Source organism: Sciurus carolinensis, chromosome 2 (assembly GCF_902686445.1).
Source record: "Sciurus carolinensis chromosome 2, mSciCar1.2, whole genome shotgun sequence".
NCBI classification, from domain to species: Eukaryota; Metazoa; Chordata; class Mammalia; order Rodentia; family Sciuridae; genus Sciurus; species Sciurus carolinensis.
In genome coordinates this window covers 58,737,702-59,314,417 of record NC_062214.1, presented here as the reverse complement: position 1 = coordinate 59,314,417, position 576,716 = coordinate 58,737,702, and the positions used below count along the sequence as shown (strand labels likewise).

The window sequence follows — 576,716 nt, the reverse complement described above, 5'->3', positions numbered from 1 at the left end:
AACCTTTTCCAGTAGTCCCCAAACCTGGTGTGCATTCCAATCACCTGGAGAGCCAACTAGGTCAAACTGAGTCATCTCTAAAAAGACCCAGGCATCTCTATTTTGAATATGCCTCCCCCAAGTGACTCTGATCTATGGCTCTGTTTGAGAACTTCTCATTCAAATCCAAATCCCCACAACAACATCTCAAGCATGTCCCACAGTCTTTGCTTAAATGTTTCCCATGAGAGTAGGCCAGCCTACTCTACCCCTGGACAGCACCAGCTGTGAGAACCAACATCAGCCTCCCTGGACCTCCTGGCCACTGGCCCTGCTCTTATTTGTTAGTAAGAGGAGCCTCATTTTGAAGCAGCAGATCCTTGCTGCTTGCACTTGAGAAGCTATATAAAGAAAAATTTACACCAAGATCTAACAAGCAGCCTGTAAGAAAATAAGGTACACCTTATCAAAAATGATTTTGTAAAAAAAAAAAAAAAAAAAAATGACTTTGTACAGAATTAGATCCAAACACAAGTTGAATTAAACACACGTTTAAAACACATTTTACTGTTCTCTATAGAAGTATTAAGTGATTGAGACTCATATGTGAATATACCACAGTGAATCTCACCATCATGTGCATCCACAAGAATGGGATCCTAATTAGAATAACATATATTCTATGCTTATATAAATATATTAAAATATATTCTAGATTCTACTGTCATATATAACTAAAAAGAACCGATAAAAAATTTAAGGACCCTCAAAAAAAATGAATCCAATGCAAAGAATACAGGTTTTTATGTCATACCAGGTTTGGAGCCTGGATCTGCAATTTACTCTCTGAATGGTCTTTGGAATATTAATAACCTCTTTGAACTTTGGTTTCCTGGAAAATTGAGATGAAAAGCAGTTTAATAGGGTTATTATTGAGATATAGGAGAGATTGGCATTCAATAAATGTTGGTTCCCTTCCTTCCCCTTCCTTTTGTTTTTCTTCTATAATCAATTTGTCGTGAGATTTTATCATGTCTAAATAGCTTCTGGATCCAGTTTTCCTCACTATTACTAACACCTCCACCACCACCCATGTTACCATGACTATGTTTGTTCATCATCTCATTACTTAAATATTTAGGTTCAGAGGAGATAGAAAATAAATATCATTTTTAAGAGCAAGCAGCGTAATTCTTTTCAGAAAGTTATTCTCTTTTCTCTGGAAAAATACCTGGAAATGTCACTCAGGGCAACAGATATCTAAGAGCATGAGTTAGCAAGAGAAAAAGTTGAAAAGAAGTACAAAAACCGTGCTGCATTTGAAACAAACAGGATGCACTACACATAAAAGAAATGAGGGGAAGAAGAGAAGAGAGGGGGTATGGGCAAGCAACTGGAGGAGGGTCTTAAACAGGGGGGTAGCAATGGCAAATCAGAAGAAAAGCAGGAAGTCAGAGTCAAAGGGGACCTTTGAAAACACCTGTGAACTAGAAGAAATCTCAGATTCTTTCACTGTGTGTAGAAGGGAGTGTGATCTGGTCATATGCAGTTCTGAAGGGTCCAACTCACATCTGGCCTGCATTGAGGTTCCTGCAAATGCCACCTAATATTTCACCTCTGCTCTCTCTGTAGCATTCCTCTGCTTAGGACATCTGAGGGCCCATGCACTGACTCTGTGGGGCCCCACGTTCTTTATTGCCAATTTCTGTTAGAAAAGTTCAGTCTTTAAAATACACATGCTTGCTGGTACAGCATTTCTCTCTGAATGTAGCTTTCTTTAAGCTCCCTTAGAAGAAAAATGTTATCAAAATGTGATCTCTAACCATAAAAACTATTTGGCAAATTGAACCTTTAAAAAGAAAATAGTCATATGGTAAGATCAATTGTTTGTTGAGCAACCATGCAATACGTAAGTATTTCACTTATATTTTCTCATCTAACCTTCACAAGAGGCCCATCAGGGCATTATTCTTCTTAACGCTGCTCAGATAAGCAAAGTGAGACTCACAGGAATTTGGTTATTTGCTCAAAGTTTCGCCAATGGTAAGTGGCAGAGCCAGACTTCAAAGCAGAACTTGTCTGCACTCTTGACCAGGCCACCTTAAGGGGACTCCTCTGTCATCTGGTTTGGGACTAGGTTGGAACAGCAAACTGTAAAGATGCTTCTGCACATCTTCCTGAAGAAAAGCATGTCCTTACTCTGCAAAAGACCTCAGATGATAGCAGCAGAAGATCTGGGAAAATTTCCAGCCCTGGCTAGAACAGCTCGAATTTAGCATCGGCAGTTCCAGGTTCAGACTACGCATCAGAATCTCTTTAAACCCTTTAAGAATTGGAGTTTGTCAGACCTCAGTGCAAACTTACCAAAGCAAATTCTTTGGGAATGGGGTGCAATAAAAAAAAAGACTGCATTTTTTTAAAAGATCCCCAAATAACATAACCTGTTCCAGATGTGGAGTTTAAGAAACAGTGTGATTCGCTGCCACTCTTAGCTACAAATCTTACCACCTCTGACTTCCGTCACAGTCATCATTCTATTTTAAGAGAAGCTGGGGAAAGTGTGGAGTATCTTAATGTTAGCATACGCATATCTGAGGCAGTACCACTTTCTGTTTGATGCCTGTGGTCATGAGAAAGAAAAGAAAGGTCTACCTCTCCATGTTTGTCAATTCTCAGCAAAGCTATAACTAATGAGGGATCCATCCTAGTATGCTTAATACAGAGGTGACAAGCATATCAAAACTTTTCAGCACATGTACAAGCATGCCTTTGGCAGAAGATGATGTTTTGAGCCATCAAAATATCTGGTACCTGCCCCACGCTCAGTTCTGGGTGGTCCAGGAAGCTCAGTGTAGAAAGAGAAACTGCACATCAGCTCTGCTCTCCATTTTGTTGGAAGATATCAAAGAGAACAGAAACAGCCCATTCCCCAGACCCAGAGTAAATGAGAGCAACCTAATGAATGAGCTAGTGCCAGCTAAGGAGCATTCCAACCAGAAGTGTGTGAGAACTTAACTGCAGGAAGTCCACAAATGAACACATAGGAGAAACATACACTTTGTTTTAAAGCCCTCATTGAGAACGTGATTTGGTTTTTTGCCCTACTTCTCTGGGAGAATTACTAGACCTTTGGAATTGAAAATGTTTACATAAAATTCCAAAAGGCATTTTTATTGTTTTAAAAACCTTTCTAATGGTTAATTGATTAATGATTTTCATTAAACCATACTTATAGAATTACCCAGCACCATTAAAATGTTTGTCATTGGGGGAAAACGTTAACCTTTTTCTTCTTAACCAATATTACTTTTAAGAAAAATCTAATTAGCATATATGATTATAATTAAAATAATTAGCATATAACTATACTGCCATAATTTTAAAATAATAATACATGATAGATCAGCAGAGTAAAGCAAGCAAATTAAGGGGAGGAAGGAAGGGAGGGAAAGGGAAGGTACTGGGGAATGAGATTGATCAAATTATGTGTGTGTACAAATATAGCATAATGAATCCCCCTATTAGGTATAATTATAATTATAATGCACAATAAAAAAAGAAAAAAGAAAAATGTCACTAGTATTGTAACACTCAAGGAATATTTATAATTGCTGAATGGACACCAACTCCCTGGTGGTCCAGTAGCTAGAATTCAGTGCTTTCAGATATGTTTACCTACACCATGATCTTCAAACCTAAGACATCAGAATCACCTGGAGAATTTATTCCAAAACAGCTTGCTGGGCCCATGCCAGGAGTTTCTGATTTGGTCTGAGTTTGGCCCCGCAAATTCAAATTTCTAACAAATTTCATCCCAGGTGATGCTGATGCTACTGGTCCAAGCCCATGCTTTGAGAACTATTGATGCAGAGCATAAGAGCAACTTCCAGGTGTTCTGGGGTGAGATTCAGGCATTCATTCCCCCCATATTCCAGGAGCAGAAGATGCCAGATCTTCCTTCCTGCCCTGTTTGTCAGGAATACTATACAGCTTGCTCTCCCAAAACAGTTCTGGTTCATGTCTTTTATAGTTGATTTATATCTGTTAATTATTTTAGCATCTCCTTTCATCCTTAAAAGTATCCTGGTTTACATGGTGATTATTATATTTGCCCTAATATTTGTTAACCTTCATCTGTAAGAATTCCATACACCTAAATGGAGGATTATCTCCTCCAGACAGTTTGCTTTGCTTCCTCTGGGAGTCAGGGACACAAGAGACCTGGAACCACTTTAGCTGGGGTTGAAGCTAGTGCAGAAATCCTAGTTCCTATTCCTCACAGTTCTAGATCTACCAATCAGCTTATGGGAGACACAGGGGACAGAGGAACATGTTAAATGACACCATAGGAATGCAAATAGCAAAATACTCTATGAAAACTCTGGGGCAAAGTATCTGGTTTCATCAATTTAAAAGACACAATGCATTAAAAAGAGTCTGGAGAACTTACATATTATTAAAGGTGGGTGATATCCACCAATTACAAGGTAGGGAATTTATTTGAATCCTGATTTGAAAGTAAAGTAAAAATGAAAAACTATGAGACAATTGGGAAAATTTGAACCCTAATATTTTAGTTCTGATAATTGTAAACTTATTTTTAAAAAGAGTCCTACTTTTTTAGAGATACTACTGATCTATTTAAGCAAATCCCAACATCTGTGATTTTTACCCATAAATACAGCAATAGTATTTTCCAAAAGAATTGGACCTAGAACTGTGCTGTCCAATGCAGTAGTTCATAGCTGCTTGTGGCTATCCAAACTTAAATTAATTAAAATTCAATGAAATTTAAAACTCAGTTCCTCAGTCACACAAGTCTAATTTTAACTGCTCAACACAAACAGGGCCAGCAGCTGTTATGTTGGACTGCACATATCTGTGCACATACAGGCTGTTTCTATCATCACAGAAAGTTCTACTGGACATGTTCTTGCATAGATTCAGGTCAGGTTTGCTGATATCTTTGCTAAGGGTGGTGGTGGTGGTTGAGTCTGCCTCATGGGTAGTTATCTGGTACTTCTATTAAGAGACACATAAACTCTTGTTGTCTTTCTTTTTGTGTTGTTAACAGTCTTTTTTTTTTTTTTTTTTTTTTTTTTTTTTTTTTTTTTTTTTTTTTTTTTCATTTTTTTATTTATTTATTTATTTTTTTTACGTTTACATAGGGTAATGATGTTTATTATATTTTTCCCCTCCCCCCCACCCCTCCCACCCCTCCCACCCCTCCCCCTCCCACCCCTCTTTTCCCTCTACACAGTCCTTCTTTCCTTCATTCTTACTGCTCTCCTTAGCCTAACTCTAAACCTAACCCTAAACCTAATGCTAGCCCCTCCCACCCCCCATTATATGTCCTCATCCGCTTATCAGCGAGATCATTTGTCCTTTAGTTTTTTGAGATTGGCTTATCTCACTTAGCATGATATTCTCCAATTTCGACCATTTGCCTACAAATGCCATAATTTTATCATTCTTCATTGCGGAGTAATATTCCATTGTATAAATATGCCACAGTTTCTTTATCCATTCATCAACTGAAGGGCATCTAGGTTGGTTCCACAATCTGGCTATGGTGAATTGAGCAGCAATGAACATTGATGTGGCTGTATCTCTGTAGTATGCTGATTTTAAGTCCTTTGGGTATAGGCCAAGGAGTGGGATAGCTGGGTCAAATGGTGTTTCCATTCCAAGCTTTCTGAGGAATCTCCACACTGCTTTCCAGAGTGGTTGCACTAATTTGCAACCCCACCAGCAATGTATGAGTGTTCCTTTTTCACCACATCCTCGCCAACACCTATTGTTGCTTGTATTCTTGATAATCGCCATTCTAATTGGGGTGAGATGAAATCTTAGGGTGGTTTTGATTTGCATTTCCCTTATTACTAGGGATGTTGAACATTTTTTCATATATCTGGTGATTACTTGTACATCTTCTTCTGTGAAGTGTCTGTTCATTTCCTTAGCCCATTTGTTGATTGGATTATTTGTATTCTTCGTGTAGAGTTTTTTGAGTTCTTTATAGATTCTGGAAATTAGCGCTCTATCTGAGGTATGGTTGGCAAAGATATTCTCCCACTCTGTAGGCTCTCTCTTCACATTTCTGATAGTTTCCTTTGCTGAGAGAAAGCTTTTTAGTTTGAATCTATCCCAGTTGTTTATTCTTGCTTTTATTTCTTGTGCTATGGGAGTCCTGTTAAGGAAATCTGATCCTGAGCCAACAAGTTGAAGATTTGGACCTACTTTTTCTTCTATAAGATGCAGGGTCTCTGGTCTGATTCCGAGGTCCTTGATCCATTTTGAGTTGAGTTTTGTGTAGGGTGAGAGATAGGGGTTTAGTTTCATTCTATTGCATATAGTTTTCCAGTTTTCCCAGCACCATTTGTTGAAGAGGCTATCTTTTCTCCATTGCATATTGTTGGAACCTTTGTCTAGTATGAGAAAATTGTATTTATTTGGGTTTGTGTCCATGTCCTCTATTCTGTACCATTGATCCACCTGTCTATTTTGGTACCAATACCATGCCGTTTTTGTTACTATTGCTTTGTAGTAGAGTTGAAGATCTGGTATTGCAATACCCCCTGCTTCGCTCTTGCTACTGAGGATTGCTTTAGCTATTCTAGGTTTTTTATTCTTCCAGATGAATTTCATAATTGCTTGCTCTATTTCTGCGAGGTACATCATTGGGATTTTAATTGGAATTGCATTGAATCTGTATAGAACTTTAGGTAGTATAGCCATTTTGACGATATTAATTCTGCCTATCCAGGAACATGGGAGATCTTTCCATCTTCTAAGGTTTTCTTGAATTTCTTTCTTTAGTGTTCTGTAGTTCTCATTGTAGAGGTCTTTCACCTCTTTTGTGAGATTGATTCCCAAGTATTTTATTTTTTTCGATGCTATTGTGAATGGAGTAGTTTTCCTAATTTCTCTTTCTGAAGATTCATCACTTATGTATAAAAATGCATTGGATTTATGAGCATTGATCTTGTAACCTGCTACTTTACTGAATTCACTTATGAGTTCTAAAAGTTTTCTGGTGGAATTTCCAGGTTCCTCTAAATATATAATCATGTCATCAGCGAACAGGGATAGTTTGAGTTCTTCTTTTCCTATTCGTATCCCTTTAATTTCTTTGGTTTGTCTGATTGCTCTGGCTAGAGTCTCAAGGACGATGTTGAATAGAAGCGGTGAAAGAGGGCATCCCTGCCTTGTTCCAGTTTTTAGGGGGAACGCTTTCAGTTTTTCACCATTTAGAATGATATTAGCCATGGGCTTAGCGTAGATGGCCTTTATAATGTTTAGGAATGTTCCCATTACCCCAATTTTTTCTAGTGTTTTGAGCATGAAGGGATGCTGTATTTTATCAAATGCTTTTTCTGCATCTATTGAAATAATCATGTGATTCTTAACTTTAAGTCTGTTGATATGGTGAATGACATTTATTGATTTCCGAATGTTGAACCAACCTTGCATCCCTGGGATAAAACCCACTTGATCGTGGTGCACTATTTTTTTAATATATATTTGTATGCGATTTGCTAAAATTTTGTTGAGAATTTTTGCATCGATGTTCATTAAGGATATTGGTCTGAAATTTTCTTTCCTTGATGTGTCTCTGTCTGGTTTAGGTATCAGGGTGATATTGGCTTCATAGAACGAGTTTGGTAGGGTTCCCTCCTCTTCTATTTCATGGAATAGTTTGAGGAGTATTGGAATGAGCTCTTCTTTAAAGGTTTTATAGAACTCGGCTGAGAACCCATCTGGTCCTGGACTTTTCTTTGTTGGTAGGCTTTTGATGACCTCTTCTATTTCATTGCTTGAAATTGGTTTATTTAAGTTGTGTATGTCCTCCTCGTTCAGTTTAGGTAGTTCATATGTCTCTAGAAATTTGTTGATGTCTTCAAGGTTTTCTGTTTTGTTGGAGTATAGATTTTCGAAATAGCTTCTAATTATGTCTTGTATTTCACTTGTGTCTGTTGTGATGTTTCCTTGTTCATTCCGAATTTTAGTAATTTGAGTTTTCTCCCTCTTTCTCTTTGTTAGTGTGGCTAAGGGTTTATCAATTTTATTTATTTTTTCAAAGAACCAACTATTTATTTTATTAATTTTTCCGATTGTTTCTTTTGTTTCGATTTCGTTGATTTCGGCTCTGATTTTAACTATTTCCTGTCTTCTACTACTTTTGGTATTGGTCTGCTCTTCTTTTTCTAGTGCTTTGAGCTGTAGTGTTAACTCGTTTATTTGTTGATTTCTACTTCTTTTTTTGAATGCACCCCATGAAATAAATCTTCCTCTAAGTACTGCTTTCATAGTGTCCCAGAGATTTTGATATGATGTGTCTTTGTTCTCGTTTACTTCTAAGAATTTTTTTATTTCCCTCCTGATGTCTTCTGTTATCCATTCATCATATAATAGTGTATTATTTAGTCTCCAGGTATTGGAGAAGTTTCTGTTTTTTATTCTGTCATTTATTTCTAATTTCAATCCATTATGATCTGATAGAGTACAAGGTAGTATCTCTATCTTCTTGTATTTACTAACAGTAGCTTTGTGGCATAAAATATGGTCTATTTTAGAGAAGGATCCATGTGCTGCTGAGAAGAAAGTGTATTCATTCTTTGTTGGATGGTATATTCTATATATGTCCGTTAAGTCTAAATTGCTGATTGTGTTGTTGAGATCTATAGTTTCTTTATTCAATTTTTGTTTGGACGATCTATCCAGTGGTGAGAGAGGTGTGTTAAAATCGCCTAGTATTATTGTGTTGTGGTCTATTTGATTTCTGGAATTGAGAAGGATTTGTTTGACGTACGTGGATGAGCCAATGTTCGGGGCATAGATATTTATGATTGTTATGTCTTGCTGATTTATGCTTCCCTTAAGCAGCATGTAATGTCCTTCTTTATCCCTTCTGACTAGTTTTGGTTTGAAGTCCACATTATCTGAGATGAGGATGGATACTCCAGCTTTTTTGCTGTGTCCGTGTGCATGGTATGTTTTTCCCCATCCTTTCACCTTTAGTCTATGGGTGTCTCTTTCTATGAGATGTGTCTCTTGCAGGCAGCATATTGTTGGATTTTTCTTTTTAATCCAATCTGCCAGTCTGTGTCTTTTGATTGATGAATTCAGGCCATTAACATTCAGGGTTATTATTGTGATATGATTTGTATTCCCAGTCAATTGACTCATATTTGTTTTTGACATGATTTGGTTTCTCCTTTATTTGGCTATTCCTTTAGGCTAGCGCCTCCTGTTGCTGATTTGCATCGTTGTTTTTCATCTCTTCCTCATGGAATATTTTGCTGAGAATGTTCTGTAATGCTGGCTTTCTTTTTGTAAATTCCTTTAGCTTTTGTTTATCATGGAAGGATCTTATTTCATCGTCAAATTTGAAGGTAAGTTTTGCTGGGTATAAGATTCTTGGTTGGCATCCATTTTCTTTCAGGGCTTGGTATATGTTGTTCCAGGCCCTTCTAGCTTTTAGGGTCTGGATTGAAAAATCTGCTGATATTCTTATTGGTTTCCCTCTGAATGTAATTTGATTCTTTTCTCTCGCGGCCTTTAAAATTCTGTCTTTATTTTGTATGTTAGGTATTTTCATAATAATGTGCCTTGGTGTGGGTCTGTTGTAATTTTGTATGTTTGGAGTTCTATAAGCCTCTTGTACTTGGTTTTCCATTTCGTTCTTCAGATTTGGGAAATTTTCTGTTATTATTTCATTGAATAGATTGTTCATTCCTTTGGTTTGTTTCTCTAAGCCTTCCTCAATCCCAATAATTCTCAAATTTGGCCTTTTCATGATATCCCATAGTTCTTGGAGATTCTGTTCATGATTTCTTACCATCTTCTCTGTTTGTTCCACTTTGTTTTCAAGGTTAAATATTTTGTCTTCAATGTCTGAGGTTCTGTCTTCCAGGTGTTCTATCCTATTGGTTATGCTTTCTATGGAGTTTTTAACTTGGTTTATTGTTTCCTTCATTTCAAGGATTTCAGTTTGGTTTTTTTTCAGTATCTCTAACTCTTTATTGAAATGATCTCTTGCTTCCCGTATTTGGTCTTTTAACTGTTGATTGGTGCGATCATTTAATGCCTGCATTTGCTCTTTCATCTCCTCCTTCAATGCCTGCATTTGCTCTTTCATCTCCTCATTAGCTTCCCTGATCGTTTTAATTACGTACATTCTGAACTCCCTTTCTGACATTTCTTCTGCTCTGCTGTCATTGGGTTTTATTGATGTAGTATCTAGGTTTGTTTGGGACATTTTCTTCCCTTGTTTTCTCATAATGGTCAGTTGTCAGTGGGACCCTAAGATATTGCAGTTTTCCACTATTGGCTTATAGTGTCCCAGTAGATTTCCAGTGTATCACCTCCCAGCCTTCAGCAGCCTGATGTCTTGGAGGAATCTGATAAAGCAGCTCATTCGAAGAATACTGCCCCTAGCCCCCTACTGGTTCCACGTTTTGGAACTGGCTCTGTGCGGAAATGCTCTCACTGTGGGCCTGCACCGTGCAGCTGGCCGTGTGGGAAGAGCCCACTGCCGGAGTGTGGAAGACTACCTTGGGAAGACTCAAGCTGCCCTGCCCGGCTCTGCTAAGCCACCTCTATCTGGGCCTGCCACCCGGGCTGAGCTTTACCCAGTGGGCAGACTCACCCGTGGCTCCACTTCAGTCCGAGTCTCTCAATGCCTCCCCTTCTTAACTCCTGGGTTCTGGAGCGACCGGGGGTGCAGTCTCCCTCTAGGCCGCCATCTTGGATCGCCCCGTGAAGAGAGCCCGCAGCCGGAGTGGGCAGAGCCGCCTGAAGAGGTCTCCGGCTGCCCTGTCCTTATCCCTGAGGCTGATTGCAGATCGAGGCTCTCCGCTGGTTCTTTGCAGGAGTACACTGCACTGCAGCAGCTCCGGGACTCGGAGCGTGCTCTGTTCAGACAGGCTCTCACTAGCCGGCCAGTTCCGTTCCGAGAACCTGGAGAAGCTGGCTGTGTGGGCGGGGCCCACCGCCGGAGTGCGCAGGACTGCCTGTGGATGACTCTAGCTGCCCTGCCCGGCTCCGATAAGCCACCTCTATCTGGGCCTGCCACCCGGGCCGAGCTTTACCCAGTGGGCAGACTCACCCGTGGCTCCACTTCAGTCCGAGTCTCTCAATGCCTCCCCTTCTTAACTCCTGGGTTCTGGAGCGACCGGGGGTGCAGTCTCCCTCTAGGCCGCCATCTTGGATCGCCCCCTGTTAACAGTCTTTGATGATCACTGCCTAGACCCTGTAATTCAGATTACAAAATCCTAATTCTATCACTCCTTCTTCACATATTAGCAGAAATACATCTGTAAAGAGCAACTTCCCTCATCTATTATTTTGTTGTCTTGAGATATAGTTTGTATAGGCAATGCAATGCAAATAACTGATCCTTTCCCCTTATTTACCAGTTTTCAAAATAATAAGTAGGTTCCCTAGCAAAAGTGACCAGTATGGTGTTTTATTCTGAGTACATCATGTACCTATAGATTTAAACATACTTGATGTGTTCTAATCAAGTAAGGTTATTAGGAGCAGTTAATAACTTTATGTGAATATATATGTGTTCACATTACTTACCACTATATTTTTGGAATAAAATCTTAAGATGTGAAATTTCTGATCTAAAAATAAATAGACATGCAATTTTCCCACCATCTCATGCCTGACACACAGCTACTCGTTAGCTATTTACTGATGGCTTTACTCTGTTATATGTCTAACTCTAAGTTAAAAATAAATAATATCTTTTAAATGCTTCAATGACACCCTCATCTTAAATATCACATTCAGAATCACACAATTTTCAAAAAGATTGAGCTGGCAGTATAAGGGCAACTTAGTTACTCACTAGCAACTAGTAACTAGCAATTAGTTGCTGGAGTCTGGTGTCCCATGGACATATTCAGATATTTGATAAAAACCATCTTAAAAATTGATAGAATCAGGAAAAAAAATTAAGTGAGATCTGGAGGTTATAAGACCCGACTCTCTCATCTCCTAGCTGAGGAAACTGAGGCTCAGTGGCTGCCTGGTTTTCCTAAGTCTCCCTAACACTGGTTTACAAGTTGGGTCACACACACTCATCCCAGCAAAATCTCACATGGGCATTTTGTGTTGCCTGCACCATTGTCTTCTGCACAGGATTCTTTTCCATCTGGGAGCAGATAGTTCTTCCTTAATCTGTCAAAATCCTGGTCAGAGTAAGGAGCCTGTGAGCAGGACAGCAGGTCTGAGCAGAGCTCTCGTGCTGCTCTGGTCAAAGCCACTGCCTGCTGTTTCATCAGGGCCGCCTGGATCTCACATGCCCACCTCCAGATGCCTCTCTGCATGGCAGGAGAGCTAGCCAACCCTGGCTGTCACCGCCTCCGCCTCTCCTGGGGAAGGAAGCAGCCGTTCCTACTCCTCAGAGACAGACATGCTGACAACTACAAAGGCAGTATGCCTACAGGAGCCCAGAGCTTCTATCCTCCAGGGAATGGAAGGAATGATTGGCCCCATGCAGCTGTCAGGTCAGGCCCCTGCGAATGGAGCCAGTGATGAAAAAGATTTAAGGAGCTTGGTGTTGGGGTTGTAGCTCAGTGGTAGAGAGCTTGCCTAGCACGTATGAGGCACTGGGTTTGATCCTCAGCAACACACAAAATAAGTAAAGAAAGGCATTGTGTCCATCTACAACTAACAAAAAATAAATTTCTTTTTAAAAGATGTAAGGGGCTTGCTGGCAGCTGCTCCCAAGATCCTTTTTCCACTGCCTGGTTCTCTGCTGGGACCAAAGCAGCCCAGAGAGCTGGACCCTCCACCTGGTCCTCTGCCAGCTGGGATCACCACATATAGAGAAAGAGTCTGCCCCTAAGACTATACCAAAGACTGATGGAGAGTGAGCCACCCACAACCTGACCCCTTATGTTCTGGCCATCAGATGCATTAATCCTGCATGGAACCTTCCAGCAACCTGCTGAGTCAGGCCTGCCTCTTCCTGCTTATCCGAGGCTTATACATAAGCCACACTGTATCCAAGCATGATTGCCTGGAAGGCTTCTTACTAACCTGTCTCCAGGAAATATAGGCCACTCTTCGGCATTTCAGAGACCAATGGTCACCGAACCTGGCATCCCCAGATCCCTAGGAGTTTATTAAAACAGTAATATGTGAAGGTGATACTACAACACGTGTGATTTATATTTACCTTCATTACCTTCATTTACCTTTGTAAAAATAAATTGAGCATGGGGTGGGAGCTAAAGGGTGGTTGGACTGGATCCGTGCATGCGTGCATTAAAATATCACAGAGAACCCCATTAAGATGTACAATTAATACATGTTAATCAAAACATTTTTAAAATTGAGCATAGAGTTTGGAAGAAGTGCTAGTGCACAAAACCCTAGCAATGGTTCTCTCACCCACCTGAAGCGGGAAGCCAAGGACACCCTCCTCCCAGGAGCCATGCTCCTTAATGGACAGAGAGGGGTGTGCAGGAGAAGCAGGCTCAGGTTATAATCCAGTCTTCATGAACTGCTGGCCTGGTGACCTTCAACAAAGAATCAACTGCAAACCCATCTTTTGTCTCTGAAACTGAGGACAGTCCCTCCACTTCACAGAACAGGGGCACAAAATAAATGAGCTAAGTAGGAAAAGCAACTAAGGGAGACACAGGCACTTGGTATAAGCAATAAACACTGTCTTCCTTCCCCCATCGCCTTCTCCCCAGCCCTCCTGGATGGAGAAGGAATATAGCACCAAGGTTTTAAGTTTCATATCAGACAGATGTGGTCTTCAACTCCACCACATAGTCATGGCGACTTATCCTCTCTCAACCTAGGCTCTCTCCTCTAAGAAGAATTTGTTTTTCTTACAGCATTTATGTGCTGTAAATATAGAGAAAATGTACCAAGAAACATTTGCTCAACAGGAAGTAGATTTTACTGTTTTTCATGGGTTTTCCCCACCCATCTACGTAGATAGGTTCCTACTGAGAAGCATCACACCTCCCACGTGGGCAGATCTGAGATAGAATGGGAAGAGAAAAAGACCAAGGTGATTAATGCCAACCATTCTCAAAGTGGGAGCAATATCACTCCTAAGGGCCAAGGATCAGTTCTCAGAAGGAGAACTTGATTTTTCAAGGATTAAGGTTAAAAAAATAAAATCTTAGGGATTACAATGGTTTGTGGTTTCTCAAAAGGTCACAGTACATAGACTACACATGCAGTGAGTCTGATGTTAAAATTTTTTGAGGCAAGGGCTCACTACATTGCCCTGGTTGATCCCAAATTCCTATGTTAAAGCCATCCTCTAGCCTCAGTTTCCCAAGTGGTAGGAACCACAGGGACGTGCCACCTCACCTGCTTGTTATCAACACTTCATAATGGGGGGAAAGATTTGGCACTTAGGTGGGGGAAAGTCCAAAAAAGGTTCTTTTGGAGGTAATAAAAAGAAAAAAAAGAGAAAAAAAAGATTACAGAACACTGCTGTATAGAGTCCAGAGTCTGAGCAGAAAAGAAAATAGTGGACCTGGAAAGTAATACTTCACCTCTGAATTAGACGGAAGGTGGAAGGAAGGGCAAGTAATGAAAATAGGTGGGCTTCTATTCTAGCTGCTAGAAACCCAGCAATGATTTTTTGGGTGGACCAGTTTTTGTCATTGCCGTTGTTTTTATTTGAATTTGTTTGCTTTTTAAAGATAAAATGGGCTAATAGATACTGAACATGAATGTGCTAGGAATTATGCCTGGCACATTATGGACATTAATATGACCATGAAAAATAGGTTTCAGGTTATTGGAAGAGAAAATTGAAGAGAAAATTGAGGTTCTTTGAATTAACAAGCAGAAAACACCCCAATTTTTTCTTTCTGGAGTGACCATTCTCCCAAATTGCTCTTGACAGTGCCTGATTATACCTGATGTCATTATTAAAGATCACCTCTTTTCCATGCTCTTGAGCATCCTGGTTTATATCACAAATTCAATTATCATCCTACATTGCCACTGCATTGTTGCTCTGTCCATCCCTCCAGGTATTTCCACAGAGAAGGCCTAGAATCAGAGCAATTCCGAACAGACCCTGCATTGTAGCAACATCCTCAACAGAAGAGGAAAGAGGCTCCTGGGAGAGAAGAGGATGAGCAAGGTCAAGAACACGCAAAGAGGTATAAGAGGACTCACATTTTAAGAACTCTCAACACTCTGCCAAAAGGTCTTGTGCGCACATGCACATTTTGGAGCTCAGAGTATACAAAACCACGTATCTGATCACTACCAAAATGCACTGCAGTATTCCAGTTTCCTGTAGATCACATACCTAGGAGGTTCACTGATACCCACGTGGAGGTGGACAAAAGACACCAGAAGCCCCAGCTAGGGGCTTCGTTGCCATGGCACCAAACAGTGCCCAGTGACCTGGCAGCCTAGGAACGGGAAATCCAGAAGGAGGAGTGTGTGGAGTCTCCAGACAGTATCCTGCAAGCACTGGTTTCCTGAGAGGTGGATGGAAGCCAGATAGCCTGCTCCCTCCCCAGCCCGAGCCTCATCTGCAGACCCTTGCAGGGCACGACAAATTGACATCTGCAGAGTTCAAGCAGGAAGTCAAGGCTGCCAGAGACATCTATTTGTGCCTGTCTCTGAATAATTTAACACTCCCTCCAAAATAGACTTTCATTAGAATTTGTCAATTCCTGTGCATTTGAGCAGACAACCTTGAAAAAAGAAAAAGGATGAAAAAAGAAAAAGTTCCCACACATACTGCCTCAAAGTAGTAGAACACACAGGTGGTAGTTCAATTTTGTTCTTTTCTTTCTTTCTTTTTTTTTTTTTTTTTTTTTTTTTTAGCATCAAAGCCTTTTGCTCACTGGTGCATCTGACCCAACAAGAAATGCTATCCTTTCATGTCTAATTAGCCCTAAGACTGAGTCTGTGCTGCAGGCATGAGATGTAGGAGAAAATGCTTGATTCTTACAAATGCACTTGTGCCAGTTTCCACCTTCACTGTTTATTCTGTGTATGATTGGATTCGAGTCACTTAACCCTTATGATCCTCAGTTTCTCCACATGCAAAATTTGAACAACATGCCCTCGCCTGTGGGATTTCTAATGAGGGTAATGTGCCTTTCTCCCAAAGCCTTTCTTCCTCTATCCCTTCCTATGTACTGACTTTAAGTAAAATGGGGCCAGTTCTCATGAAGAAGCATAGATAGGCAGTTTCCAGCTCTACATAAGTCCACTTTCTTTTTTCCCATTGCTTAGGCCGCCAAACACTCATGGAAAAAGCAAACAATATACACACATGCACACCTACATATGTACAGATACATAATACTTGTAAATGTATGCACACACATAGGGAAGTTCATCAGCTCCACCCCACACAGATGTTCAAATCAATTGAACCCCAGTCCATGCCCCTAGGCAGTGCCCAGTTTTGTTCCCCTATTCCTATCCTTTTCTAGGGATCTCAGTCCACTTGGAAAACTCTCCTCTGATTTCCCGACCACACCACCCCCAGCTCACTGAATACCACCTCTCAAATTTTTACACATCTTTGTCCACTCCATTCTCCTCCCCTCCCGCCTCCACCTCCACAGCATCACTACCCGTTTCCAAGGCTACTCTCCCTGCTGGCTCTCAGCCCCACCTCTTCCTCTTCATTTCTGAATTTGGCTTCATCAACCATCTCCTCCTTTTGTTATCTTCAGACTCCTCCTCACTTTCTTACTTTTTGCCACATAAAAATGCTCAAATAACACATATCCTGCATACATTTCTGTTATCCCTCTTTCTTATAGCCTTTATTCCTTCCTTTCTTTTACCAACAAACACTATAAAGAATGTCTGGGGTACTGACTGTTGCTGCCACCTCCTCCTGTCCGTGCTCCTGGCTTTGTGACTTATTCCTATTTGGTCAGATTTCCCTCATTTTGGTGACCGGGCCATCAATAATCTCCTGACTCTCCTCCTTCCTCCCTGAATGTTTTTCCCCCTCTCTTGTTCCCTGTCCTTTTCCCTCCACCTCCATTTTAAAAAGAAATTATCTCTGTGGTTCTGTGCTTGGAAAGTTTCTCTTCAGCCTGCCCCCCTCTTTCTCTGACTTCAGTCACATGTACCATCTCACACTTCAGCCTTAGTCAAGTACATCACTCCAACCCTGACCTTGACCCTGAATTTACAACAGGCTCTTCCTGAGACCCTCACCTAGGAGCCTCAGCTGTCTCACTCCTGCTTTCTGCAGTCCCACTTCCCATATTTGCCTTGTTCTGGTCATTTCCTCCCAACATTATGAGTCTTATGCATGTCTCCTTTCTTCCTCTCCACTGTCCAGGTTCAGATGTCAGCAATCCTGCTCTGCGTGCCTGCAACAACCACCCACGTGGCTCAGGCTGCAGTCCCTCCCCTTCCAATCCAACCATCCACCCTGCCTCAACATCTCCTTAGAATGGTTGTTAGTGTGAGCTCTCTCTGCTGAGGCCTTGCTCAATACCAGGCACTGAGTTAATGTCTTCATCCCAGTTACCTCCCCAAGTTCCCTACTTGGCCACTATTCTTTTCTTCATTTTACAGACAAGGAAGCAGAAGTGGAGAAAAAGCACCCTCATGGTTACACAGTAAGTGGCAGAGCTGAGATTCTAACCCAAGCTCACAGATTTCAGGGTATAGGCCAAAAACCATGAAGTCATGCTGCCTCTATCCACAGACCACATTGGACCAAACAAATCCTCTCTGAAGAAGCCCTCAGTGACTCCCTACCAGTTTCCTCCTCATGGTCTCCAAGGCCATCCATGGCAGCCATGCAGTACAGTCAGCACTAGGTTCATCTTACTGGATGCTCCATGTGTCACTTCCATGTGGGTTCTGTCCACCTTTGCAGCCACATCTCTACACTCAAGTCACACCCCCATTCTGGGCTTTTCCCCAAGCAAACCTCACCTTTGCTGACTTGTACCATCTTACTCAGCTCAGTTTCCAAGTCCTCTCCACACCAAATTCCAACTCCACACTATCCATTTCCCCCTCTTCAGCACAACCCAGCTCTTTACTTATACCTCTGCCACAGCCTTCATTTCACTCTGCCCTATAAGACGGTCATTTGTCCATTTTATTCCACCAAATTGACTCCAATTTTCTTGAAGACAGACCATCTCAACATCATTTCTGTAATACATCATGTGCTTGCTCCCTGAAAAGTTAAATATTTCTTGAATTGACCAGGTCCCAAGGATCTCACACATGCACTGTCACTGACAATTTGACCCCTGTTGGAAAAGCAACAGGACAAGAGGCTTACACAAGGCAATATGGGAATCTCATATTCAATCAGAAGCAGGTTGCAGAGTCTAGGAGGACCCCTGGTCCATTCACTTATTTGGACTCGATGCAGAAAAATCACTGTAACAAGCTGTTAAGTTAATTTTTAAGAAAAGAACAGAACATTCTTCACATTCTGACACCTCCTCCTGCTCTCCCATCCCACCTTCTCAGAGAACGGCCTCTGAGGATGACTCACTGGTGGGAGAGGATGAAAACAGCTCCTGGGAGGGGCTGGAGATCTCTGCTAGATACAGAGCAGGCTGGTGATGGGATCTGTCCCCGGAGGGTGGCAATTTAGTTTCAGCATAGTTCCAGACTTGATTTGAGCCCTTGGGATGAACCCAAACAAGATAAAGGCCTTTACAGGTGGATTCTCCTCCTTTTCACCAGTAGAACAGGCTCAAATACCTCAAGGATATTTTTCTCTGCAAAGCACCTAATGACATTATTCTCTATCTTCTCCTAAGTCTCCTTACAGTCTATAAAATGCATGTGTCATACTTATAATGAGAGGAGAAGTGCAAAGAATTACTCTTGAATCTGCATGCCTTCCAAGGGTTAATACAGAAATCCCAGGGAACCCCTGGGACTACTTTCACACCCCACTCTGCAGATGTTAAAGCCTTAAATTCATCTATGAAGGCAGCAAACCAGAGCCCAGCAGAGCCCTTAACCAAATGCCTCACTCCTTCATCCCCTCCATCTGCCTCCCCATCAAGTCTTAGCTCCCTGCACACACAAACACACTCTGGGGCTGTCTCTGGACACATTTTGTGACTGTTATACCTCTGGAGTATCTCTTTGCTTTCTCATCCAACAGGTTATTTGTCCCATAGAAAGAGCCTTTCTTTTCCACAGTCAGGAGAGGGTAGACAATCTGCTTTTTATATACCTACTGAATCTTTCTGCCAGAGGCTGCAAGCTGAGCTGCTGGACAGTGCTGTCCATGCGTGGGTTTGGAGAACAGGATGATCTCTTGGCAGCTAGAGCCAAGGTCACAGCATAATGAGCTGGCTCTGGATCAGCTGCACCAAGGGTGCAGTTGATCTGCCTTCCATTCTGGCCCCTGCCCCTGAATTGGAATATCTTTGAAATGCCTAAATTCACCTCCCACCCTCCTCACCCTATCCTACCCCTACCTTTCTCTCTTTTCTCTACGATGAAGAACCCAGGGAAAGAAAGTGTAGTGAATATTTTATGAGCATCTTTCACATGCTCAGCTCAGAACTGGAACCTTGGCATCCATTCAGTCCTCACAAGAATCCTCCAAATTAGATACAGTCATCATCCCATTATATAGAAGGGGAAACTGAGGCAAGCTCAGAGAGGTTACATCATTCATTCCAATCACCTAGCTAGTGATTGGTGGAGCTAGCATTTGAGCCTAAGTCCTTTGATTCTAAAGTCCGTATTATATGTTCTACCATAGCAAATAGAGTGAGAGTGGACATCCTTGTACTCTTCCTGATCTTAAAGGAAAAAATGTTCAGAGTTTTACCACTATGAAGGTTTTCACTGTGAGGTCTTCACGGATGCCCTTATCAGATTGAGAAAGTTCCCTTCTGTTCCTAGTTTGAGTATTCTGATCATGGATAGGCATTGGATTTTGTCAATGGAATGTTTTCCTGTGTCAATTGAGAGGATCATGTGGGTTTTCTCTTTCATGCCATTAATGTGGTATATTACATTGGTTGACTTTTCACTGTTAAACCAACCTTGCATTGCTGGGATAAATGTCATTAGGTCATGATGTATAATCCTTTTTATGTGATTCTGGATTCAGTTTGCTAGTATTTTGTTGAGAATTTTTGAATCTTCACCAAGAGATATTGGTCTAGAGTTTTCATGTGATGTCTATGTCTGGGTTTAACCATTGAAAGTTTTTGATTATGAGGCTGCCATAACGCAGTAGTTACGGTAGGCAGCGTATTGGTTCCACAAATATGTCCACCTCTTAAACCCAGAACCTGTGAGTATTCAGTGTATGTGGTAAAGGTAGTTTGCAGATATGATTAGATTAGATTTATTCTGGGTTATCCAGGAAAGGTTGCTGCAATCAATCACAGGGTCTTTATAAGTGAAAGAGGGAAGCGGGAGAATCAGAGATGGAGAGAGAAATTTGAAAAGGCTAACCATCAACCTTGAAGATGGAGAAAGTGGCTGCGAGTCCAGGAATAAAGTTGGACTTAAGAAGCTGGAAAAAAACAAGAGACCAGATTCTCCCCTGGAGCCTCCAGAAAGGACAAGGCCCTGATGACACTTTGATTTTCACCTGGTGAGACCCATTGCAGACTCCTGACCTCCAGAACTTTAAGATAAATCTGCATTGTTTCAAGCCACTAAGTTTGTGGTCATTTGTTACAGCAGACACAGGGAACAAACACAGCATCCCAATGTAAGAGCATCTAACCCTAAATCAGGTGCAAAGACGTGGTTCATCAGCCCCACAACCCAACTCTCTTTCCCATCACCTAAGCATTCCACATGGTGAAATCACAGTGCCACCTGACCCATTTGCAAGGAGAGACCTATGCATAAGACAGACTCCTCCTCTTGGCATGACCAGCACCTCCTCTCCCTTCAATCAGACCAACACAGGAAGTCAATCCATATTTGGAAGGACGGTGAGCAGCATGGAAATGGAGCAAGCGGAGGTGGATAAGCTAACCTGTCTGGCTCTCCAGCTTGTGCCCACAGCAGGAACAGCTTTGCCAAGGGAACCCTACTACCTGAGTTTGTTGGCTAGAATGCTCTTTCTGGAGCAGCATTTGAAATCACAGCTAACATTGCCCTTTGAAATGTCCTTTTTCAAAGCAGACTTGACTGAACAATCTCTGGAGGAAGTCAGATGTGTTCTTTCTTTAGAGCTGTGACTATTAAATAAATAATATACTTAAAGTGCTTAGATCACAGACTCAGCCAAAGTAAGCACTCCACCAACATCAGCTATTATCACTATCATTATTAGATTATTATCATTAATATATCCAGTCCAGTTATATTTGAGTACAGAGGAACTGGGGCTCTTTTCCTGTTTCAAGTGACTTCATTTTTCCACTTTGTTCTTTCTGCCCTGATTCTAAACTTCCAAGTTTTTGAGGGAAACCAGGCCCCGTGTACAGACCACCAAATAAGAAATACAGAAAGATCAGCTGCAGCCTGTGTCGAATGAACTGTAAAATGTTTTTTTCCTAGAATTCCAGCAACTTATGAGGCTGAGGCAGGAGGATCACAAGTTTGAGGCCAGCCTCAGCAATTTAGCAAGACCCTAAAAGCAACTCAGAGAGAGACCCTGTTTCAAAATAAAAAATTAAAGGGCCAGGGATGTAGCTCAGTGGTAAAGCACCCCTGGGTTCAATCCCTAGTACAAAAATAAATGCTTTTCAATGATGAGAAAAATGTATATGAAGCCAAGAGTACAGTGGCCAGCATAGAATAGAAACTTAACAAGTCACACTTTTCCTGACCCATTCGTACCCTGTCCTCATTCATACACTCACTCCCTGTTAATGGGCTGAATTGTATCCCCTCAAAACTCCTATGTTGAAGTCCTAACTCCCAAAATGTGACTGTATTTGGAGACAGAACCTTTCAAGTGGTAATTAAGTTAAAATGAGGCCGTTAGGGTAGGCTTTAATCAAATTATTATTGACCTCATAAGAAGAGGAGATTTGAACACAGACACACACAGAGAAGCCCATGTAAGATGCAGGGAGAAGATGGCCATCTGCGAGCCAGGAGCAGATCTCATGAGAAAATAAATCCCTGTTGCTTAAGCCCAATCTCTGGTGTTGTGTTACAAAGGTCCCAGCAAAGGAATACTCTTCCCTTTCAAAAGCAAATCTTTTTTGTATCTTTGAACAGCAGAAAGTTTTAGTATGACTTAAAAGTCCCTGATCCTTCAGTGGGTCAAAAGCTATTTTGTGGAGTAAGGATTGCAGAGATTTCCACAGACTCCCCTCCCCAGGATGTGGCCGCTGCACTTCACACGTTGTTGATGATTTCGCACTTCCTGGGGGATGCCATTAGCTTCATGATTCCCCCCAAGGGTCCTGCGTGGAAACTCGTGCATCACAGCCTCGCAGAGGAAACACCACTGGCATGGCAGATACAAAAAACTGTAAAATTGCAAATGACAGATTCGTGACTTCCCTGAGGAATAAATAGCATGAACAGATGGGTTCTGAGGCTGGAAGACTTCACTAAAATCTTAATAGAACTTTGATAATTTAATGAATGTGGCGAAAAAAGAATGGCGAACTAGTCCCAGCAAGTTAAAACACCACTTTCCCACCTTGAGGTTTCCTCCAGAAGAGTTTTCCCATAAGGAGAAGCACAACAGGTTTAATGGACAAGATACCTCCTTGGGGATTTAAGCCATCCCCTCTAAACTCCTCACAGTGGGGAGGCATCCAGAGCAACACAATGTACCCATTTTCCTTATGCATCTCTGCAAAGCACCTGTCTAAACACCAGTCCTCAACACAGTCCCAGGTAACACCTAGACAAGCGATGAATTTACATATAGATCAAGCATGCTCAGAGGTCAGGATGGTCCCTCTAGTTTTTTTTCAAACTACCAGATCCAGCCTCCTTGCTCCTCTCTGGAGACCTCCATGTTCCATATGGAGAAAAAAGCACAGGACGAGGAGTCTGGAGACCTGGATCGCAAGTCCCCCTGTGAACTTGGAAGGAGTCATTTATCTTCTCTGTCCAGTGCAATAGAGCTCCCTTTCTTACAAGAATTTGATGTAAAGTGCAAGGGAGGTCTACTTTTCAGAAAGTAATAGTTGTTTGCTATAACTGTCTATAGCAAAAGCAGAGCTTTGAACCCCCATACCACTCGTATTTCACAAATAACACAATGTGCACAGGTGTCAATCCAAATATTTGCTGCATGGAATGAACCAGATTTCCACTCTCTTGGTTATTCTTTTATTAAATTTTTTTATCTGTTCTAATTAGTTATATATGACAGTAGAATATATTTATGCATTTTGATAAATCATACAAAAATGGAGTATAATTTCCCATTTTTCTGATTGTACATAATGTAGGATCACATCAATCACACAGTCTTATATGTACATGAGGTAATCATGTCTGTTTCACTCCCTTGGTTATTCCTGAATACATGAATGCAGGGTCTATGGTTTTATGGCCCATCTACACTATCTTCTTTGGGCACTTCTCTTTTTTAATTGGCTAATAAAAATTGTGTATATTTATTATGCAGAACATGTTGCTTTGAGCTATGCATACAGTGTGGAATGGTTCAACCACGCTTATTAACACGTGCATTACCTCACAGACTTACCATTGCTGTTGTGAGAATACTTAAAATCAACTCTTCGCTGTTTTCATGAATACAATACATTTTTATTAATGATAGTCACCACCTTGGATCTCTTGAACTTTTTCTCCTCTCTAAATGAAATTTCATATCCTTTGACCAACATTTCCCAAATCCTCCAGCTCCTGGTAACCACCATTCTACTCTCTATTTCTATGAATTCAACTTTTTCAGAGTTCACATCTAAATGAGATCATGCAGTATTGGTCTTGCAGTCCCTGGCTTATTTCACTTAACATAATGTCCTCCAGGTTCAGACTCTTATTTTGGAGAATGACTTGGAAAGCACAGGACTAAGAACAGACAAAAACCTGGGGAAGATGAGCTCCAGTTGCAAAGTATCTTAACTTGGTGTGTTGTTAAAACCGTCAAAGACAAAACAGGCAAATAAAAGCAGCAGAAAGGATGGAGAGGTAGGGAGCGGTTGTCCACAATTCACAGGCACCAGAATGGAAATTCAACTCCACCGGAGGAAGCTGAGTCATCCAAGATGACTCATGTAGGGGATCAACCCCACACCCTCCATCTTTTCAGGCTGCATCCTCCAGGAGGATGTCTGGGGACCCTGTTTATGCACATCATGACTTAATTCTTGATGGAAGTCAGGGAAAGCATCGTTGTTGGTAAGCTCCTACTCCAAATCTGGCCCTGAGCTCATCTTTTCTGCATCCACAATACCCCTGGCTTAGTGGGACATACAACAACGAGATAATAAGAGACAGAAGGAGTTTACCACAGGAGAGACCCTTAGTCTCTCACTGGCAGTACATTTTCTGTGGTCACACTCCTGGAGTCAACAGGCAAGCATTGCTTTTTAAAAGGTTAGCAATGTAAATACAGGATGAATATTACTTATCCAAAAATGCTTGGGACCAGAATTGTTTCAGACTTCTTAATTTTTCTTTTCCTTTTTCCTTTCTTTTTTCTTTTTTTTTTTTTTTTTTTTTTTTTTTTTTTTTTTTTTTTTTGCATTTGGGAATATCTGCATATATGTAATGAGATATCTTGGGGAGGGGACCCAAGCACAAAATTCACTTAGGTTTCACATATACCACATATGCATAGTCTGAAGGTAATTTAGACATTATTTTTAATGTGGCTGATTTTGACTGCAATGCATCACACATGAGGGCAGGCATGGAATTTTCTGCTTGGATCATTATGTCAGAGCTCAAAAAGTTTCAGAGTTTGCAGTTTTTCAAATTTTGTATTTTCTTATTATGAATGTTCAACCTGCCTTTGGAGGTAGGTGCAGAAGGGGAAAGGAACGGAAGAGAGAAGTTAAGTCCCTGATTGGGAAAAGGGCCCATGTGGTTCCAAAGAGCTGATATTCAGATCTTATCTACTTTCAATCCTAAACCAATACCTCTTTCTGGCCTTTCAGTAACTGCTGCCCTGCTTAGTTTACCCAAGTGTAGAGACCACTTTTAGAAGGAAAGGTATGACAGAATATAATAGACATGAAAGACAAAGAAGAAAGATTCTATTAAGAATTACATGAAAATGGAGAAAATCATGCTAAGTGAGATAAGCCAATCTCAAAAAACCAAAGGAAGAATGATCTCGCTGATAAGCGGATGATGACACATAATGGGGGGGAGGGGGCAAGAATGGAGGAAGGAGGGACTGTAGAGAGGGAAAAGAGGAGTGGAAGGGGTGGGAGGGTAGGGGAAACAATAACAGAATGAATCAAACAACATTACCCTTTGTAAATGTATGATTACACAAATGGTATCACTTTACTCCATGTACAAACAGAGAAACAACATGAATCCCATTTGTTTACAATAAAAATAAATTTAAAAAAAAAGAATTACAGATGACTCCAGAGGTGAAACAAAAGCAATACAAAGAGACATAATAATCGAAGGTTTCCTCTCCCATGGGGTGTTGGCTACACATGAGGATCACTGGGCAGTTTATTTTCAAAACGCAAGTTCCCACCCCATCCCTAGGGATTCTGATTTAAGTATTCCCAGGAAGGTTAGGAAGTTTTGTTCATGTTTTTAAATAAACTCCTCAACTGATTCTGATGTACAGCCAGCATGAAGTTAAAGCAATAGATAAAAACTTGTCTGAGGAGAAAGCTGACTCTTTAAATCCACAGTGCTCTCTAAATTCCAATTAAGGCTGCCTTGCCTAGCACTGTTTGAGGGGAAGCAGCACAGAGCAGGCCGCTCAGTGAGAACATCTTCACGGCTCCTTCTCAAGGGGTTCTTCTGCGGTCACATGCTCCAGGCTGTTAGGGACCTGCCCTGATGCTTTCTATGTTGAAGAGAAAATGACAAAATAAGCTACCAGTATAAGATCAAAAATTGGCGTGTTCATAGACTAGATCCATCCAACTTTAGACCGACCATAGGAAACAACTTACAGGAGTCTTAAAGAAGGGGATAGATTGTAGAGCTTAACAAGGCAAATTTCAGAATCAGAAAGCCTCCTGTGGTTACCCCAGGTCTGCCATTTATTCTACCACTGCCTGGGAAAAATCAAGAGGACAAAATGAGACACTAAATGAAAAGAACCCAAAGCCTGCCACATTAAGTTCTCAGTAAAGATCAGCTTCAACTATCTTATTATTATTTTTAAATACAAAGTTATATTTATAGTGGAATCAGAAAGAAACATTGAATAAATAAAGAAATACACCAGGTTCTATAGTGCTAGTTCTCATCAACTTAACTTCTAATATAATTTAACTGAAATGTAGTTGCTATCTAAATTTCAGCAAGATTTTTTAACTTGGCAACACGATTCAACAGTTCATAAAGGAAAAAAAATGGTTGAAAATAGCCAACCTATGTTTTTAAAGTGATAAAGAGGGACTTATACTGCTAGGTATTAAAACATAACATCAAATAATCATAAAATAATTATACCAGTTTTGACATGAGAGAGAGAGCAAATGAGATAAAATTATACAGATAGCTTTTTAATTCATTAGGGGAAGGAGGACTGTTTGTTAAGTGATATGAAGAAACTGATTAACAATAGTTAAAATTAACTAAAATATAGAACCCTACCTCATGCCATAAGTTATAATAAAAATCCAGATTTTTTAAATCACATACAAAATTAAAATACTAATTAAAATTATCAAAATTTATCAGTGAATACTTTCCTATTTTAGGGTAAGAAAAAAACTTTCTGTTCATGAAAAGGAAAATATTTTAATAGAAAACACTGGTAATATGAATGTGCAAAAACTAGATTTAAAAATGGCACAAAGATCATAGAAATGCAAAATTAAAGTCAAATACATTGGGGAAATATTTGCAAGAACTACCAGAGCACTGATTTAATGTCCTCAATATGCAAAGAGCTCTTGTTGACAAATAAGAAAAACGCTAATACTCAATTTAAGATAGACATAGAACATGGGAACACCATGCTTAAATGAGGAAATACAATCAATAAACAAACTGATGAATGAAAAGTAAAATAAAATATTGTCTCACCCAATAAAGTGACAATGTTTGGTTTTCCTTTTAGTGCTTATACTCCCTTCAAGCAAGGAAGCACTGAAGGAGGTACCAGCCATAATTAGCTGTAGGGCAAATTAGGAAAAACTTTCTAGAAAGCAAAAAAGTTGCATGAGTGAAAAGTTTTATCATTTATAAGTTTTTCTATTTTCCAATTCTTATCCCATAGCAAATATCAATTTCTAATCAGAAAAGGAGGAGGAGGAAGAAGAAGAAATTAACTATCTGAATGGAAAACTTGAATATTCAGTAATTTCAACAAAAGATGTAGGTAATTTCCAATTCCTTTGCAAACCCAAGAATTGGACTAAGACATATTGGGGATATTATATTAGTTGTAACAATCAAAGCCAGGTATGGGGTTTGTTACTTGCTGAATCCAAGCAGGTCACCAAACAGCCTGAACCTAAGCATGAAAAGAAATGAATTGATGGCCACAGTTGCAACTCAACAGACAGAGTACTTTAGGTACATTTTAACTTTTTTCTTCATCTGAGTTAGCCATTTAATCTCTCCTTCAAAGCTGCAAGATTGTCAAATTAGGAGAGGATTTATCTTTTAAAAGACAGTTCTTACCATTGGGAAAAACTTGTTCCCCAAGAAATGCCAACCCTTTGCTCCTTGCAAAGCCATATTCCTTGCCTGCATTTTATTTATGTAGTTTGGACTCTGCCTTATTCTAAAAAGTGGAGCAACTGGCCAAGCATCCTGCAGAGGATTCCATCTGCTGCAGGCCAGACAGAAGCTGTGGATTAAGAGTAAAAGCCGGGAGCCCCAAGCGGATCAGCCAGCATGCCCACACCCGCAGGCCCTGCCTCTGTGCAGAGAGAGCTCATTAGCCACTGCATAAAATTGCGTAAGGCTCCAAACAGAGCTGAAAAGGGGGGAGGTAGGAAGAGGAACCAGAAGTGGAGAAAGAGGTAGATTAATTGTGTTCAATCAAGCTGGGACGAGAGTCAAGTACAACAACAGTGACGATAATCATATTTGTGATAGGGAGGTGTCCCTGGCATTACTGTGGTTTGGACTGGGTCCTCCAATGCCAGTGACTTCTAAGGACAGCATTCATCCTCACCTTGGCCCTCTTCAGCACCGATGATCCTTTCAGAAAGGGACAGCTGAATGCCTCTTCAGATACCAACTGTCCAAACACTCAGCCACTTCTCCAGGCAGAGTGTCCCCTCTTGTGATTCACCTACTGCTTAGGCATCCCTGGGGCTCCAGTTCCTGGACCCCTAATCATCAGGCTTTTTCCTATGGAGCTTCCTACACACACCCGCAAGCCCTCACTGAATGCATAGAAAACTATTCTCCTTTCTAAGTAATACACTATCATGCATCTTTCCCTGCTAGTACAAATTCCTTATTAAGTCACCAAAATTTCCAGACTAAAATTAGGCTCAATGTATTCAAATGGACCAAAGCCCAAAGAACATGTCAAGCACTCTGAGGAGCCCTGATGCATGGTCCTCTTTCCATGTTATTGATGTGGGTTTGGGTCTGGCCATGTGATGTGCTTTGACTAATGAAATGTTAGCAAACATGACATATGCAGAGGTTTTAGATGTTCTAGGACAGTTCGACATCCCTCATGGCCTCCTACAATCTTCCATGAGAAAAATATACTGATAGTTTTTGGTAGCATCCAGATAATTAGATGAGAAACATATGGAACAAACTTGAACTAGACTTGCAGCATTAAGAAGAGCCCTCAGTTGACTTAAAAATTAATAAGAGATAAATAATGTTTGTTGCTTGAGCCACTGAGATAATCGGGGCTATTTGTTAGGCAGTATTATCACTATGCAGTAAAAGCTAACTGATACACTTGCTATATGTCCAACATTATGTTGTGCATTGTTTTGTCTCATTTGATCTATTTCACTTGACAACTAGGTGAGATAAAACACTCTTTAATATTATCCTTCTTGTATAAACAAAGAAACTGAGACACAGGGTATTTAAGCACAATTAGGAAGTTAAGGAGACAAGATTCAAACCCAATAATCTGACTTCAAAACCTATACTCTCACCACCCAAAAGAAAAAAAGAAAAATATGTGACTCTCTGCCTTGGACTCGAAGCCACAATGACTACTTGGGAGCTCCCTATCAGTATAAGCCTAAACAATCCCAAGAGCTGAGACAATATTTCCAGCTCTGTCAGTGCATGCAAGGAGGATGAAACAGGCTTCCCTTCCAATATGCATGACCCTTCTCTGAACTTTGAGGAGGGGAAGTCCCCCTGGGAATTCTAACCAAGGAACAATCCTGCCACTGTGAAGTGCAGTCACACACCCTTCTGCACGAGATGCACAGAGCACCTCATTCTCTGCCTATTTTTATTCTCCCTAAGCAAATATCTCCAGGTTTTTTTTCTCTTAAAAATTATTACACCATTGCCAACTGCTAGGCTTATACAAATAACTTGATAATAGCAAAGCAATATGCTGTCCCGTGTTCAAACGCCACCACACAACAACAAAGCAGCCTGTGGTGCCAGTTCTCATTCACAGCCTGCAAACAGAAGCAGCACAAATGAAGGCCACCAGCTCCCCCCCCACCTCAAGAGAACAGAGGAGCAGGCAACTTGGTCCCAAATGGATTTCACTCTTCAATTTCCAAGATATTCTACACAGAGGAAGAGTGCAAAGTCATGCTCTTCAGCAGAATAATTCATCAGTGTGATTCACAGATGCATCCCTTCCTTTGACCCAAGTTAGAACCCCTATCATGGATACAGATTCTTTTTTCTTTTTGCAGTACTGGAAATTGAACCCAGGAGTTCTCTACCGCTGAGCTACCTCCCCAACCCTTTTTTATTCTGAGAAAGGGTCTCACTCAGTTGCTGAGGCTGGCCTCAAACTTGCCTCAGTCTCCTGAGTTGCTGGGATTGCAGGCAAGCACCACTGCACCTGGTAGGTATAAGATATTCAAGTTATAAACTAACTAGTAATTCTGAAGTACATAATAAAAATTATGTTACATAATCATGCATGTGTTTGTGTATTTTATATACATATGCAGAGTTTCTTTATAAACTGCTAAACTATACCCCCTCTGTGAGCAGAGATCATATCTTCCTTTCTTACAATTAACCTCATGCCTGCCACACTGGGCAGTCAAAAAAACTTTCGTTGAATAAATAAATGAATGTAAGGGAAATTTAAAGTGAAAATGTCCATCTCTTAATTTTATGTATTTTAAATCTTAAAATGCAAGACTAAGGCAAGCAAGGAGACGGCTATGAAAAGTTGATCCCCTTGGAAAAGGAAGGGGAGATGGAGAAATAACCAGACTTTTAAAGTATTCGGTACTTATGCACAAATCTAAGATCGTGTGATCTTCATTTCAGCAAGAAAAGCCACTTCAGTTTCAGTAGCAACTCCCCAATTTCCCTTTGAGGAACTCCTCCTCCTTCACTACATGCAATCTTGGGGGTCACAGTACTTTCAGGTAAGGGCATCTGGATAGACAGAGTTCTCTCTTCCCCCAATGTAAAGTTTTTACCGAGCACACAATACTAGAAAATGGCTGGGGGACTCAACTTCTTGGGGTTTTTCCAAACAGGCTGTCTGCCAGCAAGGGTGCAGGCTGGACTCTGACTACAGTTGCCCCCAGAACACAATATGGAGCTAGCTTCAGTACACAAGTCCTCCCACAGGTTTGTTGTTTTGCTCTTTTAGCTAAGGCTCTTTTCCTGACCCCTTCAAAGCTGAGAAAAGAACTCCAAGTCAGAAACAGAGATTCTGATCATAAATCTACCTCAAGAAATAAGTCGCCTCCTCTCTAGGGGCTTCAGTCTCTTTCTCCATAGTGGTAAAGGGCTGGGATTAAATTACCACAAAGGAGCCTTGTGTATTGGGCCAACAGAAATTGACCCCTTGAATCTTGGGGCACTGAAACACAAAGCTCACACTGTCAGGGCCAGTGAGGCCTGTAGTTTGGAGGAGTTAATCCCCTGCTGGATGACTGGGACAAAGAGGATTAACCTCAGATGAGAGAGTCATCATCCAAATATAGAGCAACCCCAGTCACACACATTGGAGATGGAACGTGCCCCTCCTTCTCTCGCAAATTCTTATCCTTTAGTTCTTTCGGTGAATTGATGAACCAGCCCTCCCACACCTCAGGGTTACAATGTTAGATCATGGGGGCCTTCTTCATACTCCTCTGCTACTTTTCTCTCTTCTCCAATCCAGGATCCATTGTTTCTCCTTTGAATATGCGGGTTTCTTTAAGGTTCTCTAAGTTTGCTAAGTCACCATTCATTTAGCAACTACTGTGTGCCAGAGACTGTATTAGACACCTAAGCTACAATAGCAGACAAGATGGCCTGATCTCTGCTCTCAGGAGTTTTCAATCCAGTGGGAAAGCACCATTGAGTGCATTGACCCAGTTGAGCACTTTACAACCATTATCTCTTTCAATGCCCCCTTGACAACCCTAGAAAGGAGATCTAAGAACCATTTTACAGATGAGGATACTGGGAAATCAAGAAGTTAAAATATTTGTTCAAGTTTATGCAACCAGTGAGCACCTTGGGAGGAGGGATGGAAATGGGTAAATACTGAAGAACGATACTGGCCAAATTATAGTGTTATATTGAGTGCATGCACAAATATATAACAACAAATTATGTACAACTATAATGCACCAAAAAAATATATATATATGGAAAAAAGAAGGAAAGAAACAGCCTCGTGTGTGACCAGACATTGGACAGGGGAAAGTCCTGGAGGAGGACCCACAGGGAGTCACGTGGTCAAATCCACTTGTGAAGGAGGCTGGGAGATGTAGTCCACATGCACAGGAAGAGGAAGAAAAGGTTTTGATAAACAGCTTATGGATCTCACAGGATCCAACACTACATACTTAATGTGAATATTTCTAAAGGAAACAATGTAAAATGTTGTCATGGATAGTGGAAATTATAGGTAGATTTTCCTTTTCATTTCCCAATTTTCTGTATTACCCATAATGTAGTTTCCATATATCCAAAATGGCAGGGGGTAAGCATGAAAAGAAAGAGGTGTCCCTAATCAGTGTTTGAGCAGTTAGAGTGGAACTATGTAATCCAGGAAACTACCTGAGAAATAGATACTAACGCTGTTTCCCTGGTTCCCTTGCCTCTCTCTCATCTTTCTCAAATAAAGAAAGGAAGAAAAGGTTTTGCTCCATTTGTTTTGAGCAACTGGGGTCTACGTGCTTCTTTTTCTTTCTTAAATGTTTTCCACATTCTCTTGGGTCGTAAAGCATCTCCAAGAAATCAATCACACTTTCCAAGACTGCTGTTTCTCTCTTTGGATGGATATCTGTGATCAAAGCCAAATCAAACTTCTGATGCACTCAGTTCACACCCACAGTCAAGCCTTGTTGCACAGGACTGTGGATATCTCACACTTACAGGGCCATTTCAAGGAGCCAAGGCAATCAGTTTCCCTGTGTATCACAGTGGCTCTTGAGCTTTTTCCTTCTTGATACACCTGATGATGACTTTTAAACCCACAAGAGATTCTCCCATGTGTCCTGCTACTTCCTCCCCATCTTTCCCCAGTTCTCCTCTCTTCATTACCACTCCCTGGTTAACACCACCTTAGATCCCATGATTTAGACACAACAAACCACCTACTGTTCCAAAATCAACCATGCATGTTCAAGTCTACATGCCTTTCCTCAAGCTATTCCCTCTGCTACAAATACTCTTCTCCCCAATGCCCATCTGGAAAACTCCTATTCATCCTTCAAGGCTCGTTTGAACAACACCTGCACACCCATACGATGGCTTTGCTTGTGCCCCAATCCTCTCTCCTCATACAGCAATAGCAACTGCATCTAGCTTTGTGCTCCCACAAACATTCACTCTGTATGTTGCTCTCTGATGTCACCTTCTCACCTTGTATTTGAATTATTAATTATTGAACTCCCCTGTGGTGGAGCCCAGGCACAGTGGGCCCAGTAGAATCTGGTCAAGACAGGAAGCTTGGCCCCCACCAAGTTGTAGTCCAGCTTCCCTGGTAAATCAAAGGTGTGGAGTCAAGAGTACATGAACATGTGAGTTTCAAGTTAAGAAGAAATGGTCTGAAGAGGTTGTAACCTGCTTTTACTGTACTTACAAGTAACCTGAGGATCTTGTTAAAATGCAAGTTCTGGTCACAAATCTGGATTGGGACCTGAGATTCTGCATTTGTTTTGGTACCAGGGATTGAACCCAGGGACCCTCAGCCCCTGAGCCATATCCCCAGCCCTTTTGTATATTTTATTTAGAGACAGGGTCTCGCTAAGTTGGTTAGGGTCTTACTAAGGTGGTTAGCACCTCACTAAGTTGCTGAGGCTGGCTTTGAACTTGCAATCCTCCTGCCTCAACCTCCCAAGCCACTGGTATTACAGGCATATGCCACCACACTCAGGGAGATTCTGCATGTCTAACAAGCTTTCAAGTAACAGAGAGATGCTGCTAGTCCAGGGCCCATACTTCAAGTGGGAAGGCTCCAGGGTTTGTTTGCATGTACCTAGGGCAGCAAGAGAGTCAAACCTCAAAGACTGCTACTTTCAGAGGAGGAGAACTTCTAGAGAAAGCAGATGCCCTTCTGATAAGGAAAAAACTTAAGAAACAAGGCCTAGAATGTAACAGTAGCTCAATAAATATCTGCAGAAGAGTGCAGTTGGGGTGTGGCCCCCAAATCACTTTGGAGTCCAAAGTCAAAGAAGTCAGATTCTACAGAGGAACATGAGCAAGCCTCTCTTCAATTCATCCTGGGTGAAGACAGGGAATTTGTCCTAAAGTTATAGAAGAAAATGGTTGTGGGAATTAAGAGTTAGGGACTGTTTCCATTACAGACACGAAGTTGGAGACTTTTTGCAGTTATAGCATCTCCAACTTGAAGTAAGTCTTGACCTTGGGAATGAGCCTACAGCTAGAGAAGGGCATGGGAGTGTATAAAAAGAGGTCTGAACTCTGGAAAGCAGGTTGGAGCCAGTTTCTGGTTGAAGCCAATTAGGTACTAGGTGAGCACCTAAAAACTCCCCCTGGAAGGCAGGAGGTTGAAATAGCAAGAGTCAAGATGTGAGAGCCAGAGGTTCTGAACTGAGGCTCAGGGCCACACCTGACAAGCAAAGTGGACTTGGCTAGGAGGTGACACAGCATAGGACAGAGCATTCTAGGACATGAGACTGCTTCTCAGTGGAATCCACTCTGCCCTTTAGAAGACGCTAAACTTTGGGCAAGTTATTTAACTCTGCTCAAACTCAGTTTTACTGCACAATAAAATGAAAATAGCAATCCCTACTCATAGGAATTATAAGAATTAATTAAAATCATATATGCATAGTAATCATTATTGTCAATCAAACTGCAAGCATCTAGGAAAACAATATGCATATGTCTGTCCCTAGTACTTAGTAAGAAATTAACATTTGCCATAAAATCAAACTTCAATGTGTCCATTTCTTTATCTATAAAATGGAAATAAACCAGTTTACAAGATGTCTATCCAAGGGTTGTCAAGATGACTTCCACACTTTAGAATATAAAGGGGTTGAGCAGATGCTGGTGGCAATTCTTATAAACAGAGGGTGACTTTCCCTCAGAGACCCAGGTGAGCAAAGCCTAAGCAGTCTCTTCTTTCTCCGAGGTGACAGCAGAAGGGGAGGAACAGAACCCTGAGCATGCTCCAGGGAAGCTGAGGTGACACACTCAATCTGGAGCAGCTGGTCCATGTGGTCAGATTCGGGATTTGACATTTAATATTATCTACCCTCAGTGAGCACTCAGTAGGAGCTGGACACTGTTCTCGGCTATTTATGCAAATTAACTTATGTCTTCTTCCCCATAACCCTACGGAATAAGTAATGCTATCATAATTCCCATATTACTGATCAGGAAACAGGTTCAAGGTTGTTGAATGACTCACACAAGGTCTCACATTAGTAAGAAGCAGAGCCCAACTAGGAACCTAGGCAGATAGTCTCTGGGCTCTTTGACCTGCACTGTCTCAAAGAAGCACGAGTAGGTAGGATTAGCTCCAGAATCCAGGAGCTAGAAGGGGCCTTCCTTGTCTGGAGGAAATTGGCTGAAAGTAACAAGACCTCAACCGAGAGTCATACAGATCAAATTGAGAAAACTGATAGGTCCAACTTGGCCTCTGACAGCACTCTATGGTGCCCCTAGGACCCCATGCACTGGGTCACTGAGGAAGCAGGAGGCCACCAACCCTGCGATGTGATTTCTGGTGCCCTGCTTAGCTTCTCTGTCAAAGATGTGACTAGCATCTCCCAAAAACCCCAAACCAAAAAAGTCAAGGGGAGTAAGAGAACATGGCTCAGCTACACACCCTGTTTTCACATTGCTTCTTATCCTTTCTCAGCTGCTTTTTCATTGTTCCATTTGAGTTTATCTTCTGTTGCTTTAAGTCACTGCCTTTCCCTTGTTTTCCTATAGAGTTCCTTTCCTTGAAGCTTAATGATGTTTATGCTTTGTTGTTTAAAAAAAAAAAAGAAGCAACTGCATTTAATCTAAGAACCTTTAATGACTATGTGTAGGATGAGCTCATCACTCACCATGGGGGACGAGGGGATAGTTCCTTTAGCCCTCCAAGGTCAAGGTCAGGATCTCCTGACACTGCTGTGACATTTCCAGGCCTCTACCCCAGGTCCAGGACCCTGCCTGGAGCAGACCACCCCACAAGGCCTTTTCCTCTCCCTTAGAGCCTCCCACGTGCCAGCTGGGCTCCATTCCTCAGTGCCATCTGTTGTGCCCCAGATCAGGCAAAAGGCCATGGGCGGACTCTGTGCCTGGCAGGAGAGCAGGGACTGTGGGCAAAACAAGAGCAGCCCCCACTAGGTCTGGGCTCTGGAAGCCAGGCAGGGAAAATCCCAGAGGCTTAAAGTATTTGGAAGAAGCTAGGTTAGGGGCCTAACCAGGTCTTCACCTGCCTGGAAAAACTTGTGAGTTTCTCAGTGGAGAGTTTTTAAGCATAGCATTGAAGGGTATCCAGACCCCATTTTTCTTTTCTCTAGATTATCTCCTATGAACATATTGCTGCAACCCCAACCTGGGTTCTGGCCCTCTATCATTTACTTACTATATGATCTTAAATAAGTTATTTCCTTCTTCAAATGCAGTTCCCTCAATTAATAAGGAGTTTCCATGTCCTGCTTTTTCAACTCTGAAACTCTAAGATCCTACAATTCAGATAAGTCCTTCCATTGTCTTGGACTTATTATCAACCAGAAAAGGAACCTGCTGTGAACTCTTAATTAAAATGCAGCCTGCCCAACCATGGGTAATGACGGACAGCTCAATTATCCATGGACATGTTTTCTCCCTCCTCTTTGGTAGGCTCATTTGCAAGTTTTCATCATGGAAAGACCAGGAATTGTAAATCACACCCATCCCTACGCACATGGGTGGTTCTGAAAACCTAGAGCTCCTGCCAACAACACATGGCCTGAGGTTGACATAGGAAGCACTTAATGGCAGCCAACTCCCAGCTTGAACAGTCACCTTCCAGAACCAGACATCCATGACTCAAGAAGGCCCAGAGGTCGGCCAAAATTACCTTCTTTTGCATCTAAGCAGAGTTGGCAGAAAAAGAAATGATGTGGTACATCCACTCTTCAACGGTACGTCTATCCGTGAGTTATTTTCTCTGGGTCTCAAATTTACCATCTGTTAAGTGGACGCAAAAGATGTAGCCTATATAATCTAGCTCCTAAAGAGGTTCAGGTCCAACGTGATAAGCAACTGCCAGTCAGGGGAGTATTCTGTATTATCTTTTTGGGAAAAGCAAATTAATACTATTCTCTCCCATGTCATCCAACATAGAAGCAAGCTCTGAAGACTGATAAGAACAGGAGCTAGATGTAGCAAAAATGTCTACAGAAAACAGGAAGTAGTCATCCATTGGAGCATTAAAGGAGGGCATCCTTGGTGTGTGTCTTGTTGGCAGATGCTATAGTTTGAATCATTTGTCCCCACTGAGGTTCATGTTGAAGCTTAATTCCCCAAAGCAACAGTAAGGCAGTAATGGAGACTTTAAGAGGTTTTGGGGGATATAAGGAATCCACTCTTGTGAACAGATCGTTTTTTCTGGAGAAACTGGATTAATTCACTTGCAACTGGATTAGGCCTCACAGAACTGGATTAGTTATTGCAAAAGCAGGTTGTTACAAAGTGCATTGTTTCCTTGGCTCACTCTCTTGCTTCCTCTCCTGCCATGAGACCTCTTTTTCTTGCGAGGGCCTTGTGATTCTATCCCACTTGAGGCCCTCACCAGAAGTTGATTCTGGCATCATGCTCTTGAACTTCCAGAACTGCACACTAAATAAACCTCTTTTCTTTATAAAGTTTCTAGTCTCAGGTATTTTTAATAGCAACACACACAAAAAATAATAAAACAATAGAGCAAGAGATACTGTTGAATGAGCTGCAATCAATGGTCGGGACAGCAGGGAGATTTGAGCTTTGCTGGTGGTATATCTGGGAGCTCCAAGAAAAAGGTGAGTATATTATTCTTAATCCAGAAGTGGTCAGAATGGCAGCAAAGGCACAGGGTTGGGAGGAGGAAAACCAGAAGCTACCAACTATCTACCAGATGCTAGACCTAGTTCATCATCATTGCCACCTATACTCTGATTTCTTGCCCAGGTCATTGGACAACAACCATGAAAAGCCTCAGCCAAGAGTCTCATACTAGTAGGGTGATCCTTTAATCAACATTCAGACCAACACATCTCCAAGTCTAGGAATATGAAGAAAAGACTGCAGAGGACTCAAAGGCCAGTGTGCTCTTTCTCCCACTTGAGTCTGGGCTTTGTATTTGCTCATTTTCTGTTTCTATAACAAACTACCTAAGGTTGGGTAATTTACAAAAAGAGGTTCACATCACATACAGTTTGCAAGAATGAAATTGGCCCCATCTGTCTGCCCTCTAGAGAGGACTCCCTTGGCTATATCACAACATGACAGAGAAACTAAAAGAGAACCAGTCATATGCAGAAGGCCTCACTTTATAATAACCTACTGTCAAAAGAGCTAACTCACTCTGTGAAACCAGCATTAATTTCTTTCAAGGTCAACACCCCCATGATCTATTTACTTTGCACTAAGCCCCACCTCTTAAATGTCCCACTACCCAACAACACCACGCTGGGGACTAAGCCTGCAGGATATGAACTTTTGGAATCACTTGCAATTGCAGTGTCTACCTTTTTTTTCCCCAGTCCCCATGCCCCAAAGAGCATTGCAAACAAAACTCGCACTCACATATGATCAGCCACACCAGAGGAGTGAATGAGCAATCTGAGATTGGTCCTTCCAGCCCTCCCATTCACCTATAAGGCTCTTGCTTGTTTCGCTCCTTTTATAAACAGAAACTCATTATGCAAGATACGGTAGAAGTGGGATTTTTCAAGCATGCTGGTGACACTCTTTTGCGCAGCACACATTGATTTAAATAAATTTCTCCCCTTTTCAGGATTCTTCCTTGCTGCTACTTCATCTTAAATTAAAAGCAGTACAATAATAACCCAAGAACATCACACCCCTAAATTTCAGCCACTTCTCTCTGGAGGCTCTTTCCTCCCTTTTTGAAAGGATGAGCTATTTTTTGGTTTCCACATGTTCCTCTTTCTTACTTGTCACCACACAATATTTCCTATAGGGTATAAACAATTGGAGGCTTCGTGTTTAGAGTCTGTTTTTAGTTCACAAGATCCACAATAAGACTCCCAGGAGAAAAAGAGGCAATAGCTTCAGGGGGTTGTGGGGAGGTCACACATCACCCTCCACCAGAGCAAAGGTTTGCTGTCACCTCCATTCACTCATTCGGTAAATAATCACTGAGTACATACTATGGGCCAGGCAATATTTTGGGCACTGGTGACATAGCAGTGACTTGGCTAATTGAAGGGACAAAGAAATAATATGCTAATGTTATTCAAATTTATGTCTCCTTCCTGGACTTCTTCCCTGAACTCTAGACTCTTATATACAACCATATACTTACAATCTACCATTGGATGTCCAATTAAAACCCGTAACAGCTCCATCTCCACCTCAGAAGGAGCTAGTTCATTTAGTTGCTCAAGTCAAAACTTACTGAGTCATCCTTGACTCCCCTGTTCATGCCCTAAACTAATTCATCACAAATCCTGTGTAGTCTACCATCAAATATATACAGAATTTGGCCACATCTCACTATTTCAGTCATGATCCCACCTGGCCCAGACCACCATCATTTCTCATCTGGCTGATCTCATTGCATCCTTTCATGTCCCACCCCCAAGTCTATCCTAAGCTCTAAAGCTCAAGTGATCATTATAAAATATATATCAGGTAATGGCTAACCATACTCAAAATTTTTCAGTGGCTTCCCATCTCGTTCAAAGTAAAAGCCAAAGTCCATCCAAGGCTGCTATATTTCTGGGCTCATCTTCTACTGTGCAGACCCAGTCTCATTCACTTCCTCCTATACAAGCCTCCTTGCCATTCCTGGAACACATTTATACTCTGTTGCCTCAGGGTCTTTGCACTTCTTCTATTTTTTTTTTTTTTTTGTGGTGCTGGGGATTCGAACCCAGGACCTTGTGCTTACAAGGCAAGCACTCTACCGACTGAGCTAGCTCCCCAGCCCCTGCACTTCTTCTTCTCCCTACCTGGGAAGGTCTTTCCTCAGATATCATTTCTTCATCTCCCCAGCCACCTTTTATTCCCAGCCCTTACTTTCTTGCCTTCTGCTCCTGATCAATCAGGTACTCTCCCCACTCTTTCCCCTGACTGATGCTCCTTAAGCACCTTACATATTACATATTTATTTATTTTGTTACATACTACTTGTCTCTGTAACTAAAATGAATGCTTCATGAAATGAAACTTTTTTAAAGCTGCTGTATCCCTGCCTATAACATCCTGGCACAGAGACAGCACTCAGTCAATACTTGCTGAATGAATGGCTACCCATATGTCTATAGATGTGCAGCCATGGCAACACAGAAAAAAGAGAGTCACCAGTAAAGAACAGGCCTTTTCCATTCAAGCAGAGTTCAGGAGAAAAAAACAACTTAGCCAAGGGGACATTAAGTATTAAGATCCTTATGATAGATGTAAAAATATTCCAAATGCTTTCCCTCCCCAAACACATGCTCTGTGCAATATGACTATGTAACTTCTCCCAGCAAACTTTACCCTACACTCTGGGCTGCCTTGTGTTTTACTTTCATTGATGAACACAAGACAACATGTAAACTTCTACTTTCTCTTGACCCACGGTCTTTATCATGTGAACATGCTGGGTTAGCCCTTGGGAGAATGAAGGATCACAGGAAGCAGAGCAAAACCATTGCCGCTCAGACCATCCTAAAGCAGCCAGCCCTCAACCCTCCATCAGCAGACCAAAATCACCAAAGCGAGCATGGCTGAGATTAACCAAGTACAACTCAGATCTGCAGAACTGCCCAGCCAACCATAGCCACAGGGAGAATATTAAATGATTGTTGTTTTAGGTCACTAAGTTTTGGGGGGGGGCTTTTTCCATAGTCCCATCATAAGATCAGCCCTCAAGTGTGTGATCAGTCCCTAGGATGGGCATCTAAGTTGCTTTGCTCTGAATAAACGTGCATGGGGGAATTTTTCCCTTGTGGTTTGGGTCTCTCGACAGGAAGTCTGCAGGAATCAGGCACACCAGCCAGGCTACACAGTGTCACAGTCACTGCAAATCAATAGACTGGCATACAGGCAAACAGTCACTGTGATGTAGCCCAGAGAGACAGATTGGGTTTCTGAGGCAGCAAAACTAAAAGCCAGACATTGAATGAGGGAAACACACCCTCTGAGGTGAGCTGGCGGACACCCAGTCAGACACCCTGACCTTGACCCAGCCTCACCACATCCTATGTCACAGAAACTTTGCAAGGTTCTCAGGCATCAGCCCTATTTCTGTCTATGCAGCACACCACAGTAGCCCTACTGCACCAAAGAAAGCTGTGCAATAGAGCTCTCAAATCCCAAAACAGGGCTTTCTCTAGAGGAACAAAGTCTCAAAGGGGTAGAGCAGCAAAGGGGTGATCTTTATATTAAGGATGCACCAAATAAATTCATCATATGGCATTATATAAATGCATTCCATGATACACCAAAGCCCATTGTATTTCTACAGGATCCCAACACTTTTCTATAACCATAGAAACTCTTCTCATTCTCAAAGGAAAAAAGAATAATAACTAGCAAGGACAATACTGCTGGACTGACACTTAATGGTGGCTCTTTCTTTCATAGGGGAAAGGAAATGAAGCACAAATACTGTCCTCAATCTGGATGAAAGAAATCTGAACACTGTGTTGCTCTGTCTCTCTAATTTCTATTTCCTTGTGAATACTTATGCCTTCTACTTGCTGCTTTAGTTCATGCTTTGAGCGACCACAGGTACCTATACTTAGTAACCCACCTTCTTCTAAACAGGATCCCAGCCAATTCCTTAAACCAGAACTCAGCACATATATCTTAGTGCCGAGCATGAATCATACAAGGTAATAATATCCCAATGATCCTGTCGTGATGACCCTTTGACCTCAACTTCTGCAACCAACCTCTCACTCACTCCACTCAGCCTCCTTGGCATCCTTTCTGGTTCTTTATGAACATGTCTCTCTCCTGCCTCAGGCTTTTACAGGTGCTTCCTTTCTCATTTCCCTCTGGTCTGGTCAAATATCATTTGCCAGGAAAGTATTCCCTGGTCAAGTTGTACTAAAAAATAATAATAATAACAAGTCCCACTCCACCCTGTAGTAGCACTCTGCATTCCTCTTACCCTGATTTAATTTTCTCCATTACGACACCTCATCAGTTAATATGCTGGATGCTATTTATTTGTCCATTATCACACACACACACACACACATACACACACACACACACACACACACACACACACTCCTTGAGAGTAGGGGCTTTATTTTGTTCAATTCTGTATTCCTCACACATGGAGCTGTGACTGGCACAGGTTAGGAACTCCACAAGTGAACTGCCATTTCTTGAGCATGCACTTTGCATCAGTCAATTAATATATGACAATTTTTTAGCAATGAACAAATACTTTAGGTATTTTTTATATAATTATCCTAGCAACCCTGCCGATTCTGTCTTACCGATCAGGAAACCAAAGCTCAAAGAAAGACTAAGTAACTTGCCCAAGACACTCACCAGCTCTGTTTGAGCATGGAAGTCCAGACTCATTGCAGTGTGTCAGCCTGCTTTTCAAATACTTAATGATGGTTTAGGTTACAGGGTGCATGTAACATGTATCTCCAGCAAACCTGCCAGCCCAGGAGCTCTTCATTCTATCATTTTTCATCACCCACCACAGCTTTCATCCAAGAAGAAACAACTTCAAGGTTGGTTTCTCCTCTCCCGGCACAGAATTGTAATAACGGCTTTAGTTTTCCTTTATTCCAAACACTTAGGGACATGAGGGTCAGAGTTTTCCTTTAGCACCAGGCTGGGACAAGGACAGGTGAGGGCCCCAGGAGGAAGAGGCAGAAGTGCATCTTGTCTGAACAACCTAAGAATTTTCCAGAGTCCCTGCCTTTGTGATGTGCTGCTTTAAACCTTTATTGTCCTGGAATTTAGGAAAACCATCTGTTAAAAAAATAAAAATAAAAAGCCTGACCTGCATTGGGTGTGCTTCTCCCTTGGTGCCAGCCTGTGCCTGCTGTGGTCTAGTCACGTACTGCAAACGCCAGCTCTGCTGGGGCTTGTAAAGCTCTGCCTACCCAGTGGCAGTGAGGGTGATGGGGTAGGAGAGGGATGTGGGTCACTCACAGACAAGGGACCAAGAGAAGGACCCAGTCTGCTGAAATGCATGTGGGCTCCATCTTTAAAATAATTCCTTTTCCTCTCTGCAACCAACCACTAGATTTTCACACCACCATCCCTGAACCTGTCACACCTTGTTATTACAGGTGTTTCTTCAGGTTAGAGTGTGTGAGGTGCCAGGACTTGGTTTTCATCATCTCTGCATCCTTAGGGATTAATTCAATCTGATCCACACAAGGTGCTCAGGAGTATTTGCTGACTCAGGAAAGATGCAGAATGAATCTTACTGCATCCACTGCATTGACTAGACCAAACAGGACAAGTTACCTCTTCTAGAAAAGGCAGGAAGGAAAAAAAAAAAAAAAAAAAAAAACATAGAAGAGACTAAGGTAAACCAGAACCACAGCTTAGCTGACTACAATGCCTAATACTTCCCCGTACACACACCTCTAGTCCCCCTTCATGGGTCACTCACTGAGTGGCTTAGAAAACAAATAAGCATACCCAGCGCCCCATCTCACCTCATCCTGGCTGCTGTTATCGGAGCCCAAGACATCAGATGTTAAGTTACCTTTAAATGGAGATGGTTTGCATATGCGATTTCTGGATAAATGATAGTGTTTCATCAGCCCTGCTGAACCTTGGACCCGTCTGCAGAAGAAACAGCAGTGCCTCGTTCCTCCCCATCTAAACACATTTGCTCACCCATCCCTGCAAAACAAACCATGTTCTTTTCCTTGCACTAAAACCCATCCATAAACAAACCCTCTGTGTCCCTAAGAAAAGGCTTCCAAGCCCACGGAGGGCGCCCTCCACATACGGAAATACACACAAACCCCAACCCAGAGCCATCAGGTGTAAGCATGTTTTTAATCTGTTCTTTAAGAACAAACCAACAACAAAATCCATCTAATAGGAATAGAATTCAAACTAAAAGCGGTGGCTGGGAAGCATATGGAAACGGGCTATAAATGTCAGTAGCCTAAGTTGCAAAACTATTTATGACGCTAACAGTTCGCAAGGTTTAATAAACAGTCCTTGGGGAGGCCCCACCTTCAAGAAGCGCACAGCCCGGAACAGCCAGCAAGTCCTTGCTTTTCTGCGCTCTTTCCAAGACTCGCTCTGCTTTTTGTGCCATTAACTATAAACAACACTCAGCGGTACCGGGATGTGTGCTTCAGCAGGCTAGCCCCGGAACCTTGGCGCGCGAGTCAGCGCCCGGGCTTGGTCTACACGCACTGCAGCTAAGCAAAGCAGTCCCCTACCTGGGTGGGAAATCCGCCCGCCGACGGTCGCCTCCGGGTGCGTGTGGGGCAGCGTCCGCCTCGGCAGCCCAGCCCGCAGCTCCCGCTGACGCGGCGCTGGGGCGATCCCGGCTGAGGCAGGCTCCGGCCGGTGTCACACCTGCATCACCGCGCCCACGCCGCCGCCGCTGCCACCCGCCCAGGCGCAGCGCGCAGCGCGCCCCCGCCCCACGAACACCCAGGGCGGGAGGCTCCTGGGTTATCTATTCAGCAGGATCAGATCCTAACCAGGGCATTAAAGGTATTCGCTGCGGGCAGCTCTTTGCTTCTAAATCCCCTTCTGATTCAAGGCTAGATGTTTGGAATAGTTCCGAGGGAAAGGATCTATTTTGAATTTGCAAACAGGTCTGCAAACTTCTTAATCCTCTAGGTTTGGACCAATTGATTATAATCATTTCACTCTCTCCACCCACCTCACCTACGGCAAGGGGGCGCTATCTATTCCACAAGCTCTTTCGCCAACTCCAAACCTAGATGTGTCAGACTCCAAGAATCAAATTCCCGGGAAGAGGAAACCTCAGATTATGACAGCCCCCCCAAAGCATCGTAGATAATAGATGGTGTTAGATTATTCTGTCCTTTTTACTTCCTCAGGAACTGAAAAGATCCTACTTGACGAATGAGAAGGAGGAAAACTTAGAAGGCTGGATGCATTCGACAAAGTACTTCTCTCTCTCTCTTCTTCCAATGACCCCCAACTCCGTTCACAAAAGGGTTCCGCAAATTGAAATGCCCAAGCTCAACCTTCATTGAAAGACTTCTCAGGAGCAGAGGGCTCCTTCTAGGATGAAGTGAGGAGCAAAGAAATGAAACTGAAAATTCAGAGAGGAAATCCAACAAAAGCCAAGTTCAGCTTGCAGGTGCTGGTCTCCTCCAAGATTAGGAACTATGTTCCTAATAGTGCTGAAATGGAGACAAGTCCTGAAAGATTATTGCCTCTTCCCCACTGAACCCTTTGCCATCCCCAGGTCTTCCCCTCTCTCTCCCTACTTGGGCTACAATCACCGTGTTGCTCTCCAGCTCCCTGCCTCTCTCCTGGCTAAAGCTTTCCTCGCCTGGATCACTGGCCAGGGCTTCACCAACGGGACCTCCTAGGGTCATTTCTTAAAATGTAAGTCTGCTCTTGACTCCTTCCTACCTAAAACCCTGCCTGGACTTCCCTATGTCCTTAGAAAAGCATGTCTGTGATTTGCTACATATGGATAAGGCAAAGGCATCCATGTGCTCAATATGGATTACCATATCTATGTTCTAGATTGAGATTGGGAACAGTTCTGCATCCAGAGATTTCTTTATGTCCCTTCCCTGGCGATATCACTCATTCCCCAAATGTAACCACTATTCTGATCCCTTTCAGCATCAATATGTATTGCCTATTCTTAAACTACATATGAATAGAATCATACAGTGTGTACTCTTTTGTACATGGCCTCTTTTACTCAAATGTTGTGAGATTCATCCAGACATTACATATATTAGAGGGTCACTCTTCATTCTTACCTAGCACTTAATTGCCTAAATACAAAACTATTTATTTATCCCTTCTGTGGGTGGACATTTTGGTTGTTTTCAGTCTTCAGTTATTATGAATAAAGCTGTTATGAACAGTTTATAGAATCTACAACCTTTTCTTTTGAGGGTGTAAGAAAGAGTGGAATTCCTGGGTTATAAGGTAAGTTTTTGCTTTAGCAGATACTACTAGGCAGATTTTCAAAATGGTTATGCCAGTTTATAACATCAATTGTAATATGTGAAAATTCCAGATGTCCCACTTCTTTACTATAACTTGACGATGTCAATCTTGCTAATTCTTGCCATTCTTATGGGTATTCCACTTAGCTGCTGTAATTTGTATTTCCTTGCTGATTAATGATATCAAGCAACTGCTTTTATGCTTACTAGCCCTGTGGATATTCTGTGTGAAGGGTCATTTCAAGTCTTTTGATCTATCTATTGTTTTGGGGTTTTTTTGTTTTTTTGTTTTTTGGTTTTGGTTTTTGGTTTTTTTTGTTGTTGTTGTTGTTGTTTTTTGCTTTTGCTTTTGCTTTTGCTTTACCCATACATTTTGGTTTGTCTTCTATTCATGTAAGGGTGAAGGAGATTTAAAGTTTATTTTTTTCCATAGATAGCCAGATGAAAAACCATATGGAAAAGACTGTCTTTATTGATTAGCTTATAGTAACCTCTTTGCTATAAATCAAGTGACCATCTGTGTATGTTTCTATTTCTATTGTTTTTTGTTTTTTGTTTTTTGTTTTTTTGTCCAAGTGCACAACCTTGTGTCAACACTTCACTGTCTTAGTTTATTGTAAGTACTTAATTTTGATAGGGTTTGTCCACCAACTTTGTTCTAATTATATTGCCTTTGCTCTTTTAGGTCCTTAGCTTTTCCACATGAACTTTAGAATCATTGTCAAATTATATACATACAAACCCTGATGAGACTTTGATAAGATTTTAAAATCTACAGATCAGTTTAGTGAGAATCAACATCTTATCAATATTTTCTTATAATTTACATAGCAAAGCTCTTTATTTTGGTCTTCTTTCATTTCAGTAATATTTTTTGGATTTCAATGGGTAGACCTTGCACATAGTTTTTTGTGTGATGTTTATGTATTTTCACTGTCAAATATGATGCTAGCCATGGCTGTACAGAGGAATGAAAAATAATTTTCCCTCTGCACTTCTAAGCTCTAAACTGGGGCCCTATAACAAAGGACAGATTAAGAAGAGAAAAACAACCAAGTTTATGAATATGTATGTCTCCTACATATATGGAAGAAATCCAAGGAATGAGTGATTCTCATGGACATGGCCTAGAACCACAGCTTATATATCATCTTCAACAAAGAACAATAAATTTTTAGAGACATGACAGGCAAAGAAAAGACCCTTGAGTCTTTAGGGATAGTAAAATGTAGGAAGACAAATATACAGAGTCCTAATGGTAGACAATAGCTACTTGGTAAAGTTCACTGTGTAGATTTCTCTGCTGCCATCTCCATACTGGTAAGGCTCTCAAGTAGTCTGTATTCAGTGATTAATTTTTGTCTTTTGTGGTAGAAAAAGGAAGAGAGACACCCTTATAAATTTAGGAAAATAAGGAGAAAAAGAGAGTTTTTCTTATGACTGCTTCTTTTGACTTGAAGTCATCCTAATGCCAAAGTGGCATGTTTGGGGGAGGCATTCTTCTACCCTTCTGTGTTTATTTTTTAAACCTTTACCAGATTAAAGTTTTCTACTTCTGTTGTTTGCCCAAAATTACATGTGTGCATTTAATTTTGTCAGCTTTGTGGCATCTATTGAGATAACCATACGAGTTGGATAGCAACTGTACATAGATTCATTTAATCTCTGTTTTCATATTTCAAGGGAGAGATCTATCTTACTTATACCAATCAAGCATTTGCTGCCCCACATGGATAGAAGCCACTACTATGGCACTATTTTTGTTGTTGTTGTTGTTCTTGTTCTTGTTGTTGTTTTGTACATGTGAGGCAAGCACTCTACCAACTGAGCTATATCCCAAGTCCTATGGCACCAGTTTTGGCAAAAGTGAAGAGCTTTATTGCAAGCACAGTTAACCAGCAAGGAGGTCAGAAGCTGCAAGCAGATCTGCTTCACCATCAGTTGGTACCCAAGAAATCTGCAGGATGAGAGAGAGGGGAAGTTGTCTTTTGATTAGATGGTGAGAAGGAGGAATTTTAGGGTTCTTTTGTGCAGAGGTGGCCTCTTCATGTGTCGCATGTTTCTTCTGGGAGATAGTCATCATGTTCTGCTTGGGGGACTTTTGAGCTCATCATGTCAAAAGGTCATTGAGCAGATGAGCTGGCTGCTTCTATACAGATCCATTCTTGAAAAGTCAATTCCAAATGGTCCTACATAAATTTATGATTACACAAATGGTATGCCTTTACTCCATGTACAAACAAACAACATGTATCCCATTTGTTTACAATAAAAAAAAAAACCAAATGGTCCTTGAGTGCATTCTAAAGGCTTTTCCTGAAAAACAAAGCAAATACTCTTTATTTAAGGAATAATTTTGTTCAGGCTTTAGCTAATTTATTGTGTTTGTCCTAGTGCATTCCCTGTAGGGAAAATTTTTCTCCTGAGTACTGTGAAACTAGAATATTTCATTCTGCCTTCCCAGTACAGTGCCCAACTTCTCATCCCCCTCACCTCAGCATTCAGCAAATATCCTATCAGACAAACTGTACATTTAGAGCTTCCCTGGATTTTAAACCAGCATATGTGGCCACATGTTATTCTAAAGCTCCACAGGTTTTCTTTTCTTTGCCCACAATCAGCCTCATCTGTAATACATACTCAACCTCAGCAAATTTCCTACGTAAGAAAAAAATCATCTCAGCTCATCTGGGAGGAGCTCTTCCAAATGTGAGTTTATCTACTCTTTACTTAAAATATCATTTCTATACAACCATAGAAAGGAAAAGTTGTACCATGTTTGTGTACAATGAATCAAAATGCAGTCTATAAAATTTTTTTTAAAATTTAAAGAAATCAATTTGCTAACCTTTTAATCCTCATAACATTTTTATGGGGTAGGGAACATTTTCCGAAAAGTTATGTAACTTGCCAAAGATCATGTAATAGGAAGTGATGAAGCCAGAGGATGAAGTTAAACTCTCTCATTCTAAAACCAGGGACTGGTTATGACCATGATGATCTATTGTCCCCAGTTGTTTAGAAGACCCTTTTCTAAATAAGAAAAGAAATGCTAATTCTGATTTCTAACAGAAAATCTGAAGTGAAGATCATTTTTAAAACATTCTTTTGAGGTTTGCTTTGAGTCAGATATGTAAATAGATCACTTTAAATTCAAGACACACTTCTCACCAAAATTCATCTGTAGAAATTAAATTACCATTTCCTATTCCTTTAGACCCAAAGGACAAACCTCACTTAATCAAGACCATTTTTGTCCCTATTTTCTGCAGGAACCATGAGGACAACTGTCAAATTTTCTGTGTCTTGCTCCCACAGAAGATTTCTCTTATGTATGACAATTCACTTCATTGATATGGAGGCAACTAGGAGATTCGATGTTTTCATTTGGGGCATGTAAATGCAGCAACTTCCCAAACTTGTTGCATAGAAAGGCAAAAGTTAAGACAAAGAGGTCAGAAATGGGAATTTCTACAATCAATATGTATTTTGAAAAGAATTAATTGTCATGTGAAGACCTAGAGGCCATTAGCAGCTGTTGATTTGTGGCTGAAAAGGAGGCATCACCAGTGACGCTGGTGTGGAAATCCAGAACATTCTGTGGAGCTCCAGGGTTCCCTCTGTGGACCTCTGGCTAATAATAATGTGAGAATGACAAATCCCCTTCTACAATTCTAACAGGACAAAAATGTAACATGCAAAGAATCAGAATCTCTTCCACACCCTGTACTGGCAGAGCAGAATTTCAGATTTGGCCATGCAAAATCCAATATATGAACTGACTCAGAAAGCCCTCTGGTTATTGGTTTTTAGGGAAGAAAGCATGACCTAATACTGCAAATATACCAAACAATTCTATGGGGAAAGTGTTGGTAGCTTGAAAGCAGATTTATAAAATTAAATCTGAAAGGGGAGAAAAAGGAACCTGCAAAGTCCCTGCATAGGATTTGAAATATTTCCATTGCATTCTTCTGCCTCCCAGTCAACCAAAGAAGACAGTAATTCCAGGCATTGACAAAATCTAGCAGACTTCCTGGTTCATTTCCTGAATTTTTATCTCTCTATAAATTTTGATGATTCAATTATAATACCATCAGATGATGTGAAAATGCCACTCTCCTGTATAAAAAAAACTTTTAACACTCTCTTCCAGCACAACAATCAATTAACAAGTGCCTCTATTAGGTACTTACCATTTTAAAAGGCAATCTGTGTGTATCTTTATTAATCTTCTCAAAAAACCTTCAAATTATGCACATTATTTTTATTTGAGAGATAGCAAAAACAAGCTTAAGGTGGTCAGGTGATTTAACAAAGGTCACACAACCAGTAAATGGTGGCGCCAAGAGCAAATTGTGGTATAATTCCAAAGCCTAAGCTCTTTCCTAAAAATCACTTCTTCTCTATTCACAGATTTGACTCCTCCAATTTGGTTCTGGACTCACCCACCTGTCTTCTCTTCCTTCCTTCTTTTCCCACATCTCTCATTCCCAATAAACTGGCCCGTTCCCTCAAATGTTTTGTACTTAGTTTTTCTTCTGTATCTTTAGCACACAAGTCCTCATACTAAAGCCTGTCCTTGGCTGTAAAAAGTCACCTTACCATTGACATTCTTGTTGAGATTCCACCTCCTTTAATAATCTGCCCAGACTACTCTATCCCTACTCTAAGCTCTCCATAGCAATTTCTCCCTTCTAGAGGTTTATATGTGTTTTTTTTCTTTTTTTATTTGTTGTTTTTAAATATATATGACCATACAGTGTATTTTGACGTATACCTGCATGGAATACAACCCATTCTAATTGGGATCCCATTCTTGTGGTTGTACATATTATGGAGTTATACTGGTCATGTATTCATTTATGAGCAAAGGAAAGTTATGTCTGATTCATTCTATCTTTCCTATTCCCATCTCCCCTCCCTTCCCTTCATTCCCCTTTGTCTAATTCTTAATACTATTTTTTCATTCATTCATTCAACAGATCCTCACTCACTTCAGGAACTGGAAACATGAAAATGATGAGAAGTGAAATTCTATAACAGATTGGTCAAAAGTTGCTCCATGGAGTGTTAATTTCTAAATATATGCAAGTTTTCTTATGCATAGCATCCAGATGATCAACCTGCTGGTTTCCACAAGAGCCCCACAACTCATACTTGAAAAGCCCTGGGACACAAAGTGAAAAATATGCTCTGCAACTGAGGCAGGCTGGTGATATACCTGTGCAGAGATGATTCCTGCAGCAATGCCTAGACTGAAGTGGATGTGAGCAGAGCACAAGAGGTATCCAAGCAGTAGCACCAGATGTCAAAGAGAGACCGTAAGCACCTGCAAGCTCAAGGTCACCATTCAACTGCAAGATTCTGTCTACCTCTGCACTTCCAGTAATGTGAGCACATAAACTTTCTTAATGTTTAAGCCACTTCTTTCTTTTTGGCCCCCTTTTAAAAATACTAGACCAAAAAAAAAAAAATCGATGATAGATAGAGAGATAGATAGATAGATAGATAGGTAGATAGATAGATAGATAGACAGATAAATTAGATAGAGTAACTGTAACATGGGAGATAAGTAGTTAACAGGTAAGCACTTGGGGATTGGGGAAAGATAATGCTGACTTACCCTTTTTTTCAGAACCATTCTGGCTTCTGTATTAGGAATAGACTATAAAGGGCAGAGAGGAAGCAAAGATACCAGTGTAGAGACTAATGCGGCAATTCAGGCTAGAAATGACAATGGCCTGGACAAGGTAATCAGTGTGAAGGAGGTAAGAGGGCTTCACCCCCGCCACGTTATTGCACATGTCAGTAAAAAATTTACAAAGAAAGTTCCCAAGAAACAAAAAGAGGATCCGGAAGAAATGGGAGACAGAATGAAATAGGAAAGGCCATCAGACAGGTGTTGAGGAGGACATTTGAGTAAGGGCAGTCACAAAGTGTAAACAAAGTAGGGAAAGATTGAAAGAAAAGCGAGTTATGAATTGAATCTATGATGATGCTAATCCATGGGCAAGCAAAGACTGAAATTACTTTTTATTCCATTCAGTTGCATCTCTTTAAAGACAATACCATACCAAGGCTGGACTATGCAGGACATGGTAGACAGAAGGCTACACAGACTTATGTTGCATGAAATTAGTCATGTTTAACACATTTTGAAAGTGATTTTAGAATCCTTTTACTCATTGATTTATTTAGAATTTCCCTCTGAGATATATTAAGTACAAGTCCTGCAAAGAAAATTAGATAGAAAGCAGTTTTGATACAAATTAGACTAGAATCGTGATCAAACAGAGTCTCTGCAGATAGAATGTAGCATAGAATTAATTTAGCTAAGTTTGGACCTCCTACATTAATCATTTCATAATTCATATCTTCAAATATTTACAGTTCATTGCACAAGCTCATTTTCTTTCCCTGAGGGAAGATGCTCGGTTCTTAAGGAGCCCTGTGGTTTAGTAATGGAAAGTGTGTGAAGTAAAGTATGAATGACATGAGTCTCTGAAGCCATATTTTTGTGACTTGATTTGCCTCCCTTCCAGACTAAGTGGATTGGTGAAGTAGAGGGGAAACTGGATGGTCAGTTGGGCAGGGAGTACTGGGTGACTTCTTTATCCAAAACACATTTGCTAAAACAAATCAATTCTTTTAAATGCAAGTGCATGGTGAAAGTCTAGGCTCCTTCACATCTTTGTGTGAACAGGGGAATGCCTCAGTTATCTCAGACAGTGGGCATTGGCCCAGAACTAAGAATATTGGGGAGGTCCTAAAAACTTGGAAAAAGGGAACCTAAATTCTAACCATATCTCCTCTGCTAGATATGTGACTCTAAGAAGTCCCATGGCTTAATAAATGGTGTTGGGAAAACCAGATATCCACATACAAAAGAATGAAGCTCAATCTCTACCTTATGCCATTTACAAAAAATCATTCAAAATGGATCACAGGACTAAACATAAGAGCTACAACTATGAAACTTTTAAAACAGGGGGTAAACTTCATAATACTACATTTCACAATGTTTTCTTGGATATGACACCAAAAACAAAAACAACATAAGAAAATATAGGTAAATTGGACCATGTCAAAATTAAGTGCCTGTGCTTCAAATAACATAATAGATTTACAAGGCAACCTACTGCAGGTTATATTGCTTATAAGGGCTTAATATCAAAACTACATAAAGAACTCTCACAACTCAGCAACATCAACAAAAATGAAAAGTGGGCAAAAGACTTAAAAAGACATTTCTCCAAAGAAGATATGCAAATGCCAATAAGCACGTGAAAAGATGCGTAACATCACTGACATCATTAGAGAAATGGAAATCAAAACCATGATGGATAATGCCGCATCCCCATTAGAGTAGCCATTTGGAAAAGAAACTGGAATCTTTTTGAATGGTTGGTAGGACCTCTTGTGCCCTGTTGGTAAAATTGTGCAGAAACTATGGAAAACAGTACAGTGGTATTATAGTTTGAATCTGGAGCGTCCTCCACAGTCTCTTGTGTTAGTCTTGGTCTCCAGCCTGTTTTGCTACTGAGAGGTGGTAGAAATATTAGGAGGTGAGCCTAGTGGAAGTTACATCACTGGGGTCATACCCTTGAAGAGGATATGGGGACCCCAGTCCCTGCCTCTCTCTAACTTTTCTTCACTACCACCCAAAGGTGAACAGCTTTGTTCCAACATGGGTTTCCTCCCCATGATATTCAACTTTGTCATAGTTCCAAGTGATGGACCCAAGCAACCATGGACTGAAACCTCTGAAACCTTGAGCCAAAATAAACATTGCTCCTTTTAAGTTGTTCATCTAAGGTATTCTGTTACAGGGACAGAAAGCTGACTAACACGAGTGGTTCCTTAAAAAATTAAAAACAGAATTGTCATATGATCCAGCAATTACACTTATCAGTACATACTCGGCAAAACTAGAAGCAGGGATTGGCAAATATTTTTAAATTTGTATTCATAGCAGCATTATTCATAATAACCAAGGAGTGGGGGGAACCCAAGTGTTCATGGGAAGGTGAATGAATAAACAAAATGTGGTATATAAACAACAAAATATTACTCAGCCTTAAAAAAAAGAAGTAAATTCTGACACGTGCTACAACCCGGATAAAACCTGAAGATGTTACGCTAAGTGAAATCAACCAGTCACAGAAGGACAAACACTGTACGATTCCATTTATATGAAGTCCCTGGAATAATCACGTTCATAGAGACATAAAGTAGAATCATAGCTGCTGAGACCCAGGGGAACAAAATGAGAGCTTCTGTTTAATGGGTATGGAATTTCAGTTTTGCTAGATTCTGGAGATGGATGGTGGTAATGGTTGCACCACCAGGTGAGGGTGGACTGTACTGACTCTGGACTGTACACTTAAGAAAGGTTAAGATGGTAAAGTCTATATTGTGCATATTTCACAATTTAAAAAACTTTTTAAAAGGTATTAACTATAAAAAATGCTTTCACTGTGCAAAGTACACAGAAAATATTCCCAAACTAATAAAATGTGTATTTGTTATTCTTTCATTAAGTTTTCTTGAATGAGGCCCAAGACAGCCCCATTATGTCAAGAGTCCCTTTGTGGAGAAAAGCATGCAATGGAATAAAAAGATCAGAATAGTTAGAAATGCCTGAGAAATCCTTCAGTCCCACCCCTCAGAAAGAACAGTCACATCCTTTGCCAACTCTTAGAGTGCCTATTTCTAAAATCAATGGTTTGGACAATTCAATTAGGCCATCTGTAAGTCCTTTCATCTCTCATACTTCACCAGTCTAATTCAATAGTTGAAAAATCATATTATGCAGTTCTAGATCCTCTGGGCAAAAGGACATGCTGAGAGGTTTGAGCTCTGGGTGTTTCTGGACACACAGGCACACACGCACACACCTTGTTTTAAGTAGAGATGCTCACTTATTCTTGTTTTCTATGCTGTGGTTGTGTTCAATATTTACTTTTTTAAAGTGTTCCTTTAAGAAAAATAATTGAAAGTTACATTTCTAAAGACATCAAATAAGTGAATTTTTCAGATGACTGGGGTTTACCCCTGTACGTCACAAAAATCATTTTAAATTTTAACACTGGCAAAAATCCCAAACAAACTGATCTTTGTTCCATTGCTTCCAAAATACGATTCCTTGAACACAGCCCCCACTGGGGAGGCTTGGCTTTGCCAGAGCATGTGCTAGAGTCTGCTCTACATAGATTTATGAGGTTCTGTTTCTTTTTAATTCACATATAATACTTTGAGACCAAAATGAAACTAATAACTAAGGAGGAATTTGATGCTTCCTCTCAGCCCAGGTCTTATCTTTTCCTGAATCAATGCACTCTGAATCTCCATTTGCTATTCAATACCATCCCGGGGTCCACATTTCCATATTTTTACAGATGTTATCTCTCTTAAAGAGATCTTCTCTTCCTCAGCCTAGTCTTCTTTTGCTGAATTCTTGTCATTATTAAAAACTCAGCTCAGCCGTTACCATTTTTAGGAAGTCAACAAGTTGAGTAAAGAGTTTTTGCTCTTCTCTCCCAAACAGTCTGTCCTTAAAGATGCCATGTACACACATGTACACCATAGGACTAACCATATTTTATTATGATTGTCAGTTAGCCTTCTCCTTAGCTAGGTATATGCCCCTCAAGCCAAAGTCTATGTTCTATTTATCTCTGTAACCTCAACACAGATAAAAGGACTTTTTTTTTAACTGAACTGAAATAATTTTATGCCATCTTAAAGGCTCACAGATCATTTTTTAATTGCCAAAGTCTCTCAACTTCCTCAGTGAGTTTTCTGCTGTATGCTCTTGGTTAACATATTTTTGATGTTTCCTCCTATTGACAAGACTATTTCATGGCAGAAAAATGTAAATGAAAATTAAGTAACACATCTAAATACAAAGCTGAGAAAATCTTTTCTTTTCTTTTTTTTTCCCAGCCTCAGTTTGTTCTCAGAGCAACAAGCATGGCATGGGGTTTGGGGGCTTCAGTCTTGGAGACAAGGCAGGGTTGCAGGTCTGTCTTCTTGGCCTGGGAATATTTGGGATCCCCCAGCTAGGCCATCCAGATCACCCTTCTGGAATCGCCAGCTCTCTCCTGTCTCCTCAGTGGACAGGAGAATGGGTGGGAGGGCAGCTTCACCCAGCAGGAGACACCATCTCCTCTCCGTGGGACACCCAGCCCTTCTCCTGGGCAGGACCCCCGGGGCCACACAGGCGTGTCTAGATCTCCATGTCCACAGGGCGAATGTTGCCCATTTTGTGCTCTCTGACCCACAGCTCTCTGTCTTTTGGAAGCAGTTGGTCCACAGGCTCAACTGTGCTTTGGTTGAACATGTCCGTCTCATGCTGCAGCTGTGTGTACTGGCACAAATGTTGCCGGATCATCTCCACCCTCTCCACTTCCAGCTGCTCCAGCTCCAAAGTGGTGGTCACCATCTCTTCAAACCACTTGGACTGGGCCTGGTTGTAGAGATCCACACAGCGCATGAGGTCATCACCAGCCTGTGTGGACTTCCTCCGTGCCTTCTTGATGTCCTCCTCCATCTTTTTACTCAGCTTGATCTCCAGCTGCTGATTCTTCATCTCCAGGTCTCTCTGACGCTCTGTGAGGGCTTTCCAGGTTTGCAGAGGTCAGCGATATGGTGGTCACACTTTTTCATGTCTTTCTTGAAGTTCTCACGAATGTTCATTAGGGGCTTCTCTACCTCGCTGTGAAGCTTGGCGGAGAACTTGAGATGAACTTCTGCTTCATCTGCCAGGCTCTTCTTCACCTGAGCCCATGCTTCTCCCAGGGAGCCTTCCTCCTGTGCAGCCAACGAGTTCTGAGAGAGCTTAGCCAATTTCTTTGCATATTCTTCAATCTTTATCCTCTCTCGGATGAATTCAGACATTTCTTTCTGCATTTGTTTGCCCTTCAGTTGCTTTTGGAACAGCAGTTCAAACCCTGCCACGGTGCCATTGCCTTGGGGGTCTTTCTTATCAGCCCAGAAGTAGTCACAGTAGCTCCACTCAGTTGGCTTCAGCAGCTGCTGTTCAGGCATTGTGTGTGGGTGAGAGAACATCATGCAATTTACCATCTTCTCTGTGGGGTCACCTTTATTTTCAAAATTATATATTTTGTCTTCATTGCCTGAAGTTCTGTCTTCTAAGTGGTCTCCTCTGTTGGTGCTACTTTCCATTGAATTTTTATTTTGGTTTATTGATTCCTTCATTTCAAAGATTTCTTCTAGGTTTCTTCTCAGGATCTTTATCTCTTTCTTTAAGATATCTTTCTTCTCCTGAAACATAGCTCTGATTTCACTCTTTATATCCTCCTTAAAGTCATAAAGCAGTTTTACTAAGTATATTCTGAACTCCTTCTCTGACATTTCTTCTACTGGTTTGTCAATGGAGTCTATAATTGGAGCATCCTTGTTTGTTTGGAGTGTTTTATTCCCTTTTTTTTTTTTTTTTTTTTTTCATTTTGTTTGTGTGTCTTCCCATCTAGCCGTGGGGATCTGAGGTACTTCAATTTCTACCCTGTAGATTTATAGTGTCCCCGAAGGTTTCCGGTACCTCACAAATCTGGGTTTCAGTTTCCATAGGCTCTGCCATGCCGCAGTTCCAAGATGGCTCCTGGATCGCAGATGATCCATGAGCTCCAGTGGAGAGTGAAGGGTATCAAAACTGAGCAAATCTTAATCAAAATTTTATGAAAGCAGTTACACATTTTGCATATGTATGAATGAATTATATGCATATATTATTTACATGTCATTATATAGATATATCATCAGAATAGTTAATGGTGTTCAAATCTTGTTAGGCCAGGCACAGTGACACACACCTGTAATCTCAGCTACTCCAGAGGCTGAGGCAGGAGGATCAAAAGCTGGAGGCCGGCCTTAGCAATTAAGTAAGAACCTGTCTCAAAAGGGGCTGAGGGTGTAGCTTAGTGTTAAAATGTCCCTGGGTTCAATCTCCAGAACAAAAAAAAAAAAAAAAAAAATCTTATTAGGCCATCCACAGGCATTTTTTGAATTATCTTTCTGAGACTTCCAGTTTCCAATCAGATATGTGAGAAGACTGAAAGTCACTACTCCATCCTAACAACAAATAAAAAGCTAAACAAACTGAAATATCAACAACTTCTCCTAGATCCATCAGAGAAGTGAGGTTACAGTGCAAGCTACTCCCAAAACTGGAGAGAGAGAGAGCACAGCAGATAAAGAGGACCATAACACAGAGCAGAAACCTCCACAGGAAGATTTTTTCTGTTAATCTAAAACTGTTCTAAAACATAATATCTGTTTAAGTGGGAAAAAAATGTTTGATTTAATCTTTCTGCATTCTCCAAATTTATCATAATGAGTACATATTCCTTCTACGGAAGCAGAGGTAAATATGCTAAAATGTTTTCCTTTCTCCCCATCATCAAAGAGGAAAAGTCAAAGTGACTCAGAGACTTCTTTCAACGTTGTGCTTCCAAATCCTGAGATATTGAGTGAGTATCCAGCACTGAATGAACTTGTTCTGCAGTGAAACTATGGAGAGAAGGGATTGTGCCCCTCCCTGATTGGCATCTTCCTCCATCTCTGCTCTTAGTCTTCCCACCACTATAACCCAAAGGATAAGTATGACTTTCTGGCACCCTTATGCATAATTCAAAGCTTATTGATTTGGAAGAGACTGCCACTCTCCAAATGTGTGCAACAAAGTCAGTATGAAACGTTAATATTTTATGGTTTTTCTGTTCATGTGTGAGGACAACTCAGACTGGACTTACCAGGACAAAGCCTACTGGGAAGTGCAGAGTCCCCTCTGAGACTACTGAGAAAGTGGGACTCCAGTTCATATATACTGGTTGTCAAATTCTGAGACATGGGTTAGATACCAAGATGAGTACCTAGCCAGGAATTACGTTTCCATGGCAATCTTATATTCCTATGCCTGCCTTTCTTCCCCCATCCAGACTGTTAAGCCCATTCAGAGTCTCTGCAGGCTTTGCCCATCTGCATTGCAACTGGGGCCTCAGCTGTCTTAAGGACTGCTAATAATCCTGGAAAATTAAGCCAAAACCCAGACAATATTGTTCACAGTAGTTACCTTGTCATATTTTTAAGATTTTTTTTAAATTCAGAGACATTCACAAAGATTTAGGACAATGAAAGTCATTGTTGCATTATCAGTAACAAGAAAACACTGCAGTCATTTTAATATCCAACAAAGGGGGATTTTTAAAATAAATCAAGATACATAACTTCATGTAACGAAATATTCTGAAGCCTTTAAAATAGTTCTCCAGAAGACTAATCATGAGGGGAAATACATGACAGGTTTTAAAATGCAAAAGCAGAGTCTCCTAATAGGCCGTACAGAACGACCCCAATTTTGGATAGCTAAGAGGTGGGTTAGGTACTCCAGAAAGCTGATTTCACACAGTTCCACCAAAGTACCAAAGCAGTCTTTCCCTGTGACCTCACCTCGGCTCCTCCACGTGTCACAAGGGCGCACAGATATTCTTGACCTTGGAAGAGTGGTACTCACCACACAGAGTAATTCATTTGGGAAATAGTAGCATCTCTGAGAACAGATGGCCAACACAGGAGCAAACTGATCAATGTGCCAGCGCTGTTCTGGCGGGTCTCCATGGGTGTTCCATAGTACGACGGCAGAGAGGGAACTGCTGACGTTTTTCTGTGGCTCTGGTAAAGCAGTTACTCACATGGGGCAGGTGGTCAGCAGGCGTGGTCTTATGCAGTTCCCTCACGGCTCCCATTGCCAGCAGCAGATGGTGCTCACCGGGGCGCGAGCAGCTTCAGGCAGCAGCTAAGCGCTGGTTCCCTCTGGAGGGTCCACATTGCTCCTCTCAGACCCACTCATCTATCTCTTGCCAAGTGATGTGTGTCCCGCTCCCCGTGCCCACCCTGGCATGGAGGATTCTCCATTTCCTCTGGGACCAGGGAGCCTGACTTTTCTTCCCTTCTTGTTTACTCCAGGCAATTTTATGCACTGAACTCTTTGGAGCATGGACTTTGGAAATATTCACATCCAGAACTTGACTTTCAAGCCTTCTTAATCTTTTTTCTTTTTTTTTTTTTTTTTTTTTTTGGGTGCTGGGGATTGAACCCAGGGCCTTGTGCTTACAAGGCAAGCACTCTACCAACTGAGCTACATCCCCAGCCTACAAGGCTTCTTAATTCTGATGTAAGTTTCCAAAGGCAACGTTGAGCCTTCTAGAAATGGTAAGAGAGAGACTGGGGCTGTGGCTCAGTGGTAGAGCACTTGCCTAGCCTATGTGAGGCACTGGGTTCGATTCTCATGCACCACATATGAAATGAATTTATTTAAAAAAGGTCCACTGACAACTAAAAATATATTTTAAAAATTGTTTTAAAAAATAAAGCAAGTGGTAAGAAAGAAGGGGGAGAAGGGAGCCACAGGACAGAGTACAGGGGAATATAGTGGGCGAAAGCATTAGGGGTAATATCTCCAATTTGATTCCTACCTCATAAATATTTGCATGTAATAAATATTGGAGCAAAATACACATTTCACAATCATTACAATAGCTCTCTCTATTTAGAGAAGGACCAATGACTTTCATCTTCCTCTTTGGTCATATTTTCTTTTTCAAATTTTCAACAGTGAAGACATATTTCAAGGGAAATGAACTCTATGCCAGTATTGCTTTCCAATGACAATACAATGACAACTTGTATGTGAAAAATCATGGAGAGTTAAAACTGAATCCCTCTAATTGTACACTAAATACAGTACTCAGACATACATTGATCAACCCAACCAGTGAGTCCTGTGGGTTTGGAACATAAAGCTGTTTCTTCAGCCAAGAACTAGATAAGGTCAGTCAACTTGCATCTGAAGTCTGTGATGTAGGAAAGACATCTTGAAAAAAGCATCTTGAAACACTAGAATCACTTACATGTAGCTGAATTTGCTCAAGTTAAGAATATTAATAAATGCAATTCTACTGTACTCATAAAATTAGAACAATGACAATATTAAAAATGCTACTCAAAAAAGTTATTGAAAGAGGTAGAATAGTTCACTATCAAAAAAGCCTGATTATTTGAAGGACTTAATTCCCAAAAAGACTGCCCTTCTATTTGCTAACTATGACACTTTTTAAATGTAAATTAAATAAATCATTATCCCAGTCTGGAGAATGGGCATAACTAGACAGAGTACATGCTCAATGATTATTTTTCCCAGTCAGTGTGAATGTACAGATGCTGAAATTTGTCAGCTTGACTAGAATGGGACTAGAATAATGATGCATGCAAAGGGCGCATAAATATTATGAGATCACAGAATTTCAGAGATGGACAAAACAAGACAGAGGAATTGAGCCAAACCCTCAATTTTTTTTTTAATTTGGGGCATTTTTTTTATTTTTAGTTATACATGACATTAGAATGTATTTTGGCAGAATATACATACATAAAGTATAACTTATTCTATTAGGTTCCCACTTTTGTGGTCACACTAAATGGATGGAACTGGAGACTATCATCTAAGTGAAATAACGCAGTTCCAAAAACCAAAGGTCAAGTGTTCTCTCTGATTTGTGGATCAGAAGGAGGTTGGGGAGGGGAATAATAGAAATAGATTGGACTAGACAAAGGGTACGGAAGGAAAGAGAATAGGAAAGACGGTAGAATTAATTGGTCATAACTTTCCTAGCCTTGTATTTGTATACACAACCAAGCCCTCTTATTTAGCAGGTGAAGACTCAGAGGATCAGAGGAGCAATGTTTCCAAGTTCATGGAGCTGCCTGGCAAAGTAGGGACCAGAACTCAGGTCTCCTAATTATTCATCTTGAGTGCATCCCAAAACTGCCTTTTTTCAGAGAGAAAAAAAAAAGAGAGAGAGAGAGAGAGAAAGTAGATAACTTGAAAATGTGAGGTGGGAGAAACAGATTCAGCAGCAGACAGACAAACCTAGTACAGAATAGAACTCACTAAACATGCATTAAATGAAGTTCAGGATATGCTAATGGTCTATTTTTTAATTCAAAGTTTGAAACTCAGCATAATATGTACACATTGTAAAATAAATAAGTACTAAAATATACAAGGAAAACATTAAAACTCTACTCCCTCAATCTCCCCATAAAAGGCACACTGTCAATCATCATTGACAGCTTGAAGAATATTCTGCCAGATATTTTCCTGTACATATATAAATGATTTTATACAGAAATTGATTCATAATACACACTTTCTGCATCTCTTTTTCTTTAATAATATATGAAAACATTTTTTCTAGGTCATATTTATGGATTGCCTTATTTGTTACAATGTCTGAATAGTATTTATCCAATATCCTCACAATAATGTTCTGCCTTGAAAAATAGGGTGAAAAAATTAAGAGTACAGGAGGAGACAGGCATTTTACAAATGGTGTTGGGAAATGTGCATAGTCTTTTGGAAAATGCAAAATTGGAACCATTCTTCACCCCATACAGCAGAATAAATTCCAAATGAATCAAAGTTTTAAAGTAAAATGTGAAAACATTTTACAGAAGAAAATGAGTAAATATATTTAACTTGGGAGCAGGAAATTCTTCCCCAATCATGGCACAAAATCCAGAACAGTAAAGCTAACATGGATAATTTTGACACATAAAGGTTTTTCCAATTGGTCAGGGAAGTGAAAAAAGAAAACAGGGAAAGAGAACACATAAAAAGATGCTCGAGAGATAAATCAACCAAATGCAAGGTATGGACCTTATTTGCATCCTGATTTCAACAATCCAAGTATAAATGCACAGGAATGTAAGTGCACATATTCACACACACACACACACACACACACACACAATTAGAAAACAATCAGGGATATTCAGAAGACTGATAAATTGTTTGAGATTTAGAAAATGGTAATTTTTAAATAAATTACTCTATTGTAGGTTTTAAAGAGGACATATTTTTCATATATCCAAACTGGTCAAATTTATGGATGAAAATTTCATGGAATTTTTTCATATGGAATTTGCTTCAAAATAATTCAGGAAGTGAGATGACAAGAAGTAGTTGACAATACACAGAACATAAGAATGGCCATGGAACTGGGCACAGAGCTAGCACATGTTTGTAATTCCAGGGACTTGGAGGCTGAAACCTGAGGACCAAAAGTTTGAGGCCAGCCTGGGCAACTTAGTAAGACCCTGTCTCAAAATAAAAATTAGAAAGGGCTAAGGATGTGGCTCGGCAGTAGAGTACCCTGGGTTCAATTTCCAGTAACAACAACAAAAAAATGGCCATGTTGAGGTTGTGTAATGGGTAAATGGTAACTCATGAATATAAACTCATAAATATAAACATGCATTGTTAGCATTAATTTAAAAATATATTTTGTCTGCCAATTCTATTTCTGAAAATTCTATTTTTATTTGTTATTTTATAAACTTAAGGTGCGTGATGTAAGGTGTGATGATATACATAGTAGAATGATTACTACAGGTAAACAACTCTTTTTTAATTGACATGTTTGAAATTTCCCATATTATACATTGAAATTTTTAAAGATTGCTGATACAGTGAGATAGTAAAGAAATTCTGCTCTGGTTTTAGTTCTGCCATTGTGAACAATCATAGGAAATATAAATTTCTTCACATGATTACAAATCACACACTACCTCAACATCTTAGTAATTCATATGTTCATCTCCCAGTTAGATTCCAAATCCTTGATATCAGGGATAGCATATTTAATTTGTCTTTCCTCCAGCTAGGAGTAAGATTAGATCAGGGAGCATGTCTCAAATTTCTCAGCATAAATATGGACTATAGTTAAAGCAGATTTTAGGTAAAGCAGATAAAATTTAAAATTAGTACTAATTTTTAAATATATTTATTTAAAATAAAACATTACTAAGGTTAATGGTAATAACATTATAACATTGTGTCAGTGACAAGAACAATTGATAAAGAATTAAAAAGAACTGTGGTTTCCAAAGATGGGAGGTGAGGAAGTAGATGTAAATCAAAGGGTACAAATTTGCCACAATGCAGGATGAATAAATCTAGAGATCTGAAGTACCACATGAGGATAATAGGGTACATAATACTGAAAATTAGCCAACAGAATAGATTTTAGGTGTTCTTACCACACACAAAAAAGATAAATATGTGAGAAGATGGGTATGCTGAGTTGTTTACCTGTAGTAATCATTCTACTATGTATATCATCACACCTTACATCACGCACCTTAAGTTTATAAAATAATAAATAAAAATAGAATTTTCAGAAATAGAATTGGCAGACAAAATATATTTTTAAATTAATGCTAACAATGCATGTTTATATTTATAAATAATAAATATAATATTAAAAAATAATAAAATGAATAAATAATTTTTTAAGTTAATATTAGTTAACATTAGTAGAGGTGTTAATCCAGTGTCACTGCATCTTGTTCAGCACCCTGCAACTTGAGCCATAGGTCAAGTTCTACATCATGTCTTTCCTCCTCTTAGAGTTGCTTTTCATTCTTATGTTTTTACTACATTAGGATGTCCCAGCTGGTGAGGTGGTGCACACCTGTAATCCCAGAGGTTCAGGAGGCTGAGGCAGGAGGATTGCAAATTCAAAGCCAGCCTCAGCGACTTAGCAAGGTCCTAAGCAACTTAGCGAAGCCTTGTCTCAAAATAAAAAATAAACAGGAGTAGGGATGTGGCTCAGTGGTTAAGTACCCTTGGGTTCCATATCCAGTACCAAAAAAAAAAAAAAAAAAAAAAAAAGAATATTCTACAGTTTGGGTTATTAAGAATAGCAGTTGGGCTGGGGAGATAGCTCAGTCGGTAGAGTGCTTGCCTCTCAAGCACAAGGCCCTGAGTTCGATCCCCAGCACTGCAAAGAAAAAAAAAAAAAAAAAAGAATGGCAGTAAATGCTTATTGCCTCTTTTTTACACAAACATGGTAAATCAAAGAGAAAATGAAGAGGTTTCTCACTGAATATAACCTTGATCTCCCTGTTGCACACTACATGAACATCAGTGCCTCCAAAAGACCAACGTAAATGACTTTGAATATAGACTTTCTCACTCTTTCCTTGATGATGGAAAGTTCTATTGCTGTATTTGACTGTGGCTATGGATGTTTTTAAATATGCAACATAATATCTTTGTTTTCTCTTAATTTTTTCCTCTAAGAAAGATAAATCTTATGTACTGATAATCAATCAAACTCCCAGAGATCAAATCCTTTGCACCAGAGTTCAGTCTACCAAAGAAATCCTGGTATCTTGTCCTGAGTGTTCACTCAAAGTGAACCTGAGTGTTCACTATGCATACTGGGCAACTTTGGAACTCTAGTTTATTCAAGATACTGAAACGTATTAAAATAAAATCAGAATTATGAAAAATTAATTTCATCCCTTATTTCTTTTTATAGAATAGTTCATATTTCATTTTCATTTTTTTTAAAATAATTGCTCATATTAATTGGGTATCATTCTCATTTCAAAGACAGAAGTGTAGCAATCCAAAACAGCCTCCTCCTCTGTGGAAAAGCAGAGTTGCTCTAACTGCCTGTTTCTCTGGTAAGCATGCAGGGAGCAACCACAGTTGGTTTTTATTCACATTGTCAGTATTTCCATCCATGCTAAATCAAGACAATCGTTAAGTACCAATCATTCTATGTGAGAAAGTGTTTGGGGGTTTGAAACTCAAAGACACCTCTCAAAAAAAAAAAAAAGAGTCACTTTGACTCATGGTACAAAATTTTTTCTTGCTGTAAATGAGCTGGTGCTCCATCGATAGTTTTCCCAATAATCCTAATAACATCTGCATCATGGCTCACAAAGTGTCATCCTATTGACCACATTTTTAAAATCTTTCTTCTTGCAGCTTGTGATTTCAGAAATAAACAACAAGGGTCACAGTGCAAAACCTTCATGCCAAAGGGAGAACTCTGCCCCCGTAGTGGGCTAGAGGGTGACCCCAGAAGCTATAAGTTCCCAGGCCTAGACGTGTGAGCTTTCATTTTATTTAGCAAAGTTTTTGCAACTGTGATTAAATATAGTTTTCGAATTGAGGAGATTATCTGAGCAGGCTCTAAATGCCATCACAAATGAGTTATAAGAGAGATGCATTTATTTCTTGTGCTATGGGAGTCCTGTTGAGGAAGTCTGGTCCTAAGCCAACATGTTGAAGCTCTGGACCTACTTTTTCTTCTATAAGATGCAACGTCTCTGGTCTGATTCCGAGGTCCTTAATCCATTTTGAGTTTAGTTTCGTGCATGGTGAGAGATATGGGTTTAGTTTCATTCTGTTGCATATGGATTTCCAATTCTCCCAGCACCATTTGTTGAAGAGGCTATCTTTTCTCCATTACGTATTTTTGGACCCTTTGTCTAGTATGAGAAAATTGTATTTATTTGGGTTTGTGTCCGTGTCCTCTGTTCTGTACCATTGATCCACCTTTCTATTTTGGTACCAATACCATGCCATTTTTGTTACTATTGCTTTGTAGTAGAGTTGAAGATCTGGTATTGCGATACCCCCTGCTTCACTCTTTCTGCCAAGGATTGCTTTAGCTATTCTGGGTTTCCCTCAGCAAAGGAAACTATCAGCAATGCGAAGAAAGAGCCTACAGAGTGGGAGAAAATCTTTGCCAATCATACTTCAGATAGAGCACTAATCTCCAGAATCTATAAAGAACTCAAAAAACTCTACACCAAGAATGCAAATAATGCAATCGACAAATGGGCTAAGGAAATGAATAGACACTTCACAGAAGATCTACAAGCAATCAACAAACATATGGAAAAATGTTCAACATCTCTAGTAATAAGAGAAATGCAAATCAAAACCACCCTAAGATTCCATCTCACCCCAATTAGAATGGCGATTATCAAGAATACAAGTAACAATAGTGTTGGAGAGGATGTGGGAGAAAGGTTACATTGCTGGTGGGGCTGCAAATTAGTGCAGCCACTCTGGAAAGCAGTGTGGAGACTCCTTAGAAAACTTGGAATGGAACCACCATTTGACCCAGCTATCCCACTCCTTGGCCTATACCCAAAGGACTTAAAATTAGCATATTACAGAGATACAGCCACATCAATGTTCATAGCTGCTCAGTTCACAATAGCCAGATTGTGGAACCAACCTAGATGTCCTTCAATTGATGAATGGATAAAGAAAATGTGGTATATATATACAATGGAATATTACTCAGCCGTAAAGAATGATAAAATTATGGCATTTGCAGGCAAGTGGATGAAATTGGAGAATATCATGCTGAGATAAGCCAATCTCAAAAAACCAAAGGAAGAATGATATCGCTAATAAGAGGATGATGACACATAATGGGGGGTGGGAGAGGTTAGTGTTACGGTTAGAGTTAGGGTTAGGGAGGGGGGCAAGAATGGAGGAAGGAAGGACTGTATAGAGGGAAAAGAGGGGTGGGAGGGGTAGGGGGGAAGGGAAAAAATAACAAAATGAATCAAACAACATTACCCTATGTAAATTTATGATTACACAAATGGTATGCCTTTACGCCATGTACAAACAGAGAAACAACATGTATCCCATTTGTTTACAATAAAAAAAAATTATGCAAAAAAAAAAAGAGAGAGATGCAAAGGAAAATCGGAGATACAGAGGAAATGGGAGAAAATAGAGGCTGGAGGGATGTAGCTACAGGCCAAGGAAAGCAAGTGACACTTACAAATGATACAAATTCATCCATGGTTTTATGTCACAGGCCTGCTACCAGAAGCTGGAAGAGGCAAGGGACCCGTCTCCCCTAGAGAGGGAGTGTGGCTTGCCAACACCCTGGTTTCAATCCACAGATAATTGATGTGGTACCTCTTGGCCTCCAGAACAGCATGTGGTAATTTTTTAAAGCAGCCTATTATGGTTTGAATATGAGGGGTCTTCCAAAAGCTTCATAAACTTATTATGCAGGTTAAATAAGATAATGTTGTTTGAAAATTTCTTAGCTCAACTTCTTGCAAATATACTCAATAAAAATATTAATTGGTTTCATCACACACACACCTCATTATTTTCCCCTGATTATTGCACTTTGGAGAAATGCTCCTTCTCATTGCAATCATATGGTCCTAGTGGGTACTGAAACAATCACAGAGTCCTATTAGTCAAGTCAGAATGATTGGCCCAAAGTTGCACAAGAAAATCAAGGTAGAACAACCAAACTCCTTCCTCTAGATTTTTCCAGCTGCTTGTGGAAATGTTTGCTTTCTTCTTAATTACAAAAATATAATTTGTAAGTTCAAAGCTGCCCATAACCATAGTTCCAGGATTGTGAGAAACATCAACTTGACAGAATGAAATCAAAACTCAAAGAAAGAGAAACCTAACAGCACTGGAGAGGCTGGATCCAACCATCACTGAAGCCATCCCAGAATCCTTTCTTTCCACGTGTCAATTCCTCCTTTCTGCTTATTGGTTAGAGTTGGGATTCAGTATGTTAGTAAAGGGCTCCACTGCTGTATAACACCCACTATGTGCTTAATAAAAAACTGTTGCTCGAGTTTAAGGGCTTTAAAATTATCTTAAACAATCATGTATTATTATTCATCTCTCCCAACAGTTTTTAAGACGATGACTACTTGTTTTGAGAAAGAGGTGTCAACCATCCCTGAAGGGTCCTGGGAGGAGGGCAGCCTTTGTTTTTCTTTCTTTTTCTTTTTTTTTTTTTTTTTTTTTTTGGTGGTGGGGGGTGGATACTGGGGATTGAACTCAGGGACACTCAACCACTGAGACACATCCCCAGCCCTATTTTGTATTTTATTTAGAGACAGGGTCTCACTGAGTGGCTTAGCACCTCGCTTTTGCTGAGGCTGGCTTTGAACTCTCCATCCTCCTGCCTCAGCCTCTTGAGCTGCTGGGTTACAAGCTTGTTTTTATAATCATATCTTTTGTTATGGGGCACAACTTAAGAACAGGCCAATCACCACTGAGAAGTCCAACTTTGAGAATCTTTATTAAGCCGGTCGGCTGACTGTCTCACACAATGCCCCCAAAAAATGGCTATTGGGAGAACAGCCCCAACCACAGGGTTGTAGGGGTTCTTATAACAAAAATCACATCAATCATAAGTGTCTGTTGCTATGATTCGACATTACAAACTAACATCATGAGATCATCAACAGAGGGCGAAGTGGGTCAAAATGACCCTTACCTAGGTACAAACTAAAGAATGGTTACTAACATCCACACAATCACAGTTCACATGGTACATTGTTTAGGAGCAATAGGAATCAAAAGAGAGCAATTTTTCTTTACATAGGAATTGTCATTCTGTATTGTTACACATGTCACACTAAGTAACTGATGATGGGTACAGAGGCAGGGTGTTCCCATGGGAGAAGCTTATTTCCTACATAACATGGAGTCTCAGAGCAAAATGGAGTCTGTTTAGTCATTTCCCTTAGAGTCTGGCCTATAACATTCTCATGGAGTCAGATCTGTCAGCCCATCACACTATCTAACTAAAATTTTGTATCCTTCGACCAACATCTCCCTGAGCCTCCTATTATTATTTATTGCTAACAGTTATAGGGCTTCTGGGTCCTTCAAGACCTGTGAGAACGAACCCATATTGCTAATATTTTTTAATCTAAAAGGAGTATTGGTTCTTCACATTTCTTTACCCAAAATGATTTGTCAGAAAATTTTATTATGTAGGTTGTATTTTCCAAGAACATTCATGCTTACCATTCGAGCAACAGGAAAATTTGAAGGGTGATATTATTTTGATAACCCCACTAAATTGCAGGGTCTATTCATTCCTCAAGCAGGTGAGTGAATATCAAGAACCATAAGGAACAACACAATTTTTCAGGAATAATCTCACATTGGCAATTCGCAGAAACTAGCAAGTGACTCAGAATGTCAGTTTATTCATTTACAATGAGTAACATAACTACCACACTGACCAAAAGATTCCTGATGTGGAATGCATGAATCAGAACACATGCCATCAGATGGTTTCCTGGCATGTATAAAATAAGGACAGGAATGCTTAAATGTATGGTTCAGATGTTTAATAGCATTCCTAGTGGAGTCCAGCTTCCATAGAAACTAGGGAAGTTAAATATACTGGAGATGGTAGACACTCCTTGGATGCAGACTGAAGATGAGTACTAGGATTTAACTGTGCTCTAAGCCTGTGTTTCTCAAATTGGAGTGCCCCTGAGGACACCTCTGCCCAATACTGGCACAGAATACACCTACAATAAATACATGACAAACAACAATGGGAAAAGGATGTATTACTACTCAAAGTCAGTAACAGTGTATCTTCCAAGGATATTGAATTTAGGTTATTTCAAATAATATTTAAGATATCTGCCAGACATGGTGATACATGCCTGTAATCCCAGCAACTCAGGAGGCTGACACGGGAGGATTGCAAATGAGAGGCTAACCTCAGCAACTTATCAAGGCTGTAAGCAACTTAGTGAGACCCTGTTTCAAAATAAAAATTTTAAAAAGGGTTAGGGACATGACTCAGTGGTTAAGCACCCCTGGCTTCAATCCCTGGTATCAAAAGAAAAATAAAGAGATAAAATATTACATATGCACATATATTTATATTATAGTATAATGTTATGCTGTATATTATAGATGGCATTACTACGGAAAAGAATGGAAAATCCTGTTCACATTTCTGATAAAACATTAAACCAAATGAAAATGTTTGATTGCAAAAGGTGACTTCCAACTGTGATTCTATATGTTCAGTAGTATGAATCACTTTCTTCTGCCCTACTCTCTAAGTTCACCATTTCCCTTCCCTTCATCAGTATTTTTTTAATATAGTAAGCCAAGAGTCAATTGAATTTATGCTTTTGAAGGAAACTAACAGAGCCAGTGACTCAGAAAACAAGCTCTGGAGATAGACCCTGTGATGTGGCAGCACTGTTTGCTGTAACTTTGTTTCTGTGACTTAGTTTCCTATTCACCAAATGCACATAAGGATAGCACCTATCTCACTGGTCATGGTAGCCTATGCCTATAATCCCAGCAACTCAGGAGGTTGAGATAGGAGGATCACAAGTTGCCAGCTCAGACAACTTAGCAAGACCCTGTCTCAAAATAAAAGTTCAAAAAGGACTGTGGGTGTAGCTCAATGGCAGAGTACTTGCCTAGCATGCATGAGGTCCTAGGTTCAATTTCCAGTACTGATGCTTTGTAGTATTTTTAAGTTAATACAAATAGAACAGCTAGTGCCTGGCATAAGGCAAGTGCTGCTATGAATGTTGACATCCTTTTTTTGAAACTGCAGTCACATCTAGTAGTCTTACCTCCTCGAAGCATCACCCCATAACCTTAATGATGAAGATGGAGATGTTAATGATAACCTTGTACTCAATACTTGAGATGTACCAATCTTATCCAAGGTACTTTGGATCCAATGCCTCATTTAATTGCTACAATAAATTCTCTGTAGAAGTATGGAGATTCCTCAGAAAACTTGGAATGGAACCACCATTTGACCCAGCTATCCCACTCCTCGGCCTATGCCCAAAGGACTTAAAATCAGCATACTACAGAGATACAGTCACATCAAAGTTCATAGCTGCTCAATTCACAATAGCTAGATTGTGGAACCAATCTAGATGTCCTTCAATTGATGAATGGATAAAGAAACTGTGGTATATATACACAATGGACTATTACTCAGCCAGAAAGAATACAATTGGTCGCAGCTGCTTGGGCGGCGGGAGCAGCAGCCAGGCAGCGCAGCTTCGGAAGGCTCCCGCAAGCCTCGGTCTAGCCAGACCCAAGAGGAAGGTGAGCTTGGTGGAAGGCAGGGGGAGAGGGAGGAGCCCAAGTGGAGGTCAGCCTCCTATTGGCTAAACCTGCTCCTGCTAAGGTGTAGCCAAGCCCAGGAAGGGGACAGAAAAGGATAAATCTTTTTTTTTTTTTTTTTTTTGCGGTGCTGGGGATTTGAACCCAGGGCTTTGTGCTTGCAAGGCAAGCACTCTACCAACTGAGCTATCTCCCCAGCCCAAGGATAAATCTTCTGACAAAAAAGTTCAAACAAAAGGGAAAAGGGGAGCAAAGGGAAAACAGACAGAAGTGACTAACCAAGAAACTAAAGATTTACTTGCAGAAAATGGAGACACTATAAACGAGGAGAGTCCAGCCTCTGAGGAAGCAGAAGAGAAAGAAGCCAAGTCTGATTAACCATACACCATGTCTTATCAGTGTCCCGTTTCCCTTCCTGTACAATCCAGAGAAATATTTTTATCAACTATTTTGTAAATGCAAGTTTTTTAGTAGCTCTAGAAACATGTTTTAAAAGGAGGGAATCCCACCTCATCCCATTTTTTAAGTGTAAATGATTTTTTTTTTTAGAAGTGAAATCATTTGCTGGTTGTTTATTTTGGGGTACAACCAGAAAATAGTGGGATATTGAAATATGGGAGGCTTGGACTGTCTTGGGTGTCAGCTTAACACTCCATAGGTGGGGGGTTAGTTTTATAGCCTACAATACAAAGTATATTAAATGGCAGTTTGGAGTCCCGGTCCTGCATTTAATGTCTTGAATATTTTAAATTACTTCTATTCCTGTGATTTTTAGTAGAATTGTTTCCTGAAGAAGACCACTACTCCATCATTTCTGTCAGAATCGTGTGTACTCTGTAACATCTTTGGTTGTGGAAATCTTAGTTTTCCTATTTTTAATGTGCTGTGAAAGATTGAAAGTTTGATTATGCAGTGTGTGTGACAAAGTTTTGAATTAGTGGGACCTAAATAACAACAGCATTCAAAGATACTGGTACTTGATATTCTATTAAGAAAAATTTGCCTCCAAATTCAAAGCTGGAAAGTCACTGGAATAACTGAAAAAGAATCACAGTATAAGGCTTTTTATATTTCTGGTATGTGTGTTAAAAATTGTGTACAAAATGAAATGTCTGTGTACTGATTCTCAATACAGCCAATAAAATCTCAAATATGAAAAAAAAGAATAAAATTACAGCATTTGCTGGTAAATGGACGGAGTTGGAGAATATCATGCTAATTAAAATATGTCAATCCCAAAAAACCAAAGGTCAAATGTTTTCTCTGATAAGTGAATGATGATACATAAAGGCAGGTGTGACAGGGGGGACAAGAGAAGAATGGAGGAACTTTGGATGGTGTAGAGGAAAATGGGGCAGGAGGGGTGAGAGAAGGAAAGAGAGTGGACTAAGACAGATATCATTACCCTAGTTACATGTATGATTACACAAATGGTGTGAATCTACATCATGTTCAACCATAGAAATAAAAAGTTGTACCCCGTTTGTGTACAATGAATCAAAATGCAGTCTGTAAAAATAAAAATTAAAAAGGTAAAAAAAATTCTGTGCAGAATATAATTCAGTCATAATATGCAGAAACTAAGAATTGGAGAAAGTAAGAACTTTGCCTAAGATTGAGCAAGCAGTGGATGGTGGTAAAATTTGAAACATATTCTTTCCAACTGTTGAGCCCCTGTGTTATCCATTTGATTGTACTTGGGAGTGTCCTCCAACTCTTTGCTCAAATAATGTTACAATTTATTACACAAAAAATCATATCAAGTATGAATTTTTCAATTATCTGAATGCAACTTCATTTCCTTTATTTCCAAATTTGCAGGGAGAGGGGTTACCTTAGTACAGTTTCCTTACATCATCTAAGAATGTACAAAGCAAGCAAGAGCAAGAGCGTGCACACATCAAAAGGAGCTTTCAGAAACAAATTTACTTCAATGTAAGAAATTCATTTTTCCTAGAAAAGAATAAATCTACCTATGCTTGGAACCCCTGGATTATAAGCAAGCCAAGAATTTCAAGTATTAAAAAAAGAAAAGCCTTGGGTTTGGGATGTAGTTCAATGAAAGAGCACTTGCCTAGCTTGTGGAAGGCCCTAAGTTCAATCCCCAACCCCAGCCCCCTATTTTTTTGTAAAAGTCATGACAAAACCGACATTAAGCAAGGCAGCATTACCAGTAAGTTCCATGGCTCTGAGAATCAGATTGAAAAAGGTCGCTGTCAGTTCCCCACATTTAAGATGCAGACTCACAACTTTCCTCTGCATGTTGGTCAGGAAGAAAAAGTGACCTGAAGCCCCCAGCATGTGTCTTCTACTTGCTGGTCACAGATGCTGACCCTCCTCCCGGTCTCCACAGGGCAATTGGCTCAGGGGGAGCCTGGCCTTCCCAGAATCTGCACCTGCTCAGAGTCCTGCTTACAAGCAAGACATTCAGAGAAATGCCACTGAGCCAAAGAGCCAAGACAAGTGAGCAGGGACTAGGCGTCCCAGTGAGTTTCTGTAGGTTAAGAAGGAAGGCTGGGTCCCTGTCAAATCAAAACTACTAGAGAAACCAATACAATAAAATAAAATAAATCAAAATTTAACCAACATAGCCTCGAAGTACTTCCCAGAACAGTCATCGTTTGTCCCTTCCCAAAACTCTTGGAGGCAAACACTGCATTCCCTGTTTTACAAGTGAGGTGACGGAAGAGTCACAGTGACAGCTGGGGTCTGAGCCTCACAGATTGTCTCTAAAACCTCTCCTGTTCCGTCCCTGTGCTCAAATGCTTTCAGTACACTTGCTAAGCTCTGGCTGTACACTAGGCACTGTGCTGGGTGTTCAGAGAACAGAAACAGGACAGAGTCCCTGAGAGCAGAGTCCACTGGTGAATACTGACCATCACACCAAACCCTCTGCAGCGACTGTCACATGGGGCCGACAGAAGAGGTATGTCCAGCCTTGGGCTCAGGAGTGACACCAAAACTAGAACCTGTGAGATGGCCAAGAAATGGTCGAAGGACAGTGTTCCATGAAGACTTTGATCCTGGGAACTGACTTGAGCAATCTCCAATCTGAGAGCCACATTCACAAGGTTCCCTGCTACTCAGGGCTCATGGACTTCATGGACTTCACATTTTCACACTGTCAGGCAAATATTGTTAAAAGAATGATCTTTTCCAAAAAAGAATGGATATGTCATACACTTACAGTATATATACACACACAAGTATCTATGAACATGTATGTATGTGTATTCTCTATACATATACCTATGTCTAGAGAGAGAATTATAAATTATATTCAGAAGTACAAGAAAGTCATTATGTTCATGGAATACTATTTTTTCATGTAGAACATTGCTTAGTAAGTCATTTTTTTTCTGTGATTCATGTATTTAATTATTTGTTTAAGAAATGCTTAAGGTACAAATATATCATAATGAAGTCCACTGTTGGATATAACCATAATGCACCTATTTAAAAAAGAAAAAAACAAACTAAGGGCTGGGAGTGTAGCTCAGTGGTAGAGCATGATGCCTAAGACCATGGGCTCCATCCCCAACATCAATGACAGTAAAAAGAAAACTTAAAAAGTATTTACTGAGCAACTATATATGCAAACCTTGATGCTGGGCACTGAGAATATAGCAATAAACGAGGTTTCTAGCCTCATGTTACTACATTCTACTGGGGAATACAAGTACACATACGTGTAAACTTATATAAACAAGGAACTTACAGACTGAAATAAGTATTATAAAGGGAACAGAGTGATGAAAAGGAGTGGTTGACCACTTTAGATAGGAATGTTAGGACAGTCTGCTCAGAAGAGGTGATGTCTGAACTGAGACTCTGTGATTTCGGGACTTGAAAGGAGCATTCCAGAGAAGACAGAAAGGGCAAAGATCCAGAGCAGTAGAGGTTGCTGGGTTAACACTCTGGTTCTCAACCTTGGCTGCCCATTAGATTCACCTGGGGAGCTTTTTAAAATACAGATACCTGAGGTCATTCTTGGGCTAGTTTTTAAGTTCTCCAGGTGATTTTAATTTGCAAGTTGGTTATCTCTGTGTTAAAGGATCAAAGTCAGTATGTCTGGTCACAGGAAGTAAGGGGAAATGAGGTTAGACAAATGGGTAAGTCTGTGCTGGGCCTTGTTTGCCTTTGGAAGGAATCTGAATTTTATTCCAGATCTTAGAGAAAACTATGGGAGCCTTGTTCCAGGAGCCTGTCACTAACTTATTTATGTTCCTAATAGATCAGCCTGATCTCAGAGTGGAGAGCCAAGAATGGATCTTAGGGGTATAAGTAGAGGGAGGAAGACCAGAGAAGTGGCCACACAATGGTTCAGGTGAGAAATGTCAATGGCTTGGGCTGGGTGGTGGCAACAGCAATGGGGAGAAGCAAATGGGTGTGGGCTACATGTTGGAGGTAGAAACAACAGGGATTTCAGGTAGAGTGGGTGTGGTGGGTGAGCCAAAGGAAGAAATGATGGGTGACTTCTTAATCTGAAGCCTTACCAAGTGGGTCGGTGCAATGCAGTTCTGACAGTACTGAACTGAGGTTAGGTCCCATGTCAAAGGTTGAGGGCACCGTCTTCCACCAGACTCTCTTCAGTTCAGGCACCAGCCTCTGGTACCAGGGTCCTCGCCCCCCAGATTTGCACCAACTCGATAGTGGAGATGGGAACTTCTGACTGGGTGATGGGAGAAACGAAACTGAGTCAAGTGAGTGGGAACACACAGGCAAGGCTGCACCTGGGGCTTCAGGGAAGGGAGACAGCGCCAACCAAAGGGTCAGGGTACTCCCCAAACAAAGGGACGGGTAGCTTTTTTTTTTTTTTTTTTTTTTTTTTTTTTTTTTTTTAATGTGCTGGGGTGAGCCAAAGTCCTGCAACTTTCTACTGACCAGGGGCACAATTTCTAAAGGAAGTTTCTTTCTGCGAGAGATTCACACCACTGGGTGGTCATGATCAACTCATCCCAGGAACTACTAGGCTACTCTTGCAGCTGGTGCCATCATCCTGTGCAAACATCCTGGCCTGGGGCTCTACCTGGGCCTATGACAGACTTTCAGGTGCTTGGGCCGTTACTGCTGCTGAAAAAGCATAAGGATGGGGGTAGAAGAAAACATACCAGTTCCCCTGGGCAATCAGCATGTCTACATGCAAAGTCAGGTAGGATCAGACCCCAAAGTTAAGGCAGCAAAGGGATAGACGTAATATGAAAACAGAAATGCCAAGCCTTTCATCTCATTCCTGTCACCCATCAGACATCTGCAGGCCCAAGTTAAGAGGCAGTGTGATATGTGGCCCGAGGATGCAGAAACTTCATGTTTGGAACATCCTCAGACCTCGTGCTGTGCCGGTCCTGGTTTGTGTCCTTCTTAATAAGCTGCAATGGTGCAGCATGGTGTTTTCCTGAGTTCTGTGAGTTGTTCCAGCTAATTATTGAACCTGAAGGGTGGAGGGAACCCTGAAATTTGTAGCCAGTTTGGGACAGTCAGGGAACAAAAAGTAATGAAATAAACCCAACAGACAGAATGAAATCACTCAGCAAGTCAGTGTTAAGAGAAGATGGGCCATGTCTAAGCCCCAAAGCAAAGAATCATTATTACCCACAACTCTGCCTTTCCTACTAGCTCATCTTTATCTACTCATGTAGCAAAAAATCCCAGTTGAGACAAGTTCCATCTTTTATATACACAGACCTCAAAAATCATGCATTACAGGAGCAGAGTCAGAGGATCCCACCAAGGATACCAGGCTTAAGCCAATGAACAAACTTGATGTTCACATCTTCTGAAACAGAGTAATATAGAAGAAAAACCAAGAGCCCAGAGTATTCTAAATGACATGTGGGATATAAAACATGTTCCTTTTGCCAGTGTAAAACTATAAAAGAATTTGAACCATGAGCTTGTCACTTCAACAGCAGTTTCTTCTTCTTTTTTTTTTTTTTTAATTTGATACTGGGGATTGAACTCAGGGGCACTCAACCACTGAGACACACCCCCAACCCTATTTTGTATTTTATTTAGAGACAGGGTCTTGCTGAGTTGCTTAGCACCTCGCTGTTGCTGAGGCTGGCTTTGAACTCTCCATCCTCCTGCCTCAGCCTCCCGAGCAGCTGGGATTACTGCACCACTGCGCCTGGCAGCAGTTTCTTCTCATTGATAATGTTCATTTTCCAAACCATAACTATAATAAAAATGACTTTTTTATATTTTATTTTAAAAGAAAAACTTGCTCATTTCTTATTAAAAGCAAAATTTACTCACTTAACTTTATTTTCTTTTCCAGTACATAGGGATCTAACCCAGGGCCTCACACATGCTAGGCAAGTGCTCTACCTCTGAGCTACATCCCCAGCCCCAAATTTACTTATTTAACTTTCAAAAACTAATTTATAACTATTGTAAGTCCAATAGATGAAACGTCCTGAAGATCATTGCCACCTAGGACCAAAATTATCATGGTAATACTCAATGAGATCTTCATCCAAAACCATCCCAATTAATAATAAAAAGAATGGCTAGCATTTAAGCTCCTATTATAGGCCAGTTCACAGCTAATACCTATTAGTTATTGAATGCAAGCATTTAATTTTTATTTACTAATATGTTTACCATGCATTAAACAGTGACCCTGTGAAATAGAAACTACAACTATCCCTGTTTTACAAGGGAGGAACCTGAGGCTTAGAGAGAAAATAACTTGCTTCTCTGCAAGTCATGAGTTGTTGTTGAACTGCACACGGTTAGCAAGCAACGAAGTCAGTTCTGTCTGAAGATGAAGTGGTAAGAGGCCCAGAGTTGAAGGAGAGATGCTCAGAGGTGCCTGTGTACATGTCTTGAATGCCTGACTGCTCCACCAAGGTTGGGTTTTTCTCTGCTAGAAGTGACAGTACAGTGTGCACTTCCTGGGGCTACCTTGCCTCCCAGCCTGCAGGAGCAAGGCCAGGCCGGCCTGAATCGCATTGGGTGAAGGAAGTTCAACAAAATAAATTAACACAACCGTTGTTCCATGTCAAGTTTATTTATTTACTTGTAGCCTTTTCTTCTTCTTCCCTCCCAGTCTTTGAGGGCTGACTGATTCCTTCCCCTCTTGATGATGCTCCAGAAACTCCTCCCTGCTGACTGAATGGGTGAGGGAGCCCGCCACCAGAGGCCAAGCTGTCAAGACTGTGCCAGTTACACACAGTTACACTGTGCCACTTATTGGTCAAGTGCCAAAATATCAGAATGTGTAGATGTCAGGACATCAGATTTTTACTTTTTAAAAACTGGGGCTTATTCATTATTTACTATTTTTATATAAATATAAATATAAGTAGCATTTTATTATTAGAAATTATTTATTATTTATTTACTAGAGTAATAAGAGCTATCATTATTAAGTTCTATGTATCAGTCAGTTTACAATTTTTTTTTATTTAGTCTTTATAACACTGAGCATGAAAAGCATTATAATTCACTACAGAAACTCAAAAAATTTAAGACCATCCAAGGTCACAGAGTGACAGAGCTGGGACTCCTTAATACAGGTACATTCCCACATAAATTCTGCCTCTAATACACTGGGTAGCAACAGTCCCTTAGCTCCAGGCAGAGTTTAGAGATGGCTGTTTATCTGGGATGCCATTCTCAGCCATCCACATTCCCCACTTAGCTTCAGGTAATAAAGATCCCCTCCCCCGTTTTATTAAACTGAATATATTAACATTATTTGAACAGCTATAATGACTTAATGCCCAAATACAGCGATAGTCTCGGGGGTTATTGGCATGCATACAGTTCTTTGCCTCCATGCTAAAAGGTGCTACACTGACATGCTTTTGTAAATTTTTTTTTTTTTTTAATGCATGTGTCTTTTTTTTTTTCCATTTTTCTTCCTCTACCTCACTGTTAGGTTGTAAGTTACCACATACATACCTCACTGATGTCCTTGTCAACCCAGTTTGGAGCTGGATAATTCTTTCTTATGGTAAAGGGACCTTCCTGTGCATTTATCAGCATCCCTGTCCTCTTCCTCCTAGATGCCAGTAGCAACTCTCCCTTCCTACTCAGACGAGTCAAAGATATCTCCAGACATTGCCAAATGTCCCCACAGCAAGGGGCAAACTCACCCCCATTAAGAATGATTGTTCTGAGTGAACACACACACATATACACATTTCTTGTTTGTTACTTCCTAGAACTGCTTACAAGATGAAATAGCTAGCCAAGCTTATTAGGCAAAAACACAAAACAAAATTCAATAAGCTTAGAGTGACTGTGCGAGGAAGCCTCACAGTGAAACTTGTGAGCTTTAGCTCTTGATGTCTGTGACATGTTTCTATTGCTCAAAGGCCTATTTTATTTTGTATACATTTTATATTTCCAGCATATTCTGCAGAGGTGAAATCCTCCGATAAGTGATTACTGAAGAGAACACTTACTGGGCTGGTGTGTAGCTCAAAGACAGAGTACTTGCCTCACATGCATGAGGCCCTGGGTTTCAGCCCCAGCACTGCAAAAAAAAAAAAAAAAAAAATTGAAAGAAACAAAGGAAAAAGAAAATTTATTATGCATGCCACTGTTGTAATCCAGAAGTCTGACTCTCAAGAATACTTGCCCTGAGAATCTCTGAGGCGAACAGCATGGTCTCCACCATTTAGAAACGTGCTGTATATGTGCATGCTCAGCTACCGATAACAGTATTCCAGATCGATTTTTTTCTCTCATATGAATTTGATCAATTTTTCCTGCTCTTCAGATATCATCTTATTGAAAAACGAAACCACTGGGAGCCATTTATATATGCAGTTGTTTGCACAATTTGACTCTTCTGGGTTTGCTGATTGGAAATAAATCCTTATTGATGACGCTAATGGAATTTCTGGGTCAGAGGGTGCTACCACCTTCAACTTTAAGATATAATGCTGATTTCTTCTCCAAATGTCTGCAACAATTAAAAATTCCACCGGCAATTTACTAGGAGGTGTAGTTTCTTCTTACACAAAAAGCTGTTAAATTATATTAATAATATTTGGAAATATATATTATATTTGCATTATTACAGTGCATGGAGGAATTTAAAAGGATTTTTACTGACTGATAGACGTACTTCCACCCACTCTGACCATCTGTAGATTGACAGCTTGCACAAGTACAAGGAGTAAGCTTCAGGGTGCCAGATCTGAATCTTAACTTTCTGAGTGACTCCAGATGACCTCTCTTTCTTGCAGTTTCCACTGGCAAAAGTGGAAAATGACATTTTTAATTAGTTCTTTTTAGTGAAATTTTAAAACATTAGGATTCATTTTGACATAATTATAAAAGCATGGCATATAATTTGCTCTAATTCAGTCCCCAGTACTTCCCCATCCCTCTCCTCCTTCCGTTCCCTGTTCTCTTTCCTCTATTCTACAGATCTTTCTGTCATTTACTTATAGTTATGATTTTTAATCAGTGTCTTGTGGATGTAACAATGGTGAGATCCCTGTGGTATATTCATCTATGTACACAGGAAACAGGTCAGATTCTTCCCACTGTTCTTCTTTTATCCTGTCCTCCCTCCTTCTCCCTAAATCTCCTTCCTCTATTCCATAAATCTTCTATTTTGCTATAATCCCACTTTTGTTTCTTTCCATTTTTTTCTCTTACTTTGGACTAACTTCTGCATGTTAGAGAAAACATTCAACCTTTGACTTTATTGTTCTGGTTATTTCACTTAGCATGATAGTCTCCAGTTGCATCTATTTGCCAGCAAATGCCATAATGTCATTCCTCTTTATGACTGAGTAGTACTCCATTGTGTATATATATGACTATTTTTAAATTAATTCATCTATTGATAGGCATCTAGGTTTGTTCCATAGCTTGGCTATTGTGAATTCTGCTGCTATGAATGTTGATGTGGCTGCACCCCTATGGAAAGTGATTTTGATGAGATTAAATGTTGAATTTTTCCAAGATCCAAAATCATTTGAGTCATGAGTATACCTTTTAGAATGGTTGACTGGAAAGGACTTAAAATCAGCATACTATAGTGACTTGACCACATAAATGTTTATAGCAGCTCAATTCACAATGGCTAAACTATGGAACCAACCTAGATGCCCTTCAACCGAAGAATGGATAAAGAAAATGTGGTACATATACAGAATGGAATATTACTCAGCCATAAAGAAGAAGAGAATTGTGGCATTTGCCTGTAAGTGAATGGAACTGGAGACTATCATGCTAAGTGAAATAAACCAAGTCCAAAAAAAAATGAAGACCAAATGTTCTCTCTGATATGGGAATGTTGACTCACAATGGGAGGCTGGTGGCAGGTTCACCAGATTGGACAGGAGGAATTCACAGGGAGGGAAGGGGAGGGGAATGGGAAAGACAGAATGAATCAGACATAACTTTCCTCTGTTCATACATGAATAGACAACCAGTGTAAGTGCACATCATGTACAACCACAAGAATGGGAAGTTATACTCCATGTATAAATGATATGTCAAAATATATTCTACTGTCGTGTATAACTAAAAAGAACAAATAAAAAATAAAATAAAATAAAATGGTTGACTGGAAAACCTACAAAATAAATGTTTTGTAGTTTATTTAGAAATACTGCAGAAAATATTGCTGTTATTTTTGGTAAATACATAAAGTTTATTTAGATCTAGGTAAAATGCAAATTTTGTTTTAAAAATAAAACAAAATGCTTGGCTGATCATCACAGAAGACTGATCCCCTCTCCATAGTGTATTGTTGTTGGGGGGAAGAGACTGCCCAATAGGAACTGCATCCCCAGCCCGTTTCTAGGCAGGACTGGTTCTCAATAAGGAAATGATGTGGGGGTGGTGTCTCTTCTAGGCCAGTAATTAAGAAACACAATCCCTCTTCTCAACCCATCAGAGGAGTAAAAACAGCTTGGGGACCTGGCAGACGTCAGAGTCACAAGAAAGAAGGAGCCTGGGTTCTGAAAAGCCACATCAAAAGTTTCCCAACCAGTTTGCTGGGGAATCTGAGAGAGAATTTTATTGTGTTAATTTATTAGGAAGTGGAATTAATCTGCTGGAACAGCTAACATTGCCCAAATTAATTGAGAAAACATATGTAGCTAAAGTAGACTTTATATTGGGAATTCTTCCTGTCCATAAAGTACATAGATATGCACTTAACAAGTTCACAGATGCAGGATCCAACAGTCAAGTGTCTTCAAAAGCCAGCATCTTCAGATTTGTTCTCAACTGCTGTTGGGCTTTTGATTCATGAAGTCTATAAAGTCACTGACCCAGGACTCAGTACAGTCATGCACCATTTAAAGACAGGACGCATTCAAAGAAATATGTCATTAGGTGATTTTATCATTGTGCAAACATCATGAAGTACCTACAAACCTAGATGGTCAGGGCCAATCACTATCACTCTATGTGACTATTTCTTTTTTCCCTGAGAGAGGGTCTTCTGAGGCTGGCCTTGAACTTACAATCCTCCTGCCTCAGCCTCCCGAGTCACTGGGATACAGGTGTGCACCACCTCCCCCAGTTTCAATATGGCCTTTGATGCAATCAGTAGACACAACTAAACATAAAATATATGAGACCACTCCTGGAATAACAGGGTATGCTGCTTTTTAGTAAACTCTTTTTTAATAAGTGGAAGAACACTTGAAAATAATGTCAAAAAGGAGTACAGTAAATACATAAATCTGTAATATAGTCATTTATTATCATTATCATAAATTATGGATACTATACATTCTTTATATTTCAGTTTTATATGACTGGCAGTGCTATAGATTTGTTTACACCAGATTCACTGCAAACACATGAATAATGCATTGTGCTACGACATTTACATTGGCTATGATGTTATGAGGTGACAGGAGTCTTTCAGCTCTATTATAGTCTTATGGGACCACAATTGTGTATGGAACCAGTTGCTGACCAACACATCATTATTTATTATTTAACATAACTGTTAAATAAACTCAATCAATACAAAAATGTAAAAGAAATGAGAAAATGGGGTCATGATAACATCAAGTTTGGCAGTTGGCTTTCTGGAGTTAACTACCTTGGGCATCTCTTTATGTCCCTCCTCCCCAAGGCAGGCACCCTCGATACATTCAAAGGCGTGAGATCTGGCTTAAGAGATGGGCAAGAATGGACAACTGATATCGCCTCCAACATTCCTTCAGCACTCACTGTCTCCTGACTCCAGCCCAAGTCCCACAAAGGTGGACAGAAACATCCAGGTCCAAGGAGCTCACCTCGGTAGAGATGTGCCCAGCAGAGCAGAGCATTAAGTTTTCCAGACTTTTATCAGAGCCGACCCTCCTCAGAGGGGCTCTTTGTGGCAGAAACCTGCCTGTCGATACCACCAGCAAGAAGAACACTAATTACTTGAACATGGTGACAGCGGTCCACAAGCACAGAAGCCATCTCTCATGGAACTCTGGATGTGTCAACTCAAAGATAACAGTGAGTAAACAAGGAAGAAGACTAAGCCTCAGTCATGGGCAGGAAGACCGGGTGAGGATCTCTCCTCTACACACAGTGATCTCGGAGCTTCATCTCCATCACGAGAAGTGATCAAGTAGAAGTGATCTAATACCAACGACATTCTTCACAGAACGAGAAAAAAAAAACAGTCCTAAAATTCATTTGGAAGAATAAAAGACCCAGATTAGCCAAAGCTATTTTAAACCAAAAAGCAATGCTGGAGGCATCACAAAACCTGACTTCAACTTACACTATGGCACTGTAGTGACAAAAGCTGTGTGGCACTGGCATGACGTCAGAGACCTGGACCAACGGCACAGGACAGGAGACAGAGACAACCCACCCTCTACAGTCATCTGATCCTTGACAAAGTTACCAGAAACATGCATTGGAGAAAAGACAGCCTTTTTAACAAATGGTGCTGGGAAAACTGGTTATCCATATGTAACAGAATGAGTCAAGACCCTTACCTCTCACCCTGCACAAGAAATTAACTCAAAATGGAGCAAAGACCTAGGAATTAGATCAGAAACTTTGCAACTCCTAGAAGAAAATGCAAGGTCAACACTCCAACATACAGGCACAAGGAACAACTCCCTCTCTTTTTAGGACTCCCAACGCTCAGGAAATAATGCCAAGAGTCAATAAATGGGATGGCATCAAATTAAAAAGATTCTGCACAGCAAACGATTAGGAATGTGAAGAGAGAACCCACAGAATGGGAGAAAATCTTTGCTAGCTACTCTTCTGACAGGATTAATATCTAGAATATGTAAAATACTTAAAAAACGTAACACCAACAAATCGAATAACCCAATGAATAGGTAAGCAAATGAATTAAGCACACACTTCCCAAAAGAAAAAATACAAATGGCCAACCTGTATATGAAAAAATGTTCCACATCATTAGCAATTAGGGAAATACAAATCAAAACCACACTGAGGGATGTTCTTACTATCCCTATTTTTTCTAGTGTTTTACCAATGCTCATAAATCTAATGCATTTTCATTCATAAGTGATGAGTCCTCTGAAAGAGAAATTAGGAAAACTACCCTATTCACAACAGCCTCAAAAAAATAAAATACTTGGGAATCAATCTAACAAAAGAGATGAAAGACCTCTACAATGAGAACTACAGAACACTAAAGAAAGAAATTAAAGAAAACCTTAGATGATGGAAAGATCTCCCATGTTCTTGGATAGGCAGAATTTATATTGTCAAAATGGCCATACTACCAAAAGTGCAATACAGATTCAATGAAATTTCAATTAAAATCCCAATGATGTACCTCATAGAAATAGAGCAAGCAATCATGAAATTCATTTGGAAGAATAAGAGACCCAGAATAGCTAAAGAAATCCTTAGCAGAAAGAATGAAGCAGGGAGTATCACAATACCAGAACGCCAACTATACTACAAAGCAATAGTAACAAAAACGGCATGGTATTGGCATCAAAGTAAACAGGTAGATCAATGGTACAGATAGAGGACACAGAGACAAACCCAAATACAGTTTTCTCATACTAGACAAAGGTGCCAAAAACATACAATGGAGAAAAGATAGCCTGTTCAACAAATGGTGCTGGGAAAACTGGAAATCTATATGCAGCAAAATGAAACTAAACTCCTATCTCTCTCCCTGCACAAAACTCAACTCAAAATCGATCAAGGACCTCAGAATCAGGCCAGAGACGCTGCACCTTATAGAAGAAAAAGTAGGTCCAAATTTTCATCTTGTCAGCTTAGGATCCGACTTCCTTAACATGACTCCCAAAGCACAAGAAATAAAAGCAGGAATCAATAACTGGGATAGATTCAAACTAAAAAGCTTTTTCTCAGTAAAGGAAACTATCAACAATGTGAAGAGAGAGCCTACAGAGTGGGAGAAAAATCTTTGCCACACATACTTCAGATAGAGCAATAATCTCCAGAATATATAAAGAACTCAAAAAACTTTACACTAAGAATATAAATAATCCAATCAATAAATGGTCTAAGGAAATGAACAGACACTTCACAGAAGAAGATATACAATCAACAGATATATTAAAAAATATTCAACATCTCTAGTAATGAGAAATGCAAATCAAAACTACCCTAAGATTCCATCTCACCCCAATTAGAATGGCGATTATCAAGAATACAAGGAACAATAGTGTTGGAGAGGATGTGGGGGAAAAGGTACACTCATAAATTGCTGGTGGGGTTGCAAATTAGTGTAGCCACTCTGGAAAGCAGTGTGGAGATTCCTCAGAAAACTTGGAATGGAACCACCATTTGACCCAGCTATCCCACTCCTTGGCCTATACCCAAAGGACTTAAAATCAGCATGCTACAGTGATGCAGCCACATCGATGTTCACAGCTGCTCAGTTCACAGTAGCCTGATTGTGGAACCAACCTAGATGTCCTTCAATTGATGAATGGATAAAGAAACTGTGGTATATATACACAATGGAATACTACTCAGCCTTAAAGAAGAATGAAATGATGGCATTTGCAGGTAAATGGATAGAACTAGAGAATATCATGTTAAGTGAGATAAGCCAATCTCAAAAAACCAAAGGCTGAATGATCTCACTGAATAGTGGATGATGATACATAGTGGGGGTGGGAGAAGGCAAGAATGGAGGAAGGAGGAACTTTATAGAGGGAAAAGAGGGGTGGGAGGGGTAGGGAGAAGGGAAAAATAACAGAATGAGACAAACATCATTACCCTATGTACATGTATGATTACACAAATGGTACACCTCTACTTCATGTACAACCAGAGAAACAACAGTTGTTCCCCATTTGTATACAATGAATCAAAAAAAAAGAAAAGAAAAGAAAATGGTCTTTGCAAAAGAAAAAAACACACACACACACTGATATTTCATCTCACACCTTTTGGAATGGCAGTTATCAAGAATATGAACAATAATAAATGCTAGAGAGGATGTGGAGAAAAAAGGAACACTTTTACACTTTTGGTGGGATTGTAAATTAGTACAACTACTATGGAAATCAGTATGGAGGCTCCTCAAAAGACTAGGCATAGAACCACCATATGACCCAGCTATACCACTCCTAGATATTTACCCTGAAGAACTGAAGTCATCATACTGTAGTGATACATGCATACCCATGGTTATAGCAGCACAATTCACAATAGCCAAACTATGGAACCTAAGGGTTCATCAACAAATGAGAAGAAAACGAAAATGTGGCATACATACACAATGGAGTTTTATTCAACCATAAAGAAAAAGGAAATTTTGTCATTTGCAAGAAAATGGATGGAACTTGAGCTTAGCTTTTTTTGTTAAGCAAAAAACTCAAAAGAACTCAAAAGGCCAAGGGTCAAACTCAGAAGGTTATATTTTCTTCTCTCGTATGTGGAAGCTAGAGAGGAAAAAGATGAGGGGGTGGGGGTCACATGAAAATCAAAGGGAGATTGGTAAAGGAAATGCACCACAGGGTGGGAGGTGGGGAGGAAGGGGTGAAGTGCTGGGCCGTGATATTGGCCAAATTATATTGTTATATTGCATGCATGTATGAATACGTAACAACAAATTCATCAATATATACACAACTATAGGGGCTGGGGTTGTGACTCAGTGGTAGAGCGCTTGCCTGGCACATGTGAGGCACTGGGTTTGATCCTCAACACCACATAAAAAAAAAAATAAATATAATAGAAGGTATTTTGTCCATCTACAACTAAAAACTGTTTATTATATATATATATGTATATATAATAAAGAATGAACGAACAAATAAATAAATACATGTGATCTATCCAGGAGATTGGTGGGATATAGCAGCTGCTGTATTCCATGGAGGTGCCTGTCTGATTCCCTGAGACCTGTTGGCATTGGACCAGGAGGATGGTGCACTATGACAAGAGCTCCTGTTTCAACAGCGCCATCGTGTGGTAAGATATGCAATAACAGTCAAAAATCCTGGGCATCGTGGTTTTCCAGTTTTCCTTTTGGAGGTGAACATATCCAGGTATCAAGGAGTATCTCCAGGGAGAAGGGACTTTGGAGTTTTCTCAGAAGATAGTATGAAAAGAAAAATCACATTCTCACTATCAATGATATGGAATAATGGAATGAGTTGTTAAGTATTAAAATGAATGTGTATCTCAAGCCAGTGAATAATAATTGTGCCCTCTATGATTCCGGCATGACATGTGCTCTGCATATGTCATCTTCCTTGACGCTTCGCAGTCAAATCTTTAATGTGTGTTTTATTTTCATTCTTTGTGGAAACTTAAGGTCAGAAGTTTAGGAATTTTCTCACATTAACACTTGACAACATATCATAAAGTGGCTGTTCAGACCTAAAACTGTCTCCTTCCAAATCCATATTCTCTTCGTGATTCCAGAGAACATAGGGGAAATAAAAGAAGCCAGTGTCCTCAAAAGGGAAGGGAGGGTTTCCTCATTACATTCTCTGACCCCTGCAGGTGGAGAGGGGTCAGAAGGGACCTATGAGATTCCAAACCCCAGGCACAGCAATCCTACCACGTGAGAACTCCAGTTTCTAGCAGCACCATCTCCAGCACAAACTTTACAAAGTGTCTATCCATTTCCACCTCCGGTCATTCATCCTGCCTGGTTAAAATTGATGGCAAAGTGTAACAATAGACAGTATTCTTCTTACTACTAAATGTCACACTGAATTCCTGGGCACGATGCCCAACTTTACTAATTAAGATGGAGCTTTGTAAAGTACAGTTGTTACATTAAGTTGGTGTGACCTATCCATCTGCTACCAGCACAAATGTCTGTGTCAGCAGAAAGAATGGTCAGAGAGGAGACTTTCTGGTATCTACCGCCTCCATTAATAACCCAACATAACTCAATACCAAAAAAAACTCCTTCTCAGAATGAATACGCTCCTGTTTCTCACGTTTTGAGCCCCCAAGAGCTTTGACAAGACCAAGGGTATATTAATCTGAGAGCTTTCAATTTCCTGGAAGAGAAACACACAAAGCTAGTTCATGGGAAATTGTGGGTTTGCTCTAAAAGAACCCTCTCTCAAGTTCTCCCATGGGAACACATGATGGATAGAAAGCAGCAAGTGTCCAAAAGCCCTGTCACAAAATCTTAATGAAATCACACCTCACTATGTAAAAGTTAAAATATAGCTGATGCAAATCAGGAGTTGGAAAGAGGTAAGTAGAGGCGGAAAGCAGACGAGTGAGAATAAATGTACTGCACACCGTGGGGCAGTGGGATGGGGGAAGATACCTCCACTGTTCCAGGAATGAGAAAGGCTTGAACAGTGGACATAGGGGAACGGAACAATAAGTGGGGAAGGGGAGGGAGCAGGAGAAGCAGCCAGCACATGGCTTTGCTTCTCTCCCCAGGTCTACAGTGGGCATATCACAGTACATTGGAACTTGCCTGGATTTCTGTTTGTGTTTGTGGGTTTTTTTTTTTTTTTTGAGATATTTTGTGAAAAAACATGTGGAACAAGGAGTCAAGGAGGCTTCAGACCTGGCTTGGCCACTGACTTATTGTTCAGAGTTAATTTTTTTGTTTAAATCTCTGGATTCCTGTTTCCTCATTAAAAAAAAAAAAAAGTAGCACAATAATGGTCGTTATTATACATGGGGTTGTTGCAAAAAAAAATTCTAAAGACAATACTAATGTTTAAGATAGTCTGTATAAAACTCAGAAGGTCAAGGGTCAAATGTTTTCTGTCATATGCAGAAGCCAATTAAGGGGAAAATGGGGGAGCAGATCCCCTAAAAATAGAGGGGAGATCAGTGAAGTAGAAGAAGGGGATTGAGGCGGGGAAGGAGAAGGAACCAGAAAAGGAAGAAATGTGGAATGGAATTGACAAAACTGTGCCATATACGTATATGAATATACCACAGTGAAATATATGTATGTATATGTATATATAAATATATATATACTATATGTATATATATATATTTATCACCAATTAAAGATAAATAAATAAAAGACCAGTAGAGAAGAAAGAAAAAGGGGAACATATGGAGGGAGGAGGGGAGGGAAAGAGGAAGCACTGGGAGCTGAAATGGAGCAAATCACATTCCATGCACATATGTCAAAATGAACTCCACAATTATGTATAACTATAATGCAGTAATAAAAATGTATTTGAAAGTCTGCATTAAAAAAATAGAAGTAGATTTTCATCTTTGGAAAACACTAAAGATTGGCTGCAAAAGGAAAGTAATGTGAGTGTAACACTGGTAACCCTGTCTGTGATATTGTCCACTGTGTCTTTCACAAAGCCTATGAGCTTGGCTTTGTCTTTATTCGTTATCAGGCTTTGGGATGCTATAAAATGCTTACCCCAGCAGATGGCAGAAGTGAACTGAGACAGGCAAAAAAAAAAAAAAAAAAACACAGTCCCAGAGTTTGAATATGCCCTGTTAAAGCATCTGCACCTTAGTGTGCGTGCTGAAGTAAGCCTACACATCGATTTCACAATCTTACTGAATTGCTCTAACAAAGATGGGTCTGGAAAGTCATGAAAGCAACCACTGTAACAAAAACACCATGTCACCAAAATTCACTTATTCAAAACGTTTATTACCTGAGCACCTCCGCAGTGATGAATACAGAATAGAGTTCACAGTCCATCTGAAATCAAATAAGTAGACAATGCCTTGCATTTTGCAGGGCTGTCCTTTACTGACAGCAATTGCCTGCATGTGCTCAGGGTGCCTACCTTAGCCATCCCTTCTGCTGTAGCCACTTTCTCTCCATCCCTACCATCTCCGCTCCAGTCCAACTCATCTCTGACTAGGATACACAACCTCCTAATAAAGCTGCCTCTGTTCTGACTGACCTCCAGTTTATTCTTCCCAAATGGACAGGGCAATCTTTCTAAAACACAAGTATGATTATGTAAGTTACATGCTATCTACTTCAAAAGATTGAATGGCTCTTCACTGACCTCACAGGAGTACCTTTAAGCTCAATCTCATTTATAAGACTTTTCATGATCTGATCCTTCTTTTTCTTTTGCTTATGTCTCTCTCTTTCTTCTTCCTCCTCCCCCTCCTCCTCCTCTTCCTCTTTCTCCTCTTCCTCCTATCAACTCCACAGATATATTTACAACTTCCTAAATTCTTTTTAACCCTACTGATCTTTGCCCCAGCTGTTTTCTCTCTCAGCCTAGAATACCTTAAAAATAAAGACTGCTCCCTCCCACTCACCCATTCTCCTTCCTGTGGCTAACTAGTTTTATTCCTCCGGTCTCAGATTACACGTCCTTTCCTTTGAGAAACATCTCTGATAGTACATAGAAGGTTGGTTTGGATACCTTCCTGAGCACTCCACAGCATGCTTGACTTTCATCTCCCTTGTTTTTACCAGTTTTCTTCATAATAGATTTCTGTTAACTCTTCCATCTAGTACAAGCTCAATACAAGAACTTTTCCTTCTTCAACAATGTATCCTCATGTCTTGATTCTGTTTTGTTTTGTTGTTGTTGTTATTTGTTTGTGGGGTGTTTTGTTTTTCATATTGTTTGATTTAGTACCAGGGATTGAACCCAGGGACACTTTACCACTGAGTCACATCCTCAACCCTTTTATTTATTTATTTATTTTCTGAAGCTGGCCTCAAACTTGCAATCCTCCTGCCTCAGCCTCCCAACTCACTGGGATTACAGGTGTGTGCCACCACACCCAGCTTAGTGCTGTTCTTGATAACAGATAACAAACTTAACTGAGTAAATGAAAATATAAGTTGTAAAGCACAATTGATACTATTCAAAAAATCATAAGAACTTTGGGGCATGAGGTCTTTGAGGTCTTAGGAAAGGAGCCCTTCCTGTGTGTGTGGCCAGATCTCTATCACCAAGAAGCTGTCAACCACATGCACTCAAGACAAGCTGTTTGATATGCAAGAAGGCCTTGAACTTGGAACAAGTCACTGGGGAGCTTTTCATCCACAGCAAAGGAGTTCTGTATACTAAATTTCTTAACTTTCACACAGCGCCTTCTTGTGTCATTCAGATGGTCAAACTGCAAAGGCTCTAATGAAGGAACTGTTCAAGAGCGTCCATGGTGGGTGAGGGAATAAATGAGGTAGAGTAAGGCATCCAGAGACTGGAAGCTATTACCAACCCCTTCCAGGGCCTCCTTGAGACAAGAACAGGAAGAACTGTTAGTAGAGTCAGTGAGAGCAAGAACCCTGGAGGAGGAGCTGCTTGGTCAGACTTGTGCTTCCAGTGGGCTACAAACAGCCAGGTACACAATGCCAAGGAGGAAGAAGGCTGGGAAGAACTCCCCAACCTAGTCCCACCCTCCGTTCTCCCACGGTGCATCCCATTGGCTGAGCTGAAAGCCCGCCGGCAAGGGAGCCTATGAGAGCTATCCTCAGGACTGCGCAGGACAGAGCATCCAAAAACCCAAGATAACCAGCACCCCGGAGAGCAGAACTGTACATCTCCATGTCCTTGGGAGGTGAGAGCAGAAAATATAAGCAATAGAGGTTTAATGTAATTATTATTAAATGCTTTAAATAGACACAGACGCCTAGAAATTAATATGACAGACACCCATAGACCCACAACTCAGTTGTAACATAATAACTTTTAGTCATGGTTGTTTGTTTTGTTGTTGCTTAAGGGAAAAAATGCAGCTAAGTTTTAACTACCCCCATCTTTCCCTTCCATGGAGATGATCACTACCATCAAGTTGGTGTGCATTGCTCCATCAATAATTCCACCACATATATTTATAGCCATAAACAATGTATAATGTTGTTTTATACCATTTTAAATATATTCAGTGGTCCCATGCTGTATATCTCTTTTTCCTTATTTTATACACAGTACGATGTTTCTAATATTTGTTTATGTTGATATAGATCTGATATTTGTCGGTGAAAATATAGATCTGGTTAAGTGGGGTTTTTTCCCAACACCCATGTGGGTTTTCCATTGTATGAACATTTACATTTCCTGTGATTTTTAGTATATTTCAATGTGTTTCCTCTGTTGTTTTTGTGTTGTTCCATTTATGCTTTTCCTTTCCTGCCCTTTTTTGGATAAGGGGTGGGGGGATATCTTGCTTCTTTTATTTCCTCTATTTCCATTTCCTCTAGCCTTTTAGGAATTTACAGATTCTATTTTTTTCTTTTAATTTAGTATCTGAACATTTTAGTGTGCATGATTGACTTACAGAAAATATTAGGATGTTTCAACTCTGGACTATCCTCTCCTATCTTCCATTTTATTGTTTTCTAGAATTTTTAGTTCCACCTCGAACCCCTCAATTTTTTTAATAGTACTAGAGACAGAACTCAGAGTCTCACACACACTAGACACATGTTCTACCACTGAGCTGTATCCTCAGCTCCCCAACTATAATTGTTTTAAAACTTGTTTTCACTCAAGGTTTATTTCGATTTGCTTAAATGCTTACTAATTGCTTTGCACAACTTTGCCTCTTACCTCCCACTGCTTTTTTCTGTACCACGTTTCCTTCTCCTTGAAATACATCCTCTAGTAGTTCTTTCATCAAGAAACTGTGACTGGGGTTGGGGAGATAGCTCAGTTGGTAGAGTGCTCACCTCATAAGCACTAAGGCTCTGGGTTCAATCCCCAGCACCACAAAAAAAAACTGTGACTGATTGTTTCAACATTGTCTAAGTGTTCTATTTTGTAATGCTTTTGTTTTCCCTTCAATCCTGAATGATAATTTAGTTAAGATGAAATTGATGAACTAAAAGTTGCATTCCTCAACATTTTGAAAATTTTATTCTCTTGCCTCTGACTTCTATTGTTGCTACTGAGAAATTGTCCCACTGAATGTTTTCCTCTGCATCTGTCTCCCTGATTTCTTTTTTATTTGTTTTTGTTATTTTGAAACTTTGGACATCATTTTATATTTAAAGAAAATCTGCAAAACAGTGTAAAAAAATACTCATTATGTCTTTGACCCATATTTATTTATTATTAAACTTTTCTCCATCCTGCTTCATCTTTTCCTTTCTACACACACACACACACACACACACACACACATACACACACACACAAATATTTTGCTCTGAACCATTTGAAGATAAGTTATCATTCTACTTAGATACTTAAATACTTAATTGTACATTTAAAAGTAGAAATATCCTTATATAACCCTCAGGATAATTATCAGCTGCAGTGAATTTAATAATGACACATTTTCATTTAGTCCTTCACTCTTATTCTGATCTTTTTCAATTGATTCAATTGATGTCCTTTATCATATCCTTCTCCTGGTCTCCAAGCCTACAATTCACTATCTCAAGCATTGATTTAGCTGTTATTTGTCTTTAGCCTTTGTGACTCTGAACTACTTACCTAACATTTCTTTGTTTTTTATGACGTTGATATTTTTATTACTGCCTCCTCCTTTTTAAATGAAATATTCTTCACTTGCAGCTTATCTGATATTTCTTCATTAGGTTCAGATTAGACACTCTTGCCTGGAATATTACATGAGTAATTTGGTGCCCTTGGAATATCTTATTTGAAGAGACATGATATTCTGGGGGAGTTGAATTAAAAAGATTTTCTCCTTGTGATGTTACTAAATATGTAAAATGTTAATTGATTCTATCGTAAATGTAAAGTTTGGTAATCCCTCAGTCTGAAAATGCATAGTTCACTAGTGTTCTCATTTAGCTAGACTCAAGAGAGTATAAGAAAAACACTAACCCGATTCTCCCAATCCCTTCACACTTTCTCTGCAGCTCTTTATGTATTCCTGCATGAAATCACAGATAATAATTACCTAATTTGGGGCTAGTTCAACATAGTGTCAAAACTATAAATTTATTCAAATTCAAAATTTCCTTTCCACAGCTCAGAAAGCAGGCATCTGTGCCACCGAAAGTGGACTGCAGCTGTCCCCAGAGGACAGTTACTGTTCGTAATCCTGCTGCTGGGCAATAGCAGCTCCAACCATGGCCTCTTGGTTTGGGGTTTTTCAGGCTTGAGTTGCGTAGCTTCCCTGGGACCCTTCTACTTCAGGAGACAACACGGAAGTCACTTTCTTTTGAGCTGGTATGAGGGGGAAGCCTCTTTCTCCTCATCCATGACAGTCTTAAGAAAGTAGCACATCAATAACTCTCCCCTAAAAAGTCCTCCTCTGAGTCTCTTCATCTAACCTCTTATATAGGTCAAGACTGACTCATATTGTCAGACCAGTTTTGCAGTCTATTAGCATGTTCTGCATTTGTGGTCAAGAGAGTAACTTTAAAATCTGGGTCAAAATTTGTCACTTGCCATTCTTGATCTCGATCTCAGCTGAAACTGAAAAGGCTCATTTTCACATGCAGTTAGACATGTCTTTTATCTCTTTGGGGGAAATTCCTAGCCATTATCTTTTTGAATATTGCTTTTCCCAATTTCTTTCCCTTCTTTCCTTTGGAACTTCCACTGCACATGCCTTGGTCCATCTCCTTCTATGATCATTCTTCTCCCATGTCTCACTTTCTCCCTTTTTTCCTCTCACATAATCCTTCTATGTGACATTCTGGATAATTTCCTCAGAACAATCTTCCAGTCCACCATTTCTTCAGTCCTGTTTAATATGCTGTTTAAGCCATCTACAGATGTTTTTTAGATTTTTCAATGACTATTATTAATTATTCAGTTTAACTTTATTATTTTCCAAATATGCCACTACTTTTTCCTAGTGTTCTCTTTTTTCATTATAGTCTGTGGTTTTTGTTTGTTTGTTTTGTTTTGTTTTGTTTTGTTTTTGCTAAAACCTATTGAGTTGTTTTAAATATTATGGTGTTATCATCTCTTTCAGATTATCATACAATTTCAAGTCATTAAAATGCTAATCCTTCCTTATATTGTGCTTATTGATTGACCCTAATAGATTTCCTTATGAGAGTTGTTATATTGAAAATCCCATGCACCCTGGGTTATTAAAATATCCCTGCAGAGTGGTTTTGAATTTGTTTCTGATAAATACTCTGGAGAGTTCATTGGTCTGAGACCATTTCTATCGATGGTGCAGTTACAGAACATTTGGACTCAACACTCACATGTGGCACAGGAATGAGCTTTCAATTTTTCAAAGACTTTTCTCTATCAAGAATATTAGACAGAAACAAGTGCCCTTGCTCCCCCTGGGGGAAATAGGAAGTTTTTCTAATCTCTTCTTGTGGAGAAGGCAGTCTTCCCCTGAAATCGGGTAAAATGCAAGAGATTCAATTCTGTTGCTTTGTGTCATTTGTCTTCTGTTCCTGGAAGGGAATTCAACAACCCACCCCCAATGCCGAAGTTCCTAGGACCCATATCAGAGTCAATGCATGCCTGAGTCACTGGAGCATTGGCTGACACACCTACTGTTCTCCCTGGGAGCACTTGTTCCATTTTTCCCATCTAGTGATTTTCATTTTTTTCTTCAAATTTGACTATATTTTTATTTTTCTCAATGATTTATTTTGAATTTTTTCAATAAGTGGAAAGAATTATGCTATAGGAATTGTATTGAGAATGTGTCCCCTAAAACTTCATGTGTTGAAAATTTAAACCACCAAATTTGTATGATGATGGTATTTGTAAGTATGATTTTTGGGGGGTAATTAGGAGTAGATGAGATCATGATGGTGGAGCCCCTATGATGGCATTAGTGGCTTTCTAAGAAATCATAAACCTATTTTCTTTATAAATTATCCAGTCTCGGGTATTTTGTTACCACAACAGAGAACAAAAACAAATATTATGCTCAACATCTGTACACCATTCTAGATTCACCTAATATTAATTGAAAAAGAAAACAAAATATCTGGATTCTTCTTTATTGCCTGTTCAAGTCTTTTGTCAAATTTTTTTCTTTTGGATTTTCTTTATTGATTTATAGTAGTTGGAGATGCAACTCATTAATCAATTAGATGTAGACAACTCTTGCCTATTTTCACTCCCTAAATGGTGTCTTTTGATAGAAGACCTTAATTAATGCAGTTAGGTTCATTATCTTATTCCTTCATGACTGATTAATATTTTTGTTCTTCACAAGAAATAATTTGGTACATTTATATGTTTATCCCGCATTTGATACATTTTAGTAGGGAGGAGGTAAACATCACCTCATTCCAGCATTATGCCAGAGCCCTATAATATAGATTGTAAAAGGAAGCAGCATAAAAAGAAAAATCCAGTCACAGGATTTGTTATGGTTTAGATGTGGTGTCCCTCAAAAGCTCACGTGAAAAACAACACAAGAAGGTTCAGAGGAGAAATGATTGGGTTTTAAGAGTCTTAACCCAATCAGCGAATTAATCCCCTGATAGGGATTAACTGAGTGGTAACTAAAGTGGTAGGGTGTGGCTGGAGGAGGTGGGAACTGCTGCGTGGCTTGTGGGTATGTATTTGTATCTGGTCAGCGGAGTTTTACTCTGTTTTCTTTTTTTTTTTTTTTTAATTTTATTGTAAACAAATGGGATACATGTTGTTTCTCTGTTTGTACATGGCGTAAAGGCATACCATTTGTGTAATCATAAATTTACATAGGGTAATGCTGTTTGATTCATTTTGTTATTTTTTCCCTTCCCCCCCACCCCCCACCCCTCTTTTCCCTCTGTACAGTCCTTCCTTCCCCCATTCTTGCCCCCCTCCCTAACCCTAACTCTAACCCTAACACTAACCCCTCCCACCCCCCATTATGTGTCATCATCCACTTATTAGCGAGATCATTCGTCCTTTGGTTTTTTGAGATTGGCTTATCTCACTTAGCATGATATTCTCCAGTTTCATCCATTTGCCTGCAAATGCCATAATTTTATCATTCTTTATGACTGAGTAATATTCCATTGTATATATAGACCACATTTTCTTTATCCATTCATCAATTGAAGGACATCTAGGTTGGTTCCACAATCTGGCTATTGTGAACTGAGCAGCTATGAACATTGATGTGACTGTATCTCTGTAATATGCTGATTTTAAGTCCTTTGGGTATAGGCCGAGGAGTGGGATAGCTGGGTCAAATGGTGGTTCCATTCCAAGTTTTCTAAGGAGTCTCCACACTGCTTTCCAGAGTGGCTGCACTAATTTGCAGCCCCACCAGCAATGTATGAGTGTACCTTTCTCCCCACATCCTCGCCAACACCTGTTGTTGCTTGTATTCTTGATAATCGCCATTCTAATTGGGGTGAGATGGAATCTTAGGGTAGTTTTGATTTGCATTTCTCTTATTACTAGAGATGTTGAACATTTTTCCATATGTTTGTTGATTGCTTGTATATCTTCTTCTGTGAAGTGTCTATTCATTTCCTTAGCCCATTTGTCGATTGGATTATTTGCATTCTTGGTGTAGAGTCTTTTGAGTTCTTTATAGATTCTGGAGATTAGTGCTCTATCTGAAGTATGATTGGCAAAGATTTTCTCCCACTCTGTAGGCTCTTTCTTTGCATTGCTGATAGTTTCCTTTGCTGAGAGAAAGCTTTTTAGTTTGAATCTATCCCAGTTATTGATTCTTGCTTTTATTTCTTGTGCTATGGGAGTTCTGTTGAGGAAGTCTGGTCCTAAGCCGACATGTTGAAGCTCTGGACCTACTTTTTCTTCTATAAGATGAAGAGTCTCTGGTCTGATACTACAAAGCAATAGTAACAAAAACGGCATGGTATTGGTACCAAAATAGAAAGGTGGATCAATGGTACAGAATAGAGAACACGGACACAAACCCAAATAAATACAATTTTCTCATACTAGACAAAGGGGCCAAAAATATGCAATGGAGAAAAGATAGCCTCTTCAACAAATGGTGCTGGGAGAATTGGAAATCCATATGCAACAGAATGAAACTAAACCCATATCTCTCACCATGCACGAAATCGCTCTGCTTTCTGATCATCATGTGAGCTGCTTGCCTCTGCCACACTTTTCACACATGTCGTTCCAGCCTCACCTAGAGCTCTACAGAATGGAGTCAGCAATCTATGGACTAAGACCTTTGAAAACTTGAGCCCCTAAATAAATTGTTCTAGTTGGGTCTTTTAGTTGCAACAGTGAAATAGCTGACTAAAACAGGATTGAACTCTGACCCCCAATGGCACCATCTACAGTATTCTATATTTTTTAAAATTTCTTCATCCCTAGTGTTTAGTTTAACTTTGTCTTCAAGTATTTGTTTACCCCAGTGTGTATCTTAAAGTCAATTAATTATTAATTACAGTTTACCAGATGTTTTATGAGACCTCAAATTCACAACAGTTAATGAGAAAAACATTTTTATATATTTTTTATTTGTTCTAATTAGTTATACATGACAGTAGAATGCATTTTGACACATCAAACATAAATGGCGTATAACTTTTCATTCATCTGGTTGTACATGATGTAGAGTTACACAGGTCATATAATCATATATGCACATAGGGTAATAATGTCTGATTCATTCAATTAACATTCCTACCCCTCCCCTCCTTTCACTCCCCTCTATCTAGTCCAAAATATCTCTATTCTTCTCCCTGACTTATTGTAAATTAGCATCTGCATATCACAGTAAACATTCAAACTTGGTTCTTTGGGATTGACTTATTTCTCTTAGCATGATATTCTCAGTTCCATCCATATACCAGAAAATGCCATCATTTCATTCTCCTTTAAGACTGAGTAACATTCCATTATGTATATATACCACAGTTTCTTTATCCATTCATCTGTTGAAGGGCACCTAAGTTGGTTTCATAGTTTAGCTATTGTGAATTGAACTGCTGTAAACACTGATGTAGCTGTGTCATGCAGATTTTAAGTCCTTTGGGTATAAACCTAGGATAGCTGGGTCAAATGGTGGTTCCATTCCAAATCTTCTTAGAATTCTCCATACTGCTTTCCAGAGTGGTTGCACCAATTTGCAGTCCTACCAGCAATGTATGAGTGTACCTTTTCCCCACATCCTCACCAACATTTATTGTTGCTTGTATTCTTGATGATTGCCATTCTGACTGGAGTGAGATGGAATCTCAGTGTAGATTTGATTTGCATAGAAAAACATTTTTGATATTTTTACATTCGGATGTATTTCCTAGAAGGGATAGGGAAATGGGTTGCCATCATCTACTTATAATTAATAAAAAAGTTTAAAAACAAAAGTCACTTCACTTCTGGGAACCTCATTTGCTTATCAAAATGATGATCATCAAGTTTATTATCCACACTGAGCCTATTTGATATGGAAAGACAGTACTCCCATACACTAGTATATGAGAATGCTGTTTCTTCTATCATATGGTTTCATTTTTTAATAGTCTGTTTTCTAGTGAAAACTTCAGTAATTCAGATAAATTTCAGGAAGAGTAATATGGGTCTGGACAGGCTCATGTTTCTTTTTCTTTTTCCCCAAATTCATATAATCACACATCTCTAGCCACATAGCTCGACCATTATACCAGTGAGAGGGATGACTCTGGGTCTTTGGGAGTAGCCCCTGACCCTGGAGTCTAGGCCCAGGATGCTCCTTGGGAATCCACACTCCCCAAGCTCCTGGGTCTTACTGCTGCACTCTCACTAGCCCAGACTGTCAGCAGCCATTAAATTTCCTCACATATTCCTATGAAATAATGTTAATTGAAAAAAAATTAAAGAGGTACCAAAACAGGCCAGAACAGAAGAATCCTGGAAGCAGACCCACCCTCATATAAATGGCAGCTTAGATCTCTAGAGAGATGACTGGGGAAAGAAACACAATCTTAATGGTACTGGGACAACTGACTTCATGAAGAAAATGGCAAATTAGGCCCTACTTCACATAACCCAAATTGCAAATGTAAAATCAATATTTCTAGCACTTTTGGAAGAAAATATAAGACAATGGCCAGGCGTGGTGGTGCACCCCTGTAATCCCAGTAACTCTGGAGGCTGAGGCAGGAGGATGGCGAGTTTGAGGACAGCCTCAGCAACTTAGCAAGACCCTATCTCGAAATAAAAAATAAAGAGGACCAGGAATGTAGTAAAGCTCAGTGATAAAGTACTCCTTTGCTCAGTCCCCCTTACTGGAGAAAAAAAGAAAGGAAATGCAAGAGAATGTAATTATATGATGGTATAGTAGGAAAGTACTGCATAAGGCACAAAAAAATACAAACCATAAAGGGAATAATTATTAAGTTTTTATAAATTAAAATTATAATCTCTGCCTTAAAAAAGAGCCCATAACAAAAAATAACCAGTTACTGATAGGCACATAACCCACAAAGATGAATCAACTAAGAAAAGAAATCTCGCCGAATAATAAGAAAATGACTAAAAAACCCTGCTAAACTTGGACAGAGACTATGATTCAGGAATTTATATAAACAGAAATGAAAGCAACTAATAAACATATCAAAAGATGTTTAGGGGAAATGCAAACTAAGACAATGACAAATTTTAATTTTATACCCATACTTGGTAAGAGTCTGATAATACTAAGTGTTTGTGAAAATGTCAAGAATAAGAAATTATTATTCACTGCTTGTTGAGGTGTAAATTAGTTCAACCACTTTAATGAACGATTTGGCAATACTTAGTAATGTTTAAAACTGCTTTTCCTCAACTCAGAATTATGCACTGAGGAACAGAGTGTGAAATCCATGTATTCACAAGATACCACCTACAAATGTTTATTGCAGCACTGTTTCTAATAGTAAAAATAAACCAATTTTTCCATCATTTTGGAAATAATTAAACTATGTAATGGGATACAATACACTAGTTAAACATCAGTGGATTGTAACTTTTAATTTATAAAAGTAAATTGCAAAAAAAGATAATAGGCTGCCATGTATATACATTTAAAGACAAAAACAATACCAATACATTATTTCAGACATTCTAAACACTTATTTAGAATATCTGTGAATTTAGGTATTCTAAAAAGTATTAAAGTAGAATGGAAATTACACTTCAGGATAAATGCTTACTTCTGAAATAAAAAAGAAAGAAAAATGGAGTGAGGAGTAATTGTATGTATCTTCGACCTGAGTTTTTCTATTTTCCTTCTGCAATTCCAGTTACAAGTATGTCAGACCATTTGATACTGTCCCATAGCTTTTAGGTGTTCTCAGGTTTTTTCTTTTCTTTTAATTCTTTGTGTTTTAGGTTGGGTAATTTCTAATGATCTTTCTCAAGTTCACTTATTCTTTCCTCAATATTATAAGGTTTCCAGGACTGTTATTTCTTCATCTCTTTTACCTCATTTTTTATTTCTAGCAATTCCATTTGACTCCAATATCTTCCATCCCTCTACTGAAATTCCCTATCAGTTCATGCTTCTTATCTAACATTTTCCACTAGAATCTTCAACTTATCAATACAGTCATTTTAAATTCCCTGATAGTCTCAACATCCAGGTAGTCTCTCAGTTTGATTTTGTTCATTTTTTAACAATTTTTTTCTTAGGTGCATATACTACAATTTTTTATTGGATGATGGACAGTGTGCAGAGAATAGTAAGCTGATGTAAATAGTATTTATGCCAGAAATGGGCACAGGTCTTTTCTTATTAGATCATCGGTTTATGAGGTTGAATGAGTCTAGTCAGGAACTGAGGGTTTGAGTTTTGTTGTTGCCATAGTTACCAGTGGATTCAAATTCCTCTACTGTAACCTTGTGCTTGGGCGGGGAGGATGCTGGAGGGTTTTTATCAATGTTTCTGTACTGCACTTAGCTTTCTGTGTCACACAGGATTTCCTTCCACACCCTGTCTCTTCCACAGTGGTAAGCGTACTGTCATGGGTGGGGACGGGAGAGGGCATTCTCTGTTGTGGGGAGAGGGACTCTGTTGACAGGGCAACTTCTACAGCCAGGGCCTCAGAGGTGTGACTTTTTTTGTGATCCTGCCCTTGTTCCTCTTGGCAGTCAGACTCTGCTATTCTCTGCAGAAGGTCTTACTCAGAAGTTAGTTTCCTGACCTTTCCCTCCCAGTAAAAGGTCACTAATTACACAGGTATAGAATTTGTGCTTATAAGTGTTTCCCTGCAGCAAAGAGGATGCTTTCTCCCCGTTCCATCAGCCACAATGGGTCTTCCCTTTGGTGCTTCCTCTCAGTTTATTGCTTTCCTTCCATCGCTAGTTGCTTTTGTTCCATAAGGAAAAGGTTCCAAAGCGGTGACAGTCTCCTCCCTCCTGCAAGTCTTGGCCACCAAGAGAAACGCCTTCAGGATCCCTCCTTGCCTCAATCTTTCTTATAAGCACCCAATAGAAGGCCATGCAGAATAAACTTCTAATGAATGTTAACTCCCCTTGTGTCTGGAGAGCTCAGTTTTCTATAAAGTCAACAGTAGCCCTTATTCAGTCTTTACCAATTTATTAAAAATTTAGTTGAGGGATGGGGTTGTAGTTCAGCACCATATAAAAATAAATAAATAAATGAAATAAAGGTGTTGTGTCCCTGTACAACTATATAACTATATATATATATATATATATATATATATAGATATAGATATATAGATATATTTTTTTTTTAGTTGACTTCTTTTACCTACTAATATGGTACCCAGTGTTTCTCCCTCCTGTGACTGACATAAGGGGAGCCATGCCTGTGTCCTTTCTCTCCTGGGAGGGGCCTATCTTTCCTTGGATTACAAGCTTCTTAGTCTTTTTAAAGAGAGAGTCAGGACTGGGGATATAGCTCAGTTGGTAGAGTGCTTTCCTGGCAAACACAAGGCCCTGGGTTCAATCCCCAGTACCAAAAAAAAAAAAAAAGAGAGAGAGAGAGAGAGTCATTCCTGTGGTGTACGATGTGGATCTGATTTCTGGAGCTCCAACGACCATCTTGGAAACATAAAGACAATCCAAGATGGCAGAACAAAGAACTGAAAGTTGTGTTCATAATGATAACACTATAGAAATGCCAAACCAGCTTTGGATGGACAACCTACAGATGGATTTTTTTTGGGGGGTGCTGGGGATTGAAATCAGGGGCACTTTACCACTGAGCCACATCCCCAGCCCTACTTTGTATTTTATTTAGAGACAGGGTCTCACTGAATTGCTTAGCACCTCACCATTGCTGAGGCTAGCTTTGAACTCAGAATCCTCCTGTCTCAGCCTCTCGAGTCACTGGGATTACAGGTGTGCGCCACTGTACCCAGCTTACAAATGGATTTTATGTGAGAGAAAAACAAATGTCTTTGTTGTCTAAGCTGATGTTATTGCACGGGATGAAAGGGAATCTGCACCAAACTTAATCTACACTGCTACACTTGGTGAAAACTTATTTTCTGTGTGTTTGAATTATTTCATGATTTAAATTTTAATTAAAGCAAACTTGCATGTACTATAATAATATCAACAATATAAAAATACGCATTGAAGAAGAGAAATATTTTAAAATGTTAACACTGGTTCTCTCTGGATAATGGGATTATGTGTGTGTGTTTCTTTTGTCTTTGTCCATGTCTATTCAAATTTTTCATTTGAGCATTATTCATTTAAATTTCTGTTGGTTCTACTGACGTGTGATTTTCCTGCTCTGTTGGAACTGGTATATCATTTCTTCTGGGGTGCTTGGAGGAATCCTTTATCATTCAATGCTTTCATAGTACCTCTCTCTGCAGTTTTCATCTGTCTTTGTGGTTCATCTCCTGATCACATGGTAGATCCAGTCTGAAACCAGAATTGCCAATAAATAAAGATGTGAACTTCCTTTTCTTTCCCTCTCTCCCCACACTTAATACTTTCTGCTCCTGTTCACCAAGGGGAAGATTTTTCTCCCAGCCAATGATCTCCACTCCCATTAGGATTCCCAAAGAAATCCTGGATCTTTTAGCTGTAGCATTCTTCTCCAAAGCTCTTGTGATAACCACTAGGCACTGAATTAGAGACCTTAATCAACATAGCCTTGTGTCCCTCAGAGACCAATCACCACCACCCCCTTAGATTCTGAATGATCTGATACTGCAGAGTACAGTCATTAGGAGTATCCAAAACCCTAGAGGGGTTGTCTAGACCTAACATTTAGTTGTCTAGTGCAACAGTGAAAAATCACCCCAAAACTTAGCAGATAAAAACAACACACATGTGTTTTTGAGGGATTAGGCATCTAGGCACTGCTTAACTTGGTCCTCTGCTTCAGAGCTTCTCCCAGGACAGAAAACAAGGTGACAAAGCAGAGCTACAGTCAACTCAAGGTCCAAGAGGGGCAGGATGGCTGCAGGTCCAGACTCGCCCTGTGGTTAACAAGACTCAGTTCCTCACCAGCTGGTGGGCTAAGAGTCACAGGTCTTTACTGGATGGTGAATGGAAGTCACCCTTGGTTCTGTGCCACACAGGTCTCTCCAATATGGCAGCTGACTTCATCCAAACTCACAGGTCAAGAAGGCAGGAAAGAGGATGAGACAGTGGTAGCAAGAGAAGGATTCTGACAATGGATTTTATAATCTATAAAGAACAAAATTGTGTCATATGCTAGAAAATGGATGGAACTCAAGAGCATTAAGTTAAGCAAAATAAGCCAGATTCAGAAAATCAAGGGTCACATTTTCTCTTATATGTGGAAGCTAGAGAGGAAAAAAAAAAGTGTGTGGGCAGGGAATCACATGAAAACAGAAGAAAGACCAGTAGAGTAGAGGAAGGGGATCAGGGAGAGGGACAGGGAAATACTGGGGAAAGAAATTAACCAAATCATGCTGTGTACATGTACAAATATACAACAAAGAATTCCACTATTAAATACAATTATAATGCAACAATTCAAAAGAAGAGAGAGGGGTTCCTAGAGAGGTAGAAATCACAGTATTTTGTGACTGAATCAGGGAAGTTACATACCTTTTTTTTTTTTTTTTTTTGTCCTATTCTACACCTGAGAAGCTGGTAAGACACGTGGGAAGAGAATACACAGAGGAGTAAGTACCAGGAATTAGGGAGCACTGGAAGTCTGCCAACCACACTAGGTCTCACCTCCAGTCCCAAAGTCCTCACCACAATTTTTCCAGGAGGCCCAGAAGGTTTCAGGGCACTTGGACTCCAAATGACCTCTTCTGCCATCCCTGGGTTCATATGCGGCCACCCAGACACACTCGTTGCTACTTTCCAAAGTTGGTCTGTCCTCTACTTGACACACAATCCAATTTAGTTTGGGCTTTCAGAGAACAAAAATGGCAGACAGACAAAAGGAAAGCTTATCTGAAGTCAAAGGCTTTAAGGATGCTTCTGGTTTCCAACAGAAATTCTACTCCCTGGTAAAATAAAATCCTTATTCTGCTTGTCCAGTACGCTTGACCCAGAGCCCAACAAAGGGTATTCCCGTTCACACTCACTGAAGCCACACTGTCTTCCTGAAAGAGCTTTCTTGGCCCTAGGCTGAAGCTCAGCTCCTACAGAGGGACTTAAAAGGAAACAACAGTTCTTGGTCCAGAGCAATAAAGAGACGAATGAGTCATAACAGTCTAGATTCTCCCCCAGCATAAGCAGTTCCGTGAATCGTCTCTATAAAAACCCTGCCCTTCCATCCCAAGCTGTATTCCAAGTGCCAAAACCTTCCATTCAAGAGGTTTATAACTCAGCCCTGTGCTCAGAAATGTCACAGCACATAAGAGGGCCTTTGATCTCTGGCCATACCCAAGCCCATAGTCTGCAGCGAAGCGTGGTTTGATAACTATCTAAAGAGAAAAGTGCTTTGGTTTCCTCTCATCTATTTCTATTCTACTTTTAATAAGCTGCTTAGCTTCAGGCATCTGCCCTCTGCCCTCCAAGCTCCCATCTGAACCAGAAGTAAAACAGGCCAGTGGTTATGTGCTTTGAGAGCTTTTAAAATAACAATAATGGTAGTAAATACTTTATAAAGGGCTTACTGTGTGCCAGGCACTGTCCTCAGCAGTTTATGTAGGCTATGTGATAAAGGAGGTTTGCACAGATGAGGAAATGCAAGCACCGAGGGCCTCAGAGTGACTAACTCTGACAAAGTCACAGAGTCAACAAAGGGCAGGGCCAGGATTTAAAACCAAGCAGTACATCTCCTAAATACACCCTGAACCCTATGCAATGAAAGTGAACAATATCTGCCACAGAATCATGGAAATATGAAGTCAGAAATGGTAGTCCCTACCTAATAAGGGAGACACTTTGGAACATACTCCTTAGACCTAAAAACATGTTCTCTTTCTGGGTACTGCTTAGAAGTCCCTTCAGGAAGAAGATTGAAAGTGCAAATTCTTATACTAAGACAAAACTTTCCATGAGTTTTCAATGAATGCAACTGAACTGTGGGCCCCAACTCAGACTAGACTCTATCAGAAGCAGCAGCCCTCTTGGGTTGAGTTTTTCTTCTGTGGAATATAAAGCCATGAGGGAAGGATGTGGCTCAGGAGTAGAGCACTTGCTGAGCATGTAGAGGCCCTAAGTTCAATCCACAGTATCACAAAAACAAAAACAAATAAAAAAAAATGGCAGCAGAAATATGAAAGTTCTATTGCTGCCCAATTGCTGTATTAAAATATGCCAAGCATGGTGATGCACACCTGTAATCCCAGAAACTAAGGAGGCTGAGACAGGAGGACCACAAGTTCAAAGTCAACCTCAGCAGCTTAGCAATGCCCTAAGCAATTTAGCAAAACCCTGTTTCAAAATAAAAAAGGGCTGTGGATGTGGCCAAGTGGTTAAGTGCCCCTGGGTTCAATCCCTGGTACCAAAAATAAAAATAAAAAGATGCTCTATTTGTCTGAGTTGGAAACCTGTACTTTTTAAAACATGTTTTCATTAAGTGTGGATAGTCACAAAAAATGGCTAGGTCAGAAGATAATGATGGTTCATAAAATAGACCTAAAATCTATCAGTTCAAACATGCCTGTATTCAAAAATTAGTTATTCAGAATTAACCCCAGAATTATTTTTATGAACAAACAGCTATAATAGTGAAAGCTACTTTCTTTTCTCAGTCCATGTCATGTGATAGATCTAAGCTCCCTCCCCAGGAACAGGGTGGGCATGTATGTTCTGCTGTTGAGACCACTCTGTCAACCAAGCTAATGTGATTGCTTTGGGGATGTTCACCAACCCTAACTGGACCAATAAAAGCCCTCAGATTTGTGCTGGAATTATTGAGAAAGAGTTCTTTTAAGACTGGATTTATTAAGCATGGAAAATTCAAGCCTGTAGCAGCTCCAGGCCACCCTACTGGGGAAACCCCACCTGAAAAAGAAGCAAATAAAGAAGAAAAACAGATAGAACAGCTTCCCATGATTTCATTAGGGCATCTGCATCCAGCTATACCTGAATCTCCTTCAGCGCTATGCAGCTAAGTGTGCTTATAAATCTTTGTGTTTAAATCCGCAATTTAGGTTTCTGCTACTTGTAACCTAAGGAGTCCTGACTAGTTCAAAGGAGGAGGTCAACTTTCAGACTGCTCAGTTACTACCGGGCAGACCAAACGTAGTGTGAAATAACATTCCAAAGAGCTGGGTATTTCAAGACCACACCCATATGCTGGGTGTGTCTGCTAAAGCAATCTAAAAGCCATGTACACAGCTGGAGCTAACTTCAAGAGCTCTTAGGAAGCCTCAAACCTACAGCTAGAGGTCATATAGAGACATTTTGGTGAGATAACAAACAACACACACACACACACACACACACACACACACACACACCCATTAGGCAAAGATACCACATATTTTTTCTTAGAGGAAATAACCATGAGCAAAGTATGGTTATGAGTCAATAACTGACTATAATTAGGGGCTTTCTCCCCAGTAATATCTGAATTGAGGCAGAGAACATTAGAGCAGCCTGGCAGTTGGTAAAGAACTAACCATGGCTTTCTTGATGTTTCCCATGACTCAACACTGAAGAACAGGCCCCTGCAAGCCAGAAAAAACCTTCCTAGGAGAATTTAATGCCTAAGTAATTAGGAGGTTCCTCTATCAGAATCAAAATAATTCTACCTTAGGTCTTCCACCTGGGGCTTGACATAACTCAAGCATCTGTCCCAGAAATCCCCATCCACTGGGCAATTTTAGGTCCATTTCTACCTCAAACATTTTATTATAATATAAATGATACATAGAAGAGAGTATATAAAACATATACATATTCTTTAAAATAATAAATAATAATGTACCCACCAGCTAAGAAATACATCACAAGTCACTTTAAAATCCACTATGTGCCCCTCTATAATTACATCCAGCTCTCCCTTACTCCCCAGAAGGACCCATTATCTTGACTTTAACATCAAACACTCCCTTGCACTAAAAAAATAACTGTAGCACAAATGCACATAACCCTAAACAATATGTTATTTCCTTTTGAAGAACTCAGTAGCCGCATGTTGGTGCACACCTGTAATCTCAGCTACTCTAGAGGCTGAGACAGGAGGATCTTAAGTTCAAGGCTAGCTGGGGCAACTTAATGAGACCCTATCTCAAAATAAAACTAAAAGGGTTGGGAGTGTAGCTCGGTGGTAGAGCACTTGCCTAGCATGCATGAGGTCCTAGGTTCAATCCCCAATGACACATACACCAAAAAGCCTCAGTAACCAGCACAACCCTAACCATGTGTGAAACAGGCAAAACCAGCACTCGCTTTTTTTTTTTTTTAAGGTGTGTGTGTGTGTGTGCGTGCGTGTGGTGGTGGTGCTGGGGATTAAACCTGGGGCCTTCTGCGTGCTAGCCTGGCACTCTGTCACTGAACTATAACCCAGCCCAATATCACCAACTTTAGATAAAGCTGAGCAGGAGTTCATTGCTGGATCACAGTCTCGTTGCAGCTTCCCCCAGTAGGGGAGTAGTAGGGCCAAGACAAGTCAGTGAGTCCCCAAAACAGAGAGCTTGCTTTAGCTGGGGCATCAGGCAAGGCACCAGGGTTGGTCAGCAAGCAACGCCTAACATTCTCAATGGACTGAGTCCTTTCTATTTCTAATCCCACATTGGCCTTCGCCCTCACCTGCTAGCCCTCCGGAGTAAACAAAAATACAAAAATGCCATGGGGTGACATGAAGGTCCTCAGCGGATCTAAGTAGAGAAGAAGGAAGAAATCTCATCAATATGTGGTCAATTCCAGCCAAATGAAGAAAATAATATGAAACACAGACACACTGTGTTCAAGTTAAAACCAAATAACAGTCCCCGGGGAAGAGGTGAATGACAGCACTTAACTGTCTCTGGAGGCCCCTCTCCAGGTTGGCCACTGTGCCAGCACCGCTCCCACTCTGGGACCTTCTCATCCTCTCTCATCTTCCCTAGTTGGATTTCCTGATTCCTGTGTCCCCTATAGTCTTCTTTCTTGGTTAATTCTCTCGTTTTTGGTGGGGTACATCCTAATTTATGAACTTCTTGAGGAAGGTTGCATGAGACATTGGTTTCTGAAGATTTTGCATACCTGAAAGTAGTTTGTCAACTCTCAACCCGAAGGGATAGTTTGGGTGTAGAACTCTAGGAGGAGAATAACTTTCTTCCAGAATTTTAAAAAAATCTCTCTTCTATTATCTTCTTGCCTTTCATCTTCTTGTCTTTTTAAAATCCAAAGACATTTTTTTCCCTCAATTCTTGGCGTTTTTCTCCCCTCCCGTTTGGAAGTTTGTAGTAACATTTATTTCTTCCCAGTTTTCTGAAATTTCACAATATGCACTTTGTTATAAGGTCATCTTTACCCATTTCCTTTTTTTTTTTTTTTTTTTTTTTTTGGTACCAGGGATTGAACCCAAGGGTGCTTAACCACTGAGCCACATCTTCCACCCCTTTTTGTATTTTATTTAGAGGCAGGGTCTCGCTGAGTCGCTTAGGCCCTTGACGAATTGCTGAGGCTGGCTTTGAACTCATGCTCCTCCTGTCTCAGCCTCCTGAGTCACTGGGATTACAGGCATGCGCCACCATGCCTGGCCCAGTTCCGATTTTACTATTTGTTAAACAGACTCTTCTAATCTGGCAACTCAAGTCCTTCAATTCAGAGAAATTTTCTTAAATTATTTCTTTAATGATTTCCTCTTCTTTGTTTTGCCTGTCCTCTCATTCTGGAAATTTACATTATTCAGATATTGAATCTCCAGTAACTTATCCTTTAACTTTCTTATATTTTTATCCTAGTTTCCTTTTCTCCATTTTATTCTAAAACTTTCTTTTCTTTTACTGAGTTTTTAATATCATTTGTTAATATAAAAACAGTATCATGTTTTTAATTTCCAGAAGCACATTTTTGTCTTCTGAATACTTTTTATACATCTTATTAATTTTGCATAGATGCATTGTCCTCTCATTTCTACCTGAGTTTCTTTTTATTACTTTTTCCTCCCTGTTTTGTCTCTATGCTATCTAAGTTGTTGCTTATTTGTTTTTATCTCAACCTATAATGTTAGAGACTTTTCTCAGATACCTAATACTTCTTAGCCATCTACTCATGATAACCAGTAGAAAAGAAATGCTGACTGGAAGCTCTCAAAATATGATAAGCCTTATTGACTTTGAACTTCACTGTAGGCATGTACAGTTGACCTGCTGGAGTAAAACCCTAAACTCAATATATTTAGGTCTTTTCTCTGGGGCTAATCAATTTCTCAGAGAAGAGCCTGCGTACCTCCTGCCTGTAAGAATGAACCCTGGTAGCCATGTTCTGGTATCCAGCTGAAAGAAGAAGGCAATGGGTCCCTTCACTTTGAATTCAGTGTGCAAAAGGTCACTCCACCCCCACTTGGGGACAAGGTGCACTAGTGTGGTGCTCACACTCACACACCTGAGGGGGACCTGCCCCACACACTGCCTCATTTTATCCCTAGGTACCAAACCTGCTAGAATTGGCAAAAGGTAGTCATGAGTGACAGGGCTACTATCACTTCACTGTTTTACTAGCCCACTTCAGTGTGACTTTGTGGTTACAGTTTTTCAAGTTCAGATTCTTCTCAACAGCATTTCAATTGCTTTAGCTAATTTTTTCACACTAACCACTGAAAAGTTTTACACAAATACCCTCCACAGAACCACCTGTGAACAGCATAGGTGAACACCTCCAGCGTAAAGAACCTGTAGCTATAGGTAGGAAATGGAGGACTCCTGGGTTAAATATTGACTGGAAAGGTCTCTCCCATCCATCCCATCTGTAAGTGCTTCCTACTCATTCATTCAAACGAGTCCCTTTTAATTTTTTTTAAAAGGTCCACTTGATGTCTGTCTAGGGTTTTGTTTTATTTTATGTCTATGTATTCCATGCCCAAATACAGGTTGAAAAAACTTGCATGACTGGTCCATGTTCAAATTACACGTGACAAGAAAGGCCAGGGTTATTTAGCTATTCTGCTCCACAAGCACACACCCCCACCCACTCACTATACCACTCTGCCTCAAGTAGATTAGCAGTTTCCTTGGAAAACATCCACTTACATGTTCACGGACTGGATTTTTAAGGAGGAGAAAGCTTATCATGGACCTTGAACAAGAGGTGAGGTCTCTTCTCACAACTTGTGCATTTCTTGGGCAGGACCTGGGGGTCTTGTGTTTGAACTATACCACTGATGCTACCATATGATGTGGTGACTGAGGTATCAGGATGCTCAGTGGGGACTTATCCTGCCAACAATGAGTGTGGCTTCCCAAACAGGTGCCCCAACTGTGATTTCCACTTCCCTCCATGCCCCAGTCAGCCCAATGTTTCTTTAATGTCTGACTTCTTCATTTTCGAATTAAAACAAAAAACAATTGCGCTTTCCTCTCAGTTTTGCTTAGTTTCAAAGAATATTATTGGTCTTGAGGCAAGAGGCTCAGTTTGTGGAGTTTCCAAATGCCTGGCTCCTCAAGCTTGGCTATCTGGATTACATTAACAATACAATATATGCCTAGAAATATCTAATGAACAGAGCATGTCACAAAAGTCATGTGTAAATTACATTTGGGGAACTTGGAATATAGTTCCCCATAGGAAAATTGTATTGTACTTTTTAAAGGCATGACTAAGTGAAGAACTAAATGGATAATGAAGTTCCCAGACCAGCACACAAAAGCCTGTTCAGCTCGTTTTTAACCCACAGTATACCTACGTGTAATCCTAATGTTACTATTTTAGATACATTTGGTTATGAGCACTAAATGTTTTGTTTTTGTTTTTGTTTTTATAGGAAGACACATTTTCCCAAATGGAAACACCTCTGGTGCTTTAACATCATAAGAAGAGCAAGAGACCTAACACGTAGCCTTCCATGCATGAAGTATTATACAAGGTGCTTTTCTGCACATTAGCTTGTTCTGTTTTCAGGACAGCGCTTCCAGAAAAGCATTAAGGACAATGAATCACAAAATGATTCACAATATTTAGTGCATATTAATATTGTGTACAAAGGCAGGAAGGTAATAAGTGGCAGAACCAGAATTTAACCCAGGTTTATCCGAAACTGTGCTATATCTAGTGAGAAATACTTTTCTCACCTTACCTTCCTCAATTTATATTCTAAATATTCTCAACTGAGAACAACTTGTCCTTCCCCACAGGGTGCAGTAAGAGGTGAAATGGTTGAAGACTGGCACTCTAGAGCAGATGATTTCAAACATGACCAGGCATCAGAATTACCTGGAGTGTTGTCAATCAAGATGCCTGGGCCTTATCCCTTGTACTTTTCATTCTGTAAGTCTCAGTGGTACCTGAGAAATTGCATCTCTGACAAACTCCCAGGTGATACAGATGTTGCTTTGGGAATTCAATAGGGCTTTCCTAATGAGTGCCCACAAAAAGCCAATCCTTAAAGCTATGACTTTCATAGCAGGTAACAAGGGATGAAATTCACTTAACTCTTGAAGATCTGTAATTAGGATTAGTTCCTGGAGGGAGCTAGCAGGTGAGTTCAGTGCCATGGAGAGAAAATACAGAAAAGAAACAAATGTTCTCAGCAAGGTTGCCCTCCATGCATAGATTTCATTTTCTCCAAAGGGGGGGAAAAAGAATAAACAATACAGAAAACCAGCAGGGAATGTTTGGTTTTGAAGATAGAAGCAATAATTGGGCAGGGTAGGAACAGCATGATGACCACAAAACAATTGAGTTTCCCCCATTTTCCCCCAATGCTTTCAGAGAAGCTCAATCAGCCTGCACATATTCACTGAATTCTTAATGTGTGCTCAAATAAGAGTGGAGAACAGATTAGGGTGTGGGTCCTGACCTCCTACAAGTCACAGTGATGCCTCGTTTATCAGTTTCTTGAGGAACCAAGCAAGCCACAAAGCAAAATTCCCAAATAAGTAAAACTAATTGCCTAAAGTACATGAATTTTATGTGTCTAAAGTTCATTTTTTTATTCTAAAAAATCCTTTTGAAATCTATACACATCTGTCTTGATGATTCTAAGCAAACACTACAGGTATCTGCTTTTAATGTTAAGTAATGACCACAGGACATTGAAGGGGTATGTTGTTGTTTCTTCTTACATTAGAAGGACCTAGTCTGTAATACCAGTAACTCAAGAGGTCGAAACAGGAAGATCACAAATGCAAGGTCAGCCTCAGCAACTTAGGGAGGCCCTGTCTCAAACTAAAATTTAAAAAAAATTAAAATGGCTTGGGTTATAACTTAGCGGTTAAGTATCCCTGGGTTAAATCCCTGGTATGATAAAAGCAGGGGCGGGTGATGGGGGGTGCAAATGCAGACTTGATATTTGGGTTGGGCTGGGGTGGTGGAACATGCCTACAGTCCCAACTACTAGGAGGATGAGGCAAGAAGATTGCAAGTTCAAGGCCAGCCTGGACAACTCTGTCTCAAAATAAAAATTAAAAAGAGCTGGGGATGTAACTCAGTGGTAAAGTATCCCTGGGGTCAATCCCCAATACCAAAAACAAACAAACAACAACAACAACAACAACAACAACAAAAATATATATATATACATATATATGTGTATGTGTGTATATACACATATATATGTACATACACACACACACACACACACACACACAAGCACTCATTTGGGTTCTTTCTATCCTGTCTCAATTGTCACCTATTCCTGCCTTCATGGGTTCCACTTCAAATAGTTCATTTCACCTATTTGCTACCTCTTCTTTGCTATAAATTAGGAAATCCATAGTTTGGCAGAAACAAGCTTAACAGAAAATAACTCTGAGTGAAAGTATCTTGTAACTTGTCTAGAGCTCAAGTGGGGTTTAAGGTCTGGTCTTTGTAATTTCTTTTCTGACAAGTTCCCAAGTGATGCTGATGCCACTGGTCCAGGACAACACTTTGAGAATTCATAGGGTTTCTCTAACCAAGACTTCCAAGTATACCTATGCTTTGAGAGGATGTTTTGTTCAGGCTTCCCACCCCTTTCCTTGCTCCTTCTAAATCTATTCTCATCTTCTGAAACTATCCAACTAATCAATATAGGATCTCACTCCCTACCCCAACATTTGGGTCACTTTTTTACTGGATGAATAAATAAAGATTATGTAAACACACATAAGAGATTGAGTATCCCCTATAAACCAGGTACTGTTTAGATGCTTTCATTTGTTTATCTCCTTCACATTTCACACTAGCATTTTGAGCTAGGAATGAAGAACCCACATTATAAGTGGAAGAGAGGAGAGTAAAGAAACCCACTCCTTCGTGGTCATATTTGGTAAGCGGCATAGCTAGGATTCAAGTAAAGCCAACGTGCTTTCCATGAGACCTTGGCTACTGCCCCCAGTGAGAGCAAAGTGAATATTGGGGTGAAAAGAGAGATGGCAATTCGCAGTTTAAAAAAAGACAAACTCCTAGCAAACAAAATGGCACCTCACCACACCCCCCCCCCACACACACACACACAATTCCATGGTAAACTGTGTTCTTTGCTGCCACAATCATGGACATCCTCAGAATCATTTTCAACCCAATGACTTTAGTAGTCAGCACTAATTAGTTAGAATAGGCATGGAGTACAAAACCATATGTCTTAACTTTGCTTATCTGGAAATTTCATTTGGTGGTATTCCACTTAGAAAGATTCCACTAAGAAAGTAGAAGATGTCATTTGAAAAGGCAGTGATAGGTAAGGTTGGGGAAGGTAGACATTCAATAGAACTGACAAATTTTATCCTATCCTTGATCACTGATTCTCACCCAGGGGCAATTGAACCATTCACATTGACATCTGGTAATATCTGGAGATATTTTTGGTTGTCACAATTCAGGGGTGCTATCAGCATCTAGAAACAGAGTCCAGGGATACTGCTAAACATCCTACCATGCACAGGACACTCAGTCTTTCTCAGAGCAAACAATATGCAGCCCCTAATGGCAACAGTGCCACCGTTGAGAAGACCCTGTCCTACTTCACAGGCTCAGGGAGCAGATGATAGCTCTTGCAGATGTGTGTGCTGCCTCTCCATCACACTGGTAAAATAAAATTTCAGGAACAGCCATCATTGGCTGAGGGTCTGCTTCTGGCTGCCCACACACAGACTAGTTTCAGCCACAGCTGGCTGCAGTACCCTTTTGTTTCTTCCAGCCCAGAAGATCAAAAGAAGCATAAGATGCTACCCACAGATCCTGTACCAACATGGCTTTTGGCTTTGCTCTCATCACTTCTCTCCAGGTCAGAAGGACAAGGGTAAAGAATATTTTCAAGAAAAGGGAAAGTGAAGGGTGAGGTTCCACAAGAGCAGACCAGAATCTGCAAGGAAAACTCCTCCCGACACACCCGTGGCAGCCAGACTGGTTCTCACTAAAGCTGGCAAGTGTTCTCACAGTCCTTTTGTTCCTATATTAAATGACCTCACTACTCTAAATGTGATGTCCAGAGCAGTAGAATTGGCACCACCTGGCATCTCCTTAGAACTGTAGAACCTCAGCCCTCCCCAGACCTCCTGACTCAAAAATCTGCATTTTTAACAAGACCCCCAAGTGATTTGTATGCACATTAAGGTTTGAGAAGCACTGCTCTAAGGTTTCCAAAAGGCAAAATAAAACAGCAAAGTGAACAGCTGCAAAACAGATGCAAAGCTAATCACGTGGCATAACATATGACTTCTCCAGGGGATTTATGACCCTCTGTGGACGGTAGCTTGTAATATAGAAAACAGAAATTTGAAGGAATATATGAAAAAAAAAAAAAAAAGCCATGTTATGGCCTTTTAATTGCCCTAAAGGGATCCACCTTGGGATAGAAAAAATGTAGAACTTGGCACCTGAAACACTATCCAACTACAGCTCTTTTTTCCAGTAGAGAACAAAGAATTCATTCTGATCTTCCATGAAATCAGAGATTGATTTGATTGGTATTTCCAACACAACTTTTTACAATACCAAAATTTTATAATGGGGGGGGAGTCAATATGATATGATTTTAAATAACCTAGAAAGTACATTAAGGTGAATGGGCCAGTAGGACTTCAAGTCTGCTCTCAACTTGCACAAATTGACTTGGTTTCATTTATTTAACAAATATGAGGTATCAGGGTTGTGCAAAAAGAAGGTTCAAGGTATGCAGCAACTGACCATGCAAACTACTGCATTAGTTAAGTGCCTCCGGGCCCCTGAAAACTCAGGTGGGAAGATAAACAGAGCAGGAGAGGGAGAAGTCCTGGAAGTACTTGTAGGTTAAGAAGCTGGGCTCACTGGGAAATCTGAACCGGTCCTGAATTTTGCCCCGAAGTTGCACAGGATACAGGTCCAGCCTGACGCCCGCACTTGTCTGAAGGACGGTCACGATTCTATCCGGTAAAGACTTTCAGGGAACAATGTCACTCACTCAGTCTTGTCAACCTCTGCTCAAGACTCCGGCGCTCACTCACTCAGTCTTGTCAACCTCTGCTCAAGACTCCGGCGCTGGGGCCTAGTTGAACGAGTTCCGGGGGTCTGAAGACTGCGGAGAGCACTCTAGGAACGGCCGCGAGGGGCCGCCCTCGATCCCTTCACCGAGGAAACGGAAGAGCCCGAGCATGTCTGCAGCTGGCTTTGTTCAGCCCGGGACACTCCGTTCTCTCCTAACATCCACACACTCTGCCCCGGGCTCTGCACAGGCCGGCGGGAGATCAAACACCAGCCTGGAAGTTAGAGCTCCCCACGGTCCCTAAATTACCAAGGGAGGGGTGGGTGTCCTGGCTGGCCCCTCCAGATCCTCCTTTGGATCTTCTCCCAAGCCTCCCACCAGGCAGAAGGCTTTGGTTCCCTGGTAATAGACTGTCTGTCCCTTCACTTCACTAGATTTCAGAAACCCTGAACGCTCATTTGCAGAGAGAGAGAGAATGGACCTAAATACCTCCCAAGCCTTCAGTGTTCAGTCACGCTGCTTCCTTCGCAGAGAGGCCCCTGCGGCCAGGGCTGTACCCAGGAGGCTGGGCGGGGGTAGACACTGCTAGAACCAAGTTGAGAGAAAACAACCAGGGGGAAGAAGAAGCAGACGTTTCCAGAGGCTGCCCCGCCTACAAGAGGCCATTGAATTGTTAAGGTCACTGGACATTTTCAGCTGTAGGGTGGAGAACTCAGACAGAATCATGACAAAGCAAGCAGAGAAGACAGTTGCTCCTGGAACTTGTCTTGAGAGATTTGAGCCAATTCTATTAAAAGAGGGAGACCCTGGCACTATCATGGGGAAGAGAAATGACTCGATGCCAGACAGCACGGGGCATGCACACACACACATCATATTTCCCCCCATCTTCCCACATACACAGATAACCACCAGCATTCCTTCTTTTGTTTCTTTATGTGTATACCAGTTAGTAGAGAACATATTCTAATTTTTCCTTCTTCCTGGATATACTGTTCCATGCCTTGCTTTTTTCACTTAACAAAATATCTCAAGAGTTTTCCACACCAGCCCACAAAGTGCTTCCTCATTCTTTCCCTTTTACAGTGTTCCATTACAGTGTTCCTCTGAATGTATACCATAATTTCATTAAATAGTCTTCTATTGCTGGACATTGAGTCCTTTCCCATCTTTTGCTACTATAAACAATGGTGCAATGAATAACTTTGTACCTACATCATTTTTGTACAAGCCAGAGCCAGAAGCCCACATTTAACTAACTCTAAATAGTTTATGTTCCCTGTCTTCCAAAGTTGACATAGGACTGATTAGATGCCAGCTCTGGTAGATAAATGCACATATCTCTGTCCCCATCCCCACCTCCTATCTCCCTTCTGTCCTTCTCTAGTTATGAAGCCTATTCATATCTGAAACAGCTACAGATTCTCTGAACAGAGAGTTCTTGCCATTTTATCTCTTTGTGTGGTTGCTTCACTTCATTCTTTAAATACCAAGGGTGACTGTAACTGGGTTGTACTGGAGACAAAATCTACAGATGTTATTCTGCATAAATATGGAATTTCTGCTACCATTTGGGTCACACCGCTTCATCCATGTGCCAGGGAAGCTCAGATCCTATAACAGGCTCAGGTCGCAGTTTAGAACTGGGAAGGAAGATTAGCAAGAGGCAGCCCACTGCTGCAGAAGCCAGCACCTACCTCCATTTCTGGCTGTTGACCTTAAGAGACATGAAACGAATAGAGGCAAGGTTAGGCCAAGTTAGAAGGAGGTCTTCCTTCTGGCAAAGATAAAACTATCACTTAAAAGCTTTCATCCTTGTCATCTGTAGCCAGCGTGTTGTCTATTTCAATACTTGAATTCTCCGGTTCATCTCTCAAATTATCTTCCTTTTCGTTCCTCAAAACAGGAGTCATCAATTAAAGAGTATTTAAAAGTCACAAAAAAAAAAAAAAAGTCACAAAAAACAAGTGAAGGCAGATTGTTTTTAACCATGCAATTTTGACTACAATCTACATGGTTAACTGAGACATTGGTTCATTCTGTTTTAGAGGTATTTCCATTTGATCCTTCCTTGAATGTTTTCTACATGCCAGTCACTATGTTGATGAATAACATAAGGCCCAGGAACTCCTGTCAAAAAGGAGATTCAGGTACACAACGAATATTTTCAGTGCAGCAAAAGAGATAAATTCAAAGGAACAGGAGAATAATATGGGTGAACAATATGTCCAAAGGTCTCCTGAGCTCAGACAAGGGGCACTTAGCCTGGAGTGGGCAGAGAGGAAGAGAGCCAGGCAATTCTGGAAGGCTTCCTTGGGAATATAATGGGGATATGAGCCCTAAGAAGCAGGCAGAGAAGGCCAACAGCATGAACAAAGGCCCAGATGGGGGAAATGGTGTGGGGCACTATGACCAAATGTAACTCTAATTAGATACCTGAAAAAATGGATCACAAGCTAATAGACCATATGGAGCAAGTCCTAAGGAGAAATTTTAGATAGATTTGAATTAAATCCCACAGTTCTTACCTATTAGCCATTCTTCTGATCTTACCTTAATTAGACTAGCCTTGGGTAAAACGCTCACCAAGATCCTCATCTTCAGCTTCAGAAACATTTCAGCAGGCAGAGTTCCAGGTCAGCCTTCCTCAACTGCCTCCGCCTGTCTCTTATCTCTGACCCATGACCATATTCTGCTAATCAGAATAAAGGCCTGAGCTTGCCTTTTTAAAACCACCACAGCACTCTGTACTTGCACAATTCCTCTATCTTTCCTTCCAGCTGTTGACTGTGAAAGGACAAGTCAGTAGCCTTCTGGAAAACCCTATGACAGCTCCTTTCCCCTATGAATGGAGACTCACTGGAAAGGACACAGTGGAAGGGCTACAAAGCCCAGATCGCTTATAAATTCAGCAACATGCCAGTTGCCATCTGAATAATAACCACCATTGTATCTCTGGATATTGGTTTATCTGTAAGATGTAGCTGAGAAATTAATGTACCAGATATTCTCTTTAAAAGGTAGGTTTAGCCAGACACCATGTTACACACCTATAATCCCAGTCACTTGGGGAGCCTGAGGCAGGAGGATCACAAGCTCCTCCAGCCTTCAGCCTCAGCAACTTAGTGAAACCCTGTCTCAAAATTAAAAATATAAAAAGGGCTTGGGATGTAGCTCAGTGGTAAGACATCCCTGGGTTCAATTTCCAGTACCATAAATAAACAGGTTTTATAGCTGGTTTTTTATAAATAACAATGCCGATAACAATAATTTGCATTTATTTAAAGCTTATGTTCCAGATACTATTCTGAATTCCTTTAAAGTTTTCTTTTAGTCCTCCAACTTTATTCTCAAAACCTAATCAAAATTCATCAAAATTCAAAAGCCCTTGAATTCAAATCCCAGCTCTGAAACCTACAATTTTTATGATGTCTTCACCCCTCAGTTTCCTCACCTATAAACTAAGCCTAATAATACTCCCTACCAGAAATAAGTGAAATAATATAAATTAAAGCACCTGACACATAATAGGATCCCAATGAATGAGTGACTTTCCCTAAATGACTGAGGTTTTTGTTAAAAATGATTCTATCTTCAAATAACCTAAAATGGATGGCCTAATAAAATGCTTCAACAAAGACAGAAAGTAGTTGTATCATTTCTCTAAATAATAGAAGGAAAATCTATGCACTGTTTCCTCATCTGGGATGTGTGTGTGTGTGTGTCTGTATGTGTATGGTTCAAGGGATTGAACCCAGGACCTTAAACATGCTGAGCACAAGCTCTACCATTGAGTTACATCTTCAGTCCCCTGGAGCCGATATTTCTTAAATAATGCTGTGAATATAAGGAAAGAAATATGTAAATCTACATGCCCGTTAAGGATATATTTCCTATTCTGGATTTTGCCCACTCAGGGCTCCCTGCCTCACTCCCACCCCCATGAAAGTGTCAGAAAAGGAAAGAGATGCCTGGGCTCTGAGCTCCTGTACAATTTTAGCTCTAGGTGTTAGGGTCATGTGGAAGTGGCAGGTTTGTGAAATGCTGACATGCTGACACTTAAGCACATGGCTGGATCCTATTATAGCTCAGAGAAAGTATATAAAGAATTTGGCCCTAGGTGAGATTTCAAAAAATGAAACAATGCCCAGCATGATGTCAATGGTCAGGCCTGGGGATGGGAAGACTGAAGCTTGACTCTCAGCTTCACACTCCTCCACTGTGTGACCTTGGGCCTGAATAAATAATGTATTGTCACTGTATACACCATCTCTTTGTTCACCTGTGAAGCAAAGGTAATCGCATCCTCACCTGCTCTACAGGTGTCCACTCCCTCTCCTCTGTGCTCAAAGGCTTACCCCATTTGAATCCGTATGGATGCTCAGCTGAGCCCCACTGCCACCTTAACTGCCTGGTCAGTTGTTGAAAATGTGTCTCCCTATTCTGTTTGGGTCTTCAAGGATCCATGTTGAAATTATTTCAAGGCTCTACAGCATTGGTGAACAATGGCATGACAAATGGTCCAACTCACTCAGCACTTTAGAGTGGCCATGGCCATTTTCTGCTGTACACACCAGGAATCATACCAAGTGAACTTTTTTCTTCGTGTGAATTCTTAACTACTTTCTGCAATCCCTTCCTGATATTTCATTTCATCCAGGTCCAAAGGTTATAGGCACGACCATATCTAAGGGAATAAGAATCCCCAATGAAATAGCATGAGAACTGAAATGATTTATACTAATCTCAAGATTCAGAGGTCAGCAGAAGAGAGGTTGCATGCAGTTTCTTTTGAATGACCAGAAACTAACTCTGTGCTCTCATGGTGCAGTAGCTGTCTCAGTTAGGACATCTGTCACTTTTTCATTCTCAAGGGCAAGAATGAAGGGTTCCAGTAATTATTACAAAAAGTTTGGATGCACCCAGAACTCACTTTATCCATAAGTGTGTGAATAGGCCAGCTGGTCTAAATTAATAAAGCCAGGTGAATGCTGCTTGGTTTCATACACTTTGCTTGGACCACCCACCTGATTAAACACCTAACCGCAATCTTGGAACTTGCTAGAATCTTTGTACTCTGACTGGGTATATTGCCTATTATCCTTCCCCATTTTTTCTGGACTCTGGGATCCAGCATTGTCCTACCCCCTTGTCACATGGAGAGTGTCTGCATTCAACTTTCCTCCTAAATAGGACCCTGACACCAATCACAAAACATATACACACACACACACACACACACACACACACACGTACATGCATACACACATGCACACTTCTCTCTTTACCTTTTAAATTCCTTGCATCCAACCCAGGTAGCTGTTTCATTCATCTTACACCTCAATACCACCTGACAATCTTCTATTGTTAAATGAAACTATTATTTATGTGCTATTGTGCTCTTTACCTTGTCGCAAGGTGGTATCATGGTTACCTTCACATTTTCCCCAGTGCGCACATAGAGAGCTCTGCACGTGGCAAGTACTTGATGAATATTTGTGGTTAGTCAACTATTCATCTGATGAATGACTCTCTGGCTCCACTGGGTTTGGCATCTCATTTTTTAGAGGGGCTGGCAGTCTCTGAAGAGCTAGATACCACTTGGAAGAAAAAAGAAAAGTAAAGTTAAAAAAAAAAATGCAGGTAGTTAACTAGTGCTTTAGGATTCCTGTCTTCTGAGGGTGGAGAGGGCCAGGTGGCAGAGACTCTGCGTTGGTAACTCCTAGCTTTAAAAGGTATCCACTGTGGATCTGGAGACTGAAAGAGGCAGGACTTCAGAAACCAGACAAGAAACCAGAAAAGGAAATCAATAAATACTGAAACTACAAAACATTTACTCGGACTGGCCTCCCCTCTTATCCTAGAGTCCAGAAAGGAAGTAACTCCTCCCTTTGGAAATAGAGCTCCAAAGTGGAGAAACACCCATAACCTTGGCCCATACTCTTCACGGCCTAATTGTACACCATGTAGAAGGCCTTACACACTGGCGAGTACCCTTAAATGGTGAATGAGTGAAGGACTGAACGAGAGAGAAAGAGATTGACAAACATGTTTCTCTAAATAAGTCATAAACTTTCAACTTCCAGACGAGTCTGATTTCCCTAGAAAATTATAATAATATTAGAAACTACAAACATTTGTTAAATTCTAGATGCAATACATAACTATAAATATTTTGTGTATCAGCTCATTTCATCTGCATAATTCTTTAATGTTAGTCTTTTATTATCTTCATTTTAGAATGTAGTTTGGATCTTGAATGTCTCCCATGTGTTTACAGTTCGGTCCCCCAGCCCATGACACTATTGGGAGATGGTGGAACCTCAGAGAGGTGGGACCTAGTGAGAGGAAGTTAGACCAAGGGGGCATGTGCCTTTGAAGGGGATATTGGAACCCTGGTCCCTCATCTTTCTGTTTCTTTGTGTCCTGGCCACCATGAGATGAACAGTACTCCCCTGACACAAGTTCCTGCCAGGATGTACTGTGCCACCACAAGCCCAAAGCGACAGAGTCAAGCAACCATGGACTGAAACCTCTGAAACCATGAGCCAAAATAAGCCTATCCTCTCTTTAACTTGACTTATCTCAGGTATTTGTTATGGCAATGAAAAGTTAACCCATTTTGTAAACGAGGAATTTAAACACAGAAAGGGTAAGTAACTTCTCCAGAGTTACATAGCTAGTAAGTGGTGAACCTGCGAATGAGAAAGGAGAGATGTCAGAATTAAAATCAGAGAAACTTGGGTTGTAATCTTGGCACCATCATCTATTAGCCGTGTGACCTTTTGCAAGTTATTTAGACTCCCTGAATCACATTTGCCTCATTGGAAAAATCAGGTTAATTGTATCTACATCATAAGATTGCCGTGAATGTTAGATGAGTCTTGGAACTTAGAGTTTCCAAAGGACTAGTAATTTGGAGCAATCCTCCTGCTGAAAATAAGTAAGCATGCTGGATCATTTTTCTTTTAATCTTCATTAAATCATCAAAGAGCTGACAATGTTCTAAGAAATTGCAGGCCCAAATCTAAAAGAAAGCAAGAACCCAGAGAAGTAAGCAGAACTTTAAAACCATTTTTCCTAAGAAGGAATTTGTCAATCTGCATTATTCAACCTGTGAAACTGAGCTGTGGTTTTGATGGGTTCTGGAAGCAAAAAGGACAGAAGTTACCACCACAGGTACCAGGGTTTCCACAACCATCTCCTCAAGTCCTTGAGAATAAGAATTAAACAGGACTTTCCCACACATCCCCCTGGGACTGCAGGGAATGAAGTCTGATGCTAATCAGGGAAAAGGGGAAAAAAAGCAAGGAAAAGGAAAAAAAAAATCTCTAAGAGGTTGAAATCATGGGCTGATATTTTTGCAGATTTGCAACCTGAATCTGCATCATGGGTGTGGTTCACAAATTCAAGCTATGTATTTAAAATAGTACTACAGGAAGAGAATGATGAGAAGATGGAGAATGGGGTACAGAAAAGAAGGTTAGAGAACAACAAAGGCAGACACGATTTGTGTGCCTGCTTCAGCCACACAGACACGCTTTCTTCACACAAACACCCACATACACCTTCTTACCTTTGCACTAAGTGTTTCCTCCATTGTGGGTATTTCCACTGTCAACCATGTGATCTCTGGAATCAGATGGCCCACATTCAAATCCTGCCTCTGCCACTTAGTAGCTAAGGGACTTTGGATAAGCCATTTAATCTTTTTGTCATTTTTCATTTCTGAAAAATAGGGATAACCTCCTTGTGGTTGACTGTGAGGATCTATTAAGTTAATGTACAGAATTCTTAGTACACTGTCAGGAACATAGGAAGTAATTATATGGTGATGGGGTGATACTGATGATGTTGATGATAATGGTTTTCTGAAATGGTCACATCCCCCTTAATTATTTGTCATATTTTATTATCTTTCACAATTCAGGGTAAATATTACCTCGTCCCTTAAGCCCTCTCCATCTCTATGCACTATAAAGCTTGACATATGCATCTCTTCTGGGGCCCTTATTACACTTCGTTGCAATAGCATATCTATACTTTTATCTCCCCCATGGAACTGTGAGTTACTTGATGGCGAGGACTAAATCTTATTTGTTGTTATGGTCTCAGTTGCTAGTACAGAGTTTGACATACCATAGATGTTTAGTAAATATTTGGTGAGTGAAAGAGTATATTAATGGATTTACTTGCCTTAAAGGAAGACTATTTTTATAAGAACTTTTTTTAAAGCTTCCTGCCCCTTTTTCTGCTCTTTTGTTTTGAGTCCGAAACATAAAACATTATTTTCTCACTTGAATTGTTTCTCTGGAATGTAAACTTCTTAAGATCAGCCAGTATCTTATCTGCTTAATTTTGTTCCCCATAAGCCATAGGGTGTCAGGAAAATGACTAAGCCACCATAAAAATGATATTGGCAAACAAATTGGGTGGATGAGTCATGAGATCAGTGACCAAGAAATATTCACAGAATTCTTCCTGCTTATGTGGGAATGTGAATTTGAACTGACTTCCTGGTTCTGCTAGACTCTGGGAAGAACACTGAATGTGGAGTCAGAAGACTTGAACTCAGGTTCCAGATTCTCTCCTTATTTGTTAGTGATTTAGGGCAAAACTTAATCTTGCTAAATTTTACTTTCTTCATCTGTAATTGGGTTTAATAACACCTACCAGACAGTGCTGTTTCGAGGACAGCATGTAGCTGCAATGCATCAATAGCCAAGTGCCTTAAAATGGTAGGATAGTTATAATTGCCTGTGCTAGACAATACCCAGTTATGTTCCAGGTCTCACCACTTGGTGGACAGCCTCTCTTAGTAGAGGCCCTTTATCAATTTTACATTCACTGCCAAACAAGGGAAAAACAGGATTCCTTGTGGAATTTGAGAGACATCTCTGTTTTGAGAGTTTGGCAATTGACTGAGTTTGGTTCCAGAGAAAACAGCCCTGGAGGGACCTGTTTGAGGAGCACGTAGGAGAGCTCATGCTTTCCCCATGACTCCACTTGCTCTGACACATCCATCCACAGTAAGGATTGGAGAGGGCGTGGGCCGCCCCAGCTGGGTGCCTGAGAACAGAAAGAAACCTCTCTAGAATAACACAGACTTGAAAACCAGCTCTGAATCCAAGAGAACAACCCCAACTAGAGAGTAAAAACAATTCCTCCCAATCAGGAGACCCACGTCAGACCTTGGGGATGGGGGTGTTAGGGACACAGGACATCACCTCTAAGTCATTAAAGACGAGACTCTAAATCCTGGCTTCAGAGACACATTTGCTCATCCTCATTATTCATCTAGCTGAATCCCGCCCATCTCCATTCAAAAAGCCAGAAAAGTTTCATAACAGAATGAGGCAATTTTATTTTGGCACCACCTTCATCTACGAAGACCATATTCTTCAGCTAGGCACCAAATTACATATTCATGGCATTAAAAGATACTAGGACTTGGAAAAATTGAGAGAACACCAGTTTGAATTCATAGAAGCCGAGACTCAGAGATGAAGCAACACACCCATGGAAAGCAGCAAGTGGGACCAGAACCAGGTGTCTTCACATCTTGCCTGGAACTCCACCCTCCCTTCCTCCCAGACCAGTGAACCTGGAGAATTCAGATGCTTCCATCTATCAGCTGTGGTCCAAAGAGGGTGGATCCAGGTCAGAGGTATAATCTGCTAAACAAACAACCTTAGTGCCGCTGCATAGGCAATTCATGCTGAAACCTCCTACCAAGATAGACTGTGTGACAGTCATTATCTGTCTAAGGAAGGTTCAGGGTGTCATTACATGTATTAGAGTGGCATCGAGGATCCAATACATTCACCCAACCAGTTCCTCCCTCGCCAAGTCTTCCCCAAGCAGACTTCCTCTTAAATATAATTTCTTCCAAACTGTCTCACAGAATAAAAGAGCTGGATAAAGGACTGGGGAGATAGCTCTGTCGGTAGAGTGCTTGCCTTGCAAGCACAAGGCCCTGGGTTCGATCCCCAGCACCACAAAAAAAAAAAAAAAAAAAAAAAGAGCTGGATTAAAAAACCAAGACTTGGGTGTCAATGTTCTGTGTCCTAATTTAACTGCCATTTAACATCTGTGTGCCAGGAACGTTCCGTATGGCATCCTGTTTAACCTCCTCTACAACTCTCTGAGTGACATAACAATAGCAGTTTACAATGAGGAAACTGAGGCAGGAAGTTGAATAACTTTCTCCGGATCACACATTTAGTAAGTGGAAAAGTCATTATGAAGTCTTTCTGTCGGCAGTGGTGTTTGGTCTGTCATATTGAAAATGAATTTGGTATATTTTATTTATACGTCTAACTGTATATATCTGTTTATGCACAACCGATGTAAATATATGTCCATTTCTAAGCAATGCCCTGAAAAATTAATTGTACTTTGTATACTCAAAAAAAAAAAAAATGGGAGCTGGGGTTGTGACTCAGTGGTAGAGTGCTTACCTAGCACACATGGGGCACTGGGTTCAATCCTTAGCACTTCATAAAAATAAACAAATAAAGGTATGTGTCCATCTACAACTGAAAATACCTTTTTAAAAATTAAGCCAGGTGTGAGGTTTTGTGGCACAGTTCTGTAAACCCATCTACTGGGAAGGCTGAGGCAGAAGGATCACAAGTTCAAGGCCAGCCTGGACAACTTAGTGAGACTAAAAAGGACTGGAGTCATAGGTCAGTGGTCAAGTTCCCCTGGGTTCAATCACTAGTATTATCGCCAATTTAAAAAAAATAGTATATACACAGGCCTCTGTTTCCCTGAGTCCTTCCTACATTCATGTGCATCAGAAGGCTAAAGGTAAAAGTTCTTTATTCCACCATGCCAGAATCACATCTGAATATAACCTAAGCTCCAATCCATTCCAGGCTACATAAATCTGCCTTGTGCTCTAGAAAAAAATGTCCTGATTGCATCAAACTTCAAACTAATTTAAGAAAATATTTTAAAATACCATTTAGTAAATGATTACCATGTGCCAGGTACTACGGTGCTAAGTCTTTTAAATTACCTCCCAGCAATTACAGAAGAGAATTACCATTATTAGCATCATCCTTACATTTAGTTAGATACATTTTATATAGCCAGTAAGACAGAGCCATGCCCATGACCTTTATGTCATCTTGTCACCCACTGAAGAGAACAGCACAGAGGAAGTTTCTATTTATAAGATAAGATGGACTTGGGAAAGTGAGGTACTACTCCAGCACCCTTCATCCTCCTCTAGTCTTGGTTGTGTAGGTATCAGATGCAGTGATCTAAGCTCCAGAGGAAGATGGCACCATTACTTGTTTGATACCGACATGTGGCATCTGATGAAGTCCCAGCTCTGGTTCAATGCAATCCTGCACAGAGAAAAATAGCTTTGCCACTATTTAAGAATTGCCAGGAAGTTCAAACTTAAATAACATAATGATAACAGGGATGGTCTCCACCTTGTGGTAGATGAAAGTCTCAACTCTTTTTCCATTAAGTCAGTTTGGGAAGACCGGATTTGTTTGTGTTACAGTGCCAGTAATAGGTAATAACACCAGCTTGTGATTGACCTCATTCAGTTGCCCAAGAGCCTCTTGACTTGTTATCTCATTACCTCCGCACAATGCCTTCCTGGTGTGCAGATAAGTCAGTGAGGTCACCATCCCACACAGGAGAGCTTTCATTCCACCTCTGGCCTTCTGCTGGGGCCTATTCTCCCTGATCCTCTCTGCCTTTAAACATCTTCCTGGCTTTTCACACCCAGGTCTGGTCAATCCACAGAGGTCTACCTTGAAGTTGGGTAAACAGGCTATTGTTTTAAATGTTAGTGTTTTAAATGGCCTCTTTTACATGTTTTATTTCCCCTAATTGGGTCAGCAGTTTCTCAAGGACAAGGAGTATATCTTTTACTTATTAGGTTTCCCACCCATAATGCATAATCCTATCTTTGTGCATAACAGGTTGTCAGCACGCCTTTGTTGACCAACTTTTATTTCCTCTGCCCAGCCTCCAACATAAGGGAAAAAGTGTTTTAAAGTAGAAAGAGGGCTGAGGTTGTGGCTCAGTGGTAGAGTACTTGCCTAGCATGTGTGAGGCACTGAATTCAAATCTCAGCACCACATATAAATAAATACATAAAATAAAGGTTCACCAACAACTAAAAAGCATTCTTAAAAAAAAGCAGGAGAGGAGAATGAGACAAAGATCAAGGACATTCCTGCCTTCAGAAAAATTAGATAATTCTCTCTGAAAACTGTCATGTGAGATTCTTGACTGTCAATCATATTTCACCCACACATTAATGACTTTTGAAATCAAGGAGAACAAAGACTCATTGAAGGCCTACCATGTGCTGAGTTCCTTATATATAATATTATTTCAATTAAGTCTCACAGCAACCATAAAAAGCAATAACTGTTTTTCTCATTGTGGGGAATTGGGACTCTGGGATATTAAGTCATTTTCCCCGAAGGCTTCTACCTAACAAGTCATGGGCCTAAGATTCAAAACCCAGTCTAATTCCAAACCTATGATTTCCACTCAATTACACATCCCCAGGCCCTGCCCCAGGGTTCACTTGCCCATCCCTTTCATTCCTTTTCTTTTGACAGGTTTATCTGTGAGTTGCATAACAAGGACTCCAGGGAAACCTAATAATGGTCTCATGGAAAAAGGGAGCAAGGAAGTGTGGAAGGGGGGCAAAATTTTCTGATCCCCTGCTCTATCCGAGCTATTACGCTCTTATACATGACCATTTATTGACTCTTCTTAATGTTCTTATTATGCAAATAAGAAGGCAGAGGGTTGGGAAGACACATGACTTGCCCAGGGTCCCTCAGCAACTAAGTAGTAAGGTGGAAACTGAGCCCCAGGACTATCTAGCACCAAAGTACAAGAACAGAGCTACCTAAGAAAATGGTGAGATTCTACTAAAGAAGTCAGCTCCATTCTCAGAATTTAGGACTCTGTCCTTATATTGCTTTCAAGCTTCGTGGGCTATAGGTGTTTTCTGAGTGGAAAAAGATTTTGAAAGTCATGAACTTCTGACATTTGGTATGAGGCACTTGTTCTGATGTGGCTCAAGTAAGCCCATGGAGAAAACACGAGAAGTCACAGGTCAAAATCACAAGTCCAGCCATCTCCCAGGTCCTAATAGCCTGCGAACATGCTACTCACACATCCCATGTGTTGACAGGAGATCCCAAGAACCACAACTTCCACTGAATGAGCTTACACCATCTGCAGACCTCTGCTAACCATTGTTTTGGTATGAAGCACTCTGGATCAACATTGCCCACGACAATATAAAATAAATTATTTTTAAATCAAAGATATCAGGGATATTTGTTGCTTTCCCACTTGGCAATCATTTGTTTCTGGCAATGCCCCTTTTTTCCTTCCCACCTCAGCCCCACCGTGCTGTTGATAGGTTGGCTGTTCCTCCACAGTGGACAGGTGACTCAGCCCGGCCAATCACAGCCATGTGTTCCTGAACACAGTAATATGTCCAGAGGAACCTGTAACCCAGCAAGAGGCGATGGGACTTTTCCTTGGACTCTAGACAGAGAGGTGCTCTCTCTTTCCTTCTGAATTTGAACATGGTGGGATGCTGACCTGGGGTTGATCCCAGCTATTTTGCCTCCATGTGGAAGTAGAGAATAAATCACCAGAGAGGTAGAAAACAGAGATACAAAATGAAGTAGGTTGTGTCCTAATGATATTGCTTGACCTCTGAATCTAGCCTTGTCAGGGCTTTTCAATTCCCTGAACTGATATTTTTCTAGATTTTTTTTATTTTTTGTTGAAGTCAATTTAAGTATATTTTCATATCACTTTCAAGAAAAAGTGTCCTGACACAATGACTTTTCAAAACAAAATCACTCTCCTTTGTGCCTTTGGGGCCTCAGAGTTAGTGACATTCTGATAGAACTTATTTTTTCATGTCTTAACTCTCCTTGGTGAGGCTTTTATTGACCTATGTATTATAAATGGACTCCCTCCAACCCAGCAATCCCTGTCCCTCTTCCTTGCTTTATTTATTTATTTACTAATTTATTTATTTTTTGATACTGGGGATTGAACCCATGGGGACTAAACCACTAAGCCACATCCCCAGCCCTTTTCTCTATTTTTATTTAGAGACAGGCTCACTACTTTGGTTAGAGCCTCACTAAGTTGCTGAAGCTGACCTTGAAATCACAATCCTCCTGGCTCACCTTCTGAGCCACTGGGATTAACAGGCATGCACTATGGTGCCTGACCTCCCTTACCTTATTTTTCACTTATCATTATATAATAGGTGATTATTTTACTTATTTGTGACTTTTATGTTTGTAATCTGTCTCATGTAAGTAAATCATAAGGGTATAATAACAATTACTTTTATTGGTCTGTTTTATTCATTGCCCTTACCCCCATATAAGAACAAAATTGTTTTCTTCAAAGAACCTGGCACATGGTAGGAACCCAATGTGTTCAATGAGTGAATGAATATTTAGACAAGCACTCTAAGAAAGAATTCCAGACACATTGAATCTTCCCAGAGCCCTTGGATTCATACAGGCTTGGTTTTAAATCTGTGCTGCCTCAACTACTGGTTACTTAATGCTGTGCAAATTACTTCATCTTATTGAGATTTGGTTTCTCACCTAAAAACAGGGTGTAATAATTTCTACTCTCAGGACTATTATGAGATTAGATGAGATTATGTCATCTAGCACTTGCCTGCCACATGCAAGCTCTTGTTACATACAAATAGAATGACCTACTAAAATGAGAAAGAAACAATGAATCCCACCATTATGTATAATTATAATGTACTAATAAGATATATGGGAAAAAATTTAAAAATGAGAAAGAAAATTCACCAAACTCATGTCTTGTGCTTTTTTTTTTTTTTTTTTTTTGTACTGAGGATTTAACCCAAGGGCACTTTGCCACTGAGCTAAGCCCCCAACCCTTTTATTCTTATTTATTTATTTATTTATTTATTTATTTTTCAAGTTTGAAAGAGGTTTTAAATTGCCAAGATTGACCTTGAATTTGACTATCCTCATAGATTAAGGATGTGTGTCACTGCACCTAGTGTCTTGCTTATCTTTTGTGAATTTATGATGGTTGAGGAACAACCAAGAGTATATACATTCAGCCAGATGAGATGGCACACACCTGTAATCCAATCACTGGGAGGCTGAGGCAGGAGGATGGAAGTTTGAGATCAGCCTGGGCAATTTAGTGAGACCTTGTCTCAAAATAAATAAGAAGGGCTGTAACTAAGTGGTAGAGCACCCTAGTTTCAACCCCCAGTAAAACACACACACATACAAATATATATATATATTGGTGAGGGTGCCATTGTTAACATGCTCACTTGGTTTTACAATGAATGGCTAATTCAAGACTTTTCTGGTCTGGAATTTTGGTGGGACACAGAGAATAAACTTCTGACTTCTGGCAAAAGACATGACTTTTATTACCATGTGTTATGAACTGAATGTTGTTATAGACTAAATATTTTGTTTCCTGAAATTCATTTGGAGATAGGGCCTTTGTGTCCTTATAAGAAGAAACACCAGGGCTGGTGATGTAGTTCAGTGGTAAAGGCTTTGCCTGGCATGTGTGAGACCCTGGGTTCAATTTGCTAGCAAAAAAGAAGAAGAAGAAATAGCAAAACAACAGAAAAAGAATAGCTCTCAAAACAGACACCAGAGAGCTTTTTTTTCTGTCTCTCTCTTTCTCCCCAATACACACACACATACACCCATATCAGAACAAAGCAAGAAGGCAGTCATCTGCAAGTCTTAAGGAGAAAAGAAATCCTCACCAGAACCTGATCATACTGGCATAGCACCGTGAGCTTGGACTTTCAGCCTCCAGGACTGCGAGGAATTAACATCTGTTGTCCAGCCACCCCATATTTAGTGTTTTGCTGTGGCAGCTTGAGCTGACTAAGACACATAGGTACTCTCCCTTCCTCACTAAACATAAAAAACTGAGAATCTGTATAATTAAATAGTAAAATGAGAAGGGAAAAAATCAGGACCTGGGAAAGTACACTTCAGCCAAGAAGGTTTAGGTGAATGGGAAGACGTAGTTCATAAGGTGATAAAGACTTCTAAAACCAAGCTGTGAATTTAGCTGTGAGATGAGAGAAAGAGACAGTATAAGGATCAGCAAAGGACAGATTCTCTCTGCCTTAATGTCTAGGGAGTTGAGAAACTCCTAGAGTTCAAGGGTAGCATCAATTATTTAACATTATATAAGGCGTGGCTACTCGACTCCTTCATTATATGATTGATGCCTTAACAAACATGCCCAAGTGAATAAGTTCAAATTAATACATTGAGTCTTCAAAGTAATCATTGCGCTGCCACCCTTTGCTCATCACATTTAATGAAATGTCTCTGATTTTCCCTTTCAAGCTGGTGGTAACTTGTTCGAATAGACTCAATATCTTTGCCCTATGAGTGTGGATGTGAATTAAAGGGGAAAAATTCCCACTATGAAACTCTTTTGGTATTTTGCTGGGTACTCTCTGACCCTTATCTCTAATCACCACTGCAACTCACTCTGTATGGATGAGCAAGCACAGCTCAGAGTGGTAAAGTAACATTTCAGCAGACTCCCAGCTAACCAGTAAAAGAACTGGGACCCCAAATCCTCTGCTCTTTTCATTCCATCAGTGTTTCTCAAACTTTCATCACTTGTGTGCTGTTTCCCCTTCACAATCTTCATCTTATACTCATAACCTTGATCATTGTATTTTTTCAGAAAATTAACTCACTGTATTTTTTTTTTTTTTTTTTTACTTGCAGTGTTGAAGATGGACCACAGAGCCTTGTGCATGCTAGGCAAAGTGCTGTACCACTGAGCTATATCTCCAGCTCTCACTTGAGTTTTACTTAAAGAAGTTTAACTTATCCTTAAGCAATATCCATAACATTATAGGTTTGATGTTGTTTTTAACTATATGTATGTGTTATATACAGTTAATGGACATATACATATGTAGTTAATGAATATTAAAATAATTATGTAGCCATTATTTTTTATTTTATTTATTTATTTGGTTTTGGTTGTTTTTGCAGTACTGGGGATTGAACTCAGGGACATTCTACTGCTGAGTTGTATACCTACCCAACCCCCTTTTTTTAATTTTTATTTTGAGATAGAGTCTCCCTCAGTAGCTGAAGCTAGCCTCCAATTTGGAATTGTCATGCCTCAGCCTCCCAAGTTGCTGGGATTATAGGGGTGCACCACTGAGCCCAGCTAACTACTAATTTTTTAAATTTAAAAATGAGTGAGTACTACCTAACTTATTTCCCATTAATGGTGTGCATATTCAAACTTTGAAAAGTCCTGTGCTGTTCCCAGAAGTTAAATGAAGTGGCTATTTCACTAGATAATATGATATCACTATTGTTGGGTTTTAAAATAACAGGACTACTCTTCAAGCAGGGGTTATCAAATGTTTCCAAAGGAAAATAAATAGAAATACAAAAATATTCAAATAGCCAAAATACTGTCACAAGAGATGTGGTTAGACTAGCAAGAGATCTGTAGTAAGGGGATTCAGTTTTTCAGATAAACAGTTTTGTTCTTCTGCTTAAAGTAGACATTTGTTAATAACTACACTTCAAATAATGCTATGAGTAGAAACTGGATAAAACCTTTGGACTTGGTCAATAACGATAAGCAGATTAATTCCAAATCAAATTTAAATAAGGCCTCAAAAGGACACTGTGATGAAACAGAAAAATTAAGGTTAATTAAGTCTTTGCACCATATGATATACCTAGGGAACCCATCTCCCTTAGATTAGAAGCATTAAAAATAGAAATGTGTGTGATGATTTCAGTTTATCCTTGGCATACCAGTGCAATTCTCTTTGTGGGTTTTTACTGATTGACTTTAAGAATAGGTTTGAGCAGTCATCCCAAGAGAGGAATTGTTTGATCTAACCAAGTGAAAGAACAATCTCATTAGTTCTAAAGCAAGGAAGACATTATTTACTCATACCTCTAGCATCTACTGGATGGATGCTGGTTTTGCTGAGTTTTGGGTTCAAAGAAAATCTAAGATGAAGACACTGCCCTCAAGGAGCTTGCATTCTAGTACGAAAGACCAACAAATAAAGTAAATTCTGATAACTTGTGTTGTCTATACAGCATAGGAGCCAGAGAAAAAGAGTGCAATCAGCTCATGGACATCAAAGAAGACTTCTCAGAGAAGCAAAAGAGGTACCAGCTACGTTTTTAAGGATGAGTTAGAGTTAGTGATGACAAAATTCCAGTCCAGAGGACTGAGTCACAAATAGGAAAGCACCTAGGAAAGGGGAATTTGATGAAATTGGGGACCAGGTTGCTCATTATAAACAAGAAATTCAGCAAGGTTTATGTGAAGGCCATTGGGGAAAAGAAATTGAAGATGTCGATGAACTAAACAATGACAAGTCTGACTCAGGAGTTCATCCTGAGAGTCATAGGAACCATTGGAGATTCTAAACAGGCCATGTGGATTTCTCAGCAGTGGCTGCCAGGACTATCCTGTGAGGGCTGCTTGTCACCATTCTTTCCCTGGACTTTCCCTGGATGCATTTGGCACCAGAGCAGCAGCTGCTATCGCTGACTGCTGGAAAACAGGGTCTCAACTGGCTGGTATGGAATTCGGGTGACTGTAATTACAGATAATGGGCCTCAATTTGCCTGTCAGGAATTTGCACAGTTGACTCTATCACTGGAATTTGAATATTTTACATCCCACTTGTGCACCAAATTCAGACAGCCGAAGAAGCAGAAGTCCCCTGGTATTCCTATTCGCTCAGTAAATTGGCCTTGGAAATGGTCTGGAACCTGCCTGGAGTGGGCTTTTCCTGGGCAAGTCCACACCCATAGAAAAGAGAGAGGTCTGCTGCCAGGAATCAGATCTGGGGAGCTAAGGAAGCAGGGCTTGTTGTCACAGTGAGACCACAGCAATTTCCTGGAGACACGGCAAATCAAAAGGAATTTGTCCACCACCTTCTGGCCTTGAACTCAGGCTGATGTTCCGTCCTGCCTCACCACCTGCTGACAATTTAAAAGAGGTGATTTCAACATGAATTCTATAGGTTACTCATATCAATTGTCTTGAAGGTACTGCCTCACTGTTGCTTTCATTCCTTATCACCCGTTCTGGTCCAGAGTCAACCAGTTGTGTTTCTTACCTTTCTAGTTTTGTTTTCTGTTCTTGTCCCAGCACCAATCTCTCCATTTATCTACATATTTAACAAATATATAGAGAGTCCTTAGCCATATGCCAAGAATGCTCTAATTAGCTTATGCATATTAATTCAAGTTTATTCCTTGTAACAAATGTATACAATAAGTGCAGATAAAGAAGCTATTGTGACACCCATTTTACAGATGAGAAAATAAGGCAGATGGCAGTGGAACTCCACTTGAACCTGGCAATACAATATTGCTCCAAAGTTATGCCATATTATACTTGAACTTGATAAATTTCAACTTGTCTCTCCTTAACATCTGATATAATTTTTTACTAGTCACTTTATTTGCACTGGACACCTCACATGTGTGATTTCCACCAATTCTCACAATAACCCAAAGAGATAGATACAGACAACAGAACCAAGTCTTTATACAATTTGCGCAAGCCTGTTCTGCCAAGGAGTGGAGGAGCTGCTGGCTGCTAAGCCAGAACCCTTCATTCCCAGTTTTTTCTGTTTCTCCTAAGACTTGGCTTCTGTTTATTGTCTGATTCTCTCCTGTACTGACTGCTTTTGGTACTCACAGCCTGAGTCAGTTCCTGGGACCCAACCAGCATGACATAGACACACCCTAGTCCCCACTCAAGGGGAACCTAAAACATTCTGCCACAATTCCAGAGAAATGAAATCGCAACCTTCAGCCTACTCTCTGAGGCTGCATTCTCACTGCTACAAAGAGCTGCTTAATAAAAATTGCCATATCAATAATATTTGCCCTTTACTACATGCTTTCTAAAGTGCTAGACTTCTATCCACAATATTCCTAACCATAATGACAGCCCTATAGGTAAATATTATTATTGCTGTTTTACAGATGAGGAAATAGGCACTCAAAGAAGCTAAATAACTTGCCTATGGTCAATTATTCAGATACGTTGACTCCAAAATCTATACTTGTTCTATCATACCTCTGTGTGTGTACTGGATCCAGGACAAGTCCTTCCAGAGCTTGGAGAAGATAGAGAGAAAGGAAGAGAATAGGTTTCAACTTGAGTCAGTGGGATATTTCTCTTTTCTTCTTTTTTCTTTCTTCCTCCCTTCCTTCCATCCTCCTTTCTTTCTTTCCTTTTATTTAATTAAGAAAAATCACACAACTAATAATAAAGTTTAGCAGAAGCACTAGACTTGGCCTCCTGTCATTTATAAAATCCAGGTTCCACCCAAGCACAATTATGACTGCTGACAATAAAATCCCAACCCAGTGTGAATCAGCACAAAGAAAAAGCAAAAGAGGGCAGGGCTGGGGCTTGGTGCTCAGAGTTAGCCCCAAAGTTATGAGTCAGAGAAGTCTCAGAATAACCTCCCTGCCAAGTTAAGCCCAGGCCAGAACTTGCCTAGGGGCAGCTGGTTCCACAAACTCCAGTGGACCGGAGTGGACTGCCCTGAGCAGGCAGGGCAGCTCTAACACTGGAGAGAGAGAGACTGGGCAGGTCATTGGAATTAGAGTCATTAACCAAACCTCACTGGTGCTACTATGACGGTAGCAGTCCTAAAACCACATAGGTTGAAGTACACCTGTTTAATTCTGCTCCTCACAGTACTCAGGAATACAGGATATGTGTGTATAAGGCATCCAAGATGGAGGTACAGATTTATTTGTATTATTAAATTATATCTGATATATGAACTGGCCAAAAATAAAATATTGATATGATGAACACATACTATACTAAAAACAAAGGCATGGGTTTGCCGAGAGTTAAACGAAATAAAAAAGGAATTGCAAATGTTTGTCCCAGGGGTAGGGACATAGCTCAGTGGTACAGTGCTTGCCTGGCATACACGAGGCTCCATATTCCATTTCCAGCATCACAAACAAACAAACAAATGTCTTTGGTTCAGGTTGTTCTCATCATTTCTAGGTCAACCTCTTTCTCTGAATTTTTATGAGTAAATTCAGGGATCAAGTGGTGTCAGAATGACCTTGTGACCCAACCCCAGGCAGACTGAGGCTCTGTGGGCCTTCATCATCTGCACTTTTTTCTTTCAAAAGACAAAAGCCAGAAATGTTCTCCTGACCCAGATCCTCTTAGAGAAAGAAAAGACAGTCATATATCCAGTTTACATGAAAAGAAGTTTAGAATTGTAAGGATCTGAAAATTAACTCCAACCCTACGGCTTTCTGGCTACATGAGCTTTTGGCAGTTTATTTTCTTTACAATAGAGAAAACAAAATTCACACTGGAAAGTTGTTGAAAAAAATCAAGTGAGAAAATACGTGTCAAAGGGCCCAGGGCAGTGTCTGACTTGTGGTTAATTATATCTTGGTCACCCCCTTTCCCAAGCTGACTTGTATTAGAATGTCTGGTCTTTTTGTTTGTTTGTTTGGATACTGGGAATTGATCCCAGGGGTGCTTTACCACTGAGCTACATCGCCAGCTCTTTATTTTTTAGTTTGAGACAGGGTCTCCTGAAGTTGCTGAGACCAGCCTTGAACTTTCCATCCTCCTGCCTAACAGGTGTGTACCACCAAAACCAGCAAAAATTCAGACTTTTTGAGAACCCTAGAGAACCTATTCTTTCTCGCATTGGTTCCATTGATCAGAAATGCACTGAAGAAGTCTGGGAGTGTATTTCAGTAATACAGCACCTGTCCAGCTTATACCAGGCCCTGAATTTGATAGCCAGCACTGCAAAAAAAAAAAAAAAAGAAAAGAAAAAGAAAGAAAGAAATTCACCAAGATATTGTGTGTTCCAGAAATGCAAATGGATTATTCGATTATTTTATTTGATGAAAATTATTCAGCATTTATTCCGTGCTGGGGACTGAAATGGGAGATAGTGATAGATAAATGAGAATCAGATTAGAGGGGGAAACAGACAAGTAAGACTATTGTTGTGAGATATATCAAGGTAAAAATAGGGTGCTGAAGCACAACCCAGGAAGAGCATCAGTAGGATTCTCAGGAACTGCCTGAGTGTTGGGGGAGGAGGGTACTGTTGAGAGTAGGGTATGATGGGAAGTGGGGCAGGTAAGAGTTTCAAAGGACAATCAGGTACAACAGGAAGGTGAAACTGACTCTGCCAGCAGAGGAAACAGTATATGCTAGGCACAGAGTATGAAATTGCTAGGCAGGACCATGGGGCTGGGGGCAGTGGAAAAGGCAGAGGCTAGGGAGTTGGGCAGAGGTCAGATCACAAAGAGTCTGAGGAGCTCAGCTATGTAATTTGGGCTTAAACATGAAATGTAAGGAGTCTTTGAAGCATTCCAAGCAGGAGGGTAACATGATCAGATTTGCTTGTTTAAATTGCCATGAAAATTTATGTCCACGGATTTGACTTGTTTTTATAAACTCATGATACTACTCAACACCCTATCCTTCCATGGAAGAAAAAATACATCTTTGAGAATTAAAAATGTCAAAGAACCTCATACTAAATGAGATTTGAGTTTTGTTTGTTGGTGAGATTGCTGGGGGTAGGAGATACTCGACTTGAATAGAAATATTGCTGCTGAGATTTAACCACTTAACTCTTTTCTTTACCAGCAGAGCTAAATCCATGTTTTTCATAACATAAATGGGAATTCTGAGATCTTTACCGTGTCTGGGGGAGACAATGATCTTGTCTTCAACAGACAGGTTTTGAAAGGTTTCTCAGGCGTGAGAGAGCACAAGGCTATAACCCAGCCCTGAAATTTATTAGCAGAAGCAGTTTACGACTATAAAGTCTCACTCTTAAGGCACACCAGTGCTTGCCTTCTATTTCAGGCCCTAACCAAAGCTGTCAGCTTCTCACTTTCAAAAGAATTCAGTTCACTTAATTAAAAAAACATTGTGTTTGTGAGAAGCCTATAGAAGTGTCCTGAAAACTCTGTCTTTGGTAGTTCTATAACTTTCATTTTGAATCACTGTCACTTTTTTCAATCAAGTTCACAGTCAAGGTTTTGAGTTTGAAGGCAGTTTTTCCTAACAATCAGGAGACTGGAGACTCTATCTCTATCACCCACATGCAACATGCCACATCCAACTAGCCCCAACTGACAACAGGCAAGATCTGGAAAGAAGTATTAGAAAGTGGATCAAAAAAAAGAAAAAAAAAAAAAAAAACTAAACTTTTTTTGTGATGCAATTCTTTAATGTCCTCACTCACTGGAAAGTTTTTCTAATATGACATTTGTCTTGGCAGATGAAGTGTCACATACTAAGCAGGTGATAAGTGGCATAACTCCGTGGAGGCATTTGGGAAAGCAAGTCAAAGACGCATGACAAACTGCGATGTGTAACTGTCAGCACAGACAGGCCAAAGTCCCCACATAAAAAGTTATTTGAAGGCTCCTCTCAGACTTGGCAACCCTACTGAAGTTAGACAGGCAAGGGTTCACTTTTTAAATGGTGTGTGTGTGTGTGTGTGTGTGTGAGAGAGAGAGACAGAGAGAGAGAGAGAGAGGGAGGGAGGGAGGGAGAGCACAAGTGAGCACAGGGGCTGGCTGTTATCTTTTCCATTGCTGAATACTTAAAACTGAAAATCAGAAGGCAGCGTTATATTTAAGATGCAAAGAAAGAGATGGAGATCTTCAAGAGAAAAACAAAGAGAAGTAAAGCAGATTTCCAAATACACCTGATAGTCACTTCAAGAGAGTAGCTAAAATTACCCCAGTTAGAGTGTCTTCTGTCACAAGCTCTGTTCCTAATGCATCTGAGGCCAAGTCCACCCCACATGGAGCTCCAAGCACAGTTCAGCTGGGAATTATACATCCACAGGGGTCTATAGGTCAAGATTTAAGTGCATTAACAGAGAGCCTCTTCAAGCTAATGTGACAGAGACGCATCAAATCCAAATTGAAGCCCAAAAGGAGAAACAAAACAAAATTAGTTCATTCATAACCTCAATGAGCTTTCATAAATTGAGACATATCTGTGCAATTTTAAAAACATTCTCCCAATGCCTTATTTCTGGCTGAATAAGTTTCTGCATGTAGGTAATTCAGGCATTGGCAAAGCACTTGCTTTGTGTGAAGGAAAATGAATGTGAAGATAGAGGAGAGAGGTGAAGAACCAGCTTCTAGCCTGCATCTGTTTCCAAGGTTTTCCAAATCTCAGAGGTCTTGCTTTAGAGCTATAACTATGTTGAAAGCAGCTTCCAAATTAAGTGGGATTCCAAACCACTTAGTATAGGTTGGTGACTAATTTGATTCGTACCAATAAGTTAATAGTGGGTTTCAATGAGGAGGTGTTCTTGGGCTGGTCTGCAACATTTGTAAGAATTATCCAGGCCCCTGATGCCATGGGAGGATATGCTGATGGGATAACCATATCCACAGGGGAAGGGCATAAGGAAACCAAGGGGCATGTGGTGGGCATGTAAAACTGTAGAGCCAGAAGAATGTAGCATCAGTCTGAATGATTGAGGTTGGTGTCAGAGTTGATCTGAAAGTTTTGAGCCCAAGAAGTGACCTTTACTGAAGAATGGAGAATAGAAAAAAAAAATGGATTTGGGAGTCAAGGGGATAAAGATGACCATCTATTGAGTTTGCCTTCCCAGCATCCATTCCACCTGGTTCTGGCCACAGTTAGTCAATTTTCTTCTATTTTTTAAATTTTTTTTAGTTATCGATAGACACAATACCTTTATTTTGTTTGTTTGTTTGTTTGTTTGTTTATTATTATTTTTTTATGGTGCTGAGGATCTAACCCAGTGTTTCACACATGCTAGACAAGTGCTCTGACACTGAGTTATAACCCCAGGTCGGTCAATTGTCTTCTAAGCACATAGCCACATTCTCAGTTCAAGAGGTTCAGGTACAACAGACACCCTCTTTGGCTCAAGTGGTAAACACCCAGGCCTGATTAATCAGTGAATTTCATCTCTTGGAACACAGAGAGGGCTCTATAATTTTTATACAGAAATGTTTCTGAATGTGAGAGTTTTAAGTTCTGTTTGCATAACACTTTATGTGAAATTAGGAAACTATCAAAGGATGGAGGAATGACTGAATATGGTGGGGTCGGGGGGAGTTGAAGCTCTTCTTCAGTGACCTCACTATTGTGCTTTATGCCACTACTAGTGCTTCAGGGATGGGCATATGATCAAGGTAGGCCAATGAAAGAAAGATAGCGCTGAGTTTTTTGTGTTTTTTTTTTGATGGAAAGTTTAGAATATAGAAACTTTCCTTTCACTGGGGATACAGAGCTGATAGAATGGGGTCCTGAAGCTTCTGATGGTCATGTTGTGGCTATGAGAGAAGAGTTTCCTGAGAAAATTAGGACAGAAGAGATCAGAGCCAAGGTGATGGACAAAGAATGTGGTGAATGACACAAATTCTTAATGGCATCCCTGGATCCAAAATCAGACTAGCTTGAAATCTATCTCTGGACCCCAATTTCCATGTTTTTTTTTTTCTTTCTTGAGCCAGTGACTCAGCAGAATCTTAATCGAAAAAGTATATAGTGCCCTGAACACTGTGCTAAATGTCCTTAGCTCTGAGATAAAGATTTGAGAGCCATTCACATGGGTAAAACAATAATAATAATAATAATAATAATAAAAATTTATTACTTTTTTTGCTTGGTGTCAGATATTGTTCTAAGGATCTTTTTTTCCCTTCCATCTCATGACAACTATGTGAGTTAGATACTATTCATATTTGTATTTTACATATAAAGATACTAATGGACACACAGGAAGTTTAGTAATTAGAATGGTAACACCAAGATGGCCCAGTGAAACCTCCTTCCTGATATTCGTCCTCATTTCATCTGTAGACTTCCTTCTACAGAATAGAATAAGGCAATGAGTAAGGCCCTGGGTTCACCTCCCAGCAACACACACACACAAACACACACACACACACACAAAATAAGACAGTAGTGGTAGTATGTAAATTGGAGACTATCTTAAATACAATTGGGTTTTCAATTGTATTTCTCATTTCTCTGTCTCTGTCTCTCTCTTTCTGTCTCTAATCATTCATTTTGGGGAAAAAACATTGTAACCAGGACTATAAAATGTCTCATACGGCAACTTAGGTCTCTGATCAATACTCACAGGAGTGACCTTGGAACTGGACCTTACAACCCTAGTTAAGTCTTTTCTGACTACAACTCATACAGAGAGTTTTGCTTGCCCCTAACGAGAGAACTTGAGCTATGAGAATCACTGCTGAACAAAAACAGAACTGATTTTTTTTTTTTTCTGTGTTGGGGATCAAACTCAGGGCCTAGCACATAAGACTAGAGAAGTGCTCTACTACTGAGCTAATCCCCAGGCCAGGGCTGAGTCTTAGTCAAGGATCTCACAGTATTACTCACAATGGATTTCAGAATTGCTATGGACCAGTGATGCCTTTGTGCCTTTCATTTCCTCTTTTTTCTGAACAGGAATGTCTACAAAGATTATCCTATGCCTGTTCCAGCATTGTACGGTGTGTGTGTGTGTGTGTGTGTGCGCTCGCGCGCGCACATGCATTAGAGGAGGCAGATAACTTATCTCTTATTACACAGATTTCACCGGTTTAATGATTAAGATGAACTATACTATTCCTATATATAAGGAATATGCCTAAGGACACTCATTCATAGCTTTACCTCATTACATTACAAATTTCTGGGCTTTGGAGTCTTATAATGGGCTGAGATTTTTGCGGGCTTTGAGAAGTGGTGAAAATATTTTATATGTGGAAGAGAGATGATTCAATGAGCAGTCAGAGAATAGACTGTTAAAGTTATCCTATAAGATGGCTCCTGATATACCCCGCCTCCTAAATTTCAGTACTTTGTGCAATCCTTTCTCTTCAAGTGTGGAGTGCACTTATTGACTTGCTCCCAGCAAAAAGGATAGGGCGGAAGTATTGGTACATGAGCTGAAGACTGTTCCATAAATGTAGTGTTGTTTCTACTCTCTCTTTTCTCTCTGTCTCTTAGATCATTTAGTGTGTTAGACATCTTTCTGTTGCTATGATAAAATACCTGAAAAAAAAAAACTTAAAAGGGAGAAAGGTTTATTTTGGCTCATGGTCTCAGAGATTTCTGCCCATGGTTGCTGACCCCATTGATTTGGGGCTTATGGCAAAGCAGTACATCACGGTAAAAGTGCGTAGCAGAGGAAGCGACTCAACTAATGGCAGTGGGGAAGCATAGAGAGAGAGCAAAGGGGTTGGGGTCCCAAAATCCCCTTCAAGGACACACCCTCAGTGATCTAACTTCCTTCCACTGGGCCCCACTACTAAAGGTTCTACCACCTCCCAATAGCACAATAGGCTGGGGACCAAGCCTTTAATATATGGGTCCTTGAGGACCAAAACACAACACAGCCTATGAGAAGCCACACTGTGAACAGTCCTAAATGGAGACCCAAATAGCAAGAAATTGAAATGTCCTGCCAACAACCAGGCAAATAAGCTTGGAAAAGAATCCTCTGGGGCTGGGGTTGTGGCTACTTAAAAGAAAAAAAATACAACTACGTAAAAAATAATAATAATCCTGTCTTGATCCAGAAGCTGCAGTCCTAACTGCCAGGCTCATTGAAACCTCAGCAGAGACCGCAAGCCAGAACTACCCCTCTAAGTGGTCCACACATTCCTAACTCTCAGAAACTTTGTAAGATAATTTAAACTACTTTGGGGGTAATTTGTTAAAACAGTAATTAATAATGGGCACACATTCTGTGATTCCATCTAAACAAGCTCTTGGGTGGAAAATGACGAGGCAGGGGCCAATGAAACTTCTGGAGTTCACTAACGTATTCTCCAGTTTGTTTGTGCAGGTGGTTATACATTTGTCACATATTGAATTGTGCACTAAAAAAGGATGTGTTACTGATGTATATTTTACCTTCATAAATTGGTTTTAAGAAAAGCAAGTAAGTGATGAGGAGGGGGGTCAGTAGGCTAAAAAGTAAGATGGTAAAAGCTAGAAGAGAAATGGGACAGTGTCTTAAGAATGTATCTGGGTCAGGAATTTTATTTATTTCTTGGGATAAAAGAGGCTTGAATAGTTTGAAGGCAGTCAATGAGGACTAAAGATATAAAAGAGAAAGTTCAAATTATAAAGTAAAATTCTGGAGGAAACTGAAATGATATGAAACAGGAGGGTTAGATAGTGAAATACTTCCTGAAGAAGATGGGTAAAGTGATTTTAGGCACTTAGATATTTCCAGCGTTCTCCATACAGTAGAAGATCTGTTTACACACCAAAAGTTAGAGGTTATTTGAGTTTAGGTAGGGAAGAAGTTTAATGTAGTTTTTGTGCAAATTGACACTGGAAAGTCAATTACTTTTGGATTTTCTGCTAAGGTGTTTGGTATTATTCAGTCAATAATAGGAAAGTGACCCCCTGGAAATGTTTTGAATAAGGAAGTGACCCCAGTCAGTGCCAGACTTTAATAAAATCATTCTGTTACAAAGGGAAATACAGATAGTTGGGAGATATTAAAAGCAAAGAAGGTGGCTCCACTGTAATCATTTAGTCAAAACTTGATATATGGATCCAAGAGATGCAGGAAAGGGAAACTTGTACTCAATCTGTGGAGGCATGAAAAGACAGAATGCTGGAGATGACTGGCTGGAGTTGAGAGAAGGGAAAGTCAGAAATTGAGCAGGTTGGGGAAGAAAAGTTCATTTTTGGAACTGAGTTTGTGGTTCAGCATGCTATACAGGTCAAGAGGTAGACATGCAATAGGTGGGAATGAAGGTTGACCCTTCCTCGGAGTGATCTGATCTGGTTGGGGTAGGATTTAGGAAGTATATATTTTCCATTCTTGACTAAGGAGTCAAGATCCTTTGAAATAAATAGCAGAGTGAGTGTTCTATTCCCAAATGTCATAGACTGGATATCTCAAACAACAGACATTTATTTCTCAATTATGGGAGGATGGGAAGTCCAAGATCGAGGTACTGTAGGTTTGTTTCTTCCCATGGGTCTCCTCCTGACTTGCAGACAGTTGTATTTTTGCTCTATCCTCTCATGTCAGAGAGATGAAACTCTGGTGTCTCTTTCTCTTCTTAAAAAGGCACTAATCCCATCATGTGGGGGATCCATCCTCATAACCTCATCTAAACTTAATCACCCACCCAAGGCCCCATCTCAATACATCACATTTTGGGTTAGTGTCTGGACATATGGTTTTTGAGGGGAAACAAACATTCAGTCCATTACAGTGGGGTAAATAGCAAATGATGCTTCAGAATATCTACCCTGTTCTTTCTGAAAAATTAGTTGAATAGATTTGGGCAGTGTTTCTTAAATTGGGTATCCTTAGTACAATATGAAGAGTTAATGCATTTTCTGAGAGCAATTGATTTCATGGTCAAAGAAATTTGAGAACTATAGGATTAAATAAATCTAAATAGCTTTATTTTTCATTTTCTCAGAGCCCTAATAGGTAATGCTACTGTGCACAGTGAAGCCTCAAGAGGAAAGGAATATACAATAAACCATTTCTTCTATTTATTTCAACATGCGAAGTTTTTTCTAATGTAAGTTTCTAGGAACTAATATTCCAAGGAAAGTACTTTAGGAAAAGTCTGGGTTAAACTGTGAAGAAAGTGCAGTTGCGTGCAGATATGGATTTCTCTTCTTTAATAGCACAAACTCTATACTTTAAGGAAAAATAATGTATTAAAGGTGAAAATAAATTTTTTAAAAAGTTGCCCAAGAAAACCTGAGCTTAGGCTTCACAGGAGTTATTGGAGTCCATTTCCATTAAATGGTGTTTAGGGCTCAAAAAACATGGTGTTTCTTTAACTCCAGCTTCAGAAACCTACCATTATAAATAATTGGGGATAATTACAAGAGCAGCTGAATAAACTGGAAAAGGCTGTGCATAAAGAGAAAAGCAAGAAGAGGAAATGTGCAGTGCTCCAGCCAGTCCATAAATCTCTCTGGAGGCAGAGAAACAGTTCCCATCTTCTTTAATCTGAAACTTACATTTAGAGTAAATACCAAACCAACCAAACCCAACCAAATCGAAATAATGTCACCTCAAAAAGTGGCTGCATTTTTGCTTATTTTTGTTTAGGGAGTTATTCAGAGGTAATCTCTGGATCCTTTTATAACCCTAAAATTAAATCCCTTTGGACTCCAGACTGAGAAATATGGCAATACCTTTGTCTGAGGTCAGGGTGGTCCATTAATCCCAAGACTTTTGTGATTCTCTTCCGTCCATCAACCCTTCAGCCCTAACCCTTCTACCATTGGAAATATAATGACTTTAGAAGGTTAATGTAGTCCCACGAGTAGATTTAAATAAACCTATTGCTGGAAGGGTTGTTATAGAGAAAAGCAAGGGTTTCAGAAATTAAATGAATTGTTTTATCAATAAGTGGTACATCTGGAGTACATTAATTGAAGGCTAGAGAGCCTCTGGGGGCAAGAGGCTGGGTGGCTGCCACACCTATTGAGGAGGTTAACACAAGATGATGTGCACTCTTTAATGGAGATTCTCTATTATAATTGTGGCAAGATGCATGTTTCCCTGAATTTCTCTAATATTGATTTTTTTTTTCTGCAAATTCTATCTACTCCTAGACTGTCTTATTTTATTGTCTCTAAAAGGGGAAATGGAGGAAGGAGTTAATGTGAACAGACAGTATGCCCAGGTTCTTTCATGTATCCATTGTAGTATGATTATTTGCTGGAATTGATCCCTTCAGACAAAGAATTTGAGCCTCCAAGATTCAGATATAACCCTGATTACTTCTAATGCCCTGGTCTTCTTGTTTCATATGAAGAGAACTTCAATCAGAGAGGTTAGGCACTCTCACACCCTAACAGCAGGAATGTAAAACATAGGTCAGTACAACTGTTCTGGAATTCTATTTGTAATTAAGTTCCCTATTTGTAATTTAAGTTCCCTAAAAAATGTTTGTTTCCTGATCTGGTGGTAAAATTGGGATCTTAAATGTCCCCCAAAGACCTACGTGTTAAAGGCTTAGACCTCAGCTTGGTGCTGTCAGGAAGTGGTAGAAACTTGAAGAATATGAGGTCTTAGGTCATTGTGTTAGTCAGCTTTTTGTCACTATGACGAAAATACCTGACAAGAACAACTTAGAGGAGGAAAAGTTTATTTGGGGCTTATGGTTTCAGAGGTCTCAGTTCATGGTAGGCTGGCTGAATTGTTCTGGGCCTGAGGTGAAGCAGATGTAATGGTAGAAGGGCATGACAGAGGAAAGCTGTTTAGCTCATGGCAGCTTGGAAGCAGAGAGGTTGCAGGGGGCAGGAGAGAGAAAGAAAGGAAAGCTAGGAACAGATACAGTCCAAGAGTACACCCTGTATGATCTATTTCCTTCAGCCATATCCCACCTGCCTATAGTTACCACCCAATAGTCCATTCAAATTATTAATCCATCAAATGGATTAATCAACTGATGAGGTCAGAGCTCTCATAATCCAATATTTTCACCTCTGAACATTGCTATGTTGCCTAACATCTGAGTTCTATGGAGGACATTTTAAATCCAAGCCATAACACTCATTGAGGGTATGCCTTTGTAAGACCTTGGTCTCTTTCTCTTTTGTGTCTTGGCCATGAGGTAAGCTACTTTGCTATGCCACATAGTCTCCACCATGATGTTATTGCCTTACCACAGGTCTAAAAGCAATGGGACTAACTGATCATGGACTGAAAGTTCTAAAACTATGAGCCAAAATAAACTTTATCTCTTTGTAAGTTGATTATCTTGGGTATTTGTTACAGTGACAGAAAAGTGACTAACATAACTGGTAATAATAATATTGATAGATGTAATTTACTGTATATCTCTCTGTCAATGAGTATACAACTCTAACCGACTTTTTAATTTTATGCCTGCAGAATTTCTGAAATGCATTATAGGAATATATTCTGAACATGGATCTTTTGATTAAGTAGCTCTTTATGAAGCACCTACTCTTTGGTAGACTGAGTGCTCACAATTCTAAGCAGAGTAAGAGGACCAGAGTGAGGGAAGATCTAGTGTATGTACTATTCTAAATTAGATTTGGTAACTTTCCCCTAGTTTTCTATTATTGGGAGATAAACTGCATCAATCAGCAGCTATGGGATTTGGAGCAAGTTACTTAATCTCCATAAACCTGCATTATATGTTAAAAGGGGATAGTAGTGCCAGTCTAAGGGGTGTTGTAAAGATAAATGAGATAAAAATCCATCAACCCCTGGGCATATAGCTCAGTGGTAGAGTCTGTACTTAGTGAGTGCAATGCCCTGAATTTGGTCCCTAGTATCATAGAAAGGAAGAAAGAAAGAACGAGAAAGAAAGAAAGAAAGAAAGAAAGAAAGAAAGAAAGAAAGAAAGAAAGAAAGAAAGAAAGAAAGATCAATCCCGAATTTGTTGTTCAGTGTAGTAGTCAGTACCCTTTTGAGAGCTTGAAATGTGACTAGGACTGGAAATATGTTGGTGGTAGAGCACTTGCTGCCTACCCATCATAGACCCTGAGTTCAATCCTCAGCACTACAATCAATCAAAGCTAGCTAGTCTGAATTGAGAAGTGATGTAAATATAATATACACTCTGGATTATTTAAAAAACAGTGTAGTATAAAGAATGTAAAATATAGCAATGAATTTTTATATCAATTATAATTGAAATTATAACATTTGGGATACATATCCATATATAAAAATATTTGTGGATATATATATCCATATACTTATATACATAGTTAAGTCAGATACTATTAAAAGTAATTTCACCTGTTTTTATGGTGAAATATGGCTGCTAGAAAATTTTAAATCATATATATGGCTCACATATATTTGACAGCGCTGGTCTTACATTAAGAAGGAAGTTTCCTTCTGCCCATAAGTAGTAAAAATTCAACTCTGAACTTCATTTTTTTTCTTTTTATTTTTTTAATTGTAAACAAATGGGGTACAACTTGTTTCTCTGATTATACATGAAGTAGAGACATACCATTTGTGTAATCATACATTTACATAGGGTAATGATGTTTGATTCATTCTGTTATTTTTCCTTCCCTCTACCCCTCCCACCCCTCTTTTCCCTCTATAAAGTTCCTCCTTCCTCCATTCTTGCCTCCCTCCCACCCCCCATTATGTATCATCATCCACTTATCAGCGAGATCATTTGTCCTTTGATATTTTGGGATTGGCTTATCTCACTTAGCATGATATTCTCCAACTTCATTTATTTGCCTGCAAATGCCATAATTTTATTCTTTATGGCTGAGTAATATTTCATTGTATTTATATACCACAGTTTCTTTATCCATTCATCAATTGATGGCTATTGTGAATTGAGCAGCTATGAACATTGATGTGGCTGCATCACTGTAGTATGCTGATTTTAAGTCCTTTGGGTATAGGCCAAGGAGTGGGATAGATGGATCAAATGGTGGTTCCATTCCAAGTTTTCTAAGGAATCCCTACACTGCTTTCCAGAGTGGCTGCACTAATTTGCAACCCTGCCAGCAAAGTATGAGTGTACCTTTTTCCCCACATCCTCACCAACACCTATTGTTGCTTGTATTCTTGATAATCGCCATTCTAATTGGGGTGAGATGGAATCTTAGGATAGTTTTGATTTGCATTTCTCGTATTACTAGAGATGTTGAACATTTTTAAATATATCTGTTGATTGTTTGTATATCTTCTTCTGTGAAGTGTCTGTTCATTTCCTTAGCCCATTTGTTGATTGGTTATTTGTATTCTTGGTGTAGAGTTTTTTGAGTTCTTTATAGATTCTGGAGATTAGTGCTCTATCTGAAGTATGAGTGGCAAAGATTTTCTCCCACTCTGTAGGCTCTCTCTTCACATTGTCGATAGTTTCCTTCCTACCTGATGCCCAATTTCTCTTAGAGTCCCCTATTACCACATGCATCCTCATCCCCTACTTTATCCATCCTAAGCATATCTGGGGATAAGGTGGTTCTTCTAAGATGAGAATCTGTTCTGATCTTTGTTACATTGCTTACAGTCATTTGAAGATTCCTCTAAGCTTTTAGGAATGGAGGTCAAATTCCCTAGCATGGTAGTATACCAGGCCCTTCATGACCTGGCTTCTGCTTTACCTTTTGTCCCTTCCTTTCTAATTTCTTATTTGCCCTGTTTCTGACACCTCCATATCTTTGAATTCATTCTTAGTTTTTTGGTAAGGTCCTCTACTACCTGTGTACATATACCTTAGCCTCCTACACGACTCTGCTGTTCTTTATCTGGTTCGTTGTCTTCCGAGACTCAGCATATTTGTCTCTTTCTCTCAGATGTTGCTATAGTTGGATTAGGAATGTCCTCCAAAGGCCTAAAGGCTTTGCCCTCAGCTTCGAAGGTGCTAAAATCTTTAAAAGGTAGGGTGTGGTGAAGGAAGTTAGTTTACTGGGGGCATGTCTTCAAGGGGGTAAGGGACTTTACCCCTTTTCTGTCTTTTTGCTTCCTGGATACTGTGATGTGAACAGGCCTCTTTCACCATATGCTCCTGCCATGACATACTTTAGGTGCAAAACAACATGGTCAAGCAACCATGGACCAAAACCTCTGTACCTGTGAGCCAAAATAAACCCTTCCTCCTTTTAGGTTGGTTATTTCAGGTATTTTGTCACAGCGACAGAAAGATGACCAAGACAGATGCCTTCCCTGAACATTCACTGTTTAACTGAAAGTATTCCTCTCTGTGTCTCCTAACACTTTGCATCTGCCTCTTTAAAGGCACTTAAACATTTGAACAGTTTAAAAAAATTTTTTTTGCCTGTTTCCCTCATACTGTGAGTTCCTTAATTAAGGACAGGAACTTGTTCTTTACCTGTAACCCCAAGTCCAAGCCTAATGCCTGGCACACTGTAAACTTTTGACAGCTATTTGCTAGCTGAAATAAGAGGCAGCTTTGGCACTGAAAAGGGGTCATTAGCTCATGGGTAGTGAATCAGTTCGAATTCTTGTGGATGTGAGAAACAATAACTTTTGCTTACTGGCTTTATTGGCTTATGTGATTGAAGTGTCTCCATATCCATCTTTAGGAATTGACATTGTTTTTTTTTTTTTTTTTTTTCATGTTTCCTACCTTTCCACTATGTTGGCTCTATCCTAAGAGGTTCTTTCCTCATGGTGACAAGATGGCTGTCAGACATATCCTTCCAAATTCCTGTCAAGGCAAAGACTAGAGTCAACAAAAACTCTGATAATTCAAATAGAGTGTAAAATTGGCTCCTGTTGCCCCTGGTTGACATATTTGGGATCATGTGACCAACCCTGAACTAGTTCCTATGCCTGTTGACTGGTTCAGATTTGGGTCATATGGTAAGACCACGGAATCAGGACTATGGTAGAGTTGGCATCACACCAAACAAAGGACTGAGAGAACTTCCCAAAGCAACATTGGAATATTATTTCTATCACAAAAGCAATAAAATGTCCACTGCTGCCCAAGAAGAACCCTGGGACAAGTTTGTTCTTGTGCTTCCTTTGCAAAAGTGGACATATTAGGAACCATGGGTCTCAAGAGAAGTTCGTGTTCCTCCAATTGTGCTTATTTTGTTTTTCTTTGCTTTGGCATTTCCGGGGTCTCTAGGAAATGGGATTTATCCTTGTTATATTAAATCAATTAGAGAGATATACATCAACTGGAGAGACACAAAATCCTACCACAGCTTGGTAAGACCTTGACATCTTTTCTGACTTTTAAACTTACTCAGGGAAAGTAAGAAGATTATTAAACCTGAAATCTCTTTCTATGAAGTGGGACATTCTCTGAAGAGATATTCAGTGTACCTTGAAAGAACAAATCTTCAGTATCAGGGACATTCAGTTTGAGGACACCTCATGGGAGTTCATTTTGTACAAATTCATTCATGCGAAACTTTTAAGTCCTCACTGTGTACTAGGTGCAGAAGAGGGAAGAGTAAACAAAATGACAGGGAGATTACATTATAATGGGGGACAGAACCAAAATACACATACAAAATAAGTAAGTTACTTTTAGATTGGAAAAAATGCTATGAAAACACTGAGTAATATTAAAGAGAAGGACTAGGTGAGAATGGACCTTTTTATTTATTATTGATTTCATTATTTTCTTCTTAACATGCAATACTAACATATAATAACACATAATAATTGTACACCTTTGTGGGGTGCTGTGTGATAATTTTTAATACATGTATATAATATGTAATGATCAACACAGAATAATTAGTATTTCCATTTCCTTACCAATTCTTTATGTTTGGCACCTTTGATCACTGCTCTTCTAGTTTTTCTCAAACATATAACAGGTTATTGTAAACTACAGTTATCCTACTGTGCTGTAGAACACTATAACTTGTTGTTCTGATCCATCCATATTTTAGGACTTGTTATGCAACCACTCTAAATTTCCTTGCTCAGCAATTGCCCTTCCTAGCTCCCAGCAATCACTAGTGTACTTTCTTCTACTTGAGGTCAACTTCTTTAGTTTCCACATATGACAGAGAACATGCAGCATTTGTCTCTGTGCTTGGCTCATTTCACTTAACATAGTGATCTCCATTTCCATTCATTCTGCAGAAAATGACAGGTTTTCATTCTTTTTATGGCTGAATAATATTCCATTGTCTTTTTCTAATCATCTGTTAGTGAATGTCTCAGTTTATTACATATCTCAGCTATTGTGAATAGCGCTACAATAAACACGAGCATGCAGGTGTCTCTTTGATTTGTTAATCTCATTTCCTTTGAAGAGATACCCAGAAGTGGGATGATTGGATCTTATGGGAATTTATTTTTAGTTTTTTAGTTTTAGTTTTTTTTAGTACTGGGGCTTGAACCCAGCAGTGCTTTACAACTGAGCTATATTCCCAGCGCTTTTAATTTTTTATCTTGTGTCAGAGTCTTGCTAAGTTGCTCAGGCTTGCCTCGAACTTGAATTCTCCTGCCTTAACCTCCTAAGTGGCTGGGATTGCAGGTGTGTCCTGCCATGTCCTGCTGTTTTTCAGTTTTTTGAGGAGCCTCCATACTGTTCTCCATAATAGAGGTACAATTACATTTGAGAGTGGGTTATTCTAGACAGGTTGGTGAGGCAAATGCAGTGGTGGCAGGGTCTAGCTGCTACAAAGAAGACATGTTTTAGACAATATTCATGTGAATTGGCAAGAATCTTAAGGACTGTATTTGTGACTAATTGCATAACAAGTTATTTTAGTTTATTGTGATTTTGATTTCTGTTCTGTGGACAGTGTAAAGCATTCCAACAGAGGGTTTCAATGTAGATTTTTAATTTTTTTCACCCATGTTAATTAATTACTAAAGATAACAGTCTGATTATGACACTGAATCAATATGTCTTTCTAAAAGTGTACTGCATGAAGTTTTTCCACTTTTAAATAATTTTGGTAAACTTTCCCAACACGGGGAAGTTAAAATTCCTTCAGGGTGATTACAGGTTTCATTGGAAATTTATGTATAATCTGCTTTGGTGGAAAAGCTGTTGTCTTCAGAAACTGCAGTATAGTTGAACTGACAGTTACCATTGAAAGGATCATTCAAGCTAAGTTATGGAATTACTTGGTTATAGAAATGATTACTGGGCTGAAGATGTAGATTAATGTAGCTTATACCCCCTATGAGGTGACCTTGGGTTTGACCTCCAGCACTGTAAAAAAGACAAAAAAAAAAAAAAAGGGAAAAGAAAAGAAAAAGATTGTTGGCATGTTCTGTGACTTATTATGCAATATATCTACATTGAATAATAGTACCAGATAAATTTTTAAATGGGAATAAAGCTTGTGAAGAAAATAGGATAACCAAGGAAGGTTTCTCTGAAGAAGGATATTTGGATAGCCATGCAGATAACTATTTAGGACTTCCCAGAGGACAGAGGACTCAGCTATCTGGAAAATTTAGAGTAGACTCTGCCTCTCAAAGTGGTATCCCAAACCAGCAGTTTCAGTACCACCTGGGAACTTTTTAGAAATGCAGAATCTCACAACCTCAAACCTACATTTAACAAAAATTCCCAGGTGATTTCATAGGTACAGTAAATTTGGAAAGTGCTGGACTTTCAATCCCTTCTGCAGCCCCCTGGAAAGGTGCAAATATCCTACTAAGGGTGGGGAGCAGGGAATGGGTTGTCAGTCACTAGAAAAGTGATATGGTAACATTTACTGCTGCCTTTGTAACGTATCTGCTAATGTTAAGATCCAAATGATTTTCTGGGTTAGCCCCCTTGAGGAACAACCTGCTTATGGTGAGATCCTTTGTGGCAGAGCCAGGACTAGAATCCAGGAGTCTCTTCTCTTTGTGACGACTATTAAATATTGACAAGGAGAGGTTTGAGTGAATATAGAAGAGGTTGAGCAGCATGATAAAGTGACTTGGAAATAATTTCACTTGAAGAACCCGGAGTAACCTTGGTTTCTCTCATTTTTGTGAAGATGAACTAAGAATATACATATAAGAACCAGGTTTACTGACAGGGAAGCAAATTTCAGCTCAATACTAGGAACATTTCTGAGATTTAGAAACTTTTGACATTGGGAGTGCCTGATAACAAGTATTAGGTATTCATAAAACTCTCTCAGGTGTTTAGTTGCTGGTAGTGAACCTATCTGGATCAGGGTTTCCCAAATGGCAGTCATTTGCATCTTTGTAAATTTTTTTTTCAAGTCCTGTAGGATTTTAAAAAACTGACCTTAAAAATACATGTTTAAAATACGTAAAGTGCACTAATCTTAAGAATACAGCTAAATGAGTTTTTCATATGTATATACCTTTCTTACCACCCAGATCAAAATACAGAACCAGCACCCCAAGGGTCCTCTGCTGCTCCTTCCCAGTCAATAATTTTCTTCTCGGTAATCATGGTTCTTTCATCAGTCTCTATAAACTGGTCTTGGACGTTCTTGAACTGCGTATGTCTCTGTTTTTCACTTAATATTTTTCAGTACTTTTTTTTTTTTCTTTTGTACTAGGGATTGAACTCAGGGGCATTACACCCCCAGACATTTAAAAAAAATTTTTTTTTCGACTTGCTAAGTTGCTTAAGGACTCGCTAAATTTCTGAAGTTGACCTGGAATTTGTGATCCTCCGGCCTCGGCCTCTGGAGTCGCTGGGATTACAGGAGTGGGTCATCGGGCCGGGTTAGAGTCATTTTTCCTTTTTTTTTTTTTTTTTTTTTTTTTTTTTTTTTACAACTATTGACCTAAGAAATGACAACCGTAAAACAGTGGTTTGACATAAGAGTCATTCTCACCCTGCCCTCCCTCCCAATACGTATTAATATTAGAGTGAAGACGTTTCTTCGTGTTCCAACTAATATAATATCCTGGACCACCACTGGTACTTGGGTCATACTGTACTTCTCAGAAGCCACCAGATGATTTCTGAGGTCCTTTGCAATTCTAAGCCTAAGATTGTGTGGTGATCGAGTAGCCAAAGCTTCACAATGCACAGTGACAATCCGGATTTCTCCACTGCGCCATCTATCCATTATTTATCTATCAAGTAACACTTGTTGAGTCTCTTAACATTGGACAACTGGAAGATCCCACTTCCTGATTGAGTTGTAGGGGAGAATAGAAGAAAAAATCATTTGAGCGTGTGTGGTAAGCGCTACAGCTCAGGTAAGCACCGAGCACACAGAGGAAGGGCGGTTTCCGGAGATTGGGTGGAGAGGAGAAGGTGGGTGGGCATTTCGGCTAGCAGCAGCTGCCAGCTACCCGACTTTGATCACTTTGCTGCGGAGCAGCGGCGGCGGCGGTCAACCTCAGCCTCCCTTAGCAACCAGAGCACACTGCCCAGAAGTCTTCCTATTGGCTTCACGGAGTTTGATGGGCAGCTCTGCCATGCAATCCCAGCTCTTGGCGCTGGGCACCGCGCTTACTCACGGGAGGGCTCATAGGCGTTACAGCCCTCCTCCAGTGCCCCGCCCAAAGCCCGGCGCTTGCGGCGCATGCGCGGGTGGCTGGGTTGTGTGCTGGGCCAGCGCGGAGCCGAAGCAACCGTGGTGAAGCGCCTGGGTTCGGTGGAACCCGCCTTGTTGGCTCCTTGCTTAGTAGCCGTCGCCTCAGCCGCCACCGGAGAGCGGCCGTCTATTGTCTTTCTCCGCGGCGAAGGTGCGGAGCTGCTCCGGCTCGGCCCGCGGGGGAGCCCCGGGAGCCGCACGGTGAGAGCGCAACTTAGTTGACGGAGTTGGGGGAAGTTTTGCGGCTTGAGGAGGGGTCGGGGCGAGGAGGGCCGAGCGCGGGCCCCTCCCCCTGCGGCAGCTTCTGGGGGCGGGGGACGGGGGCGCGCGCGCGGGGATGAATGGGCGGCGGGCACTCCCGCGGCCCCGCTCTGTGGACCCTCCTCCGGTATTGTCTGCGCCCGGGCCGCGGCGCGCCTCCTGCTCCTGCAGTTCCCTTTTGGGCTGCTGTGGCTCCCGGGTGGGGGGCGCGGCACCTCTCCCGGCCGCGGTTGCTCCTGTGGCGCCCGCGCCCCCCGCGAGGCTTTGGACCCTCGCCCGGGGCTCCACGCCACGGGGGCCGTCCTTCTCCTTGGCGGGCAGCCGCTCGATGTGTAGCGCGGGTCCAGCGAAGTGCGCTGCGGTGAACAAGTGCTACGAGCGTAAGGGAGCGGCTCCCCCGGGCCGACGCGTACCGTAAACACGTCGGGCCGCACCCGCTTCGGGGGCTTTTCTGCGCCTTGTCCGGGGGCGCGGCCCTACAGACCCGTGCTTTTTCTCGGGAGACCAGAGGCCTGGGGTACCCGTGCGGTCCACACGCGCTCGGCAGACGGCGTATTCGGCTCACCTTGCCATCGAGCTCAAGTGCAGCTACACTTTGAGACCAAACGAAACAGTTTTTTGATAAATATGGCTCACTGACACTTTTAAAATTTTTGTTTTTATTTGCTAAGTCAGCCAGTATGTAAGGAGTTTTAAAAACTCATGGGGAAAAAAACCCTCTTTCTTTTTTTTTTTCCCATTAAAAAAGGGTAGACAATTAAAAAAAAAACCAATTCTTAATAATTCCCTCATATTATTTGTAGATCCTACTGTGTACTCAGAAATGCACAATGAAAGTTGGATTGAGCAATATTTTGATGTTCGCTCTTTGCTTTTGTACTTCATAATGAAGTTATTTTGAGAGTTTATTGCCTCAGGCAGATATAAAGTGCATAGCAGTGGATCTCTTTTGGTTATTACCCCCACCCTGTTTTATTTTCAGATGAAGCAGCTTATTCAATTTTTATAAACTGTTGGATTGCTCAGATCAGAACAAATCCTGCAGTGCTTGAAAGGTCATTATTTGCAAATTTGTAAAGGAGTTATGATCATTTGTGATAAATCAGTGTTACCATTCTTATCCTCGATAATGGTCTCTTGGGATCTGTGGACTGCATTAATTACAAGCCTTGTTAAGCTTTGGTTGTACTGCATTCGGTTTGTTGGTCTTAGGATATGGGAATAATTCTGTTTAAATTCCCCAGATGAAACTAGCTTAAATGTCTGTTATTCATAGTGGAACAAACTGACCAGAGTATCACTTAACATTAATTTCATTTGTATCCCTTTGCCATCTGCTAAATTAAAAAGAGAAATTTGGGAATTACTGAGTGTGATACTTTGTTTTGATTTCTCATGCTAAGTGAGTAATGTGGAGAAGTGATTTGGGGTTTTTCTGGTTTGGTTGGCCTCCTTTTACTTGAAAACCAACTTTCTTCACCTGATGAAACTAAAGGACAGCCTTTCTTAAGGCATATTCTTAAGGCATAGGCTTTGAGGAGTCACGATGTTTGGCTTCCTTTCCTGGTTGTGTGGTTTTGTGTGTGTGTGTGTTTGGGATTGTGGGTGGAAGGGAGGGAGGGTAACAGGGAAGGAGTTGTCAGGGAGGGATATAATGTAAACAAATACTACTTAAAACATAAGGTGACAAGTACACCAGTTGCTTTTCTTCTCTAGGCTGTGATAGGGTGCTGTACATACTTTTGTTTTAGAATTTCTTAGTTCATTTATTTGCTGGACTAACAGTATCTGTACTGATAGTATAAATGGACTCCTCTGGTTTTTTAACTCCTTGAAGGCTGTAATGGGCCTTACTTAGCTTTGAATCCTCTTTGCCAAACAGAGTGTTATACACAATGCAGTCATTCAGCATGTATTTGAATTGGGTGAAATGCTTTTCACTAGCTAGTGGTAGTGAACAGAGGAGAGAGCCATTGACTCTGAGGACTTATCCAAATTGAGAGTTTACTTGTACATCTGTGATGAAATTTAGTTTTTTTTTTTTAAAACAGATTTCTCACTCTTCTTTTCATCTGTTGATTTCTTCTTGAAAAGAAGTGGGGTTCCATGCACTATGGATTTCAAAATTAAAGATTGCAATTTAGAAACCACCAGCCCCATGGTGAAAGGTGAAAATGTTAAAACTACTGTACCAATCCATTCACAACTCTGCCTGTTCCTCCATTGTGAAATTGGGAGGTAGCACAATTTAGAAGGGAGTACACATACTTTGAAGGTAGGTAAATTTGAATTCAAATCCTCAAATTTCCTTTGAATACTTTTGGCCTTGAGCACTTCACTTTTCCTCTTAGCTTGTTTTCTGTTCTGTAAGGCGTAGTAGTGTGTTTACGGTGTTCTTAGGAATAAGTAAAACACTGTTAGTACAGTGTCTGACATTAAGTAGATGGCTGTCTCTTGGAAGCCATAATGACAATTTTGATGCATTTTTTACATAACTACAAAAGCATTCTTAAAAGTAATGCTGCTGAGTATGCTGGTTCAGCTGTTTTTTTTTTTGATAAAGAAGGAATCCTGAGACTTGAGTTTTATTTATATGCCCCCCCCCTTTTTTTTTTTAGTACTGGGGATTAAACCCAGGGACACTTTCCCACTGAACTGTATCCCCAGCCCTTTTAATTTTTTATTTTGAGACAGAGTTTTTCTAAGTTGCCCAGGCTGGCCTTGAACTTGGTGATTCTCTTGTCTCAGCTTCGTGAGTAGCTGGAATTACAGTTGTGCTGCCACTGCGTCCAACTGTACTTGCTCCTATAAGGTTAACTGTTAAGTACACTCAAATAGGCTTGATTTACTGTAGTTATTATTGATGAGGGCAGGTGTCCATTTGAATGTATTGTTTCCTCGGTCAGACTGTCTTAACCACTGTGAATGGGGAGAGAGGAAGAAGCAGTTGGTAGAAAGTTTGTTTTGTGAGTATGTCCTCAGATTTATAGTCTCCCACTCCACTTTTGGGTTGAATGGTACATAATAAGTAGAAGATGACTAAATAACCCATTTTTTATCAGTCTTTGTTGGGAGGATGGATTAGCATCCATCCTGAAGTACTGTTGTTTGTATGAATACAACATGTGTTGGGCAGTGGAGTACTTTATCTTTTACCTCTTCAGAGCTGTGTTTAGTATCTGAGGAAGGTGAATATAGTGTGTTTATACACTGGATATTGGGGTGAGAGAGGAGGAATAGATGTGAACTGTTTACCATTTATGTCACTCTGTAGGCTCTTTAATTGGAAATTAATGTTTTTGAATTTTTACTTTCTGATCAAATCATAAACTCCTACTTGTCCATAGTATTAACCTGTCACCCAAAATAACCAGTTATTCCTAAATGGTTAAGAATTAATTGAATATGCATTCTACAATTATTTGGTGTGTTAACATGTTTAAGACATGTTAGAGAAAAGCCCATAGGAATTAAAGAGTTTTACAGAACTGGACTTGGTCCTCTGATGGTCATCTCTAGTAAAAGCATGTGATATGGAACTACAGGATCTGACTTCACATCCAGACTTTGCCATTATTTGGTATGTGATTTTGAGTAAGCTGCTTTATTTGCCTCAGACTTAGTATCCTTGCTTATAAAATGAAAAATTAAGGGGCTGGGGAGATAGCTCAGACGGTAGAGTGCTTGCCTTGTAAGCACAAGGCCCTGGGTTCGATTCCCAGCACCCCCCCAAAAAAAAAAATTAATATCATTCTTATCCTATTTCCTACATACTACTGTTGTGAGAAGCGCATGAGATAAATCACTATACAAGTGCTGTGTGGTGGTGTAATTTCATTGGTTAGCTTCTGCTTTGGAAAAAATTGAAATCCAGTCTAAAAGGGGAAAACATCCACCTTGTTTTTTCCTTAAAGAAGGTAATTAAAATTGTACAATATTTTTATTGTCATTCTTCTTGCTTGTGGAAAACTGATTTTTCTTTTCACTTTTGGGTCTTCTTATATTTCCTTTTATAACATTTGTCATGGAATATTTTCCTAAACTGAATAAATTTCACCTCACAGTACTTGTTGTTAGACCCAGATTACAGTGGGCTCATAAGAACTGACATTAATGCCAGTGCTTGAAGTCAGGTGGAACCACAATAAACAATGAATGAAGAATATCAGAATATTTCAAAAGACTACAAAAGAAGCTCGTGTAGTTGTCTGATCTTTACTATCATTTTCATACTTAAGGTTAAAAAAACTTGTTTTACAAGTCAGGGGAGTGTGCCTCTTATATGCCAGATGTTGTACTGTATCTTACCTGTATTTCTTAGTTAAGTCTTAAAACAAACCTATGAGGCAGGAATTAACCTATTTTTAGGATGTGGAAATAACTCCAAAGTGACTTGGCAGTGACCATGTAGGTAGTAGGCCATGGTGCTGAAATTTGAATTCTGGCTCCATAGGCAATGCTTTTCACATCATTGATAGCTATCATTTGGGAAAAAGTACATTTGGAAAGTCAAGTTTATTGAGTCATTGTGTGATAAAGTGCACCCATTTTAAATATGTAGAGGTCAGTGATTTTGTAAAGGTATCCATGCTTATAACGTAGCAAGCATGATCAAGATACAGAACATTTTGGGCTGGGGATGTGGCTCAGTGGTCAAGTGCTGGCTTAGCACATGTGAGACATTGGGTTCGATTCTCAGCACCACATAAAAGAATAAATAAAGATATCGTGTCCATCTGTAACTAAAATATTTTTAAAAAAAGATATAGGACATTTCTATCATTTGTGATGTGCTGCTTTGTCCCTTCAACTCTCACCCATTGTCTACCTCACCATAGACAACTAGGGTACTCTCTTTTCTATCATTGTAGTTTAGTTTTGTTTTGCCAAATCTGGCCTGCTGCTTGTTTTTGTAAATGAGGTTTTATTGGGACTGCCATGCCCTTTTGTTTACATATTGTCTATGACTGCTTTGGTGCTACAGTGGCATCCTGGATTAGTTAACATAGAGACCCTGTGGTCCTCAAAGCTAAAAATATTTAGTTTAGCCTTCTACAGGAATAAATTTGCTGATCCTTATTCTATATAACCAAATTCAGGGCCTGGGGTTGTAGCTCAGTGGTAGAACACTTGCCTAGCATGTGTGAGGCACTGGGTTCGATCCTCAGCATCACATAAAAATAAATAAAATAACAAAATGCAGTTATTCCCATATAAGAAGCTTAAAAATAATTCTGACCTATTATTCAGTACATATTCAGCTATTTCTTTTTGTCCTTCACATGTCTTTTATAGTTGATTTAAAACAGTTTTATTTGAACCAGGGTAAAATCAAAGTTCTCTCAGTACATTTTTATGTTTCTTCTAGTCTTTTGTCATTCTTTTTTAAATGTATAGATTACATTCACTAAAATTCACCCATTTTAATGTGTAGTGCTTTGACTTTTGACAAATGTATACATTCATATAACCACTACTTGAAATCAAACAGTTCCTTCATCTTCCAAAATTCTTCTCTTTGTCATCAACCCATTCTTCACTCCCACACCTTAGAAATTGTTGATCTGTTTTCTGTCTCCAAGTATTTTTTGCCTTTTCTAGAATGTCATTTTGGGCTGGGGTTGTGACTCTGTAGTAGAGCACTTGCCTAGCACGTGTGGGGTACTGGGTTCGATCCTCAGCACCACATAAAAATAAACAAAATAAGGGTATTGTGTCCATCTACAACTAAAAAATATATATAAAAAGAATGTCCTAATAAATGGAATTATACAGAATGTAGCTTTTTTGCCCAATGACTAATGATGGTATCTTTTCATGTGATTATTTGCCATTCTTTGGTGATGTTCTATTTAAAATTGCACATTAAACATATTGTTTTATTGTATATATTCTAGATATGTGATTATGATTTACAAATTTTCTCCTGTTTCTTATCTTTTTATCCTCTTTTTAGATGTTAATTGTATTTTTTATATCTTTATTTATTTTCATGTGATGCTGAGGATTGAACCCAGTTCCTCACTATTGCTAGGCAAATGCTGCACCACTGAGCTATAACCACAGCCTGTTATCCTCTTAATAATGTCATTTGAGGAGCAGAATATCCTAATTTACAATGTTTTTCTTTCATGGACCATTTTACTGGGGGGCGGGTACCAGGGATTGAACTCAGAAGCACTTAACCCCTGAGCCATATCCCCAACCCTATTAGAGACAGGGTCTCACCGAATTGCTTAGCACCTTGCTTTTTTGCTGAGGCTGGCTTTGAACTTCATATCCTCCTGCCAGACCCTCCCAAATTGCTGGACTTATGGGTGTGTGCCACTCTGCCTGGGTTTCATGGATCATTCTTTTGGTGTAATGTCAGAGAAATCTTTGCTAACTTTATAGCACAAAAATTTCCTCCTGTATTTTCTTTCAGGAGCTTTATAGTTTTAAATTTTATGTTTAGTTTTGTGACCAACTTTGAGTTAATTTCCCTGAGTGATTCAAGTATGAAATTTTTTTTTTCTTTTTTTGTTCTTGTTTTTTTGTATATGGATCTTCCAGCCATGAGTGGTGTAAATACTATCCTTTCTTTGTTGAATTACCTTTGTGGAAAGTTGATCATATATGTATGGGTCTGTTTCTGATATTCTACCTACTCATCAGTGTTTCATTTCTCTCTATTATCATTATTGATTACTTTAGCTTTGTAGTCCCTCCCACCTGTTCTTTTTTGTTGGTGTTCACTAGCTGGGGCTCACACATGATGGGCAAACATTCTATCACTGAACTACTTCCCCGAACCACTATAGCTTTCTTGAAATCAGGTAGTGTGAGTTCTGTATTATGTTTATTTTTCAGAATTCCTTCTGGCTGTGTATTGCTTTGCCTTTCCATGCACTTTTTAGAATGATCTAGTTAATTTCTAAAAAACCCGTCTGGAATTTTTTGATTTTTCTTTTCTTCTTTTTTTCTTTCTTTTGTGGTGCTAAGGATGGGAACCCTTTATCTCACATGTGCTAGGTAAGGTATACTGCCCAGCCCTGCAGTTGGGATTTTTTTTGTTGTTGTTTTGGGTACTGGGAATTGAACTCTGGGCCACTCACCACTGAGCCACATCCGCAGCCCTATTTTGTATTTTATTTAGAGACACGGTCTCACTGGGTTGTTTAGCACCTTGCTTTTGCTGAGACTGGCTTTGAACTCAAGATCCTCCTGCCTCACCCTTGGGAGCTACTGGGATTACAGGTGTGTGCCACTGCAGATCAGGGGAGAATTGACATCTTCATGACATTGAGCCACGAACATGGTATATATGTTTACTTAGGTCGTCTTTGACTTTTCATCACATTATAGTTTTCAACAGTTGGATCTTGCATATGTTTTGTATGCTTTATACAGTAGTCCCTGCCTATCTGCAGTTTCCATATCTGTGGTTTCAGTTACTGCTGTCAACAAAAAGGCTGAGTACAGTAGAGTAAGATATTTTGAGAGAAAAAAGAGAGAAAGACCACATTCTTATTATAGGATGTTGTTACAGTTCTATTTTACTAGTTCATTATTAGTTTCTTATTTTGTTTTATTTACAAATTAAACCTTATTATAGGCATGTATATGTAGGAAAAAAATAGTACATACAGGGTTAGGTACTACTGTTGTTGGTTTTAGGCATCCATTGGAGGGCTTGGGATTCTGCAAATAAGGGAGTGCTACTATTATCAGAGTTAGTAGGACTCCACACATTCTGAAAACTTGTCTTATCACGATAAAAATATTGTTTTGAAATCTGTTGTACATTTCCTGTTTTTAAAGGTGTTGGTAATAGTTAAGAGATAATGACATTTTTAATGTGATGCAAGGTTATTATTTGTGTGTACTTCACGTACATAGATACACAGAAGAATATGAAAGGAGGCTGTTGTAAAATGTTTAGTCACTTGAGTGAGATGATAGGGTAATTTTTGATTTTCAGATTTCCTGCAGTGTATGTATTTGTCTTTACTCTTATTTTTCATAAACGAAGTTAATATTTTTGGAGGGTCTGCTCGGTGAGTTTCTGGGATAATGGGCTTCATTTGTTTGTGGTTGCTAATGTTACTTACTACCATTGACTGTTTTTTTTTTTTTTTTTTTTTTTTTTTTTTTAATTAAGCCCTTAATCATAAATGGCAGTCAGGTAGGAGGGTATGGGTGGTTTTGATATGAATCTATACCAGCTCCTTGGAATATTGTTAGCACATGCTAGTTGTGGCACCATGTTGTTCACATCAGAGAAATTAAGCAGAGGTGTGGGGTTTTTGGTTTTGTTTTAAATCTGAATTTTATCAGATTTTTAAAAATTTTGGTACTGAGAATTGAACCCAGGAATGCTTTACTACTGAACTACTTCCCCAGCCCTTTTTTATTTTTTATTTAGAGACAGGGCCTCACTAAATTGCTTAAATGCCTCACTGAGTTGCTGAGTCTGGCTTTGCTCTTGTGATCCTTCTGTCTCAGCCTCCTTAGTCATTGGGATTATAGGTGTGGGCCACTGCACCTAGCTAACTCAAATTTTTAAAAGTATTCATTTTCCCAGGTGGTGGCTATTTTAAAGGTGGTGGATATATCAGGAGCTTTTTGCAAATTTGGCATTTTCTGTAATTCATGAATCACTTCTGAAAGCACTTAGAAAGATTTGGGTGGTATCAGTAAATTAACCTGCCTTCCTGGTCTTGCTAGTCGAATTCTGCTTGTCCAAAGTGGGTGTGTTTTTGGAGTGGGAGAAAGGAAGTCTATTATGACCTTGTGTGGTTGACAAACAGAGAGATGGTTTTTGCCTCTTGGATGCTCCACAAGTGGTTGAACTCAGAATACAAAGGAACTTTGGATGAGACCTTACAGTTGTGGGGTTACTTAGGGAAAAATGGTAGAGCAGGAGTTGAAGTGGAGTTCTTTTGTTTTTATTCCCCTGTGGTACTGGGGATTTAACCCAGGACCTTGAGCATGGTAGTCAAGTACTGTGTCACTGAGCTACATTGCCAACCCTTTTTATTTTATTTTTGAGGCAGGTTCTTGCTAAGTTGTTCAGGCTGGTCTTGAACTTGTGATCCTCCTGAGTCCGAAAGGCACATACCGTCTTGCCTGGTGAGAGAAGTAGTGTTCTCAGTATTCATTTGGTCACAGGAAATCTTGGGGCCTGGCTAAGGTGCTTTCTCTCTTTTGAGAATTGAAGCCATATATTGATCAGTGGCAAACTAAACCTTTCTTCTAGGACTTTGTGACTATATAAACGTAGTAGTCTGACTTTATTGTATGTGCCACAAGTCATATTTTTTCACTGTGATATAATTATATGCAAAATAGCTTAAAATTCCAGCTTGTTTGTGTTGTAAATAGAAAATCACTGTGGTCTGCTCTTAAAAATCTTGCTAGAATTCTTAAAAACCTACTAGGCATTCAGGTTTCTGTTTTGAAAGCCAGAAACTTACCAGTAGAATTATATTTTCCCTCATGCAGGAACTTTGAAGATGGAAATTAATAATTAACATTTGCATATTTGTTCTCATCTTTAAAGTGTTTTACAGATATTTAATTAGTTCATATTTAACCTGTATTAGAAGTTGAAAATGTAGCTTTTTTTTTTAGTTTCATTGTGGCAGTAGAGAAGTATTAGGTGGGGAGTCTTAAGTGAGAGAAATGCAGGTGCTAAACAGCTTTCCTCAGCCCCTAACTTTTGGCCTAGCTTAGTTCTCATCAAGCATGTTTATGGGAAAAGACATGGGTAAGTCAAAGACTTGTAATGCAGCTTTCTCTTCTGTAGTCCCTTAAATGTGAATTGTCCCAGTTCATTCCTCTGAGCATATTTTAAAGGGCAGGACAGGATTGGAGCTGACCCCAGGCACATGAATAGAGCTGTTATGCATGCAAATTTCTGGGGGAAATTCTTTTTCTTTTTATTTCTGGTTCAGGAGATAATGACTGTAATGGATACCTTGCTGCTTTCCTCCCCACCACTTGTTACCTGATTTTATCACCTTCTTTCCTACCCCCAGTAAAAATGGATTTTGCTGCAGGATTATATAGTTGAGAAGAGTTGAAAGTCTCAGAGCTGCTGTGTGACCTTGAGCAGTCCACTGCTTTTCTTCTGCCATTGGGTTCTTTTGTTCTGTGAAATCATACTTGTTAATGACTTACTTTTCATTTGAGCCCTAGAGGGGTGGCCAGAGAAAGATGTAAAATTTAGGCTCTTGGTCATGAAATGAGACAGAGGATGTTTTCCTATCAGTGAGGGCCCCCCCCCAGCTCAGAATTCTTCAGTTTTGGTGATTTCCTTTCTACTTTGCTTGGAATAGTTACTTGGTTTTCTTACTGTTAATTGTCAGCCCCATTATTATACTTTAACCCCCCCCCCCCCCCTTTTCTTTCCATATAGTGCAATAAATAGGACCATTTGAGAAATGTTGTGTCTGGGTGATTTCCTAAGGCAGGGTATCTTTTTTCATCATTGCTTATACTCACAGGGACTTGTTTATGAATCTTTAGATAACCCTGCCAAGAGAAACCTTTTGTGAAGGCAGAAAGAAAATCTTAGAGCTTGGCATGTATATTTAATTAAAAATTTTTTGATCATGAATGGGAATCTGTTCTTTTAATGGGGCTAGATAAGAATGACCCTAAGTTTTTCCTCATCAGATGGCGTTTTTTCAAAGTCTCTGCCCCTCTTTCCCTTTTATTCTTCTATTAAAATCCAAAAATTGAAAAGTGACATGAGTTGCTTGTGGCTGGAGAAAGAATCTCCTTTTTTAGAAATATTTTTCGTTGTAGGTGGACACAATACCTGTATTTTATTTATTTTTATGCATTGCTGAGGATTGAACTCAGGGCTTCACATGTGCTAAGCAAGCACTCTAACACTGAGCTACAACCCCAGCCCCTAGAGCATCTCTTTTAAACATTAAATATACCAAGGTTTTATTTTTATTTTATTTATTTAAAAACTTTCTTTTAGTTGTAGGTGGATACATCACCTTTCTTTCTTTCTTTCTTTCTTTCTTTCTTTCTTTCTTTCTTTCTTATTATTGTTTTTTTGGTTGTTGCTGGACCTCTATTTTTTTTATTCATTTATTTGTACGCGATGCTGAGGATCACACCCAGTGCCTCACACATGCTAGGCAGGTGCCTGCCACTGAGCCACAACTCCAGCCCAGTATACCCAGGTTAAGCTATTCATTCTTTCTTTTCTTCCAGCAAGATTTTTGGTAACCTGGAAGGAATGTTGTATAGCTGGACCTTGAATAATACTTTATGTGATCTTTGCATAATGAGATTGGCTTAGTTAAATGTTTCAAGCCACTCTTTTATTTAAAAAGATGTCTGTCCTTATTATGCAGTAACTTAAAGAACTATTAAGTGTATATTATAATTAAACTATTAAACTGTTAAAAAAAGGATGTCTGAAGGTAACATTTACATACCTTTTTGAAAAAGGGAACCTTTTTTTGGGGGGCGTTGAGGATAAATTATGAATATAAATTAGACAACAAAGAAGTTTTCTTTTGGAAACCTAGCTGGTTATAGCAGTATTGTAAACTATAGAAATGAATTTTCCAAGATATTGTGCTAGAATAAATGATTTTCCTATTTAAAATAGGGATTTGAGTTGTACTGTTTTTACTCACTGCTTTCTTTATCCCATATTGTCTTTGCCTACTGTTTTATTTCCTTGCTCACAAGTTAACAGTAGAATTTGTCAGATTGTTAACTGAGTAGGTTGGGTAAGGCAATACTGCATGCTTATATTTCTTCCTACTAGATTATAACCTCTTTGGAGGCAGATTTTTCTCTGCTTTATTCATCACTCTATCCTTAGCGTGGCACATAATATTTGCTGTTTGGATTGATGGAAGGATGAATAAGATTTTGCCAAAACTATATATGTATTATTTAACTTAAAATATATCCTGTTGAGAATAAATAAACAAATTTTAATTTTTATTTCCTTAGCAGCAGCTTTAGTTTGATTTTATGAGTTTAAAGTAATAGCTTTTGAGGGAAGAAAAGACACCATGTTAAGTGGAAGATTGATCAGTGTTGCTCAAGTTTATAGGCAAAATTTGTACAACTGTTGCCTGGCTTTTGTGTAGTGCTCTATCACTTTTATATTTTAAACTTGTTCAGCACTTTTATGATTGGCCTTTGGTTAGTTGACCTGAAAATGTAGGCATAGCATGCTTGCCTAATTTATTTAAAAAATATTTATAATTTTAAAATATTCAAAATGGAGCAGTAGAATTGATACCTCTGTACCCGTTACCCAGGTTCTAGAGAATTAACAAGATTTTGCTGTTCTTTGCATGTGTCATTTTTAAAATGTCAGCTTTATTTTAATGAAGTCTGTATACCATTAAATTCACCCTTGCTTCATTTTAATTATGTTCATGTAAGTTGTCTTCAAAGTTGTTATCATTTCCTTAATGGTGATTTTAAGTGTTATTTTTATTCTGATGTTTAATAGTATAAATTGTGAAATGTTTCTGTAAAACATGGCAGGATATGTTTCCAGGATACCAATGAGACAACTTTTAACTCAAAGCAAATGAGTGCTGAGTAACCTATTTTCCTTTCAACAGAATAATTACAGAAATAGGACCATAAACCTTCTATTAAGCACTTTTATATGAAATCTGAGGTTTCTGTGAAATTAGACATGGAAAATTAAATAAAGCTGTGCAAATTTCTGATCTGTGCAGTTTTTGAGTTCTCCCTTTTGTTAGACTTTTTTTTGTTTGGGTGATTTTTCTCTTAAATGTCAGCACAAGAATGTTATGATTTATATAAAATTATTTTTGGTTACTTGTCAATTTTTTCACCTTGCCCCCATAGAATTTAGTGATTTTTTTTTTCCTCTCTAGGATTTGTTTTTCTTCTTAAAATACATTCCCATTTACTTTGAATTTTGTGAAGAAAATACTTTTTTTTTGAGGCAGTAGAATACCTTAATAAATTTTATAATTTTAAATAATTTATTGGGCAATGTATATAAAAATGTTGATTTTCCCCCCCTGCTTTTAAATTCAGATCAGCATCTTAAAAACATTTATTTGAAGCCCAAGAACAATTGGTAACACTGTTTTTCATGGCTGCAGATTATATATATTGTATTCTAAGGCCATGAATTCTCTGAAATACCACTCTTTCTCCCCTCAACCCACTGTGGTAAAATGTTGTTTGGGCTGTTTTGCCAAAGTGCTTGTGGCAGTCTGAAGATTACCACTTTAATTGTTAGCTCTCTAGGATATGTGTCCTTAAATGGAGAAACTTCTTTCCTGAATTCAAATAAAAATAATGTGTTCTCTGTGAGATACCTCAGGACCCAAGTACTAAATTCTGAAGAAAAATGTTATTCATTTTCTTCCTTTAGCCTTGATGCCTACTGAAATGTACAGGGAAAAGTTCATTTATTGAGAACACCATTTATCTGGGTATCTTATGTATATCAGTTCTGATCTGTGTAAGCAAGGTAGTTTTAGGATTCTTCCAAATTTGAGACTCAGGAAAGTTAATTAATTTTGGATGTACTTCATTTAGCATTTGACTGAAGGCTTGTTGTGTATCAGGCACACTGTTGGATGCCAGAAATTGAGGGTTGAATCAGTGTTTATAGCAACTCAATTCGCAATAGCTAAACTATGGAACCAACCTAGATGCCTTTCAACAGATGAATGGGTGAAGAAAATGTGTTACAAATACACAATGGAATATTACTCAGCCTTAAGGAAGAATGAAATTATGGCATTTGCAGGTAAATGGATGGAACTAGAGAATATCATGCTAAGTGAAATAAGCCAATCCACCAAAACCCAAGGCTGAATGTTTTCTCTGATAAGTGGATGCTGATCCATAGTCGGGGGTGGGTAGGGAAAAATGAAGGAACTTTGGATTACACAGAGGGGAGTGGAGTGAGGGGAGCGGAGTGAGGGGAGCGGTGGGGATGGGAAGAAGGGTAGAATGAGACAGACATTATTACCCTGTATACCTGTACGAAAAAAAATTTAAAAAAATAAAAAAAAAAAGAAAAAGAAAAAAAAAAGGAATCGATGGTTGGTTGAATAAAGTAAGATGAGGTCACTGCCCTTTAAGTAATTGCTTATGATTTTTTTCATTAAGAAGTGATAAAAACAATAATAATAGTAATAATTACCATCATTTATTATTGCTTTCCATGTGCCAAATTTAGTACTAAATGCTCTGCAAACCTTATTTTAATCCTCATAACTCTTAAGAGGTAGTATCTGTTATTAACTATTTTATGAATGAGGAGACTGAGGTTTAGAGAGACTACATAAATTCCTCAGGGTTATACAGTGTGTTGGCAGAGTTGGGTCTTGAACAAGGGTATATGACTTTAGAGCCCAAACTCTTCTCTGCAATGCCTCATTCTAGCAAGAGTTGAAATAATTATGCAAAAGGGACATCCATTGTGAGCTATGATTTTGGCAGAACTTTATGTAACTTTGACTTTGCCAGTAGATTTATTTTTATGGTTAACTGTCTACTTCATAATCTCAAATGCTAAGGGTCATCAGATAGTTTTTATACTTCACAAAAAACATTTTTAAGATGTTAAATTTGTATTACAGCAGTTAAATACAGGCTCTCTGGAAAGTCAGGAATTATATGTAACACCAAAAAGTACACATATAAATAGTTGACATTACCCAGAGAAATTATTTTGGGTATAATTTGATGTTTTTCTTTCCAAACTTGAATTTGTAGAGGGTGTTGTATATGTGTGTGTGTATATACCTGCGTGCATAAATATAATTCATATGTGACATATATACTTGAGTGTAAATAGACTATAAAACATTTCATGAACATAGCTTTATATACTATCAAGTAACTGATGTATAATGTTTCAATGTATGAATTTAGATTTATACTCATTCACTAAATATCCTATTTGAATATTGAGGTTATATCCCCTGCCCTTCCTGATTCCCCCTCTTCCTTTCTGCTATGATAAACCTTGCTGTGATGAATCATTGTGTTATTGAGCTTTTTTGTCACTGTAACCAAAATACCTGACAAGAATAGCTTAGAGGAAGAAAAATTTATCTTGGGCTCATGGTTTCAGAGATTCAGTCCTTGGTCAGCCGACACCATTGTTCTGGGCCTTAGGTAAGGCAGAGAGAGCACCATGGTAGAAGGGTGTGGTGGGAAAAAGCTGCTCAGCTCATAGTGCCTGGGAAGCAAAAGGAGAGAAAGCCTGAGAGGAGCCAGGGTCAAGACGTAATCCCTAAGGGCATGCCCTCAGTGACCTGCTTCCTCTAGCCATGCCTCTCCTGCCTACATTTACCATCTAGTAGTTCATTTAAATTATTGATCAATTAAATGAGTTACTCTGATGAGGGAATAGCTCATAATCATTTCACTTCTGAACATTACTACATTGCCTAACACATGAACTTTTCAGGGTAGATCTTGTATTCAAACCCATAACCACCTTTTGCGTGCATCTTTGTATATTTGTTTATCTCTTTTTCACAGAAGGAACTGCTAGGGCAAATTATTTCAACAACTGTTCATTGATAATGTCAAGTTGTCTACAGAAAACTACATTATTTAGACTCCCACTGGCAGAACATGAGTGCCCACTTACCATTTTCTTTTTTTCTTTTTTTTTTTTAAAACATTTTTTTCATAACACTTAGCAAGTTTTTAAAGTTTTAAGTGTCATGGTAGAACTACTGTTAGAGTTACTGGATTCTTAACCAATAATAAATGAAAGAACTTTGTGTTTCTAAAAGAATAGGGAGAAAAACTCTTGAAGCATAATCAAACTCTTAAATACCAAAAGCTAATCTAAGATCAGTTCTTGATATTAAAAGATACATGAATGCAACTTTCAAATAAAAGGAGTGACTGATATCATGTTCTTCGGCTACTTCTTGCCAGTCCACAGTAACTCTATCGATGAGACAGGGAAGTATTTGAGATAAGATTTGTAGAGATGATAGGGAGTAAGGCTCCCATTTACAGAAAGAGCACTGTGAGAGGCCATCTGTGGCCATTTGTTGTATATCAGAATGCATAGAATTATTGTTAAATCTCATTTAGTTCTGAAAACGTGAGTATTCCTAATCCACATTCTGTTCTTCGGGTCACAGTCATGTGTTGACATTATGGTTTAAATAATTAAGAAAAGCACATTAAACATTGGAACTGTGCTCTTCACTTTAGTGTAGCAAAACTTATTTTTGTGAGCAAGGATAAATTAATTGGCCTCAGTTATAACGGCAGTGATTTCCAACCAGATAACACTTGTCAAGATTTTTTTGTACTATGGGTAGGAAGAACCATTTTCATAGGAGATCTAAGGTACATAAGTCACTTACTGGCAGTATAAATATACCAATGGTTCTATTCTTTTGGACGTTTTTAGGAGTGTTATCTGGCTGATCATTAGCCTATTCCTGGTTATAAAGAACAAGCTGATTAATTATAATGTAATGTATAAATCAGTACTAGAAGCTGGGTGTGGTGGTGCATTTCTGTTCCCAGTGCTTTGGGAGGCTAAGACAGGAGGATCACAAGTTCAAGGCCAGCCTCAGCAACTCAGTGAGGCCCTAAGCAATTTAGTGAAACCCCTTTTCAGAATGAAAAACAAGAAGAACTGGGGATGTAGCTCAGTAGTAAAGTGCTCCTGTATTAAATCCCAGTGTCCCCACCCCTGGGAAAAAAAAAAGATTAGAAGTAGAAAAATTGATCTGTGCTGGTTCTAAAATTATGTTCTGGAATATGTATATGGTTATTCAGTTGTGGGAGGACGTCTCTTTGGAACTGCCTAAGGTTTTTTTAAATTTTTAAAATTTTTTTATGTAGGCTACCTGATTCTTGAACTGTCCATGTTACCTAAATATTTTGGTTTGGTGGGAAGCTTTTATATAAAATTTTGAGGACATTCTCCCACTATCCTGAATCGAAGGGAATTTTATAGGTTTCCCAAAGTGCATATTTGTTGGAAATCTTTTGGGGTCAGGCCAACTTTAATTTTTTCTGTTATAACTGCATTATTTGGGATTGAATCTTAAAAGTGCCATCTTGCTTTCTCATTATTTCTTCCTCCTAGTAACTTAAGCTATAAATTGTTTACTAAAGAAGGCTAGTCGATTTGTCTCAGCAGTCTCTTGACAAAAGGTAATGTCCTTTCATGGATGAAGAAAATGGAGTAATAACAAGTAAGAGGTCTGTCTGCTAACATCAGGGGATTCTTTGAGTCTTGTTACTTTTCTTTCTTGTCTTATGGAACTGGATTAAACATGAAAGGTTTGGTAAATCAGTGCTAGGAGTTTAATGCTTCTTTGCACTTGTTCTAGGACATCTGAAAATACTAATGGGGTACAAAATAATAAAAAAATGAATGATGAGTAATGTGAGTAATGAAGAACAAAGTAATAATAATGTGTGAATAATAATGTGAGAGTACTGATAAAAGATGCCAGATGAAAAATCAGAAGATTGAGATTCACTGTGAAAGAGATGAGAAGGATAAATTCTGATGCAAAACTTTCTGTAGTGAAAAAATTGATTGTTAGTGTTCAGAGACTGAATTAGGATTCAGTAGATTTGTGTTCTCAGCTTAGTTTGCTGCTGTCTACTTTGGGCATGTCACTTAACTTATCTTGCCTCAATTTCATTTTTTTTTTTTTTTTTTAATCCTAAAGCTGGAACTTGCTAAGTTGCCAAGGCTGGCCTTGAACTTCAGATTCTCTTACTTCAGCCTCCTAAAGTTGCTGGGATTACAGGCATGTGCCACTGCACCCAGGTAAAATACTAAATTCTTTTAGAGTTAGTGAATTAATCAGAGATTAGATTCTTTCATTAGCAGTCTGCAATTCATGATATTTATGTGGCTACATAGGAATTTTATTGGAAACTTGGATGTCCCAAGAACAAATTTGCTATGATGGTACCTAATACAAAGAAACTGGGCATTTTGCTGGGCCCAGTGGTGCTTACCTGTAATTCCAGTGACTCACGAGGCTGAAGCAGGAGGATTGCAAGTTCCAAGCCAGTCTTAGCAACTCAGTGAGACTCCTGTCTCAAAATAAAATTAAAAGGGCTGGGATATAGGTCAGTGATAGAGTACCCCTAGGTTCAGTTCCTCCCAGGTTAGAGGGAAGAAAAAAACCCGGCATTTTAGGGATTGACTTTTTCTAGCCTGAGTTTGATGCAAGAAACTCAGAGTTTGATCCCCAACACTGCCAAAAAGAGAGCAAACAATTATGTTTTTTTTCAAAACATAATGGCTTATTTAAAAAATCAAAATATGATGGGTTATTAGTGCTGTTCTGGGTCTCCTGTTCTTATGCATGTGTGGTATCACATTTCCCAACCTCTTTGAAGTTGGTGTGGCCATGTGACTTGTTCTGTTCAGTGAAATGTAAGTAGAACTCTGATGTGTCACTTTTGGATATAAGCGTTTAACAGCTGATAGAAAAATCTTTCTCTTTTCCTTGTTTGTGGAGCCAGGACGTACAAGGTGATTTGGAAATGGTATGATTAAAGAGGTTGGAATAATGAATTGGAGCATGAAGTTGCAGCAGCCCTACTGAGTTGCCTCGAACCACGTTGATCTTTATTATTATTTTTTTGGTCCTGGGGATTGAAGCAGGAGCACTCTACCACAATCTATACCATCAGACCTTTTATTTTTTATTTTGAGGCAGGCTCTCACTAAGTTGCCGAGGCTGGCCTTAAATTTGAGATCCTCCTATTTCAGCCTCCCAAGTAGCTGTATATTGGTGTGTGCCACCACATCTGGCTGCATGTTGATCTTTGAGTAAGGAGTGAACTTATCAGTGGTCAACCTTTTAGACCTTCTGGTTATTATAACCCAGCCTATCATGATGTTACTACACACATCATCAGAAATTATTGGTGTAACAGATTTCTAAGTAGAAGGACTGACGAAGAATGAAAAAATTTACTTTGGCAAGTGATTTTCTTTTTCAGATATCATCTGTTTTATGTTATTTAAGTTTATTCTTCCTGAATCACAATTTTGGTCATATTACTGCCCTATTTAAAAATTCTTATTAGTTTCTCATTGCCTGCCACCGTTTGGTTCTGACATCATGTACTATTAAAACTGTTCTCTTGCCATATTGGAGTATACATTAGCTTGTGCCTTTGTTTATTCATGCAGTCCAAAACCAAGTATTGATCATTTTGTGTGCCAGTGTTCAATAGTGTTTGCTGAGTGAATGGTTGTGAGATTTTGACTGTTAAAAGACCAGTGATTAATGTTCTTTTGCCTTTCTTGTTTGTACTTACCTCCTCATACCTTTTATTGTCATTTCATAGCACTCAGTGGGGCCTTATGTGGCAATAGATTATTATTATTGTTGTTTTCATAAATTCTAATCTAGAATGCTGTATCCTAGGACACGCTTATGATGTAAGGTCTGTTTTGTGTTCTAACTATTTGAACTATTTGGATTTCATAATGTGACTTAATAGATATATCTGGGCTTATGAGGAACTTATGGGTCAACTGTTTTTACCATTTCAGATTATTTTGTTTTGGTGTCTTGCTGCCTCTGTAACCATCTCCTGAAAGATATATGTCCTTTATTCAGTTTTGAATTGAGTAGTTTAGAAGTCTCTTGATTCCAGTCTTGTTTGGCCACTAATTGACTTTGTTAATTTGCTTGTGAACTGTATGTATCCTCAAAACAAATGGGTTTGACAAGAATTTATCATTTACATCCTGGTTTTACTGTGGACCCAAGTAAGTTATTTGAATTCTAATATTCTGTGGTAAAACAATTGGAGACAGGATTCTAGTATACATGGAGTAGGGTGAAAACAACTTTAGACTTATTTAGTGTTATATATGTGCTAGATGCTGTTTATTTGCTTTATCCAGCATTTTTTGAAGGAAATTTTTAAAATAAATAAATATCTGCTAATTTTGGTGGCTGTTGGCTTTGTTTTAAAAATATTTTTTAGTTGCAGATAGACATAATACTTTTATTTGGCTTATTTAGTTTTATGTGGTGCTGGGGATTGAACCCAGTGCCTTACAGGTGCTAGTCAAATGCTCTACCACTGAGCCACAACCCCAGCCCTTTGAAGGAGATTTTTAACTCATGTTTTAGTTAAATAAATCTCAGTTGCAAAGAAACTAGGTTACTTGTAAAGCTGGTAAGGGCAGGATCCAGAACTTTGAAGTTAGTCTCACTCCAAGGGTTGGGTTTTTTTTTTTTTTTTTTTGGATTGCAAACTTTTGCAGACTTTGCTAATAGAGTAGTCGTTAGGCAATGAAGGATGTTATCCCTTGAGAGCAGGACTATCTGTTGTGTATGGTATTACTGGTAGAATAGTTACAAGTCACAGAGGAGAGTGACTGGAAAAATAAGCTTGCTCTGAATCTTCCATTAAAACCATATGCTTCACATTGGTGCAGTAATTCCATTTGTTTTTCATAAATGTATTTTGTATCCTCAGTGAAGGATCATGACTGAAATTCCCATGGCAATATATGGTTTCATGATTGTGGGTTCAGGTCTTGCTTCTTTTTCTCAATTGCTTTTTGTAACCTTGAACTAGATACCTAACCCCGTTTTAAAATGCCCTTTTAAAGATTGGCACATTATAATTATATATAGTAATGGGATTCATTATATCATATTAGTATATTATATATACTGTAGTAGTAGTATTAGTATATGCACATAATTTGATTAATTTCATTCTCTAGTTCCCTTGCCTTCCCCTCCTCTCAGCCCTTTATCCACTTGTTCTACTCTATTGATCTCTCTTCTATTATTATTATCATTATTATTTTAATTAGTGTATTATAATTATATATATGCCAGATCCATTGTGGTATATTTGTACATGATATATAACCCTTTTTGAGCTGCAGTTCCCTTGTATGTAAAATGGGAAAAAACAGTGCCTACTTTATATAACATATTCCTGGTTTCTGGGCACATACTTGTTTAGCAAGTATTTTCACCTGTGGCACTGGGAAAAACTTTTTTCCCCCTCTAACTAAAGGACATTGGAAGGTAGAAGAGGAGGCACTATGCAGCAGATACTGACTTTTCCAGTCTGTATTACTATTGAGAAATGAATTAGTTACAATATCTGTGTGTTTGGTTTTAGGAGATGTGAACAGGGTAATGTTTGTTTGCAGTTTTGCTTTTTTGTTAATTGTTGTAATTATATTTCACAATATTTTATGTGGGCAGAGTGTAGATACTTTGAGGGAAAAATAAGTGAGAATGGAGCTAATTCAGTGGTTTCTAGGGATAGATTTATTTTGTGATTCCATTCAGTAAACATTTGAAACCCCTTATTATGGGCTAAATCCTGAAAGAACCAAAGGAGAGTAATGCACAGTCCTAGTTCACAGAGAAAATATTTTTGGAGAAAGAAACTCCCTTTTTTTGTCTTGTTCACAAAACAAAAAAAAAATAAATATTATGTCAAATTATAAGTAATTTAAGTTCATTGGAAAAAGTATTTGAACAGAATATTCAAAGAAATTAAAAATTAAAATTAAATTAATTTTTGGATGTAGTCAGGGAGATAGATATTTATGGTGTAATGGTGACACAATATCAACTTTGGTGTACAGAGGTCAAGGGAACACAGATGAGGGACGAAGGATTGCACTGAATCTTAAAGTGTAAGTAGGGTTTTCTAGGCATTGGTTGAGGAGAGAAGGAATGGAAAGATGTTTTTGAAGCAATGCAGTGTGCACAAAGAAACAGACATCAAAAAGCTTAATGTGTGACAGTAGTGAGCAGTGATATGTATTTGGTTTATTTAGTATGGTTAGGGTATGGTCACAGAATTAGGTCTAGCTGGGATGGGTAGAAGTGTCTTATGTATTGTATAGAGAATTTAGGGCTCCGCCTCCTGAAGCAGAAGGGAGAGTAGTCTTTTTTGGAGAGTTGGTCTGGGAATAGTATGGATAGTGACTTAATTGGGGAAGAAGTGAGCACTGCCTCTTAAGAGACCAGTTTGAGGAGACATTTACCATAGTTTAGGACAGAGATTGTGAGGTCCTAAAAGTAGTGAAGATGGAGGGGAGTCAGCAGTTCTACTGGATATTTGGAAGGTTGAGTGGATGAAAGTTGGTGAGTATTGGTGGGAAGTAAGAGATGGTAGTTGTCCAGAAATTGCTCACAAATAGTTTCTTTCTATTTTTTATTATGAGTTGTATTTGTTAGATACTTAATAGGTGCCTGGCCCTGCACTAAACATAACATTCACATTATTTCCACTAATCTTTATCCTGTAACAGTTATTTCACTTTTACAAATCAGGCAACTAAGGTGCAGAAAGGTTAGGTAATTGGCTCATATTTATACAAGAGGTTTTAGCTCTAACTCAGATGCAAAAGCCCTAGCCTTTCATCATCATGCTCCACCACCTAACAGAGAAGTGTAAGTTATAAATCAGCACTGAATCCATACTACAAGCCAGTCATTAGAAGAAAAGTGCAGAATTTGGTTATCAGAAGATCACTGATACAAGCTTGGAACAGTGATGATCCTGCCCATACTTTCTTTTCTATTTTTGGCGATGCTGTGCGCCTCCCCTCCATGCTAGGCAAGCCCACTACCCCTGAACTACACCCCCCATTTTCCCCCCAGTGTTTGCTCTCTTGCTTTTCTTCCCTCCTCCCCCTCCCCCCCTCCTCTGTTCTTTTCTCCTTTCTTTCTTTTAATTTTACCAAAACTTTACTAGGAGGACATTACTTCTTATTAAACAATTAATACAATATACAATGTTATGTGAAAGCCTACATTTAAAACATGGAAAGAGGGGCTGGGGTTGTGGCTCAGTAGTTGAGTGCTTACCTAGAATACTCAAGACACTGGATTCGATCCCTAGCACCACATTAAACAAACAAACAAAAAACAAAAACAAAAACAAAAACAAAAAACCCAACTAAATAAAACATGGAAAGACTGATATACATTAAGACAAACTTCTTCCAGTGACAAACATTACATATATCCAATATAACAAAAAGAACTTGGACTTTATTTACAGATTGCTTTGTTGAAAAAGTAATTAGTATTTAAGAGATGTTTTTGCCTTTGAAGAAATAAATCTAACAAAACTAGTATGTGAAAACAAAATGATTTACAAAGCCAAAATACTTAAGATTCGATTCTTGCATACCCTGAAATGTTTGTTTTCATGCTTAGTCTCTTTACCACGTTTTCTTTTCTTTTTTAATTTATTTTTATTTATTTATTCATATATGGTGCCGAGGCTCAAACCCAGTGCCTTCCACGTGCTAGGCAAGTGCTCTACCACTGAGCCACAACCCCAATTCGCATGTTTTCTTTTTAACCCAAGCCATAGTCTTCTATTATTTCATAGAGCCAATCTTTAGAGGGTGATTGCTTCAGAACTTTGCAATAGACTGACTGTAAGTTTGTGGGCTTAATTTTTTATGGATTCCAGTAGTTAGTTTGTGAATCTCTTAACTCAAGGTTGGGGAAGATTTGTAGGATGACTTTAGTTCAGAGGCCTCTTCTTGAGTTAGTTGCTTTTGTTTTTGCATTTCATTCAGGGGTGTAGAAATCTTTGGTTGTGTGCAAATGTTATTTTGAATCTCAGAGTTTTGCCTCTGAGAAGGAAATAGAATAAAGTTGAAGTCAGGTGAAAGTGAGCAGAAAAGCAGTTTCTCAGAGCCCAGGCTCCTGGGTTATTGTGCAGAGAGCATTATGTGACTGAAAAGAAAACCAGCATGAAAGCAAACATTTCAGAAAGGGGGAAACTAGACAACCCAGGCAGTCTGCACAGGAGCATGTGTTACATGTTGCGATGATTTCAGTTTGGGATGGTGATAATAGCAGTGTGTTCTTAGGCCCTCTCCTTTGGGATCTTCTTGCAGAGCACTTTTGTTCTTGATGGGTTTGCCTCACAAGCCTTGCTCACAAGTCTGAACAACTCATCTATCTACTACTCAATTATCTTAAAATTGTCTTGGTAAATTTATTTTGAAATTAACAATATGATCAGCTTTATATCATACTTTATAATTATATGTCTTTGTTAAGGAATCTGTATACACACATTTATTATGGTGTTTTATACTTATTGAACTTCCACTGTTTTCACTAACCTTTTTTGTTCCCTGTGGAAATGGAAATAAGAGTACCTATTTTAGTATCCCAGAGCAGAGAAAAGAAGATGTCATTCTGTTTTGTTTTCGGTCTTCATTAACTCAAGTTTTATTACCACAGTTCTTTTTGAGACTCATACTGTGCTCTGAAACCAGTTCCTTTCACACACACTACTGTGGCTGGTATACACTTGTTGCTTATCCTTCAGATTTGTGTTATATAAATAAACTTGGATAGGGGCAAATTTAAACTGTTGTAAAGATTGCCTATTCATTTTAAAAACTGTATTTTGCAGTAGAATTGAATTGCTAGGGCTGGGATTGTGGCTCAGTGGTAGAGTGCCTGCCTATTGTGTGAGGCACTGGGTTCAATTCTCAGCATCACATATAAATAAATAAATAAAGATCCATCAACAATAGGAAAATATTAAAAGAATTGAATTACTAATTTTGTGAAGAAGTCTTTAAAATGAGGGATGGACAATGAGAACTTATGGGTAGTTGCACAGTTAAAAAAAAAAAAAAAGGAATATGATCATTATACTCCCCTCTGAATAGCTTTTTATTCTAATGATGATTAATAAAAGTTCCTATATTTATGAAAATGAGTTTAGTGAGATATAGATGATAGTATATTGAATGAAGGGCACAAACTATTTATGTAATTTGAAAAAATTCAAATTTAGGGAACTCCAAAATAGGATGAGTTGATGGATAATGTGTTTTGTTAACTCTTAGGTCAAAATGCCTTTTTTTTTTTTTTTTTTTTTTTTGATGTGAATACATTTCTAAGAGGAATGATTAGTATGTTCTTGTTTCATTTTCAAAGACTCTGGGAATAGATGACAAATTTAGATTATGTCCTAATTATGAAGAAGAGAACATTGGCATTTTCCTGAGACTTTTTCTTCTTTTAGTTTTTTCATTGTATTTGTGACTGACTAAAATGGTGTCTGGGAGGCGAGTTTAGTATTCTGTTTTCTAAAAGATAGTTGATTATGGGCTTCTTATGTGAAATTGCTGTTTTATAATCGGGGAAAATCACCTAATGTAACTTCAGAGTAGGAGGAGAAAGGGTATCAGGTGCACTTAAGATTTTACTCTCAGGTTTGGCGTGGTAGTCAAGTTACTGTAGCAATTGGTGGTTTTTTTCTTTAGTCTGAAGAATTTCAATGGGAAATTCTTTTTGACATGAGTATGTTGGTTATTTTCTTTTAGAAAGAGGTTTATGAGATCTGAGGCACTCAAAGCCCTGTAGTTCAGTATGCATAGCCTTTTTCTTGAGCTTAAAAGTCATGGATCCAGACAAAATTTTAAATAATAATGAGCCAGTATGGCCAATGTCATTAAAAAGATTTGAACAAAGTGTAGTGTGGACATAGGATAATTATAATAGCTTTGAGGAGTTCGGAAGAAAAGGAAGCCAGGACATTCTGAAACTGTTTGAGCATTTAAAAAGAATGGGGTGGGGTTACTCTTGCAAACCTAGAATTCACTGGACTATGTATTTGCATAAGTGGACACATAAGAATTAGTCTGAACAGCTCTATTCATTTTTCAATTTATACTCAAGTTTTTTAGAACCTGAGAACACCAGAACACTGTGTTCTAGGTTTTGGGGAAGAAGTTAAAAAAGATATCCAAATGTGATCCTACTTCAATACTTTTTGATGGTGAAGGCTACTTTGTGAGTGACCTAAATAAAATTTGGTTCAAAACTGTTGTGGAAACCAGGTACCATGGCAGACTGGTGCTTCGTTCATTGTTTAGTTTTTCTTCCCCATGACTAGACCTTTTGGAAGTTACTCATTTTGTTAATGTAGTTACACTTTATACCTGTGGACCTGACAGTTAACCACAGAAAATTTTGGGACAACAGTGAACACTGAGCGTGTCAGAGGTACTTAATTTCTTCCATGGCTAACTAGTTTTTAGTAGGGAAAGGAAACTTGAAAGAAGTTGGGGACATAGCTCAGTTGGTAGAGTGCGTGACTTGCATGCATAAGGCCCTGGGTTCAATCTCCAGCCACCACAAAAAAAAAAAAAAAAAAAAAAAGGCTTGGGTAATTTGTTTTAATTTGTAGTGAACATGTAAGATGGCTTTTCTACAAAGCATTATATACCTGTGGAATCAATGTTTGTTGTCTGTGCTGGAATTTGGTATGTGAAAGTAATTCAACTCAGCACTATCCAATAGAAGTAAAATATGAGCTGCATATTTTAGGTAATGTAATATAAAAATTTTGAATATTTTGCATTCTTTTTAAATTTTTTTATATTTTCAGAGTTAGTGTATATTTTATGTCCCAGTATGGACTAGTCACATTTTAGGTATTCATTGCTCATGTGTCTAGTGGCTATTACTGCATGGGATCTTGTAGCCTTAGTGATTGTGCAGTGGCTACAATTCCATTTTGCTTCTCTTAAATGTGTAAATACCTAAGGAGCCAAGATTTCAGCGGAAACCCAAGTTTTGCACAAATTCGAATTATTTAAGTTTGCAGCTTACTATTGACAGTGTAGTAAAATCGCTCATTAGAAACAGTGACATAGTAACTTTGTGGTAACGCAGATATTTGGTTGTCTTTTCTATATTTAGAAATTCTGCTCCTGATCAGGAGTAGATGATATAGGCTAAAACAAAATAGACTAGTAGTCTATTAAATGCAAATAATTGTACGTAACCTACAGATTTTAAGGAATGCGTTCACATATTTATCTTTAATAATAAAGACCATAAGTGGCTAAAAGCAATGAGCAGTTTTAACCACAAAATATTTTTTTTTTGGAAATATTGTACATGAATTTGAGACAAATAAATCGATAAATCTACTTTTAGTATCTACCATGTACCAGGTATTGTTAAGATGTTTAGAGGTTAAAATAATAAATGGGCCCTGTTCTCTAGGATCTTATCCTTAAGGATTTAACTAGTTATTTTCTCACTGGTGTTTTCCATCTGATTGGAATTGAGAAGAAAAATTTGGGAGTGATTGAAAGAGTCAAACTGTACTTTTTGTTTGTTTGTTTCACAGTGAAGATTGTTTAAGTGCTTGTCCTTTAGCATCAGGTTTTGCATCTTTCAGACTTATTTGCAAATACTTGGTAAACTTCTTTGTGTGCATTTTAAGTAAATATTATATAGGACTGAGAGGGACTGAATATTGAACTCCTCAGAGTCAAGTTTGTAAAATGCTGTCCTTTTGTCTGTGACTTGTTATTATGTTGCTACATTCCTATTTCTGTTGATCCATTGATCTTGCCGATGAACTCTATTTACATTTTAACTAAGTTGTTGTTGTTTTGACTAAGCTTTTTATATAAGTGACATGGCCCTTGTAAATATATTTCAGTATGTATCAGTCTAGGATACTACTGTATGCCAGCATTGAGCTGGGTATTATTAGAAGTGTTTGACTGAAAAGTAGATGGACATAAGCCTGATCATTTTAGAATAAAACATACTTGGTATTCTACTTTATTTGGATTGAGGGAGGAGAGTTTGATTTTTTTCCTAGTGTTTTCTTTTTTGGGGGTGGTGGTGACAGGGAGGGGGGTCGGGGAGTAAAGAGAATAATGAGAGATGATTAGTTAAACAGCATTTATTTATTTATTTATTTTAAAATAGAAAGTTTTTGAAGATATATGCCTTTTGTTAGCAGTAATAAGCATGTATGTCATCTATTCTGTTGATAGTGCCAGTACTTAAGGTGGTAAGTTGGGCAATGAGACTGGGAGCATCTGTACCTCATTTTTTTCTGTGGGGTTGCAGAGAGTGAAGAGGATGAGAAAAATAAGACATCTTTCATATTTTTATGTTATTATTAGTTGACTTGAGTGTCTGACCCTTGAAACAGTGTTCTAACAATAGCAACGGCTTCATGATGCAGACTATTGGGCTGGAGGTGAAGCTCAGTGGTAGAGCACTTGCCTAGTAGGTGTGAGGCCTTGGGTTCAACTCCAGCATCTCTGTCTTTCACACACATGCACACACACATACGCATATGCAGACAGTTGTCATTTCATTTTATGATGATCTCAGTAGCTTCTTACAAAGTCTGACTCATGACTTTGGATAGGATATATGGTTCCTTTAGCATCATTGGTTAAGAGACTAATTCTTTGGATTGTCCTCTTTAACTTTTCCATTAGTGAAAGAATGGATGGAGAGTATGGTATTATCATGCTAGTTATCTTTTTTATCCAATGGGAATACCATGGTACAGTTACTTGTAAAGCAATGGACCACATCTTTCTTTTTCCACTTTAAAAAAATCTGTTTTTAGATAAACATGACAGTAGAGTGCATTTTGACACACATATATATACATAGATACATGGAGTATAATTTATTTTAATTAGGATCCCGTTCTTATGATTGTACATGATGTGGAGTTTTGCTGGTCTTGTATTCATATATGAACACAGGAAAGTTATGTTCCATTCCTTCTATGGTCTTTCCTATTCCCATGGCCCCTCCCATCCCTTCATTCCCCTTTGTCTAATCCAGTAAACTTCTGTCCACCTTATCGTGTGTTAGCATCCACATTATCAGAGATTAGCTTATTTCACTTAGCATGATATTCTCCAGTTCCATCCATTTACTGGCAGATGCCATAATTTCATTCTTTTTTTTTTTTTTTTTTTTTAAAAGAACTGAGTTTATTTTGCTATCACATAAAACAGAACTACTCACTGTAGCATTCATAAAATAAAATTTCTAAAGCTTTATCCTTTGACAAAACACTTAGGAAACAATCTCTAAAAATGTCAGTTTATAAACTCTTCACTATAAAAGTCACCTTTTTGTTAATTTGTTATTTCTTGATTTAAAAAAAAAGTTTGCCCATTTGTTTTTTTGTTTTGTTATGTTTGTTTTTGTCACTATGACTGTATTATTTTTCTTTTAAAAAGACTGTATATTAAATATAATCTACTAGTTTTTAACCACTTTTAGTTCACAGGAAAACTTGCTTTCCACCTTTTCTACTTGCTAGACCGAATGGATTAAAAAGTGATACTCATGTTAATTTTATCAGAAGCTAGAGAATGCAAACTGCACATTCAGTCACACAGATTTGCAGACTTTTAATTGTACCCATTTAACTGTACCCCGTAATGGTATTTTGTAAAGATTAAACCAGTACATTTCAAGGCATTTTCTAAATCATGTTTCTTTTTGCTAAGGCCAACCCAGAAATCTTATTGCCCTAGTCAGGAAAGGATAAATAGTTAGTTTGAAACCAAGGCTTTCTAGAGAGTGGATAGATTTGCTAAATTCTTTTAAAACCTACTTAACATCTCAAAGACTAAGCCTGAGAACTCAATCATAGAATTCTCATTAGGAAAGAGACAATTCCTCCACCCATGAACTCTGTAGGTCACAAGGTTTCTTCTCTATGGCAGAAGGGCTTAATATAAAGAGAAAGGAGAACAACCCTCTGTTTCTGGCAGCTAAGGATGATAGTGAAAACAATCAGAGACTGCATGTTGATTTCCCTTTCTGGCTTTCACTTTTTTTAGTGATTGGGTACAGGAAAGTCCAAGAGAAGTGCAACCTCAAATTCCATATCTGATTCCTGATTGAAACCTCATAAGAACTCATCTGTTAGCCTTGAGGAATAGCTTTCTTAGACAATTCTTGGTTTCAGTGTGGCCTGAATAGAAACCAGTAGTTCCCATAGAACCCCACCCCTAAACCCAAGGGAAATTGACCAGGCAGCTGAGAAAGAGCTAGTATACAGGGTGCCTCCGTGGCAGAGGCTCAGTAGGACTTCCCCCCAGAGAACTACATGGAAATGAAGCAGAGATGAGGTTCTGTAGCAGCAAGCCAATCCAAGGTGAGGGCAAGTAGACCAAATCAAGACAAAAGGCATCCACATCTGCTATAGTATCTGATCAGTTTCTTCTTTATAACTCGAGTTCCCGGGTTTCGGCACCACTTATGATCGCGCACCGCCCGCAGGCGGTGGGCAATCACAACACGTACGCTCTTCTTGACCACAGGAACCAAAAGGGCCATAATTTCATTCTTTATGGCTAATGTTCCATTGTGTATATATACCACATTTATCCATTCATCTGTTGAAGGGCACCTAGCTTGGTTCCATAGCTTAGCTATTGTGAATTTGAGCTGCTAAAAACATTGATGTGGCTGCGGCATGGTAGTATGCTGATTTTAAGTCCTTTGCGTATATGCTGAGGCAGAGTGGGATAGCTGAATCGAATGGTGTTTCCATTCCAAGTTTTCTGAGGAATCTCCATACTGCTTTCCAGAGTGGTTGCACCAATTTGCAGTCCCACCAGCAATGTATGAGTGTACCTGTTCCCCACATCCTCCCCAACATTTATTGTTACTTGTATTCTTAATGATTGCCATTCTGACTGGAATGAGATGGAATCTCAGTGTAGTTTTAATTTGTATTTCTCTAATTGCTGGAGATAGCAAACATTTTTTCATGTATTTGTTGATCATTTGATTTCTTCTGTGAAATGTCTGTTCAGTTACTTTGCCAATTTATTGATTGGGCTATTTGGTTTTTTTTGATCCAAGTTTTTTGAGTTCTTTGTATATCCTGGAGATTAATGCTGTATCTGAGGTGCAGGTGGCAAAGATTTTCTCCCATTCTGTATACTTCCCATGTTATTGATAGTTTCCTTTGCTGAGAAGAAGCTTTTTAGTTTGATACCATCCCATTTACTGATTATTGATTTTACTTCTTGCACTGTGGGAGTCTTGGTGAGGAAGTTGGCTCCTAAGCTGACATGATGAAGAGTTGGGTCTACAGTTTCTTCTGGTAGACACAGGATCTCTGGTCTAATGCCTGTGTCCTGATCCACTTGGAGTTAAGTTTTGTGCAGGGTGAAAGGGATGAAATTTCATTCTACTGCATATGGCTTTCCAGTTTTCCCAGCACCATTTGTTGAAGAGGCTGTCTTTTCTCTAATGTGTGTTTATGGCACTTTTGTCTGGTATGAGATGAAACCTCTCTTGGAAAGACAGGTTTCTGTAGTTCTCTTCATCACTTCTGTATATGAATTCTGCTGAGCAGGGTCCAGGCATTCCCATTCCTCTTGAGAGAATCAGTTGCCACATCCCTGTGGCAATGTCAGTGGTTCCATTTCCTGGATTTCATGCTGCCTGCTCTAAGCTCTTCCTGTGTAGCACGGAAACCTGGGGCTCCTGAGCATAGGAGAAGCCCAGACATAGATCTCAAGAATCAGTGGACCATATCTTGAGATGGGAAAGACAAATACAAGTTGAAACATGATTCTTAAAACTCTTACCCTAATTGGGATTTGGAGGAGACGAGTACATTACTCAGAAAACAGTACCTCAAATTTTTGCTAAGGGTAAAAATGTAGGCACCGGAGATACATTTTCAAAGGAGCTATCTGTTTTATGGTTGGGAAATTATCTGAGCAACATGGACTTGTAGGGAAAGGAAACTAAATATGAAAAAGGGATTTTTCTTTATACTCTTTACTTCAATGTGTGATACTACTTTTTCATTGGAAAAACTTTAAGGAATTACATTGAAAAAATAAGAAAACTCCATTTAAAGGAGTTTTGACTCCTTCCTAGTTTATAACTTCAGGAAACTTGCATTTATGTGGCAGTCTGAGAACCGTTTCCATTGTATAGGATTTTATTATTAAACAAGCGTACCAGATGGATGATCACTTAGAAATTCAGTGTATTTGATTTATGTTTGATTTCTCATATTTTAAAAAATGATGACCATCTTAGAGAAAATAACTTGTGAAATAGGTGTCAAAACAGTTTAAGGCACATAGGATTGGAATAAATTAAGGGAGAATGTTACTTTAGATTGTATTTGAGTTCTTGTAGTAAACTAGGAATTTCTGAAGGGTGGGCAAAGCTAAACCTAAAAATAGATGGAGGCTTGTCTGCACATTTGAACTTGTGGAACAGCTGCAGTGGCTCTCCTTTACCCTACCCAACTGAATAGCACTCCCTTTCTGTTATCTGCTGTACTGAGAAGTCTTTACTAGCTCTCAGGGCATATTTGAAAAAGATACAAAAAGGGCTTGAATTAGATGATAGGAAGTGGAATAAATGGCGGGGAACATTTGATAATTTCTGACACTGTCAAAATAGAAGTAGTATTTGGTTGGAGAGGTTGGAAGAGAGCAACAAATGTTTTGATGGAGGAGTCTGCAAATGTATATCTGTCTTCATATTTTTTTCTTTGACTTTTCCTTCTCCAATCTAATATTCAGTCTTATCTAGACTTTTAAAAATGTAACTGGAAGAGGTAAAGACCCTTCCTCCTTTGTTAATGAGTTATATAACCTTTCACAAGTCCAAAGAAGGTCACAGAAAGGGTTTTTTACTTTATTGGCTTATTATTTTTAAATTTCAGAGTGAAAGTTTATTTTCGCAGTTCCTGTTTTCAGTTTGTGTGCATTATTAAACAACTACATTTTCCCTTGTTGCATAAGGACATTTGGTTTAGTAATGTCACTGTCCCTGTTCCATGAGGGAAGTCTCTGCCCTACCCTCCATATATGCAGTTCCTATATGTCAGCATTTTGGGGGGGGGTTTGTTTCAGTTAAACTAGGGAATATTTGATATGAAATATGCAGATGATGGTGGGCACTATCATGATCTCTTCTGCAGGTGACTTATCCATAATCATTTGAATGATTACTCTGTGTCAACTAGTGTGTTTGGTCCTGAGGTTGCACATTCTTGGAACCTAATCTTGCTTTCAGGGAACTTGACATTTTAGTGGGAGAGGATATAGAAGGCAACCCACAATTGCAGTACACAGGCATTCTGTTAAAAGGTTCTATAAGTATGCTATTGAGAGTATAGAGAAGGGTTAACTGACCAATTTAGTATGAATAAGAAGAACTGGGGGTTGTTTGCTGGAGGAGGTGATGCTTTCATTACCATGTTCTGAAGGAAGAGGAGAGGAATTAGAGAAGAGGAGAAAAGACTTGAAGTTAGGGTTGAAAAGACTTGGAGGCATGAAAGAACTTTGTTGTTTGTGATGTTCAGTTCAGTTTTCAAGTTATTATCATTTTGAATCATTTATAAGGAAGTATAATTGACTAGTTTAAATTTATCTTTTCAATTTTAACAAAGTTCTTTTGTAGTGGAGCTGTTTAAGAAAGAACTTAATCTTTGTTTACCCTGTCCAAATCAAACCGAGCCAAAAAAGTGTTGAATCCCTCCCTATATATATCCTGTGCCTGATTCTACATTGGGAAAGAACCCATTCCAACGCTGTAGTCAATAGGTATTGTTAATGTATGATTTTTTACATAGGTAGTAAATTCATCTTGGTAAGGTGCTTGCTCTGCAGTAAATAGAGGTGATTTTAAAAACCATTTTACATCTTAATAATATGACATTTTCTGGTTGTGAAAAACAGTTGCATGGCTGATATACAAATGAGCTACTTGAATTAGTACAGTATTAATGCATCCAAGTTATCATTTATTTTTATTGGGATTAGTTTTATTATTTATAAAGAAAACCTGGTTATAAATTATAAATTTTAAGGCATTTAAATTATATAAGGTAAAATCTTTCAGTTCCTGGGAAAATTCTTGAGAGTATCAAACTTTAAAAAAATTTTTTTTCTTTTAGTTGTAGATATTCACAATAAATAAATTAATTATTTATTAATATGTGGTGCTGAGGATTGAATGCAGTGCCTCACATGTGCTAGGTGAGTGCTCTACCACTGAGCCACAACCCCAGCCCGAGGGTATCAAACGCTTAACTGTTCATTTAAGGAAAGTTCTAAGGACTTGAGCTAGGCAGGGCTTAATTATCCTTATCCCATCATCCCATTACTAACAAGATTCAGAATAGTTCTTTTGAAAGAACTGATATTAATTGGTGGGTAGGTAAGTTTTCTGAGCAGATGAGGTTTTGATTTTTAGACATACATAGCCCAAGAGATCGTTAGACATAAAAAAAGATTTAATTGTATTGCAAAATACTGTTTTGTGTGAAGAAAGAAAATAAGAGAGATATCTATAAAGTGTGACTTTTCCATGCTGTTTGAAGATTGCTGTAAAAGAGATGCTCCAAAAATACTTTGAACAGTGGCAGCATTGCTAGAGTAAGTATTAACTCATCCAAAAGGACTTTGGGATAATCGGTTCATTGAGTAATTCCAGTTTGGCGCTTGTTGAATGATTGAAGATTCTATACATTATCAACATCTTGAAAAATATTCTGTGTTGATGTAGTCAGTACTAATGGATCATCCCATTAATTAGTCTAAATGTGAAGTTTCACTATAGACTGAGACCTTGAATTATTAAGCCAAGTACTAATTAATGCAGTTAGCAAAAGAAGCAATATTCACCTGGTGGGGTGAGAACTTAATCTATAAATGTATGAATGAACCTTTACTGTTTAGGGATTATTATCAAGGATCATCTTAAAACAAAAATACGTAAAAACTCTAGTGTGTCTGTGTATACACAGATTCCCTTGAATATTGAAGTAGTAGTCTGTGGATTCAAAAATTTTTTTGTGCTCTCTCCTCGCTTTCATGCTGTCTCCTCCTGGCTTTCACTCTCTTTCTTGCACGCACGTTCTCTCTCTCCTACTCTCATTTTCTCTCTCTCACCCTGCAGGGAGACACTCTGCCTGTCTTCTTAATAAAATCTCTTGTGTGAGTTCCTGCATCCGGAGTGGTTTCTGGGTGCTTTCATTGGTGCTGTGACTTGGATGGGCTTTTCTACCGCCATTAGGCAGGTGGAGTCCCATCTCTTGCCCCCTGTGACTCCTGGACGCTGGTCTTACCTTCCATTCACCTGGATGCTCTCCTCCAAATCTAGTCACTGACTGGCCTCATTTGGACCATGCCTGCTAACTTGCCCTCAGAAGTTCCTACAAGATCAAGATCCTACAGATACACAAGTTCTGGAGCTGGCAGACACACACAAGTTGACCAACCAATCGACCAATCAGCTGCTTCTCCTTCAAGACTACCAGCCCCTGACACCCCAAACCAAGATACCTCTGTCTCCAAAAACACTGCTCCCACTAAAGTCCTCCCTTATCCTCTTTTTTTATAGGTATGAATAACATCTTGAAATACCATCGTCTCACCCCCAGTATCTATAAAAGAAAAAGGGTGGAATGTTGGCATCAGATCTGCTATTTTGCTGACACCATTATTCTCCCTCCCCCACACCACTTTACAACCCAGATTGTTAGCCCACGAACTTCCTCGTCATCCATTGTACCGTTGTTATTAGCCCACGAAATTCCACTACTTAAGAATAGCTCCCCCACCATTTTCTCTCTCTCCTCCTCCTCCTCGCTTTCATGCTTTCTCCTCCTGGCTTTCACTCTCTCTCTTGTGGGCATGCTCTCTCTGTCTGTCTGTCTGTCTCTTTCTCTCATTTTCTCTCTTTCACCCTGCAGGGAGACACTTTGCCTGTCTGCTTAATAAAATCTCTTGTGTGGGGAAAATAATTTTTTTTTTTTTCATATATATGTTAGTGAGCTTTTCCTCACTGTAACAAATTACCTGAGGTAACTAACCTATAAAGAGAAAAGGTTTATTTTGGCTCACAGTTTGGAAGTTCCAGTTCATGATTGATTGGTCTTATGGTGTGTGAGTATGTGGCAAAGCAAAATAACTTATGCCAGGAGCCAGAAAGCAAAAGGGAAGAGGAAGAGACCCAGGTCCCACAATCCTCTTCAAGGGCACATACCTAGTGACCTAATGACCTTCCACTTCTCAAGGGTTCTGCTACCTCCCAATAGTGTCATCGTAGGGACCGAACCTTTTAACACATAGGCCATTGAGGGACATTTAAGATCCAAATGAAAACAGTGTTACTGATACAGTTGTACATTTCTAAAGTGTATTTCACATTTAGCCTTATGCTAAGGAAAATAAAGTGATTATAAAATGTGAAGGAGGAAAAAGCATTCACAGTTCTCGGTGTCACTCAGAAAACTTGGTGGAAGATGGTACATGATGACTGTTGAGATTTATTTGACACACTTAAGTTGCTGTATTTTGTCATTTAAAATTCTAAGTACAGAGAGGTTTCAGTGACACTACCTTATATTTACTCCCAAATGGGTTTTAAAGGATCGTTCTCTGTGGTACATTTTGAGATCATATTCTCTCCTTCACAAATTCTTTGAAGAATTTTCTTATGTGTTAATTCTTGTGACCATTTGTGTACAATTATGTTGACCAGAAATGTATGTTTCCACATATTGAAGCCCTGTTTCATCACAATCTCCTTAGTATTGCTTCTGTTGTTTTAGGAATTAAAACCTGATTCCTAATTTTCCATCTCTCTCTCTCTCTCTCTCTCTCTCTCTGTGCTGAGGATTGAACCCAGGGCTCTGTGCATGCAAGGCAAGCACTCCACCAACTGAGCTATATCCCCAGTCCCTCTTTTTTTTTTTTTTTTTTTTAAATTATTTGTTCTATTTAGCAATACCTGGCAGCAGAATGCATTTTGATTCATTGAACACAAATGGAGTACCAACTGAGCTATATCCCCAGTCCCTCTTTTTTTTTTTTTTTTTAATTATTTGTTCTATTTAGCAATACCTGGCAGCAGAATGCATTTTGATTCATCGAACACAAATGGAGTACAATTTTTCATTTCTCTGGTTGTACATGATGTAAAGTCACACCATTCATGTAATCTGTACATAGAGTAATGATGTTTATCTTATTCCATCATCTTTCCTTCACCCTGCCCCCTGCCCTTCCCTCATTTCCCTCTACACAATCCAGAGTTCCTCCATTCTTCCTGTACTCTCCCCATACCCCCCCTCCCTGTTATGTATCAGCATCCATTTATCAGAGAAAACATTTGGCCTTTGGTTTTTTTGGGATTGGCTTATCTCACTTGGCATGATATTCTCTAGTTCTATCCATTTACCTACAAATGCCATCATTTCATTATTCTTTAAGACTGAGTAATATTCCATTGTGTATATATACCACAGTTTCTTTATCCATTTATCTATTGAAGGGCATCTAGGTTGGTTCCACAATCTAGCTATTGTGAATTGAGCTGCTAAAAACTTTGATGTGACTGTGTCACTGTAGTATGCTGATTTTAAGTTGTTTGGGTATAGGTCAAGGAATAGGATAGCTGGGTCAAATGGTGGTTCCATTCCAAGTTTTCTGAGGAATCTCCATACTGGTTTCCAGAGTGGCTGTACCAGTTTGCAAACACACCAGCACTGTATGAGAGTACCTTTTTCCCCACATCCTCGCCAACATCTATCCATCCCTTATTTTTGTATTGTGCTTTAATAGGAATAAAGAATAATAGTTCTTGAAAATTTGGAAGTTTGGCATTCTTCCTTCTGCTGGTACGTGGAGTTTTGAGATGCTTCTGGTGTCTTCAACTAAAAACTTGATGGAGTGGTTTTATGAAAAGATCATGAGTGGCACGCAGGCATATTGATACCTTTAGGGAAAAGTTTGTGATTGTGTGTGTGTGTGTGTATTTTAAATGGCCTTTCAAATTCCAGGTGCAAAAAAATTGCTTTAAAAGTGAAATGTTGCCCGGTGCTGTGGTGGATACCTATAATCTCAGCACCTCAGGAGACTAAAGCAGGAGAATCACAAGTCTGAGCCAGCTTAACCAGATCTGTTAAAAAAAAAAAAAAAAAGAAAGAAAGAAAGAAAAAGAAGGAGCCATTGAAATCATTTTAAGCTTGTTCATTTTATTGATAAGGCAATTGAGGACCAGAGAGATAAATCTGTTAAGACTAATTATAGTAGAAATGAAATGATTGGGAAGATCTGTATTTGGGTCCAGAAAGTCGGTTATGCAAGTGTAAAGAAAGTCTTGGTTTAAGTAGAACATTAGTTGACCATAATTAGCTTATTTTAGTCATGAATGATATGACTGTAAGAATTGCTCAATTGATCTTGAATTGCAGTAATAAAATTTTATGTCAAAAGAACTGGACATTGGTGTTCTAGTCGAGTATTAATGCTTAGTTGTTCTGATCCTGTTTTCAGAAGAATGTTGACAAGCTTGTAGCTTACTATACAACCTACACTATTGAAGACTCTTTGAAACCAGAAGCCTCGGCCAGTTTTTCCTGGTATTGAATAGAACTGAGTTCAGATGTTGCTCTTGACCACAGGAACAAGTCTTAAGTCTGGCTTTTTGCCTGTTCCCCTTAAGTGATTTTACTGATAAAAGATCACAGTAACACCTTTTACTTTCCTAGAGGCTTGGTCAGGCCATGGTGACCCCTATTTAAAACTGTGAAGATTGAGAGTTGTTTTCATTCTTCTCGTGAAGTCAGACCTTCAAACCCTAGTAAAAATAACGTCTCTCTCCCCGCCCCCACCACAATCTGAGAGGTTTAAATGTTTGTTGATGGGTTTGTACTTGTGCTATTAAAATATGTCTAAAAAGGACATAAAAATCCATGGGCATTATGATCACTTTTATTTTTCTGTGATCTTGTGCATCAGAGATGGCAACTGTGGGAATAAGGGATGGTACACTTGCTGAAAAAAAACAAAGCAAACCAGTCCTTTTGAGAAGACACACAGTCAAAAATAGGGGTAGAAGAACCATCCAGGCCTCTTGTACCAGGTACCTATCATTTTTTTTGTCACCTGCCGAGTTTCTGTGTAAGGTGGAAGGGAACTGATCTTTATTGACTTACCCAAAGACCAGGTGCTTTACAGTGTAGTGTTCTTACCTTATTCATTGCTGAAGAAACTGGCATATGAATAAAATAATGTCATAGAGATAGTGGAGCTAGAATTTGAATTTAGGATTTTTGACTTAAAAGATCGTGTAAAGGACCTTTATTTTATAACCACAGAAAACAGTTATATTTCTTTCATGTAGAGCAGTCAGTAATCATCATTGTTTTTTGTCTAATTGTTAATTTTTAAATCTGTTAGGACCATTATCTGTGTTTTCCTCTTTAGTAGGTTTTCTTGAATTCTTAATGTTCTTGAGTTCCTAACTGGGAATCAAATGATCTTCTTCTCTCTTTCCTTTACAAGAGTAATGGTCCTTCCCGGGCTGTGTTTCAGGGTAGGGAAGTGTCATTAGGAAGCGCCATCTCCATGTAGCATGGGTGATTATTCTCCAAACTGCTACTTAAAATTTTATGTTTATTGGATTAATTTGCTTAATTGGTTGAATATCTACCAGTAAATATGCTTTTTGCTGACATGATTTGGTGCTAGTTTCCCAGGAAAATAGTAAACTTCTTTGGCCCTCAGGAAATTTAGTGTTCAGTTTGGGAGTGAAAGTGTGTTCAAAATTGTCAGTGTGATGTGTTGCAAGGCCATAGATTGTACAACCAACTAGTCAACGCCCCCCAAAACTACTACTTGTTCAGAGGGGGAAGGGAACAGAAATCTGAATGACTACTATAAGGAGGCTCCACTTCTGATCCTGGCTCTGGATCAGAAAATCCTGGGGAGATTTTAATTCAGTAGGTCTGAAGTAGATTTATGCCATCAAGGAGAATCTTTTATTTCCTTAGTTCACAAAAACATTTTGGTTCTGCCCTTCTGAATATTTCTTTGCATTTCTCCAGACTTTGTTCAATTTTGTTAAACCATTTTTAATTGGTATATAAAATGATACATATTTATAGGGTACTATATGATGTTTAATACATGCATATATTATATAAGGTTTGGATTAGGGTAAACATATCTCCTCAAACACTTATCATTTCTTTGTGGTGAAATCATTCAAAACCCTTCCTTAGAGCTGTTTTGAAATATACAGTACATAATCATGATCTGTAGTCATCCTACTGTGCAACAGAACTCCAGAACTTATTTCTACCTCTTGATCAATATTTCTGTGTTCCTTACTCCCTGTACCTCCTCTAGCCACTGGTCACTACTCTCAATTTACCTGAGATCAACTTTTTTGGATTTCACATATGAAGGAAATCATGTGGTATTCATCTTTTTGTGCTTCCCCATCTTTTATCCTGCACTTTGAAGTGGAAATAATTGAATTTGGGTGTGTATTGTCTCATTTCTTTTATCAGTTAGTAGATCTGTGAGTGTAATCTGTGATAAATTTGGCAGAATTTTCAATGTAGAAGTAAATTTAGTCTTTCTTGGTGTTAAATGTAGAACCTAGTAAAATAAGCTTCATTTATTTGCATATCTTTAGGACTTAGTTTTTTTATTAAATAGCAAAACCTCATCTTATTCTGTAAAATCTCATTCATTTGGACCCTGCAATTTAAATTTGTATTTTGGAGGCACCCTGGGGTAAAGTTTTTCCTTAATAAGGACACTGTTGTTTGCTATAGTGTGCTTATTGACATGTGTCAATCATTGTAGCAGGTCAGATGAAACTTCTTGATATTGTTTTATTGACTCCTCGTTTTAAGTTATTATCTCCATTAAAGTAGTTAAGATTTAAGTTGTCTCCCAAGCAGTTTGAAATTGTAAACTGTAATTGCTATATTGAAGTATGCTGATATTTCCCCTTCAGCTGTAATGAGAGATTATGTGACTCAATCTTTCCCATATGGCGAATATGGTTGCTTGAATCTTAGTGACTGTTGGTGGGTTTGTTTCTTAAGAACCGTATGTTCTGGTACTGCTTTAAATCACCTGTTTGGATAGGATGTCTTGGAGTTAGTCATTCCTACTCTTGTGCTTGAAGTGATATTGTGGTCTTTGTAGTTTCCGCTTTTTGTCCTGTTTTAACATGTCAGACAATTGTTGTTTATCTAACCTTGTTCATTTTTATCCTAATTGTTATATAGAACAACTGGCATTTGAATATCTACTGTATATCAGGCATCACCTTGATGGCTGTACCTATACTAGCTTACAATTTATAACTATACCTGTTTGAGAATTATTGTTTTTATCCTTGTTTTGCAGGTGAAGAAGTGGAAGCTTTGAGGGTTCACATATTTGTGTTAGGTCATAGAGCCTACAAATTAAAGATCTCAGATTCAAATCATGTCTGCCTTTAGAACTCATATTTTTTAACTTCGTTTGCTGTAATAGGACCAGGTGAGATCTCTGTCACCAGTTTCCTCTTTTCCTTAAGTTGGTAAGCACTTATCCTTCTTTAAGTGGACTGAGGGAAAAAGGTCACAGTCAGGGAATAATTGGTTAGTTTTTTAAAATAAGAATCTTTGCTGGATTGTGAATCTGGAGAATAGAATAACTATAAATGTATTATTAATTTCCATGCATTCATGCTGATGGTATAGACTCATGCTCAATCTAGAGCAGTCAACATAGATTTTGTAGAAGAATGATTTGATGTAAATCGCAGAACCAGATATTATCTGGAAAAATTTAAAACTATCCCCTTGATTATGCAAATATAGTGATTAAGAACTTTGGGAGCTGGAAACTACATTGATACCTTAGGTCTGCCAACTTTTTACCTCTAGGCAAATTATTTAACTTTCTCAAACATTAGTTTCCTCATCTTTAAAACAAGGGTTGTACTAGCACCTTCCTTATAGATATACTATAAGGATGAAATAAAACATTGTGAAGTACTTAGCAGAGTGCCTTCCTTGTACATTGTAAGCACTGTGCTAATAGTTATTGACATGAGCTAATAGGAAAACTGTAGTAGTAGTATTAACTTTATAGCTTACATGAAAGCTTTGAGGTGAAGAAATTGTTGATTGATATAGAGCTAACCAGTTAGCACTTGCCCTTTAGTGTTAAACTGACTTTTATTGGTAGTCCTAAGGTCAACCATTTTCAGTCTTAAGTAATTACTTTAGAGTGCAAGTAAAAATGCCAAATTCTGAAATATTTTAGATTATTTAAAGGGATTTACGTTTTAAAACATTCTGCTTATAGGCAAAAGGAAGTCAAGTAGATAGTTAAAAAAAATTATAGGATTCTTTTAGCAGATTAACCAAGGGAATAACTTGAAGGGGAGTTGTGTGCTTGTGCATTTGAGTTTGGTTGGAAGAATTCAGGCAAAAGAGATATAAAATGGTAGTTATTGATACAAATGAGTTGGTGTAATTGTGCACTTTGGGGGTTTAGTGTATGAAAAGGTGCCAGAATTTCATTGGAATGCTAAGGTTTTATTTTTCATTTTAATTTTTGTAGTTCTGGCAGTTAGACTCAGAGCTTTGTGGATGCTCGGTTAACGCTATACTTGTCCTAGTTTTCTCCCCAGTCTTGGGATTTTAATTTTTGAGTGTCGAATGTTACATACCAGATTAGTTCTTATTTTGTCCTTTTCAGGAGAATATGTACTTTAGCCTAGCAACAATAGAAAACAGTTTTCTCTTTTAGCTGTTTTAGCTTATTCTAACCTCATTTCTGACTTAGCTTAACATCATAGTTTATTTTGGCTCTAAAGCCCTGCCCACTTTTTATCTTCTATTAAACATGTATTTTTCCTTCAGTGAGAGGAAAAATGCAAGCCAGTGCCTGTGCCTATTTATTTTTGAATGGTCTCCCCCTTCCCATTATTTTCTTAACCCCATGATATTTGTTCATTCCTCTGCCAGTCTTAAAGAAAAAAGCTGATTGAATTTGAGGATAGCAGAAACATTTTTTTGTGCAGTAGTTTGTAAAATGTGGGGTAATTCTGCTGAATTCCCTTTCAGGGCATCATTCAGTTACTGGTGATCCTTTACTATTCTGGGAAATTTCTAGGCTTAAAAGGACTCAGTTTACTGTAATATAGAAGTAAGGAAAAACTCTACTTTGTTATTTCAAAAAGACAAGTAGACATAAGCCCCATTATACCACTAGATTTTCATTCACTTTGTAAATTTGGACTTTATTAAGGTAATATAAAGTGGAAAAAAAATGACCCACGGTCCTGGCAATGTTGCTGTGGTCTAATTTCAGTTGTTTTGAATCATCTGACTACAAAAGTACAACACTATGGAGATTCTGGGCGGACTTCTGACAACTTAATTATGGTTGATAGCAGTTATCTTATTTTTAAAAGTAGTATGGTAAAGTTGTCCATTATCTGCTATCCCTGCCACTTCCCAATTATATAGGTGATAAATAAAAATTTGGGAAATTTGCTCCTTTATAATAAAGAGAAAAAGATAATCTCTTATCTCGTGACCTAGAGATATTAGCATTTTGAATTTCTTCTAATCCATTTCTCTTATACATGTATAAAAAATACATAACTGAGTAGATCAGGTTATATATATATGTATATGTATACTGTTTTCTCTTTAGTTTTCATTTAATACTCTTTTCCCATGTTATGCAGTTTTTTCAAATACTGTTTTGGAAGATCATATATCATTATTTTGGAGCCATCAAATTTAACCAAGTCTCTGTATAGAGAGTAAGTTCCCTCACCCTCCACAATAAAGTGTTTTATTTAATTCAAAATTTCCTTATGATAAAGTAAAATTAGTGGGTTCAAGTTTGAACACTTTCAGGTGTCTTTATTTTTATTGTTAAATTTCATTTATAAGCTTGTGACCACTTTATATCTCCTGGCCATCAACTAAGTATGTTATATGTTAGTACTTGTTTTGCCACATCTTTGTTGGTAGTGGCATTTTTTTTCCCCTACCCTTTCTTGATTTCCCGGTGGAAAATGATATTGTCTCACATACATTGAGATTATACCTCTCTTAGAAATGTTATGAATGTCAAGTTAGTTCACAGATTCCCTGGCCTTTATTTTTGGTGTGAAGCCAATACTGGGGACTTCCTGATCATCCCATCATATTATTAGCAAAGCTTCCTAAACACATAGGTGTTCGTGTTAGACCAGTGTGGTTTCTTTACAATGAGATGTCACTGAAAAATTAAGCAAGTGTTGGAAATTCCTTGTAAAGGAAAAAGAACAACCAGCAAAACTATCCATCTTTATGGTGTTTGGTGCTCATCTTTTTTATATTTAGCAATTACTTTGGCTGAACCAGTTTGTGCATCCAGAAGAACCAGTCAGAATATCTGTGCCCTTCCCTTCATCAAAGCAAATACCTTGGTCATCTCCTCCCTGTTGCCTTTTCTTTTGACTGGCATATTCCCAGCTAGCTTAAAGGTTATAAACTTGTTCATATAACTTTAGCTCCATGTTTATGGCATAAATCTGTTTTGTGGATGAAAGCTTTTTCTTAAATTTTCCTTTTCCTGTAATTTGTTTGTATTCTGAAATGCTGCTGCTATTGTAACTGAATATGTATATTATAAATGCATGGATTCTACCCAGGAGGGACCTGACTTTAATAATGTGGAGCTGATGCAAAATCTTAGACAGTTATCATGTAGATAAAACATGACTTTTATCTGTCTGTCAAGACAGCTTTTTTCTGTCTTGTTCATCAGTAGACATTGTTCTGTCTGAGTTACATAGGTAAAGCAGTCTTTATTTAGCTGATTTTCAGTTTAGGTCAGTCTGTACCATAAAGGGAGAGGAGAGTCTAGCAGTCCCAAAGATGTCAACAGGGTGATGCATCACATCTCCCTCACACATTTCTCTTTTTCCTAGAAAAGCTGCTCTCTCAGGCCCTTCCAGGTATTCTTACCATATATGCAATTGGAAGAAGCTGTCTCTTTCTAGCCTCTACCAAAGTAATGATGCCTATTTAAGAGGCCAAAGATTAAGTTTGGAGATGGTGTAGTATATTTACACCATCAATAAGTTTTATGTGTTTTTAAGGAAAATTCTGAAGTGTTTTAAACAATGTAAGTGAATTTTACAAAAGGGACCAGTTGTAAGAACCAACAGTCTGATATAAAGAGAAAACTACAAAAAGCATATGCCAGATCTCTAAGCTTAGCATTCTGGTGCCATTGGAAGGTTTGAACATTTCTGTACAGATTTTTTTGTGGTCAAGTTTTCATGTACATAAATACTTAGAATTGAAATTGCTGGGTTAAACTGCTTTCCAAAGTGAGTATACATTTTACATTTTCACCAGCATTATGAGTTTTCTAGTTTTTCCATGTTTTTGTCAGTACTTGGTATTGTTAATCCATTTCATTATAGCCATTCTGGTGAGTATGAACAGTCTAGGGCATTATGTTTTCTTCCATGGATCACATACTTGGTGTCATATCTAAAAGGTCTTTGCTTTTGTCAGGATCACAAAGATTTCTCCTAAAAGTTGTATAGTTTTTGTTCTTAGGTTTATGCCTAAGGTCTATATTTGGGTTAATTTTTGTGAGCTAAGTTTACTTTTTGGGTATGCATATTTGCTTGATCTAGTGCCATTTGTTAAAAGACCCTTAAAACTTCTTTTTCTTGAAGCTATGTTACTACTTCTCAGACTTGTATATGCAGAAACCTTCATTTTCTGGCTGATTTGGGGGAAGTGAATGGGAAGGGGGTTTTTGGGTCTTATCTTTGTGGTAAGGAGCTCTTGTACTATAGTTCAGTTTGCTTCGATATTCTGCCTTTTAAGAAGACATCCACAGAGTGTTTGTAAACAATGAATAGTTTTGGCTGCTTTGGTTCTTCTTAAAAAGTCCTCTTGTTATCCTCTCCTCCTCAGGGTGATTATGAAATCTTAATTTTAACCCAGTTTAGGGAAGGGTAAGCCTAAAGTAGTACACACTGTCTTACTAAATGTTTGTTAAATACAGTTCTAGCATGAACATGTTGAAATGCTTCTTAAAACAATTTTTTTTTTTCCTGGCAGTTCTTTCTAACTATATGGAACATATTTATTACAAAAGAGTTAGATATTACTGAAAGTATAAAGAATAATCTTTTTCTTCTATCACTGCCATCCTGATTTTGGCTCAGCAGTACTTTTAATTTTGTGGATTGATATAGGGATTGTGGAACAGTATTTGGATCTACTGGTGGATTCAGGTCTGTTTTCTTGCATTTTTCAGGAAAAGGTAAAAGGGTAGGAACTAATATTTGACAAGTGTCTATTGTGAGCCATGTCTTGTACTTCACAAAGCTCAATGGAGTGTTAAAATTACATTAAAATAGTATTAAAATTTTATTTACTCTCCCTCTTTTATTCTTTTTTTGTAGATTCAAGTTCAATAATTTGTCCAGTGTCATTCATCTAGTATGAAAGAGATGTGAAAATCAGGAACAAAACTTTGAATTTAAATAGTTAAGCTCTTTCATGGTTTAAAAGGCTATATTAAAGAAGAAAGGATGAAGTAATTCCTCCTTTCTTTTCTGGTGCTGTGGTCTCCCTTTTATTTTCTATTTGAATTTGAAGTCTCATGATCCCCTTATGTTCCTGCTCATATTAAAACTTATTTCTCTTCCTTTGTGCATTGTGTTTTCAACTGCTAGACCCTTAGTTTTAACTTTGGTATTCATTAACTGCATAGAAAGAAGATGACTTGGGTTTTTAATAAGGCAGATTCTTGGAATTGTATTGATTATATCAGCAATTTTATTTTAAGTGTTAACTAATAACTGGATTCCCAGGCAGTCCACTCACTTTCTTCATTGATTAAATGGGCCACCTACTCAACAAGGATCCTTCCATGGTATATTACCTTTCCTATTTTTCATGTTAGTAGAACCAGAAATAAGGTTCTAGAAATATGGGCACAGAGTATCTGCCATAGCAATGAGTATTTGAAGAAGGACTTCTCATAGTACCCTTAAATGTCAAATTCTTAAACTGCTTTTGTGGTCTTCCTTTCATTTAAATATATATATACACACATCCATAGTACATGTACACATATACATATACACTAATGTTCGTGTATATAATGTCTATATCTGTGTATATGAGGGGAGGGAGAGATACTGATTTATGATCCTAGAATTCATTTTTCCTCTGTTTAGGAGGTATTTAGACAAATCCTTTTTGATAGCCACAACTTCCCATTGACACTTTTGCTTTATCAAATAGCATAGCTTATATAATCTGCTGCTTATTTAGTTGCCATAGTATCCTTCTTGGAAACAGAAAGGTGGTTGATATATTTGTACAGGAATTCAGAATTTTCCCCTTGGTTGACATTTGCTGGTAGAAATTTTTTTTCTTAGTGATGCAGATAAAAGTTTGGGCCTATAAAATACAAAATGAGATGGGATGTTTGTACTCTGGATAGTTATAAAGCAGAGCTCTTAATATTAACCCACTCTGTTAATTGCTAAACTGTTTTACTTAGTGATTTAGGGCTTTCTACTTGAGCTAGTTACTTGTTATATGAACATCCTGACAGATGTTATACGTGGGCTGAACGTTAGAACTCAGGCTAGGATGGAGCACCAGGCTCATTCAAACAAACAACAGAAAACAACCAAAGTGGTAGCAGTGATGATATTAATACGTTTTGGCGAGTGAATTCTTTTTTTTTTTTTTTAATTTTTTTTAAATATGTTTTTTAGTTGTAGGTGGACACAATATCTTTATTTATTTATGTGGTGCTGGGGATCCAACTCAGTGCCTTGCATGTGCGAGGCAAATGCTCTACCACTGAGCCACAGCCCCAGCCCAACGAGTGAATTCTTAAAAGGAATGATAGAATGAGATTATTAGGTATGGAAATGAGATTCTAAAGGAAATAAAAAGTGGTATTTTTTTACCTTTTATTCTGGTGCAGTGAACCTTTGATTTGATCACAAAAGGTGTCCACACAGGAGTAAGCAGTTGTTTAGAGTCAAATCGTTACTTTATATTGATTGTCATTTTTGCTGTTCAGAAAAGTTAGTGTTCAGAAAAATTAGGAGGAAGCTGCTACTGATGCAGTGAATTGCCAACAAGCAAAATAATCCTTTTGGGATATCTAGAACTACAAAATGAACCTTTAAATCTTTCTCAGAAGACATGGCCACAGAGTTTATGTGGTACAATCATCGTAACCATTTTTAAAATGTTTTAGTACTGAGGAAATTAACAGAGAAGTTGCACAGGGTCATTAATTTTGTTTTTCTATTTAATGTCTTGTTTTCTCTCAAAGTGTATAATGAATGTTATGTTGCCTTCTTTCCCTTCCATATACTTAATCAAAGAGCCCTTATCCTCTGATCTCTGATAAGGACTGGCAAGTTAGCTGATCAAAACTGTTCTTTGGAGTGAACCTCCGTAGGGTTTTTTATGTTTTTGAAAGATGTTGGATAATGAATGCAATTTGACACCTTAACACTGAAAGGGACTTCATTCCTAAACCTTCTGGAATTCACAGGGGCTTTGATGGCATCTCTGAGAGTAAGCCTAAAGGAAACTGATTATATGTTCTAATTTTAGAGATAAAACTGATAATTTTAGAATTTTTATTGTTGATACAGAAGTAAATTAACCAGGAAATTTAGTTGTTTAGGATATTTTATTTCCTGAAATGTCATTTAATCGTGTTTTTTTATTTGCCTATTATGGACGTAGTTAAATGGTACTGTGACTTTGCCTTTATTGTAGTATTTACTTATAGACTGACTCAGGGGAAAATATCTAGGAAAAAATTTCACCTTATAATTAATTAATAAGGCAGGAATGGAGATAGTCAAAGATTATTCCTTTTTGTCTCACTATAATGACACCATATCTGAAATTTCTTTGTTTATTTTGACTTAGTTGTTGAAGTGCCCTGGCTGTTGAGTGGGCTGGTATTGTTGCCAGTGTGGTGACAACAATAAATGATAAAATAAAGATACAGACATTAATTTGGAGTTAGGGGATTTGACCTTATTGTGAAGAAAGCAAGAGGTCCTTGGATTTGATAAGAAAATTGACATTCATATCCAAATTGTGGTGGAGTTGAATTGTGATATTCATGGAGGATCAGATACATGGCTAGAGGCAAGGAGAACAGAAGAGAAGCTATGATCCACAAGAGAGGATAAGGAGTTGGGCAGTAGGGATGTATAAATAGCAATTGTAGCCGAAAAAGAAATAGGATTTGTTGAGATATAATGTGGAGAAGGAAATAGCTGCATGAGAGCTTGAGGTGAGACTGTTAATAGGATAAAAGACAGTAAATGAAAAGATGGGTTTGTGTACTGGGACTAGGATGTTTGTCAAGACAGTTAGGTTATGGAGCTTGAGAAAGAAGTTAGAGCTGGGGAATCTGTGTCAAGAGTAATCTGTGAGCAGCAGCTGAAACTGAGGGAATGGGCTAAAAGGATATTTGTTGCATATGAGGGCAATCTGGAGTTTTAAAAGATCCTGTTCAATCTATAGTTACTAGCTGTTATCATAATATATTCTGGTAACTGTTCTAGATGTGTCCAAGTAATAATTTGGTACATTTGGAGTTTAATAACTCATAGTTAAAACTTACTATTTGAGAATCTTTCCCTTTGCTCTACAAGTAACTTTAAAACCAATGAGAAATTGATTAAAAATTTTTCTTTCTTCTTTCCTTTCCCTTTTCCTTTCTCTGGCTTGGTCAAAGCTGGAAACACCTTTATGTACTTCTAGGTTGTAGATGAGGTAGGGAGTATAGCCACAGTAGTGATAAATTTTATGCTGTTTTCTTTTTTTTAACAAATTTTTTTGCTTAGGAATTGAACCCAGGGCCACTTTACCATTGAGCCACATCTCCAGGCCTTTAAATTTTTTATTTTGAGAGAGGGTCTTGCTAAGTTGCTTAGGACTTTGCTAAGTTGTTGAGGATGACTTTGAACTTTGGTCCTCCTGCCTCAGCCTCCCAAATTGCTGTATTACAGGCATGTGCCACTGTGCCTGGCATAAATTTTATGCCATTTTCTTTCTCTTTCTACTTATCTGTGCACTGTATTTTACTGTCAGTATCTTATATGAATTGTATTGGTGTTTGATGGCAAGTTGAAATTCACAGAACTTTTCATGTCCAGTGTTCCAGCTAGCTTCTGTAATTATTAGAAAGTAAAAGTACTATTGTATGTTGGAAAATATCTACCTTGGCTGTGGTGAGGGGAGTTAGTCATCAGGGTTTGAAATCCATTCAGTTCTGCCACTGAACAAGGTTTCTTCTTTCTACTCATTTTCCTTTCTATAAGATCAAAGGAACCTACATTATCAGCATTTTCTTTTAGCTCTAATATTCTTAGCAATAGGTAGCAAAAGATAAATGTATCCTAGCAGAATGTGTAGAAAACAAGGAAGGATATTTAAACATTAAATTAATTGATGGGTGATGAGTAGGTGAAAGGCGGGCAATGGGCAGACAAGAGGCAGGCAAATGCACAAATGGTGAATGATAGGTGCCAGTTAGTGAGCAATCTGCACTCAAAAAGTAGTTGATGTGCTGGCAGACTGCAGGTAATCGCAGTAGACATATGGGGTAAACAGGGAATCAATAAGCAGCAAAGACTGCCTCACAGAAACACATAACCTCTACTTGAAACCCGAGTTACAGAGTGACAAAGAACGCAACCCTCCTGTAGTTCGTCATCTTGGATCTCTAAATTAATTGATGATTTAACATTTTATTAGAGAATATTATGGTAATAGTCATTTATTACAAGAAAGAAGATGGTTTTGGACTGGAAGCAAAAATGCAGCATATAACACTTTTACTACTCTCTGATGTTTTGTGGGGGAATTACTTTGAATTTTAGCATTGTGCTTTTGTGAGGAGTGTTTTCCAAACTGGAGTGTGTGATGCCTATTCACCTCTAGCTGATTATCAGATCAGTTTTCATGAAAACAAGTGTTCTCCTCCCCCAGCTAGTTTTTTCAGAAAATTGATGCCAAGGGAAGTTCTGAAATCATTTACACAGAACTCTTAGCAGTGACTCCTTAACCAGTGAGTCTAGTAGTATTTGAGGATCCACTGTTAGAACTCATAGCTGCAAGTCTTGTGGGGGAAAAGACACACAAATTCACGATCTCCTTTCTACTCATCATCCACTCATTCTGCTTCATGCAACACACAAATATAGAAATAATCCTAGGGGCTGGGGAGATAGCTCAGTTGGTAGAGTGCTTGCCTTGTAAGCACAAGGCCCTGAGTTCGATCCCCAGCACCCCCCCAAAAAAAAAAAAAAAAAAAAAAAAAAAAAAGGAAATCATCCTAGACATTTCCTTTTTTTCTTACTCCATGTCCTTGTCAGCAAATATTCTTGACTTTAATATCCTGAATATCTGTTGTCTACTGCTTCTTTCCTCTTTATCACTGTGATGCTACCCCGTATTCCCTGGCATGCGTCTCCATCCTGACTGCCTACTCTCTTTTTCAGCCTTGTTTCACACAGTGTTCCCTTTTGTTCTCTGTTTTAGCACATTTATCTTTTCTTAATCCTTCCTGTTCACCTTTTCTGTACCATCTTTGTACCTTAAAGAATATATTGGATAATATGCTTATAGACTGTGAAAGTTGGTCATATCTTTGGAAATGCAAACCATACCCTTTTTGGTTTAAAACAAAGTAAATGCCAAATCCAACAATATATGGAATACTTGAGCCACTGGTTCTATGACTTAATTGGATTTTGATGTGCTACTTAAACTTTATGAACTTTATATAAAGAAGGAATGGGAGAATAGGTTAGACTAAAAGTATTGAATATATAGTCAGAAAATAACAGAACATCTTATTTGCTTTTTTAAATAATAGATTTATTATTATTATTTTTTGTTGTTGTAGTACTAGAGATTGAACCCACAGGTGCTCTACCACTGAGCTATATCCTCAACCCTTTTTATTTTATTTTATTTATTTTTTAAATTTCAAGACAGGCTCTTGCTGAGTTGCTCATGCTGGCCTCAGACTTGAGACCTTCCTGCCTCAGCCTGCTAAGTAGGTGGAATTCCAGGCCATGTACTCTTATTATTATTATTTTAAATAAGAGTCCTTCAATAAAATTGAAAGGATATGAATCTAACTTTGATTTTTAAACTCCTTTTAAAATCAATTCTGTTGAGATAGAAGTCACATATCATACAATTAATCTGTTTAAAGCATACTATTATACAGTTCCATGGCTTTTTAATATCTGTATTCACAGAATTGTACAACCACCACCATGATCATTTTAGAATAATTTTATTATTCCCAAAAAAAACCCTGTGCCCTTGGATACTGACCTAATTTCAGGGGCACACCTGAAATCCCAGAGATTGGGGAGTCTGCGGCAAGAGGAATACTAGTTCAAGCCCAGCCTCAGCAACTTAGTGCGACCCTGTCTCAAAACTTTAAAAAAAAATTTTTTTTTTTCTTCCACGTGTCCATTTGTATGTTTTGATGTAGATCTTGGGTGTTTTGATAGAAGTACAGGGTTCACCTGTAACCATACTAAATATATCTTGGTGCATTTGATTTCTCACATATCATTTGTACGTCTTTTTAGCCTTTTAAGGTTTTTGGATCTTCAGTTTTCCTTTATTTTTTATACTTTTCTTTTGTATTTTTTTGTGGTCTAGGTGATCAGACCCAGGACCTCACATATGCTAGGCAAGTATTCTATCGAGTGACATCCCCAAGCTCAACCTTTCTTTTAATATATTAGAATTGATCCCCTACCCTTTGACCCACTGGGGATTGAACCACTGAGCTACATCCCCACCATTTTTATTTTGAAACAGAGTCTCACTAAGTTGCCAGGATTGATCTCGAATTTGTGATCTTCCTGCCCTCAGCCTCTCTAGTTGCTAGAATTCCAGGTGTGTGCCACTATGCCTGACTAATACATTAATATTGTTAATGAACCTCAGTCTCTGAATTTGATCATTTTTGTAAAAAATTCAAGTCATTGGTAAATGTATTCATCAGAATTGAATAGAGGTTTTGTGAGGAAGTTTTTTTTAATAGATAATCATCAATTATTCATTTTTCTTTGCTTATCCAACCATTATAGAGTTGAGGATGGCAGTAATGGGCTACAAGGTAACCTACACACTCCCCACCCATTGTGTTCCTTATTTCCTAAAAGAGTTACATGCTTTAAGCTAGAAGTACATGTGGCCTAGAAAGAGACAAAAAGCATGTGCTGAGGGAGGGGAACTTTTAGTTACGCTGTGCTTGTACCTGAAGTCATCATATCATCTTAACTCAAAAAATTTTTTCAAATAGTAATAGGGATGATTTGGGCAGGGCTTATGCTAAAATTCAGACACAGTGTTTTTGGGTTCTGTAATTTTTGCTCTCAATTTCTTGGATGAAAGAAGTTATTAAAAATAAAACAGGACTGGGGAGATAGCTCAGTCGGTAGAGTGCTTGCCTTGCATGCACAAGGCCCTGGGTTCGATCCCCAGCACCGCAAAAAAAAAAAAAAAGAAAGAAAACAAAACAAAAAAAAACCCCAAAAAAACCAAAAATAAAACACCTGTTAGGCATATTTTATTTGTAGATACATGTTGGGCTTTTAGATCATTGCTTTGCTAAGGCATTCACAAACCGTCCTTTAATAAGTTTGTGTCTGACATTGAGAGAAAACTCAGTAGACTGACTTCTTACAACAAAATACTGTTAACACCTGAATAATCGTCTATCTCTTTTATTATTATTATTTTTTAAACAGGTGGATTGAATCCACCAGTGCTCTACCACTGAGCTGCATTCCCAGTCCTTTTTATTTCTTATTTTTTATTTTGAGTTGAGGTCTCAGAGTTGCCCAGATTAGTGTCAAACTTGAAATCCTTCTGCCTCAACTTTTCAAGTACCTTGGATTACAGGAGTGTGTCATCATGCCTGACTCTTTATTCTTAAATAATCTTTGAGAATTCAAGAAGTCTCTCCTGCTTGGGACAAGTTCCCTTAATTAGACATTTTGACAGTGTCACAGTATATTGGACTGTTAATTTTTCCTTTTCTGTTATTTATTCTATATTGTCCACCCTGAAGTTCATTCTCATTGGTAGAAAAGAAGGAAATACAATAAGGAACTCTTTTCATGTATTTCCTTTTGTATAACTCATTCTTTGTCTCATTTCAAACATAATTAGAAAACAGAAAAGCCCTTTTTGTAGTCTTGGCATTTCCCCAAGATATAGCTTATTTTTATTTTTATTATTTAAAAATTTTTTATTTGTTCTTTTTAGATATGCTTGACAGTATAGTGTATTTTGACATATTATACATACATGTTGGAGTTCTACTGTCTTTCCTAGTCCCACTTCTCTTCCCTTCATTCCCCCCCTTTTTTAAAATTTATTTTTATTGTAAACAAATGGGATACATGTTGTTTCTGTTTGTACATGGAGTAACAGCATAACATTTGCATATTCATATATTTACATAGAGTAATGATGTTTGATTCATTCCATTATTTTTTTCCTTCCCCCCACCCCTCCCACCTCTCTTTTCCCTCTATACAGTCCCTCCTTCCTCCATTCTTGCCCCCCTCTCACCCCCCATTACGTGTCATCAACCGCTTATCAGCGAGATCATTTGTCTTTTGGATTTTTGAGATTGGCTTATCTCACCTAACTTGATATTCTCCAATTTCATCCATTTGCCTGCAAATGCCATAATTTTATTATTTTTTATAGCTGAGTAATATTCAGTTGTATATATATACCACAGTTTCTTTATCCATTCATCAATTGAAGGGCATCTAGGTTGGTTCCATAGTCTGGCTATTGTGAATTGAGCAGCTGTGAACATTGATGTGGCTGTATCTCTGTAGTATGCTGATTTTAAGTCCTTTGGGTATAGGCCAAGGAGTGGGATAGCTGGGTCAAATGGTAGGTCCATTCCAAGTTTTCTGAGGAATCTCCACACTGCTTTCCAGAGTGGCTGCACGAATTTGCAGTCCCACCAGCAATGTATGAGTGTACCTTTTTCCCCACATCCTCTCCAACACCTATTGTTGCTTGTATTCTTGATAATCGCCATTCTAATTGGGGTGAGATGGAATCTTAGTGTAGTTTTGATTTGCATTTCTCTTATTACTAAAGATGGTGAACAATTTTTCATATGTTTGTTGATTGCTTGTAGATCTTCTGTGAAGTGTCTGTTCATATCCTTAGGCCATTTGTTGATTGGGTTATTTGTATTCTTGGTGTAGAGTTTTTTGAGTTCTTTATATATTCTGGAAATTAGTGCTCTATCTGAAGTATGAGTGGCAAAGATTTTCTCCCACTCTGTAGGCTCTCTCTTCACATTGCTGATAGTTTCCTTTGCTGAGAGAAAGCTATTTAGTTTGAATCTATCCCAGTTATTGATTCTTGCTTTTATTTCTTGTGCTATGGGAGTCCTGTTAAGGAAGTCTGATCCTAAGCCAACAAAGTAAAGATTTGGACCTACTTTTTCTTCTATAAGATGCAGGGTCTCTGGTCTGATTTCAAGGTCCTTGATCCATTTTGAGTTGAGTTTTGTGCAGGGTGAGAGGGGTTTGGTTTCATTCTGTTGCATATGGATTTCCAGTTTTCCCAGCACCATTTGTTGAAGAGGCTATCTTTTCTCCATTGCATATTTTTGGCACCTTTGTCTAGTATGAGAAAATTGTATTTATTTGGGTTTGTGTCCGTGTCCTCTATTCTGTACCATTGATCTACCTGTCTATTTTGGTGCCAATACCATGCTGTTTTTGTTACTATTGCTTTGTAGTAGAGTTGAAGGTCTGGTATTGCGATACCCCTTGTTTCATTCTTCCTGCTAAGGATTGCTTTAACTATTCTGGGTTTCGTATTCTTCCAGATGTCATTCCCCTTTTTTTAATACAGTGAACTTCTATCCACCACCCCACTTATTGTATATTAGCATCCACATATCAGAGAGAACATTTGACCTTTGATTTTTTGGATTGGCTTATTTCACTTACTATGATAGTCTCCAGATCCATCCATTTACTGGCAAAAGTTATAAAGTCATTGTTTTTTGTGGCTGAGTAATTTTCTTTGTGTATATATATACAGCATTTTCTTTATCCATTCACCTGTTGAAGGGCACCTAGGTTGGTTCCATAGCTTAGTTATTGTGAATTGATAGCTCATTTTCAGAATAATGAGTCATTACCCTTTCTAACCTTCCATTCTAACTTTTCTGTGTTTGTTTTTCTTGAAAGCAACATCAGAGTTGTTTAATTGTTTAGTCACTTGGATATATACACTGAACATTTAGTAATAGACCTTTCTGCTTTGGAGATGACTGTTAATAAGGTGTTTGGGATGACTGCTAATCCTGACCACTGCTTTATCAGAGTCCAAACGATAAAAACCAAATAATAAAGATCTTGGAGTCTACAGGACATTCTTTGCTCTCACTTTCTATTTTCTTATAGCTTGTGTTGGCATCTTTTTCCTCCTCAATGAGCCTACTCAGTTCATGTAAAGTTATTGACTGTGAGCTCTTGTTGAGCTTGTGAACTTTTCTTACAAGTCCCATGAGATTATTGATTTGGGGAGATAGTGTTTATTGTGTTCAGTACCAACAGTAAAAACTACAATTTATAAAATCCTGTGTACTAGACCCTGACTGTAACTGGGAATTCTGGTTACATTTTCTTGTGTACTCTTTCGATTGATGATATAACAAGGGTCTCTGATCTTTTTTTTTCAAACTAACCGGGAACCTGAAGTTTAGTGCATTCATTGCCCCAGGCCTCATAGAAATAGAGAAAAAAAATTTTTTTGTCTGCATTTTTATCAGTCTTTAAAAGTAACTTATCTAAAGTCATAAGAAGCGTGGCTACAATTCTAATCGAGATCTGTTTGACACCAAAACAAGTATTTCTTTCACTACTGTTGAGGGCCTACTGTGCCAGATGCTGTGGAGGATGAAATGAAAGAAAAAAGGGTAGTGGAAATCAAGAAGAAATGTTTTTATTTTTAAAGAGGAAAGTCTGTCTTTCTTCTGAGAAGCAGTAGGCTGTTCCTATTCAGTAGTGTGCAGAGGTAGAGCTGTAGCAGAAGTAGGTGGAGATCACTGTCACCTTGGCCTGTAGTTGTGGCACTTGACTCCTTGCAGTAATACTTCAGTTTCTGGACACAGCTGTTCTCTCAGCCTTGCCTATTGTAGGCATCTGTTGCATGGTAACAAACCAAACGATTTGCCTTTATTTTAGACTTTTGGATTTATCATGTCTGTCCTTTTTAATAGACCTCCAACCCTTGTTGGAGGATAACTTTATGATTACTTAATTGTAATGAATATTTTGTTTGACCTTTCTAAGCCAAAAATTCATAAAAAGCGATTGGAATGTTTGCCACATAGAAGTAGGTTCCTTTCAAGGAATGAGACATATAGCTGCCTTCAGCAGTTTTAAAGACAATTCTAGCTTTTAAGTATCCCTTAAAAAAATAGATATTTCATTTTTCCTGATTTTTAGTATTACATGCTTATTATGGAAATACTAGACTATGTATTATTATGGAAATTTTATAATATGAAATAGAAAAATAGAAAAATAAAAGTTACCCATAATTGTAATTTCTAGAAATAATCACTCTGAATATTTGAGTCTATTCCCCCCCCTTCCTTTTCTCTTTCTTTCTCTTTTTTTTTTTTTCGCCTTCCATGCATGGAGGGCTACATTTTGGTCTTAAAATTCTTATCACTTTACATTGATTATAAGCATGAGCATGTACTATCAGTTTTCTCTGTATAGATTTGAATTCATACATCAAAATAACAATCATTCTTCTGATGTTATATTGATTATGTCCAGGTTTTTAATATCATAAATACTATCTTCACAGTTATTTGAAAAATTTGAGTTTTAGGTATCTAATATGTGTTAACAAAATTTCTACTATCTTGAAACTTAGAGAAGTCATTTAAAATAATTGGTAGTTTTCAGAACTGACAGTTCTTTTCTCCTCAAAACTCATGCATTTTGGAAAAAAATTTTCTTAAAAGAAATGTCTTTTAATAAATTAATATAGTTTAAATTTTCCATTATGACTTGGAGTCAGCATTGTAAAAATTACCTTGTTATGTTGTTAGAAGTTTCTTCCTCCCTCCCTTCCCTTCCCTTCCCTTCCCTCCCCTTCCCTTCCCTCCCCTCCCCTCCTCTCCCCTCCCCTCAGGAGCTATCTAATACACTTGACTGTATCCCAGGTACCTCTAAAGTAGTATATCCAGAATTGAAACCAATATATTCCCCTAAAATGCTCATTTTTTTCTTAACAATATCATTTTTCTAGTCAAAAGTCTTTCTAGATTCTTACTTAGACTTCATTTCCAAATGTATCAGATCACGTTCTCGCTATGCTCCCTTTTAAATGTTTCTCCAATTTGTTATTTCGATCCTTATTTACACTGGTCATAGATTCACCATCTTCTATGATTTACTGGAACAAATTCAGTAGCCTTCCAGCTTCCTCCTCTCAAACTTACCTTTTCAAGTCTGTGTTCACATCATGGGCAGAAATTGCTTTCTTGGGCATATATTTCATTGCTATTTTAATGCTTACAGACTTTTAATGGCTTCTCATTGCATTTGGAGTAAACCCTAAGTTCCTTATGACTTAACTGTTTCTTTATCTTTCTAGTCTCATCTCCTGTTTCTATCACACATTCAACCAACCTTTTGTTACCAAGGTTTTAGAAGTTTTCTGAATATTGTATGAAATTTATGTGCACACACATTTGTACATGGTGGTTTTTTTCTGCCTAGAAAATACACAGTCCCTCCTCATAGCTCATCCTTCATTTTACCCATTATTGTAATGTGTTCTTACACAATAGAGGTGAGGTTTACTTGTGAGACACTATTCTTGAGCTCTGCTGGCCAGAAATACCTTACTTGCTTCATGTTTATTGAGCCTTTTGTGATATGCCTCATCGTAGTCAAAATAATGACCATCTTCCCATGTCTATGTTCTTATCCCTGAGACCTATGAGTATTTTACCTAACCTGGCAAAATGGACTCTATGAATAAAATTAAGATTGAAGACCTTGAGATAGGTTATTTTGGATTATCCAGGTGGGACAGTCTAATCACATGTCTTTAAAAGAGAAGAGAATCAGAGGAGAGATGTGAGAAACTGACTTTGCTGCCTTTGAAGATGGAGGGGCCACACTCAGGAAATGCAGGTGCTCTCTAGAATCTGCAAAAGGGGTGGGGAAACATTTTTCTATAGAGCCTCCAGGAAGGAATGTAACCCTACTGATATTTTGCTTTGTAATCCAGTGAGATTCATGTTAGATTTTTTTTTTTGTGGTGCTGGGAATCGAACCCACAGCCTTGTGCTTGCAAAGCAAGCACTTTACCCACTGAGCTATCTCCCCAGCCCCTCATATTAGATTTTTAATCTATAGAACCGCTTGAAGATTTTTTAAAAAGCCAGTAATTTTGAGGTTGTTTGTTATGATGCAGCAAATATGAATATACTTTCACTGTATTTAACTCTTATTATGCTATATGTCTTATTTTCTTTTTCATGAATTTTAAACTTTGTACAGAAAGGTACTGTATATTTTCATCTCTGTCTTTAGTACCTAGCGTAGTTCTCCCACAATGCTAACACTCAAAAGTTTGAGTTTATGAATTAACTAATACAGTGATGTTTATGTCCTCATAAATGTATTTGACATTTGCCACATACTAAATCCCCCAAACTCTTCTTCCTTCCTCTTAATTGTCTTCTTTTCTACTCCTATTTAAATATGGTGGGTCTTTCCTGCTGATGGTTTGTTTCATATGTGATGTCATTTGCACATGTCAGTTTAGAATGACATTGTATATGAGTCCCTTTTGGAGAGATGTGTATGTAGTGAATCTAAAAATGTTGGAAGTTTTCCTCAGTGCTATTACTATTTCCTCAGTACTTCTTTACCATTCCTTTCCAATAAGGAAATTGAAACAGCTATCTTACTTGGGTAATTTCAGTAAATGAAATAAAATAAATTTTCCATTGTCTTTTTGTTAAACTATGCTCCAGAGTAAATCTAAATCTAGTATCAATACCAGATTCATTTATCCTGTTCACCAGCTACAAATTTTGGCTAAAATACAAAAAAAAAAATCTTCGTGAAGGTCCTAGAGAGAAGCCAACAACAGTAGATTCTGGAGAGCATTTGATAGGTAGAGGATGAGCAAGCACTCATTTGTTTTCCATTACTTCTTGACTGACGGACAGGCCTTATCTGCTTCATGTGGGATACCCCAAAAAGTGCTTACAGTCTGTGTAACTTTACCAAGTGTCATAGTTCAGGACAATCAGAACAGTTGGCAATTATCCTATATGAAAGGACAGCAAACCCAGACAGGGAGTGCCCAAAGTTTTGCATGGAAATTCTGTTACAATTACAAAGCTATACTTGAATGGGGACAGCCAGGCTTAACCTGAGTAGAGAATGGAGCTGCCATCAAGAGAAGTTTGCCTCTGAGTTTAGATAAGTGCTTTCTTTAAAAATTAAAAAAAAAAGAAAAGTCAAGATTTTTTTTGGAGGAGAGGAAAGTTGCCACAATCTAGGACACAATATAAAATTACTCAAAATATGAAGAAACAGGAAAATGTGACCCATTCCTAAGAGCAAAACTAATTAATGGAGGTCTATCTCAATGACTTAGACGCTAGATTTAGTAGATAAAGAATTTAAAGCAACTGTTATTACTATACTTAATTACGTACAGGAAGATCTACACAATCTCAGCGGGGAAATAGAAGCTATAAAAAAAGGAAAAACAAATAATTTTATAGGATAAGTTTACAACAAATTAGAGATGATGAAAAACATCAGACTTGTACATGAGTGATCTAATCTAAAGAAGAGATAGTTGAACAGAACAAAAATGAACAGAACCTCAAAATGTGGAACAGTTAAAAAGGTATATAATATACATAAAATTGGAGTTGTAGAAGGAGAAAGTGGAATGAAAAATATTTGAACAAATAAAGGATAAACATTTCCTAAATTTAATAAAGAAATTAAGTAGAAATCATTATTGTTTTGTGTTGCTCATCAAAGTAAAAAAGGAAGATGCTTTGCACACTGAACCAGGAAGAATTCGGGCTTGACTGTCCTACTTCTCCACATGTCTGATTCTAACAAGCTTGATGGATTTCAGTTCCTGTAGTGTTTCTTTCTGGGTCTTACAGATTCACACTGTTAAGAGATCAGTAGATTAAGTTGCAACCAAGACCAAATTGCACAAAATGGAATGTGATTTTTTTTTTTTTTTTTTTTTTTTGGGAAACATTTTGGAACTAATTTCTTTGAGATGCCTGTAGCTAACCCTGGATCTTTTTGTGTGTTGCTTTTCCCTCTTTTTTGCTTTCCTTTTCTGCTGCTCTCTTGTTTCTGAGAAAGGGCAAAAAGGAGACTGATGCACTTGAACTAGATGGGCGACATTAAAGGCAGTGAGTTCTATTGATACCATGGTCAATGTTGGTTAAATTGTTGGGTCTTTGCTTTTTTCTCCTAGGTAATGTTACTGGTGGCAGTGGTGGGAGTCACTGGGTAATAAGTGTTAACATGCTTTGGTTGAAATGTGGAAGCTAGGTTCTTGTGATTCTAACCTTAACCTTTTTTAGAAATGTGCACTGGTGTGCTCATGCTCAGATACTGTGTACTGATGAGACCATGATGACTATTAAGATTCTGAAATACTGCCTGGAAGATTGTCCCTCCCCTTTCCGTATAGTGTCTGTGACCCAACAACTGAGGGGTTGAAGTCTGATATACAGGAGTGATTGCCTCTGTCAACTTGATTTGATTGGTGACGTTCCTCTTCATAAATATTCATACATTTACCTTGCCTCTCTCTTGTGCTGTGCCCATCTATGTGTGTGCATCAGTAGGGTTGTAAATCCAGTTAATTTAGAAATCTAGTTATAGATTCTGGGAGGTAGAAAAGACGGAATATTCTAGAGATTAGGACTGAATTCTAGAGAGTAGGCTTTTGAGTCAGATTGATTCCAGAGTTTACCACTTTTGAACAGGGAATATTTAAATAAGTTCTTTGAGTCGTGTCATTTTTCTTGTAGAATGGGGGAGAGTACCCACTTCTCAAGAATTTTTGAAGCTTCCAAGAATCTGCATATAAGAAGCCTTCCATGTAAACATATATTTATTTGATTTCTTTTTGGTTTTATCATAGCTAGTTGTTCTAGGTCATTTCTACTTTTGTATATTTTTGTGTAATTATTCAGTTTTAAGGACTTAATTTCAAAGTGGCACGTTAAACCGGTAGATTCTTATGTGTCTACCTTTATAGAAAAGAAGACAGACTGAAGTATAATTGGATTGCTCAAGATTATATAACTATATGTAATATGATGCAATAGTTAGGATTTTTAAACAAATTTATGTCAAGATCTCCCTAAGAGCAAAGTTTGGAATTTTCCATTTCTTACCCTATCCCTTTTTCTTCTTTCACTAGTTTACAGATGGATTAAATTAAAACCAGAAAGATGAAACTGTATAGTTTTTCCTGTACTTACTTGTAATGATCTTCAGGTATTTATTACTTTATAACTTTAGTGTATATCTGCTTAGAATTTGCATGTTGTTTTATAGTAGACCAGAGGTCTCTGAAGGGCAAATATTTGGATTTTAGTAATTTTTGGATCCTTTGAAGGATTTATCATCTTATCTTTTTTTTCCATCGTATTGTCTACCAGTGCATCTTACTCATCATAGTAGACATAGTTTTTTAAATTGGTGACAGTGATAACTTGAAAAAAGCTTTTGAAACACCTCTATATAGTTTGGATCTGGAGTGTTGTGTTCCAGTTTCATGTGTTCAGAGGTGGAACTTGGAGGAAATGATTGAATCATAAGGGCTCTGGTCTCATCAGTGGATTAATCCACTGATAACCAAATGGACTGCTGGAATGTGGGACCTCATTGGAGGAAGTAGGTCACTGGGGGCTTGCCCTGGAAGATTTGCCTTTTCTTAGACCCCTTCCTCTTAAGTGTGTTTTTGAGTTTGCATGCTTCCCCCTCCATCTGGTTGCCATGAGTTAAGCAGTTTTCCTCTGTCAGGCCCTTCCTCCATGTTTTGCCTCACAACAGATCTCGAGAAATGGAGCCAGCAGACCATGGACTGGATCCTCTGAAATTGAAAGCCAAAACAAACCTTTCCTCCTCCAACTTGTGTCAGCTATTGTGTTCACAGAGATGAAGAACTGACTAATACACACCAGAAATAAACTTTTAAAACATTTGCTTGGTTAATAAGCTATAGAATCTTGAAAGTAAGAAATTAAGAGAAACTAAACTCTTGGTTACACTTTATTTCAGAACTTATCTAGTTCTATCAACTGTTAACAGCACACTTTTCATTTTTCTTTACTATTCCAACACTTTGTCCCTTTTTTATTTTATACATGTCTATTTTGGTGGGGTTCCCAGAATGGAACATTCTAGACCTTTCTAGTAAATAATGGTTTAGAGTCACCTATCTCTGTACTTTGGAAACTATATGCACTAACCTTCTGGCCCCCCCATAAATGTTATTTAAAGTAGTTTTGTGTGGTTTATGTGATATAGGAATAGCCTAGATTTGCTCATTTGTACTCAGATGGCGACCTGTTTGATTATTCTCTCACGAAGTATTAAGAATTTAAAGTGGCTCTGTCATGCTTTCTCAGGTGAATGAGTGTGATGAGAGCATGTTAGAAAAGATTGCTTGTAGTTTTCAGGATGAAGGAAGTTTTGAGGTTTTCCTTGGAGACTTGCTAAGGCTACAAGGAACTGAAGTTGAGAATCTTATCTCTGCCTTATAATCTTCTTAACCCGATTGGCAGTTTGCAGTACATGTTTTGATTAGCTGAAACGTATTCTCTCAAAACCAGTGTTGCTTTAAAGCTGGCCAGAATCTCAGCCCTTAGGGCAATGTATTGTGATTTGCAAACCATACTCTGTTATGACTACTTTTCTAGATTTAGTAGTTGTCTTTATGCAAAACAAGTTTGGACTGTTTTAATCTCTAGTAGCAGATGGGAGGAGGTAGTCTTGGAAAGAGGTTATGAAATTGAAGTGACTTTCGGTAAAACTGATAGTCAACCTGATTTTTAGGTTGGAAGAATAAGCACAATAGGATTTTAACAGTATAGTTGTGTTCTGCTTAATGTTGAGGACATTGAGAAATCATACACAGTAGTGGCTGTACTGTGTAGCCTTGGTGTGTAGCAGGCTATTTTATGTAATTTTGTGTGAGTGTGCTTTCTGATATTTCCAGGACCACAAGAGAGCTGGTGTATTCCCAAACAAACATGACCACGTGTTAAACAAAACATGGCCACGTGGCATTGTTATTTTAAAGTATACAAGGATATTGAAGAGATGTCGTGGTTCTCTCAGATGAGTTCCATTCGTATCACTTTGAGAAGTTTTGTTATTGTGTGATAAAACCCAAACAGAGCAGAACTAGTAAAGAGCTTAGGATATGGGTCTGATTTGTAGAATTTTATATTACAGTTTGACTTAAAGCATAAGTAAATTAATATTTGGGGAAGTAGTTTTGCCTTTATTGATTTTTCTTTTTTCATCAGAGAACACCCTTTTATGAAGTTTGCCCTCTTCCCACCTCTACTTTTTGCAAATTTGTTAAGATCTTCTTCAGGTTTTTTAAAAGCAACTTTTGTATTTTCAGTATAAAGACCTTGCACATATTTTATTAAATATATACTTAAGTATTTTGTGTTTTTGATGATACTATAAATATTTGAAAATTCAACTTTCTTTTGTTGTAGCAGCTAGAAGAAATACAATGTATTCCTGTTTCTGCCATCTTGCTAAAATCACCTTTTCTATTAGCCTTTTTTGGTAGATTCCTATAATCTGCAGATAAGAGGCAGCATTAATTCTCTCACTCCACCATGCCGTCTGTATACCTTTTATTTCTTTTTCATACCTAACTATACTTGTTAGAACTCTCAGGACTGTTGAATAGCATGGGTGTGAACTCACATTCTGGTTAAGTTGCCTGTCTTAATATTAAGCATTCAGATTTTTATCTTTTTGTATGATTTTAATGGATTCTCTTTATCAGGTTGAGAAATTTTCTCTTCCTAGTGTGCTGAGAGTTTTTATCATGGATTGATGGTGTTTTATAAATGTGTTTTCTGCAATAATACAGTTCTATACTTTTTCTTTTAAATTCTTCAATAAGGGGAATTCCATACATTTTTCATAAGTTAAATCATCATTGCATTCCTAGAATAAATTCCATTTGGTCATTTTGTATTATTATTATTTTTTTATATTCCTGGATATGAATTGGTGATATTTTATGAAGGATTTTTGTGTCTATTTTATGTGTATTTGGCTTGTATTTCTTTGTTTTCATCCTTACTATATTTAGTTTCCAGCTCACCAAAATCACCTTGCCTCATTTTGTTTGTATACCTGTGGCGCTGAGTGTTTCTGTATGTGTAGTTATGGTGTATTAATAGCGTATAGGTTAAGAGCATGGATTTTGACATCAGATCTGGGTTCACATTCTAGCTGTCACTGTTTACTAGCTGGGTGACCTCACATGCGTTAACTTTTTGCTGTTTTTTTTTTTTTTTTTTAACAATTAATTTTTTTAGTTGTAGATGGACACAGTATCTTTATTTATTCATTTATTTTCATGTGGTACTGAGGATCAAACCCTCACATGTGTGAGGCAATTGCTCTACCACCGAGCTACAACCCAGCCCATGGGTTAGTGTTTTAATCATTAATCTCTTCATTTGTAAAATGGATTAATGTCAGGAATAGTATGGTACCTGGAACAGAGTAAGTAGACTTTACAAGTTCCAGCAATAATGATGATGCAGTATTTCTTCCTAATCTGTAAGATATAAACTGTTAGAACTATAGAATTAAATTGTTTACTCTTTAGAAGAACAAGTGAAAGACTATTTGAATGAAATGAGGTGAAGTGAAATTTATCTGTCAATGAGATCCATTTTGGATGAGTGTGGATTCTAAAAGCCAGTGAGCACATGTGTTTACCACCAGGTATTTGAGTTATATTTGAGAGATGGAAGAATATTTTTAAAAATGCTTCTGGTTGAGTTTAAGAAATGGATTTCAGATGCCAGGAAGAAGCATGTAACAGGAGGATGAGATCAGTTGGTATAATTGGAGCTAGTTGATAATCCTTTCATTCTGTTCTCCAAACATTTACAATGTTCCTAATTCTGTACAAACATGTGAACTTGAAAATGCTGGGTCCTTCCATAGAAGCGTCATGTGTCAAGTTGGGGAGGAAGAAGTCACAGGGTAAGGACAATGTGGAATAGAACCAGCAGTCTTCACCTTTCTTCTTTGGTTAGGTTCTTCCTGTGGTGGGTACTTGATGCTTTTGGTTTAGAAAGTGTTTCTGCCTACATTTGGGGAATAATAGAACAGAGAGAAGGAAAGGGGAAATCAGGAATAAAAGTTTTAAACTGAAAAAAAATTTGTCTTGTGAGCTTTTACTTCATTGGGTAGGGACTGAAAATCTGCTGACTTGGGGTTTGTAACCACTGCAACTTCCTGCTGATGAAGAGCCAGCCACAAAGACAACTGCTCCTAACTTTGATAGTTAAAAAAACTTTTTTCTTCTTAAATTGCCTAAAGACAGAATTAGTTTTACTGTGGTTCTAACTTTGAGCTCTCAAAACTAGTGGTTGAGCAGGCTGTCTTTCTTAAAAGATTCTGCTGTTACACCAGTAAGAAGTAAGTATTTAATTTATTTACCATGACCATTTTCTTCTTGTTGGTTATCCCATGTCAGGTTTGCTTGGTGTCAGTGAAAGACAGTCTACGGAATACCTTCTCTGGGTCACCACTGTACTAAACTGCACAAACGGCATCTCACTTGACCTACAGCAGGCTTTCTGAGGCAAGTAATCATTAACCCTGTTTAGTACAGAGGAAGAGAGCCTTCAGTTAGCACAGGGTAGTGCTTCAGCTTCTTCCTTTCCCATAGTCCTCTCATGACCAAAGCAGTCTATCAGTTCTTTACATGGCATGAGATGTTTTGTTTATTCTGTGTTTTGGATATGTCCAGGTTTTTGGAGCAGCCTAAGTTACTTTGGACTTTTAGATCCGTCTGAATTCTGTCTGCAGCTGACCATGACTAATCTAGTACAGAACCAACTGTTTGCTGCAGTGGGGAGCTGTTCGTGGGGCCTATTTATGTGGAAAATCAGAAAGCCAAGGCCTCACAGCACTCTCTGCAGAGTTTATTTGAACTATTTATAGTTAGTCCTATCTACACTCTCTGTCTAGAGTATGCATTCAAATAATTGTTGAATTATTTCCCTTTGTTGTGTTTCAAATGCCTTGTGTTTGCATTCTTTTAAAAAATTTTATTTGTTCGAATTATACATGACAGTAGAATGCACTTTGATACATCATACATAAATGGAGTATAATTTCTCATTCTTCTGCTTGTACATGATGTAGACTCATACTGGTAGTATAATCATGTATGTACATAGGGTAATAATGTCTGATTCACTTTACTATCCTTCCTCACCCCATAAACTCTCCCCTCCCTTCACTCCCCTCTGCCTAATCCAAAATAACTCTGTTCTTCCCTAGCACCCCCCATTATGAATTAGCATCCACATATCAGAGAAAACACTCGGCCTTTGGTTTTTTGGGGATTGGCTTATTTCACTTAGCATGATATACCAGCAAATGCCATAATTTCATTCTTCTTTAAGGCTGAGTAATATTCCATTATGTATATATACCACATTTTCTTCATCCATTCATCTATTGAAGGACACCTACATTCCATAGTTTAGCTATTGTGAGTTGAGGTGCTGTAAATAATGATGTGGCTGCATCACTATAGTATGCTGGTTTGCATTCTTTATATCTTCTTTACTCCTTCCATACTGAGCTGCTTTGCCGATGGCCTGGGCTCTTTGAACACATACATAAGGTATCTACTTCTCTCTCTCAAATCTTTGGACCCAGTTAGAGAAACCTGCAAAACATTGGTTTTACATTTAGGACAATATGTTCTAAAATCTCTACTCTTTTTTTTCCTAAATTAATTTACTTTTTGATTGGAAAGTTTTTCGGGCGAAGTAGCCAGTTGTGCTCCTTGTGTGCGCATTATGATCAAATTGCTATCACTTGGGACCAGTAATTAACACGATTATAATATTGATTTTATGGAATAACAGTTATGTTTTAATTTTGAATTTTTTTTTAAAGGAAAGGGTATTATGTAGTAGATGCCTGGCTGTTTCTCTAGCTGTATTTTTGTGTATTTTCCACATATATTAAATATTCGTAGTTTCATGTGCTAGTAATATGGCCTGTTTACTTCCTTATTAGAATAACAACTTATGATTTTTATATTTCTATTGTATAAGGACCATCTATCTCCACACATTGCTAGAAATGCTAAAATATTTTAAAGAACTAGGTTTGCATTTTTTATGACAGCTTTTTTATTTTAGTTCAGTGGAGAGATAAATTTTCCATTCATGCATTGGATGGTAAATTGTTAACATGTCTAGTCCTTTAAGAGTTTCTTCTCAGAGGAGTTCAGAAAATATGAAAATCAGGAATAAGTACTGAAATTTCTCTTAACTCTGTTATTACTAAATTTAGCACTGTAATACTGTCCAAGTTTAACATCATAACTTTAATAATTGATGAAAAATTTTAATAATTTGATGCCTTAAATCATTTAAAAATAATTCTCTGTGAATTAATGAAGTTATGAGAATTTGCAAAACATGCTTTGCTTTTTTAACCTAGAAAATGACTTTGAACTCAGAGATCTGATCTTACCACTTCTTTTTCTTAGCATTGTTAAGGTTAGTTTTATGAACCAGTATGTCTGCATTGAAAGTGAATTTTCTTTATTAATATCCAAACAGAATTAGCCTCAGTCCTTTAAATTACCATGTTAAAAATGCATAGGCATGGCTGTGGTGGCGCATGTCTGTAATCCCAGTGACTCAGGAGACTGAGGTGGGAGGATCACAAGTTCAAGGCCAGCCTCAGTAATATAAAAAATAAAAAGGGCTGAGGATGTGGTTTGGTGGCAAAGTACCTCTGAGTTCAGTCCCCAGTCCCAAAACAAACAAACAAACAAACAAACAAACAAAAAATACATAGATACTTCTTCCTCCTCTTCTGTGGACTGTTACGAATATAGACTCAGTTTCATTTAGTACTCCCCTATATGTTACTTGGAGGAGAGATCTTGTGAGGGATACCTTTTTCAGATGTAATGAAAGGTTGAGAAGCACTTCTGTGGGGCTGGGGTGTAGCTCAGTGGCAGAGTGCTTGCCTAGCATGTGTGAGGCACTGGGTTCAATCCCCAGCACCACAAAATAATAACCAAAATAAAGGGCTAGGCAGTGGTGCATGCCTGTTATCCCAGTGACTCAGGAGGCTGAGGCAGGAGGATTGCAAATTAAAAGTGAGCTTCAGCTGAGGCCCTATGCAATTCAGTGAGACCCTTTCTCCAAATAAAATGTAAAAAAGGACTGGAGATGTGGCTCAGTGGTTAAGTGCCCGTGGTTTCAATTCCCAGTAACTCCCACCACACACACACACACACACACACACACACACACACACACACAAAGTCATGCTCTACAACTACAAAAAATTTTAAACAAAATGCAACAAATATTAAGAAAAATAACAATATTAAGAAAAAAAACCCACTTGTTATTTCAGAATGCTCATAATTTTTTGTATTTAAGTAGTTAAATTTTTGTTTCTCTTTGTGTGTGTGTGTGTGTGTGTGTGTGTGTATGGTGCTGGGGACTGAACTCAGGGCCTTGTGCATTTGAGGCAAGCACTGTACCAACTGAGCTACATCCCCATCCCTAAATTTTCTATAAAAAATATTAATGTTATCATAAGTTCTATACTGAGATGGCATCTTGAGTTTTAGAAGTGGGGAATGATGATTTTCATGTGCATTTAGGTTGCTGATCCTAGTTTGTTTCCAACTAAAATAAGTTTTCTTTCTCTTTTTCCTTTTTTTTTTTTTTATTGTTGTTGTTGGAGATTTAGCCCAGGAGCACTTTACCACTGAGCAACATTGCCTGTCCTTTTTGTTTTTCTGAGACTGGGTCTCACTAAGTTGCTTGGGGCCTAGCTTAGGTGCTGAGGCTGGACTGGAACTTGTGATCTTTCTATCCTCAGCCTCCCAAGCCACTGGGATTATAGGCATGTGCCACTGTGCCCAGCTAAATTCATCATTAAAAATTTTTTTGTGTGTGTTCAGTGTATGTTATAAAGAACCAGAATAACTCTCCAAGGGATTTACTCAGGTTAAGGATATTGTATGAATAGAAATTTCCCATTAGAAGTAAAATTTCTCATTCACGCAATTAATAACATGATATTTAAAAAATAACTTCAGTAGGGGACTACTGAAAGCATTGGAGTTTTCTTTGTCCCTGTAGCATCTTCACCTAATTAGGACATTTGTAATTTTCTTTTATTTGAAGTTTTTATTGAAACTTTCCAATTTTGAGATGGTCCCTCCTCAAAACTGCCACTTCTCTTGTTTTTCAACATAGTGTTCTCAAAATGTTAAAGACTTATTTAACATTAAAGGCAGTATTTATCTTTAAGACATGAGAACCATTTTCATAATTTAAAGGCTAACATTGATCACTTGCAGCATCTTGTTTCTGACCTCTTCTGCAAGCCAGTTGTGGAATTCATTTGATATTACTTTTGTCATATAATGTGTTCAAGAAGTTGGGCTGTCCCTGTGAAATCATTTCTAATAGAATAGCCACCACAGGTCCTGGGATTTGTCCAGGTACAGTCATCAAACTCAGTAATGTCTGTCGCATTTGTATGTGAGCCCACTTGCCTATAATTAGTCTTTCCAGGTGGTTTATAATTGGTTTAGCCCAATTGGGCTGCTTGGTTTTTGGATGATAGAGAATGGAGGAAGTATAAAGGCTTGAATTTGGCAGTCTTTTTACCGGATATCTATTTTAACCCCTGCAGAAGTTAATTTACATAGAGCCCAGCTGTGTATGAATTTTTCTAAATTTAAAGTTTATTCTTATTACCATAGGGAGAAGAGTGTCAGCACTTATTGAATTTATGGTCTTGCTCTCCCTTGTCTGAACCTCCAGGCGGCTTGTAGTTCCGTTTCCTTTGGGTAACAGGATACAGCTGGCAGCAAAATTCTCACCTGTGGAATGGCCACTGGGAGTTTTCTTCTCTGTATAGATCTTTGCAAAACACCAGAAACCATTTTTGCAGGAAACCACAGGCCTGTGTTAGCACCAGAGGAGAATTGAAATAACATGTGCATGTTCCTCTTCCCAGAGGTACCAACCATCATGTGAGAACCTAAGTTTAGTATTAAGTAACCCTTTGCCCTCCTCTTTGCTTTGAGGTTGTCCAGCTAGATAATGCTAAATCGCCTGAATCTGCTCCCTGTTACCTCTCTGGCAGATTAAACAAATTGCTTAAGGCTGGGATTCCTTAACACTTGGCAGAATACGTACTGTCTTTTAATGAGCTACTAGATGAACCTTTTGGGACTAGACTAACCTTAGATATTTTGATTTTGATAGGTTGAGTTTTGTACTTACATCTGTGGATCCCTTTCCGTAAATTATGGTGCAGGAATTCTAATTAATTTCTCTCTCTCTGATGTTCATACCAAACATGTTTTCCTTTAGTATTTTTTGGGGGGCTCAGTACTATGCCAGATGTTGTGACATTGGTGGTATTGGTGCAAAGAAAAAAATACCAGATAGTATGTCACTGCTGATAGTGTGGGTTAAATTATCAGCAGTAATCCTATAATCAAAATCACCCAGGGTGGGAGGCATTCACATGTGCAAAGATGTGAGAACTGGACTGAGAGCATGATGCTCACAGATGGTATGTACAGAGCCTGGATAGAAGGTGTGGGGTGAAGGAAAGAAGAACGCAAAGAAGACCACACATACTGGCGGGGGGGACTTTGAACATAATTCAGAGGTACAAGAGGGGTAGTGAGAAGAGTGTGGGTGGCTTCTGAGAGCTCAGCAGTGATAAAAAGCATATTTAATAGAGCACTAGTTATGTTGGGGTCTCTTATTTCCCTCAGCAATACCTTTTATTTAGAATTAAGGACCAGCACAAGTGATTAGGAGGGCCTGAAAAATGTGGGAGTTGATTGTGGTTTGAGGTTAGTGCTAAAATGGTTTTCATATAGATCACATGAAACAGGTATGAGGAACAGGAACTTAATCTTATTATTTTATTGCCTACGACTCTGTTAAACATCTTACACGTATCTTTTATTCTTATTCCCATCTTAAGAGATGAGGAAAATAAAGCTTGGCAATTAAACCTCTTGTCCAAGATAACAATAGCCAGTAAGTACCAGTATCAGAGTTACAATTCAAATCCAAGTCTGTTTGTCACCATATCTGAATTGTATTGGTAGTCTCATTTTCATCCTTATATTCTTCTTTCAGGACTTGTTTAAAAAATTCTTAAACAATAGAACGTTGTTTCCAATCTAGATAAGGACTTTGCAGTTTTTTTCTTCTTTTAATATCTTCATCAAAGTGGCTTATTGGTGGTTGGTGTAGAATAAATTTATTTAGTCTTTTTGATAGAGGAAATGTAGTAAGCTTAGTTGCTGTGCTGGCCATGTGTGTCTGTGGTTGCAGTATTTAAGCTTATGCAGTGCTCCAGCTGCTGGAAGTTCTGGGAAAACTTCAGATGGATCAGGTATGTCCCCCCAAGCCAATTACATTTTAGTTTTAAACTTTTCCTTTATTGAATCATGGCAGGTCTACCATGCCATAAAACTCCCTAAAGAGAAGGTTTGGTACCTCAGAAGAACTCCTTTAAAAGATTGCTTACTCCAGTGTAGGCAGAGAGGGTGCTACAGAAAAAAAAAAAAAAAAAAAAAAAAAAAATGTTTGGGGAAGGTTGAGTCAGAGGTGCCAGTGGAGCTTGAAGAGATTTTCTCAGGGTGATAAGGCTCTGGCACCCAAGTCTACAAGCAGAGGCATGTAAGCTGGCAGTGATTCTTCCCTGGGGAAGAAAGATGATCTGGACTGCTGCTGAGACCCCTTTTGATTATACTGTTTTGTGACTGATGGGATTTAGTTAAGGATTGGGATGAGGACTCTAATGCCTCTGCAGATTCCTCAGGAAGCCAGCTGTTGGCTTGCTGTACCTCAGGGGCACCATGGTGGGGATCTGGCTTGGTTGTGACCCACAACAGATTCTGGGCTGTGTCTGGGCTTGAGTTTAGGTTATGTGATTACAAACATCTTCCAAGCTACTTTTTATGAATCTTCCAACCTGCAATTGTAAATAACAGAAATTTGATCTGAGCTTAATAAGTGTGGTGATGATGGTGGGGGAAGGGCAGAAATTTATTGATGCCATTGCTCTTAAATAGCTATGATTTCTTTATTGTAGAGCCATGTCATGGTGGTGTTTTTATTTTCTTCCCTCTCCTTTGGTTTCTAAGGCCATGCAGCTTTGAGGTATGTACATTGACATAAGTGCTTCTCTTGACTCCATCCCTGTCATCTTCTGCTTGCTCTTTTTGTTTGTCTGTATTCTCAAGAACTCATTGTGCTGTCATGTCTTGTGCTTACCGTTGTTTTGACTCTGTGCTCCTCCTATGTCCACTTAGTGAAACTTGCCTCATAGTTTGCCTCCTCCAGTAATCTGTCTGGGCCCCCACCTGCTAGAGAATTTATTGCTCCTTACAGATCAGTATAGCATTTTTATTATTGTTCTCATCATATTCTTAATTTAAATCTGTTTACATTTATAAGTCCCTTATTAAATCAGCAGGAACCATAGATGATTTCTCTCTGAAACTACGTAACTAGTTTCTGGAGGCTCAGAAAAATGAGAAAATTATGTACCATTATTGAGTCTTTATGTGCTAGACATTGAGTTTTATAAGCATAAGCAAAGGAGACAATAACACTGCAAACACTATGGTACATTCATTCATATGAATTTCAAAGTAAACTCTAAGGTAGATATAAGATAAGAAAGTCAGAGTTTTGATTTTTTTAAAATTTAATTTTCTTTATTTTTATATTGAAAGAATTTTAACTTTTAAAATTTCACAATAATTACTTTATATGTATGTAAGTGTGTTTGTCCTAAATTCAAGATCATTCTGCCTTTTGGATAATCTAGCACTGATTAAAGAATAAGTGAGACAATTTAATGTAGGTGTTAGTGTTTTTGTTGCTGTTTTGATTTTTGTTTTAATTTGCCATGTTCATTAGTTTTCCTTTTGATTATTATTACTCTGTTGGACTCTTTACTTCCTTTCTGTCCTCCATACCTGCCTTGGATGCCCCCATTTGTGATGAGGGTGGTAATAAGTTTTGTGTCATGGGATAGTTGGGCAGAGCAAAACTATCTGCCAAATGAAAATCAGACACATGTTTTGGGCCTTGATATCATTGTTTACCAAAGCATAGGCCAGAGCAGAAAACGTCACCAGATCTAGTCTGATCTGGTCTCTATGACGTTGGTGGCAAGAATCTGCATTATTTAACAAGGCCTTCAACTGATACTCAAGTACATTAAGGTTTAAGAATCACTGTTTAAGGCTAACTACAAAATTATTAATTAGTGTAGCTGTAGCAGAAGAAGAGATTCATGAGTGCTGTCAGACTTCTTCAGTACCTCATTCAGGAAATGTATTTGGTACACATGGTATTTTATATTTTTTATTCAGAACTTGGCATCTTCAACAGGAAAAGTCTATTTACTGTATGTACCCTGCTTCTTTCTCTTTTGTTCAGAATGACCCTCTCCCACTGCGAGCCTCCTTAACTTCCCCAACCAGTACATAACATGTTTGTTAGCCTCCAGCGCCTATTGCTTAGGAATGGAGGAAAGTCTCTTTGGATCTTGTTATTTTCCTCAAGGAAGAACTGAAAATTGACTCTTTTACAAGAATCTAGAGCATGTATTGTAATTTCCATGTTAACCCTCACTGTAATTTTTGTGGGTTTCAAAGAATTGACTGTGTAACCCAGTCTTAGCAAGTTTCCTGGCCAGGGAAATTCATTTGAAGCATAGTCTGCTATGGAAAACCTCAGAAGGTAAAAATCTTCTGTTTGCACTTGAATGAGACCCAAACAGCTTTATCCTTTCTGTTGGGGCTGGGGTGAGAGTGTGTGTGTGTGTATGTGGTGGTTTGCACAGTTTTTTGTGGATTTGGAAGCTTCCCTGTTGTGAATGATAATAACCATGTCAGTTGAATTGATGTTTGTCAAACTGGGATAGCTGGTCCTTAACAACTGAGCTATCACCAAGCTAACAGGTACTAGAAAGTTTATAGTTTAATTACCTAATATGATGTTGGCCTCCCCTGCCCAGCTTTTAAGAGATATTTCATTGAGGTGAAGAACCTGTAAAATAATTCTATAGTCTATTTGGTTTCGGTTTTGCCCTTTTAGGAACCTATGTCTTTTTAGTCATATCAGTATTAATTGTGGTATGTTGAATGACAGGGAACTTAAAACAGATGCACTGTGTATGTTTTCTTACTGATTTGCAAAAGTAATATCTGTTCATTGTTTGAATAGTCATGGTTAAGAAACAGAAAATTTAGGAATGATAATTCCCTGCACTGCCTAGAGGTACATACATTTAAAAATTCAGTATTTGTTACTCCACATTCTTTTTTGTGGTTGTGTTGTTAATTTAGAATTGTAATTTATCCACCAACATGTCAGAAAGACATCCCTGGGTACCTGAAAGCTTGCATTTAGCCTTTTATGGTTTTTAGATGTCTTACATGGTTTATCTCTGTTGACACCCAGAAACTGCAAGAGAAAGAAGTTGTGGCTTCTCTGTGCTTGACAGTGTGCTTAAGTGCTGAATCTGAATTATGTTTTTTATTCTTCCACCAACACTGTAGTGTAAGCAGGAATAATTAGGCTCTTTCTGTAAATAAGGAGCTGGGTTTCAGACAAGTTAAGTGACTTGCTCAGAGTCACACCACAAATCTGGATTAATCTGATTCTTGTCTAGAGACTGTTTTGCAGCACCCTGTAATTTTCTTGTATTGAGGTGTGTTTTTTAGCTCACAGCATCTTTGAGACATATTAAGTTGTTGAATTTGGACATATTCCTTCTTGAGTTTATTAAGAGGTATTTTGTTAGTTTTTGACTAAGGGTTGGCATACTGTCAAAGGCTGACAGAATCCAGCATGTTGCCTCTTTTTGTAAATAAAGTTTTATTGGATTGCATCTGTATTCACTTTTTTATATATTGTAACAAAGACAACCTCTAAAGCCTAAAATACTTGCCGCCTCTCCTTTTACAGTGATTGCTGACTGTTATCATGGACACCAATTTTAATTTAGGTGTAGCCTTCCTTTGTGACTTCTGAGATTTTGCTTTCATTTGCTCAGGCACATTGTTTGGTGGAGGTGCTTTCTTTCTCCTTTTCTCTCCAAATCAGTTACACTGCCATATCACTTTGTGCCTGAGTTTCTACGAGGTCCTGTGTGGTGATTGAGTTTCTGCATACTCCTTTCATGAATTTCAAAAATTCTAAAACTGTGCTATTGTTTATCTTTGTAAGCGTCACATGCCCTACTTTGGTACATTCTGATGGTGGTGTCTTCACCGTATCCTATGAAGAAAAGACTGACAGTAGTTTATATCAAAGTGCCGGAAGAATTGTACCCACAACCTTTGCTTCTCTAAAGCACTGTAAGAGATTTATGTGTGGGTGTTAGGGGGACAGCATCAATTTATATAATTGAGACAGTTGCATTAAAATTGGATGAGTCTTGTTTTGTCATAAAGTGATTTTGTCACTTTTATATGACACTGAACTGTGAAATTTTGTTATTTTCAACATTTTAAAGTAAAATATTTTGAAAGAATAAAAGCAATTATTATGCTTCTGTTTATTTCACATCCCTCACATTTATGATTCTTCAAAACTATCTGATTTTACTGCTGAGTGATGAATTTGGTGATCTTATTTAACACCACATCACATAGTCTTTTTTATTTTATATATATATATATATATATATATATATAATTTTGTTTGGTTGTTGTTGTAGATGTTACACAATACTTTTATGTATATATGTATGTATGTATGTATGTATTTTTGTGTGGTGCTGAGGATCAAACCCAGTGCCTCATACATGCTAGGCAAGTTCTCTACCAGCTTGCCACAACCTCAGCCCCCACATCATATTGTGTTTTAATTTTGATATGTCTTCTTAGTCTTTCAAATGCTAGGCTTTATTGTCTGTATTTCTCATGTATTGGTTGTAACATGAAAACGACCCTTTTGTACTTGTGAATTTGCCCTATGTCGTTCATTGGTTTCTAGGTAAGAAAGAAATTGTAGGGTTTTCTCATAACATTGTCTTGAAATCATTGTATGGACAGAGTACATTTCATTAGCTTTCTTATTGGAAAGGCTTGATCAGAACTGGCGATGTGGAGGAAAAAACGTGTTGATAGCACAGTGTTTGAATTTAGGCTCTCTCATTTACTTTTTACTCCCGGTGCTAAATATGTTTAATTTTTGAAAGACTCTTTTTTGCCCCCACCAGTGAAATGAGAAAAATGATATATTTTTAGGGGAAAGAATATATCAAATATAAAGTCTAATGAAAGTTAGTTCTCTTTCCCTTTGTGTATCATCATTGAAGAATCCTAAATGCCATCTGAGTTTACCAATCTGTTTCTAGAGCCTTCTGGTCATTACTTTGATTACTTTTGACAGATATATTCTTTGGGGCAGCCTGTATTGCCAGAATACAATGACCTGGCTCTTTGACTGGTGTGGGAGGACAGACACTTTGTCATCCCTCTTTAATCCTTGTATCAGAGTAACTTGTTATGGGTTATGGCTTTGAAATACATTTGGATAAACACATAATTCAAACAGTTCAGATGGCATCAGCCCTTCATTAGAGCCTCTGAGTTCTCTCATCTCTCACTTCTTATCTAGATGCAGTGGGAAGCCCCTCAGATAGTTGATGTTGTGGTCCTTACAGAGTACCCTAAGTTTTCCTTGGTAAATCATGAAGCATAAGAGGGCTGATAAGTCACTAGTTTGTAACCATAGGTTTCTCTAATCCTTGTGGGTTACCAAAGTGTTAATTTCCATATCAGTTTCATTGATATTTTTTCTGCCTGTGATGGCAGAAACACTTCCTAAGTTATTCAAGACACATTAGTTCTAAATTTATAGGTTCTTTGAATCCTGTATCTCAGGCAAGTCTGAACAGGACCAGGAAAGCTGATTAAAAGGCCAGAGAGCACAGTGAGTTAATTTTAAATTAAATGAATATATAATACATTGAGCACTTTCTCAAGCTTGCCAATTTTTTTTTTTTTTTTTTTTTTTTTTTGGTTATAAAGCAAGTTTATTTCTGCAGAGAAGGTGTGTCTTGTGTTTATGCACAGGGAAGAAAGAAGAAAAAACCCAGGTATTCAACCTCTGCCCTGCACCCCCCCCCCCCCCCCCCAACTGGGTCTCTAAGTCTTCAGTAGCATCATGCAGTGCTTTAGCATTTTTACTGGGGACCAAAGATACTGGGATCATGAAGTGTCAGACTGGTCACCAGCTGTTCAAAGTCACCCAGGCTCCATGGCGGAGGTGACAGATTTCCAGGTCCAAGAGATGAGCTGTTGTGTGTGGGAGTGCTGATGGGAGGTGAGCAAGAGATCAGTCTGGTACTGGGGCAGTCTCAGCAAGGCCTGGTTCAGTGTCACATCCTTTGCTACCTGCTGGTTTTCCTTAGCTACCTGCTGCTTGCTATAGAGGACCCAGGCTTCTTGACAGTAGCCCCTCAGGGCCAGGTTCTCCAAACTGAGGGACTGCACAGGCTCCACTTGCACAGCCTTAGCCCCCTGCTCCCCGCGAACATCCTCAAAGTGGTACCGTGCAGCCGCTTCACCCTGCACGTGGGCCTGGAGCTCCAGAAGTTCCATGATCAGGCTCTGGTCTGTCATTGGATGGCAGAAAACTTCTTGGTGGTCTGGGACCCATCGGAGGTTACTTACATCAATGGGCCCCGGGGGGAGTATGGAGGAGAAGGTGCCCCCGAACAATGGGTAGTTTCTTGAGGACTTCATGGGCCTGGAAGGAGGGCATGAGCTCTAGAGAGATTTAAAAGAAACTCGTATGGGGACACATGTCACCATCTCCCTGGCTTTTGCAGCTGCCACTGCCTCCTCCCGGCTTACTTAGTTTCTTAGCTTGCCAATTTTTTTTTTTCATCAGTATTTGTTATTTGAGTCTGAACTATACTTAACAATTTTCCACTAAAAAAGTTGGTTACTGCTACATTTCTTAAAGTTGGTTTTTACTTTAGATTTCTTTGGGCATGCTGGAAGGAAAGAGTGCCCCGAAGATCTGCGTATATTCACATTCAGGGTGTTTATCATTCTGAAATTGTACATGCTATTCTTAATATTCAGGAATGTATTATACAATATTGCAAATCTTCTGTAAAGTTCTTCATAATATTTTTGTGAGAATTCATTTAATGATAGACAATTAAGGGATTCAGCTGTTAATTTTGAGGAAGTAACAGTTTTTAGCTGTTAAAGGCAAGGTGCATCTTCTCTGAGAAGATGGCAGTGAGCAAGAGAGTTCTAGTGCTCTTTCCACTTCCTTTCTCTTTCCCACAAACTCCCTAGTGAGACTTGGGGAACATCTCAGGTAGAGCAGCATTTTGTGTTTGATGGATTATACAAAAACACAACTGAACATATAATGACTTTGCTTTGGTAAATGTTTTAAATACCCAATCAATGGTTTTCTGTGACAGTGAAGCCTTTGTCTTTGTTTTTCAATCAGAAAATCATTCTCCACACTTGAAAAATCTGGAATACGAGGAATTCTATAATCCTTGAACTTCCTTCTTTCCCAAACCTCTAAGGAAAGCTGGATATATAGTAACTTCAGATTTAGGATTATACTCATAGAACTGTGGGTGACCAGTTTTAATTTGATTCTCATTTATTTCTTCCATTTCTGTTTCAGTGTCCTGGGTCATGAAACTTAATCCACAACAAGCTCCATTATATGTGAGTAAATGTGATTATTTTTATTTTGTACTTATCTTTATTGTTTAGTAATTATAATAAAGTCATAATCTCATGTGATAGAGATTAAATAATTTTTTTGCATTAGTAATTGTTTGATGTAGTAAATACTAAATTGACTAATACATGTATGGAACTGAGCTGAGAAAAAATAATACCTATAAGACTTGTGAAGTAATCTAGTCACGGTGATAAGATGTACCTATGAAACAAATTGCCCTGCAAATGGTACTATACTCTTTGTTTTACTGCAGTGCATTTCTGTGAAAGTTAAAGTGCACATTTTCCCACTGCATTGTCAGTTACCTTGTGTTGCAGCTAGGTGGCACCCTGTCATTGGCAAGAGTTGTTTACCATGGGACTCTGGGTGAAAGCTGACACATCATTCTCCTTGAAGTGAGGGAATTATAGGATGAAATGGATAAATTAACAGATTGAGGCTAGACAAGGAGTGGAAGTGAATTGACTACACTAGGGTGCCAGAAGGGTGCTATTTGGGGAGGAGCCACCTAAAGCTACTGACAGTTGCGAGAGGCCAGTGGATGTTTGGTTGCTGTGTTCTGGAGAGGGTAAGAAAAGTTTGTTTGTGATAGGATTTGAGTCAGGCCTTGAAGAATCAGGATGACTTAGTTGGTTGAAATATCTCCTCCGTTTGTTTAGGACAAAAGGCAGATGGTAGGGGAATGGGAGACAAGGGTAGTGTTAGATGAGTGGTGGTTGGGTGAACTGTAGAAACTCTTGCCCAGATGAATTTCAATTGGGGAATCAAGGGAGATAGCTGTAAAGAGAGTGTTGAGGCTCAGTCCCAAATAAAGACAAAGGCGAGGGGTTTTGTTTTTTTGACTACCAAGTAGTCATTGATGGTGTATATTTTAAAGCTCCTGTTCATTGTGTATTTAATTATTTTTATCCATGCTGTTTACAATAGTCATTTCTCTTTCCAACACAGGTCATTCATATAATTCTTTTGCATACTTGATTTTATGTTGATTTTAACATAAAAAGAAAAATATATGCTCTTAGGAAATATTTTATGTTCTTATTTTCTTTCCAGATTATTTGGGGGATGATATATGTTCATCAGTTGGTTTGCATGTGAAATGATAAATGCCTTAGATTTTTCTAAAGCAACTTTGTTGATTCACATATCATATAGTCTCCCTTTCAGAAGTACAATTAATTTTTTTATTATTTTTTAATTATTTACAGACTGCATTTTGACTCATTGTACACAAATGGGGTACATCATTTCATTTCCATGGTTGTACATGATGTAGATTCATACCATTCATGTAATCCTATATGTACATAGGGTAATGATTTCTGTCTCATTCTATGATTTTTCATACCCACTCTCCCTCTCATTTCCTTCTACATAAAGCTCCTCCCTTCTTCTGTCACTCCTGACCTGCCCCTGCCCCCCACCACCATAATATATCATCATCCACTTATCAGGGAAAACATTTAGCCTTTGGTTTATTGGGATTGGCTTATTGGCTTAGCATGATATTCTCCAGCTCCATCCATTTACCTGCAAATGTTATAATGTTATTATTCTTTATGGCTGAATAATATTCCATTGTGTATATATACCACAGTTTCTTTATCCATTCCTCTGTTGAAAGGCATCTAGTTTGGTTCTACAGTCTAGCTATTGTGAATCGAGCTGCTATAAACATTGATGTGGCTGCTTTACTGTAGTATGCTAATTTTAAGTCCTTTGGGAATAAACCGAGGAATGGGATAACTGGCTCAAAAGGTGGATCCATTCCAAGTTTTCTGAGGATTCTGCATACCGCTTTCCAGAGTGGTTACACCAATTTGCAACTCTGCCAGCAATGTACAAGTGTGCCTTTCCCCCCACAACCATGCCAACATCTATTATTGTTTGTGTTCTTGATAATAGCCATTCTAATTTGAGTAAAATGAAATCTTAGAGTTGTTTTAATTTGCATTTCTCTAATTACCAGAGGTGTTCAACACTTTTTCATGTATTTAGTAATTGCCTGTGTGTCTTCTTCTGTAATGTGTCTGTCCAGTTCCTTGGCACATTTATTGATTGAATTCTTTGTATTTTTGGCATAAAGTTTTGTAAGTTCTTTATAAATTTTGGAGATAAGTGCTCTATCTGAAGTGCAGGTGGAAAAGATTTTCTCCCACTCTGTAGGCTCTCTTTTCACATTCTTGATAGTATCCTTTGCTGAGAAAAAGCTTTTTAGTTTGATTTCATCTGATTTATTGATTCTTGCTTTAATTTCTTATTCTTTGTGAGTCTTGTTAAGAAGTCTAATCCTAAGCTAACACGATGAAGATTTGGGCCTACTTTGTCTTCAGTTTGGTGCAGGGTCTCTGGTCTAATTCCTAAGTCCTTGATCCATTTTGAGTTGAGTTTTGTGCAGGGTGAGAGATATAGAGGTTTAATTTTTTTTTTAATTTATTTTTTATTATTTTTTTTTTACTGTATATGGGTTTCTAGTTTTGCCAGCACCATTTGTTGAACAGGCTATCTTTTCTCCATTGTATGTTTTTGGCTCCTTTGTCTATTATGAGGTGACTGTATTTATGTGGATTCGTCTCTGCTTTCTATTCTGTACAATTGGTCAACCTGTCTATTTTGGTGCCACTACCATGCCGTTTTTGTTACTATTGCTCTGTAGTATAGTTTAAGGTCTGGTTTTATGATACCTCCTGCTTCGCTCTTTCTGCTCAGGATTGTTTGGGCTATTTGAGGTCTCTTATTCTTCCATATGAATTTCATGATTGCTTTCTCTATTACTATGAGGAATGTCATTGGGATTGTAATTGGAATTTCATCGAATCTGTATAGTGCCTTTGGTAGAATGGCCATTTTGACAAGGTTAATTCTGCCTATCCAAGAACATGGCTGATCTTTCCATCTTCTAAGGTTTTCTTCAGTTTCTCTCTTTAGTGTTCTGTAATTTTCATTGTAGAGGTCTTTCACCTCTTTCGTTAGATTGATTCCCAAGTATTTTATTTTTTTGAGGCTATTGTGAATGGAGTGGTTTTCCTAATTTCTCTTTCAGAGGATTCATCACTTATGAATAGAAATGCATCAGATTTATGTGTATTGATTTTATATCCTGCTACTTTGCTGAATTAATTCATTAGTTCTAGAAGTTTTCTAGTGGAGTTTTTGGATCCTCTAAATATAGAATCATGTCATTGGCAAATAGTGACAGCTTGAGTTCTTCTTTTCCTATTTGTATCCGCTTAATTTCTTTGGTCTGTCTAATTGCTCTGGCTAGTATTTCAAGGACGATGTTGAATAGAAGTGGTGAAAGAGTGCATCCCTACGTTGTCCCAGTTTTTAGAGGGAATGCTTTCAGTTTTTCTCTGTTTAGAATGGTGTTGGCCATGGGCTTAGCATAGATAGCCTTTACAGTGTTAAGGTATGTTCCTGCTATCCCTATTTTTTCTAGTGTTTTAAGCATGAAGTGGTGCTGTATTTTATCAAATGCTTTCTCAACATCTATTAAAATAATCATATGATTCTTAACTTTAAGTCTATTGATGTGATGAAGTACGTTTATTGATTTCTGAATGTTGAACCAACCTTGCATCCCTGGAATGAATCCCAGTTGATCATGGTGCACTGTCTTTTTAATATGTTTTTGTATGCGATTTGCCCAGTGTTTTGTTAAGGATTTTTGCATCTGTGTTCATCAGGGATATTGGTCTAAAGTTTTTTTTCCTTGATGAGTCTTTGTCTGATTTTAGTATCAGAGTGATACTAACCTCATAGAATGAGTTTGGAAGGGTTCCCTCCTTTTCTATTTCCTGGAATACCTTGAGGAGTATTGGTATTAGTTCTTCTTTAAAGGTCTTGTAGAATTTGGCTGAGAATCCATCTGGTCCTGGACTTTTCTTTGCTGGTAGGCTTTTGATGGATTCTTCTGTTTTGGTGCTTGAAATTGATCTGTTTAAATTATGTACATCTTCCTGATTCATATGTCTCTAAAAATTCGTAAATGTCTTCGATATTTTCTATTTTGTTGGCGTATAGATTTTCAAAGTAGCTTCTAATTATGTTATGTATTTCAATGGTGTCTGTCGTGATCTTTCCTGTTTCATAAAAAATTCTAGTAATTTGAGTTTTCCCTTTCCTTCTCTTTGTTAGTGTGGCTAAAGGCTTATCAGTTTTGTTTATGTTTTCAAGGAACCAGCTTTTCATTTTGTCAGTTTTTTGAATTGTTTCTCTTCTTTCAATTTCATTGATTTCAGCTCTGATTTTAATTATTTCTTGTCGTCTGCCATTTTTGGTGTTGATCTGTTCTTCTTTTTGTAGGGCTTTGAGATGTAATGTTAGGTCATTTAGTTGTTGACTTTTTATTTTTTTAATGTATGAGCTTAATGCAGTGAACTTTCCTCTTAGTACTGCTTTCAGAGTGTCCCAGACATTTTGATATGTTGTGTCATTGTTCTCATTTACCTCTAAGAATTTTTTTATTTCTTCCCTGATGTCTTCTGTTATCATTGTATCATTCAATAGCATATTATTTAGTCTCCAGGTGAGGAGTAGTTTTTGGTTGTTATTTTATCATTGATTTCTAATTGCATTCCATTACGGTCTGATAGGATACAAGGTATTATCTCTATTTTTTTTGTATTTACAAATGACTTCTTTGTGGCATAGCGTATGGTCTGTTTTGAAGAAGGATCCATGAGTTGCTGAGAAAAAAGTGTATTCACTCGATGATGGGTGAAATATTCTGTAAATGTCCATTAAGTCTATATCATTGATTGTATTATTTTGTTCAGTAGTTTCTTTGTTCAGTTTTTGTTTGGAGGACTTATCCAGTGGTGAGAGCTGTGTGTTAAAGTCCCCCACTATTACTGTGTTTTGGTCTATTTGATTCTTAAAATTGAGAATGGTTTGTTTGATGTACATAGATGCTCCAGTGTTTGGGGCATAAATATTTATGATTGTTAGGTCTTGCTGATTTATGGTTCCCTTAAGCAGTATGAAATGTCCTTCTTTGTCCCTTCTAACTTAGGTTTGAAGTTCACTTTATCTGATATGAGGATGGAGACCCTTGCTTTTTTTTACTGAGTTCATGTGCATGGTATTTTTTTCCCCATCCTTTCACCTTTAGTCTGTGGACTTCTTTTTCTATGAGATGAGTCTCTTGAAGGCAGCATATTGTTGGGTCTTTCTTTTTAATCCTGTCTGCCAGTCTAGGTCTTTTGATTATTGAGTTTAGGCCATTAATATTCAGGGTTATTATTGAGATGTTATTTGTATTCCTGGTCATTTTGGCTTATTTTTGGTTTTAACTTGACTTGGTTTCTCCTTTGATTGACTTTTCCTTTAGGATAGTTCCTCCCTTTGCAGACTTGTATTTTTTTTCACTTTCTCCTCATGAAATAGTTTGCTGGGAATGTTCTGTAGTGCATGCTTTCTATTTGTAAATTCTTTTTACTTTTGTTTATCGTGGAAAGATTTCATTTCATCATCAAATCTGAAGGTTAGTTTTGCTGAGTATAGGATTCTTGGTTGGCATCCATGTTCCTTCATAGCTTGAAATATATTGCTCCAGGCCCTTCTTGCTTTTAGGGTCTGGGCTGAGAAATCTTCTGATATCCGTATTGGTTTCCCCTTATAGTAATCTGACGCTTTTCTCACACAGCCTTTAAAATCCTGTATTTATTTTGTATGTGAGGTATTTTCATTATAATGTGCTTCGTTATGGCGCTGGTGTAATTTTGTGTGCCTGGTGTTTTGTAAGCCTCTGTATTTGCTTTTTCATTTCATTTTTCTGGTTTGGGAAATTTTCTGATATTATTTTGTTGAACAGGTTGTTCATTCCTTTGGTTTGTATCTCTGTGCCTTCCTCAATCCCAATAATTCTTAAATTTGGTATTTTCATGATATCCCATAATTCTTAGAGTTTCCGTTCATGATTTCTTAACATCTTCTCAGTTTGTTTAACTTTATTTTCAAGATTAAATATTCTCTCTTCATTGTTGGAGATTCTGTCTTCCATGAGATCTATTCTGTTGGTGATGCTTTCTATTGAGTTTTTAATTTGGTTTATTGTTTCTTTCATTTCAAGTATCTCTGTGTGGATTTTTTTTTTCAGATTCTCTATCTCTTTTTTGAAGTGTTCTTTTGCTTCCTGCATTTGCTGTTTTAACTGTTTTTTGGAGTGATCATTCATTGCCTGCATTTGCTCTCTTATCTCATCTTTTGCTTCATGGATCATTTTAATTGTGCAGATTCTAAACTCTTTTTCTGTCATTTCTACTGCCATTGGATTCTATCAAAATAGTATCTTTGTTTGTTAGGGACACTTTATTCCCCTGTTTTTTCATATTGTGTCTGTGTATTCCCCTCTAGAAGTGAAGATCTGAGGTACTGAAGTTTCCCCCCTGCAGGCTTATTATGACCCTGCAGTTTTCCAGTACCTCTCCTTTGAAGGGGCGATCAACATTAGCAGTACCCAATGCAAAGAAAATGTAGCCCTGAACCAGATAGTCCCTATAAAGACTTTAACATTATTGTAATAAACAGGATGAGTTTCATTATTATTTATAGTATTTCTAGTGTTGAATGAAGAGGATGGGGAAGGGTGTAAAATGTAAGTGAATAAATAGAGGTACCTGTCAAAAGGGCTTCCAGTGTCCGTTTGGTGTCTCAGGAAGGGAGCTGCCCTTCCAATGATGGTGGCTTTGCCCTCAGGAATAATTCAAAATGCCTACACCAACCTTTGTAGAAGTTAGGGAGCCCCAGCAAGGGCAGGCTCAGTGTCCGGTGTCCATCTGTAGTAGGGAGGGCGGGTGGGTGTGGTGCCCGCGTCCGTCTGCCCTTTGGTTTTTATATATAGATCAAGTATCCTTTGTCTGAAATTGTTGGGACCAGATGTGTTTCATGTTTTTAATTTTTTCTGATTTTGAAATATTTGCATATATATAATGAGATATCTTGGGGATAGGACCCAAGTTTAAACATGGAATTAATTTGTTTTATGTATATCTTGGTCACACAGCCTAAAATTAATTTTTAATAATTTTGTGACATTTTCAGGTGTGGAGTTTTCCACTTGTGGCATCATATTGGTGCTCAAAAAGTTTTATGTTTTGGAAAAGCATTTTGGATTTTAGGTTAAGGATGCTCAGTCTGCATTTCCATTTGTGCAGTGTGATCATTATCTAACTTTAGGACCTTTTTATCACCCCAATTGAAAGGTCATAATCATTGGCAGTTCACTTCCCACTCCTTCCAGCTCTTGGCAACCACTTATTTACTTATTATTTTTATTTATATATTCTACAAATTTCATATATTTGGAATCATGCTATATGTGGCCTTTAGTGACTGCCTTGTTTAACAGCATGTTTTCAAGGTTTATCTATTTTAGAGCTCGTATCGGTACCTTTTTACTTATGAATAGTCTGTTGTATGCCTGTACCACATTTCATTTATCCATTCATCAGTTATTGGGCAATTGAGTTGTTTCCACTTTTTACTGTTATGAATAATATTGCTGTGAACAGCAGTTTTTGTGTAGGAATGTTTTTATTTTTCTTGAGTGTACATACTAAAATTACTTAGTCATATGATAACCCTGTTTACTATATTGAGACGTTGCCAAACTGTTTTCCATGGTGGCTGTAGCATTTTACATTCCTACCAACAATGCAGGAGGCTTTCAACTTCTATCGTTGCCAACATTTTTATTGTCTTTTTGATTATAGCCCTCTTAGTGGTTGAAGTGATATCTTATTATAGTTTTGATTTGCCTTACCCAAATGGCTAATGATCTTGATCACTTTTTTCATGTACTTGCTGGTCATTATATATCTTTTACAGAAATGTCTGTTCAGATCCCTTGCCCATTTAAAAATTTGGGTTGTCTTTTATTATTGAGTTGTAAGGATTCTTTGTGTAGTCTGAGTTCAAGTTCCTTATCTGGTTTGTGATTTGCAAAAAGTGCTGTTCTCTGGGTTGCCATTTCACTTTCTTGATGATGTTCTTTGAAGGACAAATATTTTCCTTTGCTAATACCCAGTTATTTATTTATTTATTACTTGCACTTTTGGTTTCCTAAGAATTCTTTGCTGAAACCAAGTTTACAGAGATTTTCTCCTATGTTTTCATCTAGGAATTTTATAGTTCACATCTTAATTCCTAGAAACTGTGAGTGTATTTATCTTATGCTGTGAAAGGGTCTTCTCATTGATTAAATTATGGATCTTAAGATGGGAGATTATCCTGGTGACCCATCGTAATCATTGGGGTCCTTATAAGTGTGTGAAGAGAGTCGGGGGTCAGTTTCAGAGATTTGAAGATACCACACTGCTGACTTTGAAGGTGGAGAGAGGGACCACAAGCCCAGGATTATAGCCTCTAGAAACTGGAAAAAGCAGATGAACACTTTCTCCCCTAGAAACTTGAGAAGGAACATAGCCCTGCCAATAAAGTTGTTTGTAGTCCAGTGAAATTCATTTTAGCCTTCTGACTTTCAGAATTGTATAATATATATGTGTGTTCTTTAAACCCACTGACTTGGTGATTTTTTTGTGATGGTAACAGGAAACTAATACTATAGTAGTTTGGGAAAATTTATTGGTGGTAGTGTGAAAGATAATTGGGAAGAAGAGGGTAGAGGCAGAAAGATGAGTAAGAACCCTTCTGATCTTACCTTCTTGGAGTCTGAGAACTATATAGTTAATGAAGACTTTAGATACTATCTACTTCAGCCATTCCATCTTAAAGATGAGGAGATGAGGTCTGAATGTGTTGTGATAAAGGGGATAGCTCTCTGGTGGTAAAATTTGTGATTTGAGCCTGTGTCATAGAAACCATCGTAAACCCTGTTAAGTTTATACAAGTTTCATTCTGCTAGGGAAGCAAGGCTCAGCTTTGAGGATTATTCTTAATAAAGTTAGTGCTTCATAAATTATTATGTGTTTAAGTGAACTGGACAGACTTTACTGAAGAATAAACTTCAGATTTCAAATATACTTATTATTAGTAATTCTTAGTAGATTGTTATCCTTTTTTTTAAAAAGGAAAGTGACAGTATATTGCATTCTCAATTAACTGAGTCAAATCACAGTAATTTATGACATTTTGGTGAAGAAAAATAGTGGTCCTGGGGCAGTTTATTGAACTGGGGGTACAGTTCTCTGCACCTAAAAAAAATAATGAGTAAAGGAATGGCAGGGTTATATTGAAGTTTTTCTTTTAGTTCACATTTGGGATCAGCTAGGGGTGAGCATCATCAGTATGAGAGGGAAAACTGCAACTAAATATGGAAAACACAGAATACTGAGAACTTCTGTCTGTAAGTTAAGAAAAATAGGCTGGATTCTAAATAAATGTTTTAGTCAGTCTTTAAATAAAGATGCATCCAGAATAAGTTGCAATTGGTAGAAATTATACTGTTGAATGTTTAAATGAAACTCTTCTAATGAATTATTTTGGTGAAATGTTCAGAGTTCAATGGTTTATAACTTTTTTTTTTTTGGGTGGGACTGGAGATTGAACCCAGGAGCACTTTAACCACTGAGGCACATCCCCAGCTCTTTTTAAAAATATTGTATTAGAGATAGGGTCTCACTGAGTTGCTAAGTGCCTCGATAAGTTGCTGAGACTGACTTTGAACTCTGGATCCTCTAGCCTCAGCCTCCCAAGCCACTTGGGATTACAGGAGTGCACCATGAGCCTGGCTGACTTAGAACTTTTGACAACCAGGAGTGCAATGTGACTATGCTTTTGTTCCTTGACCTTTGTGTTAGGCAACATAGTTACTAGTTCAGGTATTTCTAACAGCCTCCACAGAAATATTGATTATTGCCAGATGCATTTATAAGAATTGCAGTTTAGATTCCATTGGGTGGTGATGATAAAAACTCTGAAAAGTTTAGTAATACCACTTTCTGTATGATAGTATATATAGGCTAATGAGAGTTAAAAACGGAGAGACGGTGGCAGGTGCAAGAAATATTTTAAAATAGAAGAAGGACCAAATGCTTTGTTAGAAATGGGGAATGAAAGAGAAGAAAGACTGAATGACAATTGATAGAGAGTTTTGGAGGTGAGTGACAACTGATGCCATTGTCAGGCACAGGGAGGCAGTGATGAACTTGTTCTTTAAACATATTATAGGACAATGTCCTCTTGATAGCAGGCAATTTGGGCTTGGAACTGTGGGGCAAGGAAGTTGGTTTAAAGTAGGATGTGACTGTTAATGGGATAAGAAAAGAATACACAGAAGTTCTAGAAAATAGAAAGGGTGAGAGTGTAATCAAAAGAAATCGGATGTTAGTATACAAAAAAGGGAGAAAGAAAGAGACTCTGAGGGAACAGGTAAACCAAAGGAAAAGAAAGCAATAAAAGTAAAGAAATAAAAACTTAAATTTTTTTAAAAAGGAGAAAAAAGAAAATCTGTATAACAGTCATATACTAATGAAACTTCCCAGTGTTCAGTAGCCTGATGCATGAGAGGTACCTGACAATGAGCTTCAAGCCTCCAGCAGGCGTCGCAGGATGGGATTTGCCCCACCCAAAGATCGGAGCTATGGCTTCCAGGATTATCCAAGATGGCCGCTCTGGCTTCGAAATGTGTTGGCAAATGGGGAGCTGCAGCTCAGGGGTGGACATGGTCAGCTGGAGATCCTGGAGAAGGGATGCAGTTGGTCCGGCAGGGGTCCTGGAGGTCCGGTGTGTTTGGTGTGGTTGTGGGATCCTGGAGGCCAGGTGCAATCAGTCAGTCTGGGCTCCCGATAATAGGGCGCAGTCAGTTGGTCTGGGGGTCCTGTCGGCAAGGAGCAGTCAGTCGATGTGAGGGCCCCAGAGGCAGGGAGTGATCGTTCGGGCTGAGGGATCCTGGAGACAGGGCTCAGTCAGTCCGGCCAGGGGTCCTACGGGGCCTGGCTGTTGTCTCAAAATGGCGGCAGCCACCTGTAATCAAACCTGCAGGTACTGTCACAGTGAACTTCCAGGCAGCAGCAGGCAGCTGTTGCTCCACTGGCCGTGGGCGATCGGTTTGCTGACTATTGTCAGACGATCGGGAGGTGAACCTCGAGCGTTGGGTGATGGATAGGAGTAAGGCAGGCCATGGACAGGCGAGAGGCAGGCAAATGGCCTAAAGTAGGGATAGTACCCATCATCTTGAAAAAATTGGTGCTTTTTACTATGAGAATAAATAATCTCTTTAAGATAAAAGAGTAGATGGAATTATAATAGTGGACAGTGAGAAAGAAAGCAAAGTTGAGTCAGGAGAGGAGGAATTACAGAAACCTTAGTTGCATTTGAACCTTTAATATTTTATTCCTAGAATCAGTGAATCTCACTCCCACATCAGACTTAGATGTGATTTTTAGGTGGGAGCTGGGGAATTCATTCTTAACATTCAGGTATCCTCTTTGGATGCTGAAGATTTAGCCATGAACAAAACCAAAGATCCTTCTCTTTATGTACTTGCATTACAGTGTGGAGAGGCAGACAACTTAGAAGAAAACTTATCAGGAAGAAAAGCTGTATGAAAATAAGTAAAACCAGAGGATGTGATGATGGTGACTAGGAGCTATTTTGTTTTAGGTGGATGGTGATGGAAGGCCTCTGAGGGGAGGGACATGTCTTATAAGGTGAAACCTGAGTGACTCGGAGGAGCCAGCCCTTTGAAGATGTTGGCATTGTTGTAGCTCAGGGGAATAAAGTGCAAAAGCTCTAAAGTGAATACTAAGGGCTTAGTGAGGGCAAAGTAGTGCTGGGCCTGTCTTCTCCAGAATGAAGTTGGAAACTTAGGAGATGAGGGAAAAGTTATATCTTATAGAATTTCACAGATAATTGACTGTCCCTTGGGTCCATCTTTCCTTACATTTGGTGTATGCTCTTAGAACTTTGGTGGCCCTAGGAACTTGGGATTAAGTCAGACCTTTAGAAATACCGTTTATCCTAATGTGTATCTGCTGGTCCTGGGCTGCCTGGATTCTTGAGGAGAAGTTGTTTTAGATCTTCTTAGTAATTTTTAAGATTCATGTTTTAGATATAAGTAGATATCCTTAAATTGAGAAATATCTTTGGCTATATCTCTCACTTATCTGAGTTTTATTTTTTTAAAAAATGACTTCATTTTTATATTCTTTGTTGACTAAAGTACTTTTTTGGGAGGAAAAACCCACCATATTTTTACAATTTGCTATTGGTCCATTTCACTGTCTGGTTTTCTCTGAATACTTTACCTAATAGTATGCAAACCTCATTTGCATCCTTATAATTTTTCAGGATGACAACTGTGTAATAATAAGAAGCTCATGTTTGAATAGTATCCAATAGTTTAAATAGTTGCATACCATATGTCATTTGGGTTTCACAGTGAAGTTGTGAAGGTAGAGGAATTTGTGTTGTCATTCCTGAGGAAACATAAGCTCAAGGTGGCTCAGATAATAAATGGCAAGGGGGAGACTTTTTCCAAAATTGTACCTCTCAAATCCATTTTCCAATCTGCCTTACTGTAAGTTCACAGCTGTTCCATAAAACATGAAAATCTTAATATGAGTTTAAGACTTTTTTCTTATAAGTAATGCAGATTTAATCTTCCATATCATGTGTTTTTAAACTCTTAAAGCCTTTTATTTGAAATAAGTTTAAGCTTATACAGAAATGGTAAGAACCATAATAATTTCACCTCTAATCATCTCATTACATTAGTCACCTCTGCTTATCATTATTATGTATTTCTGTGTTTTTGAGTCATTTGAAAATTGTACCCATTATACCCCATTCCCTATAAATGTTTCAACTTTGTTTTCTAAGAACTAGGACCTCTTTTGTAATCATAGTACAATTAACACAAACAGGAATTGTTAACATTAACGTCATTCTCTTATGGAAACCTGTCTCTGAATTTCTCTATCCCAGTAGCATCCTTTATAAAACATCTTTTTCCTTCTCTTCAATCCAGAATTTAATCCATGGATACCTTGGATACCTTGTGGTTAATGTCACATGCAGCTCTAACTCTAGAGGAGATTGAGGAGATTGTTGGACTGACCAATGATCTGACCTGATGGTTTATATTCGATGTTGATTATCTACTAACCAAGATGACCATAAGAACACATTGTAAGAGGGAACATTTGGGGTGCATTTTTCAGATTCTTCAATTATAAACTTGCTTTTTTATGTCTCTAAATAAATTTTTTGTCAACATGAACATATCTCTACATCTCCCTCAGGAAAACCAAAGGCATATTCCCCCCTGCAAAGTTAATACTTTAAAAAGTACTTCAAAAGTGCTTAATTTGATAAGATACTCAGAAGCAATATATAAATTTTGTTCCAAGATTTGCTCCAATGTAATATATGGGCTAATAATCATTACCTGCCATATGTTTGGGATGAAGCCCATGTTTATTAGATTTTCAAGAGGAAGAGCCATTTCAATTACAAAACAAATTTCCAGAACCCCAACAGATCTGGCTTATTATCTTTCTCTTCCTCTCCTCTTTTTTTCTCTTAGTACCAACTGTGTTTGCATATAACAGTTTTTGGAATGAGGGGAAAACATCCCAACAATAAAGGAACATCATAAGAAAAAAAAATTCTGGCACTAGATACCTTTCATTATTTAAAACGCAGAACAAAACCATTTCTAATGATTTTAGCTGTTGCTGTTAGAACAGGGACCATTCTTTATGGTGTTGTTCTCTGTTTTCCAAGGAAATAAAAAAGTATAATGATACTGGTATTGGCTGAGAACCTATTTTTGGCAGTGTACTATAGCCAGCACTTTAATACACATTGCTTGTTTTAATCTCAATAAAAAACATAACATTTGGTTAATATTTCCACTTTACATCCAGAGAAATGAGGATTGATAGGAGGCCACTAGCAACTGCAGTGGGGGTGGGGTACAGATGTTGTGAATGGCTAAAAATCCCATTTAAGAAGGGAATCAGAAGGGCATATCTCTTGCACCTGCATTTAGATCTTGAAAAACACTTTGAATTTTTCTCTCTACCACACTGGATTCTTGTCCACTCTGGACTTAATGTTTCCAGCCTCAGGAAAGCCTTAGACTTTGTGTGGTGGATTAATGTGGTCTGCTAATGCTAATTAAAACAGACCTCAGAGCCCAAACAATATTGGAAGAAAAATGTGCCAGTGCAGATACTGTGCTCAGAGAGAGGAGATTGTAAAACTTTAATCAGTTTAAACAATGATTGTTCCTGAATAAATACAGTTTGCATAGGTCAGTGTTTTAAAAGAGCTGTAGAACTTAGGTTGCCCGAACTTAATGTTCTCAGTTGCCTCATTGTAGAGAAGAGGACCAGTTTAGTAATGGCACAGTTTTTTCATTCTTTTTGAGAAATGTGTTTCTGTAACTGTATTTGAAATAACCCGTGGTTTTCATTTGGCTGTTTGTTTATATTTTGCTCCTACAAAGCACATTATCAGTCTTCTGATCTCTAAATGGGTTACCTACCTTGGCTTAACAGTACTTTTCTCATGGGTCTACCCCAATATTTTGTGGACTGGTAGTCCTGTCCAGTCAAATCTGAGACCTGTATTTAAATAAATTCTCACTGTTCCAGCAGAAATAAGGAAGTCAGGTGTTCCTCAGTCTAGCATTTGATGGTTTTACAGAGCAAGAATTGTAGAAGGAATTTTGTTGGACATCTTAATCAGTTTCCAGAAACTTGGTTTCAAGTTAATGTGCTTTACATTTGTAGGTAGTGTTTTCTTTTCTTTTTGGTACAGGGGATTGAACCCAGGGAATTTTAACCACCAAGCCACATCTCCAGCCCCTTTTTATATTTTTATTTTGAGAAGGTCTCGCTAGGTTACTTAGGGCCTCACTACGGTGCTGAGGCTGGCTTTGAACTAGTGATCCTTCTGCCTCAGCCTCTCAAACTGCAGGGATTATAAGGTGTGCACCACCATGCCTGGCTGTAAGTAGTATTTTCTTACTTTTCCTTGACAGTTTTAGAACAGACAAAAGTATGTAGGTCAAAGACTTTTCAGTATTTGTTTACAGGATGATTTTTATAATAATTTGGTATTTTCTAAGTTTTCCAATGGGGGAAAAAGAAGAGTTGCTGTCTAGTGAAGATTGAAATGTAATGTTTTGTACCTTTAGTTCATTCAGAATAAGTCTTTATGAAGTACCAATTAGGTGAATTGAAGAAAATTTAAAAAATTTAAAAGATACTAAGGAAGAAGATTATTGGGGAGGCAGGGATTCAGATGAGTGGTTAATGACAGTGCCAGCAATATCTGTTCAGGTGCTAGATAAACTGTGCAGGCAGTGAAGCTCATAGAAGGCAGAGGAACAAGACATTGGCAGAAATCATTGGGAAGCCTTCAGGAAGAATGATGCTCTGCCAGCCTAGGCAGATAGGCTGTGGAGAGATGGAAGAGCATATCCAGAAGAGGAAATATAGTCTTTTGAGTTAGATGTAGACATAGTGTTATCAGGGGTGCCGAGGGACTGGGTTGGACAGCTTACACTGGAGGATACCTGGTGGTGAGTTTATGTAGAGCTCCTATGTTCAGTATGGTGGTCACTACATATGGCTGTTTAATTAAAATGAAGTAAAATTAAAAAAATTAGTCCCACCATTGCAGAGGGCTCAGTTGCCACATGTGGCTCTATTGTGTGCATCTTGAGGGTGGGGACTTTGTTATGGTTTAGATGTGAGGTGCCCCTACCACCAAATCTCTGTGTGAGACAATGCAATAAAGTTTAGAGGTGAAATGATTGGGTTATGAGAGGTTTAAACTAATCAGTACATTAATCCCCTGGTAGGGATTAATTTGGTGGCAACTGTAGCAAGTAGGGTGTAGCTGAAGTAGGTGAATCTCTGGGGGCATGCCTTTGGGTTTATATTTTGCCCATGTTGAGCAGAGCTCTGCCTCTGCTTCCTGGTGTAATGTCCTGAGTTGCTTTCCTCTACCATACCCTCTGTCATTATGTTCTGCCTTAACTTTCGAGTCCAGAGCAGTAGAGCCAGCTGTCTATGGACTGAGACCTCTGCAATCATGAGTCCCAAAATAAACTTTTTCTCCTTTAAAATCGTTCTTGTCAGATCTTTTGGTCACAGCATCAAAAAAGAAATTGACAAATCAGATTGTATTTGAATTATTTTTATTGCTCTTATTTTTATTTAAGTGTGTATCACAGTACCCTGCACATAATAGGCCCTAAAATGTTTTAAGCGTTCCCAAGTAGAACTAAATTTCATCTTCAGTAAGTGCTTTGCCTCATGTGTGGATGCTTATTAATGTCTAATTAGCCAAAGATGAGGTCTTTCCTTTTTTATGGTTAAGGTTTATGACCCCAAAGGGAAGACTTGTTTGGCTCATCACTCCAGAAATGAAACCACACAGGAGGACATTGTGACCTGAAACCAGTGACAGAGTGCCACTTTGCTTTGACATCTGGGATGAGGACTGTAGGATACTCTCTCCTAGTGAAATCCTCAGACTGACACTACATAGAAAAATTGAATTTTAGTCAAAATAGTCTTATACTTCTGTTTGTGTATGGATTATTTACTTCGAATTCCCTGTGTGTGCTTCTTACTATACTAATCTTGCTTTAATGGTCTGATAAATCTATAAATTAGGAATTATTTTCTTATTTTACTCAAGGGGAAGTTGTGATGGAAAGACTTACATTTTAATGTTCTAATATCCTTATTATAAAGTTAAAGATTTTCTTTGCCCTCTTTGAAATATGCTATACCACCTAAGATGAAACTGTTAGCAATTCTTGAAGTTAGCCCACTGAACTTGCACTTCGGAAGTCCATGATTAGCTCTGCTCACACAGAATGTTGAAAATGTATTTATATCAGCAGAGGCATAGAATTTACTTTTTTCTGAAAGGTACACAAATTTATTAATTAATGGCCTTGTAATGCACATTTTTGGTACTTTTTTCTCATTTGTATGCATTTCTGCTTCAGAGATTCTGGTTGTTTCCTTTGTATCCTTTTATGTGGGAGCATAACTTAGGGTACCTACCCTTTAGTATAAAAGGCTTCCACTTATACTCAGAATTTTGTTTGTTAACTCTTTTAAACCAAGACAGAACTGTTGGCTTTTGTGCATCCTTGGAACCCTTCACAAAACTCTGGAACAGCTGACCCCATGTGATGTACAGAGCATCTGGCAGCTAGGGTGGCATTCTCAGCTGTCTCTCTTGTTTTGTCCACAGAAGGAAATGTGAGTTTTATCTTACCGCTCAGGCGATGGTACTTTCCTTTTTTAGTTCATGAGATCCACCAGTCTGGTTGTGGGTTTGTTTCCTACCATTCCTGTCATTATTTTGAATTTGTTAAACACTAGAACCAATCTCAACCTACTGTTATGAAAACAGAATCCTTAGTCACCTCTGGTATGCGTAAATTCTACTTCTAGTAAAACTTATTAGGTTTTGCTGACACTGCCTAGTATGTACTATCTTGTGTGCTTAAGGGATCCCAGGCTGTGTAATATTAAGCAACTACTACTGTAGGTATTTCTTATAGCAAGTCTCTTTCCTCCACAAACCCTCGTTTTCTAGATCTCTGTGAAATATAATTTTTTCTTGCCACATCTATGGGTATCATTATGTGTTGTCCCTATCTTACTAAGCCTCAGAATTAAAAGTGGTTCCTTTCCTTGACTATAGTACAAGGATGGGTATTTTGAGAAATGGTGTGCTGAGATTTCAGCCCCAGTTCTTAGGTTGAGTATTGATTATGGTGTGGTATTGATTTTTCAGTTGCCATAACATGTGCACGTGCACTTTTATATAGCAGGCAGAAATATATTTTATATTATAGTGAAAATCACAACTGCCTCCATGTATTTAGTACCAATAATACTTATCCATTATGCCATATGTCCTACTTCCATTTTCTCATTTAGTCATACTCACAACCTCATGACATAACTTTTTTCCTGTATTTTTAAGATGGACAGTTTCAGAGAACTTCTGTCATCTGCTGAGGTCATGTAGCCTAGTAAGTGACAGAACTAGAATTTAAACCAGAAGCCAAGGTTCCTAATGATGTCAATGCATTTAGAGCTACTATGTGTCTTTTTTTTTTTTTTTTTTTTTTTTTTTTAATTTAAGAAGAGGAAAGATTTATTTTGACTCCTGATTTCAGTCTCTGGTCAGCTCTGTTTCTTTGGTTCTTTGGTGAGGCAGAACATCATGGAAGAACAGCATTGTAGCTCAGCTCATGGAAGCCAGAAAGTAGAGAGAGAAATAGTGTGTGTGTGCACAGCGCTCTCTTATTCTTAACCCTGATGATGTGAGAAGGAAGCAGGCTATTGCTCAGGATTTATAAAATAAGGACATTGATGGTATTTTGAAAGGCAGAACAAGATGTTAAAAAGTGGAATCAGTTGGGAGGAAGGGAAGCCAGTTAGACCAGACACTAGAGTTTTGTGATGGCTGGCACAATTGATTGGACTGCTGTGGGAATACTGGTTCTCATACTGGAGTGTACATTGGAATCATGTGGAGGGCTTTTAACAGGTTGTTGGGCTGTACCTCCAGAATTTCTGATTTACTAGGTTTGGGGCAGAGTTAAGAATTTTTATTTCTGGTAAGTTCGCAGGTGATACTGCTGGTCCTAGGACCAAATTTAGAAAAAGCATGTAGAGAAAAGTTGCAGGTACCTAGGAGCTGTCTAGATAAGGACTTTAAGTTTCTGCAGTATTATTTACCAGTTGTAGGAACCTTAGATTCTTCATCTGAAAAATTTAAGAGTGGTGCCCATTCTGCAGGGTTTTTCTTAGGATTAAACAGCATGTTAAAATGACAGCACTCTCTCCCCTTTATTATATACTTATTTTATTATGTATCAGGTACTTTGGGCAATGCTTCACAGGTTACCATTCAGTCTTCAACAGTTCAATATTATTATCCCCACAGGTAAAGATCCTAGTACTTTACAGTTGCTCAGTTAATATTCCTACCCCTAAGAAAACCTTGAAATGTATAATGTATCTTAGATAAATTTTCACAGAGCTTAAAAAATTTCGTTACTTTCAAAGGAAAACTTCAAAAACTTCAAATAGTTTTTTCTTGTCATCTTAGATAAGAACTTTTTAAGTACTATGTATTGTTTAATGCCCATATAACTATTTGTTAGAAAGAGTAACCAGCTTTAAGAAAACTCTACATTTACTTTTAAAACTAATCTGGTAAGTTTTTTACTGTTCCTATATTCCCTTTTGACTATTTTTCAGAAGAATTTCATAAAGCCAGTTTGCCATCCAGATTGATTTTTTTACCCATAATTAAGTAAAAACAAAATATATTAAAATTTGTTATACCTTATTTGACTGTATTTGAAAAATAGTATACTCAAAGAGATTGTAAAGAGAGGTATAAAGAAGGAGATTCTGAAATGTAGACTAATTTACTTGAGGATGGAAGGAAATATACTGTATGCTGGTACTTGGCATTCCTAGTTCCAGTGCTAATACTTTATATAGATGTGAGGGAATTAAATGCTGACCTAAATTGGTGTAAAACAAATATTTTTTTGTTTTATTATTTTTAAATTTACTTATTTTTGCAGTAGTACTTATTGAATCTAGAGGCTAACGGACACCAGGCAAGCTCTCTCTACCACTGAGCTAGACCCCAGCCCTGTGTAAAACATTTAAAACAGTGTTGGCACACTGTAACCATTTTATGAGAGAGTCATTTTTGTTTTATGCTTTTCAAATATGTGACTTTATATAGTAGATAAAATTTTTACCCTCATAGAGTTTATAGTCTAGCAGGTCCCTAAAAGGATTTGAGGTACTTGCTAAACGAATCAGATTCATATGATTTCAAAGCTTGTGGTTTTCTTCCAGTATTAGACCAGCCCCACCCAGCAGTGCCTCCTTGCTCTGTATTTGCAACTTCCTTTCCTAATTTTGATGTAGTTGATGGTTTTCCACTTTACAGTTTTGAGGATCTTTTCCATACTAATAATGGTTTGTTGTATCCTGACTTAGAAATGATATCTGAATAGAGGTGATTGTATTTGGCCTGCTGGGTTCCTACTTAAGCATTGCCCATTCCCAAACCTGATGGGCTTAAGGAATTGGAGGGACCTTGATCTACATGCAGTGGGTCAGGTATAGTATATGTTAAGTCAAGTAAGTAGATTTTTCACCTGAGGAAGGAACCCAGATTTCTACTCAGTATAGAGAGAATTGTGTTGTTTGATGCTTTGCTATCTTGCTCTAACCATCAGCATGACAGGTAAATGGGGAAGCATGGCTAAGCAACGAGACAAGTAATAAAAGTGAAGCTTAAATATATGTCCTTGCTGGGTGCAGTGGTGCCCACCTGTAATCCCAGCTACTTGAGAGACTGAGGTAGGAGGATTGCAAGTTTGAGGCTAGCCTGGGTAACTTACTAAGACTCTATCTCAACATAAAAAGGGTTGGAAATATAGTTTAGTGGTAAAGCACCGCTGCATTCAATACCTAGCATGTGCTTGTATGCACACATGGGAATCCGCTCCCCTCCCCCCCCAAAAAAACACCAAAAATACATATCCTTGAACTGTCAGCTGTTTGGTATGATATGATAGTAGCATAGGGTTTGGGCTTTATTAGGGAGATGAAGCTGGAGAAATAAACTTGAACTAGACTAGGTTGTGGAGTGTCCTTGTACAGTACAAATAGAAGGGACATGCTCAAGAGTTAGGATTTTATCCTCTTGACCATTTAAGAGTTTCAGGGGAGTGACTTGATAAGGGTTTTGGAGACTCTTCTATGCTTTGTAGTGTGTGGAGGGTTGTCCTAGAGGCCTGCAGCCCCACCCAACTTTAATGATGATTTTAGAGGAAAACCAAGGGAATGAAGGATGATAAATAATCAAGCTGGTAAGTAACCGTGAGAGATGAATCAGGACAGAAGTCAGGGCGATAGTGTTTAATGACAGAACATGTCTCCTTTTCAGTCAGTGACCGAATACCAGAGTATAAGCTTCTGCCATCTGCTCTCTGGAAGGGGAGACAAGGAAGAAGGGAGGAAAGGGGATCCAAGAGAGGTTGATGTTCTGTAATAACTTCCAACCTTTCATTAAAAATTTCAGCAAAAATTAATGAAAATCCTGAGTTGTCTGCCTTTCAACCAAATATCTGGTCCTGTCACAAAAGTTTGAGTGTCTCTTTTTAAAATATTGACTTAATTATTTTAGCAGTTCCAGAGAGTTGTGAAACAGTGATGAGAGGGAGAGGCTGGATTTTTTTTTTTTTTTTTTTTTAAAGCTACCAGGAAAGCCAACATTCTCCAAAATTAATTTAGGTTTGCTAAACCGAGGCAGAGTTGTATATTTGAAACTAAAAGAGATTATGTAGTATATACTCTTAGAACTTTAAAGATCTCTCTTATTTTTAAGGAGAATTTCTCATTGAGGGGACCATATATTACATGATTTCCAAACTTTTTGTACTTTGATTTCTTTTCCAATGTTAGGGAGAAACTTTACCAACTACTTCATGGAGAACTCAATAGATTTATTGAGCGCCATCTGCTGGCTTTGTCTTAGTGGATCAAATAAATGGTTCCTGGAAATGTTAGATTTGCCTATATTTTAGTGTTGCAAAGTTATGGTGCGAGAAGTATGAATTTATATTTTTATTATTAGCATTTTAAAATAATACTGTCATGTGTTAGTATTGAGGAGATGGATGCTTTGGGCTGGAACATACTTATGCAGGATTCAAAATAAAAATGCAGGTTATAGGAATTTCATTGGCCAATATCCTTTACTGGCAAAAGATTATCTTGGTTGAAATAAAAAGTAACTTTAAATGTCAAATAAAATTGTTTATGTTGTCTAACAGTGAAATCAACCAAAGTCTGTATCTGGAATGATTTTAGTTTGTGCTAAAAGTCAGTAAGTTTCTCAGTTGATTTCTATTTATGTTGCATGAGTCACTTTGAGGCATTTTCCAAGATAAGCTGAAAGGGCTTTGCCTGCCAGTTTAGAGTGGGCTTTACATTCCAAGGGACAGGAAGTGTATCTGAATATTTTTCATCTCTGAGAGATGAGTAAAGCCCATAGGTTAAATAAAAGGGGTGATTCTTTTATGTTCTCTTGTCTATAGTCATTTTGACTCTTAGTTATGTTTTAAATGACTTTTTTGGGGGGTACTGGGGATTGAACTCAGGGGCACTTAACCACTGATCCATATCCCCGCCCATTTTTGTATTTTATTTAGAGACAGGGTCTCACTGAGTTGCTTAGTGCCTTGCTAAGTTGCTGAGACTGTCTTTGAACTTGAGGTTCTCCTGCCTCAGCCTCCGGAGCCCCTGGGATTATAGGCATGTGCCACCACAACTAGCTTAAATTACCTTTTAAAGATATCTGAGCTAAAAATTTGTTATACTCAGCATTAGATTATAGATCTTTTGGTTTCTCATCTAGTCATCTTATTTAAGATTCATTGAGGAGAAGATTCATTGAGGAGAGGGAAGTTTGTTTACAGAAAGAACTGAGGTTAGTAATTCATCCATTCAACCAGTATTTATTGAGTGCTTAAAACAACCAGACATCCTTTTAGGCACTGATATAACATTGAATGAAAACAAAATATGGTCACTGCCCTAAGGAAGCTTACGTAATAGGAGGAGCTTGGTGAGTTCACATGTTTTTGTATACGTATATATATTAAATATATTTATACACGTGCATAAATCTGTGTGCCAGATAGTACAAGATGCTATGAGAAAACAATAAAGCAGAGCAAGATAAAAGTTAGGGCAAGAGAGTTCTTACTTTATTTGTATAACCAATGAAGACCTCACTGATAAGGAGATATTTGAAAAACAGTGAAGATTAATGTCATGTAAAATACTTGTTTATTTGATCTTCACCAACTATGTATAGAAGTACACAGGACAGATAATGTTAATCTTTTCATGGCTCCCCTTGGTCTAGAGTATAAAGGCAGAAGTCCTTGTTCTGGTCTTGTCTTTTGCTTATGTGTTCCCTGTGGTCAAGCCACACGTAATTCCTGGAATATGCCGTATTTGTTCACTTTTGTGCCTTTGCATATCCTTTCACCTTCTTTGAGCGTACTTATCCTTTGTTTCCTTAGTCAACTTCTCCTGTTTTTTGTTTTTTTGAGAGTCACCTTAAGTTTTATTCCTGTGGATAATCTTTAACCTACCTAATTGTACCCTGGCAGATTTTATTTTTTCCTGTTCTTTCTTTTGTTATGACACAACACTTTTTGAAATGCTTTTGTTTGTAGCACTTCTTATGTGACTGTACCTGTGAGTTTGCATGAGTTTCTCCTACTTAAGTCATGGGTCTCAATCTGCTTTTTGCTGATGTTGTGGGGTAGGCTAATGTGTGAACCTCTGGAATATACACTTTTTTTTTTTTTTTTTTTTTTTTGATCTGTGTTTCTTTCAAGAGAGAGGGATCAGAGTTTTTATCTGATCCAAGCAATACAGTATGGTGAGACTCTGGGCTGGGGGTGTAGCTTAGTGTACAATACTTGCCTAGCATGCAATGAGGCCCTAAGGTCAATCCCCAGCACTGCTCCCTGCCTTCCCTCAAAAAAATTTATTATTAGGCCAGAGGTTTGCACAATAGAACCTGTAAGCCACTATCCCACTGCCTACTTTTGGAAATAAAGTTTTATCGTAACATAGCTATACCTATTTTTTTCTTTAAAAAATTTTTTTTTAGTTATTGATAGACCTTTATTTTATTCATTTATTTATATGTGGTGCTAAGGATTGAACCCAATGCCTCACACATGCTCGGCAAGTGCTCTACCACTGAGCCACAACCGCAGCTCCTACCTTTTTCTTTATGTATGTCTATAGCTGCTTTGGACTACAAAAAGTGGAATAGAGTAGTTGCAACAGTGACCATATATTCCACTGAAACTAAAATATTCACCATCTAGGTCTTTATAGATGAAATTTGCCAACTGCTGTATTATTGAAACGCTACCCCCTACATGGTGAAGACCTTGCTTTCACTTTTTTGTGTGTGTAACCTGGGTGTATGTAGAAAGAACATGATTGTATGTCTCAGTGAGTATTTAGGATTAAAAAGTAACTATGTGAGCTGGACGTGGTGGCTGGTTTGTAATCCCAGCGGCTCAGGAGGCTGAGGCAGGAGGATTGCGAGTTCAAAGCCAACCTCAGCAACTGTGAGGTGCTAAGCAACTCAATGAGACCCTGTCTCTAAATACAAAAAAAGGCTGGAGTTGTGGCTCAGTAGTCGTGCCCCTGAGTTCAATCCCTGGTAACCCCCGTCCCCTGCAAAAAAAGAAAGAAAAGTAAACGTGTGATGCCATATGACACAAAAAGCTATCCACTCTACTCCTTCCTTGGGTCCAGAAACTACAGTGAAGGCAGATCAAGTCACCTAACTTCTGACTTTCCTTTACCCTAGGACAGAGGGGCTGACATTCTTCTGGTGAATCAGTTTGGATTTCACCAAAGCCCAATGACAGGTGATGGTCTTGTGACCAAGAATGCAAGCTTCTGGAAACAGGTGATGACAACGGCTTCCTTTAGAACTCGTCCCCAAAGTAGCAGCAAGTGGGAACAGGGTGTGTTAGCAGCCTACTCCCATTCACTGAGAATTTCTTACTTCTGGTACTCAGAGACTTTTGAGTGTACATCTAAGACTTGTCCAGAAGGAAGTGGCAGAAGTCCCCTGGGAGGAGAGTATTCCTTAGTTATCTTGAAGGGTGGATGTACCTCCTTTATTAGTCTGTAGCATTTTGCTTTGTCCAGTTGGTATCTTACTATCTTTAGAATTGGATTTTTTCAGGTTGTACTCCAAGTGTTTCAAGCAGGAATGAGCTGGGAGAAATAGAGATCAATCTTTTCTGTTTCTCAGCTGATATAGCTTTTTTAGGTAAGGGGTAGAGAGGGGCGATTTTCCAAGCCTTCTAAGGGATATGGTTGCACTGTTACCTCTCAATTCAGTCTACTCTTCGGTTTTGTCTAAACCACTTTGGTGAGCTTCCTCTCATTCTTTTTTTTTTTTTTTTTTTTCGGTGCTGGGGATTGAACCCGAGGCCTTGTGCTTGCAAGGCAAGCACTCTACCGACTGAGCTATATTCCCAACCCTTGGTGAGCTTCCTAAGTGATCTTCCTGTTTCTGTAATTTTCTTACTGTTGTCAGTTCCCCACAGAGAAACCATACTAACTCATTTAAAATTTGCATTTTAAGTTTTTAAAAAATATGTCACTCCTTTTTCCCCAAGACCCTCCAATGGTTAAGCATCACACTTAAAACTCACTAACTCTCCCCTCTCTACCCACCAGTGGTTTAGCATTACGTGTTTAAAAAATTCCACACTCCATCCGCACCCCCACATCAGTTATTCACATTATCCACTTGCTCCTACTGACCTACCTTCTTTGTTCTTCCTTGAACATGCTTAATCTGTACTTGCTTTCCCTGGTCCTTGAGCACTTTTCCCCCTTAGTTCATTCAAGCTCAAATATGACTTCTGAGAGGATCTTTCCTTGCTTACCCTATATGAAAGCATCCTTCTACCCCTACTTCACACTTCATCCCCTCCACTGTTGTCTTTTTTTTTTTTTTAAAGTGGAACTTTCCCTTTAAGGTTACTTTCTATGATTTGATTTGTCTTACCTGCTAAAATACAAAAACCACTTGAGGGAAGAATCCTAATTTCTTTCATGTTTCTTTCCTAGTTCTTAATAGTCCCTAATACATTTAGGTGATAAGCAAATGGATGATTCATTTTGTTGACAGATAAAATGAATTTGAAGTATTCACTTTTCAAATTGATAGCTATTAAGTGACTGATACTGATCTTAATCTGGAACCTATGTTTTTTTTCTTCCCTACCCTGTGTGGGAGCAGATGATCTGTACCTGATTAGCTTGTTGCATTTAAAAAATAGTGAATGCTGGGCTGGGGTTATAACTCAACCGGTAGAGTACTTGCCTCCCATGTCCAAGGCCCTGGGTTCAATCCCAGCACCACCACCAAAAAAAAAAGGATGCTAAGTAACATTGAAGAGTTTTGTGTTTGTAGACATAGTTATATTCTCTGTTGCTTGCTCGCTTTCTCTCTAATGTGCTATTGCAAGGACAAACTAAGATACCCTGAGAACCAAACCAGCTACTATGAAAGATAATCAAGGAAATAGCAGAATTGCCTATCTGTGTTCAGTGATTGGGGGTTTTCTTCTGGTAGGCCTTCTCTTTTCTAACCTGTTGGCACCATCATCATAAAATTATATTCTTATTTTAAAGAGAATTGGGGTGCTGCTTTGACATGACTGTACCTTATAAAATTTCTTCTATTTTCCTAGAGCAGTCCAGTACATTAGGCAGCATAAATGCATCTCATGTGTCCTATAATTACATTTTGTGGTGTTCTGCTTTAGAATTCCATTGTAAGGGAAGCCAAGGAATAGCATCTTAAGATGCTCACAGAAAACTTGATATTTTGGGGGGAGTATGCTAGTGTTATAAAACATTTTGCAAGCTCCATTATATCCAGGATTTAAAATCACTGAGGTCCAACAGCTGTTCCCTGAATGATTTTCAATGTAGTTTGTAGCCTCTTTCACCTCTTCTCCTACATGTCACCCTTGTCCATTCATTCCAAATATATCTTTCAGACAGAATTTGGAATTGGGTAAAAATTGTGTCCCTCTTGCTCCTTCCATTGATCTGTTTGAAGATGACTCTGTGGGAAATCTCCTTGCCCTAAGTGTGCTGAGGCCACTCAAGTGTGCCTGATCCCTATAGTCCCTGATCCTTGCTTTGCTGCAGTGCGGTTGCCTTTTGTGGAGGGGCAGTACTGGGGATAGAACTTGGGATCTTGCACATGCATGTTAGGAAGTACTCTATCATTGAACTATATTCCTAGCACCGTTGCCCATACTGGCTTTAAACTTGGGATTATTCTGCCTCAGTCTCTTGAGTAGTTGGGATTATAGACATGCATCACTGCACCCAGCATTTTTAATGTTCTTATACATGCAGCTATGGCTTTCCCTGTCTTCTTCCTGGAGAGACTGTGAATCTCAAGGGGGCAAAAACTGCCTTTATAGCCTCAGTGTGTGCCATAGTGCCTCCTCTAAGCACTTCCTAGTATTTAAGTGAAGGAAGGAAGTGATAAGCAGACAAACCGTATTCTTATGTGTAGCACTTTAAGTTTTATGTTTTAAAAAATAAAATATTTTTGGTTCAGCTCAAAAAACATTGAACACTTGCAGTATGTCAGGTCCTCTGAAGAGATCTGAGTGTTCAAGGATGAACTAGATGCAGTCTTTCCTCCAGATGCACTCAGACGCCTTCTTCCAGGATGTATGTACCTGCCCGAGATGATTTACCTGGAGTCTTGAGCAGCATTGAGCATAGGCATTTTTCCACAGAAGCTTTTCTGGTCATATCTTTTTCATGGGCATCCAAACTCTAGACTTTTATACCTAGAAAAACTGTGTGTGCGTGCGTGCGCGTGCGTGTGTGTGTACACAGCATTTATTATACGACGTTCTGTCTATATGCATATCTATTATTCCTGCAGGATAGAGGCGAGGTGGTATTTACTTTGGTAATTCTAGTATTTGGTTGATAGCAAAGACACAATACATTCAGTGTAAGGCACTAAGTACTTGTTTAGCATGAATGGATGAATGGCTTAGGTAGTAATGAGAACAGACGGGAAGGTAACTAATCCATTGGTATTGGGCCATTAAATAAGATTCTTCTAATTAACATCTGGATGGACTTGAATAGAAATATTGAAATAATAAAGTATATAAAAGAAAATGTTTAAAGGAAAGAATTAAGCATTTTAAAGCTTATTTAATATTACTATTAATGTTTCATATGTACTCCTATTTTTAAAAATAATCCCAGTACTATTGGGTGTGTGTGTGTGTGTGTGTGTGTGTGTGTGTGTATGTATGTATGTATGTACGTGTTTATAGTAGCAGTAATTCATTTGAAAATCCTTTAACTTAATGCAGACTAGCTTTCTGCCTAATTAGTACAGATCAATAGTTCTATCTTTCCTACATTAAATCATCACCCAAAACCCTTGTTGTTACCAGAGGCATTATTAACAACAGAGTGGTTAAAGTAAAGAGAAATATCAAGTATATTAGGTGCTAGGGAATTGGCTTTATTACGAATCTAGGAATCACTTATTTAATTGAGGTTAGCAAATGAGTTTTCTGAAAGACTCAAAATGGGTAATAAGTATTTTAAGTTGGGGCTGTGGAGGACTCAGTTGTGACTCCACAGCCGTATAATCTTCCTAGGTAGCAGTTGAGTTTGAGTTCTTCTTGGATCCAAAGGACCTATTTCTGCATTTGAGACCCTGGAAGAGGTAGATGAATGTCATGTAAAGAAAAGGCACATTTAAGACTAGAGAAAAATTAAAGCAGTTCCTAAATTTGTTACTTCTCTGTCTTCCGCTCTCTCCCCTTGCCTGTTCTGAGTATTGTTTTAAAATCATTCCTTTTAATGCCGTAGGTCCTTAATATTCTTGCCTCTTTTGACTTTGTCAATCTTAGTTTTCTGATTTCTCCTCTTTGGCCTATCTTTGTTTGGTCTGGGGCTCTAGGTCACATTTTTCTTTCTGGTCTCCCCTGCAAGAAGAGTCTAGTCCTTCTTCTCCATTATCACAGAGAACTCATCTGTGGCCAAGCCTTTAGTTTTTAATTTAGTACAGTTTGACTTTCAGGGCTCCCTTGCCAGCCCAGACTTCTCCTGACAGTCTGTCCTGCTATTTGTCTGTTGGACATATAATATCTAGTTATCCGTCCGTCTGGTACATGTGAAACTTTAGATTTAAAGCTCATCATCCTCTTTCTCACACATTGTTTTTTTTCTTAACAAGGTAGACCCCTTTTTTCTACTAATGTTGCTTCACATTTATTGTTTTCCTGCCCCCATCCATTCAGTTATGGTATTTCATCAAATTGTTATTGAATGGAATGCCTTCCTCACATGCTGCCTTTCTTGCTACTGTAATAGTTTGTTTTCCATCCTCATGCTGTGTTTTTATATTTTCCTGAAATGCTTTCCTTGCTTCTGTTCTCTTTTTCCTTCTCCTAATATTGTTGTGAGAGAAATTATTCTAGAATATTTGCTGGGTTTTTTTTTTTTTGTTTAAATACTTTTTTATTCTTTTTAATTTTTTTATTAAAATCTTTTTATTTTTACAGATTTCATTTTCATTCATTGTATACAAATGGGGTACAAGTTTACATTTCTATGATTGTACACAATGTAGATTCACACCAGTCATGTAATCATGCATATACATAGGGTATATATAGTAGTTTCATTCTACTATCTTTCTGTCCCCACCAACTCCCACCTCATTTTCCTCTACACTATCCAAAGGTCCTTCATTCTTCTCCCCCTGCCCCCCCAATTATATATTGTCATGCACTTTTAAGAGAAAACATTTGGCCTTTGATTTTTTGGTCTTGGCCTATTTCACTTAGCATGATATTTTCCAACTTCATCCATTTACCAGCAAATGCCATAAATTTGTTCTTCTTTATGACTGAGTAACATTCCTTTGTGTATATATGTCACAGTTTCTTTATCCATTCATCAATTGAAGGGCATCTAGGTTGGTTCCACAATCTAATTATTGTGAATTGAACTATGAACATTGATGTGACTGCATCACTGTAGTATGCTGATTTTAAGTCGTTTGGGTATAAACCGAGGAGTGGGATAGCTAGGTCAAATGGTGGTTCCATTCCAAGTTTTCTGAGGAATCTCCATACTGCTTTCCAGAGTGGCTGCACCAATTTGCCACTCCATCAGCAATGTATGAGTGTGTCTTTTTCCCCACATCCATGACAACACTTATCATTGCTTATGTTCTTGATAATTGCCATTCTAATTGGAGTAAGATGAACTCTTAAAATAGTTCTAATTTGCATTTCTCTAATTACTAGGGAAAATGAGCACTTTTTCATATATTTGTTGATCACCTGTATATCGTCTTCTGTGAAGTGTCTGTTCATTTCCTTAGCCCATTTATTGATTGAATTCTTTGTATTTTTGGTGTAAAGTTTTTAAAGTTCTTTATAAGTTTTGTAGATTAGTGGTCTGTCTGAAGTGTGTGTGGAAAAGATTTTCTCCCACTCTTTGGGCTCTCTTTTCATATTATTGTTTCCTGTGCTGAGAAAAAACTTTTTAGTTTGCATCTATCCCATTTATTGATTCTTGCTTTTATTTCTTGTGCTATGGTGGTCTTGTTAAAGAAATCTGGTCCTAAGCCAATGTGATGGAGATTCGGACCTACATTTTCTTCTATTAGGTGGAGGGTCTCGGGCCTGTTTCCTAGATCCTTGATCCATTTTGAGTTGAGTTTTATACAGGGTGAGAGACCGGGGTTTAATTTCATTTTACTGCATATGGATTTCCAGTTTGGCCAGCACCATTTGTTGAACAGGCTATCTTTTCTCCATTGTAAGTTTTTGGCATCTTTGTCTAGTATGAGATAACTGTACTTAATGTGCGTATGTCTCTGTGTCTTCTATCCTGTACCATTGATCTACCTGTCTGTTTTGGTGCCAATACCATGCTGTTTTTGTTACTGTTGCTCTATAGTAGAGTTTAAGGTCTGGTATTATGATACCTTCTGCATCACTCTTCCTGCCCAGGATTGCTTTTGCTATTCTGGGTTTTTTGTTCTTCCAGATGAATTTCATGATTGCTTTTTCTGTTTCTATGAGAAATGTCATAGGGATTTTAATTGGAATTCTGTTAAATCTGTATAGCACCTTTGGAAGTATGGCCATTTTGATAATATACATTTTCCCTGTCTAAGAATATAAGAGATTTTTTCCATCTTCTAAGGTTTTCTTCAATTTCTTTCTTTAATGATCTGTAGTTTTCATTGTAGAGGTCTTTCACCTCTTTGGTTAAATTTATTCCCAAGTATTTTATTTTAGTTTAGTTTTTGAGGCTATTGTGAACGGAATTGTTGTTTTCGTTTCCCTTTCAAATATTTCATTGCTTATGTATAAAAATGTTTTAGATTTATGTGTGTTGATTTTATAGCCTGCTAATTTACTGAATTCATTTATGTGGTCTAGAAGTTTTCTGGTGAAGTTTTTTGGATCCTCTAAATATAGAATCATGTCATCAGCAAATAGTGACAGCTCAAGATCCTCTTTTCCTATTCATATCCCTTTAATTTCTTTAGACTGTTTAATAATGCTCTGGTTAGTATTTCAAGGACGATGTTGAATAGAAGTGGTGAAAGAGGGTATCCTGTCTTGTTCCAGTTTTTAAAGGGTTTGCTTTCAGTTTTTCTCCATTAAGAATGATGTTGGTCACGGACTTAGCATAGATAGCCTTTACAATGTTGAGATATGTTCCTACTCTCCCTATTTTTTCTAGTGTTTTTAGCATGAAGGAGTGTTGTATTTTGTCAAATGATTTCTCTGCATCTATTGAAGTAACCATATGATTCTTAACCTTAAGTCTATTGATGTGATGAATTACATTTATTGATTTCCGGATGTTGAACCAACCTTGCATTGCCAAGATGAACCCCACTTGATCGTGGTACACTATCTTCTTAATATGTTTTTGGATGTGGTTTGCCTGGATTTTGTTAAGAATTTTTGTATCTATATTCATCAGAGATGTTGGTCTAAAATTTTCTTTCCTTGATGTGTCTTTGTCTGGTTTGGGTATGAGGGTGTTATTAGCTTCATAGAATGAGTTTGGTAGAGTTCCCTCCTTTTCTACTTCCTGGAATATTTTGAGAAGTATTGGAATGAGTTCTCCTTTGAAGGTCTTGTAGAACTCAGCTGAGAATCCATCTGGTTCTGGACTTTTCTTGGTTGGTAGGCTTTTGATGGCTTCTTCTATTTCATTGCTTGAAATTGATCTGTTTAAATTGTGTATGTTCTCCTGGTTCAGTTAGAGGGGATCATATGTCTCTTGAAATTTGTCAATGTCTTCTAGATTTTCTGTTTTGTTGGAGTATAGATTTTCAAAGTAACTTCTCATTATGTTATGTATTTCAGTGGTGTCTGTTGTAATATTTCCTTTTTCATCACGAATTTTAGTAATTTGAGTTTTCTCTCTCCTCTTAGTGTGGCTAAGGGCTTATCAATTTTGTTTACTTTTTCAAAGAACCAACTTTCTGTTTTGTCAATTTTTTGAATTGTTTCAATTTCACTGGTTTCAGCTGTGATTTTAATTATTTCCTGTCTTCTACTGCTTTTGATGTTGTTCTGTTCCTTTTCTAGGGCTTTGAGATGTAAAGTTAGGTCATTTAGTTGTTGACTTTTTATTCCTTTCTTGAATGCCATGAAGTTTCCTCTTAGTACTGTTTTCATAGTGTAGCAGAGATTTTGATATGTTGTATCTTTCTTCTCATTTACCTCTAAGAATTTTATCTCCTCCCTGTTGTTTTCTGTTATGCATGCATCATTCAATAGTGTATTATTTAGTCTCCAGGTGTTGGAGTAGTTTCTGTTTATTTTGTCATTGATTTCTAATTTCATTCCATTATGATCTGATAGAACACAAGGTAGTATCTCTATTTTTTTGCATTTACTAAGAGCTGCTTTGTGGCATAACACATGGTCTGTTTTAGAGAAGGATCCATGTGCTGCTGAGTAGAAAGTATATTTGCTTGTTGATGGATGGAATTTTCTCTATATTTCTGTTAAGTCTAAGTTATTGTTTGTGTTATTGAGTTCTAAGGTTTCTTTTCTTAGTTTTTGTTTGGAAGACGTATCCAGTGGTGACAGTGGTGTTTTAAGGTCCCCCAGAATTATTGTGTTGTGGTCTGTTTGATTCCTAGAATTTAGAAGGATTTGTTTGACATACATGGATGTGCTGTTGTTTGGGGCATAAATATTTATGATTGTTAGGTGATTTATGGTTCCCTTAAGCAGTATGAAATGTCCTTCTTTATCTCTTCTGACTAACTTTGGCTTGACGTTCACTTTATCTGATATAAGGATGGAAACCCCTTCTTTTTTACTGAGTTCGTGTGCGTGGTATGTTTTTCCCCATCCTTTTGCCTTTAGTCTGTGGATGTCTTTTTCTATGAGATAGATCTCTCGAAGGCTGCATATTATTGTGTCTTTCTTTTTAATCCAATCTGCCAGTCTATGTCTTTTGATTTATGAGTTTAGACCATTGACATTGAGGGTTATTGAGATATGATTTGTATTTCCAGTCATTTGGGCTTGTTTTGGTTTTTAACTTGACTTGGTTTTTCCTTTTAGGTAGTTCCTCCCTTTGCTGACCTACGTTGTTGCTTTTCATTTCCTCCTCATGGACTATTTTGTTGAGAATATTCTGTAGTGCAGGCTTCCTATTTATACATTCTTTTAACTTTTGTTTATCATGGCAGGATTTTGTTTCGTCTTTAAATCTGAAGGTTAGTTTTGCTGGGTATAGAATTCTTGTTTGGCCACCATGTTCTTTCAGTGCCTGAAATATAATGTTCCAGGCGCTTGTAGCTTTTAGAGTCTGGGCTGAGAAATCTGCTGATATTCGTATTGGTTTCCCCTTATATGTAATCTGATGCTTTTCTCTCACAGCGTTCAAAATCCTATGCTATGTTAGGCATTTTCATTATAATGTGCCTTAATGTGACTCCGTTGTGATTTTATACATTTGGTGTTCTGTAAGCCTCTTGTATTTGATTTTCCATTTCATTCTTCAGGTTTGGGAAATTTACTGATATTATTTCATTGAATAGGTTGTTCATTCCTTTGTTTTTTTTTCTCTGTGCGCCTTCCTCAATACCATTGATTCTTAAATTTGGTCTTTTCATAATGTCCCATCGTTCTCGGAGGTTCTGTTCATGATTTCTTACCCATCTTCTCAGTTTGGCCAACTTTATTTTCAAGATTAAATATTTTGTCTTCATTTGTCTGAGGTTCTGCCTTCCAAGTGGTCTAATCTATTGGTGATATTCTCCATTGAGTTTTTTTATTGGTTTAGTCTTTCCTTCATTTCAAGGATTTCCATTTTTTTTTTTTTTTTGTTTGTTTGTTTTTTGAGAATTTCTCTTTGGTTGAAATGATCTTTTGCTTCCTGCAGTTGCTCTTTCACATGCTTATTGGAGTGATCATTCATTGCCTGCATTTGCTGTCTTATGTCATCCTTTGCTTCAATAATCATTTTAATTATGTTTATTCTGAAGTCTTTTTCTGACATTTCTTCTACCATTCTGTCGCTGGATTCTATTAATACGGAATCTAGGTTTGTTTGGATCATTTTCTTCCCTTGTTTTTTCATGTTGTTCATGTGTCTTCCCCTCCAGCAGTGTAGAGCTGGGGCATTGTAGTTTTTCCCTCATCAGCTTATAGTGACCCTATAGGTTTCCAAAACCTTTTGATATCAATATTAGCAGTGCCCAGTACAGACAGTATGCAACCCTAAACTGAATAGCCCCTATGAGGACATTAACAATATTGTCATAATAAACAGAGAAGGATGCATTCAATTATTATCAACAGTATAACAAATAGATTTGCAGTGATGTCTGTTGTTTCTAATGGAGGACAAAGAGGATGGGGAGGGGTGTAGGATGTAGCTGTTAATGGGATAAGAAAAGAGTACATAGAAGTTCTAGATCATAGAAAGAATGAAAATGTAATCAAAAGAACTGGGTGGTTAGCATGAGAAAAGGGAGAAAGAGACTCTGAGGAAATAGGTAAACAAAAGGAAAACAGCGAAAAGTAAAGCAATAAAAACTTAAAAAGTTTCAAAAGGGAGAAAAAGAGAAAAAAATCTACAGTATAACAGTCATATAGTATTCAAACCTCCTAATCTTCAGTAGACTGATGTATGAGAGGTACCTGACAATGAGCTTCTAGTCTTCAGTAGGCATCTCAGGATGAGATTTGCTCCACCTAAAGATTGGACTGCTTTCAGGATAATCCAAGATGGCCGCTCTGGCTCCAAATGTGTTGGTAAATGGGGAGCTGCAGCTCAGGGTGTGGGTGTGGTCAGGCAGGGAGTCAGGGTGCAGTCAGTTGTTCTGGGGGTCCTGGTGGCAGGGAGTGGTTGATAGGGATGAGGGATCCTATAGACAGGACTTGGACAGTTCGGCCACAGGTCCTACAGGTCCTGGCTGTTGTCTCAAAATGGTGGCAGCCATGTGTAACCAAACCTGCAGGTACTGTGACAGTGGACTTCCAGGCAACAGCAGGCAACTGGCGTTCCACTGGCAGTCTGCGGATGATCAGCAGGTGAACCTTGTGCAGTGGGTGATGGGTAAGTGAAAGGCAGGCCATGGACAGGCAAGAGGCAGGCAAATGATGGATGATAGGCACCAGTCAGTGCGCAATCTGCACTCAAAAAGTAGTCAGATTTGCTGGCAGACTGCAGGTGATCGCAGTAGACAAATGGGCTAATCAGTAGGGGATGGATAAGCAGCAAAAACTGCCTCACCAAGAAACAGATAATCTCTTCTCGAAACCCGAGTTATGGAGCGACAAGGAACGCAGCCTCCCTTAGTCCACCATCTTTGATCTCTCTCTCTATTTGCTGTTTTTAATGTGTCACACGCTCCCCCTCCCATTTTCACCCAATACCTAGATACCTCATAATCCTGCATCTCCTCTTGTCTACACAGGTTCAGATATGAATCTTTTGACTTGCCATTTATTTTCAACCTAACCTGATCTCTGACACCTTTATCCATTTAGTTGAACAGCTAAATGCTAGGTAGGTATTGTTGAAGTTCTTGCTTCCCATAAGCTTTAGGTGGTGATGAGAAACACCAGTTCATTGAGGAAGTGCACAGATAAACATACCTATCTGACTTTGTCTCACATCTGTGAGAGTCCAAGCACCTGCTGTGCCTGGGTTTGAGTTTACCCTAAGCATAAGCATACCTCATACTGCATTCTCATCACTGTATCTTCAGATACTTCTCTCTTCCTATACCTTAGCACCCTCTTCTTTTAAACCCTTTCTGCCCCTTTGCTCACTATATTTGCTTGCCATTTAATGTTTCTTTTATTGATAATTACCTCTTTACACATAACTGTTTTTCTTCCACCTTACTCTGTCTTCTGGGCCTAACTTCAGAGTCAGAAATAGTGGAAAGAATAGACTTTGAAATTGTACTTGGATTTGAATCTGAACTCGACCATTTTTTGCTTAGTTTTTATGTAAGATATTAAAAATTTGTGAGCTGCACTTTTCTTATCTTGAAAATGGGGATAAAGGATATCTTGCAGCCTTTGGAAAGCACCTAGTTCAGCCTGACCTGAAGCAGGCGTTCAGAAAATGGCAGTTGTCAGTGTTGACTCATCTTCCTTTCTTCTATCACCACACTACTATAGAATATACTGTTTACCTGGCACTAGTTTATTGATTAAAATATCTATTGTGTTGCTATTTTTTTCTGTATCGTCAGATCATATGTATGAGGATAAGGACTGTCTTTATGCTCTTAATATGCAACTAAGTGTCAAGGGAACTTTATAGAGTTTGCTGATAATGATGGATCTTTGCACATATCTATATTGATTGAGTTTCCAGCACCCTCAGTTCTTAATTCTTTTGTTGTTTTGTTTTTGTTCTCGTTTTTGGTACTGCGGATTAATCCCAGGGATGTTTAACCACTGAGCTACATCCCCAGCCCTTATTATTTTTTTCTTTGAGACAGGGTCTTGCCAAGTTGCTTGGGGCCTCATTAAGTTGCTGAGACTGACTTTGAATTTGAGATCCTCCTGCCTTAGCCTCCCAGATTGCTGGGATTATAAGTGTGTACCACCCTGCCCAGCCTTGATTCCTTTTAAAACCTTTTGAGTTTTACAACAAAAATTTCTTCAGTTTTACGTTTCTGAAACTTTTTATTTAGAAATAGTTTCAAAAGTATTAAATTTACATAATAATAATGGTATTTTTTTTTTCTAAAAACAGTGTGAAGAATACCCAAATGTCTTTTGCATGGGACAACACCTATTGTTAACCCTTTATTCCATTTGCTTTTATCATTTGCACCTATAGATACTGACAGTTTTTCTCAGTTTTTAAAAAACATATCTTTGCTCTTCATTCTTAAATTGTGTGTATTTTATAGGGATATTCTCTTAATAATCAAAATAGGGTTAGCTATTGCTTTTAGTGTCATGTCTTTTTTTAGCCACCTTTAATCTGGAACATATTCAGTCTGTCTTTGTCCTTTATGACATTGACAGTTTTGAAGAATACAGTGTTCTCTCCTTTTTTGTTGTTAAATAGAATGTTTCTCATGATCTGATGTTCCTTATGATTAGATTAAGGTTTTGTGTTCCTGATTAGAGTACTACATAAGTAACATTTTGTCCTTCTCAGGATAAGGACATTGGGAGGCACATAGTGTCTACCTTACATCTTTATTGAGATGTTTATTTTGATTACCTGGTCTAGGTATTGGCAGATTTCTTCACTGAATAAATATAATATAATTTTTTCTCCTTGCAACTAATAGACAGTCTTTGGGGAAAAACTTAAGGACAATATAAATATCTCATTCCTCATCAGAGTTTTCCCCTAGAATGAGCATTGAGTGATGATTTTTGTGATATACAGTTGCAAAATGATAGTTTTATCACTCTAGCCATCTCTCCACTTTTACCAGTCAGTCCTCACGTGTGACCATATGTGAAGTTGTCCCTTTTTCTCTATTCAGTTTCTGTATTTTTATCGTTAGTATAGACCCAGGACGTCCTATATTTAAAAAATTGTTTATAATTCATTATTCTTCTTACTTGTTTGGTCTCCAAATAGTTCCTAATTTGTCTAGAGGAAGCCACTTTAGTTTGCCTTTTGTGTCCTTGGACATTGCTCCAACTTTTTTTTTTTTTTTTTTAAATGAACACTTCCTTATTTTCTATCAAATCAAGATGTTCCAGGCCCATTTGTATATTCCCTGACCCAGGTCTGGAACTAGCCACCACTCTGAAGAACCTTGATTTCTTTTAGTGGGGGATGGTGTTCTTTGTAGCCAGAATCTGTGTTAGCTGTGCTCATTGTTATTGGGTGTGCCTCTGCAGTATGAGCCTTTAGTGGCATTGGGCACTTGTTGCCATCAGTTTCCAAGGTATGATACTTTGCATTTTAGCCTATGGAAAAGCTATCACTAGTTATCAGTCTTGGATTGCTTTAAGAAATGATCGAATAAAATAGTATCAATAGCCTGTGCTATTATGTTTAAAGGAATGTGTTGCAGGAGTGAAAATTGTGTGTGTAAATAAGTTTTTTGTTCGTTTGTTTGCTTTTTGTTTTGCTACTCTAATGGAAAGGTCTTGACTGTGGAATAGTGCTCAGATATTTACTTAGTATTCTTATTTCTTTGGTTTCACCTTTATGGTGGTTTAAATTTTGTCATTTTGGCAAACTAGGAAATTGATTTTGAAGGTTCAGGAAACTTGAATGAAAGGTGATTTTTGTTACTACATAATTGTAGAATCGTGTAAGAATGCCTTTACATAAATAACCTATTCCTACAGATATCAAAATAGTCTCAGAAATGTTACTTTTTCCTTTTTAAACTTTCAGTAATGAATCATTATAAATTATTTGAGTAAGTGTTTCTTGGAACCATTTTACTTTGAAATAATTTCAAGAATATAGAAAAGTTGTAAAGAAATTCTGTATGCCTTAAATGCGGATTTGCTGTTAAAATTTTGTCACATTTACGTGACCGTTTTCTTACTATTTTTCCTGAATCAGAGAGTTGTTACAGAGAACAGGCCCCTTGCCCCAAATATTTGTTATTTTCTAAGAACAAGAATATTCTCTTCTATAACTACAATACAGTTACTGAAGCAAGAAATTTTAACTTTGTTACAGTGTTAAATCTGTAAACTTCATTCAAATTTTGCCACTTGTCCCAAAAATGTCCTTAACAGCAAGTTGTTTTTAATCATTCAGTATTCAGTCCAGGATCATGCATTGCATTTAGTTGGGAAATCTTTTTAGTCTGTACCTCAGTCCTTCTTTAATTTTCATTAGTGATTTTTTGTTTGTTTGGTACCAGAAATTGAATTCAGTGTTGCTTAACCCTAAGCCACACCCCCAGCCCTTTTAATATTTTATTTTGAGACAGAGTTTTGTTAAGTTACTTAGGGTCTCACTAAGTTTCTGAGGCTGGCTTTGAACTTGAGATCTTCCTGCCTCAGCCTGCCAAATTGCAGGGATCACAGATGTGCACCACTACACCTGATCTTTAGTGATAGTTTTGAAGATTACAAGCAACCTTTTATACAGGACAGCCCCTTGATTTGGGTTGTCTGGTCTTTTTCACTAGATTAAAGTTGTGTGTTTTGTTAGGAACACAGCATACGTGATGTATGAAAAATGTGATCTTAGTTTACCTCATTATTGGTGATGGTAACTTTTTTTAAATTGCTTTATTCAGGCAGTATCTGCCACAGTTCTGTTTTCCCCCGTGTTATTTATAAGTGAATATGTTATTTGAAAAATGTTTTTTCTTTAAAATTTTTATTGTTAAAAATCGAAAAACACAAAAAGCACAAAGCATTCTGAAGTCGTCTGACCTGTCATCTAAGTGCTATCTAAAGTTTAGTGTGTCCTTTTCTGTATACACACACATTCATTACATATACACTTATGTATATATACATGGATGTGAATATATATGTATACACATATATACACACATATGAGACAAGTTGTACTTACTATTGTAGAAAAATATGGTGTCTCATTGAATCAAACATGGTTTCATGGGGTTTGTATTCTGGTATATAACCCCTGTTGAGTGTCCCTTAACGAATGTCTTTTTTGTTTTTTTTGTTTTATTTTTGGTGGCTGGGGATCGAACCCAGGGCCTTGTGCTTGCAAGGCAAGCACTCTACTGACTGAGCTATCTCCCCAGCCCCTTAACGAATGTCTTGGAACAAGATATTTTTCAGAATTTGAAATTTTAAAAAAATTTTGGAATATTTGCATAGACTTTATCAGTGAAGTGTCCATGATCCAGGAATCTGAAATGCTCCAACACTTAACACATTTTGAACACTATGTGATGCTCGGAAAGTTTCAGAGTTTAGAGTGTTTTGGATTTTCAGATTAAGAAGTTCAACTCTATAACAGTCTTTTTTTGAAATTTATTGTCTGGCATAGGTGCTTTCTTTCTTCTTCTTTTAAAAATTTTTTTTTTTGTAGTTGTAGATGGACAGCATGCCTTTATTTTGTTTATTTTTATGTGGTGCTAAGGGTGGAACCCAGTGCCTCTCACATGCTAGGCAGGCGCTCTGCCACTGTGCTACAGCCCCAGCTGCAGGTGCTTTCTTTTTATCAGTCATTTAATTATTGAAATAACCTTAATGAGGTAAACATGCTTGCTGCTGTGTCATATGGCACAGAGAACTTAAATAACATAACTGTTTTAACAAAAAGTGATATGTCATATTGTGATTCAAGCCTAGGCAAGCTTGTATCAGAGCCCATCTTCTTAACCACCATGGATGCTAACAAGTTATGGACCAAAATTTAAAAGTTAGAAAACAAGTTGACTTAAGGTAGTGCTATTACTGAACTGCTCCAACCACAACTGTGGCAGCACTGTTATCTATAACCTAAGGTACTTTTTACTTGCCTAGTGTCTTCTCTTACAGCAAGGCCTCCTCTCTTACAAGTGGTGAACTCTCTTAAATGAGTCTGCCTTGGTACACCTTTGTCTTTCCTGTGGAAATTCTCCCCTTTTCCCTCCCTGCCTTCTGCTGACCTGTTCTCAGAGTAGTCTGGTTAAAAGTCCCGATTTGTAGTGTTTGCCAATTTCATTGGTGTAGATACTCCCAAATGGTTGATTTCAAAGCTGGCAGTCTCACTTAACTGAAGACAGAATTGGCAAGATATGTATGCTAGGAAGACATGTGCAGTAGCACACCATTATACAGAATTTCTGTCATATAGCCATGATAGCTACAAACTTCAACACAAATAACAGGAAGATATAGAATAAAAAGTGATTTTTAGTATTTATGAAATTTGTTCTTAATATAATTTGTCTAATTATAAACTTATACTTTAATTTTAAATAATGGCCACATTTAACAGTTGGCTTGTAGAATTCCTGAAAGTTTAACAGTCAGCTCTTATGTGTCTATACATGTCAGCTCCAGCATAACAATGCAATTGTCTTTTTGCTGACCAGGGCCCACCTTCAAAAATCTGATGGCTGGCACTGTCTTACTATTTAAGATGACAGTGCTATCCCTTCTTTTATCATTTCTCCCACAAAACATTTTCTTATTCCCTTAATCTTATTTATCATATTCCCTGTTTCAAATCTTTGTTTCTTCCCCTCCCATTTTTTCCCTAAGAAGTCAATTTCCCCAGTTATGGGAAGGCAACAGATCACTAGAATTGTGGAAAATAGTCTCCCAGCAAGATCTTATGTGGAGAGAAAATCTTTAATCAAGAAAAGGAATTTCAGGTTAGGAATCTAAGTGAAAAAAAATTAACTTATTTAATTACATAAAGGTAATTACAGTGCTATTAATGCAGTAGATATACTTTATAAATGAATAAGGATTGGGAGAACTGAGACCAGTGATTACCATTTAGAATTACTTTTATAACCCTTTTATGAAAAGCTAATTTTTATTGGTTTTAGTTATAGAAAATACCAGTAGAGTCCATTTTGATAATCATTGTATAAGCATATAATAGATCTTACTCTCATTAGGACCTCAGTCTTGTGGATGTGCATGATGGTGAGATTTACTGTGGTATATTCAATTATGAACATAGGAGTTTTGTCAGATTCATTCCATTGTCTTTCCTTTTCCTTTTGCCCCTATCTTCCATTGATTCCCCTTTGTTTAATCCAGGGAACTTTCATTTCTCCCTACTCCCCTTATTGTGGATTAGCTTCTGCCTATTGGAAAAAAAAAAAAAACACTGTAACATTCAGACCTTTGGTTTTTTGGGGATTGGCTTACTTCACTTGGCATGATAAGTGTCCAGACCCATCTATTTACCAGCAAATATAATAAAGTCTCTTTTTTTATGGCTGAATAATACTCTTGTGTGCATCACATTTTGTTCATCCATTCATCTATTCAGGCACCTAGGTTGGCTCCACAGTTTAGCTATTGTGAATTATACTGCTGTAAACATTAATGTGACTGAGTCACTGTAGAATGCTGATTTTAAATCCTTTGGATATATACCAAGGTGTGGGATAACTGGGTCAAATGTTGATTCCATTCCTAGTGGTTTGAGGAATCTCGGTACTATTTACCAGAGTGGTTGGATTAATTTGTGGTCCCACCAGCAATGTATAAGTGTACCTTTTTCCCAACTTCCTCACCAACATTTATTTTACTTGTATTCTTCTTTGTTTTTATATATAGTTTATTTATTTTGATTCATTGTGAACAAATGCTGTATAGCTTGTTTCTCTGTTTGTACATGAAGTAGAGTTGTACAATTTGGGGAATCATACATGCACATAGGGAAATGATGTTTGTCTCATTCTGTTATTTCCTTCCCCCCACCTCTCTCAACCCTCTTTTTCCTTTATACAGTCCATCCTTCCTCCATTCTTGCCTCCCTCCCACCCCGCATTATGTGTCATCATGCGCTTACCAGAGAGATCATTCAGGCTTTGGTTTTGGGGGATTAGCTTACCTCACTTAGCATGATATTCTCCAGTTTCATCCATTTACCTGCAAATGCCATAGTTTTATTCTTCTTTATGGTTGAGTGATATTCCATTGTGTATATGTACCACAGTTTCTTTATCCATTCATCAATTGAAGGGCATCTAGGTTGGTTCCACAATCAAGCTATTGTGAACTGAGCAGCTGTGAACATTGATATGGCTGCATCACTGTAGTATGCTGATTTTAAGTCCTGTGGGTATAGGCCAAGGAGTGGGATAGCTGGGTCAAATGGTGGTTCCATTCCAAGTTTTCTGAGGAATCTCCACACTGCTTTCCAGAGTGGCTGCACTAATTTGCAACCCCACCAACAATGTATGAGTGTACCTTTTTCCCCACATCCTCTCTAACACCTGTTGTTGCTTGTATTCTTGATAATAGCCATTCTAATTGGGGTGAGATGGAATCTTAGGGTAGTTTTGATTTGCATTTCTCATTACTAGAGATGTTGAACATTTTTTCATGTATATGTTGATTGCTTGTAGATCTTCTTCTGTGAAGTGTCTGCTCATTTCCTTAGCCCATTTATTGATTGGATTATTTATATTCTTAGTTTAAAGTTTTTTGAGTTCTTTATAGATTCTGGAGATTAGTGCTCTATCTGAAGCTTGAGTGGCAAAGATTTTCTCCCACTCTGTAGGCTCTCTCTTCACATTGTTGATAGTTTCCTTCCTACCTGATGCCCAATTTGTTGATTGGCTTATTTGTATTTTTGGTGTAAAGGTTTTTGAGTTCTTTATAGATTCTGGAGATTAGTGTTCTGTCTGAAGTATGTGTGGCAAAGATTTTCTCCCACTCTGTAGGCTCTCTCTTCACATTGCCGATAGTTTCCTTTGCTGAGAAAAAGCTTTTTAGTTTGAATCTATCCCAATTATTGATTTCTGCTTTTATTTCTTGTGCTTTGGGTGTCATGTTAAGGAAGTCTGGTCCTAAGCCAACATGATGAAGATTTGGACCTACTTTTTCCTTCTATAAGGTCCAGGGTCTCTGGTCTTGATTCCAAGGTCCTTGATCGATTTTGAGTTTTTTGTGCAGGGTGAGAGATAGGAATTTAGTTTCATTTTGCTGTATATGGATTTCCAGTTTTCCCAGCACCATTTGTTGAAGAGGCTATCTTTTCTCCATTGTATATTTTTGGCACCTTTATCTAGTATGAGAAAATGGTATTTATTTGGGTTTGTCTCTGTGTCCTCTGTTCTTTACCATTGATCTACCCGTCTATTTTGGTGCCAACACCATGTCGTTTCTGTTACTGTTGCTCCGTAGTATAGTTGAAATTCTGATAGTGTGATACCCCCTGCTTCATTCTTCCTGCTAAGGATTGCTTTAGCTATTCTGGGTCTCTTATTCTCCCAGATGAATTTCACGATTGCTTGCTCTGTTTCTGTGAGGTATGTCATTGGGTTTGCATTGAATTTGAATAGCACTTTTGGTAGCGTGACCCTTTTGACAATATTAATTCTGCCTATCCAAGAACACAGGAGATCTTTCCATCTTCTAAGGTCTTCTTCAATTTCTTTCTTTAGTGTTAGGTAGTTTTCATTGTAGAGATCTTCTACCTCTTTTGTTAGATTGATTCCCAAGTATTTTATTTTATTTTTTTGAGGCTATTGTGAATGGGGTAGTTTTCCTAAATTCTTTTTCAGAGGATTCATCACTTATGAATAAAAATGCGTTAGATTTATGAGCATTGATTTTATATCCGGGTGCTTTACTGAATTCATTTATGAGTTCCAGAAGCTTTCTGGTGGAATTTTTTGGCTCCTCTAAATATAGAATCCTGTCATCAGCAATAGAAATAGTTTGAGTTCTTCTTTTCCCATTTCTATCCCTTTAATTTCTTTGGTCTGTCTAATTGGCTAGTGTTTAAAGAATGATGTTGAATAGAAGTGGTGAAAGAGGGCCATTTTTAGGGGGAATACTTTCAGTTTTTCTCCATTTAGAATGATATTGGCCATAGGCTTAGTATAGATAGCCTGTACAATTTTGAGGAATGTTCCTACTATCTCTATTTTTTTTTTTTTTTTTTTTTTTTTAGTGTTTTGAGCATGAAGGGGTGCTGTATTTTATCAAATGCTTTTTCTGCATCTATTACAATAATCATGTGATTCTTAACTTCAGGTCTGTTGATATGGTGAATTACATTTATTGATTTCCGAATGTTGAACCAACCTTGTATCCCTGGGATAAACCCCACTTGGTCATGGTGCACTATTTTTTAAATGTTTTGGTATGCAATTTGCTAAAATTTTGTTGAGAATTTTTGGATTTATGTTCATTAAGGATATTGGTCTGAAATTTTCTTTCCTTGATGTGCATCTGTCTGGTTTAGGTATCAGGGTGATACTGGTTTCATAGAACGAGTTTGGAAGGGTTCCCTCCTCTTCTATTTCATGGAATACTTCGAGAAGTATTGGAATGAGCTCTTCTTTGAAGGTCTTATAGGACTCAGCTGAGAATCCATCTGGTCCTGGACTTTTCTTTGTTTGTAATCTTCTGATGACTTCTTCTATTTCATTACTTGAAATTGATCTATTTAAATTGTGTATGTTTTCCTGATTCAGTTTGGGTGGATCATATGTCTCTAGAAACCTGTTGATGTTTTCGAGATTTTCTATTTTGTCAGAGTATAGATTTTCAAAATAGCTTCTAATTATGTTTTGTATTTCAATAGTGTCTGTCGTGATAGTTCCCTGTTCATTCTGAATTTTAGTAATTTGAGTTTTCTCTCTCCTCTTTGTTATATGGCTAAGGCTTTTTCAATTTTGTTTATTTTTTCAAAGAACCAACTATTTATTTTGTCAATTTTTTCGATTGTTTCTTTTATTCTAATTTCATTGATTTCAGCTCTGATTTTAACTGTTTCCTGTCTTCTACTACTTTTGGTGTTGATCTGTTCTTTTTGTAGAGCTTTGAGCTGTAGTGTTAGGACGTTTATTTGTTGACTTTTTCTTCTTTTATTGAATGAGCTCCATGAAATGAATTTTCCTACTAGTATTGCTTTCATAGTGTCCCAGAGATTTTGATATGTTGTTCTCTTTGTTTGCATTTACCTCTAAGAATTTTTTTATTTTCCTCCTGATGTCTTCTGTTATCCATGCATTATTCAATAGAATATTATTTAATCTCCAGGTGTTGGAGTGTCTGTTTTTTATTTTGTCATTGATTTCTAATTTCATTCCATTATGATCTGATAGAATACAAGATAGTATCTTTATCTTTTTGTATTTGCTACAAGTAGCTTTGTGGCATAACATATGGTCTGTTTTAGAGAAGAATACATGTACTACTGAGAACAGTGTATTTGCTTATTGATGGATAGAATATTCTATATATGTCTGTTAAGTGTAAATTGTCAATTGTGTTATTAAGATCTATGGTTTCTTTGTTCAATTTTTGTTTGGAAAATCTGTCCAGTGGTGAGAGAGATGTGTTACAATCACCTAGTATTATTGTGTTGTGGTCTTATTTGGTTCCTGGAATTGATAAGGATTTTTTTGACATACATGAATGAGCCATTATATGGAGCATAAATATTTATGATTGTTATGTCTTGCTGATTTATGCTTCCCTTAAGCAGTATGAAATGTCCTTCTTTATCCCTTCTGACTAACTGTGACTTGAGGTCCACTTTATCTGATATGAGGATGGATACCCTGCTTATTTACTGAGTCCATATACATGGTATGTTTTTCCCCATCCTTTCACCTTTTGTCTGTGGGCATCGTTTTCTATGAAATGAGTCTCTTGAAGACAGCATATTGTTGAGTCTTTCTTTTTAATCCAGTCTGTCAGTCTGTCATTTGATTGATGAGTTCAGGCCATTAACATTCAGGGTTATTGAGATATGATTTGTATTCCTGGTCATTTTGGTTTTTAACGACTTGGTTTCTCCTTTATTTGGTATTCCTTTAGGGTAGTTCCTCCCTTTCCTGACTTGCATCATTGTTTTTCATTTCTTCCTCATGGAATATTTTACCGAGAATGTTCTGTAGTACTGGCTTTCTGTATGTAAATTATTTTAGCTTTTGTTTATCATGGAAGGATTTTATTTCGTTGTCAAATCTGAAGGTAAGTTTTGCCTTACCTTCAGAATGGATGGTTGGCATCCATTTTTTTTCAGAGCCTGAAAAATGCTGTTCTAGGCCCTTCTAGCTTTTCAGTTCTGGGTTCAGAAATCTCCTAGTATCCATATTGGTTTCCCCCGAATGTAATTTGATTTTTTTTCTCTTACAACCTTTAAAATCCTATCTTTATTTTGTACAGTAGGTATTTTCATTATAATGTGCCTTGGTGTGTGTCTGTTGTAATTTTGTACATTTGGTGTCCTATTAGCCTCTTGTATTTGATTTTTTATTTCATTCTTCAGATTTGGGAAATTTTCTGATATCATTTCATTGAATAGATTGTTCATTCCTTCAGTTTGTTTCTCCGTGCCTTCCTCAATCCCGGTGATTCTTAAACTTGGTCTTTTCATGATATCCCATTATTTTTGGAGGTTCTGTTCTTGATTTCTTACCATCTTCTCTGTTTGGTCAACTTTGTTTTCAAAATTAAATATTTTGTCTTCAGAGTCTGAGGTTCTGTCTTCCAGGTGTTCTGTCCTCTTGGTTATGCTTTCTATGGAGTTTTTAATCTGGTTTATTGTTTCCTTCATTTCAAGAGTTTGTTTCCTCCCCCCCACCCCCCAGAATCTTTATCTCTTTATTTGAAGGACCTGTTGCTTCCTGCATTTGCTCTTTTAACTGTTGATTAGTGCAATCATTCAATGCCTGCATTTGCTCTTATCCTCGTTTGCTTCTCTGATCATTTTAATTATGTACATTCTGAACTCCCTTTCAGACATTTCTTCTGCCATGCTGTCATTGAATTTTAAAGATGTAGCATCTAGGTTTGTTTTGGACACTTTATTCCCTTGTTTTCTCATATTGCTCATGTATCTTCCTCTCTAGGATCGCAAACCCGAGGTATGGCAATTTCCTGCCTATAGACTTATAGCATCCCTGCAGGTTGCCAATAACTCACCTTGATGTGAGAGATCAATATTAGCAGCACACCATACACACAATATGCATCTTTAACTCAAATAGTCCCTTATTAATATATTGTCTTAATGAACAGAGATTATGAGTTTGATTATTATCTACAGCTTTGCCAACAGGTTTGGAATAAGGACCACAATTTCTAAAGGTGGACAAAGAGGATGGGGAGGGGTATAAAATACAAAATTAATGAGATAAGAAGTTTGTCTATAGAGATACTGTGTCATAGGAGTAGTGAAAGTGGAATTAAAAGAAGTTGGTTGTTAACATGTGAAAAGGGAGAGAGAGTCTCCAAGGAGACAGATAAGAGGAAAGTAGAATCAGAAAAATATTAATAAAAGAAAAGTAGGAATAATAGTAGGTACAATAGGAATAATTATAACATTAGTACTAATAAAAAAATCTACAGTAAAACTATACAGTATTGTTCAAACTTTCTAGCCTTTAGTAGCCTGATGTCTTGGAGGAACTTGATAATACAGTGACCCAAAATAGATGCTGCCCCTCTAGGGATGATGGCCTCCAGGTGGGGTATGATCCATGATAGTGGGCAGAGGCATGTCCACATGTTGACAGGTGGTCAGCCGCAGCACGGGCACTAGACTGCGGGCTGGGGCCCAGCTAGTGTGGGTCTGGATCTCTGGGCCCGTCTCCCTGGTGTGGAAGTCTCACCCGGCAGCCCTGGGCTGGGTCTGTGTTTCTCTTGCTTGTATTCTTTATTATTGCCATTCTGACTGGAGTGACGTGTAATTTCAGTGTTGCTTTAATTTGCATTTCTCTAATTCAACATCTGTTAGAGATGTTGAACATTTTTTTTTCATATGTTTGTAGTCTTCATATTTCTTCTTTTAGGAGTGTGTTTAGTTTCTTTACCCATTTCTTTTTTTTTAACTTTTAAAATTTGTTCTGATTAGTTATGCGTGACAGTAGAATGCATTTTGACACAATGTACACAAACGGAGCATAACTTCTCATTCCTCTGGCTGTACTGTTGTGGTGCTGAATCACAACAGTCTGTAATCATACATGTATATAGGGTAATAATATTTGTCTCATTCTACTGTCCTTCCCATCCCCACCGCCCCACCCCTCTCCTCACTCTCCTCTGCACAACCCAGAGTTCCTCCCATTCTTCCCTACAGTGCCCCCCACCCCCAGTAGATCGGCATCCACTTATCAGAGAAAATATTTGACATTTGGTTTTGTGATTGGCTTATCTCACTTAGCATGATATTCTCCAACTCCATCTGTTTACCTGCAAATGCCATAACTTCATTCTTTTTTAAGGCTGAGTAATAGTCCATTGTGTATACATACCAGTTTCTTTATCCATTCATCTATTGAAGGGCATTTAGATTGGTTCCCTTTTTTTTAATTTTTATTTTTGGTCACTATTACACTTACTTAATCTCTCCAGGTCATCTCAAGTAATATTAGGTATCTGGTACTACTTACTGTAGTATAAGAGGGTCATGTGGTTGAAATGCAATTTTTTTTTTTTTTTAATCTCAGTGATTGTATCAGAGTGCCGAGAATGCTCCTTCAAGGAAAACTCTAATTCCAGGCGGCCTCTATGTGAATGAAACTTTTGTTCCTTCTTAATATGTTGGGCATAAGGTTTTTAAAGATATGAAAACAACTTAAAACTTATTTACTTTTGTCTTGAGTATAAAAAAAACTTTGATATTGAAAGCTTTGTTGAAAGGACTTTCGCCTGTGTTAGGTTATCTCTTCTGTTATCAGAGAAAGGCAGGCTCCAGACATTACTAGTAGGGGCACAGGAAGTCCCCTAGAAAGATGTGGAGAGGAAATCCTCCAGCTAGAAAAGGAATATAAATTCTCAGACTTCCAGGTGAGAAATCTTAAGTTAAAAAAAAAAATTGCAATTAAAAATCTAAGTGAATTCTATTTTATTGGAGTATAAATTTTTAAAAGTTTCTAAATATCTTCTGTATTTTATCAGCATTCATCATGATATTTCCTTTTTCATCACGAATTTTAGTAATTTGAGTTTTCTCTCTCTTCATTACTGTGGCTAAGGGTTTATCAATTTTATTTACTTTTTCAAAGAACCAACTTTCATTTTGTCAATTTTTAAAAATTGCTTCTTTCATTTTAACTCTGATTGTAATTATTTCCTGTCTTTTACAACTTTGGGTGTTGATTTGTTTTTCTTTTTCTAGGACTTTGAGATGTAATGTTAGGTCAATTATTTGTTGACTTTTTATTCTTTTAATGAATGAGCTCAGTGCATTCAACTTTCCACTTACCACAGTGTCCCAGAGATTTTGCTGTGTTCTATCAATGTTCTTATTTACCTCTAAGAATTTTTTGATCTCCTCCCTGATGTCTTCTGCTATCCATTCATTATTCAGTAGCATGCTATTCAGTCTCCAGGTGTTGGAGTAGCTTCTATTTTTTATTATCATTGATTTCTAATTGCATTCCATTATGATCTGATAGAATGCAGGGTAGTATCTCTTTTTTGGATTTGGTAACAGTTGCTTTGTAGCATAACATATGGCCTTAAAGAAGGATCCATGTGCTGCAGAGAAAAAAGTACACTTGCTTGTTGTTGGATGAAATAATCTATATATATGTTCATAAAGTCTAAATTATTGATTGTATTATTTAATGCTGTAGTTGCTTTGATTTTTGTTAGGAAGATCTATCCAGTGGTGAGAAAGATGTGTTAAAGCCACCCAGTATTATTGTGTTGTGGTCTGTTTGATTCTTGAAATTGAGAAGGCTTGTTTGTTACATGTAGATGCTCCATTGTTTGGGGCATAAATACTTATTACAATTGTTATTTCTTGTTGATGTGTAATTCCTTTAAACAGTATGAAATCTCTTTATCCCTTCTGACTGACTCTGGGTTGAAGTCTACTTTATTTGATATGAGGATGGACACCCCTGCTTGTTTCCACATTCCATGTGAGTAATATTTTTTTCCCAACCTTTCACCTTCAGTCTGTGGAAGTCTTTTCCTATGAGATGCGTGTCTAGAAGGCAGCATATTGTTGGATCTTTTTAAAAAATCTAATCTGTCAGACTTTGTCTTTTGATTGATGAATTTAGACCATTAACCTTCAGGGTTATTATTGAGGTATGATTTTTATTCCCAGTTATTTTGGTTTAATTTGGTTTTAATTGACCTGATTTCTCCTTTGACTGGATTTTCCTTTGGTATAATTCCTCCCTTTATTGATTTTCATGTTTTTCATTTCCTCCTCATAGAATTTTTAGCTAAGAATGTTGTATAGTGCAGGATTTCTAGTTGTAAATTCTTTTAACTTTCGTTTATCGTGGAAGGTTTTTATTTTGTCATCGTATCTGAAGCTTAATTTTCCTGGGTATAGAATTCTTGATTGCCCTTCATTTTCTGTCAGAGCTTGTTATACCTTTGATTGTCTGGGTTGAGAAATCAACTGGGCTCAGAATTGGTTTCCCCCTATACGTAATTTGATTTTCTTCCCTTGCAGGCTTTAAAATTCTATCCTTATTTTGTATATTAGTCATTCTCATTATAATGTGCCTTGGTGTGGGTCTGCTGTAATTTTGTTCATTTGGTGTCCTATAAGTCTCTTGTATTTGACTTTTCACTTAATTTTTTAGGTTTAGGAGATTTTCTGATATTATTTCATTAAAAGGATTTTGCATTCCTTTGGTTTGTGTCTTTGTGCCTTCCTCTATCCTGATAGATGTTGAATTTGGTCTTTTCATGTTATTCCATGATTCTTGGAGTTTCTGTTCCTGGTTTCTTACCATATTCACTGTGTGTTCAACAGTATTTTCAAGTTGTATGTTTTGCTGGGGGTTCTGTCTTCCAAGTGATCTAGTTTGTTGTTGATGCTTGCTATTGAATTTTTAGTTTGGCTTCTTGTTTCCTTCATTTCAAGGATTTATGGTTTTTTTCCCCCAAGAATGTCTTATGTCTTTGTTGAAGTGATCTTTTGCTGCCTTCATTTTGTCTTTTATATTATCCTTTACTTTGAAGATCATTTTAACTATGTATATTCTGAACACCTTCTCTGACATTTCTTCTGTGCTGCCCATGGATTTGATTATTGTAGCATCTTAGTTTGTTTGGGGTGCTTTCTTCCCTTGTTTTTTCATGTTGTTCGTGTGTCTTCTCCTTTAGCAGTGCAGATCCGGGGTACTACAGTTTCTACCATATAGATTTATAGTGTCCCTGCAGGTTGCCAATACCTCTCCTTCAAAGGGGAGATCAGTATTAACAGCATTCAATGCAAACAGTATGCAGCCTTAAACCAATAGCTCCTATTAAGACATTTACAGTTTTGTCACAATAAACGGAAGTCATGTGTTTGATTATCATCTACAATATAAGCAGTAGGTTTGTAATTTCTAATGGTGAACAAAGAGAACTGGCAGGGGCAGGGTGGTAGTGTAGGATGTGATGTTTTTGAGGTAGGAGGTGAGAATATAGAGATGTTAGATCATAGGAAGAGTGAAAGAGGAATCAAAAGAAGTTGGCTGTTAGCGGGGAAAAAAGAAAGAAAGAAACTCCAGGGAAACAGATAAGTGAGAGGAAAGTACATAAAAAGAGTTTAAAGAAAAAAAGAAAAGTAAAAATAAGAGAATATACAACAAACTATAATATACTATTCAGACATCCTACTCCTCAGTATCCTGATGCATGAAAAGTACTAGGTTTCAAAATGTTGGGGATGTAAGTGTAGGAAAAGAAAGAAAGAATAAAAAATCTCGAAGGAAAATTGAACAATTGTTTCTGTTGGAGTTGAATATCTTCTCTGCTTCCCTTCTCATCTGATAGGTGGGGTTGTCTGGAGTTTGCTGGTGTCTTCACCCTCAGGATGGTGAAAGTTAGTCTTGGTGGGAGGGTTAGTCTTGGAAGCGGAACTCCTGGAGGCGGGGTACAACAATTGCTGGTCCCCGTTGGAAGACTGCAACCTAGGAGTCTCCTTTGGGGTCCACTCGGGTGATACAGGAGCCTGGTCTTAGCCCATTACATCTCCTGTGGACCCTAAATTCCTGATAATTTAGTCTTTAAACTGTATGTCTACTGTCCCCACCTTTTTGACTTCCCAGGGAGGACCCTCTCTCTCTCCCCCGAGGGCTGAGTGCCGGGACAGGTGTGCCTGTCATGGAAAGCTGTTCTGTGTCCGGTAGGTCAGGACTAGGCAGTGAGAGCTACAGACTGGCCATGGCATTGCAAGCACGAGGCTGGGTTGGTGGTTTGGAGAGGAGGGTTGGGGGACTGGGCATTGGGGAGCCAGAGGATGCCATTGATTACCAAACCAGTGGGATGAGGTGATCAGTGGATACCAGATTGAGGAGGGAGTCAGGGACTGGGCTGGTTTCAGGTCCCAGGAAGTGCCACCTGAGTCGGCCCTGAGAACCCAGTGAGTTCCAGGCTGAGTGACTCGACGAGCTGGAATGAAGATGCTGTTATGTATAGCTAATTAGAACAAATAGGAAATACAAGAAAAAAAAAATCTAAGTGAACCAAAGGACAAATGATCTCGCTGATAAGCGGATGATGACACATAATGGGGGTTAGGGGGGCAAGAATGCAGGAAGGAGGGACTGTATAGAGGGAAAAGAGGGGTGGGGGGAAGGAAAAAATAACAGAATGAATCAAACACCATTACCCTATGTAAATGTATGATTATGCAAATGGTATGCTGTTACTCCATGTGCAAAGAGAAACAACATGTATTGCATTTGTTTACAATAAAAAAAAAATAAAATTAAGAACTTAAAAAAAAAAAATCTAAGTGAAAAGGTCCAGTTGGTTAAATACACTAAGCTGCTGTGGGCCATTATAGTGCAAAAGTAACCATAGACATATGTAAATGAATAGGCATGACTCGGTTCTGGTAAAACTTTATAAACACTGAGATTGAAGTTTTATATCATTTGCACATTAAAGGTTTTCATGTGAATTTTTTTGTGGACCATTTAAAATATGACAACCTCTCTCATCTTGTGAGCCCTACAAAAACAAGTGGAAAGCAATATATGGCCCATGGATCATTGTGTCAGCTGTGGAAAAGGTGGCATGTTTCTCTTATGGACTTCATTGTCAAAATGGGAAGGAATGAAAAGTCTTTCCTCGACTTTTGAAGTTTGGTTTGATTGAAGATTTTTTTCAGGATATAGTGATATTTATATACCTTGAGAAATTGACTCTTCTCATGTGCTGTAGACAGTTTAATTGGTTGTATCATTCCAAGGGATATTAAACATTTTGCCAGCTTATGCTTTTCACAGTTGTTTCCAAGAGGGGAACTTACGTGTAAAGAAAAAGTATAATTCTGACAATTGATCTAAATTAGTGATAGATCTGTTTTACTGACTGTAATACTCCTTGTGTTGGGTACTTTTGGAACTCTCCAGTTCAGTAATCATGTCAATAACTAAATTTAAGGCACAGTAAGTTAAAGCTTATTTGTAATTGTAGTTTATTCTGACTTATGTGTTGCATTGACAAATTTGAACACCTTAAGAGATCTTGGTTCTTTGGGAAATTCTTTGAACTCTGTTTTTAAAATTGACCTACTGGAACACATCTGTTAACAGACTTGATCCTATGTTTGACTCTGTAGATTTTTCTGAGCCTTAATAAGATGTGACCACAGGGTGGCATGTTTCTCATATGGACTTTATTGTCAAAATGGGAATGAATGAAAAGTCTTTCCTTGATGCTTTAAAATCTTGTTAGCTTTTGGTTACAACACAAATTATGTAATGTTTACAGTTCGGAGAATGGTAATCAGGACTGTTTTTCATAGAATATATTGGATTTAGCCACTGGCCTCAGGTTTAAGAATCAGCCTATAAAAACTGCTACAAGAATATAACTAAAGAACAAAAAGTATCTTGCCTTTTAAATACTTGTGAAAGCATGGGCAGATTTATTGGCATAAGATTTTTATCTGATTATAGAGGCTTCATAGAGGGATGAATGAAAAAGGGCTTGGATTCCAGATGGTTAGGACACACAAATAGTTAGAAAAGTGACCTTTCTTCTTGTCAGATGAAGATGAGAGCTGAATCTCTTCCAAAAGTTTTCATATATTAGCTATAAGGAGAGAAGGATCATATCTGTGTAGTCAAGGGAAGTAAAATCAAGTCTTGGTAGGTGGGACTTCAGTACAGATGTACCTGAAGTCCAGGCATATGTTCTTTATGTGCTAGTATTTCCAGTTGGGTTCATTCTTTGTTGGAGAATGGATTGAGCTGGTGGTGATTCTTGGGATGTAGAATTTAGAGAAATCATTCTTGCAACTTGAAAACGGGGGCCAAGAGCATTCTGACTGTGAGGATATAACTCTTTGACATACCACTCCATCTTCTTTGTGTAATTTTTAATCTCCTCTTGAACCTATTCATCAAAGAAATACACTGTTATTCGTTTACATGTTTATATTATCACCTCCCTTAAAATGTATGCTGAAAGAGGTCAGAGATCTTATTTTCAGGCACATTTTGTATTCCCATTGCCTACATATTGCCAGGCATGTAAGTGCTCAGTGTATGTTTGTTTTTATACTACCAGAATTGGGGTACAGTTTCACAGTTGAGATGATATATTTAATTTTCCTTAACTACAATATTTTATAAAGATAGGCTCCCATGTACAGCCTTGCTAATGCAAATTTGCCATATCTTTCCTTTCCTAGGGTGATTGTGTTGTTACAGTACTGCTTGCTGAAGAGGACAAAGTTGAAGATGATGTAGTTTTTTACTTGGTGTTTTCGGGTTCTACCCTCCATCACTGTACCAGTACCCGGAAGATCAGTTCTGATACTTTGGAGACCATCACTCCTGGTAAGTATTTGAATGGGATCTTTTCTAGCCTTTACTAGTCCTTGAACACTTTTATAGTATATTCTGTAGTATAGAGTAATATTAAGAGTGAACCAGAGTGATACAACTATTTTCAGATTTTTTAATTACATAGGTACTATATTTTATTAATCTTGCTTGTTCCAAAAAAGTGTGAACCTAATTAGAAATAAATGCAATAATGTGATGTTATAAATTGAAAAATCAGGATCAGCAAAAATTAATTTATTGTAATGTTGAAATTTGGGAAATACTAAAACACAGTGTGGAAGATATAAATTCTCATGTGATTGCTATTATGGGCGTACAGATTTTTATGAATTTCATGGTGGTAAAACCAAAAAAGAAAACACACACAGTTATGCATTTCTCATATCTAAGATAGAAAAACCTACAAAATTTTTCATGAAGCCAAATTTTCCCAAAATTCATAAATTATAGTTCATTGTGGAATGAAAGCTTAATCACTATTGTATTTTTAAGTTGAACAGAATTAAAAGATGTTTACTTACTAAAAAATTCTGTGAAGTCATCAGGACAACACTACTTCTAACAGAAAGGGATGATATAGTAATGCGTATCTCTTGGCCTGTCCTAGCCTTTGAAGGTATGTTGGTTTGTATTTGGAGAGGAGGTTCTATCCTCAGTTGACCTTGCTTCAGAGTTAACAATTAACCAGTTTTCATCAGAATTCAGAAGAGTGTATAGTTAGAGGGAATCTCTAAAAATACCAACAGCTTAACTGTTACCATTTAGAGAATAGATTTGATTAGATTGTTAACCTTTTTTATGAGTTCCACTTTCTTGGTGTAGGTGACCTAAGGTTAATTTGTTTATGAAGCATTTCAAATATCTGTTCTTGCCAGTATTGGATCAGATTGCCTGTTTTTTATTCCATTGACATTTCATATAAATTATCTTTATGTTTGATACCTACCAAATTCTGAAAATTATGCCACATTTAAGAACTAAGATTATGACTATTGAAAATTGTATTTATCTTCTTTCTTGACAAATTATTTTGAAAAAATAGGGAATATAAGATTCTAGACAGTCCCTAGGAATGTTTCTCTCAAACTTTTAGGGATAAGAAATTAAAAATAGTGGTCAGCATAGATACTGATTTTTTTTTTTTCTGAAGTGTATTAGGTATCCTTTATGATTTAGAGCTCCAGTCATCTTATTTTGTTGTGATGTCCATTGTATTGGAAAAGGTATTTCTGGAACTTGAGGTCTGCTGTCTAGAAGTGCCATTCATTATCACCAGTGCTAAAAATTTATTACATGTTGGTGATAGGGAGAAACAGTTCCTTAACTATGTAGAATCAGTCTGTTACTGGGCTCTTACTCAGAAAGGAATGGAGATAATTTTTACTAACTCTTTATGAATTAGAACAACTTTAAAAGTCTAGGGTGTTTGTACATATGTATCTAGAAAAGAACATATTAATTAGATCCTAGAAGAGTATAAGTAGATATACTTATACCAAGAGAATGGGCAAGTAAGACAGGTATATAATCCTGGGTTTTGGCCATGATAGTTACAAACCCACCAAACTCAAGTCCCTTGGTGGAGAGGGATGTATCTGGAATCTTCACTAGCAGGATCCTTAAATTAGGAAGGGTGGCAGGTAGTTACTTTCTTTCCAAACTTGTATGATAGCTGGGGCTAGTTTATACTAGATCCTTGTAACATTGCCTCTAGGATAACTTTCTGAACTTCAGTTTCATTTCTTCCCTTGACTTTGGTTCTGATACCTCTTTTTATATGTCTCAGTATCCCCTTTTCTCAGTCACACCCCTCTGTGAGTGTCCATTTTTACCTGTTGACTGTGAGTACCACTTCCCTGCCAACCCAAGCCAACCAAAATGAGTATTGTATACTCTACTTACCTCTATTTTTGTCTGAATCACCATAAATCATTCCTGACCCGTTCACTTTGGGCCCATAGTACCTGCCATCTCCTTCATTTTCTACTCATCAGCTTTCCTCTCACCCAGTTACCACACTCTCTTGCTTGCTTGCCAGCCCTGCCCCCCATTCCTCTGAATGTTCTACTACCTACCCGCATTGTCAAGTTGCTTAATCACAACAGAGGTGAAGAAAAGATTAGAATCCCTGAAAGACTCTACCTGTGGAAGGCCAGGGAGTATCACAGGAACATTTTAGCATGTGAGCCTTTTTTTTTTTTTTTTTAAGGGTTATACAAAATTTTATTTTGTAGGTAACATATGTATGCATTTTTAACAAGTTGTATCTTGTCATTTAACAATATCTTTTTACATTTATTATAAAAACAGAAACAAAAGATGTCAATGAATATTTGCTATTAGATTATTTCATGTTTCATAATGAAATATTTTGAAATGCAACATTAAGAAATCATTTGGGGGCTGGGGAGATAGCTCAGTCGGTAGAGTGCTTGCCTTGTAAGCACAAGGCCCTGGGTTCGATCCCCAGCACCCAAAAAAAGAAACAAAAAAAAAGAAGAAATCATTTGATTCTCAGTGAGAGCCATTATATCTATCTCAATTTCATGATATCTTTGTGATTTAACTTTTTTCTTCTCATATTTTTTGTCTTATTACTAGAACGTTAAGAGTCAAATACTAATATGGTAAAGATTTTGACTCTTACTAAAATTGTAGTTTTAGTTTGGTGTTCTTTTTATTTCTTATTACGTTTTAATAGTCTAAGTGTGGCTGTCATTTCTTTTAAAGTAATTTTTTAAATTTAATTTTTTGATTCATTGTACACAAATGGAGTACAACTTTTCATTTCTCTGGTTTTATACAATGTAGAGTCATACCATTTGTGTAATCATACATGTACATTGTCTCATTCCATTTTCTTTCTTCCCCCAGCTCCCTCCCCATCCCTCAGTTCCCTCTACACATTCCAACTTTCCTCCATTCTTCTCTTACTCCCTCCTTTTGATGTTTATGCAAGGAAACAAGTACAAGTTTAAGAAGGCCACAAAAGCAGATTTAAGGTAGTTTCATTCTATCCTAAAAAATTAATCCCATGATTAAATAAGAAATTAAAAACTAAAGCCATCCCTGGTTGGTGCACTGGAAGCAAACTATTTAAACAAAGGAGATTCCCAGCTGGATCCTTCTGCTCTAGTCATCATATATGAGAGTTTTCTGTTTTCTTTTTCAGCTACTGACATTTGAATTAATTTGGTAATTTGTTGTGGAGAAATAGAGATAGGAGCATTTAGGGGGTTAACTTAGTTTTTCCTCCCTTCTTCTTTCTTTTTTCCTTCTTCCTGCCCATTTGTTTTTTCTTTCCTTCCTTTCTTTTTCTGGGGATTGAAGCCAGGAGCTCATTCCCAGCCCTTTTTATTTTGAGACAGGGTCTAAATTGCCCAGGCTGGGCTTGCAGGCCTCCTACATCAGCCTCAACCTCTGAGTAGCTGGGATTATAGGCATGCATCACCGTGGATGGCTTTAGTTTTTAATTTCTTATTTAATCATGGGATTAATTTTTTAGGATAGAATTAAACTGCCTTAAATCTGTTTTTGTGACCTTCTTAAACTTGTACTTCCCTTACTTCAGGTCCTTACACAAACATCATGTCTCAGTGAGTCCTTTCTTGTCTACCTTATAACAATATACAACTGCCTCCTCTCAGCATTCCCTGTCCCCCTTTCTTGCTTTATGTTTTTTCATTGCACTTATCAACTTCTAACACATCATATATTTAGCTTATTTATTTTATTTTCTGCCTGCTCCTGCTAAGGTTTTAGTTAGGTTTATGAGGGCAAGAATTTTGTTTAATTCAGTGGTACATGCTAAGATGGTTCTTAAACTTGATGCAATAGCATTTCTGCTGCATTGAAATCATTCTAGTTCTTAAAAGCTGATTCCTTCAGAAAGGTGCATGTATGTATATACACTCCCCCTTCCCCCTAATTTTGGGGGGAGGGGCAGAAATGCTTCTTAAATACTTACTTAACTTGGAGAAGTCTGTCCTCTTTCCAAAGCTAACTTTGATGATTTCTTTGCATCAGTTAAGCAGTATTGATAACCTCAGGTTTCCTGTATGCTGAGAGCAGCATCAGATTAATCAAGATCCACATATTGCACAGAAGGTCTGTACAATAGTCTATACATTCCAGTTACTGGATAAATGTGCAAGGTCTTTTTGCCGCAGCTGCTTCTGATAGGGATCTCTCTCTGCACCATTCTGCAAGGACTAGCCTTGTGATTCCTAGGTATTTGGGCTGACTTGTTCTTGCTTTTAATGTCATGCTTCATCCACATTGCGGCTCAGATTTTTGAGTTCTCTGGTATGTTTTACTGTTAGTGTTTACTGTTAAGTGTTTTGAAATACTTTAGTTTTTACTAAAACCAGATGATTGATTGACCTTCAGAAGAAGCTACTTCTTGATGTTTCTTCCCATCTGTAACTTTCATCAAATATTTTCTGAAAATAGGTTGAAATATTAGACATTCTGAATTATTTCCTGAAACGAAACTTTGACTTTAGATATTGAAATTTTACCCCCATTTTCTATTTTCTCACTTTTTGCATGTTTTCTATTAAGAACCTTCCATTGAAGAGAGACTGTAGGAAAGCGGTAAAGGTGTTTTTAAAGTAGCCTTTTCTTGCTTGCCTACCATAGACTCCTGAAGATGTGATACAACCACCCCCCCAAAAGTATGGTAAGAGTAGTAACATCTTGAGGGACAGGTGAATAGACTTTGACTTCCTACTTTATCTGCCGTTAAATTGTTTGAATGTTTTACAGTGAGCATGCTACTTATATAGTGATTTTTAATAAACTTTGAACACTGAAAAGAATATTTTTTGAAAATAAGTGCATTATTGTGTTAATTAACACTAGACACAGATCAAATTTTATAATAAAATATTATACCCAAAATACTTATGAGATCGCTGGTTCAAGAATATCATTTGCTGTGAAATACAACTTGAAATGGAAAAACATTTCTAATAATTAAAGATGTTAACTTTGTAATTAAAGAAAATATAAAACACCCCATTATTGCTTCCTTATAGAAAAGGAATCCAACCCTAAATCATACTTTAATTAATCAATGATTTTCCTCTCAAGATGAAGCTAAGGGGCTTTTTTTGTGTTTGTTTGTCTTGTTAGCTGATTGGTAAATAGTGTAAAGAAATCTGAAATCTGAGTATCCTTAGAAGACCTTAGAAGATAATTCTTAGGAGGATATAAAGTACTATTTTGTTGTTCACTTACATTGATGAAACTGGATTTAGACAAAGCATTGATTTCGGAATGCAAAATGGAGCACAATGTTTAGTGGATTCTCCACACTGTTTTGTGAAAGATGCTGATATAGAATGCTTTATAAAATGAAATCTTTTTTTTTTTTTTTACCTTGTCTGTTAATTACTTTTAGGATTCATAGCAAGTGTTCTTGTTTAACAGAAGAACTTCAAACCTTCATTGACCCCCAAATTAGACTCAGCACTTCCATATCTTACTTTTTTTCATAGGGAAAGTTACTATACAAAGAAATTTGTCATGAAAAGGGAAAAAAAAAATTACCAGTCATACGTCTTCTGAATTTAATGGAAAAATTGCAGCCCAAGTCTCAACAAGTGGTCCTATAGTTATAGCATGATGTGTCTTTTATTTCTTGTAAACCAAGACCCTTTTTTAGCAGCAGATGTCCAGAGATTACTAAATTAGATAACATATTTGAAAAGAAGTTGTAAGTTTTTAATTGACCCAGTCAGAGAATTCTGATTCCTTCTCCACTATCAAAGCAATCATTTATTTTTTTACTGGACTTTTTATAGTAGTCTCTCTATAAGTACTCTTACTATAAGGCTTCTAGATAGCTGTGAGTTTATGTTTTACAATACTTAAGTATTTTAAGCTTCTTAATCCATATAGCGCTTGTACTTAAAAAAAAAAAAAAAAAAACTCACTCAAGAACTACTCAAAGGGGAAAGATAGTTGTTTTCTACTGTCCTAGTTATAATGTTATGAGGAAATTTTACATTTTATCACCTCGGGACTATGAACATGGCACTGGAATCCTGGGGCATGCATTACAACAGAACTGATATCCCCCAGGGAGTATAAATTGAATCTTGGGACTACAAAAATATAATCTTACTCCTCTTTACTTATAAAACAGAGATGGACATAATACAAATATGCGGTATATCAATGGTATTAAAATTTCATGAGGTATGAAGTAGAGAAAAATGTCTAAAAAGGCTACTTGGAGAGATAATAATGGTAAAAAGGTTCAGAAGGTACTGCCTTAGAGGTATATTGGCTAGAATATAGAAGATCACATTTTTAGAATTAATTAGCTCCTTGCTTTTCCAAATTGCACATGATGCAATTCCTTCCTGTGTTTGCTCTTTTTCCCCCCGCTACTTAAATACTCATGTGCATACAGTGATGTTTAAAAATATATCAAATTTGTACATCTGCAAATAGAGCACCAAAAACTAGAAGTGGTTGCATACTTTTTCATATAATCCTAGCTGCTGTAAGAGTGGGTCTGAGGAATGAACATTTCCTTTAACCTTATTATATCCACTTAAAAGATAGAAAAGGATCAGATTTTTAAATAGTTTAATGTCAGATTGAGTAGTAAAGACATTATTGTTATATTTTCCACCACTGACTGCTAATTTCTTAGACGATGACATCTGTGTGAGACTGGGCTTGGCTGGCCCAGGAAGCACTTTTAGGGTTCCTTTTTGGATAAGTGGTAAAACAAAGTCCCAATTGTTTCATCCTCAAAAGAGAAGGCCCGGATGGGATATGTTCCACTTTTAGCTTAGTAGGAAATGAAGTAATTCTTGGGTCATGCTTTAGTTTTGTTTATCTGTAGCAGTTGTTTTGTTTCCATGGATGCAGATGCTCCTTGTAGTGATAAGAAGCCTGCAGAAAAGCTCTCCCAACCTCTTGAACACACACCTCTGACTTAGGAACTTACATGAATTAAATTTTTCTAAGAGGACCATTGCTTTAAATTGCCACTCCTCACTTAGGTGCTTCTTGTATTTTTGTTTATTCTTCTCCTTTCCTTTATTTTTTTCAGTTCAACTGTTGTGCCAAAGGCAGCAATTGGCTCCAAAGCTTTATTGGGCCTTGCTGACTGGAGATACTCTTTATAAAGTTTTAGGGATCCATTTTCCTTGAGTTACCTGAACAGAAGCATTTTACTAGCTAATAGTAATACCAGTTTTGGTAATACCTGCTTTCAGAGCTTTGTGTATGGCCACTTCTCGTGTTTGTAACAGTCCTTGGGTTTGTGGTTTTTCTCATTTTAGGTATAAAGAAATAGGCTTCAAGGTCAAATAGCTTTCTCAGGATAACTAAGCCTGTCTGGGGTTCAGACCTAATATTTTTTGACTCTTCAACTAATTGCCAGTATTCTTTGGGACCCCTTTCAGTTCACTCAGCTGGGAAGAGAGCTCTTCTATCTTGTAATCTGCTTTATATTTTTGTTATAAATGAACTGGGCTCGATAGTGGGATAAATTTAGAAAGACTTTTTAAAGATGAAAATAAAGTTCGGGCTATCAAATTTAAGTGAGGACCATTAATGTTTGGATCTTTAACAATTTATCTTTGTCATCTCTCTCAATTCCTTTAGGACCATTTCCTTCACAAGTTCAGTAAAATTTTCTGAAGTTACCTTTAAAAAAAAGAAAAGTACTGTGAGTTGTATTTTCCTTATACCAGGAAATCAAGTGGAAGGAAAAACACCATGGAATTAGCAAAAATCTTACTATTCTTCTTACATAAAATCTACAGTTTGTTTTTATGAACAAAGTTAAATTGTATTTATCATATCAAATTGGATATGAGTTTTCCATTTGACGTCTTTATAGTGTAGCTATAGACATTGTTAATACCCTGTGTTCATCATGTAAAAAGGCAGTCATAAGACTAATGGTCACCAACAAATAATCATGCCTCTAGACCTAATTTACAGTAGTAAAAAGTTTTATGTGTGCATATGTAGTGATTTTTGTTTTCTTAGGTCCACATTATAAAACTTTTAGCATAAAAATTCTGATTTCTTTCTCTAGATGCTTTATCTGAAAGTTTATAGGAATTAAAAATAATCTTTGGAGCCTCTTGGGCATAATAGAAGAAAATATCAGTGTAAGATATTAGTCTGTCAACCTTGTGTAACATTAGTTTGAGATACTTTGTTCTTGATCAGTATTAACTCTTCCAATTACTCTTCAATGAAAAGTTATCCATGAAACCCTCAGTTCTCTGCTCTTCTTTTAACTCAGTTTTTCTTTAAAAAAAAAAAAAAAAAAAAAACAAAACCCTATAATATACCAAACAAATTCCAGATTTATGGTATGTTTTACTTATAGTGATTCATAATTTCTTCAGATTGTTAAGTTCATGTCTGACAGGAAAATATTAGGCTAACAGTTGGATGACATTGCTAGATATCTGTTTCATGATCTTTTCATGGTCTGACATTCTGCCTTTTCTTGTATACAATTGCGGTTTAGATATACACTAATAGAGTTGACAGTAATTCAACAGTCTTCCACCTGCTAACAAATTCTGCCAGAGCAGCGGTAAGAGATAAGCATATTTGTGCTGCCAAGCACCACATACACACTCAGCATACCCTTAGACCACCTTCTGTTTCTTTCCCCCTTGTTTGCTCCTACCTCATTGTTTTAGTCAACTTTTTTTTGCCACTGTGACTAAAAGACCTGAGAAAACAATTTTAGAGGAGGAAAAGTTTTTTGGGGGGCTCACTGTTTCAGGGGTCTCAATCCATTGACAGACAGCTGTATTTCTCATGGCTTAAGTGAAGCAGAACAACATGGCAGAAGAGTATGTCAGAGGGAAGTGGCTCACATGATGATCAGAAAGCAGAGAGACTTCACTCACCAGATACAAAATACATACCCCAAGGGCATGCTTCCAATAACTCATTTCCTCCTGCTACACCCTGTCTGCCTTCAGTTACCCATTCAGTTAATCCCATCCCAGGGGATTAATTCACTGTTCGGGTTAAGGGTCTCACAAACCAATTATTTCTCCTCTGAACTTTGCATTATTTCACATGTGAGCTTTTGGGGAGCACATCACATCCAAACCATAACACTCATCATTCCTAGGTGTAAGTAGTTACTTTAGTAGTCCCAGATAGATTTCTGTGCAGATAGGTCTGCACAGATAGGTCTGTCTGAAATCTTGAACAAGATACTATTGCTTCACCATCACTTTTTACTCTGTGTACACCTACAGAATATGATTGGGGGGTGATGGTGTAGGGAGAGACAGGAAGATAGATGCTGGGGATTAAACCCAAGTCTTCTCAAGTGCTAGACGAGCGCTGTACCACTGATCTACATCCTACCACTTTGTAAGTTTTATTGTGAGAAAGGGTCTCACTGAGTTGCCTAGGCAGGTCTTGAATTTGCCATTCTCCCTCCCTAACTTCCTGAGTAACTGGGATTATAGGCATGCACAGACTCACCTGGCCAAGAAGGTGGTTTTATGGACTGATAAATGTTTATTTCTAGTGGCATTGTGACTCCCTTTCTAATTCAGGTTTTCAGGTTTTCCATTTTTGCATAGACTTGAGCAAGGAGATTGATAAGAAAGAATAAGGACTGTTTTCATGGGTAAGGCCAATGGGTATTATTATTTTAGTTCTTGTAATATCTCCTCTAAGACATAGCAAGTATAAGTATTGAAGGCAGAATTTAATTTGGATCCCAAGTTATTTACAGCATTATTGTGGTATTGTGAAGTTAATGATTTTGCTGTCTGCCTCAGAGGAGTGTCAGTAATTTATAAATTTGTTTAATTCTGAAACAATGAGGCTACACTGTAATAAGTCACAACATTTTTATCTTTAAAGTAATTCTTCTGTCTGAAATACATATTGCTACCCACTCCCCTTCCAATTTGAATTGAAGTGAAGCTGTATGTGTTGCTTTGGATGATATTGTTAAAGAATTTGGGAGGACCCTTCCAAATTATAGCTCTGCACTCATAAGGCTAAGAGGCCCAATTAGGTTAGGTTGTCATTTACCTCATGCTTCATAGCTAATAAGTAAGAAAATAGTTTTAAAGTTAGTCTTGTCTACTAAGCATCTAGATGTAGCCTAATTAATATTCCCCCGCAACTCTCTCTCATAGTAATAGTTCCATCCCTTGAGCTCACCCCCTGCTTTCCATTTTTACTTTTTTTTGGGTGGGAGGGGATTGAACCTAGGGGTACTTAACCACTGAGTCACATCCCAGCCTTTCTTAAATTTTTTTCATTTTTTATTTTGAAATAGGGTCCTACTAAGTTGCTTAGGGCTTCATTAAGTTGCTAAGGATTGCCTTGAACTTGCAGTCTGCTTCCTGATTACAGGCATGCTGGGATTACAGACATGTGCCATCACACCTAGCACATTTTTACATTTTTAAAGCTATTTCCTTCTCTGCCTTTTCTCCCTGTCTACCTTCTGCCTGGCATGACCCATAGGCTTTTGCAATTGGAGAAACCTCAGCACCTGTAGCATTATAGCTCCTTCATGCTATAATGAAGGAATTGAGGCCCAGAGAAACAGCTGCAACTGAATATAGATGAGTTTTAGCCAAGATTTGAATGTGTTTTTATTCTTTTCTCATTGATTCTTTCATGGTGCCTATGTTTATTTCTGTCCTTCCCTCTCTCTCCTTCTCACTTCCCCTCCCATTCCATCTGTCTTCCCATCTTTCTTTCCTTCAGTCTTTTTGTCTTGTCTTCCCGTGTTTTGGCTGGCCTGGCAGTTGGTCTGCCCTACTTCCTCCCTCCCCAGCTTCTCTCTTTCCCCTCCCCTCCCCTCCCTTCCCCCCAAAACTCCCCCCTTTTCTTTTGTTTTATTTCCTTTTTCTCTTTTTTTTCTTTTACCTTCTTTCCTTCCTCATTCTACCGCTGAGCTACATAAGCCGCTTTTACATTTTGAGACAGTCTCTCTATGTTGTCAAGTCTGGCCTTGAACTTGAAATCCTCCTGTCTCAAGACACCTGTGTAGGTGGTATTAAAGGCATGGGCCGCTGTGCCCAGGTTTTATTTCACTCTAAGCCATCTTATGTATACATAAATTTTGGGTGTAAGAACAGATTCTAGAGTAGTGAAACTTGGATTCAGATTTTAATTCTGCCATGTCAGGGCTATTTATAACCTTGGGCATGTTGCTTTGTTTGGCAAATAAGGATAATAAAAATACCTACTGGTTATTGTGAGATGTTATTTGTAAAGCACTGAGAATAGTATCTGGCTCATGGCAAGTATTTTATAAGTGCTTATTAAATGAATAAGAAGAGAAAAAAGAACGAAACACCTTAGTTCTAAGCGTTATAGAGAAGAATCCCTGGGGATGAGAGACTTGGGGGCAGTGGGCCTGTGAAAGATCCTTTTAAACTGCCAATTCCTTGGTGAAATGTACTCCTTCCCCATCCCCTAGTTGCACTGTATGTTTCTAACAGAGCTCATCTGGTTTTAACTTACACTGCAGTTATCTGTAGCTTGTTTGAGTCTTTGCTGTGAACTATAAAGCACTGGAAAATGAAGCCTCTTGCCTTCCTCATCTTCACCTTCTAATCATGGTGCCCGAACTTTGTGACTGTCCAACTACTAGTTGTTAAACAGAACTGAGTCAGATGTTATAGAACATTTTACAAGAAGTATTTTCTGCCAGTAAAATACACGAACCTACTACCTGGATCAGTTGACTAGTTGCTGGTGACATTGATGTCTTTGTAATTAGGCTGACTGCCTTTTAAAGAAAGATTTAAGTGTTTCCCTGATTTCACATAACATATTCAAGGCACAGATTCTATGTGTATATTGAATTGAGGGGTGTATGCACATTTGTACATGTGTATGCACACTGAGCACACACATTGGGCAGGAGATGCTTCAGCTTTTTCTGTCCTTCCCAGAAAGGATTCAACTTGGAAGGCAGTAGGAGTATCCTGGAATTACATGTTTGTGTGAAGACTGATCTTTACAACTTCTGAATCTGTTATTCTTGCTTAATAGTCATACTGGCCTATCTCTCCAAGTGTCAGGCTCCTTTCAGGCGGGAGCTTAGTTGTTACCTTCCGTCCTCTGTTGATGGATAATATGACACAAAACCCTTGCATCATGATGTGAAAGGGCAGGTCCTTTGGTATCAACCTTGACTTTTAATAATGAATTCTGCTTCTTTCTTAATATATATTTAACCATGTGTAAGTTCCTTTAATTCTGGTGGTGTCTGTTTTCTCATCTATAAAGTGAAGAAAGCCAGACTCAGTGGCGCACACCAGGGAGGGTGGGGCAGGAGGATCATAAATTTGAGGCCAACCTTGGCACCTTAGCAAGATCCTGTCAGAAAATAAAAAGAACTGAGAATGTAACTCAGTGGTAAAATCTCCCTGGGTTCGAGTCTCAGTACAAAGAAAGAAAGAAGAGAAAGTGAAGACAATATGTACCTTATAAAATCGTCATGTAGAAAAAATTACATATCAGATACCTGGTATGTAGTAGATTCTTAGTATATACTTGTTACTACCCTAAAATTACACAACAGTGAGAGTTTTTTTGTCACAAGGGTGAAGGTATGTGGAGAAATCACCACTTATCATTGTGATTGACAGTGGAAAAAATATTGTTCTCTTTCAAAGACAGCAGAAAGCTTAGTTTGTTTTGTCTGAGTTTGAAATCTGTATTAGTCTCTGTCCATGGTATGGAAACTTAGATCATGGACTTCAGAGAGGGATTGTTTTCCCCTCTGCATTGGGGTGCTGCAGAAAAGCAGTCTGTGCATGTGTTATGGATTTAGGAAACTTAAGGATGCACAGGTGCCTGTGGTAAATCAGAGAACAAGGTGGTATAACTCAGTCAACAAAAATAGTAAACCGATTTTTTTTTCCCTGATCAGAAAGATATTGAGATGAAGAGTGATAATGGTAGGAGCAACATAGTTGTGGTAGTTAAGGTCAGTGTTTAAAGGAGAAAAAACAGTGATGTTTACATGAATATATTCTGCATATTGAAAATATTTAATTTTGAATGGCTAGGTCCAGAAGAAAGTCTCATTCTTCAAGAATACTTACATACAGAAACATTGTGCTGTTAAATTTTGCTAATTTCACTCAAGCTGAGCTCTTTGGGGCGGCATATGGGTTGTTTTCTGAAGTCATAGTTCATGAGGTACCTGCCCATCTGTACAGTAGTTACCGCAGAGTCCTTAGCATGTTTGCTTCTCTTGAACTGGGCTTCTATCCACAGCATTACACCTTTGTTATGGAACCAGATGATTTCATTGAAGTTCTTATCACATTAGTAGTTGACACAGGAAAAAATGTTTATCTGAGAACAGTAAAAATATTAAGTACTTTTTAGGCCTTGGTTTGATAATAATACTAAAGTAAAATCAAGTAGGTTTGCACTTTTCAAAGTGCTTCATTGTTTATCACGTTGCAGTCATAGTGAAACAAATGCTGGGGAATCTGTAAAATTTCTTTCATACTTCTGTGAATGATAGTCTTCCCGATTGTGTTTTCAAATCTAAATTCATCTTAGTAGGTATTTAACTTTCTTCCATTGTGTGCTAGACCTTACAGTTTCCCCAAGCTTTCATTCTTAAAATTTATTAAAATTGAACAACAGTATTCAGCAGTCTGCTTTATGCCTAATACTATGTTGTAGTCATGGTGGAAACTGGGATACAATTGTTTGCTGCTAGGGGAACTCATTCATGTTTTCAAGTAACAACTTAAAAAGAACAAAATGTAGTTCATTCTTTCTTTTTCTTATGGTTATATGAAATAGTGGGGTTCATTTTGACAGTCGTAAATGCATATGACATAGTTTTTTCCCATTTCAGTCCTCATCACTTCCTCTTTCCTTCCTTTTCTCCCTTCCCATCCCCTTTCTCTGCTTCTTCTTCTGCCTTTTTTTTTTTTTTTTTTTTTTAAATGGTGCTGAGAATGAATGGAGGGAATCTGGCATGCTAGGCAAGTGCTCTACCATTGATCTACACCCTTAGCTCTGAAAACAGTTTTGAGAAATTTGATTTGAAAAAGTACTGTTAGAGCTCAGAGGAAAGAGGGATTTCTTTTAGAAGAGAAAAATTTGTGTTATTAAAAAAAGAACTAGGACAACTCACTGTGTCCTTTTATCAGGGGAGTCTAATACTGTTTTTTTGGTCACCTGTGCTTTCTTTAGGTCATGACTGCTGTGAGACAGTGAAGGTGCTGCTCTGTGCTTCCAAAGAGGGCCTTCCTGTGTTTGTGGTGGCTGAAGAAGACTTCCATTTTGTCCAGGATGAGGCATATGATGCAGCTCAATTTCTGGCAACCAGTGCTGGAAATCAGCAAGCTCTGAACTTCACTCGTTTTCTTGACCGGTCAGGACCTCCATCTGGGGATGTGAATTCCCTTGATGAGAAGGTTGCACTGGCATTCAGACACCTGAAGCTGCCAGCAGAGTGGAATGTTTTGGGGACAGATCAGACTTTGCATGGTGAGAATTACATGATCCGCAAACAAACTTTGAGTTCAGAACATTTCTGTTTTTATATGGGACTGCTTTTGTGTGGTTGTTATATTAAAATACTTCCACCTTAAATTACTGTAGCAAAGTAGTCTTGAAGGCATCTTTTCAAGGTTCTTTGAGCTGTTACTCTTGTTCTCCCAGTGAAATGACCCAAGAGAAAGCACCCACATGAAAAGTGTTCCAGTACTTTCCTGTGTCTGAATTTCAGGCTTGGTCTTTCAAGCAAAGACAGAAATTTGTCCTTCATGAGGACAGTAGCACAGTAACCTTTTGGTGATTCATGATCCGTGACCAGGTTTATTGTGTTCTGAAGTTCTCAAAACTGTACAAAATTGGAGGAAAGGAAGACTCAGGTGTATGCCACGGGAAAATGAGAATGGAATAAATTTTGAGAAACCCCACACTTTCTTAACTAGGGTAGTTTCACTTTTACTGATTTTGTTTACTGGGCTTCCATATAAAAATTCTTTAAGAGAAGGCCTTCACTTTTTAGAAACACTAATATAATAAGTATATACTTAGGTCCTTTTAATCACACAGGGGGTTTCCCACATAATTAGTCTTATAGCAGATGACATCTACTAGATGTTACAATTACACAATTTTTTTTTCATTGAAATATAATATATACCTGGGATTCCTAAATAACAACCTCTTTCCTTGCTGAGTGTAAATCCAGTGAAAAATTTAGGAATCTCATAGAGACAGATCAAAATGTTTGCTTTGATAGACATGAAAACTAGATTGGAAGGCTGACCCCAGTGCTCATGCCAGAAGGCATTGCCAGAGGCTTTCTGTCATTTCTAGAAGAATGGACAGTCAAAAATTGCCCTCAGAGTCTGCCTGTCTTTGAGTATAGTGCTATGTAGGATGAACAGACCAGAAGTTCCCCCTTCTACATCTAAGCAATTCTTGAGAAGAATTGCCCAGATAAGACTGTATAGGGGCATGCCCAGTTCCTGCTCTCTCAGACTTGTCAGGTAAGTTGATTCGTCCTTCCAAGAAAGAATGGTGAAGAAGTATTTGCTAGCACCAAGTCTCTTAAATGCATGGAATTTAATAGTCAAGCCTGTGATCAGCCAGTGGAATTGTGTCAGGGCCTACTGTCAGATATTACCAAGTCGGGCTTCTCCAGGTAAAATATGAAGGAAAAGTCTGGACTACAAAAATTAAAGAAGAAACCCTCCCCCCTTTAAAATTAGTGTACTATCCAAGAAACTTCTGCTTTACTAAGCAGAATTTCTTGAGATCTGAGTACTGCCTATTTAGAAACCTAATGATGGGCCCTAATACATGGCTTCTGCCATTTCTACATTAATGTGGAAATGACCATCTGGTTGCCTTTTACAATTCAGTTATCAAGTTAGATAGCTCCAGCATTAGTTATTTGTGGAGCTAATTGCACTTTTACAGTTTTGTTTTCTCTTTTTAAAAATAGGATCAGGAGTTAGTTTGTTCATGTTACAACGATTAAAAGAACTGTTGGAAAAAGCGAAGTTCTTAAACTTTGACTGTATTACTTTTCCTCTCTGGACCTTAGCTTCCTTATCTTTAATAGGAGGAAACAGGCCAGTTTTAATTTTTTGTGTAGTTTCCACATACTTTTAAAGTTTTATGTTGTACAAAATTGCTTAAGCAGTGGCAGCAAAGAATAAAAAAAATTTGAACATTTGCAGGATTTACATATTAAAACCACAATACAGTGCCATACACACTTATTAGAATGGTTAAGATTAAAAATGCCAAGTGCTGTCCAGGATATAGTACATCTCAAACTGCTGGTGGGAATGCACAGTGGAAGAACTACTCTGGAAAAGTTTGGCTTCTGTTTTTGTTTTGTTTTGTTTTGGTGGTGCTATGGATTGAACCCAGGGCCTTATGCACACAAGGCAAGCACTCTACCAATTAAGCTATATCCCCAGCCCTACCATATTTTTTTTTTAAATAAAGTTAAATGTATGTTTACTGTATGGCAGCATTCCCACTTTTGGGCATTTTATCCTAGAGAAATGAAAACTTATATTTACTAAAATGTCTATGTACAAATGTGCCTTTAGCAGCTTTAATCATAATCACTAAAAGGAGCAATAACCCAGGTACCCCTCTCTGAATGAATATGTGAACAAACTGTAATATGTCCATACAACAGAGTACTACTCAACAATAAAAAAAAGAATAAACTATTGATAATGTGCAGTAACTTGGATGCATTTTAAATGCATTGTGCTAACTAAAAGTCACTTTCCAAAGGTTATGTACTTTATGGTTCTGTTTATATGACATGCTGGAAAAAGCACCATTACAGTGACCAAGAAGAGGTCAGTAGTTGCCAGAGTTGAGACTAGGGTAAAGTCTGACTGCCGAGTATCATGAGGGAATTGTCTAGGAGCATTGGAGTTGTTTTGTATCTTGTTAGTGGTGGTGATATAAGAATGTATGTGTTATATGAATACACCACAGTGAATCTCATCATCGTGTACATCCTCAGGAATTTAAATAAAAATTTAATAATAACTTTGGGAAATGGCAGAGAGATCAGTAGAAGGAAGGGAGCGAGGGTGGGGAAAGGGAAGGAGAAGGAAGGTACTGGGGTTTGAATTAGAATAGAATATATTCCATGCTTACATAATTATGTCAAAATGGTTTTACTGTTATGTATAACTAAAAAGAACCAATTTAAAAAAGTGCTAAAACTCATAGAATTTTACACCTCTCAAAAGTTAATTTTATTTTACATACATTTAAAATAATTCAATAACAAAAGTAATTAAACAAGTTAGGTTGTATACTTTGCAAGGTAAAATGTACAGAAAGAACTTGAAAGAACTGTGTGTTAGTCCAGCTGTGATCAGGAGTCAGATTTCAAGGGCTCCATGTACCTCACAGTTTAGATTGTTCTCTTAGTTGTGAATGGGAATCTAGGAACACTGCACTGGTGCAGGGCTGAGTACACCATTTAAAGAGTTAATCATACTTGCTTTTGAGGGACAAATATAATGGAATAATCTGTTCACATCAGTCACTTGCACATCGGTTACTTTTAAAAAAGTATCTAAAAGAAAAAGGTATAAAGTAAGCTTGGTGCCTGGAAGAATACAGGTAAATAGGGCACTTCATTACATAAGAGGACTATTTGCTGTTGAAGGCTGGGATGTTTACAGGTGTCCCAACCTAATATGCAGACAAAGGAAATCATGTAAGATTTATGGCTAATCCTCTTTAACTGTTGAGATGCAGTGCTTTTTTAGCTTTTTTTTTTCCAGGTCAGTGACTCCTTTGAAAATAGCTCAGATTTCTCTTCAGAAAATATACACATAGGTGTCTTCCTGCAAGCACTGACATGTAGTAAGTTTCACAGTCTCCCCAAACTTGAGTTGTGAACATGAAGTTAAGGAGTCTTGGTTTACATGTGATATTTTAAAATGGAAAGAACATGGAGAATTGAAGTCAGACTGTTTATATCCTGGCTTCATTGTCATAATTTGTGGAAAATACTGTATCACTGTTAGTCAGTTTCCTTACCTATAAAATAGAAGAAAATGTAGATTGATAGTGTGTGCTGGTTTCCAGACTAGTCATTTCAAACACACCATGACCAATATCCAGTAACCTTTTAGAGATACAAAATATTGATAAGCTGTGACAATGGATGGTTATATGTCCTTTGAAAAGATAAAACAGGACAGCCCTAAAAGGAAAACTTTTCAAAACAGTATGAAACTGTTTTGCTGGACTCATTTCTCAAGTTAATCCTCACTTTCAACTAGAGGAAGAGTGAGTGTATCCATTTTAGTTCTTCCAGGTGCTCCCCACTCCCTAGTTATATAAAGAAGCCTCTATGCTGTACTTTTGTCCACAGATCTACTTTAAATGCAGATAATAAGGATTCTTCTTGGTAGTGAGGGGGTGATTTGGGGGACAAGGGTGTTCTCATTTTCTGTTTTCCAAGTCTCATTTAGTTGTCTAAATGGCTTGGTGATTATGAGAGTGGTTTGTTACTGGAAGACCTCTGTGGTTACTGGAAGACCTCTATGTAGCAGCAATCAGCTTGACTGTCAGGTAGCTTAGAGTGGGTTTCTTGAAGACTCGATCTAGAGGAAGCAAGGAGAAAAACTCCGGGGAAAGTCTCCCTTCTTATTTAGTCATGTTAACTAAAGTGAAAAAAAGATGGGGGTGGAAATCTTCCCCACAAAGAGAGTGTTGGGTGACAGAAAAAAGACAGGTTTAAGAAATAACTGCACTGAGAACAGCCTGTGCATTCCCACTTTTGTATATCTGATTTTGTTTAGTAGATCCTCAACCTTAATCTTTTGGTGTTTTAGTTCCAACAGTCTTTTCAGAGTGTTTGATAGCTTTTCATGGAAAGTTTTCCTTAACTGCACTAGTAGTACTTTTCAAATTTTTTTTTAGCTGTTATAACTGCTAAAGAAGAAAACAATAAAATATAAAAAGATTGGTAATGGATTTTTTTTTTCTTGGCAAAGAATTAATAACTATTGACTCTAAGACAAGCAGTGTCTGCTAGCAACTAGGGGTAAGCTCTGAAAGGTTTTTGTTGCGTCTCACACCTTGGTGTTGTCTCAGTGTTGTAAGTCTTATTTTTCTAAAAGTCTTTTTGTCACACTGTTGAATTAAAAGAATATTTTGCTTTCTCATTCAGTGTGAGAATTCATGCATCATATGAGACAGGTTTATTTATGAGGCAGTCCAGAATAGTAAGAAAGAAAGATGATTTGGAATCCCATTCTGTGCAGAAAAGCTAGGCCTTCGGAGAGGCCTTTGCAACTAAGTATGCTTAAATAGGATAACCAGTCAACATGGGTCCAATGAAATACCATTACAGGATAAAGAAAAAAGTATCGTGAGTATTCAGATGGAATTCCATGAAGATGGTTTTTTTAAACCAAAGCAAAATTTAGAAGACACTGTACATTTGTCTTAAAAGATGAAAGAAGTCACATCTATCATACAGTTAAGATAAGGAAGCAAGAAAGTGTAGGTTTTAAGAGTCAGGGTTCAACTACAGAAGGGAGAACTGTAGGGGAAATAGAGATCTAAGGATTCATGAATAGCTGGGGAGTCAGGCTAAATAAGTCCATAGTTTATAGGGCAGGAACGGAAGATGTTGGACAAGGTCAGGTAATTCACCAACATGGGCCAAACCTGTCTTCCTCAGGTGGTCAGGAAGGAGAGATCCTGAGCAGAGTGGAATTCCATAGGCACAGGCATAGACTGAAGGTGTCCTCTACAGACAAGTTCCTTGGTCCAGGGTAAAACTAAGCTCTGCTTTCATTTTATTCATTTTTTTTTTGTTGTTGTTTGTTTTTAAGCTCTGGTTTTAAAGTCTTTCAGCTGATTCACTCAGGCCTTAACCTCATGTTAACCAGGATAAACGTCCCATATGAAATCAGTTGATAAAATAGCTTTAATTAATTATATCTGCAAAAGAAGCTATCAGAAGGGTAGAGATGCAAAGGAGGGTGGTAGAAATGCTGCAAGGATGTATAGAATCCCAGGGCATAATTAAATTCACATTGGACTGAAGAACTCAATTGACCTTGTAGGAAATTCAGTTAATGATCAGAAAACAAAATTGAGTAACTCTCAGAATACAGGGGGAATAGATCACAGATCATGAAAGTGAAAATACAGAAACTGGGAATAGAGAATGGAGATTTATCATGAGTTATTGGTGCTCTGCAGTTTAAACAGAGACAAAAGGAACAAAAACAGTTGGAGATAGTAATATGGGTAAAAGCTTCTCTGCTTTATTTTTTAAATTAGAGCTTTACAGTGTACATAATAGTTGGGTTCATTCCAACAAATTCATATATGCATGGAAATCAATTTCAGATCAGGATTCCCCTCTTTCCGGCACGCCCCCTTTCCTTCCCCTCTCCTGTTTTCCTTTCTCTACTTGACTTTTTGCTCATCTATTGGTTTATATTTGATCAGTTTTTAATAATATCCTATCTTCCCCCAACCATTTCCTTTATTTTACCTAGCTTCCGTGTGAGAGAGAAAACATTCCATCTTTGAGTTTCTGAGTTTGGCTTATTTCATTTAGCTTGATATTATCCATCTCCATCCATTTATCAGCAAATGACATAATTTCATTCTTTTTTATGGCTGAGTAGCGCTCCATTTGTGTGTGTGCGTGTGTGTGTTTACACCACAATTTCTTAATCATTTCATTTGACAGGCAACTGGGTTGATTCCATAATTTAGTTATTGTGAATTGTGCTGCTATAAACGTGGAGTGACTGTGTTGCTGTAGTATGTGGAGTTTAGATCTTTTGGGAAAATACCAAGGCGCGGGACTTTTATACTCTTAAAACAACACAGACTAGAAGAAACTCCATTTATATGTTCTTTTTTGTTTATTCCTGTGTGCCTTGGCCACCTCTTCTATAAACCTAATTCACATGACTTATGTGAAGATAAACTGTTGTGTGGAAAATGAAGAAGAAAATATTTAAACAAGCTGACATATATAAATGCAAGAGAGAATTTTTAAATCCTGATTTGTAGGCAAGTTATTAATTCTGTGCTCTTGTGTTCATTTGCAAAATGAAGATAGTGAGACCTCATGGGGTTATTGTGAGAATAGAAGGAAAAAGGTTGCTATAAACTACTTATCTTACTAAATGGAATGTAGCAGTTCCTCACTGCATATTACTTTTGTTCTCAATCTATGTTTGCAGAATGAGGCTACCCTAAAAGCAGATGTGGCACCTACTGCAGAAAACTTCAGAATGAGACTAGGGGAGGCTCTAGTGTAGTGTGCCAGCTTCTGAGCAGGTGTGTGGCCTTATTGTTGAAACATGACTCGAAGTCTAAGCTGACTCAGAGTAGATAAGGGACCAAAAATGGTGGGGGTGGGGAGAGGAGAAAGCTACTTTAAGGAGGCGTCAGTCACCCATTAAGGCTAGAATTAACTAGCTCTGAAAACAATCATTTCCTGGTCAGTCAGTGCCTTATTACTTCCTTAATTTTTGATAGGAATGTCAGAATGCTTGTGAGCAATTGTAAAGCACAAGTCAGATGCTGAAGTTTGATTTTTTGTGAGAGTTCTTTCTGACCTTGCCACCTTCTCAGAGGTATTGATTTTTACAATTTGTATATGCACATGTAATAGGGCGTCAACTTTTTCCCCCCTGTGCTTGGGATTGAACACAGGGCTCAGTGAAGAAGTTGAGGCCTAAAGGAGGCCATGAGAATGAGATGTGAAAGCTAAGCCAGGAGGGAGAAGGCAGGCACAACCCTGGAGTTGAGTAATGCACAGCCTCGTGGGGTGACATACAGCAGCCCTGTAGTGGCCTTATGTCCTGTCATTACAGGTTGGGCACAAGAGCATGACTGAGGAAAAGTGTGTTGCTAGTGAACCCAGAAAGTGACTTGAAATCTAGGAGCAGGGAAAAGGAGAACTGACACTTATTGAGTACACGCAGTAGGCGGTCATTAGACTGACATTTCACTTGCCTCCTCTGATTTGTAACATTTCTCAGTGAGGCGATGGTCTGTCACTCTGAGAATGAAGAAAGTGAAGCTCACAGAGGCAAATGAATCATGCCTGGTCACAGAATGGTAACTGCCAGGTTTGAACCCAGAATTGTCTGACTCCAAAGCCCTTGCTTATTCCACCATTTTCATAGTGACTCATACCAAGAAGGAACCTTCATTTCCAGTGAAATAAGCCCAAGCACATGTTTTTCTTTCTGAAGTCATTAGTATATTGTCTTTCTTATTATGCCTGCAGATGCATTTATTTATCATATTATACATGCAAACAAACAAAAAGCTGGCAGTGCCAGCAGTTTCATGTGCCCTTAATGTGAGGGACTAAAATGACCTGTGTGTACTTAACAAGTAGAACCTGTTTTTAGTGTTTAACTAGCCAACTCTTGTCTGGGTGTTCTTTTCAAAAGTAATTATAGCCTTTATGATACATCCATCTAAGTCCTAACAGCTATTCCACTTGTGTCCCATCTTGTATGGTTGCCTTTACTTCTATTATTTATTTATAGTTTTAAGGAAAAGAACATGCGTAGTCATCTTTATAAACCTCCCTGTGAAATTGGTTGAAGAAATGTTAAAATACAGAAAGAGCTTGATTCTTTTTGTGGGAGCATCTTTATTAAAGTTTTTGCTCCCTGTACTTTCTTCTGGCTTTCTTTTGTCTTTGCTTGGGGTCGATCCTACCTGGCCTCAGTGAAGTTGTTCATGCTATATGCTGAAGCTTACCTTCAGAATCTTAGGCACTTGAAGATAGTGGTGTTTACTTTTGTTTGCTTGTTTGGCCTCCTTTCTTTTTTTTTTTCCCCCTTCTAATATTCTTATTTATTTTCATGTTCTCCCCAATTTAGATGGTGGCCCCCGGGAGACATTGATGCATTTTGCTGTGCGACTGGGACTGCTGCGATTGACTTGGTTCCTGTTGCAGAAGCCGGGTGGCCGCGGAGCTCTCAGCATCCACAACCAGGAAGGGGCAACACCTGTGAGCTTGGCCTTGGAGCGAGGTTATCACCAGCTGCACCAGCTTCTAACTGAGTGAGTGCTCATTCTCTTTCCCTCCCCACAACCAACCCCAGCCCCACCTCCTGATTCATAATGGTACTGCCCACTTGGCATCTCCTTGTGAGCTTGCCACAGATTACAACCTCAGCCCTGTGCCTTGCCTTTGGGAGGTTTGTAAGCTTGTTCCTGCAGATTGCTTCATTGTCTGAGAGACACAAACGTAAGTCATATTGCCATTTTCTCCCCTGCCTCCCTGCTTTTTACCCCTTATACTTTACTGAAAACTCAGAATTACTCTTGTTTCTGGGGGTAACACAGCATTTCCAATGTATAGAATTCTTCTTGATTTTGTATAAGAGGAGTTTCCCTATGCCTTTTTTTTTCTGGTATGTCTTAAGACTTGAAAGATTAATCAAAAGTGTTACTTTCACTTTATATCTGCTTACAGAAAATGTGGTACATAATTGAATTTTAGTTTGAATGTAATTTCTGTGAATAAAATTGATAGTGATGGTCTCAATATGAATAGCAGTAAAAAGCTGGCTGAGTTGTTTAAGAATCATGCAGTAGGAAATCCTGTTTGTCTGTGGCTCCAATTGTTCTAGTTCTGACTCTTTAAAGAGGCCTTTGGAGGATGGTTGCTAGTCAAAACATTTGAAGAGTTCTTTTCTTTTTTTCCCCCTTGTATAAATAGGGAAATAACCACATTGGAGAACCAACACTTTTCTTGGAATGTTTATAAAAGACATAAGTTTCAAGAATAAGTTCTATTATTTAATGTATTTTCTATTATATTTTCTATTAGTTCTATGCTCACCATCATCTTTTCTACCACATTATCTGAACAAGAGTAAATCATCTTGGATCTATGTTCTTTAATGATTGAAGGACCCTTCTATAATGAGGCAGTTTTCCCAAATTCTCAGATATTTTGCTCATGCAAAATTTAATTTGGTTAAATTTTATATTTTATCATTTTTAGCAGTGTGTGAGCAAGGTAGTGTGAAAGGACTGTGAAGAGATCTCAGAATGTAATGCTACTGACAGTTACATAAACAGTTTTTTCTTGTTTTATCTTCCAAATTTATAACTTTCTCAGTCAAACCAGATGGAAGCTGCTTTGCAGACAGCTTTCTGATGGGTGCTACAGATACAGTGGTGGTAGGAGGAACATTCTTCATCTCAAATGAACTTTGGATACCTGAGCTTCCCTATAACAGTATTCCAGAGAATGATATGTTCCACTCCTTCGTACTTCCCATCTGGCCAGAGATTGGATTCATTCTGTTGTTTGCCTCATAGTCTTAGGAAGGGAGGCCTTGTTCCAGAAGATGAAACAATTAACTCAGTATACTGTTGTGAAGTTCAAATGCACTTCCTCTAAATTTGGTTTTTGTAGCCCAGAATGCTTTCTGGGAAGCAGAGTTGGTTAAGGACTGCCATCCAAAAATGGGGAAACAGTGATTACAACAGCTTTGTTATAATGCTTAGAAGGGGATGTCACAAGACTATTATTGCAGCAGAACTTTAAGAAAACTAGAGTATGTTTATTCTTGGAGAATTTTTGCTTGCTTTGAAGTACTGTATGTGTGGAAAAACCAGTTATTTTCTTTTGAAGGGAGAGAGGTAAGGGAGAACCAACTTGAGAAATCTACAAGTAGAGGACTTTGATTGGAGAGTATGAGTATCTTGCTGCAAGTCTAGCTCTTAATTTGAATTCTTCTGAGCTGATATTACTCTGAAATCTAGAAAAAGTGCTGAGTCACAGCTAGCAATTAAGAAATGGTAAGGAGGCAATTCTCGAATTCCCTCCACCTTACTGTGATACTGACAGACTGCTAGAATTTCAACTAAATTTGGTCAAGCAAAATTTTTTTTTCTTGCCTACTCCCTTTGTTTTTTTTTTTTTGTGTGTGTGTGTATTTATATGCCATAAAATTTACTCTCTTAACCATTTTTAGGTGTACAATTCACAATGATGTTTAACCATAAACACTATGCATTTCCAGAAAATTTTCATAACCCCAGACAGAAACCCTGTACTCATAAAAATACGAACTTCCCTTTTAGTGTCTTAACTCAGCCCCTAGTAAACTCTGTTCTACTTTCTACCTCTAAGAACTTGACAGTGCTAGTGAGAATCATTTGTCCTTCTGTGCCTGACTTCTTTCATCTAGCATAATATCCTCATGGGTTAGATAATAATGTACATTGCAAAATTGCTGAAAAAATAGATTTTAAATGTATGCATCACAAAAAAGTAGGTAAGGTGATGCCATGTTAAGTAGCTTGATTTTTTTTTACTTTCTACATTACATTTGTATACATATATCTAAACAGCACATCGTACCCCGTACATATGGGGTATATGGTAAGGAATCTCAAAGAGAAGCCAAATTTTCTAAGAGACTATCTAGAGCTCCTTCCATTCCTAGGATTCTTATCAGGGAGCCTAAGAACAGATTTCATGGGATCTGTAGCCTTTTAAATTATAGGCAAGACCTTGTGGACATTTCTTAGTAGAGTTTATTTTGTGAGATTCACAAAAGGGTTTTTAAAAAGTTAAGAATGACACACTGTGTATAATGGTACCATATTTCAACTGATAATGTCTCTACCATATTAATACATATTCATGGGTATTCTGTGTCACTCTAATCTTGTACCAAAGACAGTTTAGTAATAAATGATTTTTAAGTAATATTGGCATAATTTTTTATAAAAGCTTTATATAGTGGTCACATCCCACTATTCAAAAAAATTTTTCATGAATCTGTATTTACTAAAACCTTCAGACAACTTGCCTGTCACTCTGCTCTTTAAAAAAAAAAAAAAAAATATGGAGGGGGTATAGGCCTGCCTCTTTTATTACTGCTTTTCAATTACTATGAAATAGAGGTGTGGTTCTCTGTACATTTTACATTTACTAAGTAGCTGTTTACATTCTTCTCTTTACTCAACAGCCAAGTTTATTTTATAGTACTCTCAGTACAGTTGTTTTAATTCCTTGCTGCTTTACCTTTTAATTAGTTAATTCACAACTTAATTGGGAGCATTGTGCTGGTTAAAGCCCAGACTATTTTCATGTTTCGTCATCAAGGTTTATTTCCATTGACAGTTCATTTTGATAAACTGTGTGAAAATGATTTGTCATTCTTAGAAGAATTCTCTAAATAAGACTTGTGAATTTAGAGAACTCTTGAAAAATTGATATGAAATCTCATGAGGTAGTAGGAACTTTAGGACATTTTTGGTGGTTTACTCTTTTGTAACTTGTGATTTTAGGTTTCACTTAGTACAGTGAGGGAATAGGAGATTTTATTGACTTATTGCTCCTTTAGTTTATATTTTCTTCAGCTCCTCCTTTAGTTTATATTTTGATTTTACATTATGAATATAGATACATTTATGATCTGAAAATTCACCTTAAATAAAATGTTACCAGAGTTTTGGGAAATCCTTTTTTTGTTGTTGTTTGTTTCTTGGGGTGCTGGGGATTGAACCCTGGGCCTTGTGCATGTGAGGCAAGCACTCTACCAGCTAAGCTATATCCCCAGCCCAATTTTGAGAAATCTTAACCTCCAGAGGATTACACCTAGTCCTGTTCCTGCTTTAGTTAGACACACAGTCACCTGTCCAATTTGAAGACCCCACCGAAGGCCACCAAGCTAGTTAGTGATGGATGAAGTAGGGACAGAATACTAGTCTGCAGGCTGTTGGTAAAATGATTATGCTAGGAAGTGACTAGATGAATGTGGCATTGGTGTCATCTAATAAGAGAATATTAAAGCCAGATGTTATCATATATAGCTTAAAATTGCACGTCACAAAGAAGGAATTTTAGGACTTGGATCACTCATGTGGGGAAGGACCAAGCTGAGGATAAGATACAACTCTAGGTAGTTGCTAAATTTGCAGGCTTGGAAGTCAAATCTAAGTTTGCATTTTGGCTCTGCTATTTTTAGCTGTATAATAATAGAGCTATAAAAATATCAGATGTATATTAAGAAACTCTTATCTTGATCCCTTGATTTCTTCATTGGATAAATAAGAGATGATAATATCTACCTCTCAGAATGATAGCCTGATGCTTGGTAAAAAATTGAGGCTTTTCATACAGACTTTGTGGAGCCATAAGTGTTTCAGGTTTGAAGAGAGAAAGGTAGTATGAACTGTTTATAGAGTTGGAGAGTTTAATTAAAATCTAAGCTTTCTCTCACTTAGTATCCTATGTGACTTGGGAAAAATCACCTATCCACTCTGAGCTTCATGTTTCTTATTGCTTACTGAGAATACTTTTCTGACTATATCTCAAGGTTGTTGGAGCCAAATGAGATTTGTGAAAACACTTTGTTGAACTCTAAGGTGATCTGTTTGAAAGTTTCTTATAATTATATGGCAATGATATCAGTAAAATTAAATTGACTAATTAATGAAACTCAATTTCCAGTTGATTGGAACATTTATTGTAGTTTTCTGTGAATTAAAATTAGTAGAGAAGTTTGGAGAATTGTTTTTAGAGTAGATATTTTTGAATTCAGACTCTGCCTCCATGAAGCTATATCACTTTGTATGATTCACTTAACCTCTCCAAACCTCAGTGCCTTGTTTGTAACATAGGAAGAATAAGACAGCTATCTTCAGTGAATTTCTTTGAGAAAGAAATGAAACGATTTATGCAAAAGGCATAACTTAGTGACTAACAAGTGTTGTCTATTAATTTTCTGTGCTGGTATCAACATTTCAAATATTAGTGAAAATTTGTAAAGATCTTGAAATATTTTTAGGCAACATTTGGATGTCCTTACTTGATAGGGGTTTGAGATTACATCCTGGTATGCTAGGTTTCACTTTAAATAAAATTAGTTCAGCTTTCTGATAAAAGCCTTGAGGTGGTGGAACAAGGAGTTCTGGATTTATAGGCAATCATTTACAGTGCTGCCACCCTTGGAAGAAGAGAATTTCTTTTAAGAATTTGAGCTCCTGAGTGTTAACATAGAAGTGCTGCAATATTTTATTTGCCCTGAGAGCCAGTTTAAAAATATTTGTTCTCATAAACTTTATCTCATTTTTTAGTATCAGTTCAACAAATCTTTATTTATTGAGTGCCTACACTGCACTAGGATCCATAGTTGGTTTATTACAGATATTACAGATATAATTTTATTTCAGCCTTATGACCACTGTCCTAAAGTTAATTTGTTTTTGGATGGAACATGGAAGCTTGGAGACATAAGTGACCCCCTAAGCCTGTACAAAAAGTATTAGAGTTACTCTTGCACAGACATCTGTGGAATTCCAAGGCCCATATTCTTCCCTCTACAGAAATGTGAGGAGAAAGAAGAGACTCAGAAAGAAGCTACAGGGATACTGGATGAAATAGTACTTAATTTTGAAAGGGCTATATGGTTTGCATTTAATGGTTGACCTCTATTTTTGTTGAAGAAAACATGCTCCTCACTATAATAATTTTACATTTATATTACCCATCATATGAGTTTTAAAGGATGGTTGGTTACACTCATGCTTTTGTTTTACGTTTTGATTCTCAATATAGCCAGAATGGGTAGAGTAAGTGTTATTGTCTAGGTGAGAGAAGTGAAGTGTCTTGCTTTGCTCAAGGTCTCAGGATCATAAAGTATCAGAAACTAGGCTTAGATCCAAAGTCCACTAATCTGTCCAGTTTGAGAAGACACCTGAGAAGGTACAAAACACAGACCCAGCCTGGCTAGCAGTAGGTGCTCTGTCATGGCCCATTGTAGTAGACAGTGCCAACCCCTCTGAGAGGGTTTGTGCCTGTAAGTTCTCAAGTTCTTTCTTTTGAGATGCTTACATGTGAAACCATGGTTTCAGGGTCAGAAGGTAGAAAAACTACTCAAGTATATGTATTTCATAGTAGAGCCAAGTACTGTTACATAAGATGTTTGGTCAGGAGAGTGATTTTAGGGTCCTCTTCAAGTACTTGACAGTGGGTCCTCAGTAGCTTATCTGGTGCAGAACAAAATTGGAGCCTTTGCTTTTGCTTAATGGGAAAAAGATGGAGGAATGAAAAAGGGGTACAAACTTGCCTTCAGAATCATGACCAGAGAGCAGGATTTGGAATGACTTGACGTTTTTCTGGCCCAAGTTCTATTTCTTTATCTCTCTGTGCATCCATCTGACTACCTTTGTCACTGTATGATCTGGGTCGTTGTGTTTTTGGTAAAAATGAAGTGGTGAAAGTGGGTAGAAACTAGAGATAGGGGAAGGGCACTAACATTTATTAAATACAGATACCTGCTTTGTATTATTCATGATGCTGCTTTGGTGCTGTGTTATGTGTTCCCATTTAAAACCTCTCCACAAACCTTTAAGGAATAGTTGGTACAGTTATTCTTCTACACATGAGAAAGTAGACCCAGAGAATCCGATTATGATAATTCATAGATCTGGTTTTTGGTGTCTTCTGTTCTCTTTTTGTAAATTTTCAAATGAATGACTAAAATTTTGTAATTCATGTTTTTTAAACCATTTAACGAATAATCTCAGGATTGCTGTTTCAGGCAACATACTGTAAAATTACAAAATATATTTTCTGAAGACAATATTGTATTGATAAAACAGTAACTTTAGTTACCATTTATTGTATTTGTGCTAGACATCTTGCATAAACTCTCATATTTATCTTCTCTCTGTCTCTTTGGGGATGAGGACATTATCCCCATTTCACAAGAAAATTGCCACAGCTGGTAAGTGATGAAACTGAAATTTGAACATCTCCAAAGTCCATCAACTTTTACACTGCCTTGAACTTCTAAGAGAAAAGGTGGGTATTGGAAGTTAGTTGAACCCACAAAACCTTTCCAGGCATCTTGTGTATTTTCCCATACACTGCCTTTCTCTTTCTACTCTATGAATGCAAATGGTCTGAGCATTTGTTCATTCTCTGTGGCCATGTAACATTTAGGCCTCAGAGTTTTCAAATTCTACTTGGCATCAGCATGTGATTTTGAAAACACTTCTCACTTTACTGTAGGCTTAATAGGTGGATATGAGAAAATGAAGGATCAGTTGGTACCCTCTACCTTCTAAACAAATCTCAAACCTTTAGCAATGACTCACATTATTTTTATTTGGTCAGTTTTGAAGTTTCCAAAAACGGCATGCCATTGAAAGAATAACTTCAAAATTTTACTTGCATTTATTATTAGCAGAAGTACAAGTGATCCTTAAACAGTAGGTGTGTTGAATAAACTTTTTAGCTAAAATTATTATTTGGCCAAAGTTGAATATCACCAGAATTGAATGCAGTTGTGTGATAGACCAATAAGTGACATAATTTTAACCCTATTCACTTATTAAAGTTTACCAATTCTGTTTTAAAATGTTTGATCTTATAGGATAAGGACTGTAATTTTTCAGTGTTACTGACTTAGATTGTTCTTCAATCATTAATCTGCATGTGCTATTTCTCCTGTCACATCAATAATCTCTCAAGATCGTAGACTTAATTCTGGAAGCGTTTTAATAACATGATTTCTATAAGTAATTTTATATTAGGATTCTTCATTCAGCAAATCATGAAAATCCTTTGGTGGCTGAGATTGGTTAGTATTGTGTAACAGTCATTTTGACAAGGTTTTGTTTGTATCTTTACCCTCCATAGACATGTAAGGATTTGTGTTCTTATGCATGTCTTTTGTCTTGACATCGATTTACAGAAACAAAATGTATTTGGGCACCTAATTATTTTTCATGCTTTTATGTGTCAATTTAGATGATTTCTGCAATTGCTATACATGATTTTGGCCATTTTTCTTTCTTACAAAATTGGGAAGTGACAGCATTGACATTCTGCTTTTAATTTTGTTGTATTAGATGTGAATAATTTACAAATATAACTTTCCCCCTCAAGACTCATGTCATACATAGAATGTAATATGTACAATTTTTAGAAATCATTTTACTCAATGCTTTTTAAATGTATGAAGGCTAGTTAAAATATAAAAACTAAAGTTTTAATTTATTATTATTATTATTATTATTATTATTTGCAATACTGGGTTCAGAACTCAGGGCTGCATTACCCCTGCACTACAGCTTCCACCCTTTTTTTAAGTTTAAAAACATTTAAAAAAATTTTTAGTTTTACAGACTTCATTGTACACAAATGTGGTACATCTTTTCATTTCTATGGTTGTACACAATGTAGATTCACACCAATCATGTAATCATAGATATACATAGGGTAATACTGTCTGTCTCAATCTACTATCTTTCCTTCTCCCACCCACTGCTGCCCCATTTTCCTCTACACTATCCAAAGGTCCTCCATTCTTCTCTTGCCCTTCCTCTGCCAACCCCCCCTCCCTGCCCATTATGTATCATCATCTACTTATCAGAGAAAATAGTCAGCCTTTGGTTTTGGGGGCTTGACTTACTTCACTTAGCATGATATTCTCCAATTCCATCCATTTACCACCAAATGCCATAAATTTATTCTTCTTTATGGGTGAGTAATAGTCCATTGTGTATAAATACCACAGTTTCTTTATCCATTTATCAGTTGAAGGGCATCTAGATTAGTTCCACAACCTAGCTATTGTGAATTGAGCTGCTATGAACATTTATGTGACTCCATCACTGTAGTATGCTGATTTTAAGTCCTTTAGGTATAAACCGAGGAGTGGGATAGCTGGGTCACATGGTGGAATCTTTTTTTGAGGAATCTTCATTCTGCTTTCCAGAGTGGCTGCACCAATTTGCAACTCCACCAGCAATGTATGAGTGTGCTTTTTCCCCCAAATCCATGACAACGCTTATCATTGCTTGTGTTCTTGATAGTAGCCAATCTAATTGGAGTTAGATGAAATCTTAGAGTTGTTTTAATTTCCTTTTCTCTGATTACTAGAAATGATGAGCACTTTTTCATATATTTGTTGATCACCTGTATATCTTCTTCTGTGAAGTGTCTGCCCATTTTCTTAGCCCATTTATTGATTGGGTTTTTATATTTTTGGTGTAAAGGTTTTGAGTTCTTTATAAATTTTGGAGATCGGTTCTTTTTTTGGTGTGTGTGGAAAAGATTTTCTCCCACTCTGTGGGCTCTCTTTTCACATTATTGATTGTATCCTTTACTGAGAAAAAGCTTTTTAGTTTGAATTCATCCCATTTATTGACTCTTGCTTTTATTTCTTGCACTATGGGGGTCTTGTTAAAGAAGTCTGGTCCTAAGCCAACGTGGTGAAGATTTGGGCCTATTTTTTCTTCTATTTGGTGAAGGGTCTCAGGTCTAATTCCTAGATTTTTGATCCATTTTGAGTTGAGTTTTATACAGGGTGAGAGATAGGAGTTTAATTTCATTTTACTGCATGTGGATTTCCAGTTTTGCCAGCACCATTTGTTAAAGAGGCTATCTTTTCTCCATTTTATGTTTTTAGCACCTTTTTCTTGTATGAGATAACTGTACCTATATGGGTTTGTCTCTGTGTCTTCTGTACCTTTGAACTACTTGTCTACTTTGGTGCCAATACCATGCTGTTTTTGTTACTATTGCTCTGTAGTATAGTTTAAGGTCTGGTATTGTGATACCTCCTGCATCACTCTTCCTGCCCAGGATTGCTTTGACTGTTCTGGGTCTTTTGTTCTTCCAGATGAATTTCATGATTGCTTTCTCTATTTCTATGAGAATGTCATTGAGATTTTAATTGGAATTGTGTTAAATTTGTATAGAGCCTTTGGAAGTATGGCCATTTTGATAATATAATTCTGCCTATACAAGAGCATGGGAGATCTTTTCATCTTCTAAGGTCTTCAGTTTCTTTCTTTAATGTCTGTAGTTTTCATTGTAGAGGTCTTTCACCTCTTTTGTTAGATTGATTCCCAAGTAATTTATTTTCTTTTTGAGGCTATTATGAACAGAGTTGTTTTCCTCATTTCTCTCAGATGATTCATCGCTCATTAATAAAAGTGCATTTGATTTATATGTGTTGATTATTTTGCTGAATTCATTTATTAGCTCTAGATGTTTTCTGGTGGAGTTTTTTAGATCCTCTAATTATAGAATCAAGTCATTGGCAAATAGTGACAGTGTGAGTTCTTTTCCTATTCATATCCCTTTAATTTCTTTGGTCTGTGAAAGAGGGCATCCCTGTCTTGTTCCAGTTTTTAAAGGTAATGGCTTTCCTTTTTTTTTTTTTTTTAACATTAAGAATGATGTTGGCTTGGGCTTAGTATAAGTAGCCTTTACAATGTTGAGTTATGTTCCTACTATGCCTATTTTTTCCTGTATTTTGAGCATAAAGGGGTGTTGTATTTTGTCAAATGATTTCTCTGCATCTATTGAAATAAACTTGAGTCCTAACCTTTAGTTTACTGATGTGATGAATTGCATTTATTGATTTCCGGATGTTGAACCAACCTTGCATTGCCAAGATGAACCCCACTTGATCGTGGTACACTATCTTCTTAATATGTTTTTGGATGTGGTTTGCCTGGATTTTGTTAAGATTTTTTGTATCTATATTCATCAGAGATGTTGGTCTAAAATTTTCTTTCCTTGATGTGTCTTTGTCTGGTTTGGGTATGAGGGTGTTATTAGCTTCATAGAATGAGTTTGGTAGAGTTCCCTCCTTTTCTACTTCCTGGAATATTTTGAGAAGTATTGGAATGAGTTCTCCTTTGAAGGTCTTGTAGAACTCAGCTGAGAATCCGTCTGGTTCTGGACTTTTCTTGGTTGGTAGGCTTTTGATGGCTTCTTCTATTTCATTGCTTGAAATTGATCTGTTTAAATTGTGTATGTTCTCCTGGTTCAGTTAGAGGGGATCATATGTCTCTTGAAATTTGTCAATGTCTTCTAGATTTTCTGTTTTGTTGGAGTATAGATTTTCAAAGTAACTTCTCATTATGTTATGTATTTCAGTGGTGTCTGTTGTAATATTTCCTTTTTCATCACGAATTTTAGTAATTTGAGTTTTCTCTCTCCTCTTAGTGTGGCTAAGGGCTTATCAATTTTGTTTACTTTTTTCAAAGAACCAACTTTCTGTTTTGTCAATTTTTTGAATTGTTTCAATTTCACTGGTTTCAGCTGTGATTTTAATTATTTCCTGTCTTCTACTGCTTTTGATGTTGTTCTGTTCCTTTTCTAGGGCTTTGAGATATAAAGTTAGGTCATTTAGTTGTTGACTTTTTATTCCTTTCTTGAATGCCATGAATTTTCCTCTTAGTACTACTTTCATAGTGTAGCAGAGATTTTGATATGTTGTATCTTTCTTCTCATTTACCTCTAAGAATTTTTTTATCTCCTCCATGTTGTTTTCTGTTATGCATGCATCATTCAATAGTGTATTATTTAGTCTCCAGGTGTTGGAGTAGTTTCTGTTTATTTTGTCATTGATTTCTAATTTCATTCCATTATGATCTGATAGAACACAAGGTAGTATCTCTATTTTTTTGCATTTACTAAGAGCTGCTTTGTGGCATAACACATGGTCTGTTTTAGAGAAGGATCCATGTGCTGCTGAGTAGAAAGTATATTTGCTTGTTGATGGATGGAATTTTCTCTATATTTCTGTTAAGTCTAAGTTATTGTTTGTGTTATTGAGTTCTATGGTTTCTTTTCTTAGTTTTTGTTTGGAAGACGTATCCACGTGGTGACAGTGGTGTTTTAAGGTCCCCCAGAATTATTGTGTTGTGGTCTGTTTGATTCCTAGAATTTAGAAGGATTTGTTTGACATACATGGATGTGCTGTTGTTTGGGGCATAAATATTTATGATTGTTAGGTGATTTATGGTTCCCTTAAGCAGTATGAAATGTCCTTCTTTATCTCTTCTGACTAACTTTGGCTTGACGTTCACTTTATCTGATATAAGGATGGAAACCCCTTCTTTTTTACTGAGTTCGTGTGCGTGGTATGTTTTTCCCCATCCTTTTGCCTTTAGTCTGTGGATGTCTTTTTCTATGAGATAGATCTCTCGAAGGCTGCATATTATTGTGTCTTTCTTTTTAATCCAATCTGCCAGTCTATGTCTTTTGATTTATGAGTTTAGACCATTGACATTGAGGGTTATTATTGAGATATGATTTGTATTTCCAGTCATTTCAGCTTATTTTTGGTTTTTAACTTGACTTGGTTTCTCCTGTGATTGGCTTTTCCTTTAGGGTTCTTCCTCCGTTTGCTGACCTACATTGTTGTTTTTCATTTCTTCCTCATGCACTATTTTGGTAGAATATTCTGTAGTGCAGGCTTCCTATTTATACATTCTTTTAACTTTTATTTATCATAGAAGGATTTTGTTTCATCTTCAAATCTGAAGGCTAATTTTGCTGAGTATAGAATTCTTGTTTGGCAACCATGTTCTTTCAGAGCCTGATATATAATGTTCCAGACCCTTGTAGCTTTTAGAGTCTGGGCTGAGAAATCTGCTGATATCCGTATTGGTTTCTCCCTATGTGTAATCTGCTGCTTTTCTCTCACAGTCTTTAAAATCCTATCTTTATTTTGTATGTGAGGCATTTTCATTATAATGTGCCTTGGTGTGGATCTGTTGTAATTTTGTGCCTTGGTGTTCTGTAAGCCTCTCGTAGTTGATTGTACACTTCATTTTTTAGGTTTCAGAAATTTTCTGATATTATTTGATTCAATAGTTTGTTCATTCCTTTGGTTTTTTTCCTCTGTGCCTTCCTCAATCTTAAATCTTAAATTAAAAAAATAAATCTTAAATTTGGTCTTTTCATGATATCCCATAATTCTTGGAGATTCCATTCATGATTTCTTACCATCTTCTCAGTTTGGTCAACTTTATTTTCAAGATTAAATATTTTGTCTTCATTGTCTGAGGTTCTGTCTTTCAAGTGATCTAGTCCATTGGTGGTACTTTCCTTTGAGTTTTTATTTGGTTTATTGTTTTTTTCAGCTTAGGGATTTGTTTGGCTTTTTTTTTTCAGGATATCTCTTTGTTAAAATGATCTTTTGCTTCCTGCGGTTGCTCTTTCAGCTGCTTATTGGAGTGATCATTCATTGCCTGCATTTGCTCTCTTATCTCATCCTGTGCTTCAAGAATCATTTTAATTATGTATATTCTGAACTCCTTTTCTGACCTTTCTTCTACCATGCTTTCATTGGATTCTATTAATGTAGAATCTTGTTTTGTTTGGAATACTTTTTCCCTTGTTTTTTCATGTTGTTCATGTATTTTCCCCTCTAGCAGTGCAAATCTTGGGTATTGCAATTTCCCCTATAGGCTTATACTGACCCTGCGGGTTTCCAAAACGTCTTCTTTAGGAGAGAGATCAATATTAGCAGCACCTAGTACAGACAATTTGCAGCCCTAAACCAAAATCCCTGTGAGGACATTAACAATATTGTCATAATAAACAGAGAGGATGCATTCAATTATTATCAACAGTATAACAAATAGATTTGCAGTAAGGTCTACAGTTGCTAATGGAGGACAAAGAGGATGGGAAGAGGTGTGGCATGTACCTGTTAATGGGTTTAAAAAAGAATATATAGAAGTTCTAGATTGTAGGAAGAGTGAAAGTGTAATCAAAAGAAGTTGGTTGTTAGCATGAGAAAAGGGAGAAGGAGACTCTGAGGAAACAGGTAAGCAAAAGGAAAATAGAACAAGAAAAATAAAGAAATAAAAACTTAAAAATTTTCAAAAAGGAGATAAAATTTTCTACACTATCACAGTTATTTACTATTCAAATCTCCCAGTTTTTAGTAGCCTGATGTATGAAAGGTACCTGATAATGAGCTTCCAGTCTCCAGCAGGCATCTCAGGATGGGATTGACCCCACCTAAAGTTGGCAACTTCAGCTTCCAGGACAATCCGAGATGGCTGCACTGCCTTTCAAATGTGTTCCAAATGGGGAACTGCAGTATGGGGCGTGGATGCCGAGTCCTTGTGGGGTGCGGTTCGTTGGGCCAGGGGTCCTGGAGGTAGGGTGCGGTCGGTCAGGCCAGGTGGTCCTGGATGTGGGGTGTGTTCCCTGAGGTTGAGGAGTAGTAGGGGTGCAGTCAGTTGGTACTGGGGTCCTACTCATCCTGGATGTTGTCCCAAGATGGCGGCAGCCATGTGTAAATAAACTTGTGGGTACTGTGAAAAGTGACTTTCAGGCAACAGCAGGCAGGTGGCAATCCTCTGCAGTCTGTGTGTGATCTGCAGGCTAGTAGAGGATGATTGGCAGATGCACTTCAGGCAGTGAGTGCTGGGTAGGTGAAAGGTAAGTGATGGACAGACAAAAGGCAGGCATGTGGGCCAATGGCGGTTGATAGCTAGCAGTCTGTGAGCAATCTGCACTCAAAAAGTAGTCAATATGCTGGCAGACTATGGGTGATCAAAGTGGACCAAAGGGGTAAACAACAGGGGATCAATAAGTAGCAAAGATTGCCTCACAGAGAAACAGATTTTCCTTTGCTTGAAACCGGAGGTATGGAGTGACAGGGGACGCAGCTTCCCTCTAGTCTGCCATCTTGGATCCAGCTTCCATCTGTTTTAAAAATTTTGAGACAGTCTCCTAGGCTGGCTTCAAGCTTGGAATCCTTCTGTCCCAGCCTGAGTCACTGGGATTATAGGTGTGTGCCATCACACCCAACCAAACTGAAGTTTATATATAGCCTAATATCTATAATTCTTTCTCATACCACTTACATTTTTATAAGCGTTTGTTGGCTTAAAACAGAGAAAATACAAAGTGTTCTAGCCAGTTTATTCTGTCAGTGCTGATTATTGTCACACCAGTTCTTTTTAACCGATTACAAACTCTTGCTTTTGCATGTAACATTAGCAGTTTTCACAATATTTAGTCTTTTTATAAATATATTATGCTTTTGCTAGCTAGTAGAATTTCTTCATAGAAATCACATAAGGAGATTAGTTCTTTCAATTATGTAGAGAATGCTTATAGAGTTCTTATTTTGAGAGTATTTCTTATACTAGTGGTGCATCTTTGTTGATATGATAGTAACCTCTGTGGTTGTGTTATTGTCTTTCACAGATGCTCAGTAGACATTGAGCTGGGCTTAAAAATGGCAGAACTGAACTTTTATGAACTGCTAATGTTTAGTATCAGTGGGCCTCAGTTTCCTGATTTGTAAAATGGTGAAAAGTACCTCATAGATTTATTAGGATTAAATGAGAACATGCTTATAAGATTCTTAAAAGATTAGCACGCACCTTTATTTGGAGAGTTAGGAAGGAAAATTCATTGAAAATACTTCAGTCTTGTATAAATATGACATATCTTTTCACCTCTATCCTGTTTCTGAGTTACTGTTTTCTGGTCAACCTTACCCCACAGTTTTAACACTATCTCTTGAAATAGGATAATTGAGCCCCATTTTTCACATGGATTTTGCGGGGAGATAAATAACAGTAGGTTATGTAGGGATGATTGCCTGACAAGTCAAGATCCCTGTGCCTTTTTTTAAATTCAAATACTCAGCAACTCCCTTCTTTTTTGTTCATTGGAATTACATCAGCCCCATGATACAACCCATAGTCAGAATTTGTTTTTAATCTTGGTGGTTTAAACATTGAGCTACTACTTTGTATTTGGGTTCATTTGATCTTCACAACAAACTTAGTATTACCAATTTACCAAAGAAATTGAAGCACAGGGAAAATACAGTCACAATGATGGTGATGTTGGACTAAGGTATCAAACAAAGTCTGTAACTCCCCAGCTTATGTTCTAACCCTTACATATAAGATTATATGGTGTTAATTATTTAAAGGACAAAATTTAGAATAAACTACTCATAATACAGAGAAGGGCCGAAATGATGTGCTTTCTTGCCCTTTTCTGTCATTTGCATTCTCTCTTTGCTAGTTGTTCAGGGACGAGTGACAGTTCTGTGTCCAGTGCTATGGTTTGCATGTTTGAACTGAGGGGTTTATATGTTGAAAGCTTAGTTCTCGGTGTGGCGATGAGTTGAGGTCTAGTGAAAATTTTCATGAGTGTTTGTTGTTATAAAACCTGAACCTGAACCCTCAATCATTCTTTGGCTTCTTGTCTTGTAATCTACATGTACTTCCACCCTTTTGGTGCTATCCACCATAAGGTGATGCAGGTAAGGAGGCCCTTGCAAGAACCAGCGCTGTGTAGTTTGAATTTTCAAGCCTCCCACACTGTGAACTGAACAAACTCTTTTCTTTATAATCCTCAGATATTTCACAATAGTAGTAGAAAAAAGGACTGATAAACCCCCCCAGAAATGAAGGGGGGGGAGAACTAAGAATATGAGTGCTAAAATTCCCAGTGAATCTATTTATACACAAATGTGTATCTGACTATACTTAACCCAAGAGATACACTTAACTCCCAGGAACTTCCCATTCATTTTGAAGCAGCTCTTAACCCCTTTCCCAATTGCCCCCTTTTGGTATTTAATCTGTCTACCTCCATTTCAGTGAATTTGGGTTATTTGTAGAACTCACCAAGGTTTGGCAATTTTGTTATGTGGTTGAATGGAAGATATTGCAGTATCCCTCAAATAAGGAACTAGGTGCTCAGTTCCTTGTCAGTAGACTCAGAGCAAAACATGCCTTTTAGGAGGACTGATATAACTGCTTTTCTCTACTCTTAAAACTGTAATATGAAACCAGAACTAAAACAGGATGGGCTTACGATATTCCTGGTGCTTGGGCAGGCATGTGTGAGTATGAGCTTCCAAATTGCATTGTTACTCTTCACTGTTCTCTCTCTGGTATTTTCTCTGACTTTTTGCTGTAATTCAACTAGAGGCACCTTTGATCTTCCCCAGAATGACTGGTGTTGGGATCAGAAAATTGTTTTTCTCTGTAATTTGACTGGGTTTTACATCTATCTGAGCATGAAGCCTGTTGGTTGGTTGGGTGGGTGGGTTTTTTGAGTTACAGCGTGCTAGAGGTGAAAAGTTGTTGCATAGCACTAGGCAGCTGGGGAATTTGTTAAAATTCACCCTGGGCATATTGAACTTTTATTGCACCATGTATATCAACTGTGGATTTTGAGATCAGCCATGGATACTCTGTCTCTGAGGAATAACCTCTAATTTGAGTTATTCTACAGTTGAAAAGGTTGCTGTGTGTCTTCCAAATTTATGAAAACAGAGGAACACCTGATGTTTACCTTTGATACATTTTACACCACACTTCTAGTTTGTATAATTTCAGGCATCTTGAAATATGAACTTGAAAACAATGTAGAGAAGACTAGCTTCAGGTAGAATATATTTTTTAATACAGTGGCAATCCTAGTATTATCTTTTCAACAGGATTTTGGAAGCATTTTATCATTGATAGAAAAAGATAAGTATGAATATTTGAAACAATTATTCATATAGAGCCTAATACACTTTCATATGCTGAGGAATAGTAATTGCTTCATATGGTGGCCTAGTACCCTCCTATTTCATAAGATGTGGATTTGCATTTAGACTTTGTAAAGAAAAGAATTTTGTAAATTAAAATTCTCTATATACTTAGTGTACAAATATCTGGGGATTTTTGTATATGAACTTCCTTTTAGAAAATATGTGCTTCTAAAAATGGCTGTTTTTTTTTAACTTAAAATTTGAACGTTCAGAAGAATACCTCCATGTTGTTAAATGTAAGCTACAGAAATATTTTGCTTTTAGCATTGCTTACAGCACATTCATTCACACATTATACTAGATTAAATAGATTGCTTGGAATTAATTTAAAAAGTTGTATTTTGCTCCCATTCATACCATAGCTCTGTGAAACCTTGGTTAGTTTGCCTACATTTCATCTATAATGCGAAACTATTGGCCTTGTCACTTGGAAAACTAAATGTAATTTTTTTTTTTTTTTTTGGTGGTGCTGGGGATTGAACCCAGGACCTTTCACATTTGATTCAAGGAAATTGTGTCAGTAAATTATTGGTCTGTTAAGTATGGGTTCTTTATTTGAAATTTAATGATAACCTGATAGATTGTCAAGTGAACCTCGTTCCTGAAGGTAGGGGTTCTGCCCAGAATAATGAGCAAAAATTGTTTTTCTTCTTCCTGAACTGAAATAGCTAGCTTATAGTGTGCCAGTTTCATTGTGGTTAAAGTTACTGATTTCTACATGTATATAAGTTTCTATAATTAAATAAATTATTCATTCACAAGAATTGTGGAATCCTCACCAGTGGAAACTTATTAGCTAATTTTAATGTTTACCATGCCACTTGGAGTTAGATTCATATGTAGTTCTTAATCTTCTGTTTCATATTGATTCAGTAAGATTTTCAGTAATAAGACTGAAGAAATGAGTGTGCATTTCTTTCTCTCACGGTTAGTTTATTTAAATTGAAACAGATTTGCCATTTGATTTTTTTATTTTTTATTTTTTTTCATAAGAAAGCTCAAGAAAACTTCACATTTTAAAGACAAGCCTGCCCTCCTCCTGTTCTGTCTCTGTGTTCTTAGACTTTTCTTCTTGATCAGTCTTACATCATCAGTTTGAAATTATTATACCCAGTTAATTTATTGTTTCCAAACTTCAGATTATTTTATAATCATTTCTCTTCCCATCGTAGAATTTTATTTTGATTAACAATGTCAATATGTTCTCATTTTCAAAATAATTCTCAGTTGCCTGTTTTTTACTTATTTAAGCAGCATATAAATTTCTGTAAGTATATAAATTGTTTATCTATAGAATTACAATAAGTAGTTAGTAAACCAGTAACCATTGTGATATAGGCAAAGAAACAAATTCTGGCAGAGATCAACATTTCACATTTGAACAATGTGGACTTGAACTATGCAGGTCTACTTAATGTTGATTTTGTTTTTTGGGGATTTGCAACAATTTGGAAAAAATGCACAGATGAACCCCATAGCCTGGAGATAATGAAAAAGTTAAGGCAAAGGTAGGTGTATGTTATGAATGCATAAAATATTATAGTAGTCCATTTTATCATTTACTGTTATGATTTGGGTATGAACTGTCCCTGGAAAGCTCTTGCCCTCTCTGATTCCTAATTTCCATGAACTGAGCTGGGTAGTTTTCCTCTACTATTGTAGTTCACCATGATGTTGTGTTTTACTTTGGGCCCAGAGCCGAGGAGTTGGCTAACATGGACTGAAACATCTGAATCCATAAGGTAAAATAAACCTTTTCTCCTCTAAGTTGTTCTTGTTGGCTGTTTCAATTATAGCAGCAAAAAGCTAACACATTTACTACCATAAAATATGTATAAGTCTATTATAAAATTTAAAATTTGTCAAGAGTTAGATGCAGAAACCCAAACTCTACCTGGTACCAAAGTTGGGAGGAATGTAAGTCAATATAAAATATTACAATAACAATTAATAACATTAATATAACAATATTAAATCCTAAGTGCATAAAATTTACTGTTGCTTTTGCTGTGAGCTCAAGTGTTGCAAGTATCCACTTTAAGCACTAATACTAACGGTTTCCACATGAGCAATTTGCCTTGTCAGTAAAGTCTCTCCAGTAAATTACATATCAAGTAAAAAGTAATCTCTTGTGGTTCTTATGTATTTTTCACCATTTATAATACAAATAACATAAAATGTGTTAATTGATTATGTTATTGGTAAAGCTTCCAATCAACTGTAGGCTATAAGTTAAGTTTTGGGGGAGTCAAAACTTATAGGCAGGATTTCAACTGCTTAGGGTTACCACATGAGCCCCCATATTGCTCAAAGGTCAACTGTAAATCTGAGTAACATTTAAGTAGAAATTCCTTTTTACCCACTTGTAATTTATAATTTCATAGATAACCTATGCCATCTGATGAACCAGGGTTGAAAAAGAGAAAGTGCATTATTGAGATTAGTTAATCAGGATCATTTCTTAGGTGAGACTGTTTGATGTCCCCTTTGTTGGTGTGGGCATAAACTAAATATAACTTTGTTGGAGTCCAAACCGAGACCTGTCATGGTTTATTTCTACTGTGTTCCTTTCAAGTAACTTTCTGTGGCTCCTCTACTTACTGTTTCTGTCCTCTGACCTAGGCCAGCAAAAGGGTGTTTTATTTTTTATTTTTTTTAAGAAATTACATGTAATAATGTTTATAATGCCACCACCACAAGCTTATTTCATTAAAAGATATGAACTGGGCTGGGGAGATAGTCCAGTTGGTAGAGTGCTTGCCCAGTGCCGCAAAATAAATAAATAAATAAATAAATAAATAAAAAAAATAAAAGATATTAACTGCCACATTGTATGTAGTTGTTTAAACAATTGCAGCTGAAACTACATTTTGTAATCTGATATTTTCACTTCATTATAATCTTATCTATTTCTTTGACTTCTGTAATTATTTTGAGGCCCTATAAAATATTGTGTTTATTATGTGTATGTAAAGTGTTCAAGTAATGTTGAATGGTAGCTAACTTCTGATTTGTAAAAATACTAAAACTATTGAATGCTAAAGTGAGCCTTGTCTTTTACTAATTGATTTTTGCTTCTGTTAAATTATTTCCTTAGGTACATTCCAAGAAATTATTTACTTAGATCAAAGGATATAATGTTTGCTGCTATAGTATTCATTGCAGTCTTTTCAGCATTAGCTCTGCTTTTCTTTTCTTTTTTAAAATCATGTGGCACCTGTAGGTTACTTTAATGTGTAGCCAAGGTTGTAAAATGCAGCCTTAGTCACCAGAGGATTCTAAATACATTAAAATCTCTTGGGAAGTTTAGAAACACTGATACCTGAGGGTCACCTTTAGAGATTTTTATTTAATTGGTGTGATCTGGACATCAGGATTTTTAAAAGTTCTCCAACCATTTCTAAAGTACGGTTGAGGTTAATATGTTACTTTAAGATAACTGGCCTTAACATTGCATGTGAAAATTATTTCCTGAGAGTTACTTGTTGAACTGGGTTGGTGGCTTAAGTAGATTGATTACAATAAATATTTTTACAAGATCTTGAAAAAAAAAATGCAGCAAGGTGGTACTAGAACACAGCTTGGGCTTTTAGAGGAGTGTGGCCCTCCAGAATTCAGGGAGCTGATGTAGACCCTCAGGATAAGAAGCAGGGGAGAAAAATGTTCATGGAAGCTGTGGTGATCTAGAACTTGTTTGCTGTTCACCAAAATGTGTATTTAAAAACTTTTTCTTTGTTTTGGTTTGTATTCTCTGGTTATAAAATAGGAGAGTTAGTTTTGTGTGGTAGTATTAAGAATGTCAGCCCAAATCTGGGCTCCCTTACTTAATAGTATTAAGTCAAGTTATTCAGTTTTCCTAACTTGGAATTTCCTCATCTGCAAATTAGGATAGTAATATTCTCCTTCACAAAGGAGAATTAAGAGAATAAATGGGGTGATTCATATAAAGGGCATGATGGTTTAACTTGGTACATTGTTAAACAATTAATAAATATTATTGATACAAGGAAGTGGTTATGCTATATTCCCCTTGTTTGTGAAAGAAAATAGAAACTGTTTAATGAGTACTTGTAAATATATGAAGTCCATATATCTCTGTTTACCTATTTTTAATCCTTCTATCAACTGTCAGAACCACTTTTTTTTTTTTTAAAGAAAAGAAGTGAAAAAAAACCTCTGCCTCATTGTAGCTAAGTCACTTGTCTTAAATAAGACCATGGTATAAATGAGTCCACTCAGACCTCAGCACCCATCCTTTTTCTATCACAGCACCCTGTGGTTTTAACTATAAGGAAGACTCGGTTCCACGTAATTAGATAAATTTGTAGTGAATTGCTATGGCAAGTAGAGCATTTTTTCCCCTTAGGAAAAAGACAGGTACTGATTGGTGTCAGTTTCTGAATAGTGTGGTGAGCAGTGTGGGCATAACATTTTTGAACGTGTCAGAGTTGATATTTTAGTAGAATTTGTTTAATTTGAAAATAGGCAATGAGAATCTGGGCTAGGCATTTCTCCTACATTTTCACAGAAACTTACTAATGCTCATCATCCTGTTGAGTAATTAATCAGATGCTGGACTTTGGAACTTTCTTTTTTTGTCAGAGAATATGTTGAATGTTCTACCTGAAGTGGATATTCTTTTGACTCATAAAGAAGTTTTCCCTAAAGACCTAAAGACCTTTTTGCTGCATCTGCCTTCATGTGACCTTGAATACTGAGGCATTCCTAAAAAATAGATCAGCCCTTTCCACTGAAAGCAGCATTACATAATGAGGTGATCACAGACTTTGGGCCAGTTCATACATTTGAATCAAAGGTATTAATTCATTACTTATTGGTTATGTGCTGAGTAGGTAGGGTATAAATAGTTATTGACTGCCTACTGTGCACTAGGCACTATTGGGTACTTTCTGTATTTCAGTGGTTCATAGATGTTTTCTGCATTTTGATGATTTATGGGCATTTCCTTTGAGACTCAGTATCTCTCCCTTTATTTCCAAATTCCTGTCTCAGTTTCATATAAAATATGGTGGAGCTATTAAATAAATTAAGAAGACTAAATGAATATCATAAATTGGCACTCAATAAGCCTGACATTTATTTACTTTTAATAGTTTTATTTACTTAGTTTTTAGCTTAGAACAGAGTGTGAATATGAATAAGAAGCATGTTTTTTTTTTATATATGCAGATATGTTTTGAGATCTTGTAAGGCCCTGAATTTTTAAGATTCTGTCGTTTTTATCTTAATTAAGTTCTGATTTTCTTAATATTAACTAAATTTTCAATTGGGGTTGTTTATTCCATCTTTTATTCCCTTTGTATTTCTTTGTTATTGTAATTATTCAATCATATGAATTGCACAAATTCATTCGCTTCACTGTGACATTTCCACATAGCATGTATCATGTGTGGTATCCACTCTCCTTACTGCCCTCTTTTGTCCTCCCTTCTCTTTCCTCTCCCCTTAAACCAACTCCCTTCCCTAATAGTCCATCTTCTGTTTTTAGGTGTTTTTGTTTGTTTCCCAAGTGAATGAAAGTATGCTGTATTTCTCTATCTGTGATGGGCTAATTTTACTTAACATGATAACTCCAGTTCTAGCCATTTTTGGGCAATTGGAATGATTTCCTTCTTCAATAATTCACTGCATATATGTATATTATATATAACTAATATATATTATATATAATCCAGTGGGTTGAGACTGAAGAACTTTCCTGCGTACAGTTGTCACCTGCAGCAGTGGATTTTAACATTTACGTTTAGGAAACCCACCTAGAGCGATAAAGCACTTGCCTGGCATACGCAAGGCCCTCAGCCCAGCACTGAAAAAGATAAAAAGAAACCCACCTGGGGAAAAGAAAGATTTCTGCTGGGCATGATGGTGTTTCCCTGTAATAGCAGCAGCTTGGGAGGTTGAGGTGAGAGGGATTGCAAGTTTGAGGCTACCCTTGACAATTTAGCAGGACCCGTCTCAAAATACAGGGCCAGGGATATAGCTTAAGGGGTAGAGCACCTCTGGGTTCAACCCTCAGCACCATTTAAAGGAAAAAAGAAAAAAAAAAAAGGAAGATTTCTTGGCCTCACCGATTGCATTTCTATAAACTCATATGCAGAGCTTTCACTGCACTTTTGTTACCATATATATATATTTTTTTAATCCCAGAGTGGGTCCTTTATAGACTAAATAACAAGACCAAGCACCAGTTGACTACCAAAGAACACTTTTATTCTTGGCCAGGAATAGAAGTGGGAGATAGACTTGCAAATCAGCTTCTCCATTACAGGATGTGGGGAAGTTTAAAAAAATTTATATATAAATTATATACACATATAACAATCTGATACTTAGGTTATACTCACTTTTCACCAACTGCCCAGTAATAGTCTTTTAGGTAATTATTTTTGCACTTGATTTTAATCATGCAGTGGATGATTTAAAAAATCCAATTATGGCCTGGATTTTTAGTTTCCTTTGCCACCTGTGGCTTTTAAGCCCTCACTGCTTTTTACATTGGGTTGTGCTGGAATTAGTTTTTAGATTACTTTTCCCTCTCAGAGAAGGATGATCTCAAATCAGTTCTAAACATCTTTGGGGAAATAGAAGACTATTCTTACCCTTCTGCCCAGCAGTGCCATCCCAACAAATCTTTAAGTACCTATAATGTGCCAGAAGATTGTGCAGAGTAGTGGTGATCTGCAGTTTAGAAGATACATGGCCCTTGTCCTCATTAGGGTCACAGATGAGTGAGGAGATCATCACAGTGCAGTGCAACAGCCTTGCTGACATGTTCTACAGTCATGCTGGAAACCAGGTATAATTCAGGGCTCCCAAGAATGGTTGAAAATAATACATATTGCCTGTGGAAGATTGAAAGTTGCAAGTGATATCATAATATCACTTGGTCAGTGTGACAATCTCAGAGACATTGGTACTGACCAATGAAGTAGTAATGAAATAATGCATGTGCTGCATGACTTGCACAATAGTATTTTAATACCTTTTCCTTCAAAATCGTGGTTTTTCTCACTGGGATTTAGGATGGAAAGCAATAGAGGTATCTGTAGACTGACCTTCCTGCAGTGTTTACATTGCTTCACCTACAGATCTTCTTTTCACTTGCCTTTTAAAAGGTCTTAGTGGAGGTTATTGTACCTTTTAATTCACTAACTGAAACAACCAGAATTTCTAGTGCATTTGTGGTGTGCTTTTGTGTCCTGTCAGACTTGCTTTGGTTACAATAAAATCTTTGTGCACATTTTCCAAGGTAAACATGAAATACCTGGACAGAAATTGAAGGCCAACAGACAATTTAATTACTCACTGTAGACATGGGAAGGGCTTCTACTCAAGACATTGCCGAGTAGTTAGTCTATAAGTCCAAAGGAGATCGAACAAGGAAAGTAACGTTAGAATGGAAAAATGTGGTAGTTGTACATAATGAAATTCTGTACTTAGGGAATTATAGCACATTTAGGTGCACCATGGATTTTAGGTATGAACGAACCTCACTGCCCACCTAGGAGGGAGGGTGAATAGAGAGAAAGCAGGGTTTAGCCTTCTCTGCCATCATCGTAGCAACTGTTTCTGCATGTGATTTATCTCTGAAAGTGTTCACTTACTTAAAACTTGGAAAACTTGTATCTTAGATGTTTTTGTGAAAGTATACCAAGCCCCAGTCTCTGAAGTTCTTCACAGTTTCGTCTAAAACCTACGAACTGCTTTTATCACAGGTTTTTTTGCTGTCCATTTGTTGCATGCTTTGGGAACACAGGCTTATGTTAACTTTAAGTTAATCTCACTCCAATAAGAATGGCAGTTATCAAGAATACGAGTAGTAAATGTTGGCAAGGATGTGGGGAAAAGGTTACTTATACATTGCTGGCGGGACTGCAGATTGGTGCAGCCACTCTGGAAAGCAGTGTGGAGATTCCGCCGAAAATTTGAAATGGACTTACCTTTTGACCCAGTTATCCCACTCCTTGACCTATACCCGAAGGACTTAAAATCTGCATACAACAGTGATGCAGCCACATCATGTTTATAGCAGCTCAGTCACAATAGCTAAGCTATAGAACCAACCTAAGTATCCTACAACAGATGAATGGATAAAATGTGGTATATATACAAATGGAATATTACTCAATCTTAAAGAAGAATGAAATGATGGCATTTGCAGGTAAATGGATGGAGTTGGAGAATATCATGCTAAGTGAAATGAGCCAATCCCAAAAAACCAAAGGCCATGCTGATACATGATGGTGGGGGCGGGGTGGGGTAAGAGAAGAATGGAGGAACTTTGGATTGTGTCCAGGGAAATGGGGCAGGAGAGGGCGTGGGAAGGAAAGATAGTGGACAGAGACAGACATTACCCTATGTACATGTATGATTACATGAATGCTATGAATCTACATTGTGTACAACCATAGAGATGAAAAGTTGTACCACATTTGTGTACAGTGAATCAAAATGCAGTCTGTAAAAATAAGTGTGAAAAAAATATTACAAATCATACAAGAAAGGAAAATAGCCATATTGTATTACTAGATCAGCTATATGTAGACACAGTGTAGACACTGAATACTGATCTAACCAAAATTATAACTTACGAAGAGGAAAAGACAAACTGTGTACATGTGGTTTTGGGGAAGGAGGTGGATAGTAAGAGGAACACTGATTTATGTTGGAAAGTTGATTTGTAATACCTCCTCAATCTCAGCTCCCTCATTTCTCTTCTGTTTGTATGTCTGGTTCTGTGTTGTATTTTAAATGTTAGACCTGACTTTAATTTGTTATTCAAAAACAGTGGTAAGGAGAAATTGTTTTTATACTCCTTTATTTTTGTGTTTTGTACAGACTTTAGATCTTAAACCCTCAGTAAATTGTAACTTTAATAGACATCATTCCAAATCTAAAGAACTTGTATTCCAGTCAGAAGGATAAGACAGGTATATATAATTACCGTTAGGTAACGAAAAGAGGTTAATTTTTAAAAAGCATCAATAGAGTGATACAGTAAGGACCTTGTATATACCGAGGGGCACGAAGATCCTGAATCAGTAGAGAGATGAATGGAAAGACAGATAAGAAAACCAGACTGAGAGATGGATGGGTCATGGATAGGTTGGCATCCCTGGCAGATACGTTGTTTCAGGAATGGGCAATGTGTTTCAGTTTGGCTCCGCAGTGGCTTATAAGAAAATGAGTTGTGGCTGGAAAACAACACCAGTGCTGTAAGGTGGAGAGTGTCTGTGCTAGGCAGAAGAGCTGTTGGTGTAGCATGGCCTGTGAGAGTACCATTATTAGCCCGGCAGCCCTAGTCATGAATTTCTGTGGCCATCTGCTTTATATTATCCATACAGTAGAATGGTTAAGGTTAAGGGCTGGGGAGATAGCTCAGTTGGTAGAGTGTTTGCCTGGGTTCAATCCCCAGTACTGCAAAAAAAAAAAAAAGAAAGCAAGCCTTGGTGATATGGGCCCACAGAGTACATGTGTTGCTCCCAGTGCAAAAAGAACAAATAAAAAGAGTTGTTTTCCCTCACAGAGGGAAACTTAAGAACAGAATAACATCACTATTACTCTAAAAAAAATTGTAGTAGATTTGAAGGGTGTTGGAGGTTCTAGGGCAGCTGGCTTGTAAATAAGAGTAGTAGCAAGAGTCCAGGTAATATAAGCAACAAAGTTTTGAGCTAGAGTAATCCTTACAGGAACTTAAATAAGGGGATTCTTGGGAGAAGCATTGCAGACGTGGAATCTACATAACATTCTGAACAAGGGAAATAATGTTATTAGGGATAGCAGTGACTTCATTAAAGGAAGTAGATTTGGATTTGCTGGTTTTGGGAATGGATGGGGGAATATAAAATTGAGGTTTAAAATTTGAGTGTGCCCCCTAGACATCTTGGTAAGGGCATTTATCAAGTAGTTGGAACTGGAGTTGTGAGGCAGGAACTCAGACTTTGAGGCTAGACTGAGATTGGAGGTGAACTGGGATTGTGAAAAAGGATGAGTGAAACTAGGACCAAGTTCAGAGATGATATTCACATGGATGTGAGAGAAAGAAGAGTCAGGGACAATAGTAGATGAACAGATAGTGTTTTGTGGCTGCCCCATGAGAATAAATTTCAAAAGAAGACTCAGATTAATATTTTAAAATTCTGTGAAAATAAAGGATGATGGAGACAAAGAAAGGACACTGGATTTTGAGATTTACTTGGTATCAATTCTGTGACAAAGAAGTTTTAGTAGCAGTGGGATTGAGTAAGAGCCACATTTTGAAGTCTGAAAGTGTTAAGTGAGCGACTCCTAAAAGGGAGAGTAAGGGAAGGACTGAAACAGAGTGGTTCAATGGCATTAGGTCAGGGTTCCTCAACCCCAGCACCACTGACATTTTCGGCCTGAGAATTCTTTGTTGTAGGAAACCACCTTCTCCCCCAAGTTGTAACAGTCAGGTATGTGTCTCCCACATTGTTAGATTCCTCAGGTGAGAACAAGTGGTCTACAGAGTTATTAGGGTTGCTGCTGCTTTTACCCTCAGCAGCAGTCCCCTTTGCTACCAGGAATGCTTTGTCCATAGTGGGTGGAAAACTAAGGACAGCTGGGACTTCAGGAGAGCTGGAGTAAATAAAGCAAAACTACTGTCTATAGAGAAGATATATATTGAAGTTAGGGTGGATAACAGCTTTTTTTTTTTTTTTTTTTTTTTTTTTTAGATGATTATTTTAGCTCGTGTTAGAGGGCCTTGAGTCTCTTATTAAGAGTGAAGTAGAGGAGGTTAATGTTTGGCATTTGTGGAAATTATAGAAAGTGTAACCCTTATGAGGGGACGGGGATACTGATGTATAGGTGAGTAAAAGCATTACTGAATAGCAGTGAGATCTGAATAGGAACTTTAAAAATAATAGTAAAAACATTTAACATCCTAAGGTAGAAGAAAACCTGTAACGCAACAACACTGACACTATTTTTATGTGTGTATTTTACTAAGGTTGATCTACATTTCTTACCCTTTTTATTTTGCTTATTTCACTGAACATTGTAGAGTTAAAAGATCTTACTGAACTGTTACTTCAGTTATTTTTCAGTTATTTTGTAATAGTCTATAGATCTGTCCTTTGATTTGTCAGTTTTCTAGTTACTGACAGGCTGTTTTCAGTTTTTAATGCTGTTACACCTAAAGTTGCTGCAAACATTCTTATGCATAGAGTTTTGCCAACTTTTTTAGTGGACCCAGTAAGGGTTTTTATATAGGCTTCATTCAGAGCTGGAGATGTATTTATTTAAATGTTACCACATTTCAAGGGTTCACCCCTGCTTTTGCTATCTTCTAGGTGTCTTCCTTGTCTTTTTTGCTCTTCTCTCCCTTGCTAAATATATAAGCTCCCAAAAGGAGAGGGATTTTGGTTTGTTTCAACAGCACCTTGAAAGTTGCCTGGCACATAAATACTTGCTGAATGAATGAATGCATGGTTAGATTTGCCTAGACCTGTAGGGTAAGATGGGGTTAGATGAGTGTCAGTAGCAACAGATATTCATGGAAGCCAGCGAAGAAATAATTGCAGTGACAGGTTTTTAGAGGAGGCAACCCAGGTCCCTGGGGACCATGAAATGAGAGACTGAAAAGTTAGAAACTGGAGGTAATATGACAACCAAAGCATATTCCTCTGGAAGGAGAGGATGGGAGAGGTAGAAGGTAAATAACTTGTGGTTAGAGAGGGAAAGTTCCCAAGGTTTAAAGAGTAGAAATGAAACAAACTGAGAATTAATCAACTCACCTTGAAAGTTGAGTTTACAAAGGAATTGTCTCCTCATTTGGTGTAACTGATTGACTTTTTAAGTCAATTGAGCTTTTTTTAGTTTGCAAAACATTTTAATCTTTTACTATAAAATGTACCTTACACAAAAATTGAAAACTAGAAAGAATGTGTTTTTCCTTAATCCAAATTTCCCAAATATTAGTGTTTTCCATATTTTCATTATCATTCATTCTTTTTAAATTTTATTCTAATTAGTTATACATGACAGTAGAATGTACTTTGATACATCATATATCATGGAGTATAATTTCTCAGTCTTCTGGTTGTACATGATGTAGAATCACACTGATTGTATAGTTATATATGTATATAGGGTAATAATGTCTGATTCGTTTTATTTTCTTTCCTACCCCCATACCCCCTCCCCTCCCTTCATTCCCCTTTACCTATTCTAAAGTAACTCTGTTCTTCCCTGGACTCTGCCCCCACATGGTGAATTAGCATCTGCATATCAGAGAAAACATTTGACCTTTGGCTTTTTGGCTTATTTCACTTAGCATGATATTCTCCAGCTCCATCAATTGTAATTGCATTCTTCTTTAAGGCTCAGTAATATTCCATCATTTATTTATACAAACACACACATGACATTTTTTTAATCCATTCATCTGTTGAAGGGCACCTAGGTTGGTTCCATAGTTTAGCTATAGTGAGTTGGGCTGCTGTAAACATTGATGTGGCTGCATCACTGTAATATGTTGGTTTAAAGTCTTCTAGGTATATGCCAAGGAGTGGGATAACTGGGTCAAATGGTGGTTCCAGTCCAAGTTTTCTGAGGAATCTCTATACTGCTTTACAGAGTGGCTGCATCAATTTGCATTCCCACTAGCAATGTATGAGTACACCTTTTAACCCACAGTCTTGCCAACACTTATTATTGCTTGTATTTTTGATAATTGCCATCCTGAATGGAGATGAAATCTAGAGTAGTTTTGATTTGCATTTCTCTAATACAAAAGATGATGAACATTTTTTCATATGTTTGTTGATCGATTGTATTTCTTCTGTGAAGTGTTCAGTTCCTTAGCCCATTTATTGATTGCATTATTTGGTTTTTGGTGCTAAGTTTTTGAGTTCTTTATATATCCTGGAGATTAGTGCTGTATCTGAGGTGCATGTGGTAAAGATTTTTTTCTACTCTGTAGGCTCTCTTTTCACATTATTGATAGTTTCTTTTGCTGATAAGAAGCTTTTTAGTTTGATTCCATCCCATTTATTGATTCTTCATTTTACTTCTTGTGCTTGAGGAGTCTTGTTAAGGAAATCAGATCCCAAACCAATGTGGTGAAGATGTGGGCCTACTTTATCTTCTATTAGGCCCAGGATCTCTGTCTAGTACCTAAGTCTTCGATCCACTTTAAGTTGAGTTTTGTGCAGGGTGAGAGAGAGGGATTTAATTTCATTTTGCTGCATATGGATTTCCAGTTTTCCCAGTACCATATGTTGAAAAGGCTGTCTTTCCCCAGTGTATGTTTTTGGTGCCTTTGTCTAGTATGAGATAACTGTATTTATATGGATTTGTCTCTGTGTCTTCTCTTCTATACTGTTGGTCTACATGTCTCTTTTGGTGCCAGTACTACGCAGTTTTGGTTACTGTTGCTCTGTAGTATAGTTTAAAGTCTTCTTACTGAGAATTGCTTTGGCAATCTGGGTCTCTTATTTTTCCAAATGAATTCCATGATTGCTTTTTCTAGTTCTTTGAAGAGTATCACTGGGATTTTAATGGAAATTGCATTATCTATATCACGGTTTTGGCAGTATGACCATTTTGACAGTATTAATTCTGCCTATCCAGAAGCCCTCAAAGCCCTAGAAAAAGAGGAACAAATCAACACCAAAAACAGAAGACAGAAAATAATTAAAATCAGAACTGAAATCAATGAAAAGGAACCAAAAGAAACAATTCAAAAAATTGACAAAACAAAAAGTTGGTTCTTTGAAAAAGTAAAATCGATAAGCCCACACTAACGAAGAAAAAAAGAGGAAAACTTAAATTACTAAAATACATGATGAAAAAGGAAATATCACAATGGACACGACTGAAATACAGAAGATTACTAGAAACTATTTTGGAAATTTATACTCCAATAAAATAGAAAATCTTGATGACATTGACAAATTTCTGGAGACATATGACCTACCTAAACTGAATCAGGAGGACATACCTGATTTAAACAGATCAGTTACAAATGATGAAATAGGAAACACCATCAAAAGCCTACCAGTCAAGAAAAGCCCAGGACCAGACAGATTCTCAGCTGAGTTCCATAAGACCTTCAAAAAAGAATTAACACCAGTACTCCTTGAAGTATTCCTTGAAATAGAAAAGGACGGAACCTTCCAGACTCATTCTATGAGGCTAATATCACCCTGATACCAAAATCAGACAAAGACATACCCATGAAGAAAACTTCAGACCAATATTCCTGATGAACATAGATGCAAAAATTCTTAATAAAATTCTGGCAAATCATAGAAAAAAGACAGTGCACCAGACTGGGGTTGTGGCTCAGTGGTGGAATGCTTGCCTGGCACTTGTGAGGCACTGGGTTTTGATCCTCAGCACCACATAAAAATAAATAGGGGGAAAAAAAAAAAAGGTATTGTGTTCATCTACAACTAAAAATTAAAAAAAAAAAGAGTGCTCCATGATCAAGTAGGGTTTATCCCAGGGATGGAAGGGTGGTTCAACATTTGGAAATCAGTAAATGTAATTCATCACATCAATAGACTTACAAACAAGAATCATATGATCATCTCAATAGATGAGAAAAATCATATCTTAAACCTTAAAATGCTAAACCCAAGGCCAGCTTAATTCTAAATGGAGAAGAATTGAAAGCTTTCCATCTAAATACTGGAACAAGACGAGGATCCCTCTTTGACCACTTCTGTTGAACATAGTCCTTGAAACTCTAGCCAAAGCAATTAGATGAAAGAAATTAAAGAGATATGAGTAGGAAAAGAAGAACTCAAACTATGACTATTTGCTGATGACATGATTCTGTATTTAGAAGATCCAAAAAGTTCCACCTGAAAACTTCTAGAACTCATAAATGAATTCAAAGTAGCAGGATATAAAATCAACACCCATAAATCATAGGAACTGATATGTTCCTATACATCAGTGATGAATCTACTGAAAGAGAAATTAGGAAAACTACCCCATTCACAATAGCTCTAAAAAAAGGGTACTTGGAAATCAGTCTAACAAAGAGGCGAAATATATCTACAGTGAAAACTACAGAACACCAAAGAAAGCAATTGAAGAAGACTATTGAACTTTTAAGGGACTATCTTAGAGAGAGTTTTTATTTGAGGTTATTTTACCCCAAGTAGAGTAGCTTGATATATGCATAAAACGTTTAGCACAGTATATGCCATTCTTATTTTAAGCAACTGTTAGGCAACCTTTTTCTGTGTGTGTGGGATGGGGGCACTAGGGATTGAACCAAGGGGCACTTTACCCCTGAGCCAGCCCTTTTTTATATTTTAGTTAGAGACAGGGTCTTGCTAAGTTGCCTAGGGCCAGCCTCAGCCTCGCAAGCTGCTGGGATTACAGATGTGTGCCACTGAACCCGCCTTAGGCAGCCATTCTTGAGTATGGAAATTGCTGTAGTGTTCTTTGGAATAGCCTTAATTGTTACCTGGAAGTGCATGATTTTACACTTTTTTAAAGGTTTTCCACTGCAGCACACTTTTGAGATTTCATTTATCTGAAGTGAGTTGTCAATGACAGGTATGTTTTATTAGGGGGAAAAAAACTCCAGAGAGACAGTTGAAGTACTTTGTGTCTCTATCAGTGGATAGTACATCTATTCTGTTTTAAATTTTGTTTTATAACTGTTTTTTTTTTAATGCTGTGTTGAGGATTGAACCCAGTGCTTTTGCACATGCTAGGCAAGCACTCTACCACTGACCTACAACCCCAGTCCCAACTTCTTAATTGTTTAGTTTCTTTCATTTCAAAAAACATGACACTGATGTCAAATATAACCTTTCTCTTCACCTAGAATCTCTTAAGATTCTTTACCATTGTACTATCTCTTAAGATTCTTTACCAATGTACTGTTTGCTTAGGTGACATTAATACATGTAATATGGGGGACTCAAAGGCATGAATGTTAAATAAAGAATATTCCAGATAAGGAGGGAAGCGCTAATCAAAAGCATAATCTATTATTGTACCTAATCTTTGAGCTACTAGGTTTCTACTCAGAATGATGTTTGAGAACTGTTTTCAGTATTTTTAAAGGATTAAGAAGAAACAGGATTTTCTGATAAATACAGAAAAAAAGATGAACAAGGAGGGAAGGCATACTAAGAACTATTTTTAAATGATTGAAAGCAGGTGGAGGAGTAACAGGCAACATCATTGTGTGATTTTTTTCCCATAGATGTTAAAGATGTAGTTCTTTTATTCTCATTCTTGAAAATCCCTTTGTGTACATTATGTAATTAAGGCCCAGAGAAATTAAAGAGACATATAATATCATGTAGCTAGGAATAACAGCCCTGGTGTTTGAATTCAGAAATCTCCAACTCTGTGCATTATACCTTATATCAAACTAACAATAAAGGACTGACACCAAGGATTAGATCTTCAGAAATTTATATATTTCTGTTGAATACAGAAAAGTCTGGTTAATACTTGAAATGTGTACCAAGTACTGTAATTGAGAATATGAGGCTTTATGGTGTATCATTCTGCTTTTATCACTGGTTTATCTTGTGCAATTCCTTCATCTGCTGTGAAAAACACAACAGATATTTTGGATTGTATTTCATGTAGGCATTATGAGTAGAAGCAAGGGTAGAATTAGACGTACTGCGACCTTTACAGAACAAATTGACTTGCCTTGATCAAAACAATTGCCTTTTAATAGTTGGAACCACATAGAGACTTCATTTTTTGAGATGTGCCAGAAATGCTTTGTTATATGCATGCCCTCTTGTCAGCTTTATTTGTATGATGTATGTTTGTAATGATATGAGTTGAGCACAGTTATCATTGTTTATTTTTTGTGGTGCTGGGAATTGAACCCAGGGTCTTACATATACTAGGTAAGCAATCTACCAGTGAGCTACATCCTAGCCCTGTTTCTTGTTTAAACTAAAAATAAAGATTTTGGAACCAAGAGTTTGATTCAAAACAGAATTTTATAATTGTATTGATAAGGATAGTATAATATGGTATTGTATAGTTTTCTCTGTAGTTGACTTCAAGAAGTTTGAGGGTGTTTTCCTCCACACACTACAAACTTTAAAGTACTGTTAAAGGGGTTGTAGCAACTGGGTCTTTCTTCCCAATACAATCAACTGTAATTAGTGTAAATTTTAACCTATTAAAGAGCAATTTTTAATAACTTGTTACTATTGCAAACCAGACTAAAACTATCTTTCTTATACATTTTTATTATTTGGTTTTTAGCATAATATTAACTATTTTGAGATCCTAAACTTCTCTTTATCTTGACCAAAAGAATATTTTTAGGGAGGAATCCTGTAGTTTCCATTTGCCCAATTCGTGACCTCTTAGGAGGATAGAGAAATTTGTTATATTCCTGTATCATTGGGGAGCAGTATAAACCAAAAGTTTGCTATTGAGCTTTAAAAGCAGTCAGGTTAGAAATGTGATATTACATTTGCAGGGTTAAACCTACACCTGGGAGGTTGAGTTTATATATTAACCATAGTTTGCTTATTTGCAGGGAGAATGCTAGAGAGCCAGACTCCTGGAGCAGTTTATCCTATGAAATCCCTTATGGAGACTGTTCTGTGAGGCATCATCGAGAGTTGGACATCTATACATTGACCTCTGAGTCTGAATCACATCATGAACCCCCATTTCCTGGAGACAGTTGCACTGGACATATTTTTAAACTTATGAACATCCAACAGCAACTAATGGTAAGGAATAAGGTTTTCATTTGCAGGTGTATGTATGCTCCTGTGTGTCCCTGCCTATTCCAGCGAAGCCTGCTATAGTTAAAACATAAAATGCCTCAACCAAAGATCATGAAACCTGTAAAGTAGTGTTTGTGGTATTAGATGGTACCAACTTAAGATAAAGAATTAGCATTAGGGTTGTGGCAGTAGGGGGCTGAGATTTTCAAATTGATTTTTGCCAGACTTCTGAAGTAATGAAAGACACTCATAGACACACACTGCAGATATAGAAATATCTAGAACTAAATTTTCCTGGCATAAAAGGAAATTTGTCTGTGTTTGATTTAATTTTATAGAATGAAATGAGGAAAAACAGTTTCTGAGATTGTTGCTAAAGAATAAAAACTCAGTTGACTCATTAATAAAGCCCTTTCACAGCTACTTTAATGAGTGATGATAGTGTTGCTATATTTAAACTGATAGTTACATGGTTAAAAAGATCACTAAAAGATTAAAGATTTTATAATCCATTCAAGCCTTCAAGATAAAGTTGTTGCCAGACATAAAAACATTACAGACTCCCTGGTAGCATTTATTATGGGTAGAATAGATGTCATATGGGTACATCTCTCTTAACCACAACATCTGAAAGACTGAGTTTAATTTTCCATGTTGTTTATTTCAGAGCTGATTAGATTTGGATACAGTTTATTAATAATTTCATTTAAAGTCATTTAGGGTCAATTCAATGCCAGAGGCTTCTTTGGGAGCAGGCATTATTTCTGAGACCAGCATGCCAAAAGATTCCATAGTAGGGTTATATAATGTGCCTGCCTCTGTCTTTCAGAATTGTTTGTTCCAAAACAGAAATTTTATTTTCCTTTTTGAAAGGGACTCTAGAAAAAGATTTTTTCCCCTTAGAATTCTTCTTTTTAAGTGAATGATTGTCTTCTTGAAAATGGCAATTAACAGATGTCAAAGCTACCAGAAAGGTATGGTAGAAAATACGAGCAGTTAATACTGTGGAGGATACATGTGTTAGGAGCGTCCAAAATTCTCCAGGTAACATCACTTATTTCTGCAGATCTCTGTTCTGTAATGTTCGTCAAATGTTGTGACCTGCTTTCATACTTTTTAAGAGACTGTTCTTTCAGTATGAATGGTAGCAAGTTAATTTTGAATACTCTTGAGTGTAGCCTGTAAGCTTTTCGTGAAAATCCATTTTTTTTTTCTGGTGCTCTCTAATACAGGGACTTTAATAAGGATGACACATTTTACTCTTTTATATGTAAATTTTTACAATGAATTCAGGAGATAGGAACAGTCTTGTGATACAGTGCTCAACATATTTACTGAATGACTAGATGATTGAGAGGACAGATGACAGTAGATATGCATAAGATTATTGTAGTTGTTCAAATAACGAGTGGAGAACAAACCAGATATTTAAAAATAATTTTAATGTATCGTACAAATAGTATTCCTGTAAGAATTGCTGAAATCATGATAAAAATTCACTAAAGACTCCCCTGTAATTTTTTTCTGTTTATCCTGAGACCGATCTACATACACACAAGAGTTTTACATAATTATAACAGATTAAGTATGTAAATTTGATTTTTTTCACATTATGTAAGTATTAGTTTCTGCTTATGCTATGGTCTTCATAGTTAACATTTATTATCACTTAGTCATATCACTGTTCTTGAAATTATGAACCAGTAGGTTAAAAAGTTAAGCTAGATTAGATTGGGCTTATTTGGGGGGGATTAAAGGATTCTTTGTAACTCCTCAGTGAGTGTTTAGGGTACATAGGCATCTGACTGCATGTCATGTTGTGGTTAAAAACTGTTTATGAAACTAGTTAGGATTGTTTTTACTTGAATTTATGAGACAGGATAGACGTAGACAGTGTCCCTCTAATGACCATATTAAAAAGTATCCTCAGTGACTCCTTTGAAGATGCTCATAGTGCTTTTTTAAAATAAGGTTTTTGTGACTTAGTTTTAATCTACTTTCTCACATAATTCAAACTATAGAAAATAATCACTGGGTATTTCCTAAGCCATTTTTAACATCCCAGTGGAGAGAGGAGAGAGGCAAGTGACAGCACAAATGAGAGATAATTAATTTGTATTTGCTTAGATCATTTTATCATGTGACCTTGGAAGGGCCAGAAGGGCAGTGAGTTCTGTTCAGTAGAATTGTGCTTATAGGTATCAGTGACATCTCTTCTCATGAATAGCCTTTTTAAAAAGTATCTTTGATTTCCTCCTAGAAAACAAACCTCAAGCAGATGGACAATCTTATACCTTTAATGATGACAACACAGGATCCTCCCAATCTGCCCAGTGCCACAGAGACAGATGGCCAGTTCCTTTTCTGTGCACCAGAGTCCTCAGATAGCCAGCAGCTTTCTTCTCTTCCTGAAGAGACTGTGAGCACTGTGTGCTGCCAGGGAAGCCCTGTTGGACAGATTGAGAATTCCTGTGATTTGTCAGGCGTAGTTGAGAAAGAGAAGAAAGACCATTCTTATAGGAAGAAAAATAAAGGCGTGGCAAGAAAAGGGGAAGAGGTGGAGCCAGCACCTATTGTGGACTCTGGAACTGTGTCTGATCAAGACAGCTGCATTCAGAGCATGCCTGACTGTAGAATAAAGGACACAGAAGGACTTATATCCTGTGGAAACAGAAATGAAGAAACTGGAACAAAGTCTTGTAGAATGGGCACAGACCAGAAGTTGTTGAGCATTGGAGGCAGTGTGCTGCAGGGAGATATAGTCACAGAGTTAGGCACAGCCCAGCATTCCTCTGGAGGTGAACTAACAGACAGTTCAACAGCACTCAGCAGCGCCTCACAGAGTGCAGGGCAAGTGGAACATAGCCTGGTGAACATAGCTGCTGCCATCCAGAACAGTATGCTTCAAGCAGGGGAAAGTACAAGGGAAAGACTTAAGAAGTCAAATATCAGCACAGCTGGATCCTGTGATGTACCAGTCATAAGTGAGCCTGTGGATAAGGTCAGTGTTCCAAACTGTGTCTTTGCCACAAATGCCGTGGGAGGTAACAGACCTGCTGAGTCTCCACTTGGATTTAGTCTTGGAGAAACCCCCATTGAAAAAACAGAAACTGAAACTTCTGGAAGTTGTGAGGAAAGTGCTGATGCTCTAGATCAGAATTCTCTGATAATTCCAGCTGCTCCAAAAACCAGGATTTCAGATGAATTAGAGCCTGACACTCCCTTAGCAGGCGGATGTGAAGCAGTGTCACCCTTGGATTTAACCTTTTCTGGGATAGAAAAAGATGTGATGCCAAACCAGAAATCAGAAATGAATTCATCTCATACTCAAAGCCAAAACAGCAAATTACTGGTTTGTTTTACCACTGGAGATGATAAACTCTCTGCTGACTTGGCATGTCAACAGAACATAGTGACTTCTAGTGGTGAATTGATTGCAAAACATTGCAGTGACATAGTCAGCCAACCTGAAAACACCACGAAAGGGCAGCCCAAGACACAAGACCCACCCACTGCCATCTGCCTTAAAGACCCACAGGTGAATACAATCATTTCAGACCCTGTAAGAGTTACCCAGGAATATGTAGATTTTTGTCCTCTCAAAGTTTTGAATAAAAAGGATCAAGGAAAAGATTTGAAACTAGATATGCCTTTAACAAATATGCTTGAGGTAGTTTCACCTCTGTATCCAGTTGTGCCTAAAACTGAGAAAGAACTGGTGCCAGACCAGGCGGTGCCATCTGACAGCACTTTCTCTCTGGCAGGCAGTCCAGGCAGTGAATCAGTAACCAAAGATGACGCACTTTCTCTTGTCCCCTCCCAGAAAGAAAAGGGAACAGCAACTCCTGAACTACATGGGACTTCAGCTTGTAGAGATGTCCCAAATGGAGAGGATTCGAATGATCCTGATGAACAGTTGTCAGAAGATAGGGCAGTAAACCTGTCCTTGCCCTCAGCTGCTGTGGAACTTCAGCTCAGCATGGGTAATACCAGTCCCATAAGACTTGGTGGGGAACTCGAAGGTCCTGGCCCCTCATCAGCTCCTGAAGTTCTGACTGACTCTTCTCTACTGAGTGTGGGTAAGGCCACTTTGATTTCTGATTCAATTTCCATTGAAGAAGGCAAAAATCTGGAAGTTCCAGAAAGCTGTTCAATACAGAGACAAGATGAGAAGGACAAAGCAGTGCCTTGTTCCTCCATTAAGGGAGACATACTTTCTTCAGGAACATTTCAGGAAGAGCAGAGACCACCATCTCCCGGACAAGAGACTCCAGGAGTCCATGAAAAACCTATTTTGACGGTCTGTGCTGAGGGCAAAGCACTTCAGCCCAGCAGTTCACTGGGCACACCCTCTGCTTGTCTTAAGACAGAAACTAAACATAATAAGGAAGTGGCCCCACAAGTCTCCCTGCTGACTGAAGGTGGGGCTGCACAGAGCCTGGTGCCACCAGGAGCAAATCTGGCTGCAGACTCAAGGCAGGAAGCCTTGAATACAGAGCAGAACAACTCACCTCTGTTGTCTGGTTTGGTGCCAAATGAGTCTGAGGCTCTTAACTGCAATCGACCTTTTTCTCTGGATGTTGGAGTTGAGAAAGCTGATTCCCAGGGGAAAACCAGTGTTCATGAGGTGAGTGGAAATGTGATGGTGGATATTGCAATGGTTAATGCTCTCCGAGGTACTGCCAGACCCAGAAGAAAGGATAAATCACACAACATCCCAATTTCAGAAGTTTTGTTGAGCCAGGAGAAGAATATGATCCAGAGTTTGCCAGATTTACCAGACAAAGGTATGACTGGACTACAGGGAGCTGCAAACCCAGGGATAGTACCTCTTGACTGGAAGACAGGGCAGCAGGAGGGCAGCAGCTATTCTCTGGGTGACTCCAAGGAGGCACAAATGGAGGAGGGAGCATTGCAGCCTGTTGCCAAGGAGCTCCCCACAGAGACAGGGCTCTCAGCTCTTCATGGCAAGGCCTCCACTGGCATGAGAGAAGTCACACAAACTTTGACTCCAGGCAAAGAAAGGAGACATTGCATGATCTCTCCTGAAGCTGTACATGTGCCTGAGGGGGCAGACTTGCTAGAGGAGGCTGCATACCGTATAGTGGAGGCTGTCATCAAACAAGTCAAAGCCTCAGGAGTGCTGGTTCCTGAGGGGGAAATCAGTCACTTATCAACACCTGGTCCTGATCTGGACCCTCGGACAGAACAACTGACGGGGAACCTTGCAGGATGTTTTGCTGGAAGGGAGGAGCCAGAGATTGGTCTGCCTGAGCAGGCAACAGGTAAGCAAAGCAAAATACAAAATTAACAGTTCAAGAAGCAGATTTCCTTTAGAGTCTTGGAATGTGCTGGTAAAATACAGGCATCTTTGATGTTTTAAGATCTTTCTTGCTCATTGGGTAGGTTGCCAAGTGAATAGTCACCACCATCAAGAGATGCATGTCATCTTGGGGTTGGACAGATTTTGCTTCCTGTATTGTAGACTCACAGCTTGATTACTTAAGCCTGTAAATGTTCTGTAACACTGGAGCGGTTGCGGCTTTCCAAACTGGAAGACAATGCCTAAATCACAGATACTATAGGTGATGAAGGAATTTAGCAAATGTTTTTATTCGCATGACCTAGTCCTTTTCTTTAGAACCATAGAAAATAGTACTGAAAATGATGTGTTTTATTTAAAAGCCTGAAACTCTTCCTGTCATTCTATCTGTATTGTGAGAAAATTTAGAGTCAAGAGTGGTTTCATGAACAGCTGTAAATAAGTATCATTTTAAGCCCAACATCCAAATTGGTGGCATTAGGTCATTGGTTTGACTGAGGAGGCTCCCTCCTTTTCCTGCCTGAGAAGCAAAACTCCAGTTCCATTGCTTAGTGCTTTTGAGCAGTCTGGGAATTCAGGACCCTGCACAGCGCAGAGGATAGGATGCAGGATTTCCGCCCAAGCCCAGTCTGCTGAGCTGCTGTCACCGGGCAGACCTTGTGTCTGCTTATCTTGGTGAAGCAGCTGCACTGAGCAGATTGCTCATACGGTAGCCTGTTCCATCTACGGGTAACCATGTCCAAAGACAGCAAAGAGAAACCACTGTTGCTCAGTGGAAGTAAACTATCAGAATAAAACTTCTTATTGAGGGTTGAGACTGAAGCTGAAACTGGAGTCAGTCTCTGTCTTGACTTCTGAAGTCTTTAAAGGTCAGTTGGATGCATATTTTTATACCACAACCTGCTACCAGCAATAGACAGAACTATCTCCATGACTTCCTCTGTGCTTTTGTAGGTAAGAGGTAGCTTGTTTATCTTTATTATATGATTTTTTTGGTATTTGTTTTTCCCTTTTTAAATTTTGACAAGCTTTTAAAGTGTAGTACATATTAAGAGTGTGGGGGTGGGGTATGGTGAGAAATGGAGCAACAAAAACAGTTGCTTAGGAAGAAGTGCAATTTAAACACAGTGTTTATTTTCCTTGGGAAAGCTTTTAGCCATTTTGCACCTCCTATCCCTTCCCGGTTGGGGTATTTAAGTAATCAGAAGTAGAATTTTTGGTGACTTCAGGTTTTTAGATTTATTAACTCTTTAGATTATTATAATAGAAATTTGTTGATTGCTGTCTCAGAATTTAAATGAAAAGGTCTCTAATATTTTAAATAAGACACAAGAACAAGTCTATTTTGGTGCCACTGGCAGGTTGGCATTTCAGAAGAATGGGAGTGGCTGTAAGTTGATGCCTGGTTATGTTCTTTTAATTTGGGTGCTCTGTCCTTGGCCATATGGGTGGAATTATTTCTTCTTCTGGCTCCATGGTGAGAATTTAACCTAAGCAACTATGTACTATATGGGGTTTTTGTCTGTGGTGCTCTATGAGAAAAGCTGAAAACAGAGAATTTTAGACTAACTGTAGTGAAGATACTAAGAAATGTTTTAAAATTTTAAACTCTTTAAGAAGGAAGAAAGTACCAATCAAAAATTTATAAATAAATGAACAGAAGGAAATTTAAAAAGGAAGAAAGATAGGAAGTTTCAGCAGTGTATATGAGTTTGGGGTTGGTATAGTTTGTGTAGGTAAGTTACTTGTCCTGCTACCAAAAGGTGTTATCATAGGTTTGATGTACTTATGATCTCAAACTACAGAGAAAAGTATCTAATGATGAAGAAATCGGTGCCTTTTTCAGAAATTAGGACTGGGAAAAGTCCCTGGTCACATTACCCTAAGAAAAAGCACCTGAGTCTGATCTCAGAGCCAAAGGGTATTTCCTAGGAAATTTACATTTCATTTGTAGCTTTATGTTGTTTTATGAGAGGAAACATAGGTTTAGCTGCTGATTTGGAAAGAGCCAGGTAGAATGAAGGGGATGTGATCTTTTACCCATCAAAAGCATTGATCACATGCTTAGGAAGTTGGTGGTGCCTGATTGAACCATGCCAGTCCCGCAGAGCTTCCAACACCCCTCAAGTCTCCGTAATCACTGTTTACCATTGCAACTGGTTGCTATGTGCCAAGATACATATTTTCTGTTTTGGGGTATTGGAAAGTAAGGTTGTGCCAAAAATCACATCCCCAGATGAATAAAATAAAAACACCTACTCCTCCAATTACTCTTTTGATAAAGGGGTTTTTCTAAAGGCATTGCGCGGTGAGGTTTTTTTTAACTTTACATTTTATGAAACCTAGATTTTGATACTCTAGGCAAAGAAACTTCCTTACCCATTTTTAAATTGCTAGTAAGATTATATAATTATAAAAGCAAGGAAAGAAGAAAGATTTATAAATGTTCATTTGTAGGAATTTAACCTTCCCAAATCAAAAGAGACCTTTGGTCATGTTGCATGCATTTCTAGAATAAAATCTTAATTAGTATAATTTATTCTTTGGCAAAAGAAACAACCTCTGTGCTCTTTGGTATATGTAGGGAGTATTTTTATTTATGAAAGCAGTGGTATCATGAGATTAATAAAGACCACAGCACATTTTTCACATGAAAATGAGATGACAGTTCTATTTGCATTTAGAATACTGGATGAATTTGACTGTTCATTTTTCTGTTTAAAAAAGTGTCAGAAGCCCAGATTTACCTCCAGCATCGTTTTTATCACTTCCTTCCTGTATTTGTTTGACCATATGGTGGCCAAGTAACAAAAGCCATCACTGTTCAGTCTGTTGGCATGGCCAACAAGAGAACAACTACATAATCCTAGAGAAAACATGTGTAAAAGTTTTTCTTAAGAAAATGACTTGCTAGCTTTTTAAAATTGTGTTTTAGTTTTGGAAAAAATAAGTTAAAATTAAAAGTAATTTGCTGAGTAGTTCAATCTTAGTGATTACAGAGATGGGCTTGATCAAGAGGGTGCGTAGTACATTTTTAGAAAAAGTCAAACTTGTCCCAGAGGGTCTGTCTCATTCTCAGTAAAAATCTTTTTTTTTTTTTTTTTTCTCTCATGGCTAGAATGGACTACTTGTAGCTGTTAATTTGTTCTCTTACAGTTTATGAATTGACTTTTCCACATGCAAGTCAGCATGATACAGATTTGTCTTAAAAAGTCAGGGGTGAAAATGGACATTCAGGAGACACTGAATGGGCTCTTCCTTAGCTGCAAACCCATACAAAGGCTAGAGAAAACCACACAGCCATGTGATAAGAGTAGCTCACTCAGCATGGGGTCAGAATGACACCAGCTCCTGACAGCAAAAGAATACCTTTCCATTTAAGGGAAAAACAAACAAAACACATGAAACCTGGAACTTGTTGTGTAAATAGTAAGGCCCAAGAATCAATTTTTTCAAATGCACTCACTTTATAACCCTCCTGTTCTCTTCAGAAATGCCAGACAGGAAAGCTGAAGATGAATTGGATTTTCTAAGTAAGACCAGAGCTAGTTCAGTGTCTGAAGAGGTGTCTGTAGGGAATGGAGCTACCACACCTAGGATGAAACAAGGTCCGAAGATCCAGGCGGTAAGTGGCATCATTAAATGTATGAACACAGAATGTGTTTATTACCTTGGTCTCCTGTGTCTGATTTATGGCCTTGGTTTTTGTTATAGGGTATGGGAGCACAATAGTATTCCTGACCCCTTTTTCTCTTGATCTGATATAGAATTGTGGATGTGTTGTTGCAGCTAAGCTTTCATAAAAACTTTGCACCACACAGCAAAGTTTTGGGATGGGCCCTCCTACATGAATCTCTTGGACAGTACAGCAAAATGCATTTCCTTCATGAACACAAGACTAAAATTTGTCTTCATGCTTGAAGTGATCATGTAGTGAGAGTTACCACAAAAGAAGAATCTGTAAACCTGTCTTAAACCTGACTCCTCTTTCAGTAGCAGCAAAAATGAGGTTTTTGTTTTATAGCTTAGTAGTAAATGTCTGAAATATGAAGTATATCTTTTTAGCAAAGAAAAAAAGATTAGTTTTTTTTAATAACACCTTCATTGGGATATAATTCACTTACTATAAAAATCTACCCATTCAAATAAAGTGCACAGTTAAGTAGCTTTTAATATAGACGTGTGCAGCTGCCACCACTAATGTTCTAACTTGACGACGTTATCATCACCTCATAATGAAAGTCCATGCCCATTAGCATCCCACCCTTGATACTCTTCCCTCCCACCATCTTCTAGCAGTCACTCATCCGCTTTCTGTTTCTACAGATTTGCCCATTCTGGAACTTCACATGAATAGAATTACACAATATATGATCTTTTGTTACTGACTTTGTTCACTTAGTGTAGTGTATTGCAACATCTATCATTATTTCAGTTCTTTTTATTGTCAGTCTCTTGTATGCATTACTACATTTTGTTGTGTATTTGGATTTTTTCCACTTTTTAGCTATTAGAAATGTTATAAATATTTTGTGTACAAGTTTATGTGGATATATGTGGAATAATAGTGGAATTGCTGGTTCATATAATAATTCTATATTTAATATTCAGTAGGCTTTTTAAAATGTTTTTCTTCAAAGTCTTGAGACTATTTTTCTTCTGGTTTAAGTCTACTAATTTAAGTTTATGTTTTATTCTACTTGATTTTACATGACAGTAAATGCATTTTGACACATTGTACACAAATGCAGCATAACATCTCATTCCTCTGACTATACATGATGCTGAGTCACTAACTTTTAAAACAAGAGATCTTAAATTTGTTGGGGGAAAATAGTGCTGCATGCTTTAGATTCCATGTTGGTAAAAGAACAACCTTTAGAAAACTGAAAACCAAGTTAATGGCTAAGTCATACTGCCTCTTGGAAAGTCAATAATCCTCAGCTAGATTTGACAGTGTGCTGTTTTTGCTCTTCAGGGAGCTAACTTGTGGTTCCCCCTCTCCCCCCCACTTAAAGTAACCCTAGTAGGTAAACAGAACTGTACTATCCCAAACTTTCACGTGTATGACCTGATAAACAAGCCTAATTTTATTGGAGTACAGTGGTGGTAGGAAGGTGCTGACTGTTCTAACTGGCCCCTAATTGTTTCAGATAATATTTATGACTAATGCCTGGGTGGCTACTTGTGTAGCAGGCGTTTTTCAGATAAATGTTGCTTTTGCCCCTGGGAAAAAAAAGAACACACCCACCATGGGTACATATGTCTTTGTTACTGAAACCCCTCAAAAAGGGAAGGAACAAACTCACATCCTCGAATTCAAATGCCTCTGTTTCTTAGTTCTCCATCCTGACGTAGTAGTGATTATTGTCATTGAGCACCATCTGATGCTTGGCTCTAGAGCCACTGCTCTATGATAAGGAGCAGCTCTATCCTAAGTGTGTGTTGTCTACTATAATGGAGAAGCTTTATGGTTTAAAACTTTTAAAACTTCTAAAATTTTTAAGGACTTTTTAAAAAGTCCTTAAAACTTTCTTAAAGTCCTTTCTCTCCCAGTCCCTTTGCTCTTCTGGTTTTTTCCCTCTAGTTTAGGAGATGAGAGAGACATAATTCTTGTGGTAGGTCAGCATGCTACATTACAGATAAATGGAAGAGTCATCTGACCAGCTCAAGGTCAGACCCAGCTGGAAGGAGAATTTGGTTTCTAACCTAGAACTTAAATAACAAGGCACATTCCTCCCTAACTCTATCTGGGGCTCTGTCATTGGTGGACATGTGTTAAGGAGCCTTGGAACCCTCTTATTTGTTTCTTGCTGGGGGATCTTTGCCTTATGCTTTGTGTCTGCTTCCAATTGATGTTGTTGGAGAAAGCATATGCCAATAGGATTTTCAATTCTTGAAGATTTTCATGTCTAAATGGTGAAGTTTTTGTTCACAGTGTTACAACAATGTGAAATCTGACCATTCTCCTTACTCCCTGTCACTGTGCCAAACTTGCCCTGTTTACTTTGAATTGAAGGTTGAAGTTTAAGTACAAACTGTAATTTTTCCTTTGTCTTATTTTCTCTTTCCGATATAACTCTTCATATGTTCATTACATAGTTTTCACTGAGTCAGGGAAGAGCAGAGGTCTGTAGTCCTTTTTTTGTTAAGGACAGAAAGTAAATATATTGTGTGGAACATTCAATCCATGTCATCACTAGTTAACTTTACTTTTATGAAAGTAGCCATCCAGTATGTAAATAAATGAGTTTGCCTGTGCTTCAGTAAAACCATATTTGTGGGTACTGAAATGGGAATCAGTACATACAATGTCTTCTTTTGAATTTTTTCCAGTCACTTAAAAATGCATGATCTACTTAGTTTTGTTTGTTTGTTTGTTTGTTTGTTTTAATGGGAAGGCAGTGGGCCATTGGTAGTAGTAGCATGTGAGTCCCTGGCCCACAGAATACTTGTATATACGTGGATGAAAAAAGAAAGAAAGCAGATTTCTTCTATTCCTTTCCTGTTCTTTTTAAAAAATATTTTTGTGGTTAAGTTTTCAGTTACTGAATTGTAAGTTTGGAGCAGGGGGTTCCAGTTCTGTCTCTTCTGAACCAGTTTTTGAGTTAAACTCTCTAGAGCTTAATTTCCTTTTCTCTATTCATCTTCTCAGCCTTAATCTTCAAGAATCTGTGTTTGCATTTGGAAAAGTTAATTGAGCTTGTGATTGTAGATGAGGGTGGAGTAGCCTTTGTTTAACATTATTTAATCCAGTTTTTCTGGCACATGCCTAGTCTGTGTGTTGGCTAGTCATTGCTTTATCTGCTTATTCTCTTTCAAATGTAAAACAGAACATGTACATGTATCTTATGCTTTGTTATGTCTTGAAAAACTAGAACAATGATGAATTTGTGGCAGTTTTCTAGTAAATGTAAATAATCCATTATATTCTTATGAGAGAGGGTCTTCTTATTTTGTAACCTTTTTTTAACATAATTAATTGTAAGAGCAATAGGAATCTCTGTCAAGAGTGGAACTGCCTAGGATTTAAAGAAGAAAGCTACAATTTGGGTTTTTTGTTTTCTCTAGTCTAGTTGATATCTGTCATAAAAATTAACTTCTTATTTCTTAACCTGCTTGACATGTGTTGTAAGCCCTTACTGTGGAAAATAAATGCTTTAAAATCATAGTTTGTAAAGGAATTAGACAATATCAAGATTAATGTTTGCTTATAATCTCGGAAAAAAACACATGGGTTAAATGCTGATTTTGTGATACTATTAACTGATATTTCTTTACTGGATTGAAAATTATTCACAATTTAGGAGGTAAAGTCATTAATTTATACCTAATAAGCTTCTTTTCCATTGATCATTTTATCATTTTATAATTATGGTTTATTTTTAAGTATTTCCAAAGTTTCAATTGTAATTACAATTTAGTATTCAACATTATTCCCTTTTATATATTTTAGTGGTTTCAGAATACCTTTCATTGTCTTCTTTTTTCCTCTCAATGAATTAATGTTTTTCAAGTGCTTAGACTGACACACAGCAAGTACAGATGCTGCTGCTGCTGCTGCTGCTTAGTTTTATAACCTCAGATTCCAATATCCTATTGACTGATTTAAATTACCAGTGGAATATGATGGTTCAGGCTATTACAGCTTTTTGAACATATGTTATAAAAGCCTCAGGAATAGCATCATCTAATAATTTAAACTGGGAGACATGGAGATTGTTTTATTTCTGAGATCCTTGAAATTTGAAGAAATCAGAAAGATTGTCAGCACCTTTGCATTATTGAAGAAAAAATGGATTCTTGATGGTTAAATGCCTTGCCATTTTTCATAAATAATTAACTTTTAGCTAGATTGTAACCCAGCTTCTGTGACAGTAATATTTCCATTAACTGTTGCTTCCTGAGGAGTCATCCTAAGGGTACACTCGCAGGAAATTCAGTTCACTTGGTTTAGGATAGGATTTTGCTTTTAAAATAAGTATCCCTGAATGATGCTTATGTGTACTGAAATTTGAAATTCATTGTGTTATTCTCCCATGCCTTCACTAATAGTTGGGGAAATTTCTTGGCCATTTAGGATCTAGGCTGAATCATTTGGTTTAAAAAAAATTTTTTTTTTTTATTTTTACAGACTGCATTTTGATTCATTGTACACAAATGGGGTATATCTTTTTGTTTGTATAGTTGTGCACAATGTAGATTCGTACCATTCGAGTAATCATACATGTACATAGGGTAATGATGTCTGTCTCATTCCACCATTTTTCATACCCCCCACCCGCTCCTCCCTCTCATTTCCCTCTATGTAATATAAAGTTTCTCCATTCTTCTCTCACCCGCTAAACCGCCCCCCCCCCCCCCCCACACACACACAACTTATCAGGGAAAACATTCAGCCCTTGGTTTTTTGGGATTGGTTTATTTCACTTAGCATGATATTCTTCAGTTTCATCCATTTTAGGCTGATTCATTTTAAAATAAGTCTTATATGTTCTTACTTAATCTTTGTAGCTGCAGCTAAATACCACCAAGATGGTATTTGTCCTAAGAACTTGTTTATGTGTCAAAATGAGTAAGTTTATTTCAACCTGTTTGTTACTTCCTAAAGACAAACCGAAAAGAGGTATAGAACCAGATGTTGAATGAGAAGCAGGAGATGACATTGAATTCCTAAGTCCATAAAGAAAACCTTTGGGACCATTCACCTTGAGAGTATGTTCAACTGTGACTAGGAAAGAATTTCAGATTGCTTTTCCCGCCCCAGAGATGTAAACCAACATCTCCATGTGGTGTAAGATTTGGCCAAGTTCATTAGAAAGGAGCTTGCTCTCCTGGGGTGTCTGTTCTTGGAGGTATCTGTGAAATAATTTCTTTCTAAATGCTCATTGAATAAGCTTATTAGCAATACGGAACAGTTAATTCTACAAGCCAGTATATCTTGTTAGGAGACAAATACTCAAGAGCAAATATGTTCAAGGAAAAATTGTAAAATTCCGTATGTTCAGTTTTAGGTTACTGGGGAAGTCTGCTCTTCATTAACATATTCTACCCAATCAGGAAAGCGTTTTCAGTCAGAACCATGATCCCCCCCCCTTTTTTAATAATTATTCAAGCAAACATTAACTGAATTTTTGTTCCTATTTATTTTTACAGTATTAATGTTTGTGTCGTCAGAGTCGTGGTAATCACAGTTTTGGTCTTGGACAATTTCCTGTTATTATCTTCTTGCATTCTCTGTGTCCTTTTATAATCTTTAATGGGAACACCGTGTTTTCTTTCTCTTATCTCAAGGGGGCAAGCTTGCATTTCCATCTTTTCTCCAGTAGTTTGGTTAAAAGCTTTTATGTTTCATGTGGCTTTTCACAACCTTCATACTGTGGGAAAATAGAATAGCTGCTAGGCTATTTGGTAACCAATCTGACAAGCTATAAGGTTGATACTCAAAATGACTTACACATCCTACCCTGTTAATAGCTTTCCATTTTAAAAAAGGTCTTTTTAAAAATGTGTCTGTTATTATATTTACATTTATAGTTTTGTGGTCTGTGTGTGTCATCTAAGGAAAGACTTTTTGGTCTCTTTTTGAGTTGCCATAATTTTTCTTTACATACATTTGACATTTAGGAGAACCACCCATCACCCCCAAATATTCCTTTAGGTCTAAAGCTGGAGCTAGCATCAGTCACAGGAAAACTTATTCCTCAGCCTTTTCATGTGTTTTTTGGAGAATCTCTCTCTGAGTCTCTTGAAATGGAGAGTTTCCAGAAAGTTTTTTAGTTGCTACTTCTACAGATTTTCAACCCAACTGCAGAAAAACGATATACCTCAAGGAATCCCAGATAGTAAAGCTGCAAGTGGCAAAACTGTAACTTTAGGATAAAAGTATCCATAGAGAATGTATGTAAGGGCATAGTTTAATGGTCTGACTATATATTTTTAAATGACTTTGAACAAGTTGTCTAATCTTTCTGGTCTCTCGATTTTCCCCCTTTATGTGTATATAATGATTAGATAATCTGTAACATTCATTCCAGCTCTTAATTTTTGACCAGTGTATGATTCCAAAATGATTGGAACAAACTCATAAATGTTGGGGTGTATCTTATGTTGAACCAAAAGGCTAGTCATGAGGGGCTTAAAAAAATCAGACTTTTTTTAATGACCAATTCTTAACTAATACTTTTTCCTTAAACAGTTTTCAAGGTGTTTTGTTCTAGTTGTTAAAAGAAATGGTATTATAATCCACTTTTTTCATTCATAGCACTGCTAATACATAGGTCACGTGTACATTTTGGAGGGAGTGTGTCCATTACTCTCCTTTCTTGGAGCAAAATGCGAAATCTGTCTCATCACATTTTCTGTCCATTTTTTACACTTCTCATTTCCCTTTTGCTCATTTTTATCTCTTTATAGTGACAACCAGTGATAGTAGTCAAGCATAATGAAAAGATTATGGGGCCCAGTAAACTAAGGTTTTAATCCCAGTTCTGCCACTTATTAGCTTGCATAACGTTTTTTTTTACTTAGAGGCCTGGCTTCCTCATCTCTAAATTCGGGGTGTTGATGTGAGCTCTTTGTACTCTGGTCATTAATATAATCCTAGCATGTAATTAGCCATCTTATATGTAGTAGATGTAATTCTAATCCCACTTTAAATTACTTCAGAATTATCAGACCCTCTCTTAGAGCTGTGTAGACAAATGATTTGACATAGGCAATGGTTAAAATTCTTTTGGAAGAAATTACCAATTATAACAGGCCATGATGTTACTCACTTAAATTTCTATGTTACTTTGTTTCTGTGAAGTGCACTGATATTTTCAGTACATAATTTAATAAGTGTTTACCGAATTCTGTGGCAGGCCTCAGGTATACTGAAATGAAAATAGGTTATTCTCTACATTCAAAGGCTCACATTCCAGTGGGAAGAGACAATTATTAAACCAATAAATAATATGAAATCTGAGTATTAAAATATAGATAAATGTAAGGGTTAGTTATGAAAAGATACCTTTCTGTGAAGTTGATGGTGAATTCTTCCCTATGAGGAAGTTTTTAAAGAATAGTGTGTTATTTTTCTATTATAGGAATGAAGATATGTGCAATATGTGCCAGAAACAGACTTAAGTATAACCAGTATTTCTTTTTAAATTTTTTTATTTGTTATTTTTAGTTATATATGACAGTAGAATATATTCTAACCTATCAGACATACATGAAGTGTAACTTCCCACTTATGTGGTTGTATATGATGTGGGGTTACCCTGGTCATGTACTCATATGTGAACATAGGAAAGTTATGTCTGATTCATTTTATTGTCTTTCCTATTCCCCCACCTATCCCTTATTGTGAGTTTGCATTCACATATCAGAGAGAACATTCTATCTTTTTTTGTGTGTGTGTGATTGACTTCTTTCACTTAACTTAATGGTCTCAAGTTCCATGCATTTACCGGCAAATGCCATAATTTCATTCTTCTTTATGGTTAATAATATTCCACTCTGTATATGTACCACATTTTCTTTGTCCATTCATCTGTTGAAGGGCATCTAGGTTGGTTCCATAGCTTAGCTATTGTGAATTGAGCTGCTATAAACATTGATGTGGCTGTGTCACTGTAGTTTTCTGATTTTAAGTCCTTTGGTGATAAACTGAGGAATGTGATAACTGGGTCAAATAGTGGTTCCATTCCAAGTTTTCTGTGGAGTCTCCATATTGTTTTGCATAATGGTTGCATCAGTTTGCAGTCCCAGCAGCAAAATATGAATGTACCTTTCCCCCCACATCCTTGCCAACATTTAATGTTACTTGTATTCTTGATAATTGCCATTCTGACTGGAGATGAAATCTCCGTGTAGCTTTAATTTGCATGTCTCTAAGTGCTAGAGATGTATAAAACCAGTATTTCTGCCAGTAGAGGCCATCACTAGGTGATCTCTTAGAAAAACTGTATGTTGCTGTTTTTGATTGTAAGTTCTGTGTTCACCTGACATAAACAAGACTTAGAACTGCTTGTTTTTGCCTCTTAAATAAGAAAGCTTCCATAGGAGAGAAACTTAAACAAAACCCCACCATTTGATCTGCTAAGAATGTCTCCTTGGGAATATATTTGGATACCTATAATTTGGGCAGTTAGAGATTTCTCATAATAGGTATTGATTTTGTATTTTAGGAGAGATTTTAAGAAGTTAGGAATCGTCTCCGCCCTTATAATCTAGTTAAAGAAAGTGAGCAAGATATAATCATGATACATGAATGTCATATGTGTGAAATGGGATATCAGATGCCACTACTGTGCTTATAGGAGTTCACAGAGAGCAGAATCCTCCTTGAAGTGCTTTGAAATGTAGTGGTGTTTCCTTGGTGATCAACCTGTAGGACAGGTGGTGTCGCTATTCCATTGAGGAAAACAGGTTATTTTGAGGGAACTATTGATGACCTTCCCAGCCTTTTGTAATCATTCTGGGGTTGGCATTTGGGGTTCAGCAAATCACGGAACAGATTTTGGGTTCTGTATTCCTACTAAAGATCATTGCAAAAAGTTTCTGAAACTGTTAGAGCTAATTTTAATAGAAGTAATTGGATTAAATGTATAGTTTAACAAAGTGGCCCTGTGGCCACTTTGCAGTTTTATATGTGTGTTCACACACACACATCTGTTCCCACACACAACCACTTCCCTGAGGCAGTTCAAAATAATGGTGGGGAATAAGTACTGAAAATTAAGAATTACTTTATTGTTTAGAATCTCCTTGAAGGAAGAAAGACTAGTAGAAAACTGTACTTGAATTGAAGATGCCCAACCCCCTTTGATTTGTTTGTAGTAATAAAGCATGGGAATCAAATGGAACCATTTAAAAATTCTTTATTCTTTTTTCCAGACATAATTGTTCTCATTATGGAATATTAGTGTTGGGGAGAAATTTCAGTGATTGTGAGGTCTGTACCCATAAATTTGCATGGAAGGAACTTGAGCTCTAGAAAACTAAAAGGTTCACAGGGCTGTTCACTATTTGCCCTGCTGGTTAGTAGTCAAACCTTGCCCTTCTTGCCCACCTTACCTCTGCATTAGAGATCATCTCACTGAATAAGCAATATCCACACAGTAAGCCAGACACTCCCTTGCAAACTTCTCCAGTATTTCTGCTGATTTCCAGTTTTGCACTTAATCCATCTTGGAAATCCATCTTTATTACTCAGTGACCATCCTCTTCATTAAATCTTTTAGTTGGCACTCCTCTCCATTCCCTTACATTGAGAGAAATTATGGGATGATACAGCTGAATATGTGCACTTGATCCCTTTACTGTGGTGGATAAGCTCTGTGCATCCCCTGTACTGGTGTACTGGTGTGTCCTTTTAGCTAATTGCCATCTGATGCAGATGCTTAGAGGCTTGCTGCCAAACCATGTGTATATCAATATGGGGTGATCTAGATAGATTTAAGAGGTACCCTCTCCCCACTGCCCATTGTTTTCTTCTTTTCAGAGCATGGCATATTTATTTGGGTTTTTTTCTTGTTACCTTCCTTGAAATCTTATAAAAAATTGTTACCTACCAGGCAGGGGTCTTTGGTTCCAAATGAGACTTGTGTGAGTCACTTGGGAATCCATGTTTGTTTAATGATGTGTTCTGGCAGTGCCACAGTAGATGAGTGATGTGAGAAAGGGAGCAACCTTAGTTTGCTTTGTCCTTTACTAGGGGTCAATCCTGGTAGCTCTGGAAAAAGCAGAATTTTGGAATCCCCTTTCTAATATACTTTCTATTTCTGTGAAAATAATAGCTTAACAAAAAATGTGCTCGTGGCCAGTTTTATTTCTGACATTAATAAATTATTTACTATCCTTTCTCCTTACATGCTACCAAAAATTCTGTTGTATCCATTTTTTCCCCTTGAATCATCTACAAACCAAGCTCTTTTTAGGCAGAAGGGCCTAGAGATAGAGTGGATTGCACTTGGGATTCTTCTATCATGTTGGGCTAGTAACCAAAGAAGCAGGGGCACTATGTGAGGTACAGGAGAGTGGACCAGCCCCTGGGTTAGACTGGAGGGAGGGATGCATGATGAGATGCACCAGAGCTCAAGAAGAATACAGTCTCTACTTTGTAGGCAACAGTTTATTTATTCTAAGTGCTTAAGAGTTTTTCCTCTCATTCTTTCCCTGCACATTGATGTTCATTCTTGAGTACCTCACTTTAGACACTTAAAGATTCCAGCAGTAAATTGTGCCATTAGAATATGTTCCCCTCCTCAAAGAGATGTTACTGTTGTGCATTTGAAAAACAAAATAGGCCTTTAATCTAACATCTTGTTTTGTGTGCTGAACTTTGTAGTAGAAACCAGGGATATCACCCACAATGGGTGAATAAGATATACTCTATCCATCGAGAAACATCATTGGGACAAACAAACAAAAAATGAGCCAGGATTTGACACATGGGTTATGAGAACCCACAGAAGGGATTATCTTTTGTTTAAGCCTATCTACAACATGTCCCTTCTTCTCTTTAGTTCTGGTGGCATTATACTATTGGATATTAAGTGGAATTTTACTGAAATGTTTCACTCAAGTGATTTTACCTGTTGACAGTTTTGCTTTCTTTTAAATAGGGAGTTAGTCTTTTCATTCCAGTTTCAGAAAGTGATGCACATGTAATGATTGTTTTACCATGGAACAGTTCCTGTTCCTGTTACCCATGTATACAACACAATAGGCTGTGTTCCTTCCTAGGAGTCATTAGATTTCCCTAATGGGATGATGGAAAAGAGGGAAATAGAGCTATAGCCTTCCTCTCTCATTAGTGCTGAAACCTGGAGCTGAGTCTGCTTCACATCAAGCTAAATGGATTGCTTTTCTCCTTGTCTAAAACTGTTCTTTCTTCCTTGAGTCAGTAAAAGGATTTTAGTCTTGGCTTTCTTGACATATAATTTTACTGCAGTTGCTGTTGCAGCTGAACCCATTAAAAGGAATACCTATAAACTGCAAAGAAATACTGTTTCTAGATTGGCATATAATGTAATGTGGACAGTACTCCTAGGGTTGCTCCTTAGGTAAAAGATTGTGTACTGTAGGCTTTGAGAAGAGTTTGTCATTGATACACCCTAACCTACTCCTGCAGCCTCCCAGGCCTCTGTGAAGCCATTGAAGGTTTTTAAGAGATGCTGTCAGTGGTACATACAAATGATAGCTGTCTGCTGCTTAGTGTCATGGTTGCAGTATATCTCTACCTATTCACTTAGGTTTTGGCCTTACACTGGGAGGTACTGTACTTCTAGTTGTCACTGGACCTGGAGGAGGAGGAGGCTGGGAAACTCATCAGTGCCTCACAACACTAAGTTTTCTTTGTATGATTTCTGATGGGAACAGACTGCAATGGCATGGCTCCTTGAGAAGGAGCAGGGCTTAAATAAAAACAAAGTAATACCTGCCATTTTATGAATATGTTCTGCTCTTTTTTTAATTTTAGACTCACCTATTGGCTATCTAATATCAGCCATCTGTTAGCAGACGAACATGAAGGGTGTTTCAGGAAATGTGACTGATGTGGAAAGTTGCCTTGATCCTTACATTTTAAAGACTAGTTAGTGGGATCTTGGAGCTGGCAGGAAGGAGGTAGCAAAAAGGAAAGGGAAGACAAAAGAGCTTTTTCATAGGGGAGTTAGGAAAGCAGAAGGATTACTAAATATGTCTCTTTACAGCATCTGAGATTGACCAAGCTCCGAAGGTATAATATGGCAACAGCTGTGAAGAAGATTCAAGTTGTGTAACATTTGTAGCGGTGGGTCGTTCCATAAACCTCTTAGAGTTTATGGTGGCTACCTATAATGGGCACAGTGGGAAGAGGTGACTTTTTAAAAGAAGAAAGGACTTGCTGACTCTTCTCCCCCATAAGCATTTTATCCCATAACAAACTAATGTAGCCAATTGCACAGCCTAAGTAAGTAAAAAGTGGGAATTGTCAAAATGTTTTTAAAAACTAGGCTCCTACTTTGAGAAATTTCAACAGCTGTCACTAAGTAGAGGATCTGCTAGGCCATCTTTAACTTAGTAGGACTTTAAATACTGGCATCCATTTTCACAAAACAAATGTTCCTTTTGAAAGCTTTTAAATAAATAGTAATGAGCAGTTGACAGATTTATACAATTTTAAATTTAATAAGGTAGCCTTTTAGACGAAAGGAATGTGTATATAGGAGAGTGTGAGTTTATGTATGTGTGTATTCCCCCTCAAAAAGTATATATTGTTCTTATACCACAAAGAGAATTCAGTTTTAGCAGGAAGAGAAAACTTTTTGAAAAGTCTTTTCATGTTTTTACTTTGCATTACTTTGCATTTTGGCTTGTGCTTCCTCATAGGTTACCTTCCCCATGAATGTAAGACCGTCTTATTAAATTAGGACATTTTCACTCTATGGACACTTTGACTAGTGAATTTCCCCACCCTCTGGTATTGAGGATCAGGATACTAGGGCCTTGTGCATGCTAAGTGGGCCCTCTACCACCTGGCTACATCCTCAGCCCTTTTTGATTTTTGTTTTGAGACAGGGTCTCACTGAGTTGCCCAGACTGGCTTCCAACTTGTGATCCTTCTACCTTAGCCCCCTAAGTAGCTGGCATTAACAGCTGTGAGCTGCTGTCTCTGGCTACAAGTGATTCTTTTTGGAATGATGATTTTCATATAGTCAGAGATTAAATCTTTTTTTGGAGGGGAGGGGGCAATAAATTGTTTGTTAGAGACTAGGACTACCAAAGAAGTCTGCTTTCTGTTCAGTGTTTTAGTTGATGGAGAAAATACTTTACATTTGTCTTCCTGTATTTTTCCTCCCACTTCCAGCCTAAGTTCTTCCTACCCTTGACACCTCCTCCGATGAAATGACAAATGTCAAGCTCTCTTCTGGAGCATACCATTTGAGAATTACATTTGGGAATTACTGAGCTGTACTCTCACAACATCTGATAGTTGTCTGGCAGGATCAGGGGAAGAGCTTATTACCAGGGAGGGTCTCTTGTTCATTCATTACCTGTTGTTGAATAAGGAGGCAAGATGGCAGGCTGCAGGAAGAGCTCCATAATTCTATACTCCTATACTCCTGTTTTTAATATCCCTTGCAGTTAGGTGAGTCTGTGTGATTAGTTATGGCCAGTGGACTTGGAGGAAAAGTGTGATGTCTGGGCTGGGACAGCAAAAATCCCATGTCCTTTTTTCTGCTTGTGCTTCTCCTTTATGTATGTCTGTTGGATGTGTCTCTCCACTCATATGTAGAACCCTAAAAGCAGGTTATGAATGCGGTGAAATGATTTGTCTCATCTCAAGGAGGACTGGTTAACTAAACATCTTAGGTTTACATGGAAATAGATTTACACAGAAACCATAACACATACTGGATCTATAATTCACACCTTTTGCAACCCCAGAAATTTGATCTGTCTGCGCCTGATCCCAGTTGCCCCTGGGATCACCTACTGCCTTGCTGTGTCCTGGGAGTCCCAGTCCCATCTGGTCCCAAGGTTAAATCTTAAAAGCTGTAACTTCTACTTGGAGGTCTTTGTTGTAGTATATTTCTACAATAGCTGTGCATTTGGCTGACTTCTTAAAAGCTGAACAAATTTTGTCTTTGATGGCTTAGGATTGTCATGTTATCATTAAAGGTATTGTTAACTGTTATAATAAAGATGCTTAACAGTTGGCATTGTTCCTACTAGTAGTACAGGAACATTCATTAATGAATCACTCATGTCAGTTTACCTGTTGATTCTTTGCTCTGGTCTCTCAAAATTGGAATGAGACATTGAGCCCTGTGGTCACTTAGTAAGTGCCTTTCAACTAAATTTATTAGCACATAGGTTATTGAAACAGTCTTTTCCTAAACAACTTATTCACCCTTAGGAAACCATTTGAGCTTTGCATTCTCACTATAGTTCCTCTTAATTCAGCTTCATTCAAAATTCTGTAAAATTGTTTGGACCTCACTTTATAATTAAAGGCATTGGCTTTCATATAGGCTCTTAAGCTACATTAACTCTCATCCTAGAGTCCTTCCAAATAAATTTTTTTTACTTTGAGATAGTTGTCAAATTTAATGTATTATTTCAAACAGCTAATTTGGAGGATTCATACCCTCATCTTTTCTCACCCTGAGTTCTTTGGTTTTCTTACTACTAAGTCTCTTTCTACCTTATAACCCAGCAGTTCTCATACATATTCTTCAGTCTCCAGATTGCTTTATGCTTCTAAAATTTTTAAGAACCCCAAAGAACCTTTGTTTGTGTGAATTATATTTCTAAATGTTAATTTAAACAAAATTTAAAATATTTATTTATACTAATTAATAATAATTCACTCATTTCTTAACATAAGAAACTTTTTTTTTTTATGAAAATATGTTTATTGAATGTGTTGTGTTGTCCTGGGCTGCCCTCTTTACTCTCTGAGACTTCCCATTTTGCTCTTCTTCCCAACACTGGAGCATAGGTCCAGTGGAGTTGTGATGACTCTCATGTCCCACTCTGTACTGCACTGGGTACTCCTCTGCCTCTTGATTCAGTCATATTTTCATCCATACTGACCCATCACATTGGCTCACACAGTGATATCACCACATTTGATGTTTGATGAGTGTCTTGAAAGAAACAGGAATACAGGGATTTCAGCAAGACTGATCTCTAAATTAGTTGACCATTTTCTATTAAGTAGTTCTTCATATACACTATATGCAAATATATATTTACTTCATCCTTTTATTAGTAAATTTTTCTCCTTTAGGACTCTGGTAACCTTATATAGTTGCTATTCTTTTAAAATCCTCATTCCATAGCAGATATATTTGAAGCTTTAAATTTTGTTAGTTGAGGTTAAAATCTTACCTAATTACTGTGGCAGGAGTTGGAGCTAAAAGATCAAGTGGAGAATGGAAAGTTCCTTGTTGAAATGTATTAATATGTGTATTTAGGATTGAAACAAGAGGGTGGTTCATCTTTCTGTCTATGTAGAATTTGGATAATTGCCTTTATAGTGAAATAGAGCAGGTCAAAAACCTTTTCAGATTTATCAGTGTATGAGAGTTGGAGGCACAGAACCTTTGGACCCAGGAAAACTTGTTTGAAAGAAAGATGATGATAAGCCAATTAAATAATGCCATGCTCTTTTTAATACAACTAATGTTTATTATAACATCTTTGTAGAGGAAGGAGAAAGAGAGAGATTAACAATAGTTTTATAGAAGAAAATTTAGAGGAACAATGCAAAGACCTTATTTGTCCTGCTCCCACTGGGTGCTCAAGGGGTTGCTTTGAAAGTACTGCATGTTCTTTAATCCTCTTGGGTTACGTCATTTGCTAGATATGTTGTCCTTGACATATCACACAACCAGTCAATGCTATAGAATCTTCTGAGCCATTAAATATACATACATATCCCATTATATTTGGAGAAATTACCAAAATGGTTCCATGAAACTTGATCTTGAATAATTGGTCATTTTGGGCAGAGTGTAATTAAAGTTTTACTGAGAATAGTGGCTTTCTTTTTGCAAGTTGTATATTAAAAGCATTCACATTAATTCTACAAGGAGACATTCACATATTTGGAAAGGCACTAGGATATCAGTCTATTAATAATTATGAACAAATAAAATATTCTAAAAATAGTATGTGTTTAGTCAGGCAAATTGCCAGAATAAATGACCTTCATAACCCACAGAAAATATAGATGAAGTTTATATTTTAAAAACTCATTTATTCTCAAACTTATTAAGATGTATACATTATATAACTTTTTGTATGTCAGTCATATCTCAATAAAGTGGCTTAAATGTTTTTTTTAAAAAAAGTGTTCAGAGTAAGCAGAGAATTTCTTCCATTTACTGATTAATTTTGGGTAGGATCATTTCTTGATAAGTTCTAATGCCATTCGTTCATAGTAGCAGAGTAGATGCCCCCTTTTTTTTTAGTCTATCCGAATCAGAAGTCCATAGGTATGTGGGTTTTTTTAATAAAGGAGTTTGTGAATCTGGATTGCCTGCACCGATATCAGTCTGCCGCTTGGAATGGACTTTCTACCAGAAAGGCTGTCTTTAGACACAGAGATGGATATAGTTCCCCTTTAACCACCGCTTCATGTCCCTTGGCTCCATTTACCTGAGATCAGCTATAAGTCTGAAAGTATTAAATGGAAAATTGAAGAAATAAACAGTTCATAAATTTTAAATGTGTGTGCTGTATTGAATACCCAGATGAAATCTCACGCCATCTTGCCTCATCCTACTGAAGACATAAACATTCCTTTGTCTGGTGCATCCACACTGTATATGCTACCTATTACTCATTTAGTAACCATCTTGGTTATCAGATCAGCTGTCATGGTATTGCAGAACTTGAGTTTGAGTGACACTTATTTACTTAGTAATGGCCCTAAATTACAAGAGTAGTAGTGCCAAGGAGGCTCAAGGGCATAAAACATGTAAGGGCAGTTTAACTCTGATACCATGTGGTGATGATGCAAGGCATATAGGAAAGAAAAAAAGTGCATTTTGGATTCCATACTATTTGTGGTTTCAGGCATTTACTGGGGATCTTGGAACATATACCTCCCAGATAAAGGGAGACTACTGTATTTATTCATACAGGTACCATTTGTGTTGAATGCTAAATAGGTCATGTCTTATTCCACCAGGCTTGTACAACAGGCACTCATTACTGTGATTATGGATGGGTGAATGCTAATATAATTCTAATTGAATCAAAGGAAAGACAGGCCAGTTTTTTGACTAAGGTGTTCAGTGGATGCGTCATGGATGTGATAGCATTTGAGGAGGTCTTAAAGATGCCTTTTTTTGGGTTTTGCATAAAGAGGGAAGGAGTGGTGAGAACAGCCAGAAAGTAGTCACCATGTTAGACTTTGTTCCCAGAGACCCTCCTTTAAAGCCAAATGCTCTTTGTTCCCATGGTTCACACTGGTAGCTCAGCCTTCTGGGTAAGGGTTATTTCAGGAACATTTAAGTTTAGTCAAAATTAGGCACTTGTCAGTTGGCCAAGAAAAATCTATAAATATCTGTCTTTTCATACTTCTTTCCCTTTGCCTCAGATGAAGAGGCTTCCCCCACCCCCTTTTCCCTAAGACTTAACTCTTCCTATGTTCTCAGTCCTATTCTGACTTTTAAGGAATTGCCTCATTAAGCACCATGGCATTCAGATACCCTTAACTGCTTTAGTCATAGTTTCTGGATTAGTTAGTAATAATCAAGAATTTTTCCTTCTCTCTGCTTTCCTGTTCCCTGGTACAAAATATATTCAGAGGCAACATGATGGTCTAATTCAAAGCCAAGTTTTGTTTTTTTTTTTTTTTCAGTTCTGAATTTAGTCAGAATTTACCGTAATCACCTGGTTTTATCTTATATGCACCCTTGCACCCTTACAGGCTGACTTAAACATTTTTAATAAGGTTAAAGTATAATGAATCTCATGAAGCAAACATTCCATAGCAACTAATAAGCCACAAACACTGTATTCTTATGTTCATTCCTCATAACAACCCTTTTCTTTTACTATTTGCTTTATTTTTTATCCCCATTTTACAGGTGTGAAACTGAGGAATAGAAAGGTTATATAACTTGCTCAAAGCAGTCTGGCTCCAGAGTTCAAGCTCTTAACTGTTGTGTTAGATTAATAAACTCATTAAGCTGCTCAGTCATCCCTTCACTTCCTTTTCATGTTTACTATATAAGACATCTCCGCATGTATGCATTTAAGTAATAGAGCATGTCCTTCCATTTAAGCATATTTTGTGAAGAAATTCTCACAATTTTGTCTAAGGTGAACAAGAGTTACACTACACTTTTTTAAAAAAAATTGCAGAATATTAAAATATCTCTTCTGTTTGAATAAATTATTAAATATAAGCTACAAATAACAGTCTATGAAATTAGCAGAACCAAGTTTATTGCTTTGGGAATAAGCAAATGCCATCCCAAACTAACCTGACAGTAGTGTTGAAAAGTGGACTTTTTCAAGAAAGAGATTCTCCTTTTTTCTTTGCTTTTGTCTTTTAGATAAAGGAGCAAGTTGTACCTCTATTTTTGTGGGGGGAAAGCATGACTGTACAGTGGTATGTGTTTGCCTGGAGGGATGAGGAAAGTCTTCCATGGGAAGCTGACTCATTGTTTGGCTTATTTGACTGAATGACTATGCTAGAGCTATTCTTTTTTGCTGTGAAGAGAAAAATACAAAGAATAGGTAATTTCCTAAAGTAGTACATTTTCATTTTTTATTGAATTCAGATTTTTCCTAAGGTTATAGTTATTTTGAATAGTCTTCATGTCTGGCCAGGATTTTTATCCTTTAAATTCAGAACCTTTTTTTTTTTTTATAAGACTGTTCACCTTTTATTTTATTTTATTTTATTTATTTAAGTACTGGAGGTCAAACCCAGGAAGCTTAACCACTGACACATATCCCCACCCCATTTTTATATTTTATTTTGAGACAGAGTTTCACTAGGTTGCTTAGGGACTTGTTAAATTGCTGAGGCTTGACTTTGAACTTTGCAATCCTCCTACCTCTGCCTCCTGAGCGTCTGGGATTACAGGCTTGAGCCACTGTGCCCAGCTTACAATACTCACTTTTTATGTATGTTAACATTGAAGTTTTTTTCTCTCTCTTATTTAATAACTAAATTTGGTCAGCCATTGGGTGTGACTGTTGTAGTGAATGAAGATATAATCTGCTAGTAATCTGGCCTGGGGATGTCTTACACTGTTTGGGTGACTCTGAGAGAAAAGTTAAAGAAATGACTGTTACTTTTAAGGAGTTCATCTTTTACTTAGTTGGATCAACATACAGCAGTGATAAACAGTACAGGGCAGAACACCATAAAGTCAGTGCTTCAGAGTCCAGGCACCAGAGTTATACAAAGGAGAGTTATAATGAGGGCTGATATAGGTAGGGAGAGCTAAATAAGCAAAGTGGTATTTGAAAGGTGAGTTTCAGCTAAAATAGACAAGGTAAGGAATTCCACAAACCAGAGTTATGTGAGCCAGGAGAATTAAAGTAGAAATTAATTTTGGAAGCTTAGATACATGAACCATACTAGAAAATGAGATTGGATAAGGATCACGAAGCAGGATAAAATTCAGAAAAGGGAGATTAGACTGGATAAAGCTAAAAATTTTTATATCTTCATCCTGAATTACAAAACAAACCATAATACTTCTGCTCAGATGTGTTTACTAGCTCCCACTTGCCTCTGCATAGGTATAAAACTCTTCAACAGGGCATCATGTGCTTCTGTAACCTAACTGTTAATGTTTTTCCAGTCTAATGTCAGCATGTCTTATCCAAGCCCAATGCGTGTAACTAGACATCTTGCTATTCCTTTGTCATGCCTACATTCATTAGCTTTAGAACCTTCACTCATGTTCTTGATATGTGTCTGCCTTCTTCCTCCCATTTTCTCTTTCACTCTCTTTATGTCAATCTTTTTTTGGGGGGGCGGGGAGACACCAAAGATTGAACCCAGTGGTGCTTAACCACTGAGCCACATCTCCAGCCCTTTTTATGTTTTTTTTATTTTGCAGCAGGGTCTTGCTAAATTGCTGAGGCTGACTTTGAACTTGAGATCCTCTTGCCTCAGCCTCCCAAGCTGCTGGGATTACAGGCCTTCCCCCCACCCTCCACCAGCTTAATTATCATCTTTAATGATACTTCTTTTCCTGATTGTTTTAGCCAAAGATCTTCATTTATTTCGCTGAAATTCTGCATTTTATCTGTACTCTGTACCCTTGATGTCCTGTATTTGCCCCCACCATGTTTTTCTTGGGGACCTAGAATTTCTCATGCATGCTTATATCTCATGACACCTTATGGGAGCAACTTACCTACGGGAGACACTTAAATATTTGTTGAATTGATAAATACATTTGGCTGATAATCATTAATTTGCTACTAATGAACCATCACATCCTGGTGATGACAAAATCCATTTAGGAAATTCTGGTCAGTAAATGTTAGCATTGATTTCCTTTACCTCATTGCCTTTATTTTATAGAATCAAGTTTATTATTTTCATAGACAGTCATATGGAAATGGAATTTCTTGTTGGTTTCTTCATTCTTTTTTCATTTCATTGCCAAATATTTCTCCTCTAGCTAGTATGAACTTATTCCCAGCCAGGATGTGCACCTCCGGGGTTCTCTTTTGGTCTCTGTGGCAGGTGTTTTGAATAGAATTGGAAGCATATGAAAGGACAATCATACATCTTGCATAGAGATCACTTCGTGTTAATGGCTCTTTTTCTCAGTTAGTGCTTAATTGAATTCTTAGCTGTACAGTATTTATTACCAGGTTAGCCACTTGATAGCAACCATTATATAAGGATTCACTGAAGGTACTTTCTCTAAAGAAAAGAAATCCTAAGAGAAAACCAGAAAGAAATGAGTATACGCTCAGAGACAGAACTTAATTTTTCACCTATGAAATGGTAGAATATTTAAATCTTGTGTTGAACATCCTATAACTACACCAGAACTATCGTCACCAAGGTCTGTGAGATGTTTGCATAGCAAAATACATCTTTTATTTGCTTGATCTTTTCATAGCATTTGGAACTGTTTACCATTTTTTATTTGAAATACTTTCTTTTAGTTTCTTTAATAGTACATGTATATATTGATTTCTAAATCTGTTTGCCTAATTTCCCATCCCTTCTCCTGAGTTCCTGTAACAGTAATTCTACTGCTGATCAGAGTTCCACTGGTATTCTATGAGATGACTCAGATTCACCATGTCCAAAACTGAACTAATCTCATGTTGCCACCTACTTCTCCATTTCACCTTTTAACTAGTTGCCCAGGCCAGAAACCTAGTCAGCTGTGACACTTCTTTTCTTCATCCTCTTACCCCAGTGCCTTATACCTTGATAAGGTTATTAAATGTCTTTAGATGCTCAGTTTCTTTCTAGATCTCCACTCTCATCACCTGAATTCAAGCTACTGTCATTTCTCATCCAATTTCTGTAACAGCTTTGTAATTGGTGACTGCTTCTAGTTTGTATATGTTTATACAAGCCATTTGGGTGGGGAAATAGCAAAATGATATGAATTATTTGAATTGGCTATTTGATAGTATGGTTAACATGTTTAAGAGTAAAAAGTGAGCTGGGCACGGTGGTGTACAGCTGTAATCCCAGCCATTCTGGAGGCTGAGGCAGGAGAATTGCAAATTCAAAGCCAGCCTCAGCAACTTAGGTACCAAGCAACTTAGCAAGACCCTGTCTCAAAATAAAACATACAAAAAAGGGCTGGGGTTGTGTCTCAGTGATTAAGCAACCCTGGGTTCAATCTGCAGTACCAATAGATAGATAGATAGATAGATAGATAGATAGATAGATAGATAGATAGGAAAAACAGAGAGCATGTCCTCCTTACCACTAATGCCTGGAGCAGGGAGGATGCTATTATTTATGGTTATTTTACTCAAAAGTTTGCACCTAACAGGTTTCATGAAGTTAGTAAGAACTCTGCATATGAAATCTTGTGTACTTTATGAAGAAAAAAATTAGAGTAGCTTTTGTTCTTAATTTGTCAGTTTTAGGCTGTCTTATATGATGCTCTTGAGATTATGAAAAAAATGCTGCTAGAAGATTAAAAAATAACAGTAAATATGATTTATAGTAAATCAGATATGGCAGTCTTTGGAATCTGGTTTCAGGTACAATTCATGACTGCAGAGAGAAATGGCTATCCAACAGTACACAGCGTGCAAGTGTTTCATTTTCCTTTTTGATAGGATTATTAGACAGATCGAATAAGATAATGCCATAAATCTAGTATGTATTAATTTCAGCAAGAAATTTATATTAAATTTTACCCTATTTCATAGAAGATGAGGAAATGTGACTCAGGTTTTAGTTAGTTTTGTGTCTGATGAAACAGCACTTTCTCAGGATTGCTGAGAGATGTATTGCTGTCCTTCCAGGGGAAGCTTTTAGTGACAGTGTCTGGGTTTCATTGTTAGGCTTGCTTTTCAAGATTCTAGATGAAATGGTTTGAAGAACAACTGTTGTTTCATTGATAGAATGTAGATACAAGATAGTCTTTGTAGGATAAAAAGAGAATAAGTGTGAAAGGATATAGAGAATTTTGCAACAAAACCACAAGGTTTTAGTATGGTGGAGATCTGCTTTGAAAAAAGTCAAACTGAAAAAAAAGATAAAGGAAGTAAGCTTATTTTATAATAAGCTATCCTTCTAGTGATTGAGATACTTATGTTGAAAACCAATTTGATCTTAATTATCTGGTGTAAGCCATTTTGGAGGATTTTGTCTTGAGCTTCCGTATTACAAGATGGACCGTCAATAAATAGTGCTCCACCAAGTATCCTATTGCCAGAGGTTTGAACAACTGTGGGCATCTTGATCCAAAAGATTATCTTTGAGGAGGGTGATGAGTCATGATGGGTTTCTTCAACTATTTGAACTTCCACCATAAGAAATAACTAATGTTTGTCTCAAAAAGAAAAACTAGAATCAATATACCCTTTCATTCTTTAGAACACCTGAATGACAATGGACATCATCCAGAGATCTTTTAGTCCGTTTTAGTTGTGTTCATTCTGACTTTTGTAAGATATTACTACAGTGAGAAACTTAAAAAAACTACAATATATTAAAATATTTATAAAGAAATTGAGTCTGTTTAATGCAATGACATACTTTATGCTTTGAGGAATCATTTGTCTTTTTATTTTAAAAATGACATCTTTTCCTGTCCTTTGGCATTTATGTAAAATCAAATACAGGACTATTGATGGTGAGTAATGAGCTCTAAGCTTTCTTTCCCCAAATTTTATCTTAGGCTTTCTCCATTTTAGTTTTATTTCTTTTAATTTGAGGCATTTCTCAAGTCACAAAATAAGATATGTAGTTGAAAGCAAGATTGACCAAATTTAATGCAAACTCATTAGTTTTGTGACTTTGTACAACTGATTTAAACTTTGGATGCTTCTTTTCTTCGGTTGTAAAGTAGTACTAACTCTTGTTGTTTTGATGATGATGATCATGGTGGTGGTGGTTGAGACCCTGGTCTCATTGCCCAGACTGACCTTGAACTCCTGGACTTGAAATTTCCCTGCTTCAGCCTCCCAAGTAACTGGTTCTACAGGTGCATGCCACTACACCTGACTACTTTATAGCTCTTTATGAGGAATAAATAAAATTGTCAGAAATACTGGATGGCTCACTATTTTTAAGTTAATGAGATCATAGAATAATGAAAACTGTCAACTGTGGTAAAACCTTTCCTTTCTTTCCATTTCATGTGAAGAGTAGAAGTGGAAGACATGCAAGAAGAATGGTTTTTACAGCATGTCATCTTTAAATTTTGAGAGAATGTCTTAATTCCTTTGAATCCACTTACATCCATGTGAGCTGTACGAGTGATAAAGATTTCTTAGTATCAGACTGACAGTATATAATATAAGAGCAAGAAGGAACTTCAGATAAGATCCAGCATTGAACCCCTCTCATTTTTTCAATCTAGAAATCTAAGTCTAGAGAGTTAATCTGTATCCTAAGTTACTCAGAGAATTAATGAACTCTTCTTAGATAGTACTTAGGAAAACAAAGAACCCTTGATTTTCACTTTAGTATCTTGTATTTCCTGAAGAGACTAAATAGATTATTTGTGACTCATTAAACCAGTCCCCAGTCAAATACTACTACTCCTTTGTTCGTTTTGGAGTGTCCTCACACCACCCTCTTACCAGCCTGTGGTGTTCTGTCTGGGTGTTCAGCATGTCCACTAGGTGGTGTCCTAACTCAGAAGCTTTGCTGTGGGACTCCAGAAGGACCTCTCTGCCCTAACTAGAACTAAAAGGACCCACAGTGTTGACCCATTACAAATGTTGAACAGTTTGACTAAGGTATTATTAGATCTTGTAGTTTAAATAAGTAAAGATAAAATTTAATTCATGATCAGAATGCTCTAGTTACATTAAGATGTATAAAATACTTTTAAACTTTGTTTCCTGGCATGTTTAAGAATGTATGTTGAGCTGTATGTGGTGACACACTTCTGTAATTCCAGCAGTTCAGGAGGCTGAGGCAGGAGGATCTTGGGTGCAAAGCCACCCTCAGCAACAGCAAGGCACTAAACAACTTAGTGAGACCCTGTCTCTAAATAAAATACAATAATAGAGCTGGGGATGTGGTTCAGTGGTCTAGTGCCCTTGAGTTCAATCCACAGTACTCACCCCTGCTAAAAAAAAAAAAAAAAGAATGTATGTGGAGGCTGTGGTGTGAGACAGTGTAGTTGCTTCTTGAACTTGGTAACACCCTGTTGTGGAGGGAAGGTGGGATAGTAGGCACAGAAAGGGAGATAGAATTAATATTGTAAATAACTACTATTACAAGTTCCCAAAATTAAAGCAAAGAGGAAATATACACAAAACCTCCTTTAAGTTTGTAACTCTCAGCTCTGGTTTAGATATGAAATGATTGGTTGCTGGTTTTTAAAATCCTAACGGAATAACTGTTCAGTGGTTCCAGATGTTTTTCATAAAAACTTGGAATTGTCACATCAGCAGCAAAAGCACAGAATCTTTCTTCTGTTGGAGAATGCTGAACAGATCCAGAGGGGAAAGCAAAACAGACACCCCTACCCACCCCCTTAGCAATTTTTCCCCACCCAGAGTATTTGTTCTCCAAGAAGGAACAGAAAATGTAAGAACAATGTTTTTGTGTTCAGAAAAGATAGAAAATCTAGATTTATATCCTATACCACAAAGCCTACAGATAGAAGTAAAACAAGGTTAAGTTATATGTCACAAATAGTAATCAGGGCTATTTCAGAAAATTATATTATTTTGAAACAAGTTTCTCCCAGTTACATAAACTTCCTGAGGACAGAAACCTTGTTATATATTTCTTTTGTTTGCTTCTACTGCAAGGCAGAAAATATCTGTTAAATTGGTAGATTGTCTACATTTAAGTCATTAGTTAGGCTTGGAATAGGAAGGCTTAATGATGATTAAAGTATCTCTGATCCCTAGAGAGATGCCTGGGAACCTTGGAAACAGGAAACATTTGATTCTCATTAAAACAGAAGGGAGTGGCAGCAAGGAACAAACCATATTGAGGACAGAGGGGAGGCAGCTTTGTTTCATATGAAGAGATGAGAGAGTTCTAAATTATAGCTTAGTGAAAGTTGTTACAGAAAAGATAATAAATAATTAGTTTTTCTATACACTAAAGCCTACAAGGCCTTTCAATCTTGCTGTGGATCACACATCTTGAAAGTATTTCTAAATCCCTGACCAGATTCCCATACTTTTAGTAAACCTGAGCCAGAATTTTATTTACAACTTTTTAATCTCTCTAATTGTCTTGTTTCTGCTACTTTGTAGCGTCATCTCTACTGAAAAGCAGCATCTGTTTCATTGTACATATTGATAACATTATAGAGCCAATGCTCACTAGGGGCTCTGGAAAAGTCTACCTTCATGCCTGCCATGTGCTAGGGTAGGATGGGAGAGAGAAAAGGCTTGGAGTTTGGATGTAACTGAAATTGTGGTGTGTTAACAGATTCAAACAATCCTTGCATTCTTAGCTGGGTTTTTCTTATTTCTCTCATTTAAGCTAGTTAGTGATTTAAATGTCTGGCCTGAGGACCTGGTGACTTATCAGATCTTCTGTACCCCTTTTATAGTTCCTAAAAAACCTTTTCACCAACTTTGAAGTATTGACCGAAATTAGGATGTTAAATCTCTTTTATTCCTTTCTGTCATAGTATTTGAAGTCCTGTGTTTACTCTGTCCAAGTATAAGGACTGGTCTGGCCAACTCAAAGAAAAAGTGCCTGTCAGTTCCTCCTGGGAAGAGAAAAATCCTCCTTTTTCTGGATTTTTCTCCGGCTTTCCTTTTCTTTCTCTACTCCTTTTTGGTTTTTTATTTTATTTTTCTTCACTCTGTTCCGCTTCCTTCATTTTCCTCCCAACCCATTTATAATCCAATCCAAGTAAGAGAATGCCTGAAGTAAGTACATTTTATAATAGGTCTGCCCTTGAGGATGTTGGATTAGGGCAACAGCTAGAAAGGTCTGGAATAGTAGGAAAGCAAGCAAATGAAGTAACAGCCATATTCAAGATCCAGTTAATATGAATGAGAGACCGAATGGCAAGGAAGTCCCAGGCAGGTGACTTTCTTGGTCACAAAAATGTTAAGACACACAAAACCCATTCACTCAATTCCTTTTCTCTTTAATTTTCTTTAAAGCCCCTGGGTCATCCATTCCCTGACACACCCACCCAAAGCTTAACTCTTTTTTTTTTTTTAAACCCAGACTGGAGATTGAACCCATGGGTGTTTTACCACTGAGCTACATTGCCAACCCATTTGTTCTAAGACAGGGTCTCACCAAATTGGTGAAGCTAGCCTTGAACTTGGGATCATCCTGTCTCTGCCTCAGAGCTTAACTTTTTGATTTTTAAACTTTACCAGACATTTTTAAGCCACTTCTGGATCCTGGAGACATAACTCTGAAATATTTGGCTAACATTTTTTTCTCATATTAAATCATTGCTTTGCATTTGGCAGGGAGGTACTGTGTATACTTTGGTAGTTTGAATTTTCTGTACTTCCTGGAATAGATAAGTCTGTTGTATAGGCTTGTGGTGTTTAGGATGATAGCCCTCCTTCTTTCCTTTATTAGCATACTACCCTGACGTCAAAGAACTCCAGTCTAATCTTACAGTGCCTGACAGCCATTTTCATAGGGGTTGGTGTAAGAAGGAGGAACAGAAGGAAGTGGATTGGAAAAGGGAGCTTTGTTTTTCTCCTCTTCGTCTGTGGATGAATCATGTTCCCACCACTGCAATTAGATTTTCAAACCTCCAAGGCTGTGAGTGCAGAGCTGAAAGGGCAAGTAGTGACATTCTTGAGAGAGAAGTTAAAAAAAAAAAAAAGTAGGGGAGGAGACAGGCAGGGAAGGGCTGGCGCTGGAGGGAGGAAGAAGGGAGGGGGTATTGCAGGAGGAGCCTTCTTCTTTTTTCCCTTCTGCTCTGCTGTCCTCAGTTATTTTCATCTTAAATCAAGAGCAAAATCCTACTACTGCTTTGGTGAATCAGAGACAAACTCTAAAGATTTGAAAAACATCTGCTTTGAAGAATATCTCTTAGCTTTTCCCCCTGTAAGGAAAAATTGGTTTTTCTCGTCTCTGTTGTTTTAAGGAAGAACAATTTAATGAATTTTCCAAAGTCATCCCTTTGAAATAGAGTTCCTTTTCTTTTTTTTCTTTTTCTCTCTTTTTGGCAAAGTGCATACTGGATTTTTATTACCTGTTTTTGGTTTTTTTCCCCACGTATGTCAGCCGTTATGCTCAGACAGTTCATTCTCAGTTTTTCTACCGGACTTATTCCCCATGATGGAGATGGTGTGTGCCTCTCTTTCAGTCAACAACTGCACAATTGGGATCTTGAGGCATTTATTGCTTATATCATGAATTATAAATTCATCATCTCAGAGCTCTGAGGTTGCCAGAAAGTTCTTACTCATTTCAAGGAATTGGATTTTGCTTGGCTTCTTTTTAATTCATTTTCCACCCTTTGAGAGTATATAGAGGTGTCTGGACAACTGAGATCTCCCATCCACCGTGAGAAATTTGGAACTTTGGACTTGTGTGAGCATACTGGTCCCCCAGTTAACAGTGGATATACTTTCCTGCTTTCCTGTGTTTTGTTCTTCTGCATCTGAGCAAAAATGTATGAGCGACACAAGAGGCGTTACAGCCTGTGTGATATCTCCAAAGTGGACAGGACTGTAGATGTGGTGTTGCTGAAGGTAAGAGGGGCAATGCCTCATGCATTATGAAGCTTTCCAGGGTATTTTCTCTCTTTTAGTCCAGTAGTAGTATCTCTGGACTTTCCACATTGGGAGGAATGCTAAGAAAGCCTGTGCCAACAGGTGAAGTTAGAAGGGTGAGTTTGAGATTCTTAAAGGAGTGTCTGAACAGAAATAGGGGTGTTCACAAATTGCCATTGAAACACTTTAGAAATGTTAAGTTTACTTGCTTTACAGTGGGTTCCTATGTTTAGGAGAACCTTGTACAATGGAAAATCACTGAGTGAGAAATTCACCCTCCGAGTTGCTCTTTCCAGGGATGTGTCTTTCCTTCTGTCTCTGTCATTCCTCCTAAGTTTCTTTCTCTGTCAGTCTCTCTCACTCTGCCTCCATCTCTTGGTCTCTTTGTCTTTCTGTTGTTTGTTCAGGTCTTTTCTGTCTTGCTTTCATTTCTTTAGGGGAAAGATAGACACGTTAATTTTTTTCAGAAGTGTCTTAAGTTGATCTATTTATTAAGTGGTGAAGCTGCCCTTCTGGCTTGATTTGACTGATTCTCACATGTAGCTTCTCATTCTTGTTGATAGGTGTATTTGCCTTCTCAACATTATGTGAATGTCTAAGCAGGATGGGAATGGAGACTCTGGATAGCTAATTACTCACAGAAGGCATCCTTAAATCTAAAATTAGTAACGGACTCCTCTAACTGGTAAGATGGAGCCTGGGAATGTTGGACAACTCAAGGAGCACTTTTTGAAAGTTTAGTGGTTTTCTGGCAAAGGCAGGGGAAATTGGAAGCCAACCAATTGCTTCACAGATGCCCAAAGGACCTCAGTATCTGAACTTGTGAGAGTGTGAATGAGAGGGAGTGATTTTAGACAAAGTAGTATGACCAAGGAATGTATTTGGAAAGCTAGACACAGAAGCCATTGAAATACCTTATTAGGAGAGGCACCAGGTAGAGGAGGTGTGATTTGTGGTGGAGTGTTGACAGTGTCCCTGCATAATCATTTTTGGGTGGTGGGGTGGTAGTTTGACTTGTGAAGCATAGGCTGATAGCTTATTGGTAACTTGTTATTTTGAACTTGTTCCAAGATACCATGTTTTAATTTCTCTGAAATGTGATTTCCTATGATAGAGCACATGTTTTAAAAGTTTCGTTCTCATATATGTATTTAGGAGAGTTTAATTTTTAGAACCTTTATTTGCATAGTGCTTTATGATTTTATTGGAGCAGAAGGGAAAGAAAGAAAAATCTCTTTCTGTGTGTCACAAGGGAATTGTATATTCAAAATAATGCTAAAATATATAGTTTTCTAGTCTAGCTTAGAATGCCAGCCTTTATGAGTGGAACTGAATCAATATAAGCTCAGTGACCTCAGAGAGGCTATTTTATATTTTAATAAAGTTCTTTCATATACAGTATTTCACAAGGTACGTATTTGCCAGGCAGTGACTTTTACCTCATTTTCATATGAAGAACTTGATTAGCAAAGACATTTTTTTTCAAGGCTATAGATTATAAATGTTTGTATTCTTTTATTTGTGCCATATTTCATTGCAAAATAAAAGAGTCTCAGTAGAGAAAATTGCACTTCAAAGAAAATAGTCATTTTTTTTTTAATGAAAGTTATTTATTACAAATAGGTAAACTCTAGGAGTCCTGAAAACACCTCACTTCCAGTTTGAAATGATATGAAGACTTTTGGTGTTAGTTGCTTTGAAGATAAGACGGCATCATTGAGAGCTACATATTTAAAAAAAAAAAATGTTAAGTACCTATTCCATGGAGACATGGTGCTAAATCCAGGGGGCACATTATTTATCATCTTACTACTTACAGACAGTAAATTAGGGGGGGAAAAAGTACAAACCATTCTAAGTGATTTGACAGAAGTGAGTAGGGTGCTGTGTTGGGATGAATAGGAAGAATTAGATAGAACAGTCGTTAGCTAGAGGGCCTTCTTTCTAAGGTGCTGACATTTAAAAAGCTGATCTTCAGAGGATGAAAATACACCCACTATGTCAAGAGAAGTTATACTAGAAAGAACCAATAGCAGATAGAGTTGCTGAGGAAGAAAAGAACTGACAGAACTATCATGATGGACGGGAGCATGCTGAGAAACAAGTAGTGAACAGTGTGAGAAGAGCCCTAGGTGGGCCTGGAAAAACAGAGCCTTGACAGCCACAGCAAGGATACTGTACTTCCCAGGGTGCTGTTATGGTAGTCTAGGCACTATCACATGGTTTTGTGGTCCACATTGCAAAGAAGGGAACTGGATATGAGATACAGACATTGAATGTTTACTTTCCCAATCTTTGTCTCATTTTACATACACAAAATCAGATTTCGATAGCCAGTAATTTTCATATATAATCAGTGAAAGGATATAACCCCAGATAAGACGTTTTCAAAGTCCATGCTTTTTCTCGCTAACCTAGGCATCTTGAGTTGAGCAATTCCTTTTACTACACAAGTGTGTATACCAACTTTTATTTATATATACATATGTTTTATTTTTATATCATAGACTTTTTTTATATTGGAAGAAGTCTTAGGAGTTTTACCTTGATCACTTCTCTCCTATTGTGGGAATTCCTTTTATGACACTTTTAGACAACGTGACAAGAATTAAGTTCATTTTGTCACATTTAGCAGGATTTCCCCATAATTAATATATTCCTTCCTTATCATTCATTAGTGTTTCCAATTAATTTTACAGAATAATTTTGAATTTCAGTGTCTTCTGTCAGTGTTTAAAAAATAAGTATGTTGGGAGCATGTGCCAGTTAAATTTACAAGTGATCATGTTCATGTTTTCACTCCACTCTTATATGTAGAAATTTACTTTTTTGTAAAAAGGACTTTGTCATTTTTCATCTGTTCATTAATATACCTAAGCACTCAGAACATCTCTGAATTCATATTAAAAGCTCAGTAAATACTTGTTGATTGAGTACATTAATATTTTAAGATTTTAAAGTATGAATTCATGAGCCTCATTTACATAGATTGTGTTTAATGTACTGATAAGTTTAACATATGAACACAGAAAAAATATGCCAAGGAATCACAAGGTTCAAATTGTGAGGCTTTCACTTTGGTATTTCATATTTACAACTCTGTCCCCTCCCATTGACATCCTAATACTTCACTGTTAATTAGCTTCAGAATCCTCATTCTTTGTTATGTACTCATACTTTCTTTGGCTTACTCTGGATTGTGATCTGCTTCCTTTGTCAGTTCTGTATAGTTAGTTTCATGGAAGCTCTTCTGCATCCAGCTTTCTTCTGAGATTTCCCTGAAGCTGGGTGCATTGGTCTTCGTGCTCACATGAGCTTGCTGTTGCATCATCATTGGCCACCATCATTGCCATAGTCTTTGCTCCTTTCCAAGAAATTTTTATAAGGAATAAAACTTCAGTAGATACTGTTCCATGGTCATCTACCCCTCTGTCCCTCAGTCCAGTTACCACATATATATTCCTCTTCCTTATACATGACAGTCCCTTGGTTCCTCTTTCTTGATGCATACTTTTGACTTCTATAAGTGACTGATAACTATGAATCATAAACTAAAAAGAAATATGGAAGAATTTTAATAGTTGGCATGGGCCCTTTAGTACCAACATGTCCAGTTTTCTTGACATCCTTCAAAAATCTAGAACTGATTCACCTATCAGTGACTGATGAGAGCTTTGCATAGCTAAATTTCAGCTCCTGATGAGCATTCTTGGAAGACATCAAAACTCAGAAACTTACTGAAAAACTGGCATACCGAAAGGAGGGAGGTCAACAATGCATGACTAAATTTGTTACTCTAGAATTTACAGTGATGTTAGCCAGGCCTACTTCTGTTTTCCTAATTTCCTAACTTTGGGTACCTAGAAAAAACTGACTACTAATAGTAACAGTTCTTCATGTTATTAATGATTTATCCACAGCATGTTTTGTAACTAGTAAATCAGAGTGTTACCTGGATGGTTGAAAGATTTGCAACAGTGTTGTGTACATCAAAAGAAAATATTTGCAGAGGAGCATAATCCCCTCCCCATCTGTGGTACTTGGGCAGGCAACACAATCTCATTAGCTAAAGCTCAGAAGGAATAGTTTGTCTCTAACTTCATTTCCCACAGAAATATATATCCTTTAAAAGTTGGTCTCCACTTTGCAGCAAAACAAAAGGACATTAGGGGGCTAAGGGTCGAAGGCAGCTACACATATATACTTGGTTGTAGTCTGATTCCCCTGAAAAGACTTTGTCTCAAGTGTTGACTTCCATCCAGATGGTGGGTTTTTACTTCCCTTTTGTTCAGCCTTGTAACTTTGCCTGGATCTCTTGAGACAGTTGGAGAGGAAGTAGGTACCAGCAGTGGCTGGGAAGGCTGGGTGTAACCATGAGCTGTATTATTAGGATGTTCAGATATAAACAGTAGCAGAATCACTGCCAGAAACAAAAGACATTTCCCTCTTCTGAAAATACGTATTGCTCTATTTTCAGACTGTTGGGAACACATCATGGGTGTAGTTTAGGTCATTATAAGAGGTCCTTCCATAGCAGGAATGAAAAAGTTACCCGGATAGGTGTGGCATTTCTTCTGAAGTTACTTTTATCGTTTCATGTTCCCTATACACTGTACCTCACTAGAACTTCGGAAGTTCTGCTTGTCAGGGCAGTACTGTGGGCAAAGAAAAACAGTGACTTAGTTTGTTTTTTAGCTAAAGAATCATAATTGTGATCAGGGCCAAAAATGTGTTTTGTTGACCTCTCTTTTCAAATAATGTAGATAAATTAATATTTAAAATCTGTTTTCCACATTTCCAGCTATTTTAACTCTTCTTCTGTTCTTCCTGTTCAGTCAGTTGCCAGTCAGTTTGGAATCATAACTCATGATTCCAAAGGGCAAAATTTGGAGTAGGGGGCACTCATCATCATCATATAACTTTCTTTTTTTTTTTTCTCTTAAAACCCAAATTGTTAGCAGTGCCAGCTCTGATGTTTCTTCCTTTTCCGCTTCCTAATTCTGCTGACAGAATCTTTTGCCAAGCCTAGTCTCACTCAGAATTGGATAAGAAGAGAGTTGATAGTACAAGGATCAGTATATTCATTAGTGTAAAACTCTCTTAGAGGTCACATGTTAGAAAAGATCCTGACATGAGAACAAGCATTCATAAAATAAAAAGATAGTTGGTAATTTTAATTTCCTATAGTATAAGTTTCAAATGTATTTGTATACATACCATATATGTGCTTATGTCTTGGCATTTATCTGGCCTATGGGAAGCCCTCAGAAAATGTTTCTAAGGGAGTGACACAGTGTGTCCTTTAAGTTGCCTTGGTTGTGTGAGTAAGAATGAAACTGTAGAGTTATTGATGAATAGAACTGAGACTAGGACAAATTTATCTGCCACATCAGTGATTCTGAAATAGGGCAGAAGGAGGAGATGTTTTGTAATCCAATTTATTTCTCTTTAAGTCGCTTACTTAAATAGTAATCACAGTATTCTTCACACATGAATATAATATGTTTGGTATTGCTATTAAACAGGATGTGGTTGAAAATGCTGATTCATGTTTTGACATTCTTTCCACACTTACTGCAATATGGAGTTTGTCCTCTGGTTAATGGCATTGACCATGATTGGTAGCATCTGGCTCAGATTACTGACTCTGTCTCTGACTTTGTGAGCTTCCTGACTACTTCACTTCACACAAGTATGTATATTTCTCAGTGCTGCTCACTCTTTTTAAAGTCATGATAATATATACATAACATAAATTTGCCCATTTTTAGGAAAATGGTTCAGCAGTGTTAAGTATATTCACCCTGTGGTATAAACATCACCATCAGACATCTTCAAAACTTTCACACCTTCCTAAATTAAAACTCTGTACCTGTAAACAATAACTCTGCATTTCTATACCCTCTAGTCCCTGGCAACCACCATTCTATTTTCTGCTTCTAATATGCACTACTCTAGGTAGCTCATATGATTGGAATTGTTCAATATCTGTCCTTTTGTTACTATCTCATTTCACTCATACAGTGTCTTCAGGGTTCATCTATACTGTAGCCTATTTAAGACTAAATATTCTGAGTATATACTATATTTTGTTTATTCATACACTTGTCAGTGAACATTTGGGCCATTTTAATTGTTTGGCTAATGCAAATAATGCCACTCTAAGCATTGGGATACAAATATCTCTTTGAATCCCTGCCTTCAGTTCTTTGGGCTGTATTCCAGAAGTAGAATTGCTAAGTCATAAAGCAATTGTATATTTCAAGTTTTTGAGGAACTGCCACGTTTTTCCATAGTGGATGTACCATTATATATTCCTACTAGTAATACACAAAGGTTCCACTTTCTGCACATCCTTGCCTACATGTTGTTTTCATTCTTTTTTTTAATACTAACACAGTGGATATGGAGTGATATCTCATTGTCATTTCCTTGATACACACTTCTGTGCCATTTGTGTATGTAAGAAGCCAACAAATACAAGACTTCTAAGCTACTTCCATTTGCAAATAGGTGTTATCAAACATGATTGCCACCTTGTATATGTGTTCTCTGTGTGTTCTGTCTTGGCACACTCTTTTAACCTATTCACTTGAAAGAACAACTGAAACTAGATCCACTCTTCTCTCAAGTCTCCTTAAAATTTTTTAACCTTTTGCAAGACAGGTTAACATCTCAAACTTAACATAGTCAAATAGAGTGTATTGTTGTCTTCTTTCCCTCTGGATTTCCTCTATCAATTGTGGACTTATGGTCCCTCTTTATTTCTTACCTTGTTGGATTCTGCTATTTGTACTAGCTCTTTGATGTGCATCTTTTTCGTTCACCAAAGGACATCTCTCCAGTTGAATTACACGCTACTTCTAGACTACACTAGTTAAAACTTCTCCTAACCAGTGTTTGTGTTCCTGATACTTTCTTACTCCCCAATATTCTATATTTTTCTCTGCAATTATAGAATTATTTTCCAAGTGCAATACTGATCCTTTCACTCTTTTCCTTATGTGATTGGTGGGTACTAATACTCTTCGTAGGGAATAAAATTTAGCTTTATTGTAGCCATATCTCCTGTTCTTTACTTTATTTAGACTTTTGGACATCATTGGGGTGTGCTCCTGAAAAACATCTAAAACAAAGGTCCCTAATCTGGATTATAATCATGGGTACCAGAACCCCTGATTGTGACATACACGTGTGTTCCTTATTAAGGGTTCCATGGCTTTACTTAGATTCTTGATGGAATTCATGATATAAAAAGCTATGAAGTTCAGCCCTAGAGTGTCTTAACCATTTTGCTCATACTTTTGTTCACATGGCTGGAATTTCCTGTGTTGCCATCTCTCTCTTTCTCAATCACATTGCCTACTTTTAAGGTCTGCATCGTATGCTTCTACTTTTGTTTTTATGCTTGCAGCTTACTTACCTCTTTAAATTTCAGTTATTTCTGTATCTGTTGTCTTTCATCCTCTAAATTGTAATTACCAAGCTACAGGCCACTGTTAGTAAAGATATCCCACTGAGCCTGATAATTCATAGATTTATATGTTTATATATACGTACATCTGTTATCCTGGGTTTTAGAGGCAGTATAACCCATGGCATTTTACATTTAAAAAGGGTTTCTTAGAGCAGAGCACAGTGGTGCACACCTGTAATCCCAGCAACTTGGCAGACTGAGGCAGAAAGATCACAAGTTCAAAGTCAGCCTCAGTAACTTAATGAGGCCCCAAGCAACTTAGACCTTGTTTCAGAATAAAAGTAAAAATTGTTTAAAAGTTGGGAATGTTGCTCAGGTGCCCCTGAGTTCAGTCCTCAGTAAATCTCCTACCCAACGCTTTCTTACTCCCCAATATTCTATATTTTTCTCTACAATTCTAGAATTATTTTCCAAGTGCAATACTGATCCTTTCACTCTTTTCCTTATGTGATTGGTATAAAAAAGAAAAAGGATCTTCGGACTTATAAATTCTGGAACCTTTGTACAAATTGTAGTGAAAAATCAAGTTTATCCATCTTACCTATTGCTGTACTTCTCTCATTGCTATACAGTTTCTTGTCTAAAGTGAGTTCTCTGAGAGTGCTGTCTGCTAATTCTATGGATGTACCAATTTGTAGCTGATAGTTTTAAGAAAGAAGTCATTCTTTTTTTTTTTTTTTTTTTAAGGAATGCATTTTTTTTCTCACATTTTTTATTGATGCATTATAGTTGTACATATTCATGGGATTTGTTGTTACATATTCATTCATTCACTCAATACACAGTACAATATAATTTGGTCAATATCATTCCCTAGCACTTCCCCCATCCTGCCTTCCACCCCTTGCCCCTTTGATCTCCCTTTGATTTCCATGAGCTCCACTCCTATCTTTCTTTTCCTTTTAACTCTCTAGCTTCTGTGAATGAGAGAGAATACATGACCCTTACCCTTCTGAGTTTGACTTATTATACTTAATGTAATGGTTTCAAGTTCCATCCATTTTCCTGCAAATGCCATAATTTCATTTTACTTTATGATCGAATAAAACTCCATTCTGTATATATACCACATTTTCTTTATCCATTCATCTGTTGATAGACATTTAGGCTAGTTCCGTAGTTTGGCTATTGTGAATTGTGCTGCTATAAACACGGGTAGGCATGTATCATTATAGTATGATGACTTTAATTCTTCAGTGTAAATACCAAGGAGTGGTATAGGTGGGTCATGTGGTTCCATGTCTAATCTTTTAAGGAACTTTCACGCTGATTTCCATAATGGTTGTACTTATTTATAGTCCCACCAACAGTGTAAAAGTGTTCCTTTTTTTCCCACAACCTCTCCAGCATTTACTATTACTTGTATTTTTGTTGACTGCCATTCTGACTAGTATGACAGGAAATCTCAGTGTAGTTTTGGTTTACACTTTCCTAATTGTTAATGATGTTAAACATTTTTTCATATATGGGCAATTTGTATTTCTTCTTTTGAGAAGTGTGTTTAATTCATTTGTCCATTTATTAATTGTGGGTTATTTGATTTTGGTATAAAGTTTTTTGAGTTCTTTATATATTCTAGATATTAATCAGAAGAATTGCTAGCAAAGATTTCTCCCATTATGTAGGTTCTCTCTTCACCTTCCTAATTGTTTCCTTTGCTGTGCAGAAGCTTTTTAATTTGATGCCATCCCACTTATTAGCTCTTGGCATTATTTCCTAAACATCAAGAAGTCCTATTGAGAATATCATTGCCTACTTGAAAGTTGGAGTGTTTACCCTACATTTTCTTCTAGGAGTTGCTTTGTTTCTGGTCTAATTCATAGGTCTTGGTTCCATTTTTGAGTTGATTTTTGCACAAGGTGAGTGATAAGAATATAATTTCATTTTCAAAGATGCCATCTTGTGCTAGATTTTGCAGTCTTTCTCTGGTACAGAAGTCCTGAATTACCTGAAATTTTACTCTTTTTCAGTATAGATTTTATTTTTAAATGTTTATAAGTTAAACCTGCATTTAGAAAAGAGAACTGACTGAATATGTGCATCATCTGATATTTAATTAGATGACATCTAATTAGAAACAGCAAGCCTTCTCAGCATGTTACTGTTTATAAACTTTTGGTGATAAAAAACACAGGCTACTTAGTAATAGACAACCCCAAAACAAATAAAAACTTTGTTTTGAAATATAGCATTTCGATATTTAAAACATTGATAATCCACAGTTGCGTTTTAGTTAAGTTTCATTTTGTTTGTTTGTTTGTTTGTTTATTATTTAGTACTGGGGATTGAACACAGGGGCACTCAACTACTGAGACACATCCCCAGTCCTTTTTAGTATTTTATTTAGAAATAGATTTTGCTGAGTTGTTCAAGGCCTTGCTAAGTTGCTGAGGCTGGCTTTGAAACTGTGATTCTCCTGCCTTAGCCTCCTGACCTGCCAGGATTACAGGTTTGTGCCCCCACCTCTGGCTTAAGTTTCATTTAAATATACTTTCTTTTCTACATATTTTTATCTAAATTAAGCAGTGACATTGTCTTCTAGTACATCTTTACTGGAGATGTTATCGAATACACTTTGCCTCCCCTCCCCCCCTCTCAGGTGAGTACTGAAATTGAACCCAGAAATGCTTTACCACTGACCTACATCCCCAATCCTTTATTGTTTATTTTAATACAGGCTCTCTCTCAATTGCTTAGGGCATTACTAAGTTGCTGGGATGACCTCCAAACTTAATCCTCCTGCCTCCCAAATAACTAGAATTATAAGCGTGCACCATAGCACCTGGCTCAGATTTAGTCAATGTAATATGAATATTAAAAATGCAGTAAGTAGTTATTGAATCCTTACTTTTAATTTTCTTCAAAATCACCGAGGATAATAAATTTAACGATTACTCATTACGCCTACACCATGAACCACACACTTAATACTCAGTGGGGAGAACCATGGAATGAAAGATAGGATTCTGTTCTCAAGAAGCATTATGTCTTGAGAAGAGAAAGCTATAAATACAACATAGTTCACATACAGGGACACGCTCCCCAAATCACCAAGACTCACCGAAAGAAGGAAGGCAACAAATCTGAGCATGATGAGCATCTTCATAATGTTTTCCCTCCCTAGAAAGTAACCAATAGATTAGAAAATATTTCCCATTTTTAATCAAATAATTGGTTTTGGTACTGGGAATTGAACCCAGGGTCTCTTAACCACTGAGCCACATCCCCAGCCCTTTTTTGTATTTTATTTAGGGACAGGGTCTTGCTGAGTTGCTTAGGGCCTTGCTAAGTTGCTGAAACTGGCTTGGAACTCGAGATCCTCCTGTCTCCTGAGTTGCTGGGATTACAGGAGTGTGCTACCGTGCCCATCAGAAAATATTTTCCATTTTAAAAGAAAATCATACTGAGGGAGAGATATGGGTCACACCTGTAGTGATGACTGCAATCAAAAAGACAGATAAGAACAAAAGTAAATGTTGGTAAGGATGTGGAGAAATTGTCAAATGGTGCAGCTGTTTTGGAAAACAATCCAGGAGTTCCTCAAAATGTTAAACTTATATGCATAACCCAGCAGTTTTTCCTCCTAGGTCTACCCCCAAGAGAAATAAAAACAAATTTTTCCCACAAAACCTTATATACAGATGTTCATAGCATTATTATTCAAAGCAACCATAAAAGTGAAAAAACACAAATGTCCACCAGTTGATGAATAAATAAATAAAATCTGGGAATGTTGTTTGGTGAAATATTATTTGGCAATAAAAGGAAGCACTAATACATAGTAAAGCCTGGATGAGCCTTGAAAAACACTTTGCTAAGTGAAAGAACTCAGTTATAATAGACCAAATAATGTATGATTCCATTTGTATGAAATGTCCACTACATGTGAATCAGTGGAGACAGAAAATAGGTTGTGGTTGTCTAGGACTAAGGGAAAGGGTTGGGATGGGGCATTTACTGCTAATGTGTACAGGTTTCTTTTCGTCAAGATGAAAATGTTAAAAAATTAGGTAGTAATGATGATTACACAACTTTGAATATACTAATACTGTTGAATTATACTTTAAAAGGGATACGTTTAGTTATGTGACTTACAACATAATAAACGTGTTAAAATGCTTACATAAACTCACATTAAAAATGCAGTGTGACTTCCTAGATTGGCTCCTGGAACAGAAAAAGAACACTAGTAGAAAAGCAAGAGAAACTAAATAAAACCTGGAGTTACTTCCATAGCCTATACTATTTTGTCAACTTAAAATAAGAATATATATATATATAAGAATATATATGTATATATATATATATACACATACACACACACACACATATAATATATAATTAGTATTATGTTTTCGTACCAGGAATTGAACCCAGGGGCACTTAACCACCGAACCACATCCCCAGGGTTTTGCTAAATTGCTCAGAGCCTTGCCAGGTTGCCAGGTCTGTTTTTGAACTTGGCTATCCTGAGGCTGCCTCATCCTCCCAAGCCACAGGGTTTACAGGCATGCACCACCACTCCTGACTTCAACCTAAAATTATTACACAATAAATTTTACAAACATAAGATAGAACATTAGTAGGAAAGCAAGTATGAGAAACTATTATTCAAATACAACCACTCAACTGAAAATAGAATTGGGCTTTTTTTTTTTTTTTTTTACCACAGAGCTGTGATTTTTATCAACATACTTTTGGTTGCCACTATGTTTAAATTTTTTTACCATTACCTAATGTACACTTAATTGTCAAGAACTGTAATGGGTCTGGGATTTTACCTTACTTAAAAACAAACAAGTTAACTTGGGTCTTAACAGTTTCATGGTTGCTGGCTGCAGTCATGGGACTCCAGTTACTCCTTGTCACTCTTTGCACAGCAAACAGCATGAACATTGTCTTCATGTAGGTTCCTTTTACTTCCCAAGGTTCATGAAGGCAGTAGAGAGGGTAGCCAAAATTTAAAAATGGGCAGTAAGCCTTTGCCTTGATGGAAACATGCAAGGCTATAAACAAGCCTGCCCTTCACTTCAGAAGGAAAGAGTATCTTTATCTTCCAGGGTTGTTTGATATGCACACGTTCTTAGAAAGATAGTGTAGAATAAAAGGACAGTGAATTGGTGCCTTTGCTCATCAGACGTGCAAAACTGCAAGAGACCCATGGAAAATTGTTTCCGTACACTGTGTTCTTGTTACAGAGTGTATTCACTTAAAGAGATTATATTTTAATTGTGTTATTTCTGTTTTTGTAGTATTTGTTATGTATTATTTGCAAAATGTGAAACACTTTTTGTAACATACAAGTGCCTTAAGTGACAGAAAAAGCTTAGAGAGCTTGTTAACCTCTTGGATATTTAAGGCAAGGATATGTTCAGTTTACTCATTGGCCATAGAATATAACAAGTTTGGTATTGAAAAGGTGATGAAAGAAACATTCTAAGGTATAGAATTTTAGTAAGGTTTTCTAAAAGTAGACTGACAAAATTTGTTGAAGTTTGTGGAAGCACGGAGGGAGGGAGCAATACTATAATTCAGCGTGTTTCATTTCCAGATTCTTTACCCTGTGTTTAAAGAACTGGTAAGGTTTTGTTGTTTCTAGTAACTAAATTTGTTGACTCTGTTCATGCAGCCCCTTCCTGTCACTGGAATTAAAAAGGGGTTTAAAGCTTTTGTCCCCAAATTCCAACATCACAAAATGATACTCCATTGAAATGTGATAATTTTGAACCCTTATTTTTACTGTTAACACAGAAATTTCACAGTAAGCAAATCGTGGCTCACATCCAATGAGATGCAGTTTAAAAAGAAAATCCGTGTCTTCTTTATTTAAGAAAATGTGTTGTTTCACTTCTTTGATAGATATGAGTGGGGTTTTGTGAAGTTAATGAATTTATGGTAACTTCTTTATTGTGTGTAACCAGTTTAAATTTGGGGGAGGATATTTTGTATAATCCCCAGGAACCTGCTAAAAATTTTCAGAATCATTTTCAAATTTTTGGCATCATTTTATAACACTAGGAAATGAAACAGTTATGGCCTCTGGCCCTTGCTGCCTCTTTTTTCTGTAGTGGTAAAATAGCTGAAACTAGCAAATGTTTTGTTTCATATGGTTCTAAGTTTGCATTTTGGTTACTTGAAAGTAATTTAATTCTTTTCTCCTGTTGTCAGTTATTTATGATTCTAAAAAATGTTCCCTTTCTGCTTCATGTCTTCTCACTGAAGTGATCAAAAGTCTAGGGGTGTACATACTATATCCTACAGGCCATTAAATAGAATCATAGCTTCTATGTTTAATACGATAAATACTCAGTTACATGAGAATTTGGGTAATCCTGTTCATATTATTTACAATGACAGCTGAGTGAGTTCTAATGAGATTAGGGGTTATGATATTAAGGTGTTTCGGAGTTGTGAAGACTAAAATTTATATTTTATACTTCACTTTTTAAAAAGAAGGTATAATTTGCCTGTAATAAAATTCACCAGTTCAGGGTTGGGGAGGTAGGTCAGGGGTAGAGCACTTGGTTGAAGATGGATAAGGCCCTGGATTCAATCCCTAGCACAGGAAATTTTTTTTAAAAATTCATTTAGGTTTGCTTGTGTTTAAGCAAATGTTAAATTGTATAATCACTGCACCATTATGTAGGAATCTGTAAGTTCAAAAGATCCCTTCTCTCCCATTGTACTCAATTGCCCTATCCAGTCCTTGTTAATCACTAATATGCTTTCTTTTTACTTATTTATTTATTTTTTATTGTAAACAAATGGGATACATGTTGTTTCTCTGTTTGTACATGGCGTAAAGGCATACCATTTGTGTAATCATAAATTTACATAGGGTAATGTTGTTTGATTCATTCTGTTATTTTTTTCCCTTCCCTCCCACCCCTCTTTTCCCTCTATACAGTCCTTCCTTCCTTCATTCTTGCCCCCCTCCCTAACCCTAACTCTAACCCTAACACTAACCCCTCCCACCCCCCATTATGTGTCATCATCCACTTATTAGCGATATCATTCGTCCTTTGGTTTTTTGAGGTTGACTTATCTCACGTAGCATGATATTCTCCAATTTCATCCATTTGCCTGCATATGCCATAATTTGATCATTCTTTATGGCTGAGTAATATTCCATTGTATATATATATACCACAGTTTCTTTATCCATTCATCAATTGAAGGACATCTAGATTGGTTCCACAATCTGGCTATTGTGAATTGAGCAGCTATGAACATTGATGTGGCTGTATCTCAGTAATATGCTGATTTTAAGTCGTTTGGGTATAGGCCAAGGAGTGGGATAGCTGGGTCAAATAGTGGTTCCATTCCAAGTTTTCTAAGGAGTCTCCACACTGCTTTCCAGAGTGTCTGCACTAGTTTGCAGCCCCACCAGCGATGTATGAGTGTACCTTTCTCCCCACATTCTCGCCAACACCTGTTGTTGCTTGTGTTCTTAATAATCGCCATTCTAATTGGGGTGAGATGGAATCTTAGGGTGGTTTTGATTTGCATTGCTCTTATTACTAGAGATGTTGAACGTTTTTTCATATATTTGTTGATTCCTTGTAGATCTTCTTCTGTGAAGTGTCTATTCATTTCCTTAGCCCATTTGTCAATTGGATTATTTGCATTCTTGGTGTCGAGTTTTTTGAGATCTTTATAGATTCTGGAGATTAGTGCTCTATCTGAAGTATAATTGGCAAAGATTTTCTCCCACTCTGTAGGCTCTTTCTTCGCATTGCTGATAGTTTCCTTTGCTGAGAGAAAGCTTTTTAGTTTGAATCTATCCCAGTTATTGATTCTTGCTTTTATTTCTTGTGCTATGGGAGTCCTGTTGAGGAAGTCTGGTCCTAAGCCGACATGTTGAAGCTCTGGACCTACTTTTTCTTCTATAAGATGCAAGGTCTCTGGTCTGATTCCGAGGTCCTTAATCCATTTTGAGTTTAGTTTCGTGCATGGTGAGAGATATGGGTTTAGTTTCATTCTGTTGCATATGGATTTCCAAATCTCCCAGCACCATTTGTTGAAGAGGCTATCTTTTCTCCATTGCATATTTTTGGCCCCTTTGTCTAGTATGAGAAAATTGTATTTATTTGGGTTTGTGTCCATGTCCTCTATTCTGTACCATTGATCCATCTTTCTATTTTGGTACCAATACCATGCCGTTTTTGTTACTATTGCTTTGTAGTAGAGTTGAAGATCTGGTATTGCGATACCCCCTGGTTCACTCCTTCTGCCAAGGATTGCTTTAGCTATTCTGGGTTTTTTATTCTTCCAGATGAATTTCATAATTGCTTGCTCTATTTCTGTAAGGTACATCATTGGGATTTTAATTGGAATTGCATTGAATCTGTATAGCACTTTTGGTAGTATGGCCATTTTGACAATATTAATTCTTCCTATCCAAGAACATGGTAGATCTTTCCATCATCTAAGGTTTTCTTTAATTTCTTTCTTTAGTGTTCTGTAGTTCTCATTGTAGAGGTCTTTCACCTCTTTTGTGAGATTGATTCCCAAGTATTTTATTTTTTTCGATGCTATTGTGAATGGGGTAGTTTTCCTAATTTCTCTTTCTGAAGATTCATCACTTATGTATAAAAATGCCTTAGATTTATGTGCATTGATCTTATATCCTGCTACTTTACTGAATTCACTTATGAGATCTAAAAGTTTTCTGGTGGAATTTCCTGGTTCCTCTAAGTACATAATCATATCATCAGCAAATGGGGATACTTTGAGTTCTTCTTTTCCTATTCGTATCCCTTTAATTTCTTTGGTCTGTCTAATTGCTCTGGCTAGAGTTTCAAGGACGATATTGAAAAGAAGTGGTGAAAGAGGGCATCCCTGCCTTGTTCCAGTTTTTAGGGGGAATGCTTTCAGTTTTTTACCATTTGGAATGATATTAGCCATGGGCTTAGCATAGATGGCCTTTACAATGTTAAGGAATGTTCCCACTATCCCTATTTTTTCTGGTGTTTTGAGCATGAAGTGGTGCTGTATTTTATCAAATGCTTTTTCTGCATCTATTGAAATAATCTTGTGATTCTTGACTTTAAGTCTATTGATATGGTGAATTACATTTATTGATTTCCTGATGTTGAACCAACCTTGCATCCCTGGGATGAAACCCACTTGATCATGGTGTACTATCTTTTTAATATGTTTTTGTATGCGATTTGCTAAAATTTTGTTTAGAATTTTTGCATCGATGTTCATTAAGGATATTGGTCTGAAATTTTCTTTGCTCGATGTGTCTCTGTCTGGTTTAGGTATCAGGGTAATATTGGTTTCATAGAATGAGTTTGGGAGGGTTCCCTCCTCTTCTGTTTTATGGAATACTTTGAGAAGTATTGGAATGAGCTCTTCTTTAAAGGTTTTGTAGAACCGGCTGAGAACCCATCAGGTCCTGGACTTTTCTTTGTTGGTAGGCTTTTGATGGCTTCTTCTATTTCATTACTTGAAATTGGTCTATTTAAATTGTGTATGTCCTCCTCGTTCAGTTTAGGCAATTCACATGTCTCTAGAAACCTGTTGATGTCTTCGAAATTTTCTATTTTGTTGGAGTATAGATTTTCAAAATAGCTTCTAATTATGTTTTGTATTTCAGTCGTGTCTGTTGTGATATTTCCTTGTTCATTCCGAATTTTAGTGATTTGGGTTTTCTCTTGTCTTCTCTTTGTTAGTGTGGCTAATGGTTTATCAATTTTGTTTATTTTTTCGAAGAATCAACTGTTTATTTTGTCAATTTTTTGTATTGTTTCTTTTGTTTCAATTTCGTTCAGTTCAGCTCTGATTTTAACTATTTCCTGTCTTCTACTACTTTTGGTGTTGGTCTGTTCTTCTTTTTCTAGGGCTTTGAGCTGTAGTGTTAGGTTGTTTATTTTTTGAGTTTTACTTCTTTTATTAAATGCGCTCCATGAAATAAATTTTCCTCTAAGTACTGCTTTCATAGTGTCCCAGAGATTTTGATATGATGTTTCTTTGTTCTCATTAACCTCTAAGAATTTTTTAATTTCCTTCCTAATATCTTCTGTTATCCATTCATCATATAATAGCATATTGTTTAATCTCCAGGTGTTGGAGTAGTTTCTGTTTTTTACTCTTTCATTTATTTCTAACTTCAATCCATTATAATCTGATAGAATACAAGGTAGTGTCTCTATCTTCTTGTATTTGCTAACATTAGCTTTGTGGCATCATATATGGTCTATTTTAGAGAAGGATCCATGTGCTGCTGAGAAGAAAGTGTATTTGCTCTTGGTTGGATGGTATATTCTATAAATGTCTGTTAAGTCTAAATTGTTGATTGTGTTATTGAGATCTATGGTTTCTTTGTTCAATTTTTGTTTGGAAGATCTGTCCAGTGGTGAGAGAGGCGTGTTAAAATCACCTAGTATTATTGTGTTATGGTCTATTTGGTTTCTGAAATTGAGAAGGATTTGTTTGACATACATGGATGAGCCACTGTTTGGGGCATAGATGCTTATGATTGTTATATCTTGCTGATTTATGCTCTCCTTAAGCAGGATGAAATGTACTTCTTTATCCCTTCTGACTAACTTTGGCTTGAAGTCCACATTATCTGAAATGAGGATGGATACTCCAGCTTTTTTGCTGAGTCCATGTGCATGGTATGTTTTTCCCCATCCTTTCACCTTTAGTCTATGGGTATCTCTTTGTATGAGGTGAGTCTCTTGCAGGCAACATATTGTTGGATCTTTCTTTTTAATCCAATCTGCCAGTCTGTGTCTTTTGATTGATGAATTCAGGCCATTAACATTCAGGGTTATTATTGAGATATGATTTGTATTCCCGGTCATTTGGTTCATTTTTTAAAATTTATTTTTTATTTATTTATTTATTTATTTATTTATTTATTTTTGACACACCTTGGTTCCTCCTTTATTTGACAGTTCCTTTAGGGTAATTCCTCCCTTTGCTGATTTGCTTCTTTATTTTTTATCTCTTCCTCATGGAATATTTCGCCGAGAATGTTCTGTAATGCTGGCTTTTTGTAAATTCTTTTAGCTTTTGTTTATCATGGAAGGATTTTATTTCATCATCAAATTTGAAGGTAAGTTTTGCTGGGTACAAGATTCTTGGTTGGCATCCATTTTCTTTCAGAACTTGAAAAATGTTGTTCCAGGCCCTTCTAGCTTTTAGGGTCTGGATTGAAAAATCGGCTGATATCCATATTGGTTTCCCCCTGAATGTTAATTTGGTTCTTTTCTCTCACAGCCTTTAAAATTCTGTCTTTATTTTGTATGTTTGGTATTTTCATTATAATGTGCCTTGGTGTGGGTCTGTTGTACTTTTGTGTATTTGGAGTCCTATAAGCCTCTTGAACTTGATTTTCCATTTCATTCTTCAGATTTGGGAAATTTTCTGATATTATTTCATTGAATAGATTGTTCATTCCTTTGGTTTGTTTCTCTAAGCCTTCCTCAATCCCAATAATTCTCAAATTTGGCCTTTTCACGATATCCCATAGTTCTTGGAGATTCTGTTCATGATTTCTTACCATCTTCTCTGTTTGTTCAACTTTATTTTCAAGGTTAAATATTTTGTCTTCAATATCTGAAGTTCTGTCTTCCAGGTGTTCTATCCTATTGGTTATGCTTTCTATGGAGTTCTTAATTTGGTTTATTGTTTCCTTCATTTCAAGGATTTCTGTTTGGTTTTTTTTCAATATCTCTAACTCTTTATTGAAATGATCTTTTGCTTCCTGTATTTGCTCTTCTAACTGTCAATTGGTGCTATCATTCAATGCCTGCATTTGCTCTTTCATCTCATCATTTAATGCCTGCATTTGCTCTTTCATCTCATCGTTTGCTTCCCTGATCATTTTAATTATGTACATTCTGAACTCCCTTTCTGTCATTTCTTCTGCCATGCTGTCGTTGGATTTTATTGATGTAACATCTAGATTTGTTTTGGGCATTTTCTTCCCTTGTTTTCTCATATTGTTCAGGAATCAGTGGGTCATTAAGATATTGCAGATTTCCTCTATTGACTTATAATGTCCCTGAAGATTGCTAGTATATCCCCTCTTATCCTTCTGTAGCCTGCAGTCTTGGAGGAAGTTGATAATGCGGTGCTCCACAAGGAAGCTGCCTCTCTAGGGTTGGTGACCCTCAGGTGGGGTATATTCCCTGATAGTGTGCAGAGGTGGCTCCACTTGTTGACCAATGGTCATCCAAAGGGGAACTAGGCTGCGGGCTGAGGCAAGGCCTGTTTGAGCCTGTGTCTTTGGTTTTACCGTCCTTGTGGGAAAACCTTACCTGGCAGGGAAGACTCACCCGGTGGGGAGGTCTCGCCGGTCAGTTCCCCTCCTAGAGGTTCACCTCAATCTACAACTACCGCCTGGGCTGGGCTGCCTTCCTCTGCAACGTTCCCAGGGGCCCGGACCTACCTCCTGGGCCTGGGAGCCTCACCCTTTGCAGACGAGTCTCCTTAGGCTGCCTCTCCTCAGAGAATCTGCCCGCAGTCCTGGAAACTTCGCTCCGCCCCTAGGCGTGTCTCTGTGCGGCTCTTCCAGCAAAGCCAGTCCTGGGACCCTGCTCTGCACCTAATCGCCTGGCTATGCGGCCCCTCCTCTGAGCCGCCACCTGGAGCCCCGTACAATAGCTCCGAGACCCAGAGACCTGCCACACACCTCTTCCTCCAGACAGCCGCCCCATGTTCCGACACAGTCACTAGGAGTCCAAGCAACTCACTTCGCGTCTCCTCCTCCCGCCAACCGCTCATAGCCCTAGGCAGTCCCTCCGAGTTCAAGTGACCCGCCCTGTTCCTCCTCCTCCTCGGGGTAGCCCCCCGGGTGTTCAGGAGCGGTAGCTCCGAGACCAAGCGACCCACCGCGGTCCTCCTCCAGGCAGGACACCGGTGTTCAGGAGCAGTCGCTTTTAGTCCAAAGAACTCACCACTCGCCTGCTCCTCTGGCAACCGCCTGTGGCTCTGATGCAGTCACTCCTAGACCAAGTGACCCGCTGTGCTTCTCCTCTTCCTCCGGGCAACCCTCCGGTGTTCAGAAGCGGTCGTTCTGTGTCCAAATAGCTCACCATGCAGCTCTTCCTCTGGCAACCGCCTGTAGCTCTGATGCAGTCACTCCTAGACCCGCCACGTTTCTCCTCTTCCTCGGGGCAGCCCCCCGGTGTTCAGTAGCAGTCGCTCTGAGTCCAAACAGCTCGCCACGCAGCTCCTCCTCAGCAGCCGCCCGGAGCCCCAGTGGTTGCTCCGAGTCCAAGCGCTGTGCTGAGCCGCCTCCTCTACGATGATCCCAGTTGTCCGTGTTTACCGCTCCAGCGGGGGGAGGGGCGTCTCACCGGGCAACACCACTTCACAAAGTTCCCTGCGTTCCGGGGCTACCACCCCATCCGGGACACTTCCCCAACGGGAGAGACTCATCCGGCGGCTTTGAGTTGGTCCCAATTCTCTCACTATCTCCTCTTTTGAATCCTGCGTCCTGGAGCAATATGAAATGCAGCCGCCCTCTAGTTCGCCATCTTGAAAACCTCTCTAATATGCTTTCTAACATTACAGTTTGCCTTTTCTTACAGTTTGCCTTTTCTAAAATATCGTGTATATAGAACTGTACAGATCATCTTTTGTGTCTGGCTTTCCCCACCTCCCTTCTTTTGAACATAATCTCTTGAGATTGATACATGTTATTTAAATCATGAGTTCCTTTCTTATTGTGAGTCTACTGCATTACATCAATATATGACAGTTTGGCTATCTGAGCTGTTTCTCCTTTGGGTCCATTATAAATTAAGCTGCTATGAATATGCCTTTATACATCCTCATGTAAAAACATGTTTTGAATTTTCTTAGATAAAATACGCATGAGTGGGATGACATATTATAAATAAGTGTGTTTGACATTATAAGGAATTGCTAGACTGTTTTTAAAGTGGCTATACTAGTTTGGGTTTCCAGCAGTGTTACAGTGTTTCAGTTGCTCCACATCTTTGTCAACACTTATTTTGCCAGTCTTTGGTTTTAGCCAACCTAATGGATGTGTACTTGTATCTTAGTGACTTTGACTTGCATTTTCCTGTTAAGCAATAATTATCTATACCTTTTCTTATGCTTATCTGCCATTCATATTTTTTGATGAAATATTCAAGCTGTTTGCCTATTTGAAAAAATGTTACATTATTGCAAGGTAACAGTTTTTTGTTTGTTTTTTCAATGTTCTTAGTAGACTCCTTTAGCAGATGGGTTTTCTGTATATGTTTCTCCCTACCTGTAATTTTCCTTTTCATCTAATTAACAGTGGTTTTTGAGGATAAAGTTTTAATGTTGGTATTGTTGAATTCATTAGTTTTTCATTCTGTTTTGTGTGTAACTTTAAAAATTTTTGCCTAACCCAAATTCTAAGAAAATATTCTTGTTTGTCCACAAATTTTATAGTGTTGACTTTGATATTTTCACATGTAATAAAATTTGAGTTCTTTTTTTATGGATGGTATAAGGTTTGAGATTTTGGAGAATTATTTATTTGTGTGTTTACATATGTCTTGTCCACCGTCCAGTTTTGCAGTGGAGTAGGTTGCAAGACGGCCAAAGAAAGTGCTCAAAAATGGCAGGGAAGACATGATTTATTGGGAAAGCTTACAAGAGATCAAAGCCTATTCCAAGAAGAGTTTAGTGGTGACAGATAGTACCTCCATCCCTCATCATATTTTGCCAAGCACTGTCTACTCTCCCTCATGGTGTTTGTCCAGCCACGTTACATGTATCCCTCAGTTCAGTGCCCTGAGTTTTGCTTTATATGATAGGCTGCAGAAGCTGTGACATCATCAGCATTATCTTGCTTAGTTTGTTCAATCAGCATCCTAAGAAACAACTGTCCCCGTGTATATACAGAAAAGTATGTACAGATAACACTAACTTAACCTTAATTTCCCAGTATGAATAAGAGAGAGCCAGTGTCCTTCAAGATATTATGTATCTGGACTTTCTGGCCCAAGATTACTCTTATTGTTCCCTTAACTGGGCTGGGTTTTTGGGAACAAAAGGGAGGCATTCAGGGACAGGGTGTTTTACTTTCCCCCCTTTCCATTAGGGATGATACAGCATATGTACATTCAGTTGTGGCAGCATTATTTGTTCATATAACTATTTTCCCCCTTTAAAATATGTTGACATCTTTGTCAAAATCATTGAGCTAGCTATCTCTAGTAGAGTCTGTTTGTGGCTATTCTGTTTTCTGTTGACCTGTGTGTCTCTCTGATTTGATTGATGTGACTTCTGTAGTAAGTTTTGAGATCATGTAATAATTCGCGAGAAACTAACAACTGTAGGAGTTTTCTGATCTGTTCACATGGTATCTCTTTCTATTAATTTGAACCTGCTTTAATTTCTTTCAGCCAACATCTCATGGTTTTCAGAGTACAAGTCTTACTTGTTTTTTCTTAAAACTTTCCCTCATTATTCTTTGTCCTGATTTTTTTTTCTTAAGTTTTTTGTAGTTGTAGATGGACAGAATACCCCTATTTTTGTTAATTTTTATGTGGTGCTAAGGATCGAACCCCGTGCCTCACACATTCCAGGCAAGTGCTGTGCCACGGAGCTACAGCCCCAGCCCCTGTGTTGGTGGTTTTGCAAACAGTGTGGCTTTTACTTTCAATTTGAATTTATGCTTATTTATCGCTATTTATAGAACTAGTATCCATTTTGGGGCGGGGATATGAACTGTGTATCTGGCACTTTGCCAAATCATTTATTCTCATGTCATTTTTGTAAATTACTTAGGATTTTTCTACATAGAGAGTCATGCCATCCATGAGTACAGAAAATTATATTTTTTCATTTTATTTCTTTTTCTGATTTGATGCAATGAGTGGGACTTCCAGAATGATGTTGAACAGAAGTAATGAAAGTGAACATCTTTGACTTGTTCCCTATTACAAATGAAAGCATTTAGTCTTTTCACCGTAAAGTATGATGCTAATTGTAGGGTTTTAGTATAGATTCCCCTTATTGGGCTGAGAAGTTTTCTTTCTGTTCCTAATGTTGTTAGGATTTTTAATCATGAATAGATGTTGAATTTTTCCAAGTTTTTTCATCTATTGAAAATAATTAGTTTCATTTGTTTTAATTCTAAACTAACCTTATATTCTTGAGATTAGCTCATTTGTTCACAGTGTTTTGATCTTTTACATAAATTGCTTGATATAATTTATCTAATGTTTTGTTGAGGATTTTTATATTTATGTCCTTGATTAATACTGATCCAGGAGTGGTACTGGGGTTATGAAACAAGCTGTATGCCTTTTCTTTTATTTTGTGTAAGAGTTTGTATAATTTTTATTAGAATACAAATACAGAGATTTTATTTTGTATACTTTTTCTTCAGTCAGGAGAATTTTTATTTTTATAGCCTACATTTTGACTCATTGTACACAAATGGCATACAACTTTTTGTTTCTATGGTTGTGCACCATGTAGATTCATACCATTTGTGTAATTATACATGTACATAGGGTAATGATGTCTGTCATCATTCCACATCTTTCATATCCTTGCCCCCTACCCCCTCTCATTTCCCTCTACATAATCTAAAGTTCCTCCATTCTTCTTTCACCCCCCCCTCTACCCTCCCATCCCCATTATGTATCATCATCCTCTTATCAGGGAAAACATTCAGCCTTTGATTTTTTGGGATAGGCTTTTTCACTTAGCATGATATTCTCCAGTTCCATCCATTTATCTGTAAAATGCCATAATATTATTCTTTATGACTGAATAATATTCCATTGTGTATTTGTACCACAGTTTCTTTATCCATTCATCTGTTGAAGGGCATCTAGGTTGGTTCCACAATCTAGCTATTGTGAAATGAGCTGCTGTAAACATTGATGTGACTGTGTTACTGTAGTGTGCTAATTTTAGGTCCTTTGGGTATAAACTGAGGAGTGGGATAACTGGATCAAAAGGTGGGTCCATTCCAAGTTTTCTGAGGATTCTCCATACTGCTTTCCAGAGTGACTGCAGCAATTTGCAACTCCACCAGCAATGTAAAAGTGTGCCTTTTTTCTCACATCCACACCAACATCTATTATTGTTTGTGTTCTTGAGAATAGCCATTGTAGTTTAAGATGAGATTTTTAGAGTTGTTTTATTTGCATTTCTCTAATTACTAGAGATGTTCAACACTGTTTTACATATTTATTAATCGCAAGTATATCTTCTTCTGTAAGGTGTCTAGTTCTTTGGTCCATTTATTGATTGGGTTCTTTGTATTTTTGGTAAGGTTTTTTAAGTTCTTTATAAATTTTGGAGATTAGTGCTCTATCTAAAGTGCATGTGGAAAAGATTTCTCCCACTCTGTAGGCTCTCTTTTCACACTATTGATGATATCCTTTGCTGAGAAAAAGCTTTTTACCATTTATTGATTCTTGCTTTGATTTCTTATACTTTGTGAGTCTTGTTAAGGAAGTCTGGTCCTAAGCCAACATGATGAAGATTTGGGCCTACTTTGTCTTCTATTTGGTACAGGGTCTGTGGTCTAATTCCTAAGTCCTTGATCCATTTTGAGTTGAGCTTTGTGCAGGGTTAGAGATAGAGGTTTAATTTCATTTTACTGCATATGCGTTTCCAGTTTTCTCAGCACCATTTGTTGAACAGACGATCTTTCTCCATTGTTTTTGGCTCCTTTGTCTAGTATGAGGTAACTGTACTTATGTGGGTTTGTTTCTGTGACATTTATTCTATACCATTGGTCTACCTGTCTATTTTGGTATCACTCCCATGCCATTTTTGTTACTGTTGCTCTGTAGTATAGTTTAAGGTCTGGTTTTGTGATACCTCCTGCTTTGCTCTTTCTGCTCAGGATTGCTTTGGCTATTCTGGGTCTTTTGTTCTTCCAGATGAATTTCATGATTGTTTTCTCTATGTCTATGAGGAATGTCATTGGGATTTTAATTGGAAATGCATCAAATCTGTATAGTGCCTTTGGTAGAATGGCCATTTTGACAATGTTAAGTCTGCCTAACCAAGAACAGGGCTGATCTTTCCATCCTCTAAGGTTTTCTTCAGTTTCTCTCTTTAGTGTTCTGTAGTTTTCATTGTAGAGGTCTTTCACCTCTTTCATTAGATTGATTCCCAAGTATTTTATTTTTTTGAGGCTATTGTGAATGGAGTGGTTTTCCTAATTTCTCTTTCAGAGGATTCATCTCTTATGAATAGAAATGCATCAGATTTATGTGTATTGATTTTATATCCTGCTACTTTGCTGAATTAATTTATTAGTTCTAGAAGTTTTCTAGTGGAGTTTTTGGATCCTCTAAATATAGAATCATGTCATTGGCAAATAGTGACAGCTTGAGTTCTTCTTTTCCTATTTGTATCTGTTTAATTTCTTTGGTCTGTCTAATTGCTCTGGCTAGTATTTCAAGGACGATGTTGAATAGAAGTGGTGAAAGAGGGCATCCCTGCCTTGTTCCAGTTTTTAGAGGGAATGCTTTCAGTTTTTCTCTGTTTAGAATGATGTTGGCCATGCGGGCATAGATAGCCTTTACAGTGTTGAGGTATGTTCCTGCTATCGTTATTTTTTCTAGTGTTTTAAGCATGAAGTGGTGCTGTATTTTATCAAATGCTTTCTCAACATCTATTAAAATAATCATATGATTCTTAACTTTAAGTCTATTGATGTGATAAAGTACATTTATTGATTTCTGAATGTTGAACCAACCTTGCATCCCTGGGATAAACCACTATCTTTTTAATATATTTTTGTATGTGATTTGCTAGTATTTTGTGAAGGATTTTTACATCTATGTTCATCAGGGATATTGGTCTAAAGTTTTCTTTCTTTCCTTGATGAGTCTTTGTCTACTTTTGGTATCAGAATGATCCTAGCTTCATAGAATGAGTTTGGAAGGGTTCCCTCCTTTTCTATTTCCTGGAATACTTTGAGGAATATTGGTATTAGTTCTTCTCTAAAGGTGTTGTAGAATTCAGCTGAGAATCCACCTGGTCCTGGACTTTTCTTGGTTGGTAGGCATTTCGATGGCTTCTTCTATTTTGGTGCTTGAAATTGATCTGTTTAAATCGTGTATGTCTTCCTGATTCAGTTTGGGAGGATCATACGTCTCTGAAAACTTGTCAATGTCTTCAATATTTTCTGTTTTGTTGGAGTATAGATTTTCAAAGTAGCTTCTAATTATGTTATGTATTTCAGTGGTGTCTCTTGTGGTATTTTCTTTTTTATCACTAATTCTAGTAATTTGAATTTTCTCTCTCTTTGTTAGTGTGGCTAAGGGTTTATCAATTTTGTTTACATTTTCAAAGAAACAACTTTTTGTTTTGTCAATTGTTAAATTGTTTCTCTTGTTTCAGTTTCATTGATTTAATCTCTGATTTTAATTATATTCTGTCTTCTACTTTTGGTTTTGATCTGTTCTTTTTCTAGGGCTTTAATGTTAGGTCATTTAGTTGTTGACTTTTTATTTTTTTAATGTATGAGCTCAATGCAATGAACTTTTCTCATAGTACTGCTTTCAAAGTGCCCCAGAGATTTTGATATATTGTGTTGTTGTTCTCATTTTCCTCTAAGAATTTTTTATTTCCTCCCTGATATCTTCTGTTATCTTTGCATCATTCAGTCGCATATTATTTAGTCTCCAGGTGTAGGAGTTTTTGTTTTTTATTTTACCATTAATTTCTAATTGCATTCCATTATGGTCTGATAGAATACAAGGTAGTATCGATTTTTTTTTTTTTTAATATTTACTAATGGCTTCTTTGTGGCATAGCATATGGTCTATTGGAGAAGGATCCATGAGCTACTGGGAAGAAAGTGTATTTGCTCGATGGTGGATAAAATACTGTATACATACCTCTTAGGTCTGTGTCATTGATTATATTATTTAATTCTATAATTTCTTTGTTTAGTTTTTGTTTGGAGAATCTATCCAGTGGTGAGAGTGGTTTGTTAAAGTCACCCAGTATTATTGTGTTGTGGTCTATTTGATTTTCAAAATTGATTAGAATTTGTTTGATGTACATAGATGCTCCATTGTTTGGGTCATAAATATTTAAAATCATTATGTCTTGCTGGTTTATGGTTCCCTTAAGCAGTATGAAATGTCCTTCTTTATCCCTTCTGACTAACTTAGGTTTAAAGTCCACTTTATCTGATATGAGGATGGAAATCCCCACTTTTTTACTGAGTCCATGTGCGTGGTAGTTTTTTCCCATCCTTTCTCCTTTAGTCTGTGGATATAATTTTCTATGAGATGAGTCTCTTGAAGGCAGCATATTGTTGGGTCTTTCTTTTTAATCCAATCTACTAGTCGATGTTTTTTGATTAATGAGTTTAGGCAGTTAACATTCAGGGTTATTATTTTGATATGATTTGTATTGCTGGTCATTTTGGATTATTTTTGGTTTTTAACCTGACTTGGTTTCTCCTTTGATTGGCTTTTCCTTTAGAAAATTTCCTCCCTTTGTTGACTTGTATTGTCATTTTTCACTTCCTCATCATGAAGTATTTTGCTGGGAATGTTCTATAGTGCAGGCTTTGTATTTGTAAATTCTTTTAGCTTTGGTTTATTGTGGAAAGATTTTATTTCATCATCAAATCTGAAGGTTAGTTTTGTTGGGTACAGGATTCTTGTTTGACAACCATGTTCTTTCAGAACTTGAAATATATCGTTCCAGGCCCTTCCAGCTTTTAGAGTCTCGGCTAAGAAATCTTCTGATATCCCTATTGGTTTCCCCTTCTATGTAATCTGATGCTTTTCTCTAGCAGCCTTTAAAATCCTATATTTTTTATGTGAGATATTTTCATTATAATGTTCCTTGGTGTGGATGTGTTGTAATTTTGTGCATCTGGTGTTTTGTAAGCTCTGGTATTTGATTTTCCATTTCATTCTTCAGGATTGGGAAATTTTCTGGTATTATTTTGTTGAACACATTGTTCATTCCTTTGGTTTGTATCTCTATGCCTTCCTCAATCCCAATAATTCTTAAATTTGTTTTTTTCATGATATCCCATAATTCTTGGAGATTCTGTTCGTGATTTCTTGCCATCTTCTCAGTTTGTTCAACTTTATTTTCAAGATTAATTATTTTCTCTTCATTGTCTGAGATTCTGTCTTCCATGAAATCTATTCTGTTGGTGATACTATTTAGTTTTTATTTGGTTTATTGTTTCTTTCAAGTATTTGTTTTGTTTTGTTTTTTTGCAGAAACTCTACCTCTTTATCGAAGTGCTCTTTTGCTTCCTGCATTTGCTTTTTTAACTGTTTATTGGAGTGATCATTCATTGCCTGAATTTGCTCTTACCTCATCTTTTGCTTCACGGATTGTTTTAATTGTGCAGATTCTGAACTCCTTCTCTGTCATTTCTATTGCCATGCTGTCATTGGATTCTTTTAATATAGCATCTTGATTTGTTAGGGACATTTTCTTCCCCTGTTTTTTCATATTTTTTCTGTGTATTCCCCTCTAGAAGTAAAGATCTAAGGTATTGAAACTTCCCCCCTCTAGGCTTATTGTGACTGTACATGTTTCCAATATCTCTCCTTTGACAGGGAGATCAATATTAGCAGCACCCAATACAAACAATATTCAGCCCTAGAACAGATAGCCCCTATGAAGATGTTAACAGTATTGTAATAAACAGGATGAGTTCAATTATTATCTACAGTATAGCCAATTGACTTGCAATGAGCTCTACAACCGCTAGTGGTGGGTGAGGAAGATGGGGAGGGGTGTAGGATATAAACTTTAAAGGGATAAGATGTGAGCATATAGAGGTACTAGATCAAGGGAAGTGTGAGAGCAGGATCAAAGAAGTTGGTTTTTAGCCTGAGAAAGGGGAGAAAGAGACTTTGAGGAAAAGGGTAAATAAAAAGAAAATACAGTGAGGGAAAAAAAGAATAAATAATAAATTAAAAAAAAATTTTTAAATCTATGGTTCACAGCCATCGACCACTCAAACCTCCCAGACCTTGGTGTGTCCATGCAAGCATGGTACCTGTCAAAGGGCCTCCAGTCTCCTGCAGGTGTCTCAGGACAGGAACTGCCCCACCCAAAGATGGTGGCCACGCCCTCAGGGATAATTCAAAATTTCTGCACCAGCCTCCAAACTTGCTGGGGAGCCATATTGGGGATGGGCAGAGGGCAGGTGCTGAGTCCTCACAGGGCAGGGGGTGTTGAGGTCCCAGAAGCAGTGGGGGCCAGAATTTGTATTATTTTTCTCCTTAAATGTTTGGTAGTTTGGTGGAGTTCACTACTAAAGCCCTCTGGGCCTAGAGTATTCCTTTTAAGAAACTTGTAAACTATGAATTAATGTGTTTAATAGAATAAGTCTAACAAATTTGTGTCTTCTCGAGTGAATTTCAGTAGTTTGTGTGGTTTCATAAATTTTTTATAGTAAAGCTGTTCATGATATTCCATTATTCTTTGAGTGTCTATAGAATTTATAATCATTTCCCTCTTGGATTCATGGTGCTGACGATTTGTAAATTTTCTTCTTTATCAATTCAGCTTACATTTTATTGATACTTTTGATCCTTTCGAGGAATCAACTTTTTGCATTATTCATTTTATTGTTTTTCTATTTTCTTCTCATTCCTTTCTGTTCTTTAGTTTCTTTATTCTGCTTTGAGTTAGTTTGCTCTTCTTTTTCAAATTTCTTAAGGTGGAAGCTAACATTACTGATTTGAGAATTTCCTTGTTTTCAAATGTTACAAACTTAAATGTTACTTTGTTCTAACTACTGCTTTAATTATACCAGCAAACTTTCGTGTGTGGCTTTTTAATTTTTATTCACTTTGAAATATTAATTTTCCTCAGTATTTTTTGTTTGATTCATCAGTTATTTAGAAGTGTTTCTTTTTTAATTTTTTTGAATATTCAGGGTTTTTGAGAAATCTTGTGTTTTTGGTTTCTGATTTCATGATGTTATGGTATGAGTATATTTTTTAAGATTTTAATCCTCTTAAATTTGAGAATTTATAGGTTTTATTTATTTGAGGTTGATGTCTTTGAGTTTTTAATATCTTTGCCAATTTCATGTCTAGTGATTTTATTAATTACTGAGAGAGATGTGTTGAAATCTTTAATGATAACATTAACAATTTCTTGATTTCAAAGTTATGGAAAATAGATTGTTATAAAATTAAGGTGGTTGGAAGTTATAAAGGCTGCATTTTTAAAAGCTATTTAATTTGGAAGGAAGGGAGTGTATTTGCATTTTAGAATCACAAAGATTTGCATTCCAGTACCATTCCTGCTATTTGTTATGTTGGAACTCCCTCTTAGCCTATTTTTTCTGTGGTTGAGTAGAGATAACACAAGCTTTTGGTAGCTATTGTGATGATTGGATGAGATAATCTTTGTAGAATTCCTAACATTGTACCTGGTATGTATTAATTCCTAAATAGGAATTATTTTGTATTTTTTAATTTTTGTGTATTTTCTTAACTTACATACTAGGACATCAAATATGCATTTTAATATCTGGTCACTTTTATCTTGTTACTTTTTATTTCATCCCTGACTTGCACCATGTTCCTTTTTGATTACTTTTTCCTCTTGCTTTTGTATGCCACTTTTATTGACAGACTCCTCAGAGATTTGAGTGTATATTGCCTTGGTTGTATTAAGAAGTTTTTGTTATGTGTTTTTCTTCCTTGACATAATTTTACCCACCTTGCAATGAAGTATTAAAGAAGAATGGTTGTATGATAGATAAGCTTTAGCTAATGTACACTTGTCTCACATTACTTTGCTGCCTAAAACAAATTGTTTTTCTTTTCCAGATAAACCGAGAAAGCTGGTGTACAATAGAACCATGCCCAGAGGCAGCATCTCTTTTGGCTTCTCAGCAGAGCCCTGGTGAGCAGATCTTTTCCATTTTCCCGTTTGCATGAGTAACTCCATCCAAGATATTAAGTTTTCTGGAGCCATAGTCCTACTCTAATAATAGATCATTGATTTGTAGCTCTAGTCTTCCGTAGCGTGTTATATAGTAATCAGAGGAAGGGATATATGTGATTTTGGTTTGTAGGCATTTGGTCTCACAAGTAAAGATGAGCACAAGTAGTTTTCTTAACTTCATTATAGTGGCAACAGACTTCACATATAACTTCTTTTTTTGTTTTTGTTTTTTATAGTTGTAGATGGATACAATGCCTTTATTTTATTTATTTCTTAATGTGGTGCTGAGAAATGAACCCAGTACCCCACATGTGCCAAGCAAGCGCTCTACCACTGAGCCAAAGCCCTAGCCCCACAAATTGCTTTATTTATTTACTCATTTGTGAAATTATCTGGTGCTGTGCATTTGTGTATGATACAGGATTTTTAATCTGGTAAAATTATAAATGTATGTATTATTAGGGACTAAACCTGTGGCTCTCAATTCTTGCTATACAGTGGACTTATGTAGGTGAGCAAGCTTTAAAAATACCTGGATCCTACCCTCAGAGATTCTGATTTAATTAGGCTGGGGTGTGGCCTGAGTCTCAGAATTGTAACCTCCTTTGGTTTTCCTCCTGAGTAGCCATGGTTGAGAACCATTGCAACTTTGGAAGGATTGTCCAGAATTTAGTCGTTCCTTAAGCCTCTATGAAATAACAACAGATGGAGGTAAAATGCTTTTAAGTTGCTTGTTATGATACAACACATGACTTGTGGTCATTTAGGATTCTCAACTTTAAACCCACCAACTGTCTGTGATGTAAGGTTTGTTCCCTAATGTCTGTGTACTCTATTGTCTTCCATCTGTAAAGTTTTAGTAGCTTGCCTCATTGGAGGCTCTTGTACTAATGACATGGTAGGTGATTTTATGTCTCTATTTCCATTCTTACAGCTGCTAAGTAAATACTAGGAAATAGCAAGCATTCTGGGTCATTGAGTCTGCTTAACCCAAAGAGCCTGTGTTTTTCCTTTCCAGTTTTTGTTGATCTGCTTTGAAAATTGATGAGTCTTTGTCATTTGCTATTCTTTTTTGAAACAGTTTAGTGATAGGTACCCTGCAGTAGTATTAAATTCTGTCTCCAGTAAGGTTTCCTACTGATTCTCAACTCTGTCTCTGCTACAAAGGAAGTATCAAAAGCAGATATGGAAAGTATTTTTCCCTATTTTTGTGTCACTTTTTGATAGAGTTGTTAAAGGATATTATGTTATAGTTAAGTTTAGGGTCTCCACATTCTAAATGTTAGAAGTAAAAGGTATGCTACCTACATCATTTTGGTTCCTTTAGCTATTTAGAGTTTTTTCTAAAAATATAGTTAAATTCTCCCAGTGATCTAAGCAGTGAAGCTTTCTACCATATAAAAGTTAAAGGAAATTGTGTCACAATTCGAATATTCAGAGGAAGCAGTATATCCACATCTTGTCATTTATTTGACTTATTTCAAGCAATGGTTTTGAACCCCTGATCATTTACTCCAGGGCATTATCTCTAATTGTGTATCCCTTTCTACATCTTAACTTCAAGTATAAGTAGTTTTGCCTTTTTGGTGATTATTTTTTAACCTCAACATAACAAAATTTAAAATCCTATTATGCTTTAGTACTTCACACCCAAGATTTTTAGTTTAGGCAGGTATTTGTTGTTGTTGCTTTATATGTGGTGTGTGTGTGTGTGTGTGTGTGTGTGTGTGTGTGAGAGAGAGAGAGAGAGAGAGAGAGAGAGAATCCTAGGACTTGAAGGTTTCTTTTTTTTTAATCTTCCTTTCTCTCTATCCTCCTCCTCCTTGTTTTGTTTGGTTTTTTTGGGTTTTTGTTCATTTGTAGTACTAAGGATTGAACCCAAGGGTACTCTTCCACCATCCCCAGTTCTTTTTTATTTTTTATTTTGAGACAGGTTCTTCCTAAATTGCAGAAGCTGACTTGGAACTTGCCTCCTGCCTCAGCCTCCTGAGTAACTGGGCCACCACATCAGGCTCAGGCTTCAGTTGTTCTTTCACTTTATAAACAGTGTCTCAGTAGAGCAATAGAGTTAGACCAACTAAGATAATGCCTTTAAGATCACTTTGTGTAGTCTTTAATACTGATAGGTACAAGATAGGATTATGACTAGCATGATTTAACAAAACCCAGTGCATTTTTCTGGTGTGTTTTCCTGTTCTTTTCCAACTAAAATTTGTTAGCATATACAGTTGCATATGGCCTAAAGATAAAGATACATTCTGAGAACGTGTCATTAGGTGATTTTACCATTGTGTGAACATGATAAGAGTGTTCTTATGGCAATCTAGAGGTATAGGTACAATCTGCTGCACACCTAGGTTGTATGGTGTATACCATCATATATGCGGTTCATCATTGACTGAAATGGTTTTATGTGATGCACAAATTTGTAATTTTCAACCCAGATGACTAGATAACATCTCAAAGAACATACGTTCTGCTGACTTTTAAAAAGTTAATGATGCAGTACTCAAAAAATTGGGGGCATATTTATATATGGGTTATAAAACAAGACTTGTCCCTGCTATGCCCATCTTCAGGATACTGTCATCTCAATATTTACATAATCACACATCTGCTATGTGCTAGGGACCAACGTTCTGGTTACTATATGTATAAATTATTTATGTCACTACAACTCCTGGGAGATACTCATCATCCCATTTTACAGGTATGAAAATGAAGAATAGAGGGTTAAATTACTTCTTTCCTGGGATCTTCTAATTAGGTAGTCAGACCTAGATTTAAACCAAATCCATTGAACTATTAATCTAGTACTCTAGTTTACACTCTGATATGCTGCTCTATATTATTCATTAGGGGATGTGTACAAAGAAAGGAAAGAGTTCATTAATTTAAAAAACTTAACACATGTGACATGAGGTGTGAATTAGTCCCCTTTAAGGAAGCCCCCCCTTCCTTGCCCCCACAATGGAGGTGAACCTGGGGTTATAATGACTTAGGGTCCTTCTGTCTCCTTTACTCCTTTTCCATACCCTTCTCTCCTCCCTACTTCAGCAATCAACATTATTTCAAACAGTGAACTGCTTCTATCCCAAACCAGGTTTGTGGTCCTTTTTGCTGGCTTGGATTTATTTTCTGGGTGAGGTATTTCTAAGTCTGCATCTGGATCTTCCTGTGAATTTTCCGTTAGAATATCTTGAGCTGGTTTGTTTTCCAGTCTGGAATTTGGACATGGCCTGTTAGACTGCCAGCTGGACAATCTAGCAGCTCAGCATAGTTGCTGTGACAGCCCTTTCTTTTCTTGGCCAGCTCCCTTGTTTTCCCCTCAACCTCAGAATGGAGCTTTTGATTTTTCCAACTGGGAAAAAGGAAGGGAATAGAAAACCCACCCACTCCACCTAAGTTTTACTATACTTTGTGCAGTGCAGGGAAGGGGTCTTCCAGAATAACCATAATTTCTAATGTCTTAAAGGCAGATCTGTTTCCATTGAACTAACACATCTGAAATAGTCCATCAACTATAGGATCTTTTCAAAATTTTCATATTAATCCAAAGCCCTGATTCATTTCATATGGCATCCTTTATACAATTCTTTGATGAAATTATCTTTTAATATGTTCATTTCTGCCACAGATAAAATTCCTTCTCCTCACACATTTTTATTTGGACACTCCCCAGTACCTAGCTAAATGCCGAACTATAGAACAAGTAATTTTACTGACCAGCAATGCATGACCTATACTGATTCAGTGCCACCTTCATCAAAACTTACCTGGCTAGTTCAGGGTAAATGATTTTATTGATTATTAACTGTTAATTTAGATAAAACTTCCCATTATCTACATCCACACCTCCCCCTTTTTTTCTCTCTCCTCCCTTTTTCTTTCTCCCTCTCCTAAACACACACACATACAAACACAATTATCATTCAAGCTTTGAATCTAAGAATCAGAAGATTCGGTAGAAGTTAACTAGCACAATCTACACTTCTGCCTTACGCAGGTAGTTTTTCTATGATATGTTGACATAGGCATTCAATCTGTGCTCCAGCCATCCTGGTGAAGTGACATTTATTATTTTTTGAGGCCCCTGCAAAGTCCTAATAATAGTGAAACGGCCATTTACACCAAGTGGTCTTTGTTCAGTGCCTAGAAGAATACAGGAAGAACCTACTGCTGTCTTTAGGCACATTTTCTTCAAGCTTCTGCCTAAGCTGAATGTAGCTTGTTTGTTTCTACTGTTATAACCTCATTACCATGCACACATTTTTTGTTTATCAGTGTTCAGATTTAAATGTTATCTAGGAATAAATTAATAGTCATGTGTGATATCAGCACATAGTAATATGACCATCCCCATTTTGGATTCCAGTACATTGTATGTTAATAGGACCTAAAATTAGTAGTGTGTGTTTGTTTTGACATCACCTTGTTTTGTCAGATCCTTTTGAATTTGGTCTCAACCAAAACATCTGGGTAGGGTTTTGTTTTGTTTTTGTTTGTTTTTGTGGTGCTGGGGATTGATCCCAGGGCTTGTGCACATGAGGCAAGCACTCTACCAACTGAGCTATATCCCCAGCCCTGGGTAGAGTTTTAATGAACTCTTCCCTTCATCACTTGGTATCACCTACAGATTTGAAAAAGTATGCATGTATTAGTGTCCTCATCAAACAATAAATAAACTTAATAGAATGATAGGCATTGCTTCTGTCTTCAAACCTACAAAGGAGGTTAGTGTCTACTCACTACTTGACTTCCAGATTCTTCATCTGGAACATGTCAATAACAAGGATAGGAACTCTGTTGAGACAGAGGAGGGATTTGTTTTTTGTTTGTTTGTTTGTTTGTTTTTGTTTTTGTTTTGCGGTACTGGGGATCGAACTCAGGGCCTTGTGCTTGCAAAGCAAGCACTCTACCAGCTGAGCTATCTCCCCAGCCCAGAGGAGAGATTTGTGACAGAACTATTAATGTTGAGGAATCATTGGATTCCATGCATTAAATCTCTGTAATCCTATTGCTACTGAGGGGGGAACCATTACTATTTAGGTAGAACATGGTTCTAAATTATCCTTTTTCTTTAACTTACATAACATGGCAAACTCATGAATGGCCTGTGGTAAACATATGAACCTAGAATTAGAATAATAGAACTGAAAGCTATTAATTTGACTATGTCCTTTCTAGCTTCTTGATACCTAAAAAGAAAGAGAAGGGAGGGAGGGATGTGGAGATGGGTTGGGGGGCGGGGTGTAAAAGAGAAAAAAGACAAGTTGCTGAGGTGAAAAGAAACAAAAAAAATTTTTAAGTATCAGTTGAATAAATTTTCTTTTTCAGAGAACTTTTTGGATGTTGCACTGAGCAGAGAGTGTGACTCAAAACAAGGTGTATTTCAGAAAGAATCTGGGAGTGATTCTGACCTCTTTCATTCACCCAGTGATGAAATGGACAGCATCATCTTCTCAAAGGTATTGGGGTACCTTCCTTTCATTTTTGTCCAGTGACTCTCATGTTCCCTTTGGCCTTCCTTAAATCTTTTTCACCTAGTTCTTCTTCCTGTGCTCATCATCTTCTCACAGCATATTATTTTCCTTAATGTGTGACTCCTGCTAGTAAATTGTGATCCAGCTAGCCTTATAGACTTTACTTGCTATTGAAGAGTGTAAGTATTCCCTTTTGAAAAAAAGTGAGATTACCAGAGTTATTATAAAGGGCATTGGCCAAACTTATTTTCTACAAAATTATAGCTGGTTTACATGCAAGTTTCGCTTTATAATGAACTAAATCAGATGACAGTGAATACTCTTCCTTGGACAGGAAAGGACTGCAACTTAGACTGTATGATGTCATGTGTATAAACTAACCATACAGTCATTTTCTGATTAACATGTTGAGCCCTTAAACTTGCTGTTGAGCCTGGTGATTTCACCCTTATTCATCCAGCCCGCTTACTTGGAACTTTCTAGATGTTCACTAAGGGAGCCAAGCTTTCTCTGTAGTGAAAAATGCATGCACACAAATCAGTTTATGTTTGCATATAATTTGAGGCTCAGGAAGTGGGTGATGGGAGCATTTTGCTGCCTTTTGCTTGGGCTTGTTTCTCATTGCAGCAAGTCATTTTGTCCCCTAAGAAGAGTAGAGGGCTTCCCCACAGCAGAGAGGGCAGATAACACTCAATTATGTGCCCCAAGTGGTTTTTCTTTGTGGTGAGGAATGGAGGGGCAGAAATACCGTGGCATCTCTGAAGAAGATTATTTCTTCTGGTTTTAAGATGACTTTGGAAAAGTGGTGAGAACATTTGTGCTAGTGGGTGATCAAGTTATCCAAGAGAGGGTGGTGATTCTGTGTTTAGAAGTTATAGTATAAGAATAAAGGCATAAAGTCCTGGAATTCTGGTTTGGAACATACTGAAGCCTCTGTGAATACCCTATATACTTCCTTTCACTTTTGTCCAGCAACTCTTCTGTTCTGATTGGGTATTTCCCTACCCTTTCCACCTTGTTCCTTTCTCTTCCCAGGGTCCTTGGGAAGATTTATGGTGTAAACATCAGGATTTCTGTAATCATTACTTATAGTGTATTGACTGAAGGGATTCTTTGAAGTGAAAACTCCATACATTGGAAGAGGGAAACTAACATGGGTTTTAAAATATTGGAATTTGGGTAATTTCTACAATGCCTTTGAGGCTTTAATTGTAAGGACTTCTGTTCTCCCAGGGGGAATATCATTATGAATATACATGTCTCTAAATACATGGCTTTTGTCTGAGATAAACACATTGGATGGTATCTCTAAGTCCCAGCTTTAAAGTGGTCCCATTGATAATAACTGAAAATGGGTCATGGCTACATGGAGGTTCATTGAGTATTTATTTATGTTTTGAAATTTTAATGGTAAAAAGTTTCTCTTAAATTGGAATTGTTTTCATTTAGAATAACAGTCTGCCGAAGTGGTTTGTGACCAAGAGGCTTTGCAGTAAACATTTCCTCTTGTGTAAATAAAACCAAGGACTTACTACTTGTGAAAGGAAAAGGAGGGAGACAAATTAATATCAATAGAGTGTTTACCATACACAAGGCCCTACCCAGCAACTCTAGGGGTTTTGTCCTCTTTTTACCCTGGAGGGAGTAGAGGCTCTGATTAGTAAAGAAGTTAATCCAAAATTACTGAGTAAGAGAATTGAGATTGGCACTTAGGCCTGACTCTAAAATCTGTTCATCTTTTGTTATTTTGCTCTCAGTCTCTGAAAACCTCTTGTAAAGCCAGCAATTCATTTGAAAGTATAGTCCTGATAGACAGGTCATCAGCTACTTCTTTAGAAGTCTTCCTCATTGATCATCCACACATGGATTGTGCAATACCAGAATGTTTCAAGTACTTCCCAGGGCCTAACCTTTCCCTCCTTTCTCTTCCCAGGGCTTAACTCTCCTGTTCTCATTCTCTAAAAATATAATCTGTGGGCAAAACATTGCAACATCCTTTTCTATGAACCATGAGTGGGGCATTAGGTCACTTCCTGGAGCCATTTGTGTGACTGTGGTCTTACAAAGGGCTCTTTAACAGCCTGAAGTGCTTCTCGCCAACTGTTCACCTTAACCTATCTTTCCATTGAGTATTCCTCCCAGCAAATGGAACTGTTTAGTGAGTGTTATGAGCTTCATGTTTATTCTTATGAATATTTGTGGATTACTAAAGTCTTTCTATTCCTTATATCAGCAGCATGAATTTTGCATTTTGTTTTTAAAATGAGAAGAAATCCTGGAGTTCTTTTTGGCACTAGCTGAGAGAAAAAGTGTGATCATAAAGTATACATGATCTAGGCCACTCTGATCTGATACTTAAGATTCTTAGATAAAATATTGTACATAAATGGATTAAGTGATTGTGGTATGTATTAGATGTTTAAAATGTGAGTTGTGATTTTTCAAGGCAGGATGCCTTGAATATAGCATAATAAATAATATTAAATAATTGGGAAATGAATGAAAATTAAAGGACTAGTGTTTTGGCACTATTAAACTTAATTCCTCAGGTAAAGTAGTAAGATATGAAATTCCTCAGGTAAAGTAGTAAGATATGAAGTGTGTAGCTGTTTTACATTTTGGTGTGTATAAGTTATATAATTTTTGTACACATAATTCTTACTTACATAGTATAACTCTGGTTGAGGAAGACAGGAAGGCATTTTCCCCTAACATTTCATTATCATAACACAGAAACATGTAGAAAAGTTAAAGAATTATGCAATGAACACCAAATATATCTAACTCTCACATTCTTTTTATTGCATTTACTTTCTTACATAGCAGTGTTTCTGTCCACTCCTCTGTTTACCGACCAGTCCACCTAAATTCTTGGATGCATTTGAAAATATGTCAGTACACTTCAACTCTAAATACTTAGAATTCATTATTTGTCTACAGTTGGGTTTTATTTTTTGTAAAATTTACATACAATGAAATCCAGAATCTTTTTTTTTTTTTAATTTTTATTTTTGATACTGGGGATTGATCCCAGGGACAACTTTATCACTGAACTACATCTCCAGTCCCTTTTTATATCTTATTTTGAGACAAGGTCTCACTAAGTTGCTGAGGGTCTTGATAAATTATCGAGACTGGCCTCAAACTTGGAATTTTCCTGCCTCCGCCTCCGGAGTCACAGGCATGTGCCACTGTGTCTGGCTGAAATGTACAGTTTTGAGGATTCAGTGACTTTTGATAAATATATTCATTCACTTTTTAACCCAAGCCCACATCAAGGTATATATACAATAAAGATCACTTTGGATAGTTTCCTTTTGTTCCTTCCCAGACAATCCTACATTTAAACTCTCCAGAGTCAGCACTCCCCACCTCCCCATCTATTAATTTTCCATGTTTCAGAACTTGATGTAAATGGGATCTAAATAATGTTTCTTAAGTACCTAGAAGTGGAATTGTTAGATAATATGGTAGGTTTAGGTTTATTTTTATGAGAAACAGACTATTTTCCAAACTGGTTGTACCATTTCACATTCTCACCAGTGATGTATGAGAACCCCAGTTGTTCTGCATCCTTACTAATATATATAATTATTTTAGTATTTCTGGTGTCCATGCAGTGGTATGTCATTAAGATTTTGATTTGCATTTCCTTGGCAACTAATGGTGTTGTAAACACACTTTCTTGTGTTCATTGGCCACTCATGTATCTTCCTTTGTGAAGTGTCAAATCTTTTAACCATTTTTAAAAAATGTATTGTTAGTTGATTTTGAGAAGTAGAGTTCCATATATAACCTGGATACCAGACCTTTATTTGGTTTATGTTTCACAAATATTTTCTTCCAATCTTTGTCTTGCCATTTGCTTTTATAATGATGTTGCAGTGAGCTGAATTTTTTAATTTTGATGAAGTACATTTATTAATTTTATCTGGTTATTGCTTCCTGTATCCCGTCCTGTTTTTGTTTTTCCTGCCCTTAGTCTTGATGTTTTCCTTTAAAAGTTTTATACTTTTATCCTTTACATTAAACAGTCAGATCCATCTCAGTTTTATATTAAACATTTTAGTAACAGCTCTGCAGATTGAGAGCACTAGGACTCAGTCCTCACTGCACATAGAATCATTTAAAGAGCTATTTAAAAAGAAAAAAAAAAAAGTGCATCTGGCTCTTAGCTGAGACTAAGAATCTTGAGTTTGTCATTTAAATTCACTGATCATCAGTTTTATCAACTAAAAATGGGAATGACAATATGTACTAAATCAAATAGTTATAAGGATTAAGAGGAATAATATTTCAAAATAACAGAAACCTGACGTGTGATAAGTAACTAATAATTCAAGATTGTCATTTTTAAAAATACTTACTATTTAAGAAGAATAGTAATAGCTTCTAAAACTTTATGCAGATAACATCATTTTGTTTTGACCTTTTCAATAGTTTTTACCTATACAATTATTTTATAATTCAAATCTTACTAGTTTATTTTACCCAAAATTAAGCAGAACAATGTCCTTGGGTCACTTCATAGCTTAGTTTCTGTTCCTCAAGCTGAAGCTATCCATTTAAGGCTGCTGCATGTAAAGAACTGCCACACTTTTGCCTTTGTCTTGCTTGGACATTCTTTTCTTTGAAAGCATTCTGTGTTTGCCTTTTGCTAGCCTGATGTCTTTTGCAGATTTTTAGGATTATATAAGCCCTGAGGATTTTTCATGATGGTAGAGATGATGCTTTTTTGTGTATTCCAACCCTCCTGTATGCAGGAGGAAAATCAATTATGAGAACTCAAGGAGGGAAAGATTTGTGTCATTCTCAGATTAGACACAATTTTAGTTTCACCAATGTTTTTCCTTCTCACATATATACACAACTCTCATCCACCCTTTCCCCCTTATGTCTGCCTTTCTAGATCACCTCTGTTTCTTTGTCCTTTCTTTCTTTGGTATCCTGGCTTCAAACTGCTCTTAAGGGGAGAAGAAAACCCTGCATTATGTTTTGGCCATATGCTAAATGTACCACTAGAAATACCACTTAATTATAATCTCATGTACATCAGATATCTTGAATCAGCTGATCCCATGGCATCATTCCTTCAGACCAGGGGTAATATCCTAAGTCCCTGGAAACCATTTAATTAGCAGACATTTTAAGATAAGTTATCTCTCTAAAGAAAGATTGACACATAACTCAAGAACCCTTAACAGAAACTTTGGATCTTTAGGCATGGAACATTCTGTTATATGCCAGAAGTCATAAATTTTCTGTCCTTCTAACATATAAATGGAAAAACATTCCCTCAAACTCAGTATTTCTATGTGTGTAAGGGGGCAGAAAGAATTGGGGAAGCAATAGTTCTTTAATCTTTATTGGGTAACTCTAAGAACTTCAGTACTAAATAGATTCAAGGATTGAAAAGAAATTATTTTTAAAAAATTGAAAATTTACAGAAAGTTTGTGTTTCTTCTGTTTGGTATCATCCGTAATTTAAATGGGCATTACTAATCTTTCAGTAGACCTCATATTAATATCTGACCTCTGTTAGATCTAAAGATCATCTGTTTAACCCTTTCTTACTAGATGGAAAGGCAGCATGAAAAAGTGACCCCCCATAGTCAACATGCCTAGCTATAGAAAGACCCTGACTATATTCTAGATTCGATTTCCGGTTTGCCACTCTTTTTTGTTGTACAGGGATGATACAAAGATGTGATGCAGTTGGGGAACAGTTGAAAACATGTACAAGTATTGGGGAGAAAGTGAAGCCTTCTTTAGATTTGTTCCAGCATTGATGAAAACTATTTGCCTTCATATTTAATGGTTGAACTCAGTTTTGGTTTATGACTTTTGTCTTGCTTTTCCCTTTCTGAATAATACAATAAAAATACATGGGTGTGAGAATATTACACTATGTGAACCTTACTTTTATCAGGAGTGCAGGACTGAAAAAAATCGTAGTTACTGTAAAGACTCCTTGGTCATTCCTCCGTGAGATCAGAGTTGAAAACACATGCCAGAAAATGTCATGGCACACACCAGGGGAAAAGGTTACGTTGAAGATAGATTCTAGACAGATCTCTTCTTATTTAAAACATATGAACAGGCCATCAAAGATTTTCCCATTTTATTTGAATGTTTTGGGAAAGGGTGGATGTTTGTTTTATGAGTTTCAGATTAACAAAATGCAAAGTGATTTGTTTTAAAAATAGTGTCCTTCTAAGAGTAGATGTCAAAGTGAAGAAGCACCTGTTCTACTGTCTTGAGTCATTTCCAAACTGGGAGGAGCTAACCTGTAAGAAGAATATATGCCAAATGGAAACTAACTCAGAGGTTTTGTTGCCTTTGAAGCCCTTCTTGTGTGTTTTAAAACAGACTTGTCTCACATTTTGCTTATTGATGCCCATTCTGTTTATCCCCTGCTATTGTTTTGAGAATTAGAAATTTAGAGAACTAGGTGAACATATTCATTTCCTAGTGCTGCTGTTAAAAATTACAAGAGTTAGGGCTGTACCTCAGTGATAGAGCACTTGCCTGACATGTGTGATATTCCTGAATTTGATTTCAAACTCTGAAAAAACAAAAAACAAAACAACCCCCTGCTCCAAACTGGGTGACATAAAAGAACAAATTTGTTCTCTCACAGTTATAAGGGCTACATGTCCTGAAATCAGCATGCCTGCTGAGTTGCTTTCCCCCTAGAACCTCTAAGAGAGAACCTCCTCCATGCATCTCCTAGTCTCTGGAGCTTTTGGCCAGCCTGTGGCATTCCATGGGTTGTCCAGTCTTCACTTAAGTCTTCATGTGGCATTCTCTTGTATCACTCTCCTCTTCATTTCATGTTGGATCTAGGGCCACTTCTACTGTGATCTCATCTTAACTAATTACATCAGCAAAGACCCTATTTCCAAATTGGTCACATTCTGATAAGGACACATTTGAGAAGAACACTGTTCAACCTAGTATAGTGAGAAAGCTAAGACATTCTACAAGTATTTTCTACAGTTGACATTTAGGACTATTTATATTTTCTTTCTCTGTGGAGAGTGTCCCTGAGAATAGAAACCCTTCAGGATGGCCACATAATTCCCTTATTAGCTTAAAAACAACTGTTAGTGATTTTATTTTAAAATAATACTTATTGTACTTTAGTATTTACTTGGTGAAGTGTAGTTTTATTTTTTTTCCTGTATTTATTTATTTATTATTTTTTTTTATTGTATACAAATGGGATACATGTTGTTTCTCTATTTGTACATGGAGTCAAGGCATACCATTTGTGTAATCATACATTTACATAGGGCAACGATGTTTGATTATTTTTTTTTCCTTCCCCCCCACCCCTCCCACCCCTCTTTTCCCTCTGTACAGTCCTTCTTTCCTTCATTCTTACTGCTCTCCTTATCCCTAACCCTAAACCTAACCCTAACCCTAACACTAACCCCTCCCACCCCCCATTATATGTCCTCATCCGCTTATCAGCGAGATCATTCGTCCTTTAGTTTTTTGCGATTGACTTCTCTCACTTAGCATGATATTCTCCAATTTCATCCATTTGCCTGTAAATGCCATAATTTTATCATTCTTCTTTGCGGAGTAATATTCCATTGTATATATATGCCACATTTTCTTTATCCATTCATCAACTGAAGGGCATCTAGGTTGGTTCCACAATCTGGCTATGGTGAATTGAGCAGCAATGAACATTGATGTAGCTGTATCTCTGTAATATGCTGATTTTAAGTCCTTTGGGTATAGGCCAAGGAGTGGGATAGCTGGGTCAAATGGTGTTTCCATTCCAAGATTTCTGAGGAATCTCCACACTGCTTTCCAGAGTGGCTGCACTAATTTGCAACCCCACCAGCAATGTATGAGTGTTCCTTTTTCACCACATCCTCGCCAACACCTATTGTTGCTTGTATTCTTGATAATTGCCATTCTAATTGGGGTGAGATGAAATCTTAGGGTAGTTTTGATTTGCATTTCCCTTATTACTAGGGATGTTGAACATTTTTTCATGTATCTGTTGATTACTTGTACATCTTCTTCTGTGAAGTGTCTGTTCATTTCCTTAGCCCATTTGTTGATTGGATTATTTGTATTCTTCGTGTAGAGTTTTTTGAGTTCTTTATAGATTCTGGAAATTAGCACTCTATCTGAAGTATGGTTGGCAAAGATATTCTCCCACTCTGTAGGCTCTCTCTTCACATTGCTGATAGTTTCCTTTGCTGAGAGAAAGCTTTTTAGTTTGAATCTATCCCAGTTGTTGATTCTTGCTTTTATTTCTTGTGCTATGGGAGTCCTGTTAAGGAAGTCTGATCCTAAGCCAACAAGTTGAAGATTTGGACCTACTTTTTCTTCTATAAGATGCAGGGTCTCTGGTCTGATTCCGAGGTCCTTGATCCATGAGTTGAGTTTTGTGTAGGGTGAGATAGGGGTTTAATTTCATTCTATTGCATATGGTTTTCCAGTTTCCCCAGCACCATTTGTTGAAGAGGCTATCTTTTCTCCATTGCATATTTTTGGAACCTTTGTCTAGTATGAGAAAATTGTATTTATTTGGGTTTATGTCCATGTCCTCTATTCTGTACCATTGATCTACCTGTCTATTTTGGTACCAATACCATGCCGTTTTTGTTACTATTGCTTTGTAGTAGAGTTGAAGATCTGGTATTGCAATACCCCCTGCTTCGCTCTTGCTACTGAGGATTGCTTTAGCTATTCTAGGTTTTTTATTCTTCCAGATGAATTTCATAATTGCTTGCTCTATTTCTGTAAGGTACATCATTGGGATTTTAATTGGAATTGCATTGAATCTGTATAGCACTTTAGGTAGTATGGCCATTTTGACAATATTAATTCTGCCTATCCAGGAACATGGGAGATCTTTCCATCTTCTAAGGTTTTCTTTAATTTCTTTCTTTAGTGTTCTGTAGTTCTCATTGTAGAGGTCTTTCACCTCTTTTGTGAGATTGATTCCCAAGTATTTTATTTTTTTCGATGCTATTGTGAATGGGGTAGTTTTCCTAATTTCTCTTTCTGAAGATTCATCACTTATGTTAAAAATGCATTGGATTTATGAGCATTGATCTTGTAACCTGCTACTTTACTGAATTCACTTATGAGTTCTAAAAGTTTTCTGGTGGAATTTCCAGGTTCCTCTAAATATATAATCATGTCATCAGCGAACAGGGATAGTTTGAGTTTTTCTTTTCCTATTCGTATCCCTTTAATTTCTTTGGTTTGCCTGATTGCTCTGGCTAGAGTCTCAAGGACGATGTTGAATAGAAGTGGTGAAAGAGGGCATCCCTGCCTTGTTCTAGTTTTTAGGGGGAACGCTTTCAGTTTGAAGTGTAGTTTTATTTGTTTGATACAAGTGAGGGAACTTTTCTGATACTGACTTAGAGACCTTGTCCTTACAGGGTTTTTTTTGTTTGTTTGTTTTTTAGTAATACATATTTTTAGTTTGATGAATCTTTGTTTTATTTATGTGATGCTGAGAATCAAACCCAGTGCCTCATGCATGCAAACCAAGTGCTCTACCACTGAGCCACAACCCCAGCCCTGCTATAGGATTTTTAAAGATAATTGAGATAACAAAGTAAGGCAGTTTGAGTTGAAATCACCTTGGATTCGAATCTTGATTCTGCTGCTCACTGGCCTGTGTACCTGGGAGAGTTCATTAAACAGCCTGGGCCCCGGTTTCCTGACCTGTTCTATGATCCCATTGCATTTTCACCCTCTTCCCTCTCAATCTCATTTCACACATTATTTAAAAAGGAATTCATCTAGCAAACCAGACTGTGGGGGGCGGGGGGAGGGTCAATAGTAGGTGAGATCCAGCCAAAAAGGTACAAAGGTGCTTTTAGAAGGTAGTATGCTTTTGGTCATGAGTGTTACATTAAACCTTTAAAAAGACTCTCCTTTAAGTACAGGGCTTGTTTTCTATTCCAAAGCTGAAAGGACTTTTTGGCTCTCATACTTAAAAAAAATCTTTCTTTAAGAACCACATATTTCTTCATTTTTAATTAAAACATTGAATCAAGTGACTAATTAGAAATATATTTTAAGTGGGGAGGGGGGTTGAGGCATTCCTTTCTCTGTTCCCTGTTTCTTGTCCTGTTAGAGTGCAAAATAAAGAGATTAAGGCAGCACCTACATCTATAACTGATAATATGATCATGCATCTCTTAGGTACTTCCAAAAAAAAAAAAAAAAAGTCTTAAGGCCTTTTATATGCCATGAAACTCTTACTCATCAAGAAGTGGAGAGTGTCAGGCAGCTAGGACTAAAATTTGCCCTATTCCTATGCACTAGAAGTTAACCAGGGAAAAAACATTGTCACTTTATCAAAGATCCCATTACTAGGACTGATTGTTTTGGCTTCATAATGTTCAGCCAAGTGAAATGAGAATAAGCAATAGTTTTCTTCCATTTTGGTATTGGTGGCAAACTTAAGGTGGGATTAGAAACTACTCTGTTTTTCTAAAGGACACTTAATTATGTACTTGCTTTTGAAATATTAACTTCACCATATTTTTGTTATAGCCATACAGGTTGCTTTTGAGCAAATTAAGTCTAATAAGATATGAATTAAGAGTTTTCATACAGCAGAAAGCCCAAAGACAAAGGGTTCCTCTCATTTCTGTTGATTGTATTGATTGAAAGTACAAACCTAAGAACTACTTCTAGTCTAATACCCTTGGTAAGATGACGGAAGGAGGTAGACCTAGAACATTTCTTTACTGGAATCCAAAGGGATTTAAATCCAATTGTAGTAATGCTTAAAAGAAAAAAAAAAAAATCTCTGCTCTAGAGCAATTATTGATCTTGTTCACCTCTGATCAACTATGAAACCATTGGCTTGGTCTAGAGTGACTGAGATTATCTGGTTGATCCTGCCAATTTCAACTGTATATATTTTCTCTCCATTTCAGCCTGAGGAAGAGCAGTTGGTCTGTGATATTACAGGATCTGGTTCTTCTACTGATGACACAGCTTCTCTGGATCGACATTCTTCTCATGGCAGTGATGTGTCCCTCCCTCAGATTTCAAAGTTAAACAGATCTAGAGACCAGCAAAGCCATGATGGCTTCTACAGCCGTGAGATAGGAGCTGAGGGTCCAGAGGGTGAGAGTGAGCCTGCTGGCTCTGGGGAAATTGAAGAGGAGGAGATGGACAGCATCACTGAAGTGCCTGCAAACTGCTCTGTCCTGAGGAACTCTATGCGTTCTTTGTCCCCTTTCCGGAGACACAGCTGGGGTCCTGGGAAGAATGCAGCCAGTGATGCAGAAATGAACCACCGGAGGTGAGAGCCCATTCATTTAATGTCTCAGTGTCTGCTTGTTTTTGAGAAGTTTCTGATTTGGTAATATTATCAGTAATAGATGTTAGGAGACACCATGGTAACAAAGAAATAATATGGACTGTGGAATCAGGCATCTGTGTTCAAACACCAGCTCAATAACTGAACATGTAGATAACCTTGGGCAAGTCATTTGACCACTCTGAGCTTTAATTTTCTCATCTGTAAAACAATGTCCTTTCAGAATATTTGTAATAATCAAGTGAAATGTGAGTGTTGCTTAGTGAGTTTTTAATAAATGATAATGTTTTTTCTTGCCAGATTTGTTAATGAAATTTATGAATTAGAAAATACTGAGCCTGGCATGATGGTGCAGGAGGATTGCAAGTTCAAGGCCAGCCTTAGCAACTTAGCAAGTTCCTCTTTTAAAATAAAAATACTTTTCATGAAGGGTCTAGGGATGTGGCTTGGTGGTTAAGCACCCCGGGTTCAATCCCTGATACCCAAAAAAAACAAAAACAAAAAAACTTTCTTGTCAATTATCAATTAAGAAATAAACATGAAGTCTTAACACATGTCACTTATTCACAGTGATTCCTGAGAATTAAAGTCTTCTGTCTCTAATGCAGAAAGTTTAGATGAAGTCTAAATGATCAATGTTTAATCCTCGAGAGAGCATGAGACTCATGAAATACTATAACATTATTGGTACTTCCCTAAGTGTCATGTAGTTTTGGGAATTTTTACAAGGGTGGCCCAGTCTTAGTCCTTCAGTTTGGCCATAGCCTATACAGAAGATAAGTTGGATTTGGCTTCTAACCACTGAATGACTGGATGAATTCAATCAGCTGTTTTACCTGTAAAGAACAGGTACCCAGTGTTTACCAGGGTGTACTCATTCCACTTTCTTAATGAGGAGAACTGGCTAAGAGAGGAGACTGACAATTAAGTGATGTAAACTACTCAGCTGAAACAGTTTGAGAACCTGCCTCAAATTACAAAGAGTTTGAGATGTAGTACAGTGGTAAAGCACCTCTGGGTTCAATCCCTACTACCAAAACCAAAAAGAGAAATCCTATGTTATATAAAAACCAGTTTCTTAATGCTTTCTTTCCAAATTTTTTACAAGCTGTATTTTTCAAAAGCATTCTCATAGTAGAAAATATGAGAACATGGGAAATGATCCCTACAGCCAGAATTCTATCCCTAATGCAAGGGGACCTTCTTTTTTTTTTTTTTTTTTTTTTCTCCAATGTTTTTTAGTTGTTGTGGACCTTTTTATTTTTTTATTTTTTTTTATATTTGGTGCCGAGAATCACACACATTTTAGATAAACGCTCTACCACTGAATCACAACCCTAGCCCAAGGGGGCCCTTGATAGGACATCCTTGTGTTAGATGCAAACAGCATCAAGGAACAAGTGTTTATTTTTTATAATCTACTATGGATCATGATTTGATTTCAGAGCTCCATGCTGCTATATATCATGTAGCCCACATGAGGAAATTGAAGCTCAGATTAAATGATGTGTCCAAGTGATCGTAAGATCTGAGATTAGAACCCCGTAACATAAGTTATTTATATTTTCAACCTGTAGGTCATGAGATTGTCTGTTTTAGTTTAGTGTTAAGGATTACCTACTGTTTTAATACTTTTGGAGATAATGGAATGAGAATTAGGTTTTAGTTAACAGTCTAATAATAGTTTGACTAATTCTTATGGTATTATCTGCATGTAGTGTTACCTTAATGTTAAAGTCTTAAGGAAAATCCTTTTACTTTTATAATGTAATAAACTTTATAAGTTGTCATCTCAATAAGTAGCCCTCCAAAGAATTTGTCAGGCCTTTTTGGTTCTGACATTTTTCTCATTTCGCATTCTTTCATTTTCTTACTTTGTGTGCTATTTGTCTTTAGGGATTATCTCTCTTTCCAGTGTGGTGTCTGATTATTTCATGCATTTGTGTCTCATTTTGTTTCACCTGCATCACTGACCTCTTCCACCATTCATTTTCAGTTCAATGCGAGTTCTTGGGGATGTTGTCAGGAGACCTCCCATTCATAGGAGAAGGTACAGAGTTCACAAACTTGATGGACTAACTGTGTTGCCTCTGAGCCTATACTAACAAGCATTTCATCCTGCTTAATCCATAATTAAGCAATCTCTTTTTTCTTTCTTTCCCTGCACCTGCCCCCTGTCACCCAGTGCTGAGGATGAAACCCAAGGCCTTTTGCATGTCATGCAAGAGCTCTGCCACTGAACTGTACCCCCCAGACCCTGAACAGTCTATTTTAAAATAACATCACTTCTAATTCAGGCAAATAAAATATCAGTATTTATTAATTGCTTATATCAGTTTCATATGAGATAATTTCTTTAAAGGCTTTTCATATTTTATCTTCTTAAACATTTTGAAATATATTTTTTTCATGTGCTTATTGGTTCAGATGACTTTGATAATAGGGTCTCACCCAACTTTTCTTGGAGAATTCAAAGTATTTTCTGTGTCATGCCTATGTAATGTATTCTGGGGAATACTTTTCTTTATCTTTTTCTCTACAAAAGAAGAATTGGAAATACGTGTGTGTTTACTTACAGGTCCTAAATATTTTCAACACATTCTTTAATAATATGATGAAAGACTTTACTACTAGGTCAGTTGGCAGGTTCCATTTTGTTGTTGACTTTGTATTTTCAGAAAGCAATTGAGAGGCATAAACTGTTTTCTTAGTCTTTGAATCCCTTAATTATTATGTTGGGTAAAAATTCAAAGCTAAAAATAAGTGATTTATAAGCTGAGAAATTACTTCTCATCACTAAAGTGCTGATTTGCTTCATATTCGCCAAAAGCTACAATTTGTTTTACTAATTAAAGTAACAGTAAAGTTTATATGTTGTTCTTCCATTCTTTGGAAAATATGGTTCTGTTACTGTTAGCTAAGTTCTCACATTGAGAGACATTTGTAAAGAAGTATTTTTATCTATCAGCTTAGTGTGTTGGGAAGCAGGCAAATAGTGATCTGCGTACTTGCATCTTTTTCAAGTGGATGCTTCCTTTAATTCTAGATTTTAAGCAAAAAAATGAGCTTAAATTCAGACATTATCATGAATCTCAAATGATCATGTCTTTCGTTAAATTACCCTTCAAGGGAATAACTTGTTTAAATGCTTTTTTCAGTAAAAGGTATCTAAAACCTTTGGAAATATTTTTGTTAGGCTCTGTATTAGAAGGTCTTCACTATGAACTTTAAAAAATATGCTCTTGATGACAGGGTGCAAGATGACAAGTTACTGGATGCAGTTAACAAGCCCAGTTATAGTTTTACCTTTAGTGAAACTTAGTTTTTAGGAAGAATATGATGTATAATTTAAAATTTCATAAAATTGAAATGTTCCAATAGAGGAGTGGAAGAGTGTTTGTTTTTTAAAAGTTAGAACCTTCATAAATCTCAAAACCAAAGAAGAACCATTTAATATTACCCCTACTACTTAAGGAATTAAGGATTTAGGATATTGTCAAAAATGCAATAATTTAATGATTTTTCTGCTACAAGGAGGGGACAGATATTTTAGACTATCAGCAATTTCCTGTGAATCTTTGCAAAAGCTATTATTATGTCTTTTTTTTTGTCCCTATTACTGTTCATCTTAAATTTTTTTGCAGTCTTATGCATCAGTATCATGTTCTGAGAGTAAGATGTTTGAAACTACCAAAAGACATTTTGAAGAATGATTATTTAGCAATGTATATTCAGTTAACTGATATGCCATGTTGTTTTTCAGTAAGTTGGATATTTAGGTACAATGACCCAATTTATTAACAGTGTAGAGATTTAAAACTTAATATCTTCAAAAAATGTACTTCTGACTCCTAGTAATATTTGAAAATATATATGTTGTTTCTGTTCACCCAAGTAAATTCTAAGTCACTCTGTTCCTGCTTACCATAAATGTGTCTTGACTATGTATTTCTGCTTCCTGCTTTTGCACTTATGAGCTTTATACTATTAATTTTAATGTGATTTAAACTGTTTTATATAATTTAATGGGAGGGGGTAGGTACCAGGGATTGAACCCAGGGGTGCTTAACTACTAAGCCACTTCTCCGGTGCCTTTTTAAATTTTTTATTTTGAGACAGGGTCTCACTAGATTGCTGAGGCTGTCTTTGAACTCATATTGCTCCTGCCTCAGCCTCCTAAGCCACTGGGATTATAGGTGTGTGCCACTGCACCTAGCATTTAAATTATTTTTAAATGCTATTTTAAAGACTTCTTTTTAGAAGAGCCATAGGGGAAGCTGAGCCCCCACCACTTTCCTCGTTTCCCTTTCCTCTGCCCCAGGTCACTTGACAAGCAGTTATTAGATGTATTCGAGATAAGGTATGTTTGGTGCATGCAGGCCTTCCCATTCACAGGAGGCAGTAGGGAACTGAGCAGTTTTACTGTTATCCAGCAGTTCTATTTTTATTCCTTTTTGGGAAAAGAAAAGCATATATTGCTTAGATTTTTAAGGCCCAAATAGCAGCAGTGCAGCTGTGTGTGTGTGTGTTTGTTTTTAAGGATAAGTTCTGTTAATCAAAAATTCTGACCCAGAGCCCTGGAAGTGTGTTCCAAAGAAAGAACCAGAGGAGTTGAGAGGGTGGATTCCTGACCTGTTGGTACAGTGATACAGTTTCCTTTACAGAGTAACTTATATTTTTAATTGGTTATTTTTTTAGCTGATTATATGTATTTAGTCTCTCCAACCCATTTTTCTGTCCTTGCTATACTGGGATAAACAAAGGAAGTAGATGATCAAATTATTTTTATGTTTTGGTTTTTATTTCTTTTCTTCTTAATGTCGTGGGCATAAGGATACCAACTAAAATTTAAAAGATACATTTCCAATTCAGAACTATAGAATTCTAAGGGGAAAAAAATTTCCCTTATTTTGGTGAAAGTCCAAGGGAATATGGCCTTTGTCACATGTTTTATTTTTAGAACGAGAGCCTAGTGGGTAACTTTTAAAGATGTGATATAGACTGAATAGCTTGCAAGATTTATGAATTGTCAGGTTTAATTGGACCCTTACTGGAAACATGAAAAAAAGAAAATGATGACTCAGTGAGCCCACCCTAACAGTTTGTCACTGTTACTTTTAGTCCTGGGTTAGAGCTCCTATATAAGGGTACTGTGGGGGCAGTGTGGTATCCTGAGGAATCATTCCAGTAGTGGAGGTGAAAGACCTTTCTGAGGGTATCTGAGGAGGAAGCCATGAGTTAGGTAGGCTCTTTGTCAGGAGATTGCCTGAGAAAATTCTTGGATTTCATATTGGACTTACTGTAAAGAACTCACAGTCTTTTTGAAAACATTATCTAGATGGACATTAGTGGAACAATTTTAAGTTTTTGTAGCTGTTATTCTAGTCTTTTTCTAAATTCCCAATGTTACATTCCTAAATTTTTTGATGATTAAATAAATCCATCAGTCTCTAACTATATCCTTTCTTTGTAAACCTAATAACTCCATACTTGTTTCCCTTTTTCTCCCTCCATTTCTGTTTCTGCCTTTGATGTCATCCCCAGTATGAGCTGGTGTCCCTCTGGTGTGCAATACTCTGCTGCCCTGAGTGCTGACTTTAATTACAGAAGGTATAGTATCATTGCATGTCCAGCCATCAAATGGGAAACTATAAAACATGGCATCTGTCCTTTGGCTTGAAGCTAGTTGGCTTCTATGTGGCTGGAATGCATTTGGGCAGCTTGCTTTGTCTGTGAGCATAGTATTCCATTGTCTTTGCTATGGGCATCACTAACTCAGTTGATGGGGTGTGGCCTAGGAGCCCAGTGATGTATCCTGGTGTATCTTGTTTGTCTCAAGAACAGGAGATATGGTGTTTTCTGTACAGACTTGTCTCTGTGGTGTAGTAGACTGCGTCTCTCTTTGGTCTGGTCTGTTCAAATTTCCAGATCTTAAGGAAAACAATAAGAGAAGCAAGACAGTTAATAAGATCACTGGTTTCTGTTACGCTTCCAAGTCCACCAATCTCTTCAGATTCCAAATTCAGAGACTACTCATCATTTCATATTCTTTCAACTGAGCAACCAGATTTAATTACCAAAATTTTTTAGTATTAAGTTTTGTGGTAAACATAGATCTGGTTTTCTCAGGCTTTCCAAATAATTCACAGTAAAAAGTAAGTTTCCTTTCTTCTTATCCCTAGTATCAGAAATAAGTTTTACAGACATATTTACTTGTACTTAGTCATAATCTCTGTTGTCATATTAAAATGAGGAAAACCTGTTGTTTAATGTACCCAGTACAGAAAATAGCAACATGTGACTTTAGTTCATAATAAGTAATTTATGAAGCCAGAAGATGCCAGATAGAAGAGTTTTGTCTAGCATGTATGAACTGAATTGTAACAGTTAACTGTGTAGTTTTCCCAGTGCAGAGGTAACTAAGTAGCTTCAGTATACCTCCAGATACAATCCCAACTAGTTGTTAACTGAGTACCTACAGCTACAACTATATTCTGAGAACTTGCTTATTTTAAAGTTCACACTGCATTTCTAACAAATGTGAATTATTCAACTTGGCAGACCCAAGGAAGATAAATAAATAATCCTCTCTGTGTAGACTCCTGATTACAGAAAATGCTTTTCACTGCAAACAACAGAATCTTTATCCCAAGGATCCCCTTTAAAATTCTAAACCCTGTTTTTTTCCTTTCAAGACAAAAAATAAAAACTCTCAGACTCAATAACTTCTTTTCATTTTTTTTTCTTTAAGGTGTTATATATGTCTATCTGCAACTAACAATTCTCAGGAAGCCTGTTTGCAGTTATTATCTAGACAGGTGTGCACAGATGGTAATATTAGCTCATAATTAACAGTTGGATTTTCTAGGTGGAAGTATACCTGTAAAGTTGGGACGGTCAACTAGAATATAATTGTGAAATTATAAAAGTACCTGACACACGGGCAAACTGCCCACTTTGCCCTCTAGAAGTTACTAATATTTTCTCTGTGAAATTTGGCATGTACAGAGTTAGAATCTGACAAAGATTAATTACATCTGATCAATTAAAACAAATGATAGATAAATATCTGTCTATACGATATTTTGAGAAAGTAAATGTCTGTGATATATTGACAAAATAATCTTGGTTTAATATTTAGATGAGTTGAACAAGGTAAAAGAGATCCATGTGCAGTATTCTTAACATTCCAATACCTCTGGGGACAAAGGTAGTGGTACTCATTGTGACAGACCCTTATAGAGAGTTTTGCTAGATGACAGAGAAATACTATGGAGATACAAATAAAGGGATTCTTTATCCTTCTTCCATTCCTTGACTTACAAATAAAGTGAGTTAATTCCTGTGTTCTGTGTTCAGTTTCAGTCTGGAAGGCTTGACAGGAGGAGCTGGTGTTGGAAACAATCCATCTTCATCTCTAGAAGTACACTCTGCCGACTCCAAAGAACACAGACACTCTTTCAGTGGGGAGGAACGGGGTGACTCTTTGGTGTCACTTTCAGAAGAGGATCTGGAGTCAGACCAGAGAGAACATAGGCTGTTTGATCAGCAGGTAAGGCTGATGGTAGCTATATATTGCTAATTTGGAAAAACAAACAAACAAACAATATTTTCCAAAAAAGGAGCTCATATTAGGAAACAGAAGACAGACTTCTGTTAGTATAAGGCTAGTAGCTATGATTACTTACTCTTTTTTTTTTTTTTTTTTTGGGTTAACTTTTGTTTATTTACTTAACATTTAAAAATATTTTATTCATTAAGTAACATGGAAGACAATTGAGGGTCCTGTTACAACACTTAAAATTCAGTCAGGGAAATTAAGGTTCCAGCCCCATCCCTGAGGTGGGGTGAAGAATTTGAGCCAGGCCTCCATCCTGGGCCAGCCTCCTCCATTAAGCTGAGACAATCTAGAGGGGAAAGCCTTGGCCTCATCTTCATCAGGAGAGAGCCATAACTACTCACAAATAAAAAATGATTACTTACTCTTTAATAATATAGCACTGAAGCAAGTTTTCAACACTTCGTATTAATTTAAAAATACCATTAATCTGCAAAGACTTAAATATTCCATCAAAGCAAACTTGGTAGAATTGGAAAAGTATCTAGGATATTCAGCTGAATTTTCCCTCCTTTTACCACCCCAGAAGTACAGTGAGTCTTGAAGTATGCTACATGTCATTCCTAAATTTTCTAATTCTCAAACATTACGTCCCAAGTCTGTGCTTCCTAGGAAAAAATACACTTTGTTTTACCACACTGTCCAGGAAATGACTGTTAATTCCCTCTGCTTTCTGTTCCTGCCAGAATTCTTGAGAAAACATCTACACTCCTGCCTTCTCTTTCTTACCTCCTAATCATCTCTTAATTTCCCCTGCTTCTACACTCAGAACTCCTGTCTTGACCACAACCCTGTCTTGTCAAGTCATGGACTTCGTCAGTCAAATCAAGTGGCTTTTTCCTATTTTTTTTGTCACATTAGACCCCCCATTGTCACCTTTGACAACCCCAGGAGAGTTTTTGAGTTGAAAATTGGAATTACATGCTTTTGTAACACCCCACCTTTCCTACAGTCCTCCTTTCTCTTGGGCCAGGAGACTTTGTTAATTTCTGAAAGAATTTGGGATACTATTTAATTCTTTTCAAATGAAACATTTATAATAAAACACAAAAAAAGCATGTATCTTTGAATAGATGACTGTAATTTAAGATAGAAATTTAATAAAATGTTTTAAATTAAATATTAAGAACCTATTGTTTGACTTGATTACTGGGGTTTTTGTATAGAAATTTAATTCCTTATTTCATTCTATCCAGCATTGACATAACTAAATATAAATTTGGCACTGAAAGATTATCTTAGTAATATATTTATGCTCTTTTAAAACCTGATGAATATAGAGAATTTAAGCTGAATGAAAATGAATTTGAAGGTAGAGAGGAATTCTGCCACTTTTTTTTTTTAATTTCTATCTTGATCACAGCCACATTAGAAAAAGTTTAAAATGGAAGAATATGACAACTATAGAGAATATGCTTATTGAAGCAAGCAATTTAGATTTATTCAGCCTAATGGTGACAAAACAAAGGAAAAAAAAATAGGAAAAATTTTTTGGTGACTCTCAAGTATAACTTTAATGAAGGTAATAAACCCATGAAAATTAAATTAGATTTCAAATGTATGGAATCTTTTGGAATTCATTTACAAGACCAAATAAAATGCCCAAATTGTAGATTTACAAAGAGAATCAAATATCTGGAATCTTTGTATCAGATTTGTCTCTCAAGATCTTAAATGTGAGAACTTCGAGTCCACTTATACAACTTGCCTAACACCATGTAATTATTAACTGAGCAGTATATTAAACTGGGAATTCCTGGCTTTTGGTCTCACTGCTTCTTTCCATTTCTTTAGACAAGTTTTAATGAGGAAATAAGATTATTTTAGTTTTCTTAATATTATTTTATATGCTACCTTTTCTGAGACTGTTATTTCTAGGAATCTGACAGATAACCCTGTCTTTTAGTAAGTGATGTTAATTACCACTGATGTCTTTCTGAAATGGACCTTTTGATTGAGCCTTCATATAAAGTTAGTATTTCTTGGTAAAAGTTAGCATTTTAGTGCCTTGCTGTATATATCCTTCCTGGAACTCTGTGCTTACCCATATTTTTCATCTTGTGTGCAACCTCAGTGCAGGTATTTGAGCTGCTTGTATCTTTCTGATCTGTACAAGTTGCCTGCAGCCTACTTCCTGTTGAAAGTCTATGCCTTTCACTGAGGTCATTTTTTTAGACCTCATGGTTGTATTTGAAACATAGCAACTGTTTGCCTTGGATTCCATGGTTACACATGGAACAAACTCTAAATAATCAGAAGCCTGGCCCAATTGAGTCAAGTTAGTGTTAGTAATGAATTTTCATTGCTTTCCTTTCAACATGTGTGAGTCATAAGGAGACAGATTTCATCCTACTAAACAGTAAAGAGATTAATGATAATTAACACTGGTTAACAGAATGGAATGAGCTCTTTCAAAAGAAACGGGAAGAAGGGAGCCCTTTACCACCAGAAGCTTTATACTGTCTTAACTTCCAGAGATGTCGAGCAGGCACTTCTGCAGTTGGTTGGATTATACGACCTTGAAACTGCTATGAATTTATTCAGGGAGTTAAATTACTGAATTTCAGTCATCTCTGATGTTCATGTAGAATCAGTCTTAGAAGAGGAAATGAAAAAGATTGAGTCTTGTTTCCAGATGCTCTGCTGTTTTGCTTATGATCTTTGAACACTTTTACTTCCATCTCAATTTCAACTCTTTAAAATCAAAGTAATATTACTAATGCTTTTTATTTCTATAGAGAGTTTTCAGGTTTTGAAGGAACAGATACCATATGTAGATTGGTATTTCCAGAGTAATCATTTTTTTCAAATTGTGTATCCAGCAGATGTTCATTAAGGACTTACTAAGTTTGAAACATTGTGTAGAGGCTCTGAGGAATCTAAAGCCACAATAAAAGATGAATACTCTACCTTTGCTTCAGAAAGCCTGAATAACTTCTCAAAATTTGATCAGTTACAGAGGCAGAGTAGAATCTAAGTCTATCTGACTAGGAAGGACGCTCTTAACTCCCTTTTATTCTGCCTTAATTCACTGGCTTGTGTCTGAGTATAAATTCTCTGCTTATCAAGAAATATTAAAATGTGTACTCAGTACCTGTTCTTTACTTTTTTACTTTATAGACATGTCACAGACCTAAGCAGCAGGGATTTAATTATTGCACATCAGCCATTTCTTCTCCCTTGACAAAATCCATCTCCTTAATGACAATCAGCCATCCTGGATTGGACAGTGAGTATTATTACTGTTTGAAAAATGAAATATATTGTATCTTAACCACTTTTCCAATCATCCTTCCTTTGAGGTCCTATAACATTAACTTTCAAAATTTGCCTACTTTTTCCTCTGAATAAATGGTAACAGACAAGGAAACATAGAGTTTGGAATCCTCCTCCTCTTGCTACTTAAAAATCTCTTTAATACATTACATTTACTATATTCTTGGATGTAAATATGACAGTTTTTAAACTTTTGGTTTTAATATAATTTCAGACTTGAAAAATAGTTGCAAATGACCCTCATCATACATACACAAAAAGAGTACAAAGCAGTCCCATGTATTCTTCACTAGGATTCCCAAATACTCACTTTTCCAGCCTTTCTCACTCAAGTTTTTTTTTTTTTTCCTGAAACACATGATTATTTATCACACTGTTCATTTACCTGTAAATAATCTATTGTATATTTTCTAACAAACAAAGATGCACTTTTATGTTATCATAGAACAGTTATCCAAGTCAGGAAATTTAAAATAAAATTATGATAAAATTATGTTATCTGAGATGCAGCCCTTATTCATATTTAAAAATTTTCTCACTTATTTCTGGGTCTAGGACCTAATCCTTGAACATGATAAATTAAGTGGCCATGTCTCTTTAATCTCCTTTAATTTGAAAGTATTCCTTAATTGATAAAGATCAGTAGAGAAACCCAGTAAGTAACTGACTTGAATACTTCAAAACTGTCAAGCTCGTGAAGGGCAAAGACTAACTGAAATTCATTTTTAGTTAAGCAGGTACCAGGAAGATCACATCTGAAAGTGACTAGTGAAACTGTATGCAGAGTCATGCCTGTTGATGCAGAGTTGATACATAGAGATGTCGAGGTATCCGTAAACACAGGGCCTTTGTGAAAAAAAGATGCTCAGAAACATTTGAACTGGATAAATGCCACCAAAAAGCACCATATTTGAGAATCCCCCAAAAAGATTTTTTTTTTTAAAGAGTAATCGCAATATGAGATCTTGATAAGTTAAAGAGGGAATGATGAATTACTTTCTTTGCTGAGAGGCCAAGTAATCTGGAGGCTGAAGCAAAGGAACAAACACAAGCTGTTGGTATCCCTGCTGTTTTTTAGTGTCCGCTGATTTTATAACTCAGTTGGAAACTGGAGCCAGAACAGATTCCCGATATCAATGGGATGTTTTTTCTTACTTCATGGCTTACTCGAAGCCTAATCTTTTTGATTTTCACAGGGGAATTAAGACATAACAGATGATTCTGTTAAATTTGTCCTTTTTAAAATATGATTAACATTTCAAATAAAATCTGTACCTAATGATGTATTTTCAAAGATATAGCTATAACTTCACAAAACTGTGACAAACAGCTTTTCTGTTGATTTAACTTAGAGTTAGAGGTTTTGGTGGTATAGAATGGAAATTATAACTAAATAGTTTCAGTAGACTGATGAGCCAGAGTGCTGGAGCCCAATAGTCAAAGAAAGATAAGTACTCTGGGACATTCAGCTCTGTGCACCTCCTTCTGTAACCTGCAAGTGTTATGGCACAATGCAAGTTCTATTCCTTAAGCAACGGATAACAAATACCAACAGAACATGCCCCATAGATCATTTTCCTATAATAAATGGCATACTCTTTCCTTGTGGATGAAAAACTTTTATAATTTTTCCTCCAAATGCAAGATGGTTTTTTACTGTTTTCAGTTGCTATTCAAACACTATAAATGATGCGACAAATGCCCTGAGAACTGTGGCCTACAGATTCTGGCACATACAACTTTTTTTCCCCCTGTTGCTGGGAAATTATCTGCTCAGTCTACTGAGACTACCTAAACCAGTAGTAGACTGATGTCAAGAGTAGAGTTTTAAGCAAGATCTTAATTCTTTCATTAGCATATAGTACCCTCATTTTGATTTGTAGTATACACTTCATTTAGTTTTGAATAACTAACTTCTTCCTTAAGTTGGCATATATCATTATTATTAGAAGATTAATCACTGTTTATGTCACTGTTTCTCTTTAGTTTTTCCTATATACAGTTTATAAATTTCCTAACTGTATTTCTTATCTTTTTCTAAAAATATGATAAATCTTTTTGTAAATGTTAAAATTCTGTTGAAGATAAGATTAATATTGTGTTAACATCCATGTGATATACCTTAAGCATCAGGGTAACTGGATATTTCATAATCTGCTGCAGACTCAGAACTCCAGTTCCACATCACTTAAAGACTCTGCATGGTTCATCTTTAGTTATGGTCTTCCTAGTGGAAAGTGTCATCATTAAAATCTATAGTTGATTTTTTTAAGGCCTAAAGAGTTTGATATTTAAAATATCCTAACTGATATTTTATTGTAAGCACACTTAATAGCTATAAGACTTGGAGCTTATTGCAGAAACTCTGCCTAAATTATTTCGGCTATTAAATGGGAATAATAATGTGATACGACTTAAATGTGGATTTCTTCAGAGCCTTAACATATTCCTATGATATAATAAACTTTTGTTATCTTTATGGAGTATTATGATTTACAATGACCACAATGGTACAAAGGTGTGATCTTCTCTGACCAGAATTTAAGCAATGTTAAGAAGCAAGAACGTTGTCCCTCCTTGTCTCATAGGTAGCTGTGTCTTATGAGCATGCATGCTTGTTTAGAAACAGAATGCTTTGAAGTCATTCCTACCTCACTGCTTCCCAGTTTTTATCTATGTTCTCTCTCTTCCTCCTCAAAAAATTACTAACTGCTTGCACCACATTCTTTCACAGCTATTAACGTTTGAGCAGTTTTGAAAATGTATATCCATTGACGTCATTGTCAGAAGTGTCTCATTGGTTCATTTGCTGTATTAGAAAAAAATAGATAACCTTGTACCACTTTTTTCTAAGGTGGGAAAGGTTTCAAAATCCACTGATGTGGAAGAAAATACTGAGTAAAGGAAGTGACCAAAATATTTCTGTATCATTTTCTGGGATGGAAAGTAGATAGCTTATTTAGGGTTGAAAAGCTGCGAAAGCTCATTTCTGAATGAGGGAACATGATGAGCATTTTTTGCAGGCTCATTTTTCAGGGAATAGCAATAGCAGAGGGGCTGGCTCTGACATGAGTCATTCCTGGGAGAACTGCCCTGAGGGAAGCCACTCCAGCAAAAATGTTCACAGCATTTCTCCTCCTTGCATCAGAGAGAGAATGCCTGGGACTTTTGTCTCCCAGCAGATAAATGAATACTTGATAGAATTTAAGAGTAAACTTCATATTTGCATATGCAAAATGATCTATTTATTATAGATGATTCCTTTCCAAAACTTTACTTTTAAACTTTTCATTGCTGCTACCCTGTATAGATAGTAGAGAAATTTGATTGTATCCCAGACCTATTTAAATGTATTAGTAGTGATAATGTTAAAGGAGAATTATGCCCATTAGATGTTTTAACCTAATATGCTTATTAATGAGATTTCATTTTCCTCTTCATTTTTCATGGTTGGTTATCATCAAGAAGGGTGTTCACAAATGGCACTTAACCTTGGGATCATTCTTACACCTTCACTCATTGTGTGTTTGCCCAGTTTCTCATGCATGTTTTGGTGGGAGTACAAGCTTGTAATTATATAGGCTCTACAGTGTGAAAGCAAAGTCCATCTTGAGAACCAAACACTGGCACTAATGCATAATTTCTACTAGGCCTAAAATGATAAACAACCCATATGACCAAAGATTAGAGTGAGCCTCTAGAAAATTAGGCATCAGTGTTAATGAGATTATTTCATCTCTGTTTTCTATACTTGTTCTCTCTTTCTAACTGTAGACTGTAGGATGGAAATTTACTGAAATACATATATCTTCTTAATATACTTCTATTTGTAGAAGGCAGCATTGATAAATATTTCTGAAAGAACAAATTTCATCTAGCAAATAGACTTTTTATTGACCTGTTGGTTATATTGTAAGACTGCTGTGTGTGTGTGCATAGACAAACAATATATGTACTTAGTATACTATAGATATATATATGTGTGTATTTTGTGTCTACTTGGAGTATATTGTAAGTTGCATCACTGTGTTACCATAACATCTTTCCATATATGTTGAAGTTTCCATATATGTTAGGGATATTCTTCAAATATTCATGCAAATTTTTACTTATTCTTGATTTCTTAACAGAAGAAGGGAATACTCCTAGATTATAAATAATATGGCAGCTCATTTTTATTTCCAAAATTTGCTTCATATTTTGAAATATTTTAGGATATGCATTACAGTGATCTTACTTTTCCATAAGACTATGGCTGCCTAAAAAACCACTGTGTACATATATTTGTGTCAACATTTCTTTGGTCTCTGTTACCTTCAGTGACTGTGCATAGCAAATAGTCTGACATCATTCAGAGTTTATCTGGGGTATGGAGTGGCTTGCATACCAGTAGGTACAGGGCATTTTCTTGTGAATTCATTTAGGACATTAAGATTCCCAAAGCCTGATAAGGAAAATTTATTTATTACTTTGTTTATCCCCAACAGACTCGAGTACCTATTCTTTGCTGTGCACCAAATGAGAAAGTGGTAGGAGAGGGATGAACATACAGTTATGGTTTCTTTCCTGACCACATTTGCAACCTATAGATAAGAGAACCAATGAACATAGTAGAAAACAGCCAATAGAGCAGCTGAAAGAATTTGATGTTATGGAAGTGTCTGAATAGATCCTAGTGGATTAGTAGAAGGTTTGCATGTTTCACCTGACAGTATGGTGGTGACCTGAGCCAGGTTTAGAGTAGTAACAGTAGAGGAGAGGTTGAGGTCACAGAAGACAAAGTCAAAAGAGTTCTGAGGGGGAGGAGTGCTATAAGAATTCAAAGATGGTGCCCAGTTTTCTATTTTGAGTAACTTGTTAGATGTTAGGTATCACTCACAAATGCAGGAATGTAAGAGGAAGAAGAGCAGATCAATGGAAAAAGATTAGTTAACTTCTTCCATACTGGTTGAGTTTCAGCTGCCTGGGGAGTATTTCATCTGCAGGTGAGCAATGAGGTAAGTGAGTCTATCCCTGAAAGGCGAGATCTGTCTTAAAGATTAGAAAGATGTGAATCACTGGAATATTGCATGCACATTGTCTGTCACTAAGAGGTAGAGATAAATGAGGAGATTTAGGGTCGGGGAGAAGAAAACTAAACACAGATAAGGAACTGTGTCACAAATGTTGTCACCAATGAAATGTTGGCCCATATAGATGCCCAGTGACTTTTTGGGCACTACTAGAAATTTTCTGTCTAACTTTTAAGGAAGAAAACTCCAGCTATGAATAGTGACCATTAAAAATAGTTTACTTCATGTTTTTGTAATGTAACAAGTGCATATTTGTTGGGTGAATTTTTTTAAAAAACTTCATTAGATCAATCCCTAGCACCGCAAAAAAAAAAAAAAAAAAAAAAAAAAAAACTTCATTAGAATTCTGCATATCCAGAAATAAAAAAAGTACATCAATTACAGCCTTTCTTGGAATCCCATAGGTCATTGACATTATTCTGTTTCCCCATGGGTTGGAGGTGCCTTTTGCTGTATCTTAGCATAATCAGTGCATGCTCTAATGTCTTTCTGTTAACCCACTTCTCAGCTCAGCAGCAGATGCAGCCAGCAAGGCGGATCTCCTTCTCCATCAGCATCTCTCCACTCCTCCTTAAATCTAAAACTCTTTTTTCTCTTGGCTCTTATTCCAGTGATGAGGAGGAGGAGTTGCATAGTAAGTAAGCAACTTTGGTGTCCGGTGGCTGTTCTCCAAGGTCTGACCAGCTCTGAAAGTGCTGTAGGCTTGCTACTAAAAAGTTGTTTGAGAACTTTTATCCCTTGCATGCCATCTTTTATAAATCATATGACTTCATGCATGTCTTTGAAATTTTATAGGGATAAAATCGTTTTTATCTTCTGTACCATACTGACTCTGATCAATCCAATGGCCTCCTGAGCCTAAAGCACAGTATATCCTTCTAGAACTTATCAGCAGAGGCATAAGGATGTGTTCCCATTCTACTTTGTAACCCTTCATAGTACTGAGTACTAATTTCCCAAAACTCTCCATTTGATAATGTCACTTTCATTTTCCTTGTTTCATTTTTCTTTCTCATGATAAATATCTAGTTGACCATCTGTAACATTTAAAAACTAATACTGTACTTTTTTTTTCTTCTCACCTTTTCAGAACATCTCTTTAAAAAATAATTTAACTTTGAGATTAACTTTAGGTGTTATATTTATTTTGTCTTCTTTGGAACTTCTTTTTATCTGTTTCAGTCCTTTTGGCAAACTAGAATTTTCATATGAATATTGTCTTTTTTGTTAATTTTTAGATGTTGATAGACCTTTATTCATTTATTTATATGTGGTGCTGAGAATCGAACCCAGTGCCTTACAAGTGCTAGGCAAGTGCTCTACCACTGAGCCACCAGCCCAGCCCCCAGATAAACATAGTCTTAATAATACCTAGTTAAAAAACATTTTAAGATAATTAGTTACAGTAAATTTGGAAAGGAAATGGGTCCCCCTTCATGAAATCATTGTCTTTCATTGTACAAATTTCTACAGTATTACAGGATTGCTATTTTTAGTGAGAAAATCATTTCCATTACAAAGTTAAATAATGAATTTTTTTTCATTTTCTATAACTTTCATTATGACTCTCAAACATTTACATCCATATGTTTGAGAATCCTAATCCCTTTCCTCTTGCTGACACATAATTGCAGCAATATATTAGTATTGCTCTAGCTGACATTTTGCATTATTTTAAAATAATAGTATCTTGGGCAAGTAACAAACAGTTTAGTTAGTTTAGTTTTAAATGGAGGCCATATTAGTGTTCAGTATATTTTTCACTATTAAAAGATATTTGAGAAATAAACACACAAAAAGATATTTACATTAGTCACACGAGCTATAATAGCAGGAAAGTTGCAAATATCTACTTCAACTTTGAGTAGAAATGAGTTCACCCCTGAATTTCTGAAATTCTCTAAAGCTGTTTTTTCTCAGTGTTGGTAATACTCTAGGAAATCGCCAGCTCATCATGACGAACAAACTAATGTCCCAGTAGTATTTTTTTTTTCTGCCACCAGTACAGAATTATAATCCACTGGTCACTCACTTAATCCAACATGATGGACTCCTTAAAGTATAGAAATTGATGAACGTAAACCTATGAATCAAATGTCTAGTGCTTCTCAAAATGTATTCCTTCAACTCAAAAACACCAATGAGAATTATGGAAGGGTGGGGAGGTGGGTTAAGAAAAAGAGTTGGTTCATAGCTGATAAATTAAGGAATCTCTGGGTTAAGCAGGTTGAAAATGATAAATATGTGTGCATTTTGTAAAATTCCAAGGTAGTATTTGAAATGCTGTGTTCCCCACTTCTATGAACTAGGAAATCATAAATGTACAGGACTATCTATAACATTTCATGAGACAAGTGTCCCATGGAACACATTGAAAATTATTGGTCATGACTGTCTAGTAGTTGCAGCCTGAAGTCCTGGGGTGTATGTACTATGGTAGGTCTGCAGGTTATTTTGCACCTTTAAAAGAATCTGGTTGAAATGTTATTTGCCTGCAATGATATCTTTTGGGCTAACTTTTTTTTTTTTTTTAATTTTTATTGTAAACAAATGGGGGGGTACATGTTGTTTGTACATGAAGTAAAGGCATACCAATTGTGTAATCATACATTTACATAGGGTAGTGGTGTTTGATTCACTCTGTTATTTCCCCCCCACACCCCTACCACCCCTTTTTTTCCTCTATAGAGTCCCTCCCTCCCCCATTCTTGCCTCCCTCCCATCCCCCATTATGTATCATCGTCTTTTATCAGTGAGATCATTCATCCTTTGCTGTTTTGAGATTGGCTTATCTCACTTAGCATGATATTCTCTAATTTCATCCATTTGCCTGCAAATGCCATGATTTTATTATTATTCATGGCTGAGTAATATTCCATTGTGTATATATACCACAGTTTCTTTATCCATTCATCAATTGAAGGGCATCTAGGTTGGTTCCACAGTCTGGCTATTGTGAATTGAGCAGCTATGAACATTGATGTGGCTGTATCTCTGTAGTATGCTGATTTTAAGTCCTTGTAGGTATAGGCCGAGGAGTGGGATAGCTGGGTCAAATGGTAGTTCCGTTCCAAGCTTTCTGAGGAATCTCCACACTGCTTTCCAGAGTGGTTGCACTAATTTGCAACCCCGCCAGCAGTGTATGAGTGTACCTTTTTCCCCACATCCTCGCCAACACCTATTGTTGCTTGTGTTCTTGATAATCGCCATTCTAATTGGGGTGAGATGAAATCTTAGGGTAGTTTTGATATGTATTTCTCTTATTACTAGAGATGTTGAACATTTTTTCATATATCTGTTGATTGCTTGTAGATCTTCTGTGAAGTGTCTGTTCATTTCCTTAGCCCATTTGTTGATTGGATTATTTGTATTCTTGGTATAGAGTTTTTTGAGTTCTTCATATATTCTGGAAATTGGTGCTCTATCTGAAGTATGAGTGGCAAAGATTTTCCCCCACTCCATAGGTTCTCTCTTCACATTGCTGATAGTTTCCTTTGCTGAGAGAAAGCTTTTTAGTTTGAATGTATCCCAGTTATTGATTCTTGCTTTTATTTCTTGTGCTATGGGAGTCCTGTTTGGGCTAACTTTAATGACAAATTCTTCTGTCTCTGATTTTGTCATGGAAATAATCTGAATTGTTTCGTACTCTCAGGTATTCTGAATACTTGATGAAAACTTAAGAATTTCACCGGCATTGGTGAAATTGTCAGTTTTTAGAATATGTCTAAGAGGTCATAGTACTAAACTAAAATTTTTTTAACAATGAGTAATCATGTTTTTCTAGTTTTTAATTTATGCCATAGAAATCTACTAGTAGCTTATTCCTTGCCCAGCTTTGTATTGAGTATTTTTCTGCATTATTTATTTTTATCATAAGGGTGGCATCTTACTTACTTAAAAGTATAACAGACTACTGGCAGCCTGAGGGAATTTAATGCTACTTCTGCCATCGTAGGCCTCTTTGAATGGGAATCATTTTAAAACTACTGATCAAAACCACCATCTTGATTTTTTTTTTTTTATGCTAAGACACAATGAGGTTAAAATGTTGATAATTTCATACTTAAATGGTGCAGAACTGGGATATTGAGCTCAGATATCCTTATTCTTGCCCCACTGATCTTTTCCTCTTATCTGGCTGTTGTTACCAGGCCTTGTAAGTGAAGTAGAAGATCCCCAAATAGGGAAAGATAAAAAGCATAGAAGACATTCTCTTGAGTACTTAGTATTATTTTTAAAGTTTATAATGCATTATTCCCACCTATTCACTGTTTAAATTTCGTATAGTAATAACTATAATTTTGGATTTCTCTTCAGATCCTAGAACAGATGGGTAGTTTAAAATAATTGGGAATCTAGGTGTGGAACATCTTCAAATCTCTGTCACACTGAAGTTTTACTCAAAGTTATCCAGAGAAAGGATATGCGTTGTCCATATGATAATAAATACTTTTACCGAGCAAGCTGTATCTACCTGCAATATACATGGAAAGTATTTCTATACCTGTTCTCACTAAAAATTGAAAACCATTTACCATTTTGTGATTGGGGCCTTGCTCTCAAGTCCTCCATACTCAAACTTCATTACCCTGCTATCTAACTTAGCCTTGGATTGTTTTTTTTTTATTATTATTATTGTAAACAAATGGGATACATGTTGTTTCTCTATTTGTACTTGGGGTCAAGGCATACCATTTGTGTACTTATAAATTTACATAGGGCAATGTTGTTTGATTCATTCTGTTATTTTTTTCCCTTCCCCCCCACCCCTCCCACCCCTCTTTTCCCTCTATACAGTCCTTCCTTCCTCCATTCTTACCACCCTCCTTATCCCTAACCCTAAACCTAACCCTAACCCTAACACTAACCCCTCCCACCCCCCATTATATGTCCTCATCCGCTTATCAGCAAGATCATTCGTCCTTTAGTTTTTTGAGATTGACTTATCTCACTTAGCATGATATTCTCCAATTTCATCCATCTGTCTGCAAATGCCATAATTTCATCATTCTTCATGGCTGAGTAATATTCCATTGTGTGTGTGTGTGTGTGTGTGTGTGTATGTGTATATCACAGTTTCTTTATCCATTCATCAACTGAAGGGCATCTAGGTTGGTTCCACAATCTGGCTATGGTGAATTGAGCAGCAATGAACATTGATGTGACTGTATCTCTGTAGTATGCTGATTTTAAGTCCTTTGGGTATAGGCCAAGGAGTGGGATAGCTGGGTCAAATGGTGGTTCCATTCCAAGCTTTCTGAGGAATCTCCATACTGCTTTCCAGAGTGGCTGCACTAATTTGCAACCCTGCCAGCAGTATATGAGTGTACCTTTCTCCCCACATCCTCGCCAACACCTATTGTTGCTTTTGTTCTTGATAATCGCCATTCTAATTGGGATGAGATGAAATCTTAGGGTAGTTTTGATTTGCATTTCTCTTATTACAAGCAATCAACAGTTATAGCCTTGGATTGTTAATGGCTTACTTCCATTAACAAGGAAGACTGCATCTGCCCCATTCACTTTATCACTGTCGGACCTGGAAAGGACCTTAACATCAGTTTTATCCCCAGTATTTCACAAATGAGGAACTGAAATCAAAAGGTCTTGCCCAAAGTTAGGGGCAGGGCCAAGACTATAAAAAGCAAGCTCAGATACTTCTGTTCACTAATCTGTTTCTAGGAATTCTTAGGAAAATGTCAGATAATATTAGATTTTAATATAGAAATATGTGAAAACAGGATTAACAGTAAAAACATATTTGATTTCTTAATTTATAAATTCTCCATGTGACATCATCTCAGAAAGATGGCTTGTGGAAATTACACATTTATAAGAACAGAAATAAACGAGTTTTAGCATTGGAAAAATGTTGATGTTAGGTTTTTTCCCCCAGTTAGTTGAATCTTGGATTAAATTTATTTTCTTCATGGGAAATCCATATTGCTGCTTTTTTCCAGCTCTAATTTGAAGGTTTCAAGTTCAGTTTTTCCTTCTTCTAAAACTTTGGAAGGAGATAGCACCATACACTGACTTCTAAATCTGCATTAGTTATGGGAAATTTTGGAAATATTTTATCTGTCATTAGGGTAAAATTCTTCTGTTTTAACTTTTCCTTTGCCTTTTTTGTTTTCTAGGTTCACGACCTTTCCACAGCACTAGTGCTAATCTGACTGAGAGGTACTATCCATTTATTTTCCCAGAATGAAATTAAGAAAATCCAAACCATCCTATGGCATTTAATTAAGTGAACTTTTTTTTAGCTCATCCTTGAGTAATAAATTTGGAATAGTTATCAGAAGTGGTTTTGTAATTAAGGCTATCTTTTTTTTTTTTTAATGTATTATGGTTATTCATAGTAATTGGGTTTCTTTTTGACTAAACCACTTTTATTCTTTTATACTGCCCTTAGGATACAGATTATTATGTGAATTTATTCAGTTAAAGGTACACTTGTATTTGACTTTATGAACTTATACACTCTTTGTGTATGGGGACTTTTAATTCCTGAATTTAACAGAATTTTATTCCATAATTAATAAACCTATATAAACTCATGAAGTATTGCTACTTTCTTTGTCATTTGGAGCTTTAAAGCTTTGTTCTTGTGGCTGGGGTTGTAGCTCACTGGCAGCACACTTGCCTAGCATGCACAAGGCCCCTGGGTTCAATTCCCAACACTGCAAAATCAGGCTGTGTTCTTCCGTGTATGTGTAAGTGGTACACAGCTCTGTCCACGTAACTGAATCAGTTCTTTACTTCACAGGCGGCAAACAGTGTTCTCACTCATTGTTTCTGTTTTTCTTGTTTCATGCTTATGAGAGTAAATATTCTAATGTGAGCATGAGTAGGGTTCTGATTATAGCTCTGTTGTTTCAAGTTGCCCTCTTTTTCAGAGAACAGAGTATGCTACAATGCCCATGGTTGTGAGTCAGTGATCCAGAACCCTCTGTTTGCACTGCTTTCATATCTTTCTCCTTTCTAGAGCATTGGTTTTCATGCCATTTGCCTTTTATCTTAAAAGCAGACTGCTTTGTTTTGTAAACAATGTGTTTATCAGTAGAACTTAGCTGTTGAAGGGGACTCATGGTTCTTCTTCTGCCTGCCTTCTCACAGAGGCCAATATTGCTTCAGATCAATATTGATCTGAAGGGAAGTTGTAAAATAACTTTTCAAACACCTAAACAACGTAGTATAAGTGGATTATTTCTTCATTTAATGGATTATTTAAGTGTGCAGTATTTAAGAAAGTTGTCCATTAATCTAGTTTCCTAAGATCAAAACATGCATATTTTGGATGGACTTCAATTTTATATAGGAGAACAAGTAGATCAGTAAATCTGGATATCTGGAAAACTCCTATCTTTCTATGTTCTGCTTGAAATCTGCCTGTTTTTCAGTACATGTCCTCCTGAAATTGTGCATAGCTTTTTGGACCAGTCCACAGTCTTGATTTTCCAGTGTGCCAGAAGGCTAGAGAAGATGTGTGACTTCTACTAATTAACTTGGATATATAGTCAGTCATAAGATTCCTTGATTCACAGCTCTTATTAACAAGTACTCTCTTATCCCATTACATATACTGGCTTTTCCTTTCAAGCACCTATTTGTTACAAAGAAGTTTACAGATTGAGTGCTATTTTAGATTAAGAAGATTGAGATAAAATAATAAATGACAGTCTCCTCCCTCCCCCACCAGTGGTACTAGGGATTGAACCCAGGGGCTCTTTACCACTGAGTTGCATCCCTACCCCTTTCGATTTTTTACTTTTGAGACAGGATCTCACCAAGTTACAGAGGCTAGCCTCCCAGATAACTGGGATTAGAGGTGCGCACCACCATGCTAGCCTTTCTAGGCATTTTTTTTTTTTTAACATCAGTCATTCAAAATTTGTGATTAAAACATCAATGCCTGCTCTAAGAAACCTTATTCAGGTTTTGGCAACATGGGCATTGTAGCATACTCTGTTCTTAGGTATTGTATAAAAGTGTTCAGCAGCCTCTGTCCAACTCTTATCCTGCTTCTCATTTAACTTCTGTAATCTTTTAAAAAAAGGATTTTTTGAAAAATCAATCTTCTTGTTTTTATTTAGTATAACTGAAGAGAACTATAACTTCCTGCCACAAAGCCCCTCCAAGAAAGATTTTGAAGGAAAAGGTGGAACAAAAGTCAGTCGTACATTCAGCTACATCAGGAACAAAATGTCCAGCAGTAAGAAGAGCAAAGTAAGTATCACAGTGGGCATTCCTTGTGTGACTAACTCAATCTAGTAATCAGTAAGCTCTTGTCACAGCTTCCATACACACAAAAACTAAATGATGGGGTCATAAAGGAAATAAATTTGGGGTAATCTCTGAAATAGCCTGGTATGTGACAAAAGTAATAGTAATAAAAAACAGCAGCAAGAGGTACTTCCACTTACTGAGGTTTTACTGTGTGCTGAGAGCCATTCATATATTGCTTTAATTAATCCTTTCAACAACTTTGCAAGACAGGTCTTAACTCCCTTCTCTAGGAGTGTGAGGTACCTTATGTAATGTGGAGTAGAGGTTTAAACGTAGATTTCTTTGACTTCTCGTCCCACACTCTTAGCCACAGTGCTTAAATGAGTAAATCAGGTTTAAAATGCAGTGAAAGGATTTTATGTGAAGAGTAGGAGTTTGGGTTTAGAAGGAAGAAAATTATCCCACAGAAAATTAAAAGAACTTTTAAAACTAATTCAGTAAGAATGCCAGATCTATTTCTAGTTAGGAATATATCCTCTTTAGTGCTTAAGAAATTATTTAGTCTAACTTTTTATCTAGTTTATTCTTATATTTTCATTATAAGAATCTTCAAAATATGAAAGCAAGAAAATAAAAAGTATAGCTGGGTGCACTGGCACACACTGGTAATCCTAGTAGCTTGGAAGGCTAAGGTAGGAGGATCTTGAGTTCAAAGCCAACCTCAGCAATGACAAGGCACTAAGCAACTCAGTGAGACCCTGTCTCTAAGTAAAATATAAAATAGGGCTTAAGGATGTGGCTCAGTGGTTGAGTGCCACTGAGCTCAATCCCCAGTACCATAAATAAATAAATTAATTAAATAATGAATATTATGTAATAACCCCACATAGAGATAAATATTCCTAACATTTTCAAATTAGTGGTGAGAAACTTTCTGCCTCCCATTTCCCCAGTACTCCATTCACCTACCAACATACACCTTCCATACACAAAAGAATGAATAAATAAAAATTTGAAATCAGGGCATTCTTATAAGGAATCATTGTACATATCTGTGTGTTGTATATACAAATATGTATAAATACACACACACCCACTTAGAAGCTGAGGGAATAAACAGAATTCAAGGATATTGTTATAAAAATATACCCCTTTATTTCCAGTAAGTCTGTTGAACCCTCATTTTAGTGGACTGATAGAAATAGGTTTTCGTGAATAAGATCTTTTAGCAAATACTAAGTCATTGCTCAGAGGAATTTTTCCATAAAATCTGCCAGTGAAATTGTGTTTTCTCTTTATTTATCTTGCCCAACTGCAGAAGAAGAGAGAGTCAACAATCAGGAAAAGATGCAGAATCTAGCAATCATTTCTAGCTAAATCACATATTTAAATATTAACTTCATACTTTGCCTTGTTTTATAATTTAAAGAAAAATAAGGTCAGAAAGGAATATGCTGTCAATTATTCCATGTATTGACAGCTAGGCTTAAAGTAGAGCCTAACCTATTTTATTTATCGCTGCTTTCTTGGACTCTAGTTGGCATTGGGAAGATCCTCTCAGAATGGTCAATATAAATCAGTCAAGTATTATCGATTCTTTAATCTCCCTCTTCTGCTACTTGGTAATAATCACCAAAAAGAATAAAGCTCACAGTCTTGACCTTGAAAACTTTTATGATATAATTTGAATGATTTCAGAATGTTTTTTAATTGTATTTTTGAACTACATATCTTGTTTTCAGACAGACTTTTAATTGGAAGACCAGTAAGTTGAATAGATTCCTGTTTCTATCAATATCCCCAATTATATGGAATTTTAGAAGACGATAGTGAATATTCCACTGATCTTGATGATGTAATACAGGTAGACATTAAAAAAAAATCAGTGTAAGACTAGATTTAGAAACTGGAACCTGACCTTTAAGAAAGTCCTATCCTAGCCTCCTTACTTAACAGATTAAGACACAGAGAAGTGTGCTTCAAGTCATAAAACTGTACTAAGGTAGAACCTCTTATGATTTGACCCAGCAAACAGCACTGGTCATTTCATGTTACTTTTACATGATGTCTGTTACTAAACAGTATTTATTTTTCCCTTTTCTTTTTTTTCTTTGTTTTGTTTTTTACATTTTTATTTTAGTTGTAGGTGGACACAGTACCTTTATTTTATTATTATGTGATGCTGAGGATCGAACCCAGGTCCTCATACATGCAAGGCGAGCACTCTACCACTGAGTCACAACCCCAGCTCATCTTTTTTCTTCTTTAAAATTTTTTTTTTTTAATCTCAGAGGATTTGAGTTAGGGAGTTGAGATAGGGCAGAAGAAAAGTTGATAATTTTTGTTAGAGGGAAATTTGTCATCACTGGCAGAAGCAGTTACCTCTTGCTTCTGATCATCTTCTCATCTTTTGCAGTTGAGACTGGTTCCTCTTTCGGACTTGTCTTCAAGATTTGATCTTTGGGGGGGTATGCTGTTGTCTCTATATCTAGTGATGGAAACTCAAAAAATTACAAATGCGTAATCCTGGGTTGCAGTCTATTCCCATTGTCAGGTGTTAAGAGAGCCCCAGTGACCAAGTATATTAAAACATCATCTTTCAGAGTTAGTTTTTATTAGTTAACTTTTAAATAAGATTGTTCTAAAACCTCCTGTAAAATTCTTGGTTTTTGTTAGTGTCACCAAAGATTATAAGAACTAGGGAAAATAGTGAAGTGATAAATGTTGAGTTACATTAAATGCCCTGTCTCAATATGCCATGTATCTACAGAACTTTGCCATACAGAAGCATTTTGTTTTCTAATTGATAATACAAAAATAAATATATTGTCTTAGAGCGATGATTCTAATTCTGCTCTTTTCTTAACTACTAAATAATAATTCTTCTCCATAATGTTAAAAAATTAAAACTGCTAGTATGGATGTTAACACTGACTTTTCTGTGGAAATTATACTTTTTTTACTTCTTTTAAATTATTTTTTTAAGTATATACTATCATAAGTCAACTTGTTTTTTTAATCTACTGAACAAGTAACCATGCCTACTTCTTTTAAAGGAAAACTTTAAGCATTTACTGAATATTATGTTAACCTGGCACCTATAATTCTTTTCAATGGGTAGTTTGGAAATTTCTGCTTTTCTTATGTATAATACATGCATTTATATGAAAATATCTTATAATTATTAGCCTAGATTTATTACATTCAGTATATTAATTTGTGACTGTAAACAGTTCTTTAAAAATATTTAAAGGAGCCCAAATTCAGCCATTAAGCAGCAAATTATTCACGTGCCTGGTGTATTTTGCTTATAAAACAAATTCAGTTATTGATTCTTCACATGTCCTTTTGAGAGTTATCAATGACTGATACAAGTTATTGGATAAATATGTTGAATGTTTTTGAGAAGGAGTGGAGGAGCCTAAACAGGAAATATAACAGGAAGACTGGTAGTTTCTGCTTTTGTCTTAGTATCTTTGAGAAGGTAGTACTATTTCCTGCTAAGTAGGTTTATTTGTTAGAAATATTTAAACATTCATGTATATGTTCAGTTTCTTAAAGGGAGTGAACTGACCATCCTATTGCTCTAGTTTTCTCTCCTGCTAAGCTTTCTTCTTTGCAGAGACTGCTAGAAGATGGTTAGAAATGTTTTAAACCAATTCTTAGTCTGGCTAGACATAGGTATTTTGGGTACATGGATAAAATTCCTGCCCAGCTAATACACTTCATTTGCAACAAGACATTCAACTCCAGGTCCTAGTTCCTATGGTCTGTATTAAAAAAAAAAAAAAAAAAAACTATTCCTATCAGCCTATCAGCCTTTCAGAGGTATTGTACTCTGCTAAGAGTACATTGATGTGCATTGATGTGCATTAATGTGTTCAGTGTTGACTCTGATTCTTTCTTCTTTAATAAAAGGTTTATACTTGGTTCGTTGTTTAATCATATTGTTTTCACAGTTGTCCAGCTTGTTCTCTGATTTTTTTTCAAACTGTCATTACTTTCCTAAAAGAAAAGCCTTAGAAAAGTGAAAAATCATTTTCTTTCATAGTATCCTATTATAGTAACATAGTTGTTACCAGTACCTTTCCCTTTTAAATACTATTATAGAGTTTGTTTTCACAGGACATAGGTACAGTATTTTTGGCAGTTATTAAACACGAACAAGTCAAACTTGAGAAAACAGCCAACCACTACTTTATCATAGGCAACTTCGTTAAAAAAAATTTATGAAATTCTGCTCTTTATACAATTTGGGGTTTGATTTTAAATAGATAAGATATACTCCTTCTAACATTAAGAACAGCATCAGCCTTTGCAAGTGTTGCCATATTGCAACATAAGCACTGTACACATACACTGTATTTGGAGGGATTGGCTTTCTTTCATTTCTTGTGTCTTTTATTACTGAGGTGATTTTACTAGGCAGCATTCAAATAGTTAAGACTGTCTTAAGGAAACCAGCAACCTCAGCCCTCCCTCCTTCCCTTTCTCAACCAGTCTCTGGCTTCCTCTTACGGTTTCGCTAGTGGCAGTGCAAAGCTGCTGAGCTCTGCTCTGCCGGTATGAGCCCCTCCTTCTGTGAGAGCATATTTCCTGGCATGGGGGTCGAATCATGTCAGTAAAATGGGGTCGGCTTCCTGAAGTACCCCTCATAACAGTGAGATTCGCAGGACCAAAACATGGGGAGGTAAGAGTCAAATTGTAAAACAGAAGAAACAATATAGTTTGTTGTTTTGTTTTTATCCTTGGAAGAGGTAGTTTGGATTGCTACAAAAGTTGAGGAAATTATTATTTATTCTGATCTGAAGAGCAGTACAAGGTTTGAGAGAAAAGCTAGTTGTCATAGAAGATTCTTTTAACTATTAGAATAGTATGCTTTTGGCTTTCTTCAACAAAATGTCAAATGCTTTTCAGTTTGATATTTTGTGCATGGAGAAACCTTTAACAAAATTTAGTGGAAAGAAAGGAGATATTTGAAGAACTCAATTTTTGTTATTGATTTTTATTTTTACTTGAGTTTTTTAATACTTTAGCAGTTCTAATTTTCACTTAGCACAATTTCCTGTTTTGGTTTTTTTTTTTTTTTTTTTTTTGATAAAGTGAAGTAGCTTTTTTCCCTTCCTCTCTCATTGCTCGAGTTTTATGTGTATTCTATTAATAAAGGACTTCACATGCATCAAAGATTTAGCAAATACTTACTGTTTCAGTATAGCAAACAGATTCTGAACAGAAAGAAGACCTGGGTTCAGATTTTGACAGTGCTAATCATTTGCTTTGTGATCTTTTGCAAGTCAACAAATCTCTCCAACCCTTGACAGTATGGTGAATTAAAGTGTAGCTTTAGTCAATGGATATGAATCTTAATTCTAGTTTGAGCAATTGTTTATATGTAACTTCAAATGTATTATTAAGCATCTCTAAACCTCAGTCTCTTCAGATGTAAAGTGAAGATAACTAGTATTTAATTCAGTGGGTTGTGGGAACATATATGTAAGTCACTTACTACAATGTTTGATACACAGCAGCTGTTCAGAATTTTAACTTACTATCTTCTCAGTTATAAAATGAAAATCATAATACCTATCCTGCCCACTTCACAGTTAATGAATCAGATGAAATAATTTATATAGAAGGCATTGATTTAAAATATAAAGCATTTAATAGTTGTCCTGTTTACTAACTTTGGGGAACCCATTTCCAGGTGTTTGTCTAGATAACAGTAGTATACAGCAGTAGGTGAAATTCCTGCCAACTGTAGTTCTTTCATTTGGTTTGAAAGGAAATTATTCCATTGCTGTTGATGAGCCAGCTGAGTGCTTTGTCAAACAGTGCTTCTTTTAGGACTTTTTAGGGAGAAAATGGTTCCCACAGTCTCAGCCTGTTAAGCACAATGTTTGCTTGAAATGCCCGTTTTACTTATTTCACTTAGTGTCTAGCATCCTTCAGTATTTCTTCAAATTTTCAAGGTTTAAATTCTTTTCCATATCTTTTCCTGTCTGTGTAAGCTTCTTGATAACAACTCCTCTTAGTTTGAGACTTGATGTCACATGAAAGCCCTCTGCTTTCAGTCAGTCTCCAAAGCATTTCTGGCATTCCTATATTGTTTTGAGGTGACATCACCAAGAATTCTGGTACTCAGAGATTCTTACTTCCAATCCAGGTCACCATCTTTCCATTGGATCTAATCTTTAGTTTGCCATTGTCCCCTGAGCTTTGTACCTGACCTAGGTAGTCTGCCCAGTCACCAGAAGGCATCTTGTAGTGTCCGGGCACACAGTAAACTTTAGATGCATGTCAGCTTCCTGTTCCCCCTGACAGGTGAGGGAAGACCTTGTAAAAAGAGCACATTGCAAACGAGATCAGATAGCAGGTATTAGGATACCTTGTGTCTTCAAACCAGAGCCAGTCTGCCGCTTTCTCCTATAGGGCCTCAGGGCAGAGGAGTGAGCTGCTAGGCCTTGGGACTTCCTTTCTCTGGGTACCCATTTTCTTAAAGGAAGTGACCACTGTGGTAACTAGATTCAGGGGACAAAGAAGGTACTTTTTAGAGTGGTTGGCAACAAGATTTCTTCCTCTAATCTTTTCCATACCCCCATCCTCCTTGTTCAGCACCACTCTCTTTTGCCATTCTTTAGTTTTCTTTGTCCTCACTCCCTCATATTGACAATTTTCTTTCCCCCACTGCAAGGGAAATATTTCTGTGTTGGACTAGGAGAGTAATAAGCTAATGAAACTCATTTTCAGTGCAGTATGAATAATTATTACAACAATTATTATGCTTGCTATGTGCCAGACACTGAAAAATACTTTACAAGTATCATCTTACCTAATTTTTTTAAACGTATCAGATAGGTCCCTTCCTCATTTTACAAATGAGGAAACAGTTTCAGCAAATTAATTTACCCCGGTCACACCATTAATAAGCAATAGTGATAAAACTTAGATTTGAACCAAGGCCTGGCTCCATTGTCATTTTTTTGTTGTTGTTTTTGTTTGCTTGGTTGGTTAGTTGGTTGATTCGTTTTTCTTTTTTTTCATTGTTCACATTCTTAATTAAGCACTATGCGATTTTTTGTTCTCTCAGCAACCTCTTCCTCCCAATTTGAATACTGGGAGGAACATAATATCCATTAATCTTGGAATTCTAATTTGTGAAAACTGTATATGTGGGGTATATTTAGTAGTTTGGAAATGTCAGAGACCTCCTCACAGTGTGAGTAGGACTAGTGTGAAAAACAGAGGGACTTTAGTAAAAAATCATGCTTTATGGTTATCTGTCTGTTCCCTCAAGCTATCCCAGAATTGCTGCCATTCCATGATGTTCCTTGCCTAACTTTCTTCCTGTGTGGACTGTGGTGTGGACTGATAGACACAATGCCTAAGGACCAACAATGGGCAGGAGGGGTCTATCATTATAAATAACCCCTGAGTAAGCCACTGCCAAAACTGTGGAACCTGTCTGGTTTTCATATGATTTTTCTAATACAGTTTTCATACTCACATATCAGTTTAAAAAAACAAAATTACCCAGAACATTATTCCCCAGTTTTATCCAAAATATTCACCAACCACCCATAGGCCATCTGGATGCTTAAGTAAGGGGAAGACCTTCCAGAGTTCAATTAACTGTTGATTCTTTTCTTTGGCAGGAAAAGGAAAAAGACAGAGATAAAATTAAGGAGAAGGAGAAAGATTCTAAAGAAAAGGAGAAAGACAAGAAGACTCTCAATGGGCACACTTTCAGTTCTATTCCTGTTGTGGGTCCCATCAGCTGTAGCCAGTGTATGAAGCCTTTCACCAACAAAGACGCCTACACTTGTGCAAGTAAGAGATGTGTGCTTCTTCCTCTCATAAGATGAACCTCTCTTGGCTCAGGAAAACTCATTTCTAATTTCCTGTCCATCCCACCCCTTATCTGTTCCTCATTTATGTAGAGAAGTAACCCCGTTTATATTTTTCTTTAAACATCAGTGAAGAAATTAATTCCAGATATCTGTCATACAGTCGTTTTTGTTTTTTGTTTTTTTTCCAAAAAGCCCTAGTTTAAAATACTCTTTCCTACTGTTCACAAACCACTACCTGTTCCAGAAGTCTATGTTGGCATCAGAACTAACAATAGCCTCAAACCCTAAAGCCACTAGCAGTCCTCATTAGACCATATAGGCCCATTTTAAAATCTAGTCCTTCGGTGAATGCTTCAGCCACTTGCCAACATTGTCAGGATGACTGCCACAGGGGAGAGTACCTTCACGTGCAGGTGCTCTGTGTCAACCACTGCTCGCCTGCCTGAAGCCATCTCAGATGAAAGTCTGTTAACCAAGTGTGTTCCTGGTTTTGATAAGACACTCTCAGGCCAGAGTCAGTTAACTTTCTCTACATAGGACTTCGATAATAAATATCTTAGGCTTTGTTAGCCATCCGGTTTCTGTCAGTCACAGCTACTGAACTCTCCAGTTACAGTGCAAAATTATCCATGAACATATAAACAAAGGGGTATGGCTTTGTTGAAATAAAACTTCATTTGTGAACATTGAAATCTAAATTCCATAAAATTTTTGTATATCCTGTAATTTTTTTAATTTGTTTTTTCAATCATTTAAAATGTAAAGGACATTCCCAGATCCTAGGCTGCACAAAAATAGGCTACAGGCCAGATTTAGCTCACACACTGTAATCTGCAAATCTGCTTTAAGGCAATATATCTCAAAAGTTTTTCATTGCCCACATAGATATTAATAATTTTTGTTGAGCATATAAAGGTAAATCAAGGAGTCTGCTTTGGTCAGAGGTGATCTATCTGGAGATTCAACAACCTCAGGGCCAGCCAAATCACCTAGAAGGTCAAGGTGATTAGAATAATATACCTGTAACCAAAACACTTACAAATCAGATTCCAAAGATCAAATCCCAAATCATGACATTTTGTTTTCAGTCATTTGGGTGGAATATTCTAAGTAAGATTGTTAATTTGTAAATTGTAAATTTCAAACAATTTATTTAGACAGAAATTACTTCTATAATAATTTTTGCTCACTTGCTTTCTTGAATAGAAGTAGAAAAGAACCTGTAGGTAGCAAAGGACCTAAATCCTGTCTTATCTATGCTGTAGCTACTGTGACTTTTAAATGACTGGCTTTATCCTGCACATTCTTATAAAATTGTTTCTGTGGATACATTATACCTCCAACATGGTCTATAGCCCTATTTGTTTTGCTGTCCTATTTATAAACAAAAACAAACAAAACATGGAAGCATTCATCTAAATTTTTATGTATCCCTGCAGACAAAGATCACACACATTGATATTACCCTTCATGGGTGACTTACCACAAAATCAAAAATTTCTACTACATGGTGATGAGAATCTTGTGACCTTTAAGAAACGAGAGACTATTCTCTGTCCAGTAACCCTTCAGTATTTTTCTTTTAGAACCCATGTTCTAGTAGTACTCATTCCTAGGGTACCAGTTCAATGTCTACAGTTTAGTTTTTTAGCCACTGGACACAGTCTGCTTCTTAGTATTAGAATGACTTGTTTACCTAGAGTAGTGGTCACCAAGTGCTTTTTAGGCATGTTTATCATTGAAACATTTTTTTAGCATATTTACACAGGGAAGATATATTTAATGTAAAAATTACATATGAGTCTTTGTATAAAGAGCTTACTGTTAGAATAAAAGAAGACTCAGATTTGCCATTTACTTATCAGTTATTAGTATAATTAATAGTCTTTAATTCATGACATCTTAGAGGAATTTATGTAGCTAACTCTCTTTTTCATTTTGTTTTTGTTAAAACCAGGTAATACAATAAGTAAGCCCAAATAAATGGGTACCTATCCATTCATCACAATATAGTGGAAGTGAGCAAATATAGGTGACTGCCATATGCATCCCTAGCCCACCTCCAAAGTAAGGAGCACCCCCTTCCTCCCTCAGGAAACCTTGAGTACCATTAAGTCTCTCATTAAGTGAGACTGCCTAATAAAGACTTGAGTGAGTGAGTCACCAATACATCAATTTATATATTAACTCCATTTTTCTTTGAAGTCAATTAAAATGACAGCTGTGGGGGCTTGGGATTTACACAGTGGTAAAGCACTTGCCTAGCCTGCAGAAGGCCCTGAGTTCTTTACCCAACACTGCCCCCTGCCTCTCCAAATGAAAGAATTAAATGAGAACTATAGAATTTTTCTTACCATATTCCAAAGGATCATACTGATCTTAGAAAAACAGGAAGAGGCCATGATTTTTTTATTGGCATTGTGAAATTGAAATTCAAGGAGCTTTATCAGTAAAGCACATTGGATACCTGCTGTTTCACAACATAAAAATGCTGGGTCAAATATACATATTATGTGTATGTACATATGTGAACATATGTGTGCATGTGTATGTATGTTAATGAATAGATAGCTGAACCTGCCAAAAGGAAAATCCCTGTGTGAACTCAAATCTGAGCAGTAAAGAACATATCCCTCAGTTAGGGACAGATTATGTGGCCTTGGAGTACATAGTAGAAGCTGGAATTGGGAGCCCTGATAAAATGAAGTGCTTCAAAAACTAAGATCTATAAAGAAGGTCCTAGAAAAATTCTACCCCCTGTTCTTAAGAAGCAGCAAGGGACCTTGCCTTCTCCCCAGGACCCTGAGTGAGAATTCTGTATCATGCGTGAATCTGGGGCCCAAATTTGTACAATCTGTGTGTGCCAAAACCCCAAACTAAGGAATTTCACAAGAGATTTAGCAAAATACTAGTTTAGAAATGATGGACCCTAAGGATCCCCCACTGAAACAAATACAGAACTGCTGTGTGTGCTAGCTCTGACAAACAATATACCTGAAGTCTGCCATAGGAGGGGGGAAGAAAGCCTGTGAAGCTGAGCACACAATAAATTACATAGATGTCCAGCGGGACACAATGGTGCACACCTGTAATCCCAGTGGCTCAGGAGACTGAGGCAGGAGAATCAAGAGTTCAAAGCCAACCTCACCAAAAGCGAGCAACTCATTGAGACCCTGTCTCTAAATAAAATACAAAATAGGGCTAGAGATGTGGCTCAGTGGTTGAGTGCCCCTGAGTTCCATCCCTGGTACTCAAAAAAAAAAAAAAAAAAAAATCCAAAAAACATAAATGCCACATAAGGAACCACCTTGGGGAACATTTAACAGGTACTCAGGCAAGAGAAGATACTGAAAATTACTAAAAAATTTAAAACAAAATCTGTAATGGAACAAACTATAACAATTAGATGGATATGAAAAATAAGTGAATAAAACTTCAAGCATAGAAGTAGTCATTGAAAGGTCTTTGTGGAGACTTCTCCAGTATTTTAGTATTCTGAATCATAAGCATATTGTTCACATTTATATTTATTTTTTAAAATACTTTTTAGTTGTCAGTAGGTATTTATTTATTTATTTATTTATTTTTGTGGTGCTAAGTAAATTAAATGAAGGTGTTGTATCCATCTACAACTAAAAAAACAATTTTTTAAAATAAAAAGATAAATAACATATGCATTAGATGGAATTTTGGTCCAGTACTAAAAAGAATAGGGTAGATCAGGTGTTACTAAATGTTTCTGCAATGGAACGGATGTTAGATTTTGCATCCCATCAGGTTTTTGCCATGACTACTTGACTCTACCCTGGTAGAGTCAACCATAAATAATACATCAAAAAATGAATTTAGCTCTGTTCCAATAAAAAATGTATTTATAAAAGCAGGCTACAGGCTGAATTTGGCCCCAGAATATAGTTTGCTAATGTCTGAAAGAGATCCACAGAAGTTGACAGAGCTCTCTGTAAGATATTTCAGTGAGTTCAAAAGGCAGCAGATAAAACAATGTATAGCATGATCCCAGTTTATGAAAAACAGGTAAAGGAACTAATTGTTTATGAATATACAAAAATATCTGAAAGGATATACACCAGCCTGTTAACAATCCAAAGAAGAGAGATGAGAGGTTAAAAGTATTTTATACTTGTATGCCATTTGAATTTTTTAAGAATATACTTACGGATTTGTATTAGTAAAAACACAATATATTGAACCATTGATAGTTTGAAAGTTTTTTCTGATTATTCACCAGCTTATCTCTGATTTAAAAAAAGCAATATATGTTTGTTTGAGTCAAGAATATAATAAAGAGCAAAATTATTACTGGAAAAAAATCAGTTTTGCAAGACTTAAGAAGAGTTCTGATAGCACCACCCTGAGAAAGTACTTTGACTCTTGGTTCTGAGTTGAGATGTGAAATATTATCAGGAAGTATAAAGATAAAAGATAGAAAAAGTCATTTGAAGACCAAAAAAAATCTTTGTGCTGTAGAGAACACGGTTTGTAGTTAAAGTGAATTAATATACCTTGCGATGGTTAACTTCGAACAACTTTTCAATTTTAAGTTCAGGTTGGAAGAAGTTGTCCTATATATAGTCAGTTTATAACATAGTCTTGTTTTGCCATTGATTTGTGGCATTATTTCTGGGTTAAAAGCAGTTTAACTTCTTTGGCTATGTAAGCCTTGGTCTATGTTAGACTTATACAGAATTAAACCTTCAACTACTATAATTAATTTTTCAAGTAGCAAAAATAACCACTATAATGTAGGAGAAGGTACCACAGGCATCCTTAGGTCCCTTCCCTTTTTTGTGGTACTAGGGATTACACCTAGGACCACATGCATCTTAGGCAATCTCTTTACCATTAAGCTACATGCCCAGTGCCCTGAACCCATTTTTGTTTTCTCAATATCTCTTCCTTAATTTTTTTTTTTTTTTTTTTTTTTTTTTTTTTTTTTTTTGCGGTGCTGGGGATCAAACCCAGGGCTTTGGGCTTGCAAGGCAAGCACTCTACTGACTGAGCTATCTCCCCAGCCCCTCTTCCTTAATTATTAAGCATGATAGAAATTCTCTTTTCCTGGACTCCCTAGGTGATGGAACATACCCAGCTAGAAACGTCATAGATTGTAGGACTGTCAATGCTGTTGGTATGGCATGTGCTAGAACCCCCCTGCAGCAGGTCTGGTGATAGTTGTTGGAGACTTCCTTTGTCCAGGCATACCAGAGGAACTCATGGAAAATCATTTGAAAATCATTTGCATAGGGTCTAGTACTGGTTAAGAAAAAAACTACATGAAAAGGTTTTAGTCCTAGGATCTGAAATTCTTAGCCACACATAGGTCTAGTAATTAAATAGTTTGATAGGATAGCAGTCTTCAGGATATCTGGTGTTTATAAGTTCCACATATTTTTAAATTTACATATATTTAAAATTATATTTTTTCTAATTAAACTTTGTTTTAATGGGTCTTAAGGCGTTATGACAGGTTTTTGGTCAAGTTGTTTTTTGTACTTTTTTTAATAAAAAAGTACTGATTTTAAAACCTATTAACTTAAAACTTCCATGTGCAAAAATCCCAAATGGTCCACCAAATATTCTCCTTTCTGTCTGAAGATTTTGTAGTGCATTGTTATTATTAACCAGTCTTTTGCTATTAAACCTAAATGATCATTAAGACAAACAGTTCTGAGACCATTCTTCTACCACTGATAAACCCATTTTGTCCCATTGTACCAGATGTGAAATGCATATAAAAATTTAAATATAGTATATAACTATATAATGACAGTACAATAATCACAAAATTAATGTTAATATAATATATAGGTTCTAGATAATGATTTTTAACCTATTTTAATACACCTGTGTCAATTTTGTTGAAATATTCATAGAATTAGAACTTAATGGGTTAAGACTTGGGTGACAGGTAGTAGAGATAATAATCATTCAGCCTTCTGAGTTTTCTGGGCAGACTTGATACCCTTATCAGCAGCCTTTCTATTCATTGCTTTGGTGACTCCCACAGCAACTGTCTCATATTATGAAAAACAAAACTACCCAGAGCAGGATAGTCAGAGAATCTCTCAACAGACATGGGCATCTTATAAACAATGCCAGTATCACCAGATTTCAAGAAAATGGGACTATCCTCTGTATTCTAACTAGAACGGTGATTAGTCTTTTTCCTTCAGTTTACCTTACAAGCAGTGTGAACTGTCTAACCATCTAGATAGGGAAATAACTAGGGCTGATTTGGTCTGGTTGGCTCAAGATCATCATCTGACTAAAGCTAATTAATTCCATTGGTGGGTCATTTTTGCTGTCACCAGCAACATTGCCATGACCCATGTCTTATATAGACACATTCTTAACTTTGAAGCCCATGTTGTCCATAGGAAGAGCTTCACTCAAAGCTTCATTGTGCATTTCTGCTGACTTTACTTCAGTTATGGCATTAAATGAAGCAGAGGGGACCAGCATGCCAGATTTGAAAACACAGTCTTAAATCTGCATAAAATATATATTTATGTTCTTACATCAACACATTAACTTTGGTATCAGCCTACCAACTCATTTGTATTTTTATTCTATCTCTTAAGTATTTGAAGAATATACTATGATTGCAAAGTAAACTAAAAAAAAAAAAAAAAAAAAAAGGCAATACTTGGAGCAGGGTCTCATGCCTATAATCCCAGTGACTTGGTAAACTCAGGCAGGAAAACTGCAAGTTTGAGGCCACCCTGGGCAACTTAGGGAGACTCTGTCTCAAAATAAAAAGGACTGGGGATGTAACTCGGTGGTAGAGCACCCCTGGATTCAATCCCCAGTACCAAAACAAATAAACACCCTGCTAATTGTATTTATTTGTAGATGTGAATGAAGATGTACTCTACATCATGTACTTAAATCTAAGTACAGAAGTAAATTACATGCCAAGATAGATATATGAATGGCTTTGATTTTAACATTTTTGTGTCCATGAAAATGGTCTCATTGATCAAAATTTTAACTCAAAAAATAGTCATACTAAACGTTTTATATACTTAAATTCCCACAATAAAACTATATTGTATTTCATTTAAAACTTAAAGAAAACCCAGTGAAATAGTGTATTGACTATTAGTCTTATGCTGTGTTTATAAGAAGCCTAGGTGGACTTTTTTGGTGGGGCCTGTGAATTTCAATGCTTCCCAAGGGAAACTACTACTTCCAGAAGCAGACTGTTACATGAAGTCCAGTATGTCATCACTAGAGTCTTTCCTGTTTGGTAGGGCTATTTGGTGGAGGGATATCATGCTGTCCTCTGCCACTGGTTCTTTGACTTGATCTAATCAATTATTACAGGATGTTTTATCCTCCATGCTCAGCAAAAGCAAAGAAAAGGGTTAATGTTTTTGGAGTTTAATCTGAAAAGAATTATGCAACAAAAAAAGGAAGAAACAGTTTACAAACCACATCAGAAACTTAAAAACCCAGTGCTTCAACTACAGCTTCGCACCCTGCTTTAGCAGTAGTGTTGAAGTAGTCTCAGCATTAGGTGCTTGCATAAACATTCGTATATGATAGTGTGCTACCTGCCTCCTATGAAAAGAAAGGGCAGGGTGAGGACAAACCTTGAAAGCAAAGGAACAGTATGTAGTCATCTTCCCTAAGAAACAGAAGTAATTGGCTGATTTTCCTGGCTTCATGAAGCCTGTAATGCATGTTTATGTGTATGAAACTCCATCTGTTATCTTGCCTGGAAATGGAAAATATGAGTTATTGGGGACTCAGAATCTTTTGTCCTTTCCCTTCATTCCCTCTCATATTCAGGATCTTCCCTGGAGTCTCAGGAAATACATTTTCCCTGCAGTTAGTCCTCTACCTCCTAGGAAACCATGTTGCATTCAGAAGAAAGTAACTTTCCTTTTTGCTTGATATAAGCTTGTTTTGCTGACTCCTGGGTGGGGCTTCATTCAGGCAACTGCTCAGTTGGCTTTTGACTCATGGTTTAGGAAAGATCAACCATATAATCATTATGAAAATGTATTGTGGTGGTTTTTATTGACTTAAATTCTGTCTTCCATCACTTTAATATATATTTGCATGCAAATACTAAGAAATTTGTCAGAGTGGAATGTTTCAAAACATACCAGTGTTTCTGATGCTACTGGATTACACCTGGACCAGTCTGAGATCATAAGGATGAAAGCTGAGTCCCTTCTGTGGTCATGATCACAGACACTAGAAATAGCAAGCAGCAGCAAAGCATCCTTATAGCTCCCTTAGAGTCTGCTGCTTGATATGAAGAGGAAAAGTAGAAGCAAAGCCTGCAGCCTCTGGTCAGGAATATTTCCAAGTATAGAGGAGAAACCTGGGAGGATTTTGTCTCACCTCAAACTGTGCTCCTGCTTCAGGATTAGGTGACTTTAATGGAGAGAAGAGAGTAGTGTCTTTCCAGTTCTTTTTTCTTTGTTATGTAAAACTATCCTTAAATAATCAACTGTTCTTTCTAGCCGGCACAGATAGTTCAGTTTGTGGAAAGCATGGTAGAGTCCTTCAGAATAAGGAATTTTTTGTGTTCAGGCTTTTGTATCTTGCTAGTAGTTTGCTTTTGTTTAATTTAAACAGATATAACATGATACTAAGATGATTGTTGATGTATTTTCTCTTTTATTAGCAGCTTCTGAATACTTTTCTTATAAATTATAGTCAATCCACTTATTTTTTCCCATCAAGAGAAACAATCTAAATAGGAAACATAAGAATTTAGAATGTGTGATGGTTGGATTTTATCAGGAACAGGAGCTCTCTAGGTAGACAGTTCTGTGGCATTTAGAGTTTGTTGTTTTATGAAATAGTAAAATGCATAAAATAGATTAAGAAGGTTTGTTATTTAGGGAAAAGAAAAGTGAATGAAGAGCTTAAGCAATAATGTCAGTCTTTAATTCAAGCAGAATACTTTTGTTTGATTTTTGTTTACCAATGTTTTTATGAAAACTGCTGTTAACAAGCACTTCAGCCAAGATGGTTTGGCTCTTTTTTGTTGCTTTCTTCTTATTTTATACATCATCACTGTGGTCATTACACCAGCTACCAGAACATCTCACATTCACATGCCTTTAATGTATAAGCACTATCAGTCCAGATCTTGCAGTGTCTCACGTTTCCCTAAGAATTTTAAATAGGAAGTCACAGAAGGAATTTTGGAATGTGCATTTCTGAGTTGCTTGTATTTAAATGTTTGATTTTGGGGGTGGGGGGGTTGGTTTAGTATTATTCATTTTCTTGTCTAGGGTTGGAATGATTGGAGGAAGTTGCATATTTCTATCCTTAAAGGGAATTCTGTAGCCCTAAGAAGGATCAGATCATTTTTCCCAAATAAATTTTGTTGCTCATATCTGTCCCTAGTTGTCAAAACAGAACTCAACATATTCCCTATGATGATCAGTGTACTGAAGTATCAGAAGAGTCCTTTCTCCAGAGCTCTGACTGCATAGAACTCAGCTTACAGAGGTGAATCTTCTCTTTAATAGGCAGTCCTTTTACTGTTCTGTAAGATTAGTTTGGCCTAGCTACTCCTGCCCCTCTTCTGTAAAAATGATTTTCTTAAGCTAGTCTCTGCAATGGTTTTATATGCAGCAACAGATGGCATTTTCCAGTCCTATGGGGTTTGCTCCATTTTCTTTTGTTTGATACTTCCTTATAGGAGAAAAAGAAGTTGAAGCTATTTGCTTTTAAGTTCAGAGAAATGTAATTAGAGGTCAGTTCTCTTCCCATAAACCACTGTGCTAAGACTACTTCATGAAGAATTTTGAAAAAGTGAAAGCATATTGCTTACTGCTATTAAATAAAGAAGAGGCCAGCAATTTTTCTTTGATCTTCTTAAAGGCATGGTATGGTTTATGGCAGAGAGTTTAAAAATGTATTAGATTTGTCTTCAATTCTTATGTTCTGGTTAATTTGGTCCTCAGTTCTTGTGTTCTTGTTAATTGTCTAAAACAGAATAAGGTTACCATCTGATGACTTTGGTTGGTGTCAGAGTTTCTAAATCAGCCATGCACAGCCCTAAAACTCTGACTGCAGATTGATTTCCAGTAACACTTAGCAACAAGTTGAGTGATTTTCAAGTAGGTACTTCAGTATGTTAAACAAACATCCATGTGAACTATTTATGGCTAAGATTTGTGACAATAATATTAAAATTTCATCTGGATTGTTGCTTTGGAGACATGTCTCAATTAACTGAAAACATGAATCTCTGTGAAAAGTTCTAGAAGTACATTTAAATGTTATTTCTGCTTTTATGATTCATCGAGCAAGATTGTTTTTTAAATCTTAAATATTGGTCTTAGAACTTAAAAACTGCTGGTCTGTTTAAAAGTGACATGGCCACTCCCTTGAAAACTGCCATTGGCTGATTCTCTGTAGATAGGAACTCTCTGAAAGGATGTTCAGTCTGGTCACTTTGGCAGATCAGAATTAATGGCAAGTTCTCAAGCAAATCCACCACCTCCTATATTGCCCATAAATTCCTAAAATATTATAGATTTTCAGTAAAGCAAAAAAAAAATGTAACTGGGATATATGATAATAAGACCTAGTTTTAAGTTTATCACAAACAGGATATAACTTTTTTAAAAAAGAGGAAATGTTTGTAAGGAAATACAAGGAACTTTGAAGGATAATGGATTTCAATACATTGGTTTGTTTGTGTTTCAATTTGTATTCTTGCAAACTATTATCCATGGATAAATTAATAGGCACCTATGTACCTGTCAATCAAAATGAAAAAAGTAAGATTTTGTAATAGTGCTTCAGATTTTTTTCTCATTGTTTTTGACAGAATTAAGCCATTGTAGTTAAATTCCCATTTCGTTGCTATTCCCAAGCACTATCATGAATTTAGCATACTTGAAATCTAGTTATAATTTTGTCTCACATAAAATTTAATTTTTTTTAGTTTACATAAATAGCACTGTATAGTGCCTTTCATTTTGTAATCACCATGTTGAATCACATAGATCAAGATCATTGACTTTTAACTCCTCCCTAGTATCCTGGCATATAGATATATCAGATGTGTTCCACTGCTTAGTCATTTGGGTTATTTTCATCTTTCCTCTACTACAAACAATGCTGTTGGAACATCATTAGAGCTGTAAGTGTACTAGGCTTTAGATCAAAATGGGCTTATTCACAAAGAGGGGCACATTTTTTAACTTTATTACATACGGCTAAAATACTAACCAAAGTGAGTGTATCAATTTCTAGGTCTGTTAGCAGATGATGTGACTTTTTTACTCATTGCCATATCCTTATTAGTATTTAAAACTGGGGGAAATGTGTTCCCTCTTGTTTTATAGATGTGGAAACTGAGGCCTGTGGAGAAGGAACTTAAACTAGGGTTAACCTAATTAACAGAACCTTACCTAAATTAAATTTAGTTTGATAGCTGTTTTTCTTGTTCTCCTTTTTAGTGATAAGTTGATACAATAAATTTCACATACTGTAATCAATATTGTGTCAGGGCATTTGACTTTCAGATAAAATAGGCATGGAGTCCACGGAGAGACACGTGAGTAGGTGCCATGAGCCATGCACTGTGGGAGACTCAAAGACTTGGCAGTGGATGAATGGTCCCTGATGAAGAGCACTCAGGGCAGAACAACCTACCATAATCCCAGTACAGTATTACTGAGGGTATTCAGAAAGAGACCTGCAAACCAAGTGGGCATTGTAGGAGTAACAGTTGCAGAAGAGATGGAAAAGTTCTTTGGGGTTTAGATTTCTGGTGGTCTCCTTTCTAGCATTCTAGTGTCTTCCCCTTCCCTTGTCACTCCAATTCCCCCAGTCACCCCTAACCCTGAAATCAAGATGTCTGAGCTTCAGTGTTGGCCCATTACTATGCATTGACCTGGACAGGATCTGCAGAACTCCCTGAAGCAGTGACTAGTGAACAGTATCTGTGGTTGATTTCCTGATCCAGCCTTTCTGAAGGGAAACATCTTCAGCATCCCCAGAGACAAATCTTTTGTTTCTGCTTTCCCTCTGACCTCTTGGCCCAGTTGTGTTTTATGACTTCATAGCTGCAGCAAGAGCTGGTGATGACCCTTCTGAGGCACAGAGTACTTCATTTTTACATCAGTAGTCCTTGTAAGCCAAGAAGTAAGAAAAGTATTTTGAGATAAAATCAATCTTGGCATGGACTGGGGTTGTGATTCAGTGGTAGAGCACTTCCCTTGCATGTGTGAGGCACTGGGTTTGATCCTCAGCACCAAATGAAATAAATAAATAAATAAATAAAGATATTTTTAAAAGATAACTTAAAAAAAAAACAATCTTGGCAAGTTGGGGTCTCTGCTTTATCTTTCAGGAAGTCTCCCACTTTCTATTGAGTCAGGGTTTTCAAAGATGCTATGGGGTAGTTGTGATGACATTTCTTTTGTGACTCTTGACTCAGTGGTTTGTGAGAAGCTCAGGATCCCAAGTAGAAAGTCATAAGCTGGTAGATTCTCAGGTCCATATCCTGTATTTTGATGGAGTACTACAAAGTTTACAATCCTTCTTACTGGCTTTATTTATTTACTTATGATTTAGAAATACATATTGATGGCAGACACTGAAACTTAATTTTGGTAGCCTGAGGAGTTTTAGTTCTGAGGAGTTTCAGAGTTCTCATTCTTGTTAATCAGAAATCCCATCTGCTTTGTTTCTCCTCCAAATAACATCACAGGCCTGCATCCTAGAAGAGGACTGCTCATTGTAATTTCCATTATAGTGACATTCTTCCCTGTGAGTGACTTCACCTGGAAATCTGTAGGTTCCTTGTAGCTGTGGTGCAAAGTCAATTTCAGGTCTTTTTGCTTTGTTTTTGTGACGTTGGTTTTTGCTTTCTTTTCAGATTGCAGTGCCTTTGTCCACAAAGGCTGCAGAGAAAGTCTGGCCTCCTGTGCAAAGGTCAAAATGAAAGTAAGACATTCTGGCTACAAGATGGCTTAAAATAAAAGGGTTCCAGCTAGCAAAATATTAAGAAATTGGGAGAACTGAGGTTGGGGTGGGTTTATTTATTTTAATCATTTGGTACCAACTTTGAGGCCAGAATAATCAAACAATAATTTTTCTCTAAAGCGATCAGTTCCCTTCTTGATTTGAACTTTCTTCAGAATTTGAGAGTTCTGGAAAAAGGAAATGCTTTCAGAACTTATACATGTTAAATATACGTTTCTCTGTGATTTTAACATTTCTGAGTTGCTGTTAAAGTGGTTTTGTTCTTAATCATATATCCAGACCTACTCTGCTATTCACCCATCTGGCTTCCTCCTACACTTGACAGCACAGAAGATAGCAAGTGGGGGTGACTGGGGCTGGATTGCAGGTTACTAAAGGTGAAAGGACCAGAGCAGGAAATTTAGGCTGAACCACACTTTTTATTCTAAGCTGCTTGAAACTTGACAGAGGCTATGTTGTCAATTCAGTTTTTATGTACTTACTGTCTTTTTCTTTAGCAGCCCAAAGGGAGCCTTCAGGCACATGACACATCTTCACTCCCCACAGTCATCATGAGAAACAAGCGTAAGTAGCTCAGACTACCTCCTAACAAGTCCCTTTCTGACTGACTGGTTCTGTACACTACTGTTGTAGTTTTCATTTATTATTTCTAATAAGGATTTGAATACCTATTTTTCTGGTGAATTAGAGAGGCTGCTATCCTGAAGATTCACTCACCAGTAGCTTTACATGACACCATTAAACCCCCTCTGAAGGTCTGTGTAAACTGTGCAGTTATGTAAATCATTTTTTTCTCAAGTGTTACATATGTTGAGTGAATCACACTCTGCCATTCACTATCTTCACCAATCTGTGAGGTTTCACTTTGATTTTACTTATTATTTTACCTTTTGTTCTCCATTCCCTATCTCATTCCTAGTATTATATATTTAATGTATGTCTTTCTAATCTGCCATATCTTTAGACATATGTATTTCAGGAAAAAAAATCTGTTGCTTTTGTACATTAAATTTAAATTAGGTTAAAAAATTAAATTAGGTAATGTGACTTACGCTTATACATTCTTATTTTTTATTATTGTTTTCTTTTTTTCTCTCCCAGTACTGGAGGGTCCCTTTAACCACTGAGCTATATCCCCAACCCTTTTTTTTTTTTTTTTTTAATGTTTTAAAATCGGGTCTTGCTAAGTTGCTGAGGTTAATCTCTAACTAGCAATTCTGCCTCAGGCTTCTGAGTTGCTGGGATTATAGGCATGAGCCACCACACCTGGTTTATTCTTATTTTTCACTTAGTACCATTTTGAGACCATGCACGTTATTATAAGCTGTTATTTCAGACTGCTGCATGATATTCTTTCATAGCATATATCACATATTAATTATTAGTTCCCCCAAAGATAGGATATTTAAGTTTCTTCCAACTACTAACATAAATAAGCAGTAATCATTATCTTCTTAGTCAATTCTATGAGAACCTATGAGAGACTTTCCCAAGATAGTGTAGTTTCCAGGATCCATTAAACACGCACACTTTTGTGCCCTACCCAGATCTATGAATCAGAAATTCCAAGGTGGAGCCCAGTGATCTGTGTTTTAATAGGCCCTCTAGGTGATTTTGGGTTTTTTTTGTTTTTTTTTTTTTGTTTTTTTTTTTTGGGTGCTGGGGATTGAACCCAGGGCCTTGTGCTTGTAAGGCAGGCACTCTACCAACTGAGCTATATCCCCAGCCCCTCTAGGTGATTTTGATTACCGCTCAAGCTTGAAAAATCACTGCTCTGTGTCTTACTTTTCTAAGTACTTACAGATAGCTCCAGAATGAGTACCAGTCTGTATTCCCACAGGAGAATGTGAATTTCCTTTAAACATATTGTCTGATTATTATCCATCTTTGCATGTAGATGACTGGAAGAGGTGCTTTGCCAGACTGACACCTACTTAAATCTGTGATCCAGCCCATTCCATGTGTCTTTTGCAAGTCTAATCTTAACTATCTTACTTTAAAGTTCCTGTTATGTGCAAGGTTCTTTATGTGTTAATTCTGACCCATACAAATTTTCGTGTGTGTGTGTGTGTGTGTGTGTGTGTGTGTGTGTGTGTGTTGCTGGAGGTTGCCGATGTTAGGTAAGTGTTGAACCAGTGAACTACATCCCCAGGCCACACACAGATATTTTTATTTCTACTTTACTCCACTGAGGCAGTATACTGGTTGAGAGTATAGATTATGAATTCCAGTTATATGAATTTGAAACCCAGCAACACTACTGATTAGCTGTGTAACCTTAAATGCTGCTAAACTTCTCTGTGCCTCATTTTCCTCCTACGTAAAGGAGGTGATGATAGGTTTCATAGGGTGGTCAGGCTACCCACCTGACTGATAAATAAGAACATACCAATAGGCTCAGTAGTAGAGCACTTTCCAGGCATGCCTAAGGCCCTGAGTTCAATCCCCAGTGCCACCAAAAAGAAAAAGAAAAAAATATCAGACCTGTAAAGCGCATAGTATTAATAAGCACTCGTTAAGTTTTACTGCAATCATCATTACAAATAACAGACTTAGAGATATTAAGTGACGTTCCTGGGTGGTCTATGGATTACTTTCAACCCAAAGAAAGGCTGTTATTTTCATCCTCTTACACCACTTTTTAGATGCAAGTTGTTCTTTATTAATTTTAGAGCTTTATATAACATTCTGCTTCTTCAGCCTTTTCATTGGTCCCTTACCTACATCTTCTACTTATTTCCTCCTCTACTTTTCTTTTTGCATTAATCATGATTTCTGCCTTCATTCATACAGTTCTCAGAATATCCCCCTCCTTCTGATCTATCCACATTCTTCAAGAACTAGTGTTTTGTTTTGTTTTTTTTCTTTTTTCAGATTTTGTCTGCTCCCTGAATGAACTCCCTTCTGAAGCACTTGGAGATGCTCCAGACTTGATACTTGAGCATGTTCTCTTTTTCCCACTGTTTGCTCTTGCCCTCTGGAGTGTGGTCCATGGCTACACTCCTTGGGACTCCTGTAGCAATGTCTGGTTTTGATGCACTGTGTCATGTTCCTAGTGTTTTGTTATATATTACCTTTGTCTAAATAGAATTTGAATTAGAAATGAATGCTTATTTTAACATTTATTAAGTTAAAAAAAAAATCCTGAAATACTGTCAAGGAAAAATAGTCCTACCTATGTGCCAGTGTGACCACTTGAGCAAATTAAAACTCTGGTTTCCTCTTTGGTCATGTTGAACAGAAGTATGTAGTAGGAGGACCAATTAGCTAAGTGACATTAAACAAGTATTATGTTTTCTTTATCTGTAAATTAAAGGAATCAGTCAGAATCTGTACTCTCAAATGATGAGCTGAAGAATTGCTTGAAAAGCCTATAAAATATGTAGACTCTCAAGTCCCCACCCTAGAGTACAGCAAGGGCTCAGAATTTCATATCTAATAAGCACTTCAGATGTTTCATGGTATGATCCAAAGAACCCTGGTCTCAGTTTCCTCTGAGGTTGCTTTTACTCTCAATATTATGTCAACCTTATTTTTATTAGTTTAAATTTTTAAATATATAATATTTTCACATGATTCCTTATCCTCATTGCTTAGTTTCTATCCCACACCACAGGTAACCACTCTTAGTTTTTCATTCATCTTCTCAGAGTTAACCTTTTTAATATAAATACTAACTCAGATTCTTAATTTCCCTTTTTTTAAAGTATAAAAGGTAGCCTATTATGTTTTGCATCTTGATTTCTCCCACCCACTTCTACCTACTACATCTTGGGGATGTGTCAGTACATGAAGAATATTCTCATTTTGTTAAGCCACATAATATTCTAATCTATGATATATACTATAATTTACTAACCAATTTTGGGGTGCTCATTGGTATCATTTCCAGTCTTTTGCTTTAATCAACAATGCTTCCTTGAATAACCTTGGACACATATCCTTTCAGACATACACAAGTATATCTTGTAGACTAAATATATTCTGAAGGTGAAATTACTAACCAGGTGTGGTTGTGCACACCTGTAATCCCAGCAACTCAGCTGAGGCAGGAGGATAACAAGTTCAAGGCCAACATGGGCTGCTTAGCAATACCCTGTCTCAAAATAAAAATTGAAAGAACTGAGGATGTATTTCAGTGATAGAGCACCCTGGGTTCAATCCCCAGTACTGAGAAAAAAGAGAAAAAAGTGAAATTACTAGATCAAAGAATATAAGCACTTACAATTTCAGTAGTTACATCCAAACTATCCTCCATAGTTTTTGTAGCAATTTTATCCTCCAAGGACAAATCTACTTTAAAGTATTTTGCTTCTGTTTGGCATTTTTCAAATGAATCAATACTAAGTGGGCATATATAGATGATGGTTCAGTTGTGTCCTTTCTTCCTCTGCAGCCTCACAGCCCAAGGAGCGCCCTCGATCTGCAGTTCTCTTGGCTGATGAAACCACTGCTCCTCCAATGTTTGCCAACAGACGGTCCCAGCAGAGTGTCTCACTCTCCAAAAGTGTCTCCATTCAGAACATTACTGGGTAAGTAGGTTTAAAGATAACACAATTAACATGTAGGTGACAAGAGCATAATACATGATTTGATGAAAGATTCTTCTTTTAGAAACAGTTCTGTAAAATGATGGGTTGGTGCACAGTTGGGTGCTACAGATGAGGAGAATGGGGATTATACTTATGATGCACTGTCATGACTGCCATTTTGTGACAGGGATCTTTAAACACCACTGTCAGACCAGGTTACTATCATATTTGTATATGATCAGCCCTACTTTGAAAGAATACAAATTCTGAAGGATGACTTTTAGATCAAATAAGAAGGAATAGGGAAAAAAGATGATTTAATTATGAATTTTCGTTTGAAGCCACTTATATGTTCAAGTATCACACTTTTATATTTCCGAGATGAACTGGTTCTTTAGTTTCTTTTTAAATCATTTTTCCATCCTTGCCTCTAAGTCAGTTTCATGGAGGTAAATCGTGGTCCAGTTATTTCCATTAAGTTACCAGTCACTCCTTTGCACTGAGTTCTTTTTGTGGTCTCCTAAAAAATTGCTGTGACCACTGACTGTTCAGGCATTGGCTATCTGGTTAGCATAGGGCTGATTATGATGTTGTTGGCTGGTTTGGGTAAAATGCCTGCTTGACTATCAAGTAATTATAAGTCATCTCAAATGTAGGACTCAAAACATCTCTTGCATGTGTCTTAACCTAGGTTGGGGGAAAATTCTTAACGAAAGGATGCAAAATTTCGTGGTGTCTGTATTTCCTAACCTGTGTGCTACTAATGGTTCCTCCTCTTAAAAAAAAATTTTTTTCAGGTATTTTTGTTTTTTGTTTCATTTGTCCTTGTGGTCTCATTATCTCCACAAGTCTTCTTTTCAAAGTTGTAATGTTATCAGAGTTGGTTTGCATTGTGACTTGAAAAGTTGGTTTAAAACAAAATTAAAGTTCTACATGATCGTTACTTGCTTTTTTGTTATGCAGTACATTTATTGAGTACTTACTATGTAAGCTGGCGAGTTAGATGGAGAAAATACCAAAAATATAGTTTAAGTCTATAGTTATTTAGGGAAAAGGAGGAAAACCAAAGTAGAGTGGTTAGGCATTAAGTTTTAGTGAAATTTTTTTATATAATGTGTACATGATATGATTGAAGGAAGTTTACTTTGCTGCTTTTAAAAAAAAAAGGTCTTAAAGAGTTGAAAATGTTTACATTTGCAATGCTGTTGTATGCTACCAAACTTTAAGAATAGTGTCGTCACTGTGTGCCTGGTGTAAGTAATTGGTCTTCAGTCATTGTGGAACTTTTAGTCAGCTATCATTTTAGAATTTTTCAGGTACTCTTTTAAGTGTGTGTGAACACTGCTTATCAGTATGTATTTGACAGAATGTACTTCTTTTTGTCCCCAGAGTTGGCAATGATGAGAACATGTCTAACACCTGGAAATTCCTATCTCATTCAACGGACTCACTCAATAAGATCAGCAAGGTCAATGAGTCAACAGAATCACTTACTGATGAGGGTAAGAAGAAGTTATGGCCTGTATTATATGCCTCTGTAGAGATTGCTGTTTCCTAGAACAGTAGTGTTAACAGTGCTTTACCTCTTCAAAGCTTCTGTGAAGCTTCTCTAAATTGTCTGTAAAGCATCAAATACATTAAAATGAATTGGTAATCACAAACCAGTTGTTAGTTGTGCCATTGACTTTTAATGTGGGCGTACCCTTGTGTGGAGATGCCTTTTATTCCCTATTCTTTTGTGCACTATTGGTTCTAGCTCTTTTGGCATGACTGTAAGCCTACTCTCTTAAACCTGTAAAGGTAGCAGATCCCTTCCAGTTACTGTTTCATGTAGGAATCATCTCTTATTCATATGTTTAATTTATGTCTTCTCTTTCTTAACCAGTCTTGAATGTAAAGCCTATCACTCCCAAACAGGGAACCAGGATATGCTCTTCATAAAGAACCCCTTTGTTAATGCAGAGTTTTTTTTTTCTTAAGAAATCATTTATTGGAACATAGCTTAGTACGTAGAGTTCGTGCCTCACATGCACAAGGCCCTGGGTTCAATCCCTAGCACCAAAAAAGAAAGAAAGAAAGGAAGAAAGAAAGAATTTATCAACCTATGGAGTGTCCAGCCTAGGCCTTTTAGAGGTCACAGACTCAAGATACTGATACTGATTTTTTTTAATATTTTGAGGAGTAGGTACAGATATGAATGAAGGACAGCTAATGGGAGACTTTGAGATTGATTCCAAACAACTAGAAGCAGAGTCCTGGAGTCGGATAGTGGATGGCAAATTTCTGAAACAGCAAAAGAAAGATGTGGTTAAACGGCAAGAAGTGATTTATGGTGAGATTCTTCATTTGCTCTGCTTACATTGGATTTGCATTGTCCAACATTTTTAAACTGGTGATTCGATAGGCTGTGGAAAAATCAACTTTTGATCTTTAAGATTTTAAAGATTTTCTTTGAAAACTTTGAGGTACCCAAACAAGTTCTTATTTGTAACCTTTTCTTCCTTTGCCCTATTCTCTTTCTTTTTCATTCTCTTGAGTGTTTCATTTATATATGAGTACTCAGTTGCACGGAGTCCTACAAAGAGATCTCTTATCAAAGTGCATTTTTGAGCCCCGTGTGGTGGTGCATGCCTGTAATCCCAGCAGCTTAGGAGGCTGAGGCAGGAGAATAACAAGTTCAAATCCAGCCATAGCAACTTAGTGAGGCCCTGAGCAACTTAGCAAGACCCTGTCTCAAAATAAAAATTAAGGAGGTCTGGGGAGGTGGCTCGGGTTCAGTTCCCAGTACCAAAAACAAAAAAAGAAAAAGTACAGTTTGGTTCCTCAGCTACACTAGACAGTAGATGAACTGTAATTCATTTATAGGGAACAGAAACAGTCATTTATGAGAGATGCTGAATCCAATGAAGAGCACTTGGTAATCAGTACCTAAGTATACCTGTCATCAGAAAATAGTGTTGGGTAATGTGAAAAGATGAGAATACCTTAGGGAAAAAACAGCTTTTGAGCCAGTTTTAAAATTTAAATTGAACGCTAAACTAAACTTATGACTGTAGCTGCAGATCTTTGAAGGGCAATGCTTGTTTTAAAAAGAAGAAAAAAAAATCCTTGATTTCTGTCCTCCTTCCCAGAGTTGATGCAGACAGAGTTCCATCACATCCGCACACTCAAGATCATGAGTGATGTGTACAGCCGGGGCATGATGACAGATCTGCTCTTTGAGCAGCAGATGGTGGAAAAGCTGTTCCCCTGTTTGGATGAGCTGATTGGTATCCATAGCCAATTTTTTCAGAGGATTCTGGAGCGGAAGAAGGAATCTGTGGTGGATAAAAGTGAAAAGAACTTTCTTATCAGGAGGATAGGGGATGTGCTTGTACATCAGGTGAGCCACGGGAAGGGTCTTGGGTTCTTCTCACTTTTTGTGAGGGGGAGAAGTGAAGATGAGATGCTTTCACATCTCAGCTCTACCTTTTACCTGTGTAAGCTTAAAGAAGTTAGTTAATCTCTCTGAACCTTGATTCCCTTTTCTTTAAAATAAGAACAATAGGGTTTCTCTGCTTATGCTGCTTAGAAAGTTCAAGGGAGTTCTACCTATACGAAGTACATATAATGGTAGATACACAGTGGGAAAAAAAAGCACTAGAAATTCAAGAATACTTGTTGGAAATCTTTAGCTTTGCTCTGTGGCTTAAATCAGAAGAATCTCATTTACTAAAAAGCAGCTGAACGTAGAAAATTGAACAAGAGACTATGAAATACATACTAAAATATGTATTGTTGATATTGTAGTGTGGTATGGCTTCAATCTCACTCTAAGAAAATTTATCTAAAAATTATTTTGACATTTACAGATGTGTTTGTCATAGGCAGCAATTACTGGTTTCTTTTTGATAATTTTCTTGGAAAAAAAATGATTAGTAAAACTTACAGGTGTAACACACACAACAAATTAATATTTTTTTCCCCCAGCAAATCTCTGCTTTTGTGCAGGAACAGAGTCGATTGCTGGAACATTTGTCTTAGAATTAGAAATTTTGTCCTTTCCTTGTATTATTGAACCCATCCCACTCACTTCATTAATTTATTAGTATATTCATTCATTCTTCAAGTATTTACTGAGCATCTAGTAAATACACAGATAAATATGACTTGGACCTCTGCCTCAGGGAACTGCTGGTCTAGAAATAAAAATAGGCATGTTGTGAAATAAATGAAAATCTGGTATGGCAAATTCGCATATTGAATAGGGCATCCACAACAGAGCCTTCCAGTCATTTTCCATTCCATTCTGTCTCACCTCTACCTTTAGGAACTGCAACAGGCACTTCACAACCTTGACTGTTATTATCTTTTGTAGCTCCTTACATTTGTATGCATCCTCTAGTAAGATCATTGACCCTGGGATTTAAACCACAGTCCTGGCATCTTATTTGTCCTGTGCATGTATGCTAGAATTGATTTTTCAGGGCACGTTAGGGTATAAGTGAATAACAATCTTTCTGCCTTGGTTTCTCCTTTGGAAGTGGGAAAAGGAAGAACTACCCTGATCCCTTTTCAGATTTTTTTTGGTAAATGTGTGATATGTCTGGAGATTTTTAGTGCATGGAAATCAGTGCTTAGCATGGATTAGGTAGACTCCATACAAAAACGCATTGATTTACCCCAAGGTGAACACATCTTCAGATGAACCTTTGAGATTGCACACATTTGGGAATTATTTAAGGGCCATGAAGTTTTATTAGAACTGCTTACCTGAAGTAAGTGGGATAATCAGATCCCTAGATAAAAGAGGCCATTTCTGAAGTCTGACTTGTGTATATGATTTGGTAGCTGAACCAAAACCTTACAAAAAGGACCTTTTTATTTTGTTTATTAACTCGTGTAGTACTATCTTTTGTAGTGGTGCTGGGGATCAAACCCAGGGTCTTACACATATGAAGCAAGTACTCTATCACTGAGCTACATCCCCAGCTCATTAAGGTCAAAATTTTAAAACTATCTCGGGAAGAAAAACCCAGCCCCTATCTTAATAAGATCATAGTTTTAAGACATGAAAATGTATTTTTAAGTCAGGAAACTATAAATTTTATTGAAATAAAATTCTTGTTCTATAACAATCCACCCATTTAAAATGTGCAATTAAATGGTTTTTAGTATATTTACAACCATCATCACAGTGAATTTTAAAACATTTTCATCACTCTAAAAAGAAACCCCATACTCACTGGTAGTTGCCCTCCATTCTCTTTCACACAAAAATGTCAAATTGCCCTAGTCCTAGGCAACTGCTAATGTGCTGTCTTTCTCTTACCTCTTCTGGACGGTAAAACAATATGTGGTTCTTTGTGAATGGATTTTTTCACTTGACATAATGTTTTCAAGATTCTTCAGAATTGTAGTATGTAATGATGATACTTGATGTTGCTTTTTATGATGTTGCTTTTTATGACTGAATGATACCCTATTATATGGATATCATGTTTTATTTATCCATTTATCTATTGATGTTTCTTCTTACTATTTTGAATAATGTTGCTGTGAACATTTGTGTATAAGTTTTTATTTCTCTTGGGTGTCCACTTGGGAGTGGAAGTGCTAGGTCACAAGAGTGACCTTTAATGGAGTGCCAAACCATGTTCCAGAGCTGCTGCCAATTTAATCTTTAAGGGGAATTTATGAGAAAGCATTCTCATAAATTCTGTTCTTACAAATAGACTGGAAACTTTTTACAGGATGATCCCCTGAGATAGAGCATAACCATTATTCTCTTTCCTTTGCAGTTTTCGGGTGAGAATGCAGAACGCTTAAAGAGGACATATGGCAAGTTTTGTGGGCAGCACAACCAGTCCGTAAACTACTTCAAAGATCTTTATACAAAGGATAAGCGTTTTCAGGCCTTTGTAAAGGTACTGATGTGCAACATGAAAATTCCCATTGTTGTCTAGTAATACATCACTTGTCAGTTTTAGCTATAGTCTTCCGTGTGTAGTAGTTCCTAACAGTTTGTTTACTCCCTTGCAGAAGAAGATGAGCAGCTCAGTGGTAAGGAGACTTGGAATCCCAGAGTGCATATTACTTGTAACCCAGCGGATCACCAAGTACCCAGTTTTATTCCAAAGAATATTGCAATGTACCAAAGGTGAGTCTCCTTTTTAACTCGGTTTTATGTGCCAGTGGACTATTGACTAAAGTGTGTCCAGTAGCACTAGAGACCACTATAGAAAACTGTTTCATATTCAAGTATATCTAAAAGAGAGCTTGTGTTTTATCTTGAAAGCAGTTTTCTTTAGTGAAAACTTGGAATGTTATATCACCAGACTTAGGGTAGATGATTGCAAGAAGAAAAGGGAGCACTTATTGATTCCATGAGGAGTTCAGTGCCCTGAGCAGCTGATTTCCCTGATCACTACACTGCAAGGCAGTTCCGCCAGTTCTCCCCATGAGTGGTAGAACTGCTGCTCTTTATCATTTCATCAGTGCATGCTGGTTTCTCTTCTTAGCTAATCCTTCTCCAAGGCAGTTACATTAAAGATTACAAGGTAGCTATGTTTGTTAAAGATTTGGTAAAATAAAGAAATAAATAACTTATTGCTCTTCCCTAACCCTCCCTCCCTAAAAATGTTTGGTTTCCTTTATTTTGAACAGAGCTATAACTTCAAATTATATCATTGAGAACCACTAACCTTCTTTAGTATTAGACTTAAGAATGCAAGAGAGAGAGGTATGTGACCTCTGGCGTGGTGTCTGTGCTGTGAAAGCATAACCATAGAGGGTAAATGATGATGTGGAACAAGAAGGCAGGACCCTGTCCCCTTCTACTGTAGTCTGAAAAGAAATCATTAAAAGCAGAATTATTCTTTCCTCCAAAGACAATGAAGCAGAGCAGGAAGACCTAACTCAGTCCTTGAGCCTGGTGAAGGATGTAATTGGAGCTGTAGACAGCAAAGTGGCAAGTTATGAAAAGAAAGTGCGACTCAATGAGATTTATACAAAGACAGATAGCAAGTCAATCATGAGGATGAAGAGCGGTCAAATGTTTGCCAAGGAGGATTTGAAGCGGAAGAAGCTGGTACGAGATGGAAGTGTGTTTCTGAAGAGTGCTGCTGGAAGGTTGAAAGGTAAGGCTCAGCTTACTTGTGTCTGAGTCTGTGTACCTGAGGAGAAAAGGCAAAATCCAAGTGCTTTTGTTGGAAATTCACCACCAGGTTCTTTTTTCCTCTGGAGCCCATGTCCACACATGACTGAGGAGCAACAGTCATTTGTGATTTTAGATTAAAAAAAAAAAAATGGTTGGAAATAGCTTGCAAAAATCATATGATAAAATTAAGTAAATAAGGAAATGATGCAGTCAGGGAAAATGGAAAATAAGATTTTAAGAAACAAAGGACAAAATTAAAAATTAAAACAAATGTGCAAGCAGTTAAGGAAGATGCATTCCCTTATGAGAGAGTGGTGGCCAGTGTGGGATTGGGGCTTGTGAGAAAACAGTTGCAAGGGGGGTAGACTCAGTCAGGGATAGTTCATAGCATCTATGAATCTGTGAGATTGAAAACATAGCACTTGTTCCCAAGAGGTAATAGAGGGACTTGCAGCTTGAGAGATCTTAGAGAAAGGTAAGTTTAACTTGCATCAACTAGAAATGTGTTCTCTCATCTCTGAGATATAATGATATAGGTAACTGCCTGTATTATGCTTGGAACAGTACTACAGAAGCCTCAGGCGTTCGACTGTTTTCAACCATGAATAAAGCTGGGATCAAAACAAAACTACTTGGAAAGAAATACTTGCTATCCAATGTGATAAGTGCTGGAATGGAGGGAAAGGAGTGAGTAGCAATAGAACCATTCGTGGGAAGACCAAGTGTGGAAACATGGAGTTAGAAAGGTAGACAGCTGGGGCCCTCAGATTGCACAATGAGTGACAGAGAAGAATGGAAAATAGGGCTGGAAAAACCGCTGGGTCTGCACCGTATTCAGCACACTCCAGACTGAGGCATCAACAGTGGTTACTTCCACACGTGTGGGTTGGAGATGGGTGCACAGTTGGGGGGCGGGTTGAACAGAAAAGGGATACATTAGACACTTTTTAGCACAGTGACTAGATGGAGTGTAGAGTTAAGTGTGAAGTGAGACTGGTGATGGATGCATCAGGAGACAGTTGTGATTCAGGGAAGCGCTCATCCAGGCTTGCCCTGCAGTGGAGGGCATGTAACAGAAGGATAGGATAATCACAGAGAAAAGAAATGTCTCTTGTGCCACCAACAGCTGTGCATTTCACTGTTCTGTGAAGTAGTTAATCACACTGCTCCCTTCCAGCCCTAATGCCCTGTGATGATCTAAGAGCCCTGCCTCAGGACTCTTTTCCACTTCAACACTGAGGCCATCTTTTGAGCAGGCTGACATTTTAGAAATACCTGCACTCCCTTGTAAGGACCTGAATTTCCTAGAGCTGCTGCTGCCTGGAACTAGCAGTTTATTCTTTCCTTTGCACAGCAGTTTATTTATTCGTTCCAAAAATAAAAACTAATAGATTCCAGCTGTTGGAATAAACTTGTGGTCAGGCCAGTGGCATAAAGGATAGATTTTCTGACTTGAAACGCCTCTGTTGGAGATAGGAGCTGGTGCTTAGTCATTTTCACCCCCAAGTGAACTTGTGCCAAGAACAGTCAGTACTGTGTTGAATACCTTTTGAAAAAGGTGAGATTGTTTTTCTCTGAAGTTTATATGATTGGTATGGACCAATCATATAAGCTTTAAGTTTCAACAAAATTGAAACTTGTAGATGGATTTTTTTTTCTTTTGCCAACACCTGAATTATTTAAAATTAAACTTGAAACTTATAAACCTAATTATAGTTTATGTCAAATTATTATAGTCTAAGTTGAAAAATTACATCTCCCTAAGAATCAGACATCCTTTCTTCTGTTCTTCATGACTTTGCAGTGAATTTCACAGAAAGGGGATTCTGGTATGGTGGAGATTTAAGAAAAGACCAAGAGGAGGAGCAGCATAAATCATTCCCATCCTTTTCCCAAGGAATCATAGGCTCCACTTTGCACCATGAAGATATATGTAGGGGCCAGCCTGTGAACTCTCAGTAGATTGCTCAGAGATGTCAAACTGTCCTTAAGGGAGTAATGGGAAAATGTCACTTTGTACTCCTAGAGGTTTACTCAGAGCAAGAGTTTGTGGAATTTGGGGAGTTGTTTTGTTTTTCTGTGTTTGTTTTATTTCTTGCAGCTAGTTAGAGATGTTAATCTGCTTTTGGTATTGGTTTGGGAATGGAGATGCTGCAGGTGAAAGCCAGGGCCTCATGTGAGCTAAGCATGCTCTGAACCATTGAGCTACACCCTCAGCCTCTTCATATATGTTTTGATAGAAAGGACGAGAAAGCTGTTCTCATGAAGATGCTGAAGTGGGACTACTGCCTAGGGGAGCTGGGTAAAGACCTCTGTATTCTTGACGAGCATGTCTGTGGAAGCCATTCTTGTTCTTTTTGGGACACAAAAGAAGTCTACTTTTTGTTAGACTTAGAGATTTCTACATATCACTTTTGGGCAGTTTTCATGACTGTAATCAGAAGTTGAGAAAGATTATAGCCTGAGTATTTTGTGGAACATGTTGCTCTAGGTTACTGTTTAACATCTGTTGAAATCAAAAATTTAAAATTTCATTCTTAAAAGTATTCTTAAAATCTCACCCTGTAGAATATATATCTTTTCAGGACTGAGTACTTAAACTTTTCCAAAATAAGGCTTTGTTGATAAACCCCATTTTAAAATGCCTTTAGAAATCTAGTGACCAGGACTGTCGTACAGAACTGTAAAACTGTTGCATGGGGAAGGAATGTGATCTCAGACCATAGTTTACCCTTGTGAGGTGTGTGAAACTCCTTCAGTAAAAATCCTCTGACTCTGGTTAACTGTTCAGTAGTTAGTAACTCTTTAGAAGTCATTGTTCTCCCTTTTTCCCCATTTCTGCTTTCTAGAGGTCCAAGCCGTTCTTCTCACTGACATTTTAGTTTTCCTTCAAGAAAAAGACCAGAAATACATCTTTGCGTCATTGGTAAGCTGAATTGTAACTCTCTTCTGCCTGGAATTAATAGTATTGAAAAAAGCTTAGTTAGGTGTGGAGTGTAAACACTAACTTAGGACTTCGCACTCTCTGAAAATTAAATTGGCTGAGTATAAATTCCTCAGATTGCTCACATATCATCATGATTTTCTGTTATTCTTCCCACTGCCAAAATTATTTTTCTGTTTCTTCATAATCCTTTTTATTGCCCAGGACATTTGATGATTTGAATAGACATCTGTCGCTGAAGTGTTTCTCACATATTCAACCTCATTAGTGGTGGTCCTGTATGATATATCTTTGGGGAACCTGAAAAGAGTCATCATGTGACAAACATGACTGGAAGCTTTATAGCTGTAAATTACCATCTCCTTTTAGGAAATCTTTTTCTTTTTGTTAAAATTTAAATGAAATAGTAAGATATTTATCTTTATCCTAAAACTGCCATTATTCTTTTAATCCGTATGCATTTAAAATAGCGTCTGGTCTTACCTTAGATCAGAGTTGTTCTTAAGACATAGAACATTGTTTACTTATCTTATTTTTGCCCTCTCCCCTTTCCTAGGACCAGAAATCAACAGTGATCTCCCTAAAGAAGCTGATCGTAAGAGAAGTGGCACATGAGGAGAAAGGTCTGTTTCTGATCAGTATGGGGGTAAAAGATCCAGAGATGGTGGAGGTCCATGCCAGCTCCAAAGAGGAACGGAACAACTGGATTCAGATCATTCAGGACACAATCAACACACTGTAAGTGAAACTCCAGGGCCCACCCTTCCTAGACCTCCTGATACTTTTGTGTGATTTCATAATAGACCAGGCAGTAACCAGAGTAATTGACACCTTAGGAATTTTTTGTTTTGTCTTGTTTTGTTTTGGTTTTATTAGGAACAGAGATGAAGATGAAGGAATTCCTAGTGAGAATGAGGAAGAAAAGAAAATGTTGGATACCAAAGCCCGGGAGTTAAGAGGTAACTGTTGGAAGTGGTCTGAGGCTTTTGTCCGTGGAATGTCTGTGGTTGCAGAAGACTGGTAGTGGTTTCCAGAGGTACCGACTGCTCCTCAACTCCAGAGCTGTCTCAGCAGACCTTGTGAACAGAGAAATGAATAGTGCTTAACAAAAGAGTCCTGGCAAAGAATGGCTGTAAGAATGGTCCAATATTAGATCAAGAGAATGTTAATTTTCTTTTCAGCATCAGTATTCCTGGGTCCTCGTGATATTCTTTTTGTTAATCACAGAAAATCTGACAAATTTCATGGTCACATCTAAGATTAAAACAAGGGAAGAAAGGTATTTGAGGAAAATAATTCTGTTAATCTGTTTTAATTTTCCTGCCAGTCCCTGGCTTTCTCAGTCATCCATACAGTCATAAATGAGTTGTGAGGTGGTTTGGGAAGAAAAGGATTTATTGATTATGTTTAACCACCGTTTGTCTACTTTTCTTATCAATACCCTAACAGACAGATATTTTATTCCTCATTGTGCAGATGAGATACTGAGGACCCCAAAATCCAAACAACCTAGAATCAAATGTGTAGCTAGTTGAGCCAACGTGTAATCCCTATTAGGATGAGATAAACAGAAGGGCCTGATACTCTTCCCCCTTCACCTGGCTTATTGAATGTTCCAAAGTAAAGACTGTGTTTTGAGTAGAAAACAGACTGAGAGTCAAGTAAATGTAAGTGCCCAAGGAGTTTTTAGTCCTTTAAGCTGTTCATAGTGGGAGCATTCTGTTTCACTGAAGAAAAAAATAATGGACAGGTTTAGGCTGGAGTCAATTTTATCAAATTTTTATCTTATATATCAGATGATTAGGAAGACAAGGATTAAATGTTCCTTCTACTAACATTTGTAAGGTACCTGGCTAGGTGTCTACTAAATACTAGGGGAAACTCACACTCTAACAAGGTAGACATAAGTGAACGACAGGCCACAAAGGGGTTTATGAGACCCATAGGCACGTGTTAAGTGTGGGAGATTTGCTCATCTGCCTCTGATTAAGTCCAGAGAAGGTGATGCTTGAGCTGCATCTGAAAAAAATTATCTCACCACATAATATTTATGTGAAAAGGGACTTAATGAATCTGCCAAAGACTGACAATTTTGAGGTAACTGGAGGATCAGCTAATTGACAGAGGTTTAAGCTGGGAAAGAACCAGGTCTTAAAAGGAAACAGGGCATTAATGATACAATTTTAAAAATAGTTTAACATGTGTTGGTACCCATTAAGACAATTGCTTGAGGGAATCAGGGAACCACTGAAGTAGACAGACCAGTTGGGAGACTCTTAGGTCAAGTTATACAAGAAATGAGCTAGAAGGGAGCACTGATGTGAATAAGAAATAAGGTTATAAAACCTGGTCAGCTGGGTGTGAATGATGGGACAGAGTGAGGAGACAGAATCTCTCCCAGGATTTCAAATTGGATAACCTGGAGGATGGGGAGTGCTAAGGAGGAGGCCATAAGCTAAAGGAAAAAGGTAGAAGAGCAAGGTCAGAAAACAGATTGGTTTCGGACATGCTGAGAACAAGCCATCTCAATAGAGATGACTAATTGACAGTGGGGGCCCAGTGGTTTGACCCTGAAAAAGAGGGCAGGATTTGAGGTGCTTGTAGAGAATCATTAGCATGTAGGAGGCAGTTAAAACCATGGGAGTAAGATTCCCCAAGAGGAAAGAGTAAACAGTGTAGAAAGCAGCAGAGATTGGAATCATGGGAGGAACCAGCTGTGCCACTTCATGGCAGATGGCAGATCCATAAAGTGCCCTGAGAAAGAGTGGTAGGAATAAATCTGATGTCTTTAAGTGAAAGAGAGAAATTGTTTCAAAAGGAGGGAGTAATCATCAATGTTGGAAAAGAGCTGAAACTTAATTAATGGATCTCTGGCTGGGTACAGTGGTGCACACCTCATAATCCCAGCTACTTAGGAGGGTGAGGCAGAAGGATCACAAATTCAAGGCCAGCCAGGGCAACTTGGTGAGATCCTGTCTCAAGATATGAAATAAAAAGATCTGAGGGAGTGACTCAGTGGCAGAGCACTTGCCTGGTATACTGGAGGCCCTAGGTTCAGTTGCCAGTACCACAAAACAATGAACGGATCTCTTTGAATTTAGTAATGAGAGCAGTTTACTGAGTGGTGGAGCCAAAGCAGGAGAGAAATGGATTGAGAAATAAAAAGCGGGGTAAGGGAGCAGAAACAAAGTACAGACTTATTTGATTAAATATGCCAGCGTTTGCCAAAAGACCCAAGGTGTTCTTCCAGGTAGCAGTTATAGAATAGAAACTTGATAATACTGCCTTCAAAATGAAAAGGGGTAGAGGAAGCGATTTTCTATCTTGGCCTTTTCCATAAATTACCACAAGGTGGAGCTCATGTTTCAGTCATCTTGAAATTCTAAACAAATCACTGATAGTTTTCTCCATCCACCCTACAGAACAACTTCAACAGAAGGACCAACAGATCCTCCTCTTATTGGAAGAAAAGGAGATGATTTTCCGGGACATGACTGAGTGCAGCACTCCCTTGCCAGAGGATTGTTCCCCAACTCAAAGTCCTAGAACTCTCTTCCGCTCCAACACAGAGGAGGCTCTGAAAGGAGGACCTTTAATGAAAAGTGCAATAAACGAGGGTAATTAACATTCAGTATTACCCTCTATTCAACCTCCCCCAGGGTGGTTCACACACTGTTACTTACCAGTTTTTACTGTGTTATTGTAAATTAAAGCACCAATATAGGAAATTACCCCAACAGTTGACTCAATTATCACTTGAGCATCCTTATAACCAGGTCAAGAAATAAAATGTAACCCTAAAAGCCCCTCCAGGTACCCTGTCCCCATCACACCTCCCTCCTTCCAAAAGGAATAGAAATTTCCGCCTGTGTTAGTAATCACTCACTCACACACTGTCCCCTTTTGTATGTAGACTGTCTTTGAAACATCTGAACTGTTTGAACTAAAGGTGACTGTTATTCATACTTCAGTTCTGGCCTCTTTTTCCTTCAAATTCACAACTGAGTTCAGAGGCTTAATTACTCAGACTTGATCCCTTTGGCAAGCTGTATTTTTTAGTGTTGCATTCTTTATCGGGAGGCATCAAATATGTTGTTGACTCCCCTTTTTTGTTGTTGTTTTTTAGGGGAGGGTGGTAACATAGGAAAAGCAGGATAAATCCTTGGGAATTTTTTTCCTCCCTTTATTTACCAGTTTTAAAGATAGTAAATGGGATTATGGTCATCTTCTGAAGGGAGGATCCATACTTTTTTTTTTTTTCTTTTTATTATTATTCTGGGACTAGGATGTAGCTCAGTGGGGGGCCCTATGCATTACATGAAAAAGGGGCCCTAAATTCAATCAAAAATTAATAAAATAAAATGTGGTGGATTCATGGTTTTAAACATATTCATTGAGTTCCAAGTCCATTGCCGTTTTCTACTTCATTTAAAGCTCAGAGTGTCTTGTCTTTGCCAGTGAGCATCTCTTTGTTTGACTTTGAGTTATGTAGCATTACCATAGTAGTCTGAGAGCTTTTTTTGTATCTGGTAGAGTAAGATGTTCCAGACTCATCTTGATTGTTTTCTGTCCCAGATAGGGAATCAACCATTTTTCCAAGAACTCTGAATTCTTTTAGTGCAAAATAATGTTTTAAAACCATAATCTGGGCACTGGGGATGGTCATTGCTACTTAATATTTCATTGTTACTAGCTTGGGCTTTTTTTAGTGAACAAAGTTGGGTGAATATATTTATGTGAATTATATGTTGATATATCTAATCAAATTGTGAAGTATAGGGATTTTTTAACCTATTTTCTTACCTTACACCTCTATATCCTTTCTTCCACATTATGAATCTTCATTCTCAAGGATGCATCATAGAATTAGAATGTCCTGTTTTTACTTACTGTCTTTATTCTTCTTTAATACACACAACAGTGTCAGAATAATAATACTGGTACTCTTACTACCAAATAAAATTTTTGTATATTAACCCCATTCTCCCTTTGTATTTAAGTAGGGTATTCTGTGTCTTTACTGTCAGCTTGTAATCATTTATACTGTGCTTTCCTCTCACACCCTTGTTCTACAACTCATAAAATTAAAGCTCACCACCAGTCCTTATGTCACTGTCCCTCTAGTCATCGTGGCTGTCTGAAACCTATCTCTAGCAGATACTTTAGGAAAGCCTCAGCCTCCCTGAGTTCGTGCATGTGGATAATCACTTGTGCGTTTTGTACTTGAAAATCTCTTCTGCTGGATGTAAAATCCTTGGCCTGTTTTTTCTTCTCCTGGATGTATTAATTTTCTCAAATGTTTCTTTGTTTGATATCCCCATGTGGGTCACTTGCCTAGATGCCCAAAGGGTTTCTTTTGAAGTCCAAGTAGTTATACTAGACTGCCTTGGTGGTGGTGGTTCTGGCTGAGTGTCTGTTTTGATATGGTTTCACAGGTTTCAGAAGACCACTCCTGAATCACAGACTTCAGTGGTCTCCCTGTTCCCTAGCTGGAATTTCTTCTTCAGGAGCTGCATTTGCCCATGTGATGGTCCATCTTTGCCTTTTTTCAGTATTCATTACTTGACTTTTAATACTTTTTATCTCTTTGTCTTTTCAATGTTTACTCCTTTTCTCACCTATTGAGCCATTTTTTGCTGGTTCTATTGGCTCTTGTAGTCCAGTTTACAATTCTGTAATTTTTCTTTGTTTCAGTTCTTTGAGTGTTGCCACCTCATTTCTGTTTTCTGATTTTGACTAAGGTTCTTTCCTGTCTTGTGTTGTTTTCTTAACATGTTTTAGCACATTTGTTTTCTGGACATATCTTTCTGGTATGCTTTTTTAAAAATTGTCTAGGGAAGTTACTCCCCTTGTTCTAATCTCCCCCCTTTTCTTAACTTTACATGGGATTTAGTTTTAGTACTTTTATATGAAATTAAGTTCTTAAATTTTGGGTTTCAGATAGCTTTTCTCACTTCATAGTTCTGTTATTTTTGTGTGTGTCTGCTTGTGTTGCAATACCAGGGATCAAACTCAGGGGTGTTCTGTCACTGAGCTCCCAGCTGTAGCCCTTTTTATTTTGGCTAGGGTGCTGAGGCTGGCCTTGAACTTGCTTTCCTCCTATCTCAGCCTCCTAAGTAACTAGAATTTATAGGCATGTGCCACAGTGCCCCGCTTGTATAGGATTTTTTTTTTTTTTTAATGTAATGCTTGTTACGAGATTTCCTGCCTCTGATTGCTTTCCTGATTCCCTCAGGATCTTCTTTTTCTTTCATTCCTTTTGTCCTTCTCCTGCTCAACTTTTGTACTACTTTCAGCACTTTTTCTTTTCTGTGGGCTCTGCCCTAGAAAAAAGCCCAAGTTGGTGGGATTTGAAAATTCAGAGGCTTAGGTTCCTCTAGCCCCTTGCCATCAGAGGGACAAAAACTGTACCAGTTTTACTTATTATTCTCACATTGGCCAATCTTGCTTTCCAGGGATTATCTTTGAGTCTAATACCAGAAGCCATTCTCCTTCCAGGAAGTTACTCTGCCTTCCTTATACTGTGTCAAATTTCCCAGACCTAATGAAAGTAAGGTTGAAAATTCATCTCAGAATATTTCCATAGAATCCAGCTAAAACATTCCGGACCAGGAAAGTCACCCAGTCACTCTTGGAACGTTCTCATCCTGCTCCCTTATCATGCATTATCATGACATCGTTTCCTCCTCATTGAAAGACTGAAAGTCAGCTTTGTGTGTGTCATTTTTTCCAGTGGAGATCCTTCAGAGTTTGGTGAGTGGAAGCCTGGGAGGTGCACTTGGGCAAACTATCAGCAGCCCTGTTGAGCAAGAAGGCATGGCTGGCCCCGTTTGCTTGCCCCGGAGGGCAGAGACCTTTGGAGGGTTTGACAGCCATCAGATGAGCACTTCCAAAGGTGAGCAGTCCTTGACTCTCCCACACAACTAAAAATGATTATTCTGGTAGCTCCATCTTTTCTGTCCCATTAATCAATAAATGTTTTATTTTTAGTGACATTCTAAATGTTCATTTTGAGTAATAAAAAGTATTTTCTATGATCTCAGCTAGGCTACAGCAAAAGAAATAATACAGGATGAGCATCTCTAATCCCAAAATTCAAAATCCAAAATGCTCCAAAATCCAAAACTTCTAGAGTGCTGACACGATGCCACAAATGGAAAAATCCACACTTGACATCATGTGCAAGTCATAGTTAGAACATAGGCATGCAAGAAATATTGTATAGAATTACCTCCACTCTGTGTATAAAGGTATATGTGAAACAAATGAATTTTGTATTCGGGCACAGGTCCCATCCTCAAGATACCTCATTACATGCAGGTATCCCAAAACCTGAACAAAATCTAAAGTTCAAAATGTTCTGAATCCCAAGTATTTCAGATAAGGCAGGGATAGTCAGCCTTACTTGTTTTTCCTTCCTGCTTCTAGAGCTTCCCCATGAGTGAAATTACTAAAAATGGCTTAGACGCCAAGTAGTTTTTCCTTTGGGGGGCAGAAGATATTAATACAATTCAGAAATATCATATCCTTAAACTATCTATATTATAATTCTTTATTGGCTGGTGTGTTTCACAACTTAAAAACAGCAACTGAAAAAAAGCTTTGTTTTTTATTTAGGAGGTGAGAAGGAAGAAGGAGATGATGGTCAAGATCTTAGGAGAACAGAATCAGATAGTGGTCTGAAAAAGGTATTTATTTCCAGAACACATGTCTGAACCTCTTTTGCACTTCTCTCAGAATTTAAAACTTAAAATTATGCTACTTTAATCTTGTTTTGGATGCTTAACTTTCTACTTTCAGTGAAATTATTTTGAGGGAAAGCACAGTATTAAAAGAAACTGCAGTCGAGCATCTCACATTATTAGCACTTTGTCCTCCCTGTTGTAGAGCACTTTGTTTATTCCTAATTCCACCATGTTCCTGGCAGGATCAGTTTCATTAAGAGGTTTGTTTTAGCCTCCCCAGCCAACCTGATTTCTTTATATGACTTCAATAATAAATAGTTGAACCTTAGAACTTCACTACCTTCCAGTGAGAGGCTATGACAGAAAAGAAATAGGAAACTACGGTGTAACTTAGAAACACATTGAATATAATTTTTGCATCAAGTTCTTCATTTTTTAAATTTGTATTTTCTGTTTTAAGGGTGGAAATGCGAACCTGGTTTTTATGCTTAAAAGAAACAGTGAGGTAAGGACATTATGAACTATATAAATGAATATGTATTTCTTATCATTGTTAAGAATATTCCTTTTTGTTTTGCTGTTACAAACAAGCTAACCCCTGACTATAATCTGTATATGTCAACATACAGTTGTCCCTTTCTTTTATTGTTTCCTTGGCCTGAGGCACCATCTTACAATTTTGCCAGTTAAAGTAGTATCCTAAGGCCGCCTCTGATTCTCTGTCCTTAAGGAACCTCTTGCTTTTCTTCAGCTTTCTCTCCACAGGGCTGTGAAGCCCCATTGGTGATTTTCTTTAGTCCTAGTTCACAGAGTACAATTTATAGTAACTTTCCCTATAACGTAAACCTTATCCCAAAAGCCAAAAGTCTGAACATGGGAATTTAACATGACTAAGTCCTTTTTTTTTTTTTTTTTTTTTTTATTGTAAACAAATTGGATACATGTTGTTTCCTTGTTTGTACATGGAGTAAAGGCGTACCATTTGTGTAATCATAAATTTACATAGGGTAATGTTGTTTGATTCATTGTTATTTTTTCCCTTCCCCCCCACCCCTCCCACCCCTCTTTTCCCTCTATATAGTCTTTCCTCCATTCTTGCCCCCCTCCCTAACCCTAACTCTAACCCTAACACTAACCCCTCCCACCACCCATTATGTGTCATCATCCACTTATCAGCGAGATCATTCGTCCTTTGGTTTTTTGAGATTGGCTTATCTCACTTAGCATGATATTCTCCAGTTTCATCCATTTGCCTGCAAATGCCATAATTTTATCATTCTTTATGGCTGAGTAATATTCCATTGTATATATATGTACCACAGTTTCTTTTTTTTTTTTTAAAGTTCCTTAAGCCTAAGGCTAAATCTTTGTTTTTTTTTTTTTATTGTATACAAATGGGATACATGTTGTTTCTCTATTTGTACATGGAGTCAAGGCATACCATTTGTGTAATCATACGTTTACATAGGGCAATGATGTTTGATTCATTTTTTTCCCTTCCCCCCACCCCTCCCACCCCTCTTTTCCCTCTATACAGTCCTTCTTTCCTTCATTCTTACCACACTCTTTATCCCTAACCCTAAACCTAACCCTAACCCTAATGCTAACCCCTCCCACCCCCCATTATATGTCCTCATCCACTTATCAGCGAGATCATTCGTCCTTTAGTTTTTTGAGATTGGCTTATCTCACTTAGCATGATATTCTCCAATTTCATCCATTTGCCTGCAAATGCCATAATTTTATCATTCTTCATGGCTGAGTAATATTCCATTGTATTTATATATATATATATATATATATATATCCCACAGTTTCTTTATCCATTCATCAATTGAAGGGCATCTAGGTTGGTTCCATACTCTGGCTATTGTGAATTGAGCAGCTGTGAACATTGATGTGGCTGTATCTCTGTAGTATGCTGATTTTAAGTCGTTTGGGTATAGGCCAAGGAGTGGGATAGCTGGGTCAAATGGTGGTTCCATTCCAAGTTTCCTGAGGAATCTCCACACTGCTTTCCAGAGTGGCTGCACTAATTTGCAACCCCACCAGCAATGTATGAGTGTACCTTTCTCCCCACATCCTCGCCAACACCTGTTGTTGCTTGTTCTTGATAATCGCCATTTTAATTGGGGTGAGATGGAATCTTAGGGTAGTTTTGATTTGCATTTCTCTTATTACTAGAGATGTTGAACATTTTTCCATATGTTTGTTGATTGCTTGTAGATCTTCTTCTGTTAAGTGTCTGTTCATTTCCTTAGCCCATTTGTCGATTGGGTTATTTGCATTCTTGGTGTAGAGTTTTTTGAGTTCTTTATAGATTCTGGAGATTAATGCTCTATCTGAAGTATGATTGGCAAAGATTTTCTCCCACTCTGTAGGCTCTTTCTTCACATTGCTGATAGTTTCCTTTGCTGAGAGAAAGCTTTTTAGTTTGAATCTATCCCAGTTATTGATTCTTGCTTTTATTTCTTGTGCTATGGGAGTCCTATTGAGGAAGTCTGGTCCTAAACTGACATGTTGAAGGTCTGGATCTACTTTTTCTTCTATAATCTGAAGGGTCTCTGGTCTGATTCCGAGGTCCGTAATCCATTTTGAGTTTAGTTTTGTGCACAGTAAGAAATATGGGTTTAGTTTCATTCTGTTGCATATGGATTTCCAATTCTCCCAGCATCATTTGTTGAAGAGGCTATCTTTTCTCCACTCCATATTTTTGGCCCCTTTGTCTCGTGTGAGAAAATTGTATTTATTTGGGTTTGTGTCCGTGTCCTCTATTCTGTACCATTGATCCACCTTTCTATTTTGGTACCAATACCATGCCGTTTTTGATACTATTGCTTTGTAGTAGAGTTGAAGATCTGGTATTGCGATACCCCCTGCTTTGCTCTTGCTACTGAGGATTGCTTTAGCTATTCTAGGTTTTTTATTCTTCCAGATAAATTTCATAATTGCTTGCTCTAGTTCTGCAAGGTACATCATTGGGATTTTAATTGGAATTGCCTTGAATCTGTATAGAACTTTTGGTAGTATGGCCATTTTGACAATATTAATTCTTCCTATCCAAGAACATGGGAGATCTTTCCATCTTCTAAGGTGTTCTTTAATTTCTTTCTTTAGTGTTCTGTAGTTCTCATTGTAGAGGTCTTTCACCTCTTTTGTGAGATTGATTCCCAAGTATTTTATTTTTTTCGTGGCTATTGTGAATGGGGAAGTTTTCCTAATTTCTCTTTCTGAGGATTCATCACTTATAACATGGCTAATTCTTTATAGTAATATTTTTATCTTCCAAGGACTGAAGTTGATTTGCTTCTTTGAGCTCTGTCTTTCATGCACTGTGGTATGTGAAGGGGCAAAGTAAAGTAGCCTTAGGGTTCTCCCAGGTGGATGCTGGTCTCTCTTATCTGCCCTCAGCTGAGCTCTGCTGCCTGACCCTGCAGGGTACCAGCACTGCTGTCCGTCAGCGACTTCTTCCCCTATATTTAGTCAGAAAAGGTCAGAGATACTACACGACTAGTTTGTTTTTAAGGAATTCTAGTATAGAGTATATACTATAGTGGCAGCTAGGGTCAACAAATCTGCCTTATTAGAGTAAACTTTTAAATAAGGAGTAGAAAGTATTTTGAAAAGAGCTATGGTGACTAACTATGGTAACTATGTTTTGGGGTTTTGTTTTTAAATTTATTTAATAATCATAATACCACACTGAGAAATAACTTGTGTTGAATGTTTGGTGTTTGTATTTCCATCCGTTTCTTCTGTGTGTGTGTGTGTGTGTGTGTGTGTGTGTGTGTGTGTATAGTATGAAAATAGTTTTATACAGTTTGTGTAAGTGCCTCTGGAGCTTTCTGTTCTTTTTTTTCCTCTCAACACATCTTGGAAGCATTTCCTAAGGCATATTTGTACAAATCCTGGTATTGATCAGCTGCATATTAATTGTTGTATCATGTACCATAATTTATTTACTCTTTCTGGTAGGCGATTGTTTCTCTACTTTTTGGGGGGTGGGACGGGGTGGGGGGACAAGGTCTCTAACTTGTGATCCCCTGCCTCCCGTGTAGCAGGGATTATAGGCATGCACCAATGTGCCCAGCCCACTTTTTGTTTTTTAAATAATGCAGCCAGGAACATCCTTGTACATACATTTTTTGCATAGTTTTTTCATTATTTCCTCAACATGCTAGATTGCTGTCTGAACAATTATGCAATACCATGCTCTACCCCTCAGTACCAGGGTATCCATTTTTTTTTTTTATCTTGCTTTCACCAGTATTGAAAATTAGCATTTTTTAATGAATGTTTTGTTGGTTTGATAAATTCAAGTGGCATTTCTTTATTTTGATTTATTTAATTGCAAATAAGGTTTTTTGTTACTGTTTTTTATGTTCATGCTCGGGATTGAACCCAGGGCTTCAGGCATCCTAAAAATGCACTCTACAGCTCACTGAGCTGCACTCCCAGTCCCTGAGTTGTTGCTGATATTGTATGTAATTGGCCATTTGTATTTCTTTTGTAAATTGCTGGTTTGTGTTTCTGGCCCATTTTTGTACTGGGCTATTATTTTTTTTTTAATCTTAGTGATTTATGAGAGCCTTTTGTAAATCAAAGATTTTTGTTTTATTTGAATTTGTGTTTAAGTTTGTCCTTTGTGTTTGTGTATACTTTCTTCCATTGCTTCTGTGTTGGTAAAAGCCTCCCCTATTTCAAGAGCTTTTAGCTCTTTTATGGTTCAGTTTTTTACCCTTAATACATTAATCTATTTGAATGTGTTTTTATGCGTAAACCAAGGTTCCAACTTAATGTTTTCCAGAAATTTGGACAATTTTCTCAGAACAATTAATTGAATTTCCTTTCCTTCCCCATTGATTAGATATGCTACCTATATACTAAATTCTTAGGGTTCACCTTCAGGCTTTCTATTTTGTTTTATTGGTCTACATACCTTTTTTGCCAGTCATTTTGAATAATAGATGCTTTATTATACATTTTAACAGGTACTGGTATCCCCCCTGCATGTACAATTGTGTGGTTTGGTCTTGTGCTTTTCTAGGCCACTTATTTTCTTTGGTACTTCCCAGTTGAAAAAAATACTTCATTAAAATAAAAGTATCTTATTGTAAGGATGTTGTGCCATGTAGTGTGATGGACTCTGAAATTCATAAAGTCCTGAATGTTTTCATTTCATTCCTTTGCAGCAGGTTGTCCAGAGCATAGTTCATCTCCATGAGCTCCTCAGCACTCTGCAGGTATGTGCCTTCATCTTCTGTGCACTTGCTTGTTGAGAGAACAGTAGTAGATAGCTTGTTGTTGATCTGAATCTCAAGGTTGGCATGTTGCTTTATGGGTAAATAAAGACACATAGAAGACTGGTTCTTAAGGTGAGACTTCCAAAATCCAGTGGTTAGAGCACCATCAACCTCCCAAGACTAGAATTGATGAACTGAAGGTTGACTGAAGGTCCTGCTTGATGACACAGAGTGCTCACATGCACTTAGAGAGAGCAGTTCACTCCAGATAGTCTCTAGTTATAAAGTTTCCACTTTCAATATCTCTGCGTGCTGTTACATTCTTGAAGTCTGCTCATTTCCTTTCTTGAAAAGTTAACCTTCTCCCACCTGCAGCATGTACTCACTCACTCCACTTTAGGGATGGAAGCATGTAGAAGTGACTATAGAAAGTATGTGACCAGGGTTGACATGAATGCAAGTTCCTGCACCTTTGTTGTTCATATTTGATAACTGCCCAAAGTTGTTCTAGAGCATCTTGTTATCAGACTAGACCCTTAAAACACAATGGGAGGGGGGCTGGGATTGTAGCATGTGTGAGACACTGGGTTTCATCCTCAGCACCACATAAAAATAAATAAAAGGTATTGTGTCCATCTACAGCTAAAAATATTTTTAAAAACACAGTGGGAGGGTGAGTCCCTCATAGTGCCCCTGGTGTGGAGTCAGCAGGAGGCTGCTCTCCTGAGTCAGAGTTGCATGGCTGTCCTCTGTGTGCCTCCCTCAGGGTGTGGTGTTACAGCAAGACACCTACATTGAGGACCAGAAGCTGGTGCTGAATGAGAGGGCGCTCACTAGGAGCTCATCCCGCCCCAGCTCCCTTATCGAGCAGGAGAAGCAGCGCAGCCTGGAGAAGCAGCGCCAGGACCTGGCTAACCTCCAGAAGCAGCAGGCGCAGCACCTGGAGGAGAAACGCAGGCGGGAGCGGGAGTGGGAGGCCCAGGAGAGGGAGCTGCGGGAGCGTGAGGCTCGGCTGGCTGAGCGTGAGGAGAAGGTGCAGCGCGGGCAGCAGGACCTGGAGAAGGACCGAGAGGAGCTCCAGCAGAAGAAGGGCACATACCAGTGTGACCTGGAGAGGCTGCGTGCTGCCCAGAAACAGCTGGAGAGAGAACAGGAGCAACTGCGGCGGGATGTGGAACGGCTCAGCCAGAGGCAGATGGAACCGGACTTCTGTCAGGTAATAGAAGCCCAACCAGGAGGGCTCGCTTTCGTACTGGGAAGGTCACATAATGGCTGGCATTCTTAACTAAGGGTCCCCTGTTCACTAAGCATCATAAGAAAAGTGAACAGAGATACCTCTTTTTGCAGTCTTTGCTCTACCCTGAGATGGGATTGGGGAGAAGAAGTGTCTTTATCTGCCTTTTGCATCTTTAGGAGGTTGAAGAAGAAGATGGACATACTGGGGGGTTTTGACCAGGGAAGTCAGGGAACCCTTTGAACTCACTGGAAGTTCCTTAGCCACCACCAGCACCAGCTAGAGTAGCCTCAGCACGTCTGAGAGAATGGCAGTCGGCCATCCAGGATTTGGGGACCAAATCCTCTATCCTGTGCCGCACAAGAAACCAGGCATGGCCCCCACCTAAAGGAACTTATAAGATGATAGGGAAACGCCAAGAGTAAAGGAAGCCCCAAGAATATGCAGGAGACAGCAGTAGATGACTATTGTAGGAGTACCTAGAAGAATGGGGGAAAGCAGGGATCAGTGACAGAGGGAAAGGCCAATCCAGTGAGTGGCTGGAAGGCACCACCCCTCTTTGCACAGATGATGTGCTTACTTGGGGGTGTTGAGACACCTGCACTCTCCAGGCCTTGTTTGTCCTGCTGCTACTGAAGACTTTTCCTCTTCGGTAGCTGCTGCTTACATGGGGAGAGTTTCAGTCACTCAGCATACTGCCTCCTAAGCTTATCTCAGTGGTGGTCCAGTTTTTCTAGAACATGGAAACTTGTACCAGATAGAAAGCCTGAGTGTGCACAGATCTCCTTGTTTTTAAAGCTCATGCCACCCAATTTCATTGATTGAAGTGGGACCGTGAAAGAAAATTAAAGAGGCATCTTCCAAAGTAGGGACCAGTGGTCACTTTCTACAGAGGTTTTCAGACGTATGGCAGGGGGCAACAAATGACCATTGCTTTTTATGACACAAGGATAGATTCCATCCCCAATAAAATCAGCATAGCCTTAAGAACAGAAGTGTTCCCAGGCAACTGAGAAAACACAGATCCAATGGCTTTATCTCTGGTTTAACCTTTGACTAGGATCAGTGTAGGCTCAGTTCACTTTACTTACCCTCTAACCTGGACAGGTCTTCAGTCTCTGCTGTGAAATATCTAGATCCTTGTAAGTCAGTGTTAAGATAGGCAGCTCTGCTTATTTTCTCAGGGAATGGCAGTTCTCTTAAGCTGCCCCATCAAGGGTACTATTCATTTTTTATGATACTGACATGTGGAATAGAAATATTAATGGTATCAAAGGTGATATTTTTAACATGTTCATGAATCCTAACTATTTGGAGGAAAGTAGCAAATGAGCAGTCCTGAACCTTTGGACAGAGTTCCACATAGCCAGTGGGACTGGGTAAACACCCAGTTGGATTCAGCCAGTAACTGTTGGGTGGGCAGCAGGGCTGCTGACAGCCTCCAGTTTAACATGCCTTCTCTTGAATATGTGCAGGTTTCACATCAGCATACCAAGCTGATGAGGATCCCATCCTTCTTTCCCAATCCTGAGGAGTCCTTGCTGCCTTCTGCACCTTCAATAACCAAAACAGGGTCACTGGACTCAGAACTTTCAGTGTCCCCAAAAAGGAACAGCATCTCTCGGACACACAAAGATAAGGGTCCTTTTCACATACTGAGTTCAACCAGCCAGACAAACAGAGTATCAGAGGGGCAGAGCCAGGCCCCATCGTGCACCTCCACCCGCCTATTTGGGTTAGCTAAGCCAAAGGAAAAGAAGGAGAAAAAAAAGAAGAGCAAAGGAAGCCGCTCTCAGCCTGGTGGTGAGTCACCCCTACCCAGTCTTCCTCTGGCTGTAGTGTCCATATTCTAAAAGAGGGAAGAGTTTACTGTCTCATGAGAGTTGAAAAAGGATATGAAAGCCAGGCTATCATCTTGCCGAGCCCACTTGCTAAGAATGTTTGAGCAGTTAACATCGAAGAACCCCTTGCCATGTGGCACACACATGCCCAGTAGAGTAAGGTTCCATTTTTGTAGCATTCCCCACTTGAGGAACTGGAACTTGCCCAAATGAAGTGATTCAGGTCCTCCCTTTCTAGTCCTCATCCATTAACTGATGAAAAATAGCATCAAATGGTTTAGTCATCAAGTGACTGTATAAAGTAGGTCCTGCAAGCCCCAAAGATAAATGAGGAAACTAGGCTTGGTTAACAATGCACTGGCAGCCAGAGAGCCTGTGGTTGAACTGTGCTAAATGCCTCCCAGTCACTTATCACATTTTCCCTGAATCCTTTTCTGTACTTTCCATTGGAGTTGATCTCTCCCTTTTGTAGGCCTGTTTATAAACTCTAGTGATCATGTAAGTTATAGGGACAGAAAATAGTGAAGAAATCACTAAGGAGCTAGCTTACCACACGAGTTTGGAAGCCCCATGTGTAGAAAGTGAATTGCCCACAAGGCCCCTGTCACCTGTTGCATCACAGAGGACTTGACTGGGAAGGAAATGAAAAGGGCACCTTTTCCAGTATTTCCTTGTCATTCTTGGTTTCACTGTTCCAGATGGTCCTGCTTCAGAAGTATCAACGGAAGGCGAAGAAATCTTCTGCTGACCTTTTCCTTTCTGCTGAGGCAGCTGCCTCCTGGCCTGGCTGTGGTGCCCAGCACCGCCTCTCCTGCCACCCCTGCGTGCTCAAGTCCCTTACGCTGGTTGCCTATTGCTCTTTAGCATCCAGTCTTCCTGGGCTTCCCCAGGTCCTGGACAAGAAGGAATAGATTGTCTGAGTGTCAGGGTGGGGAAGGAAACTCAGATTCCACTTCAGCCATTATCTGAGACTGCTGAGGCTCACAGGTGGGGCTGGCCCTACTCAGGATGTTACACTGAAAACAGTGACCCCAGAAGTACAGGCAATGATTTGGGACACGTCAGGAATTCTAACAGCTTGAAAGAGTGTTTCCAAATGAGCTCTGAAACTCTGCCTTTTATTTTGGGAAACAACCAAAATCAAACAACAAATAATTTGGGGTTTGTGTACATGTACAATGACCTTTGTGCACAGTCTGCGCCAGATGTCAGAGCGCCTTAGCAAAGCCCAAGAGAGGGAGCACCTGGACTGACCAGGTGGCACATGGATATTCAGTACTTCATCCTGTTGTCCTAATAGATTGAGTTCCCTTTAAACCACCCAGTGTACACAGCACCCCTTTTTTGCATGTATTTCTCATTTCATTTTGAAAGGGATAACAAGCATTTATGAAACCAGTGAGAGAAGGCTTGACACGTATAAAAAGGACCTGATCTGTACCACCATGATCTCATTGCCCCAGACCTTTAAAAAAGAAAAAAAAAAAAAAAAATCAAATCCAGAGGAGTCTGATGTGGCACTGCACATCTATAATCCTAGTAACTTGGGAGGCTGACAGGAGGATTGCAAGTTCAAAGCCAGCCGCATCAACTTAGCAAGACCCTGTCTCAAAAATAAAAAGGGAATGTAGCTCAGTGATAAAGCATCCCTGGGTTCAATCCCTGGTGCAAAAAAAAATAAATCCAGAAGAAATATACTGGCTGTCCACGATACTTCCCTACGGATTCTAGGCACAAAGAAGCCTCCTCACCATTATCTGTTTAGTGACACTTTTTGGTTGTCACTGACCACCCAGAATAGCCCTCCTAAGGGCTCCCCCAGGGCAGTTGCTGCATCCCGGTCCTCCCTGTGGGAGAGCACATGCCCTATTGGCACCCACCCCAGAAGCCCCCACCAGCTTAGCCATGCCAAGGCTTTGCGAGGTTGTCCGCCCAGCACACACGCTAGGATGGCTGGCTGTGAAGTAGGTTCTAGCAAACAGGATGAGTTCTACCTATAGCAGTTTTCAACAGCAGGGACTGAGAAGAGGGTCGGCACCAGGCAGTAACTGGAAGCATTCATTCCCTATTAGGAAATCTCAGCAAAACTCGGTTTCCTAAAAAATTTTAAATCTAGAGTTGCATATAATTATGCTTTGCCCCTTGAAGATATCACAATGCTGCTGGTTTTCCTTCTCTTTCCACTATTTGTGTTTGCTTGAGGCTTTCCCTGATGTTATGTGCAGCATAATCATTGGTAAGGTTTCCCTTGAGGCCCCAAATACCTGCCACACTTGGTACTCCCCATGGAGGAGACCCTGAAAATTCTGTACTTCAAATGTGGCATTCAGATCTTGCTTTTTGCCCCTCAGAAGCATGGGGCTTTGAACATTCTTTGAAAAAAACAAACACAGATCTAACTTGGTGCTTGTTGATGAATTGCAAGCTGGCCTTGCAGATGGAGATATTTATCTTTCAGTTTATTTGAAAGAGGTCTGGTTTAAAATTTTTAGCCTAAATTTATTTATTGTGTGTGTGTGTGTGTGTGTGTGTGTGTTTTTCTTTTGTTTGTAAGGTGAACCAATACTAGCCCAACAGTTTATCTGATCAGCGCAGAGAATGAAGTAGCAGCCAGTGCTGTTTACTTGTAACTGACTGGCTTTCTAAGTGCCTTGAAGGTCCAGAGGAAAACTGAGGGCCTTCCTCCCCTTCCTCCCTTCCCTCCCAGTCCTCCCCTCCCCTCCCCATTCATTCTTTTATTGATGTCATCTTCCTTGTTTAGGAATTAGGAAACTTTCCACCTCTGAATTGCTTTTTCCCTGTTTTTGTCATAAAAGGATTCTGACTCTTAAGACACAAACCTTAAGGCTGAAGCCAGCTGATTTTTCTATTGAAATCATAATGTACCTCCCTAAAGAACCTAAACAGCAAAAAAGTTTTTCCTTCCACCAGTCCACATAACTCCCGGGTATAGCTGAAGCCTCTCCTGATTTTCCTCAGAACCACCACAGGCTTCCTGTCCTTGTCACTGTCTCTGGCCCACCTGGCCTTCACAAAAGGGCAGTCTTGAACCAAGACCTCTGGTTCTTTCCCATGCAAAGGTAGGACAGATGATCCTTTTCTCCATGTTTGAAATAGTGCTGATCAGATTTGCTCCGTCTTCAAAAGAGCACTGTGGATTCTGTAAGTTACTGTGCATTCTCGCACACCTTGATTTCATTCTTCAGGTGTAGTTTACTCCTGACTAGCTATAATATCTAGCTTGCTTTGGTCATTTAGTGGTCCTTTTAAAAAAACAGATTTCACCTCTGCCCCACGCCTAACTCAAAACAGTGCGGTCGGGTTCTCTCACTGGGCAAGTTGGGATGAGAAGGAAGAAAAAAAAAAAAAAATCCCCTGAATTCTCCTCTGTCTCCCAGTGTCCTGCTAGGAATATAGTCTGTGGCCTAGAAAAAAGAGAACCACTTACCAAGAGCTGTGCTTTCACACACAGACTTCCTCTCTCCTTTCCTTTTGAAACTGGCCTCAAGGGGAACATTGTGCTTAGGGAGTGACCTGGGATTGCTGCTGCTTGTGCTTTTGCTTGTGACCTTGAGAACTGCTCTAGTTCCTGAGCCTAAAACTCTGTGTAGGTCTCTCTCCCATGAGAAGGGGTGGTTTTCACAGTTTTTCCCATACTGCTCCCCACACTAGAACCATCAAGCTAAAAAAAGCAGATGCCTGAAGTTATGTTTTGGGGGAAGATGAAATTACTACCCAGAATCCCCAGGCTTTCTGAAAGGAGACTGCATCTTCTCTCAAATTATGATCATCTCAGTAGTTGTCATCCCATTTGGGTGACGTGCACTTTAAATGCTCTCTAATCAGTTGGCACCATTTTTGAGACAATCAGATGTGAACTGTTTTCTTTTTAGAAAAAGGGTTGAAAACATGCAAGTTGTCATATCCAACCTCTGCCAACATTCCCTTTACCCTGTGAGAGCCATCTTGTGGGGAAGAAGTCCTCATCAAGAGGTTTTTGAAAAGGTACTGGCCTGACCTTCTTTTCTCTTCTGTGTCTCAGGGTTATGCCATTAAATGCTGTCTCTTTGCTAAATTTCTCCCTTGTTATCTTCCCAAGGCCTCAGTAGTAGTAGGAGGAGGAGGAGGAGGAGGCACAGGTTTTTGAGACCCTTGGGGTTTTGTGTGTTCCTTTGTTGTGGTGATGGTGGTGTTGTGCAAGGGCTTAAATAGGCCCCATCTTTAAATAAAGGGTGGAACCATAAATTTTGTAGGCCAGAATTTGATCCAGAAATCACTCTCCATAGAAGTACTTTATAGTTGATTCTTTTGTCTCTCAGGCTCCTTTTCCAGCTTCAGTTCTTTCTTCCCAAGGATTTTGGTATTTGCATGGTAGTTGTATCCCCTAGGACAGTCAAGCCCTGGGAGTGATGTATATAAGGACAGTCCTGGGAAGTGGACTTGGTGATCAGGAAGGGTGATTCTAAGATGGCCCCAGACACCGCAGAAGGGTGTAACCCTCTGGGCCTGGGTGCCCTTGGCATGTGGAAGCCTACAAGTAACCTGAGTCCCTGCCTTTATTCAACAGTACCTCGTGGTAGTCCCCCAACCCTGCTGCTCTCCCTCACCCTTCCTCAGAGTCTAAGAGGGCAAAGAGTTTGTTTGGGTTTGGTTCCTAATTTTTCTTTCATTGTAGCATAACATTCCTAGTTAACCAGAGCTTTGAATTTTACTACCTGCTGGCCAGGTTTTGAAAAGTATTTTAATGCTGCCAAAAAAAGAAGGGGAAAAAAAAGGGCTTCCCACATACTCATATATTTTAATTTGTCAAAAAGTAGACAGGCCATGAATTATTTCTCCATCTCACTGAGGTTTAAAGATGGGCGGTTCCTACTGGTTGAGTGTCCCTTACCACAGAAGCGGGTGACCTCCCTGTACCAGGATGGAGCCACTGTGCCAGGGCCCCCCAGACCTCCCCTAGTATGAGCTGTCCCCCTGCCTTTCCCCACCACCTGACAGATAGCCATCCATGCCATGAAGGATGGCCCAGTCTGTCTGCCTATGATCCAGGTCAGCCTCACTGTCTGTCTGCACTTCAATGCCTGACCTATAGAGGGCGCTGAGGGCACACCTCACACCTCCGCTAGCGATGGCTATTTCAGATGCTGTATGAACATTTCTGTGCTAAACCCTGTTAAATAAAAAGGTGGGTTAAAACCCTAATGCTGTATATTAATTTGTAATTATGTATAAAAGTGAAGCAGTTTTAAACTTTAAAGATTTTTTTCAGTGTGTTTTCTGGAATTTTGCCACAACATACTGGCTTTGTATTTTATTTATCTTACTTTTTAGTTACTGGCTTCAGACTCTTGTAAAGTTCTCCTCAGTCCTTTCAAAAGAAAATAAATTTCCTTTGAAGTCTTGATTGTTACTGGGATTTGTTCTTGTTCTGGGTTCTTAATAAAAGAGGTACTACTCCCTCCACAGCTCTGAGGAGAGCCTTCTCCCCAGTAGAATAAAAGGGTTATTCCTGTACCAAGGGGACAGTTTGACCCTCTACTGGAACCAGATCCAAACCCTGAGGGTGACTGATCTGCCCTGAGGTCAGAGTTGAAAACTCATTTCCATTAAATCAATGCAATCAAAGTTACCTCGCTTTGGGGGCTGGAGTACAGCTCAGTTGGTAGAGTGCTTGCCTCACATGCACATGGCCCTGGGTTCAAGTCCCAGCACCACCAAAAACAAAGTGTACCATGGGTATTCAGTCTACCGTCCTCAAAGTTCCTTTGCCTGCCTTTGCCAAATTTCTCTACCCCATCCCCAAATGAGCAGCTACCAAAACTAATTCAAGAAAAAAACTCCAGTTTGCATGTAGCTCCATAGGGATTTGCAGGGTCTGGTCTCAGAAGGTTATGAGGGTAGAAAGGAGGAAGGGTGTGGGGATGTGATAACGCAGTGTCCTGTGTCACTGGCTTCCTAACTCTGAATCTGAGCCTGCTGGAACTGGCCCTCGAGTGATGCAGAGGACATGGAGAAGCTGCCTAGAAGCCTGGCTGTGGCCCTTCCTCCCTGCCCCTCCTCACCCCAACAACTGAAGAGTCCTGCCAGACTGCCACAGATCATCCCTTTTTCCATGAACTTGGAAGTGCACAGATTTCTTCACAGAGGCTTTTGTATCCCTGGCAATAGCCACCTCCCCGTGAGGCAGGGAAACACTGGTCCCCTTTTCACCCACTTCCCAGCCCTCCACTGTCACTGCAACTCCAGCAAGACCCTCCCCCACTGAAGTATCCGGCCTGGTCCCTTCTGACCCACCCCCATCCCACCCAGACACCTCAGCCAGGCAGGAGGAATGGTTCCCATGGCCTCCCTCCTGGCTCCCCACTGTAGTTGGTTCTGAGCCAGACAGGCTCTGTCTGGGAAGCAAAAAGGGCGAGAAGGTTTCATTCTTCCCTTCTAAAAGAACAACAGAAGCACAGAGCACAGAGGGCTCCAAGGATCCTAGATGGCGGACCATTCAGTGTGGGTGTTAAGTCCCGCCTGCCTGAGGGGCTGCTGTGCCCAGGGCCTCTGTGAGCACAAACCTGCCCCATCCCCAAGGGGAAGGCTCATGGCCTGGGGGTGGCCATCCATCCATCTAAATGAGGTCTGCAGCCAAGAGTCTGCCCACAGTGGGCAATCTATGCAAAAAGACAAAAGATCTAAGCTAGAAAGCAGAAGGGACCCGTAAAGAGGTTGTGGAGGAGGGAGACTGTGCAGTCTGCAGGTCCTGTCATTTCCTTCGGAGCAGCAACAGAAGTAGAGCTGAGCTGCGGGAATAAAAGTAACTCCCTCCACAGTGAGTGACCCCTCACTTCATCCCTGTGCAGCCTTGGTGCCTGGGGACCACCTTCCAGTCCCATGCAACTCTGCTCTCCCCGCCGTGGGTATCTTTCAGTCTGGAAAGGAGTTGTAAGTGGGTAAGGGGGCCCTCAGGCTTGAGAGGAAGAAGTGTGTGCCTCAGATTTCAGGAATGTTGGCCACAGCACCCCACTGACCTTTGTCTCTGATCCAGTTTGGTGCCCTCAGCTGGCTCCTTCCCATCTCCTGCCTCTCCCATCCCCAGCTGCCCTGAGTATCCAACAGCCCCCAGTTTCCATCAGGCCTCCTCCTCTCAAGACAGTCCCACAGCCCACACAGCTGTGAACAGTCCCCCGTGGGCTTCTCCCTCCAGCAGCCTTTGGCGACTCTCCTCCTTCCTAGGGAAACTCTTTACCCCTCAGGATAAGGACCCAGGAGTCCACGGTGGAAGAACTGATGGGCCTGAAGCTCACAATGGCTCTTTGACAGGTGCACTGATAGTCAGACCTGCTTTCCTTGCCCTCCTTTTTACCCCTGCACTTCCCACCCCACTCTAAGCTGAGAAGTCCAAGGTGGACAGTTTGTTCCATGCTTGGCCTTGGTCCTTGTGGTCCAAAAGAGGCCATCTGAAACAACACTGCCTGTTCTGACATGAGCCAGCCCAGTGGTAAAGATCTGGGAGAGGGCCACACTGGTGCCCACTTGGTCCAGGAGGACAGGCTGAGGGGGCTGAGGGGTGAGTGACAGGGTAGCACAAACCTTGGAACAGAGAGGCTAGGTTCCAACTCCAGTGCTGAAAACGGACAAGCGAGTAAACCCTGCCTCCCCCTGCTTCAGAAAAGGCTTGAGGTCAGTGGTGACAAGTTGAATGTGGGAGCTTGATGCAGATCCCCTCTGACCCTCACTTGGCTGTTTTATTGTCACTTCTTGTAGAAAGCCTTCCCCTACAGCCAAAGCAAACCTCCTATCTGTCCCTTAGCTGGAGCTGGTTTGCACAGACTACCCAGCCCCGAGGCTGCCTGAACTGCCCCAGCTGGCTTCAGGCCAGAAAGCTGAGCCTCCGCCCCCGAGAAATGGGCTGAGATCCCCTACTCCTGCCTGCACCTTCACTGCAAGAAGTAAAGAGTGGGCAGGACCGTGCCAGGAACCTTGGAGGTCGCCACTTATCTGCCAGCTGGGCCAGGTCTGAAGCAGGAAGTCTCGCCCCTGCTGGAGCCTCCAGGGGGACCTGAGTGGCACCTCAGCCCCCCACCTAAAAGCAGTGGAGCACGCACCCGTCCCCTCCACCTTGAAGTTAAAGACAGGTCAGGCAGCTCTGACCGACCACCTGGAACCAGGGGACCCAGAACACCCTCTCACCCTCGTCCGCTGCCAAGAGAGACGAGACAGCTTGGAAGAGACAGAGACTCAAGTTCACACCCTGTGTGCCAAGGTGACATGCTTAATCTTTCTGAGCTAGTCTCCTCGGTATGAGGATAATGGCACAAACCCCAGGAGTCAGGGGAAGAGAAAAAGCAGGAAGGGACAGAAAAGTTGAAGGCCTACTTCACCTTAGGAAATGTATGTACAAGATGACCTGCCAGGTGGGAGTACTTGGTCCCCCACCGTCTCAGACCCACGTGGTCTAAGAGCTTGCCAGTGTTCTGCCTGTGGGGATGAGTTCATGGAGGCCTGGGGACTTGTTAGAGTGAGACACTGGCTGAGGCACCCTTAGGAGCCTGCCACCAGCGGCCCCAACACCCTGCGGAGGTGCTTGATCTCCCTACTTGTGGGTAAGGGAGATGGGATTTTCCCCTTAGACCAGCGCTTTCTAAAGGGCAGACACTGGATCTCCTGCCTTAATATTATCCAGGCATCTTGATGAAGTGCCTGTCCTGGGCCCCGCCCCAGAGCTCCTTGTCAGAACCTGAGGGGTGAAGCCAGGGAATCCGCCTGTGTCTGAGGACTACTGAAGCTCAAGAGCAGTGGTGTGATCCTAATACTCCCACAGGCAGAAACAGGAGAGGGGAGGGCAGGAGAAAGGAAGCAGCAGTGTCACGAGCTCCAGTCCACCTTGGAGGAGGGAGGTCCTGGAGAGAGAGGTCCCTTCCATGGGATCCTGGTCCTGTTTGTGCAACAATTCAGCAGGAACATTTGGGCTGTTCATGAGCAGCGGCAGGAAGGACAGGGCTTGGGGGCTTTGGGCCAGGGATTAGTTTTGATTTCTTCATCTGGAGTGTAGGAATGGGCAGCCTCACAGGGTTGTCATGATGAAGTGACAGGACGGAGCACAGGATAAATACTGTGTAGATAGTTTACCACTGTTGTGAGGCCTTGTCTCTGAAGGACTGTGTGACCTGGAATGTTTCAGACGTGCAAAATGGGGTGGCTGGACTGGAGTGGTGGTCCTCGGCCTTGGCTGGCTGCACACTGGAGTCATGGGGGGGTTTCAGAGGTCACACTTGAGGCAGGCCACACTGGAGCCTCTGGGGTGGAGCCCAAGTGCCCGGACTTTTTAGTGCCCTTAGGTGATTCCAATATGCACCCAAGGTTGAGAAGCTCAGGCTGTGCAACACCCAGGCTGAACCTCAGAGATCGACTTCTATGCTGCAGGTGAGGCATAGGTGAGGCAGGGGCTGTATGTCACCATCTGGCCCCTGATCCAGTACAGCCAGTTCTCTGTCTGAGGGATGCCTGAGCTTTGCATACCCAGGGCTCCAAGCCTGAAGAGCAGCATATCTCCTCTTGTGGCTTGCCAGAGCTGCCAAGCAGCAGGGTAAACATGAGAGGGAGTGAGACAGAAGCAGTGCCCATGGGAAGGGAATAGACCAGGCAGGGCCTGGGCTCAAGGGAACAATCCAGAGGCCTCCAGAGGCAATGTTGGGGTGCTGGGCAGGGATGATAAGGCCCCACCTGCTCTGTTGGGCTGGGCCAACCTTGGAGACCTGAACTCTGTATGCAAGTCTCAGATGGTGGGGCCACATTGTAGATTCTCCCAGGATTCCAGGCCATCTCCTGCCCTTTCCCAGCCACCCTCTCTCCTGATGTGGTATTAGCCACCTCTGCAAGAGTATAGTAACATTTAAGAGGTAGTGTTTCATATCACAGTAATTCATGTTCCCTGAACAATATATAGTGGAAAATACTGCTCTTTTTATTTATTTATTTATTTTTGGGTGGGGGTGGTGGTACTAGGGATTAAACCAGGGGCACTTTACCACTGAGCTATATCCCCGGCAATTTTTATTTTTTATTTTGAGAGTCTCACAATATTGCCCAGGCTGGCTTTGAACTTGCAGTCCTCCTGCCTCAGCTTCCAGAGTTGTTGGGATTATAATATGTGCCACCATGTTGGGCTAACAGTCATTTAAAAAAACATTTCTAAACACCTATAATCCCATCATCTGGAATAAACTAGCAATATTTCATGAAGACGTTAGCAAAATTATAGTTATATTCTACACAGAGACATATTCTACTTAGGACATTTCACATTTGTTTAGTACCAGGGATTGAACCCAGGGGTGCTAAACCACTCCTCTGGGCTTCTTGGCAACCAAGGCTAAAAGAGAAATATGTATTTCTAATGGAGTTTCCTTTGACTTCCCAGAGAAATTAGACTGTTTTTTTTAAATATTTTTTTTTAGTTGTAGATGGATATAATACCTTTATTTTATTTACCCATTTTTATGTGGTGCTGAGGATGGAACCCAGTGCCTCACACATGCTAGTAGCCAAGTGCTGTACCACTGAGCCACATCCCCAGCCCCCTGCTTTCTTGTCTCTGGATTGTTTGTTTGATTTCCTAACACACACCACCTATCAAATGGAACCTTACATGGGGTAAAGGAAGTGAGCATTGTTAATGGAAATCTAGTAAACTTTTTATTTACTCTATTCAGTTTAGTCCTCACAACAGCAATATTAGTGTGTGTGTATGTGTGTGTGTGTGTGTGTGTGTGTGTGTATAAACAAATAAGGAATAGAAGCTGGAGGAGAAAAGGGACTTCCTAAGGCAGGTCATCTGCATACAAGGAGAGCTGGTGTCTGGACCACCCTGCCTCAATGTGGGCCCACCAGCTGTTCCCACAAACTGAGGAAAATGTCCTAAGGCTTAGCTGGAAGCTCTGTGAGGTCTTGCCTTGACCCCCAGCAGAGCTCAGACCCCTTGTGGGGGGTGGGGTTGACAGGGACTCGCTGCCTAGCAAGAAGTCTGTGTGAATGAGAAAAAAGAAGCCAGGCTTGGTGAGTGGAGGGGGAGCTGGGATCCCTGGCACCCCACTTTGGGCACAACCCACGCAGCCCTGGGCTTTCTGGTATGGCTTTTAAAATCTCATTACTCATTACTATCTGTGAGAAGTGGAAAGCTGGGGTGTGGAAGAGACTGGCCCCTGGTGCCCTCTGGTCTAACTAGGAACTGGCTCCTAGTTTGGGGCCTGGAACTGTGAGCCTCACAGAGCCCTAGTGTCCTTGCTACAAAAGGACAGAGGTGGGGCTCCCCATCTGACAGAGCAGCAACATCCAGAATGTATGAAGGACTCCAAAAAGTTAACAAAAGAACAAATAATTCAACTAATTAATGGTCTAAAGGTCTGAACAGACAGTTTTCAAAAGAAGAAATACATTTGTTAAGCATTTACTCAACGTTTTTAGCCATCGGTAACATGCAAATCAGAACTACGCTCATCATGTTAAGTGAAATAAGCCAGACACAGAGAGAGAGGTATTGCATGTGTTCTCTCATATGTGAAAACTGAAGGAAAAGGAAAAGGAAAAAAAAAAAAAAAAAAAAAAAACCCTGAAATTAAAAAGAGGACTAATGGGGAAGGAGAATGGAACCACGGGGAGGGGAGAAGGGAGAGGACAGAAGTATTAGGAGGGAAGGTTCCAACCAGGCATGATGCACACATGTATGGAAACAGCAGAAAGCTGTTTATTAACAGCGTTAATAACTATAGTCTTTAAAATGTCAGAACCAGGGTTCATGGCACTGGCATACAAAGCACCTAGCTCTCAGAGCTGGTGTTTGTCCTCAGTGCCATGGCCCAGAGGACACTTTGCCATCCTGATCCCTCCCTGGCCCCAGACCTGGTAAGAGACCCCCAAGAGGCAGTTGGGCACAGAGATGCCTGAGCATATGAAAGCTGTCACCTCCTGGGAGACTGGCCCTCTGGGCCCTGGGGAGAGGACAGCCAACAGTCTGGGGCCCAGGCTGGTGCAACACAGATCAGATAATTGATCATGTAGCCCATGTCTGGAAGCTTCTGGGGTATTAGAGCAACACTCCTTTCCCTTGGCTGCAGAAAGGACAAGGAAGTTGCCCAGCTCTACTTAATTCAACCCAATCAGTGAGTTTTTGAGCATCTAAAAAAGCCACTGCCTAATGCAGATGCAGACCCTGAGGGCCCGAGCTCCAGGCATCCAGCCGGCCCAGACCAGGGCCAGAGCAAGATGCCCCACATTCAGGGACCAGACCCTGAAACCGAGCTTAAGCTGCTGTCCTGCTTGGCTCACCTTCCCTCTGAAGGCAACTCCTGGGCTCAGATGGCCAGTGTTTCAGTCAAACCACCGTGGGCGAGAGGAGGCCCTAAACTAGAGGGGCAGAGGCGCCTGGGACACGCTGCTCCCCACTGGCTCCACCACCAAGGTCTACGTCTCAGGACATCCTGATTTCCCTGCCAGAGCCTTAGGCTGAGACTATTTAGGAGAGGGACACAGCTCACACCGTCCTCCCTATACCTGATCTATTCCAAACCCAATGTGGTTTTTAAGGAAAGAAATACACATTTTCTTATAAGCCCGTCAACAACCCTATCAGGTAGGGCACTGGCCTTCTTTACAGAAACAGCCCAGAAAGAGAATTTTACCCAGGGCCAGGCAGCTAGAGACAGATGCCACCAGATCTGAATCCAGATCTGCTTGGCTCCCAGGGCAGCTCGCCTGCTCAAGACCTTGCCCTTTGACCTCATAGCCTGTCTTTTCCATCAGACCACAGTGCACTCGAACCTCAAAACCCATGCTGGCGTAGAACATAGTCAAAGCATTGACACAAGGAGGGGAAAAAAGCAACTCGTACAAAGTTCATGGTCATGTGATAAGCCACCAACATACAAACTGACATAAGGGAATCAGCCCTGGGTTATGTACAGGGGACAGGCTGCATGGGTTGTGACATAGTGAAAGGTCAATGTGCTTAGCCAAATAACCACACAACAAAAACAGCTCACGACTATTAAGCACTTCCTGAGCCCCAGGCAATATTTGCAGGACCTTTCAGATGTGCCCTTAACTTATTCAATTCTCATAAAAGCCATGGAAATGGTCACAACTAATGTCCCAGATCTGGCAACAGAGATGCAAGGAACTTAAGTATCTGGTTGAAGGACACAGCTAATTTGGGATGCTCTGCCACATGTGTGTGATTGCTACATGGTACCACCCACACGGGATGGTGTGGAGTACCCCAAAAAAAGCCCAGCAGAGATGTCTGTATTGATGAGTGGTGTTCCAAAATGTGTGCACACTGACATCAGACAGAAGTGCACCTAGAAGGAGTGGAGTGCAGTGTGAACTCAGATCCCTGCCTCTGCCACCTCACTTCATAAATATATATATATATATATATATATATATATATATGTTTTGTTTTTTTTTTTTTTAAACAACGTTGGCCAGTAAGTTCTAGTTTGAGCAAGCACCTGGTAGCCAGGTGAGTGAATAAAAAATAAGCTAAGAATGCTGGGTGTGGTGGCACATGCCTATAATTCTGGGACTCAGAGGACTGAGATAGGAGGATCACCCAGGCAACTTAGTGAGAGCCTGTCTCAGAAGGGCTGAGGGTATAGCTCAGTGGTGAAGCACCCTGGGTTCAACTCCCAGTATCAAAAAAAAAATGTACACAAACACAAATAAAAAACCCAAATATATAGGGATGGCTGACCCTAGCATAGTTACTGAATCTCAGTTTCCAAGTGAAGGAAGTGCGCCCTGCATCTAGGGGTCCCCACTGGCACAGGATATTCAGGACTCCTACCAGGCTCACCAAGCATTTCTGCTGGCCCAGGGCTGTTCTGAAGTGAAACCCAGGAGCAGCTCTCTACAACCAGCAAAGGCCTGCAGGTGGAACTCCACTGGGCCTGAGGGAGCCCCCAGCGCCCTAACATGGGAGACAGCTTGCTAAAGTGGTTCTCCAGGGCTGGCTCCAGGACACGCACAGTAAAGCCAGACTGGTGCTGCTGGAGTGTGCAACAGGGCAGGAGGAGGGGAGACCCCAACCTATTCTTATTTACCAGGCCTGAGTCACGTTCTCAGCACGGATCTCCCTTGAAGGCTGCATGCACTTGCTCTTCCCTGGATCCGGACCCCAGAAAAAGACATGTTGCGGTACCTGGCTTGAGTCCTGATGGGGCATTGCACCAGCCTGCAGCCACTGGCTTCCTCTCCACTGAGCTGAGACCCACGGGTACCCTGTGGGGATAGACAGAGTGTTCTGAGCACCCTGTGTCCTCCTGATATCTAAAGACAGGGTTTCCTAACCTCTGCAGGGCTCTTGCCCTCTCTGGCCAGCTGGCAAATGTGGTGCACTCCTCAGGAGAATGCTCTTATTTTATTGGTGCAGGGGATCGAATTCAGAGCCTCCTGTGTGCTAAGTACATACTCTACCGCTGAGCTACACCCCACAAAAAACGCAGTAGAGGCACCTGTTGTGACCTATCTGCTAGGGCTGCCATAACAAAGCACCACAACCGAGTGGGTTCAACAACAGAAATGCATTCTCACCCACCTGGAGGCTAGAAGTCGGAGTTCAAGGTGTGGACAGGGCCAAGTTCTCTCTTTGGCACTGGGGAGAATTCATTCACGCCTCCTGGCCGCTGGTAGCTCCACAGCTCCTGGCACCATAACCTGAATTTTAACATAACTCACATCCTGGAAAACTTACCCTGAACCACCCCAGGCTCCCTGGGCAGGGCCTGAATTGCCGAATGTGCTGAGTCACATGAGGCGGTCAAGTGGTGCTGAGACCACCCTCCTCCAAGGGCACACCCAGTTCCTGCCAATGGGGTAGGACTGGGGACCATCTTGATAGAGAGTGAAAGTCCCTTACTACACAAAATACCCACTCGGGGATGACCCAGATGCACCGAAGTTTCTTTCCAAACTGAGCTTGTTTAAAGACAATCGTGTCTCTAAAGGTTTTCTTTGCCCATTAGGATTTACAGCTGTGGGTATTGAGCAAGGGTTGGTTATCATGCCACTGAATTGAGGAGTCCGGGTTCCCCTCTCAGCTCCTCGGTGGAGGAAAAGTTCCTTTAACTGTAGGGAAACCCTGCCCTGTTCACGTAGTGTCTCCAGCAAGCCTGCAGGACGCTAAAATCTCTGAAACGCCCAGTTCTATTGCCACAAGCCAGGAAAGCTCCATCAGCCTCCTAAGGACTCCAGAGAAACCTGCCCCACACTGGTGGATGGGGAGGGTTCCTTCCTTTCCAAAGCTCCATCCCAGATTCAGTCTGGTCCCTGAGAGGTCATGTTCTAAGCCTGCTGGTCAGTGACTGAGGGTAAGTCCCCCTTCCCTGCTTGAGGTAGCGCATGGATTGGTCCACTACAGCAGCATTTCCCTGGGATCAGGGCTCTCCAGGTGCTGGTCGTGTATTTAGTGCTTTACAGAACCTGACCTCAGCTCCTTCTATTAACCCTGCATCATCGACTCTAATTAGAGAAGCAAATGGTATAACCAAGGGTGAGGTCATCAGACCTGAGACCAGGCCAGTAGAGCCCTTATACTCAGTAGGTGACAATGTGGCACTTAACTACTATTACCAGTATGAGCCCTTGGGCAAATTACTGTGACCTCTGAGCAAAAAGGTCAAGAGGGTGACTGTGAAGGGTAAGAGAAGTAATTATGCAAAGTACTGGTCAGTGGGCAACACACAGTGGGAGGTGGACCAAAACTCATGAGCAGAGCCAGGCTCTCGGGATGGACAGTTCCAAATGTTTGGCCTCGGCAGCTCCCTGAGGAGGAGAGGCAGGCCAGGGTGAACAGGTTCCTTCCAATTCCAGACCAGCTTATAGAGGAGGCGGCGGCTACCCGTCCATCAACAACCATCTTCCCTCATCTAGTGACAGAGTCCTGGAGTTTTAGCTGGGCACTTCCCAGCCTCCCCAGAGGCCACACAGAGATGGGGCTACGTTTGTTCCAGGCCTTGGAAGGGTACACAAGTTTTGTTGCAAATTCTGGGTCATGCCCATAGAGGCTCGTCTGTCAATGCCTCTGCTCCCCTTCCTACCCACTGGAGTGCTGATGGGATGGCCGGCGGTGGGGGAACCATGTGGTAACAGGAAACAGGGCATTGACTGCAAGCAGGGCATTCCTGTGTTCAGTGTGAAGCGCGCAGAGGCGGCGACAGGAGTGCTGAGGTCTGGAAGCTGCTTGTCGTCACACCCACCTTCGTGGTGCTTGTTGCTTTCACACCTATGCGCCAGTCAGGGGCCCACATGACACAAACCTCCTGCCTGTTGACAGGGATGGGGTTACAATTCCAACTGAGGGGGGAGCAGATCAGGATTCTCCAAGATCAAAGGGTTCTGGGGCGACAACACTCCAGGAGGAGGGAGAATCCATTCCTCCTGTAGGTCCCCACACGCCCCTGATGCAGAGGCCAATGACAATGCCAACAGGCACACTCCAGGCCCTGGCGGCAGGCAGGAACTCAAGTCTGCCGAGACTGGTCCAGCACCCAAGGAAGGCCAAGAATTTTCTCAACTCTTTTTATTAAGTTAGAAAACTGATAAAAGCAACACAACTTTGGGGGAAAGCACCATGGCTGGGTCCTTTGTGCTGTGAGAAGTGTGCTTTATCTCAGCTTGGCAGCCCACAAGGTCAAGGGCCACTCCCTGCAGGCCTGCAGATCTTGCACCAGCTGCAGGGCCCAAGAGCCCCAAGTTCTTCAGCAGGGTAGCCTCCTGGGTGCAGCCTGAGAGCACAGGCTGGTCTCTGAGACGGGTGGGGTATGGAGTCTAAGGGACCACCGGAAGCAACCACCACTTCCAGCTCTCTCCTGGTGACTGACCACTGGAGCATGTCCACAGGCAAACCCAGCCCAAAGTCCCACTCCCCAAGAGACACCCACAGGGACAGCACCAGAGCTAGTGGGGACATTTGGGGCAATTAAATAACTGGTCTGGGTCCCGCATCTCTATCAGCAGCGTAGCCCACTTGAATCCCACTCCTGAGTCAGACAAGCAGCACATGCAAATGGCAGGTGGCCTGGGAAGCCACAGGTCAGTTAGGCAGCCCTGCCCAGCCTCCTGCCATGGCACCACAGCCCCTCTTTCCCCAGGCGGTGTGAGGACTGACTCTGAAGTCTGACACCAGGTGTCAGGGTGCTCACTGGAGGTCAGCTGCTGACCTCCGTGCAGTCTGGATGTTGGGAGTACAGTGACGAGGGGCTACCCGAGAATCAGGAGGTAACAGCAATAAGTAAGTGTCTGCAATTCTCCTGGGACCATCTATTACTTTTTGAGCTCACAGAGCAAATGAGTCAGGATGCAGTGTCACTGCTACAAGGCCAAGCCATTAGAGAGGATAATGGGCACTGGCTGGAGTCCTGTCACCATCCTCCATACCAAGACGAATCTGGCCCCAATGCACCTGTGCCTCTTAGGGTGGGCTGAGGAGGGGATGGTTCCTGGGGCCTAGAGTCCTGCTGAGTCACCCCAGCCTCCTGGGCAGGAGCATCTGTCCCACAGCTGGCACAGCACCCTAGGGCCTGGTCCCCAGTGGGCTGGCTGAGGTTTGAGGGCATCCTTGGGGCACTGCCCATAGGAAATCTCCCCTTTGGCCTTAGGGGCCTGAGTGCATTTGCTAATGAAGGCTTGCAGATGTCAATGAGGTCACCAGGTGGGGTTTCTGCCTTTATAAAATCCCAGCTGTTTTCTCCTCAGCGGTCTTCTATTCACTCTGGTGGACATGCCTTCCTGAGGCCTGGGATAACAACTGTGGGTGACATTACAGCACCCCACAGGGCAGTCCTAGAATCAAAGGCTGTGCCATCAGTGCTAAGTGACCAGAAGCTCTCCTGTGCTGCCACCCCAACCCTTCTCTGCCCCTGACCACCCAGCCCAAGTCCAGGACTTGCTGACAGATGACCTCAAGCCTCTGCAAGAGTGTCCTCCCCTAAGGCCCAGGGGAGTTCTGCTGGCACCCCTGCCCCTCTGGTCAATCTTCTTCCCATGCAAACCACTCGAAGCTGAAGAGGCCTCCAGGGGCCACGGAACACAGGAGGCAGCTTCGCTTCTCTTGTCTAGAGCTCAGAACAGCCTGAGGTTGCTGCTGCCTGGAGCTGGTGTAGTAGGCTTCTGGCCACTCAGAGAGCTCTGCACTGTGGCAGACAGGGTCAAGGCAACTCTGTGACAGTGAGGGCCACAGCCATGGGGCAGGAGAGACGGAGAGTCTGTGGAGGAGAGAGTGGGAGAGAATGAATGAATGAATGAATGAATCAGTGACCATGCTCTTCTGCCCTAAACTGGAACAAAATCAAGAGGCTGCATATCAGCGCTGGAACTCAGGTGCTGACAGCAGAAGCCCTAGAGTAAAAACACAGCTCACCAATCACCAGCTGCGCAGCCTCAACAACCCATTGTCCTCCCCACGCCGAGGTTTCCTCACCTGCAACATGGGACACAACCCATCTGCCCATCATTCATCACAACCACATTCCCTGTTCACCCTCGCCCTGGTAGGCACCCTGGTGGCCTGGGGGCACAGGAGGGCAGACACACACAGCCACTGTCCCCACCCATGTCCTTGTAGGGGAAACTGCAAACTTGTATAAATAATCATACGGAGAGAAGCACCACAAATAACAAATTTAAAACTGAGAGTAGAGCCATGACCTTCATTTTATTTTGGCAGAGGATGTGGGAAATGAGTAATATTTAACCTGAGACCAGGAGGATGGGCAGGAGTAAGCTAGAAGGAAACAGCAGCCTAGACAGAAGGAACAGCATGTGCAAAGACCCTGAGGTGAGAATTTGGTACATCTGAGAATATAAATAAAATTAGGCTAGTGAGGCAGAAACACAAGGGCAGACGGAGGAGGGTCTGTGAGAAGCGAGGAGGCAGGCATGTTGGCCATGCTGTTGAGAGTAATAAGCAGTAGACGGGCTGCGGACAATAGCCAGCATGCTCATGTGTGCTGCAGACAAACATTTACTGCACAGCCTCTTGACTCCTGGCTGTGGGGACAAGGTGGTGAACAGGAGAGACTATCCCTGTGGTCGGGAAGCTCACTCCAGTGCTCCGTTCTCATCAGCATGCACCTGCTTTGAGTGGCAGTGCTTCCCTTGGAAGAAAGGGTGATGATGCTTCCCAGAGAAGCAAGAGAACCCAAGGCCTGTGGGAGGCTTTGTGGGGAGCAGTCCCGAAGCAGGGAGAAAAGCTGATTTGCTGCTGTGGTTCTCAGCAACAGCTTGGCAAACCTAGCCCTGCCCTGAGGAGGGATGTGGCCGGAGATCTGAGTCCAGGGAGAGATTCCCCTGGCCAGGCTGCAGCTCCTGAGATGAGTGAATTCAGACAGACGCACCCTGCAGGACAGAGCACAGGGCAGGTGGAGGACCTGGAGGTGAGGGCAAAGCCCTCGGGGCAGCAAGGGAGGAACCCCACAGACCTGAGTTTATCAACACAGGGTCTCCCAAATTGAAGGGAGGAATTAGAATCCTTCACAAGGGTCTTTTGGTGCCCTTGTGTGTCCACGCACAGTTTCAGCACCCAAGAAGTTCTTACTCCAGTCAGTCCTGGATGTGCTGTGGGCTCTGAGGCAGCCCTAAACCAAGGAGGCACAGCTGAACCCCAAATGCCAGGCTGCCCAAGGGGGTCCTGGGGCACAGGCAGGCTGCCCGTGCACCCATTCACTCCAAGAGGCAGAGGCAGCACAGTCTCTGCACAACATCATGGATGCTGGAGTCTTAAGGGTCTTAGTGCTTTTGCTGCATTTAACCTGTACATCTGTGTTAGCTTTACAGTTGTGTAAGACTACAAACATGAGGAGCTTTTATCTAGTTGTATGTTTCTATGTATTTAAGCAACATAAAAAAAAAAAAAATTAAACCAGCACTGGGTATTCCTGCCCTGCAGGAATTACTTGCCATCTCCAGGTACCAGCAAGTTTCTAGAAGCCTGGGCTGAGCTGGGCAAGGTGGCTGCTTAGTGGACTAGTGAAGGTCCCACAAATTTCTCCAAGTTCCTCCCAAATCATGAGGCCCCCTCATGATGCTGTAGGTGGCAACACCAAATCTTTAGGGCCTGGCTGCTCAAAGTCCCCATGAGAGGGCTATCCCAGTCACTAGGCCCCACCCCAGCACACCACATGCTGGTATGCCGTCCCCTCAGGGCAAGACCCCACTGCCACCAGTGTCGGGGGAGGGTTATACACCTCTGGCTGCTGAGGGAGACATGGTACCCTAAAGACAGGGCATGTGGGGAGCCACATGACAGGCTCCCGTGTTCCGTCTCATATCACACAGCTGCTCTCAGGCTAGTCCCAAGGTCATCCCTGAATGGGCCTCCTAAGTTTTGGCAGCCTCTTCTCTGGGGCCTATTTCCTCATTGTGAAATGAAACAAATCTCCATTGTAGATAATGGCCCAGTCATCCCACTGCCTGTGGGCAGCAGGCACAGCAAACGCCTAAGCCGAGGGCTGCTGGCGTAGGGTCTGCCTGCTGGACTTGCGCTGCCCCATGGAGACCCAGGTGTCACTCTATTCCTAGGCTTTTCACAGGCACGAGTAACTGCAGGCTCCTGGGGGGACGGGCTCCCTAGTGACCGAGCTGAGACTGGAGCCCCTGAGCCCAGTGCCCCACTAAGGCCTGCAAGGAGGAGACAAGCTCTCTGGACACTAGCACATGTTCTAAAGCCTTGAGCCAGGGGGTGGGGGTGGGGAGGGATGCGGGGAGAAGGAGAAGAGGGAAAAGGAAAGGATGTTTGGGGGCAAGTCCACCCTTAGTGGGCAACCCAGGGAAGTGGGGCACACCTAGCTCCAGGGTCCCCCTGCCAACCATCATCTTACTGTGACACTGGAGTAAATATGCTGGAGTAAATAGGGTGGCCTTCCCAGAGAAGAAGCTGCCTTTGAGGAGAATCTGGAGACTCTGAGCAAAGCTGTCCAGGCAGAAGTGGCAAAGGAGCAGCTGCCTGCAGAGCCTGGAACAACCCAGGGTTCACCAGAGGGGACAGAAGTCAGGGGAGGGGAGGTCTAGACAGCGGGAAGTTGCAAGGAGGACTCCTCTTGGCTGTTAGGGTCCATGAAAAGGACACAGTTAGAGCGACAGCTGGAGCCTAAGAGCAACCTGGAGCTCCCAGCACAGGAGCTCAGGAAGCCTGCAGCCCCAGCCCATCTGGACTGGCTGGCTCTTGTGCAATTAGCCTCTCTGTGCCCACTTCCTCATCCCTAAGCCGGGCTGATGACAGCACCCTAGCATGCACCAGGGAAGACCAACTGGACAAAAGCCTCTGTAGCACTCTGGTGGGCATGCAGAAGGTACCCAAAGTACAGCAACTGCGACTGTGAGGATGAGCTAGGGACATGGAGACCCCTGTAGCCCAGTATCCTAAAGTCATCATCATCACCATCCTCCCCCTTAAAAAAGCAGCCTCTGACGCTGGCCCCTCATTTAATCTCTAGCCAAGTATTGTGAGCAACATGACGTTCATTCCCACTGTCCAGAGGAAAGCTGAGCCTCCAGAACGAAATAACCTGTCCGGGGCCAAGCAATCATAAGAGTCAGAGCCAACATGTGCTTCGCCCTTCCCAGGTCCCCAAAGCAGAGAAATTCCTGAAAACCACAAGGGTTGCCAGGTCCAGCTGAGCTGTTCCCACCCTACCAGGCAGGGACAGGTGACAGGAACATGATCCAGGGTGGACAGCCTGTCCCTGCCCCTACCTTTCCCACTTGAGGAAGAACTGGGCTAGGGTTCCAGAGATGGACAGACACACACATACCCTCCACCCCAGTCTAAGCAGGAGCCTCCACCCTGCAGGTGACCATCCACCTGTGAATATCCCAGGTTTTTAGAGTCAGAAGAGGTCATCAATCAGAGGAGCCAATATCCTCTTTGAAGCTTATTCCTCAAGAGTAAGAAATTTGGCAGGGTCAGATTTTTCTCCCAAAGAGGAAGACAGCAGATTAAAACAAAACAAACCAAATCAGAAAGGCCTTACACAGAACCAAGGGCAGTTCTTACTCAGGCTGGCTCTTAAGAGCTTGGCACCCTGTGCTTACTGAGGTCTGCCGGGCCTTTTAAGAGATTCAAAGGTTTGGCTGGGTCTCATTTAAGAGCTGAGACATCAGCTTTTGTTTAGAAGCAGTCCCAGCTAAGGACTGCTGTCACTGTGTCGAGTTGTCAAGCATTCGTTTCAGTGACTGCCTATCCACTGAGGAAATTAATATTTTGGCTCTGGCTACCTCCTGGCCCAGATTCTGTGACCTGGACTAAAGGGGTCTGTGCCCAAGCCTGCACAGGGGTCCTGCAGCACTGCAAGAGCAGGAGGCAGGTGGGGCCAGACCAGAGCTGGGTCGCTGGTGCCAGCCGGGGGAGGGCATCTTGGTCCCCATGCAGGAAGGCTCCTCCAGGCCATCCTCCTGCTGCTACACTACACCTCCAGCCCTCCCAGGCCCCAGGGACCCATCTTCCATTTTCCATCCTAGGTGTGAGGAGCACAGGACAGCTTTAAGGTGGGACATAGAACAGGGCTAGTGACATGCTAGCCTTTTCTGGGACCTGACTATGGAGAGCACGTCTAGCATACAGAATCCTTCTCTGGTGCCTAAGAACCCACTACCCTTGCCGGTCCCTCCTGGAGCACCCTGCCAGGCTGGCTTGGATGCCCTCTTCCAGTTTTGGTACTTGACACTTGATGTTGCCCCCAACCAGCTACAGGAAAAACCATGCCCCCCCCTCAGAAGAGGCAGGGTCAGGGCAGACCTTTCTCCCTCTGCTCCTTCCCCTCACCAGACTCTGCTCATCCTGGACCTGGCCTAAGTTCTTCCTGGTGTCTCCTCTCACTCCTTTCACCCTCCAAAGAGCCCGATGTGTCACTTGGCTCTCTCCATCTGTGGCACCTTTGCTTATTTTCATGTAACAATTTCACAAAACCGTGGGGCTAAGAACAGAGACCAACAGACTCATGGGCACCTGCTCCATGGCAAGCCCCACTCTGAGGCCTGGAGAAATGACCTCCCTTAATTCACATGCCCACTGCCTGCCTGCTTTAAGGCCGGCCTCTGTCCATCTCATGCACTAAAGGGAGAGAGACATTCCCTTACATTCCACCAAACATGCCCACCCTGGCCTCAACCCAGGGCCGCCTGTCCCTAAATCCCAGTCATCTGCTGCTCACCACCTAGCCTTCCCCGGAAGACACAGCAACCATTATCCAGAGTGAGGACAAGCAGGAGTGTGTCTTCCTGGCACTCCTGGGGGTTCAGAGCAGGCCCAGGCTGCTGGGGCTCACCTGGCCGGGCTCTGCAGGTGCTCCTCACGCCGGCAGGTGCTTCCAGGTGCTGACGAAGGCTGTGGGAATGAGTGAGTAGGGCACGGTGGTAATGCAGTTCCACGTGTCCGAAGTAGGGTCATAGCAGTCTAGGGTCTTACACCTCTGGGTCCCAAAGTAGCCCCCGACCACGTAGAGCTTGTTTCCTGAAGCCAGGGCGTGGCAGGACATACGCTTGGCGGTCATGTCCCCGATCCGTGTCCACTGGTTGGTCTCACAGTCGAAGCGGTAGGCTGAGGCAGCTGTGAATTCTGTGTCACCTCCCATGATGAAGATCTGGCTGCCCAGGACAGCAGCAGCTGTGTACCGCCAAGGTTGGGGACACTCAGCCTTGATCGTCCACCGGTTTTCTGGGGGGTCATAGCACTGGACTTTGGATACCATGTCCCGGTGGATGCTGGTCCCCCCGAAAACAAAAAGTTTCAGCTTGGCACTCACCACTGCAGCATTGCTGACGCCATCCCGCAGTGGGGCCACCATCGTCCACTTGTTGGATCCAGGGTCATATTTCTCCACTTGCTTCAGGGAGACTGAAGGTGAGGCTGGGAAGACGCCTGCCAAGGACGTGTGTCCCCCTACCACGTAGAGACAGTTCTCCAGCTCGGCTGAGCCATGGCCAAAGCGGGCGATCAGCATGGGCGCTGCCTTGGACCACTCCTCGTGGACAGTGTCATACACCCATACGTCTTTGGAGACCCCATTCTCTGAGCCCCTGCCTCCAGTCACATAGACCTTGCAGCCAATTGCAGAGGCACTGAACTCCTTTCGGGGGCTGGGCAGGTCTGCCTTGGGGATGATCTCCTTGGCCTTGTGGTCCACCTGGTAGATCTTGTCGCACATGAAGGTCTGGCCCCCCAGGATGAGCAGCGTGTGACCTGCCTTGCGCGGCCGGGCGCAAGGGCTGGTGACCACCCCATCATTCTGCAGGATCTTGGTCTTGCAGTGGAGGGCCTCATCTATGATGAGTTTGGTGCGTTCGTCCGCCATGAGGAGGGCCTCGCCGGAGACAGCCTCCTTCAGGCAATCGGATGGCAGCAGGGCCAGCCGCACACTGCGCAAGAGCTCAGGCAGGTGGGCCTTCCGCTCCTCCAGGTCGTGCTTCACCCACTGGAGGATGGCCTCAAAGACTACCCGCTCATCCTCGGTCTCCAGCTCATCGCTGGAGATGAGGTCCAGCAGCGTGTCCTTGGACAGGCTGTTGAAGTCCTCGCTCTGCCGCACAGTCTCAAAGTGCACCAGGCACATTCGCCAGGAGAACTCGTACAGCCGGCGGCACTGGTGGGCGTCCGACAGCAGCATCATGCCCAGGCAGTTGGAGGGGAAGAGGTTCTTCTCCAGGAACTCGGCGGCAGCGTCCCGCACATCGTGGAACTGTAGCATGTCGCCCGCCTCCAGCAGTGACTCCGCATTTTCTTCGTTGATGACGATGCGGGAGGAGTAGGCAAAGTCCAGCAGCAGCTCCAGCACTTCGGGGTGCAGGTTGTCCTGGAAGTTGACCGTGTCATCCCGGCTCTCCCGCAGGCCGTGACTGAACATGGCCTCGAAGTAGCGGCTGGAGGCAGCCAACACAGCGCGGTGGCAGGGGAAGGCACGGTCGCCTGCCCAGAGTGTGACGTCGGTGAACATGCGATGCTTGCGCAGCGTGTTGAGGTGGGCCAGCACGCAGTCCGGGTGGGAAGCCTTGTGGAAGAGGGTGATGTTCATGGAGCCTGTACTGCTCCGTGACTTGCGGGTCTCATGGACGCTGACCGACATGGTCCGCCAACCTGCAGTGGAAAAGACAGGTGAGAGAGGCCCCTCCTGCCTACAACCCCTCTTGGTGGCTCATCCATCAGCCCCCGGCACCACACACCTTGTCCTCTCCTTCCCCTCAAGTCTGCTCTGCTCTGACAAACCATCCCCACTCCCTCAGTCACATCTCCAAGAACAACAGGCACAAGGGCTGGGTCTCCCTCTGCCCTGCAGAAACTTGTTTGTTCCCCAGTTGGAAACACTCTGGGACACATATTTGGGCTGAAGATGAGCCATCCCTGGGGCAAGCTCCAGCTGGGGCTGCCTCTCGTAGTGAAGAACACATGCAAGATGGCGCCCTGATTTGTGCAGACAGAGGCCAAGGCAGCACTGAGTAGCATGTGCCCTGATCACACTGCATGCTCAGAACAGTCCTTAGGGGAAGAATCTCTTGTGACCCCCGTTACATAGTGGGAGCAGTCCAGGCTCAGAGAGGCAGAGCAGCTATGCCAGAATCCAGGGCCAGGATTCCCATGCAGGCTGTCCACTTCTGAGGCCCCATCGTTATTCTCAATTAGCCCATAGAGGCTCTGATTCCTGCAGGGTTTGCCATGGGGGACTTTTTAAATATGTTCCCTAGGACCTGTGAGCACCAAGCAGAGCCTTCCATACCACCCCTTACTCCTGGCAGGCCCTTCCTGTGCTGATCTCCAAACAGTAGTAGCAAACACCCCCTTCTCCCCGAATGTTCAGCATGGACGTGGGGTCTGCAGAGACTGCTGTGCCTAGTTGGGATGAGTGAGGGTTTGAGGTGAGGCCTGCTCACCAGAGGCTCACCAGTGACTTACTCTGGAGAGCAAGACAATGGCCCAGGATGACAGTAAGACACCATCAACACCAAAGCAGCCATAATGCCCAAAGATTCCTCACCCTCCAGAAAACCACAGAATCCTGGCCACCAAGGGTGTGTCAACTGCCTCCTGTTCTGCTAGGCCCAACAACTGTGCAACTGGACTGGCGGAGGTTCACCACCTGCTTCAATTTGGAGGATTCAAAGCACTTTGGCTTTGATCCAAACGCAATTGAATTTGAATTTGGGAAATTTCCAAAGCATTTTAAAGTCCATCAAGACCCAATTTAGTGTTGTGAAAGGAAGATTTCACCAACAGACTGCAAAAATCACATGCCTCAAGAAAACGCAGCCAAGAAGCCAATCACATTGCAGCGCCCTGACCCCAAAGCCTGTGCTGCCCTCCTTCTACTAGCAGTGAAGGGGACAACGATGTTTCTTCTTCATTTTTAATTCTCAAAAGTTAGATAACTCCCCGTGCCCCCACCCCAAGTTAATTTTCTACTTAACTATAATCTGGTAAAGGAAGGAAATGATTTCATGCTTCAATGAAGTTGTAAATTAGTGTTAAACTGCGTTTTTCTCTCTCCTCCCTTAGCAAAGAACCAGAAAAGTCACAAACTAATGTGATCAGAGCTGCCTGGGTGAGGTCCCTGCTCCTGCTCTTGCTGCTTAGGCCCCCGAGCTCCAAGCCGACCTTGGGCCAGGGTCCTGCCACAGACACTATTGTGTGAACCTGCATACCCGAGGTCATGAAGTTCGCCAGCCTGGGAGTGCAGGTGAGGATGCTATCAGGCTGTGTACAGGGATCTCTTCTCTACCAACCACCCTGGGGTACCTCTTCCCTTCTCTGTACCTGTCTTTCCTTTCATAAAGTAAAATCCCCATCTGGCTCAGGTCTCCATGATTCACTCGCTGAGTCCCTGAAGCTGGGGCCCTGGGACAGGAAGTCATGAAGGCTGAGAGGCTGTGCTGACCAGTCAGCTGGAGGCTTTGTCAAGGCCCCCAACCCATGGGAATTGCCCAATATGAATTGTGGACCCTGTAACACGTTTCCCCAAAGCTTGCTGTGATTGCTAAATCCTCGTTCCAACTTCCACTCCCTCAATCACTGGACGCTTTCTCCAATGTGGCCATTCACCCAGAAACTCTGTCCTGTCCCTCTTCACCCCACAACACTGTGCCAGGCCATTTTATGAAGCAAGCATTACCTCTGATTTGTAGACCACATTGGAGGGTGGGGGAAGGCCAGGAGGCAGGCTCAGAGCCAAGGACTAAAAAGGACTCTGGTTCAGGACCCTGGAACTCTCAGGCTCAAGCCCTCTTCCACCCAAGGGTGGGTGGGTGCCACCAGTTATACACAAGGCCTGACCCAGACTGGCTGGTGAGGAGAGAGTACTTGCTTTCCCCACAGCCACATGGACAATATACCCCAAGCCCACAGATGGAGGCCTGAGGGGTTTTCTGGTGTGGGCGGTGCCCTCATGTGCAGTAGCCCCTCCCTCATCCCCTCAAGGATCCCAGGTCTATGCCTCTAGGCAGGGGCGGCATGGCCTCCACTCTGGGTATTGTGTTCACAGGGCATTGGTGAGGACATCCAGGTAGAGACTCCATCTGAAGGGGTTACAGGTAAGCTCGAAGGACTGAGAAAGTGCTGAAAGTGCTTAAATCCCAACAAAGCAGACACAACTGCCCTGAGAAGGCCATAAAGCAGTGATCTCTTCAGAGCCATGGCTGAGTGGGCAGCTCAGGGCCCCAGAGATGACTAGTGTCTTGCTAAACTTACCCACGAATGCCTGTCTGATGATGAAGACACCAACAACTCTCATGTGCACCAGAGCAGGTTGCTGCTTCCCACCAGCTGCCATCCTGGGGGTCCCTTTGTACCCAGAGCAGCAGAGGCACCTGCCTGGCTGTTTCTCAGCTTCCCACCTCCTTTGGACAGCACCTGTCTCTAAGCCGGTCTCCCAGTGACAGTAGCCACTGGCTTGCCACATCCCAAGTGAGGCACTTAGACCCAATTTTCAGATGAGGGATGCTGAGACCCACACACATTCCAGGCCTGTTACTTGGTATTGTCTCTCTGGCTGCACAGAAGGCCCAGCAAAGAGGGAACCATGTGCAGTGCTTACTGGTGTGCCCCAACACCCGGCATGGGACAGCAGTCCCTCAATTTGATGGACTGGACCCATCTGTCCCTCTCTGTCGGGGAAACAGTCCTGAGACACATTCAGCACACTAAACTCACTTCACGTAACATCCAACCTGACTGCTCCCCAGTTGCTATCTAGATCCAGAGGAAAGGAAGAAGATCGAAGTGGCGGTGAATGCTGCCCAGGTGGCTGCAACCATGTGTGCATGAGGGACACTGGCTGTGTGTCACTGGGCCAGCACAACACTCCCTTCCTCCTTGTGCTGACACCTGGCCGTTCTCTGGGAGCCAGCCGCCTTCACCCTCCGTGCCCACTCCAGGATGGGCATTTGGCCCTAAATGGCTCAAGAGGCACATTCAGCCAGGCTTGGCCAGTGAGACTGCACCAATCTCCCAGTGGGGATGACCTAACAGCACGGATGGGCCTGAAGACTATCCTAAGAAGTATACAGAATTTTAGGAGTGACACAGGCTCTTTCTCCAGGACTGCTCACTGGACTCTGGACCAGGGCTGGGAGCAAGGCGGATGATGGCCTTGCTGCTGCCTGCCCGTGACGGAAGGCTGCACCGAAGGAGGACAGCAGAGCCCCTCATTTCTGCAGGACTTGAAGCCAGGCTACTGCTAGATTGCCCCTCTCTGTTGAGCTCAGTCACTTGCCACCATGAGTCCTGAATGGGACTAGGACTCACAGGGAAATCAGTGCCCTGAATCGGTTATCAGAGGCTGCTTGCCTTGGTAAGGGGTCTTCCTGTGTATGTCCCTCTGTTCTTTTCACCTCCAGGGACCTCGCCCTGGCTCTGAGGAGAATGGACTTAGGAATTATTTTCAATCATTTGAGATCTGTATGTTCAGTACCGTTATGTCCCGAGCCTCTGCCACAAGAGAGCAAAGTAAAGCAGAGGTAGCAGGTGGGTGGGCATCCAAGAGGTAAGCAGCAGCCCTGTGTGACCCTCTCAGCAGCCTCCCTATCTTTAGGGGCCACCAGCAATAAAATACTTTTACACTACAAACATGTCAGAGTGGTTCTGATTAACTAAGCGTCACCCTACGGTTTGATGAATTGAAGGCACAAAGTGTAAGTGCATAACATATTGCAATGCCACAGACCAGCAATTCATCATCCTGCTGAGAGGGACTGATCACCTGGACAATGCCACTCCCATACTCTGCCTGGCAGTCCCTACCTGCAAAGAAACTATTAAAATGCACCAAATGACAATATAGGCAGCTTTCTCCTTTCTCTTAGCATCCTTGGAATGTTAATCAAGTGCATACGGAAACAAAGTAACCCGAATGAAGGAGGAAAAAAAGTAACCAAGGGGGTAAGATTTTCGGAAGAAGAGGCCTTTAAAGCTGCTACAAGGGTACTGCTCTCTGTGAGGCCTGACTCCACTGGACACAGCACCAACACCTCACCTCCCTCCACCCTAGGAGTCAGCAAGCTGGGCTGAGTCTGTCATTCTTCACTGGAGGCCAGGGTTGGAGAGAAGCTCCCTGCTCTGCTTTTGGGAGGCTCCGGCCTGTGGATAGATCATGGTCATCTTAAGAGCTCAGGGCTGACCTATATGGCTCTTTGGTACAAGGTGGAAAAGGGGGCTGCCCTCTTCTCAACAGTGTGGCAGTCTTTGAGTCCAGACATAATCCTCAGAGAGGAGCAAGCAGCTGGGCCTCAGCTCACACCAGGCTGGGTGCTCTGGTGCAGTGAACGTATGTCACAGTAGTTCATGTCCAACTACAGGAGCCAGCACTGAGAGCAGGGCAAAGCGCCCTGCCCTTCCTGGTCCCAGGTGAGCACTGGGGGAGCCAGGATTCCAACAGTGATTTCATAGAAACGTGAAACCACAAGAACTGGGCCCTGCATAGGCCCATTTCCATCATTCCCATTTTTTTGTTGTTTTGCGATTCTGGGATTTTAATCTTGGGCCTTGAGCATGCTAGGCAAGCACTTTACCACCAGCTATATCACAAGCCCTTCTTATTTTGAGACAAGGTATCTGGTTGCCCAGGCTGGCCTCTGCCATCCTCCTGCTGCAGCCCCCTGAGTAGCTAGGATTACAGATGTGCACCTGGCTCCAGTGTTCCATTTTAATGATAGGAAAACTGAGGCTCAAAGCCACACTCCTGAAAATCTGGGCTGACTGCATATGCTAAACTAATCACAGCAGGGGGAGGGAAGATAACAGAATGATAGATGTCTCCCCTCCCATTTCCCTTGAGAGCCACTGCCCTGCCAGCCCCCTCTCCGATGGCTGGTGCTGCAGGCCAGTGCGCAACCAGCAGCTGGGCTAGGTGGTCTTCTGCCTCCCTGGAGTTCAGAGAGGCTGTGCCCACATCAACCACACAGAAGGGCAGTACCCGAAGAGGGGGCTCTGGAGGAGCCCTTGTGAAATCAACTCCAGGAGCAGAGACGCAGCTGGGTGGGGGGCCAATCCAGCCTTGAGAGCGGGGTCCCTCGCCCCAAGCACTCATTCCCCTTTCTTTCGGTTTTAATCACGTAAGAGACACCAGCAGTTGTATGTGAGGGCTGGCCACTTGGTTCTTGCCATAAGTTTCCTGAATTCCATGTGCCACCTGCCAGGCACAGGAGATGGGGGTGGCCTGCACTCAGGCTGGGGTGGGAGCACAGGACGGAGTGAGTAAGCAAATGAGTGCACAGGACATTCTTACTTCCTGTGTGTGTGGACAGAATCAAACGGCAATGGTCTACCGAGGGACATAAGGGTGGGCTCGCCTAGGCCCTGTACGTGGATGTGTAAGTTGATACTCGAGAGCCAGAGCCGGCAGGGGAAAGGAGGGTTCCAGGCAGAGGACTAGAAAGTGCAAAGGTTGGATGAGGCTGGCCCTTCAGGAAAGAGAGGCCAAGACAGGCAAGGGAGAGATCGTGTGGGCCAGTGAGGCAGACACATCTCCCACTCCAAGGCGGGCTCTAAGCCCCTGCCTTGAGCCCGTGCAGTTTCTGGGACTGCTACTGGGAACAGGGTGACACTGCCCGTGCCTTCAGAGGCGGGCGGCCTCCACTTCCTGCCTCTTGTAATGCTCATTCAAGGGGCAGCCAACCAAGCTGAAGGAAGCCTGACCACCCTGAGGTGGCAGCGCTGAGGAAGCTTGTGCCTGCCCCGTGGGCAGGAGCTGCCCAGTCTTTCCTGCTGTTCTGGCCACCTGAGCTCAGGAGTCAGACATGTGAGTAAGGAATTCATCTTGGACAGTCCAGCAGCAGCAGATGCAAGATGGAGAACAGAGAACCCCAGCTGGCAGCTGGAACTGGAGTCCCAGACATCTGACCTCACTGACCACAATGGTCACAGGCCACTATATAAAGAGAAACACACACATACGGTGTGCAGTAGTGGGGACTGAACCCAGGGTCTCACATGTACTAGGCAAATGTTCTTATCACAGTCATGACCCTAGCCCAGGTCACCCCGTCTAAATATCTGAGATAAATCCTAATTAAGCATCTGCTGGATACCAGACTGTGCTGAGCGCTAAAAGAACAAAAATTAAGATCTCTGGGCAATACAAAACACACATGGGTACTGGGAGAGGGGTGAAAGAGCAAGTACTTTGGAGCTGTTCTCTCAGGGTAGTCTGCCCCAGTTGCAATGAAATAACCATAAGAAAGCGCTGAAGGAAGGTCAAAGTTTCTCAATGCTAGTAGTTAGGAACAGGGATCCTGAAGACAGCTCAGCCATTACTGTGCAAACTTACGTAAGTTAATTCACCTCTCTGAGCCTATTTTCCTCATGATAAAGTGATGATTAAAAAAGCAGCTACTTTACAGAGTTGTTGTGAGAACTGGCTGGGATGTCACCTGGAAAGCACTGAGAGCAGCATTGGCATAGCATGCTTACCAGGCCAAGCTGCTTTACTGCCACTGTCATTACACTGCGCCAAGTACAGAACAGAATAGAAACTACCAATTTACTCTTTCCCCAACCTCCTCTTTGGATAAGGGGGTTTCACTGTACATTTTTTAAGTTGATTTTTTTAATCAGTATGCATTATTTTTATAATTAATAAAAATTCTGAAGGTTTCTGTCAAGCCTGTCAAATCTGGGTTACCCCCAAAACTGCACTGATAAAGGACTGAAGGACCACTAAGTACCATCACCGTGTAGGTCGAGGCACTGCAACAACACTCCCAGGTGAGGATTTCCACCTGTGGCTCCTGCCCTGCCTTGCCCCAGGGTCCAGCTCAGGAAGCCCGTAGGGCACAGGGGCATCCATCCTTTCAATTTTCCAATGGACGGCAAACTCAGCACCCTTACTAAGCACACGAATCTCACTGTTAATTGAAAGTAAAATGAATGACCACTGTATCTGAATCGGAGCCACAGAACATTCTAGTGAATTATCAGATCATGAGTCCTTTCCCCAGATGTTTCTGCCTTTCAAAGGCCTGCAAAAAGGCCAAACTACAAAAACCCTTCATATAAATGTATACGTGTACATATATATATTTTTAAAAAACTGTCTGGGATTGGAAATGGAGTTCAGTGGTGAAGCTTGTGCTTAGTAGGCATAAGGCACTGACTTTGATCCCCAGCACCCAAACCAAAACTGTGCACACCCTGTTTTTTATTTAAAAAGCAGTTGATCAGAACTATTTATGCATTCCATTTTGTGTGCATTTATTTATTTTGGTTTTGAGCTTTTTATTATGGGAAGAGTTTCAGGTAGGAAAGTCACAAGAATAATATTACAACAAGCCTTTGGGGTCCAGTGGTTAGTCGGCCCTGCCCTGGGCCCCACGCCTTCTGTACAGGGCTGTACTAGAAGGAAGGGTGGGTCTAGAATGGAGGGACTATCGCTACACTGTGTAGTAATAGTCAGGTTTCCTCATCAGGGGTACCCCAGAGGTCCCTGAATCAAACAGCTCCCTGTGAAGGGTGGGATGGCAGGCCACCACCCACACCTGAGCTCACTGGCACAAGGTAGGATCACACTCTCACCCCCAGTCATGCACAGGGGGACAACCTGGTCTCCACCTGCTGCTCTGAGGACCACATCAACAGTGTCACAGCACCCTCAAACCTGCAACTCCCAACACAGGGCCCATGTGGGCAAGGAACCACAGGACGGGCATGTGGCCCCTGACTGCCTACAGCCAAAGCTGCAGGGAGGGAGGACAGTTTGAGTTTCAGTGCAGCACCCACTGCAGCCTTTTCACTTACTGCGGCCCATGTTAAGCACACTGGTGAAGGGGCAGCCCCAGTAGCTCCTGTGATCGATGGCCACATTCCAGGCTGACTGCAGCCATGGTGGTCAGGGAGTCGGAGCTACTATTACAAGTTGGTGGACATTATTGAGATTGATGCCTTCCTTGCTATCCTGAAGATTCAGCTGCACACTGTGCTCGGCCTGACCCAGGGCAGCAGCTCTGTCTTGCCAAAGGCGGCACAGAACAGGAGGTGAGGGGTCAAGGCCTGTGAAACCTGGTGAAAGATGAAGCAACACTTGCTGCAAGAATCAGCAGGTCGGGAGAGAATTCTGGTCAGGCGGGGAGTCAAGGCATGACTGCCATTGTACCTAATACCACACTGAGCATTTCACATATCAGAATTAATCCTGACAACTGAGGACAATATGGCCATGACTGTCTTAGAGTAAGTGAGGTTACACTGCAGCAACAAACAACTCCCCAGACGGTGCAGTGGCTTCACAGGACAGAGATTTATTTCTTACTCATACCATGTTTTGTGCTTGTGGTGAGCGTTCATCTCATCACTGTCACTCCTAGGAACCCAGATGACAGAGCTGCCACCATGTCACTGATCACTGTGCCAAAGACAGAAAGGGGGGCTCTGGAAAGCACAGCACTGACGATTAAATGCTGACCTGGAAGGATACTGCTTCTGCTCACAACTCACCTGCCAAAACCAGTCACACAACTCCACAGGCCTACGAAAGAGTCATAAGGCGCAATCCTACCATATACCCTGCTGTTTCTGCAATTCACAGATAAAAACAACAGCTCAGAGGTTAATGATAATGAAGAACTTTGTGTGGTAACTAATCTAATCCGTACCACAGCCTTAGTGCAGTTGTATCTGCACTTTAAAGGTTAGGAAACTGGACAGAGATGTTAGGAAATTTGCCACAAACCCCATATGGAGTGGTGGGCAGAGCCCAGGACTCTGGCTCACATCTGTTCCTACAACACTGCACAGCCCAATGTCACAAAAGTGGGGAAGGGGTGGCATCTGAATCCATATCTGATTCACTCTTTCCCCTCCACCACAGGGGACAGAGGAGAAGGCCCACAGAAGTTTACCATCTGCTTCTGGTGCCAGGATGATTTTCTCTCCATCTACCCCAAGGAGCAGTCTCTCACCCCAGCCACAGCAAAACCTTGAGGCAGATCTAGGCCTGCACCCCAAGACATCCAGTGCAGGTAAGAATTCACTTCTCTAGATTGGGGGTGTAGCTCGGTCGTAGAGCACTTGCCTATCATGAGCACCGGGGTTTAATCCCCAACACTGCAAAAATAATTTTTAAAAAAAGAATTCACTTCTCTCCTGAGCAACAATGGGTCCAGTGGGAAGCAGACTCCCAAGTCATTTTGTGTTCTGTGTTCAGATCTTGAGCGAGAAAGTCCACCTTAAGGAAGGAGCCAGGAACTGTCTGGCTACTTTGAAGGCACCATATGGATTTGGCCAGCTCCTCATCAACATATTTTTTTTTTTTTTTAAGAAAAGCTGTCTGGCAAGGAGAGAAGCCAGTCAGCAGAATCTTCCCACGGGAGCAACTGAGTGAGCCGCACACCAGCCCAGGGCAGAGGCAGACGAAGTCACAACGGTCAGTGCCCTTCTGCTCAGAGTGACAGCTCCGCAGACCAAGGCAGGAGGCCAAGATGAACTCAGGAGCTCAATTTGTTGTCTTTTACTGAAAAGACAACACAACAGTAATGAGAAAGATATAACGGATATAAATCCAAGGCCCATGCCCTTACATAAGCACTTGCAAAGAGGTGCAAGGGATGAGAGGTGATAGATGGAGGTACTGCCCTTAGTGGGGACAGAGATTAGTTCCTGAGGGACAAAAGAATCTTATGCCAAGCCACATTTAAACATCTCCAACAAAGGAATTTCTCCCATCTGGAAAGAGAGGTACAGGCCCCTCCATATCCATCAGGGTGTACAGCAAGTGCCACCCACCCTCTCCAGGTCACATCCCGCTCCCATCAGCTCAGCAGGGCTGCTGGACTGACTGTCCCGTCCCCCAGAGCTGGGAATCATCTGCCAGCCCAGCTATGTGGGTCTAGGCAGAAGCAGAGCCAATAAAAGGGACACCACTGCTCCAGGCACAGAAGCGACAAGAACCCAGCACTTGGGCTCTCCCATCTGGTGAAATAGCTTGCTTTCTTTCATGTAACCAGAGCAAGTCAGAGGGAAACAGAGGGACAGCAAGCACAGTCCCCTTCAAAGCAAACAGGGCATCCCAAGGGGGTTCCTCCCTCTTCATCAGGACTGCCCAGCCCTCCACAAATGGGCGATCTCTCCTGCTGTCTAGTGCCACAGATGGAGCCATTAAAAGCACACTGGCCTAGATATCACTTTCAATGAGCTGCCTGGAGTGACAGTCTTGGAAAAACAACGAACAAATCAGAAAAAGCAGAAAAAACAAGAGTAAAGCGCCAGCTGTTTGCTAGCCACAGAGCTCCTCCTGGCCTCCAGAAGCTCTGTTCCTCCCCAGCTTGTCGCTGGCGAGAATGAGCATGATTCTCAGTTCCTAAAGCCCACATAAGCACCTTCTCTCCCTATGAAGAGAGAAGACAGTAAGAGGGAGGCAGAGCCCTTGTGTTGGGAACCTTACGTACCCTTTTACCCAATCTTCTCAACTTCCGAAGACGTGTGGGGCCTCTGCAAGGCATCACTGGCCCGATGATACAGATGTGCCAACCGAGGTGCCCAGAAGATAAGCAACCTGCACACATTCATGGTTTGGCAGGAGTCGGTGCTCAAGGTCACGTCAATCTGGGACTCTTGTGTCCCAGCACACCCACCTCTGTGCTGAGACCCGTGCCACATACTAACATTCTCTGTGCTTCAGTTTCTTCATCTGTAAAATGGGCATGAAAACTACACCAACCACAAAGGACTGCTGAACTAAATGGGTAAATTGAAGGTAGAAAGCTAGACACAAGGCCTGAGCCTTGGTTCCAGCTTTGCAGGGACTTATAGTAACATAGTAACTCTCAGACTGCTCAATCTCAGGATCTTTTTACAATGTAAAAACGATTGAGGACACCAAGGTACTTTTGTTTATGTGTTTTTACATATTGATATTTACCATATTCAAAATTAAAACTGAGAAAATGTATTTGTTAATTAAAAAAATTAGAATTGGGCTGGGGGATGGAGATTAGTGGTGGAGTCCCTGCCTAGCATACACACACCCATGGTTCCATCCCTAGAAGAAGGAAGGATCAACCCATTATATGTTGTGTTAGTCAGCTTTCCGTGGCTGTGACATAATACCTGAGAAAAACAACTTAAAGGAAAGATTTGGGCTCATGGTTTCTGCTTATGGTTAGTTGGTTCTGCTATTTCTAAGCCTGTGGCAAGCAGAACATCACAGGAGGGAGCATGGAGGAAAGCTGCTCACCCTATGATGGCCAGAAAGAGAAGGTGGTGTCCAGGACAAAGTATCCCTTCAAAGTGACCCCAGTGACCCATCTCTTCCAGTAGGTCCTACTTTACCTTTAGTGGATAAAGTTTCCACCACCTCCCAATAGCTCCACTAGTTGGGGACCAAGCCTTCAACATATGAGCCTTTAGGGGATATTTCAGATTCAAATTATAACGTATTAACATAAATAAGAGTCTTTTTCATAAATCAATTTTCAAAAAAAATTTTGAGAGAGTAGTAACTGGATTCTCATATCTGCTTTTGTACTTGATCTGCTGAATTGTTTTGATTATAGGCTACAAAGCCCAGTCTCCCACGGCTAGGTGGCTAGATAAGGCAGTAGATTTTAAGAGTCTTTTCAGATCACTGTGGACACAATTCTGTGATATACTACACTAAGACCTGACAAGCGGTAGCTTCTTAAAGGCTTGTTGCAATGTGGAACCTGAGCCCCTGTCAATGAACTTTTGTACTCTGACATTCTCCTCCGCTGGCCTGTCCTGCACTTTGAATGGATTGTTTACCCAAGCATGAGTTTGTCACACAGTGCATGGGTCATTTGGAAAATGCTAGTGCAGAGTTATGCACCCAGAAGAAAATGAGAAAAAAAGGGAAATATTATCTCAGAATTACTGTGAAAATAGTTTTGACCTGTGGACCCTCCAAACAATCTCATTTTGAGGTCACTGCACAGCAGAACTCTCTTAACCTTCACATTAACCACACCTTCTTTTAAGAACTTAGAGCAAGAAACTTCTGTGGAAGTGTGGGGGCCTGCCTGCATGGGGCCCTCCATCCTCCCCTCCCCCAGTTTGTACTACTACATAGCAAGCTGCCAGGGGATTCACCACCTTTTAACTCACAACTGGCCATCTGCCTTCTAAAACGCTGGACCCCCCTCTGCTCTCCATTCACTAGCAGAAGCCTTCCTCTTCCATGTACCACCTTGATCTCCTCCAAAACAACAGAACTTGGTGGTTTGCAGAGGACAGGGCCTTGGGCAGCAAAAGTACAGGGGTGTGCATGTGCTGCCAAGCTCGGGCATCACGGTTGATGATTCTAGGTCTCTTGAAATTACATATGTATGTATATTTATAGCAAATACATGGGTACCCATAAATAGCCACTCGCCCATGTACACTTTTAACATATTGCTCAGACACCATTAAACCTTCCTTCATGGGACTGTCCGTGAAGTCTGGGCCTTCTTTGCTGGTCCTACCTTTATTGCTGCAGGCTGGGTTAGCCTAGGGCCCCTGTCCCCCATGTCTCCCCACTTCCACCAATCCAGGACCAAATGGTTACTTGACTACCCTCCTGCTCAAAAGCCTAAAAGGAAGCTTGGCATCTGAACCTCATTCAATCGGTTGCCCCTATTCCAGCTCCACTGCCCACCCTAGTCCCTCTCCCTCCATAATCCTTCTCATGGACTTTAACATTTGTTCATCAGGTACATGGCTGTGTACATAGCAGATGCTCAAAAAATTAAGGCAACAAGTAATTTCTAGGCACCTACTATGCCAGGCCTACAGGTGCAAGGGATGTAGTAATAATAAAGCACCCCTGTCTTATCCCTGGAAGTACCATTCTAATACCCTTTGTTTCTTTGCTACATGCAGGATTGTCACATTTCTCCCACTGTTGGCCAGCATTCTTTAAACCTTCAGGTTGCTGTGTATTGTGCTCTTATCTATATTCGCAACTCCTCAAGGACATATTCTGTGTCATATTAGATGTTCACATTAGATGCTCAATAAATTCAATGAAATGGAAAATGGATTAACCACAACATCTATTGGAATAAAAATGAAAATGATCCAGAGATCTGTTAAACCTATGTAAAAGGTCCCCAGTGTCTAGCATTTGAGGTAAGACTGACGTGTTTCATATGTAAACATTTTAAATGCTAGACGGGGAAGAGCCACCCTCAACCCTGTTCTGGATAGCGGTCCATAAATCACACAAATTGGAGATACCAATCTTAACCAGCCTAGCACGATGGTTGGCTGCTAAGTGTCTCTAGTTTCAATGCTAGCACCTGTAAAACCAGCCTGTGATATTTATATTTCCTGAGTCTTAGTTTTCTCATCTGGGAAAAGGTAGTATAAATAACTATCCTTACCTCAAGGTACTGTCCTAAAAATTAAATGAGAGAAAAGATGTCAAGAATTAATTAGCACAAAGGGGCACACAAAATTCACTCAATTCATAAGAGCTGTTATTAATGTTGTTGGTGCTGATGCATCCCATCAGCAGAATTCCTAGATGACCCCTGATCTCCATTCGGGGTCTTAGTCCTATAAACACGTTGCCCTATATGGCAAAGGGACTTGCAAATGCGATTTATCTTTGCTACAGACATAATTTATGCTGTTACCTATCAGGTAACCTGAAGAGAGGGTGACTATTTGGGTGAGTGCAACCTAGTCCATGAGCCTTTAAAGGAAATTTTCTCCTGCTGGTCATAGAGTGGAAGTCAGGTTTTTGAAGCAGGGCAGGATTTGAAGCCTCTCTGCAGGGTGGAAGATGGAAGGGGCAGGTGGCAACGGAGGGAGCTGAGATCAGCACTGGGTTACAGCCAACAAGGAAACAGGAGTTCAGCCCTAAGACCACACAGAACCCAACTTTGCCAACAACCAGAAAGGGTTCAGACACAGGATCTCCCCCAGAGCCTCAGGATGAGAGCCCAGTCCATTCGACGCCTTTATTTTGGACTTGTGAGACCTGAAGCAGATAACCTAGCTGAGCTAACCCAGACTTCCGGCCTGCAGAACCACGCACTGATAAATACGTTTAAGCTGCTAAACTTGTGGTGACTTGTCATGTTGCCACAGAAACTAATACTAAGCCCCTATTATCCTTGGGGGATACGTCCCCCAACCCGCAACAGGTGCCTGGAAACTTAAATAGTACTGAATACTACAGATACTATGTTCTTTCCTATACATACAACCTATGATAGAAGTTCAATTTATAAGTAAGGCATAAGAAGAAATCAATGACCAATAAAACAGAATAAGATATACTGTAACAAAAGTTATTTAAAACTTATTATTTTTAGAATTTTCCATTTAATATTCTCAGACTGCAATTCACCACGGATAAGTGAAACTGTGGAAAGCGGAAGTGCAGATAAGGGGGGACTACTGTACAGGCCCACCTAGCCTCAAGCCACATGCACATGTTTTAAAAGCATATCAGGTGCTCACCCGAAAGGTTCTGGGAAAACTTAAAATGTTCTGAGTTCTTCATTTGCTGGATATGTGAGGTTTGAGTGAGGAGGCCGTCTAATTTATCTCTGGCATTTAGCATAGAGGGCAGCATATAATAGGTTCTCAAAAATTCCATTCAATAAAGTTTCAACTTCCTGGACTGTTAGGAACAACATGGCTTCACCAGACTGGCTTCACTGCTGCATGTGCAGCCAATTATGAGGTAGGTATTCATGTGCAATTATCTAGGCCAACCCCAGCAAAGTCCTCTTTTTTGCCCAGAAGAAAACTGCAGACACTGGAAACTGCTGAGGATGCTGCCCAGCAACCAGGGTAGCTGTCTGTCCACATGCAAAGCTGTCTTGCTTTACCCAACCAAGTTACCACTCGGTAGGGGGATCTGCCTTGGCCCATGGTAGGCCCCAAGGGCTTAGTTGGCCAGGCGAACCCTGACATTTTCCATGTAATTGTACCTTACACTAAAATGTCCTGGATGAAATGATAAAAATAGCAACTGCAATTTCCTGCAACACAGATATCCCAGAGAGTCCCAGTGCCTAAAAGGAAACCTGGCAATCCAAGCATTCTCCAACTCAGTGAAACACCTGCCTGCAAGCTGTGCTCAGGATAGTAGGGTCCACTGGTCCCCCCCACCTCCAGGGCACTCCAGCCATCCTTCCCCTTACTAGCCAAAGTACACATGAGGAGGCCTCCCTTCCAGAGGCCTATGGAGGCCCTACTGTCCCCCTGGCTACCTCTATCCTCCCCAAGGTGAGCTGGTTGGGATAACAGGAGTCTCCTCTGGGGCTCAGTTCTGAGTCGTCCCTAGGGCAACAGGGGAATTGCAGCCAAACTGGATGTTGCTTCTCCAAGGGTGGGAGCAAGCCCACTTGGGAAATGACAGGGGAGCCTGACTCAGTGCTGCTAGGCAGTAATGAATTCCCCTGGGGGCTTGGACTATGACCCCACCATCCCTTGACTCCTCCGTCACAGTGTCCTAGATCTGCCTTTCCTTCCCCTTCAGTCTCTACAGCTTTTTCCTGTCCCCCTTCTGTCTCCAAATCAAGTACAAGGTTCTTTTGGTAAATATTCTGCTTGTTTTGAAGCTTCCTGTTACAGGAAAACAGACAAAGACCCCCAAAGTAATATACATGGAAATTAACAAAGTTTTGGAGCTGTGGCCTTTGGCCTCTGTCAACAAGCAATCAGAGCTCAGTCTGTGGTGGCCAATAACCCTTTCAGAACCTTTTCATGGACTGGTGAGGGAACTTTCTCTGTCCTGCTGGCTCATTTCTTCATTCCTACAGGTAAGGCAGGAGGCAGCTCACTCACTGGCCAGGCCTCTGTGAGGTGCTCTGGAGCCTAGCCAAACTTTTCTCATGACAGGTAAGTTTCTTTTCATCTCACCTAAAGCCATCTCTGCTTACCGTACGCAAAGTCATCCCAGGCCCTCCCCTGGATACACTGCTGTTTAGAAACCCTGAATTCACTCAGATGTTACAGCTTTCAGGGACTTGGCCTTCACTAGTAAAAGCCATACCTCCTTGTGTTTGCAGAGCTTGTGAGCATACAAAGAATTTCCAGGAATGTTTTCCCATGCACAGGACACAGCAGCTAGCAGGGGGCAGGGCTGGGCAGGGATTAAAGGGCCTCATTTCACAGATGCACACACAGGGCCACGAGCTCTGCTCAATCCCCAGCTGAGGCCAGGAGACCAATAGGAGGCAGAACTAGCCCTGGCTAAATGTTGATCCTTTGGAAAAAAACAGAGGCGGATTAGAATCAAAAGAGAAAGCCTGAATACACTGGATCAATTTTTTTTTAAAGGAATGAAATTTGCTTCATCATGTTAACTAAATGTGAATAATATCAAGGATGGGTGAAAATGTGAAGAAATAAAACCAAGTCTTTCTGCAAGGCATTTGACTTTAACGGTGGAAATTTAAAACAGCCTCACTTTTTTCATAAACATGCAGTGTCAAGGATGTTCAAGACTTCATTGATTTGGGTCTTCAGGCAAGACCCAAAAGTATCTCATTAGGAGACAACGGGATGAAACATGGTGGTCTGGTCACAGTGTGGAACATTATGTGCCCATGAAAAGAGCAAAGCTTCTCCAAACACTGAGTGATAGAAGTTGTAGAGTACTGAGTAGGATCCAAATAATAGAAAATCAAAATCCACATACAATCTATATCTGTGGATACATACCAGGGAGGGAGATGTACTTTCATACCATGTTTTGTTATTTTCCCCTTACATTGTTCATTTATAAAAAGAAAATATTGGTGTGCTAATTAAAAACTAAACAATAAGACCATTTTAAAGCACAATATTTTCCTTAGTCTCCTTAAGCATCAGAAGACCACAAGATGTCATGGTTGCAGCCTTTCCCTCTGCCTTAGCCACGCCCCTCTCCAGCCTGTGCCATCCCAGTCCTGACACTCTCAGATCTTCCCATGGCTAGCTCAAACACCACCCCACCGAAGCCTTCCTGGACCCCCTCATCCAAGTGGTTCCTCCTCACCTTGATCCTTTCTCTCACACCTCCTGTCCACACCCACCCCCAGCCATTCCTGCAGCTGCATTTATTTTGCCTGTTATCTGTCTCCCCCAGTTGAACAGGGGGAATAGTTGAGAAGGGTGGGGCTTCATCTTGTTCTCTGCTGAATTCCAGCACCTGGCAGAAAACTGATGGCCAAAAGTATTCACTGGTCATACTGGTACAGAGACTAACGATGATCCACTTTCTCACCTCTCCAACGCAGAAACCAAGGCAGACTCATGAATGCCACTCACTCCAGCACTGTGCCATGATCACTGACTGCCTGTGTACCTTTCTCCCTTATTTCTGAGACTGTCAATTGATAACTGAGGCATTTACAGGTCAAGGGACTTGCTGACCAAGGACTCACAGGCCCAGCTATGAAGGAGAATGTAAACTCTGGATGCTGGATGCAACTGCCATGGTTTTATAGAAAAAGCCCCCTGGCCCTCACTTCTGCCCAGAAAATCAACCTGGCCAACTGCAAACCTGGCAGGCAGTTCATCTTGAGGTTTCCACTAGGAAAGCTTCTCTTATCTTAATTAGGAAATTAATTCCACTTGGTCTAGATTGATCTGCAGTCGGACCCTCCTTGGGGGTTCAAGATGAATAGGCAAAGAACAAGCAAGGCTTCTTTGTTTCCCTCCCTCCTATCTCTGCACCCTACTTCCACATGGCTGCCAGGCAAAGGCGTTGATCTTGTGGAGGTGGGGAGTGACGCACAGTGTGAATGTGGTCCTGAGGAGGGCGGGCAGCGCAACAGCTCTCCCATGGCCTGCTCAGTGGGAGGAGCCATCCAACAGGTCTTGCAGGTGCCTCCTTGGCAAAGGCTGGCACTCAGCTCCTCCTTCTGTCCCCCCGGTCTCCCTCATAATCCAGGGACACTCTGACCATCTCTCTTCTAGGAGGTGGCCCTGGTTCTGTACCCAGGGGCCATCCCACAGGCTAGGTGTCACCCCATCTGTTACTGAGCAGGGGTCACCCAGGGCACTCCTCTATTTGTTGCCCAGCTCCCTGACAGGACCAGTCAGAGACTGTGAGGAATGAGTCATCAGCATGGCACCTTCCTTTAAGCCCAAGCCTGCTCCCCTTGGGCCCAGACTGGTACTTCCTGACCCAGTCTTCTGGCTTCCCCAGTCTCCTCACCCTGGGCACACACAGGTCCCAAACTCTGAAGGAGTGGGCAAGGAGTGGGAAGCTCTGTCCCTCTGGAGATACTGGGAAAGCCCGACTCAGTCTCCAGTCATCGAGATGAGAAAGGAAACTAGGAGCTTAGCTACTGCACTCTTCTCATTCTATAGGTAGAAAAATTAGGGCCCAGAGAGACAAAGTAACTTGTCCAAAGCTCACAGTACCCATCAGAGGCAGAGCTGGAACCAGAATCTACCCAGCTCCTGTTTTCTAACATGATTCCTCTGCACTCCACTTGCTACCTCTCAAACTCTTCCTGCCTGTGAGGGCTGAGCACACAATCCAAAATGCATAAAGCTTTTGACATCAGAGCTTGCAATAATCTTTGAGATATCATAGTAAAACATTTCATAGAAATACTACATGGACAAGCAATGCCCATTTTGCAGAAGGGCAAACTGAGGCCCACAAAAGTAAGGGAACCTGCAGAGCCACACAGCCAGGTAGGGCAGGGCAGATGGGACTCCCAACACTTAAGTGCTCTTTCTGCCAACAGATTCCAGGTCTGAGGGATCCAATGGTGGGATTAAGAGGTGCAGCTAACCTCAGGCCTTGGCTGCTGAAACAGGGATAGACCAAGTGAGCCTCAGGCAGATTGTACCCAACACAACGGTGGGGGAAAGAACGAACGATTGGGAAGATCTTTGTGCATTTGCAGAAAACATGGTGCACTTTCCCAGTTAAATTGGATTTCTGAGACCACAGAGTGGCCACTTTTAAAAAACGGGTCAATAAGCCACATGTGTTTACCCTTTATCATCCAAAAGGGTACTGAAACACGGGTTGGCAGGGAAGGTTTAGCAGGAAGAAAGAGGTGGGAGAAGGAGTGGAGAGGCAGCTGGGACTCGAGAAAGGGCTGCAAGCCAGCACCCAGCCTTAGTCTGTGCCCAGGGAATAGGGTGAGGGGAAAGGGAGCTGGGTATGACCAATGTCCACTTAGTGCCAGACTATTCTAGAGGAGTCCACACGGTGAGACCATTAATCTTCACAATATCCCAGGAGAGGTCAGTGAGGCCCAATGAGGTTATGGAATTCAGTCACAGACACACAGAAGCATTGGAGCCCCAGTCTGAGTCCATTGCCTGTACTCCTTCCACTGTCGCTGTAATAAGGGACTTATAGTGAGCTCTCCCATCCCTGAAGCCCTTCTCTGTCCTTCTAACCCGCCCCCCCCAGCTCCTAATGGCCCTTGAGGGACCTGCAGTCAGTCTGGTGAGGTAGTGGCTTAAAGCCACTGGTATTGGCTTTTGCTACCTTTAGAACTGGTATGATGCTGGTGCTGCCCAGGGGAGGTGGTCCAGAAAAGGGGCTGAAACCTGCAGAGGGGACTGGGTGGCTTCTTATCACCAGGGGGCAGATGCAGATGAAGTCCTGCTGGGATGGTGTGACTAAAAGCTGTGGATACATAAGCTCTCCCTCTTCCTGCCACTCCTTCCACTTGTCCCAACTAAGTGTTCCTGGCTGGGAAAATGCTTCAACAGCCCTGACCAGGCAATTCAATTAGGAAATTTACCACATTAGATGAAAACCAGCATTTCAATCAGTCAATTCATTTGTCTAGTCACTCTATTTGCTTGTTCCTGCTCTGACTGCCTCCTATGGCCAAGCCACACCCACATTACCTTATGATGCAGGACTAAGGGCTCAGGCAATCGGCAGGTCTTTAGGGTCAGGGGGTAGTTCTCTCAGGACACCTCAGGAAGAGAGGGTGCATCCAGAAGCCACTCAGCCTCCTGTGAATTTGGACTACTGCTGGTGCAGAGCAGTAGTCCAAATTCCCAGGAACCTCTCACCTGCATTCTCTCTGACCTCATCTGTGCACTAATCTGACATCAACATGAACTGGCTCAGGGAGAAGGGTGGGTGAGTGGTAGGAGAGTGGAATCTGGGCTGAGACAAGTCTTTCCTATGTCTGTCCAGGCATCCTCTCTCCAGGAGGCCTTTGTCACCTGCACCCTTCCTGTATCCCCTCGCTCCCCTTTCTGCCTTTATCACTGGGGTTCTCTGCACTGTGATGGTCAGGGCCCCTGACACACATGCCAGCACCCTCTCATCTAGGAGGTCCCTGAAGGCAGGGTCCCGGTTCAAGTCTGATGAAACAATGAATGTAATAATAAATGAAGGAATGAATGACTAAAACCACCCACTAAATAACGTACTTACTCTTCCTATACTGGGAAGAACCAAGCCTGCTTTCACTGCAGACCATGCAGTCTGGCTCAGGGTAATTTCTTTCTTTTCTTCCTGGTCTCCTTTCCCGACACTGGGTGCCCGCAGGTTTAAGATGCCATTAAGGGCATCAGGCTACAAAAGCCGCCTCCAATGTGAAGCGTGCAATGTGCCCACAGCTTTTGTCTCTGCACCACACACATAAATTCAGCTGCAGCCTAGACCCAGGAAGAAGGTTCACTCTTCCATTTCTCTCTACTCTCCTTTTAGCAACCTCCCAGGAGCCACTTCCTGACAAATGAATCAAAACTGAAATAGTTGTGGGGCCTGGGAAAAGTCGACTCTGTCTGCCTCCATAGGAATAGCTTGGAAACCCAGGATTCACTCCAAGGGTTGGGAGGACCTTGTGTCCTACTCCTCCCAGCCCCCAACTGCAATCCTTTACCAACATCACCCAGAAATCCTAACAGCACACCAAGGCCCACTGAGCATCAGTTCCACCTATGAAAGGGGAGTCAGAGTCCCAGGGAACCAAAGGCCTGAATCTCAAGTCACAGTAGTCCTTGTGCCACTGGCAACTTCCCTCCCTCCCTGACCCACCAATAAGCTAGAGTAAAACCAAATGACCCAGACACCTGACATATTTTGCCCTGTCTCACCAGGGAGGGCCAGAGCCAGGTAAGCCTTCCCCAAGGGAGGGCACTGGGGGTTCAGCAGGACTCGAGAATGTCCAGATTAAAGGGAAGGGGCCTGGAACCTCAACCTACTTCCTTTGACCAGGTCTCTATGGAAATTATTCTTACCTCAAAGACAGTGGCAATGAACTTTAGGGTGGTTGAAGCAGCAGCACAAAAAAAAGTGTCTGGTGCCCCTGGGAACACGATTCTCCAAAGGAAAAACTGCTAGAACAACTATGAAGGAGAAAAGGAAGTGGGAGCACGGTCCAACATCGGAGGAGTCCTGGGGCCAGGGAAAGATGCGGGAAGAGAAAACAGGCTATAAACTTGCTCTGGAGCTACCAGGCTGACCACCACCTAGGTGGGCAGGTGGGTGTGATTTCGGGAATATTACCATTTCTCCCCATCTTACCAAACGCCTAAAGAGAAACGAAGGACCCTGTCAGGTGGGACACACATGGCCTGGGGCAAAAGGGCGGTAGGCTCAAGGGCGCGGCTGGTGTAGACATTTCAATCCTTGTTTAACCCTTCGGCCCTCGCTGGACTCCAGGCAGGCCCAAGTAAGCGGGGTCTTCGCTTCGCCAGGGCGCAGAGCTCTGCCGCTCATATCCTTAAAGACAAGCAACCTCCTCTTTCCAGGATCAATAGTAATTTTTTTAAAAAGAGTGTGTGCGGACTCAATGAATCAACCACTCCCAGGGGGAAAAGTAGCAGCTCCCGCGCGCAACATCCATTTGCAAAACAATTCATTCTCTCGCCCAGGGCTCTTAGCAAATACCCTCGCGGAGTCCCCAGGCACGGACGCGGCGAGAGGACCCCGGGCTGGGGGTTGGGGTGGCTGAGTGCTGCCTCCCTCCCCCACATTGTCCCCGAACCCAGTGGCCCGAAACCCCACGGTAGCCGGGGAGGATCCGGGACCCCAGCCCCTCCGCGCTCCTCCTGGGACGCACGGCCTCGCGAAGGCTCACTTTGCCCGCGACTCCACGAATTGGGTCCCGGCCCGTGGGAGGTGACAAGTCCCCGGCGCGGTGGCCGGAGTGCGGACGCAAGCCGGTCGGAGGACGGCGCCCCCAGCCTGCCTCGGTCCAGCCCAGGCACTCACCTCTCCGGGCACTGCCGCACGCCGTGCTCAGAGACCCCTGGCCGCCCGCGCGAGCTCTGCAGCCGCTGCCGCCGCTTCCCCCGACCGGCTCCCCACGGCCCCGAACGAGCCCGCCGCTGTACAGCCGAGGCACCGCCAACAAACTAGTTTCTCCGGCCTTCCCGCCCCGCCTCCCGGCCCGAAGCGTAACAGCCAATCAGAGGTAGCGCCTCTGTGACGGATGGGCGTCCGAACCCATAGTGCAGCCTCACGAGGAGAAAGAGGTGGGCGTCCAGACCGCGCCGGTACCGCGGGGAGGCGGGGCAGGGCGAGGAAAAGGACTTCGACCAGATTCTTAAAGGGACAGGCGTATGCCCGACCCAAACCGGAGTTTGGGAACAGAACAGTGACGGTGTGCCAGAGCTTTCCGAAGGAGGGAGCTTTGTAGCTTGCGCGTCTGTCCCAGAATCACAGGCGTTATAGACCTCTTCGCAGAGTCATAATTTAGTTGTCCGTTGAGGGAACCCTTTCTTTTTAATTCGAACTTGTTCCAACGTTTGCGATTTTCTGCAGCCATCAAACCCCATCTGTACAAGGAATCTGTATATTTCAGGGGAACTTCAGCTCTCTTATGTCACTTTTTATTAAATTATTTTTATAAACCAACCTTCAAATATTCATTCATTCATCACCCATCCATTAATTCATTTCACGAACCATTAATGGACGCCCCTGCCATGTGCTAGTCTGAGAGGGCGGGGAGTGGAGAGAATGATCTGTGATTCCAATTTGATGTCCTTGCAAATCCGAGTTTGCAAATCATTCCACCTCTTCGGTGTTCAGTTTCTTCATATGTAACATGGCAGACAAAAACTCCTCATTGGATTATTTAGGGTATTAAAGGAGACAAAAAGTGTGCAATAGGTGCCCTTTCTTTTCTTTCTCCTACTGAAAATCAATGATTAAAGTATATCACTTAAAGATGCAAAGAATCTTGGTAAAATAAAGTGATAAGTGCTGTAAAGGCCAAAAATGGGACAAAGAGAATTCCCAGAAAGCAAAGATCACGCTGATAAGGCGGTGCAAGAAAGGCTGATGAAAGAGAAAGGGAGTTCACAAAAGACTTGGAAGAGCGCATTAGGATTGTGACTGGTGGAAACTGAGAAATAGAGTTCACGGGCAGAATGTTTTTTAGACTGCTCATAAGAGATTCCCTGGCTTAAAAGACTGTTAGATAACAGAGAAGGAACCACCAACAAAGGTACATGGGGTGGGGGTCGGGGGACAGTTTGATGTGCAGGCAAACAGCTGCAAGTTCTTGAATCTCTGTCTCTCAGGAGCTGTATAGGTCTGTAAGCAGATTGCTGGTACCTTCTGAGGGTCTGGTTCTTACTGGTGAAAGGAGTCTAAAACCTTTCTTGCAGGGTTATTGTAAAGATTAAGGTAACATATGCAACGGACCTGGCACCCAGTATGTATTCAATATGGTGTCTCCATTTGGCCCAGATCTGGAGACATTTCAGACACTAGGATTCTGATATTTAAGAGCAGGGTTGGCCAGAGGTGAAAAGCTGGCCAAATGTACTATTAAGGTACCTTCCAAAGGGAAAAGACAACATCAACATAATTGCCCCATTAAAGAAATGACACAGATCACATTTGTAGTTTTAGTATCCTGCCAATTTTCTAGGGCTAGGGTATTTAAATAATTGTTGGTTGGATGAAACTTCACATGCACAATTGATTCTTAGCAAGTTCTTAACCATTGCTTATTATTCCTTACAGGTTCTCTGTGAAATTATAAGTGCCAACCATCTAAAATCTGATCCGCGTTATCATTTTCTCCTCTTCAACTTCAAGGCTTAAAATAGGTAGTGGAATATATTAAAATCAAATATAGTCAATGGAATAAAATCAGGGCAAGAACACATGTTGTTATTGCATTTAGATATGATCTGAAAGGAAAGGAGGAAAAGAAATGAAACTTGCTTTGCCGTCTGCCTCAGTCCCGGTGTGGACCCTGGAGCACACTCACCATAATAGCTCTTACCTGTAACATTAAGGAACCTGATACCTGCCAGGCCAGCCCTGCATACAGGGAGTTCTCAGAGGGCAGGGACCATGACAGTCATCTTTTAATCCTTCCTTGGTGCACATAAGTTGTCTTCCCAGTTTGAAGAATTTATAAGCAAATTCCCCTGTAAGTTAGAATTAGCTTGTACTGCATGTGACAGAAAAGCCAAAATTAACTGTGATTTACATAAGATGAGAGTTTGTTTCTTGCTCATTCAAAAGATCTAAAGTTAAGCAATCCTTGGCTGATTGACAACTCAACAGTTGTCAGGAACACGGGCTCCTCTCTTTCCACTCTGTCATCCTTAATCCTTGGTTTCCATTTGCAAGGACCAACGTAGCTGCTGGAGCTCTGACTATAACATCCATATTTTGGACAACAGGAAGGAATAAGGGTAAAAGAATGAAAGATGTGTTCCTCTCAGTTGCACTAGATCATTTAAGCAGATATTGCATATCACACTTCCATTTTTAATGGGAAGACCTTAGTCTACTTACCTGCAAGGGCATCTGGAAAATTATGAGTACATTGCCTCCCCAAAGTCAAACTTCTGTTAAGAAGAAGGAAAAACAGATGCCTAATGTCAACCAACAGTCCTGGCCCAAACCTTCCTCCCCACCCCAGTATTCCATCCACCCAGTATTTCTGGCAGCCCAGAATTTAAAGTCTTAAAAGTTCTTGGATGATGTGTTAAACTCAATGCATGTTTTTTAAATAGATCATTGAACTCTTGGTCCTCTCCATACCTCTTTGGATATTCCCTTTCTGTCTCTTCTGTGTTTTCTCTTCACGTCTCAAACTTCCAAATATTGGAGTACACAGAAATTAAGTGCAGACATATAAGAACTTTTCCCTGCCTATATCCACACTCTGATCTCATGCAGGACCATGGGATCATGATATTTTATAAACTCTGGCAAATCCCATATCCACACCCCCACCCTGACTTCCCTAGGGACTCAAGGTCCACACATGCAGTGACTTATTCCTTATCTCCCCACTTATATCTCAGGGCATCTCAACCCTAAACATGCCCCCACTGAGCTCCAGAGAGGCTGCTCTTTCAGAGAGCTTTCCCATTTCAGGAAAGCACAATTCAATCTTTTCTTTGCTCAAGTGAAAAACCTTGGCATCCTTCTCTCAGACTCCCTTTCCAAGCTCTCAGGAAATCCCAGAAGAGTCCCAGTGCTTCATGCCACTTCACTGCTCCCATGACAGGTCCAAGCTGACATCTTCTCTCCTCCCGCCCTTTGCAGCAGTGTCCCACTCATCTCCCTGCTTCCACCATTGCCCCTGGGGACACTCTCAGCGCAGCAGTCAGGAGATCTATTTATAACAGAATCTTATGTCAGTCCACTGGAAGCCTTCTAGTGGCTCCCATCTCACTCAGGGTGAAGGCCAAAGTCCTTACACTGCCCCACAGGCCTGCCTTGATCTGGCTGGGACCAAACCTTAAACTGTCATCTCCCACCTCCTTGTCCCTGAGTACTTTGCTCATTTTGCCCATTGACCCTATGCTAAGCTTCACACCAGCCAGTCCATTCTCCCTCAGGGCTCACTGGCTCTGCCCAGACTGCCCCCCCACCTCCCCACCCCCACTCCCATGGCTGTGAGGTGCCCTCCTTTGCTTCCTTCAGCTTTCTGCTCAGACATCACTGCAACACACAGGGCTTCCTAACCACTCTAAAGTAACCCCATGCCAATGCTATTTTGATGGTTTGACTAAGGATTTCTTGACTTTATGATGGAATGAAAGCCTATCCATACAACCATTGTTTCTCACTTTTAGTGTAGTATTAAATGCACTACAAGAAATTGATACTTTCTTATAAACTAGGATTTGTGATCTCATGATAATAGAAGGGAGATTGCTAGAGTCAGAGGGAGGTAGAAGGAGAGCAAAAGGGGAAGAACTGGGGGTGAAGTTGATCAAATTTTGTTGTGTGCATGTATGAATATATCACAGGGCACTCCAATTATATACATATACATACGTAGACCTATGTGTATGACCAATTAAAAATAAATAAGTAGAAGGAATACCAATACAATAGAGGAAGGGGATGGAGGAGGGGGGAGGAGAGAAAGAGGAAGAACTGATGATTGAAATGGAGTCAACTATGTTATACGCATTTATGAATATGCCAAACTGAATCCCAGTATTATATATAACTATAATGCACTATCATGCATAACTACAATGCACTTCTATTTAAAATAAAAACATCTGAAAAATAAAATCAAATAGGGTTTGTTTTAGAGGACTTTCCCAACTATAAGCTAATATAAGTGTTCTGAGCACATATACGGTAGGCTGGGCTAAATAGGATGTGCAGCAGATTAGGCATGTTAAATGCATTTTGACTGAGGATATTTTCCACTTAAAATGGGCTTATCAAGAAGTAACCCGGACTGGGGAGATAGCTCCGTCGGTAGAGTGCTTGCACTGCAAGCACAAGTCCCTGAGTTCGATCCCCAGCACCACAAAAAAAAAAAAAAAGTAACCCTATCATAAGTCTATCATAAGTCAAGAAGCACACACAAACATGCACACACACAGAGGTGGATGGAGAGCATGCCTGACATCCAGGTGCTGGCCCTGGCCCTGCCCGTGCAGGTAGGCCGTGGCACTTTCCCATGGAACATGAACAAGTTCACAGAACATCAACATCAGACAATGCCAGTCTGTGATCATGAAGGGTCAAGACAGAAACAAGACCACTCTTATGTCATGTTGGAACACAGATAAAGAATGCATACTGTCCAGGCTGAACATAGCAAACATCTTCCTCTTTTGATGGATATTTCTGCTTTAACTTCACTCTAGTCTGTCTTTCTTTTACTGTTTTGTTTTGTTTAGAAACAAAATCTGACTAAATTCCCCAGACTGGTCTCAAACTCGCAACCCTCCTGTTTCAGCCTCCCAAGTAGCTGGGATCATAGGTGTTCACCACTGCACTTGACCAAACAGTCCTTCTTTTAGATAAGATTTATTGAGATATCCTATATTGAATTTATTCCTGCTTTCTGATAACACCAATCCAGAGCCAACACCCTCTTCTTTGGGCACTCTCTACAATCACCCAGCAAACCACTCACCCAACTCCTACTATACTGTCTTTCAAATACTCTTTGACTGAGATACCCCATGTCCTTCCTAGTGTGTGATCTCCCAGATTGTGATAAGCAAGAAGCTTCACTTGTTTAACTACAGGTGGCCCTGGTGGAGGGCATTGACTATAGTACCCACATATAAAAATTTTACTTGGTGGAGGAGGGTTTAATTGGCTGTCTTCTCTCTCAGACTCTTAAGTTCCCTGAGCACAAGGCTTCATCTCCAGACCTAGAACTGTGGCTGGCACTCAGTGGATTCTCGGTCCATATTTATCCAGTGACTTCAGAATGAATGGAACATAAATTCAGAAGTAGTGTCTGCCACCCTGCAACCAGTAGTTTATAAAGTCAGTGTTGGGTAAATTCAACCATGTCTTCTATTTTCAGTCAAGTTCCCAAAAGACTCAACCCTTGGTCAGGTGGAGTTGTGGCAGGAGATGACTTTGTCAGTTTTGTCTCCCAAGGGAGGAGCTAGGTGTGGAAGCTTATCATCCCAAGGGGACCAGCCAGGATCAAGGTCACCAGGGAGCCACTGTTTAGGTCTTTGATACACTAAAGAACAGGAGTGCTGGGTTTGGCAGAGACAGGCTGCAGGAGGCAAGAATGGCATTGTGGGGGCTACAGGACCAGCAGAAACCCTCTGGCCCTTGTTGCTCTTTCTACCCCAAGAAGCTGCAGCCACTCAGCAATCTCTATTGCAGTGTGCCCATGAAGCAAGCCCCTTGCCCCCAAAGTACCCCTCCACCGCTGGAAATGCCACAGTGTAGACTGTGTTTGATATAGAAAGTCCACTTACACATCAGCAGTGCAGATCAGACAAAGTCATGACCATATTGGTATATGGGGCACTGGGCATGTTCAGAGATACCAGAGAGAAACTGTAGGGACCAAGACCCAGCCTGAGAGGCCAACAGTGAAGGAGTCGTTCTGTGGAGGTGGGAATGAGCTCCAGGGAAGAGGATGGGGTGCATCACAGAATAAACAGCCCCACTTACAATCACTGCCAGGCAGATCCCACTCCCCTCCTTAGCAGAAACAAGAAGAAAGGAAAACAGAGTATGGAACAATGGTTAATAAACAATTGTCGAAGATGTAAAGCTGTATATAGTTTGCTACCTATAGCCCCAAAGAGGGAAAAGTAAGAAAATACTCTTGTTAATGCATGTAAGGGAATAAAGACTCTGCAAGGACCTTCCAAAACTAACCCTCTTGTGAGTGGGGCCATCTTTATTGTGAACGCCATCCTTGGTAGCTCCCTGACTGCAGGGGTAGGAGCTCTGGACCTCTCACTTGCCACCTCTGGAATTCTTGTCCCATAATGGTTCTGATCCCAGCTGGTTGGCAGTGGCAGAGCAGGTGGTCTCCATCCTCCAGTCCCCTTCCAGGCATCCATGGAAGCTTTGGGTGTAGCTACGACAAAACTGGAGGATTCTTGGGCCTGGCTCCAGAAAATTTCTCCAAAAAGTAGGTAGTGTGTCCTGTGGAACTGTTTTCCACTCTCAAGAGGAGTGGTGATGTCATCTGGGAGTTGTTCAAAGGTCACAGGCTTTGCTCATTAATATGTTAATTTAAGAGTGTATCAAATACACATTCAGCAATTCAAGGCACCCTGCTGGGAGCCGAGTGGCTCCAGAAGGAAATAGGACAAAGAGGAGAATAAATCAAAGTTCTTACCCTTACACATAGCACAACTCTGGCTCAATGGTGCCCAAAACACACAAGCTGTAAAGAATGCCACAGCGTTTCAAATTTCAACGCTATGGCAGAGTCACAGAGGGAAAGGTAAATTTGGGAGGTAACATTCCCAACTGGCCTTGCTGGGTGAGTACATTTCAACAGAGGTAGCAAGCAGCCCAACCCTGATCACATGACAAAAACTCACCACAGGATAAACCAGGCATAAGAGTTGATAAACTGTTAACATTTATTTACACAAGAATTCCTACACAGCAGGGAAAAACAACATACCATTCTTCATGTGTTAACATGGATGCATCTCAAAAACCCGATGTTGAATAAAAAAAAAATTCACAAATTGATGCAAGTACAATCACATTTATGTATGTTATCATATCTTACAAACAATACTAATGCATGCTGCTTATAGATAATTGCTTATATCATACACATATTAAATCACCATATGCATGCACACACAGTATATAAGAGGATAACGTTTGTGAAACTCAATGAAATTGCAGATTTCCTGGGAGAATACAGGTGAACAAAACTACCTCAAAGATACTTAAAAAGCATGAGTAGCTCAATGACAATAAAAGGTGTTTTAAAAAAAATTAATGATAAAAGAATCAACCTGCCAATAAAACTTAGTGTCTGAATGTGTATGCCCAGATAACAGGCTTGAAATTTATAAAATAAAAGCTATAAAGTTGAAAGAACAAACAGATAAATCCACAATTATAGTCAAGGACTTCAATAACTCAGCAACTGATAGAACTGCTAGACAGAAAATCAGCAAGGATACTGGAGACCTGAGCTGTACCATCAACCCACAGGTTCCCATTGACTCCATCCAATAACAGAGTATACTCATCCTTTTCCTCCAAGCGCTCAAGAAACATTCACCAAGATGGATTGTACCCTGAGCCATAAAACAATTTTATTGTATTTTTAAAAAATTGGAACAATGTAGAGTGTATTCTTTAACCATAAAGGAATCAAACTGAAAAAGGAGCTGGGATAAAGCTCAGGGGTAAAGTGCTCCTGAGTTCATTCCCTAGTGCAAAAAATACGAAAAAAAAGTACATAGAACTGAATAAAACAGAAATACAACACATCAGAGTATATGGGATGCAGTAAAAGTAGTGCTGAGAGGGAAATTAATAGCACTGAATACTTACATTAGAAGTGAGGAAGGTCTCAGATCAAAAACTTAGATTCCTACTTCAAGGGACAGGAAAAAGAAGCACAATGTAAACCAAAAACAAGAAAAAAGAAGGAAAAAAATAAAGAACAGAAACCAATGAATGGAAAATGGGAGCACAACAGGGAAATTTGATGAAACTAAAACAGCTGGTTCTTAAAAAGCATTAAATTTGGTAAATTGAAAAAAATTGATAAAATTGATAAATAGAAGACAATTACCAATATCAAGAATGAGATAGGGGATATCTGATAGCTCTTTCATTACAAAGGTAATAAAGGCATAATTATAAGCAACTTTGCAATGATACATCAGACTTTAGAAATGGATCAATTCTTCAAAACCCACAAACTATGAAAACTCAGTCGAGACAAAACAGACTATCAAACAAGTCCTATAACCACTACAGAAACAATTAACAATTTAAAAGCTCCCCCCAAAAGAAATATTCGGGCCCACGTTGTTTTTGTTGGACAATTCTCCCAAATGTTTAAAGAAAAATTATCACTGGTGATAATACACAATTTCTTCCAGAAAATGGAAGAGGAATGAATACTTTGAACTTGATACAAAAGCACACAAAAACAGTGAAGAGAGACAGAAGTTATAGACCAATATCTTCATGAACTTAGACATAAAAGTCCTCAACATACCAACACCTGTTTGTGATCAAAACTCTCAGCAACGTAGGAGCATAGGGGACTTAGCATGACTTGATAAAGAGCATCCACAAGATCCTAGAGCTAAGATCATGTTTAAGGGTGAAAAGCTTCCTTCCCCCTGAGATCAGAAACAGGACAAGGGCATAGACGAACTTATTCTTGAATTTGTATGGAGAGGCTAAGAAACTAGAAGAATGAAAAATCATTTTGAAAAAGAAGAATGAAGTAGGAGAAATCAGTCTATCTGATTTTAAGACACGCAGCTGCCGTAGAAAATGGTGCACCATGCTGGCTGAGGGGCAGACACAGATCAACAGTTCAGAATAGGGAACCCAGAAATCAGCCCACAAACATGCACAACTGTCCCATATTTTTTTTTTTATTGGTGCACTGCACTCCCAACTGTTTTATAACAGAGCTACAAATCATTTCAAGGCAGGAAGGACAGCCTTTTCAGCAAGCAGTACTGAAACAACCAAAAAAAAAAAAAAAAAAAAAAAAAAGATACAAAATGACACACTTTGACCTAAATCTCACACCTTACACATCTTTTATTAAAAAAAAAAAAAAAATCAATCAGCATTGATCATGGGCTTAAATGTAAACACAAAACTACAAGCTTTTTAGAAAAACTAGGCAAAAAATTTTCAGAATTTAGGATTGGGCAAAGAATTCTTTGACTTTACACCAAAAACATGATCCATGCATGGAAACATGATAGACTGGATTTCTTTTCTTTCTCTTTCTTTCTTTTTTTTTTTTTTATTAGATTACATGTTTGTTTTCCCACATTCTGAAAATATTTTAATACAATCATCTTTTGGCTTAATTTCTTCTTTCTTTTTAAAAATTTTGTTCTTGTTACATATACATGATAGTATTTTGACATATTATACATGCTTTGAATATAACTTAATCTAATTAGGATCCCATTCTTGTGGTTGTTCATGATGTGGAGTTTCACTGGTGGTATATGCATATATGAACATAGGAAAATTATTCCTGATTCATTCTACTGTCTTTCCTATTCACAACCCTCCCTTCCCTTTATTCCCCTTCGTCTAATCCAGTGAACTTCTATTCTTCCTCTCCACTCCTTTTTGTGTGTTACCATCCACATATCAGAGAAATATTCAATCTTTGGTTTTTAGGGATTGGCTTATTTCACTTAGCATGATAATCTCCAGATCCATCCATTTATCAGCAAAAGTCATAAAGTCATTCTTTTTTATGACTAATATTCCATTGTGTATATGTACCACATTTTCTTTTTCCATTCAGCAGTTGAAGTGCACCTAGGTTGGTTCCATAGCTTAGTTATTGTGAATTGAGCTGCTATAAACATTAATGTGGCTGAGTCACTGTAGTATACTGATTTTAAGTCTTTTGGGTATATACAGAGGAGTGGGATAACTTGGTCAAATGGTGGTTCCATTCCTAGTTTTCTGAGGAATCTCCACACTGCTTTCCAGAGTCGTTGTACAAATTTGCAGTTACACCAGCAATGTATGAGTGTACCCCCCACACACACATTCTCCCCAGCATTTATTGCTAATTGTATTTTTGATACTTATTATTCTGACTGGAGTGAGATGGAATCTCAGTCTAGTTTTCATTTGCATTTCTGTAACTGCTAGAGAAGTTGAACATTTTTTCATGTATTCGTTGACCATTTGTATTTCTTCTTCTGTGAAGCGTCTGTTCAATTCCTTTGCCCATTTGTTGAGTGATTTATTTGGATAAACAGTATTTCATCAAAAATTAAAATTTGGGGTCTGTGTTAGTCTATGTGGAAAGGATGAGGAAACAAGTTATGTACTAGGAAAAATATTTGCAAACCTTATATCCAAAAAAGGTCTGCTATCGAAAATGTATAAAGAACTCTCAAAACTCAATTGTAAATGCAACAAAAACCAAACCATCCAATTAGAAAAAGGGCATATGATATGAACAGATATTGTATTGAAAAAGTTGTAAGATGGTAAGTCAGCATATGAAAAGATGTTCAACCACCAGAAAAATGAGAATTAAAACCACAATGAGATATCACTACGTACCTACCAGAATAACAAAAATTAAAAATTGATAACAACAAATGCTGCTAAGGAAACAAACGGACTCACTCATACATTTGCTGGTGGGAATGTAAAAAGGTATCATCACTCTGGAAAACAATTTGGACAGTTCTTTGTTTCCTTCCTTCCTTCCTTCCTTCCTCCTTCCTTCCTTCCTTCCCTCCCTCCCTCCCTCCCTCTCCTCCTCCTCCTCCTCCTCCTCCTTCTCTCTCTCTCTCTTTCTTTTCTTTCTTTCTTTCTTTCTTTCTTTCTTTCTTTCTTTCTTTCTTTCTTTCTTTCTTTCTTTCTTTCCTTCCTTCCTTCCTTCCTTCCTTCCTTCCTTCCTTCCTTCCTTCCTTCCTTCCTTCCAGTGGGGTCTCACCATGTTGCTCACACTAATCTCAGGTTCTTGGGCTCAGCAACTCTTCTGCCCCAGCCTCTATATCAGTGGGACTATAGGCTAACCAAATTTCCTACAACAAATGAATACAAACTGTGTTACATTCATATTATGGAAAACTGTTCAGCAGTAGAAAGTATTGATATATGTAACAGCTTGAATGAATATTCAGGAAATTATGCTAAGTGAAAAAAATGTTATCCTTAAACATTAAATACTGTATAATCCTATTTATATGATTTTCAAAATGTCAAAGTTTTAGAAATGGAGAACATTTAATGTTTTCCAGGTGTTAGAAACAGGGTGGGATGTTGGGAGAGAAGTAAACAGGATCATAAAAGGACAAGGTGATCTTTGTGATGTTTGAACTTGAACTATTGGGCATCTTGACTGTGGTGGTGAATACTCAAACTTGCAGAGGTGATGGAATTGTAGATAACTTACACACACACACACACACACACACACACACACACACACATAAACGAGTTCCAGTAAAACAACTAGGGAAATATAAGACCAATGGATTGTATCAATGTGAATGTACTACAGTGTTGCAAAGTGTTACCTTTGGGAAAAAATTGGGTAAAATGTACAGGGCAATTTTCTATTGTTTCTTAAAACTACCTGTGAACCTCCAATGATCTAAATAGAAATTTCAACTAAGGAAAACATATTCAAAAGTTATGGACCCTCTTAGTGCGTGCGCCTTCCCACCCATAGAGGGCTCTGAGTTAAAATGGTTTTTAAAAAGATTGTTTCCCTCGCCTTTATAGTATTTGGCACATATGAAAATGGAAAGCCACTCAATACATTTTATTCAAATAATGTCAGTACTAAAACCCACACATGGAACCCCCTTGGATAAAAGAGACTTTAAAAAATGAAGCCTCTTTGGTTGAGGTGGAGAGGGGAACTCATTCAGTTACTTCTTCCCCTCCCTTCCCACTCTCCTACTTGACCTTCCAGGCCAGTTCTCTCCCTCAACTACACTTCAGGCTACTGTGGAAACTAAGAGCTATCCTGCTCACTCTTAAAAATCACTGCTTGAAACATCACAAGATGCCCCATTAATACATACAATTGTTTAGGTGTTTATGTATCAGTTAAAGATTATAAAAACAAAAAGTAAAAATGAAAACAACTGCTATGGCTAATTATTGAGAATTATAACTGAAAAATCCCAAACAACACACTAGCAACTAGATATCAAAATAAAACAACCATCTACTATCACAAAGAAAGGTTTATCTCAAGAGAGTTAAAATGGCATAAAATGGAAAACACATTACTATATGTATGATATGACACATCATAGGTCCAATAATAATTCTGTATGATAAATGTAGAAGATGCTAAAAAAGAAACTTAATAAAATTAACATCCATTCCTGGTTCTTTTACAAAAAACAATTTACTAATAATAGAAGAAAATGTTCTTAACTTGACAGACTATGGGGTGAAGAAATATCCCAGCATCTTAATGACATGCTCTGAGTCTCCAGAAGATTTATCTTTTTGGAGTTTAATGTAAGGCTGGGAGTCAGAGGCTCTGGGTGGGGACCAATAATAGGCTACTGCGATGGGCAGGACAAAGAAGAGGAGAATCGGGGTGTCGAGCTTGCCTGGGGAAGGGTGGCTCACAGAAGAAGTGCCTCACGGTGACTTGGGCTGTGAGGGTAAAAGAGAAATTGAAATGGATGCCAAGGTTCAGATGTTCAATGAATGAGCAACGTCGTGCTCGGAAATGGAGCGGGGGGGGGGGGGGGGGGGGGCAGGTTTTGTGATCAGGAGATAAAATCTGTTTCTGTCCATTCTTTCAGAATTCCACAGAAGTTGAGATGAAGTATGGCTACATGCCACCTCCCCAAAGAACTCCCATCACTTTCTCCCTGACTCAAGGTCCAAGGAAAATTTTTTTTTTCATGAATAAAACTTGGATTCATCAAGCTGTCTAATTGTTGCATAATAAATATCAACAGATTGTTGATATGGATTCTAGACTCCCAAGCATCTTCGGGAGAAATCTGAGATGTAAAGTCTGGTTTTGTGTTGCACTGAAATAACTCTGCTACTAATAACTGCATTATCAGAAAACTGGAGAAGGTTGGGTTAATGATGATCATTACTGAATTTTCTGTAATGACTCTTTACATTTGTTTTCATAGGACTAGGGATGTAACTCAGGGGTAGAGTCCTTGTCTAGCAAGCTTGAAGCTCTGGGTTCAATTTCTGGTACTGGAATATAATTGAGAGAAGTTCTTTTGCTTTTGAACACAATCGATAGGGAGGAAAAGGGAAATATTCACTCATGTTTCTCCATCATGGGGAAAACTGGGAAGTAAATATGCCAGTGACATTTTCCAGAATAAAGAGAAGGGTTTGGGTCAGGACATTGTGAAGACACACCATCCCCAAATTTGTCCCTCTTGATCCTGGTTTTAAAATCTTCCCTTACCAATTGCTGGTACCCACGGCATGGGAGGCAGAATAGCATTTGTGAGCCTTAGCAAAAATCAAGTTTCTGTAATGTACAAGAAATGACAAAGAACATTTGCCTTACTTGAGTTTTATTGAGGCCCTTGTGGCAGATTTCAAGTGGGATTGGGTTGGCGGAGGAAAGGGAGTAGGAGTTGGGAGGGTTTCAGGGAATCGTGACTCATTTTCTGATGTTGAAAAGGAGAAGAGGAAAGAATGACAGGAGAAGTGGTCCTTAAAGAACCTTAAAGAAGTCTGCTGGTATTTGTGCAGTTAGTTCTTGTTCTTTGGAAGAAGCTTCATTTCTATTATCTCATTTAGTCCTCACTCTGTGAGGGTCCCGCAAAGATGCTAACCCGCGGGCCCACCTGGGGAACTCTGCAGGGCCACATAAGGCTTCAGAAGGCCATGGGCACTCCTCCACTGAGAAGCTTCCTTCCCCCCAAAGCACATACAATATACCCACCTGCCACAAGAAAGGTAATTCATGTAATTTGTACAGAACTCAGCAAGAAGTGAGTTGAGTGTGATGACCATTTCCCTTATGTTCCGTTTGTAAATACTGAAACATGCATTTGAATTGCCTTCTGAGTTGCTGTTTTGTAATTTAGAGCCCCGTACATACTTTCTGGTTTCTAGTATTTCAGTAGATCCTTTACAACCCTAGTGATTTCAGTCACTTTAACAAAGGAACCTGTAGACACAATGCCTGGACCTCCAGTGGGCCATTGCAAGCTTCTGAAATCCCAGAGAGTCCTTGCAGAGGGCCCAATGGTTGGAACACCAACCTCAGAAGACTTACATGGGGCTGTTGACAACAGGAGTGGGGGACAAGAGGCTGGGAGCCAGGGCTGTGGGTGGGACAGTGGAGGATGGCTCTCAAAGAGCTTCCAACAAATTCCAGGGGGGCGCGTCTCCTAAATTTCTCAAAGGACATATAGTTTTCTCCTCTTGCAGCAGAGACAAGCTCTTCTCTCTTTTGAGTGAGAAAGTTGCAGGGTAGATTCCATTACCATCAGGTCCAAGTCAAAGCAAAGGGCAGCCCAAGCCTCTCAAGCCAAACATTTCCTTCCTCCACCATCAGCCCATTTTCTTCCATGGTCCCAGATGTGGAACACTTACGGAAACTTAAATGTAGCAAACAGTATGTAATACAACTGTACAATAAGAATATAGTTATGCTGGGGTTGAGTCTCAGTGGTAGAGTGATCACCTTGCATGTGTGAGGCACTGGGTTCCATTCTCAGCACCACATATATTTAAATAAATAAATAAAATAAAGATTCATCGACAACTAAAAAAGAGAACATAGTTATAGTAATATAATAATATATATACATATATATATATAAGCTATAGCTTATTATTTCCAACCTGTTGTAACACATGTGTCAATTTCAACAGCATTGACAATTGGGAACTTAAAGGGTTAAATTTGTAAAGTCTTAATTCTCTGTCAGATTCTGGTCTCCATGTGTGATTTGAATGTCAAAACCCCAGGAGGCCTTCAGAAGTGGCCTTGTGGCATGACTTGATTTCTGTTCCCGTTTTTTTGTTTTTCCTTCAATCTGTATAGCAGGTGTGAGCTCCCTCCCATTCCACCTTTGGGAGGGGGACATTCATTTAGACAGATTTGAACCTAGCCCAAATGGGACCCAGAACCCATTGACCTTTGCTCTCTGCAATGTCAGTAGTTTTGTTTCTTTTTGCTTTTAAATAATCAAACTTGAGCTGCTTGATGTACATGCGTGGGCTCCAGAGTCAGGAAATGTTTGATGCTGTCATAAATGGCATTATTTTAAAATTTCATTTTCTATTAGTTTGTTGCTCCTATATGGAAATACAATTGGTTTTTGAGCTTTTATCTCCAGGGTTCCTGGTAAATTCACTTATTAATTATAATAATCTGTGTCAAAATCTCTGCAAATAATGAGTTTTATTTCTTCCTTTCCAATCTCTGTAGTTCTTATTTCTTCTCTTGCTTTATTGCACCTCCTTTGATGTCCAGGACATGGTTAGTAGAATGGTGCTCACAGTTTGACCTTGTCTTGGTCTTGACTTTAGGAAACACTCAGTATTTCCTATCTTTTTCTTTTCTTTTCTTTTTTTCTGTGATAATGGGGATTGAACCAGGGGTGCTATACCACTGAGCTACATCCCCAGCCCTTTTTATTTTTAAAATTTTGAGACAGTGTCTTGCTAAGTTGCCCAGGCTGGCCTTGGGGTCCTCCTGCCTCAGCCTCCTGAGCAGCTGGGGCTACGGGTGCGTGCCACTGCCCTGGCTTGGAGCCCTCCCTATGCACCGTTCTGGAGTCTCTGCCTCACCTGTCTTGTTCTAGTGGGGCCGCGAGAGCATCTTTTCATGGGCTCTGATAACCACGTGTTTGACAGCACTTTTCCTCCATACTATGTGATTTTTTTCCTTCATACCCAGAGAGATTCCCTGGTGATGCTGAGGTGAGAGACATCACAGGTCCCCAGAGGCTGTCTTCACAAGCACAACTCCTGGGCCAAGCTTGGACCAGTGGAGACAAGAGCCCCACAGATCTATTCTTCCCTTTCTTCTGTGCTGAGAAGCTGATGATCCAGCTGCCAGTGCCCCTCTGGTTGACTCTCCCTCCTCCCGGTCTATCCCCTGCCCGCTTCCCACACTCTAGCTTCTTGGGATTGCCTCAGGCTTGGCTGTCTGGGAGGCTCAGACTGCGATAATTGATGACAGGTGTGATTGTAGAAAGCCACTCTTAGAATTTTGGAGCTAATTACTCACGGGGTTGAAGACCTAAGCACTCCATTATTAGTGATTAGATACGTGTGTGCTAAC

At 38.8% G+C, this 576,716-nt stretch overlaps 4 protein-coding genes, 2 long non-coding RNA genes and 1 pseudogene across 16 annotated transcripts in view; 2 read left to right on the top strand and 5 right to left on the bottom strand.

Annotated features, from left to right (window-relative positions):
* The window catches only part of Sv2b (synaptic vesicle glycoprotein 2B), a 186,031-nt gene extending 142,556 nt beyond the window's left edge, over window positions 1-43,475 (bottom strand). Inside the window, 1 exon segment of the mRNA XM_047539677.1 lies at window positions 43,455-43,475. The gene's annotated coding sequence lies outside the window, so the exon portion shown is untranslated.
* Window positions 43,476-44,229: 754 nt separating this feature from the next.
* On the top strand, window positions 44,230-54,445 carry LOC124976762 (uncharacterized). Its single transcript, XR_007107057.1, has 3 exons — window positions 44,230-44,478; window positions 44,832-45,348; window positions 50,912-54,445. It is a non-coding gene; the product is annotated as an uncharacterized LOC124976762 (long non-coding RNA).
* A 1,712-nt stretch (window positions 54,446-56,157) lies between these two features.
* On the bottom strand, window positions 56,158-57,014 carry LOC124976331 (growth arrest-specific protein 7-like). The gene is given in 2 exon segments (XM_047539266.1): window positions 56,158-56,555; window positions 56,558-57,014. Coding segments are annotated over 2 exon segments (855 nt in total).
* A 43,129-nt stretch (window positions 57,015-100,143) lies between these two features.
* Window positions 100,144-120,578, bottom strand: LOC124976760 (uncharacterized). Its single transcript, XR_007107056.1, has 3 exons — window positions 120,367-120,578; window positions 104,705-104,765; window positions 100,144-100,203 (listed from the first exon to the last, which is right to left on the bottom strand). It is a non-coding gene; the product is annotated as an uncharacterized LOC124976760 (long non-coding RNA).
* A 37,295-nt stretch (window positions 120,579-157,873) lies between these two features.
* Window positions 157,874-516,085, top strand: Akap13 (A-kinase anchoring protein 13). Of its 11 annotated transcripts, XM_047540452.1 has the most exons (39): window positions 157,875-158,094; window positions 224,710-224,817; window positions 237,956-237,999; window positions 293,374-293,521; window positions 307,742-308,038; window positions 316,438-316,621; window positions 351,458-351,656; window positions 353,914-356,938; window positions 360,468-360,601; window positions 420,079-420,154; window positions 425,534-425,664; window positions 436,611-436,981; window positions 438,996-439,049; window positions 442,544-442,609; window positions 444,359-444,551; window positions 447,738-447,846; window positions 459,103-459,145; window positions 461,059-461,191; window positions 468,844-469,018; window positions 481,922-481,989; window positions 482,526-482,592; window positions 486,425-486,560; window positions 487,950-488,062; window positions 488,740-488,892; window positions 489,692-489,942; window positions 492,341-492,466; window positions 492,582-492,699; window positions 493,430-493,678; window positions 496,548-496,624; window positions 497,199-497,380; window positions 497,519-497,601; window positions 500,065-500,259; window positions 503,376-503,537; window positions 504,260-504,330; window positions 504,788-504,832; window positions 509,520-509,570; window positions 510,337-510,786; window positions 512,280-512,607; window positions 513,344-516,085. In XM_047540452.1, the coding sequence occupies exons 3-39, from the start codon at window positions 237,967-237,969 to the stop codon at window positions 513,391-513,393; spliced, it is 8,346 nt and encodes a 2,781-aa protein (XP_047396408.1). In that variant the 5' UTR covers window positions 157,875-158,094; window positions 224,710-224,817; window positions 237,956-237,966; the 3' UTR covers window positions 513,394-516,085. The 11 variants fall into 11 exon arrangements, with proteins under 11 accessions (XP_047396410.1, XP_047396412.1, XP_047396408.1 ...); XM_047540454.1 differs by lacking the exon at window positions 224,710-224,817 and having other exon boundaries at window positions 157,874-158,094; window positions 482,529-482,592; XM_047540456.1 differs by lacking the exon at window positions 224,710-224,817 and having other exon boundaries at window positions 157,874-158,094; window positions 509,523-509,570.
* On the bottom strand, window positions 236,481-237,042 carry LOC124977137 (ran guanine nucleotide release factor-like; annotated as a pseudogene).
* A 13,118-nt stretch (window positions 516,086-529,203) lies between the features above and the next one.
* On the bottom strand, window positions 529,204-560,374 carry Klhl25 (kelch like family member 25). The gene is made up of 3 exons (XM_047542291.1): window positions 560,252-560,374; window positions 535,952-537,756; window positions 529,204-530,893 (listed from the first exon to the last, which is right to left on the bottom strand). The coding sequence occupies exon 2, from the start codon at window positions 537,743-537,745 to the stop codon at window positions 535,976-535,978; it is 1,770 nt and encodes a 589-aa protein (XP_047398247.1). The 5' UTR covers window positions 537,746-537,756; window positions 560,252-560,374; the 3' UTR covers window positions 529,204-530,893; window positions 535,952-535,975.
* Window positions 560,375-576,716: the final 16,342 nt, after the last annotated feature.

What these genes read in the sequence shown, in the direction of transcription:
- Klhl25 (XM_047542291.1), bottom strand. Translation starts at nt 537,745, where the DNA reads ATGTCGGTCAGCGTCCATGAGACCCGCAAGTCACGGAGCAGTACAGGC.
- Akap13 (XM_047540451.1), top strand. Translation starts at nt 237,967, where the DNA reads ATGAAACTTAATCCACAACAAGCTCCATTATAT. An exon ending in GCTGACTTTAATTACAGAAG is followed by an intron (nt 442,610 to 444,358) that starts GTATAGTATCAT and finishes TTCTGTGTTCAG; the next exon opens with TTTCAGTCTGGAAGGCTTGA. An exon ending in TCCATTCAGAACATTACTGG is followed by an intron (nt 486,561 to 487,949) that starts GTAAGTAGGTTT and finishes TTTTGTCCCCAG; the next exon opens with AGTTGGCAATGATGAGAACA.